The sequence below is a fragment of the Pieris napi genome, chromosome 9, assembly GCF_905475465.1.
Source record: "Pieris napi chromosome 9, ilPieNapi1.2, whole genome shotgun sequence".
Lineage (NCBI taxonomy): Eukaryota > Metazoa > Arthropoda > Insecta > Lepidoptera > Pieridae > Pieris > Pieris napi.
Window position 1 is genome coordinate 12702809 of NC_062242.1, and position 562192 is coordinate 13265000.

Below are 562192 nucleotides of genomic sequence, written 5' to 3' on the forward strand. Positions count from 1 at the left end.
TTGAATGTACGATAATAATAAAAAAATGTATCTTAATTGCAATCCTGCAATTCAATAATATAATTAAAGAAAGTAATTTTAGCCATAAGTGAACATTAGTTTCTGCAGAGAAATAGTATCTTTTCATCTTCGTTTTATTTATGTTACTTGAGCAAACTTGACTTTCTCACTTACGAAATCTTATTAATATTTGTTGGAAATATCAAAACATGTTAATAAAATAGTATTTTTAAGTTACGTAGTTTAAAAACAGCATCTATTCGTTTTATGTTGGATTTAGACGAGTTATATTTTTTTAATATAAGTAGTATATTTCGGAACAACGTCGGTAATACCAGCTGTGTATGTTATTAAACTATATCTTGGGATGTATAAATTGACTTTACAGTTAAATCGTTAAAATAAGTAGTTTATTTGATTTGCGAATATAACTCGTAATCAACGCCTATTCTAGAGACACTGATAGTGATTCTGTAGTTATTAATAAAGTACATTTCTATACAAGAACACAAAGTGAAATTTATTTTTATTCATTCAACGACACTTAGCACGTACTATGTCAAAAATCAACACATTTTTGGCCGACGGGAGTCAGGTTTAGATCTAAAGTAAGTTCTATAGTACTTTCTATACTTTATTTTTATATATAACAGGAGTAATCTGGACACACACTACCAGGCTCGCCTTGCCAGGCCTATTAAGAATTTATACGCTCTTTTCTTGAAGGAGCCTAAGTCTAATTGGTTCGAAACTTCATCAGTGGGCAGCTGGTTTCAATAGAAGTCTTGCACGGCAAATACTGCCTAAATATCGCTCAGTTGTGGAACGACGCACGTCAAGGTGATACGGATGGTATTTTGTATTCTGCCTTGACGTCCGATGATGAAACTCAGCTGCAGGTATTAATAGTAGTAAGCTATCGCTTCATTCAGTGCAACATTACACTTTATATATATAATCTTTACTTATATAAAAGACTTAATGAGGTGTTTATAAAAAAAATTAAATATTCTTACATATAATATCTTTAAGAACAAACATTGAAAGATGAAATGTTCCCTCATCAACACGAAAATGCAAAAAACCTCAGTTTTGTATGGCGCAGCCCGGACATACACCGACCACTATTTAAGCCTTGACTTGTTTAAGATATCGCGGAATATGCTTCGAAAGAGTATTAAGAATGTCCATAACGCTAACCTGCACCATGAGAACACCCCACTTACACACCATCACACAACACAGCCGAATTAGACATTACTTACTTACTCTGCTAGTATTTTTTCTTTTCGTAAATGTTTGAACCTTCTTGTATTTATTATGTATTCCATCTTCGGCTACATGTTTAGTATAATTGTTTTTTGTTGTATATAATTTATGTTATATATAGCGAATGAAAAAAATAATGTGTGTGACTGAGAGGAACAAGTACATTTTTGCGACCATTTTTACAAACAATATTTGCAACAATTGGATGCATTGAATACACTAGACCTGCACACACGTGATTAGTCAGCAAAGGTGCATGCAAGTTAGTCAAAGATAGTCTAATCTGATTCAAAAAGTAGAACCTCCTGACTTTATTACAAGCACCTTTAGCCTTAAATAGCCCCAAACTCGTAGGGGGCTAAACAAAAGACGATAAAATGACTCCCACGGTCATCGAATTATAGGGTTGCCGACCCATATGATATAGAATTAAATAACAGACACCTCTGTTTTCCAGTGTTATCATTATTGATTTCTGAAGTGTTTTTTTTAGAACAGGAGGCTCATCTGATTTTAAGAGATACCGCCGTGATACATGGTTAAGTGATACATGGACACTCAATGCCAGTGGACACGCCAGTGCGTTGCCGGCATTTAAAGGAGTTATTAATTGGTGTCTTCTTAAATAAATAAATATTTTAATTTCGCAAAGAAAGTGGTACATTCAGATTGATTAATTAATAAAAAAATACACGATTTTTACTGTTCCTTAAGTTGAAATTAAGGTTACTTTATCATTAAGATACTGTGGAATTAATGTCACACTGAAATCGATGTATTGGATTAGAATAAAGATCATTTAATGAAGGTAAAGTACACTTTTTTATTTATTTGTTTATTTTACACATTTTTGATTTAATAAACTGCCCAGCTTTATTTCTATACATATAAAAATATAAATAGTTTGCAAAAGTATAAAATTAATACCATTCAGATACTTAATTTAAAATGAAAATATATGTTTAATATTGGCAACCCTATTCAAATGCCTTGTGACTCAACGTCACGGTTCGCGGCGTTAGGAAGAAATTATTAAAACTAAGATGGTCAGGTTAACTGCATGCATCATAATATTACAAAGAATCGTTTTTTTTAATATTACTGTTGTTTGAAAAGTATACTACGAAATCTCTGGTGTATTTTTTAATCAATAATGTCAATAAAGACTCTTAAACACTATTCAAATACTGCTAAACTTTTGATCTAATAACTTTAACTAACTTCAGAAGAGCCAAAAAAGGTTTAAAACTTCGAAGTATTTTTTATTGTTAACTAATGAGATATTCTTAATTTAGCATTACGTCGTTATTTTTCAATCCTGAGATTGTACATAGCCATTCTTCTCCTATCGATTTAATATGCATTACACAAATGTATTTACAATATTCTCAAGCTATATAGTAATACAAAATTTATAAATAGAAAATTAAAACAAATTTAAAAAGTTTGGTCCCTGTGGCAGTGTACCATTAATGCTTAAATTTTTACGCTGTACTGCTTGTTGAACCAGGGGTCACTGGTGGTACTATCCACCAGGCGCCAACTTAAATCTTTAATTAGCGCCTGTGCACTTGAACCCCACGGCCCAAGAATCCAAAGGGAACAAAATCCAAGTTAGAGGGAAGGCTTATATTTGAACCGTTTATCTTCCGCTTACTCTGCGGCCTGGCTTCTGTGCTTGCCTGAGGGAGGTGAGACGGGGCTAACGTGTCCACACATGTAGCATCCCTTACTAAAGGCCGTCCCGTCTTCCAAGAGATCAAAGACATCCCATCCGGCCGCTTGCCATCGCCTCTAGCCATGTCAAATCTTCTTTTTAGATTCGTTTTTAATTTTGTATTAAAGTTAGACATTAATTCTTTTTGGGCGTTGAACAATATAGACCGAGTAGATTTCAATAAAAATATTCAATTGAACACATAATCCTACCTCATGAATAACTATCTAATGGTGAAAATCGTACAAGAAACAGTTGGGTAGTTTAGGGTTTATCGCATACAGACAAACAGCGGGAGGCGACGAACTCATCATCTCTGGTAAAATACGTAATAAATTTATCACAATACAACATTATCCCAGACTGTATTGCAAGTATTCATTGAATAAAAAAATTATTCAAATCGCTCGCTTCATTAAACACGATTTACGTGAGAAACAAGTGCCTCGATCAGTTTCAAATAATTTATTCAATTTGCATGCAAATACATGCATTTTTACAGAATGCAGATTTCCTGTTTAAGTTGAAGAAAGCTTTAGTTTCTACCATTATTCTGTGTCGTTTATATTATGGATATCGTGAGCAGGCAGGCTGTCATTATATTTTAATGGTTTATTTGGAGAATTAAATACATATTATAAAGCAATTAAGCGAGAAAACCGGTTAGTCTTAGACCCAAAACCAACAAGGCAAGTCAGACTCAGGAGGCTGATCACCTATTTGCCGAGTTGGCTTTAACGGGACAATACAGCTTCTCTTTAACTGTATCACGAAGTTAAACTACTGTTTTTAAAACTAAACTTGTCACGCCTTTCTATAGAATATATTTTTTCTCAGTCCATGCGAGGATTTTTGGTTATTAATAATTGATTAATGTTTCCAATTTTATTATTTGCTGTCTCCGCGTGAGAAAATAATTCTCACGCGCTTTTCATGATTTCATGTGTTTCCTTTCAATTTGTTTTCTTTCAGTTCAATTATTAAAATAAGACATAATATATAAATCGTTGTTTCTTTAGTTATAAAAGAAAGTCGATTTAAAGGTATGTTAGTTATGTAGATCTATCGATCAGTCATAACTGTAAAAATTTTATGATTACGTGGTAATAACATAAACAAATACATAATATAACATTATTCATGACAGTCCCCACTAGGGTAGAGTGGAGAAAATTAGTGGTTCTATGTATTTTTGTATGCTGTATCATTCTCAGACTTACTGAATATGCATAAAACATTCATAAGAATCGGTCGAGCCGTTTCGGTGGAGTATGGGAACGAACATAGACACACGAGAATTTTATATATTAGATAGTCTTAAAATTTCATCTAATTCATGGTCTTATACTAAATTCGTAAAAGACCATGAGTAAATACGATAAGATAGATATGTTTAGCCATGGAAGGCTTCAGACTCTGTTTTTATAGGCATGATTATTACCACCATTAAGACGGAAAAATACCGCACGGTCAACTTGCATTTACGGTTGTCAAACACGTTTGTTATTTATGTAACGTAGAAAAGCTCTTGAACTAAAAGTTTTAAAATAATTGCTCAATTAAGCTCTAAAATAAACACTTGCAGCATCAAATAGGATTAGATCCTCTCTGTTCAGTGGTTCTACGTAAAGATATGAAGACCAATCGATCAGTCTAGACACGTCGAAACTTCATAAAGGATAAAAAATTAAAAACTTTTCAATAACATGAGAGAGACGTCTTTGCGTTGACTGTGGTTATATTAAAAACCTCCTACATTCGGGTTTGTTTTCTTATAGGCTTACATTTTTCGCCAATTATGTATATTTTTGTACTATACGATAGCCATTCATTTCAACAGGTAACCAGGCAATATATACACAAATTTTATTATTTTAAAACAAATGTTGCCCCGGTAAATTGGTATTACTCATGTATGAAGCTATATAACTAGCAGCCGAGTACCTAGATATGATTTTGAGCATACTTTGCAAAGAACGCATACTAACAGGTAGTGGTACTCGGGAATAATGTACTATATATAAGCGGTCCATTACATTTTGAGTAGTCCGCAGTCGCAATACCCGTCCACTCCCAAACGTTGCGAAGCCATGCTATGCTATGACACGCCGTTTACCGTTTTGATTTTACCCATTATAATTAATTAAAGGAGGTGGTCATGGCGGTCATGGCGCGACTCGTGACCCCGGTACGCAACTTTCCGTTGTTTAATGTTCTGCATAGGATCTTTCGACGGTTCAAAAATTGTGCAAGACTTTTTTATTCCCATTTATTCGCTAACCAGACGCAAATTTGTTAAAGACAGAATGAAGTGTGTCACCATGTGCTTGACTCAAAGATATTTAAATCGTGTATCACACATCTCTATTTCCTGTTTCTTTAACCGTTAGTTAAAACTATATCATGCATATTATTAGTTTCGATATATGTCGTTGTGAGAGTGTTTAGTTTGACGCATTCCGTGACTTAAGACTTGACAAATTCAGATATTAATTGGCTACCATCTTATCACAGTGATCTTGTTAAACAGTTAAATATATTTGTGTTGCCAGTTCAAGTCTTCGTCAACCGTTTGCCTTATTCTGGGTATCTACTGGCCCGAGAAGATCTCTAATACGCAACTTTGGGAGCGCTGCCGAGAAACCCCGATTAGGCAACAGGTCAAGCGATGCAAGTGGAAATGGTTAGCCCATATACGAAGGGATTCCAATTATATCCCCAAGCAGGCGCTTGATTGGAACCCACAAGGAAAGCGGAAGCTTGGCCGTCCCAGGCAAACCTGGCGTCTTACAATTGCAGTTAAGGCAAAGAGAGCCGGAAAAACTTGGAGCGAGGTGAAATACGAGGCTCAAGACCAAACGCGCTGGAGACTCTCTGTGGACGCCCTCTACCCCATCTAGGGGTTATGGGACATTAAGTCAAGTATGTTAAATCAAATTCACACTAAAACCTCGATACAGTATTTAGCTAAGCTTTATTAAAATATTGTTTTAATTAGGCTCCTATTTATCTCAGGCCAAATACCAAGGGATTAATAATCAGGCATTACAACGAAAATTAATGAAAAATCTTAACACAATGAGGTCATTATCAGTAGGTGCTCGAAATAAGTTAATGTTGTATTAATGGTGTAATTATAATCCTCCCACGGGGAATGAATGACGATATTCATGGGTCTAGTGCGGTCGGCGGCGATGGCCACGCGCTACAGGGTGTTCTATTTTAGAGAGGAATTTATTTACGAAATTCAAAATCTTATTGTTATAATTTAGTATAAGAGTATGAATTAGAAAAACTATTATCATGTACTGTTACATTTCATTATGTGTTGTGTACAAGTGTTACTCAACTAAATAAGATTGTTTATTGTTTTCTTATTAGTTACCAGTTTTATTACTCATTCATAAAGCCTATATTGCTGACACCCAGTATAATATATACAAACATTTGTTTTATTTACACATAGGCCTCTTCCAGCTGCTTCCATTCTTTTGTAATGTTAGCTCATCTTGTCCAAGATATGTTTCTTATTCTCTTATCTCTTGCTCTGTCTTCCTCTTTTCCTTTTTCCATCTCGTGTTTGCCATTCTGTAATAATATTTGTCAATTTCAACCTGCCATCTCTCGACTGGATTTAAATGAGTTCATTTGTACCAAATCCATTAAGTATTTGTTTATACTCGTATATGAAGTTTTTATAATTGGCTTAAAAGGCCTATATTTATAACATAATTTACATAGTTATAAGCTGTAAATCTTCTTAAAAAATATTTAATATTACAATTTTCCAAGACTTCTTTACTTACACTGTTAATTTTTACTATTATTTATATTTTCTACTATTATTATTATTACATTATTTTTCTCGTTTTTGCGTCTGAGGCGCAAAATAAATGTTGTGGTCTCTGGTAGAATTACCAGGGCTGTGGAACACATCTGCTCCACAGCGTAATGCTGAGCCAGTTACGGCCATAGCACACACACATTACACACTTAAAATGAACCTTATTCCTTTTTTGTAATTTTTCTTTTTTGATTATTTTTATTATTATTTTCTGTTTCGTTAGTAATAAAAATTATGTCTGTTTCTATATTTTAACTATTAATATAATTAGAATCAGTGAGTGTATGAATAAAGACTTAATTGAACACCCTGTGGCATTATCTCTATAACCCCGTCACACTCTAGAGCGCGCTGTGTGAGAGTCCCACGACGTCTTACTATTTCAACATCTTATCTGTACTGCACGGATGGACAGACACACTCAGTTTTTCAATATCATCGATGAAATTTACGATTCGATAATGTAACTCTTCGAGGTATATATATTTATAAAACATTGTCTTTTACTTTGATATTTTAAAAGTTAAATATTTAAAAAAATCTTATTTTCTTTTATCATCATTCTGCAATTTCTTCTTTACTAGAACGAAAACATTTCGTTTTGTGACAACACAATATACATACTGTAACAGACAGAATCTTATATATTATATTTTTATTATTTTATATTTTTTACTGATTTAAAACATTATACGTTAAAGAAAAACTGTAAAGTAAAGAACTGTGTAATGCATATTTATCTTTCAATAAGAATTAAGAAAAAGGTAAAAATATACAGTATTTACAATATTCTTAACTTAGTAATAATAATAATAAAAAATTGATAAAATTAAAACAAATTTTAAAAGTTTGGCAGCATTTCCTCGCTAATTTGCGATACTTATTTGTTAAGCGAAAATAATATTAATACTTATTTGTTATTATAAATTATAGATACGTTAAATATTTTGTTAAAATCTTTTATTAATTTAACCTCCACAGACATCTCTTATATTGAATCGTTTGTATTTTTGAACGATATTAAAAAATATTTGTAGCAGCAGACAAGGACTAAAGTATAATACTACAAAGTTATCCAAATGCCATCTATACTATTGTTACATTATCACATCTGCCAAGACCAATCATAATTACCGTTTAAGACGAATTTAAATTATTTGTTGTAATACATTGCGCTCTTAAACATTTCAACAAACTTTTTCACTATTGAGAATAAGCAGTGGAAACAAAACATGCTTGAGTTTCAAGAAGTGGGATTATAAGAATTGGTAAGAATACGTTTTTTGAGTGAAACAGGTGGTGCGTACACAGCTGGGCATTTTATTTAGGCCGTAATTAACAAATTTTTATTTACAAAAATGATGTTACTTGTACTAAAAACTTTACAAGTATGTATGTAAACTTAAAATAATATATGTATTTAGAAATGATGTTAACTTATATTACTTAAATAAAACGTTTTTTTTTTTATACAGAATTGGAGAGTCGTTTATCCAGGTATTGGAGGCCAGGCCAGAAGATGCCTGAATAACCGCCGATTAAATGAACCCATATTATAGTATGAATCTAGTGATGATGGGGGAGGGCAAGGAGGAGTTCCACTCCTTTGCTGTTTTTATATGAAACGATGAACCAAATCTTGCAGTGCGACACCTGGTGATGTCAACAATGAAGGGATGAAACTCCAGCGTGCTTCTAGTAGAACGTTGTTTGATAGTGTCGTACCCATTGCAGTACTAAAAGTTAATTGAATCATAGTTTACTGGCACTTAGTTTTCAACACACTTAGAATATAAATCGAAGGTTTTGATTGCTTCCGAAACAATATTCCGTGGCCTTAAAAGTTGATTTATGAAAGAAATTTACCCAATGTCACAACACTGTTGTTCAAATGACGAAAGAACGACTATATATAATATCACAGACTCGTTGTTTCGAGAGCTTTTGAGCACTCGTGGTTATGAGACTCTAGCGTAATTAAGTTCTACCAAGCCCAATTACATGACGCACGTTAACCTAAGATATTATTGCTTATATTAACTGTCGTGTAGTGTACAGCTTTAAGCGGTTAGCATTGTCGGCACCTGCGACGCCGGCTGTGCCATTATTGTGTATCGTGCTGTGTATAACTGTATGGACGCGGATAAAAACGTTGCATACTTGAATTTTTGACATAATGCGGCCAAATAAGGCTCCTGGAATTTATTTAAAAGGTCACTTTTTCAGATCGCTATTTTAATTTGTTTATGGAGATCAGTTATATTCCTTGTACTGCGAGTTACCGTTTCAGGTTATTTGTGTCGATATATACCAATGCAACCAAGTCTGGGTCGCAACACAATATCTAGTTGAATAAAGTTTATTTAAAGATCACAATTTTTTTTTAATAATTAAAGAAATTGACATTTATTTATTTTAAAATGTTGGCTATGCTAACTTAATGGGTGTATGTTTTTTTGTGACGGTGTTTTTGCGCGCGCATCGCAAAAATTGACTCTCATAATTTTTCTCTAACGCGCTAATATAGGTATAACTTCAAAAAGATATTTTATATAGGTACAATGTACATATATTTTGGCTTCTAATTATCGGTGCTAATTTTTTTCTTATTATTTTTAATTCTTTTAATATTTTATGTTTACTTATTTACCTACTATGCATTGCTTCTTCATCCACCGTACTATCCAATTTTCTCCCCCAGCGACTTTTCCTGTTCTCAGACATCCAGATAATGCTTGATGAAAATTTTGCGCTGATGAAGAGGTAATCGACGAAACTGAAGCCTGTTTTGAGGATAAACTCAAATCGTACAGTAAAAATTGTATCAAAAAAATTGTATGACCGCTATAATCGTTGTATATTCGTTATCAAATCCTATCAAAAAAAGTTTTTCTCAGTGACTCCGTAACTAATATTTATGATAGACTGTTGGGCCGTGGAGTTCAAATGCTTGCTTTATAAAGATTTAAGTTCTTGCCTGATACACCGGTGACCCCAGAGCTGGTGCTTTCCTCGCTCAACGAATAAGTATAATACAGCAAAGAAATGCTGCCAGCGTAAAAGGTACACTGCTACAGGAACCAAACTTTTTAAATTATTTTAATTTTATATTTCTTAATATATATAAATTACGTGTCACGTTGTTTGTCCGCTATGGACTCCTAAACTACCGAACCGATATCAATCAAATTTGCACACCGTGTGCAGTTTGATCTAACTTAAAAGATAGGATAGCTTACATCTCAATTTATACCCGCAATATTATTTTATTGCAAATATTTGTTTATTATATGATACAATTCTAACAGATGGCGCTGTGTTAAAAGTGCCAACGTTTCACATAAGCTATCTACCTTTCACATAAGTTCTCCTACCGTTTCCCTTGAATAGTTTACTACTATGTTATATAACAAAAACTTTAGCCACAGCAACGCTTGGCCGGTCTGCTAGTTTTTAATAATTTTTATTATTACTATGTTGGTTATGAAAATGTTAAATGTTATATTTGTGTGTTAAAAATAAATAATATTTATAATTCAGTTTCAACGGAATTTTCAAATAAGTAATTTATGTTTCATAATATCTCAGTATGGCAAGTATAAAGACGCTTAATTCACTACAAAACTAATCCACATGTAACATGCGAGTATGTATGTAAGCATAATCTCTGAAACTACTCATCCATCAACATAGGGGGCTTAAGTCATAGGTCGAAGGCATTGTTATATGCAAGGCTTAGAGGTATTACCTAACATTAGTATTTATGCCATCCCAAAGGATGTAGGGAATGGCTCATTAATTAATCGTTTAATGGAGGCCATCTTGTCGGACCTCATAAATTTATTACTATGGCAACAAGCTTTTTGTTGGTTAATAGGACTTTTCTGAAAACAAACCTAAAATATCTAGTATTAGTTCAATGTAGCCACTGTATTGTGAAATAAATATTAGTAAACTAAGAAAAAATTGTGTTTATTTGTATTTTAATACGCCATCTCTATTACGAAAAAGGATGTGATTATCTCGGAACCATCCAATTTGAATTTGGCCTTTTTGAGGAATCGGAGAAAAATAGCCTATATTTCGGAGAATTTCCTTTTTCTTACACACAATCAATTAAAAACAAACTTAAGTTCGTTGGCCGATCCCGACAAAGCCACCTCCAGACCCTTCCAACCTGAACTTTCGCCCCACTCTTGGCTAAACATTGCTTTCTACCAGTTTTATTTATCCCAACTCTCGTACTGTACGCCTTTATTTCAGTTTTTGGGTATCAATTCATAATGATTTACTCCACTTCTCGCAAGGTCCTGTCCATCTTCACTTCTCCTTTCGAATACTTCTTACAATGCCTTCTATCTTTGTCGTGTACCTCATGTAAATATATCTAACCCTATCTCATTTGTTTTTAATTAGTAAACTTCTTCTCTTTGACAATTGTCATATTATATATATTTTATAGTGGCGTGTTTTATTTTTATATAAAGGACTCCTACATAGTAACATATCAGACGCGCGATCAGGCTGATCTGTGGCCGTGAAGTTAGGCAACAGGGGAGTATCAGATCTCCTCTTTCCTATAAAAATACTTTATTTGCTTAAAAGGATTGGCGTCTCCCACCGGGCCCGCGCGAGTTCTACTCCGCAAATATCCTCCTGATATTTATGGGCGAATTGGAGCCACTGGCCGGCGGAACCCGCGTTACCTTTTGTAGTGGGTTACGATTCTCACTGATGTTAAGTTATTCTACTATCACTGGTGGGTCTGAGTGGGATGTCTTCCTTAAGTAGAAACCCTCCTGTAGTAGTTTAGATATATTTATGTAAATATAAGATTTAATTTATGTAAATTATTAATAATAATAATAAAGCCATTTATTCCAAAACTTGCTTATGTTTTACAATGTTGTTAGTACTTAATTGCTTAAATTTAAAATGGTTACTTATAATTACCGTTAGTATTATTATTTATGTACAAGGTTTGGATCCCTGTTGGGTAAAGGCCTCCTCCATCCTTTTCCATGACTCCCTGTCTCTGCCTATTTGTATCCAGTCGTTTCCTGCGACGTGTGTTATATCATCAGCCCACCGTCTTAATTGTCGACCAACATTTCTCTTCCCCATGGGTCCTTTCCATCGTGTGGTTTCAATGGTCCATCTTCTGTCTCGGTATCGTGAGATGTGTCCAGCCCATCTCCATTTGAGTAAGAGTGCGTGCCTGAGAGCATCAGTTAATTTGGTTTTTTGACGAATTTCTTCGCTCCTAATTTTGTGTATTCTCCTAATTTTCAGCATACTCCTTTCCATTGCTGTTTGGTTACTTTTAATTTTTTGTTTTATTTTATTTGTAAAGGTCCAAGTTTGGCAGCCATACAGCAAGCAAGGTAACAGGCATGTATCAAATATTGTCCTTTTCATGTGTGAGCTGTAATTGCCTTTTAAGATTTCTTTTAATGCCCAGAATTTCTTCCAAGTTGTGTTGATTCTCCTTGTCACTTCTTCTTCGTTATTTGAAGTTTTGAAGGAAATTTGTTTGCCCAAGTATATGTATTGCCTGACGTATTCTATATTATTACCTTTTATCACTATCTGGCGCTCCCGATTGTTCGTTAGTATCTTCGTTTTATTTACATTCATTTCAAGGCCGATTTTGGAACTTTCGCAGTCCAGTGATCTCATCATTTCGTCTAAGTCTTTTGCAGTCTCAGCAATAACAGCAATATCATCTGCGAACCTCAGATTGTTTAAGTATTGTCCGTTTATGTACACTCCGCTGTTCTTCCAGTCTAGTTTTTGGAAGATAGTTTCAAGGACTGCTATAAACAGCTTCGGGGAAAGAGGATCACCTTGTCTAACTCCGCGTTCTATGTTTATTTCGTCACCTCTAGTTTCTAATTTAACTCTGCTCGTGCTTTTTGTATAGATATATTTCAAAACATTGATGTATTTCTGGTTGATATTTGAATATTGTAAAGCGTTCCAGATTGCACAGTGACTAATGCTATCAAAAGCTTTGCTATAGTCAATGAACGCCACATACAGAGGTCTATTGTATTCTCTGTATTTTTCTATGACTTGTTCTAATGTCTGTATGTGGTCCATTGTGCTGAAGCTTGATCTGAATCCTGCCTGTTCTTTTGGTTGCTGCTTATCAATATCGTCAGATATTCTCTTTAAGATTATGGATGAAAATAGTTTATAAATACTTGCCAGCAGACTTATGGGCCTGTAATTCCCTATATCTAAGGGATTTCCTTTCTTGAAGAGAAGGATTATATCCGATGTACACCACTGTTTTGGTACCTTTTCTTCATCTAGTATCTTATTGAACAATCGCGTAAAATGATATGTTAAAATGGGTGCTCCTATTTTAAGTGCCTCATTGCATATTCCGTCTGGTCCGGGACTCTTCTCGGCTTTCAGCTTTTTCATATGATCATAAACTTCGGAGTATTCAATTTGTCTGATGTGATCTGTCGTGTTCGTATGGGTTGTTTGCGATATGATTTCGGGGTTATTTTGTTTACTATATAAGTTTTTGTAGAAGTTAGTAGCGTGATTTATTACATCTTTTCTGGATTTTGTTTTTAGTGAGTTATTTTCAAGTTTTTGAATCCAGGACTTGTGTGTAGTTAGTTCTTTGTATGCTTTTTTGGCACTTCTAAAATGTTTAATGTTCCTTGTAATAATCTCGTATCTGTGGTTGTTGTAGTCCTTACGGATTGATCTATTAGTCTCTTTGTATATTCTGCTTAGTTCTGTTTTCATATCTTTAGTTTTGTTCTTTGTGTGTAGTAGTTCCGTGCGCCTTTTTAAAAGTTCCATTGTGTCTTTTGAGAAGATATTGTGTTGGTGGGGATACATATTGGTTTTGTATTTTAAGCTCTCTGTTATGCCTTTTTCCAGGATATTGTAGTATGTTTGGATATCAATGCTGTCTGTTTTTATATTTTCTGTATGTTTTTGTAGATTTCCGATGTAGCACTTTATTTCTGTTTCTGTCTTGGGGATATTAGCTGGTGTTGTATAGGTTTTTCTGCTCTTTACTGGACTACTCAAAAGTAATGTTGCTCTCACTAATCTATGATCGGAAGAGAATTCAACTTTGTTAAGTACCTCAATATTCGTTATAAGTTTGTTGTGGGTTATCATAATAAAATCTATTTCATTTTTAGTTTTGTGGTCGGGTGATAACCATGTCCATCTAGAGCTTGCTTTCTTTTTGAAAAATGAGTTCATTATGGATAGTTTGTATTGATGAGCATAAATTAAGAGCCGTTCCCCTCTATCATTCCGCACTCCGTAACCAAATTTTCCCATTACTGGATAGTAGTTTGTTTTTGGACATCCTATTTTCGCGTTGAAATCTCCCATGACAATGACCTTCCCTTCTGTCTTTGTGTGAGCAAATTCAATGTCTTTGTAAAAATTTTCAATTTCTTCTTCTGTTGATCTCTCTGTCGGTGCATATGCTTGGATTATTGAAAAAGAGAAGCAATCAAACTTCATTTGTAGAAGTGCTACTCTTTCAGAGATTCCTATAAAGTTGATGATGTTATTTTTATACATTTTCTTGATAAGGAATCCCACTCCATATAGTCCTTTAGTTTCGCCAATATAGCAAAATATAAGGTCGCTGTGCTCTTCTATCTTACATCCCATTTTTCGGACTTCTGCAAGGCCTATAATGTCCCAGTTAATATTTTTTAGAGCATTAGTCAATTCAAGGAATCGTTCTATTGATCCTAGCGATTTTACATTATAATTGCAGATTTTGAGTGTTTGTTTCATACCATGATCTATTTCTCTATTTGGTGGAGGGTTGTAGTCTGATTCCCCACGATGACAAGTCGGATTGGGGAATGTTTTGTTTCTTTTATCTATTAGTTCTCGTCTGTTTAATGTTTTGTTCCGGTGGCTGATGGCAATATCCTATAGATTCTGAACGGTTGGCACATTGGCAGAAGGTAAGGAATTACTTCTATTCCTCATTATGTCGAATGCATTTAACCGAGCTGTTTTTGTTGACAGTTGTTGTTTGTGAGGGTGCTCTATTGCGTTAGGCGAGGTTGATGTTTCCCTTTTGCGTTTTTCGTTACCTGGTTTGCCCTGTTTAATAATTAGCTTGTCGTAGTTTATGTATGCGTAATTGCCCTTCTTCCTTTCCTCTTCCACTTTTGGTTGTAGTTTCTTTCTCATGTCCAATATTTCTTTCGGGTAGTCTTCAGATAAATACAAGCTTTTCAATTTCTTTTTATTTACCACTATCTCGTTTTTCTTCCAGGCGTTCACGAATGTTAGGAGGATAGGCCTTTCTTTTCCGTTTTTTGTGTTATTTTTGCCAATTCTATAGATCGTGTTCACATCCCTATCTTCAAAAGTAATGTTTAAATCATGTTCAAATTTCTTTTTGATTATTTCGATTAGGTCGATAGTCGATGTTTCGGTTTCTTTTACTCCATATAAAATTAGGTTGTTGTATCTTCTATATTTTTCAAGATTGTTTATTTTTTCCTTTAATTTCTCATTTTCTGATTTTAATTCCTGCATTTCAAGTCTAAAAGGAACTAGTTTTTCATCAATCCGTGCCATAATGTCATCGGTTTGTTTTGACATTTCTATTTTCATTTGTTCAAAAAAAGATTGAAGGTTATCCATTTTTGCCGCTATCGCTTACGTGAAATGAAACGTATTATTGTGAACGCAGCTTAATAGGACTATTATGTTGGTAGTACTGACCCGCCTTAGTTTTGTTGAAATTGTGTCTATAGTCTATACTCGGTTTGTTTGGCAGGTAACCTCAAAAGTTTTTTCCACTTTTTAACCACTGAATAATTATCTTGATAACACAGTTTGCACTTGGATGTTTTAGTTGCAGTATAGTTTATCACAATATGTATGAAATTTAAATGTTTTTACACCGGAGTTCACAGTATATTCACAGTTTATTCGTAGAAATACGGAGCTTCGTTACACTATGTATTTACGTCTAGACAGCCGGACGAATTTTTAAATTATTACGAACAGGTTTTTTTTAACAATAAACACTTTTTATTTTTCATGTGTCAATTTGTCCAACAAAACTAAAAATTGTTTTTGTTCCTGTATCAGTTTTGTGTATATAACTATACATATTTTGCTCTTCTTGCTTACCTTATCTAATTTAATATATTTTCTTTTTTTTCAATAGTGGTTGCCTGGAACAGATCGCTCGAAAGCGATAAGGCCGCCAGTTGACCTCCTTTTCATTTAATTTTGTCAATTTTAATATGTTATTGCAACGAAGTTTTAATAGATTAATTAAATAAATTATTTAAATTATCACTTATGGCTATGAATAAAACAATATGACTTCTACAGTCCTATTATAGCCACCAGCCTATCACAATAATAATCAATACCTGCAGCATGTCAACCAGCTAAATGCAATATTGTGTAGTGCTAATAAAATTTATTATCATTATTGCGCATTAACATTTTGCGCCAAATGCAAATTCAATTGAAACACGTCACCGTCGGGAATCGATCTTGGGAACGATTTCGGCATGTTCGGAAGTGGCTGACTGCAATACTAATGACCTACGTGACACCTTAACCGACTGGAGAAATGGGGATTTAGATATTTTTCATTCATTTAAATATTTTTTTTTATTAAATGTTAGTAAACATAATTTACTATCTTTAGTTATTTTAATTAATAGACGCCTTGCTTCTTTTCGTTTTACTTTACATCGAATATCGTATATCTATTACATTTTTAAATTCGTAACATCATTTAGGTACCTACATAGAATGTGCGACATTGGTAAATTTAAAAATACTCTACAGGTATTAAAAAAATTCTAGATTCCAGTAGGTAATGAAAGAAGTTTTTTAATCAGTCCTGGAAATTTTAGCTTGATTATTATAAATTTTTACAAACAAAAATTAAAAAAAAACTTTTTTCTATAATATTAGAGAAGGGATTTATATGTAGAACTATATTTGTACTCAAGTTTTATTTTATGGCAGCAAAATAATTTCATGTTTTGGAGTTCCGACTCGGGATAGGCCAACAAACAATGGCCCATAGGTAAAACATTATTTTCGTAGATTGATACTGTACAACATTTTTTTGTTCTATTATCGATAGCGCACGCTATGACAGATATTTTACGGACATTTTTTTCACATCTTGGGTTATATTATTGCATTTTTATTAGTGATCCCATTTTTTTTGTAAATGTAATATAGCCTATGTCAGTCACTGAAGATGCAGCTTTCTAATGGTGAAAGAATTTTTGAAATCGGTCTAGTAGTTTGCGTGAAAACATTGCAAACATACATAGATTTCCTCTCTATAATATAAGTATTGATATGTGAATATGTAATTTTAATAGCAATTCCGGACCCGATTTCAATATAAACCGTTCGTTCTATGCATTTTAAAAGATACAGTGCTATGGATATTGATAAGACTAAACGGAATTGGGTTCCACAGTAACGAGATACGATAGTTACTCGTAGATGACGTCATAAAAGTTCTCTGTAGATAGAACCAACGTAATGGTCAACTATTTATTGAGCCATTTCTAATAGTTATTGAAGCTACACGGTATTCTGGGATTTCTTTCGGAATTCGTTACGGTAAGGAAGACACAGATAGCTGATCGCCAACTTGCTATGGAAATGAATACCCCATAGGGCAGTGTAGCTCCGTGCCCCACTCTATGCACGACAACCCAACTATTTTATGTCCATTCAATTCCTCTGTGCTATGAGTAATCCTTTGTAGGAGCGTATAAATACAATGGCAACTGAACTGGGCTATACTGCCATTCTTCCTGTACTGTGATACATTACATAAAACATTACATTGTTCATGATGACTTGTTTACGTACCACGAATATAGAGAGCGCAGAGTATTTTGATCAGTGGGGTTAAATACATTAGCAAAACAAAATATAAATAGAATTTTTCAAATTTGCATTTTAGTTTTTTCAAATATTTGGACAAATTTCTAATAACAGTAGGGGTAATCTTTTATTGCCAAACACGTATTTATGTCGTACCAAAGATCATTACAATTTATAAGAATTAAATAATATGGAAGGTGACGGGAGGATTGAACGGGCACCCTTTGTTCCAGTAAGCCTTAGTTTCTTCCACCTACACTTGTATTTCTAACTCAGAAATTATCCTTAAATTGTATGAATACAAGTACTAAAAGGTCCCAGTTATTTTTAGTTTAACTATATTGCTGTATCTCATTGTTACCTAATAAATAACGTATAAAAACATAAAAAATTAATCAATGGCGTTACAACCTTTTTTAGGTCTTGGCCTCAGATTTCTGTATCTGTTATCATATAGACAAGTAGGTGATCAGCCTCCTGTGCCTGAAACACGCCGTCGACTTTTTGGGTCTAAGACAAGGCGGTTTCCTTCACCGTTCGAGCGAATGTTAAATTGCGCATAGAAAGATGAGAGCCGCATGCTGAAGCCACTAGGCCAACACTGCTCTCAATAAATAATGTATACTAGTGTTTCATTAGCCTACCATATTTGCGACTGTACTAAGAATTCTTGTTCTTAGTTGTGCTTGACACGCACTTGTTCAAAACGAATTTCTCGTTATTTCTTCTTTGGAGACCATGGCAGCCTAGTTATGTTACAAGGCTGTGGAATGTTACACTGATTAGTGAATTCAATTAGGCAAATGGAGAGAGAGCATTCTCTACTGTTACAATTAATCTGTTCCCCGAACCCGCAGGCTAGTACATGTAAAATAGAACATTATTCAGCTAAAGTACACAAATGGCGAGATGACATAAAATTAATTAAATTAGAATGAAATATGGTTTTGGATTGTGTTTTCATTGGCCATATGTTCCTATTTTAATATTCACTATTTCAATAATCATATTCAATTGTAAACAGTGAGCAAACAAAACTATTTAATAATTTATTTTCAATTATTGTGATGGTAATTAAATAAATAATTTAAAACTTTATTTACAACTGTATTGCCATTATTATTTAATACATCGACGTCAAATTGCTTCTTAACCGTTAATACAGTTGTTTATTTGATTTCAATGTTGCTAAATTTATAAATTTATAAATGAAATCAATGGTCGATAATAATAATGATAGTCATTATTATCATTAAAAGTTATTTATCATAACTTGAATCCTCGGGTTAAATACAGTTCGATTGAGCTGTCGAACCAAGCAGAAGCCTTTCAAAATTAGATTCTTATATCGAAATGAAATGGCTGATGACAATATACTAATTTTCCTCGTATCTTCAGTAATTTATCTGCAGGTCCTGTTTTTGTTAAAATTCATGTCGTGCTTTCTCGGTATTGTGCCTAGTTCTCCTTCTTCGTACACGTTTTCTGTCATGCCCATTCATGTCTGTAATTCCCAAATCTATCTCGCTCCTTCATATATATAATTACTGCCAGTTCTCAAACCAAAGGCGGACAACGGCCGAGAATTCTATAAGCTCTCCGTCACTCTTTTTAATCTCCGAGGGTTTTTTTTATCTGTATCTGTACTGTATTTGTACTTCGACGGCACAATATGATTTAGATGTTAGCCCTTTTCGTTTTCCGTCGCTTCAGTTGATAACCCAAGCTTCGAATCAAGAAGCTTAGCGTGGTTTCCTAACGTTTATAACGTGTCATAATTATATATCTAGTACAAAAAGATACAGATCGATGAGTGGTAGATCAAAAATCACTTGATATATTTACGAATAAAGTACGGTTAGATAGAGAATCTGTTTCATCAGTAAGATCAAGGCGAAATCCTATTCGCATTAATTAATGAATTTATTAGGTCCAACAAGAGGCCATTAACTGTGTCGTTAATTAAGCGTTTAGGTCTTTCGGGAAAACAAATATAAGATACGAATTTTCTTGTTAACTTTCTCATGGTGGATTTTTAATGGCCTCGTTACATTAATTTATGTGACATGATATTGTTTTGTCGCTCTATCGAACTAATTAAATTATAAAAAAATACAGTATTATATTTAATGTTGAGTGGAAGAGATTGCTTATAATCAATAAGTCCGTTGCGCTCAGCCGTTAGATTTATTATTTTCGTGTTAGTGTAAGTAATTAATTAGTTAAATTTCACACAAACGCGACCGCAAGGCCTCTGAGATTGGTGGTGGTTCAAGTGGTCGTTTGAGTAGAGCTCAGTCAAGAGTGAGTCGAGTCCCAGATACCCATGACTTTTGGTAGTCCATGAGATGAGTAACTGCGTTTCCAACTTAGAAAAAAACTTGTTCACAAAATGTTATTAGAAAATTTATTTCAAAGCATTACTGGTCTTTGATGAGCTGCGCATTCTTTTGGTTTTTCTTATGTTTCACTATTATAACTATCCAACAATTCAACTAATCCGAATGAAACCGGTTGTAACTCACGTCATTAACCAGATTAAACCGGTTAGGTGCGATTAGCGATGTCCCAACCGTTTAATAAACCGGTCTATATGACATTATTAATCGTTTGTAATGCGATTTTCAAAGGATTTAACTTGCACTGATATGACACAACCGATAATTGTGGTAATTATAGATCATTTGTGTTAATTAGTGAATATGAATTTTTATTAGTGTTTTATTGGGGCTTAAAGCTTTGTTGAGGTCGTTTTATTTCCATAATATTCACAGTAACCCCAATGCTACTTTTACACCAACACAGTATGTTGCCTAGTGGCTTGATCCAGCAACTATCTTCCCTGAAGTCGTAGCTTTGTGAAGGAAAACATTGTGAAGAAACCAAAAATATACCTTATTTGGTATGGTACGAAATTCCACCCGTATCACCTCGACGTCCGTCGTTCCAAAATTAAGCGTTTTTTAAGACAGTTTTGCCGCGCAGCAAGTGACGTGGAACCAGCTGCCCACTGAAGTATTTCCGAACCAATTCGACTTAGGATCGTTCAAGAAGAGAGCGTACCAATTCTTAAACTCTGGCATTGAGTGTGTCCCTGGGTGGCGGGGCGGTATCACCTAACATCAGATGAGCCTTCTGCCAGTTTGCCCCTTGTTCTTAAAAAAAAAAACCAAAACGTTTTCGGCGTGTGTCAGTTGTCTGTTTCTATAACCTTAGATTAGTTAAATAATTCTTAGGCTTGCTTATTTACGTTTGAAAGGACACGAAACAAACCCAAATTGAATCTTTTAGCTCGTGAATAAGACGGTTAGTTTAAATGTATGTTTAATACCGATGGCCAGAGAAAAAAAAAGTGTGATTGAATCTTTGTGAAACAAGACGGAATATAGTACTAACGTGTTTATTTAAATTATCTATATTTTAATAATTTTTGCTAAACATAGTTCGATGTACTTACATATAGCAACTTCTTTAGGATTTGTAATAGGAAATGGACAAGGAGATCATTTTCGGATAAAAAATTAACTTACAACACAATTGTTTACTGGAATAAAACCGAACATCTCGAGGTAGAAGATTAAACTTAAATCAGCCACGAGACCAATCGACTTATTGAAAGTCCATACAGCGATTTAAATTTCTTACTTCTGGTCCATTGGGCAGGAAAAGGACGCTAGAACCTTGGGAAGATGAAATAAGAGAAATCGGGGAAAGATTTTAAAATAATAGCAAAACTGAGAGACAAATGGAAGAATTTGGTGGAGGCTTTCACTCCTCCGGAGGTCTACACGAACTTAACACTTAATATAATATTGATAACTTTAATATACTCGACTAAAGCCTGTTTTTATTGATTTTATATTCCACTTCCGGCAACATTGATTTTTTTAAAACCACTTTGAGACATCAAAGCTCTATAGTAGAAGTTACGAAGTCGGAGTATAGCGCAGTGCACATGTCGGGCGCACCTGCGGCTATCGACCCGTAATGTCACTTTTTCTGACAAACCGGCCGCAATGATGCTTGGATGGTGGTATTCGATAGGATTAATTCAATATTAAGCTACATATTCTATTTTCCTGTCATAGGTTACAATGCCGTCTTGAGCGCTTCATTTATATAACCAGTAGCGCTACAACCTTCTTAGGTTTGGGCCTCAGATTTCTGAATCTGTTTCAAGATTTATTTTTCAAGTGTTCAAACTTTTCGGGTCTTAGGCATTTTTTTTCACCCTACGAGCGAGCGTTCGATACACACATAAATATAATATAGTCGTCGCACAGCCATCTTGAACCTTCGACTTCAGAGATGACAGTCACTCACTGAAACCACTTGGCCAACCCTGCTCTTCGCTTCAAATATGTCATACAAAAACATTTACAGGTCTTGAAGCTAGATTTAACTGTTAGGCCTTTTAGGCTGTGGGCTTAAAGTTGATAACTAACTACTTTAAACACTTATCTCTATGATGCATTTTCATAGAACGTGATTATGCATACGTAATTTGTCATACTTGCTATATTTCGGTGGTTTAGCGAAAGTACTGGCGTAAACTAAAGACAATACCATTTTTACATTAAAAAAATTCAAGGATCTTTCAATTTGTTATATAACTATAAATTTAGGTACTAAATGATAATAAAACTAAGGTAAACCCGTATAGGTGTGACTGCATCCAGTTTACAAATGTAATATAAAACAGCAAGATTTATTTTTGCAAACTACACATACAGTAGGAGGAGCACAGAAAAATTACAATTAACGTGAACTACTTCTAAAAAATAAAATAATAACAATATTTTTTAAATATTTGTTTTATATATATGGAGTAAATTTTATATTTTAAATAAATACTAAGAAATAATAGCTTTAAACGTATCGTTTAAATGTATACTTTGTGTTAGATGCGCATTGCATAATGCGGTCTTAAAAATTGCATTGAACGGACGCAGACACTTTTTATTTGTATCACGAAGGTTCTATTTGTTATCTATGATAGTATTTCTGATATAATCTTACAATTTTTCTGAGTTCTTCAGTATTAAACTGTGGTGTATCAAACTAAATTGTACTATTTTCAGCGAACATTATCTTTTCAATTATTCCGATACTTTATTTATGTGAAAAATACTTTTACTGTTTGTAATTAATGTGAAAGTTTGTTTATGTATCTAAAATTGCGTACAGAATATTATGTATTAATGAAATTGAAGTATGTTAAGATATTTAACCCCTGAATCAGATTATCTTTTAATGATAATGGTAATTTACCAGCTATACTGGAGGGAAACAATTTGATTGAAGCTGTAAGATCTGTCTTATGTTTGTTGTTCGATATTCACTCAAAATAACATTATTTCCTAACAAATGAACAGAAAAAATTATCTGCATCTCATAAAGCAAAGAAAATTCATGATGTTCAGATGAACCCAGGGGAAAAGCCAAAGAAAATACTTAATGGCGAGCGCCTTTTGAAGTGAGGTTTTAATGAAGTTATTATTCGAGCCGGCAATTTTTCACTAATTATAGCTAAGGGCATAGCTATACAATTATTATTGTATACCGAATTTATTAACTTCCCTTTGTTTGTGCAATTTAATAAAGCGTTGATTTTTGGGTGTCGTTATACTAAAGATATAGCTAAAGATGGAATACATAATATACTATACAAAAAGGTTCAAATATTAACGAGAGGAAAAAATCTATAAAAATTATTAAATACGTAATACCTAATTCGGCTGTGTTTTGTGATGCTGTGAAAGTGAAGGTATGTACGTGACGGTGTTTATGTGCAGGTAATTTAGCGCTATGCATATTCTCAATACTCAAGCATATTCCGCGATAACTTAAACAAGTCAAGGCTTAAATAGTGGTCGTTGTCTGGGCTGCGCAATATCTGAATAGTCAAAATCAGACTAGGGTGAACCGCCTTCACGGGGAAGGCGTGGACCTTTACCTGTACTTCACTCACTACAGTGAGCTTTCGTCCTGTACTTCACGCGATTCACCTTCCCGCGACGGCCCAAGCAGAGGTCCGAATCTCGCAGGAGACGCCCTTGCGTTAGTCGCGGGAAAACGCCCATTCCGGCCGAGCTACCGCTCGCCACAACAGCCCGAGCTGGCCTGTAAAGGCCCATAAGGCCAACAGCGAGATTCCATTCAAAAAAAAAGCTGCGCGATATTGTAAAGGTTAAAAGCTTCAAATAAAACTGCCCGTAAATTTCGAAAAATTGCAAAAACGTACTTTTTTTAAACGGATTCAACTCAAACTCAAAACTCAAACTCAAAATATCTTTATTCATATAGGTAAACAAGTACACTTATGAATCGTCAAAAAGAAGTTTAATTAATTGTAAATTTACATTTACTACCAGTTCGCAAGTCAAGGGCGTAGAGCGGGTAAGAACCGTACGAAACCTTACTAACATGACCGAATGTGGATGACCAGATAAGTCAACGTTAATAATGGCTTTAAGTTAGTAATATTTAAACCCTTCTTCATAATAAATGATACATTAGTACCTGACACTTAATACGTCAATTTAGCGCCGGTAACGGAAATGTGGCGTTTTGCCCAAAATTCATTTTTTCGCTGAAACCGTTATGGCGTAAGTTCCGGTGAATTTCCTTCCGCGTCACACGTCACTTCCGGACAGGAAAATCATTTTAATAATGGAATTCAAGGTGTTCTAATGTATTATAATTAACATAACTTTCTTTCTATCTGTTAACAAATATCAATTACAATTAAGACCACTTTATCGTTAGTTGTTATATTTTAACAACATTTTAAAACATTGATTTTTCATTGGATGATTCTAAAACTTAAATAATAGGAACGACGTCTATCTAAGTGTACTTAAATACTCAATTTTCATATCAGAAATCAAATAATCTATATATATAAAAATTAAACCCGTTTTCCGTTGTCGCGACATCACATGAAAACGGCTCGACCGATTTGTCTGATTTTTTTTTTGTTGTGTTTGTAATTGTCAGGAGAAGGTTCTTATAAAAGAAAAAAAGAAAAAAATTGCGCGGAAAATTAGAAAGTTCAAGAATACTTAACCACCATACAATTCGAACTTTTTGGTGTAACCTTATGGCGTTTGACATAACACAACATTGACAGAATGCGTGCTGCAAATATCGTCAGAGGATGTAAGAAAAATGAATATCGTTCAAAATAAATGCTTCGATCGGAGTTATTATATTGATAATACATATAATAATATGCGAGCCAGAAAAACAAACAAAGAATGTTGTATAACATAAAGCATTAGAATAATAAACACTTTGTTTCTGAAATATTTTTTAATTCATTATACCAATTTGAAATCAATATTCATAGTTAAGACAGGACAACGTCTGTCGGGTCCGCTAGTTAATTATAAAATGCTTTAGTAGAAAATACAGATTCACGATTTACGACATACATGTGTAAATGCTTTAAGGCATAGTTCTTAAAGCTACTATCAATTCTCTTACCAGGGATATTTAGTCAGGCCATAAACTGATCTACTACTAATATAGTGAACTAAATTACATCCGTCCAAATTGCATTCTTGGCCAAACAAACGGTGTGCTTCACTATGTACTTGCTAATAAATACTTTAGGGACATACTGTAGACATTTATCTCTAATTAATTTGAACACTTAATTATAAAGTAAAATTTAGATAATAAATATTAGATATTAGATAAAGTTTTTTTTTCTAAGTGGCGTTTGTGTTTTGGATAAGCTTAAGCTAAACAATTAAGTAACACGAAAGGATAAAGACACAAGGAAGACGTGGCTATTTTTTTATAGAACAGGGGGCAAATGGGCAGGAGACACCTGACGTCGGACACTCTCAATGCCACAGGGTTCGCGAGTGCGTTGCCGGCCTTTTATTTGATACCTTCTTCCTTCCTTGTATCTATGTAGCTTGTTATGTGACTAGTAGTTTGTTTTCCAAATGTAAGATTGAAATCTACTCGAACTCGTAGTATAAGAATTTTATATTTGCGTTAGTTAATGAAAACAGCTTGAGGAAAGCGGCACGTTTCGTCAGGCAATAGAAAGCTGATCTTCTACTTATCTGTAATACAAAAGATATTAAAAAAGTCTAATCTGAAGCCATAATACGAATATAAGAACAAGAATGGTGTTTGAATGTTCCTTTATTTATTCACACTTCGTTTCATTTATACAAAAACAAATAACATAATACATCAAAATTATAAGGGATGCAACGGGCGGCATTATCACTAACAAGCGAATTTTTCCAGGCAGCCCTAGTAAGGGAAAAAACTAAAAAATGAAAATAAAGTGCAATAAGTGCATAACAAATTTTAAAAAAATATATAGAACCTTAATCTAAAAAAAGTATCTCACGGAATCATGAATTGCGATGCAATACAAAAGAATAAGAATTACCAAAATCACGATTGAGCAGGATAGGATATGGTTAAGAAATGTTTATGCAGAAGAGTTTTAAAAGAGCTACGGAGGTAGCTAATCGTATCAAGTAGCGCAGCCTATTCCAGAACTTAATGGCGGAGAAGAGATAAGAAGGATGAGCTTAATGAATGTTTTTTCTATAAAAACGACCACGTGTTATATGCCCGTAAATTTATAAAACCCATGTAAAACAATTGACATAAGGTGAATGAAGAATAGTTTTCAATATTGCCATACTATTGGTGCATTGGAATGCTAAAAATTTCAATCTAAATCCAAGTTTTTGGAGTCGTATTGGTTCGTAGAGTTGGTAAACTTTGAGGCGGTATATACAGTATTTTATTGCCTTTAGAGATAGATGCACTTTGGCTTACGATGTAAGTGTGAGCTTAGATTATCTTTAAAAAGTTGCAAAGCTCAAAATCAAATTAAGTAAGAATTGTAAGTACTAAATAAATTAAGTCAAAAGAAGCTTATAATAATACAAAACCGTAAAACCCTAAAAAGAAAGGACACGAATAAAAAGACCATGTGTAATGGAAGAAAAAAACAAATCAGCGATAATACTGTAGTTAATTCAGATTTTTAACCAAAACCAATATATATTACCAAACCAAAACTAATAATACTTAGGTATTTTAACAAGGCTGTGTAAAAAGTAACTATATCTAGCATAAAAAATAAACAAATCAGTGATTTATTTAGGTCTGGGCCTCAGATTTCCCTATCTGTCCAATAATCATTCGTCAATCTAATAGGCAAGTAGGTGATCAGCCTCCTGTGCCTGACACACAACGACTTTTTGGGTCTAAGGAAACCGGTTTCCTCTCGATGATTTCCTTCATCGTTTGAGCGAATGTTAGCCGGGAATCGAACCTACGACCTCAGGGATGAGAGTCACACGGTGTAACTAGGCTGTTGGGTACGTCCACCTAGTTTTGACAAATCAAAACATCATAGACATTAGTGACAGCGACAATACAATGTGTATTGCTGTATTTTATTTATTCTATTCTGAATACGTTCACAGCTCATTCAGCTTCTTTTTTAAATATAATTGTTTCATCCGTGCTAGTGATTTAATAGATGTAATGTGTACATTTAATATTGACCTTGACATTACTACGCTAATTAAAAAGCAGCTTGCAGGCAGCTGAATTATAAACATCTGTTTTTTTAATTGGTAAGGAATTATATACTGCTAGTCACACTATATTTAAAATGCATTATTTATGTGCATATTCCTATTTCTAACATACTTACGATCGGTACAAAAGCTCAACATCAAAGTCTAGCTGAAGCTTAGAAAAGACAGAGGGGAGTGAAATAGTGAAAAAAATTCTAAATAATATATTTTCTTAAAGGTTTCCAGTAAACGGAACCGGCAAAGACTATATTTCAACCATTATATTGAATTTGAACAAAAGTTAATTAATGGGTAATGATTTTGGGAATGTAGGTTTATATTCTTTAAATTTGTAATATTTTTGTGCCACACATTCCAGAATTTAAAGCGTGGGCTGCTTTTATATATAAACTCTTTGAATTCAAAGGTTTCTCTTTAAATCGAAACAAACAATACACATGATAAGGAACATCCAAAATAGTATACAGCCAAGGCAGATCAGTGGCAGTTTTAAATTTCCCTCGAATTCGTCCGGACATCCGCTGCCAGGCGGACGCTCTCGCTTTATCTGATGACGTACAGTTTTGTGTTTCATCAATTAAATCTAGACCGAAGATTGTAAACACAACTGTGTGTTATTAATAATAATTTAATTGGCCTAGTGAGTTTTGAAAAAAATTAATCATCTTTACAGTCTGATAGTAATTGTAGTAGTAGATAGTAATACTCAACAAAAATCCCACGAAATCTAGTTATTAATCAGCCCAAAAATATTTATTTATCTATTCCTTCACAATTATTCTTATTTTTCATTTTGTTTTTATTTACTATATACTTTTACACACAAATCTTCCAAGACTTCTTTACTTACAGTGCTAATTTTTACTATTATTATTTTTTCTACTATTCTTATTATTACATTCTTTTTTTTTGCATGCGTCAGGCGCAAACTAACTGTTGTGGTCTCTAGCAGAATGACCAGCGCTGTGGAACACGTCTGATCCACAGCATAATGCTGAGCCAGAGCCAGTTACAACCACAACACACATACATTACACACTTAAAATATATTTTTTTGTTAGTTTTCTTTATTTTTTTTTATTTTATGTGAACTTACTCCACTGCTCACAGTGAAGTGAATTCACAAGTTCCATAATTGACAAATAAAGAAGACGGGAACATTTGCTCAGAATACAACTAAAGTGACATAATACAAAATACCTTGGCGCTAAAAGTTTTAAAACTGAATGTTACCACTCTCTAGTAATCATATCAACATTTTTATTGAACGTGAAAGTATTTTTACGTGACTGAATTGTATTTTGTGTTCCTGCTTTAAAGGGAGCTTTATAAGTAAACGTAACGCTTCAATAAGTCGCAAGCAATCCTAAAGAACAATAAGCGTGTCTTCCGTGTATTGACAATTTGTCTTGCCCCGAATCATTGCATCTAAACGAATTAAAACAAAATAACACTTAAAATGTTAAATATTTATTGTTTGTATAAAAGCCGTGATAGCTTAGTAGTAAAGCGTAAAACTCTTGACCCTGATTTAGTGCGCTCAAATATTAACCAATGGATCTTTCTATGTGCATACTGCACCGTGGAATATAGCTAGATAGCTATATAGATATATCATACGGTGCTATCACCGTGATTTAACATTAAAAATCGGGGACTATTGTCAGCTGCAGGTGCCCTGGTTATGGGTTATCATATTGTTTTGCAAATTATTAAGCATCTTGGATAAAATTGCTTTGAAGTGAAACTTCTTTAGGCGCATAAGGGTAAATTTTTTACGGAACGTCACGAAGATGTGCAGCGTTTTTGTCGAAGAAAAGGGAGAGAATGATTGAGACCGATTGAGAGAGAGTGAGAAGGGCGTATTACCTTATAGAAATTCTATTTTAAAAATTAAAATGTCGTAAAGAAAATTTATGAAATTTTAGTATTTTATATTTTATGCAAAATAATTTATTAAAATCTCAAATGACGAGTTGTAAATTAAAATTCCACGTGTTTTTATTATCAAAGTAATAAATTAAAAAAATTAAATTTATAATTTGTATTAATTTTCGACACTTTTAATATTTTAATGACAGTTAAATTCATTTAATTCCTAACATATCATCCTTTTTCCTCCCTCTAAGTCTCGGAAATCTAAAGTTTTAGATTTGTATAAATATGAACAAGACTTAAAAATTAGTTTGCCAAAGAAGTTTCACTTCTGATATGAGTAGGTTTGTACGCACTTCTTTTTAAATAAAAATAACATAAACGTTTTACATTCTCTATTTATTAAGTAAGATGCATTTGTCAATGTAATAGGCATCAATAATAATATGTCACTAGACAGGTTGTTTATTTATTTAATAATACCTGTAAGGAATTCATCAAGTTGACATTTGCAGCAAAAACCGAAGGTCGGGCTAGGTAATTTCTATTCATGTCCACAGCTGCCGGCAGATGGCAGTGCCTAATATAACACTACAGCTGTTCGATTTTGTTATGTATGTATGATAATCTGTTGTATATCTCATGATCTCTGATACTAGTGGGAGAAACAGGTTGCTGCGGCGCGGCTATTTCAATGATTTTTTTATTGGTGATCAGTTTCCTCTTCAAGCTGAAATAATTGTTTACCGGAGATTCAACCCAATGCCTCCAGGCACGTTTTGCACGTAATGGGGATGGTGCTAGTTATATCGTCACTGTAGAATGATAACCTCGTATGTCAAAAATCTATTTATTTTTTATTCTTAGACTTATGTCATTTAACATTAAGTAAGGACCTATTTATAGTATTAATATATATGTCCTTTTTACCATCTAAAACTATGGACAAAAACACATAATATTATATTAACGAATATTGACGAAATGAAACATTTTTTTTCGTTTCTTGCAATGTTTGGTTCTCTGGACATGCTCTCATGCTCATAACTCTGCACGAGGTTATAATTCTACAGCGACGATATGTGTGTATCTCCGATACTCTTATTATTAATAAAGATAAAACCAATCAATTTAAAATTAAATTACCCTAAACTCTAAAGACTAGCACGAGCCGGACTGCACCTGCCTTAAGGCAGAGCCTGCCTTATATGGTGGTGTGTTACAAGTAAGAAACGATGCGCGGTTTCAACAAAAGTATTTATTTAATGTTTTAAGTTTAATGTATAAATCTTCTCTAATTATCCAATAATAATAATCCATCCATATCACCTTGACGTCCGTCGTTCCACAACTGAGCGATTCTTAAGGCATTTTCTGCCACGCACCACCACTATGTGGAACCAGCTGCCCACTGAAGTATTTCCGAACCAATTCGACTTAGGGTCCTTCACGAAAAGAGCGTACCAATTCTTCATCTGGCAGTGCGAGTGTCCATGGGCGGCGGGGGTATCACTTAACATGAGGTGAGCCTCCTGCCCGTCTGCCTCCTGTAACATTAAAAAGCTATGTTTACAAACAAAGTTTTAAAAATACATTAATTTACACTTTATTTTCTCTTTTTTAAGTACTAGAAACCTTCTCCATTATTGATTAATGATAAGTTTCAAAAAATTAATAAATCTTTGTTTTCTAAAATTTTAAGTTATATGTAAACTTTAACATCTCATAAATTATCCCACCATTCAGCCATCTGTTATCTTCACAAGAAGTTAATTGCTAGAGATGTCACCTGTACATACAATTAAACAACTTTCCGCCTTTTTACAATGCCTGTCTAGTTATAACCTATCCTTAAACAGACTACAAAAACGGCAACAAGTTATCATAACCCTCAAATTCCTTAAACGACTCTGTCGTTTTTGTAAGCAATTTCGTTGAAGGTCTTTTTACATATCTGAAGCACTGATGTCACAACTTTGGGATACGAAAACTCATTATTGAGATGGGGATCGCTATCGATATTGCTATTGGATTTTAAAGATGCCCTAATCATTCCCTGTATATCTAAAATAATCTGATGCTTCCCAACGACTTCTGCTGAAACTGTAATAATAATTAATATAAATTTACTGGCGCCACAACCTTTTTAGGCCTGAGCCTCAGATTTCTGTATCTGTTTCATGATTCTAATAAGCAAGTAGGTGATCAGCCTCTTATGCCTAATTCACGCCGTCGACTTTTTATCTCTAAGGTAAGCAGGTTCAAGCGAATGTTAAATGCGCACATAAATAGACGGTCCATTGGTGCGCAGCCGGGGATCAAACCTACGACCTCGGGGATACGAGGCGCACGCTAAAGCCACTAGGCCATCACTGCTCTGTATTAAGTAATAATACAATATCAAAACTCGCGTTTCACATCCGTTGCTTTATCATTACTTAACCAGGTAAATCTCTGATTTTCCTTTATCCTATAAAGATTAAAACGTATAGTATGCGATCCGTAGTCTCGCATTAAAATCATTAGTGCAACAAAACCTCTATACAAAGACACGTAAAAATCAAGTGAGGCTGTGCCCTCATTCCCGATGCTTTGTGAATCGCAAAAAGACGCTCACCCTTTAATTTGTTTTTAAATTAGAGCGAGACAAGGGAAGTTTCTGTCGCACCCGCGCTGTAATTAAAAGCCTGGGTTAAACGTTAAATCCAATTTAAATTCGTGAACGAAGGACACTTTTAAAGACTTTTTATGCTAAATACTGAAGTTAAGCTAAAATACGGCTTGTTGGATTCGTCACACATTCTCAAAGAGACTCTACGCTCTTGGAAACTAAAATTAAGAAAAAACATACGTTTCTGACAAGACAATGTAAAAATTTGACACCCATCTGTAACTACTTTTAAATACGGCGTTAGTTAGTTTATATTATTATACTATTGAAATTATAAATAAGTAAAGTTCGTTACAAGTACTTTCACAACAATAAAAAATCCCAACAAACCAATAGTAATTAGAAATACTAAATAAACAGGTTTAATCCAGACTTTACTTAAAGACAAAGTATCCTTTATAAATATTGTGACGATTTATAGTTAAAACAATTAGAATTAGGCAGTCGAGACACGAGTCGAGTGATGAGGGTCCGATTTCTGAGATTTCTCTATTTTCGACGATTCACGAATTACGAGAGGAATTAAATTTTAATGAGCCATGAGATAAGGTTGCTTATATGGAAGCGGATAGACGCAGCGTTTTGACTTTTGTGTAATGCTTACGAATGATATTATTTATTTATTTATACATGTTACACATACGTATTATAAAAGAAAACACTTAGACAATATATACGATAAACAAAATAACGAAACAGAAAACATAAGTCGATTAAGTATATTACTCGTAATTAATAAAAAAAGAAAACTGAAATTAAACAATAAACAAACTACAACTTAATATTTTAATAAAAAAGAAATTGTTACCACTGCTAAATCAAGTCAAAGTCCTTCCGCTTCCCAAAATATTTTCTCACATCCTCTTTGGTAAGCGATGCATTGACGAATTACGCAGATAATTCATGTTCGTATGCGGCACATGGAACATTTGTGAATATCTTATACTACAATACTATTAATATTTGTAAAAATCACTTTCAATTCAGGCTTGGAATGACGTAATGCTTGCCTAGTTCCCTGTATAAAACAAGTTTTAACTTATCTATTCAAACCGCTAAATAAAATTCAGTGTTTCACATATTCAACCACAGAATCAAGGTTTTACTGTAGTGTATTACCGCTAGACATGGACATCTCATTATCCTATTCTATTTCTATATCTATCTCTTTTCGTCTCAGCAATATACAATTTGATACAAAGAGACAAATATATGTAGTATTACATTAACTAACGTAAACATACGTTTTACAGGTCCGATTATAGACCACCTAACTCTAGAAAAGCGTAAATGATTTCTAAAGCTTTCAATTGTCATTTGAACTTTAAATATCTCTTGATGTATTAAAAAAATAAATTAATAAAATGGATTTATTTCAAAAGCTGAAAATAATACACCAAAGTTCAATAAAATCCCTTTTTAACCTTATATAATTGGAAGCAAAAACTGAATACGCCAGCATTATAATGCAAACAAACACATTATATTCACGAGAATAATGAGATAAATTGCCAATAATCTAAAGAGTAGCTATCAATAGTGCAATCCAATTAATTTGAAAGAAGGCTGCTCTTTGGCCACATTTGCTCTGCTACTACTTCGGTGCCGGCTTTTTACGACGATTTTCACAAACATCTGCAATAAATAAACAAATATGTCTGTGTTTTTCCATTTTTGTACCAATTCTTAAAAGCAATGCACTTGCGAGACTCCTGGCCATATAAATGTTCATTGGCTCACTATTGGACCATCACTTAACCTCAGGTCGTTATTCCCGTTCGATAAAACATTTAGTTCGATATATTTCCCGGTTGAATTCCCAAAGAAGAAGAAGAAGAGAATAACAAAAATTATTAATGATAAATAAAACTGGGTCTGCACCCATTGGAACTTACGTGTTACAGGTTTCTTACCACCTAATTCAGAGAATTTAAGGACTCTCTTAAGTGAAGTCCGCCCATTGACAAACAATAAATATAATTAATTTTACAATTAACCTAATCTTGTTTAATCATAATAAACATCAAATCTCGACGTCAAAGCGATACTAAGACAAGAAACGTCTAATTAGACAATGTTTGAAGCGTTAATGAAAGGGTTTCACTTCATTAACTATCACGACGTTACTGATAACACACAGACACACACAGCTGTGTGTGTTATGCAAATTGCTAGCCTCATTAAGCGGACATTGTGAGTTGGAAGTGATGGGAGATGGCGTTGTTCTGTTATGATTGATTGTACGCCATAAAGGTGTATCTTCATAAGACACTCTGTCAAAGGTACAAAAACGTTAGACCCCAGTTATCTTTGGGTACCTTCATTTAATTTGAAATGTGTGTAAACTTTGTTTTGGACACTTTGTTATCAACACATCCTGAGTTTTTTGGGACATCTAACTCGCAGAGATTCAGATAATATAGATAACTCATCGTGACCGGCAGAGTGTAGGGTATCAGACCTCGACGCCGATCCACTACTCGCTGGACCGATCAAGTAAAGGCCCTTACAGATATAACCAACACCCAGGCGCAGAGGCTTACCAAAGACATTGGAGAGTGAAGGAAGTAAGAAAAAAAAGTGCGGCGCTACTAACAAGACCTTCAGAAATGAAAAGTGCGACTGAAGAAGAAAAAGTGATAAGACCTCTGGGCGGGGGCTCCCCAGTACCAGCTCCTTCCACTTGACCGTATACAACGCAGAGCGGTTCGAATCGTCGACGACCAATCCCTCTCCGAGCGGCTTGATCCTTTGGCGTTGCGTAGAGATGTGGGGTCACTCTGCATCTTCTACCGCATTTACCATGGAGAGTGTTCAGAGGAGTTGTTCGGATTAATACCTGCAGCTGAATTTCATCATCGGACGTCGAGACAGAATACGAAATTCCACCCGTATCACCTCGACGTCCGCCGTTCCACAACTGAGCGTTTTTCAAGGCAGTTTCTGCCGCGCACCAACACTATGTGGAACCAGCTGCCCACTGAAGTATTTCCGAACCAATTCGACTTAGGGTCCTTCAAGAAAAGAGCGTACCAATTCTTAAAAGGCCGGCAACGCACTCGTGAGCCCTCTGGCATTGAGAGTGTCCATGGACGGCGGTATCACTTAACATCAGGTGAGCCTCCTGCCCGTTTGCCCCCCGTTCTATAAAAAAAAAAAACAATATGAAGTAAAAGAAGAAATTTTCATTGGATTACGTGATTCACCATGTCATCATCAAATCAACTTGATGTGGGTATTTTCCTGACCAAGAACTTTTGCTTTTTTAGAAAAGCACACGGAGTTATCAAAATTTGAGTATTTATACCAAATAATTATGTTTAATTTAACTTAAAGCTTGGTGATAATAATATGTCATTTTTATAACTACTCGTTTTGGTTACTGTATGTTGTCATATTAAGACTTAAATAAGATACAAATTCATAATATATTTTTTTAGCTTTAATAATTAATTTTAAACATAATACAAGTACATATATACACATAGTTTCCTTACAACCAGAACGGGTCCCGCCTAACACTTAAGCCATGCATAACTTGGATTTCCTGGGATCTAGTTTGCCTCGATTATTTATAGATTCTCAATAGTATTAATTTGTTATTGACTGCATCTCATAACGTTTGTCACCGGTGTCTTTGACACATTAATATATGTAATTCAGTATTTTAACTAGAGTTGTATTACAAATTTCTCTGGTATGATGTTAATTTATGATTAAGCTGATAAAGACATAATAAATGGCCAATAACAAACATATAATAAAGATAAGAAATTAATTAGCAACTTAAGTATATTGTAATCATAACAATTAAAAATACAGTATTTACAATTTTCTTAACCTACATAATAAAAATAAATCAGTGGTGCTACAACCTCTTTAGGTCTTGGCCTCAGATTTCTGAATCTGTTTCATGATCAATTTTTTTAAATCTAATAGGCAAGTAGGTGATCAGCCTCCAGTGCCTGACACTGATCTTAATCTACATAGTAATGATAACAATAATTAAAAACTAATACAAAGAAAATTAAAACTAATTAGCAACTATACCTATTTATTTTTCTATAATCCAGCCCTCATATTAAATTGTCATGATAGTGTAGACGAAACTTTTCCGCTAATAACACATCTTTGGGAAAACTGAACTGAGCGTTAGGGTATGGTTCAGCTTCGATGTCTGATTCCGGAATAAAAAGATAATTTTAGAATCTAATGATTTTTAATCCTTCTTCTTCATTGTTAACGACAAAGTATACAAAGTATCATACCCTTATTAACAAAACCTTATTTAGTTAGGATAAATGTTATAAAAAAAAAACAAAATATTAATGTTTTACAATTCTTCTTACCGTTCATAGTGGAAAGAGAAATTCAATAAATTATTTGAATTAATACGCATTATAATAAGCATATTATAAGGGCCATATTTGTGTAAATAACAATATTTGTATTCTTAGGTTTAAAACTTTATTGTACGCCAAAATGTCGTAGCAAGGTGGCACTCGCCGAGGCTCGATCAAAAAATAAAGACTGGACGAAACTTTGAATTTCAATCGGTGAAATACGTTTGTGATATGTGAAAACGGCTTTTTAAACAATATATTTCTCGTTAAAGAATAAACATTGTTTTTTAATACAGTGTTCTCGATTTTTCATAACCAATTATTTTTCGACGTGTTGTATTAATACAAAATAAAAAATAGGATAAATAAGTTTTAAAATAAAGTATTCCATTATAAACTGTATAGGTAGTTGTTATATGTTATATTCGTCGAGTCCGAAACGGTCGGTTAGTTTTAAAGGCAAATGAAAAAGTCCTTGTATGTTTATTTAAATATTGCTTTTGGAAAATCGGCCTTAAGATAATATTAAGGTTTAAGTCCATTATAGTGTAATGAATGGTCTATCAAAGCCTACATAGTTAATTAGTGAAACTATGCAAATTACTCGAATTATGTGAGATGTTGAGTTTGGTTCAGTGGTGTTGGGAACAAATCGAAAATGTGTTTTGTTAAGATTCTTTTCAAAATATGGTTTTAATTACAATTTTGATGTTTTATTTTAGTCTTCAGAAAAAGTTAGTCTTCGTATACACTTGCGAGAGTTCTTAGTTCAGCCCTCCGTCTAAATGCTTCCTTAGCTACTCATATAGTTGCGAGACTGCTTAGACCTCTTAAAGCTAGCCCTGTCAAAACTTATGTTTTAAATTGACGTCTACTAACTATAAACTTCCTCCCTACCAAATTTTTTTTGGAGGTCATGTGTTTTTGATATTAGGACCGTACCTTTATGTATAGATAGTCTTTAGTTTACGCGAGTATTACACATTTAAATGATACTTATTTTATGAATATATTCGTGGCAAGCGAGAGACCACGTATATTATTATCGGGGCTTGGTCCTATCCGTCTTATGAAATATAAATATGTCAGAGATAATGTAATAAAATAACGCGTTGTCATTTGTTATATTAGAATAGCAACACCACGCAATAAACATGTTACAGGTTGTAAATTGTCAATGTGTCATCAAATCATCACGAAAATCCTTCACATTTTTCTACGATCTGCCATGTTTGTGAATACAATTTTGCGAAGATTAAAAATATCTCACTGACTTTACACCTGACGTAAGCCGAAATATCAACAAAACAGTATAGTAATCCCTCCACTCAGTCCCCCCTAAATCCAGCCTCGGTCTAGACTCTAGACGATAATACCTGTCTGCAGCGGAAATAAGTGAAAAACAGAAAATCTAGGAGATTTTTAGCCTCCCGACACAATGGCAGTTCACTATTGTTTTATTCAACTTGTAATTATGAATGAATAATTCGTTTGTTTACATTTTGACACGCAGTTGTTATATTTGTGAATTTGTTCTCGTGCTACGTCTAAGAGGTAATATAGAACAGATGTAAATTACTCCACCTTGCTGTTGATTTTAACTGAAAAATCAATAAAATTGAAGTCAAGAAGCAAAAGAGAATCTGTACATTATCTGATTGTTAGGACATTGCCAAGTTTTAATAAGTTAAAAGATACTAAAATACAGCTTTAACTGTAACAATACACTCACATTTGTAATATATATGACTCTCTATCGGTGAAGGAAAACATCGTGAGGAAACCGGCTTGCCTTATACCAAAAAATTCGACGGTGTGCAGGCTCAGGAGGCTGATCACCTACTTGCCTATTAGATTGACAAATGATCATGAAACAGATTCAGATATCTGAGGCCCAGACCTAAAAAGGTTGTAGCGCCACTGATTTATTTTATTTTTTATATCAAATGTATAATATAATATAGATACACTCACGAACTTCGACACAAGACAATTCCACCTGGAAACCTAGTGCCAGGTAATATCACGTCTAGACTTTTTATACGTTGACATTATTCCGGCTAAATCTCTATCAAGGGGTTATTTTGGATAATAAACAGTGAAATTACCCACTTATTTGAATTACAATACAGAAATTTATGCCTGCCCTTTATAGTTAGCCCGAATGCTGTCCCTTTGTCGCCGGCCGCAATGCGGCGATCATTTCTCCCTATTGTCTGAATCGCGCTAATGAACTTTCTGTCCAGTCGGGCGAACACACTAATATACGTTAATGCTACCCACAGGTAAAGAAATACTAATCAAAACCATCGATTTTAGGTTTTGTTTAAATAAAATGTTGGTCAGAAACCAAAAAAAAACTGTGACCCGGTAATGCTCAGAGATGCCGAGGGCTTCAATGGCGATAGTGTTGATGACCTGAGCTTGTTTTCAGTGTTTTTCTAGCTGGATCTTTGATTAGCAGTAGGTACGCCTAATGTAGTATACTCACACATACAGCACAAAAAACGTATTTTCACTTCGGTTAACAAAAACATGTGCGGTTCTATAAGTTAACTTTAGGTTAGGTATTGGCTGAAGAAGAATCAGTGGCGCTACAACCTTTTTTCGTTACCCACGCTTTTTTTTAGTTCTGGGCCTCAGATTTCTGTATCTGTTTCATGATAATTTATCAATCTAATAGGCAAGTAGGTGATCAGCCTCCTGTGCCTGACACACGCTGACGACTTTTTGTGTAAGGTGTGGTGTAAGGCAAGTCGGTTTGCTCACGTTATTTTCCTTTACCGTACGATTGGTGGACAGCCGGGGATCGAATCTACGACCTCACGGATGATAATTTCACGCTGAAGCCACTAGGCCAACAAGTAATTTTTATAGATTTAATTTAAGCTTAAAAAATATGTATAACTTACAATGTAAAAGGTATTTCACTGATTAAAGTCAGGTTCATATCAATCTCGTTATTAACCTTGATAGAGCTGGTTACTTTTCGAGTTGTATTTGTAGCTACAATGTAGTACACACCTTCAAAGTTTACATTTAAAGTCTGCCTTGTATTGTTACAGTTGGACGCAAATAGTGAATGTTAAATAAAAGTATTCTGATAGGATGGCGACAAACGGCTGCGCGGCGAATCGGCGCTAAGACAACTTGTGTAGGTTCGCCATTATATTGGTTTAGATTCCTAAATTAATAAGAAAATATATTTATTATTTAAATAAGGATAATTTCCCTTAACACAAAGTAAAAACAACTTGTGACTAATGTTCTTTTAATGCAGTATTTTTTAATATGTATCACTTTAAAACGCCGATTTATTAGTTATACAAACAAATAAAATATGATCTAGTCGTTATCGTAACTAAGTTTTAATTTAGACCATAGTACATAGTTAGATATCAAAAAGGTTGGCAAATCATATGCAACCTAGCGCTACGCAAACTAGTTGGAAGATGGAAAAATAACGTAGTTTAAACCGTAGATAGCTGAGCCTTCAGGCTGTCTTTTGTGAGTGGCTGAGAGCCCTAATTTACGGCTATGTGACTCAAGACACTTTGAGAACGTCTGTCAGGAATTTGAATAAAGAATGCTCAGGTCTTTTGTGATAGCTGTAATCTTCAAAGTTTCTTACGGGTGGCGTAACTCTATTTTGTTCTTCAAATATTAATATTACGCTTGGTTTAAACGTTGTTTTATTAAAAATCGAGTTCTTTGCCGTTGAGACATACCGGTATCCTCACGATGCTTTACTTAACTTGATCGCCTGTCATCAAAGTTAAACATCCTGACTTCAGTAACTTTTAATAGAGTGAAATATGTAAAGCTATTTGTGTAAACTGTGACATTTTAAGCCTTAAGCAATTGATTGATGACTTAAGCAATTTACGTGCTAAACAATAACTCAAACCTCTAATACCTAAAGCATCGTATGTTCCCCTGCCCTCACTGCACTTACCAATTGATTGAACACAATAGATATTGTCTAAGTTCTGGCTTTGATCGAACTTCTCGTATTGGGGATTGCTACTCATATGAACAACTTCGAATTTCATTCTATTACAGTTTTGACTATTGGAAAACTTATGTTGGAAAAAATATTGAACCAGTACTCTGAATCTAGGGTAACAAGAAAAAAATATGAGAATGCAACACACTTTGCGTAAAGAAACTTTATACAAATTAAATACTTTGAAATTAGTTTATTACCTTCCATATTCAGTGTACGTAAGAGTTGATTTTGAACAGGTTTTTTGTTGGTAAAGAAAATAAGAAAATGGATAAAGTACTTAAGTACTGGATTTAGTTGTACAACCATTTTTTTACTAATTAGACAAAGGCGATAGCCTCGTGTTTGGTAAAATGTCCAAAAACCAAACCGTTATTATTTTTGGCGTATATGCTTATCCACATAAAATCTGCATGAAATTAAAACAGCAGTTTTGAAAGTAGTTAAAAGTTAAAGCTGAAAATAAACAAGAAATGAACAATTCGGCAGCTTTTCAGTACAGCGTTTTTCCAGTTTTAGTTTTTGTTTGAGGCTAAGACAATACTATTGTTCACAATACAATGAGGTTTAGTGCAATATTCTGTGGGTATGGGGAAATAGAAGCCAGAGCCAGGCGTATGCAGATTAAAACTACATTATTTTATGGCCTAGCTTAAAAATAGTTTTAAGTGCATAGTGACTAAGGGTAGTAGGGAATTATATCTCTTGTCAGAGATAGGACTAGACAGTTTTGTCTTGATGGTTTTTAGTTTGCTTAACTTATAAAGAAACCATATGAATTTTATTGAATAAATAATAATTGTTAGAATAACGAATATATAAAACAGAGAATATATAGAATAACGCTCTTAAGATTAATTCGTTTCGGTGCAAATTTTTTATTCAACGCAAATGGTATAGAAATAAATAACTTTTTAGCAGATTATAACGTAGTTTTTACAATTAAACATTACCTGCCTTACTCTGAAATGGAGATTGATGTTAAAACAATGTTTTTATGATTAGTATAGGTACTTTTTACCTACACTAATATTACGAAAATAAAGATTCGTGTAGTGTAAATACATTACAGTAAACTAATTTATCTTATTAGACTGAAAAGCAGAAGCGTTTTACGAATGTTGCCCTGTTTTAACATAATTAAGTAACCGCACATTATGACGGCATATTTTGACGAATTTCTAAAACGTAATAATTTATTACTACTTTATTTGTTTTCAAACTGTTGCATAAACTTTTATGATTATTTGGTAGAATTACAAGATTGTAAGTTTTTTAGATATAAATAGATTTAGTTTAGATAAACTAAAACAATATTTATGGTTGTTGCGATTTTTTCATTAAACCAAAATTAACTAAACGACTATTACTCACATTTTGCACAAAACAATTTCCTTAGAACAAAGACCTTAGAACAAATCCTCGTGTTCTTTTAGAGTAAAATGTTTTGCAAAATCCTGAAAAAAGTTACTGTTATGTTATACATCACCCAAAGAAGTCTAAAATGAGAAAACATTAACTGTCGTAATAGTGCTTAACGACTTTGTTCATCTAGGCAAGCGAATTATGTCAAAAAATTATGTTAAAATCAGGACATACAAAAATGATCGTGAAGACGAAGAAAATGGACGCCGTGTAAAATCCCTCTTAAAACGAACATTGTTACACATTTCTTGTAAATTTTATTTAAACCAAAGTAAAGGATAAAGTTTTAAACACTTTTGTACCTTTAACGGCCCGGAATTCAGACTAACTTTAAAAGTATTTTCTTCAAGATATCCTTTGTTGAATCCAATCTTTACCGACTTCAAAATAGCGGTAAACCTTTCCTGCACTTTATTTGAACGATTGCCGAAAGTTTGAATCCTTGAAGTTATTTAAGTAAAATATAATAAGTTAATATATATAAAATCGTTTTGGTTAGCTTAATCGTTTAGTTTTAATTTATTGTTGATTTCCCTAAGGCATCCTTTGAAGACAAGATTTTTATAAATAAACATTTTTAATAAATTTTTGTTTTTTTTACATTGTATTTAAATTCCTTTTATGAACTATTATTAATCCGCAATATTTCCATTATTTCTTCAGGGCGGTAACTAAATATGATGCTTCTTCATTTTGCAGATTAGTTGCTGTGAGATGAAACATGAAAAATATAAAAGTATGATTACTACTAATAATTGTGAAACGCGATGATGCAACCTGAATAATATTTTATTTATTTATAACCTTGTTCTGATAGAACATGAAACAAACCATAATAATTTCAACTAAAATTAATATATTATCCAATTTCATAATTTAGTACATTTTATAAATGATTTTATATTTCTTTTCACTCACGCAAATTAGTAGTAAATATGTTTTGGAGGAATTACATATTATTTATTATAAAAGTTATGCAACTAGATGAATGGATCTTTAGCTAGTACATTATATATACTATATTTATACTACAAAGTATATAGGGGAACTACCTAATAGTTTTCTTTCTTATATCATTATATCATGGCGCTGGCGTTTGCTATTCGGTCATCAAAATTCACCACCAAAAAAATTCCCTGTTTCCTTCATATCAACCTTAGGGGAACATTTTCGGTTGCTCTTAAAAGTTGTAAGTAATTTTAGAAGACGAGCGAATTTCCGTGTCTGTCTGAGCGGACGAGGATTGATGAATTCACAAAATGGCGGATAATTACCGCTCAAAACTAGCCGGAAGTGGTTCTAACCGGTTATTTCTTGATGATGTGACCATGTTTTAGAAATTATATTTGTTAAAAAAAATTATAGGGTATAATGTCACCCTGAAAACACTTTTTTTTTTTTTTTTTTTTTTTTTTATTTTTTTTTTTTAACGTCAGGAAATGCTTTTACGCATATCCCTGCTGAATTTTACTCCAGCAGGGATTATGTGGGACTCAGACATAATATTTACACACCTACCCACTAAAACCTGACGGATGCCTTCGGCTCGCCAAAGGGCGGAGGCAGGTAACAGCTGTGCCCTATCCTTACCCCCGCCAAACGCGAATGCCACAATATCAACGTGACTCCTCCCACGAACAAATCATCAGCATCTTAACTTAGGGCAGACGTGCGAAAGCACGGCGTCGCTGCCCCAGTCGTCGTTTTCTTACCGGCGGAGCATCAGAATTGTTTTCGCGCTGACGCTCCGCATTCTCTTTCTCAGTCATGACGGCCTCACAAAAAGCCTTGAAGGCATTCCATGGGCCGTCATTGTCAGCTTCCACCATTCTTTGGATAATTAGTGGAAGCGACAGATTGCCAACAATGCTATCAGCAAGGACCGAGCGAAAGCCGTCCCAAGCCGGACACTCCTCAACAGTGTGCCTCACCGTATCCTCTCTACAGTCACAATGATGACAAGCAGGTGTCGCCTCTCTCCCAACGATTCGATGCAGGTAACTCCCAAAGCATCCATGCCCAGAGAGAACCTGAACGAGCCGATAGGAAAGCGATCCCCACCGTCGGTCCACCCAGTGTTTCAAGAAGGGACGAATAAGATCAACGGTTTGTAAACCAAACCGACATTCACTTAACTCATCCCTCCATTCTAGCAAAATTAGGCGGCGATACTCCTCCTTCCAGACCTTGACTACCTCCAGAGGTGGGTCAAAACCACCACTCCTGGCTTCAGCTCGTCTCCAAAAAATTTCACCCAAAGCCAAAGCTTCCAAATGCCAAGGCGGAGTGGCGGCTATGACACATGCCGCGTCACAGGATACGGTACGGTATGCCCTAGCAATTCTTATGGCAACTTTACGCTGTGACCGTCTCAGTAAAGCCTTGTTGTAAAAAGACAACTTATCTGCCCATATCGGACACCCATAAAGCGCCTTTGCACGCACCACACCAGCATAAAGGAGCCTACAGCCCCCGCCTGGCCCACCGATATTTGGCATTATACGACCCAATGCCATTGCAGTTGAATCAAGCTTGGGTTCCAGGGCAGCAAAATGAGCCTTGAAAGTCCATCGGGCGTCAAGAACCAACCCGAGGTATTTCAACGTCGACTTTAATGCCATATGAACACCATCCACTATTATCTCAGCGCCTCTAGGTGGTGACCTCCTAGCGAAACATATGACATCTGATTTTTGTAGAGCGACTCGAAGACCAAGTTGTCTTATACGAGTCACTACTTCTTCCACTCCAGCAGTAACTAACAAACTCGCCTCCTGATAATTACATCCCTTGGCCGTCACAAGTGTATCATCCGCATAACATATTAAACCTACTCCTGGCATCAGTCTACCTCGAAGGACTGCATCAAATCCAATGTTCCACAAAAGGGGCCCAAGAACAGACCCCTGTGGAACTCCACATCGAACCTGATAGCATCTCCAACCTTCCCGACTTGGATAAATGATCGATCGATCAGAGAGATAAGTTCCTACTACGTGACGTAAGTACACAGGCACACCATGATAAAGGAGACCATCCATAATCGCTCTCCAGGGAATAGTATTGAACGCATTCGCAATATCTAGCGAAACCGCCAACACAACCCCACCCCCAGAGACAGTTTCTTCGCACAAGTCCCTTAACTTAGCTAAAGCGTCAATTGTAGAGCGACCACGCCGAAAACCGAATTGAGTATCAGACAGATTTGGACCAATAGTCTGAAGATGCTTCTCGAGGCGCGAGACAATTATTCGCTCAAACAGTTTGCCCACCTCAGGAAGTAAAACAATAGGTCGATAGGCCGAAGGTGAATCTACCGGTTTCCCGAACTTCCTAAGAAGAAGCAATTGTCCAACTTTCCAGCTATTAGGGAATATGCCTTTCCTCAAAAGATCAGAAAGGAGATCTCGAAATCTGTTAAATAAGCCATTATTAAGAGATTGCGCCCAAACCGTTCCATGCAATCCATCTGGACCAGGAGCGGTTTTTTTGTTTTGAATTTTAAAAACACCAGCCCCTAACTCACCCTCTGACACCTCAGGAATATCTTCTGAATGATCGAAGTCAACATTAATAAAAGGAGTAGAATCACAAGGAAACAACGATGTAACAACCATCCCCAGAAACGTCGGCTCCATTGCGGATGTTAGCGGCGGCCTCCAGGGACGGAGTTTACTCATGACAATATTGTACGGTCGCCCCCAAGGATCACGATCCAAAGAGTTCAGGAGCTCCTTCCATGCCCTATCCTTTGCTTCAGCTATTTCCAACCGAAGAGCCCTTTTTGCTTCTTGATAAGAAGTATATAAACTTGCCTCTTCGTCCGGATCACGATAACTGAGATGCCTTCTTCTAAAACGCGTGTAACGGCGACGCGCCTTAACACACTCCATTCGTAGTCGGGCTAGTTCAGATGACCACCAATAGACGCTTTGCTTGGGTGAGATGGGACCGATCCGGGGCATAGCAACGTTACTGATACGAGTCAGTGAGTCCCTAAACCATTCTACCTCAGAATCAATTGTAAAATTTGAAGGTTTGGGATTCCAAGCCTCTACTAAGGATACCTCGGTAAGTGCATCTTTGTCTAGATATTTTCGGGACCATCTAGGACCTATCTCAGATGGAGCAGGACCCGGTAAGCTTACAGTGGAATCGAGGATATCAAAACGAATGTACTTGTGGTCTGATAAAGTTTCAACTTCTGACAACACCCTCCATCCATAAACACGACTTGCAAGAGCAGGACTTGAAAAAGTAACGTCCACAATAGAGCCACCATTCATACGTACACAAGTCTGAACATTACCCCGATTCAGTGACACTAAATTTTGAGTTGCTAGCCAATCCAACAAAGCGTCACCACGTTCGTCAGATACTGGAGACCCCCACACTGTAGATTTAGCATTGAAATCTCCAGCGACTATAAGATCGAGGGGTCGACACCATGAAACCAGACAGCCCAGTTCGGACAAAAACGTTTCAAATTCAGCAAGCGTTTTATTTGGGGAAAAATAAACACCAATAACTGCAATTCTGCCAATTTTTAAAGCAACGCAACCTCTACCCTGCATTGTAGAAGCAACTGACAGCAAGTTGACATCATTTATAAAAACCGCAACAAGACCATCACGGTCACCGACCCAGTTGTTTTTATCTGGAACCATGTATGGTTCTGAAACAATCCCTATATTAACGATCCACTGTGTCAAACTCTGAATTAAAAGATCTTGAGCACTTGCACAGTGGTTCAGGTTAGATTGAATAAAGCGTAGATCCATACTAACTTATTACAATTTCTTGGGTCTCCATTATGTCACCGCTTAAGGTTGGTTCTACTGAAACCTTCGTGTTGAATCTTCTCGGCATCTTTTGACTGGGAGCCGTACAAGCTTTCCCCCCCAGTCGATGATCAGCTGTTTTACCTGCCGCAATACACAGAGGACATTGTGGTTTGGATGAACAAACAGAAGCACGATGGCCTGGCTGGCCACACCGGTAACAAGACTTACTACGGTCTATTTCCGCCGTACAACGAGCTGCAACATGACCAGCTTGCAAACAGCGGAAGCACCTAAGTTCTCGTTGTTGCAGCACCGTCACCCTAGCTGAAGTCCAGCCTACAAGCAGACGACCTTCAGACAATTTCTTTGCAGCTTCCACCGGGCATTTCACCCACACCGCAAAGAGACCTGACTTATCCTGACGAACTTCGCCAACTCTAACATGATCGGATGAGCACTCCCCTTTTTTACACACAGCGAATTTTACTTCGTCAGCAGTAACAGAATCGTCTAAGCCTGATACTCTTACCTCAACAGATTTAACAGGCCTCGATACAAGGATGCCCTTCGTACCATACAACTCCCTTAATTTTTTAGCCAAAACATCTGCTTTATCTCCTCCACCTTCACCAGTGACTTGTATAATGGCAGCACCAGTTGCGGCACGTCTAAACCTAACTGCTTCAATTCCCAACTCTTCTAGCCTAATCTGGCCTTTCGCTTCTTTAATAGCCTCCGCATATGTTACGCCTTTTTTCTGAATTTCCGCCGGGACAGTTACAACAACAGCAGCTGTTCGGGGAGTACGCAGTCTTGGCTTTTTAACTGGTGCCTGAAAACCTGTTACAGTTGGTTGAGCCAACACAGCACCTGACCTTTCCCTTTTCTTCCTTTTCCTTTTCTTTCTTTTCCCAACAATCAACCAATGTTCCTTAGAAAGGTTGGAAGCCGATTGCAGAGGCGAGGGCTGAGTAATAGCAGATACCTTTTCAATGGCCAATATTTCCTCTCCTGCAATTCTTTTATTTTTCTTCTTTTTTGAAATAGAGGATGGTCCTTGGGGCAAAGCAGTAGATGCTGCTTGCACCAAGCTTCTACTATTCACCTGTCTATTATCCTGGGATTGACCTGACTCAAATCTAGGGGGCCCAACGACCTTGCGTCGGTCCGCGGCTAGAGAAGGTCTTAATACAGGTGCAGGATTAAGCCTAGGCTCTAGACTCTCAAACCGTGCATTTAATCTATCCCCGATACGGCGCATCAGATTTGCCTCAAACTCCTCGAGGAGAGAAGGAGTGAGCGGTGGCTCCTTTGAATTAACTCCAACATGTTTCCGAAGATCCGTCATATCCTGCTGGAGTATCTCAATTTGCTTTTTGAGGCGCTCGTTGTCTTCACGCAGAGATCGAGTTTCCTCAGAAACTGAACGTTTAGCAAGCACCCCAATATCCTTCCGCATGTCCGCAATGGCATTTTTAGCCATATGGACCCATTGTCCTTTGATATTGGACGATTTTGTGGCGACCTTTTCAACAACTCCCAGGCTAGCCTCAATCCTCTTTACTAAATCCAATGACATATCCTCGCCCTGTTCCGACACCAAGACAGAAGATAGAGTACATTGTGTTTCTCGAGCTTTAATTTCCAAGGCCAAAAGCTCTTCTTCCTCGCGAGCCTTTTTCTCAGCTCTAGTTTCTTTCAACTTGGCAGATTTATTAGCAGGAACCGGATCCACATTCTCGCCCTTAGTGGATGGCCGACCTCTGCCTTTACGCCGCGTTATCTTTGAAGTCGCCTCTCTAGCGATATCTGAATCAGTGTCAGCGACTTCTCTGAAACGCTTCCGGGAGCTCCAAAACCGCGATGAAACTGTCAAAGACTCCCTTGCTTCAACACCTGAGTATGTGGAAGAATCCGACATCTCAGGGCACTCCAACATAATATCACTGGGGGGCGCTGGCAAAACAAACTGATCGCCCGCCGTTGCCACTCCAGCCTCCTGCTCAGCCGCATCACACGGCATCTCCACACTAACATCTTCTTTTGATTTGGTTTTTTTGTTTATTAGATTATTTATTGTTGTCATTTCATAAATTATTTTCCATGGGGGAAATACACAGTCCACCCAGGTGGTGCCCCCTGCACCTAGGTAACCCTTATACCACTCGGAGGACGGGTGGTATCCGAGGGCTGGCCGCTAGCGACTGACTTTACTCACCAGCCACCTGTAAATACAGGTAACCGACACCGCGCAAAACCTACAAGGCGCCCCAATGTCGGGAATTTAAGGGTTTTTTATTGAGATTTTCCTTTCTCTCAGGGCCGGCCAATAAAGGCAAGCCCCCCTGGCCACAAGCATGCCGCTAGACATGACAACGACACACGCCGGAGGTAACAGGTTGCCCGACGGAGAGTCGAAACCCACCCAGAAACTGCTTATCGCAGTCACCAGATCCGTCGCGCCATTGACCTAGAAGGTCATCTACAATATGCAGAAGCTACTGAGCATTACAAATGTAAAAAGACACGCAAGCTCTTCACCAACTCAACGCAAAAATATGCGCTCAACACCGGTCGTTACCGATTCAAAGTGAACCGGGGGCACGCCCTGAGCCCACCAGTTTTGGTCCACGCCAGTTGGATGTCGGAAGTCCAACCGGTACCCCCGCGGGCGAGTGCGAGGACCCCTATTCGCCACCTGGGGTCGTGATCTATGGAAGTCTGGCAACTCCACAAGTTTCAAATACAGTGTGCCAAGAGCAATGCTCTTGATATTCACAAACGCCAGTTATACGAGCTGGCCATCCCACGTACGCAATACAACGCACCTCTTGCCTTTAAAGGCTACTACAAAAGTTCGGTCGATACATTTCCCCAAGGTGCTGGCTTACACCCCAGATAACATGATACACCAAAAACGCTGGCTTTGCAAGCCGGCCATCCCACGTGCGAAAATAGATGACGCACACCTTCCCTCAAAGAACACTACTTCTACGTGCTTCACGCGCCTGTTGTTCATCAAGTTTCTTCTATTTAAAGAAGCCTACTGAGAACCTTCCCATCGGTCCAATCAGCTTCCCTAAAGTGCTGGCTTGCACTCCAAGTACTAGAGCCCCCCCGCCACGTCAAGGCTTGGACCTTGGGGGGGACCCTGAAAACACTGTCATGAGGTTCTTTCATACTTTTTGGGGTCCACTCATTTTTTATTCTCTACATTCAGAATGTATTGAATATTATATTGATATTCAGTTTAAGTATTTTATAATATTGTTGCTGCACTAACTAACACTGCTTGCTGCAATCTGATCGTGATCACGATGTACGTGATCAGCCCTTAGTGCTATGCATCGAAGGTTCTATGGCTAATACCCACAATAGACAAAATGGTGGTTGAAACATTGTATCACGCAGAAATGTACCCTAAATATACGGCATATTGGCGAATTCTCCTCTCATTTAAACAAAACTTCTAATATAAACGCACATTTATTACATAACTAGCTAGGATTCCTAAAAAGCACTCGAAACGTCTTTTAGTTATTGCTTTTCATGAATCCTAGCTGTTGACCCACGTTTATAGCATTGGCCATATTATCAAAACACTTATAATATGATAGACGAGAAATTTAACGTAGTGTTAGTTCGTACGGATAAGAAGTACCTAAAGCCAATACATATAATTAATAAAAATATCCACTATAAGCTGATATGACTCATAAAAAAGGTAGCTTACTAACCAGCCATGATAAAACCTTTAATTATAGTTATATAAGTATTTACCATAAGCACAGTTGTATAAAACCACCGAACCACGTGGTAACACTACAATATAATCTAAATATTTTGAAACGATATACCAAATTATCTACTTACCAACATCGTGGTCACCCTCACTAAGTTGGATTAATGAATAAATTTCCTCGTGTTTTGTTTAATAGTTTTCAGGTTATAAAGTTTTTAATGCACTCTAATTGGGTTTGTGTTGAAGGAATTTTATTTAACTTGGAGCGAAAATGTTTTGAAAAGCGAAGGAGGTTTTCTTTCGCAAATATAAAGATTAGCTTTAAAGCTTATGTGTTTATTTTATGTCACTTCGTGTGGAAGTTTATGTTCTTGGTTTTTAAATAAAAAGTAATGGTTAATCCATTTATAAATTGCACCTACTACTTGTTGTGTAAAAAATTGCAGACATAGTGTATTGTCGATAGAAGAACATAAGACAGAAGGAAATATACTAATAAGCAGAAACGAATTAAAAACAATCTCTGCTGTGCAGCGTATGTTGTAAGACTTTCCTGAGGCAAGTTACAACAAGTTGCCCCTTATAGATTCATAATTCCTATGAAATTACGTCTTGTATGTACGATTAAGGCCTTAGGAAATTCCATCCCGCCCATATTTTTACAATTACCTACAGTGATATTTTTGTAAAATGTGGACTACTGAATTGTATTACTGGTGAAAATTATTTAGGCTGGATGACGGAAAAGAATTTATTTTATTTCTGGATTATTTAGTCTATTGCCCAATAATAATAATATAATATTTAATCTAAATTGATTGTGAAATAGTAACTCATTAGAACAGTACAGCTGCATTTCAGCTGTTATAAGTTTGGTTAGCAACAACTTTTTTTTATTGAATTCACAGAAAGCTGTCCTTGTCCAAATATTGAGTCGGTCAAGTTTTATTTATTTCATTCTTTTTTAAACTTTTCATGTGAAACTATACATTCATAATGTAGCCAAGGCTGTACATTTTGCTCACTCATGCTTTCTTAGTTTTATAAGCCTGACGATTTTCTAAATCGTCGGAGTTACGCCCCGAGAGACATATATATACTATAGACAGACGTAGGCACTCTCTTCGACTGTTACATTGCATTCATTCGTTACATAGCAATTATCATTTAATTATTTCACTTATATTCTATAGTTGTACGTGAGTGGTTAATATAGAGTAAAACTAAAATCCTCTATTATTTAAAGCATCCCGATGACCCTGGACACATAAAAATCAATCCCTTTGCACAATAAAATTTCAAGGACCTTTCAATAAATTAAGATGTGAGAACACTTTAATTAAAGCAAGAGAGAAGTTATTTGACAACTTAAATTATTCCGAGTCTAACTGCGAGATATAAACGAAATGTTGGATTTATGGCCAGTTCCTACATCTTTCGGATAAACGTCGCTAACCAAAGACAAACCATTTTCTATAAGCGCTATTACTAACTGTCTACGGTCACATTTATCTAAAATATTATTCCAATAATATTATGTTATTATTTCTTTCACCTGCAAAAGGCTTCTTGTAAAGTGATTAAGAAATAGATATAATTTAGTGTAAATAAAAAATTGTAAAAAAAAGCGTAAATAATTTTCTTCTATATCTATATATTAAGATAAGATTAAGTTTATTTTGTTTTTTTGCAAGTTTATAAAATTATATTTGAAAGTCAGTTTTGAGTGCTCTTCAGTAGTGGTCAGTGATAGACTATGAGGGTAGTTAGATATTTATACGTCATTGCAGTTGCGATGGTAGGAGTTATTGGTATATACTTATATGATGTGGTAAGCTATTGTAAAGTATGTGGTATTTGTAGAAACCCTACATGTTAAAACTACAAAATTGTCATAAATTTCGTTAAAAAAATATTCAGTGAGTAGAAAATATTAAATAAAACAATAATAAAGCCAACGAACACATAAGGAAGTTCAAGTTCATAACTTATTTTAATTTAAAAAGTTATGAAACTGCAGATTATTTTCATTTCCAATTAGCCAGATACAAATTACTGATGTAAGATTGTAAGACACCGTACAATTAAGCCGGACGTTTTGATAATTACCACCTTCTACACTTTCCCAGTGGCGAAGGGCGCCTGGGAATTTCATAGAATGACCGAGTCATTGTAATACAATGACCAATTCGCGATATAAGGGCCGGGTACATTGCACTCATGCTAGATAATAAACTATATATTGTTTTAATCTAAACTTGAACCTGGTAGACGTATCGTCTTAACTATTTTTAAAAAAGAACAATACTTTTGTCCTCTTACACACAACTTAGGTTCCTTCAAGTAAGGAGCGTACTATTTCATAACAGGCCGGCAACGCACTCGCATTGAAAGTGTCCATGTGCAGCGATATCACTTAACATCAGGTGAGCCTCCTGCCCGTTTGTCCCCTTTTCTATAAAAAAAATGTTTTTTATTTATTTACTTATTTTTGCCATAAGCAATTGAAAACAAACAACACAAAACATTCTTATGCTAAAAATATAACGACGGTAATTAAAAGTTCCAAATTCACAAATCGTTACACTGTATGCTACTTATTATAAATAGTGTCTGTATGTACTATGAATTCTTGTGTTTACATTTTCGTGCCATTATTGTTTTAGTTTTATTTTTAGTTCTGTCGTACTTCAAAAAACATCCCATCCGTGAAACAATTAAGAACACTTCTATATAGTATTGTCTTTCATTAACATAACTTTTACATATTTAAAGAAAACACCGGATTGAAGTTATGTATTAATAATAAACTTATAATTATTTTACATTTCACAGCTGTAGAAAAAGTTGTATTATCAGATCCGGTAAAAAAGTGTTTTCTTTAAACACTTCTATAATCATAACTTGAATATATTTTTTTAGATATCTTCTATTTGTGATAAGTCTTGTTTCCGTATTGATAAATTAATAAAAGTAATACAAATAATTCCTATTATGGTTTAATAAGTATTCTAGACTCGCTTAACGAAGAAAAACAGAAAACTAGAAAAAGCGTTTTTATTATTTTAATTTATAACGTTTTTTGAGCTGGTCTATCAGCTTTATTTACTCTTTGAATGCATCGTGGGAAACTGTATCAAAGATTGAACTGTATAAGAATTATAGCAAACAATAATTGTATCGTAGTGATTAATGTTCTATTGAAAAAGCTTACTCCACACGAAGACTATATATTTAATTGTTCCTATCCATAGTTACTTAAATTTTAAAGTTGCCATGAGGTAAAAAGGCTAAATCAATTCTGTTTGCATAATAAATACTTAAAATAAATAAAATTAGCCCCGTATCGTACCTTCTTAACCTAAACAATTACCATATCGGAATCAATATGTCTTAAATTGGATGAACAGCTCTCGAGAGAAGAGAACAGAACTCGCGTCACACGGATGTAAGACATATTCTTAGAAGAAAACTCAAGCAAAAGCTCTAGACCGGACAGGAAAATAAGAATCATGGCCCGGAACAAATCTCAAGGTATAGTGGTCGCCGTAGCTAACGAAAGTGATGTTAAAATGAAAAGCACTTATTTTGACATATTGTCACAGTTTGATAGTACTGTTGACAATAAGTTAATTGTTACAAATACTCCAGTCAAATTACGAAATAAATAAACATGAGCGAACACAGTTTGGGGATTTTGAGGATCGATAGGGGGGTGTATTCTGAGCATAAATTCCAATTTGAGGGGTTGTACTGAGGTCAGCTCAAGGTCATTTCGATGGAAACGCGTTTAATTCGATATCTCGAGAATGGTTAGTGTTAGGCGAAAAATTGTAGAGACCTTTTCTTTTCCTAACTAAATTTACTAACTTTTTTATTAGAAAATTTTTTTTATAACATTAATATTTTTCAAGTTATTACTCCCGCAAGGCAGAAATTTTACTTTTTTTTCAATTTTTCGTCGTTTTCTCCCCAACCATTTAATTTTATTAAATTTTACCGATCGTGAAAGTGTAGATCTTTTAATTATGAACAATTTTGTTCTTAAACTTTTTTCCGTAATGCCAATACCTTCGGAGTTATAGATTACTTTACCGAGCGAAATCCGCGCCACTGTCGCAATATAAAAAGGTCAATCGATTAAACTATTTAAAAATTAGGTATGTATTTAATTTAGGTAAATTTAAGTAAATTAACAATTAAAACTGTTTCACACATTTATTTATAGAAAAATAGGTTATAAAATTCGGAATATTAAGCACCCGAGGTCGATGGAAGTGATTCGTGAATATTCGTGGTCCTGACGGTATCGGGGCATACGTCGTCCTAAATTATCCGGAGCTGGTTTCAATGACATCGCTATCGGCTAATAATTACTGATTAATTATCATTATTAATCATATATTAAGATTAATAATTTACTGAGATCGATTGCGTGCAAATGCAAAACCAAATGCGGCAAAGCGTGCGAATGCAGAAAGGCCGGCCTCTTTTGCTCAGTGATTTGCACCAATTGCCAAGAGAACTATTGTTCGAATGTCGCGAACGTTATCGACGATGATGATCTTGACGCAATGGACGAGGAAGACGTATGCCCCGATACCGTCAGGACCACGAATATTTACGAATCACTTCCATCGACCTCGGGTGCTTAATATTCCGAATTTTATAACCTATTTTTCTATCAATAAATGTGTGAAACAGTTTTAATTTTTAATTTACTTCTTACCCAAATTAACCCAAGAATTAACCCAAGGATTTAGCCATATTAAATACCTAATTTTTAAATAGCTTAATCGATTGACCTTTTTACATTGCGACAGTGGCGCGGATTTCGCTCGGTAAAGTAATCTATAACTCCGAAGGTATTGGCATTACGGAAAAAAGTTTAAGAACAAAATTGTTCATAATTAAAAGATCTACACTTCCATGATCGGTAAAATTTAATAAAATTAAATGGTTGGGGAGAAAACGACGAAAAATTGAAAAAAAAGTAAAATTTCTGCCTTGCGGGAGTAATAACTTGAAAAATATTAATGTTATAAAAAAAAGTTTCTAATAAAAAAGTTAGTAAATTTAGTTAGGAAAAGAAAAGGTCTCTACAATTTTTCGCCTAACACTAACCATTCTCGAGATATCGAATTAAACGCGTTTCCATCGAAATGACCTTAAGCTGACCTCAGTACAACCCCTCAAATTGGAATTTATGCTCAGAATACACCCCCCTATCGATCCTCAAAATCCCCAAACTGTGTTCGCTCATGTTTATTTAACCCGTTTTTAGCCATAATTTGACTGGACTAAATATTCAGTCTACAAATGGATTTGTTCATTTTATTATTGTCCTATAATAAGAAATCTTAAACAAGGTAAACATCCGAATACGAAACCGGCTTGTCTAAGACCCAAAAAGTCGACGGCGTGTCAATCACAGGAGGCTGATCACCTACTTGCCTATTGACAAATGATCATGATTCAGATACAGAAATCTGAGGCCCAAGCCTAAAAAGGTTGTAGCGCCACTGATTTAATTTATTTTCATATGATAAGTTTTTTTAAGTATAAGTATTTTTTCATCTTTCACGAAAAATATATAAAATGTAAAACTTTACAGTAATTTTATTTATTACACAGATATTTCTCAAAACTATTATAGGTATTTTTTGCCAAAATAAGGAACTTTTTATTACTTTAAATATGTAGGCGTTAACACAGAATGTATTTTAGTTACATGCTATCTTGTTATAGCTATAAATCATTCCTGCAATAAACACTTTATCTTTCAATCAACTGATAAAGGCTTCACCTATGTAAGATGTAGACACGTAAATTGCGTCAGCGCAGGGGCTGAAATATCTTAGTATTTTGTACGAAGGAGCTTTGCGTGCTCATTTGTGTGTTAAAACACCGCCATCTTCCAACTTAATGTAGCGTTATAATTTACATTTTCTCTTAAACTTCAATACCTATATAGGATTTCAATGAACGATCATGGCTTGCAGTCAAACCTGCTATTCATTGGACCAACGATATCATTAAACCAGTGATTAGACGCACTGAAGTGAAGGTCATTATTACTAAAATTTATAAATATTTTTTTTAGAACAGAGGGCAAACGGGCCGGAGGCTTATCTGACGTTGAGTGATACCGCCGCCTATGGAAACTCTTAATGCCAGAAGGCTCGCGAGTGCGTTGCCAGCCTTTTAAGAATTGATACGCTCTTTTCTTGCCTAAGTCGAATTGGTACGGAAATATTTCAGTGGGCAACTGGTTCCACATAGTGGTGGTGCGCGGTAAAACACAAAACAAATATTGTTAAATATAAGGTAGGTAATACAAATTCGAGGAACTTTAACATACTATATAAAATATAATGTTTAATCATTTTATGATTGCAATTGTTATTAATACATATTATTGCTATAGACTATCTACTTGGTGCATTAATAAGATTATTAGTCCATTAACTCGTAATTTAATTAATTAATAATAATTCACCGGAAGCACAATACACGATGTCGATGTTATACAGGAAGATATCTACAATATGATTGTGTGTGCATCATAAATATGTATACGTATATATTGCACTTAAAAAAGGATAAAAGCAGAAATATTAAAACTTTATTTCTGTTTTCCTATAGTATGTATATGTTATGATTTATCCTAGTCACTTGAGTCAATTTCACTAAGTCATATAAAATTTATATAACTATTTTTAAAACAATAATAAAAAAAAAATTGTTTTTAAAGTTTGGTCCCTGTGGCAGTGCCCCTTTAACGCAAGCAGCCGGCTGGGATGTCGTTGATCCCTTGGAGCATGGGACTGGCTTTGGTATAGGATGCTACTTGTGTGGACACCTCCCTCGGACAGGCAAAAAAGCTGGGGCGGCCGCAGAGCAAGCGGAAAATAATAAACGGCTCAAATGTAACAGTCTTTCGTCCAGCTTCGATTTTGTTCCCCTTGGAGTACTCTTGGGCCGTGGGGTTCAAGTGCACAAGCGCTAATTAAAGATTTAAGTTGGCACCTGGTATTACCGGTGACCCCAGAGCTGGTGCTTTTCTCGCTCAACCAATAAGTATCGCAATAAAGCGAGGAAATGCTGCCAGCGTTAAAGAAACATTGCCACAGGGACCAAACTTTTTAAATTTGTTTTAATTTTCTTTTTATGATTTTTTTATTATTTTAATTATTACTATTAGACCACAAGCCCATGAACAAAAAATACCTGTGAAATGACCCAACGTGAATTACGCTTAGAAGGCTGTTACTATATCTGAATATAGCTCTGAGCACTATGCCGTCATTTCTGAGCGGTACATGTGAGTACGTGAGTGAATGGACTTTCTCAGGTACAATTGGGGAATTTCGACTAATTATTATTAATGTTGAAGAAAATTGTAAATTCTGTATATTTGATTGTTATTTTTAAAACTGCTATATAAATACATATGTCTTCTATCTATTTATATATATATATAATGAAAATGGTCTTCGTTTGAGGCTCAATCACGCCTAAACCACTGATCGTATCGACATGAAACTACCACCATTCGATGCGAAATATTTTCCTAGATGGTTTATGGCTATTATATTTATATATTTATTTATTAAATTCCAACGTTCCTTCATTTTTTTATTGCTGTTTTACTTTTATGAAAATTTATCCATACGGACTTCACCGCGGAAACATTCGGGGAGGCTTCCTAGAACCTCTAAACGTCAACATCTGTTAAAAACTCGATTTTCGAAATATTTCAATTTTCTTAGCGGGAAGTTAAAAAGAAGAATAATAAAAATATGAAAAAAAATAAAATAATGGAACATAAAATTTTATTTTAATTCGTCCAGCAAAGAGGGCGCGAAACGGCTAGTATTTATATAACACATAAGGTCTCTCACGATAACGTTAGTAATTATGTATACCTATTTATGATACTTTTTTCTAATCTTTATTGATTGAAATCAATCAAGTCGTTTAAGGCTGTTTATACAGAAAATGGTCGATAAAGCGAGGTGTCGCCGTCAACTCGTAAATCAATCAAGCCTGTCATTGTTTAATACTTCCTTATAAGGTTTTATGATTTGCTTATCGCGTTCCTACTTAAGCTAGGAGCTGGCGCTACTCCTAAAATGGCATTATTTTTTTTAATACTGAGACATCATGGAACTTAAGACTAATAAGTAATTTAAGTCTAACATAATTCACTAAAAAGGATATTTAACATAAGAAAGATTCCAATAACACAACTTACAGTCTCTATTAAGGGGAAGACACTTTGCTCTTGTGTACTATTTTTACACTAACACTTATACACTAATTCAAATGCTAAAATTGCATTATCGAATATTTTTTTAAATATCTAACTTTTTTGAGGCAAAGTAATATTTTGCTTAAAAATTAACAAGTTTTATTTTCGCTGTATCTATTTCATGATCAATTGGTAAATCTATAAGGGAAGTAGGTGATCAGCCTCCTGTGCCTGACACACGCCGTCGACTTTTTGGGCTTTTTTTTTCTTCATTTCGTTCGAGCGAATGTTAAATGCGCACATAGAAAGAAAGTCCATTGGTGCACAGCTGGAGATCGAATCTACGACTTCAGGTATAAAAATTCAAACGCTAAAGTCACTAGGCCAACGACTACTGCTCACAACTGTAGTCGTTGGAATTTACAAATTATCTGTTTGGGCTGATACTGCTTAACCGAATTTAGGGAAATTTATGTAGGTAAAACTGTTTAGAATCTAAGGATCCTCAAACGACGCCAAAGCGCTGAATTGTGGTTTCTTATTTCTATATTGTGAAAAACCAAGGATTATAATATCTATTGTAAATTTTTAAAGACACTCTCTCACTTTTAGCTTATTTATGAGCGTCGTGGTCAGCAAGCAACATCTGGAGCGTACATTCTCTTTCCACCGGTTTCTTTCCAGTGCCTGTCTTATAATAGCAGTGGATGTTCACCGAGGAACCGATCAAGTAAAAGACTCATCGTCCTCAAAACTATACTGTTAAAGACACAAAACTGACTTAATGCATCGTAAACTGTTGCCTATTTGAATAAGTATACTAATATAAGAATAAATGTTTGACGTATTAAATAAACTAATTATTTAATTATACTGTCTAGATTTCGGAGGTCAAAGGAGCAAAGGATCTGAGAAACTCAAATGTCAGAAGCTCTTGATCTATAAAACAATAATGGCACATATTACGAGTTTCCTTACAAATAACTCATTTAACACTACAATGTAGATTGTAGGTCCACGTTACCTTTTTAACCGATGAAAATTTATTTATACAAGGGGTGTTCAATAAAAAGTGTATGAGTAAATATATAATTTTTTGACGTCACCTTTCAGATTTATATATTTTGTACATCTTTTTTCTAAAGCGTACATTTTCTTTTAATAAAAACTCCTGCCGTCATCATTTTCAAATTAATGACCCCGGATGTTCCTTAAACCACGGAAATAGGAACCATCTAACTCAGATCTGGTGAATATAGTGAAGGATTTTCCATGAATTCGAAGTCTGCTTCTTAAATGGCCATCGTAACTCTGGTGCCGCGTTATTTTGGGGAAACCAAATAACTTTCCGAGTTTCCCGCGCCTTTCCTTGTGTCTTTCTTCACGCAACTTTATTATTTGTCCCACGTACAAAGTCCCCGTCGAGGTGGCTCCATGACTAAAGTATTCGATAAGTACCACGCTTGGCTTTCCGAAAATAAAACAGCCACGATTCTTGAAAGGATTTTGGGCACCCACGCTACCCCTTTTTTATACCGAAATGGTTGTGTATAATGGACAATCCTATAGACATCTTTCTTTCTTCTTCTGTAAATTAAAAAGAAACACGACGATCGCCTAATACAATGTTTTCAACATTTTAACCATAGAATACGGAGGAGCTCCGTATTCTAGGTTCATCCTTTAACGTTGCTGTTAACTCTAGTTTTACCAGCTCAGTAGTAAAAATTTTCAAACAGACATATTTTATTTACGCGCGACCTTAACTTTTTTAAATTAGTAGTATATTGTATTCTGCTTATTTTAATTTTAACTATTCATAAGTAGTTACTGTCTACGATGGCATGGAAACAGGATAGCGTATTTTAAAAGATATTTAGCGTACAGACCGCCACTTCGTTTTATACAGGAATAACGAAAGTATGAATGAATCAATTTCATATTTTTCTATCTAAATTCATATTATTATATTTTGACTGCAGCTTCCCTTACACTTTCATTCATGCTTTAACTTTGAAAATTACGGATTTTAGAGTCATTAAAAAGATATCCTACATATTATTTATAGTAAGTCTTTATACGAGCAGTATTGGCTCAGTGGTGTCAACGTGCGACTCTTATCTCAGTCATCCCCGGAGTCGTAGGTTGGATCTCCGGCTGTGCACCAATGAAGTTTATATGTGCGGATTTAACACTCATTCATACGGTAAAGTAAAGTAGGCTGATCACCTACTTTCCTATTAAAAGTGATCACGGAACACATACAGAAATCTGAGACGAATACGAAACGTATAGTATTTCTAAAATCCTTTAAAACCAAATTAAATCATCAACAAAACTAATATTACTATAACAAATTACTAATATTAATATACAAAACTTAGACATAGTAGAAATAAACTGTAGCGCCGCCAACATAGCAGACAAAGACCGAAGGCGACCTCTCTTTTTGTTTAATGGAATTATTCAAATCTCTCATAAAAAAACAGTGAAGTTATGTAAAAAATAATTTCTCATACATAAAAGCTCGTAGATGGAACATTAAAATGTAAATAGTGTGAGGTATAGTGTGGCGGCGTGTAGTGTGCTGTTTCAAGTGTTATTTACCTGCAGGATACCCGCGTCCTTTGTGAGATAAGTGCTTACAATAGGGCTGTCAAAAAAAATGCCAATTGTTGTAATGGAATAAAATGTTTGTATTATGAAAACTCTCGCGACCAGAGAGGTCGACCCAGAGTGACAAAATGGTGGCGCGGTGTGCTAAGTCAACAGCATCTTCAGTCCAATGAGACTAGACACATCTGTACATACCTCTTACAGAAAGTGGCGTACTAATTGATAATTTATACGTAACGTAACGTACGTATCAGATCAGTCCCGTATCACCTCGACGTCCGTCTTTCCACAACTGAGCATTTTTTAAGGCAGTTTTTGCAGGCCACCACCACTATGTGGAATCAGCTGCCCATTGAAGTATTTCCAAAAAAATAGACTTAAGGTCCTTCAAGAAAATAGCATACCAATTCTTAAAAGGTCGGCAACTCACTCGCGAGCCAGAGTTGAGAGTATCCGTGGGCGGCGGTACCACTAAACCTCACGTGAGCCTGATGTCACATAAAAGTCCTCACGAATTTTCCTAAGAGACGCCATGATCTGAAAATACTAGCGAAGTGGAGTTTTTTCGCCGGCCGGCTTAATACTTATTTTATACCACCTACCTTAGAGCAAAACGCCCTAAACGCATCAATGCATCGAACCTTAGCTATCTCCATATTAAAACTTGACCCAAAATCGATCTCATTTGGCATATAATGATTTGCCTATAAAGAAAATAGATTAATTTAGATATCAAAAATCTAAGGCTAAAGGGTACATTTTTTAAATTATTTTAAAAATAAAACCTAAAAGAACGTCACAATACTTAGTTTAAATATATTTACTTGTATTGTAAAGCGATTGAGAATACACTAAAATATGACACTACGTCGGTCCGAAGAAATACAATTATTCCTTCGGCAGCCCTACATCGCAGTATAAAGCGCAATTCCGGAACTCAACCCGCGACCCCGCTTCCTTCCACCTAAGTAGAGTCTTGTAATTTTTGTAATTCTTCCGCTTGCTTCCGTCTACGACATTACGGCGAGGCTATTTAACAACCACTTTTGTATTGAGTAAGGACTATAGAAAGTGGCACTAACAAAAAACAAATGTTCATTAAATATTATCTTAGGCGTTAAATAAATAAATCGTTTAATTGCAACATTACATTTAGGTCGATTAATTATAAAAATCCGCACAATCACCCATATAAAAATAGGCATGCAAATGTCATATTAATTTTCATAATGTCATAATAATAAGTTAAGTTATTTATAATTGTTGTCAAACTTATGGTCTAAATACTCTCCTAGGCTATAAAGGCATCATGCCTTTAAAAATTTAATCACCTTACCCTTGAAAGCATTACACGGCAGTGATCTGTAACTTCTAGGGAGGTGATTTAATAGGTTGACAGCCATTGCGTAATCATTTTTTGAATACCTGGTGCAACATGCAGGCACCCACAGCCGTGTTGGATCCCGCGGCATATACGTGCAAGTTTCTTTAAATATTTTGAACGATTTTGGTTTAGATAGAACCTTGAGTAAAGAAATGTTTAATTTAACTTTTAATCTAATAGTGTATGTCAAAAAACGACAATAAAGCCTCATATTAGGGAACATTGTGTCTGTTCAATATATGACATAGTTGATTTAAATATATATCAAGACGTATCATATATATCAAGTATGTCGTTAGATCTGTAACTAATTGTAACTGATAGCCCACTACCTTCAACGTTAATTGATTTATCTCAATGGAACTTAGGCGACTATAGGCGATATTAGAATAGAATTCTCTCTACTGAACAATATCGAATGTACCAAGTATTTTAAAAATGCCAGTTTCAATAATGTGAATGTTTTTTTACATAAATTGAAATGATTTTTGTTTGGGAAACTTTTTGTACTAAAGGGAAAGATATACTTAGTTTATTATTTTTCTAACTAACCATAATTTGAAGGGCTATTTAAAATTTACATTTAAAAATAGTCAAAGTAATATCATAGGTAGCCTTCTTGTCTATCCATGGTTCCGAGTTTTTGAAATTTTGAGATTTGTTTTTACCCTCTTAATTTTAAATTCGTTTTATCGATAAAAATTATAAATATTGTTTATCTCATATCTATTTGTCTATATCATTATCTGATATGTCCAGCATAGTTTCTGTTAAATTAATTTATTACCTTAAATCCATGTTATTATGTTCAACATTAGTACACGACTTCCGAGGTAATAAAGGTCTTATCCAAATCGGAAAATGTTCCACCATTTCCCTGTTCGCGATTTTATTCCAGCTTCCCTGGTTTCTGGTGAGCGTCCTCTCTTCTTTTTTCCCACTGGGCAATTTCTATTTTTAACGTGTAAGTGACACATTAAACAAATTTTAGTCCATAATTAACATAAGCATTGCGCTATATAATATTTCTACCACAAAATCCAATTAAGATGACCTTGATATTTAATCAAAACTAACACTAATATCTAATCGGAAAAGTTCTCACGTTTTTTGTCTGTCTGCTCGTGCTATGTGACATTCTAACCGGTTACAATTAAACAGATTAGGTTCTCTTTGCGCTTTAATTAGTTACAAAAAAGTGGGCGTCACCACGTCGGCGAATTAAAAGAAAAAATTTGCTAATGTTAAAACCACACGCACGCCTTGATATTTTAGTAAACATCGCGAGGTTAGCATCAAATCATCAGGGTTAGCAGAAAAGTAGTAAAGAGAACTGCAAAGAAAACTACTTGGTACAGGCAAGTAATTTGAGTGTCTTTCACTGGTATTGTATTCTTTGCTTATCTTTTTTGGTTAACAGAAAATGAAACAAGTTCCGCTGCTATAATAACGCGCCTGCTAAGGGTAAGATTCAGAGTCGAATCTTAACGCTAAGTATGAATTCCGTGTATAAGAAATGTTTTGGATTTTGACATACGACATACCGTAAGTAACAAAAGCTTCTACGTAGTATTAAAATAGCCTCTATGTAAATAGCTTTTATAATACGCTTTAGTGTTGAGTTCCAGCATGTTCTCATTAGAATGTAACTTAATCGTCCTCGTCTAGGTTCTGCTAACTTTATCTAGTTGCCAACATAATCTTTTGTCTCATGTACAGGCTGATATTCACTTGTTTATGTAAACTAATCCATTATTTTTTCTAGAACAGGGGGCAAACGGGCAGTAGACTTATCTGATGTTAAGTGAAACCGTCACCCGTGAGCAAGCCCTTTTAGGAACTGGTATGCTTATTTCTTAAAGGACTCTTAAGTCGAATTGGTTCGGAAATACATGGTCAAATTCACAATAGATATATCATTATAGGCGAAAAGATGCATTAACGAAGTTAAGCTTCAACGAAGGCTTTATATTTGCAAGCGTAACCAAAAGCACGTTTAATTAATAATTCAAATTTGGACGTGAAATTCAAATCGCATAAATTCTTTCCATAAATTAACCATTGTCATTAATTAATTGTCTCGATCGAGCCATAAAATATAGTTATCTGGTTTTGGCAGTCAAAGATATTACTATCGAGATGTTCATTCAGTGAATAATAAATTTTAAATTTATTCATTCATTCATAATAGCCTCGATTTAACCAGTCTTTTGAGTCGTGGGTTAGTGGTAACGGAGAAACGTGGACGAAAAATATTAATTTTTATGGATATATGGCATAGAACTCGGAGCTTCTGAGTTTGTATTCCGAAATGGAATCAATCCGTTGCAAAAATGTGCTCGCCTCATGCCCCTTCATAGGTGTTACTATAACTATAGGGTACCCAGAAGAATTCATCGAAATTAAACTAAAAATATACAATTTATTAACTTCTAATGTCAAGAAACAAACATTATATTATTAGTTTCATGACTAGTATAAAAACAGTTTCCGTTCAAATAAAACAAGTCCAAGGTGTACAATTATGGCTGTCTCACACAAGGATCGTTTTTTATGTTCGGTTTAATAACTGGTTTCTTTTAAACGTAATATATTTTACTGCTGTGTGTACAAATTTATGAAGACTTTTTAATTGTTACACGGCATTTCAGGAATATATTACAAAGTACATTCAAGGGAATCGGTAGGAGAACACCAGTCATGGGGACCACCATGCTTTTTTGGTGGTAATGCCATTAAATTGTAGCTTATTTAGAACGTTGGTACTTTCAACACAGCGCCATCAAATAATAAACAAATATTTTGCAATAACGTAATATTGCGGCTATAAATTGAGATGTAAGCTATCCTATCTTTTAAGTTGGATCAAACTACACACGGTGTGCAAATTTGATTGATATCGGTTCGGTAGTTTAGGAGTCCATCGCGGACAAACAACGTGACACGTAATTTATATATATTAAGATAATAGTATCAATCGCTTATACTGGGAATAAATAACAACATTTAAAGCCTATATTCTAGGTTTTATAAAGTAAAATAATATAATGAAAAAATTAAAATATCTTACATATATTATATCAAGTGATATAAATTAAACATCGTCGATCAGACGGCAAAGTCAACATTACAAAAGAGTTTATATAAAATACAATATAGACAAGAGTTTGTATAGGAAAATATCTTATGTTTTTCTTACATATATATATATATTTTAGTTATTATACTTTAAGGTTATTTATTGCTTTTATTGTTTATTTTTTGTGTTGTTCCTTCTGTTATAATAATAAATATTCTTTATTTATCTAGATTTATATCTAGCTGTATTAAATATTACACCAAAGCTTAACTTTTCAATACTTATCTCAAACTTATATTTTAAATATCTTTAAAAATACCGTTAAAAATAAATATCTTTTTATTTATTTTTAACGGTGCTGATTATATGTTTGTCATACAGCATACTCGATCGCTGCTCTCTGATTCACTTTAATGACTTTCAATCAATGTCAATAGAAAAAGATGACCCGGTAGGCCGAGGCTGCGTTGGTGGAATGGATATATTAAGGGCCTTGAAGTCTTCGGTGTTCGAAATGAGATGTAAGAAGCTTGCCAAAGGTTGCGTTGGAAAAATATACTTATGGAGGCTAAGGCACATGAAGGTCCTATCAAGTCATTAATGAACCAAAACGCCGCAGTTTGACGACTCATCTGAAATGCTTTTATATAAAAGATCAAGAACCGCCAGTGGCTAAACAGGTTGTTCCGTCCAGTCGCGTGCCCGAACACATACGAACATTGCCGACTCTAGCCGAAGTTCATTATTTACTGTTTAATATAGCAGTCTCGGAATAGCTTAAACAGAACTTTCTATCTAAAACTGTTGAAATATGTATCAAATAGTTCATGGGGGTAGTTTATTGTATACGTTTAAACAACTCAAACAATTTTTATTCAGCTAAAAGGGTAACATTTTACAGTAAAAACTAGTAGAGAAATAAAAAGTACAAAATAAGATAAATTTTGTTTATAAACAATAACTAATGTTTTTAAATGTGTTATTGTAAAGATCAAATTGGTGCCGTTCAATAATTTTCAAAAGGCGGGAACCCCACTCGTTGTCGTCGTATATTTTAATTAAATACCGTATTTACTATGGAGAGTGTTCAGAGTTGTTCGGACTAATACCTGCAGCTGAATTTCATCACCGGTCGTCAAGGCAGGATACAAAATACCATCCGTATCACCTCGACGTCCGTCGTTCCACAACTGAGCGTTTCTTAAGGCAGTTTTTGCCGCCCACCACCGGCTGCCCACTATATTTAGTATTTCCAAACCAATTCGACTTAGGGTCCTTTAAGAAAAGAGCGTACCAATTCCTAAAAGGCTGGCAACGCACTTGCGAGCCTACTGTCAATGTGGGCGGCGGTGATACCACCTCCTATTAAAAAAAAATATAGCTTAGTTTGCTCCTGACATAAAAATAGGAATAGCCTCCATACGATACCGCGTCGTAAAGATAGTCACAAAATAAAATCAGTAGTTTTCTTAGTCTTTATCAGAATTAAAATCAATGTAGTTTTGTTTTAACCGTGGGAGCGTAGCGGTACACAACATTGCTTGGCTAAAAGCCACCTTACCTCCTTATCATTACGTTCAATATTGTATAACGGATATCGAAGGCTTAAAATTATTGCATCCGCTTATAGGAATCAAGTTTTGCATCGTGTTTTGTTTATTATTAAAGTATAGGTCGGAGCTTAAGTGCAGTCAATGAAATGCAAGGTAATTATACAGCTAGCTTCCGTCCACGGTTTTCTCTAGCCCATAGACAATACAGAGTAAGCATAGGCTATACCTCTTTCTTTCTCTTGATGAAGTTATATGCATATTAGTGTCTATGTACGCAATTAATACAGCGGTAAATCAAAACATGTGAGGAAGCCGCTGTCTTATAAAGCTGATGAGAAATGCAGTGGCGGATTTACCAGCAGGCTGAGTTGACTGGAGCCTAGGGCGGAAGATTTTTGGCATTTGGGAACTGAATTTTTTTTGCTACTTGATAGAAATCAAAAAGATTTCTGCAAGACGGTTTAGTGTTTTATACATAGAACTGCAACAAAATTTGGCGATTACTTTAAACTCTCATTTGTATTTGTACATTCAGAGTAGCAAACTTCCATATTCTAGAGTAAAACAGCTAGTGTACCACTCAACCCCTAATCGATGTCTGCGCCTGCAGCTCATACTTTGTATGAGTGAAAGGACCGAAATTGCAGATAAAGTATTTCCCTTCTTCTCTCTTCCCCCTATCAACCCCATGTCAGTCCTACTACTGGTTGGAGGCTGTGAACTGGAGGGTTTGTGTATAATTTTGCCCTCAAAAATCTAACCTAAAATTATGTTACGTGCAATTTCAACGAAATTGTTGGATTGTAGAGGCAAGGGCTAACTTCACAGCCTATACCTTGAAAATTTGTAAATCTGCCACTGGAGAAATATGACCGCCCTATATCCTATTTGACGAGACTATTGTAGATAATATGCCAAAAATTAAATCAACGTAGAAATAATATATTATGTATTTTCTGACGTTCATGAAAGATATTTTGATTTGATTTAACAAATAAAAATTTGTTTATCATACAGATATTAAAATAACCTTTTCACGTGTCTTTCGAGAAGTTATTAAAGATAAACAAAATATCTACGAATATCATAATTTCTAAGAATAACAGACCACCCAAATTGTTTATTATTAATGACGTCTGCGTATCATCTACATACACCTGTTTTTTATTACTTATAAAACATCCCTTTACGTGTGAAATTAAACATAGATTTTTTTGTAACGTTTTTAATTTTATAATGATTAAAGAAGTTAAATGGGGCAGTGTTGGCCTAGTGGCATCAGCGTGTGACTCTCATCCCTGAGGTCGTAGGTTCGACCTCCAGCTGTGCACCAATGGACTTTCTTTCTACGTGCGCATTTAACATTCGCTCGGACGGTGAAGGAAATCATCGTGAGGAAACCGACACGTCTTAGGCACAAAAAGTCGATGGCGTGTGTCAGGCACTGGGGGCTGATCACCTACTTGGCTATTAGACTTAAAATCATGAAACCGATTCAGAAACCTGAGGCCCAGACCTAAAGAGGTTGTAGCGCCACTGATTTATTTATTTTAAAGAAGTTAAATTATCTGATAGATTTATAATTTTGAATTCGTGTTAGTAGTAGATCTGTTTCTTATAAACTACGATTTCTAATAACACTTTATATATTTCATTTAGTAAGACGGTTCGCAGGTTGCAAAATGCTAAATTATATTGTTACATGCGCTTAGGCGTTAGTAATGAATAAAAATGAAGGCTTATCTCAATATCCGCGCCGTTACGACATAACTGTTTATAGCGAGTAGGCTGCACGTGGGTGACACAGACAAGTTCACCTAATTATTACTATATTCATATTAGACAAGCAATACAGGTGATTTTTTTTAATGGACATCTAAAAGTAACTATATGAAGAATGATAACACAATTCTAAAACTATAGAGCCAGAAATCGATGAAAGATTTTATTATTACTTCATTCGCTATGGAGCTTGAGGAAATGTTATGGGTTCCACAATTTTATAATGCCTAATTAATATGCTAAAAGATGAAACACATACCTGCTGATTAGCTGCTGATAGTTTTGACAAGATTATCTTGGTTATCTTCTGATAAAGTTAAACTAAAGTTTGATAGCAATTATAAATAACTCAACTTATTATTATGACATTATTTTATAGTTCTTATTGTATGACATTAAGAAAATTAATATGAAATTTGCATGCCTACTTTTATATGGCTGATTGTGCAGATTTTATAATTAATCGATCTAAATGTACCCTTGTGTTTTCAAACCAATTCGAAAAGGGTCTTCAAGAAAAAGCGTACCCATTCTTTAAAAGGCCGGCAACAAAACACGTACATCAGATGAGCCTCCTGACCGCTTGCACCCTATTACATGAAAAATAACCTGCATGTAATACGAATTTAACCAATTCTAAATTCTCAAACGATATTTCGTTGAGAAGTATTGTACACAGGATAGTACATGGCAGACATTACTTTATCCGCTGACGTTAAATTTAATCAGAAAATGAAACATATCAAGTAACCCAGTTCGGCCGCAGTCAACAAAAAGACCTCGAAATGCCTGAACATAATATCTTCATTAATTCCTAGGTAAGAACTGTTGCGAAATTACGTTAGCTAACAAAAAAATATCATATCATAATCGGTTCATTTAGAAGCTACGATCACGTTACACGTCAAACTTATAACATCCCTTTTTGCATCGGGTCTAATGCGGTGAGAATAAAATATGTTTGTCACTAACTGTTAATATAGAACCTTAAAAGTTTTTTTATTTTAATTATAAAATAATTCACGTAGGTAAAAAGGTCAAAATTGCATCAACAAAAAGCCAATATTGCATAATCAAGATGAAAGCTAAGTGTGGGAAGTTTAAAATTAGCCACTGTCTGCAGTTTCCTTTTGGCCAAAACTGGGCTCGTGACATACTTTTGAACACCTACAATACTTTGTTTGTTCCAACACACAAATGGAAGCGTTCTGTGTTTAACTAGTTTCAATCTTAAAAGTATTTAATATCCTATGATAGGCTCAGATTTTGAAGTTAAAGGATAAACGTGAGAACTGACCACTGCTGAAGAGCACTCGAAACATAGAGCCATGTAACTAATGTAATTAGTTCTCGGCTCGCATAGAGCGCGCCTACAATATTAGTGTTACTTAGTTAACTAGGTTTTATTAGCACTTTTAGAACTAAAATCTAAACACAAGCTGGTTGTGGTTCAGGCTTTATTCAAATAAATACTGTCAGTACTAATATAAATATAATACTCAGTTTGAGTGTTTTCATAACTCACCAAAATAACAAGAACAATATCGCAAATCCTATGTTGTATTTATGAAGAAAATAATTTTTACCAATTCTTAAAAGGCCAGCGAGCATGCGAGCATTCTGGCAATGTGAGTGTCCATGGGCGGCGGTATCACTTAACATCAGGTGAGCCTCCTGCCCATTTGCCTCTTATTACATAATACAAAAAAAAGCAATTGCTACAACCTTTTTAGGTCTGGGCCTCAGAATTCTGTATCTGTTTCATGATCATTTGGTAATCTAATAGGCAAGTAGGTTATCAGCCTTCTTTGCCTGACGCACGCCGTTGACTTTTTGGGTCTAAGGCAAGCCGGTTCCCTCAGATGTTTTCCTCCACCGTTCGAGCGAATGTTAAATGCGCACATAGAAAGAAAGTCCATTGGTGCACAGCCGGGGATCGAAACTACTCAGCGATGAGAGTCACGCGCTGAAGACACTAGGCCAACACTGCTCACACTACCCCCACTACATAAAACATTTGTGATTGTGACAGAAAAAAGGTGTGAAGTTATTCGCTTCACTTATGCCTTGTACTCCAAAAGTGATTAAATGACCAGTGACCCAGCGCCTACGCATGTAAACAATGAATCGTACGACAGCTTACTTTTAAGAAAAATTGATAAATCATTATTTCAATATGTTTACGAAATTCTATACAAATTTGCGGGTTCTTAAAGAAATTTTTTTACAATAATAAATGCCAAGATTGATAACGAAATATATTTTTAGATTAGTTTCATTGACTGCATTGGATCTCAGCTACGGCATGCTGAAGGATTAGAATCAACTAAGCCACTAACACAGCTTTCATCTGTATTGCTTTATTTCGGTTTATGATACTTGTTTATTTAATAGATAAGAATAATTCTAAATAAAATAGCACATCTTTGTGCAAAATAATACAACAAAATTTCAATTTCCTGAATAGATTTAGTACGTTTTATACGAAGAAACCTAAAAATAATAAAAAATGTTAAATCTAAATATATTTTATATAAATTCTGAAATAAGGCTTTCTAGAGGTCGTTTTTTGGGGATATGTATCTGTGACAAACCCGTATAATTTAAAAGGGATAAGGTGTCCCATGTAACAAGATCAGAAGCAACTAACCCTATAATGCTATAATAAAAGGTTAGTGGAAAACCGAAATTAAATTTCATGGAAACTTAACCGAAATGGGACGATCACCCCACATTGTTCTAAGTGTACATTGATCTTGGAAAACACGATGTTCCTATTAAACAATTGTTTAACTCTCTCTGTATAGGGCAGACAAATGTTGGCATCTTTTATACGAATTAAAAGTATTGATTGTAATAAAGTTTTCAAAAAGCATGTTTGAATTGTTGGATCTACTTATCTAAGAATCTCAGTAGATACGGTTGAGTTTTTGTTGTTTGTAAATATATTTAATTGAGTGGATTCATTAATATTATCAGTGTACCCAACATTATTTGTCTTAGGGTTTGTCATCTGTAGAAAATAAAGAAGAAAAGTCAAGGATTGGTTGCATGACGATCACTTAGAGACGGATGGTGGAAATTAGAAACATGACGGGACTTACAGTTGGCCTAGTATCTACTTAAAGTCTTGAGCAACCCAAGTGTTCTTTAAGAATTTGGCTTCTTTGAACCTAGGGGATATGTGCGATGGTAATGGCCAAGGTTGTTTGCGATACCAAGGGCCAGAACCAGACTGTTGCACAGATCCCCGTTATCAAAGACGTTGTGCTAAGTGAATGCTGTCTCCGACACTATCGACATCTTTGTCGACATGTTCAGAGTAAGTTCACAGTAGCGATGTCGTGTATTTCGACATTATTGTATCGGCTTAGTACTATAAGGCTAGTGTATGTATTTTTGTGAATAAATAAAAAATAAATGACTGATTAGTTCCGGTGTCGTTAAATGTGTCTAAGATTCAAGAACTAGACTAACCAAATATAAGAAAAGGACTTTTTAATTAAATTGTTTTCTAATCTGCCCTAATTTTAAAGTTATTTTATGGTACATCTATCACTTTATATTTGTGTAGTTTTGTAGCTGTGAGAGCTCCGTGGTCGACATTCGGTTTGCGGTTCTAAAGCTAGACTTATATCAAAACTGCTATTTAATGACTACTCTTTGTAATTTATTATATTCATACCTTTGAATAGAAATTAAACATTAACGAACGATTGCATTGATTTCAAGTGAGAGTCAAATTAAATTTACGAAATATTGACACAAAATAATTCAAAACAGTTTTAGACAAAACGATTTTAAGTAGGTCACAGGACTATTGACAGACAAACAAGACAAAATACAGTCGTTCCATACACTTCCGTTTAAAGTAGTTTAGATATAAGTTTTTAGTTACTATACATTATATTATTAGTTTTTTTATATATAAATTATAATAATATTCTCTTGTGGTGCGGGACCTTATTTTATACATATATTTTGTACCAAAATATAATATAGATACATGTTATTGAAATACACCGTAAATCGGTTTGGGGGTCACCATTGACAGGCAGTTCCGTGTCTCCAGAGTAGTAGGGAGAGCCAATTGGGCGGCGTATATGCTCTACCCACTCCTCACCGGGAACCTACGTCTCCGCAGCAAGCTCGCTAGGAGTACAACCTTACCTGGCGGGGCTTGACCACGGCTACGCGCTGCGTGTCTGTTCTGTCTGCTCGTGCGCTGCAGCCCTCATCAAGGTCCGCCCCCGTAACGCCCTGTATTGGTATATTATCTTCTCCCGCATGGGGATAAAAGAATAATTAAATTACCAATCAATTTTAATTAAGCGATAACCGTTATAACCTTCTTCCTCCTCGGAAATCATAATATCTATTGTCGATATCTAATAAAAATTCGTTATCTTAAAGTTCAATTCAAATCTTAAAGTTTATCGAGGAACTTAGTTTTGTAATATTTAAGATCCTCCTTAGTCGTTAGGGTTCATGTGTTCCTTTTTTGTACATTCACAAAGTCACAATGCAACTTAAACATATGGAAACTATATACAATACATGTAAAATATTTGACTGAATAGTTAGCAGAATGACAAAAGGAAGATTACAGCATTGGAAACGACAAAGATAAATGTCATTAAGGCTTTTGTATAAGAACGGATGTATAAAGATTATACTGTTTGTATCAAACGATGTCATATATATATATAAAACTTAGACAAATATATAGTCTTTAAAATTTTCTTAACTTACATAGTAATAATAATAATAATTTAAATTGAATAAATAGAAAATTAAAACAAATTTGAAAAGTTTGGTCCCTGTGGCAGCATTTTCTCGCTGTATTGCGATAATTATTTGCTAAGCGAGGAAAGCTCCAGATCTGGGGTCACCGGTACTATCTTCCAGGCGCCGACTTACATCTTTAATAAGCGTTTGTGCACAAAAATATTATATTTTATTTACATTTTTATCGCGCTGATAAGGTTTATTATGAAAGTCCCTAAAGCCACTAACAGAAACTAGATGTCAATAAATTAACGTACAAACCAACTATTTATACACGTAGACTACGTGCAAATTTTCACAATGGAACAATGGGAGCATAATGAGAAAGTTTTGTATGTATATCTGCGTCGCTTGCAGTGTCGAAACGGCGGAACTTTAGTTATTATAAACTTTGTGCAAGATAAACGTCTGTTCCTTGTAAAGATAGGAAAACTTCTGTTGTTTAATACTAGACGAATTAATTCCAATTGATTTGAAATAAATTTATTGTAGCTTCACTTATAGGAGCGAAATTACGTGTAAAAACTATATCGTGCGTAAATGTTTACGCAAATCGAAACGCAACTTGATTGGTGCAATAACGAGAATGAATATGGTAAAAAAGGAGGTTTGTATAAAAAACCCTGTGACAGTAATTAACATATACATATTAACTTTTCACTTATAATACCACAAGAGCTTCAAAATTATCGGGTATTTCCCGATAGGTTCGTTGCAAACAATTAATATAGTCGTCATGACGACTATATTTGTTTGCAGGGAACCTTGAGGGAAATGCCCGATAATTTTGAAGCTCGTGTGGTATTCGGGGGATTATTTTTCCGACCCAAATGTCGGCCAATAGAATTGCACCATGAGACGAAATGTACAGTTAACAAATAAGAATTTCATAATGAATAAAACAACTACTTAATACTTTTCTTGAAGCAACGACCAGAGAAAATTTTCACAAAAAATTATCAGTATAATACCATGTAGGTTGTACCACGTGACGTCGAATGGTGCAATTCTATTGGCCGATATTTGGGTCGGAAAAATAATCATTTATATTTATATTTTAATAAAGTATTCTATTAAAAATATTCGTGAAAAGAAATTATAAAATTAGAACGTCTAGGAAACCCTCTTTTAATAAAATTATAAACTCAGCTAGGTCAAGTATTAATACAGTTATGAGATCTCGTCATAATATTAAAGTATGTCTTTACCCAAATTTGTTGAGAGCCTCCTTGAGGCGGTCAAAATTATGAGATTTAAGTTCGGTATTTCGTTTTATTACTTCATAAAATGTCATTTACTTTGTGAAGTTGCAATTTAATTTAAATATTCTTTTACGCACAAGGAATTATGATATTTTTAAAACGTAACGAGTTTCAGGTCAGTAACATCTTTGAATTCACTTCGATGACACGAAAATTTTCATCTTCGCTTTACAAAATAAATTTAATTTATTTATTGTAGCCGGATCGGTTTCCAGTAGAGGTTTTTCCCAAGGTGATGCAAGTGACATTTTTCTAGAGAAAATTCGTAAATAACAACGCACACATTGTCTTCGAATGTTCTGTGTGTTTGTGGGCTACGAAAGTATAGTTAATTGGGCTAACACATTTCTTAAAGTGTGTGACCAAAATGGATTTTGTCAGCTTACGTTTAGTAGATTAGTTATTTACACAATGGTTATTCAAGTTTGATATAAAGAATAAGTTGACACAGTCTGACAGGGTACAATATCATGTTCATGAATATCCAAAAAGAACTACGGTCATTCTTTAAATTTTTGAATTGACATACTTCGACGTTGTGGTTTATGACATTTTCCTTTGAAGAATTGTAATGTAGAGGGAGGGTAGAACTTGCTGAGTTTCTTGCCCGTTCTTCTCAGAACAAGGCCTCCTGCTAGTTTTGCGAACGGATGGCAAGCAGCATGCATCTAAACTGAATAAACATAATTTGATTATAATAGATAATTGGCCATCATTGTTTCAAGTCTGTTTGTCACTTAATTAATTAGTGAGATAAATTGTTATATTATATTTTTTTTACTTACATAATTGGGTACTACCAATGTCTGAATGGGCGTTATAACAAATGTGAAGATTATATCTAAATGTTACACAGTAACTATGATACATTGTATACAGTTGTTGGTAATGTCGTTAATCCTTGAACATTTCGGTAAAATTTTATTGCCAACACCGTGATGAAGCCACAAGTTCCACAGAAAAGTTGGTGGCGCTTCACATATTACGAGTCTTCAGTTACAATGTGTAGGGTGTAATAATATTTCATACTCCTCGGTTGCGATCGACTGCGTCACGCGAGCGTTGACAACTTAATTGATGTCACGTGACACAGCGCGGGAATGGTCTGCTACAGATCATTGCTTAAAAGCGTTTATATATATTACTGTAGTCTTTGAATCCATGCTTAAACATAAGTAACAATAATGATTGTAGGCTTTTTTTATTTGATTTGAATTTTGATCAAAAGCATATATTATATATTTATATGTCGAAGCACAGAGCTCGTAAATTAACAACGCCAAAGTCTTATAAGTTTATAACCTTTAATACTAGATTGTAGATCTAGTAATATCACACAGACTGTTTGATAGTCTGTAGTAATGGTACTTTCATAGTCATTATTATTAATTTCATTAGTGTCAGCTGCCATCGACATTATTATTTAATAATATCAAAGTCAAATTAGTTCAAAATCTTTAATACTCGTGTTTTATTTGATTTATCAATGTTGCTACATCTATAAATTAACGACTATTCAATTGTTAATAATAATAATGACTCCACAGTCACTATTATTAAAAGTAATTTATCATAACTTTAAACCGTTGAAACTTAAATATAATTAATATTATAATAATCTGTGACACTCGTCCCTATGACTGCCGTTTGACTCTGTAGTCGATTCTCGGATTAGGGTAAAAAACTGCCTTCACCGGGAAACTTTTACTTCGCACTTCGCTCCCGCCAATTAGCTACTGTCCCTGTACCCTTCAGGTAATTGACCACCCCCCGACGGCCAAGTTGAGGTCCGAATCCCGCAGGAGACGCCCTTGCGATAGTCGCGGGATGAGCCCATTTTCACTGAGCTACGCTCGCTAAAACAGCCTGAGCTGAGCTGACAAGGCCCGTCAGGCCAACAGCGATATTCCATTTTTAAAAAATGAGGCGCACATTACGATTGAGCGGTCGAACCAAAACTACTTTAAAAAGTAGTCTCTAATATAGAAATGACAACAATCAAATTTAAAAAAAAAAATTATTAAACAGGGTATAAGACAGATTGCTGTGTCTGATTTATTGTTAGATTGTCTATATAGGTATGTTAATAATGTTACCTTTACGCCTTTGGCGTATAGGTATATATATTATATATACACCCCGTCTTTCCCAAGACTAGAATAGAAAGATATCCGCATGGGTGTCAAGCCGGAGTTCGAAGTTAAGGATGTAGTATCACACATCTTCGTCATTGAGGTTTCACTACTCTAATTCCACGTATATTTAATAAAAAATACTCAAATAAGACTTTTTATTACATTAAATTATTACGGCTCATAAAAACTGAGCCAAGGGATTTATGAGGGTCTTTATTACACATTCTCTATTTATTTAAATTGCCTATTATATTAGAAAAGGTAGAATCGTCGACGTTGTCTAGTTGATCATTTGGTTCGATTCCTAGGAAATCAATAACTCCTGGATGGAATTCACATAACAATAAAATCCTTTTTTTTTCAGATACTCATTCTTCGATCCATCGATCTTTGACACACCTGTAGTTTTGTATGCTGCGGTTTAGTGAGCGCCCAAGTTTGAGATCCATATGTTAGTACAGGTAGTACACAAGTATTGAAAAGCTTCTAAAGCTTCACGAAATGATGTTTGCATTTCGTACAAGTGTTTGCTTAGAAACAAAACAGACACTTAATGGAGATGTTAGCAAACATATTTAATAAGATATTTAAACCAGACCGAAATGCATACAAGTATAATCAATAAATGTAAAAACATGACGTCATAATTATAACAAAAGAGTGCAAAAGCGTACGGCCTCCATCAGCTATTGGAATCAGGCCAGAATTCAATTAAACACTCAACGCGAGCGTGACAATTTCCGTGGAACATTAGCGTGACAAAATCAGAAAACTGTATCGCCAGGGATTTTTTAAAAACAACACCTATTATATTTTCATTTATATTCGATATAAAAACCAATTGTTTTAAGGGCAGGAGTTATAAAAATACTAATTGCCGGCTTAGTACGTGTTTACATTGTAGATTTATAAGATTTTAAATAAACAGCTTGATAAAATGTAGATATAGCACGAATAAATATATTTCACCGTTTCCATACAAAAGTATTTGTTATCGATTACTACATATTTTTTGCTAATCGTTTTTCAAAAAGCCAGTCATCAATTGCACCGCTGACAGCGTGACAATTGCAGTGTGACGATACGTGACAATATGTATGAATTCTGTTATAAATGGTTGTTGTTTTTCTTGAATTTTCTATTTCAGAGTTTCAACTGCGTTATACTTATACATCAACATGTCCCCATTCTGTGATATATATATTACATTTAAAGGTTTGTAAAAGGCTTCTAAATAATATGTTGGTCTTACGAGGTTATAATAATATTTTGTCTACTACAACATCTAATATTAACAAAGTAGGAAATACTCGTAATAAAAATGTTTAACTACTTGTCATCTATAAATCAAACTTTAATTTGTCACGTCCGTAGCTCACGTGACACGTATTGTCACGCGTCGAATGACAGACTAATTGTTGTCACTTCATTTCACTGATTTATTCATGGATTTATTACAGCGCGGGCCATTCAAATAGTGTTGTGGATGTAATAATGTTGAAGTTTATGGTACTTAATCACTTGAATTGCATCTCTCCTTGTTTTGATAACATGTTCTATTGTCAAAACTGTGTTGGTTAGATTTTGCGTGTAATTTATCTGCCATGTTAGTATTTTGGTTAAGGGATAAACATTGTAATTCTATATTTATATATGTAGTATTTATTTATTTGTTTTAATTTCGTTCAGCTAACATAAATTATATAAGTATATTTAACTTTATCTCATTTAGTAACACGTGATTTACGATAATTGTTAACTGTAACATAAATTAAACGCTTTTTAATGAGATATAACCAATAACCATCTTTTAAATAAAATTACTATCAATTTTTGCAGTCAATCACATAGTATTATTGCTTGCTATTACTATTACTGAGTCAGAATCCATAAAGGATAGATTTTTCAATCAAATTGAATCGCAGAACAATATCAGATTTTGATATCGTTTGCCGAATCACTAATATATAAAAGATATTCGATTTAAGCCATCTCAAGCATTTCACATGTGAGAGAGAAATAGCTTTGGCTTATGAAAAAATGTCAATGTCTTACATATTGTATTATTTTTATTACTAAAGTTGTCATTTTGCTCATGTCATGTGTCAGGTGAAATGAATCATGATATAGCTAATCCGTGACCTTTTTGCCCATTTTAACCAATGATGACATTTTAAGAGATAAGACCTTTTCCTATGAAAGATTTGTACGAACATTTTAAATGATTTGGTATTTTTTTTATTTGATATGATTAAAGTAATAGCTCAAATTATGTAAACAATTTGGCCATTTGGTTGGCAGTTGGTTTATCCCTTTACTGTAGAAGTCTACCGGACGAGAGGCAATGAAGTCAGCGAAAGCATTTCGTAGTTTCGGGTGTTGAATTTTTTCGCAAATAAAAACATTCTCAATTAAAAAAAAATTAGAAATCTATTTGGGCCAGTTCCAGTGACTACGGTGTGTGACGGAGAGCTTTCAGCTGTTCTTGTCGCTTTGCGATGGTCCGTCTTGTCGTCCGAAGCTCGCGTATTGTCGTGGAGAAGCAATGAGGAAGAACGATTGACCAGTCTTGGTTGATGAATTGCGAGCTTCTTTATCATTGTTTGCAAGTCTTGGCAATAGTGGACTTATCAGTTATCTATAGCGCCAAAAACTACCACAATTTCACAAAGACACAAAACTATCTAAAAACAAATGACTGAATTTAATATTAAATTAACTTTTTAATAAAATTTATTTGAATTGCGAAATTGTCAATCCATACATAATTAAATCTGTAAATGTTGGTTATAGAATCTCCAATTACATATGTACCAGGCTGGTACAAGACCTATTGTTTTGGAATACAGTTCTGCATTTTTACTATTTGACCGACTTATAATAAGCAATTTTACATCTCTTATATTAATATAGAATTTCTAAAATTATGTTGGCAAAAACTATATCAATTAATTTTAATCTGTCATATAGTTTTTAGTATTTTTAATTGTTTTCGTATTAATTAAAAATTTTAAGTTAAGTGAAACATTTTTTTAACATGATACCTATGCCAAAATTTATTTTGCCAGTTCCAAGAATATACAAAAAAATACCTAATTCTTTTGTTTTTTAGACTTTGAATTATGCCTGGAATCTAATTTTTTTTGTGACAGTCATAATTGATCATGTAAATAAATCTTGTTTGTGGTGTGATTAAAATAAACTAGATACTGCAGCTAAATGTCACGCAAGAGAAAGCAGCGGAATTTAAATCAAAATTAAGTCGAGAGGACAGCCGGTATCAATTAGGTGCGACAATTTGACGTGACACCACGTGACACGTCACAGAGCGAGCCAATCGATGATTTGCACTTCATGCTATAAATGCAGTTAAAATAAATTGGCATTTGCTCAGCGATGGAAATGCATGAACTCACATACATCACTCTTATACCTACTTTGAAATATGCTATTTTGTTTGACTATATTTCAATCTACCATAACCTTCATTAGAATTAATAGTAGTCGAGCCCAAAAGATAACTTCTTCTATTAATAAATCATAAAATTTTATGTATAGGACAAAGTCTTTTATTAAACCATTCTTTTTCTTCAGTCACGCTCTTTTTCGAAGGTCGTGTTAGTGGCTTCGCACCACTTCCTCCACTCTCCCCTGTCTTCGGCAAGCCTCTGCAGCTGGGTGATGGTAAGACCTGTAAGAGTGTTTACTTGATTGGTCCAGCGAGTAGGGGATCGCCGTCAAAGTCTGGTGCCCTCGTCGTTGCCAGTCACGATAAGTTTTTCTAAATTATCTGTAACTCTGCGTGTTTCATGTTCAAAAGTCAGGAACCAATGTTTGGTAACAAATTGTCGACAGACGATTTTTTGTCTTTAATCGTCTTAGTATTGACAAGTTTGTTGCTTTAGCTGTTAAACAAGCGATTAACAAGTATTTTTATATTTCAATAAATTAAAACAAAAGCTTGAAGAATATAATATACAACCAATTGAAACGATCTATTTATCTTCTTCTTTTTCGTAGTCATTACTGAAGGTTGTACCGACGATGGCAAAATGTCGTGAAACGCATCACATCTGCCCCTACTTCCTAGCGATCACGACCGCTCTGTCAAGAGTGCACCGAATAGGAAGAAGACTGAAGGTTGTGCCTTTCTTGCGCTAAACTATAACAGCTAACCGAAATTTTGTGCCGTTGTTATATACGGTATATCGATCGAGCATATCTAGAAAATTACAATAATGAAATTGCTAAAGCATGCAAATACAGGGGTCTGGGCTCTGAATATTATTTTGTCCCATTTGGTGTCGAGACCCTTGGTCTGTGGGGTCAGCTACCTTAATCTAGCCATTCAAAGGGGAACGCTGCCAGTATCTTCGGAACATTGCCTATTTTTAAGGTTAGTAATTGTTTTTTGTTATAGATTAGATTGTTATTGAACTTATATAAAATAACAGAATGAATAAATACGGTATTGAATACCTTTTCACAAGAAGCTGGAATTATATTACATTATCAATAAATTATTCATTTTATAAGCTCGATAGTTTTATAGTATACAATAAAGTCCAATAGATCATTAAGTTACATTGGTATCTTTTGTATTTACATGTGAAGGCATTATTTGTGTGAAAGTTACTAAGTCATCTTGCTACAGTATTTAGAGCAAGTTTGGATGAAGTTCATGTGAGGAACATAAGGGCATCCTTTTAATCCAGAAAGCGTTTACGCAAACTGCATGTCCTATCCAGCTAATCTCCACCGCCTAAGGCTTTACTTACAAAGTTTCAATACAGGGATGGACTTCATTATTTTTCCTTCATTACGTACAAGACTGTACTAACACACATACATAGGTTTAAAGAAAAGAAAAGAAAATCTTCGGAAAGAAAGAGTTCTCAATGTGAACAGTAGTTTAACATTCAAGTGTGAAATGGTTTTGTAAAATATAATTTATATCACATTATCCTTTTGAATTGTCACGTTGGTCAAAAGATAATCGTCTTTAGCTGACAATAGCTATAGTTTTTGTGTAAAGCCTAACCTTCTCATTCAAGACAAAGCTTAAAAGGCCGAGGTAAGTGATACCGCCGCCTATAGGCAATGTGAGTGTCTATCGGGGAGTGTGGGGGTCAAGGTCGTAAGATGCGATGACTCCATACCCACTAAAACCACCAGGGCCCACTGTTCGCTATGGGAGGTGGGAGGCCGGCCTACAGCTAGGCCTTTTCACCGCGCGCCCCTGTTAAACCTTAACTAACCTAACCCATCAATGAAAGATGGGACAGATACTTTTTTAAGATTATGATTATGATTTTGCAGACATAAATATTTTGATCCTATTATGAGGCATTAGCTAATAGGAAAATGGTGATAGGGCTCCAATTTCCAAATCCCAAGTTGGCTCCGGCCCTGTTCACATCCTTGCGTTTGACTTACCAAGTTGAGGGCACGCGACAAACAAAACTTGTATAACTTTAATTAATTACTCGGAGAATACACTTGAGAGTTTGGATACAGTGTTTACATGAACTTTGATCGGGGCTTTTGACAATATACATTATCACCTTATGGCCGAAGTTCAATCAGGTATAATGATAATTTATTATATATTTCACATTCAAAAATTCATTCAGTTTGTTTGTTATTTGATGGAATTAATTATGTCTTGGATTCAGTTCGAAAGAACAGTAAGAATAATGTTTGGAAATATTAAAAGTATCTCTGAGCATGGATTACCTTGTAATGTAAATGTAATGGAAATGTATCTGCGCATCTCCTACCCCCGAATGTTGCAGAGGTATGTGGGACTCGACTCACACCAGAATCTCTGCTTTTTAAAAACTGGGTGAGCGATACCCATAAAAACAAACTCGGGTAATTCGTACAAACCGCGTTAAAGATGCCCCTCGGGGCTTTGTAAATTTCAATGACGTATTGATTACAATACCAATGATGAGTAATACTATACTACAGTTTATACATCGCGCCCAGTAAATCAGTACTGATTGTATTTTATTTACAGATTAAAACAGCCTAAAATGCTAGATTCATCTGATTAAGCGGTCTGCCATCGACAGGAAGCATTCGTGTTTTTATTAGCGTCGAACAGGTTACGCGCGTTTATGCGGGATTGGTGTAAGCGATGAGCTATTGGAGACAAATCCACTTATTTTCTTAAATATTACTATACTTTTCTCATTTTTGTTCAATTGTCTCAGTAAAAACTACTACGTGATTAATGGGTCTCTCTGCATCTTCTACCGCATTTACCATGGAGAGAGTTCAGAGGAGTTGTCCGGACTAATACCTGCAGCTGAGTTTCATTATCGGATGTCAAGGGAGAATACAAAAAACCATCCGTATCACCTCGACGTGCATCGTTTCACAACTGAGCGTTTCTTAAGGCAGTTTTTGCCACGCACTACCACTATGTTGAACCAGCTGCCCTCTGTGGTATTTCCGAAACAATTCGGCTTAGTGTCCTTCAAGAAAAGAGCCTACCAATTCTTAAAAGGCCGGCAGCGCACTTGCGAGTTTTCTGGCAATGTGAGTATCCATGAGCAGTATCACTTAACATCAGGTGAGCCTCCTATTACATACAAAAATAGTTAGTCGGCCAAATTAAATAGCAATAAAGTGACTTAGATCATAAAATTAGAAGTATATATGTGTAGTATAGGCATCGTAAGCTCAAGGAAAAACTTAAAAATCCTTATAATTATATGTTTCTAAAGGTTTCAATTGTGTTGATAAAAGCAGTATGGAAAATATTTATTGCCACTTATAATTCCAATACGTATACATATTCTATAAAACAGTAAAACCTTTTTGTCGGAAGTAAAAAAAGGAAGGCTATTTTAAATAACTCCGTAATAATAAAGATTAATAGAAATAGTTTCTTCAGTCCGGACAAAGTTTGAAATGCTATATTTTAAACCATCGTTCAGTTTGCTCTATTCGCTTGATATAATGTGAAGAGCGTATAACTTGTAATGGATATCAATGAAAACCAGTTCGGAGTCGAGTACAAAATTGTGAATGAAAGGAAATGAGCGGGAGCTTTATCGGAACACTTTTACACCGCGTCGTTTATTATGAGTAAATTTAAGGTTATACTAACTTCAGAATACTTGATCGATCTGTTTTTATATTGCTTTTGATTTCATATTGAGACCAGTGTTGGTCTAGTGGTTTCAGCAACTCTCATTTTGATTTTGATTTGATTCCCGGCTAAGCATATGACTATGTGCGCATTTAACATTTGCTCGAACGGTGAAGGAAAACATCGTGAGGAAACCGGCTTGCCTTAGACCCAAAATGTCGGCGGCGTGTGTGAGGCAAAGGAGGCTACTTGCCTATTAGATTGACAAATGATCATGAAACAAATACAGAAATCTGAAGCCCAGACCTAAAAAGGTTGTAACTCCACTGGTTTTTAATTGATATTCATAGACATAGTTCTTATGGTGTAATAATGTACAGGTTTTATTTCACAATCACAAAAAAAATATGTCTTCCAATTATGTCTTTATATGGCGTGAGGTGAAGTTATCGTAGATATAAAAACATTAATTGAATTAAATTTATATTTTGTTAGAATTTAAGCTGTACCTTAAAAATAAACATTTGATTGTTGTAAATACTAAATAAATAATAAGTTATTCTCTTCATTCAAATTATAGAATCTCGCGATTACTTTAACGCAAAGACGATACGGTGTAAACGCGTCCACCGTGAGATTCATTCATAAGACTGAAGAGAAATGGACGTATAATTTTATATAATGAGTTTTTTAATCTTATACACTAACAAATTGGCCAACCGGTTCGTATGATACACGAACCCGGTGTGACAGGTTCTTGTGGCTTAGTTTACATACGGAATTACGAATGATATGATATTTATGTGATTTTAATCTAAGCCCTACTTTGGATAGCAGTTTTTGAGATCAACCTCACGCTAACTTCGTTTCGTTAAATACTAATTAACAATTTAATTGCTGTTCTTAATTGCAATAGAAATGTTTTTTATTTAAAAACCTAGCCATAATCCATTTAATTATTATTAGTTGATTGCTCTTTTCGTGAAAATATAACATAATATATTTCAGTTGAGTTGAGTTCATATATTCTTAAAAATAATTATACTATTGAAGGCAAATTAAAATAGCCTAAGTACGACTGTTATAGCCATTTTAAAAAGACAGAAATTTCATCGTCTATTCGCATGCCTAGTTAAAAGTGCGACACCTAGAAAATAGAATAAGAAAACACGAATGATATCAATCGATTCTTGCTTATTGTATGTTCTTCATAACAAATGTAGATGGCGTCATTAAAAGTAAATATATTTGTCAGAGACCATGTAATAAGAGAATGATATCATTTGTTTTATTAGAATGGAAACCCCACACAATATCATTGACATCTTACAGGTTGTAAATTGTCAGTGTGTCAAATCCAACTTGTCAATAGTGCGTTGAATCGATCGTTGAGGTGCTCTCTGATCGGCGCCTGCACCCGACTTATTTAAACTAAAATATAAATGTCGGACGACGATAGTAACAACTATCTGATTAATATTAATCGCTTCGAATCAGCGACATTTCTTTGTCATTTGTTTACAAAGAATATCATACGTATCTATAATCAAGAACTCAATGTTTTTATTTGCTATAATTAAAATGTATTACTTTTAACACAATCACCACATTAGAAAAATTCTTAAAATAACTTTAAAAATGAAACAATCAAGATAAAACAGGCAAAACAGAGTCCATTGTGTGTTTGAACACCTCCGTAATGAAACTCGAATGAATTTTATTTTTATAGTCAGCGAGTGGTATAAAAATATCATAAAAACACACGATAGTACCACCCAGGGCGGTCGTTTGGGCTAAATTCACTTGTTTGCTGCATGAACTGTGCGTTTAATAACAAATAACTAAACGTATTTTGTTTAGAATATGATGTCTATAAAAATATTCAAATACGATTCGTACTTGGTTATATTGTCCTAACAGTCAGTAATTTTATTAAAGCATCTACTGTTGCTTGTCTGAAATACATACAAAGTAGATCCTGCCTTACATCCGTCCTAGATCAGGGCCGGGTAACAAAACATAACAGCATTTTCTCTTTGTATTATATTATTAGTTTTGATTTTTGTAGATTATTAAAATATTTTAATTATAATTTGTAATGATCTCGTCATACTTGAATGTTATTTAATGTTATAGAAATTTAGTTTTGGAGTAGCTGTAGTTTTATTACTACTCTACTAGAGGATATTTAAAAAATACGTTATTTTATAATTAGCACGTCGTACCTAATGCTGATTATTTTATAGAGCAGTGATTCCCAACCGCTTTTGTGACAACCTTAGCCTTTCTAAACTTCTTATGCCCCCCGAATCTAACATCGTTTTATTAAAAAAAATTGAACTGTTTACTTAAGAAACTCAAATGATAGGTTTTAGGAAGAAATTATTAACGAAACACAGTAAGTAAATTTTAGTGTTTGTCAACAATCAAATTGCCCCCCTGTGGGGCGGAGGCCCCAGTTGGGAAACACTGTTATTTAGTATCTTAACTCTTAAACCAACACGCATGATAAATACTCGCCATTTACAGAATATAATAGAAGTCTCAAATTTCATATCTTGGGTTAAGTTGATAAACGCAGCAATGATTTTCAGTTGAAAAAAAACTGGAAAATTTTCAAGTGAAAACAAGCGAGGCAGAAAAAGTTCTTTTTACGGTAGAATTCCATTTACTAATTGGATTTAAATCGTATGATAGTTTTTTTCAATGGGCCGGAATCAGTTTCATATTTTGGGGCTCATATTTGGGCCTAGCATAATTAATGTTTCCAATTTTCCATTTTTAGTTGAAATGAGAATCACAACAATCTAACTCATCAAAATCAGAGTAATTCACCATAAACTAAGAAATTAATTATTAATAAAAGTCAAAGTCAAAAATCATAATATAGGTAACACAATGTACACTTATGTACGTGAAAAAAATAATTAATTAAGTTGATTAACATACTATATACGATATATAACGGTATAACGATATAAATATTAGTATAGAATTAAATTTAACTTTTAAATGTTTTCTTTTTAAAGTTTAAATATTCGTGTAAAAGATAATGTTTGTTTAGTTATAGCATATTATAATTGTATCATAGCTTAGAAATATTGGCTTGTAACACAGTGCGTAAAACACATTTCCCACGAGGTTTAGTATGAAAAACCATAGAAGGCCACTAACTTACTTGTAAATGCAGAAGTGATCTGTGTAGTGTGTACTCAGCAATGCGTCACCAAGTAACATACTTCGTAGAATATATGAATATGTACAACGCAAGACTTAACTAATATTTACTCAACTCAAAAATATTTGCTTGCAGTGCCTCGAGTACCCTAAGTGCGACCCTGTCCTGGATGCAGCAACGAAAATTCGCTTTTATGAAATTAAAAAGTGTTCACGCGCACAGCTACGCGTGAACATCCCTAGCATGAGGGCGATTGTCTGTGGACAGCGTCCCATCCCTGAGAAGCCCTGCGGGGAGCGGGCGGGCGCGAGGGGAGGGACCGAGCGGCAGCGTACGCGCCGGACGCGTCACTAGCCACCACCGCACGCTACTGAGCACACGCACTCTTACCTCGTTAATTTGTACCATTACGTTATCCAACTTAGTTTAAATGTTTTAAAGAACCTAACATGTAAAATAGTTTTTGTTTAAATAAATCACAAACAAAATTGGCGACCGTGACAGGACAAGGTGGATCCAGGAGGACGGACGCGGCCATCACCAGACATACAAGATCGCCAGTTAAGTAGTGCCATCCTATCCATTCTTTTTCCAAAATACTTTCCTCCTTCGATTTGTATCGAAGCGAGCTCAATATCTGCGTGATTCGCTTACAATAGCATTTCAGTGTGCGCATGGGCTCTTGCCTACCGAGTTTGGTCCTTTATCCCTACTCGTGCATGATTGCCACATGCGTGACACTTTATTATTTTCCAGCAAATTATTTCGTAAGTTCATTATCGTAGTGTTTCCATCACTGCTAGCTTGCAATAATTTGTATGGCATAAAATCTTTTCTTTGGCTACGCCATCTTTGGTATTTGATTTGGTACATTGCGCAATAGCACGTTATGTGTGAAATAATTTTCCTAATGCTAAAAGCGCGAGCTTCCTAAAATCATCATTAGCATTGCAAAAATCGGGATTATTAATTAAGGTGGGTGTGGCTAGTCATCATTTTCTCACATGTATTTACTTAATCCATTAAAATACATGCAATCGTTAAACATAAGCCCTTAAAATTGCCAAAAAACTTAAAATTAATGTCTAATAAACCATTCACTCATAATATTTTATTTTTTCATGCCTCAATTCTTATGCTAAAATCTCTAGTGTGTCATAGATCGCCATTATTCCAACAAGTGTTTCTTCGTACGTTATTCACGTGAAACCCCCGGTGAATTCCAGGATTGATCATCTTCCTGCCCAGTGGACATTACAGCCTGCCTATCACGTGGCTGCCCTGGGCACATCGTGCCTTCCCGGGTCGTACCGAGCTCGACGTGCTGAGCTGCCACGTGCAATATCGCGAGGACTTGACCACCGTGTCAACTGGTTTGGTGCACAGATTACTTTCTCTAATTGATTGTTTGCCCTTTTTTTGAATCGTGCTTATCACAAACGTACCCCATTCTCTTACATACCTAAGTTCGTACCTAGGTACTTAATTTAAATTCAAATCATGTCTAAAGCGGATGCTGCTGATAAGTTTGAAGGCGAAGGCTCTTCTAGCGATTCAATCGAGTTTCATAGGCTAATTAATCTGCGCCGGTCAATGAAGGGACGCTTAACTAAATTCGAAAATCACATAACACCTTTAAAATCTGTGAAACCAGGTGATCTAAGTAGTATACAGGTCAAGGAACTAATCAATCGCCTAAACAAGGTACAGTCTATGTTCTCTGAGTTCGATGAGGTAGAAAATAGGTTAGAAGCTTTGAATGATGATTCTGATGAACGTGATGATATCGAGGATAGGTTTTTTTCGTTGATATCTCTTGCTCAGGAGTTAATAGAGTCATGTTCCAAGTCTGATTCCAAACAGAGACCGAGTAGTGCTCTTTCACACCGGTCTGGTGGCAGTTGTGACCACTATGCAATCAAACTACCTACTATCAAGCTGCCTACCTTTGACGGGAACTACCTTAAGTGGCTTGAATTTAGAGACACATTCGAGTCCATGATCAATCAAAACGATTCAATTTCAGAAATAAATAAATTTCATTATTTGAGATCATCTTTAGAGGGAGGTGCAACTGTAGTCATAAAGTCAATTGAGTTCACTTCCAAAAATTATAGCTTGGCATGGAATCTCTTGTGTGAACGTTACGATAACAAAAATATTTTAATCAATAACCACATAAAAGCGTTATTTAGCATGGATCCTTTATTCCGTGAATCTCACAAGGCTATTAGATATTTAATAGACACTTTCTTAAAGAACTTAAGAGCTCTCGAGAACTTAGATCAACCAACTGACAAATGGGACGTTCTCATTTGTTTCATTATTTGCTCAAAATTAGATTCAGTCACCTGCAGGAAGTGGGAAGAGCATAAAAATACCTTGCCCAACTTACCGTCATTAGCAGACATGATTCTATTTCTTCGAAACCGTGCTGACATTCTTGAGACGATGTCTGCCAATAGCACTGAACGATCTAAACCTGAACCTAAAGTAGTAAGGAGTAGTGATAATAAGAGCGCATTCCTACCACGAAGCTCGAAAAGTTTCGTGTCGTCATCAAGCTCTAAACGCAAAAACATTCATAATTGTCCAATATGTAAGCATCAGCATAGTATAGTACATTGCAACGTCTTTAAAGATTTACCTCTTAAAGTTCGGTTAGACGAAGTCGTAAAATTAAACCTTTGCTCGAACTGTCTCAGGAGGGGTCACGTTGTGGAAGACTGTCGCCTTCAAAGTATTTGTAGGGAGTGCGGAAAACGACATAACACGCTCTTGCACTCAGTCAGTGAACCAGCCGTCAAACCGGCAGCCGTTGAATCCACATTAACTTCAACAAATTCTGTGTCACTGTCCGCACAGTCTTCTAATCAGCAGGTTCTTCTATGCACTGCATTGGTCAGGGTCACTGATCCACAGAGTAAAAATACTCACCTTGCTCGAGCTCTGCTTGATGCAGGAAGTCAGTCATGCTTCATATCTGAAACTCTGAAACATAAAATGGGTATAATCAGTAATAATACAGATTCTTTATGTATATCTGGCATTAATAACATAAAAGTTCCTATAACTGACAGCTGCGAGCTAGCCATAAGCTCACTTCACCAGCACTTTAATGTCAGTCTTAAAATGTATGTAGTACCTCAAATAACTGGCTACTTACCAAATGCTCCCGTCAATGTTCACGAACTTAACTTACCAGTTAATATTCAGTTGGCAGATCCTAAATTCTATGTTCCTTCTGACGTTGACATACTGTTGGGGGCTGGAGTCTTCTTCGACGCGATCTCTCCAAAGCAGATCAAATTAGGACAACATAAGCCCATTCTTCAAGAGTCAAAATTCGGTTGGCTAGTGGCAGGTCCTCTTCATAGTTACTCTCATAAACAAAGTAATGTCATTCATTGCAATTTCACCAAGGAAATTAGCGACAACTTAACGAAGTTCTGGAATCTTGAGGAGCTTCCACTTTCAGAACTCACTATGTCACCTGAGGATGAATTTTGCGAACATCATTTTCAGGAAACAACGAAACGTCTAGTTAACGGGCGGTTTTGTGTAAAAATGCCTTTTCGGGAATCACCAGAGCAAGCGCTTGGTAATTCATACATGATGGCCGAAAAGCGCTTCTTAAATCTTGAGAAAAAACTTGATAAAAACTCTGATCATAAAGACAAATACACTCAATTCATAAAGGAATATGAAAGGCTTGGTCATTTATCTAAAGTAGACAGACCATCATTTGGGTACTTCCTACCACATCATTGTGTAATTAGAGAAACCAGCGAAACAACAAAACTTCGTGTAGTTTTTGATGGATCCGCTAAAACTTCTTCAAAGAAATCACTTAATGACATTCAATATACAGGCCCTGTAGTACAGGATGAACTGTTTAATATCTTGATTAGATTTCGTCAACATAGGTTCGTCCTTACAGGTGACATAATGAATTTCTATCGACAATTTTCTATAGATCCATCTCAAAGGCATTTACAGCTGATCATCTGGCGAGACAACAAGGTTCAGCCCCTTGAAATTGCGGAATTACAAACTGTAACCTATGGCACAAATTCTGCCCCATTCCTAAGTACTAGATGTCTCAAACAGCTTGCTTTAGAATGCAATGATCCTATTGTCTCAGAAGTTATTCAAAAGGATTTTTATATTGATGACATGTTGACCGGGTCATCTTCCGAGCATGAATTGCATCATATCTATAGAAAGGTCATAGAAGTTCTTAACTCGGCATGTTTGCCTATCCATAAATTCCGAACTAACTGTCCTCAGATATTTCAACACAACACTGAAACTCAAGGCCTTGATCTTTGTAAAGAGTCTAGTGTATTGGGTGTCCTGTGGGCCCCGGACACTGACACATTACGCTTCACCCTAAATGTTGATTGTACTCAACAAAAGGTCACCAAAAGAGTAATTTTATCAAATACGTGTAAAATCTTTGACCCGCTGGGGTTAATCAGTCCCTGCACTATTGCTTTAAAAATTTTGCTACAAAGGTTGTGGCTCCTCAAGCTTGATTGGGACGATCCAGTCCCCACTGAAATAAATAATGTGTGGCAACAGATGATAGGTAGCCTTAACTCTTTACTTACAGTTAATGTTCCCAGATTCGCGCTATGCGCTTCACCCATTTCCACAGAGCTTCACTGCTTTGTAGACGCATCCCAGAATGCCTACGCTGCCTGTCTCTACCTACGTTCAGTGGACCCCAAAGGCATAATATCCACTGCATTACTCTGTGCAAAGACACGTGTTTCCCCGATAAAGCCATTAACAATACCGCGTCTTGAGCTATGCGCGGCCTTACTCGGAGCTCGCCTCACAGCTAAGGTGACGAGTGCTCTTCGGTGCGATATTGATTGTACCTATTATTGGTCTGATTCCACCATAACATTAGCGTGGATAAATTCACAACCTCAGCTTTTGAAGGCATTCGTGTGCAATCGAGTAAACGAAATTCGTGAGCTCTCAGCTCAATCTCTATCATCGTGGAGATACGTACCCACAGCTATCAACCCCGCCGACATGGCGTCGCGAGGTCTAGAACCTAGTAATTTATCAAAGTCTGATTTGTGGTGGCGCGGACCCTCCTTCCTTCTAAGTCAGGAAACGGAGTGGCCACAAGCTCCTAAATCTAAAATAAATTTATCAGAATTGAAAAACAATATTCAAGTTCATAATGCATTAAACACATCTACCTTTGTTGACTTTACTAGGTATTCAAACCCCATTCGGTTAATAAGAATATATGCCTACGTATTAAGATTTATAAGTAATTGTAAAAATAAAAATAAAAATGTTAGTCCCTTGTGCAGTAAGGAACTCAACGATTCACTCGAGCTACTGGTTAAAAATTCTCAGTATGAATCATACTCATTAATAATAAATACCTTGAATAAAGGAAATAAACTCAAACCTAAATGTTCAATTTTGCAGTTAGCTCCGTTCATTGACCAGAGTGGAATATTGCGAGTAGGTGGTCGTCTTGATAATGCGACACTTTCTTTTGAACAAAAACATCCGGCTCTGCTAGATAGTAAACATCACTTTACGAAAATACTCATGAGACACGAACATGCTCGTCTCTTTCACGCCGGCCCTCAGCTGCTCCTTAGTTCATTTAGAAAACAATACTGGCCTATAGGCGGTAGAAATTTAGCACGCAGTACAGTTCGAAAATGTATTGTTTGTACAAGATACAAGGCCAAGCTAATGGAGCCATTCATGGGAAACCTTCCTTCAAATAGGGTTTCACAATTTTATCCCTTTCAAACTTGTGGTGTTGATTTCGCGGGACCGTTCATGATTTCCAATAAAATCGGACGTGGTAATAAAATCTCAAAATGTTACCTATGTTTATTCATTTGTTTTTCTGTTAAAGCAGTCCATTTGGAAACGGTCAGCGATCTCAGCACTCAAGCGTTTATTTCAAGCCTAAAACGATTTATCGCTAGAAGAGGCAAGCCTGATAACATTTGCTGTGATAACGGTAAAAACTTCGTGGGGGCCAACAATGAATTAGGTAGGGTAATGCGGTCAAGCCTTCGTGATCTTAAAGATTATTCCGCAAATGAGGGCATTAAATTCACCTTCAACCCACCTTATTCACCTTCACTCGGAGGTCTATGGGAGGCCGGCATAAAAAGCGCAAAGCATCACTTAAAGCGCATAGCGGGGAATACAGCATTAACTTTCGAGGAGTTGAGCACGCTTTTTACGCAAATCGAAGCGATCCTCAACTCCCGACCCCTTACTCCTTTAACATCTGACCCAAACGACCTTTCTCCTCTCACCCCAGGGCACTTCATCATCGGACGGCCGCTGACGTCACTGCCATCACCTCCGGCATCCGACTTGAAGACACGCATCCGCTGTCGATACCGAATGATCGAGGGACTGCGCCAACACTTCTGGGCACGGTGGAGAAACGAATACCTACTAGAACTCCAACAGCGGTACAAAGGACGCCATCATGAGCGAAATCTTCAAGAAGGAGACCTCGTCGTCTTCAAGGAAGATGGTCTCCCTCCTCTCAAATGGAGAATCGGACGAGCCGTGCGTCTTTACATGGGCTCTGACAACGTCTGCAGGGTGGCCGACTTCATGACGTTCCGAGGAATTGAACGACGAGCCGTAAACAAGGTCTGCCTACTACCACTTGAGAATGACATCATCACAGAAGAGGAGAACAAGGATCTTGAAAGTTGATCTTTCAAGGCCGCCGAAGATGTTCACGCGCACAGCTACGCGTGAACATCCCTAGCATGAGGGCGATTGTCTGTGGACAGCGTCCCATCCCTGAGAAGCCCTGCGGGGAGCGGGCGGGCGCGAGGGGAGGGACCGAGCGGCAGCGTACGCGCCGGACGCGTCACTAGCCACCACCGCACGCTACTGAGCACACGCACTCTTACCTCGTTAATTTGTACCATTACGTTATCCAACTTAGTTTAAATGTTTTAAAGAACCTAACATGTAAAATAGTTTTTGTTTAAATAAATCACAAACAAAAAGGGCTAAACAAACGGTAAAACGATGAAACTTTTCGAAACTTTTTTAAAAACTACCGCCAGTTTATCATTTAATTCTGGGGAATTTTTATCATTTAAAATTGAGCCTGCAATTGACTTTAACCTTGTGAGTTTAAGTAACGGATATCAAATATTGCAGTCGTCACTTATACGATTCGTAATTTTTTAAGTGAAACTTCTGTAGGCACATGATGGTAATTTTTTACGGATGAAACGCAATAATAATGATATTGATGATTGAGACCGATTGAGAGAAAGTGAGAAGGGGGAATTACCTTATAGAAATGCTATTTTTAAAATTAAAATTTCGTATTGATAATTTATGAATTATTCGTATTTTATATTTTATGCAAAATAATTTATTTAAATGTCAAATGAGGAATTGTAATTTAAAATGCCACGTGTATTTGTTATCGAAGAAATAAATTTATAAAATTAAATTTATTTCTTCGAATTAAAAAAAATAAATTTATTCGTATTAATTTTTGACACTTTAACGACAATTAAATCATTAAATTCCTAACATATCTTTCTTTTTCCTTCCCTCTAAGTCTCGAAAATCTAAAGTTTTAGATTTGTATAATTTAAAATTGAGCCTGCAATTGACTTTAACCTTGTGAGTTTAAGTAACGGATATCAAATATTGCAGTCGTCACTTACGGCCAAAATTAATAATGTATCCTCAATCTATGATTATAACCAATCTTGGACTGATTCATATCTAAAGACCGATCTCCAATCTGCATGCCAATAAACATTTCTGCTATCCGATTGTTTATTTGACAAAAGATTGACAGCAATCTTTTGCGTGATCCTTGCCTCTCGACCGCGTTTCGTTCAATGCAATATGTTGTGTTCAAGCATACCAAAAGTTTGCTGTTTTTGGAACGAAATAAAATAAGTAAGACTAATAGGGTCTGTTTCACAATGTATGGATAAAGTAGCAAATAGCTATGCAACGTTTTGTTTGTTTTTTTGTTACGAACAAATAAAGTTACAAAATTCTATAGAAAAACATAGAACCTTAACCTTTTTGTTGGTCATTTAATATTACTTGTAACGAAACGGGCTGTCATTTTCATATGGTATTTTTGTTTGTTAGGTTATTGAGTATTTTAGTACATATTATTACACATATAAATTTTCTCTGAGTAGTTTGTGTATCTTGTTTTTGTGATTCGAGGTTGGTTCTTTAACTTAAAAAAATGTCTACGCAAAAACGTGAAAGAAGCGTCAATTTCAGCCGGGAAGAAGTTGACCTTCTAACTTCGCTTGTTGCTGACCGCTGAAACATATCGTACAGGAGGTGGCCCTAGTGCTGCTACTCCTCTTACCCCGATCTCTATCGAGGAAAAAGTCAAAGACATGATATTGTTGTCTGTCGAAGGAAATGAAAGTCAATTGAAAGGAAGAGCTTCTAAATAAGAGAAAGCAATGGGCATTTGAAGAGGAAGAAAGAGAGCATAAAAGATAATTATGGGCCATAGAAAAAAATATATTGTTAAATAAATTAGAAAAATAATAGATTTTGTGCCTGGAGCGAGGATGTATTGTATTAAAAATTTGTATTTTTATTTAAATAAAAGCATTGAATTTTTATTTAATTTATCTCAAAAATGTTGTAATTTATAAAATATTATAGTAATAAAGCAATATAATTACTTATAAGATTACTTCGCACACTTGCATTTCCCACGTTGTCAATTGCGCTTTGATCAATATCATCAGCTTGTTCATCTACTTGTTGCAGTAGTTCAAAATGTTCATCTCGCATATCAATAGCAATATTGTGCAACACTGCACATGCCACTATCACGGCTTGTACACGAGATACTTGAAGCAAAACCTTTTTTGACAAACCGATTTTGGGGAACCGATTTTTTCCAAACACCATATTATGTCCTTTCCACCACATTTCTGCTTCGTATTTGAGATTCGTTATAAAGATGTTCTGCTGGAGTCTTGAGGTTTTGAAGTGGATTTAGTAGGTTTTTTTTTTACAAAAGTTGATGAAAAGATGAAACCTGCAAGAAGTCATATATGATAGACATCACTTTGTGTAAAAGTGTCTCCAAAGCTTCTTTTGTTAAATGTGAATCTACAAGTCTTTCAAATCTTTGAAAGGCCTCAAAATACACATTTCTAAAACACACAGGAAATGTATTAGCCAAACCAGTTCACCTTTAGAAATCCATCCCATTATTCCGAGTGCGCCTACTTTTGTAGCCAACACTACAACTCCTTTCCATACATTACTTAGCCATTTGAAAAATAGTATACCAATTGTTAAAAGAATCCCTCGAGGAGCTCGATTAACTGTTGCTACACATTTGTCAAAATTAATCCAGAAATGTTATGTAAGCAATTGTACTCAAGACTGGCAGAACTTATTTTTATTTTCATACAGTACTCTACACATAATAAAAACTGATGAACCGAGTTTATCCCTGACACAAAAGATAAAGAATAACTGTGCTGTAAGTTCCTCACGTTCTCCCGCACCTCTAAATAAACATGATGCCCCTTTTAATCGTAAAAAACTCATCGAGAGCGAAATTTGTGACGGAGATCTTAAAGGTGCCGCTCGTCTTTTGTTCTCCAATGACGTGCTATCGCCAGATACCCCTGACACCCTTGAGGCATTACGGACAAAACATCCCCCAGCTCCAGTAAACCCATATTTTCTCGACCTACCAACAGCAGGGCAAGCATGCTTTCAAATTCGAAACAAAGATGTAACTGATGCAATTTTATCTTTTAAACCAGGTTCGGCAGCAGGATTGGATGGAATCTCACCCCAACATTTGAAAGATTTAACATCGCATTCTGTGGGTGATGCAGGCGAGCAACTTATTAACTCGATCACAAAATTAATAAATTTTATGTATTCCGGGGATGTCAATACAGAAATTGTTCCCATTCTTTTCGGCGCGAACCTCATTGCCCTCACTAAAAAGGACGGAGGGGTGAGACCAATTGCTGTTGGATCAACACTAAGACGTCTGGCTTCCAAAATTGCTGTTCGACATATTTTACCAAAATTAAATTCAGAATTTGAACCTGTACAGTTAGGCTTCGGTGTGAAAGGAGGGTGTGAGGCAGCCGTCCATGCCCTACGCTCTTTCCTAAGTCACGGACAGCCAGACGTGTTGCTCAAAATTGATGTGAAAAATGCATTTAATTCGGTACATAGGGATACCCTGCTGACTGAAATAAAACAACATATACCGGAAATATACAATTATCTTCTTCTCAGTTACGCTGATCCAACTAAATTGTTATATCGTTCTAATGAACTTTCCTCGGAAGTAGGTTGTCAACAGGGTGATCCCCTTGGGCCTGCAATTTTTAGTTTGGCTATAAATCCGATAATCAAAAATCTAAATTCTAATTACAATGTTTGGTATTTGGACGATGGAACCCTAGGAGGTGATGTGGATACTGTGTTTTCGGACCTTCTTTTAATCAAAAATAAATTTGAAGCCATTGGTTTGGAGCTTAATTTTAACAAATGCGAAGTTTTCATAAATAACTGCGACTTAAATTTAAATGATGTAAAAAAAAAATTTCAAATTTTGGCTCCAAATATTAAAATAGTTAACAGGAATTCCCTTTACCTTTTAGGTTCTCCAATTTTTAATGAATCTATTTCTGATTATATTCATACTTCAATTACTAAATTTCAAAATTCTGCTGACCGTCTCCTTGAAATTAGTCCACATTATGCACTTTGCATCTTAAAATTCTGTCTTTTCCTCCCAAAATTTACATATGTGCTCCGTTGCTGCTCCTTTTGGAATCACCCAGATCTTTTAACACCATTAGACGACTTAATCAAAATTAGCTTAGAATCAATTCTTAATATGCAGCTGAACCAGCAATCTTGGACCCAAGCTTCCCTACCCATCCGTTATGGTGGTTTAGGGATTCGCAAAATTTCCAGTGTCGCTTTGCCAGCCTTTCTATCTTCTGTCCATTGTTCAGCAAATCTCATAAGTAAAATTTTAAGGGCTTCCCCTTCAAACTTTGAGATTGCTGGCTTGGAAGAAGCTAGAAACGTTTTCTTGATTGCATGCCCAGGTCAAAATTTTCCATTATCTCTAAATTCACAGAGGAGCTGGGATGACATACACTGCAAACTGACTTTTGACGATCTTTTGAGTTGTAGTACAGGTTCGGCGCGTGCTAGGCTTTTGGCCGTGGGTACGCATGAGGCCGGCTACTGGCTTCACGCTTACCCATCGTCAAATACAGGAACTTTTCTTGAGCCTGACACGCTTCGAATCGCAACCTGTCTACGGCTTGGGGTTCCGGTCTGCGCTCCTCATATATGTCCCTGTGGCAGTGATGTCGACAAGTTAGGACATCACGGCCTGTCATGCCAAAAAAGTGCAGGCCGCTTCTCGAGACATGCCGCACTTAACGATATCATACGCCGTTCCCTTGCCACCGTCAACGTGCCAAGTCTACTTGAGCCGAGTGGTATTGCAAGGGACGATGGCAAGAGACCGGACGGTATGAGTTTGATTCCATGGAAGATGGGTCGGGTACTGGTATGGGATGCAACCTGTTCAGACACGCTGGCCCCTTCCCATCTACATGGAACCAACTACAGAGCTGGTGCGGCTTGTGAAGCGGCTGAAAAAAATAAAGCATGCAAATACAGGGGTCTGGGCTCAGAATATGATTTTGTCCCATTCGGTGTCGAGACCCTTGGTCCGTGGGGTCCTAGCGCTTTAAGGCTTTTTAAAGAAATTTCAAAAAGGTTAGTCGACATCACAGGAGACCGAAGATCTGGCAGGTACCTCGGACAAAGAATTAGTCTAGCAATTCAAAGGGGGAACGCTGCCAGTATCTTCGGAACCTTGCCTAAAGGGACTCCTTTTAATGATATATTTTAGTTTATGTTAAGTTTAGTTATTTATTTCAATGTATATTATTTTATTATTAGTTTTATGTGTCTATATCCATTTAAAATTAGTTTGCCAAAAAAATTTCACTTCTGACATGTGTACTTTGTACGCACGCACTTTTTTAAAATGGAAACGCAGTAGACATTTGACGGCCAGTCATTTCTATGGAAATGTAACAATCATAATAATCCTGTGGCGCTATAAGTAAGTGATCCATGTGACTGACACACGCCGTCTATATTTAAGCATAGACAAATGAACACTGAGAACTAGTACTTTGGTTATAGGAATATTCCGGGTCATGATAGAATTTTTAGAGCTTCTTTCCACAAGTATGTAAATCTTTAATCCTTGGTTTTCAGGAATAGCAAACGTTTTGAGTTCGACCTCGTTACCGGACATCCGTCAGAATAACCGAGATTTTCGCTTTATATACGACTGTAGGGGGACAAGGATTAAATTTTTAGAAAGATTTCGTTGAATTTGAAGTCACTAATCAATATGTTAGTTTAAAAAAAAAATAACCATTAAATGAAATAGCTCAGTGGGAAGAAAAAAGAGAGATTGCGCACCAGTAATCTGTAATATGGAATATGGAACGTGGAATAAATGGGATACCGGGGAAGGATCCAGTGGTCCAGTAAATAAGGTCGAGAATTGTATAAATCGTTAGCGGTCGCATCGTTAGCCGTAGATTGTAGATGTCGCTACATTACTCATTTAAAGTTTCTCAATAGTTACGATACTCTTTTTTCGAGACTAAATCCTATTTTGTTGGCTTGAGGTCTGCTCAATTTGCCCTATAGGCAATAAAGTTTGAACCTTTGTAAAGGTTCTGCCTGTCACTGTAGGCTTAATTCATACTAAATATTTTATTATAAATGCTAAAGAAACTCTGTCTATCTGACTGTTAAGCTTTCACACATAAATCACTGAACAGATTTTAATTTTATTTGGTATACGGTCCTTGGAAAAGTTTTTATCGCTAAAGAGGTTGAAGGTTTTTGGTGGGTGGAGTAGTAAATCGCATAGTTTGAATCGAAGTTATTTGTAACTTTACCTTACTGCGAGAAAGCTAGTCATATATTTTAGGCGTATTTGTAAACGAAGCTAAAATTCGTGTTATTTATTCTAGGATAGAAACACCAAAATTTCCAACTGTCCACAATTTGTGCAAATTGTGGTCACACAACAATCGCCGATAGCGTTAATTGCCGTGGTCGATAAGGCACAGACAGACTGAAAACTAGCTTTTTAATTTCATTTGAACCAACCCAAAACTAAATTCTATTTTAAGTATTGGCAGCTTTTAGATGCTTCTGCCGAGAACGTGTGTAAAAGTTATTAGGTTTTAGAAGGGGAGCTTTTTTAATATTATGAAGGGAGTATATTCAAAGTTGCATTAAAAATGAAACCTGGTAAATAAAGTTTAATATAAAAAAGATTCCAATTTGTAAACAACAAACATCAACAAAAGTCTTTTTGAAGATGACTAAAGAAGCTGTACCATTTTTTTTGCTCTATTTAGCAAAGTAAAGCTCGTAATTATTTCATAATCTGTATCTTATTTTATTCCGTTGTTAGAAACAATTTAATATTAATTTATATTTTAATTATATTTAAATTATAAATATCGTCTTGCTAAGCAACGCAAAAATACCTTCATGTCCATTCAATGATCATAACTCATTAAATCCGAAATTAATTCTCATCTCCACATTAAAAGCACAGTTTTTGTTAATGGCAATTTAAAGGCAATTAAACGACCCTTATCAAAGAAGGGTGTGATGACATCGGAATATCTGAAATCTGCTTTGGACCCTTTCATAATTGGGGATTGGTTACTTTTGACGTTTAAAATGCTATGAGATAGAATGTTTACTAAGTACAATTTTTTTTACAATAGCAATGTAAAATTATAATTAATTTATATAGTAGCTGCCTTTGTGACTGTTTGGTGTTTGTTATTTTAATGCACAATAGTACTTATCAAGAATATTATATAGTTTATACTTAACTAAAATATTAAAACAAAAGAACGATAGCAAACCGTACGGTTTTTGTACGTTCTTTTGTTAATGTAGTAGTAGTATTTTAATGTAAAAAATACCATCAGACATAGTAGTTTTTGTTTATAATTATTGCATGTCGAAGGAAGTAGTTTGTATTCTCCAAGTATTTTTTAAAACAAAATAATTAATTAAAAGTAACGAAGAATTTCTTGCCAGGTTTGAATTGAGTGGTTGTAAATGTGAGTAATGTATAATTTAATATTACGTTCATGTCTAGGTATAGGACAATATTTTTATATATTTTTAGTTTGTAAAAGAGTTTTTGTATATAATATCGAAGTAATAAATTTATGTTGGTTTTAGCTAGCTGTTGTGGTATCTGACAGAATGACCAGGGCTGTGGAACCCGTCTGCTCCTCAGCATCAAGCTGAGCCAGGGACAGTTACAACCACAACACACACACATAACACACTTAAAATGAACCTTATTCTTTAAAAAAATTGTTATTTTTCTTTCGATTACTATTATTTTGTGTGTGTATTATGTTATGTCTATGTTTTGAGGAGCAGTTTTGGCCTACTGGCTTTAGTGTGCGACTCTCATCCTTGAGGTCGTAGGTTCCCGGCTGTGTTTCTGTCTATGTGCGCAATAAACATTGGCTCGAACGGTAGGGAAAACATCGTGAGGAAACCGGGCTTGCTTTAGACAGGAGGCTGATGAAATGAAATCCGGAAATCTGAAGCCCAGACCTAAAAAGGTTGTAGCGCCACTGATTTCTTTTTTGAGGAATAAGTGTTACTAATATGTTTATCGTCTTGATTTCCCTCAGATAATAAGAGGAAACTTAGCGCTAAGTATCCGTATGTCAAACGACGTCTTGATCATACATATACTATACCTTAGGGCCTTTTGAAGTTGTAATCAAGCAAAAATGCTCTTTTTACGTGGTAATATTTAGGAAACGGTTTAATACACAAATCAGAGCGCGAGTGTATCACAGATAACATCGATTGTGTTTCGAATCTTCGGCAAATGGCGCGACTTAGGGCCAATCTTCTTTACTAATACTTTAGCGGGCAGTACCGATAGCAAAACATATTAACAGAAGAAATCATTGTATTAAACTTCTACTAATTAGATTCACAGGAGGTCAGTTGACACAAAAAACACCCACATAGGGTTTTATTAATAATTTTCGTTCTTTATGCATAACTTATTAAATAAATGTTTTAAATCAATATCGAAATGTAATGTAACATACGATCGTCACACGCAAACCGAAATATATAAAATTGTTTAAACAAAATGTTTGTCGTTCATCAAAAGTGAATTCTATGAATTTCGTACCATACCGCTATACGTAGAGTATTAAAAATCACTATCGTAAATCCAATATTTAAAATTGGTATCTTCACTACTAAAATCTACTATTATTTTTTATATTTAAAACTAACTGCCAAAAGAGAATTAAGTACAAAAATTTTATAATTAAATTTTTTTAATAATGCGATATGTCTACTGTCTACATAGTCTTGCAGGTGGTGCCTGGTGAGCAACCTAAGTAATCTCGAAGAACTCGTCTTCTTTGTACCTAGGGGATATGTGCGACAACGAAAGCCAAGGTTGTTTGCTATGCCAAGGGCCAGAACCAGTCTGTTGCACAGATCCCCGTTATCAAAGACGTTGCGCTTACTGAATGCTGTCTCCTATCGACATCTTTATATATTAGCAGAGTGAGTTGACAGTAGCGATATTGTATCGACATTATTGTATTGGCTTAGTACTGTAAGGTATACATTTACAGAAACAAAAATATCCTTTTTATTCCGGGCATAAATACTGTGACGTAACAGGTAAAGGTTAACCAGTTTTGCTATCCCTCCATCTTCGAATTATCCCGGCTCAAGATATTTAGCCCATTAAAGCTTCGGAAAGTGGGCTCAGGGCCTAACGGAGAAATTTCATCCCCGCCCCTTCAAAGGCCCCTAAAATACCCATCGAATGGATATTGTTTTATAAATTCTGTTTTCACTGTTATATTAAAGCTTTATTTACGACTAGCTGCATCTCGCGGTTCCACTCGCGTTAATTAAAAAAAGGGACTATATTCCTCACGGTATCAATGATATTTTTCTAAGTAGATATTCCCTAACACCGATCATACTCCTCCAACCCCACTGATCACTGTTTAGCTAATTTGATGAATATGACTGTTTTCTTCTGCTTGATTCTGTCAAAACAAAATTTGGTCCGGCTAAAAAGCACTGATGACTCGTTGGACTCTCACTCACTCCCTCCACTGGTTCCGCCAATTGCTGTCTTTCTGCAGCTGCAGCAGGTCCTCTTCCACTCTGTTGATCCAATGGTACCTAGGTCAACCAACTGGCATCCGACTGACGGCCGGTCTAGGCCCATGCGCTCAAGGTTGGAGGATATAAGTTATAGGGTAAAGAAAAATTATCTATGAAACCTAAATATAGAACGCTTTATTACCTATACTTTCAATATAATCCCTACATTGAGAACTAATGCGCTCCACAAATCAAATTAAAAATATAATATTACTCGATGAGAGGTGGATTAGCCGTCACTGTGCCTGCACTCAATCGAATTACCATAACACTGTTTGCAGTGCGACGTAATTTATATGGGCATTGTACATTGCGGGAATTGTACATAAATTCAAGATACGAACTAGGTATTTTTCTTAATTACTTGGACATCAAATATGTTAATATAACCATTATTGGGGTAGATTTGCAATTCATGCATTTCACAAAGTTGTTTTAAAGATTTACATAAAATCGTTTGCCACGTTGACTACGCAGTTATTTAAATTAATTATATAGGTTTTGTCTTGGAGCTGAATTATTTATACCCCGATCCATTAGGCTCCATTTATTAATCCTACAGGCGGATATTTTCAACTCACTAGAGTTAATTTCGGTAACGAACTGAACATTTAAGCAAATTGATCTCTGCAGCGAATAGATATATTAGTGAAGATATTTTTTGTTTCTATAATTTGAAATCACTCAGCAATGTACTAAATACAAGTCTTTGGGTGACGTAATTTGAATCAACTAAGTCTTAATCCTGGTTGGTTGAGACATCCCATACAAACTGATTGACTATTGACGATGCTCAATAGCAACTACTAGTAATTTATTCTAGGACATCGTGATGAACAAGAAAATATCTTGAAATGTAGTCTAATTGTTGTGGAGTCGAGTCGGAGGAAAATAAAAAAAAATATATAAACACGAAACTTTTCATTAAGTACTATTTATGGGGGTGGTTGAAAGTTTATATCTATTGACTTCATAGCTTTTTTAACAACCCCAAACAATTATTGTTTCTCCAGGATTTAACCACACTACACGCTTTGTAAGACGTTACAATATTTAACTTTAATACTCATTGCAAAATTTTCCTTTCTTTGTTATCCTACAGTTAACTAAGAGTCTTCTATACGTACCTACGGCTCGCTTATCTACTTCTTTATATGGTCCAGTTAATAGGCTATCTCGCTCTTACAACTTACTAATGTTAGTAAAAATATTGATATACAATCTTACAATAATCTTTCTACTAACCGTATACATAATTTTGTGTATCACGCTTAATGAGTGGGTTTCTATTTACTTTAGTTATTTTTTGTTATAGTCAGATTGTTTGTTCAATTTTTTCCTTGCTAGTTTGAAATTGGTATGTTCTAATATAATTGATGTATTTCCTTGTATATTTTAAGCATACATGTTGTTTTAGGGCTTATAAATATTATAATATAAATTTCTATACAAAGATTTGATAGAAATTATGTCTGAAAATACCTAGTTCCGAATCTTATGAATCGTAGGTCAAAATCGTTCGTACTAGTTTCAACAGTTAATCATCACAATCAAGGATACTACAAAAATGTATTTTTTAAACTTCATTAAAAGCTCTACTTATTTCTAAGGAAGCTTTATGGATCATCTGAATCTACCTATACTTCAAACTGAAGTTTGTTTGTGGCTCAATACTGTTACACTTAATAAATTAATTAAAACATACTTTAAAATTAAATTGATAGAATATATATTGACATATTTTTTTTAAATCTAACAGCGTAACAAAGTATGGTTTTCGTTGATTAGCTGAATGCCAATTTCTAAATTTCCTTAACAAAAAACAAGTGTCGTCCCAAAGTAAATTGGTCCTATTTTTCAAATGGCCCACTCCAGGTGTTACTTACGAAAGATTGAGTGTGTAATAATGTGTACAAATTACTCCTGCTGAATTAAGTGCCTTGTTTATAAGTGCGAGTTTATAAGGTTGGATACACACTGACGACTCTTTAACCATAAATTTATGGCACACCTGAGTAATCTCCAAGTCTGTACTGTAACAAAACAATTCTTGCAATCAGACAAATTACCATAAATAGTTTTAATAATAAATAAATAAATCGTTTATTTGTGAAGAAAGTGGTACATTCAGATTAAATAACTATAAAAGAAGGCATCAATTTTATATTAATTACGATTATGTCATAATAATGAGAATAGTTATATTTTAAAGATCGGTCCCATGGTTATTTTACTGTATACCAACCAGCTTATTAATAATATATCCCACAAAATACATTATACCTTGTAAAGCGATCACTTAACCAGTAAACTATACATGAATAAGGGGCTTTCAAATATCTTTAAAAAGGTATCATTGTTACTCAGCCTTACAAATCTCAAGAGACATGAAAAAAGTTGGCTTTTACTTCTTTATAAGCAAAAATGGTAAGACATATTATCTACCTAGACATACAGAAACCGTAGTTTTATCTACATAGTGCGCTTATTATGATAATATGTTAAAATGAAGTAATTTTTTTTACAAATATTGAGAAAATATATTCTAAGTAAACACATTAAATACTTAATTAAACAATAAATATAGTCCGTCAATTTGATGATTTAATTATACGAAACAAATGGTCCGCAACCTCTCAATAGGTTTGGACAATATTCATTCCTGCGTCTACTCCGTTGCATATAAGAGAGATCACTCCTCTGTCACCATTAAAAATGATTACTGCACCCGGAATCGAAACCAGAACATGCAGTCATGTGCGTAACCATTGGTTTTTAATAAAATGCAATTAACCAAAACATCAAGTCGTTCTTAAGGAAATAAATAAAGTATGTGCCCCAATAGAACATAATGCCGTTTCAATATCGGAAGCTATTTGCGGGTCATGATATATACGGGTAGATTGATAAATATAATTGGGCTTTGGACGGAACTGTTGTCGTAACAGGTGTTTTCCCGATTTTACATAAATTTTGGATAAACCAGATTATATTTCACTTCGTAATAATTAAAACAAACACTTCTCAGAGATTTCTCCCCAAAAGATGACACAAACTGCGTTCTCCAATAGAATGCACTTAACACAAACACAACTATCAATTCGGCGTAGTTTAATTAAAAACGGTTCAGTTCTGTTTGAGCTGGATCGCTAAGTGATTGCTCCACTACATGGCATTAAATTTTCATATCCAATCACTAACGGGGAATAGTGGGGGATACGGCACGAGCTGGGAGCGATTTTATGAAGGCTGCAAACTGGTGCACAGCAATTTTATAAGACATAAGTATGGAAGTTGCATGGATATGGTTAGCGCTGGGCCTTCTGAAGTTCTCATGTCATTTTCACACGCGTGTATTTTAACATGAGTGATGTTTGAGAGCACAAATAAAATTATATTTCCTATGCAATTAGAAGCTTAAAGCTAAGTTAAAACAACAAAAAAAAAGCATAAATGATGACTTTAAAAAGCAAACGTTTCGTTTTTCTTTATCGATTTAAAAATTAAATTAAAAATTCGTTTATTTGACGATTAACGGATTGTTTGATAATTGTTTAAAATTTTATAACAAACAGTTCCACAAAAACATAAGAAAATGTGACATCGGATTGAACCTATAAAGTTGTACGGCCCAAAATCACCTTCGCTTGTACCTTGGGACGCAGGTCATCGTCTCCGGTGAACTGAATGTAACCAGTTTAATTGACTTGTTCCGCTGAAAGAGCTTAATCACCTGATTTTCATTAAACACTTTGCTAAACATTCCAATATGAAATAGTTAATCGTATTATATACTGGCCCATTGACCTCCACGCTAGAATCTGTTTATGAAGTATTAGGATTCGTTTATAATTGTATTTAAAAAAATATCGTAACAATGATGTTCATTATTCAAACTTCATGAATAGAAAAGGTCTAGTCATGCATGAAACATTTTAATAACTTTGATTTAATAAAAAAATACTAAAATAACGTTTTATATTCGTATTCGTTCAATAAATTTGATAAAACGTACCTAAAATACAATTATAATTCACAAAGCTGACCTCGATATCAAATATTCAAAGTAACAATGATTCAATTCATTTGATAAAATATATATCAGTGTATATCTTACTCAAATAACTCTTTTTTTCATAAAATTCGTTATATTTCTGCTATGAACGAATTAGAAGTAGGCCATATTGATCTTGTCACTAAAACAGTCACATCAAATCCTCGTTGTATATGATTCATTTATGTGTTAACAACCCGGTAAAAATACTTCAGCCGTATCATAATCGGCTGGTAGAAAGGTACAGAGTTTGTTACAAAGTCAAAGTCAAATCATTTATTTCAATTAGACCACCTAAAATGGCACTTTTGAACGTCAAACAAAATACAAAGAAGATTCTAGTTGCCCCTTCCAAAAGGTAGTTTCGTGTGGAGAAGAATGGGCAAGAAACTCCACACTTACTCTTTTAAAATAGGTTTACAATATTTTGTTTACATTAGTTAAATAATTATATGTGAAGACAATGTACTCTTAGAATAAAACTATTTTACTAAAAAAGTTAGTATACATGTTCCTCACATATTTACAAATATCGTAACCGTAGAATATTATGAGTACATATGTAATAAAAATAATATAAAAAAACACAATAAAACAGTGTGTGAGATAAAATAAAATAATTACATTTTGTAGTTTTATAAATTAAACAGTTAAAGTTACCGTAGCTACATAGGGCCTGATACAGCCCATATCATAAGCACAAATTCGAGCGTCGAATATGAGCTAACCTGGCTGGAACTTGGTAGGAACAAAACTCAACTAGTTTCTGTCCCATTTTTTAGTAATTTTTTTAGTCCAAAAAATCCAATCAAATACAAAAGTTAAAAGGCCTGGGAATCAACAATTTTTGAATAACGCGCTACATTCCATTCTAATTTAAAATCCCTTTGCCATTCATGAAATTCAAATGAAGCTAACGTATGTCGCCTCTAAATCCGAGATTACCGCCCTCTAGCCTCAATGTCAAACACAGCTTTTATTTATTAAAGCATTTTCATTTATCTGTTTTGATAGTGCCAGTTGACTGGTTGGCACAAGTTATTTTTGTTTTATTTATGTTACCGTCAATACAAATATAGGTATATTTTTTTAAAAACATTAAGTGAATATGAACTTTAAAAATATGCAGCAATTTCAATTTTGAGCTTTTTCTCACATCACCACGCCGCAGTTGTCTAGATGTTCACCATTCACGTGATCACAGAATCATGATCCATCCAATAAACAACGATCCAAATTCCTTTGTTTCGAGTGGTATCATATTGTCTACAGGTATGTAAAAGAACACGCCGTAGTCTGAAACGAACGAGCCGAAAAATCAGCAGCGTTTTATCTTTCTTCCAGTTTGTTTAGTAATTAAATTTGAAGTGAGAAGTGATACAACTCATTTCTAAGGAGGATTTGCAAAAGTTTTACAAGCCTGTACAATTATTTAGTTGACCATATATCTTAAAATATAAAAATTACGTGTCACGTTGTTTGTCCGCTATGGACTCCTAAACTACCGAACCGATATCAATCAAATTTGCACACCGTGTGTAGTTTCATCCAACTTAAAAGATAGCATAGCTTACATCTCAATTTATACCCGCAATGTAATTTATTGCAAATTATTTTTTTATTATTCGACACAATTCTAACAGATGGCGCTGTGTTGAAAGTACCAATGTTTCACATTAGTTACAATTTAATGGCATAGCCACCAAAAAAGCATGGTGATCCCCATGACTGTTGTTTTCCTGCCGTTTTCTTTGAATAGAATACTATGTAATATAACAAAAACCTTAGCCACAGCAACGCTTGGCCGAGTCTGCTAGTACTAATATAAAATATAAAGAAGAGCAAATCGTCGGTCCCCTCAAGGCTTTATGATCTAGCACAAGACCAGTGCCACCAAAAGCACCTGAGTCTTCTCAGGTTACCTCAGTCCCTTGTTGTCTCTTCTCATATCGCAGCTTCCCTAAAGAAGATATCTTTTAACTTTACGCCTACTTTTGAAGATTTTTGTAAGAGACCACCCACAAGTCCAAATTTAAATTCAAGGATATGGAGACAAAAGAAATTTGCTTAATGTAAAAAAGGTTGTAATAGTGAATTGAGCGTTCAGCGTAATATCGGGGGTCTAATGAGACTTTCATGATATGGGCCTGATAGTGGACACGAATGTGTGGAGGTGGCTTTTTATTAGGAGAAAAATATATAAAACACCAAATTTCTTTCGATTTTCTATTTCAGTATCTTATTCTTTAAAACTTGGGACTACTGAATCCATTCTAATCATCTATATGCTAGTTGGAGTTATGGTATTGTGTTGTTTTATGTATATGGTAGGAGAGTGCTTGTGGTGTTTTACTACATCATTAAAGAATAGAAAGTTACGCATTTGGGCCGCCGCCGCTTCACCGCCTTCAGCTGATTATAATGGGGTTAGTAGAAGTTGGTAGAAAGAAAAATCCTGATAGCGTTAGGGGTGACCGAAGAAGAGTTGCTGCATCATTTACCGAAGACGCTTTGCGAGACTGATGGCCAACAACCAGTTTAGAACGAAAAGATTTTGAATGAATTTTCCATGTTAAGTTGACACGTTTTCACCGACCACGAGTGCACATTATTAAAACATTACTCGGGAAGAAAAATGTATTTTTGACTTCTCACTTATTCGCTTGAAAACATTCCTCCAAGTTTGTTCTTAATGACTGCTTAACATGGCGACACATTTATTGCTTTCACGAAAATTAAGTAATTATTTATAAAGATACAATTAAATAAAAAAATTATATTGTTGTATCAAATTTCAAAGTAAAGGAAAGTCTCTGAGTAAAACAGATACTAATAGGTTGTTGAATTAGAATTTTATCTATATTTATCTAAAACTAAAGTAGTAAAAATACGTTAAGATAAAAATAAAATGAACTATACAATTAGGCGCTTACAATTTTCAATTTTACACATGTATTATCTCGATATATATACTATATTAGTTATCTGTTCTAGATCAGAAGAACCACTGAAATATGTAGTAGTAGTGCTGCCGTGCTACGTGCCAGGTAATGACGTCAGCATCTAACCGGAAGCGAGTTAAAGCTCCGTTGTACACAATATCCGGCCAGCGGAAGCGATCAGTTTGTACCTGTCGGAAACTGTGACGTCACATGCCTTTGTGATTAAAACGTGAAATAATGAAGCTGGACAGATGTACCAATGTCTATTACTATTTTCTTTATTGACAAATATTCGGTTTATTTAAATGATGTTATCATTTAGAAAATCATAATTCGGCCATACAACGCACAGAGGCGATGAGAACTTGTAGAAACTGATGGTGGTTGGTAACGCACAAGACAAAAGATCACGTGGCTGTTCACCAACCAGATGTACTGAACAAGTGAAAGACTCATCTTCCTCCGTGAATAAGAGAGGCTGGACAGAAACCGGTGGAAAAAGATTGTCCGCTCCAAATGTTTCCTTTCTGGCCACGACGCCGAGACATGAGCTACCAACTGAAGAGAGATAACGCCTCATTCAAATGCTCTCTGGGCCTAAGAATTAGGCGTTTTTAATAGAAGACCCAAGTTTACAATAAGTAAAAAGTCGTGTTAAATTGGAGGTGAATAATACACCGCAAAGCCAACAATTGTTTGAAGCGCAGTAAATGAATAATTACAGAGATGTGGGGCGGCGAGGCGCTTCCGTGTGGCCCGGTAATGATATTTCCGTCCCAATGGATAGCGTTATGCAATGTTACTGTTTATCTTTTAAGCTATGGACTTCCAAAGTCAACAATTATTCAATTATCAGCACTTGGAATAACAGTGTGAAGTTTTTTAATCCATTTTATTTTTCTGTAGCCAATAATTTCATACATTTAGCTTTATTGGGGATTTAGTTTCATGCTAATTGGGAAAAGCTTCGTATAACGACAGAGGATAAACGCGCAATGCCAGACGGTTCGCAAGTGCGTTACCGGCCTTTAAAGCTAATAACACGTTTAACATGGACTTTAAACTGTTGCGATTTAAATAATCTATGTGACTTACTAATACATACAGATGTTTTGTATTCTAGCAAACAAAACATCAATCACAAACGTATGAATCTCTTAGATTCTCCAAACACATTAAAGTATTCACGATTCAATCTTCGCTCAGGCTTATAAATCAACAAACTGACTGTCAGTCGACTTGATAAGGGTCTTCTTTGTATACGATACTAGAAACTCTCACGGCATTTCGTTCCGTATATATTAGTATAATTTTAAACGTTTTTTTATTGATAATTGCATATAATATTGCAGACTCTTTAAAATAGCTATTTGTTTGATAAGATAACTATACCCAAAAACAGATAATACCATCTGGCCACCATGGACAGTAATCCAGGGTGCGAGAGAGTCATTTATTGTATACATTTGTGAATAAACATATAAGTGATCTTTATTTTATATAAATTCTGAGTTAGAGTTACTGCAGAATGCTTCTTTGTGAGTTAACTCACTATTAACCTTACAGGATATTGTTAGGCTGAAATGTCAAGGTGACTCGCCTTTTAATGCGGCCGCGCTTAAAGCACTTAGATATAAGTTAAATCATTATTATAAACATAGAAGTGTGGTTGGAGCTAATTATTTTAAAGAATTGTATTAAAATAAAATAACGTATGACCTTTCTATCTATTCATTCCGTTCGACTATTTCTTCATACACCTTTATACTAGTAAGTACGTGTCTACGACTTCCCTTACGTGAAGTATGTTTTTTTATGTATCGGGAGGCAAACGGGCTCATCTTATGTTAAGTGATACCGCCGCCCATAGACACATTGCCAGAGGGCTCGGAAGTGCGTTTGTGGGCAGCTGATTCTACATAGTGGTGGTGCACAAAAGCTCAGTTCTGGAACGAAGGACGTCGAGGTGATACGGGTGGAAATTCGTATTCTGCCTTGACATCCGATGACGATACTGTATCTGACGAACAACAACGTGAGACAGTCAATCATAACTATAATACATATATTCAGTTGATGTGATACGATACTCTATATTAATAGAGAGTGTGCGTCCGTTCGCTGCCATATTGACAAACTGTGACAACGGTTACACGGTTAAAGTGATACTTCAACAGAGTAATAAACTACAGAGAATATACTGGCCAAAGAGGGCTCGCAAAAGTAGGTTATGACCATCTTGAAAATTGATGTTCAATGCTTAAGTAAATATTTCTATCGTGCTTGACATTTCTGTGTGATATATTGATCCATTGACTACATCTATATGGAAATATCCAAGGAGAAGAAGGAGAAGAGGGCGCCCCTTAGAAAGGTGGATAAGAAATAGAAGTGAATGGAGGAAGTTAAGATATTAGGATAACAAGAAAATATTTATATAATAAATCTGAGCAGTATATTCTACTTTTGTAATGATTGGAAATTAAACGGGCTTTCATTATTATATTGATGATAATAGAAAACAAGCAGATAATTCCGTATCTACCCGATACAATTATTGTTTCTTTGTTGAACGTATCTAAGCCATTAAGAGATTCAAATCGTAGACCTGCTTTTGTTTTTTAAAATAAATAATTCCTTTATTTGCCTACAAAGTGGTACTACTTATAAGTAGCATATAATAGTGTACATATTATTATAGATGAAAAAATAAACCCATATCACAACTAGTTTGCAAATGTGAAATTATAATTAAAAGCAATTTTATTATTTATTATGCTACATTCATCGTAAATATCTCAAAACTTCGAGCCTTTTCCTTGAAAGCATTACGCGGTTCATGTTCTGTGCAAAAGGGTGATTAATTGTAAATCAAAAAAAGATTGTATTTAAGCATTAAGTTTGCAGTTTGCACTAATATTCTATTTCTGTTGCTAATTTTCCTGTAAGTATATTTAATATCTATTTATATTAGAGTGCAAAATATAAGACGATTATGCAAATCACAATTGAGTGGGTCTTAAGAAGCTTTTGGGTGTTTATTGATTATTACCATTGTTTCTATTTTGCTTCAGCTTTGAATTCATTAAGCTAATAAAATAAATTAAAGGATTTCATTCTCAGAAATCGTATGTTAATGTTTGAAAATTTAATCATGATTTTCCGAGAAAACAAAGGTTATTATTTCCTTTTAAGAGCGAGGCTTAGGTAATATGAAGAAAATACAAACAAATTAGCGAGATAAAGTCGTTTATTACAAGTTTATAATTTTTAATATAATTCAAGGTTTTTGTTGTTAATTATATGTAATGTTGACTGGTGTTAATTATTATTTCACTGACCATTGAAGTTTTTAGTGGTACACTTCAATTTTTTTATGTGTTTTTAATAACACGCGTTTTGAGTTAATACGGATTATAGAAATAGAAATGACAATAATTAAGCCTTTAAAAATGCAAATAAATAATGTATTTTTTGAATGTCATACCGGCAATCGAAACCCAGAAGGTGAAACGTTAAATACATCAACCAAATGCCTAATATATGTGTTTTCAATCTAACAGAACCTCCGTTGCTTACTTTAAAAAGTATTTTGAAAAACCAGTTGTTTATAATACTCTAAATAATATCTCTATTGTCCGTTGTTCTGTGCGTCACCCGATCCGCAATGTCACGTCCTATGTTGGATTAGCGAATATTATTCGTGACAAACATACACAATGTACTTTTACTTAAAATATTCCGAACAGCAAATGCGTATGGTGATAGACTATTTTAAACATACATATGCACTGGAAATTGTATTGGTACTATAGGAATTGGAAATTTGTGGGCTTTAGTCAATTCATATGCCAATACAATAAGCCAAGGCAAGATCGTTGCTATCACCGTCGCCGTCCAGGCCATTTTTAAGGCCATTATTATACAGAGAAGTGTAAGAGCACCTTGATGACTGGAAGCCTTCCACGATCTGCTTCACAAGACCCTTTCTTTTGCAAACTGTGTAATAGACTCCCGGTGGGGGTCTTCTCTGGGAGATACGTCCTCCAATTTTTTGTAGAAAGAGTTTACTCCTCCCTCAAATGGGAGTCCATGATCTGCGATGACTGCCCTATTTGGGTGATCCATAGGTTCGTTTCCCCCTATACTATAAAAAAATAGAATTCTATTATATACTAGCAGACCGGCCAAGCGTTGCTGTGGCTAAGGTTTTTGTTATATTACATAGTAGCAAACTATTCAAGGGAAACGGTAGGAGAACACCAGTCATGGGGACCACGATGCTTTTTTGGTGGTTATGCCATTAAATTGTAGGTTACGTGAAACGTTGGTACTTTCAACACAGCGCCATCTGTTGGAATTGTGACTATCAAATAATAAACAAATATTTTGCAATAAAATAATATTGCGGGTATAAATTGAGATGTAAGCTATCCTATCTTTTAAGTTAGATCAAACTACACTCGGTGTGCAAATTTAATTGATATCGGTTCGGTAGTTTAGGAGTCCATAGCGGACAAACAACGTGACACGTAATTTATATATATTAATTAAGATGTATACAAGCAATTTTAAAATGTATGTAGGTACTACCATGTATTCCATGTCTACGGAATAAGCAAACATGTATTGTTTCCTATGAGCAAAATAACACCAAATTGCCCGAAAATTTTAGCTTACCGATTAAAAAGCCCTTAAACTGGCAGGACAGTATACCTCGCTCATAGCGTCACTTAATAGCTTAGCTTTTAATCTTAACACGAAATTGGCTTACCACCGACACTTGATCTAGATGGCTTCGGCTCACTTCAATGGCCCCATTTAGTATAACATTGCACTAACTAAATGCGAAATTGAGCCCAATTCGGATGGATCAAATACTATTATATTGGGTAGCTTTTGTCCCAAAGCTGTGCTTTAAAAGGATTAGGGGATATTTAATGGCTGTTAAAAGGAAATTTTTGAGCTATGGAGTTTATGTTTCCTATTTAGGGCGCGTACAATAATTAAGTCAATGAAACACCATCGTAATTATTTTAATACTGTATATAGTGAAAATATATGTCATATCTTATACTGGCTACGCATGCCAGGACTATGATTATGTGAAATATTTACTATCGTAATGCCACCATGTTCTCTCTTGATCTCAACATCAACATACACTTATCTTCAGGCACACACAGCTCTATTTTTTAATGTGAATATTTGTTTTCACATTTGTTTTTTTAATGCTCTAACAGAAGCAGCCAGAGCCGTACAGCGGATACAACTTAATAACTTCTGTATTAAATTCGTATCTGACAGGGCGCCTGTGCTGATGGCGTTAAAAAACAATAAGTCGAACAACGAACTAATACTAGAGTGTCACCAGGCACTGATGGCAATAACCCTGACAAATAGAGTTACCCTACAGTGCATAAAAGGACATAGTGGATATCTCGGTAATGATGCTGCCAACGAGCTTGCGAGGAGATTCCGGAATGATGCGCTCCATCATTTGCCCTTCTCACAACTGCGAACCTGAAATCGCCAAAAATCAACCGTCGCAGCAGTAAGTTCTCTCCGTGAAGCCATAAAGTGCCCAGTAAACTTCTCTGCTTCTTCAGACCTTTACGTACGGACCAAATGAGCTTCTAAATGCGGAAATTGAATCCACGCTACTACTTTTACTACTACTACTATTGTAATGCGTCATAAACGAAGACACTGTCGTTAACTAGTCAAGTTTTTAAACGAACAATATATTCCCTGTTCCATAACAAATGTTTTGTCCATATATTCACCCTTTGATCAAGACAAATTTAAAATCACACAAAATATGAATTTTAACGAATGTAACCTGCCAATATGTCTTGTTAAGCCATTTCACTGTTGCACAAAGAGGTGTACTTCACTGGATTTTATCTACTTTGGTGAAGCACGCGATATTTCTTCAAGTGTTTTGTACTTTATAAGTCAATGGGGCTACGAGTGCTACGATGACTGTAGCAGTCTGAAGGTCGAAGCTACGAAGCATCTACGTTGTTGTGCGTGGAAGTATTGCTTAGTAAAAAGTCTCTATGCGTATTCTACAAAAAGAGCTATGTAGAATGTTCTGAAGACTTGTTTGGGTTGATCTCTTCTGCCTCGTTTCAAAACCGTACGAGCCGTATTAATTCAAAATTTCATCAGCGTCACCTTGATGGCTGAAAGTATTCCACGGTCCGCTTTACAAGACACTTTCATTTGTACCTAGCGAACTGAGGAATGGAATCCCGGTTGGGGTTTTCCTTGGAAGATACGACCTCCAATTGTTTAAAGGACTATAATCCTACCTCAAAAGCTTTTATCTTACCCACAAAAAATGGGTGTCTATGGGGTGTCGATGACTGCCCTTTTTAGGCGTCCCATAGGCTCGATTGCCCCTCTATTATATAAAAACCAAGTGTAAGAAAAAATGCAATGCCAGAAATCTATCTACGACCCACAGCTATGAATAGATTTTTATTTTTAACGATATAATACTTGCGACCTAAAGTTAACAATGAAATAGTGTTCCCTAGTTGTATATAATAGAACCGATCATATAACGTTAATAAAATATACAAAACAAAATTACAGTACAATAAAATATTAAATTAACTATTGACCAACATATCCAGTATTTAACAATCTTTGTAGTTGTCAAAAAATAGTTCACCTTGTTCGTTATTTTAAAAACAGATAACATTTTAAAATGCTTTTCATAATAAATCGAGACCACTGCATCAAAGAGTACAAATACTCTTTTTTGATCTGCATTTTATTTCGGATTTTACTATGAAAGCGATGTTGTGAAGGAAAGGTAGGAAAACGTAATATTAGTTATACTCGCGACTTTATCATAAATTCTTAAACTTGATCACCTCGATCATCGGCATAACTGTTGTATAGTTTTGAATAAACATATTTGTATGCATATGTGCTATGGAACAAACCAACACAATTATGCAAACAATGTCTACCGATTTCACTTGCGGTTAAAGAAAAATTACTTATTAAGAAGTCTTATAAACCGTAAAAATAACAATAAATAATAAAAATAACATCTATAAAAAAGTAATTGGATATAACAAGTTATTAAAAAATCGTGTGTGTACTTATGTACCGGTGTTAGAAGTTATACTTCTTTGGCGAAATAATTTTCTTCGAGTACTTTAGAGGGACGTTTCCCTCTTCGAGTTGCATTTTTCTTGTCCAATTTAATGGTCACTTCCAATAGAAACGATATAATATGTATTAATCATGATATTTTACAATAAACACTATGTTTTTTATCACATTGGAACGGGTTTTCATATAGAATCATTATTTTGGTTTAAATAAACACGCCTCTGAAAAACACTACGCCATGACAGACAATGCAACTTGTCGATAAAACAGAGCAAGCGGCCCAGACAGTTTTACCGCCGTTTGAACAGATACTCAGGGTGTCGGTTTTTTCTGACCGGGTGCGCGCGCCTCTTAAAAATTTACTCTCATCATTTTCCTAACGCGCCAAAAGAAGTATAACTTCAAAAGCATTGGAAAAGCACTGACCTATTTTTTATAACCTTGTACTGACATATTAAACTAACACTAACAAGTACAAAAGTACTTGAGTAACACTCGAAATTCTCGATAGTTACTCGAAACAACGTTATGCTCGGTCTCGAGCCGGCACTGGCTTGACCTTGTTATTTTTTTCTTCGTTTAGGGAGAATATGATGTTTATTTCTTAAGATATTCCTTATATTTTTCTAATTCAAAAGTTTGATGGACTCCGAAATGAGTAGGCATTCGAATTGCTAATAAAGTGATTTCATTTATATAAAATTTAATTTATTACAATATGTGGAAAATTATAATATAAATATAACATTTAGCGGCCGGATGTGATGACGTAGATCCCTTGGAGAATGGGACTGGCTTTGGTATGGGATGCTACTTGTGTAGACAACTCCCTCGGACAAGCAAAAAAGATGGGGCGCCCGCAGAGCAAAAAATAATAAACGGTTTTTCAGCCGCCTAGAAAAGTGTTTCCTCCAACTTCGATTTTGATCCGTTTGGAATAGAGACTCGTGGGCCGTGTGGTTCAAGTGCACAGGCGCTAATAAAAGAATAAGCTCAACGAATAAGTATCGCAATACAGTGAGGAAATGCTGCCAGCGTTAAAGGTACACTGCCACAGGGGCCAAACTTTATAAATTAGTTTTAATTATATACTGTATATTTGTTAAGTCAAAACAAAATTAAATTCATGCTAATGACTAGTTTGTTAGAAGTTGTCTTGGGTAAATTTAACTTCAATATTAATGTATTTATGATGATTGCTCTCAGTCGTTATCATATATTTTCTGTTTATCATTCTTTGGGGAAAATGATGGCCACTCTATCTCACTTTTGGCATCCATCAATTGAGTAATGCCGTCAAGTTGCCGTCACGTGAAAGAGTAGTTTTTCCGTTAAAAGTTGTTTTAGTTATTTTGTGAATATTTAGATATTCAGAAGTCGGTACTTTTTCAAGAAACTGAAGGAATAATAAAAGAGTAATTTCAGTATTAATAAAAACTCAAAGATTAAATGTGAAGTAAGAACATCCCTTTGTATGAAGAAGCAATGAAATTCCTTTTTTTATTGGTCAAAATCATTGGCAATTAAAAAATATTCGGTAAAAATTGTATGTTAAACAAAATGTACTGTGAAATCATAAAACTCGTCGAGATAAGTTTTTTAATTTACCAAAGTGGTAATCCGTCGCGACGTTATCAATCCGCTATGACAACTGACACCTCGAAATACAGATCTATTTGGAACAGTGGGAATTAATTTAAAGCGCTCATAATAAAATTATCTACATCCTTATTCGAGTTCGCTATTTTTTTTGTAAGTGATATAATATATTTATAAAAAAATATGTCGTGGAACAAGTGTACGAAATGTCTCGAAGGTTGTTTATCACAGATTTAGGTTGTTATAAATACAGGAACTGGTTGGTACGATGCTGCTTGGTTAAGCAGAACTTAACCAAGCAGAAACCTTTAAAAATTAGACTCTTACGATGAAATTAAATACAAACAAATTTTTTGTTGTGTGGAAGTTTTAAATGATAGTAGTTATTATTTCTCGAGGTGGCAAGTGGATTAATAGTGTTAGCTAACATAATGCTAGTTTTCAACGTACCTAGAATCTAGAACACGCAATTGACACATACTGTTCTAGTATAAAGGAAATCGTGACAAAAACTACTAAAATTAAAAGCAAGGTGAAAGCAGATCCCAGAAAGGGCCACTGGTTCATCTTACTAAGCGATTTATTCCATTGTCAACTGTTAGTAAACAATGCCTGTTGGAGGCTCGCGATTTTTAATTAATTCCGAGGCTTTCGCGTGATAAGCTCAACTCAAAATCCTTCTGTTTATCGAGAACACCGTAGTTAGTAATTTATGCGAGGTGTCTTGGGGCAAATTGTCAAGAAACCGTAAAGATATTACCATGTCAACATATTTTATAAAGGTATAGTAGATATTCTATGAGGTAAGAATTACGTTGAATATTGTATTGCTCCTTTTCCAACACGCCTACTGCTGATTACCTAAGATGTCGTGTAGAACAGGGTGTGTTGGTTGCAACTCCTTACAAACAATGTGTAAAACAAAAAACTTGGCGATTAAAAAGAGTGGCGGAGAGGTTATTGCCAGTTTTTTTCGTCCTTTCGTTCCCTTGATTTGAGAACTGGCAGTAAATGTAAAATTAAAAGCATTTAACATGAATTTCTTTATTGACGTTCATAACGCTGTACATTGTGTTAATAATGATTGATTTTGAATTTTGTTTTTTTTTTAATATTCTGAAAATATAATGCAGATGGCATATTTGTGCTTGTCACTTCAGCTGAATTTGTCATTATCGTGACAAATTTAAAGCCAAGTCTGCAAAATTAACGTGACTGTGATTTTATTAAACAAATGATCAATTACGGATTACGAAATAAATAAATTGTAGCGCTAAGTTGGGATGTGTCGGTGTTTTAACACCCCCGTGCCTGTGACAAGCACTTAACTTTGCCATCCTAGCTTGGCTTTGGTTTGCGTAGAGATGTTGGTTCCCTCAGCATCGTCTACCGCATACAGCATAGGGAGAGCGCTGAAGAAGCGCTGAAGTGTCCTCATCAGACGTCGAGGATGATAGCGAAATTCCATCCAGTCCTTGCAGGCACTCTTTGCCGCGCTCTTTTCCTCTTTGTGAAACCAGCTGCCAGTAGGTATATTTTCGAACCAATACGACTTAGGACCCTTCAAGGAAAAAAACGTACCCAAAGGACAGCAACACACACGTAAACCCCCCGGCGATACAGGCGACCCTGGCCGGTAGATAGCACTTTATTAAAGTGACCTACTTGCGTGTTTGCCTATTCCGTCAAAAGAAGATGACCCGTTAGGTTAATTACTTTATTACTTAATGGATAAATAAGATATTATATATATATATATACACAACAACATATAATATATATATATATATATATATATATCTTAATATATATAAATTACGTGTCACGTTGTTTGTCCGTATGGACTCCTAAACTACCGAACCGATTTCAATCAAATTTGCACACCGTGTGTAGTTTGATCCAACTTAAAAGATAGGATAGCTTACATCTCAATTCATACCCGCAATATTATTTTATTGCAAAATATTTGTTTATTGTTTGATAGTCACAATTCTAACAGATGGCGCTGTGTTGAAAGTACCAACGTTTCAAATAAGCTACAATTTAATGGCATTTCTATGAAGAGGATTATCAAAATATACGTTTAAGTGTTTTCGCCCTCTAATTACATTATGCTACGGTTACAAGTACTTTAATTAATTATATTTTCCTTTTTCAAGTCTTTCCAGATGGCTATTGTGGCTTTAACACATGTCTGAATCTAATAAGCGATAATAAATAAATATATATATATATATATACATATATATATATATATTATATCTTAATATATATAAATTACGTGTCACGTTGTTTGTCCGTATGGACTCCTAAACTACCGAACCGATTTCAATCAAATTTGCACACCGTGTGTAGTTTGATCCAACTTAAAAGATAGGATAGCTTACATCTCAATTCATACCCGCAATATTATTTTATTGCAAAATATTTGTTTATTGTTTGATAGTCACAATTCTAACAGATGGCGCTGTGTTGAAAGTACCAACGTTTCAAATAAGCTACAATTTAATGGCATTTCCACCAAAAAAGCATGGTGGTCATCATGACTGGTGTTCTCCTACCGTTTCCCTTGAATTAGATTCAGACATGTGTTAAAGCCACAATAGCCATCTGGAAAGACTTGAAAAAGAAAAATATAATTAATTAAAGTACTTGTAACCGTAGCATAATGTAATTAGAGGGCGAAAACACTTAAACGTATATTTTAATAATCCTCTTCATAGAATTTGTATGTTAATTTGAATGAAAAAATGAAATTTCCTCGAAAAGCGAACCTTTTATACTAAAAACATTTAATATAGAGATATTTCGTACCAATAAAAATTATAACACAATATTATTTGTAGGTTTTGAATTATCATTTTAAATAATAGAAAGCAAGAAGGAAAACTCTAAATATAATCCTGGTGAATTTTGGAAGTCGGCAACTGTAACAAAGACACAAATAGGTCGCTTTATTTTGGATTATGCCCTTTTTTACCGGACCCATTACAGGCACAATAGGCACCCTTGATGAGTATACCCTGATGATGAAGGTGTGGATGTGGCGCTTTTCCAAAATACCCTATTATAAATAACAAACATTATTCTATTCATGGTATTATTTATTTGAAACTGTTTAAATTAAATTCAATTTAGTTTTACATTTTTTAATAACTAAAAATATTTAATTGCAGCACGCAAATATACATTATTTACAATATTCTTAATCTATCTACTTATAATAATTAAAAATGGATGAGTAAAACTAAAACAAATTTAAAAGTTTAATCCCTGTGGCAGTGTACGTTTAACACTGGCAGCATTTCCTTCTTTATGATAATTATTCTTAGCGAGGAAACCACCAGCTCTGGGGTCACTTGTATTATCCACCAGGTGCCAACTTAAATCTTTATCTAGTACCTGTGCACTTCAACCCCACGGTCCAAGAGTGTCTATTCCAAAGGGTAACAATAAAGTTAGAGGAACGACTTCAATTTTAACTATTTATTTCTGCTTTAATTTTAGCTTTCGTCCTTGCCCGAGAGAGTTTTAACGGGGCTAACGGACACAAGTAGCATTCATACATATACCTATATATATCATATCAAAGCGTCCCATATTTTAATTAAAATAATTAGTAAAAAATGTATTTTGTAGATTTAATTTAACTACAAGAATTTTCATATGTTTGAAAGCAGTGATAATCTACGATTCGCAGTTATTACGATATGCATTTATACTTTGTTTTCCTTTCTATTTGTACTACTAAATAAAAAACTAGTCTTTATAAAATCATTAAATTACCATATCCGAATATTCCACAGTGTAGGTGCGCTCCATTCATTAAGTCGGTTAACGTTTAATTCTAGTCGGCGAAGTTAATGAGACGTCCTGATGCCACTTTTTAATTTTATGTCCCATTCACTTAATCTCATTTGTTTTAGACGTCAAATTCTGTACCTTGAAGCCTCTATCTGACCCGGTGTCTGTGCTACTTTTAAATTGAAGCATTATACATATTGTTATAATAAAGTCAGTTGTAAGGTCTAACCCCGTCATCAATAGTTTTTTTTTTGCTCTTTGAGAGCAAAATCACGTTACAAGGAGGAAAATCTATCGAGGATATATATACATGTGTGAAAATGAAATGAGAACTTAAGAAGGCGCAGCGCTAACCAGATCCATGCAACTTCCTCACAATCGAGTAGCCCGCAATATCGCAACTCGCGAGGGGACTCTTAGTATTAAAGAAGTCGCAAGCATCCGCGAATATACTATGTAATTACATAAAAATAGCAAATAAATTAATGGTTAATGAAAATGTCGAAAAGTTTCCACAGTTTTATTGTAAATCCAATCTATTAACAGGACCATTAAATTCTATCATGCTAATCTACTGCATTAGCGTAAATGCTATTTTCTACTCCAAAAACCAAAACATCGTCGAAGACAACCGTCAATTTATGAGATGTCAGTATGTTAGGGATCACAATTATTTAGAATAGCTATTGTACTTCAACGGTGTTAACAATACTGTGACAAATACGAACTCACGATAATTACAGCTTGCCCATAGACACCTCTAAGTCTACGGTACCCATTTCTCATCTAACGGTGATAATTAAAAATGCATTTGCATTAGATTTCCATTCGTGTTCAGGCGGACAAGGCCACTAAAAGGCGCATTAAGGCTGTAGAGCGAGGGCTGAATGGAGTTGTGTAATTGCATTCAATCGCACTAGGGCTATCAGAATGCTAATTTTGACAAAGGCACTAATCTCCGCCAAATCAATATATTCGGTATCAAAGGCTTAAGCTCAATTCTCATTTTAAGATAAATTTGATATATCGAGAGTATACGGGAATATTGAGAATTGGAAACACTTTTAGGTATCTAATAGTTATAGAGATAATATTGATGTTTGCAAAAGGTGACGTTTTACAGATTACTGGCTGTTTTTTTATATGACGTAAGTTACGTTCATAGTTATGAACCTGATTCTAAATTAGTATAAAAAATTTGACTGCAAGTAGTTTAGTAATGTTAGTATTTAGGCACTTCATTGATTTACATTACAATATATACGATTTGAACCAATGAAAACTTGTTACACAGTGTAAAAAATTAAAATTTTCGGACACATTACGAGATAATTCGTTATTTTTCTAAAATAAAGTTGTTCATTTATAACGTTATTTTAATTTAATTGAAAGCGTTTGGGTTTATTAATTTATGCGATAATAATTTAAAAAAAAGGTCTGGAATGTGAGGGTTTACTAAATGTATTATGTATAGTAATCCAAGTTTAAAAGTCCAAATTACACCCCGAACCACACAATCAGTAGTAGATCAGTTCATTAACGAACCTTTTTCGGGTCTAAAGGAAATTAATCTATATTATTATGACCTAAGAGCCAAAATTCTATGAAAAACTAAACGCCTGAAATCTAAATAGGAGCAAAATTTGTATTCGTGCTCCTATTAATTAAACGTATCATACTTTTAATTAAAAAAGGAAATAAAGCTGAATTAGTGATTTGCAGTACTTTTATTTAAAAGTATTAATTATTCCTTCTTTTCTTTGAACTTTATCATTGATTAGTTGTAGAAAGGCTTTATACAAAAATTATAAGAACGCTTAAGTAAAATAGCCAGGTTTTCCCAGTTTACTAGTGCGATAAATAGACTCAGCCGCGAAGAATTGAATTTAGATCCGAGACACTTATATAGCAGCTGCTGCTTACTTACTGTGCAAATTCATAGATTTAGATTAAATTTTTGAAGTCATACTTCAAGTTGGATGTTTTTTCGGCGCAGTAGGAGAGTTGTTGATTGAAGTTCAGGAGGAAAAATAAGATAAAGTAGGTAATGATGAAATATGTTATTATAACAGCGCTAAATAATATTTCGTTTTGGAGACAGGCTTAGTTTCTACAAGAGTTTATGCAAGAGTAAACAGCATCAAAAAGTAAATAACTGACTAATTATATAAATGACCTTGACCTGAAAGAGGTTTTTTTTATGTTCAGGAAGGAAATGGGCAGGAGGTTCACCTGATGTTAAGTGTGCCCATAGACACTCGCACTGTCAGAAGGGTCGCAAGTGCGTCGCCGGCCTGTTAAGAAGTGGTACGCTCTTTTCCTGAAGGACCCTTAGCCGAATTGGTACGGAAATACTTCAGTGGGGCAGCTGGTTCACAAAGTGGTGGTGATGGTGCGCGGCAAAAACTGCCTTCATAAACGCTCAGTTGTGAAACCACAGACGTCGAGGTGATACGGATGGTATTCTGCTTTGACGTCCGACGAAACTCAGCTGCATTCCAAAAAACTCGTCTGGAAATAGATTAATAAAGTTTTTTTAGTTACTAAGATAGCATAAACTCCGTAGCGATTCTAGTTTATTGGTTGAACGGACACGGTTATAAACTACTCTGAATGTACCAGGGTCGCATAACAAAACGGTAGTTCATAACAATAACTCGTCTTATCGTTAAGTCGCGAACTCCATCCAAGTTTGTCCCCGAGGTCTGTTCGGCTTACTTGACGAACTTTGGCTGGACTCGACAAGAATTTATAAGAAATTATTGTTCACGGAGCGTTAGGGAATTAATAAGTTTTCTCTTGTTAATAGTAATCATTGCGATGATAGTTTACCGAGTTTAAAAAAACCTTTGTATATGCCGTTGAAAGCTATCGCCTTTCTGTAATTCTGTTAAAACTTCCGTCGTGATATTTCAGGAAAAACCATTTGAAATCTTTTTAACAAAATAATTTTTATCTTACTTACCTAAGGGTCTGTTTCACAATGTATGGATAAAGTACCAAATAGCTATGCAACACATACATTATTTGGAAGATAAATTGTGCTATTTGACATTCATCGAACTCATAGCTTATGATGGACTTTATGTGACGAATAGCGCTATCTGACAGTCGTGAAACGCAACAATAGTGTTTATCCTACCAATAAGTAATAAATAGCTAATTTGGAACTTATGTAGAACTTATACGTACATTGTGAAACAGACCCTTATTAAATATGAGCAAATTGGCCTAGTGGCTTCAGCGTGCGACTGTCATCCCTGAGGTCGTAGGTTCGATCCCGACTGGATTTTCTTTCTATGTGCGCATTCATTCGCTAGAACGGTGAAGGAAAACATCGTGAGGAAACCGACTTACCTAGATCCAAAAAGTCGACGGCGTGCGTCAGGCACGAATCATGAAACAGATACAGAAATCTGAGGCCCAGACCTAAAAAGGTTGTAGCGCCACTGAGTTATTTTTATTTCCTTATTAAATATAGAGAATTGTTATTTACAAGTTGGAACTCTTTCAGATCACATGATCCTAGCACTCCATAAAAATAAAATATCCTTGAATTTTATTATTATGGAAATCGAGCTCAGTCATAAAATGTATGCGGGTGATGAGAATATAAAATATCTGCTTATAATAACATTATGAATGAGTATGTAACAACTAGTTGGTTCACGCATGTCTACGCGGAATTGGGACAAATTCCTATAAAGCCTCATTTAAAATTAAAGTATATATAAAAATATTTGGGATATTACTGTTGATATAAAAAATCAAACAAAGCTTTTAAAATTTATTTGAATAAAGAATGTAATTATTTTTTATTTTTTATTCTTCCTTTTTATCTCTTCGTTTAATAGAACCTTTATGATTTTTGTATTAAAAAGCTGTAAAATATATTTGGTGTAATAAAATCAATTCCAAGTCATAACCGCATTATGATATTTTGAACGTATCTCGAGAATGGCGGAGGTCGAAAGGTCGTAAATTACATCCAACTACACTTTAATCGTTCAAAAGTTGTGTCATAAAAAAGATGAATCATTTAGCCAAGCATAAATCAGTCTATATAGAAAACGTTCTGTATGTAATGGACATAATTATTTGTAATAATTTTACAATAAACGTTGTCTTTAATATACACCATGATACTATTAGCTCCAATCAATTCCCTAAAAAGTAAGGGTTTAATAAAATTTTTATGTAAAAGCAAATATATTTATTACTAAAAGCCTAGGATGGTTTACCACGGTGTTTTCTTCATTTTATAATATTATGTAATCATTAGCATTTTGTAGATATAAACTACGCCGTAGACCTGCTACGAAGCTAGAATACGTTTCACAAATTTCGTGATATATTTAAAGTAAAGTAAAGTAAAAAGTAAAAAATCATTTAATCACATAGGTAACATAATGTACACTTATGACATGTCAGTAAAGAAATACATATTAATGCTTCTAATTTTACATTTACTGCCAGTTCTCAAATCAAGGGCGTAGAACGAGAGAGAAGAACTGGCAATAAACTCTCCGCCACTCTTGTTATTCGCCACTAATCGCCAAAGTTTCTGCAAGAATTAATTGCACCAGATAACATCATTAAAAGTGAAAATTTATTAATATGGATGTATAATGTACTATTTCATATTTCATTTATATAAATAGCATTTAATTTACTTACTTGGAAATGACATTGTAAAATAATTTTCAGCAAGGATAGGCATAACAAACCTAACTTTAATATTCAATAAAGAAAAAAAACTCACACAACAATACGACTTTTATTTCCTATATACAATGTAATCATTATGTTCAAACATTGAGAATTTGCTTAGAAGACCCTAAAAGAGCAAATTCCTCCCGTTTGTCGGAACACGTAATATGAAGCGCGTATATCATGAGCCTCGCAAGACAGACGTGAATGAAGAATGATACACTATTTAGAACAGCCGACACGATACTTTACGATTTTAGATTAGCTTAGCTATTTTTCTAAGCTCGGCAATGTTAGTTGGCAATCATGGCAATATAAAAGCTCGTTTATTTATCTGAGCTCATGCCATTATACGAAAAAATATTTACATATAACATGTATATCGATTTGCGACTCGTGATTGGAACTTTTTATTCCGATATTATACTTTTTTATGTTACAGGAGGCTCATCTGATGTTGAGTGATACCGCCGCTCATGGCCACACATTGCCACTAGGTTCGCAAGTAGGCATGTACTAGGTAGGTATTGTGTGTTTCAGTTATTATTGAAAAAATATTCAACTTTAGTTATTATTAAAACTGTTCTATAACCCAATTATAACAAAGAACATTACAATTTACAGCTTAATAAATTTCTTAAATGTGTTTAATTTTAATCGTAACCGTCTATTGTAAAGGCATCTTCCCACATTATGGAGATTAAAATTGTTTTTTTCGCTGACAAGACGCTGATGGGCGTTGTTTTATAAAAAGCTACGGCGTTAGTAATACTTTTGTTATGTCTGTTTTTCCTTACAATACACAGTTTAGTGTTTTTATGTATTTTTACCTTAAAGGGTTGTCTTGGTTCCTTATATTATGAAAAAATATAATTTGTTTTGATTTTCTTTTTAATAATTTTTATTATTACTTTGTAGGTTAAGAAAATTGTAAATACTGTATACTTGATTGTAAATAAAAAATATATTTTGGAAGTGCTTTCTGATGACATTTTACTTGGGAGCAACGTTACCTCGTGAGGAAACCGACATATCTTAAGGTGGGAACTGACCAACGTTACGAGGTGTAATGTAACATGTAATGTAACATGTAATGTAATGTTACACAGCGAGAATTCGTGCAGTCAGTACGTCGTGTTACGGGGAAACACGACGTAACACTCCGTACTGACTGCACGAATACTCGCTGTGTAACATTACATTACATGTTACATTACACCTCGTAACGTTGGTCAGTTCCCACCTTTAGATCAATGACACATCGACATAGCGTGTCAGATTCAGAATTGGGACCACGAGGGGTCATCAAAAACTATATATAAAGTTACATAAATTATTAAAGCAAATGCAAATTGAGTCCAAGAAGCCGATAAGCGCAACATGATTTGATTTGATATTTTTGAAATACAATTCCTATTAATTACCTTAGCACTGTAAAGGTAAAAGCATCGTAAACTCTCTTTTCTGATATTATAATTAGCTTTATGAACATCCTGGTACTACTCAACAAGGGCTCTTGGACGTAGTTTCATTTATTTTTTACTTTTTATTTAATTATTGTTTTACCTACCTGTCGCAGCGTGATGTTCCATAGCCTACAGTTCTTCTCATAAAATTATTATCTTTTGGCTGCACCAATTTGAGTTTTTTTCTATTTATTCTATGATCTCTGATGTAGTTTAAGAATGAGAAAGAAGGAAACATTAAAAATTAAGTTTTATTTAGTACTTAAACTAAAAGCGAACAGTCCACTACATAGGGGTTCTAAGTAAAATGTCATATTATAGCGAAACTTTCACGGGGGCGGCTAGTTATTAATATAATAGTTTTTTTTATTTTAACCAATCGATTTAATTAAGTAATGTATTATAAAAATATGCCTTTTAATTGTTTAAATTTAGAATAATGGAAGTATAATCCCATACCACAGCCTAACATTTGATCAAAACTTTAATAATTTAGAAAATAACTAATAAACATGGATTTAATGCACATTGCTTTATTACTAAATAAACTGTTACAATCCAATCTATTTCATATCCAATATAAATGTTTACATAATAACAGATGTTTGAAGAGAGACCTGATGAAACGCGCTAGTACTATTAGTTTAGTTGAAAAAAATATTTTAAATATTAAATGTTGCATATTCGTCTGGTTTATTTAAATCACTTGTACACGTTATACCTTGTACACCTCTACAAAGTTACTTTGAATTGGTTCATTCACATTCTTTTTATGAATGTGTTTTAAAAGTACTAGAAGTTTTCAAGGGAATGAAAGACCTGTGCTTTAGAAGCTAAAATAAACACTGCCCTTGAACTTCTGTAACACCTGGAGGTTTGTTTGGCTGTTTTAATGCTGTGTGTGTTTTTTAAACCCAGACCCAAAAAGGGGGACGTTATGTTTGAAGTGTCTGTGGGTCTCTATGCTGTGACATCCTAGGACCTAGATCCTAGAGGAATAGATCGTGATCATTCTTAGCTATAATTAAAAGTCCTTATCAAAATTTTTAGTTAGCTGCAGAAATCTTACACTTAACAGCACTTTGCACTACAGTTACTTTATTTATACACATATGTTTGACCTAACATTTTAAAAACCTCTATAATATGCTAGTACTAATGAGCTTCTCTGATAATGGAAATGATCGAACGAAAATGTTTATTATTTTTAGGTACAAAATACATTCTCTAATATTTTGGTCTTCGTAATTGCTTAAAATAACAAAATAATAGACTTTCTACACTAGAATTGTCGTGAATTTTATTCCTTTGTAAAGTATTAAGTATTTTGTACGATCGTTTTATGTAATATTATAACAATCTTGTTTTGAGTGTAACTCGTGGTAGGCAAGGAGATAGTAACTATCGCCATTGACTAAGCTAATTCAAGCAGGCGCTCGAAAAATATATGTTTAATATTTCTGATGCATAATTTAAAATTAATAAGTTTACGAAGTGTGTTGTGGTTTTTCGATATTAACAGAAAATACTTTTCATTAATTAATATAATATATATAAACCAATAATTGAAAAACTATTTACTTCATTTTAATGTATCTTTTTCATAATTTAATGTACAATAAAGTATAGCTTGACCACACACTTGCCTGTTAACAAAAATATCTGTAAAACAGACACAAAAATGTATCTATTTCGTTATCCGCAGTACCAGTCTTTGGATACAAATATTTATTGACTTGTGTAACAAGGAGTCTTTATATAATAGGCAAATAGGTTTCTACACTTTTTCACACACACACTGGCAATTTCAAATAGGTATTCACTTATTATCAATTGGAGCTGAAGTATTTAAGAAGAGAGAAAAAATCACACCCAAGAGCTTAGGGTCGCAAAAAAGTTATTATGACGGTTTGAGGTACGTTTAGTATTCATTCACTGAATATCTCTTTAATAGGCAAGTGGTTAGTAGATGATAACTAGAATATATAAGATGTTTTTCCTAAAATTGAACCCAGACAGGCGTTGCTCAAAGTACTACAAGAATTAAGCCACGGGAAGATATACCGGAAAACGGGATCCCTGTTACAGAACCTAAGTGCAGAGTCGTGTTACTAGTGTAGCAATTAAGTGCGCTTGTTGCTACAATTAAAACTTACTTCTTTGGAATATATGTAACTTAATAATACATCCGTAGACCTACAGCTACGTATTATTGAAAAATCCAATACACCTCACCGCCATGGCGGAGGCTTCTGCTATTGAGAATGTCATTTGACAGATGAAATTATAATCGTAAAACGTTATGTAAAGTAAAACACTTGTTCCCTAGCGGAATTTCCTCCCATTTTCCCTCATTTTTGCAATTTTCCATCAAAGCCTTTGCGGGCAGCCATTGTGCCGTTTATAAAGATATTTCGTCCGTTCGTAAATTCCATGTATCGAGAGATGACAAAAGGCTGAGCTAACTAACTGCCGGCTTGTCGGCACCTTGCCGCTTTGTCAAAGAATGTGTACACGTTGCAAAAACATTTCAATTTCGAAACTATTCCTAAAGTCACTTGCTTTTGTGCACTGAGTTCTATTGTTGGGAGCATATTTAACTCTTTAAAGAAAAATAAAATCAAAGACAATACTATATTTAACTCTTTATTTACAATTACACCTTTGTAGCTCAGTCGGTCAGATATGTAGTTCATCTCATGTTTTAAAACTTTGATAGCCGGATAAAAAGTCGGAAATATTAAAAATAACACATTTGAACTTCACAGACATCATTTCCTTACTTGAAAAATTATAGATGCATATTATATTCTTTGTTAATTTTCACGGATTTTTTTTAAACAAATTTACCGGTGAATGTCAGCAGACCAAGCAACGAAAGTGCAAATGGATAGGCCATACATTGCGAAGAGATTCCAATTATATCCCCAAGCAGTGTGGACATCCCTGGCGTCATACAGTACAGCAGATGAAGCAAAGAGATCCGAAAAGACCGAACGCGGTCGTGACTCACTGTGGACGCCATCTGCCAACCAGTAAGGAAAGCGGAAGAGTTGACGTCCCAACCAAACTTGCTGTCGTACAGTTGCAGATGGGGAAAAGACAGCCGGAAAGACTTGGAGTGGGGTGAAATACGAGGCTCAAGACTGAACGGTGATTCTCCATAATCATTGTGGACGTCTCTGCCCCATCTAGGGGTTACAGGATCCACCACTCTGTACGAAATTTAATACTTTATGAAACTTACGAACTTTTGCCGAAAAATATACTGTTATGTCAAATATATTATAAAAAAACAACGGCAACGTGACTAAAAGTTACTAAAAAACCTTACTAGATATTATTATACTATTGATAAACTGTCCTAGTTTATTCTGAAACACTCTGTGCATATTTGTTTAGTCAAAAGAATACAAACGTACCCGAAACTAAAACAATTTTTTGTCAATAAACAATTGTTTCTAGATGTATTTGCGATCTGTACGCCTGGTACAATCAGGTTGACACACAAATATTTGTTCGTTAGCCGCCGCACTAGACTGTATCGGATGTAAGGCCTTTGTTCAAGAATTCACACACAATCTACTAACGGGTTATGACCTCCTGGTACCCGGCAGTGGCATGTACTACCTTTTTAGTTACACAGCTTTTCATTGCCGGGGGTAACTAACTAACTACTTAAAGAGAATTTAGAATCGATATTATTTTAAAGCAAATTACATTGCATCTTTTACTGCATTTACCATGAGAGATGATATAAGAAATATACCGATAACTTACCCGTTGGTGGAACAATGAAGATAAATGTTATTCAAGTTTGACGTCAAATGAAATAGCAAATAATAGGATTGTATCGATACAATGAGGATTATGGATAGCCGAAGATTTGCTGTGCCTTCACTAATTAATCTGATCCCCGGCCGCATATCACACCGTAATGTAACTACAACAATCTTCGTAAAAAGTTTATTCTTGCTCTGTAGTCTTCTTATTCTTCTTTTGCTCTCTTCATTTCTGTAGGTCGTGTTAGTAGCGCTGGACAACCTCCTCCACTCTCTACTGTCTTCGCCCAAGCTCTGCGCCTGGTTTATGGTAAGACCTGTAAGGGTATTTTTATCAGTCCAGCGAGTAGGCGATTGGCCTCGAGAAAAGTCAAAAGTCAAATTATAATAAATATTCATATAGGTAACAAATCAATGTACACTTATGAACGACAAAAAAGAAATATGGGTCATACACAAAACGAGTCAGAATTTTGTGAAAAAAAAAACATAGTCAGAACTTTTACGAAATCAGTCTTATTTATTACCTTATAATCATAGCATTTAAATGACAATATAAAACAAGATCGTTTTTCAGTTTTGACTGAAATATTAAACTTTTAATTTTTTTTGTGACCACTGAAGGGACATACTTCCACAGAATAGAACAAAAACAAAAACAATCGTTACGTTAGTCTTAAAAAGTTATTCATATAAACAATACAAAGTAAAAAAAGGATTTTAAAAGATATCATCATCACTCGAATCAAAAAATGAACGGCCTTTACATTTCTTTTGTGGTGCATTTGAGTCATCAGAGTCACTGTATTCTGGGAATGCACGGACTCTGGATTTTTTGGGTGTTACTTTTGGTGGCGTAATTGAGTTTTCCAAGTCACTTACATCAAGGGTTGGACAGAACCTGAATTTATTAGCAGTTACTGAGTCATCAGAGTGTGTATTAATTAAATTTGGCCTTTGTGGGGTTAATGGTTGACGGGTTGGGCTTGGTGATGATTCCAATGATGGTGTATTAAACAAGGGTTCAAGCAGAGTTGGGGTTGTCGGTCCAGTGGCTGTAGAGGCTGATGTAGTGTTATTAGTGGTTGCTGGACTGGGGGTTGAAGAAGATGTAAAATTCTGTAGAAGTTGTGTTTCTATAAAATTACACGAAATGCCCTCAACCTCTATTTGTCCAATTTCAAAATGGGTACATTCAATATGGGCTGCACATAATAAGCAGCTCAATCGTCTGCAACGTAAAATGTTAGGTGCTTTTGCACTCCATGCAACCTGATGAATCTTGAAGGTCCCTTTAAAAGGACGAAGTTTGACGTTTGCAATTTCTTGTATATTAGATACTTCATTATCAATACGAATAATTTCAATGCCTTTACAGTTACCTTTTAAACATGAAATAAAACTATCAATGTTCGATATATCTTGGCCATTTGTAACTGCATTATCGCATGTCCGTTTTATGCATCCACCTACCCCATCAGGAGCACCTTTGTCATGTCCTGCCTCGCTGAAATGCCAGTTAATGATTTCTGCTTTTGAAATTTTGCTAAGATAGTTTGCTATTAAATGAAACATTGTTTTATTACGATACTGGGTAGTAGGCCCATCACTGAGTACATGCAGCTGCTTCAAATCTGGTGTAAGTAACTTTATTCTTTGAATAACAGGTTTTAAATGTGCACAAATGAACACGGGATCGTGTCTTAAGTTTTCTGATACAGTGCAAAGACATGTGGTTTGTGTAAGGTTTGTTGGTGGCTGATTATTTGACGAGTAGTACACACATGTATGAAGTGAAAGTTGTGCTTTTAGATCCGCCAAAATGGGCTGATTGAATTTCTGATCCATATTTGCAGCAATAATTTTCTGAAAAATCAATATGAAGTAAGCCATCTGTTGGCGTTAAGTTTTGTTTGATTGATCGAATAACTCTGTGTTGGTTTTATTTGCAAGATGTTGAAAATATGTAGGTAATTTTGTCTTAAATATATTAACGAGTAATTGATGAGTAGTTTTAACGGCTTCTTTAATAGTTTTTTGGCATAGCTTTTCTTTTCCTTTAATGACTTCTAACACTTTTTAGTGATCCATCTTTGGTAAATAATTGTATCATTGCCATTGATCACATTAAAATTTACTGTATTCTCAGAGCATTGCAAACACGTCCTTTCCAGGCAAGAAACACTGAGAGTGTTGTTACAGCAGAAAGCCCTGGCAACATCAGTAGCGGTAGAATAACGTATTATCTTAGCTTGGCTTAAAGCACGAGCAATAAAATCATTATTTTACAAATTAAGAATACACTATCGTTACTTTCCAAATAAATATTGCTCTTTTCTGTGGACAATGTCTCTCGTGTGGACTTCTCAGTCCACAGAAAAGATGTCCACAGGAAGGACTTTTATTAAAAAAGTAAGCATTGCTCGATCAGTTTTGACGTTATACAAACAATTTAAAACATTTCGAAACCACTCCTAATAAGAAACGATGGCTGCATGCTAATCGGTAAATTCATTAATTACTTACTAATATACACCAGGAACAGGAAAGACTCACTGATCTTTGATGAAAACTCAGTAAAATTTATAAAAACTGTTGTAATAAACTACGAGCGCTCAGTCACTCAATCCAAACTGGCAAACGCCAGCCGTGTATTGTGGCCAGTACAAAAAAATAATTGTGAAATAGTATTTTGAGTTAGCTCGATAAAATCGATTGAATTTAAGGTCTACAGAAAAGACGTGATTTTGCATAACCAACTGTTTATTGCTAATTGTGTAGGTTTAGCTAGATATATATTTAATAACTTGGTAACATTTTAACATTCAGTATACATATTATCGATAATTAATATTTATTATGAGATAACACTTGTTAATTAAGAACAGCATTTGTCAAAATGTGCTTACCACGTTCACGAACAATCCACAGAAGGGGACATTTTAATACTTTTCTTTTTTTTTCAACAAATTAGTAACTAAATAATTCCATATTTAGCAAACGTAAATGAATTATTTAATTAATTATTTTGGTCGAATATCAAAATAACTATTATAAGTATTCAAATATTTGTGAATAATATATCAAAATATATATCAGCATAAAAAAAGTATTATTTTTAAACAATCCTCAACCTGAACTAGCCCATGAGTTTGACCCATATACATTAAATGCTTCTAATTTTACATTTATTGCCAGTTCTCAAATCAAGGGCGTAGAACGGAAAAAAATAACTGGCAATAAACGTCTATAGTGCTCAAACGAAGAGTCTATAGTGCATATAATACCCCTTACTTATAAGTAAATAAACAATTATTTCGTTTTCTTACTAAAAAGTTGTACAAATATACTTATTAGATTGCGTGAATATAGTAAAATTTGTCAGCAAGTTACTTTATTAATTACTATCAAAAGAAAAACGTCTTAACCTTCAAATTGTCTTCGGTGTTAAAGAGGGACGTAATAAAAAGGGGAAGGTGGGGTTAAACTCGGCCCAATTTCAGTGGTAACATCAAAGGATACAAATTATATACCATCCACGAAACGCTGCGTTTATTGCTGGAGTAATGAGCTGGCACAAAAAATGTGTGGAGCCTATTACACTTTCAATTCAATTTCAACGCTTTTCTCCTAAAACGTGAAAAAATACGATGTTTATACACAAAAAAATTGAGGTGTGTTCATAAGTTTCAAGTTGATTGTCATGGTATTTGATTTGTGCCTTGGTCGAATATCAAAATAACTATTATAAGTATTCAAATATTAGTAGAATAATGTCATGAAAAAGTATTAAAAAATGAAAGTATACATTGGTTGTCAAATATTTATGCATGCTTTCAGAAATTGCATTCGTAAACGAACATCAAACCGTTGGTACTCTACATTCACTCTGCTTAGTAAAGTAGTGAATTTAATATTTATTTTATATTCATTGTATTACTTTCATAAAATCATAAATTAACTTCAGCTAATCTGTTACACGACATTAATTAACTGTTAGGCACTTCACTTCCACTTTATTTCTAGATAAAAGTAAATCAATTGAGCATTTTTTGTCTGTCGACATTCATAAGTGTACCTACTTGGTAACCTATATGAATAGAGTTGGATTAAGTACTTTGAACCTGATTTTTGAAAGCGATTGCTATTAATTAACATTCAAAAATAATGATTCGTAAACAAATATCAATCTTCAACTATACCATTGGCCTTCTAAAGCTAAAATAAATAGAATTTTGAAGATATTAGTTCTAAGCACGACTCTATAGTATTCACTGCTCAGATTGCGCATATCTGTCATGACCGTCAGATATAGGGTAGTTTTTCATTATTCCTCTCTCGCTTCACGTCATTGCCAGAGGTAAATACATATACATTCATTTATTACAAAATATGTGTTATTAGTTTTTATAACTTAAAAAATAGGTGTTCTAAGTCTAATGGCAATTAGAAAGAGACGTCCTCATATAGAATACTGCTCCCATCTCTGGGCCGGTGCTCCCAAATACCTGCTTTTTCTTTTGACCAAATTCAGCGAAGAGCTTGTCAAATTGTAAATCTCCAACAGACATTGGGTCTCTATGCGTATTCTACAAAGTGTACAATGGAGAGTGTTCTGAATAGTTGTTTGGGTTGATTCCTCTTACCTCGTTTCATCACAGTACGAGCCGTATTAACCTCATCACCTTAATGGCTGGAAGACTTCCAGGGTCCGCTGTACAAGTCATTTTCTTTTGCGAACTGGCGAACTGTGGAGACGACTCAAAAAAAGTGTACTTTCTTCAAAAGCCTACTTAGATAAAACGTTTTGTGTCTAATCATTTAAAATAAGTACATCCTTACTCCGCAACATTGACCAGGCTTTTATCTAAAGTTTGTGAGTTTATGCCGAGAGACAAAACATTCTAAATCCGCATCGCATTAACCGAATAAACGGCACGCAAATTCGATACTCCCCAGCACCGCTAATACCCTGGTATTGAATTCGCTGGCTGAGTTGTTACAGACGCAATGGCACCAATAATTTCAATAGGTACACGATAATTATTGACATAATAAATGCAATTTTTTTTGTTGAATAGTGGGTCAAACGAACGCCCAAAAACCCATTTTAGTAGATACGTTGCCAGAGAGCGAAGTATTATTATACTCTTTCTTTTAACAATTGGAGGACGTATCTTCCAGGAATGTCGGGAAACCCCCCACTCACCGGGAGTCGATTCGACAGCTTGCAAAACAAAATGTCTTGTGAAGCGGACCGTGGAAGACTTCCAGCCATTAAGGTGATGCTGATGAAAATGTTTGTTAACTGTTTGAACGAACAGGCACCAGCGGATTTTGTCTCTGCTTAATGAACACTTGCTAAGAGGACGAACGAGCAGTGTTGGCCTAGTGGCTTCAACGTGCGACTCTCATACCTGAAGTCGTAGGTTCGAACTCCGGCGCGCACCCATAGACTTGTGCGCATTTAACATTCGCTGGAACGGTGAAGGAAAACTTAGTGAGGAAACCGGCTTTCCTTAGACCTGAAAGTCAAAGGTGTGTGTCATTCACAGGAGGCTGATCACTTACTTGCCTATTAGATTAACAAATGATAATGAAACAGATACAGAAGTCTGAAGCCCAGGCCTAAAAAGGTTGTAGCCCCACTGGTATTTTAAAAGGACTAACGAACGTTAAAAGAAGCTATTTATGTTTAATCTAACACTTTTATTCCACCAGTTCCATTAATCTAATCTTGCTGGTAAAACGCCTATTTCTTCTATAAATGTAAAAAAAAAATTTAATGTCCCAAAACTTCCTGGATCCTGACTTCGTGGGTCCTCGTTACTTCTTTGCCCTTTGTAAGCGGTGAACTTAGATTAATACTATGTAAACTACAAAGTAACACATCATCTAAATAATAGAATACCGCGGAAGATGCCTCAGAACGGTTTTAATCAGAATTACAGCGCACAGAACAAATCTAATTTCGGAAACGCCACGGAGTGACTTCAACAAAATGCGGTTTGCCGAGCAAACGGTTTAGTGATGCGCCATTACATCGGTATTAAAGAATCTGTTACTATCTTCAGGGATCGTTTTGATTAAAATCAAACCATCGTAAGATTCAAGGGTTGATGGGATCATTATGAATTGCCTCCTTTTCATAAAGCTATCTATCAACTTCATAGTTACACAAACGATCTAGTTTAGTTCTCTTGTTCTCAAGCTTATTTACCTGTATAAAAATTCTACAAATATATAATTTATGACTGAACCTAAAAGATGAAATAACATTATTTTTTATTATATTTTGAATGTTGAATACTTAAGATTTGTTTAGTACGAATTTACACTAACTTGGCTTTTTTTTTTAATAAAGAACAATAGGCAAACGGGCAGAAGCCTCACCTGATGTAAAGTGAATGATGATAGCCCATAGACACTCTCAATGCCACAGGTCTCGCCAAATTGCCGGCTTTTTACGAATTGGTACTTTTCGTGAAGGACCCTAAGTTGGTTCGGAAAACAGTGGTTTAAATAATTCATTAGTTGTTCAGTGCATAAATACAAACACTACACACAGTTAGATAACCATTACTTATTTGCAAAGTAAGATGAGAGTGATGAGGAAACGTTCTATAGGTAACGTTCAATTATGAATTAATATCAAGATTGCCGTGAAATGTTATCGAGCACAACACATCACTAGAGACAATGTAAAGAGACGGGCGCTTACACCCAAGCGTCGGCGAGGAATCTGACTTACGGCCTGGCCACGGGGATCGGCGGTGCGAACTGCGATGCGGGAGGCGAGGCGACCATTCGCGCGGGGCCGTTTGCAGGCCACGGACCAGTCACGTTTGCCGCCGCGACCAGTAAGGAAGTTCGACAGCGAAATGTCTCTATCGAAATCATCTCGATATTGCTTGGAAAGTAATAGCTTTTGGTGCAAGATCTAATATTTGGAGAAATTGTGGAGAATTCCACAAGAAGTATGAGAAATTCAGAATATATCCAGAATTATTTTTTTGAGTATACCAGAATGAGTATTGAAACCTTCAATTATATTCTTATGAATATTCAACCAGAATTGGAGAAAAAAGTTAAAGCAAATAGAATTTTAAGTGCCGCTGAAAAATTGTTTTTGAGATTAAGGTATATTAAATTAATGCTGTGGATGGCCAGACTTCCAAATAGCTGGTCTAGCCAGTATTTCAGTAACAAAAAACTCTGTATTCATTTTTCGCCGCGACCGCGACTAAACTTATTTATTCCCTTCTCTATTCGCCGCGACTGCCGCTCGACTCCGTGGCTTGCACCGTACTGATTCATGCATTTGTTTCGCTCGCCCGTCGCGACGTCAATCGCCCGCGCGATTCGCTCGGTACATTTCGCCGGTCGCATCGCTGGTCGCCGTTGCGCGTGGCTTGATTAGTACATTGCTATGAGTTTATTTCAGTCGCTAGACGCATCGCGGTTCGCACCGCGCGAATATTCGCGTCGGCGAATGTCCCGTGGCCAGGCTGTTATACAGTAGCTAATATAAGGCCGACACCCGGATTGGCTCGCTCCAATGAACAAAGGACCATATTGAGTTTCTGTAATCTATCGTTCTGGGATGTGGCCCGAGTATGAGTTGCCATGCGTAATATATTGTATATTATGTATTTGATGCTAATATTGTATATAGGCAATACTTACTCGTATATATTGAAATATCATTGGCTTAGGTTTATATTGTTGTTGTATGTGGTGGACAGTCACACAACATTTTATTCGATTAAAAACTAATAAATAGAATATTAAAACAAATTTAAAAAGTTTGGTCCCTATGGCAAAGTTTAATGCTGGCAGCATTTCCTCGCTGTATTGCGATACTTATTCGTTGAGGAAACCACCAGCACTGGGGTACTATCTACCAGATATATATATAAAGATTTTTTTAGTACATTATACTACCCATTTACTTAGTACATTACAAATACATCAGAAGATAAAGGAAGTTTTATCGTAAGGGTTACATATTTATTTTTTCTTTGAGAAAATCTTATGATATAAATTGAACATTTTGAAGTTTCACAAACCAACAAGGGTCATTATGCCTTTTTTCTAAAAACCCACCTATAAAATAAGTATGTTTATATAAAAAGCTACAAGTACCGATAAATGACCGTCCTTTAGAATACTATGCTAAACAAAGTGTTTAAGAAGTGGACTATTTATTGTTCAAGAATGTTTGTATAAACAAAGGCTAGAATAGTAGGAGTTGGGGGCATGTATTAAACTCCACAGTTTGTATGCCACGGCCGCTCTACAACAGCCTTATTCTGAAGTCAAAAACCTTTATGTATTAGAGAGGGAATTGTGAATAGGGTAAAGTCCTTTAGCAGCACTGGATGAGACTTGCCCTCGGCTTAATTAAGTAATAAATCGTAATAAATGTTTTATTACTATATAATAATAAAAATCATTAATATAAATCAAAATCAAATATATTTAACTAGCGTTAACAGTTAACATTATTACCAGTAGTTTAATAACTATTTTAACGTCTTTGATCTTATCTGATGCTTTCTTCGCTCAACGAATAAGTATCGCAATACAGCGGGGAAATGCTGCCAGCGTTGTAAGTAGGTACACTGCCACAGTGACAAATCTTGGTTTAGTAAATTTGTTTTAAATTTCTTCTTAGCAATTTTTTATTATTATTATTAGTATGTAGGTTAAGAATATTGTAAATACTGTATATTTGTGTGTTGAAAATAAATTTAGTAATTTAGTATTTACAACAATATTAAAATGTGTCGAGAATAAGACCGTCACAAAAAGGATTTGCGCGACTTTAACCTTATTACAGAGTTAAGAGACGGCTAGTTTGCTTTATTTTCGTATTATTTCAAAATCGCGTTAAACTGTTGCTAAAGTATTTGAGAGACGTGCTTATAATGTCTTTAAGATTTCTTCTCGAAAGATTCTTTCAACGTTTTTCTAAGCAACTATCTCAACAATCTTTTATTTATTCAGAGTCGAGACTTAGTTTTATATAAATATACTTACGAAAGTCGTTATATTTTATGTAATTTTAATTTCAAAACAATAAATCAGCCTTCATTAACAAACATTTATGCCCTTTAATGCGATCACTGTTTAAAATAATATTCAATTATTGTATTAAAGGTATGGAATCTCGAGGCAACATTCTTAATTCGAAATCTCGTGGGATTGAGAAATACAATCTCGCGTGATCTGGGCATTGTCGAGATCTCGGAATCCTAGATATTTAGAAGTGTTTTTGGAATAACTTCTTGAGAAGCTAAGAGTATCGAGAGTGCTATCTGATAAGCACCATCTTATTTCAGGCGCTATGTACCCAGCAGCTGAAAATGCCCTCTCAGACTCAACACTGGTTGGCACCAGCGTGAGTGAGCTATTATTATAAGCGAAGCGTAAAAAGCTACCTTTAACTACTCTCAGATTCTCTCTTGATGAGGTTTATTTTTATAATAATAGGGATTTTCAAATATACTAACGCTGCGGTTGCAAATACAAGACGCTCCGAGATACGCTTGTTCATCGAAGAAATTATTTTCTGATACTACCACCACTTAATCTCAACGTAATCTCGTTAATCCTACGAGATCTCGTCATGTTAAGCTTCGGGATTGATCTGGAAAAATGGTACGAGATCTCGCGGGCTCAGAATCTCGTGAGATCGAGATTGCATTCCTTAAAGTTGTAATTGTACAACACGACACATTCAAAAAATTCTCTAGACTTTATAAAATTTTCTTAGTATAATAGGCACAGCAGACAGCAGTGTTGCCTTAATGGCTTCAGTGTGCGTGTGTGTGTAAAAGCGACATGCCTTAGATCCTAAGCTGACGGCGTGTGTCAGGCACAGAAGTCTCATCATCATCTCCTCCTATTAGAAATAAAAGGTCACGAAACAGATATAGTAGTAAACAGTCTGTAAACCAGACCTAAAATAATGTAGCGCCACTTGTATTTTCTGTTCTAAGTTAATTATGTAATTCACCACCCATAGCTTCGAACCCAAAACCTTTTAAGTGAACTTGATATTTTTAATGTTAAAAAAAAACATTTTTAAACACAAATACAACAGATATAAAGAGATGTATTCATTTAAGGATCATGGACTTTACAGTATATATCAGATATATGTATATTTTATTCACTGGTAAGAAACAATCTAAAAGAGCTACCTGCTACAAGCTCTTCTCTTCAAGAACCTTCTAGATAATATTATTATAGATAAGCCAGCTGAAGCAAGTGTTTATTCGACATATGTTTTAGAGTCGCTACACTCAACACTCCTAGTAGTAATAAAAAAAATAACTTTTAGTTTTGTTCCAGCGTAATTTGTTTAAAATATCAATAGCAGATAGATTTCATATTGTTTTAAAACGATACATTCATGACGACACGGATATTTAAATTGCTGTTTGTTCGATATTATACAGATATAGTGGCACTAGATGAACCATCAGACAACTTCGTATTTTTTATTTATTTTACAAATATAAACCTAAAAATACCATATTGTTAATCTTTTAAATAATTATCTGTAATTAATATCTGTTTAAGTTAGTGTTATATGTTTTAAGTCAAATAACTTCAGGTATGCTAAAATGCATATAAGCGGATATAATCAAATTGATAAAAACATTTAACTATTGTTACACAGGACTTGTATTTGGTTGAAAAGTGGGACCAAACACATCCAGACGCTCTATTCCGCCCGTACAGTTATGCACGATCACGTATAACCTCTAAAGTGCTTAGTATCTCTACGAGAACTCTTTGTCGCGGTATTTTTATGCGATTTTATGTATAGCGCATGTATCGTACATACGTGTCTTATTAGGGGACTCGTATACATCTATTTTATAAAAGAACTATTCGTGTAACTTCAAGTGCTTATTGATGTGATATACAAGTACCAATTGCAAGAGATGTGGTGTTAGAGGAGAATGTAGCGAATACCATGAACTGCAAAAATAACCAATCAGTCCATTCTCAACCAACTAAAGATCACCAAAAGACAGTCGACTATTATTTACACGGGTGCTTAGCTACTTTGGCGATATTGCCAAGAGAGAACCGAATAGTCTCGACAAGTTGGTAGGAGGAGTGATGGCAGGTTAAGTCGGGGTCGATCGCCTACCCATTGGTCTAACCATATTAAGACTAATGTTCCAAACATCCCTAATACACTAAAACAAATTGAAAATAGAGTGCTGTGGAAGTGGCAAGTTGAAGACAGGGGGAGTAGAGGATGTCGTGCGGCGTCACTAACAAAATCTTCGGAAATGAAGAGAGTGAATTAAGAAGAATATCAAAATAAATTGTGTAAGTTCAAGTTATTTAATGAAATAATAATTATTATTGTTTTATGCTCATTTATCAATCTAATCGAAAAGTAAGTGATACGCCTTCTGTGCTTGACACACGCCGTGACTTTTTGGGTCTAAGGCAAGCTGATGTTTTCCTTCACACGAGCGAATGTTAAATGCGCACATAGATAGAAAGTCCATTGGTGCACAGCCAGGATCGAACCTACGACCTGAAGCCACTAGGTCAACACTACTCTGTGTACATAAATAGTTATTCTTAAATCGTAATCCACACACGATTTGATGTAGTGAGCTCCCATACATCTGAATGTGGTCACGTATTGATCCCCTCATTGCACATGAAATCGATTCTTTCAAAGGACTCGCTTAGATTTCAATGTGTTTTAGATTTATATGTAGGTAAGTGATTTATTTATTTATTTCGTATTCCTACACACAGCTAACATAACTTATATACAACAACAAAAAACAATTATACTAAACATATAGCCATAGCCAAAGATGGATGTATAATTCATATATTATTAAATTCAAATATATACAAAAGAAATATCAATAAAAATTATTAAATACGTAAATAATACCTAATTCGGCTGTGCTGTCTGATGGTGTGGAAGTGAGGGTATGTACATTGTACGTGTGGCTGTGTATGTAGGATGTGCTCATGATGCAGGTGATTTATTTCTCGTCTCTTTCGTTTCTTCTAAGCATATTCCGCCATAGCATATTGGTCGTTGTATGTTGTGATATAAACATTACATAGATTTATTAATTTTACAGCAAAAATACTTACATTCGTACAATACGTAACATATCTATGTTATGTATCCACTTCAAAAATCGCAGCCAAATTGATATGAGACAATTTTAAAAAGCCAATTTGAGCCCAATAGTAATGCCAAGAAGGTAATGATGTTTTTATATAGATTATGGTAGGTTTTTGTCCAGGTTAGTTAGTGAAGTTTGGGCCAATGCCAATACAATAATAGAGACAGGACTGACAGCCTTACGAAGCGTTAGACTCGGGGAAGTTTTTTTTATACATCAAAAGCTAAGTTAATTATGAACATTGCAAGCAAAGCTAAGTAGCCGACAAAGTTTCAGCCATTTTGGAGCCAACGGGCATCGCTAGAGACGATGGCAAGCGGCCGGATGGGATGACTTTGAATCCTCTGGAAGATGGGATGGGCTTTGGTATGGGATGCTACTTGTGTGGACACATTATCCCCGTCTCATCACGACAAGCACAAAAGCTGGGACGGCCGCAGAGCAGGCGGAAAATATTAAACGACTTAAATATTAGTCATTCCTCAACTATGATTTTGTTCCCTTTAGAGTAGAGGCTCTTTGGCCGTGGTGTTCAAGTGCACAGGCGCTAATTAAAGATTTAAGTTGGGGTGTGGTACTACCGGTGATCCCAGAGCTGGTGCTTTCCTCGCTCAACGAATGAGCAATACAGCGCCAGCGTTAAAGGTACGCTGCCACAGGGACCATTTTTATTTTTTTTTTATTTTCTATTTATACATTTTTAATTATTATTACTATACAGGTGAAGAATATTGTAAATACTGTATATTTTTGTGATGGGATTAAATCAATTTGTAGCTGATAGATATTATAAAATAAATGGTGATGCGATGATTATTTATGTATTACATTGTATATATACGGTGTCTCTATTTAGTTAAAATTTAACTATAAATAGTTGTAATAATAGAAGGAGTATCCCGTCTAAAGCTTTTGAGGCCTTCGTTGTATGGACTTGTGCCAATATTGAAAACAATGGGTAACGCTTTGCACTATAGATCTCAATTCTTGATATTATAACCTGATAAGTATTTAATGTTTAACCTACACAGTTTTCATTCCCTGTCTTCGGCAAGCCTCTGCGCCTGGGTGATGGTAAGACCTGTAAGGGCCTTTACTTGATCGGTCCAGCGAGGATCGGCCTCAAGATCTGCCCTCCACTCTGCCAGTCACAACGAGTTTTTCTAAACTTTATTATTGAAAATAACTAAATAGAAATTTAAAACAAATTTAAAAACTTTGGTTTGTTGTGATTAATGTCTGCAAATGAGTTTCATCATCGGCCGTCGAGGCAGAATACGAAATTCCACTCGCATCCCTTCGACTTCCATAGTTCTACAACTGAATGTTTTAAGGCACTTTTTACCACCACTGCAATACCAGGTACTCACTGAAGTATTTCCAAAGTAAGTTCCTTCAAAATAAGAGCGTACCAATTCTTAAAAGGCCAGAAACGCACTTGAGAGGCTTTTGGTAGTTGGCAGTGTTCTATAAACTTCATATTTATCATAATAGCAAATGTACATGTCTTCATAATTATGATGCTTTATATTTATTATTTGGTAATATTATCCAGACGTAATTCCTTAACCCGTGCAATTGGTTCAAATTTAGCTCAATTTATACGAAAAGTGAAGGCAGATAAGAGTTTAAATTTCATAATCCAATATTTCAATTAGGAAGAGATGAATGATTTATGTAACAATGAAATCGTGCACCCGATTCGTGATTGAACTGGACCAATTTGCTTCCGATACCGTTTTTACCGTGTTACTGCGAAGATGCATTGCAAAGTTTTTTGAGATGGGTCAATGACCTCTTGCTTTGAAAGCCTTAAATCATATTTCAATAATCGCAGACCGGGAGGACCTACTATCGAGTCCCGGAGATGCAATATTCCCAATCACAATATTATGTCAGTTATAAAATGGACGTGTCGCAACTGGCACTCTGGCACCGTGTTAGAACCTTTAATGGAGGAATCCAGCCTTAACTAACGAAATTCTACTTATCTAGTTATATATTAATAAATACTAAATAATAATAAAAATTGTATAAAGACGCGAATTGTGAAAGGAGTGTAACTCCTTGCCTACTTCCAGCTTCGCTAGACAGTATAATATGCGTTAATTTAAGCGGTTAAATAAGCATCTTTTTAACAGGCATGCCCTCCAATAGGCCACACCTCACCTAATATCAGATGGGTTTGTGGCTGTCTGTCCAGTTCTGTATAAGAAGAAAAAAGAATAATACAAAAAGAAATGTAAATCAAATCAAAGATTGGTAAGCTTTGTTTCCAAACCATGTCTTAAATTATTAACAGACTTCAACTTAAAATAGATCATGTCTAAGTAATAACTTAATAAAGTCACGGTAAGTAGCTTATACAATATACATGGTTCAACGATGCATAAAATGTTAAATCGTTGAGCCATTAATCTCTATTACAGATTGATAAGATATCTTACGTCAATGAAACTGCAATTTCAGATTATTTTTGGTCTGTATTTTATGAGAACAAGGCTTATTACTCTTGTAAGTGCATCTATTATATTTAAGGACTAAGGTTACGATTCTAGAAGATTCGAGACTCATCGAGAATTATGACTACTATATACCTTCGACGCAAAATTCATGATAACTCTGAAGATTTTTTTAAACAATGTTTTCGTCTAAAAAATATACACTTTCTCTGCATATTTTGCTGTTTTTAAAGTCTATCTGTACGCCTTTGTATACAAAGCAAACAATTTTATGTTACAAGGCATGGGAACTATTGTTTTCCCGCCAATTATTCAACACTGCCTCGATAACGCTAGTTTCCGATAATTAAGTGATTACAGGTTTTTGTACAGATAACTAAGGGTTATAATGTATGGTTAATCGTTACCAATGTAAGGGAATTTGTTAAAAGTAAAAGTGGCTTCTAAGAGAAAGCTCTGAATTTCCTGAATTTGTAGTCATTGAAAAAATGGCATTTTCGCGTATTTTAGCGCTATGTATTAGAAGGCATCACCTTACCTAACAGAAATGTTTACAATTTATAATTGAGCCCGAAAAGTACTTGTCTATGAAATTATAGCTTGATTAAACGATCGTTAGAATAAATTTATTCATTGTTTATATAATAAATACAAAAACAACAATAAATAGTCAGACCTATATACCTTGTTATACCTATATCACGATCTTAAACACGAAAGGCGTCCGGTCCGTCGTATGGATAAGGAAACAAATAGTATAGGAACAATGTGTGGTTAAAACAAGTTCTTTAAATAAAATCACAAATATTATACTAATAAATAAATACTAAATATACATAACAAATACTCACAAATTTATTGTGGGCGCAAAAATCTAAACAATTTCAAATGCATCTATTTTCTAAACTTACATCAAAACCACAGGAAGATTAAATAAAAAAGAAATTACTTAAATCTGGCCATCCATAATTTATAAAATAAAAATATAATATTCATATACAAATTTGTATTCAAATTAAATTGGTTTAAATATTCTAAAACTGATAAGTATTCAGCGATAAACCGAAGGGAAAAATATGAACTCATTATATATTACTTACTGTACATTTCTTCATTAAATATTTAAAAAAAAATGGTATTTTACTGATATACCAAAAACCAGAAAATCGTATAAAATTAAGATATGGACTAATGGTAGTGTACGGTATGCCGAACCAAAGTGTGATAGCTATTTCTAATTTAAATTAAATAGATCGATAATAACATGTTTTATTAGTGTCGCAAAAATACAATTAAATATTGATTTTACTAAAATATAACAATAAGCTATAATTATATTAGTCATAATTATGATTCGTATATTTAAATGAAAAAACAATACAATCTCAATACTATATTTTGTTTTATTCTATTAAGTACCTGATAATTTTCTACCATGTATGCGACAAACTTGCAAAATATACTTTCTATAGAGTCTGTATTAATAGCGCTTATTTTATCCCGCGCTGTCATTGTTAATTCCCGCGCATTTTGACAGTGACGTTTCAGCAATAATTGTGAGTTGGTGATTTGCTTTTAGTTGTGGACTATCGAAATAAATTTTAAAGGCTTGTGAAGAAACAAAAAGTATTTTTTTTTAATAACTGGTAAGTGGACGAATTTAAGTTCCTGCAAGTTATATAGTATACCTAGTAAGTTTTTATATTCCTGGCAAGTGTTGACTTTACTTTTCGTTCATAAAATACAGACAAATAGACGAAATAGAACTTAACTACAATAGTAGTTTTTACAATAAATACAACAAAAAAAATTTTCGTTCAAAAACAAGTATTGTTAATTTTTAAGAGTTAATAAGCAACTCTTCACGAAATTTGGAAACAATCCATACAAATATCATTGAAATTTATTATACCTACTCTTTATGATAAAACCTACATGATTGTTAAGTAACAATCAAGTTTCGTTGTGTCTATATTGGAAACGCATTGTAATTAAATAAAGTATCAGAGAAAGTTTAACCCAAATTATTACGTGAATTCTTGAATTACCGCATAACGGTAATAACTTGCCTTTATTACATTATCGATATATTTCGACTAAAATATGAATGCATCTATTATCTATGTCTGTCTCTATAATCTATATCTATGTCTACATAATCTATTCCATTTAAAAAAAAGTTGGGCCACAAGTATTTAAGTAGTATCACTACTGGAAGTTGGGATCCACCAGGCGTCAGCCACCACGCGTCAGCGATCCAGAAATTTTCAGATCCAAAAGCAGTAGAACCTGGGGTCGTTGGTTTGCGCGGTACAAAAGCGGGATCGAAATCGCTATAGCTTTAGGGAGTTACAGAGTACCCGTACCTCACGGAATACAATATTAGCAACAAAATGTCAGTAATTCTAAACGAACCTAAGGAACATTTGTAAAGGATTTATTTATAAATTGTCATAAACGTATAATATTTAATCAATTCTACTAGTATATATTAATTGAGGTGAAGAAACGCGCTGAATAAAAAATAATTGGCCGTAAAATGTCATGGAAACCATTAAAAACACATTCTAGGTAACCGATACATTATTAAATCAGTGTCCTCTAACTTCTTTATCTATTTAATGATACAAATTATATATAACAGGTGTCACCTCGCATATTCCTAAATAAGATCCCTTGAGATTTTCAACTCAATTTCACAATAATAACTCATGCTTGACTGCATCGTATATTGTACGTTTATAATTTCCTTACGCTCGAATATCCAGATTCGTATTTCGGCTTGTTCGAATAACAAGTAAATTGCGAAATGAATAAAGACTCTTTGGATGTCCCTACGGATTCTTTGTAGTCATACAACAACAATTTTGCTGCCACAGATAACATTTTGAAGTTCTTTTTATGAATCATGGATATGTCAAATGTACATACAACCTTTTGAGTAATTAACACACATAGTTAAAATACAACAATCTGAATTCTATTATTATTGTATATAGCTAAACAAATAAAGTTTTTTTTAATTTTGAACAATACGGGTAATATTTAATTATCACCGACAGTTATGTACTGAATTCTAAATAATGCATCCAACCAGTAGCTACACACTTAATCATTTCTGTGTAGCCGAAATAATACCAGTTAATGACAGTTTACATAAAAAAAACAAAACAAAAACAACAAAAAACAATTATACTAAATATATACAAAAAGGTTCAAATTTTTAAGAAAGGAATACATTTTAAATACTTAATTCGGCTGTGTTGTGTGATGCTGTGAAAGCGACACAAGTCAAGGCTTAAATAGTGCTCGTTGTATGTCCGGGATACATAACTGAGTTTTTTGCACAATATGTACGATTACGAGTTTGGTAGGCAGGAACAAGGAAGGGCAATTTTTCTAGAAGTGAGCTGCAATTATTTTTATTTGAGACGATGTCAAGTTACTACTTGACATTGCTACTGCAGTAAATCGTATTTTGGTTTATTTATTAACTATCATTCTTGACCGTACCAAAAATAATAATTGATCTATTGCAGGGGATCGAAATTAGGATCTCTAGAGGGATGAGAATGCCAACCATCCACAATCAAAATAATCATAACTAGACAATTAATGGAAAATATTAAATACCACTAATTTATTTCCGTAAATACAATCAATGTCTTTTAAAAGTATGATAAAAAAACAATCACTATCAGGATTGCATCATTGTCGTGCGAACGCGGTCGGCGTCCGCCATCTTGCGGTTGTCATGGTAACGCCATTGTTTTCCGCCTGTGAAAGTACCGTTTTGTTAGGGATGATGGATTATTGAACTCTGATATCCCTTTTGATGTTTAGGATATTTTGTTTTCAAACGTTTGCAAATTATTTATTACCAACATTTTGTTTTTATTACCGTAGTTGAGGAACGCTTGGTATCGAATATTTCGCCTTTGTTCGGTCTCATAGAATATAATATTTAATATTGAATATCTTATTGCTTGATACTAACAATCTTGTTTATACCTACTAGAGATATTAAAAATACCATTTGATAAACTGTATTTTTGTCCGCAATATAGTAAAACTAAGGACTACCCATTCAATTTATTATTTACAATTCTCGTGTCACAATGTTCGTTCCTATACTTCTCGTAAATATTAAGGGTGGTCCAACGCCTATTTTTTTTAACAAATCTTTTTGTTTTTATGATACAGCATATAAAAATACAAACAACCCTTAATTGTCACCCCTCTACTATCAACCCCTATTTTTTATTATAGTAGATAGTTGTTTTTATTGAACTAAAAAAAAGTTTCCTAGAAATAATATTCATGGCAAAACGACGTCTGCCGCGTCAGCTAGTATTTTTATAAAATATTACAACGAAATATTATTTAAGAATACATTGTAATTATATAATGATCACAAACGAACATCATTAAAAGAGAATGGCTAATAAATATTAATTAGAATAAGTACCAGAAGTCAAAATCTAGGGCGTAGAACGCATGAGCTTAGGAACTCTTTGACACTCTCTTTTATACAGCCGGCGTTATTTAAAATTGCTTCTTCGTAGAGTGTAAAAATGTACTTTTCATTACAGAAAAATGATTAGCCTGTTCATCCTAATAGCGGTGGTAAAAAGTCAAGAAATACCAAACCGATCCCATCAGCTAGCTCCGACTCATTTTAATTACCATTCATACCCAGTAAGACAATACCTTGAAGAAATTAGCCCGGAGCCTACCAAGTAAGTAATTGAATATACTTTAATTAAAGTTTTTACTTTTGATCGAAATCAAATAGTACAGAAAAGATTCCGCTGTTTTGATGTTATCAAAAGCTTGCTTTTAGCGTAGAAAAAAACGACTAATCCAATCCAATTTTATTCAAAAGTACTGTCTTCAATCGCTCTAGGCATTCAAACAAAGGGGCGCAAACATATAAATTACTGTATTTGGTCTTTATCTCTTTGAACTTATTATGAAACCGAACATGCCATGTAATCCTCACAACCCACCACTGGCGTGGTGACCTGTAAATTCGTTTAAACAGTAACTAAGTTAGTGCTTAAAATAATTCAGTCAAAATTTGGAGCGTGGCTAGCACCCCTTAACCACAATAGCGAGTGTAAACACAGGTACCGTTAAACTGGTCGGTACGGTCATTTAGCTGAATAGTTAAATGTTTTGGCTGGACATCCAATACTCATATCGATTTCTCATTAGCCTTTGATGATCTAAAGTGCTGGATAGATTTGATGATTACACTTGATGAGCTACGAATTTATCAATGCATCATGTAGATACACTATCAAAATATAATATTCATTATTAAAAAGGGCACGCAGACGCTAAAAATGAGATGAAAGAAATGTGTTTAAGTGTAAAGTATATAAAATTAAAGGCTTTTTATTTACATATTGTAGATTAATAAAAAAATTTAACGGTCAGGTACCTTTCTATGTCCAAGTATATTAATAATGAAATATATAACAGAAACTTGACATTAAATAACATTTATTACTAACGAAACACACAAAATAATAATAATCAAAAAAGAAAAATAGCATAAATTATAGAAAGAAAAAAGGAATAAGGTACATTGTAAGTGTATGTATGTGTGTTGTGGTTGTAACTGGCCCTGGCTCAGCATTAAGCTGTGGAGTAGACGTGTTCCACAGTGCTGGTCATTCTGCCAGAGAACACAACAGTTAGTTTGCGCCTCAGAAGAAAAATAATGTAATAATAATAATAATAGTTAAAATTAACAGTGTAAGTAAAGAAGTCTTGGAAATTTGTGTGTTAAAGTATATACGTATAAGTAGTAAATAAAATAATAATATATAAATTGCTATACAAAAATGAGGGAGTTAAATGGGGCATTATACCTAATAACAGCTATTTTTTTAACGAGTTACTTTTAAATATGAATAATATACAAGAACATATATATATTGATTAGAATATTAATCGTTCTAGGAATTATTAGCATCCATGGAATGGCCCATTACTCCGAATCATCACGATTAGAGCTAAATTTAACAAATAGTTATATCAATTTCTGGTGTTCTCATTATTGACTAAAGTTTAAACTATTGGCTTTTATAAATGTTACTTCGCTGCTCATTTTAAATTTAACAGCTCCTTCACTAAGTGTAATTCTTAGCTTTTTAAGATTCAGACTCATAAGAGTTGAGAGAGATCTGTTGAGTTCTCCTTGTTCTTCTTTCGTATAGAGAAAGCCTTGGTGCTGAATAAAAAAAATATAGCTAATTGCGAAACGTAGCCGAAATTTAGCCGCGCTACAATCCTATATTGTGGCGTCAAGCAGGTGATTAGCCTTCTGCATCTGGCATCTTTTCATTACGAAAATGCGAAATGAATTTTGCATATAGAAAAATCAGAATCGAAAAATTGTCGACCTCAGGTTCGAGAGTGGCACGCTTTATTCTCTAGCTTTCTTTTTTAAAAAGTGTCGTGTCATGTATCGATTTTTTTCCAGGAAAGGGCCAGTCTTATTCCCCAACGATGCCCCACCACCCCCTAAGCCTCCGTTAGTGGTAACTTCTCGTCCCCTGGCAGAGTCCATAGCAAGGAGTGAACTGAACAATTCAATAGCCGATTCCTCTTACATAAACCCCGTGACCTATCGACCAAGTTTTGGAAGTTACAACAGCTTAGGATATACGGTAAGAATAAAATGTAAAATAATTAAAGTTACTAATATAAATTCCTTTAAAAATCTTATACATAATACTTATGTCTGTTAGTGAGGCCAACTTTTGAATGTCAGCGCTAGAAGTTTTTAAACTCATTTAACAGTATACGAACAATAAATAGTGATAATAGCCCAGACATTAGAAATAATAATAATAAAAAAGCAATGAATTCTCTTTTGTTTTCATTAAATAGACGTTATTTTTTTGCGTCGGGTCGGAACGTGTTCTTAAATATGTATACTATTGAGGTTCGCGCGTTAATACAAATATGCTTGAAATTTTTACAACGGAGCTGTTAAATAAAGAGTTGAGCAACATGAGGGGTTCATGTTCTTCCATATTCTACTGTATTCACTGTATTGGCCGATCGTCGTGTTACTGTTGGTTTTATAACAGAAGCAATGGATCTATAGGACTGTCCATAATATTATACACCACCATTTGGGTATAAATAAAAGTGGCAGCGCGCTAGATGCCCAGAATGCTTTCTGACGCGCAGAAACAAACAAGACTGAGAATTTCCCAAAGCTCAAAAACTTGGAAGAGAGCGTAATTCAGACTCCGAAGAAATTTATTGCTATTTCATCCACCGGTAAGAACATGGGATGTTTTTTTTCTGTGACAGCTAAGGATGGTAAAAATCTAATAATTTAATCATGGAGGCACTTTGACGGGGTCGTTGTACGTGGGAAAAATAATAAAGTTGCGTGAGGAAATACCCAAGGAAATGCGTGGCAAACTCGCTAAAGTTGTTTGGTTTCCGCTAAATAACTCCCCTGCGCACAAGGCCAGAGTTACGATGGCCATTCAAGAAGCTGACTTCGAATTCATGGAAAATCCTTCAGAGTCACCGGAGTCCTAGTGATTTTTACCGATTTCCTTGGTTGAAGGAACATCCGAGGTAATAAATTTGAAGAACATGACGCGATAGTCACCGCGCTACACGATTCTATAAGGGATCAGTTTTAGAATTGCGTCATACACAACTTATTATTGAACACAGTATATATACCAAGATTAATAAAAAAAAACGTGTGAGTACACGCGTTAGAAGTCATACTTCTTTGGCGTAACAAGATAAAAATCTTTTCAAAAATTGTATTTTTCACCTTATTCTACGTTTTTAGAAAAAACTACACTAACAATAAATTACTTTCATAATTTTTCCGTAACGTTTATACAATATTTTCACATATATGAAATATAATAAAACCTAAGATAAAGCGAACCCCTTAATCATAGTATAAAGGCCATTTTACGCAATACAATTTTCGCGTTTAGATTTTTTGGGCACATAACTTAAGAGGAAAGCGCTCCCTCTATTTGTTTTAATCAGAGGTAAAGAGAATTTTCTCAGTAAAAAATGTTGAGATGAAGCGGCAGTATCGAGAAAAACAAAACACCTGCCGTCACTCGCAGTACGGATGTAATCAATCAGTTATAAGGGGAGAAATAATATCAAGGGATTTCCGAGGTGAGGCCACTAAATCTAAAAGTGATATTCTAAATAGAATTGCGTAAATATGTATTAAAAAGGAGTGTTGGCCTGGTGGCCACAGCGTGCGACTCTCATCCCTGAAGTCGTAAGTTCGATCCCTGGCTGTGCACCAATAGACTTTCTTTCGATGTGCACATTTAACATTCGAATGAAAATATCGTGAGGAAACCGGCTTGCTTTAGACCCACAAAGTCGACGGCGTATGTCAGGCACGGGAGGCTGATCACCTGCTTGCCTATTAGATTGACTTAAATGATCACGAAACAGATACAGAAATCTGAGGCCTAGACATAAAAAGGTTGTAGCGCTACTTATTTTTTAAGCGTGTATTAAAGTATACTTGCGCCTCTGGCACTGCGACTCATTCTTGCCAAGCGTAGATTTGGCCTCCGAAAATTTATAATGTCCATATAACAAAAAAAATAGAGGAAATTATTATCAGGTTGTAGAAATATTATGCTTTGCATATTATGGTTGCGAAAATAGTAACTTAAATCTCTGGTATATAGCTTTTACTAAGTGTCACAATACCTCTATGTATATAATTCTACTATACGTGTGTAATGTGCATGCCACTGAACTCCTCTTAAACGACTGGACTGTTTTGAATGAATTTTTTTGTATGTGATGATTTAGATTCACAAATCAGCCCGGTAGATGGCGCTTCAGTTGGTATATACGTTATTTATATACAGCAAATAAACAGCTGGTATATATATATATAAATCTTCTGTGCATATGTTCGTAATTAAAATCCTAAACGGCTGGACAGATTTTGATGAATTTTTTGTGTGTTCAAGTGGAGTGGAGAATGATTTACATTATTAGATTTTTTTGTATGTAAGACGTGTGTACAGGACAACGTCTGTCGGATCCGCTAGTTTTTTTATAAAACTGACGTAAAAAAACTATAGTTTCGTGGCCTACGTAGTCGTCAATCAAAAGAGCAAGTCAGGATAGCCACAACACAGAATGACCCAGATCTCTTGTCGCTAAACAAATGCCATAAGATATTGTTACTTATGACCTTACGTGACTGTGTATTTTTTATTGTTTGATATTAATAGTTACAAAATAACATTTTATGGGCAGACTATTTTGTTTACTTGTATAGTATAGATGACAAACTAATATTTACTTTGAAATTAAATTAACCTAATTTTCAGAATCAACAACCAGCGGAGCAATATAACACAGGTGTATCGTCAGAGCAAGATTATAGTGAGGTAGGATTATTTCCTAATCAAATGAATCAGGATATTGATATTTATTTGCTAACAATCCTCTTCAACATTTTCAGGGTCAAAACTATGCCTTTTCCTACATAGTTAAGGACCAAAAAAACGGTGATGATTTCTCACACAAACAACAAAGCGTCGGATCCGCTACAAACGGCGAATACAGGGTTCGGCTGCCCGATGGAAGATTGCAAATCGTCTCTTATACGGCCGATGACAACGGCTATAAAGCTAATGTCAGATATGACGAACAGCCTGTTGATAACCCTATATACCAAAGCAATGTCAACTATGTTGACAACGTACATAATGAATTCCAAAAACCTACTTATAACGTAAACAATTTAGACAACTCCAATTACGATTTCAGTAAAGTTAATTATAGAGATGAGATTCCCGTTAAAGAAAATCAGTATGATTCCAAGGAATATTACGATTATTCCGCTGAGAATTATAAAAATTCTGAATTGTATAACCCGGTATCAACTGCGAGTCCCTATGTTCAAGAGAATTATCAAAGTACTGTAGCTCCATATCAACAAATCTCTCACACAACAGCAGCCCCATATCAACAGAGTTTGTACACTTCAACCGCTCCGTTTCAATATAATTCACAGCTATTCCAAGTGAATCCTACTCCCTCCTCGTCGACAACAGTTAGGCCAGCGTATGAGGAAATAAAACACTTATTTACAACCCCAAATTACAAAAATATAGAAATAAACAGCCCATCATCATATTCTGCAGACGATTTTGTTTTGATTGGTAACAAAAACTCTTATAACTATGATTTGGGACTAAATCAAGGTTTGGTGTCTTCTACTCCAGCTTCATATATTGCATCATCCTTGAGTAATTTAAATGACAGGATCAATTCAAAACCTGTATTATCTAACAGTTATATAGATAGAATAAATAAATATTTAAGCTTCAAATAGATTATAAAGTTATGTTTTTTCAATTTTGACAGTTCATTTTACTTGCGTTGGGCTGCGATAGTGTTTTTGTAAATATTATAAGAAAACAATGTTGTTTCGTTATTTATTTTGTATAAAATATTTGAATAAATTACTTAAAATTATTATTTTTTTAATTTCTCTGAAGTAATCATAATAAAACAGATTTTTAAATTTGTTTAAAAACTTTTTTTATGTAACAGGAGGCAAACGGGCAGGAGGTTCATCTGATGTTAAGTGCTACCGCCGCCCATGGACACTCACATTGCCAAAATCTCTCTCAAGTGCGTTGCCGGCTTTTTAACAATTGGCACGCTCTTTTCTTGAAGGACCGTAAGTCGAATTGGTTCGGAAATACTTCAGTGGACAGCTGGTTGCACATAGTGGTGGTGCGCGGCAAAAACTGCCTTAAGAAACGCTCAGTTGTGGGATTTCATATTCTGCCTTGTCGTCCGATGATGAAACTCAACTTACGGCAACAACGTCATACAATTTAATACTGAATATAAATTCTTAATTCTGTATCTTTCATCAACTTAGTAAACTAGTTCCAATGACATGACATATGCCCTCTGTATAGAATCTATCAATGAATCAATCTTAAACTATTTTAGGAATAGCATTTTAAATAAAAACCGCAAAACACGCTCTTTTAAACTTGGATCAAAAATAAGCCACTTATTTTCCAGCGTGTGTCTTACAAGATCAGTTTGGCTATAAATTATCTCGAAGCATTCTACCTTACAACTAGTAAGCTAATTAGGAAGCTGGTTGCAAATTTAAAGCACCTGCTTTGAGGCAAAATTCTCCTGAACTAAGCGCAGTCCGTCAAAACTGTTCCGTCTACATGTTACGTGAGATGGGAGCTGGAATGACTTTAAGAAGATATAACGCTGTAGTGTAGCGATGTTATAGCAAACTTGTTTACAATTGATCTCCTAAACATTCCCTAGATTTTAGTATTTTAAAAACATGTTACATTTGGTTTGAATTCGTTAATATTAATAAATTTATTTATTTCCAACATACATATTATACACAGTATTGACAGTCTTTCCTCCAACTTCGATTTTGTTCCCTTTTGAGTAGAGACACTTGAGCTGAGGGGTTCAAGTGCACAGGCGCTAATTAAAGATGTAAGTTGACGCCTGGTAGATTCTACCGGTGACCCCAGAGCTGGTGCTTTCCTCGCTCAACGAATATAAAGTATCGAAATACAGCGAGGAAATGCTGCCAGCGTCAAAGTTACACTGCCACAGGGTCCAAACTTCTTAAATTATTTTAATTTTCTTTTTATTAATTATTATTACTATGTAAGTTAAGAATATTCGTTAATTAGATTTCCTCAAAAATTAAATGTTTGGTGATTCTTAACTGCAAAGTATAATTTTGATGAAAATTATGCATTCCAACTGCGTATTCTAGTCTCATTTTAATACGCTGCGCATAAAAATTTATAAGCATAAAATTGAGTGCAAAAGTGAATTTTTAAAATATTTTCGTCACAGTATGTAGCCGGATCTCCTTTGGCAGCTCGCCAGCGGACTCAGCGCACGTGACTACCTCGTTCAAAGTGATGCCTCATATATCGATCATTTTAATTATACATTATTTGTTTTTACTGAATATTTACTCAAAATTGTTCCATGTGCCTCGTACGAACTCGAATTACCTGCATAATTCACCAATGTTTCGGGTTTTATCTAACTATAACACTAATTATGAGGAATTTGATATTTTCCACCTCACCAAGGAACATGTGAGAAAATATTTGAAGGGGCGGGAAGACTCGAATTTTGTTTAGGTTGTATTTGGTATTATTTTTTGTTTTAAATATTAAATTTCAGTTCTCTGTATATATTTTTTCTATTGATGCGCTTATTTGTTTCATTTTTCTTATATAATATTGTATATCTATGTAATCTGTTTTGGCTTTTTGTACTGTATAAGTGTTTGTTTTGTAATATTATGTATGTTAGCTGTAAGATTACTTATAATTAAATAAATAAAATAAATAAATAAATAAATGACTTATTATTTAAGCTTAACATTGGCAGGTGACAGAATTTTTTACGATATCACTAACATCACGCTCACGCTTCTGAACGTCATTTACAATAATACCCCATTATTCATTAAAGTAATCTTTCTAACACAACATAAATATATTTTAACACAAAGAGACCTATCGTCTCTTTAATATTATTTTCAATTTTCTCAACCTACATAGTAAAAATAATAATAATTACAAATTAATACATACAAAATTAAAACAAATTTTAAAGTTGGTTTGGTCCCTGTGCCAGTATACCTTTAGCGCTGGCAGCATTTCCCGCTGTATTGCGATACTTATTCGTTGAGGAAAGCACCAGCTCTGGGTCACCGGTACTATCTACCAGGCGCCAACTTAAATCTTTAATTAGCGCACTTGAACCCTACGGCCCAAGAGTCTTGACATTGATTTAGGTTTTATAAGAGGGTGAAGTTCCATTCATGTTTAATAACTTAAAGGCATGCAGCTTTCGTTTTATGTATGTATGTATATTATATATATGATATTCATCAGCAATCATTTTAAATACGACTTGACATACGTCAATTGTATTATTTCGCGCCTGAATAAATAATCACTGCAACAACAAAAAATAATTGGCATTACTTAATTGTATGTAGGTTTGCATAAATATAATCCTGTGAACATAAGCATAAAGTTTAAACTTATCGATACTATAACATCACTAGCGGAATCGTTGGGAATAATCGACAGTCCATAGACCGCAGCTTATCTCCGATAGCGTATACACTTGCAGTTTTATAGTCTACACTTTTTACTAAGTTACTAAATATATTTACGAGACCAACCCGCTTAACAGAGTTTTGCGCTACAGAAATAATATACTTATTGGTGAACTGATCCCAGCAGATCTGGTAAATTTATCCAGATATTATACTATGAAAGAAGAAATAATTTATATTAAGTCAGTACTCAGTATAAAGGTTGTGGCGTAATAAATGGACAATATGCATGTACCTGCAGGTAGACGATGTTGTGGTGGTTTAGAAAAATATGTTTTATGTTTTGAAAGTCTCTCGGTTTTCGAGATATTTAACATTTTCGTAAATTCAAAATTCCGTCTGTTTTTGGATAGTATTCAGCGCCATCGAATGTAAACTATTTATTTAAACAAAGATTTAACTCAAATTTCAAGTTTTGCTAATTTTTGTTCTTATTTATTTGTTATTATTTAACCACGTTTTTACCTATAATATAAAGAATAGAAAGTAAAAAAAATGCCTATTGCAATCAACAACTTCTTTTCTTAATTACAAAAGTGCTAAAATTTTCTTCATTCCTGAATAATGACATAAACGATGTAATGAATGACAGAAAATCTTTGTAGACCCTCTCTTGAGTCATCCCCAGTAAAATAGTACCAGTAGCACCGACTTTTGTTTTCAGCTATTAAACGATTCGGGTTAAATGATTGATTTTTAATGAAGTCTGAACCTGAAAGTTTTAACAACTTTATAACACTTTGATATGGTATTTTAAGTGAGAACTCTAAGTTTAAACTGAGTCAAATCAGTCAGATAAAACAATCTGGCTGACTAAGGCCTGTATAGGTATTTCAAGTCGACTTTAAATCGAAATGGTTTGATCTCGATCTAGATTTATGCGTAGTAAAACGTCGCATCGTCAAGAATTTGGTCCTCAAGTCATTACTTTTATTTTTCATACTTTCCTTAAATTTAGTATGTTTTTAATAAAAATTTTGATAATTGTAACAGATAAAAGCGCAAGGTAATGTTTCTTTGTGTCGCAAGTTAATTTTCGTAAACCATGTAAATTGTATACCCAACTATATAATAATATGACGGTAATACTCAATTTGGTAAAAAAAACTTCTTCCTACATAGGCAGTAGTAGAAGAGGTGGAAATTAATCATTTATTTGCACAAGTTAGATAATAGTAAAAAAATATATCTTTACAAATTAGTTAAGAGCAATTACTACTTATATATTAACTAGCTGCCCCCGCGAAATTTGTTTCTCCTTAATGTGATTTTACTTAGCCTACCTTTTTCAGTACATACCAGCATGGAACACTTTACTATGCTACCCCAGATACTTGGGTTTTCCGGATTGAAAACTTTTTAGGTTCTTTTGTGAATTTTTCTCTATATAAACCTCAGAGCTCAAGTCATACGATTTTAATGAACAAATAAAATATAGGGGTTGTTCGTGGAGGGGTAAAAATTTAGGGTTGTATGTATTTATTAATGCCAAATAATAAAATGTTAAAAAAAATATCAAAAAAAAAACTTAGAGGTGTCAAGGGACACCCGGATGGAACGAAATTCCTTTCGATTAGTTTATATGTTAATTGGTATCATAACAGATATCAATTAACATATGATAGACTTTCTCGACACCAATCTTACGACGAAAAAAAAAGCCTGTAACATCACGAGGTGTTCCCAGGCGGTCACCCATCCAAGTACTGACCTCGCCCGAGGTTGCTTACCTTCGGTGATCGGACGAGAACCGGTGTATTACAATAGCAAATAGCAAAAAAGTGTCGTGACAACTTTTCGTAAGAATTTTTTCCGTCTAGCCCCCTTTCACAACGCGCGATAAGGAACTTCGTTCCAAAAAATATCACCCCTTATCACTTAGGGGTTTGAAAGATAGATAGTAGCCGATTCTCAGACTTACTGAATATGCATATTTAATTTCATAAGAATCGGTCGGGCCGTCTCGGAGGAGTATGGGAACGAAGAAAATAAAAAAGTAAAATATAAAAATAATAAACAAAATACCATCCGTATCACTTCGACGTCCGTCGTTCCACAACAGCCCTGCGATTCTGTAACTCACTTTTCGAACTCACGCAGCGGTTTTCGCATCGGCGGTCGCTCTCAAATCAGTCGTGAAGCAGTCATTTTATGATTTGGCATTCTGAAAAGGTGGGAGCTTGTAGTTTATTTTTTATCAGAATTCCAAATCATAAAATGACTGATTTGAGAGCGACCGCCGATGCGAAAACCGCTGCGTGAGTTCGAAAAGTGAGTTACAGAATCGCAGGGCTGAGCGTTTTCTAAGGCAGTTTTTGTCACTTAACATCAGGTGAGCCTCCTGCCCGTTTGCCTCCTATTACATAACGCCTTGTCTATTTAGCACATTAATTAATTCATAGAGTTAAAGGTCTATATTGAAGGTCTCGTTAATAGGCCACAAAATCTTCAAAAAAAATTAAAAGTTAAAAAGATATCATATCAACGACTTTTAAATGTTAAAGCTGCTAAAACAAACTAATAAGTAATAACTTTATTTATTTAAATAAGTAATAACATAACCAAAGGACACTGACAGTTCTGACTTTGAGTTAAAGTCATCTCGCACTGTTGAGTGTTGACTTTGAAAGATTGCATTCTAACTTCGAAGTTGAATTTGAAAATACAAACGGATTATAGTTTAATGAATTAATATAATATAATGATTACTATTTAAAATTGATTAAGATTTACGAAGTGCTTTTAAAATAGAATTAAAAAACAGAGTTTAGGTGTTAGGGTCGACTTTTAGTTTTAAGGTTTTGTTAGCGTCAGCATTTCTAAGTTGTATGGCTTATTATAAGAAAACTCCTCTTAAACTCCACATACAAGATGTTTTTCGGGCCAAGCAATCGGAGAAAAATAAATATGTATACGAAATATTTGGCAAAACATTTAAAAATGTGATGTTACACGGGGTGATTACGTCGGTATATAACGGTTCAACTAAATCCGTTTATATTCAATTAAGTGACGCTACAGGTATTAAATGAACACATTGTTATCATATTAAACTTTTAAAAAAATTACGTAATACACTACTCCCTAGTATGTTTTGTGTATATTCATAAAGAATTAAGAATTCGTAAACATCAGTTAATTTCAATAATATATTAAATAGAACACAAGAACAAAGTGTCTTCCCTTTAATAGAGACTGTAAGTAGTGTTATTGGACACTTTCTTATGTTAAAAATCCTTTTTAGTAAATAAGGTTAGACTTAAATTACTTATTAGTTTTAAGTTAGGCTAGGTCGTAATGTTCCATAATGTCTAAAATTTATATAAAATCTATAAATTATACACATGTATTAAAAAAAGGTTAATTTCAATAGATCTCATTATTATATGATTGCTCTGCATCTCAAATACTCACCATGTGCCCAATGATTATACACAATTTTAAAAAGTCTATTATAAGTAATACCTAACTTCTGTGAAAATAACAAATCAAATCAAAATATGTTTATTCAGTTTAGATGCGTCTTAGGGCATGCTTATGAATGTCAAAAACATTTACAAAATTCGCAAAAGAGCAATACGCCATCCGTTTGCAAAACTACCAGGAGGCCTTGTTCTGAGAAGAACGGGCAAAACATAACTAATTTCCCCAAATGAATACAAAAACGGTATACCTATGTAAAATAAATAAAATAATATCTGTATTATTTTTTTCACAGCTAACATACAAGTCTACTGCAACAGTGAGAGGAATAATAATAAATTACCACCTAATTGCATAGATGAGCTTGAGGAACTTCATGTTAAAAATTATAAAATTGGAGATAGGAGGGTTAGAACAGAGTCTTTTATGTTAAAAAAAATTAAAGAAAAAGAAAAAAACAAATTGAAGTTTAAAAAAGGAGATTTTGTAAGCATAATTGGAGATATATTTGTTGATAATTTAAAAGATGAAAGAATGATATCAGCATATGAATGGTATATTACAAGCATAGAAAGAGATCTTATTTGGATGGAAGAAATGATATATTTATATAATAACTGTTATAATAATAAAAACCCCAATTGAGAGTATGTTTTGTTCCAATAAAAATTGTTTTATCTAAAATTTCAATTAATATAGTCGTGGTTAGGTTATTGTTATATATTGCTGTAGAATGACATGCCATTTGCTTGCGTGAGTTTGCTTGTGTGGGAAATGGGAATAGAGGTGAATAAAAAATACTTTGCTATGAGAACCCTTTTACAATAATGTTAACATTTTGATTAAATAAGTTATGCAATCAAAGATGGCGTTGTACGATATTTTATTTTAGTATGTCATTTTACCTTACATTTTCTGTTACTAACGTAATCATTGGTTAGTATATAATTACACAGAAAAAACTAATTGACAGATTCATATGGAATGTGTTAATGTTTTTATAAGCCAATCAAAGAGAGATTACGTATGTCAATCTGACAGTAGCGACTACTCCATTGACTTGACGCATGACGGAATTTTATTTTTTACACAGTGATATTGTAGTTTAAATACCGTGTTTATAATTTTTACCTGTTTTTCGCTTCACTGGGTTAGTAGTTCGATTACTAATTTATTAATCGATTTAACTTGTAATGGACTAGAATTTATTTATAAGGTGTATACAGAAAGATCCCTGGTAAAAATACACTTATCACAGCAGTTCTTAATAAATAACCCAATTTCATGTATTTTAAATAAATTTTGTCTGAGATTTCAATCCTCGATACTATTTTTTAGAACCATGGCGCACCAGGGAGTTTCAGCTCAAGAAATCGAGGCGTTATGTAAAACTCCAAATCCTGCTACAAAGGTTTGTAAACTCTCGTTTCCACTATAATTTTAAACATTACTTAGTCAATTGCAATACTTAAAAAGTAGCTGACTGCAAGACTGATGTCTTTTTACAAAAACAAACCATTAATATAGTTTTTGAAATTCTTATTCCAGGAGTTTATTTTTCAACAAACAATGTACCGCATCAAGGACCCAAGAAAGTCTATACCATTTTATACTGGAGTACTTGGCATGACCTTATTAAAACAGCTTCATTTTCCAGAAATGAAGTTCTCATTATTCTTTATGGGATATGAAAACTCTAATGAAATCCCATTAGATGAAAAAGAAAGAACTTCTTGGGCGATGTCAAGAAAAGCCACTTTGGAGCTAACATAGTAAGTTTTACAAATGTGCATGCCTCAACATCGCAAGAGGCAGAATTTTATGATGATTTTGATACATTACTTTTAGATATGTAGAATAGTGGCTTTTGTTTTGTCATTTGTTTGTCAGATATGTTATGAAGTTGGAGACTTAATATTATAATCATGGTGTGATAATAAATATTATCACATTTGACCTTTTTATCAACACCGGAGTATTTTTATAAAATGTTTAATTAAAATTAAAAGAGTTAAAATAATTATGATAAAATGTTTTAATTACCTAAGAATAATGTATGATATAAATTTTCAGCAATTGGGGCACAGAGAGTGATGATTCCAACTATCATAATGGTAACTCGGATCCTCGTGGGTTTGGACATATTGGAATCATGGTCCCCGATGTTGATGCTGCTTGTGCTAGGTAGGTGTGCTTGTGCTGCCTCTAATGTCTACAATAGTTTTCTAGTAAATGAGTTTATTATCTTAGAAACACCTTCTTTGTTAATAATTGCTGAATCACTCAGCAAAGAGATAAAACAGTATGCTGTGGAAATACATGAAGTTATTTAATTTTAAATAGATAAATTTTCTTTTTACCATTACCACAAGATTTAGCACCAATATGTCTCAAAGTCAAAGTCAAAGTCAAATCGTTTATTTCAATTAGACCATCTAAAATGGCACTTTTGAACGTCAAAAAAAAAATATAAAGATGATTCTAGTTGCCCCTTCCAAAAGGTAGTTTCGTGTGGAGAAGAATGGGCAAGAAACTCCACACTTACTCTTTTAAAATAGGTTTACAATATTTTGTTACATTTGTTAAATAATTATAAAATGTATTGCAACTGAGTTTGTGAAACTGTAGGTTAACCAATGTTATGATTTCTTATAATAATAAAATGAAAGTCCTGTTACTAAGATGTCAGAAACTAAATATTTTTCAGATATTTTTTTTTACAATTACATTGAAACTCAATTTCTACAACTTATTAATTTTGCTTCAGATTTGAAGAGCAAGATGTGAAGTTCATTAAAAAGCCCCAGGATGGCAAAATGAAGGGATTGGCTTTCATTCAGGATCCCGATGGCTACTGGATCGAGATTTTCAATGCTAATTGTGTTAGCCAGTAACAATAGTTCTGTAGATATATATGAGTTGTGACAAGATAGAAAATATTTTATATCTTGTTACGGTCATGACACTTATTGTTTACCAATGATATATAGACTGTCAGATATTCTTAAGTTAATACATGTGTTATAAACACATGATTTTATAAATAGCTGTTATAGACTAAAAAAAATTTAATTTGTTTATAGTTTTTGCGATTTATCTAAGAGGAAAATACATGAAATGTAAAATTTGCACTTTTATAACTTGTCTTTAATATATAACTTGTTAATTATTAGGTTATTCTTTAATTCAATACCATTAATCTTTTCTAAAATTCCAGAATTATGGAAAAATAAAAACAGCCTATAGACAGATATAATATTAAATATGTGGAGGAACCTTATTATTTTCTATATTAATCGGTAGCTAGATGGTGCCAGCGAATTAATGACTTCACCTTTTCCAAACCCCATTCATCCATACTCCAAATACAAACAGATACAGCAGTTTTTGTGTGATTCAGAAAGATTAACTCATTTACTTCATTGCATGAAATAATGCATTTTTCGACACCTGCAGCCGCCAATTAGTTTAATTTAATTTGACTCGGTCTAACTAATTGTTTAGTGTGGCTAATTTTTGTATTTACTGTTAATAGTTTGTATAAAACAAAATCTGCAGTTTTGCGATTCTTACAGACGCATACGTACCCATGTATAGAATTTAATAATATAATAAATAGTAATTGGCTGAAAATTCTGTTTATTCTAAATTATACGGCAATTTAGTTTAAACGTCCATGTCGTGATTTTTTATGATTTTCCACAGTTCGTGTGACAGACTATATAATTGTTGTAGTATCAGATCAATTTGTTGTTGTAAAGATGAAGTCGTTGTGCTATGTACTCGCTATAAACGTCGTTTTGACCGCCGCTAATCCTTTGGTAAGAGTTAAATAGATTATTATTCTAATAAAATCTGTTGTTTATAATCAAATTAACATTGAGAACGTCAATATTAAAGTGTTTCTTTACTATAGGACGCAAGAAACTCCAGCGATGAATCCCAAGCACAATCGAGAAAAGTAAAGCACACGATTTCAAGAATTTTCAGAATACCTAACAACCAGGCGAGAACGGTTCACGATGATGGATACTATGATCAGTTGATGAAAATGTTATCAAGCGAATCTGTGGGAACGTCAAAATTGGATGAAAGGAAAACTGGTACAGATTTGACTGATGTTCATAATTTGCTAAATAAAATAGAAGGTGTATATCCTGAGTCTGAATCGCAAAATAAAATACATATACAAACAAACAAAAACGTACAGACCGACGGCGCCGTACGCGTACTTGGAACTAAAGAAAGAGAATTAAATGCAGATATATTAAATGAAATAATACAGAATCTTACGGCTTCTAATGGGTCTAATTTGGGCGGCAAACAAATTCGAAATGGAAAATTGGTAATTTACTACGACGAAAACGAAAATCCCAGCAAAGATGCAATTGAAATAAATGAAAATATTGAAAATTCACGATTGAATATTGCAAATAAAATTCGGATTGAAGAAGCAGTACACAATTTATTCATACAGCATAAAGTGCCTGAACATATATATTATGCCGTTATAAGACAAAATGTTGACGCAAACGACCGCATTAAAAATCTTATTATTGCATTTGTCGAATTCTTAGCCAGCAAAGGACAACTAAATTCGGATATAGTAAACAAAGTAAAGATTTTGATTGTTGATAATAATATTGACATAGATCTCGGGAAACTGCTTATAACAGCGGTAAGTTAAATAATAATAAAAAAACGTACCAGTTGTTTTAAGCTTAGTAATTAATTAAATATATATTTTCTTACAGAACGCCGACGTTGAAGTTATCGATCTTGACACTGAACCACCAACAAATGCGGTTTCAGATGTCATGAAGAACATTTTTGATGATTCAGATGTAGTTGATAGTGAAAAGAACGTACAGATATCCGATGTAACAACAACTTTAGACTCCGCCGTGATAAATGAACTTGAGCCCGATATGGAAACACCCACAGTAAACTTGTCTATAAATACAAAAGTTTTTACTGATCCAACAATTACGTCTAAATCGTTAAACACTTTAAGTGACATTGCACACAGAGACAATTCACAAGAAATTATAACAACTAAAGAAGAAAATAGTATGTTATTAATTCCCTCTGGAGTTAACACAAAAGAAAGTTTAAATTCTGTGCACTCAAATATTACTTCTAACAAAAATGTCCATAAAGCAAAAAAAAGCGCAACTGACAGTATATTGCGGACAATATTAGATTATAAATTAGCCAAGTCTAACCCAGACAATCGAATCCTCTTAAAGCCGGTAAGTTCCGGTCTAAAAGCTAAAGTTCCTATATCCGGCAATATTAAAGAAATGATAACGAGCAAAGATATCCTAAATCTAAAGAGGACACAGAATCATAGTTTAAAAACGAAGTTAGACTTTGAAACTTTAAAAAAGATTTTAAACGAAGTCAGGGGTAATAACATTCCATATTTACAACAAGTAGATCCAAATGTTCCTGTCTTCTCAAATGTACCTGTAGAAGATTACTTAAATTATAACAACGGAAAGCCATTCCTCATATATGTTGTATTTCCAGAATCAGAAAAATCTAAAATATCTGATCCTGTACACCCCACAGAAAAAGATAATTTTTATGTAGTAGCTGATGATATTAAAGCTATTATAAGAAATTATTTTGTAAATGCCAAAACCACACCGGAATTATCTGGAGAACACAATTTAAATTCTATTTTAGATGTAATCAAAGACGAAATCGCTAACAAGAAAGTAGAACAACCCATTAAGGAAACCAATCAACGTATTCCTGATAAACTTTCGCCAGACATAATTATTGATATAATAGCCAAAAACAATAACTCTATTGGAAGACATCGCCAAAATGAAATGCAACATTCTGAAAATACCGAAAAGGAAATGATAGAAAATATTATTAAAAAAATCTATGACTCCAAAGTAGGTAAAAATAAATTAAATAACAAAGATAATCTTCTCGATATTATAGAAACGATAAATCAAGAAACTGTCACTGATCAGCAGAAGAAAGAAAATGACATTTATAAGCAATTACTTATTCTTTTTCCAAATATTGGCCACGGTACAATTCGAAAAGGCATAACAAAGGACATGGATGAAAAATTAAAAGAATTGCTTCTGAAGCATTCGCCCAACGACGACAACACTAGAAGTATAACAGAAGATCCAAATTTCTTTAAAAAATATCTGCAGGAAATATTGAATCACAAAAGTAGTGCAAATGAGATTGATATGATAAGTGAACAAGATAGAATATATAATTTGGCAGAAGAACTTATAGAACGAATGAAATATCTACAGATAGAATTAGAGAAAATAAATATCTCTCGACAGACACAAACAGAGCTTATTAAAAAAGAAGTTCAAGAAGAACTTTTGAAAATAAACACAGATAGTATTGCATCCTGTGTAGAAAGAGCAAACAAATTAGTAGAATTAAGTATTGAAAAAGTACTTCGGAAGAGTAGGGGATAGTTCTGTTCTGTTTCTGTTTTAACCTTAAAATAATAAAGTAAAATCGTTTATTTTTGTGTTTTATTTCTTACCAATACGACTACCCCTTTTGAATACATATTCAATGATATTCATAATAACATGAAAATTATTGAAATGAAAATGTACATATTTTTATATCATATGAGTGTATCTTGAGACTTTGGTTTTATAATTACACCAGTCGCGAATTTGTAGCAATTATGATACGCGATTTCACGCTGATACCAGTACTCTAGCCTGTTGGCGGATTATTTTGATTCATCTATGGTTAAGTGCTCGATAACATCATGCACCTGGGATTTGTTGCTTTTTTCATGGCTGTTGCTCCGGTCTATCTAAAGAAAGAGGTATTTTTCTTTATTCTAGCGAAGAAAAGTTTACGTCAACGACAATAAAATCGTGTATTTCTTTTCAAATTTAATTCTACCGTATTATTCTATATATATATTCATTTATTTTATAGGCTCGAGATCCACAGGAAGTTAATGTAAATCCCAATAGTAGATTATGTCCAAACAATAAGATTTTACTGGATACATTAAGATACTTAAAAGAAAATTTAATTGATGATACAAGTTTGACTTTAAGTCCAGATAATTTCAAACAAGTGTTAGACACTACGATACAATATTTAAACTCAACTTATGGAAGTGATGATATCACCGATAACCATACATCGCATTTGAAGACAATACTTGAAAACTTCAATCACAGGGAGAAGAAAGAGGTGCTTAGAAGTGATTATCATTTTGGAGTACCACCAGAAACACTAAAGGGAAGTATAGGCCTACAATTTGAATTGCCAACAATAAACCATCCCGACTGTGAAACACTTTTCAAAGCTATTGTTAATGCCATTAATGCAGCTTACCAACAGTTGAATAACTTTTGTCTACAATCCGGTAAATGCAATTCACAAGGTAATAATATTTTGCATCTTGGAAATGTACCTTGGCGAGGTGCACCTATATTTCCACAGATAAATAATTTACCGTCCTCGAATCAGTTAATCAATCGAACTAATATAATTGATTTCTTAGGATCGTATCCACAAAACGGTGATGTAATAAACTCACTCCAAAATTATAGGCCGAATACGGAATATGCCGTCGAAAGTATTTCAAAAATTAAAAATAACATCCCAAATGTTCCTCCACCTTCAGCTCAAGGCAATTTATTTCATCAGGTTCAAGATGATAAACTGAAAAATGACAACCAAAACCCAGATCCCTTGACTATACTTCAGAGTTTTAGGCCGAAGTACATTGAGATGATTAAAAATCATGGATTACATATTCCTCAAGAAGTACAAATAAATTCTGCCCCTGGTCTTCAAGAGAATGGAAATTTATGGAATCTCCTTCAACATTTAAGACCAAACACGTCTGTTGCTGTAAAGGAAATTTTACCTCCTGGACACCTAGTTTCAACAGTAAATAATGAAGATAGTACTGGAAATTGGAATGACCTAACCAGAGATCAGGGCTTAGTAGAGGCTCTGACGGTTTTAAATCAGCCTACAGGATATATAAGTGTATCAGGCCCTCAAGACGTAATGAACCAACCTAACGGTATCTTTCAAATTCAAAATCATACTTTACTCGAAAATAATCACACTACACCGACTACCTTTTTTACATCTCAGTTCAATATGAAACCCGTTTACAATAATGGAGATTCAACACAAGTGAACAAGAATATCGTGGACCTAACAGCCAATATACCATGGGACAACAACTTACGCCTAAATGCAAACGTTCCAATTTTTTCACATAATGACCTCAACAGGAATATACCTACACCGCAATCGGGCTTTAATGTTCCTTATATTGAGAAAAATATGGGTGTTGTGCCTAGTTATGAAGGTAATGGGTTTAATTTGAAGCCTCCGATGAATATTCAAACTGGAAAGTACTATGCTAATGTCCAAGGGCAACCGCAAGTAAGTCAAAATGTTGAACAATATTTAACTCCGAGCTACTATAACCGAATAAAACAATATTATCCTAGTGCACCTGTCAGCCCTAATCTGAAACTTCAAACTTCAAATATGTTTATAGAAAAATATATTTCTAATCCGCAATTTTCAAATTGGCATCGAAATCAGGAAATTTTACAAAATCCTTTTCAATATCGTGGCATGACAAATTTCCCGAATAATATCTTAAATGTAAATCAATTTCCGCATTATCAATCGGGAGCTCCAATTTCAGATTACACATTTGCAAATCGTAATATTTCTAAAGAGTTGAGCGATTTGAATCGCCCAACTATGACGAATTGGGCTAAATTGAACATCGCACCTAATAAAAATGGTATAGTTGAGCTAACGTTTGCGTTACAACGTCCACAATCGTTTGTTTATAAACCTCTGTACTACGTCAAGTATAGACTTCCGTATCAAACGTATAAGTATAACGTCCAGAACATTCTTCAAAAAAGACCATTCTTACGTAACAGCCCTACTAAATTATTTGAAGAGTTAATTGAAGTTGCTAATATCAGTGAATCATCGCAAGACCTAAAACATTTAGCAAAAGAGGAAATATCTAAACTAGTTGTTACTAACGGTGCGTTAGTGAAAGCTAAGATGATAGATGAATTGGGAGACAAAAAAGCGACTATAGAAAATGATATAAAAAGCGTACTACATTTAGCTTCGAATTTAAATCCGGAAGAAATGCTAAATGCCACAAAAAGGGCTTTAAATCAAGTGGAAGAAGTAATAAATACTACAGTTTCAAATACAATTAAAACTAACGAAGACAATGAAACCTCCGAGTTACCGGCTAAAGTTTAAATACCAGGTCTATAGGATATGAATTTTATCCACATTTATCTAGCTCCAATAATTTAGGAGTCCGTCCATATATTACGAAAAATAATGTAGTAATGCCCACAAACCTTTTAACTAGAACTGGCATTTTTACATAAGAATGTGTATACGATTTAATTAAAAATTAAAATTATATTTTAAAAGTGTTAGGTATCATTTTAATTTTTTCTTTGTGAACACAAAAATAATCGAAGATACTAAAAACAATAAATACAATCAAAACAAAAAAAATCGTCTAAGCCGTTACTAACGAAATATTAAAAATCACATTAAGTTATTGCCTCAAAACTTACTTATTTAACGACATTATTTACTTAGAAAATATCCCTAAGGTCTGGGGACTTGGTTAAAACAATAGTTTTACTGTTACACAAAAAAATGCGATAAAACAAATATAGCTAATGTCTAATGTAAACAAGGTATTTTTCAAAATAATATTATTAAGAATTACTAATACCCACGGTGATAGTCAGGCTTAAGGGCAAGACTGATTCCGTAGAATCTTTTCTACTACTACGTATAGACCACATTCACGGCCTCCGACAAATTATATGTACAAAAAAAAAACAAAGAATATAACAAAACTTATTACCTAGTGTTCTTAGATTTTAGTAAGGCTTTTAGTCCAGGCGATAGAGGTAGTTGAGTATGCAAAATGTGAGAAAAGGTCAAGGAATAATAATGTGGATCTTGCCGGTCCAATTTTTGGAACGAAGTTCCTTATCGCGCGTTGCTAGACGGAAAAAATTAAGACCAAAAGTTGTAACGATACTTTTTGCTATAGTTGTTTTATGGCCTGAGAGACCACGACGGCCAGACCTTCGTTATTTAATAAAAGCTGAAAGTTTTTTATTTCTTATATATAAATTAATCGAAAGGAACTTCGTTCCAACCGGGTGTCCCTTGACACCTCTCAAGTTTTTTTAACCCCCTTTTCTTTTATTCCTTAAAAGGGAATGTATTGAGTACATGATACAAAATCATTTTAAGGATTATTTCTATAATAATTTATAGTTTGTTGTAATGGTAAAAGTGAGGATGGATTCCTAATTATTAATAAAAATAAACTTTTCCATATAAATTTTTCTACTTGTAGCCCTTAATAAATTTATAAATTGCAACTCGTTCGATTTCTGTGCGCTAATGCTTCAAAATATGCACAAGTCAAAGAAGACTGTGAGATTTATATTTGTGGAGCATTCGATGATCCCACTAAATGTTTCAAGTTGCAAGGTTCTTCAATTTGTGAGGGATCTACTTGAATTACAATCAAACCATTCAGAAGCTGACTCAAGAATGTTCGTCCATACATTTCATGCAGTAAGGATACAATCTGCTCTTATTATGATAATCAGCGCTGTTATAGATGTATTTGTCTTGGCAGTTATTACTGGTATTGGGTGTCTCGGTCTATGGTTTGACGGTTCTCACACAAAAAAATATTTTTCTAGGATGCCATTTCAAAAATTATCTGCTGATGAACTCAGATATATATCTCATCAATCTAAACATTTTAAAACTCAAACTCAAAAAATCTTTATTCATGTAGGTAAACAAGTAGGTACACTTATGAATTGTCAGAAAGTAGTAAAATTATTCAATAATAGGTCAATAATCTATTATGCTCTTCAGCATCGCGGTTTTCTTTGTAGATTAGAAATTTGTATCTTTGTAGTTTGAGGTCATCTCTCTCCACCAAAATCGTTATTTTTGATTGGCATTTAACATATTCGAAACCAATCTCCTTAAGTATAATTCTGTAAAAAATAACAGCTCAAACAATAGCTTAGTCATTCATACTGCCCATCGTCAACAGTCTATACACATCCCACTGCAGGGCACATGCCTTCTCTTACGAGTGAGAGTGAGAGGGATTATTATTTAATATTTTTCTAACCTCAGATATTATCTTCCTCCGTTGAAATCAATACCTTGTGGAAGAATTTGTAACAGTTTCATTAATGTTGCAATTTCCTTCCGGACTGTATAAAATTCCTTTACTTTATTCCCAATCAACTATAAATCGAAACTATCAAAGTTGATTTTCTCCCCCCCCCCCTCGGTTTACCATGCGTGGAAAATACACCATCAGTCGATGTGTCCTTAGCTACGATTCGTCCCTTCCGTAGTAGTACTGGAAACACCTATAAAGAAGTCACAATTATGTAGCGAAGAAAAATATAAAATAAACTAAAAGTATCAAAATTACTCAGTCCAACTTACCGGTCAAATCTACCACGCGCTTTAAAATGAAAGAATGAGTTTCATTTATACCTTCATCTTCTTTTATTTTACCATAAACTTTGAAAACAACATTTCTCGCTTGAGATCGAAGTGGCTTTTTCGACATTTTCACAAAAATAACAAATTTCAAGAAGATCAAATCTCAGCAGCGGTTGACAGATCTCGTACTTTAATTTGACAATTGACACTTGACATTGCCATATGAAAATGTATATCAAAAACTTATTATTGTTTTATGCCTTGAATAGTTGAATCCATGATATTCCGGTAGATCACCTAGATCTACCTATTACCTAAGGACTGAAACTATAATTATCATAGTCATTTACATTTAAGTAGCATACACAATTTTTTTAAATGTATATTGCATATTTTTCGTCTTATTTCTTGAACATTTGGAGAAAATATAAATACTAAATAAAGTTTTAAGTTACATCTAGCAGTCCAACTAGCAGTTTTACTTTAGTAACAGATTAATTGGTGTTGGAGTACTAAGTGATTATTAAGACCAAATATGATTTCACGAAAACCCATTTTTCAAAAACCCGGTATGTAATTTTTTAGGCACTACTTTCAAACAAAAAAAATTGAAAAGTTAATTGTTTACTTATATATTCTCTATCTTTAGGCTTAATGTCGTCTTCTTATAACTATTTTATAAGGCTATAAATAGAAAATTTAAAAACTTAACGGAAAAGCCCTCTATGCCTAGCCTGTGACAATAATTATAAGTCAAAACATCATTGTTCATAATCCTGTTTACATTTATAATATAAACAATCGACTTAAATCTTATTAAGTACTTTAAACAATAACATGTCACTAGAGTGATTAATAATTTATATAAATCCAATTAATAAATGTTACTCAATATCTGGATAAAACCACTTTAATTGAGATTGGTTTATATTGCATAATTTACCAGCTATTATGTATATTGTAATAAATAAGAGATGTTATTACTTTGCATGGACTAATTTCTAATATTTTATCATCTAAAAAGTATTGACATCTAGTTATCACAAATCCATTTGTTCAGTTTATAATTGAAACAAACCTTTTTTCAGCGGATGATATTCTTTACCCTGTTAGAAACAAAAATGGGGAGATTGAAACACTGGTAAACCCAAACATAGATACAGCCTTGACAACAGATACAGATTCTAAAACTAATGTTGTATATAATCGCTATCACCACTTACCTTTAGAAACACAAAGGCAGAGGCTCCCTGTCTTTCAATACAGAAACCACATATTGTATTTGTTGGAGAAATATCAGACCTTGATATTAATTGGTGAAACGGGTTGTGGGAAGTCTACTCAAGTGCCACAGGTTAGTACTATTTATATGTAACTTATTTTTTATTTTAAAATCTATGTAAGAAGAAATACTTGCCATAATAGGTATGATCATATAAATACTATTATAATCAAAGTGTGTTGTTAGATTTATATTTTTTATTTGATCTCGACTTGCTAAAACAAACAAAAGTTATACATATATGCTTAAGTAATTACTATTTACTTATATGTTATTTATTTATAAAAATTTTCTAACTTTATTTAAAATTATGCTCTTATAAATGCAGTTTCTAATATGTATACATATTATGAGTAATCATAGGCTATAATTTGGATAAATTATTATGTCCAATATTTTTTTAATAATCCCTCAATAATATTTCATCTATGTTCAAACCAAGTGTTAATTCTATCTATTATATTTTACTTATCACTAACATCTGTTTAAACAAAATCTAATAGCAGAGTATCCATAATGAACCCAAGCAGATATCAATGCTTCTAGCAATTCTTTAAGTTCAATAACAATCCTAATAATTGCTAATGCATAAAACAAAAAACGCGGATAATAGCCCCATCAGGACCAGGACCTAAAAAATTTCTTAGTTTATGGTTAACATTTCGCAGATGTTTAAAAGTCTGCGGGAGACCTCTGGGTCGTAAGTCGTAACTCGTAATGCATTGTTGTTTGACTGCCGTAAACTTTGTTGTCATTCTACCGCCCGCGGTCGGGGTATGCGCACGCACGTTGCCGCATTCGCTCGTTTCCAGCAAATCCATAATTATTCTGTAAACATTGACGATACTCTTCAGACATTCAACAAGCTTCTTCAAAGTTTCTTAAGCAGCGGGCCAATTTTGCCGACAAGTTTTGTATAGAATTTTAAACATGCTCCATGAGTTGACATCTATTTAACGGACTGTTTCTAATAAATGCGGTTGTTTTACGAGAGTCGTGCGGGTTTCGTGAATGTGCAGTGCGATCATAAAAAAGTTGTGAGTTTTATGTGAACGGATTAAGATTTAGAACGGCCTTCAACTGATGTAAATTTTTACGAACGTTAAATTGTGATATCGAAAATATCGGTGTGAGCGGTCGTGCCTACGCGATGAAATGGGATTACGGAATTTGGATTGTGTAAACCGTTTCACCGTTTGGGAAGCAGCAGAAGTTTTTATTTTTGACGTAACCCGTGTTAATCTTGTCCTTGACTAGAAATAAACCTACACATGCGTGGACGAGTAATATTTAATATTACAAGATGATGTGGCCTTCGTCTCAAGCTAGTAAAATTCTATCAGTTTTACTCTTACTAGTCGTCGTTTACTGTCTTTTTATGGACGCGCTTCTGTACTTACGGATACAAAAATATGGGTTGGACCAGTTTGAACAATTTGAAAATGCTACTCAAGACTCCTCGACATCGAAGAGTATTTTTAGGAATTATGAAGACGAAGTCTGGATCCCATGTAGTATTAATCCCTTATGTCACCCGACCGTGAAGGCCCTCATGGTCGATCACATAAATCACTACATTTATGGACCGCTGTGCTCGATTCTGGACATAGCTTTAGGAATATCTGATAGACTCATATTTTTGACACCGAACATGATATCTTTCACCCATGTTGTTATCTCTATCATTGGAGCCAACCTTTTAACTTGTCAAAATTTAGCTGCTCGGCGTATGGGAATAATATTGTTTCAAATAAGAATGTTTTTAGATGACCTCGACGGTCACGTGGCTAGGGAAAGAAAGCACATTAAAGGGGAGAGATCGGAAGTCGGGACATTGGGGTATTGGGTCGACGGTATTTGTGATTTATTAGGGGTAATATGTATGATGGTGGGGATCATGTTGTATCTTAAGAACAATCCCCCGAGACGTGGCTACAAAGGCACTCCAGTGAGCACTTTACCTTATCATCAATTAAAGGAAATTAACTCGTGTGAAGATATCGAGAAAGATCACACGACTGATATAGGAATTTCATACAAAACTAAAGTGTCCTTCCAGAGAATTGTTCAGGTGATGGGTCTATTTTCCGGGCAGATGCTCTTGTCTTCCCTAGCTTGGAATAGATACATTGATTTATATCAAAATCTCTTGGAAAATTGTTTAGAATACGATATCGTTAGGCGAATAACAGCCTTCAAATCTACAAAGTTCTATGTGGCGACGGGTATGTGGCGGATTGTCAACCCGCACAGTTATCTTCATTTGCTCTCATTAGCAGTGTTTTGTGATAAAACGTGGGGTTTCTTGAAAGCTGTCCACTACAGTGGTTACATTGGTTTAGTTATTGCTGCTGCGGCTTCAGAGCATTTTGTCGAAAATATAAGATATTTTGTCGTTAATGGGTTAGATGTATGAGAAAAAAATAGGAAAAAATAGTAACTATTCAAGCGAACGTCCACGTGAGAATATCCGTCACTCGATAAGGATAATTAGGAGCGTTGATAGTTAACTAATATTTTTATATTAATGTGTTGAAAAGCCACTTTAATGACCTTGACAAGTTTAATTCGGGTTATAATTATAACAGTTTACCTCAAATGTTTAACGCGATTAAAAATCAATCATTGAATTTTTTTTGTTATAGTTTGGCTTCAAATCTGTAATATTTATTACCTAATGTTATACCTGTAATATTTAGTACCTGAGCAGAAGTTGAATTGTGACAAGTTAAAAGTTATTTTAAAAATGTGTCATCATCTCTAAGCGGAATTATATTTTACCTATGAAAATTTACGTTCAATTATGTACTATATATCACGTTTAATTATGTACTATGTACTTTTATATACTTGATGGCTTTCATTCACCCGTACACCTTTTTTCTTCTCATTTCGTGGAGGTAATTAAAAAAAAAACGTTCCAGCGGCTATTTTTATCGCACTCTGTTTATTTCGCGAAATGCCTGTTTGATCTTGTTTCAAAAAAGCTGTTTTAGCAATATTACTGATTAGCTTTTTGTCATCGCATGTTAAAAACTCTTTCATAAGGTGAATATTGTGATATTGTGAAGTAGGAATCCATTGTGCCAAAACAATGGGAAGTTTACTACGCTAGAATGTTGACTGATTTTTGTAGAGGTATCAGGTTTTTATATCCCGGTATCCAAAACCGACTACCTGGCCTTAATAATGTGAGACATATATTATTAGTTTAGTTGTCCAAACATAATGATTCCTTTAAAACATCAGAGTTAATGTACTAATTTTAGAATGTAAAACTATTTTCATATTCAGATTACACTTAGCTTAGCTGGTCCAATAAAAATTGCCACTCGATGAGGTAAATCTTTGGCTGGCCTCGATAAAGATACCCTATTGATAAGGGATGTTAGCTATATGTGAGTTAAAGTTTTCCACATTGTGATCTATCTACCAAACATGTACTTTCTTACACACTATATTTGTTACCATTATTTCTAAGATAGCCCGATTTTCATATTTAAATTACGCTGTTAATTATACATAATTCAAATAGATCTATAACATAATATGTAAGAATCAATAATCTTTGAATATATATTGTTAACATAGAATATATGTGTACATATAATCCTGACAATAAGATTTTAATAATTATACTTTGTTGTTTTGTAATATATTCGTGTTAGGTTTAAAGAAATTTATTCTCATTAAAAACAAAAACATACGCTTCACTTAAATGACAAATAAAATAATATTAAATAGATAAAAACGTGTCATATTCCATATATTTATAATGTTTGAATTGATTAAATATGACCTGAAGGTCTTCTTCTAGTAATTTGTGTAAAATTAATATTTTTGATCTCTGTCAAATTCAATTCCATCACCCATAATTTAATTAAAATGTTCATTACATTATTAATTTATTGAGATAAAAGTTTTTCTAAAAGAGCATTATATACCGTCCGTCCAAAGTTCATGTTTAGAAAAATTAAGTTTTTCACAGACGATTAAATTTGAAAAAAAAAATCTTCAATTTTCACGTAATTGTTTTTCGTGTTTCTTTTCTATAAAATATTGAAGTTTTTAATTTTTATCATAAACGTGCAAACGTGTTTAATGATAAGAGATATATTGTGTCTGATCATATCATTACGAAAGTTAATTTAACATAATATCGATTGCACATGAATGAAGCTGCACGAAACACCACATTTAATAATACACACACACACATACAAATTGATTTTGACAATCAGTGATAATGTTGTGGGGCACGCGAAATGCGAAACAGTTTTAAAGTCACATCGTAAAATTGTATTAATTTCTGCGTGTAATGGATAATTTGGAGTGTATTTTAAGTGTTATGAATAATAAAGCGTTATCTGTGATTTATTTGTAATATCGATTTTTGAGATGCAGTTCAATCACAATAATGACATTTAGCGTTTCAGAAATCGAACTCGTTCACACTGCTAGCGTTTATTACATTTTGTGAATAAGAGAATTAAAATAGTAATTTCATTGAAATGTACTGTTTTAAAAATACCTTTGGTTAATTTTAAATAAAGAGGGATTTATTATTTTTAAGGCGAGTGTTATCAAATGGTAATTATAAGATAAATAAAAATATTTTTAATTTATTACAATTTTATTTATTTTCTTATAAACGAACTCTTGATTGAAAAGTCAAAACTTTCATTATATATATATACAAGTAGCTAATCAGCCTCCTGTACCCTAATGGGAAATTGACTTGCGAGCTTACAACTAATTTTTTTAATCAAATAAAATACGTAAATAAAAATGTAAGGATACCTAAATAGTTACAATTTTTTTTATCAAAGCTTATCGATTCAATTAAATTTTAATTTTAGTGTTTAGGATTGTGAAATCTACGTACGTTCGTTCGTACGTTCTTGACATTCGGAAATCATCCTGTGCCCTTAGACACATCTCTGGATTACCCTTAGTATTAAAGTTACTCTACTGTTAACTTTAAATGAGTAGTGTCAATCACTTTCTTTATCTAATTAATGCAGGTAGTATTAAACAATTGATATTTCTAGATAAGGAAATCGTGCACCACTAACGTAGGTACCTACTATAAAACAGTCGCCTGATTTGTATGTTTTCTACGTCGTAGTGAATATACGAGTCGTATTTGCTTATGACCATTTTTTAACAACGATTTAGACAAATCGGCGTTCCCGTGTTGGAAAAACCGTAATATTCAAAATAATTTCACTCATATTGTAATTATTAATTAACTATGTGCGCATAATTACTTGATTATGCGCTCCACTTTTGTCGGAGCGTTAACCTTTTATATTTCTATATAATATGTAATAAATTATATATAATATTGAGACGCGACTTTGTCTATGTGGAACGAGTGTATAAAATAGCTACTGTAGGAAACAGGCTTATTTATTCTTAAATCTTATATATCCTACAGCCTTCCCGGATGTTCAAGAAAAATAAATTATAAATAAGTTTGTACAATTATAATATCCACTACAAAAATACCTTTATAGCACCATTTCGCAACTGAGCATTCAAGCATGGACTTCTCCGTGAAACACGTGCGAATATACTTTACTCACTGCTGAGAGAATTAGCTTGTTATAAATACAACCATATATAGCCTTTAGTATGCGTGCTGAATAGTACAAACAATTATTAACATCTACGCTCAAATATTTAACAAAGTATTTCCGAACCAATTCGACTTTGGGTCCCTCTAGGAGCGAACCTTTTCTTAAAAAGTCGGCAACGCACTCGCGAGCCCTCTGGCATAGAGAATGCCATGAGCACGGGCGGCACTCAAAACCCGCCCGTGCTCTTAAACAAATTGTGAATTTTTACTTCCCTCAAACATTCATATAAATTTGACATTTCTATTAGCAACAGATTCAATTATAATAATAATAAAGCCTTTTTTTATTTCCATATTAAGTTCCATTTAAAATTTTAGTAGTGTTGTTAGTATTTACTTATAGCTAAATGTAGTCAGCTGTGGATATGGACTCCTGTTGAATGGCCTTTATTCATGACTTTCCACATGACTCCTTTCATCAGCCTTCTTTTGGCCTGCCCCCTCTTCTTCCGGATGGACCCGTACATTTTGTTGTCTTTAATGGCAATCTGTTGTCTAGGTATCGTGGTACATGACCAGCCCATTGCATTTCACATTTAATTAGTAACAATATTTTTGTGGATATCCTTAAATTATTTACCAAATAATGAGGAAAAACTAAAATGTTTTTCACTATCGTTTTGACAAAGGAAACTGCCACCCACTTTACGCTATTATTACAAAGATACGCCACAATTTTACAACTACGTTTGTTGGTAATTATTATCCTATTATTCATTGTTCTATCGACTAATATTTTTTATTTACGAAATGTTCTTAATGACGTCTCTATAAAGGGTTTAGAAATTAAGGGTTGTATGTATTTTTGTATGATGTATCATAAAAAAATAAAAACAAAATGTTTTGTCTAAAAAATAAAAATAAAAATTTAGGGGTGGGGCCACCCTTAACATTTAAGGGGATGAAAAATAGATCTCCGATTCTCAGACTTACTGAATATGCATAAAAATTTCATAGGAATCGGTCGAGCCGTTTCGTTTCGGAGAACGAACATTGTGACACGATAATTTTATATATTAGATTATTGAGCAGAGCAGAGGTGTTTGATAAAACGTCAACATACTGTTTGTTACATAAGATTTATATATATTATAAAAAAGGCGATTTTTATCAACTTTATAATTGCACCTGCGTCAATGCGTCATAATTAATATATTATGTTTGTGAGTAATAAATACTTTTTTAAAATTATTACTTAACCAAGCCAACGCAAGTGTTTTATCATCGCATTAGTAACTGGGCGTTTGATACTTGAGTTGAGAATTGATAAGATTTTATGTTTAATAACAGGATTTCCCTGAGCCCTCGTTAGCATAGGTAAAGTGCAATAAAATAAATTGTTTGAAATGCTGTAGCTACAATGACCTCCAATGATCAGACATCAATAATTCTGAGGTAAATTCTTACGACGACTCTATTCACGTTATATCTTCATGAATATTTGATAGTCATACTTCAGCCGAGGTTAGAAATTCTTTTCCCGCCTAAACACGCACACTGCCAGAAGGCTGGCGATTGCGTACCAGTATCCTTTAAGATAATAATTATGTATATAGGGGATATTCGTCTCTATCTTGAAAATTTAAGATTTAAACACATACTATGTGATAATAGATATTTTTATTAAACTTAGTTTTTTCAAGATCCAATCAATAACAACATTAATGATTTTAGGGAATGATAATTACATTTTGGTATTTTCTTGTGGAAAAAAGAAAACAACTTTGTACATTAACTAACAATCTTAATCTTATTAATCTCATCCTGCAACAATAGCTTAAATATAAAATGTAAGTGTTGTATAAAAATTATTGTCAAGTACCGTTAACACATCAAAAGGAAGAGACTGGATGCCCACGACAAAGGGAATCCTAGTGCAAAGTGCACTTTAATTTTTACCTAAATATCCTTTATGTGTGTATTATAAAGTTTTTTCTTTTCTTTCTTTATTATGTTTATTAATTTTTACGGAACTTTTAAGATTCAAACCCAAAATTGGGACGTGAGAATGTAAACTACATGCATATTCTTCCGTTTGCCTAAATCCCTCCAATAATTTGGGCATAAGGATTTTGTTACATTGTTTTATAAAATTTTAAACGATCGGTTTTTGCTTATTAAATTTTATTTTGTCGGTATTCGAATTCAATACCACAAGTTAATACGTTTGTTAACCATGACGCGACATAAATTGTAAACATTAAAAACAATAATAACGCAGAATTCAATTCCGTGAAATAACTTTAAAAGCAATTTAATTTTTACAATTTTTAAAGTTATCGATATTGAATTACTATTTCAACGAACACGTGTTTTATTAACCTATCACGATTTCAGAGTTGGTCTTATTATACAAATTACAATTAACTTTTTATTATTTTACACTGCACACGTAATTTATGTGTGTTAGTCATAAGACACATCATAGCTTTTGAGTGTTATAAAGACCCCTCGTAGTTACAAATTAAATTGTTTCTAGTATATCGAGAGTTTTACAAAAGTCAAAAGTAATTTAATATTTATATCCATTTATTCAGATGCATGCACATAATTGGTTTCTTAGACGTTTTTGTTATTTTGTAGCTACTAACATGAATCCAAAAAAATACTAAGTGTGTCTAAACTTGTCTTTGTACTTATGAAGGATTTATTTGAAATCATAAACAATTGTCATGTTACAAACGAGCTTGTTTCATGACAAATGATACTTTATCATATATTTCAGTACATGCTTATTATAGTAAAAATATATTACCTTTGAAATTAAACCGATTTCAGTATGTTTACGAAGTGGGTCACAAAGTGTGCGTGACCCAGCCTCGTGTCACGGCGTGTGTGTCGCTCGCGTGTCGCGTCGCTGAGGAGAGAGGGGCTACACTCGGTGAAGATGTTGGTTATGCTGCCGCCATGACGTCCTGCAGGACGCCTGATACTGGCATCGTGGTACTTATGGTTTTTATTTTTATTTGATGTAGGTAATGCATAAAAAATATTGAACATTCATCCCTTGGCCGCATATTATATGCCTTTTTTCTAAAGGCTAAAAATGGATTAGCGTTAAACCTAAATGATTGATTGAAAAATTAACGCACTTCAAACGCTTCTGTAATGTGTAAATAGGAATATGGGTATCTTTCAAAAACCATCTTAGCGTTGTATCATCGCAAATGGTTTAAATAAATAAAAAAAAGTGTGGCACTCTGCGACTGCCGCGGTAAAGCTATTGCATAGCATTTTTTTATCAACTTATGTAATTATAATTATTTATTTATGCAGTATTTCTTTTTCTTTGATATTATTTAATTTACCACTCTACTAGACTCAGACTAACACGCCGATATAGTCTGTCTCACTCTAACGCGTATTGGCCGCAAGTATATTACGTCATAGCTTAAAAATGCGATATGCTTAATGCTCGGTATTACTTTAGTTTTCGAGAAATTTGTTGACAAACGTTCATACACTTAGCAAACATACTTGGTACTCTAAATACATCATAGTCAAAATTATCTAATTTCATACGTATACATATAGATAAAACTGAGCTGCTTTTTTGAATACTCTTACGCCCCAATAATCAATCCACAATCTCAGATGAAAACAATCTGAGATCAGACCGTGACAGTCGATCGATCTCTGCATCCCAATAACCAAACCCTACGAAGACCATCCATTTTTGGCGACGGATAAAATGCTCTTTGTCGTTCCATTTTACCGAGTTTTCACTCATATTTGATAAAAATAAAAATAAAATAAAATATGTTTATTATGGAACATAAGATACATGTATCACTTATACCACGTCATTAAATTTGAAGGCATCCCTACTCATCGGCAAAGAAGACAGAGGGTGTAGGCCGAGAGAAAAAGCCGGCGTAAAAAACTCTCGGTACTCTTTTAAAACGATAATAATCGATGTAAACCAAATAAAGTAAATAAAACCGTACAAATAGCATTAGAATATACATGTGTATGTTTAAACCATAACAAATAGATATTTAATTATTTAAAAAACTGGTGTAAGTTAAAATCTGTTAAAATAATTAACCGTTGAAATCGAGCTTTCGTCAACTGTCATTTTCATACAAAGGTCTATCCAGAGACACCGATACGACCTCCCATGGATAGCTTGTTGATGGCTATTACAATCCGTCGATTGTTATTGCTATGAGAGATTGCCTTACATAGACAAATATTCGCATTAAATACCACATGCATTTTGAATAACCCGTCAGCCAATTATGTCACATTAGATCATATAATAAAGGCAATAACCTCAATCTGAATGTAATGAATGAAGTCGTGACCGGTCGACCTAACATGACTTGACCCTGACCTGACCCTTCAATCAATGTCTAGCCGATATTTACATTTTGAGACATTACTTTCACTTAACACAAAATTACTTCCAACTGCCCTTTTAATGGTTAATATTAAAAATTAGTTGATTATTTTTAATTTTTTAGACTCCATTTTGGAAACAAACCTGTTTCTAGGTTTCTGTTCCGGTCTAACATCGAGTCGCCAATAAAAACATAGTAATATGCTGTAAATACAGCAATATATATATATAATCATAATAAATTTACTGCCAACATATGTGTGAGGCTCATCTCTGGCTCTATAACCAAGGACTCATCCTTGGCGGATTGTGTATTTTCAGGCGTATATAGGCTGACTACCCATATTTTTTTAGCATCTAGTAAACTTTAAAGCTTTTGAATGATTGAAATATATTCTTATGTTACTATTAAAATATTGTACTTTATCTATTTATTTTGTTGAGTGTACACTTAGTTGAAGGGGACTTTCCCGTTTCAAGTATTCTTATCGATTACAAACTACTTGACCAATTTATTAACAAACATTGTTGTACCTTTAAAGGTACAAAATGTTACGATATGAATTCAGGTAATAGCCAGTTCATATGAAATCATCTTTAAATATTTGTAATTAACCAGGTACCTACACAAACTCCGTTCTAATTTCCGTATTTTTTATTCAAAGTACCCTTGACTAATGACGTAGTCAGACGTTTACCTCGACTAGTGACGATTTACAAAAAATATTTAAAAAAAACTTGCTTTTGTACTATTTAGGACGAGGTTATGTATTGAAGAGAATGAAACAATTTTAATAGCTACTAAATAACCTTTTCATTCGGGTTTTTGAACGTGATTTCAATAGATATTGTATTATATAATAATATCAAATTATTTTATCTCAAAAAGCTGTTGTTGTTTATTCTAAATCGTAACTGATGCAATTTAAAAATAATGACCAAATCGACCTTGCTTAATTTAAAAGATAATTAAGTTACTATTGCACAAAATTTTAAGAGTTAATAAATAGTATTGCTCAATAGCATAGAATAGTGTTTATTAACAAAACAACCCCTTAAAGTATCGTCTAAATTCTGCCATCTTGAATTATTAATGATGTATGAATTAAACCGGAAATTCGGGTTTTAGATGTTTATTTAAATGAATACAAGAGATTATTGCCATTTATAAGCACTGATCACTTTTTAAATGTTTTTATTGCTTTTTCTTGTCATTACTTTTTTTTAAATTACAATTGAAGTACATATAAACTCACTCTGTAATAATTTGTGATCGATTTTAAGATGATCAATCAGCAGGCAAGCCAGGTTTGGGAATTGAAAACCAAAAACGAAACCCTGAGTTTGATAGTGATAGTACAATATCGTGATTGGACAGCATAATGTTGCGTGTTATCTCGTATTGGACAAGTTGTCTTCGTCTTTCGTTTTCACCTCTCCCCGTGTCAATTTTCTATTAATTTCAAAACAAACGTTTTATTCCAGTTTATGACAGAAGGAGTTCTGCTGAGGGAAATGTTTGCGTCACCACTTCTAATGCAGTACACCTGCATCGTACTAGACGAGGTAAATAGTGTCATTGATTAGGTATTAATTCAACTAATTCTTATATAATTTTTAATACATATATACTAAATTTTGTTTCAAATGGTAAATGAAAAACGATGACTTTAAAGGCCGGCAACTCACTCGCATGCTATCTGACATCGGCATGGCATTGAGAGTGTATGAGCGGCGGTATCACTTATGAGCTTCCTGTCCGTTTGCCCCCTGTTCTATAAAAAAAAAGAGTGTGTGTTATGTACACGCGTTAGAAGTTATACTTCTTTGGCCTATGGAAAAAAATAATTAAAATGCAGTAGTGATTAACGATAAAAAATTAATCAATAAAATTATTATTAGTAAATACTATCACCGTCGTATATGAAATTGATTTAGTAAGAACACCAAAATAATATTTATTTATTCACACTGTTTAATTGTACTGTTACGAAACACGTTCTAAATGTAAAAATACTAGAATATTCAATTTGAACATAGTTATTATCGATTTTCATGCCACCTAGAACTAACTTCATACTGATAATTTTGTGTCACTAACTTCAAAAATGATGTAATTCAATTCCAGGGTGATTTTTATTACTATTGACATGTTAATGAAAGTAGGAAAATTATTAAAACACATATTAACTTTTCTGAAGATGATTTCAGGTCCACGAGAGATCCCAAATGACGGATGTTTTGATGGGGCTTTTGAAGAAAATAGCTAAGGTAATGTGGGTGTAAACTAAGGTTTTTGGTATATAAGAAAAATATTTTTTGTTTCTCCGATATCATGTGATAGAAAAAGGGCCTTTAAGCTAATATCATATATTACACTTGGGGTAACGGAACAGGGATGTAATGGTCCGTTCGAGGCCTGTTGTGCTCCAACTGATCGATATCTATATGAAGCAATTTGCTCGTGAAGAAATACGCCTAAGTTATTTATATATTCATACGATTAAGTTGAATTTAAAAAGTACAAAGAAACACGAATTGTTGTTGTGTTGCGTTGTTTAGCGTATATTCTATTATTATTTTACTATACATTTATGTAATTGTTTTTTCCAGAAACGAAAAAATTTGAAAATCGTCGTCTCTTCGGCGACAATGGATGCCGAGTTTCTGAAAGATTTCTTCAATTTAGGCGATAAGAACGGCCATACGGACACATCTGTCATTATGTCCATGCAGGGAAGGACGCATCCGATCGACGTGTTCTACGTGGAAGGTAAACTTGAGAAATGGCTTATGATTATTTTATGGCTTTATTAGAAAACTCCTGATTAAATAAATAAAAATAATAATCTGTGAAATTACTACAGTTATTTAATTTGATTTTAAATTATTTTATATTTTTTTATAGATAACAATGTAGACTTGTACAATTACTTGAAAATTTTGTTGAATTTCAGAACCAGTAGCGGACTATGTAAAAGCGACGGTAGACACAGTCATCAAAATACACGAAAACCAGCCGTTTGGGGACATTTTGGCATTTCTGACTTCACAAGTAAATATTTATTTTTATTTATTTATTATATATTTAGTATTTTATTGAATTGATATCATTTATGATTTTTATGAGTTTAAAAAAAAAATCTTAAAAGCCTATAATTAATTAAAAACTAAATAGATGTGAAGACGAGTAAAGTAATTAATAATTAATCAATTATTGAAATAATTATAGAAACAACATTTAGAGGTATTTCGTGAAAGTTCTTCAAACCAATAAATCTAATTCCTGATTAAAATCCGAAAATGTACTAACAAAAATTCTTCTTCTTATCAAATGACAAGACTAGCGTCTTTTTCCACAGACTAAAAAACTGTCAATATTACAATTAAGTAAAACGTCAGTTTTGAGACATGACAGATAATTAACAATCGAAAGGAATATAAATATTTATTTACGTTCTTAAAGGAGAGAGACGAATAATGTTTGATTTATTATTTTTTAACTATAGAATAAATAACCCACCATCTTTCAGGAAGAAATCCTCGCAGCACTAGATACTATACAAATATACGCCGAAGAAAATAACGAAAAGAATAAATATCGTAAAAGTTTTTCGAGCGGTATACAAGCGGCGAATCTGTCAGTGTTGCCAATGTACGGGAGTCTCCCGCTTTATCGGCAAATTAAAGTCTTTCAAATGGGAGACAAGAATGTCAGGAAAGTCATACTGGCGACTAATATTGCCGAAACCAGTGTTACCATACCGGGAATCGTTTACGGTGAGCCTAAATATTATTACATTTATTTTATACTGCTTTAAAATAATTTTCGCAAAATTCATGAATAACTATGTACATTAATTAAATCGAATTAAATGTCGGACGTTAACGGCAAGCGCTCAGCGCTTAGTTGCTTTTTAAATTTTATCTAATTTGACCGTTATAATTTAACTTAATGATGCCTTTTTTCAAAACAAAGCTTTTTTAGTAGTAATCATAATACCATCAGTATCACCTCGACGTCCTCCGTTCCACAACTGAGCGTTTTTCAAGGCAGTTTTTGCCGCGCACCACCACATTGTGGAACCAGCTGCCCACTAAAGTATTTCCAGAAAAGAGCGTACCAATTCTTAAAAGGCCGGCAGCGTGCTTGCGAGCCTTTTAGCATTGCGAGTGTCCATGGGCTTATCTCTTAACATCACGTGAGCCTCCTGCCCGTTTGCCTCCTATTACTTAAAAAAAAAGCAACCTCACATCAAAAAATATTCTTAATATTATAGAGTTGTGTTTAACCTATTCTATTTACATCGTTTGGATGTTCCTAAATATGTTATCGTATTAATATGAAGAATGAAGTATTTACCGCCGAGGCTAATAAATATAAATATTTGTCAGTTCCTCACGAGACTATTATATTCCAGTGATCGACTGCGGGTTCCACAAGCTGCCCTACTTCGATCCGGTGCTGGGCGTGGAGTGTATGTCCGTCTGTCCCGTCTCGCGACACAACGCGACGCAACGAGCCGGCCGAGCAGGCAGAGTGGCTCGGGGGATGTGCTACAGGTCCTGCTCTTTATTATGTTTCTCTAAAAATTTAATTAAAATATCCAATATCTTAGCCTTGACCTGTTTAAGCTATCGCGGAATATGGTTTAGGAGTATTAAGAATATCCATAGCGCAAAATCACCTCCATCATGAGCACACCCCACATACCCACCTTCACATACCCTCTTTTTTACACCATCACACAACACAGCCAAATTAGGTACCACTTAATGAAATGTATTGAATATTTTTTTGCTTCCTTTTGTTTTTTTGAACCTTTTTGTAGTTACATGTATTAAGTATTCCATCTCTGGCTATATTTTCAGTGTAACTGTTTGTTATTATATTGTTAGCGGACTAACGCCATCTTGTAGCAGTAACCTATATAAAGCATGGCAACACCGGCGTTGACTCACTTTTATTTCGAGACTTCGTGCGGAACGGACTTGTTACTTTTTTTTTTTTTTTTTTTTTTAACGTCAGGAAATGCTTTTACGCATATCCCTGCTGAATTTTACTCCAGCAGGGATTATGTGGGACTCAGACATAATATTTACACACCTACCCACTAAAACCTGACGGATGCCTTCGGCTCGCCAAAGGGCGGAGGCAGGTAACAGCTGTGCCCTATCCTTACCCCCGCCAAACGCGAATGCCACAATATCAACGTGACTCCTCCCACGAACAAATCATCAGCATCTTAACTTAGGGCAGACGTGCGAAAGCACGGCGTCGCTGCCCCAGTCGTCGTTTTCTTACCGGCGGAGCATCAGAATTGTTTTCGCGCTGACGCTCCGCATTCTCTTTCTCAGTCATGACGGCCTCACAAAAAGCCTTGAAGGCATTCCATGGGCCGTCATTGTCAGCTTCCACCATTCTTTGGATAATTAGTGGAAGCGACAGATTGCCAACAATGCTATCAGCAAGGACCGAGCGAAAGCCGTCCCAAGCCGGACACTCCTCAACAGTGTGCCTCACCGTATCCTCTCTACAGTCACAATGATGACAAGCAGGTGTCGCCTCTCTCCCAACGATTCGATGCAGGTAACTCCCAAAGCATCCATGCCCAGAGAGAACCTGAACGAGCCGATAGGAAAGCGATCCCCACCGTCGGTCCACCCAGTGTTTCAAGAAGGGACGAATAAGATCAACGGTTTGTAAACCAAACCGACATTCACTTAACTCATCCCTCCATTCTAGCAAAATTAGGCGGCGATACTCCTCCTTCCAGACCTTGACTACCTCCAGAGGTGGGTCAAAACCACCACTCCTGGCTTCAGCTCGTCTCCAAAAAATTTCACCCAAAGCCAAAGCTTCCAAATGCCAAGGCGGAGTGGCGGCTATGACACATGCCGCGTCACAGGATACGGTACGGTATGCCCTAGCAATTCTTATGGCAACTTTACGCTGTGACCGTCTCAGTAAAGCCTTGTTGTAAAAAGACAACTTATCTGCCCATATCGGACACCCATAAAGCGCCTTTGCACGCACCACACCAGCATAAAGGAGCCTACAGCCCCCGCCTGGCCCACCGATATTTGGCATTATACGACCCAATGCCATTGCAGTTGAATCAAGCTTGGGTTCCAGGGCAGCAAAATGAGCCTTGAAAGTCCATCGGGCGTCAAGAACCAACCCGAGGTATTTCAACGTCGACTTTAATGCCATATGAACACCATCCACTATTATCTCAGCGCCTCTAGGTGGTGACCTCCTAGCGAAACATATGACATCTGATTTTTGTAGAGCGACTCGAAGACCAAGTTGTCTTATACGAGTCACTACTTCTTCCACTCCAGCAGTAACTAACAAACTCGCCTCCTGATAATTACATCCCTTGGCCGTCACAAGTGTATCATCCGCATAACATATTAAACCTACTCCTGGCATCAGTCTACCTCGAAGGACTGCATCAAATCCAATGTTCCACAAACCTTGTTAGGTTAGTAACGGACTTGTTACTAACCTAACCTCAGTAGATTTTAAAAGACTAAAGTACCTTCACGTTCTAATCTTTTGTGTTTACTAATAATATATAATTTATGTTAAGTAACTAAAAATGAATTATAATATATGATCGCTTTCAGACTTTACACGGAAGCGGAATACGAGAAGTTGCCCGAGAGCGTTCCTCCGGAAATGTCTCGGAGCGATTTGTCCTCGCTTTTGCTGCAGCTGAAGGCTCTGGGCATTCACAACCTGTTGAGGTATACGCGTTGTTGACCTTTGTACATCTCTTATACGAAATAGTTCTATTACTAAATTCTTCAAATTGAAACACTTTTTAAAGGAGATATATGTAATAATAGAATTCGTAAAAATTTCTAAGTAAATGATGAATCGTAACATCCTTAACGCAAATACTTTTTATTATTTATATGGGTAATAGCGAGCCTGAACGATCATAATAGATTTTAAGAAAGGAAAATAACAGATATTAGTAAAATATTTTTTTATAATAACCATAAACCCAGACTCGAGTGAAATTAATTTATTTACGCTGCCTTTTAATTTTTGCATAAACATAACTTGACGAAAAGAAACAACAAAATTGGAGGTTTTTTGAATTCGATTTCTTATATTTAATTGTTTATTTAATGATTTCCAGATTCACATTTCCGACTCCTCCGCCGGCCAAGAGCCTCCTGTCGGGGCTGGAGACTCTGTACGCTTTGGACGCGATAGACAAAGCCGGGAACCTGACCGAGGCCGTCGGGAACAAAATGGCCGAACTGCCCCTCCGGCCCATGTGCGCCAAGATGTTGTGTAATAGCGGTGCGTGGAAAATTCCAAACAATTTCTTCTATATCGATTTGACCGCCTCAGACCTCTGTTGAGACCGGCCATGAATATTCGAACCCTCTTAATTAAGGAAAATTTAAATTATTATAGAAAAACTGATATGGCATATTTTTATACTTCATCTTGGATTTGATTCCGACATCTCTCGATCCGCAGTTTAAGATATTCGAGCCAATAAATCGGATTCCAAAGTATAGCTTCTGCACTTTCTGACACTCTATATTATATGAATAAAGAGTCTTTCAGGTGAATTCGGTTGTGTCGACGAAGTGCTCTCGATCGTGGCGATGCTGCAGGTGGAAGGCGTCTTCGTCAGACAGGTCGCGGGGAAGGACAAGATGACTGCGAGAGTTGTGAGGCGGAATAATTTTGAGGTTTAAAACTTTATTTAAATAGTGATATCAAAGTGATTGTTTGACTAGAGCAAATTTGTTTTTTTGATGTGTAATCCGTTTTAGCTATGTTTGTTAATTTAAAAATTGTAAATAAATAAATATTTTAAAATCATATTTTAACAGTCTATCAACAAAATCGATTCAGTAGTTTTTGAGATATTGATATCAATGGATTTATGAAGGAGAACTGTCCCGGTGTCTAGATAAATAATGTTGACAGACATATAGTGCAATTAATTTGACAGAAAGACAAAATAGTACATTACATATACATAATAATGTAATATTATGTATATATAATAGTATATAACATTATATATATACATAAATAATGTATATATAATGTACTATTTTGTCTTTCTGTGAAATTGATTATATTATATGTCGGTCTCCTTCATAAATTATTATATTTTATTATTTCATTTACTATTGTAATATATACGATTAAATAATTTGTACGGTTCCAGGTGGTCGAGGGTGACTTGATTATGTACTTGAATGTGTTCGAATCTTACTCGAAAGTGAAAAATACTCAAAGAGATGAAAAGTTGCAACGGAAGGCTTGCAAGGACTGGTGTCAGAAGATGTTCATCAATTACCGAGTTATGGAAAAGGTATTTTATAGGTTTATTTAAATTATCTTCTCGTAAAATACTGTATATATATGTAATCAACATAAGGGAAATAATGTTTATTTTTTCTAATAAACTGCATCTTGAATGCAAAATGCTATATTATATCTAAAAATTTAATTAATCAATCAAAAAATCAAAATACGTTTATTCAATTTATATGCAATTTATAGGGAATGTCAAAAACGTTTACAAAATTCGCGAAAGAGCAACACTACCAGGCCTTGTTCTTAGAAGAACGGGCAAGAAACTCGGCAAGTTTTACCCTCCCTCTACATTACAATTATTCAAATTCAAATTCAAAAATCATTTATTCACGTAGGTAACACAATGTACACTTGTGATGCGTCATTAAAAAAGTACATATTAATGCAGGAAAAGGAAAATGTTATAAACCACAACGTCATTAAACTAACATAAGTAAAAAAAATAGAAATCTGTTCTGTGATATAAAACGCAGTTTTTTTTACTTATTTTACTAGCTTTTTTATGGAAAGTAATATTTGATTAAATTTTTAAGGCCTGTGAAATAAGAAAGAGCTTAGAGAAATTGATCAAAGAAAACTTCAAAATTGAAAATAAAGAATTCGAAGGCCTGGACTTAGGAACCGGTGAGTTGGGTCTTTTGACTTGTGACATGACTTGCGATGTTCTAACTCTTTTACTTTAAAATCTAATCTTTCAGCCAAAAGCCGGCGCGTGATGAAGTGCGTGGTGTCCGGTCTGTTCCCTCAAGCGGCCTCGCTCAGCGTCGAGGGCTCCTACAGGGGAATCCGAGGGGCAAAGCTCCACATCAGCCCCGATAGTTGCCTTTTTCACGTTCAACAGCCCACTTGGTGAGATAAAACATGGTATATTTTAATTAAAAAAATACTAACGTCACAATAGTGCGCCCTACCTAGGATCGTAAAAACTATTATGATAAATAAAAAAAATATTTTAAATAATTTGTTAATATTGAAATTCCGAATTAATTTGTCTCGCGCAAAGTAAAATGGGACAAAGGTAACGATGATATGCCTCCAGGGTGGTGTTCGCGAGCGTGCAGAGCACGGGAGACAAGGTGTTCATGAGGGAGATGATGACGATCGAGAAGGAGTGGCTCCTGGAGATCGCCCCCCACTTCTACACCCACCTCTGAATATATTCATCCACTTCTACGCCAGCCTGTGTTTCATTTTCCTCTCAATGTCCTTCGTGTGTTTGTTAATTCAACTGAATGAAACGAGATAATACGTTACGTATCTTTATAGTTCTGTAAACCCCTTTGGGACTTCATAAAAATAAAATTAATCAGTGGCGCCCAACCTGTTTTTTTAGGTCTGGGCCTCAGATTTCTGTATCTATTTCATGATCATTTGTCAATCTAAAAGGCAAGTAGGTGATCAGCCTCATGTGCCTGACAGATGCCGTCAACTTTTTGGGTCTAAAACAAGCCGGTTTCCTCACGATGTTTTCCTTCAGGAGAATCGATTCAAATAATTATTACCTAAAACCTAAACCATTTTATAACTAATTATAAATGATGCAATTCTTGTGAATTCAGCCAGTGAGCAACTAAATACATTCGTCTCACAAGCAATATAGTTTAGGGTGCGCAAAACACGCGGCATTGCCAGCAATTGCAACCGCTTACCACGCCGAGTGTGGTTATTTGGCACACGCAGCCCCAGTCTCTCCAACATTTCCGCATTATATATTTTACCTCTAAGGACCTTAAATAAATATAACGTATAGTAAGGTCCCTCCAAAACGCAATAAATAATGGACAATGCAACTCTCGTGAATTAAGTGCGCATGCGCATTTCTGAGTCAGTGCTCACAGCCCCAGCCACTGGCATTTTGGCATTATGCACTGGCTCTGTCCTGTACAATATACCAGGCGGAGTTAGCCGCACTGAGGGACGCACAGACCATGGGGAGTCGGAATGCGGATGTGCTCAGCGACTCGCTCCTCACTGCGTGCGACTATGACGAAAGGTGCGACCAAACGATGGTTCATTTACTTGTTGACTATCCGACTTTCAAAAGAGCCAGATGTGATCTGGAACTTCGAGACTGGCATGAGGTCATCCCGGGAAGGACGGCTGGAAAAATACTACCATAGAATTGTCAAATATGTCAGTAAGATGAATAGCACAAGAGGTAACGCGGCTTTCATAGGCCAACAAGCTCCGCATCGCCTATAAATATCGTGAGGATACTTCCGGAGTAGTTGCCCGGGCCTGGGAGATGCCAATCCCACCAGACCTAAGTTTAAGCAAATAAAATCCATTTTTAGGAAAGGGGAGATTTGACACGTTAGGCTTATTACAAAATATCGTTTCGAAACAGCTGATAAAACGAAAGGGTACATGTTAACTTGCTCTATAGTAAAAGTCTGATAAAAAAATTATAGAACATTCGAAGGTTTTTCTGAATTAAGACGCACGTCTTTATCGGCTAAAATGTATTCGAATCCGGATTAATCCGGAGTGCAAAAGTTGAGATAGCGAAATTATGTAATTTCCAGCTTATTTCATAACTTTTAATAATGAGAGATAAAAACGTATTCGATTCGCGATTCATTGTGACGATTGACCTTCATGGGAGTGGCCGACACTCCCGCGTACAACCCAATAACAGATATAAGTATTATAAATACCTATTGCACACATTTATTAATTTATTTAATTTATTTATTTATTAAGCCAGTGGAACCTCAAATTTCTGTATCTGTGATCATTTGCTTTTTCTAATAGCAAGTAAATGAATAGACTTCTGTGCCTGACACTCGCCGTCGATTTTTGAGTTTAAGGCACGTGGGTTCTCTGTTGTTTTCCTTCACCGTAGGAGCGTAAGTTGAATCCGTACATAAACGGACGGTTCATTGGCGCACAGCCGTGATTAGAACTAGGCCAATAACGCTTAGAGCTACTCCATAAAGTTTCAACATTGAAACAAATATATTTGAATGATCCTTATTGTACCAGTTTGAAATGAAAAAAAAAGACACTTGAGAGACACTTGTTTTTTTCTTAAACACGCCGGTAAAAATTATCATTGGTGCTATAACCTTTTTAGGTCTAGGCCTCGGATTTCTGTATCTGTTTCTGTTTCATGATCATTTGGTATTCTAATAGGCAAGTAGGTGATCAGCCTTCTGTGCCTGACGCACGCCGTTGACTTTTTGGGTCTAAGGCAAGCCGTTTTCCTCACGATGTTTTCCTTCACCACGATCGAATGTTAAATGCGCACATAGAAAGAAAGTCCATTGGCACAACCGGGATCGAACCCACGACCTCAGGGATAAGAGTCGCACGCTGAAGCCACTAGCCACTGCTCTAAAAACACGCCGGTAACTTTTTGTAATATCAAATGTCACATACGATCATGTTAAATTGACTCCAGTAACTGATTAATGGAATCTAATAATTCCATAAAACATTCTTAATACATATTTAATATATACCACCCATTTTTTCAAACGGTCAGCTCGGTGACCTTCCTGATAACGAGTTGAACTTATATTAGATTTATGAACTTTAAAAGACAGGTCTTGCTCGAAGAACTATACAAATGTAATTAGCATAAAGGACTTGATATCTGCCAGCTAAATTACCAGAAACTTTAATGTTACAAACTACTTTCTATACTAATATTATAAAGAGGAAAGATTTGATTTTTTGTTTGTTTGAAATTTATAGGCTCCGAAACTACTGGACCGATTTCAAAAATTCTTTCACCGTTGGCAAGCTACACTATTCACGAGTGACATAGGCTATTATTTATTTCATTTTGATTATTCAAAACTTGAATAATCTAACCCAAGGTGTAAAAAAATAAACAAAAAACATCCTTCAATCGCGTGCGCTGTGAAAACTATTAATGATAGAACTAAATGATGCATTACAATTTTTCAGGACACGTCACGTCACACTTATCTATAAAAAATGTCGCGACAGCATGTCTCTATCTTGATTGGTGTTCTCCTGCCGTTCCTCTTGAATAGTTTACTACTATGTAATATAACAAAAATCTTAGCCACAGCTACGCTTGGCCGAGTCTACTAGTATTTTATAAATAAATCATTGTCCCTTAGCCACATCTCTTAAAGAAATAAGAGGTTCTTGAGTTCTTAAAGAAATAATAAGTTCTTGCTCGCGATTCGGCGGGACATGTCTGCCCACGAACGTCGCTAAAAAAAAATTTGCGACATTTTTCTACATAGGTATATATCTGTTTTGAGACCAGCCAATTAAAATTATTAATAAACAGTTACTTGTTTTGGTAACTTTGAGCATTATCTTAATTGCGACCGTAGTGTCTCTAGGAAGCCTTTCCGAAATAACAAAATTGATAAATACCTTATCACATTATCTGAACGGATTTTTTTAAATTGAGACCGTAAGGCAATCACTTAGAAAATTTAACATAGATAGTTTAAGGGCATCGTTTAGAACTCTTGTTTTGGTGGAGGGAAAAATATCGTATTTTTGTGATACTATTGTGTAAACGGTGTAACCCTATCCTTACGCAACAACACAATTCGATGTGCTACAAAAAGTTTCTACGATATTTAAAAGTTGCTATTTGGTAACAATACGTACATTAAGTTTGGCAAAGAATTTTAAACGTGTTAACACGTGAATTAACACGTGCGTAAAAAATATTTCGCGAAGATAACTTACACCACATCACTGCAAATTATTAAAAATAAACTTTGCTCTTGATAATATTTGTATAGATAAAGATAATTAAGTATTTGTCATTCAGACTCCGAGTATGGCTGTAAAACAAAAAGTTTTTTCGTAAGTATAAATAATATCTGCTACATTACAAGGTATTTTTTTAAAACTTTAATTTAAACCTTAGGAAAGTTACGGCGTTCAATGAAAGAATATCGACAATAACATTGATGATTCACGTGTAATCTAAAGTATGTAGACATAACATCCCTTGGTCATTCACCGGATGATGTAGTCTTTTGTTTTCTAAGAACTTTTGTGACAATTTACTTTGTTTTATATTGGATGAATCTTTGATAGATAATAGAAAGATATATATTATTTTACAATTAAAATATAGTTCAACAAAAACTCTTTTTCATTGCCTTTTTTATTACTATGCCAGAGTTGTTTATATGTTTATGTGACGAGCGACTTAACAATTTCGTTTTTACAGAGAGAGGTTATCCATATACACGTTTCTTTTGTTGAAAATATTTTAACCTGCCCTTAGCAGTTACGATTTTATATAGTTTTCAGATTACTTGTAATAAATTTCTTTATTTTTTACTGCAGCTCAGCTGCGAATAGCAAGTTATTAATTTCTTTAAATACTATGTTCCTCGGAGACAAAGTGGCATTCTAATAAAAGTGAAAGATTTTTCTAATCGGCCCAGTAGGTGTCGGTTCGTTCGTGAGATAATATAAGTATAAAACTATTTTTCTAGAACCATATGAATCTACGAACCGGATACAGTAATTAACAAAATAAATAATCCCTCGTGCAACTGACGTGGAATGAGAAATCACGTGGAGAAATTATTCCTATCTATTTTTATCACATTTATTGATTATTAATGATTTATGTCATTTTCGCTCTTTGCCCTATGATACTAAACCATACAGCTATAGGTGAAAATAACTTGATTTTCAGATAAAATTGTCTGCCAAGGCTGAAGGTCCAATTTACAGTGGCATAGCGACGAAGAAGCGTCTCATTCGTAAGAGAATCACACAGTAGCCGGTGGACCGTGGAGTTGGGATAGTATACTTTATTGTGGAATGAGGAATATCGGGGTGATTTTCTTGTGCGGTTTCTATGTGCGCAGTTAACGCGTATGAAAACAAAAGCATTCAAGTTCTGAACTGCACACCCAAAAACTAGCGATAGATACCGAACGAAGCGCAGGTCAATTAAAGATGATGCGCATAAAGGACTGTAGTACCACTGGATTTTTCTTGTAAACATTGGATTTAAACAATATTGCATTTATACATTTACTGATTAAACACTTCCGCTGTTTGGTGTAATATGTAACTCCATATCGGTTCCATCGGGTCATAGCGGTTACATTGTATAAATCGATTTGATCGCATTGATTAGTAACAAGATGTGCAGATAGTTTATGTATAAATTGATATCATCCAAAAGTCCAAAAGAACTCTGAATAAACACGAGGCAAATGATAAGCGAAAATATGGTGGATCAAAGGTTAGTTATCTTAATTTCTAAGTGTATTTGATTAATTAACTAGGTGTAAATTTAAGTTTATCCATGCGCTTGGTCAATGCACGTTTGTTATTGCGTGCACCGATTAGTAAGGAAAAGTTAACCTCGAATTACAGTTTTACAAAAAAATGTAAATCAGGTCTTAATATGAAATTAATATACTGATGGATAAAAAATTAGTTGCTGCGGATAATTTTAGTGCAATATACTAGAAAGCCAAAGTGTAATCCGTAATGGAATTAGTATTACGATAGTTTCCTTCTTTATTCGTTCCTTCGTTGGCCAACTTAATTTAACTATAAACTGCTATGTACTTCAAAATACTTTGACGTTAAACTGACTGAATGATTTTTGATAAAACCAGTATGACTTGGTTTGCTTTGAAGGTTAGATATATACAAAATGTAAAGTTTTACGTTAAAATTGAACCTAGTTAAAATATAAAAGTATTAGGACCTGATTAAAGCAGATACGATTCAAATATAAAAAGAAAAAAAAAATGCGAGTCGAACTGTAGAGATACGTCGGATTTTTGAAGTCAGTAAAATGTAAACAAGTCGATATTTCATCATATAACTTAAATTACAATTTTAGTAAAAATAATTTGATGATCTCTCTGATTGTTTAATAAATAATATATGTTAATGTGTGTTGATTTGATTATCGAACCTATTGGAGCTTTTTAAATGAAGTAACGTCCTCTATTAATTTGACCTTTTATCAGTGTTAAGTCTAAGGTGTTTCTCCAGCAGCTGGTTATAAAATGTAATTGATTTCAGCCTAAGATAGTGTTTATAAAGTCACGCATTGCGTGAAGGAAACACAGCGAGATTAAAAGTGTTTGTTTCCGCAAATTGAATAAAAAAAAAGCTAATTATTTTGATATCTATATCACTGAGGGAACACGCTAGGTCCGACTGTAGTAATTCGGTGATAAGAGGCGAAGTGGTGAACATCTTGCACGCTCTCACTGACTCTGTTGGCGCTCCAAGGAGTTGGTTGTTTGAAGATTTGTCCAGTGTTGTGTAGTGAAATGGCGGCTTTCTGTATTGTACGTATCATAAAATATACGAATTTGTAACGTTAATTTTATTTCAAATATGAATTCAATATTTTTTGCGTTAACATGGTGAACGCGAATATTTTTTTAAAGGCAAATTGATCTGGGTTTATATGGTCTATATTTTGATGCGTTTTTTATTATTTTACTTATAATTTTAGAAGTTAAGTTTTTAATTTCTTAGTCTTTTGTATAATTGGGCTTAATTAATGTGTAATTTATATTTTTAATGCGGCAGATTACGTAGTTATCAACTTTTTTATCAGTATTAAAAACAGACACCGTCTGATTCTCTTATCGAGTATAAACAGCAATATAAATTAATTAAAACAGTTTTAGTGCAAACGCATTGCAAAAACAAAACATTAAGATAATCCCAAGCACTGTAAACATATCTGTTACTAGTTGCAAGTGCAGAATACAGTAGAAGGAATGCATTTTGCATCAATAAGTTCACGTGTTGAGAAAATTTTATTTACGCAATAATTAATTCTGTAGTCCCAAATTATGCTAAATGTAAGTTTGGTTCTTAAATTTGATTTTGTTTTAATAACTTCTAATGTTGTGAAGCTGACAATTTACGTTAAACATGTAACTTCTGATTCACTATAATTGTAATCATCCTCCGCGATAAAGGAAACAAAAACCATATGAAGAAAAAACTGTTTTCATTGAATATGTTAGTAATATTTATTGTAAGGAAATCCGGAATCAGTTTACCGCAAAGTGACACACACACGCGGAACAACCGATTAAAGATAAATGAATTTTCCATTATCTTTTTAACCTTTTAATTATCTATTAATGATCGCACTTTTTTTAATATAATTTTCCGTGTGATATAAAGTTCAAATCTTAGATAACGTAATAATTAATTGACATCCGTAGTATCTATTAACTGCTTCCGTAACTAATTAGTGTTTTTGAATAATAACTGAATCTCTTTTACAAATATGTTATCCTCATTGTGGTTACTAGTTTACTATTTTACTCCGAAATGTCCATCTTATCTAAATTATTACCTACAAATAAAATTAATGTTGCAATCTCATTGAGAACAAGAAGCATATTTTAGTTATCTATTATAAGTATACATAATATGAAATATAGAAAGTGATTTTTGCAGAATATATAATTAAAAAAAAATCTATAATTTCTCATACCACTTGAAATGTCCAATGATACATTTTTTAAAAAATTACGAAATTCACCAGAAATCTAATGATTAACAAAAAATTGCGTCTTACTATATTACTGATTTGACCAGCTAAGGAATATTTAGGTTTCCGGATCGATTCAAATTCTCAATATAGAAGAGAATCCTCAATCAACAACTTATAGAAAAGAGCGATATGTAGCGTTACGAGTAGGTACCCTGGTCACTGACGCAACCGATAGTTCAAACCCACGTGTTGGTTTGCGTTATTCTTTAGAAATTCAAAAGTCAAAACCATTTAATCATATAGGTAACACAATGTTTACTTATGAACGTAAAAAAAAGAAATGTGTATGAAATGCTTCTAACTTTACATTTAGTGCCAGTTCTCTAATCAAGGGAGTAGAACGGAAGAGAAGAACTGGCAATAAACTCTCCGCCACTCTTTTTCAATCGCCATGTTTTTTTTACACAACGTTTGTAAGGAGCTGTAACCATTACACAATGTTCCACATGACATCTTAAGTAATTAATAATAATATCTAATATAAATTAAAAACAAAGACTTGTCCTCTATCAGCATTAGGCATGGTGAAATAGGAGCACGCACTTACATTCTCGTGGGAACAACACGCAAACACACAGTCGAAATAACTAACACGAATTCAAGTACGACCAAGCAAAAGATAAATAAATTTATAGTAGATTTGTATTTACTACTCTTTACCAAAACGGTTTCGCTTCATAATGGAGATTATGGGACGGGAAGTAGTCAAAAGGTTAGCCAGATAAGCCAGTATATGTATTGCATGAAATGATAGTTAATTCACATATAACTCCATTATGATTATATCTTTACCAATTATAGATGTTTTCGTGGTGAAACCTAGCATACTTTACGGAAGTTTTAAAATCGCGTATTCCAAAGAAGTAGTTTCAAAGTATTAGAAAAATAGTTATTAATTTGAAATCCAAGTCCAATTATCAATACAATAATTGCATTAAATGATTGATGATTTGCATTTGTAACCCAATTTAGTCAGAGATAAGACAGGTACCATGAGTACCCCCCGACAAACAAACAATTGCTATGGCATGTCAACTGTCAAGGGTTTATCAAAGCCTATTGTAATTCAAAACGTCATTGCATCACATTAACCTAATTTCATGATTTAACAATGATTTGAAAACAAATGTGTCCTACTTTTTGGTATCGGTTATCATTTTTGATTGTTGCAAACGAATCACTATGCTAAAGCAAACGGCCCTGTATCTTGATAGATGACGGCGTTGACTTTAATGACATTATTACTTAACGTTATTATTAATAATTTTAACATTTCTAATTTTCACAGAAAACTTCAATTCTTAGCATAATCCTTGTGGTATGTATCACCAACCTCATCAAGGAGTCGAACGCCATGCCTCCGTGGTTGAAGAACAGCGGTGTATTCACGGAGTCAGCAGAGTGTCATACAGATGTAAGTTATACATTTGAAACCCTAATAATGATTTTTTCATTTTACAATTTAATAAAGGAGACAAAATATTCGTAACTAAATAGGGCTTTTAGTACGTCCATGACTATTGCCCTCGGCAGTCGGTTACGTCGATGGACCGAAAGCACAACAAGTAATAATAATAGGCATCTGTTACCTCACTAATTGATAGAATTTTAATCAATTTGAAGCTTTTTTTAATATTTAAAGGTACAAACGCTCACTTGCGTTTGTGTGTGTGATTCTTAAAAAGTACTGAAATTCGCTGTAATATGTTAAGACTGGCGTTACGAAGGATCTGATTGAAAATTACCAACGAAAGGTTAATTCGGAACGTTGTTACAGGATGAATTACTGGACCTCTGCCAACGATGCGCCAAGTTGACTAAATCCCGTCTAGCGTATCCCGCCTGTTGCTCCACGGACTTACAGGCTCGGAACTGGTGTTCGGACTACGTCTACTTTGGGAGAGGGACCTACGACTTCTACTTGATTTGAACGTTGAGCTGATCGAAGTCGTACATGTTACATATAAGTGAAGAGGAATTACCTGCTAACGATGAGACACTCATTTTTTAAATAGTTGTTAATATCTTTATGTGGATGTCTAATTGTTGGTAAAAATGGAACTAATATAAGTCAAAATAATTAAAACAGATCTATACAGGACACAGAATGACTGCAATCTCGTCATTTGTATTTTGTTCTTTACTGACGGGCTTCCAGTAAGTTCGGGAATTAGTCCAAATATCACATATCCGGTGTCTTATACCGTGCGATTCTAAATCAAAATACATTATAATTTGGAGTTTATTAAATGATTTAATTTGAAACCTAAAACTGTACAACCTCGCTTAGCTGGGAGACTTTTAAACCCTTTAATTTAAGTTCAAAAATACGAAAAGTAAATCTATCAAACATGTCATGGATGTGATTGTTCCCCTGACGACTATTAGAACTATAATTATTAATTTTAAGAATTATAACAAATCGAATGGCTGTGATCATGTAAATAATAATAGTTATAGGTTACTATAATAATATAGAAATTATATTACATCTTGTGTTTTTTTACTCCTCGTTTTTATACTGATATAATGCGGGACAAAGACACGAATGAAAAAATCCATAAATTATTTTATTAACACTAATATTATAACAAGTTGTATTATGTACAAAATTTCTAACTTCGTTTAGTGATTTAATGTGAAGATAACACTTTTATCTAGGTAGTTGTTTCTTTTTGATATCCGTTGTTAAAGAAATATAACACAAAATTATATAATACGTTGATAAATTCAAATTCCCTTTTATAGATATAATATTAGTCATCAGCTACGCATATTGATAAAAGATAAGATACTTTTACGGAAAAATAATAATTCACATAGAATCGTGTGATTTACATTCGAAAAATTTATCACAAAAAGTAGAAATAATCTGTCATAAGTTTTTACTTGTAATTAATTCACATTACTTTTTAATAAAACTGAGCTTCGCCCGTTCTAATTCAAATCAAAAATATAGACAACATCCCCCTGTTTCAGATTGATTCAAAAAATAAATTGTATTATTACTTTGAAAGATTGTAATGTAAATCTAATTGAAAAAAGCGCCATCTGGTAGTTGACCTAATTACATGTATTCTACGACAGAAACTGGGTCATCGTCTATATTGTTGAATTTCTATTAACATTAGTAGTTAGGGTTTTTAGCTAGATTAATATTTTATTAATTTTCAATGTTGTCACGATATGGAACAAAATGAAATGTTAATAATATAAAAAAATAACGTTTTAAAGCAAATTCGATAATCGTGTAACTCCTTAGGAGCCGTCATTTAACAATAATGTTAAACGCAAAATTTATTAAAAAAATACTTATAATGTATTAAACTTTGAGTATTTCTTGAAAAACTTAAATGTTAGAATTTTCATTTTCTCCTAACATTGCATTAAGGACTTCAGCGTGGGGCAGCTAACATCAAACAATCCCGCTTGGACGGAGAGTGTGAACTAGGGCCCGTATCTTTAACGTGACTCAGATCCGAATCTGGCGTCGATAACTGAACACGATTGACTGATAATTTGTATAGAAAATGAACTTTTTAATACTTAGGTACTAAGTCAGATCGGACATCTACGTAGCTTTTATGTTTGATTGTCTGAATTCTATTTTGAAATATCCAAACAGATTCAAAGGTAAGTCACGCCAGATATGGGCCGAGGCTTTAATGTTAGAAGCGGTTTCCGATTCATTAAAAAATACGTTAAACTAAAAAACCGGTCGTAATATTAAAGCCCTAACCGATCTTTAAATTTTGAAATAAATTTGAATTTGCGAACATACATCTAAATTCTTGTAAATTTGACCATTTTTGAAATGCAATTGACGTCGAACGACAAGCGACGCCCAAACTAACGTTACCAACGATTTACGACTAAATTCCCTAACACCTGTTATGTGTTCTCTATCAAGTACATTTTATGAAAACTACATTTATTTACAATATCTCTACTGTCATCTAACCTGTACATTAATTGTATTTACTTTATCCGGGTTTCCCTCTTTGGTTGTGAGAATACGCCATCTGTTATTACAAAACCTCAACTAAATAGCAGTGAAGGTGTTTCATTTCATGTCTGTATTCTGTTTTGAACTGTATTTCGCTGTCCTATCACTGTCAATCAGACGACTCTGATATAACGTTAACATAGTACAGGATGAATACAAGTTTTATCGAACATTAACGAAACACCATCACTATTTAAGCGGGACGTACATTAGAATTAAACGAATTTGGTCACTTTGGTGGGGTTTTTATGGGAGTCCATTATTAAATGCAACATTGTCACCACTGACTTTTCAGACGAGACTTTTTCTCCACGACAATTTTTCGGCATAGTTTTCGTTTAGGTATTAATTGCAGAAATTGAGTTCATAACTTATTTAGTGGCTGGCCAACTAGCCAGGCGCAATTCTAGATATTGCTTTAAATTATCGACAAAAGTTGATAAGTACTTGAAGTCCTTGTCGTGGAGAAAAGGCGCTACAAATAAATGTATTGATTAGTAAATTTGGTTCTCTGGTAAAAGATATCTCGATCACAACATGTCGTCGTCTGGGTTGTTTTTGTCGTGGATTTCTTGTAATTTCTGTTGATTCTTGATTTTCTTCATCTGAGCGTAGATGGAGGCCGCCTTGTAGTTGATCGGCCCATAATCCTTCAAATCGACATCGGCGTATACAAAATGGTCCTCCGGCCGGAATGGCTGTGCAAGGGAACAATAATTAATATGTAAGTATATATATACCGACAGTAGCAGTTTGAGTTGACTAGGCCCTAACACGTAGACAGAAGCCGCTTTTCTAGACTATACCTTTTTAGGGTCGTCATAGAATATAGTGTAGTCATTGAAGTTTATCGCTTACGTGCGTAGATAAAGAAGTCATATTAATTTTTATCTTCAAGGAGGTTTTGTATCTACACAAATATAACTAAATAGGTAGTTATCATATTGTATCACGCATATATTTCTGGATTATCAGTATATAATATGTTTATCGATAATAACGTATATTTATTAGAATTTTATCTAGTAGATAATTAATTATTCACAAGAGCCTCAAATCATTTATGAATCTAATCTAAAGTGATTGTAAAATAAAATCGTTGATCTTTAAAATGATTATTGGATATAATATAACTATTAAGATAATTCGTGTAACAACTTGCAATTCATGCAATAAATACTATTATTCGGCAACTGAGAAAATATGTATAAGCCTAAGGCAACACTATTTTATATAAAAACCAGTCCATTTTAGATTTAAGAGTTAACATGTATTTTTTTAAATTAAAGTACACCATCTAGTTAATAGAGATGGAATAAATATAAATAAAGAGCAAATCATTACGTTTTAGACGTATCTATTATATTACATACATGTACCAAAGTTTAGAAAAGTTTTCTTTTCAGGCTTTTCAGCAAAAGACCTGTGGTCGTCATTATAATTGAGACGGGTTTTAACGATCATTAGTATATTTTAATAAAGCGCAAGTTAAGATAAAGCACAGAGCACGAAACAATTTGGAAAAATTACCTTTTAGTAAATGTACGTGTCACTCTTAGCTAAGCGTCCCTAGAAAAAAAAACAAAACGTCACAACACTGTTCATGCCTTTAGCGGTTTAATACAGACATCCTACATGAGTGTTCGCTATCGATGTTTGGAAATTATTTTCGAGACTACTTTTGAATGAGGCTCTTGCGAGTTAAGTACTGCTTTAGGATGTACTCACGAAAAGCACGATCCCTAGACTCACCTTAGACGTCGATTTCGTTAAACTTGAGCGTGGCGTACTCGCTCCGGGGCTGCCCCTTCCTTTGACTACTGCCTACACTATTCTTATGAGCACTGTTAGTGTCTTTGTTAGCGCTATCGTTACTTATAGAGTACGTGTCGTATAAATGTCTATTAGAATTGACGGTATTTTTAAATTTCATATTATGGTTTCCTAGCGCTAAGTCCGCGTACACTAATTTCTTATGTCTAGGTTTTTCCTCCCTGGAGTTCGAGCTGTACCGCTCGGGCTCTATGTGCCGGGAGGAGTCGGATATGTAGTTGCCTTTCAGCAGTTGGAGGTACGACTTCCTCTCGGAGTCGTCGTACTCCGGCTCCGGATAGTCCGGCTTCTCGTAGTTGTCGTACACTCCGACGCACGACAGCTTCTCTCTCAGACTTTCCGACTTTTTTAAGCGGCTCGACCGCTGACCGTTCTTTTCCCTGCTCCTGTTGAGCGTCTTCGTGTAGAACTGCGTGTCCGCGTGTCGGTATATCACGGGACCTATCGTGTTGTTGTAGGATCGTTCCTGATCTACGGGGATGCGTTTGTCCACTCTGATCGGCTGGAAGTAGCAGAAGCTGTGGTGTTTCTGCAGAGGGATTTGGAAGTTCTTTTTGTTCTTCCCTTTTGGGGCGATGTTCGGAAAGTGATTCCGTTTTTGTTGAAGGTACTGGTGTTGGAGGATGTTAGTATTCTGAAATGTACAACGAATGGGTTAGTCACACACAAACAATGCTGAGGCGAATGAAAAGCGTCTACTATTTACCTGGTCTACTTCACTACTCATTACGCTACTAGTTACGGAATTGCTACGTTTTAAATTTCTCTTTGGCACCGGTTTCTCCGCGAGTTTTGGTATTTGTAGAGTGGTCGGAGTTATCGCTTGTTTCTTTGGCAGTCCGACTTTGTTAATGTTTTGCTCGTTCAATTGGTTCACCACGGATTTTACTAAAGAAGTTGAGGGTAAAGTCATCAACATCCTTTTCGGAGTAGCTCCGACAATATTTGGTTTAGTGAGGTCTGTTTTCTTTTCTTCATTGTCATCTTCGTCAGAACTATTCTGATCCACAGTTTTATTTGGTATAACATTATCTTCTTTGCTTTTCTTAACTTGAAGTGTGGGAAACTTCGATAATATGTTCTCCTCAGACTTAGTGCTTCTGATTGGAGCGTCTACAGTATCAAACGATTTGATAGACATGGTATTAATTAACGGCATGGACAAGTTGACGTAAACATGATCTGATTTTAACGGCGATGAAAAAGGTGTTATTTTAGTTCTAGGGGCTGGTATCGGCCTATCGAGGGACGTAGCGGATGCATTTATTTCACTTCGATCCAACGTTTCCTCGTATACTTGGATGGAATCTGTAAGATTCTCAAATTTCTCTACTCCGCTTATGTCAGATTTAAATTTCATTAGAGACGGATAGTTTTCGTAAATGTTATCGTTCGTTTCATCTTTGTCTTTTCCTTCTCCATTTTTACTATTATTATTAATTTCATTAAAGTTTTCTCCATATTCTGTGTTTGGATAAAATCTTTCAATGTTTCTCTTCCTCACTATTCTCATAGATTGAAACTTCGGTTTTAGCTTTACGTTTCGCGTATTCAAGGAACAAAATTTCCTCGATTCTTCCCCCATTTCTTCATCGATCGTGGGAAATTGTTTGAGATAAGTGCTAGGCATCGGCGGGAGATACGGATTGAGTAGAACGGTCTTTTGAAGAGGAAACATCTGTTGTATGGGCGACAGAACCGGTATTCCGTACGTGGACAATGAGTCCGACGGACTCAGCGGACACGTGACGGGGTTTTGAACGAAAGGCGGACAGACCACTCTCGGAGCGAACGAAGGGTTAGTTGTGAGTTGCTTTTGTAATGATTCCACACTCATGCCTTTTCTTTTGTTAGGTTCGACCACTCTGGGTTGTATGGCTTGCACGGGCTAAACAAGACAACATGAAAGAAAACAAATGCAAATTAATCAATGAAGCGACAAAAAAATAAAAACATGCAAAAAGAAAATAAAAATATATCAACTACTTAAAGTAAACGAAAGACGTGGTTGCAAATTATTTAATAATGTCTTCATACTGAACTGAAAGCACAAATCTTTGGTTTTAATTTCTATTAATAAAATGGCAAATTATGAACATTACAAAGCCACGGTGAAGACTAGAACGGTGAACACAAAGAATAGGAAAGGAATAGTACCTTGTTGGGTGGTTGTTGTAATCCGTGGAACGGCAGGTTCTCATAGAGACCGGGGTTGTCCGTTCCCAGAGCTCCGTTGGCCGCATTATCTACGCCATTCGTAGGAGGGCCTTCGAGACAAATAATATCATTTTAGATTATTTTAATAAACCAACAGAGTCAACTTATCGGGGCTCTAAGTCTGCGATTTCGACTTATCGGAAATTTTACCCAAAAATACTATTTACCATCTTTTTGGAGGGTAAATAAAAAAAATTAAAATATATTAAAATATAGATAAGCGCTGTATTTATAAATAAACTTAATTGCCTGAAATAGTAGGGAAGTATTTTTGTAAATGTGTAATTGTCGTATTTTTAACACACTGAAATTTGGGTATAATAACAAATTGTGTAAATGTTTCAAAAGGTTTACAAAGTGACCATATATACGAATGGCGGGCAAGTACTCACTGTCGCCAGGCTTTTTCCGTTTCCTCGTGTTTTGCTGCGTCTCTTTGAGAGGTTCAATTCTAGCGCTTACGCACATTCTGTCAGGCCTTTTGAAGGATACGACTAAAACATGCCATTAATCAACAAAGAGCGACAAAAAATGCAAAATTATTCGAAGCAGACATAAACAGAGAAAAGCGGCATCAAACTACGAGCGGTGTTGCATACCAAGCGAGTGCATTAGAATTTGTCACGTGTCGGTGAAATGTAATGGTTTATGAAAGTATAAGAAATAAATAAGTGATACGCAATATCATCGTGTACGGTAAAATGTCGGCTTAATAATTGATCAAAATATCTACCTCCTTCGGTAACGATTACGTTCGGAGTTTCGCTTTGAAACAGAGATCTTATTCTTTTCGGTCCACAACTCTTATTGATACTCATCAGAGACACGGCCCTCTTGTTCGTTTTGTTGATCTTCTTGTACTTTCCGGCGTCGTCGTCTGACGAATCGCTTTTTCTTCTGAAGTTCTTAAACATCCCCGCTAGCGGTCCCCCGCTCTTCTTAGAACGCTCAGTCCTAGGCTTAACTTCGTCGTTTCTCTTTCGCTCTAACAATCCTAAGTCGCTCTCTTCGTTTCGAGCCGGTCGAGCTCTTTGAAGTCTGGCGGGGTTTTTGGGACTCAAAGTGTGGTTCGAGTTGACGTGAACGAGCACGCCGGGCTTCAGAGGCCACTTGTTCGGCGACGAGAGAGGCTCGACTCTGTCGTTCTCGTCGTCCGCTACGGTCTCCGCTTCGCTCCCGTCGGCTCTGTTCGCGTTGATCGTCGCCTCTAACTGCGACAAGCTGGCTTGCAAGCTATTTGAAGATTTATCGTGAACTCTCATCTCTAAATGTGGGTTCTGCGAATCGACCAGTCTGGTCCTATCGGAGGTCTTCGGGCCGAAGGACAGATTGAGTCGCGGCGATAAAGCGGGCAAAGCTTGCGATATTATGGACTGCGCTATGGACACCTCGTTTATACAGCTACCGTCCGGACTAGTTGAACAAAATATTACAACGTTAGAATGGTAAACTGTGAAGATGATGACGTTCGGTTAAAGTTAAAGTAATACGATCGTGTTAATAGAAAGCATAAAGATATACTAAAAAATAAAGTAAGTAAAACATAAAAGGATGTCGATATAAACCGAGGTATAGACTACGAAAGACCTACAATACATAAATAGAATAATTAAACATACAAATAGAAGAATGCTTTCAAAGAATCATGCAGTGATCGAGTCAGTCTCCTAGAATGTAAATCTACGAAAATCTCAAACAAGGCAAAACATAAGTGAGCTTCGACGAGAAAGCATTCTCCAGCGAAATACTTGTTAGTTATATACCTGAGTTGTTAATGGTTGTCAGTCTTAAGACATCTGGTGTTAATGCGGTTAGGAACCTATTTGAGGAAACATTCGATGTGAGTATATCGGTTTATATATAATTCATTCGGTAAATAGTGTCCCAAAAATGTTACTTTAGTGTTAATTGTTTAGAGTTAGGGTTCTATCATACGGTTAGGGAAGGGTCACTCCAGTTTAATGCTTTAATTACAATACAATTATTTATTATTCATTTAGTTTAGTCTTTAAAGCGAGAGTGCTTTTTTAATTTAGAACTATTTTTACGAAATTCAATTCATTTTTTTTACGTTTGCTTTATAAAAAATACTTATAACATTATTTAAATTATAGTTTTTCTGGAAGTGACCATAATATAGGATTACAGGTCTCCCACCGGCAGCTCACTCGGAATCGACTCTCCACATAAAAAAAGGTTAGTTTTGAAGCAACGGAGTCGCGATCGCAAGCGAGGCACCGACGAGGAGCCCGGAGCCATGCGTTCTACGATTAGTCCTCAACGAATAGCCATTGGTCCAAACGCTCAAACGCACGCGCACCAAACGATAACGAGACCTTTAGAATCGGGGAGGCATAGACAACGTGTGCCAAGAATCTGCTCGGACCAAGGGCGCTGAAAAATTTTATATACTCAGGATACATACGATATGTCATACTTTGTGAAGGGTTAATAACGAAAATGTCGACCCACAGAATACATTTGATCGCACTAAATTATCTTTCGTGTCGGTTGAGCCGATATTTTCATTATTCAAACTTTCACCGATACTTCTACCGTTATAGGAAATATATAAAATAATGTCGAATATTACGATACATAGCGAAGGCCGGAAAAAAAAAGAAAACTTACTTCTCTCGCTCTTCCAGCTCGACTGGATTATTGTCTAAACGTTAGTGTGAATCCAACGTGTGGGTTGGGTTGTTAGTGGGCGGCATCCGGGAATAGACAAAAGACAATTTTCATTAGCAACACTCACATTGATAAGGATTATTAAAAACATTGAACCTCGTTTCTGAAGGCATTTTTATAATTCATATTAATGTACGGGTTTAGATTTGTTCAAAAATCTTTAAATAAACGAACGTCTATTTGAGAAAAGACTACGTTCGAAGCGATTACTTTGTCCCGAAACAAACACTTGTGCATTATAATAAAATATATTCCATAGAGAGTTTTGAGAGTAAATGACTCGAGAAATGAGGTATTTGCACAACACTGACACAGATCGCCAAACAGGAGAGTTAAAAAGACTTACACTTGGATTTGGCCCTCATGCGTCGGCAGATGCAGATAATGATAATGCACAGGATCACGGTGATGAGGAGCAGGGCTAACGCGATTCCACCGATCAGGAACAGTTTCTGGCGATCGCGCCACCAAACCTTAGTGCCTGCAATTCATCGCAAATTATGTCATTTCAAATGCTAAGCTAAGTCCCGGTATTCGTAGAATTAAGACATAATGTTTAGAATTTTAATTCAATATACACTTACTATAACTATCCAAGTTGGCTGTGAATTAAGAAAAAAATAGATATAAAATTCGGTTTTTTGAAAGTATATAATTAAGTAATTATTGACAAAATGATGGATTCGTTTAAGTAATTTTTATTATTAAGAATAATCAACGAGTAGTAATAAAGTGTATGCACGCAACAAATTCATTTCAACGCTGACAGCGCCATGGCTTATATGTATCGCCAAAATGCATAAGAATGATTCGGTGAGTGAACGAACAAATGAGTGAATGAGACTGACCCATGACGTCCCTCTCGCAAGGCCTCGAGACGCCCACTTCGTTGGAGGCGACGCACAAGTACGTCCGGTACACGTCCACTCCGGACCGCAGACGGAGGAAGCTCTGAGCTCCTTCCGACCAGATCTTCTCGTCGGTCAGCGTGTCGTTGTCGTTCTTCAGCTTCCACGAGAAGGAGACCTTAGGAGGTTATCGGTTCGTGAGAAATACTTTTTCGACAGATACGCTCGAGAATGCAGACAGACTAGAGAAAAAATGGGAAATCTGACCTCGGTGGGGTTGGCGTGAGCCGTGCAGACCAGCAACTGCTGCCCGTCCACCTCCTGCTGCTTGATGCCGCATTCCGGGACGACTGACGACATAAAATCAATTATTATTATTATTACTTTATATAGCGAACGGCTTCCTGACGTTAAGTGATAGGGCTCCCTAGTGCGTTGGCTTGTAAGAATTGGGAAGCTCTTTTCTTGAAGTACGAAGAAACGCTCAGTTGTGGAACGACGAACGTCGAGGTGATGCGGATAGTATTTTGTATTCAGCCGATGATGAAACTCAGCTGCAGGAATTAGCATCTCTTCGCAACCCCAAGGGATCAAGCCGCCGTAGCAAGCAGCTAAAAACGACTGGTCCTCGACGATTCGAACCCCGCTCTGCATTGAATATCAAGCGAATGGAGCCCGTCCTGGGAATCTCCCGCCCAGAGGTGAGAACAGTTTAGCCTTCCCTTCCAAAAGAAATTGAACGTCATTCGATATCTCAAGACTCAGTGTGGCTGTGGCTTTAAGGAGAGTGTCTCCGAAGAGGGTCAAGAAGTCAAGGTTATTTCACCAGGAGACGACTTAAAAGGAGATAAAAGGATTCCAGTCGAACGTCAACGTCCTCTACTCACACATGACGTCCATGAACACCGTAGTGTTGACCGCTCCGTGCCTGTTGTAGGCCTCGCACACGTAGTTGCCCGCGTCCTTCCTCGCGATGGGCCCCAGCAGCAGCGTGTTCGACGATGACAGCACTAAGGAGCGGTTCGAGTGCTCCTTGGCCGAGCTCTTCGTGAGGTGCTCGCGACGCCAACTGTAGCTGGGCATGGGGAATCCCCTGAAAAGAATCGGATGGATTATGCCAAGGGAACGAGGGCACGGAGGAAACTGACCTATGAGTTCACCCAATTTTCGGGTAATATTTAGTCGACGGTTTGGTTTAATACTTTGTCTAGTGAATTACAATCGAAGCTAAGAGATGGCGCTTTTACTATTAGCGTCGGTTTAATTATTGAGCTTCTTAGCATGAAAATATAACTTTGACTCACTTCGCAGAACACACGACTTTGGCTGGAATTTCGTTTTCGATCACCGAAACCACTTTAGGCATCACCGTTATATTTTCCGGTTCATCTGAAAATAGGTTTAAAAACTATTAATTGAATTAAAATATATTTTTTTCTTTAAAGTGAGTTGTAAGCTAGCAAAATGGAAGATTTCGCGCGTCTGCCCTACCCGCTCAAGGGAATTTGTTACGGTACGTAGTATGTGCAATACAGTCAGATAAAATATTAATATTTAGTTTACTTACTGAGTGCCAGATTAACCACGTGAAAAGTGTAGCCCCATACCTCACCTGGGCCTACGTGTATTTTTTTGTCAGAGCCGAACATTATCTATACTAATAAATATAATAAAAATATAAAGCTAATATTTTATTTAGTTTGTTTGTAATATATTTGTATTTGTATCATACTAATATTATAAATTCAAAAGTGTTGTGTTTAGTTTTTGGGAACGGTTTTTATTTTACTCGTGATAATTATAATATTATATCGAGCGCTGGGGCTAAAAAGCGGAATGTTCTCGCCTGTAGTTCGCGTGAGATGAGACGGACGATACAGTGTTTCTCGGAACAAAAATGAAATAAATGCCAAACGCTTTTTATTTCAATAACTCGTAAAATAAACAATATTTAATAAAATCACTAGTAACACCTTTCGGCAAAACTAATGTGCTGTAATTCAAGCATCACATACTTAGACCCAATCAAGTCTACGATTAGTGATTTTGGTTAGGGCCGGTCATAAATAAATACTGAGTTATATTATGCTAATTAACAACAGCGAAGGGCACAAAGGGCACGAAGGGCACTCACACTCGACGGCGAACTTGGTGGTGGAGTTGACGGGGGGCCCGGCGGCGTTGCGCGAGGAGCGGCACGTGTAGCGAGCCGTGTCCGACGAACGGGACAGAGCCCCGCCCGGCCACGAAGACATGTTCCAGTGCTGCAATCGTTATTTCACATTGGACTACTTTCAATGGGACGGGGACATTTCATTCTCTGAGCGCAAGAATGCCTGCTCTCACAGTGGAAGTAAACGTCGCGAGAAAACCTGGTATTTTTCAAATCGAACAGTCGACGTCATGTGCGCACAAGAGTCTAATGACCTAGAAAATAGATTCAATCAGAAAACATATACTTATATCGGGCCTTTATTATCTATTAGGATTATTCGTGCTTATTTCGTAAACTTTTTAAAAGTTTATCGGCTCAAGCGTTAACTCAAGTTTACACGCGTCTCACCAGCGTAGACTCGGTGGCCTCGAAGTCGTTCCTGTTGACTTGGGGAGGGATCTTCCGATCGACGACATAATATCGGTCCGTCTTGGCGGGGTCAATGATCTGTCCGTCCTTCAGCCATTGGACGCTGCACAGAGGCGCACATTCCACCGTGCACGACAGGGATATATTCTGGAACGGATTTTAAGAAGTGAAACAGCCGAATTTTAAGTAACTTTGATAATTACAAAAAACTCGGAAGAGTGAAAAAAGAGAACAAAAAAAGTTACTTGAGATTTGTATAGAGCTCCGCTGTAGTGGTTCATCGCGTATTTGAAACTAGGTGGCGCTGAAACAAAAATTGTAAATAAGTTTTAGTCCGTATAAAAAAAATGAGAACCGAGTCTCGCAAAAGAAGTCACCCAAGACGTCGACGTTGACGAATGCGGGCTCGCCCTCGCCCCCCGCGCTGACCCCTCGGCACGAGAAGTTGGTCCGATGGTCCAAGGTCACGGGGTCGATGGTCCAGTTCTGGGACACGATGTCGCTCACCACGCGCCCGCCGCGGTGCCATCGGAATCTGAAGACACGTATACGTACAGTTCCTCAGAAAACTTTTGAATACTTTGGATTTGTTCTATGCATTAATATCTATTTTAATGTAATTTTATTAAGTTCATTTCAACATTTTTTAGTAACATATATATTTTATACACAAGATATTTTGATCACAGCTTTCAATAGTTTTCACAAAGTTTCCCAGAGTTCAAAATTTACTGTAGTTATAAACTACCTGTGGGCTTCAGGCCTGCCTTTCTCCTGGATGCTACAGCTCAGCACCAAAGACTTGCCCTTCACCACTCGCCAAGGGGAGTAAGTCAACTTGGCCGCTCCCGGAGGGTCTGTAACACAATACTTCTATAGGGCAGAAAAGGGATACTGGATTCTAAAAAAACCTGTTTATTTATAAACCACGACAGAGGATGGCTAAAAGCTTGCTTCAATGTCGACTCACAGTTAACGACGAGCTCAGTATTCTGACTCTCGTTTCCCCAGCCGGCGTAGTTCTTGCCTTTGCAGGAGTAGTTGCCGTGGAAACTCTTGGTCGTGTCTTGGAGGAGCAGCATTGAGGGGTCCACTTCGTTGCAGAGGTTGTCTGAAACGTGTCCGTAGATGGATAGGAAGCAAATAATTGTACAAATAAATAAATAATAATAGCAAATATACAAATTTTCTTAACAAAGCTGTCAGTTCCTACTACCGAAGATGACGATATTATTATCATATTTCTTATCAAATGACCACCCGCTATTACTGTAACCTTGAGTTAAATGTGCTTAACTAACATTTTATTAATAAAAACATATTTAGAACGTCTATGAGATAAAACAAATTTAAAGATAACGAATGAAGCACATACCGTCGGTCCCGTTACATTCGGGCAGATGCTTCAAGATCTCTCCGTCCAAGTACCAGATCACCTCATCCAGCACCGAGGGATTTCCAGAGACCACCTCGCAGGTCAATGTCACATTCTTGTGATCCGTTTCCAGAATTGGACTCTCTGGATTCATTATTAGACGAACTTGGGGCTTGACTGGAATCATTCGTATGGTGTTTTTAGAGTAACAGTAAAATAGCATAAAGTATAACTTTACGGTTTATATCCCATTTTACACTTACATAGTACGTTCACGCTGATTATTTCCTCAGTGGTCCCGTTGCCCACGACGTTGGCGAGCAGACAGGTGTAGTTCCCCATATCATCTCCATTAGCATCGAGAATGATCAGCGCGTGCTGGTCCGTGCTTCCTCCTTGGTAGTGGCTCGAGTTTACGTTGAGACGCTCGCCATTTCGATACCTGTAAACAATTGGACCTGAGTAGAATATACAAGATATTTTGGCTAAACTTTATGGTTTTGATAAAGTCGTAACACATTACGCATCCCGGTGCTATTGATTTCTAACAGGTACGGTAACCTTTCTCAGTCTAACTTTTAACTTTTTTGAGAAGCGGACTCACGCTCTAGGTGCACAATAAATAATGGGAGTTTCGTCTTGTTCACATCAGAAGCAAGGAATGATCGAGTCACTCGCTTAAATGTCATCATAATAATTAATAAAAAATAGATATTTTTCAGAAAAGAGTGAATCACGCGCAGCGCGAAGAGCAACGTAATGTTGATATTAAGAAATTTATCCTTATATGTTAGCGACTAATATTTTATTGTAATTTTTGTGGGTTATAACATTAACAAGAGACGTTGTATAAATTTTGAGTAACAGAGGCCGGGGGAGGAATTTTGTTTTTTTGTGAAATCACACAAAAGAATTTAACAATCCGTCGATTTACTGTGCAAAATCGTGCCACAGCCGAAAATATACTTTTAAAATAGTAACCGTTACAAATCTTAAGCAAAAATAGTAAACATTTTTATGTTGCAAACAAGATACCCAAACTAAATACTGTGAGTCTGTGAACGAGGTTTTAATCAAAAAAAATTTGATGAAAGCTTCGAGATAAACTTCTGTCGCCGTTTATCTTTGCTGACGATAGCTTTGAGGTTGAAGTTTGTGGGATTAAAGTTTAAAAAAATATCACAGAGGTCGAGTTTCCCCCGAACGACTTCAGACGATCTGAAAAATCTTCTATGTAGAGATAGCTATCTGATTACAGATTATCTTAGCAAGTGCAATTGTTTATTCAACAGTACAAGGAACACAATTGGTTAAAACAAACTCATACTTTTTCAGTCATTTGCCATTCCACAATTTATATATATATGATAGTGATGAAATATATTCAGTAGAGTGAGGTAAAATAATAAATAGGTACCTACGTAATAAACTAATTATAAGTACCTAAAACATGAATTTTTCCCTAGGTTATACTTTATGCAAACTGTATTAGCAAAAGCAAAAGAGATTACGTTGGAAATTCTAAGTTCCGCTAAAATACGTTAGAGATTAAAAAGCCTAATGCCACGTGAGAAATTACTGAAAAGTTCCGCTTTTATGGCCTAGGTTAACTGGGACTTAACATGTTCTTAGTTGTAAAGAATACTTACTGTAATGTGCTCAGTTTGAAACTTTAATATTTAAAAGAAAATCCGTACGAACCTCGTTACACGCGATTTATGCAGGGATGTCATTAACTAATGTACATTGAATGATATATGTACTTTTGATTTTGTCAGACGCTGAAAGATGTGACTACTCAGTTCTCTTATCTCTCTTATCTAATTAACTAATTAGGATAAGGGTTACAAACGTTCATTCATTTTTAGTGGTGCCGGTATTCCTTACATTATGTCCATTTTATAATATTACCGTCCGATATTAAAATGTTAACATGTTTATTGTTTTCTATCAGGATATTGCATTAAGAGTACAGACGATCAACAGAGGTCGGCAGCCCTAACGATGCATGTGTTGTAATACCGTACATACCATACAACTTCAGTGAGGGATGACGGATTGCTCTCATATTCGCTCTTGAGTAGGATCTTGGTGCCTTCTACTACCGTTATGTTGGGCGGGCCCACGTGAACGATCGGCGGGTCTGGAAGTATTCAATAATATATTATTAACACTGCGTCTAGTGACTAGATTAATACGTTCGGAAAATAATAAACTAGAGTTTTACTCAATTGTGAGGATGTGGGTTCGTACCCTGGCAATGTTCAAGCAAAGATTTCTTTATACCCTTTAAACACTCACTCGAAGGGTAAAAAGATACGGACAATATCGTGAGGATTCAAGGAAAACCAAACAAATGACAGTGTGGGTAATGGCGAAGAAGGTTAGGTGAAGTTCAATTTTAGGCCAGACCAACGGTTGTGACGCCGCCGGTATGTTTTAAATAATAATTTCTTTATTGTATTTATTTTATATCCTTTGTTAGTCGAGGAAAACATTTAAGGAGCACTAACTTTCAACATAGCAATAGACTCAGATGTATTTTACATTCAAAAATGAGGTATCTTAGGGGTATTTCACGTCATATATCGTCTACACTTGGATTAATCTTCCACAATAAAGTTATCAAAGCTTCATCGATGTCGTTTAACTTACACCAAACTTCTAGTTCCCTCGTGGCATGAATAGGATGATCATTGTTATCTCTCATGGCGTCGTTCACAGCTTTGCAAATGAACCTGCGTCCGTTCTCGAACCGCGTCGCTTCGAACGTCAGATTGGACATGGTGGCCACTGTGGTATCACTCTGAAAATTTACAATCATTTTACTGATGGATTTTCTTGAAATATAATAATAGGATGGCTTTTATTGTTGCCAGAATTGGCCTAGTGGCTTCACCGTCCCTCTTTCAACCCTGAGATCGTAGGTTCGATCCTCGGTTGTGCACCAATGGACTTTATTTTTATGTGCGTTTACCAAAAAACTAAGGTAGGTGTTATAGACCACAAGCCTTTTCTGAGGAAAGTAATTTACCCCATACACCTATGTATTTCCACAAAAAATGTACGGCATGCTGGAAAATGTTATCTATTTGTGAAGTACTCTCAAGATCATTTAATTTTATGTTGTTTCATATCATCATCACCTATATGCTAATCAGACATATGTTTAAAGCTTACCGATTCCATTTCCTTTTGCTGCGATACATGGAACAAAATCAAAACATCAATAAACTACATATACTTTAAGCTGAAATCAGTAGCAATATTATTTTATTGAAAGAATTTACTTCTTTAAAAATACACCGATGTTTTTTCCATAAATATTTTTGCATTTTCTAACTTTGCCTTAACCAAAGCGAAACTATTTAAAGAACTAAGAACAAAATATCTCATAACTTTATCTTAGCATAAAATGGAAAACAAAAATCAAAATTCTGTTCCAAATTCTTTGAACTTATAATCCTCCTTAACAAGATAAATCAGAAAACAGTTTCTCATTAAAACTAAATATATTCAACAGCTTCGAATGATTCAAAGTTAATGTATTCAGTACGAGTCTATCTTTACGAACACATAATGCGAGAATGAATAATTAATATTCAAAGGGTAAACGAAATAAAACTAAATGGAATAAAACGCTATACTTAGCAAATACTATAGGAAACCTTAAACTGAAAAATATAAATCCAATCCTTGAATTTCTGTCTGAGACACATTTAATAGAGAAAAATGTCTAAAACACGCTTTAAACAGAATCTAAAAATAAAACTTTGCGGGAAAAGGTCGCAAAAATATGGTCGGGTTATGTTGAGAAAGGCCTGAGTGGAATTCGGCTTGGGGCCTCCGCAGGAAAGTTTAAAAATAGGGTTAATATTTGGTTACAATTATGTTTTCCCCGAGGGTAGTTATATACGTACATTACTTAATAATATTAACGTTTGCCTAAGCAAGTTCCACATAACACATAATTAATGATTATATAAACACTTTGTAACAAGTTATTATTAACGCCTCTGTAAGTACATATGTATGGAGTTTTAAAAAGGGCATTGGGTTAATTTATGCCATAATGAATAATAATATAATAAAGATATAAAATTAATATTATTATAAGATTGTATTATAGAAATATTATATTTGTAGGGGCTCACGGTTTCATTAGGAGCCCTTAGATTTAAAATTCAGTTCGCAAAGGCAAAAATCCTCGACTTGAATATACCTTGAATGCAGAGTGCAGCCTACTACAGGAATCGTATATTTTAGGACTAGTGAAGTATATCAATTATCGATATTGTGGTTTTTTGTTGTTAATTATGGTTAAATATACATATTAACAATAATTGTATTCTTACAAATAGTAATTATCATGTTCATAATAAATTTAATCCACATATTTCTCTGAAGTTTAGGTTGTCTCATACTCTAAGAATAATGTTTGCCTATGCCTACTTTATATACAATCTTTGACGTCATGAAATTATCGATAAGCTACAATCCCTCTCTAGCCCTTTAACGAAGGCAACAAAAACTCGACTCGAGTAAAATGGTATCCAATTAATTCTATAAAATGTTGAAAAGGACTCCGCAACGGGAACTTACCTGCGAGTGACTTTAATATTTCAACGCAAATCTTTTAATTGATATCGACGAATCTATTTCAGTGCACTAATAATTATCGGTTAGCAAGTTAAGTTAAATTCATTTAATTTAATATTACCCTCACACTAAACACCTACGAGAAAAATAGGAAAGTATATAAAAATTAAAGGATGGCGCTAAACGTGCACCGAAAATTGTCGAGTGAAATAGAAATAGGCCATAGACTATAAGCCATCGCGTGCCCTTTAGCAAAGAACAATTCTTATGGTGATACAATACTTCATGGAACTTTGACATAAATTAACATAAAATGACGGTAGCTGTCGCTGTAAGTGGTTTTATACAAATAAAATATTTCTTGCGTGGTTTTGCAGTAGCTGTGTTTGTTTCGACTCGGTTATTTGTGATATTCGGTATATACAGTTTAGTAGGCAAAGTTAATGATTTAACTGTTGAAGCATTTGTTTCTAAACTACCCTCAAATGTCCGCACTAATATAACATAGCGTTTCAGTTTAATTATCATGTTAAGTTGTTACTAAATCAATTATATAAAAGTAAAACCACGTGACAGAAGAGAGTAATTCAATTTAACCAGCATCTCTAAATAAATAAAAAGCGAAATTTAAAAAAAAATACAAAAGGTCAAATTACGGAGATTAAGAATAAAAGCTCATCGCAAAAGAAAAAACTAAGTAATAAAGAAAATTAAACGCGAAGCGGCTTTCAAATTGTTCTCATGGAATAAAACAATTTTACAATATTTGAGTACAATGCTGGACACAAACTGAGTGCCAATGCTTTTTACGTTGTTCTGGTTGGAAAACTTTTGCTTATTTTCATCTTTTTAATAGTATTGTATTCCAATGCAACTCTCTCGACTTTTCTTAATAAGATTTACATCGTATATATCTACTAATGATAGCTGTGTACATATATAAAAATGTCTCGCATGTCTCGCTAAAACTCGAGAACGGCTGGACCGATTTGGCAAATTTTGACCTTGAAATATTTGTGGAAGTTCATGGAAGGTTAAATGAGAAAGATGTATAGTATGTATCGTAATAAGAAAAAATATAAGTATAGTAATATAACGTTTTGCTATCAGATATATAGACAGAAGATTGATTTGTAAATGTCGTTGAGGTTTTTATTGACTGTTACTGTATGAGTATATCCTTAATTTGTAATTGAAGTCCTAAACCGTTATTGAGGAACATTTTTGAGTATGCCACGTTGATTCCAGAATTGTTTAGGTTTACAATTACATTTGTTTTATTTAAAACCTGTTTGCAGGAAGTCTGTCCATATTAATCAATGTTACAAATATGTTTTAGTTAATATTTGAGCTGGTTTAAAGTTGTGATAATCGTAAAACTTTATTTACCGGCGAGTGGAGGAAGCATTGTCGGTAGGAATTATAATTTTTTAATTATGTACGTCGTTAACGAATTAACGAGGAATTCGTTTCATTTGTGAATTCCCATTGCTTTTGCTCGCTTTTATTAATTAAAAACAATAATTGAGTGATTCTTAAATTATTTTCGCTTATAATAAATTTCTGCTATTCATACCCGGCCTGTGAGGATTTCGAGGCATATTTGGAAAGAGCTTTATATGTCAGAGATAATGTAATAAAAGAACACGATGTCATATGTTTTATTAAAATGGGAAAACCACGCAATATCATAGACATCTCACAGCGGTTGAATTGTCAATGTGTCAAAGACAATTTCTCAGTAGTGCGTTCAGTTTACTTGCTCTCTGATCGGCGCCTGACATATTTGAAAAAGTCTAAATGTCAGACGACAATAATGATAACTATCTGATTAGTATAACTCGCTTCCAATATGCGACATATATGACAAAAGAAGACAGATAAATCTTGATGCTTAAAATCGATATTGGCATTTACTAACATATAAAGAAAAATTATCAACGTAAGTCTAAATATGATCCTATGCCCCTTTGAGGGGTTACATGACTTACCAACTCATTCGTATTCTTTGATATGGAAATCCTTAATTAAAAAGGGTTGTAAATATTTTGAAATGAATATAAACCTTTGTTTACCATGTTTAAATGTCAAATTAAAATTTAAATAGAAGCTTATCGCAGTAGCTATAATTTAGATCTCCATTTCAATGATAAATATTTATTCGCCATTACAAAGCTAATTTAAGATAAACTTTCGTTTGAACGCTTTGTAATGATTATAATTAACATTCTAAATAGTTCATTTTATTGTAAATTGTGAAGGTTAAATAATGATTAATCTTTAACATAGGTCGCCGACAAAGTTAAAATAAAGACCGGTCTTTTATGTATTTGTAGTATTACAATTCATTCGGCCAGAATTCAAGAAATTAAAATAAACTTTTATTAAACGCGATCTTTTCTACTAAGTTATTAATACCTGAAACACAATATCCAAAAATTACATCTATAAACAGAAATCTAATAATTTTCTCTTTCTATTTCCAAGTACCTTCCATTAGTGTTGTCAACCTGAACCCTTCTGCCTAAAGTACACAACCGTAAATACATTCATTTACGGGAATGCTTTATGATCTCATTACACAAGAGTTTAATTAATTCCTGTTTTAATTACTTTTAACTTTGATTTAAAAAGGATAACATTGCGTTAATTACTGGTCGCTTAACTAGCGGATGGCTACGACTTGGTTCATGCGAGGCAAGTGATAGACTCCACGATTCCACTTCTTCGTTATATCTTGTGTAGATACATTTTTATAGAATGCCAATCTTGTTTCTCATTCAAGTTTTTCATGATTTCATTAAAAACATATTCATTTCAAATTAATACTTATTATTCTACCGCCATTTCATAGGATTTTTTTATACAAATCGACGGAAACTGTGCGCTTCATGTTTATTAAAACTAACCTTTATCATAAAAAAATAATCAGTTTAAAAGCTATTTGACAAAATAATTTCAGGTTATTTATTAGCAGTTATGATTGTAAAAAAGCATGCTGCACGGCTGTGGGTGTTTGCATATTGCATTACGATGTATTTAAAAAATTGCTTCGGCATGGCTATCAAACTTTTCTAATTACCTCTCTAGAAGTGATAGATCACTACCGTGTAATGCTTTCAAGTGGAAGGTGATTACATTTTTAAGGCAAGCTGCATTTATAGCGTGGGAGAGTATTTAGACGATAAGTTTGACATCAATTATAAATGTTCTTATTATTATGACATCGTGATAATTAATATGACATTTTTATATGGATGATTGTGCGGTTTTTTATTATTAATTAATCTGAATATACCACTATATTTGCAAATAAGTAAACGTTTTATTATTATTTATTATTTAGCTTAATTCGTCAATTGAACCTATAAAAATTGTTTATATTAGTTGTGCGATGTTGATTTAGAGCATTCTAACAAGACATATTGTTTACAAGCATGCTAATAATTGCTTAATTGTTCAATATAATAGAATCTACCTTAATCTAATTGCATAGTACTTTGCCTATTAGATGAATAAATACCTTCAATGCTACGTCATCGTCGATTTGAATATTTTGTGGCCATTTTGTGTCACGTAGCTGACGTAAAAAATATGTTTAATAACTAATAAGTTATTTTACTTCCATACACTTTTTAAAGCATAAACTCAGTGACACTTCATATTTCATACTGTCAAATAGAATATTGCACCGCTTTCACTAAAGTACTCATCTCCCTCTTTTCATCACAGCGAAGACACTATTTGACAGAACAGTACTTTAGTAATAAGCTTCTAAGAAGTTCACGTGAATCGGTATTTATTAAATATTCAAAGCTTGCTTTCATATTATATACCTTCAAAGATATTTAATATATTTTTAATCCACATTCATTTGTTAAATGTTAATTAACGGCCAAAGTAAAAATTAATAAAATACACACAAAGAGCAAAATTAATTACCCGTTAATGCTTTTAATATATTCTCATAAAACTGTATAAATCTGTCAGTGTGAACTTAGTGACAGAATGAAAAATTGCTAGCTAATATATTGAGCACCTGGCCATAGAGATAATTGATGTGGCTCTAATGATATCGAAATAAGTGATTTATGCCCTCATTATTGCATGCAGCTAAGCTGTTGCATTTTAAACGGCTTTATTAAACCGGATTAAACCAGATAATGACGTTAGTTATTAGCTATTTCGCCTACGAACTTGTAATTTCATAACATAAGCAAAACTAAACAAGCTACCTACGTTTAATGCCGAAGGGTGAATCTTATTATGTATTTAGTTGTTTCGTTATCCTACTATTAACAAAAATGATATAAAACAACAACAATGATACTAAATATATAGCCAAGGATGGCTAATGCATAATATATATAAAAAGGAACATTTACGAAAGAAAAAAATCAATAAAAATATACATTTAACTTATAATAAATTATAAATATTATATACATTTAACTAAGTACTACCTAAGTAATACCTAGTTCAGCTGTGTTGTGTGATGGTGTGTCAGTGAGTATGTGAAGGTGTGTCAGTGAGTATATGTGGGGTGTGTGGTATTAAATATAAAGGAAACATTTCTGGAGATAACTTATTTTTAACTGACTGAAAGAGGAGGTTAATACATAAAACAATGAAATAATCTGCTTGTAACTTGAAGTTTTTGATTACACAATCTACGAGATTAACTAACAAGGTAAGTTTGAGTCTAACTTCGATAGCTTTGCGATGCTTTGCTTTGTTTATCAAGCGAGAAAGTTAATTTAATTTTTACTCCAACTTAAATCGTAAGTTTTCTTTTAAATTTCTTAGAATGTAACTAAGAATTAATTAATCCTTTGTGTGTATACTGACCACTACAAACTATCACTGAATATTCGCATTTTATATATTGTGCAATAAGCATGAATATAAGAATATTCAGTAATAGCAACATATCCAGAAAAACTACATCTGCGTCTCGACCTAAATTCAATTTCCCCGCGGTATATTTTAATTAAAGACATCGCAACGTGTCAGGTATTGGTTAGCGAGGACGTCACACATACAATTTACCAAGCTAAGGTTTAGGTAATTAATTTTAATGGTACATAAGACGTAAATTGCCACTTAAGAGAAGGCTAAAGTGAAATTTTAAGTGGATCCAAAACGAATGTATGAAGTATGCAGACGTTTGAAAACTTTTGTTTGAAAAAAATAGAAAAATTATTAATTGAAAATTACATTAAGAATTATTTGTTTGGAAAATATTTATATCTTCTAAAAGACAATGTGTGGTTGAGTTGCAAGGTGTACAAACAAAAGATGGACCCCCGAAGCCTGGAGGGGACCTTCAGGAAAAACCAACGTGGGAAGACCACAAAAGCGATGGACTGACATAAAGGTTTCTGGGGAGAAATGGACGACGGAAGCAAAGAATAGATCCAAATGGAAAGTTCAGAAGGTCCTTTACCCAAAAGAGGTCCATACTACTGAACACCAGATAATGGAAATAACTAACCCATCTGGTTTGTATTTTTTATAGTATTCAGTTAAAGTGGCTTTATTATTATTAATAGAAAAAGTGTTAGCACTCTTTCTCTTAAGGAAAAGCGTTCCAAACTTTTGTACACCAATGGATAATAATTGTTGTCTTGATTAAAATATGGCTAAATGAAAAACAAATGTCTCTTAGCTCTTATTCTGTACATTTTCCACTTTTCAAAACCTAAATGTAACTCTCTTACATATAATACTTCAGTACCAACAAAATAGAGTTCCTAAAAAGATCGGATCGTTTCGCAAATGACTGGTGATTTCGCGTTTATTCACTGAGATGAGATACACTTGGACGGTTATTACTGGAAAAACTGGAAATGGGTAATTTACTCTTAAATCTAACAAAAACCGGCGCAAGTTATGTACTTTAACAACACGAATACGGAAAAGCTCTAGGTACCTTTATCCAGGCGTTAGAGTAACTTTGTAAGTTTTTAAAATAATAGTCACTTGTATGTAGTTTTCTTAAACACACGTGACAAAACATACAAATCTTTTAAAATGATATTTCGTCAGATTTTATCTTAACCATAACCTTGTAGCTAAAAAAAATATTTAACAGATTAAGACGCGTATATTTTACAATGTTGTACAAACATATATATAATGTTGAATTTAAAACTAAAAAATGTTTTTCGAGTACCGAGTATTACTCCAAAAACTGTAATGGCTTGAAGTTCTATCATTTATTTATTATAGCATACCACATCATATATTTTAAAATATATTACAATAACGGTGAACATAAACTTTACAAAATTAAAAAAAACAATAAACATTACACTTCCTACTACAATTTTTTTGTATTTAGATGTGATAATTGAATTGTATCTTATGTGTATTATTTGTATTGCCTGATAGTAATATTGTATTATTATTATGTACAAACTTTCCTTTTACGTATGATGTAGGAGTCTTTGGACTTCTCAAAGTCAAAAGGGTAACACCATTTAATAATATGAAGCATTATTGTTCGTTTGAAGTCTAATAACCAATTTCACGCTTTGTCTTATAATTCAGACAACAATTTAATACAAAAGACCAAATTATGTGAAAGAATGAAACACGATTCACAGTTTGAGAAATGTCGTCAATTAAAATAATTACAGAAAAGTTTATGTACCTACTACGTCTACCCCTAGCCCCGGTGCGCTAGTGTAGTTACATTATGACGATACTTAGGTATTACTATTTATTACTAACCTTATATTAACCGACTTCAAGAAGTCTTCTCAGTTGTGCTAATTGTATGTAACATTTGATGTATGATTTATATCGGGTATATCCAAGTTTCATCAAAACCCGAGACGTAGATTTTAAGATATACCAAGTATTTCTGAACAGATTTATGGCCATACGTCTCAGGTTCGGACATTGAGTTAATATATAATAAAACAGCTTATTTTGTTAAATTTATTCCCTATGTTAAGGAATAAATTTCGAACTTTGGTCACACAATGCGTAGGGGCGAGGAGAGCCTAGAGCAGCTCGTCGTGATTGGCAATACCTATGGCAAACGTGGACGTTCGCCAACGAGATTTACTGATCAAGACATGAACTCGTCGTCGTCCTTTAATACTGTACATTGTTGTAAAAGAAGCGCAGGACCGAAATTGGTGGAGGAAATTATTGGCGCCATAAAGAGAAGCGGTCAAACGTATAGCAGAAGGAGCTTATATTAGATGGAGATCATTAAACAAACTAGTTTCGATAAGTTTTAATTATAACGTATTGTAACTTTATACGTAGCACAACAAAGAGTTAGAACAGGTATCGATAAAGCATCGCACAGCACTGGGTTAATTCAAAGTTGTAGCACAAAGAGGCTTCCCTCTTTGACGCACGCAACATTTTCAAAGGAATGCAAACTTTACGCTCAAACTTCTTGCGACTTTAGAAATTTTTTGATGAGCACTGGTTTAACTGTTGCTTTACTTGAAAAATCACTTAAGATTTCAGTTGGAAATTCAATTGTATACGATAAAACTTTTTAAATTGTTCACACTTTGAATCTAGGAAAAAACAACTTTCTTTATGTCTTCTTTAATGTCTCAAATTCTTCTTCATATGATTTAGCTTAAGCAGTCTTTAAACTACCAAATATAGTCAAAGTAGAGTATATCTATCTCAAACATCAAATGCAGAAATCTCATTGGATTGGATAATTTTTAATGTTTCTTAAAAGAAATTCATAATTTGGAATTTTCATTAATAATTAATTATCCCATTAAGCTTATCTCGTAAGTAATGCCGAGATAGCAGGAATTCTTATTACGCTTTTTAATTATTTTTAAGGAGATTCAGTATTTTTTATAGGTTTAGTATTTTATAACTATTTTACTTATAATAGTAGTTTGGGACTTTATACCATAACTTACATAACTCAACTTTTCAGTGGTATTCACTAATCACATCACACATACAGTAGTCTCGATAAAACATAGTAGATTTTTTAGAAAATTCTTGTTAAATTAGAAAATATTGGAAATAAATAAATTCTCCACGATTTTCCAATTATCCGCGCATTTTAAAATTCACTTTAGATTCTTATGACGCGATGTAAATATGAATGAAAAGATTTTAAGCGTCCATTTCTTAGTTCAATAAAGTAAAATGTAGTAGATTTTACAGGCTATATAAAGATATTTCTTGAAGTTTCTAGTAATTTCAAGTGCTGGCCGGGAAGTAGTTCGCGCGGTCGGACCTCACCTGCTGTGGACAGAGGTGGCATGGAGTAGGTTTATTAAAACGACTGCTTGAAAAATTAAATTCATACAAATAAAATTGTCATAAATATTTTCTTTTAACCGTTAACCCATTTGACCAAATTAGTGTGAGAAGTCGAAGAAGAATCTGATAAAACAAATCTTATCAAGTAATTTATGTAACAGTTCTGATTTTTTTTAAGAATCGATAGATATAAAATAAATAGTCCTATATAGCACTTAACAATTTAAATCTCACTACTGTTCTACTACATTACACGAAAAACTGCTATTACTATTTTATTATATAGAAGCGGGAGCTCTATAGCGTTCCCTATTCCATTTATAGTCGTCAGCAGCCCCTAGCTCCAATAAGTCAAATTCAATAAAGTTCACAAACGAAAACCTTACACTTTCTTACTTTTCAGCGCCTCTTGCTTTAAAATTTAGCAAAATTACAGGTTCTTATTTCAATCGTTAAAAATATATTATTACGTAATATAATAGTATAAGTATATATAAAAACATGTAAATGGCATATCAGTTACTACCGTAATTTAATTTTAGTATAATTGTGTAGGTGTGCTGTATTCAATTTGCGACAAAAAAAACAATATCTGGTGTACATAGAAGGCAGAGCTTAAAGAAAAATGATCCATAAAACAGATACAGAATAACTCTACTTTAGAAACTCTCTCTCTTACTAGACTTCCAAATTAATAAAACTATTATTGACCAAAGTTACTTGGTTTAGTTGACTTGATTTGAAACTAAAGCATACATCTGAAAGAATCTGCTTCTCTGCTCTATCTTCCCTATATATGTAATTGTTAGCGATTCCCGAGTAAAAAAATAATTAGGTCGTATAAAATTCACAAAGAACTCCGAATAGATGTGAAGAGAAAGATTTAAAGTATTTTTTGCTAAACGCACTTGACGTTGAGCGATGACTGGCTAAATTTCTTTTTGGACATCCACGGGGAAAATAAGTTTTACCTTTTGTAGCCACAAAACCTTCGACGAAGGTGAATTCTCGAAAACAACGTTGGAGCTACCTTATCAACTCTAGTAGTACTGTTAGAGTAATATTATAAGTAAAGAGGTTTAATTGGTTTTTATTTTTAATTTACACCAGCGCATATTTTACATTATATATACATAACTCGAGGTTTTAAGTGTTTTTTGTACAGCTTTATTTTAAAGATATAAGGACTTAATATACTGATAATAAGTAAAGTATATACGTATATTATTAGACAGCAGATGATACCGAAAAATATCAGACTCCAAACAAATACTTATAAATTATAATCCAACCCTAATTTCTACTTCAATTTTTTACTTACCAGTACTTTTATCACGACGAACAATTGATCAATTCGAGGATATTTTAAAAAGCTTTCAATCAAACAAATTGATTTAAATTAATGTCCGTCTCAAATATTTGTTAGGCCTCCCCCATCACTACCGTAACAGAATTAATTACATTTATTTTACCTCAAGTTATATTGTGAAGTGCTATTAATCCATTTAAAACTTCCTAATTGTCCCTTTTTGAATATCAATGTGACAAACTCGAAGGGAAGAGCGAATCAAGTGTACTGTGAAACGTAGTTAGGTTTATGAAGGGGAGTTTTATTCGTAGAAATGGCCAAATATGTTGCCTAGTTACTTGTTCGACGTAGATAATCATTTTCTTTCAAATATATATTCTAAATGGTATTTAAGCTAATAAAAAAGTCAACGTTTGAGAAGTAAGTGATAATCAACTATGCGCCCATATAGTATAAGATCCCGATATACAACGACCTTCACCGACATGCTTATTTAATGAAACGTATTTTATATTTAATTTAATATGTCAATAAATATAATCCATATGGGTTGCCTAGCAAATTTCAGTCCAGAGTATGTTAAATTGATATTAAAAAAAAATATTTTTTTATAATTTGCATGTAGTTAATTTTTTTCAATCAATATTTTTAATCAGGGTAGTATTATATATGTATGTATCACTATAACTTTCTTTTTTACTAAAGATATATATATATACTTTAGTGTCACATAAAAAATATACACATAAATAATTAATTGATTAAAAACAACCTAACATTTGCATATTCTATGGGCTTCATACTTTCGATTGGTATAGAATTTATCTAATAATCATACCGGTGAAATGTTTAAAAAAATTTTTTTTTAAATTTAATTAAAATACTCTGGACTGAAATTTGCTAGGCAACCCATATGGATTATATTTATTGACATATTAAATTAAATATAAAATACGTTTCATTAACTAAGCATCTCGGTGAAGGTCGTTGTATATCGGGATCTTAGACCAATAGAGTTTATGAGGGGTGCTACGCCGTAGCACAGTTTTAAACCAGACCGATTCAGACTAACGTCAATTTAAAAAAATTAATCTATTAATTTATCACTTAAAAAATGCAAAAAACAAACAATATTTATTTACTGTATTGATTGGTTTTGTGTTATTTTATAGGCTATGAAGAAAAATTATAACAATGGATTATGGATCAAATCTAGAACAAGTAGTAATTATCAAAATATTCACCTGTATATTTTGACTTGCTGGTGTCAGTAGTTCAGTGCCGTTGAACCACTCGATGGTGGCAGCAGGACGGGCGCCTGAAACGCTGCACATGAGCGTCAACAGCGTTCCTTGCGTCACATGTTCGCCTACTCCCGATATCGCTATCTTGTTTGGTGGTACTGGAAAAGTAATAATGAAATGAGTTTTCTCTATAGTTATCACATTTCAGTTTTATTAAAAATATACTGTTAATAAGATATTTTTGTGATGACAAAAACAAAATTCATAATAATTTGTACAATCATATCAAATACTGATAAAGATTTTTAGACAAATTACAATTATCTAAATATTTACATTTTTGATAATACGAGTAATTAAATCTATGTACTGTTGTCAAAAACATTATGATTTGTAATAAAATTAATTTTTTTTTGTAATAAAGTTTGAACATTCGGACTCGAACAATGAATAAAAATCATCACCTGTTCAAATGTCCCTCGTGTCCCAAATGTTTTATTAGCAAACTCAGCGAATGTGAATAAGTTAGTAGATTGCACCCAGGAGATCGAACCCAATAGTTTTTGGGATCAAGTTTTGAAGAGCTATTGAAATGTCGCTCGACGGCGCAGGACTCGAGTTGTGATTGTTTTATTGTCTGATTTCAATCAAAACGGAACGCCCTAGTTTAAGTATTTAATTGATAATCAAAACTAGGATTATTTGTTCTTAACATATTTTGTAGTAGGTAGGTAGGTATCTATTTTAAAAAGTAAAATATGAAATAAATACTACCAACTTCTGCCTTGTATATTATATTGTTTATGTGAAGATAATATGTATCAAACACAAACTAAAGTATATACTGACAGTTTTTTTACTATATAAATGTAACTCGGCTTAATGCAGTGAATGTGAAAATTATTTATTCCTGTCACTTAATGTACACCTTAGAACGTCAATAAAAATAAATTATATTTACAATTAATGACAGTTCTCGATTCGAGAGCGAAGAACGGACTGGCAAAAAACTTCACCATTATTTTATATATTTTATTTTATAAGATAACTGTAAGAAACTGCAATCACTGCAAGTCAGAAAAAATAAACGTATACAGTTAGCTCATATAATATGTATAATAATCTACACATAGTACTAAACAGGTTGAAGCTTTATGCGTGCATTATAAATACAACCAATAAATTTTACCAAACATATGTTTTTTTTGTCTAATTTCATAGTAATATCTTTAATATCTGAATGATGAATGAGCTAATTTGATTAAAATATCCTCTCCCGAAACCTTGGCATAAAATATTATTATATCAGTGAATTACAGGCGAATTTCCGTGGTCACTTAATATAGAAATATGGATTCTTTGATGTGAAATAAATCGACAAATCGACAGAAACGAGGAAAATCCTCTAGGTGCCGATAAGTAATTACTTCACAAGTTACTTTTATAAGTTATTAGTTGGAGCGATGAGAAAATAATTTCCTATTAACTTATATTGAGCCAGATAACTATTATTATCCGCATTCATTTCTCTATTTTGTGCCGATTAAGCGTACAAAATTTACTACTGTATATTCACTAGCTGTCAGCTTAGCTTACAATTTAGGTTAAAAGTTAGCTCATATTTTTCCTAGCCCCTCACTGTACCTAATTTAATTAAAATTGATGCATTGCGCACGTAAAACAAAACCTCTTTTGCATTTAAAAATAGGAGGAGATAACGTTTTGGAGTACTTTTTGTTTTTTTTGGCAATGGCTACATTTCAACCAAACTGGTTTCTAGTTTTGGGCATAGCTTAGTTCAGGCACTTTTTCATACTTTGAAATGGTTGTCCTGGGGCTATTTCCGGCGGATATTTTTATTCGGTTTTTATTTTCAATATTTTTGTAAGTGACGAAAATGCATTTTATCTCAATGTATACTATAGATTAAGGAGCTTTTTTTGCTTTTATTACTTTTCATTCAAGCAATGCAGCAATCGTGAAGACTTCCAATGTCTTGATACAATTATAATTAGATTTCAACGAGTATTGAATTTCAGGTGAAAATCAGGTGTATATAACAGTTATTTCGTTGAAGTCTGGCGAGGGAAATGCTTCAGGATGCGTCCAATATTGATAGAGGAGCTTAGAAGCGAAGTGAAGTGTTGGCAGTTTCGGAGTAGTTATGCAAAACAAACACCAAGACGTGTGCAACTTTGATTAATTGTCCCTCGAAACTTGATACTGAGACTAGTTCGCCCAAACAGCTTTACTCAATTTTTTGTATAGTTTTTTAAACAACCCACGCTGAGTTTTATTAGTTACAGCTGTCGGTCGAGCGTACAAATTCTTAATAGTCCGGAAACGCACTAGCGAGCCTCTAACTATAGGTGAGCTTACTGCTCGTTAGCTAAAAAATAAAATATGTGTAACGGAATAGTGTCCGAAGTCGAAAACTAAATAATTAAGAAAAAAAATTAACTAAGAACCACCAAACTAACATGCAACTCTATCTAAACTGGTCCATAGTCACCATCGGTTGTAATATAGCTGGCTTAGATAAAGGCCACTTTTAGATTTAGGTGCAAGATTCGTCTCTGTTGCCAACACGCCATATTTTACATAACAAGACATTAAGCTATCACTTGAGTGCTGTACTCCGAGCAATTTTCCGTGCCCCGCCCGATAAATTGCGAGACTCTAGCTAATAAGTGGCAAGATAGTGCCGCTAGGGATGGCTTTTCACGCCTATGGTTGTCGATAAAATAAATCTTTTTAATCGACAACTAATAAAACAAATGTCTGGGTTCTTGACATAAAAAATTTGATAGCATTTACAAAGACAAATAAATAATAGGAAATTTTAAAGGCTTTCAATGTTTTGACTAAGAAAGGAAATAGGGCGGCAATTAATAGCATTTCATTTAAAAATAAAATTGAAATTAATATTTTTAAGAACACTTGCTTTGTATGAAAATGATAAGGTTTTAAAAAAAATAAAGTTTTATACTTTAATGAGAAGAAAAAACAATGTAGCTTTTTAATGAGCGGGGAATTAAACCTAAACAAAATTTAATTCTATGGATATACTAATTAGCTGCTAAATAAACCTTACATACTGAAAAAGAGCATAAATGTAATGAAAAAAGTTCTTAATTTAACGTACAAAAATAATATAAACAAAAACTGATTATGAGCGGCTCCATTTTGCCAATTAATTCTTTTTGTATTAATTCAGACTAAAAGTTTCAGTAATATATATTAACTGAATGTATGTGTCCACAAATGAACAAAAATTAAATATTAATAATTTGATTTTAAACGTATACATTTGCATCCGTTTCATGATTACTTATCAATCTAATAGGCAAGTAGGTGATCAGCCTCCTGACACACGCCGTCGACTTTTTGGGGCTAAGGCAAGCCGGTTTCCTCGCGATATTTTCCTTCACGGTTCAAGCGAATGTTAATTGCCTAATTAGACAGAAAGTCCATTGGTGCAAAGCCGGCGATCGAGCCTACGACCTAAGAGCTGAGAGTCGCACGCCGAAACCACTAGGCCAACACAATTAATGTCTCATATGTGTTAGTCAACGCTATACACATGTTGTTACTTAGTTCGAGAATGAAACCGAATCAAAAGCGCAAATTGTCATGAATTGTTTCTCATAAATATAAAAGTTCTTTTATTTAACAGTAGTAATACTTAGTCAAGTCGGCTTACAGTGAGTAATGTGACGTCATCTAACATACTTAGCGACGGGATTATAGCAGGAAGAAAAATTATATTCTACAATGGGAATGTGTAAAGTTTTATTCATATTTATAATGATATTTTTTGCACTAGATATAAAGTATAATATATTTTACGAATAGTTCTGTAGTTGTTAATTTGGAAATGGCTTTTCTAAGTATTTTTTTTAAATTCCAAATGTTAATTTAAATTTAATAAAGTTTATTCCTTATCAATTGTGCCACATTAATAAGCAGGTTTGTTTAATGGCGTTTTTTAGGTCTATCGATACCAGTATGTCCCTAGCGTGATAGGGGTCGGAAATTTTACCAGCCAGCAATATTGAGAGGTCGATAGAATGCGGTGACGTCGGACACCACACTCTCAAGTGATAAATGAATTACTGAGTGTTAACGTCGAGATAATGAAGATTTCTCACACGTAAATAATATACAGGGTACATTTTTACCACAATTTAGTAATTAATCTTTTATCGGTAGTATCTTATTTGCTTGGCTTCTGAAATAAAAACAGTCTAAGCCTAAGCTTGTTGCCTAAGTCTAAGCTGGTTACCTAACTAAGCTTTTGAACCACTAAAAACTTGCTTGGTAAAGGTAAACATTAAGACAACAACAACTACATAATATACCTACTATATAATAATAAAAGCCCGTTTATTTTCTAATCATTCCAAAAAGTAATAATATACTGCTTTGATTTTCTACATTTTATACATTATTTTTATCTTGTTATCCTATATATTCTATATCCTAGCTACCTTCAGTACCGTCGCAACCCCTTCACGGTTGAAGGCCTCCTCCAGCTGACTCTGTCTATGGCTTTCTTTCTCCATTCGCCTCCTACTACCCCGCTTCTTTTTCTTCTATCCAATTTTTTTAAATATGTTATAATATAAGAACTGCTTTTCCTATCTTTCGTGATACTTCCATATAATCATAAGTTTAAATGAAAGAAGTGAATACTATGCAATTTAAAACTTCTTTATCACTTATATAAAATCAAAAGTTGAAGTTTTGGCTTATGCGGTATATCAGTGTAATTGAACATATTTTCTCTCTGCTTAAATCTGGTTTAAGCCAAGATTTTATCACCTAGAAACCGGGAAGCTTTGAAAAAGACTGAAAACTTAATTCCCGAGCTTTTAAGAGGATTACAAACCAGCTTTCACAGGTAAAATGATTAACAAAAATTCGTTACCCTTTCATAAAATTTTAAAAACTGATTTGTAGTAGAATATTTGATAGCTAAACAATTTAACAACTTTATTTATACTTATTTGAACGGCAACATATACGCTAGTGTTATATATGGTTGATTAAAAGTTAAAGAAATAAAACTATACATCTTGGATTTATTATACATTATTTTGGAATTAAGATTAACATAATTTTTCATAGTTGACCTACATTAGATAATCCTTAAATTCTATAAAATTATCATCAAAATAAAAAAATATTCACGTAAAGAAAGCTTCACTTATCCCGAAGCGCCCGGGATAATTATGCTCGTTAATTTCGCGATATCGCGCTTTCCTAATGAAAATTTATTTCTTCAAAATTAAACTCGGAAAGACTCGACTTGTTGACGGTGAGTCACTTTGACGTAAATGTGTTTTAACTTTTAATATAAGGTTTAATTTAACGGGTTTCCGCCGTCCTTAAATACTTTGAACGTGTTATTTTGAAATATGTTTAATATACAGAATGAACTCTCATTTCATAGCTTTGATGACTTAATTCATTTTTCAAGTTACACAGCTGTGTGGCAGTTTCGGTTTGGGTTCTTGTTTTGTCGGTTTTAGTATTCACAGAAGTAAGAAAACATAAATGCACTGATATGTACAATTGAAGTAAACAATGTAAAGTGAAAACTGTAGAGTTTTTAAACCAGCCAGTCTATAAATTATCCTCTAAATTAAAGTTTTATTTTATCGTGCTGAATTAGGGTTGCAGGTACTTTATTATTGAAATGAAATATATTTGATATAATATAGGAAAACTAACTGAACCAACTGTAAACGAAATAGAGTAGTAGTAGTGTGGACTCAATTTCCGCAATTAGACGCTCATTTAGTCCGATGTTCGTATAAACGAAGTAGAACGAGTTACAAGACTTCAAAAAGTGTCGGTTTGTCACTAGTTTGAACCTAATATGACCAAATCACTAAGGAAAGGAATCTTAGGTAATAGGAGATTTAAGTGCTAGAGGCAGCCCTACTCACCGTGATCTCAAATTTTAATATGATTTAAGAGCAATAACTTGGAATTAACTTCATCCTTATTTTTTGTCGGATTATCATAATTGTATGGAAATCGTTTCTTGGGGTGAATGTGGGGAGATTTGTGTCATTTTATATTACTTAAGAATTCTGAAAAATTTCATATTTTCTTATAAAATCTTCCGAATGTCGTTTAAAGGTCCCGGTTTAAAATATAATTTAGGAACGATGGTTATTATAGTAACAGCTGTGTCAATTTTGTGAATTAATATATCCTACAAGCTTTAACATGAGGTACTTTAATGAATCACAAGTAACGTTGATCTCATATTTACAAATTTTCTGGGCAAAATTATATTTTATATAATGCTATTTGTGTTCAGTTGACTGAGAAGATATGTGGTATTCCACTCACACCAAGCATTCTCTGTTCTACACCGAGAGCCAGGTGAGCAATATCCATTAAAACATTGGGAAACTCCTGAGATAGCTTTTGCATTTTACCACGGCCCCGGCGTTTATACTTCCGGCTACCTTCAAAATAACAAAATCTCGGGCTCTTACAAGCTGTGTTTAGCGGTATCTTTTTCTGCACCGCACACGTGACATTTAGGTGATGAATCTCTTTGGTTCAGATAACACCCAAAAAACCCATCCCATTCATTTAGAATTGGACAAAAAGGCATCTACTGTTCTAAAGCCAGATAAAGAAAGCCACTGTTTTCAATGTAAGATTTAGAATGCAGAAAGCTTATACGTAATCTTACCCCTAACATCCAATTTGAGTGTCCTTATGATGGGATTGTCGAGGGCGGCAGATGACACGTTGCAGACTAGCTCGCCGTCCAGCTCCGTCCGCGTCACGGTGAGAGGTAGCACGTGTTTTACCACCGACTGTTCTGTTATTGTTTGGGCTGAAATAAAAAAAATATAGGTACGTAAATAGAGAGATAATAAGTTTTAAAATAGTTGTTTACAAGTTCAAGAAGATTTTTTCGCAATCTATGTATCGCGATTTCTTTATTGTTTCTAATATCTAATTGTTTTTTCTGTATTATTCGAATCGATACAGAATTATCTGTTTGACCAAGACTGGCTACTTGTTAATATTTTTGCATTTCTTTAGCAATCAGATTTATCAAACATATAATTTATAAAAAACAATACTAAGTTGCTGTCGAAGTCATTTATAATCAACTACTTATCAGTACACTTAACAAAGTAATAATCGTATTAATTTATTTTCTCAAAAGTTATTTACACCAAAACCAAAACGCGCAGTCAGCACCTTCCCATCCTAAACATCAGAACTCGGAGTCAGCAGAACAAACTGTTAGGCTGAAGCCGGTCCGCTAACATCGCCAGTAACTGTTTGGTTAAGTCTTGTTTAGATATCGTTATCTTGTGTTTACTGAGGCGGGAAAATTTAACTAGTTTCATATATAAATAAATATGTTTTATTAAAAATTCCTCAAACGGCTGAACTGTTGAAAGATATTGAAAAATCACAAATGCGAGGAACCCTAGTCGTTAGATTAGTTATGTATAATAATGTCGAGTCAGCATTTCGTGATGATAAATGCTCTTACATAGCGAACGGAAATTAAACGTTATTTTGTGCTTTTAAAACATGATACCTGGGTGATGTATGTCCTTAAACCCAGTCTTAGGAAATGTAGTAATGCTCGCGAGAGACGATTAAGGTAGAACATAATATATCATATCATATTTAATATGTTGCATAACCTCTTGTAATTTAAACATCTTTCAGAGAGAATTTATTGCCAGTTCTTCTCGTCCGCTCTACGATTTGAGAACTGGCAGTAAATGTAAAATTAGAAGCATTTAATATGTATTTCTTTATTGACGTTCGATAAGTGAACGATAAGTGAACTTAAGTGAAATGAATAAATTATTTTGAATTTCAGTAGTTTGTAAATTGATTAACATATTTGTTGTACGGAAAGTAACAGCCTACGTAAAGTGTATCGGAGATCAATATTTAATTTATCATAATTTCTAAAATGTTATCCTAACATTCAATATTATGAGGGTTTTGTGAACAACATTTAAAGTATTTAAGTGTCAGTATATTGTATTCAAGATTTCGCCTCTACGAGTTCTATGTACTAATATCCCGGGCATAACAGCTCCATTTGTTATAGTTTTAGTGACAGAATCATTAGTGTTTGAAGCTCTTAAAGATCACTTAGTATTATCTCACAAAAGCTTTTATATTTCATACAATATATCTAACACAGTACATATTGACACTATGTCATGAGTTACACAAGTTCTTTTGTATTACACACTGAACTAGTCGCCACCAACTTCGTCTTTCGCCCAGAGATCAATAATATAATAGAGCGTCAAATTTAAAATATTTAGTGCAGTGGGTTTTTCATGATTCTACTTCAAAGAAAGACACAAATAGATGACTTCTTCAGTCGAGATAAAGTTCACTTTTAAAGTGTTTCTCATATAGTCTTTGGTATATTAATATAGATAGATAAATTCATCTTTCGTTTATACAATCTTAATATATATAAATTACGTGTCACGTTGTTTGTCCGCTATGGACTCCTAAACTACCGAACCGATATCAATCAAATTTGCACACCGTGTGTAGTTTGATCCAACTTAAAAGAAAAGATAGCTTACATCTCAATTTATACGCGCAATATTATTTTATTGCAAAATATTCGTTTATTATTTGATACAATTCTAACAGATGGCGCTGTGTTAAAAGTACCAACGTTTCACATAAGTTCTCCTACCGTTTTCCTTGAATAGTTTACTACAATATAACAAAAACCTTAGCCACAGCAACGCTTGGCCGAGTCTACTAGTATAATATAAATAATTTATATTAACAACGGCATCAGGCGTATTTATTTCTGCCTTACTTTAATTTTATGATAAAACTACTAGTATTGTTATGTACTTGTGGTGACTGGTCGTACTTGAATTCGTGTATGATGGTGATCTTAGTTATTTGGACTATGTATTTGCGTGTTGTTCCCACGAGAATGTATGTGTGCTCCTATTTCACCATGCCTCCTGCTGATAGAGGACAAATCATTGTTTTTAATTTATTTTATTATTATTAATTACTTATAATGTCATGTGGAACATGGTGTGATGGTTGCAGGTCCTTACAAACATTGTGTCAAACAAAAAACTTGGCGATTCAAAAGAGTGGCGGAGAGTTTATTGCCAGTTCTTCTCTTCCGTTCTACGCCCTTGATTCGAGAACTGGCAGAACATGTAAAATTAGAAGCATTTCATAAATATATTTATTTTTTGGCGTTCATAAGTGTACGTTTTGTTACCTATATGAATAACTGATTTTTGAATTGTGTACTCTGGAATTCAGAACTATTGAAAAATATGAAGAATTAATGAATTGGTCTATTGGGATTCCGACTGCCCAGTACCGGATGTATTTGCCGAGGGGGCTCATTACTAACAGACCCATGATGTCTTGAGGGATTATTATTATTAATCATACAAACAGATATCAGTTTTTCCTAATTATAATACGAGGCTAGATTTATTACGTTGTACAGAGGAATTATTGTTGCACATTTATATTTAATTTGTTTTATTCAGCAACGATAGAATCGGTTACACAAATACATTCAACACAAAACCAATACAATTTAATATTAAAACAAACCGTTGCAAGTTTCTAAATAAAATATAAACAAAGAGTAGTGATGTCCATTCGTCCGTAAAGATTTATCGATGGATTTATTTTCGGCGATTTTGATTAACGGTGCAAAATAAAGCGAAGACCTGACCCGGACCTTTTCTAATCTGATACGATAAGGGCTTAGAGATGTGCGCCCTCGATTGACGTAATTTATATTGTGCTGCCAATATATTTTTTCATTTTTATCGAACCCAATCAATAATTGAATGTTTGTTAAATATTTTATAGATTATTTTAGCAAAGTATAGTCATGAATCATTGGTTTAATTTATTCTCACTTCACTCTAGTTATTAAATAAATATTAATATTATTTTAAGGAACCATTGCTAAACTCAACAATTTCTGCTTTAAGCAGTTCCGTCTAACATTTCAAACAGCAGGTGGAGGCAATATCAATCGATAAATATTTTATCGATACTGCTGAGCTCAGCACTAGCACATAAAACGGAAATCTAAGCCAATGAAGTGAAAATTTGTTCGCATCTGTTACCTACAGTTTCAAGGTTTACATGAAATATGTATAAGTTGTGAAAAATATTGTTTCAAATAAACGGATTTGGTAAAAGCTTTATGTTGTGTTCATTCAAGAATAGAAATGTTGTGAAACAGAAAGCTTCGAAGAATCAATTTCGCTCAAAATTACGTTGGTAGAAAACATGGTATCTATTTATTTAATAAACTTCACCACATATCTATATATCTACAGTAAATGTTACAAGCTATCTTTTCTAAAATACATGACAATTATGGTAAACATAAATTACACAAAAAATGAAATACTTAATAAAAATATACACTTCCTTTTTAAGATTTTAATCAGCGGATTTGTAATCAGATAAACACTTAACAATGCTTTTTTTTAATTAATCAGCCCACTACTGAATATGTGAAACGCAGGTAACCTCGGAGAACAACACAAAACCATATACAATTAACCTACAACGAAATAAACTGTTGGGCAATAATTCTAGTCCAAACAATTCGTTCCCAGATCAATGAATTAGGAGTAAAAGAAACGGTTAGTTTTTTGCGAAGAAAAACAACATTATTACCTACATAAGTATCAATTAGACCGCCTCCGTCGTAAATCCAATTACCCGAAACCTAACAAATCGCGCAATAATGTTTGTCCGCGTCAGCCTCCTCGAATACACTTATTGCCGACTTGATTTTTTACCTCACTACAAACGTATGTATAGGATGTATTTGTAACTGCAAATATTTCATAGTTGAAACTGCGCATAGCTAGTGGTAAGTTTAATTAAAGCATTTGACAAACTGTACATTCATAAACATATGACCAGGGTGGTGACGATAGAAAATAAAAGACGCTAATTGCGAGAAGAAATGTGGGCTGTCCTTGGACCGGTTAAGTTCGCAGTCAAAATGGTGTTTCTTTCTTGCAGATTAATCACAATCTAACGAAGCGATTCCTCGACTGTTTATATTCTCACCCCTCTATATAATATCAAATGTTATTATATCAAATTATCAGTATTGATGCAGCTTTTTACGCCTGACCGACAAGGAAATAGTTTGTGCTTATTATCTTAACAAATATGTGAATCAAAACAATTAAATTATTAAAATGTACTCCCGAAACTTGTTTTCATAATTGGTACCTTTTATTTAATGTTTTGAGATTGGTAGAATTATTTTAATGTACCTCAAATAATCTTATTATATAAAAAGTTACTGTTCAAATATTTATCTGGCATACGTAACTTCAATAAAAACACATGATTTGAAAACAATGATTTTCTTAAAGCGTTTTTTATTTTAAATATCTTTAAATTAAGTTTTTCTAGTGAATAAATAAGTTTAAGAGCTGTGACAAAATAATATTTACGTCCATGCGAAGGTTGAAATGAAATTCCTAAGCGAATAGAGACGTAAACGAAGCTGAAGTCACGCCTTATTGGAGGACGCGAGCTGGGATGACTGTACGCAGCGGAGAACATTTTTATTTTTATTGCATTTAGATTTTACGCTGAGTTTACTTATGCATAGATATGATTTTGATTAGAGTACAATAAACCCCCTTATAACACGGTACTCTTCTAATGCATTATCGTATTACCCGATTTCAGTCCCACGTATAACACGGGTATGGAGATACCGTGATATCACACGTTATATTTCTGTACTGTGACATTTATAATGATTTGAACGCACATATTCATCATGATCATATCATAGTGTTTTTTTTAATATTCTATTTAAATCCCCTTTAACGAGAAAAGTTAAATGTGAATCATTTGTACATAACGCGTTATATGGGGTCACACTAGCGCGTTATGCGAGAATACTCCTACAATCAATGTTATAGGAATGGAAAACCTGTATTTATAAAAACTATGCGTAAACTTATCTTGTAATAACTGATCCTCATCTTGCAATTCGTAACGAAAACAATTCTAATGCGAAATCTTTTGTATTAGAAGTCTTGAATCGCCGCAATCCTAACTCGATTTGTCAAGTTTTAGTGAGATATAAAATGATGAAGCATGCGAAACAGCCCAAAGTTAGCCTCTACAAAGTTTATTCTGTCTAACTTCATAGATTTCAAAGCGAACAAGTTAAAGTATTTTATCTACGCTTCAGGAGCACCTGCAAACTATCCACTTTAATTAACGAAATTACACCAGTTGCGAACTTTCGCCGATATTAATTAATATTTATGTATTGCTTATTTGATTGAAGATTGCTCAGGTGTTACTTACTTAAGTAGGTCTGACCTGTGCGGTGCGTCAAGTTTGAGTTATATTGGACAAACGTCTACGTTTCATAGAGTCAGGTTCGTTACGTATATACTGTACTGTTTTAAATTTGCATATCCGTAAAAGAATCTACAATTTTTTTTAAATAAATAACTATTATAAAGTTTAGTGCTGCATTATGCGGTCCTTTAAACAAAAATCGCCAACGAAGGTAACCCTTCCCTTTCAACTTGAGTTTACGCGCTCCATCGCGAAAAATCCTCAATTCCCACTCGGATTCATTTTAAATTCAATCATTCCGAAAATCTCTTCAAAGTTTTTAAACTTTATTTCCTCGAATATTTCACTTCGTTTAAATAATAGTTATTTTCCTTTTGTTAGCAGTTTTGTTTTTCTTTTTTATAGTTTTATTCATATTCAATTGTCAAGTTACGACTTTAACAGGTAGATTTTTAATAAAATAACTCGCGAAATAGCTATTTTGCTGAAAACGTATTCACTCATTTCGTTAACCAAAACCGATTCACAGAAGTTAAGCTTTAGAAGCCAGTATGTAATTAAATTAATGTTAGCTGCGAATAAACAAAGTTGTTATTCAATAACTAAATACTGTTAAGTCATAATACGACTCTTTGAAGCTTACGCAATTTATTAAAACCTCATTTTCTAAGTAACCAAGAACTGAAAAGAGCATTACTGAAAAACTGCCAAAACAAAAATCTTCTTTATTCCAATTCTGTAAAACCTTTTAAGTTTTAGACGCAACTCTAATTTAGGCTAAGTTTGTATGCGAATATGAGTGACGCTTTTATAACCTAGTGACAAAATTATTAAGTTTTTGACAATTGGATTCGAAACCAGTTAAAAAAATTATATACCCTTCAGTATCTTACAATTTCCGCTAGAAGTTCTATAGACTAGTTTTCAATTTAGGGTTGTAGATCGTTGATACGAGGTATACAGTAGGGATATGCATATCAGTGGTTCACTTCGAGTTGCAGTAGTAATTGAGTTCGAACCACACGCTTTGTCCTCGCATTCTTAATTATGTCGTAAGTCATGAGGTTTCGCAACCATTCTTTTTTATGATTAAATCTATATCGAGCTTATAGTGTATATAGGTCATATATTATGTAATAAAAGAACACGATGTCATTTGTATTATTAGAATGTCAACACCACGCTATATCATAGACATCTTACAGTCTGTAAGATGTCAATGTGTCAGTCAATTTGTCAGGAGAGCGTAGAGTCGATAGTTGAGTACAGTGGCTGATCGGCGCCTGCGCCGGACGTGCGCACTGTGTTTAATTATTAAGTAAAAATTACGGATAACGGTAGTGACATCAATTTTGCAATTATAAATCGCGTTGAATCTGCGACTTATATACAACCGAAGGCACTTCAGACAATTTGCCGCACATCGTAGCATGTCGTAGCGCCCTGCTACGCATAATAAGTCAACGCATTCTACGGCTGCTGGTATGAATGTTTGAACACTTGAAAAGTAAGATAAGAGACATGCTCTAGATACTATTTTAATAAGAAACTCCTTCTTGAAACGCGCTCTTACCCTATCGCATGCACCACACACACACATGAAGTTGTTTCCAACACTTTGGCTGTGTTGACCGAGACTTAGTCGGAGTTGTCTTAGCCGGAGCATGGTTATTATTACACACCCATTACTCGTATGGTGCGGTCGGCAGATTGATGTAGCGGCTGTGTGGGCAGCGTTTATGATTTAGAAGCTTTAAATAATTAATACGTCTTTACAATTTATTGTATATTAATAAGGGTTAAGTTATAATTCATTCCAATTGTACAATGCTTATTGATCTAAGTCCATGTTCAGTATTTTACACTCGCTTGAGCGATAATATTTGTATTATTCTGAAAATTAAAACACAATGAATAAGAGACACCGAAAGCCAAAATGCAAACTAAATATAATGAGTTCATATATGCCGTGTTCATTTATAAATTAAATTTAAATAGTTCGCTAGTTAACGTAGTTTTAATTATCTTGAAGCGTTAATTTCCCTCGGCGCAAGCGTTTGCGTTGCAATCAAATGTATTCATTAGAGTTTTAAGATTGCTTTTTAAACTGCTTCTAAAATGTATATTAAAATAAAAGTTAAGTATTATATTTTTGACTAAAACAAATATATCCAATTACATTTCTAACTACAGAAACACTTACTTTAACCAACTTTAGGTACCTACTCATTGATTTTAAGTACATATAAGTATAAATTAAAGTTTCCAGATAAAAATTTAAAGCAACAATAACAAGTACCAATCTCAGTACTAGTAAATAATATTCAATTTTCTCACAGAGAATGTTATTTTGTAGCGAGGTCCACGCGGAACTATAAACTAAGAGCCCGGAACGGGTTTTAATTAAAATTCTAAATTAAAAGCAATGTTTTGGCAGCCCTGCCACAGACCTCACCGATCACTGGAATAGATTTGTTTTTATTTATTAATTATAATAGCTTTATAACCTATTCACAACTAAATTTAATAACTACGTGAAATGTAGTTTACTATATTGATTGTTTTTAACACAAAGTTCAAAAAGGTTTCTACTTTTCTAACTATTACTTGAGATTAGTTTACCGTCACACTTTAACAGCTAAATCTGTTTTTATATCTTGTATAAATGAAGATTCTCCTATATTTAACCCATGGTTCTATCCTTCTATATGAATATTGGGTTGAGGAATGGGGAATAATAATTTTAGACGAAATTCATAGTGGAATTACTTTCATAAATATGCTTTTATTTCTAGAGATTGGTAAATATTTAAAACATAAAAATAACTCTTAAAACTGCATATCAGAACACATACGTATAATATATCAACAAAATGGCCGTATCCAATCTTTCAACAGCAACGACAAATTGAAATCAGGATTAGTTCAGTATTTCACTTTATTTTATTCCCAACAGTTAACAGTTTAACTCTCAGTTAAATAAACTAAAGGGATATGAAACTAGTTTTGGTTCACGGTTTTTTGTCTAATTCTAATGTATATTTAGGTTAAATTTTTAATATATGGTAATATGACGGTAATAATATAGAAAAATATATAATCAAAACGAACTGGAATAAATTTGTTAAAACACAAATCAAGTTTAATCTCGTATCAAGATACAGCTCGTTTTGGTAGGTTTAATAATAATCTATACAGTAATTTCAAAACATTCTTGTTAAGCAATTTTACTAGGATCTTTCTAAAAGTCCTCATTTATAAAGAAATAAATTGGTCTCATTGTCAGATCGTATTTTCGCAGAAATAAAGAGACTTTAGTTAAAAAAACTTTCAATCAACGACGTCAGCCGGTGGAATATATTTTTCTTTTTTGCGTGCATAGCAATAGAATCCAACAAAACCCAAATCAATAAACATCGCGGCTCGCGTCACAACTCACAATACGACGTGGATCGTCCATTAAATTTGAATTTCAATCGCTCCGTTTCACGATCGACACATGCTGTTGTCCTCAAACTGTTTTTATTGCTAAAATAACTTATTAATTGTTACTAAACTTATTTCAATTATTATATCCATTAACCTAGTTTAAGACTAATTTTTATGTTTCCAATATAATTAATAACTTGTTTATGTGCTAACGTGCTACACAACATATAAGTCGGAAATGCGGAATGACAAAATGAGTTAAACTACATTTATTTCTCTTAGGGTAACCAAATCAGTCATATAATTTTGTTGTTACGTCTTGTTCACTGAATTGCAGAGTATTTGGTGCTTATTTTTGTATTTAGCACAGGGGTGTTGAGCAAAATAATCCTAATTTGTATTTAATATTTTTTTCTATTCTGTAGGATTAATAAAAAACTAAATAAAACCGAATTTATCAATAAACAAAGAAATATCTTTATTGAATGTTCTAAACATTACAGTCAAAATCACTTTGAAAAAGAAATGATATGATAGCAACAAAGTTTGATGGTCACATAAAATAATAACGCGTGAAACGCGCCGTGACATTATTTCATCTGACCTGTCATTAGATTGGCATGAAACGAACTTTTTGACAGGTCTAACATTCGATACGGAACTTTTCAAAATAATCGATTTTTTATTACACGTGGAGCCAAAATAGATTAATGGGCCTGCGACGCAATCGTGATAAAAATACCATTAATTAAATATAAAAACAATACAGAATAATATTTCTCATTACACAAACTGACGATATACTTTTAGACTTTCCCTTCTAAGAAACATTACACGAATCCTAAACTAATATTCCCATTATTTTCTTATCTACAAAGACTCCTATTACTTTCTCATAAAAGCCTTCGGTATATAAAATAAGATTATTTATATTAATAACTATTTATTATCAAATGGAACGTCAGATTTCGGTAAATTAAATGGTAATAGAAATGCACGCAATACTTAAGCGATACAGTACACTGAAATCCCATCAAAATCAATTCCAAACAACTAATTTAGATTGATTGACGTGGAGTAAAATTAGCCGGACTAAAACCCAAAGCAAACAAAAATAAAATACACAATGTTTTATTACCTGAAATCATTTAAATGTTTGATTTATAGCTTACAATTTCATCGTCTGATATTAGTTTCATATATTTGATTGGATGATGTTAATAATGAACTCGGTATGTAACAGGAAATAACCCTATTATGGCGACTGATGTATCATTTACTAGTTTGGTTAAAAGTTATCAATTTTATCACAATAATATTGTTCACGACTCAACAATACGAACGAGGACGGTATTTAATATACACAACATATAAAATTAATGATTGCTTGATGTAAATGGAATATAGACGGCTCATTGGTCTAGTGGTTAGTACCCCTGACTGCGAATCCATGGGTTTCGGGTTCGATCCCCGGCTGAGGCAAACATCGATGTGATGAGCATTTGGTGGTGTGCTTAGGTTTTGGGTGTTTAAATATGTATTTATATGTCTATCTATCTATAATATGTATGTATATCCGTTGAATAGTACCCATAACACAAGCTTCACCAGCTTAGCACGGGACTAGGTCAATTGGTGTGAATGGTCAAAAAAAAAAATACGATGACATTAGTGAGCTTGTTTTTTTTCTTAAATACATATTTATAGACTCAGTTTGCCAAACTGAAATTGATTTAACTTTCCCAGATATGCGTACGTACGTATCCTGCATTAAATAATTTAAATAAATATGCAAGTCGGTAGAAATTAGACAATAAAATAGTTATATGGCGATAGTGCTTAGAAATAGGAATAATGATTCACTCACTCAATGGTTTGAATGTATTTTCAAAAGAGCCTTTTTAAAAGGGTCCACAATCCAAACAAATCCACAGTTCTATTTCGCGCATATCTGATTTCCATCAACAGCCTGTCCTGACGAATATTTCACTCGGTTTACTTTAAAAGAGAATGGAGTATGGAAACTGACGAATACAAACATTCATCGGAAATGTAAAAAAGATGAAATTGTGATCCGACTATGCGAGACACTGACGGCGAATAAATAAAAATCACTTTGTTTGGGAGCTCACTCTTTCGTCTTGCGGTAGATACAATTGTCGGAAATTCAAATCACCATTGCTATGTTTCAACTCATGAACTTAATATTATAATAGACATATAAGCGCAACATTTTCGAACTTACTTTCTAGGTAATATTGAATAATGATTTATGGAATTTAGGAGAAAGAGTAATTTAAAAGAGAATCTTAGAATACAATGAGAAATATATTATTTTACTACTATAACATAAAACTCTTCAGCGCGTAGCATCGCCCTTAAATGATAATTTCTCACAAATAGGCTTAGCTCATATACCCCTTTCAATAATGAAACTTGCGTCAAAGTAAAATCTGCATTTTATCGGATAATTTGAAATTCAAAGGATCTCCCAAAATTTCACTGGATTACATTTTGTACGGAAATTCCTGTGTCAGTAAAAATGGCTACCTTAACTTTTAACCTTTAAAGTGAAAACTATCGTTTTAATTTTATTGTATTTTGGTATCTACATAGTGACACGATCGTTAATTAAGAAATAACGGTTACTTCAGCCTTTTTAGTAAAGATTCATCATAGAGTTTAAATGCAAGAAAATGTATATTGCTCATTCTTTGTACTCACCTATAGACGTACAAACAATGTCTATACAAATGTTAAGATTAAGAAAAATAAACATTTCTTTCTTTCAACAGCTTATTTTAATTTTTGAAGTTGTACTTCTTTAGGCGCGTTATGAAAAATTGATGAGAGTGAAATTTTACGATTGCGCGCGCACCTATGACACAAAATTGGCAGTGTGATATAGCGTGCGCGAGCGAGATGGGAATAAGACAAACTACAAGTAAAAAGAAATAGAATATGCGTGAAGCTAACTTCACGCATATTCTAGCTTAGCAGCTTAACAAGAATTTTGAATGACCATGACAATTGACATCTGACAATGACATTTACCTTTTAAACAAATATAGGAGTTTTAATTATTGTTTAAAATTAATAATTATATACCTAGTTATTTTCATTATACAAAATATTTGTGAAGTAATATAAAATATTTGTGAAAAAACTGTGCTAACCTTCCTGAGTGCTTCAATACAATTGAGGTTAACTATCCGTATGTATTATCGAGTATTATTGTTGATTAAAACTGAAACATGAACCATTATTCATTGCTTTTGTTTATTGCGTTTGTTACAGCAACTTTTTAGAAATATTCTACGACCCTATATATCAATAATTGAGAACAAAGATTTAAGCACGAATACTAATAAGGAGAAAATGAAGGCTTGGAGCGATATAACAGAGAACATTTTAATAAGTACCTGCATCTCAAAAAAATTACCACATTATTTAATCAAAACATCAGATTTAATCTAGCAAATATAAGGACAAGAGACAAAAAACAATTGATGAATCAGTGGAAGTGCACTAAATTGAATACAAAAAAAGAGTTGTCATCTTATCGCCGTGAAACATCAAAAACTGGAGGTGGAACAAAGCCACCATCACCTTCTCGAGACACAATGGTTTGAAGTAGATTTCAATGAATTTGATTGTGATGGTGTCGAGGTAGGAATGTTAATTATAAATATGATGTATGGTGATGTTCAAGGTTCAACCTTTCAAGCATAGGCATATGCTTACAACATTACTTTATTCCCCTACAGGGTAGTTAGAGATATTGTAATACCTCAAAACATCCATGTTGCACTTGTAGTACCGAAACTCTGTCCTGCCAGAAGTGAGCCCATTCCCACTTATAATGGACAGTGGGTATAATACACCTTAATACCTGAGTGCGAACCACTCACCATGATACTTAAATTAATAGATGTTATTTATATATTTCAGGTTATTACAAATAAAATCATTTTGGAAACAATTGATATCCCAAAAGCAAATAAAGCCAACAATGACAAGGTAATAAATCAGTTTTGACATAACTTGAATACTAAAAAAGCCAAACAAAGGTGTGCACAACAGTGACAACATAACTTAACAATTTCATTATTTTGTAGGATTAAAGAAAGGTTAAAGAAAATCATGTCGAACTGAACAACAAGAATCCCCAAACAACTCCAAAGAAACCTACAAGGAAGACACCGGTATTATATTTAAATTATCTCTATCTCTAAATAGAATAAAAGAAAGTTGCTATCCAGGTCTGTAGCATGTGCTACAAATTATATTATTAACACATTTATATAATTATATTAATATAAATGTGTTAAAAAATTTATAATATGAATTATAAAAAATTTTAAGTTTTGCATGGACAGAGCTTAAATTAATATTCTCTTATTTGTTGCAGAAAGCAAGTAGTTTTGGAGAAGCCTCGTAGATGCACAACCAAGTAATGATTAATTTAAAATTACAAACCGAAATTCTGATGAAGACATTAGAGTCACTTAAAAATAAATAGTATAATGAAATAAAAATGTTTTAAAGATAAATAGTGTTTTATTTGTTTAATGTAAGAGAATAATAATAAATATTTATTTAATTAATTTTTCAAATGTAAACTGAACTTTATTGACTTTAATGACTCCTTTTCCAGTCTTTGATTATTTAATTGTAATTAATTATTTGCATGCAATCAAAAACTATTTTTAATAATGCCAAAGAAGTATAACTTCTTACGCGCGTACATAAGTACACGCACCCTTTTTTTTTTAATTGTTGGATTCTAATGTAATGAAGCAATTATGTTTTCATAGACCATTTCTACGTTCTTTAAATCATTTTTTAATGTACTTAATCCCTATTAGATAAATAATTATTAATTATGATTAATAATTATTTAGATAAATAATTGATATAAGCCCTTTTTATAAACTATTCTGCTTCGATAACAGTAAATAAATAGAGAGTTTCGCTTTTAAAACAAACTTCCTCAAAGAAGAATCAAATAAATAACATTAAGCACGGTGGGGCGTGGGACAAACAGACACTTTGTATGCGCGAAGAGCACAGAAACAATAAAACGGAAATCGAAACGATTGTGGTAAACATTTTAAAAGAAATTTTCACACTTCGTAAACGTACGTGACGTACTGTGCAACGCACAATCTATATGAGAGCTTAGTTATATTGCGAGTTTTTTAAAATATGTTACTTTCGTTTGTTGATGAATTAATTTTCGTAAATTTAAAAATTATATTTCTGATTTCATATAGTTTTCGATTGCCTAAATAAAAAATAAGACGTTTTTGAAGTATAATCTCAAAACATTGATATTTTACGGATTACTGGCAAATTTATTCACATACTATGTCTGTTATAAAATCAAATCAATGATTTGAATATACATATTTAAATGTTGTAAAAAAGGTAAGTAGCGTAAATCCATGGGTGACGGTATCACTTCACATCAAGTGCGCCTCCTGTTCGTTTGCATCCAATTCTATAAAAAACCGCACATCTTTATGATTACAGAGAACAAATTTCAATAAATATCTCTTGCACAGTGGGTAAGTGACGCGTGCTATGCCGTAGCAAAGAATCGATAGGTTTTTAACAAATTCCCAACGTTTAAGCTGCTACGAAGTTTGTTTAGAGTTTACAGTTTGTTCATGTTTACGGGCTTAGAGTACGTACTTTATAAAAATATTTTATTTTTGTTCGTAGCTACGTGGTTTTAATTTAAAATAATAGACTGTTCACGGGAACTTACGGAAGCTTTCTTCAAAGTTTACAAAAGTACTGTGTAAAATCTACAATCTTATTGACGTTCACTTAAGTGTAACTACTTAATGTGAAAACTAATGTTATTGGATAAAAACAAATCCGGAAATTAACGTTGCTTCAAAAAGAAGTTCAACTGAAGCTTTTATAAGTGCAGTAAAGTATTAAATCATTATCTTGTGACAACTGTGTTAAGAAGAAAAAGTTTTTCTAATTAAACAAAATGTAAGCAAAAATTATAACTCCCAATAATTAGTAATAATTTTCGTAAAATAGTTTTATTGCCAAATGAGTTTTTTCATTAATTGTCAAAATATAGAGATAGCGTAGGTCACACTCGGGAACTAATTCACGCAGACAATTGCAACGTTATCTAGCTATAAATTACAAATGGGAACTCATTTTGTATTCACGGCTAATTCCAGGGCAGTTAGGTCATCTAGATTAAAGGTTCGGTTGCATTCGGCGATTTTGATTTTGTGCACGTTAGGCGATGTGAAATTTGTTGATATAATATTATTTCACAAAGTGATATTGATGCATTAAATGTATAGGATAGTTAATATTTGTCAAAAATTTATAGAATCAATGTTCTATAAGTTACGTTATTATTAAAATAAACCAATACATTATAATCTTATTGAATTACCAAATTTTCTCAAACTTACCGTCCAATCGCTCCTTCCCATTGAAGTACCACGTGACTTTGGGCTGTGGCTTCCCATCTGTCACCAGACAAGTGACGTTCACCCTCGCACGCTCCAATAGTGGCCCGTAGGATTGACCGTTTGTCAATATTTTTCCATCATTCGTGATCACTTCCACTGCTTTTGGTTTGACTGTGGACAAAGATGTTATTATTAGAATTTAAAAAACTTGAAAGATCTGTTACTTGTCATGGGTGCTACTTGTGGTGACTGGTCGTCATACTTGAATTCGTGTATGCGGTGATGTTAGTTGTTTCGACTATGTATTTGCGTGTTGTTTCCACGAGAATGAAAGTGCGTGCTCCTATTTCACCATGCCTCCAGATGATAGAGGACAAATCTTTGTTTTTAATTCATTTTATTATTATTTATTACTTAAGATGTCATGTGGAACTTCAGCAGCTAAGGAGCTGCAACCATTACACCATGTTCCACATTTACACACGTTTGTAAGGACAAACGTTGTGTAAAACAAAAATCTTGGTGATTAAAAAGAGTGGCGGAGAGTTTATTGCCAGTTCTTCTCTTCCGTTCCTTCCCTTGATTTGAGAACTGGAAGTAAATGTAAAATTAGAAGCATTTAATGTTTATTTATTTGTTGACGTTCATAAGTGACATTATGTTACCTACATGATTTTTGACATTTGACCTTAGCTTGCTTTAAAATTACATAGAATGCGTAAATGGTCATACTTATAAATGTGGCATTTGTTGAGTTTTTGACAGTTTTTTAGTAATTTTGGATGTTTTAAACAAAATACTTAGTTTAGAAAAAAATAGAATTACAGTGAATAGGTGTTGTTAAATTCTATTACAATTATATCATGAACATTTTCTCCTCGTCGTCAATATTTCAGAGGCAAGCGTCCAAGTGAATTAATAAAAACCTTTCCAAATATAATACCGCAAAATGAAGCAACATTCAGGATATTTCTAGACTTAACGAGAGGATCCAAGACGTGACCCACATCTAGATCTAGATGAAACTGGATAATATAGTTGCTTCCCGTGACTTTCTTCGCATATTGAGAGTCCAAGATAGCTTTCCTAGATTGCTACGGCTTTCCAGCGAAGGACTCTCACTACGAGGCGAGTAAAGTCCAAATATTTTATGCTTAGTATTTTGAGTTTGTAACTTTACTAAAATATTCAACTATGTTTTTGCTTTGAATATATATCACAACATACTATAGAAATAATGAATTTTATACACATCGAAAACCAATTTTAGTATTTGGTTGAACTATATTTTTGTACAAGACTGCCTGGTGTCAACCTTGAAGTCGAAACCCAATCATGTACCTTTCTATGTGCCCACTTGCTCTTAACGGTAACGCAAATTTACTTAAAACAAATATCAACAAAAGCTCTGAGTCGCAGAGAGCTGCGCCCTTACCCTGTAACTCGCAGTAATGGTTTGTGAAACCAACTATCATTGGAGTTTATTGAGACGCACTTACTGGCACCTGATGATATAACAAATAAAAGCTTAAGATATTGGATTATTTGAACATTTTATAATATTCGAAAACTCTTTTTAAATTGGTTAAAACCTGAATATTGTAATTTACATCCCGCCGAGAGAACTTTTGATTGTGTTGTATGATAATTGAAAACGGTTGTACTTCGAAATAATGAACTTAAAACCTACGAGTATGCCTTGTCATTATTCCCTTTGGATAAGTACAATCGAGCCAAAACGTGTCTTTAAAATAAACTGTGCATTGTAAATTTACGTTTATCAGAATGGTGAATAAAGCTAAACCAGATTCTCAATTTATACATACGTCATCACGACAAAAATTATCATCTATTTTGAAATGTCAAGCAAGGCTTTTTCTAATAAAACTTCCTTAACGTCTATAAACACGAATTATTTACATAATTAATTTTCCATATTTTTTTTGCTTTCCTATGAATGATGTCAGGAAAAGGTTTTCAGGCGCTACGTAAGACTGGGCCACCTGACTACAGAAGAGCGCATGAAACATTAGTTTTACATTTTATTTGATGCTGTAAATCGAGGTAGTAAATGAAAATAGCATTTTGTAGAGGAGTGTACCTGCCCAGAGTCAATCATACCATTCCAAGTAATGTCATTACCTGATTGACTTCATTTTATTCCACTTAATTAGCCTCCCCTCGTACAAATTATGTTTTTCATTTCGGGACTAATTTACTAAGAAATAATGAAGCCATTGGTATAATTTTATGTCCTCAAGGAAGATATTTATGAATTTTATGCTTTTATGTTATGTTAAGCTCCTTACGAATAGTAAAGTGGGCTGTTTAGTGGTTCTATCGGCTCTTTAAGTAGGCGTCACCAAAAAATATTTTAAAGATATGTGAAGACTTCGATACTGCTCATGGTCTCAAATCAATTGCTGTTGGGCTTTTTGCGGAGAAATTATAGTTTTAATGCTTTCATTCAAAAAAGGGTGGAATTTTGGACGCATGTCGTATCTTGAATGAGTTGATCATAGAGAACAACACTCAGACCTGACCATAGACCAAAATATAGACCAATGGTCCTAAAACAAATAACTATTATTATAATAATGATGTGCGTATTCTTAGTAATGAATTTGATTCATTTACATATTGATTATATCCTTGTTTAAGCCAGCTTTAGCGAGATTATAAAGGATTTTAATAAGTAAACAAAGCGTTTACATTTTGTAACAAATTGGTGAACATTAATGTCGACGGTGAAAATATGCAAAAATAATTAAAAGGGTCAATAGAGCGTTTTGAAATAAATTGTACATGAATTTAATAAAATGACATTCTCGAAAACTTATTTTATTTATTTACTATATACGAAATTATTAATTATTATAAATTATTAACAAAAAATTCATTTACACTTCAAATTGAAATAACATATTTTTATGCCATTATGTCCTATGAGACTGATATTAATAAGGTTTTATCTGTGATAAATTTTAAATATAATAACGTTTATGTTAGCATATGTAGTAATGAGCTTAGTCTTCTCTTCTAAGCGATTCAAATTTAATATTTAGAATTGTAGATAGGAAGGAATATCTGTGTCTTATTATTTTCTTAATTATTAGAATACTTACCTATTCTTTCTTACATGGTTAACTCAATATAGCAAAGGCTATGTCAAATCAGAACTAATATCAAAGAAGAAAAATATTTGTGACAGCTGTGATGGTATATGAAAGCGCCCATATTCCCGCCAGAACTGACACGTGTTGACAGATGTCATGTGTTATGAGGCGCAGTGTCAACTACGCTTCTTGTTTGACGAAATTAATTTAAATAGCAGTGCAAAATACACCACAAGATTAAAACCTTCCAAAATTCTAACAGTTAAAGCCTCGAAATTTATTTATTTGTTAAAAAAGGAATTAAAAGTTACTCTGATTAAGGTAATAAGAGAGCGGCTAATCCGCTGCGTGAATTAAAAACCCATATCTAACACTTGCCATGTGTCACGTGTTAAGATTTACTGTTCAGATAGACAAATCTAAAAACTTATCTCTTTAAAACTTGCGTACTCTATACAAAGTTTGATAATAAATCGCACGATTCCGATAGCATTCGAATATTTCGATAAAACATGAACTTTGTCGAGTTTCCTGCGAAAAATGAGTTATGGTGATTTTGTAAGGGACGTACGCGACTTGTTAGAAATAGTATTTTGTGTCAATACAATAGAGTTGATATTCTTTTGTAACTCTTTCGACGTGTCCCGAAGAAAAGAATTTGAATCGACGGAATGGCATTTTCAAGGATGCGTACTTTTTCATTTTAAACTTCGCTGACTCGTGTATTCTCTTATTTAGAAAATTGCGTGTTAGTTTTTATGTAAATGTTATGGAGTATTCAGTTTATTAACCTATTTTCGTTAAATTACGTTGTGTACGTAATTTAACCAAAATTCAATACATATGTTATTCTTGTTATGTCGAATTTTAGAACATCTCAAGTTTTCCTCCAGCTTCCTACACGATATACGTAAAAGTTATCTAATTTAGGGTATTTAAGATGTAGATACATTGAGAATCATCTCCTGTATCTACATCACTAACAATTAAACCATAAAATCGAAAATTATATTAACAGGCTAGGCTATAGATGCATTTTCAGTAACACTACAATATTTAATTAAAAATTCTGTTTCAAGATTAAATAAGTAAGAATATTAAATAATATTTATCAATGACAATTATATAAATACTCCTATTACTGGGTTGAGGATTTTTATAGGGTAAGACAAAAGACGACCTATATGTGCCCGCAGCCTTTTTTCTCTCATAATGAAAGCTAAACAGTAAGCAAGATCAAAACTCCGCTCACGTGGCAAACTCGACAACTTGCACAATACTTAATGAAAGGTTCTGCTCCCGTGGTAATCCTTCACTAAGTTTCTTTGATACAAGGAAAAGCCCAAAGTGACATTCTTTTAAGTTCACTTGAATTGTACAACATAGCATGTAGCTTTCACAGTGCTCGTAGATGTTGAAACTGTCGTCTTTCTGCCGTTGTTTTATAGCAAAACAGTAGTTTTCCATTCTTCTATTCAGCCTTTTACAATCGTAACGTGTCTAATTTAAGATGGTTCTCCATGCGACACGTTTGCAAGGTTGGAGCACCAGTATTATGTCATTTCACTTTGATACGGAGAAAAGCGGGAAGTGATATTCTTTCATACAACTTAGAATTAGATTTATTGAGCTACTCGTATGATACGTTCATAAGTGTACTTGTTTACCCATATGAATAAAGTTATATTGATAATTTTTTAGCATTTTGTCACATTCCCAAATTAATTACTTTAAAACTTGCTTCCTCAACAAAGTTTCTAAATAGAATTCTTGTTCTTAAATAATTAAGAAGCTCTTAATTATATATAGAAGGCTGCTTTGTGCTGTACTACACAGATTTGTCCTGCAAGAGCCAGGACATAACTTTGTTAGTTCTACAGCGTTTCTAACAAAGTTGCTAATGCTGTGGACTAAAGCAAAGGAGCCTGTTTACTACGAATGCATTGCCATTAGATACACGGATTGTTGCAATATTTTAAGATACATTTTTAAAAACTAAACCTGAATGGTCATTCTATCTGTGTGAAAATAAAAGAAAAACGCTTTTTTCCGGATTAAAGTTATGTATTATTATAAATTTACAACTATTTGACATAATTTTAAATTTATCCGACGTTTATAATAATACATAACTTTAATCCGGTAAAAAGCGTTTTTCTTTTAATGTTATGAGTTATGTTAATCAAAGACAATACTGTGTGAAAATATTTTTATCGTGCCTAAGAATTTATTTATAAATTCAAAATTCAAAAATCATTTAATCATATTGGTAACACAATGTACACTTATGATCGTCAAAAAAAAGAAATGTATATGAATTGCTTCTAACTTTACATTAAGGGCCCGTTCTCAAATCAAGGGCGTAGAACGGAAGAGAAGAACTATAATCTAAACGTCATACGAAGTCATTGTTTGGCTATAATTAAGACTTAATTTCGTTAATTATGAATTATTATTTTTTTATGTTAGGGGTATCAACGTGGTCGTATTTGTAGTTGTGTTCATAAACTATGTCACAGTGATACAAGGCATTGGGAATCAAACATAAAGGAGAATATTCAGTACAACAATCGCACCAGTACACAGCATCTAAAATAACATGATCTCAAGCACATGTTACCCTGGTTGCCTTCCGCTAGCCTTTCGTTAGCCGTTTCAGATGAATATTCATAGCTAGAACACGTTGTTTACAAGTATTGTGTGCTTAATGCATGGATACAATTTCTCTTGGCTTTTGAACTGAATTCTAAGAGGTCTTTTGCTAGCTTCCGCCCGTAGCTTTCCACATAGCAACGCGAGATGAATATTATGTCTTCCCTGTGTAAATAGCATAACTCTACATATATTCATTCACACTCATTAATGAATACGGTGTTAATGCACCTGAATACTTTATTAATATAAAATTTTTATAATGAAATCCGATGCAACGATCGATTTGAATATTTTTCACTGAGACTCTGCTTTCGGCAAGACTAATGACATGTATACGTATAAATGATGATGAATACCATAGATCATTGTAGAAGAAGTATGTAATTTTTTGGTATGTGTGGCATTTCTAGTCGTATTGTATTGTTCACCACGAACTTTAACACGGCGATGAAATTTAAAAAAAAACAATAATCCCATATACGTTTTCGAATATTGCTTATTTTTTAAATATTTACGACCAAAAGAACTAGGATATAAAATATATTTACAGTCTATAAAGAACGGTAAAGCGTCGTAAAAATTTTTCAAGCGAATTACTTTTTTAATTTACGGCCGACGCCATTTTTAATTTACTACAACCGTTCTTTGTTATTTCAAATTGAAATTCCTTACTCAGACTTACTAAACACTTATGAAAAGCTAAGACGTTGGACATAGTTTGATATATTATTCCTTGAACATGTTACACTTATGTTTTTATTAAAGAAATAGTATTAAGTTCAAATCAGGTATTTTGTTTAGTTAAAAAAATGCTAATTCCACGTCAAAGATTCTTTTCATATAAAAAGCTGCATATTAAAAACTCGCCTGCGCTGATCTAAAGATACTTAAAATCTCGCTTTCAAATAAATGTAATTAAATGAGAACCGGTTATGTTTAACTGTGACCCCCACTTAACCACGGTTCAACACATAATTAACGGACCCTCGTCGGTTTTAATTACGGTCCGACATTATGTTTTATTTGATTTGATATTTTAATGAAAATTTATAGAAGGGTAAGTTTCACGGTAATGTGATACAGTGTTAATTAGGAACGTAAAATCGCGATAAAGCATTTTATGTCTAGACTAGCCTAAATTAATTTATTAGCATTTAGAGTTTTTTGTTCATACAATTGAATATATCTATATGATACGAGTACAAGTATCAAATCTGCTTTAACTTTTAATAATTGCCCATTAGAACATCTACACATTAATGTGTGTAAAAATTTCATAGCGTGTTAAGTGTTATTGAAATTAGTTTGTATAAACGTGTCTATACTAAATATATAGAATAAGTCGCCTGTCTAATCGTCATACCGTCTTGGAGTGTAATTTCGTCGGAGACTGACTTTGATCAGAATATAAGATATATGTTAGTTTAATTTATTTATTTCGTATTCCTATAGCTAACATAAATTATATACAATTAAACTAAACAGATAGCCAAATATGGTTTACATAATAAATAAATAAATAAATAATTTAGTGATGTAAAACAAATCGCAGAATGATAATTAAAACGTAAAAGAAGGCGCTTGTTTACGTGTAATACAAAAAATATTGTTTTGTGAAATGCGTTCGATATTATTACGTGTGCTTGGAATAGGAGGCTTTTTAACTAGCCTATAAAAAAGAAGAAGAAAGTAACAGATGCATTAAGTAAAGCAGCGTACCCACTTTACAGTCGGAACAGATATCAAGCAATAAAACAAAAGTTAAAGTCAAATATTGAAAGTGGTTGGTTTCTTTATAAACGGAGAGATTTATTGCGTTCAGAATCAGTTTATAAAATTCATGTTGGGCGGAACGTGCGAGATATTTCACCTTAGAGTTTGCCGATACCGCATAATGCATCGAATCGCGCTTGCCAATGACAGCTTGCCAAATTAATAGTGTTGGGAGTCTGCGTGTCGATACTCGGATTTATGTAAAATAATAATAATTATTGTCTAACATCTAATATTATTTTTAAATTCGTTATATAAATACTTCTAAATTTTAAACATTTAAACTTTTAGGCAATTTCACCATCCTTTAGTAGATTATGAAGTGTTTTCTGGAGTGTTTTTTAAACAAACTGCTATTAAACCACAAACTAAAAAAACCTAACCCATTAAGATTACTACTTTGTTACTACCACAATTTTTCTTATTCTTTCGTGTATTCAAAACTAAACATAACAATCAAATTTACAGTATTAACAATTGTCTTAACCTACATAATAACATAATTAAAATAATTAAAAATTAACAAAAACGAAAATTAAAACAAATTTAAAAAGTTTGGTCCCTGTACCTAACAAAATAAAACAAACCTTTTATCTTGTAGTAACAATTAAATTTACATGCTGATAAACATACACTTTCAAAAATAATCTTAAAACCGAAGCAGTAGTTAATTAAATACTTACGTTAATAAATAAAAACACCGTGGTGGGTTAAAAGCATCTAAATCTTAACGCGGTTCAATTTGTAGCGATCCAGTAAACTGAGAGTGCACTAAAGATCTTAACAAACAATGCCAAGAGCCGCAGTCGATAATTTATCGACAGCTTTGAGGCGGGGCGTGGACTCGTTCCAACATCGATATGTGGTACAGCACTAATGTGTTGCGATTTGTGATAGTCAGATTTATTGGGGTGCATTTTGTCTTAGCTCTAAGAAATCTAACAATTTAATTGTACCTGCAGTTAATTGAAAAAAGAAATTTAAAGCTTTTTTACGTTACACAGCAATTCGAGAGTTGTACAAGAACTTTTTCGACAATATTCTTCTTGGCAAAGTTTATCACTAATAAGACTTTGAAAGTTGGAAAGATTAAACGACTTTACATATTTTTGTAACAAACTTGGGGATAGCGGACTAAGTATGTAGAAATTTATACTAAGTAAGTTATAAAGATTTGTTAATATTTAAATCATCATTATCTAGTCCACGCTTCCATGCCTGTAGTTTTAGATCTAGATGTTACTGTGAATTCGTAAAGACCTTGTCATGAACGGAAGCTTCGCTGAGTACGAAAGCAGCCAAAAAAGATAAAAGTTTGTCGCGTTGAATTCAACATTTTCCACTCCATGGAATATTTCAAAAATAAACTCTATTTAAATAAATAATTAAATTGAAACGGAGCCGAGGGTATCCTTCCGGAGAAATGTCAAACTTATCACCTACCTGCACTACACTACCTGATATCGAATTTCAAAATAGTTTTCATAGCTATAACACTTTTTAAATTGATTTCGTGAATATAGCGAAATATTATCAACACCTATTCCAGCCTTAGTCATTGAAAGGATAAAGAATATGTTGGATCATTATAAAATAATGAGAAACTCTTGAAAAATAATTATAAATCTCATTAAAAGCAACATGTCGCGTATGTAGGTTGATTTTAAAACAACTGAGAGGTAGCTTTAATCAAAGTATTTTAATTAACTTTAATGAAACTTGACCGTCTTTAACAACAGAATGAAAACATAATTTTATAAATTTTATTGTTATATTTGTGGATGCATCACGAAAAATGAAATGCAGTTTATTTATTAAAAAAAAAAAAAAAAAAAATCTTTATTTTTCTCCACAATCTTACATTGATATTAACTAAATATTAAGAAACAGATATATTGTCGCAAGGAAACATTATAAGATTGTGAGAGACTGGTGACTGAACTAAGCAGGGCTTGTATCTCAGACCACCAGCCTCTCCCCACATGGTGTAAAAAGTAACCAGTAACAAGAGTAAATTATTAATAAGGACATTTTACAGATGTAACATGGAGAAAAGAGGTACCTAATTAAAATATGTAGGTGTGCAATCGCGCCGATATAACATCCGTGCTAATTATTATATATATTATTATATATATATATATATTAGTACTTAGATAAATAGATAACAGTACATAAATAAGTATAAAAATAAATAGTAAATCAAAAATAAGCTATAAATTGTAAGTTAGACCATTGGTTGGATTAAGTTTTCAGTCTCATCATAGTTGAGACCTTGTATGTAGGCAGTGACCTTCTTTTTACAACTGAAGGATAAGAGTAAGTGAATATTCAGCTTGCGATTTAGTTTGTTGTAAATAAAAGGGCCGAGGTAGCAGTAGAAGCGGTGGGAAAAGGCAGTGTAGAGAGAAGGAAGGTGAACAGGGGGTGGGCGGCGAGCAGATCGAGAGGAAGAAGGACTAGGTTTATGTTCGTGATGCTGTTTGAGGGCTGTGTTTAGGATGAACAGTTGACGTACAGTAAGTATCTGAGCTTCCTGATAGAGGGTGAAGGTAGGGAAAAGAATGGGTTTGAATAAGCAAACTTTTAGAAGAGCCCTCTGGGCACGTTCCAGGGACAGCAGATGGGTTTTGGCTGCACCACCCCAAGTGGTGATAGCATATAATAAAACAGATTGACATAATGCTAAATACATCATTCTGACTATATGAGGCTCGGCAACATGACGAATTTTCTTAAAGATAAACATGAGTTTGCGGACTCTACCACACATATTCATAAGATGGGCCTGAAACGTGAGTCGACTATCTAGTGTGATGCCAAGATACTTAACCGTACAACCTCTCTTCAATGTAGCGCAAGAGCATGGAACAGAAGGAACAGAAGAATGTGTATGGGCAGTTAAGGAATACGGGATTAAGGCTATGGGAGGAGTATATATGGAGAAGGTAAGATAGCAAGTTTTCTCTATATTAAGAGTTAATAAATTTTGGCGCAGCCAACACGAAACGATATCAAATCCGGTCTGTGCATAAGAGAAAGCTTCCCTCCAGCTTTTTGCAGAGAAAACAAGAGCAGTATCGTCGGCGTAAGAGACCAATTTGCAATTAGGTATTTTCAGGTATTTTCAGGGAACACAGATCATTCATGTACACTAGGAACAGCGTAGGACCAAGAATGCTGCCCTGGGGGACTCCGAATTCCAGTATCATTTGTATACAATTTGACAAACTTTTCAAAGACAACGCTGTACTGTAGCTTAGGAAATTTTTATTTCACTAATAAGTTTAACTCACTAATAACACATAATCAGCTGATTTTACACAAAAACACAAAAGGACATATTGCGTCCGATACCCTCACAATTTTCCCTAAAACCGACTGTTAATACATTCCTTACCGGAGGTAATTCCCGACAGACGGAAAATACCAAAAAAACCTCCCTGAGGTAATCCTAATAATGATAACGAGAAAAAACGTTAAAAATGTCGTTAACCGCTTGAGGGTCTCGTTATTTATGGAAATGATTCTGATTCCGATCGTTACCCGTTTACACGTGAGGCGTTTTATCTGTTACGATATTTCAGGATATGTCGGAGTCAAATCGTATTCTAGATAAACCACAAGCCAAGTGGATTTAAATATATAAAGAAGAAGTAGAAAAACGTATCCTGGTTCTGTATAAGAACCAATGTATTGACGAAAATATAAAATATTTTTTTTTATATAATAACGTGCCTTTTTTGCCACACATCACGTGTTGTTTGAATCAAACTTTATCACGTCATAAAGTAATCATGTCTTTATCGTATCGTATGAACTAAAACCAACATCTATAATGAGATGGCTACACTTAGCTTTGACTGCAACATAATTATGCAACGCGGGTTTTCTTGTTTGTTTGACTTTAAAAATATCGTTGAGAAAATTGTTCTTCTCAACAAAATCTTATTCGAATAGTTTCTTGTTTGCTTTGAATATTTGCATCTTAAAGTTTTCTAGTGAATAGATATTTCTATAATAATATCATTTTTATTCGTTATATAAATAGACGAATATAGTTTCATTCGTATAAACGAACTGTTTTCTTGAAAAGTTCTTAATTTGGGACGATGATAATGTTTATTAGGGCGAAGTCTGAAAATATTATTTTGTTGTAAAATAATTACTATAACAAGTCAAACTGGGTCTAAGAATGAATAAAGCACGCCATATTTGCATATCAAAGGAGGTTATGATATACGAAAAGTACATTGCGGAGCGGACCATCAATAACAGGAACGATATAATCTATTTACAAAACGTGTCACAAAAAGTATCCACATTTGGCAAGATCCCAGGCTAGTCAGGGAGACGGCGTCGCAAAACTTTAACTGTTCCATTTTCCAAGTTTTTTGATAACATTTTACACTTTTTCCTATTTCGGATTTTAATGGAAATGTAAATCACTTGTACTGACCACAAACTATTAGGTATTAACAACAACATAAGATCATCGAGGTAACGCGAAAAAGCTACCATTATTTGAGTCGATTGGCAAGCAGCAACTTTTTTTGAGAGTATGATAAATTCACTCTGAATGAGCAACAAACAATATCCTTTAGTTATATCCACTGGTCCGGCTCTCACATTATGACTCGTATCTTTCCGCAGATAATGGCGTGCCACGAAATAAATCTTGGCACAGGACCTCGCCTTGATGTGCACTTTATTCCGCTACACAATAAATATTTGGACAAACTCTTATACTTCAAACTAAACGGGTCAACTAAATTTTACAAATTTTGTTGAAAATCTGTAGTTATTTGTACAATGTATTTATGTTTTCTTATAATTTTACAGCAGGAAAAGCCATGAAGTAGTAGGATTGAACTCAGTTTTAAATATATAACTCGGCTTAAACTGTGCTACATTATTTTAATCGTAAACTAGGGCAGTATTCAAAGCACCAGCCTTTAACATACCTTTAATACTCTTTGGAAAGTACCAGACTCGACTTAACCGCGTTTAATTTATGTACGTATTTATTTCACTTTAAAAAAGATATAATATAATGAATAAAAACTATTAACCTTGCGTGGATGCTACGCCGTAGCTATACAGAATCCAATCCTTGATTGCTACGAGAAGGTCTACACCTTTAGCTACATTAAACCTATAATCTACGTCGCTCTACGCCCATTTCATTTCTTTAAGTCTCTGTCACTGCTATAAATCTAAGACATTTCAAGCGAATTCGTGAGGGCGTGGTCACCGATACATATTTATTCATGCTGGCGCCGATCCAGAGTGGTTTGTTTGAGAGAGATACGACCACATCGACACTTTGCAGTGCGTTTTTAATCTGTTCTGGTAGCTATGTTCTAGATGATTGAGTTAGAAATATTGGAAATCAGTTTACGAAAATATTAAGTCATAATTTAACGACTTCATTGATAGATGTGATAAAAAGCATAGTTATAAATCTTCACCAAGACACGAATTTATCTGAGAATAACTATAAATTAAGATTTTTATTATTTAATTATGTTAAAAAGTCAGAATTGTTCCTATAAATGCAATTAATTTACTATAAAACATGACGTCTTCATTGTATAATAAAAGGGTACAGTGATATATTATATTTTTATAGCCCGATGCTACGAGTAAAAATCTCGGTTAGTCTTGTATGAACGTTCAATTTCACTAATCTGTATTTATGAACTGTCCCACAATATATTTCGAGGCCTGTAAGCTGCGAGCTGTATCGGAATGAATAGCCACTGAGCTTGTTTCGATTCAATCGAGTTATTGCGTACTCGTGCTTACCTTTGCTGGATGTACAAACCTTATAATATCAAATAATCATTTATTGTGTCTGGATAGTAATAATAGCTCTCATAATATAGAACTTATTGTTTTACTGCTGAAATCAGACAACTTATCTTAATTTCTGTATGTTCTTGTCGGTAATTAGTGTTCTTTCACAACACAAACATTCGTTAGAAATAAAGCTATTTTATACATTAATCATGGTCGTCAAAATGCGAAATTTTGTTTATGCGTTGATTTATCATTCAGTTTTTAAACTAAACAGTAGTGTGAATACACAATAGTTTACGCTAATAAGAAAAGAATGAATTTATTTTAAACTGCACTAAATTTGTTTCATTCGATACCGTTTATCTTTGGCGGTACTTTAATCAGAACTTTAATAAGACACAAGAAGCGGCATGGACAGGTCACCTCGGCGCCGCAATAGTGCATCGAGTCGAATATTTAATAAATCATTGCACTGACCGCTATCTGTATGTTTTGTAGGCTCAAATTTGGCATGTTTTATGGAGATTCAAAAAAACAATAAGTTAATAATCACACTAAATGGTGAAATGTGGACGTGATCGAGCGTTGTATTATTTATTTGAACCAAACAATATTGGTTTAGTAAATTCCATCGAAAATAAATGGTTTATAAGATTTTATAACATCGTTTTGAAACGTCGACAACCAGTCACTTTCCGAGCGGCTTCTACCAATCTTTAAAAGGCCATCAACGCACTTGCGAGCCTTCTGGCAATGTAAGTGTCCATGGGCGGCGGTATTACTTAATATCAGCCCGTTTGCCTCCTATTAACCAAATATAACACAAATTATGATTTTCTCTTTTGTTCAAGTCTATTCTGTCAAAAACAAAAATTTACCACATTTTATATTGAAATAATGAATAGAGTTTGTAAATATTATTTTTTCATAATTATTTGTTTGTATTGTCAGAAATTTCATGTTAACTCGGCGTAATGAACGAATTGCCTATCCTCTAGGCATTGAAATGTTTTTACTGTTTTCATGTTAAATTCATATTTTATTCTCTAGGCTTATATTTACACCTGTAATACTAAACTATATTTTCAAAACATTATTAATTGAATATTTCTGACTCGACAAGTTTTCAATGTAGTTCTATGCACACAGATTGAGTTTTTAATCTGAAGAAAAAATGTTTATAATTATAACATAGCTGAAATATAAAAAAAAAAATATTCGTTATTCAAATTGAGCGCAATAAAAGTGGTATTAAGTATTTCTCAAAAGGATTTAAAACGAGATCAGTGCTGAGACGACATTATTCAGGATCGGTTTCGAATGGTATCTAAATTCGTACCATTCGGAAATCGTTTAGTACCAGTCGTTGAAGCTGACGGGGGTGACTCGTGAATTAGACGGAATATTACTGGGAAATAGCTATACTTTTTACTATACCGTAATTTGATAAATTTAGTTGAATACAAATAAGTATAGGTATACTAAAAAAAGAAAGGTTTAAACTATTTGAACCGCTTTTCCTGAGCCGTACTCACAGTTAATCATTAAGAGTTAAAGACATTTCTCTACATGAAGGCAGCGTTGATTTAATCCCAATGTGAGTAAGAAATAATAACTTATCTAAAAGAGGATATCTACTTGGTTATAGAAATATGTTCTCGCCTTACGTTACTTTATATTACCCTTGAACGAAGCTCTCAATAGAAATAATCAGTGACATTATATCTAACAAAGGTGTCGGAAGGAATTCTCAGAATGGTTCATTACTAAAAATCACCTATTCTGTGCGTAATTGTCGCAATCTCCATTTTCTATGGCGCAAGTAAGAATTATTATTTCTGCTCGTTCTGAAGTTTTTCATTCAAAATCAAGTGAACGCTTTGTACATATAATTATGATTCAGTGTGTTGCGACTGTGTGTTTGTACCACTTCCAATTATACTTTGAACGAATATGAATTGATATCGTTTATTTTTCACTATGCGATAGCTAAACCTTGTGCCTTGTACCACGTAGTTAGTGATGCCCAGAGATTGCGAGGGTCAAGTTGCGTAATGTCACGTGAAATAGTTGATAGTCCTTCTAGTCTATAGTAAGTAGTGATGTGTTTCGATATAAACGCTTTAATGACAAGACCAACAAGAAAGTTAAGAACAACAGAATAATATTGGTAGTGATTACGGTAAATGTATTTAATAAAAAATCAAAGAACTCTGTAACTGTTTTAATATACATTTGTAAATTTATATACCTAAATAAACCAACTATAACTTGGTACATCAACAACACCAACAACATTACCAACATCACCAACTATACAAAAAACGTCAGTTATGTATCCCGGACTTACAACGAGCACTATTTAAGCCTTGACTTGTTCAAGCTATCGCGGAATATCCTTAAAACGAGTATTAAGAATAGCATAGCGCAAAATCCCCTGCATCATGAGCACATCCTCACGTGCATACCCTCACTTTCACACCATCACACAGCACAGCCGATTTAATAATTTTTATTTTTTCTTTTGTAGTTGATCCTTTTTGTATCTATTATGTATTGCATCTTTGGCTATATGTTTAGTATAATTATTTTTTGTTGTATATAATTTGTGTTAGCTATAGAAATACGAAATTAAAAAATATATATTAATTCCGTCGAAGCGGGACAATTCTAGTAAGGGAATTACTTATGAGCACTTTAGTTTACAACTTCCAGCAAATGCTAAATCCCACAGCCAGTTCTACTATTAAACACATTGGTATAAAAAACTAAAAAATATTTTTTTAATGAGGGCAACTCATTATCAACAAGTCAATTCAAGAATAAGGGAATTTCCAAGAGCTAAATGTGAAAAATAATTTGAAAGATTCATCCCGCACTTAACAATGCTCTATTGTGCCGCGGCCTAGATCTAAAACAATCTAGAGAAAATAGGCTTTCTAATAATATTGTCGTCATAATATATTTATGTAGCTATAATGCACTTGACATTTACTGGAAAACAGCTTTCAGTGCAATCTGGATTATTAAAGCCTACGTTATGTTGATATTTCTTGACAAAACTCGATTTTAAATGTAATTCCAATTTGTTACAAAATTTGTTTTCAATGTAATGTTAAGTATGACTCCGTAATGTCAAACCCGATATCTTATTTAAGATACGGTTGGCTCAATTACATGCAACTATACCTAATCTCACTGAGGCACTAATAATTAATAAGCAGTCCGTGCAATAAAAGGCATAAATGGCGCCAAGCTTGTTGTATAGATAAGTATAATTTAGCATAAAATGTCATTAAGTATAGAAATAGCGCGCATCCAACTCAAGAAATCAAGAAACCTCCTTGGTAATAGAAACTGTTGTTGAGGTGTAATACGAGTACCATTATGACATTCGAGTTTTTACATTTCAATTTCTCTTTCTATGTTTAAAGTACATCATCATTTCGTTTATATCGAGATTATTACTAAACAAAATTAAAAGTCAAAAACCATTTATTCATATAGCTAACAAAATGTACATTTATGAACGTTAGAAAATAAATATATATGAAATTAATTTTACATTTACTGCCAGTTCTCAAATCAAGGGCGTAGAACGGAAGAGAAGAACTGGCAATAAACTCTCCGCCACTCTTTTTAATCGCTAAGTTTAAACGTCATTTAAGATTAAATGAATTATAAATATAGTATATTATCTTTAATGAATTAAATATATTTATATATTTGAGTATAATGTGCGCCTGTGCATTATTTTACCTAAATTAAAGTAAACAAAGAAATGATACTCTATACACTCATACGCAAAGCACTAGGCTATATTTTATTCACAAGATATCGTCTGCCGTGAATCCAATTTTCTATACAAAAGGATTTATATTTCTTTCAACGTACGGTCAAAGAGTATTATATACGTTGATACTGCGTACATATATCTTAGAAACTCTATAAGTAAGCATATTAAAACTTATATTAACCGCTATTTTTACACAATGAATGATTTTGTTGGATTTATGCATGTCTAAAATATATAAATAGCCGTATAGAATACTAGTTCCTTTGAGTAATATTAATGTCCTTTGACAGCGTTATATTGAAGTAAGTACTTTTAATTTAATACCAGCTATTACTCACAGGCGATATGTCATTGTAATAATGACAGACCGACACGTCAAACAATCAAATACCGACTGTAATTGTCGTACAATTTGCTTTTGATACGTGATATGTGATAATTAGCTCATTCTAGTGGATCGTGGAATCTGACAGCTAATAACAAAGTGTTCGGAAATTTTGAAAGGAAATATTCTTGATTTGTTCCTTTGAATATATCGCTATAGATATGTATCTATTAATTATGTAATTATAATTTGAATTGCCTTTAGTTTATCTCCAAGGCATTGTTATTTACATAACTTAACGTTTCAAGGGGTTTTAGCAGTGGTATGTGTGTGTTTGGTCTGCGAGTCTTTTTAAAAATATAAATGCATAATGTGTTTATTTACCACTGCTACGACCTCTACATATAATCATAGTGACTTAAGAATATGCACTAGTGTGTACAAAGACACACAAAGATGAGCTTATACCAAAACGGCACTCGACAAGGCTTACCCGAAGACAGTAGTACAATCAACAATAGATCAGTGGCGTTATCGCGCGCACAAACATACATCATAACCATTGTTCGGGCAGTACGCATCCGTTTCCGGTACACGCCGCGCAATGTAGGACGTTATAAATTGTTCGGAAAAATGCACCGTTGGTTCGCGTTGCTCCTTCCTTCCGGCAAACAGTGTGCTAACACTGAATTTCTTGCTAAATCATATCTTAAAGTGTGAAATATATTTCCTCCATTTCATATAAAAGATTTGTAAATTGTATAAAGTTATATTTTAAAATAAATTTCGTATTTGACTGCGCTTTTCTATTTCAAGTACAGAAAAGTTACCTAAGAGTGATATTAAGATGATGAAATACAATCTAAATAGGACAGTAGAAGTTTATATCAAACGAGACGATGAAAGCCATAGCGCATGGACTCCTAATGCTCTCAATCGTAGTCTTCTCGAGTAGACCACCTCTGGAAGCCTAATTTAAAGAGGAAGTCTTACAAATGGAACGTTGAGTTGCAGAGAGTGGAATTAAACATTGTTTCAGCTTGTACATTGTTTGAATGAATCGACGTGGAAATCAAGTGTAGTTTAACAAAATATAAACAAACTGTAGTCTCTTTATTATTATGTTGATAAGTTATAAAAATTACTGCAATAAGGTGTTCGAAAACAATTACTAATATTTACCCTTTGAGTTATAACTTATTTAAATTCTATATTAACATAAATCGAACCCAATAAATATTTAAATTAAATCGATCAAGAACTGATAGAAATTTCAAACTCACTTAAAATTCACTTTAAAACTTAGGAAATGTAAATTTCTTGACGCTTATAATTAATTAACACTAAAAGTGCGGGGGAGTTTAAAAGATTGAAAGCGTCCCCTCAGGTCTTTTCGACCCTTCGCTAATCACAACCACGGCCTCTCGCGGAATATTGCAGCGCCGTCATAAGCTGCTAAATAAATTTATCGTCATATTTATGACAGGATATACAATTTAAAATTTAATAATATCCTTTTCTTTATCTATCCAGTAATTCTTACCAAGTTGTATTGTCTTTTATTGACATAACCTTTACACATTCAAAGAAAATACTTTTTAAGCGGATTAAAGTTATGTATTATTATAAATTTACAATTATTTAACATAATTTTAAATTTAACCGACGTTTCGCGTGCTTTACAGCGTGCGTGGTCACGGTGACTGAAGACAAAAGGTGTTGGATGTCAAAAAGTATCACAGCTGTAGAAAAAAGTTGCATTATCTGTATTTATTTCCCCGGAGTTGGTATCGGCTAAAAGATGGAGGGTTTTAAAACAGTATTAATATTTTCGCGTTCGTGTATAAGAAACATTTTACATTTACATGTAGATTGTATAAAACGCTCAATCTGAGTTCAATCAAATACCAAAAGGGGCACTCAATTTGCTCTAAGGCTTATTTAAATGTGTTTTAAGTGATCTTCTATTAGCCCACCATAAATGGAATACATTTGGGAGTTCTCCAACTTATTAAACTTACTTAATTGAATTATCGCTATAATAAATCTGTATTTTTATGGTGAATATAACTTTATACTTCCTATTGGATATTTTACGGTGGAATGTGTAGATACTAATTTTGTGAACAACCGATTAAATTGGCTTTAATTGTGGGTTTTTATATTTTACGTATTGTATAACTACATTGCACACAATAAATATCATCATGTGATCGACTTCGCGCGCAATTGCTTGCTCAATAATTATAATAATAAATCGTTTATTTGCAAATAAGGTGGAATTTTCAGATTGATTAATAAGAAAATAACAGAAAAATTATCTATATAAAAATAGGCATGCACAATGCACATGTGATATTAATTTTCTTAATGTCATAATAATAAGAACAGTTAAATTATTTATAGTTCGTATCAAAACTTATAGTCTACGTATAAATACTCTTCCAGGCTATAAAGGCACCTTGCTTTTAAGAAATTATTGCTATATTTTTTATAATCTATTTACTGTAGCGATGACAATAAGCCAATGGCTACAATCTCTTAGGTCTGGGCCTCAGATGTATATGTATTAGACCACAAGCCCATGAACAAAAAATACCTGTGAAATGACCCAACCTGAATTACGCTTAGAAGGCTGTCACTATATCTGAAAATAGCTCTGAGCACTATGCCGTCATTTCTGAGCGGTACATGTGAGTACGTGAGTGAATGGACTTTCTCAGGTACAATGGGGGAATTTCGACTAATTATTAATGTACGGCTTTGTTATAAGTGTATAGATGATTAAAAATAAATGTCGAAAAACCTAGTGCCGTACAAAAGTGATGGTGCCGGAAGTCGGTGCAAATTTTTAATTCGACGACAGTTGCAGAAGCGATATAGGTCATTTATTACTGTACGGCATTTGTGTGATTCCTTTTGGACACATATACAGATACTTTACCCGTAAACGCCGTACATATTCCCAGCGGAGCGGTCGAAAGCCAAGGGTCGCAACATATGTCTGATTAGCATATAGGTGATGATGATATGAAACAACATAAAATTAAATGATCTTGAGAGTACTTCACAAATAGATAACATTTTCCAGCATGCCGTACATTTTTTGTGGAACACATAGGTGTATGGGGTAAATTACTTTCCTCAGAAAAGAGTCATTTTCCGGTGACTTTTATCTGTACGGCAATAACACAAGTTATTAATACTTTAGACAATCTTCAATAAAAGATAAATGCCGTACACTTTCGATAGTCCGCTACCACCGCCTACCAATAGAGGGCGTCCCAAAGTTATGGGAAATGAAGGGAAAGTACCTTAAATATCGTAGATAGGGTATTTTACTAAAAGAAGACTTTATGTTATTTTTAAAAGTTATTAATTCTGCATTCAAAGATTTTTTAAAAATTACTTGCCTCGTCTGGGAATCGAACCGACTTAAATGTAAAAAAAAACACCCCTACTTTTATGATGCCAATCGAAAGAATGGCCAAAACCTAATAACTCTTCTTAAGTAACATAGTATTTTAAAAGAAAGGAACAGCATGAATATATCTTTTTAATCAAATTAAAAACATTATCTATCGTATTCAGCCTAAAAAAATCCCCTACGAGTCTGTTACTTTAGAAAAGTTATTAGGTTTTGGCCATTCTTTCGATTGGCATCATAAAAGTAGGGGTGTTTTTTTTTTAATTTAATTTAAGCCGGTTCGATTTCCAGACGAGGCAAGTAGTTTTTAAAAAATCTTTGAATGTAGAATTACTAACTTTTAAAAATAACATAAAGTCTTATTTTAGTAAAATACCCTATCTGCGATATTTAAGGTACTTTCCCTTCATGTCTCATAACTTTGGGACGACCTGTATTATATTTTTATTTTTGTTAAAAATATTTTTCCTTTACCTCTCTCTGCTGGTACGATAAGGCTGTAAATATACTTTACAGCCTTATGGTAGTATACTCAGATATGTACAGTTATTAATGACCTTAAGGGACACCTCAAACGTCGTCGAAGTTTTTATCAGCTGTAAAGAATAATCTGGAGTAAAATGTACGGCAACTGGTTTTTTTTGTTTATTTATATTTGTTACATATAAAATAACAATAATCTTTGAAAATATTACTCCCCATATTACTCTAGGAGCATTTGAAAAGTCATCTAAATTTCGGAAATTTCATATATTTTTTATCATAATATTTTTATTTATTACCATTTATTATGAACGGCTATAATGTACAACGGTAATATTTAGTAACATTATGTAAAAAAACAAGTTGCCGTACATTATTCTCTGATCTTACGGCAGTAAGAACTTGGTAAATCCTGAAATTTCGATAAATATTTAATTACACAAATATTAACTATAACATTTGGACGGCATAATTATAAAACATTATTTTCCGTGTTAAATAATATTTTGAACATGTTGCCGTACATTTTACAATGACCTTAGGGTATATGGGTGTAGGGGTAGGGTTCCGACCCTTGGCTTTCGACCGCTCCGCTGGAAATATGTACGGCGTTTACGGGTAAAGTATCTGTATATGTGTCCAAAAGGAATCACACAAATGCCGTACAGTAATAAATGACCTATATTGCTTCTGCAACTGTCGTCGAATTAAAAATTTGCACCGACTTCCGGCACCATCACTTTTGTACGGCACTAGGTTTTTCGACATTTATTTTTAATCATCTATACACTTATAACAAAGCCGTACATTAATAATTAGTCGAAATTCCCCCATTGTACCTGAGAAAGTCCATTCACTCACGTACTCACATGTACCGCTCAGAAATGACGGCATAGTGCTCAGAGCTATTTTCAGATATAGTAACAGCCTTCTAAGCGTAATTCAGGTTGGGTCATTTCACAGGTATTTTTTGTTCATGGGCTTGTGGTCTATATCTGTTTTGTGTGTTTTTCTGATAGGCAAGTAGTGCACATACGCCGTCGGCCTTTTGAAACTTCAGGTATGGCAGTTTCCTTCAGTTTCACCGATATAAATAAACACAATAGATTTATTTAGTACAGTATTAAATATTCAAAACGTGTGGCACTCGAGGACTGCCGCGGTAAAGCTATTGCATAGCATTTTTTATCAACTTATGCAATTATTTATTTATGCAGTATTTTTTTTCTTTGATATTAATTCAATCTACCACTCTACCAGACTCAGGCTAACACGCCTATATAGTCTGACTCACTCTAATGCGTACCGGCTGCACCGGCCACGCTTACTCTGCGTCACCGATCTCGTCAGAGAGATGTGAATACGCAGTATGCGTTCTGTCCCACTCTGACGCGTATTGGCCGCACCTATATTACGTCATCGTGTGTTAGGTTTTTATTTTCGTTACGGAATTTCTTGATTCGATCGCCGCGCTCAAAGCCCGCGATAAAATCTATGCAATAGCTTAAAATATTACTAAGGCCATCTAGATTACTAAGATCCCAATATGGCATTGGGATACTATCTAGAATTATCATTATCTTGCAAAGCGAACGATGAAGATAACAATCATAAAGAAATAAGATCGCCTTGAATAAATCTTCTTTTGAATTATTATTTGATTACTACTTATTTAAAAATATTGAATGGACTTTCTGTGTAATATCTGTATTCAAGTTAATTTGTTTTAAGTATAAAATATCCACAAAATATAAACGCTTTGAATAATGAAATAGTCAACAAACTTCGTCCCAATTAATCAGTGTTTAGTAACAAATTGGGGTCGGAAATACCGAATCGCCATTTGCGGGTTACACTCAATAGTTACTTGTATAAATCTTAGAATAATTGCTGGTAATTTTAACTGTCCTATTAACTTGTGCGGCTACATAACCTTAAAATGTATTGTGCAAATTGAAGATGATGATGTACCTATTGATGATGTATATATTGATTAGCATGATGTTTTGGAATATAGAGCATATTAGATCTTGTCATTCATACAGACATAAGCGCATTTAAAATGTGTAACTTTCACCGATTTTAGTATATAGGGGATTCAAAAATGCGCCTTGATTTGGCAAGAACATTAATTCTTTATCAAACCTTGTTGAAAAGATATACAAAAAATATTAATAAATGCAATTAATTAAATGCGTAGGAGACAATGAAAATTGCACACTACTACAGTAGATGATATTGTGGATGGTGGATATTGAGTATGTGCGACATGAGGCCAAATAAGGTCCGGTCCGGAATGAATCACTGGAGACATTATCTATAAAGGGAGAATGCGATATCAGTTTTCAGTACGCCGTACACTGGCTATTTCTGATACTAAATATCCCATGTTCGAAATAAAAAATACCGACGGGGGATCTATTACAATGCCTATTCGTACCAGAGAGTTGTTTTATCACAACACAACAATCTCAGATTTCTGTACCTATTCCGAGATCTTGCTCTAAATAAAAACAGTTTATGAAATTTGTTCATTTTACATTTTACAATTGACAAACAAAAACTTCAATATAAACTAGTAACGGATAAATTAATTAGTCCGACGTAATTGTGCGCCTTTTACAGTTCCATTGAACAGCCAGTAAATTAGAATAAAATTTTATTTTCGATTATTTTAAGAAAGCAGTAATGTATATAAAACATAAGTAATTCACACCATTAGAAAAGGAGGAATGTGTGAGAGAGAAACTCGAGTACCTCGATAGAATCGAACCGCTCGGGGCTGGATGAAAGTAATATCCTACTTGCAATGAAACTGTTACATTAGTGATGTTCCACTTAGCGTTACATATCGATCTTATTTCCCTAATGTATTAAATATCGTGACGTACGCTGGTGATACTAGATTATTCAATATTTTTTTATAAAAATAATGTTATGTAATTAGGTCAGTAATTGGTCGTTATAAATTATAATACTAATATAATTACTTGACGTAAATTTTGTAATGTTGCATTAATTCGTTTCTCGACACTCGAAAAAATACTAATTTTTGTTGTTAACAGTTTTGTTATTTAACTTTTTATCGATATTAATAAACTAAGCACATCACTGAAATTGGATTTGTTTCAATACGATCGGTTATTATCGTTTTAGATATGCGTTGCGAATTAACTTGTTTGTATTATAACTTCCTTCTCCCGCGTCGCAATATAATATTAATGCCGACATAATATAACTGAATTAATTATTACAGCCAGCCATTTGTACAATATCAACAGTATACTTTTAATTAAGTATAGAAATAGTATAGATTGAAAGCAAATAACTTTATACGTGTTCCATATTTCGTTGTTTATACGAGCTAAATTAACAAAATTTTTTAGAAATGAAATTCCAATCGGACAGGTTATATCAATCAAGGTCTTAAAGGTAAGGTCATCACAAACCTTTTTAATCTAAATTGATATAGATAATTTAAAAAATACTAGGTGACTAGATAATCGGAATATATATAAAATAGGAATGAGTATGTGGATATGTGTTAACATGAGCATTGACAAGTAAACACTTTAACTTTTTTAACTTTACTTACCTATTTAAGTTTACGTAGTAACTCTTTGTGTATTGTTAAGTAGTAATTGTCGACACTTACTGTAAGTATGAAAGTCGGTGACTTGCACGGTGTTACAGTCCTCCCCGACCTGCAGATAGGTGATCTCGCAGCGGTACACTCCTTCATCATCAGCCTTCACGTTGGTGATGACCAGCTCGGCGAAAGTAGCGTTTGGCTCATGGGAAATTGACATCCTGCAAAGAGGTAACCGTTTAGCAGATTCCCATTAATAATTTCGTTCCTAAAATATTGTTACGAAAAAAATTGTTTCAATAAGTCATTGGAACTTTAGTACAATTATAGTAAAGTTTTGTCGAAGTGGGTCGTTCAGCGCGCTCTGATGGATCGCCTGCGCTTGACTCTCATCTAATTGAGTTTTCTTACGATCCCCTTCAACTGACAACTACTTCAAACTGTCGGTCATACGTAACGTGACCAGACGTCCCGCCTTGAACGGGACTGTCCCTTTTTCCAATTACGTGTCCCGGTGTCCCCAAAATGAACTGTGGGACGCAAAATTGTCCCGTTTGCAGAAACCGCGCGAAAATTTAAGGAGCAGAATATTAAAAAAAAACATGTCAAGAGTCTCATTCTTATTTGAATTCGCCACCAGCTTTATTAAAACAAATTTGTTGTTCTGATAAATATCAATATAACTAAACATTTTGGGTACCTATATTTTGTGAATCTTAACTTTAACTAAATAAATAACTATATTTAGTTAAAGTTAAGATTCACAAAAGTTTTTTTTTTTCATTGACTACTTATTATTTGAACTAAATTAAACCAATGTCCCATTTTGAGTCAAATAATAAATGGTCACTTTATTCATACGGTGCACGGCGAATAGCGAATCAAACGAAATTATATAAAGCTTCTAATCTTGTATTTGTTATTTTTTTCTAAACTATTTTTTTAGAAATACGAGCAGAATTACAATTTCACGATAATGTTTGTAATACTTTATTTAACGGCTTTACTTAAGCTAAGATCTTTAAGAAGTCTTTAACTATCTTTAAAACAATATTTTTTAACAATACATTATCTAAGCGTCGTGGCGTGCATCAAGTTTTTAGACCAAACAATTTAAAAACTCTTAACTTACCAAATACAATAAATAAACACTGCGTGCACTAACGAAAAATGAATTTTGACGGTTATTCACGATCAATGGCTTTTTTTAATCAAGAGATATTAATAACAAAATACAAACAAAAACTGCTAAATATTATTTCACTTAATTACAGTCTATGCAGTATTTATGGATCAATGTCAAAATAAGCAACTAGTACATAATGGCCGCTTTTTTTAAAAATTCCGAATCTTTTGTAAGAATTCGAGCATCGGGTTGAATTTTTTCTTTTCTAAACCATGCACGCGGCACAATGCACATAAAATAGAACTTACACAAAGTCATAGATTATGGAATTGGTATAGACTGCAGAGAGTAATTTGCATTGAATCGATGATAGTCCTCAAACTATTCAACAGGTGGCGCTGAGTGCGTAGAAAATATTATATATATATGACATATTATTTAGATATATAGATTATGAGGCTATCTTTATGACTTTATTTAATGCACACCACATTCGAAAAACCCCACACCGATTTAATATATCACATCTTTTTTAAACAGCTCATGTAACCGTTAGCTCTGTTTGTCTTATAATAAACATTATCTTAGGTAGAGCAATATAAATTTTTTCAATGTACAATCAGTTACAATCAATACATCCCAGCTATCGTAGTCCATGTCAATTCGATTATAATTTATATTGTTTCAGCAAAATATATCAAATCTTCAAAGAGAAAATATCAATCGTAGGTATTTCTACGTAAACAAACGTCAATCCTTTCTCATTGTTCTCTGGAAACGTACCTACTTCGGCAGTACTAATTATAATTTATAATCAAAACTACCCGCGGGATGAACTAGCGAAAACATTCAGTCCACAGTGTACTTATACATGTAAGGAATGTACTTGATCATTAATGAGGATGTAAAATAGGAATTTGGAGGTGACCGTGGGTGAATAAGTCCATAGAAATAATGTTAGTAAGGTTGCGCTTAGTAAAATTATCTTTTTGTGCACTGATAAAATTAATTGATGATCTCTTCATTATGATTATAAAATGAATTTATTTTAATGTGAATGAAATAATAAATAGTAGCTTTAACCTGCTTAAATGATCAACTCGTGCCACTAATAAACATTTCATTGATTTAAAAGACGTACGGAATCTTTCCCCACTGTCCATTTTATAAACTGCTCCGTGAGATTGATAGTCTGTTCCTGACTCGTACTAATTGAGTTTCCTTACATTTGGAGTTAAATTGAACATTTTACGCTCGAGTTATTTAATTGTCTACTGTACACGATTCATCATAGTTTAACTACTTAAAGAAACTGGAGAATTCTCTTACGTCCTCTGTTTAAGTAGTTAAACTCTCTCGTGTTAAATTACCTAGTTTAAGTAGGCTTTTCTCATGTGAAGGTTCTGCACGGATAGAAGAAGTAAGAACACATTTCCTTACTGCCTTAAAACACAATGGTAGGCAGTCTTCAAAATTAGTTTTAGCAAATATATAAATTTTATTATGGAAGTAAAGGCAGCTTTTGAAATTAAGTCGTAACCTGAACAAATTAAATGAAGCGAACAGCATAAAGCGCTCAATATCATTGTTAAGCGAAAAACATCAAAACAATACCCTCTGACGTCCATTAAACAATTTAACAACTTGCTATTTTTCCTTATTAATGTTACTGCTGTCATAAAAGCCGGCAATTTTATCGTGTTCTAAAAATTATCACACTTTCCGATGCTTCAAGCGCTAAGTTTATAAACACAAACAAAAACAATAGCGCTTTAAACCGATGGAAAATTTAAAACTTTTATGGTCTATAAAGACAGGCGTTTTATGACGGCTTTTAGTTCGCTGCGAAATAATAATTCGAACTGCTTCCATTATCTTTTATTGAGAAAGATAAGCTTTCTTTTGAGACTTCACAACAGATACGAACCTAAGTTTCGTATCGTAACAATAGTTATCTATAAGCGCAAAGTTTATATTTCAATATACTTAGTCTTTAATGACACGAAAAAAGAAGTTATATGCAAAACACCGTACCTATATTGGGTCAACAATAACTCATTAATAAAACATATAGGTACAAAATGATAACACAATACTTAGCATTTATTAATTACTTCCATATTACTTTTAACAACTGCATGTTTCACGTCTCGAATAATTAAAGAAAAAATAACGAACTCCATATACCTACGAGTATATAACGTGTTTAAATACACTTCAATCATCGCCGGTACCAAAGGTGTGGTTGTCAAAAGAAATTTCCTGAAAATGCTACTCGATGGCGTGAAATATTAAAATAGTTTCACGTAGAGCTATTAAAACTGAAACCACGTAATAAAAGGCAAAAACTACCCGCACTAAAGCTGCTCTCAATTACACCGGCGTGTAGCCGTCGCTTGGTGGTTTTTCCGCGAAGTGTGTTGTGAACTTTTTGCTTCATTAGGAGTAATCGTATGAAATTTCACTCATTTACACGTAAAAAAGTTCAACCAGAAACGGCTTTGTATTTTAACAAGTGATGTAAACAAAGTTGACTGAATAGTCTGTGAACTAGTCAAACTTGATCTTTAATGAAAAAAACTACTAACATGCTTCATTGTAAAATTAAAATATTTTGTTAAAAAACAAAAAAATGCATAAAAAATAATGCGTCCATTTAATTCAGTGAATAAAAAGTGTTTTTGTAATGAGGGTATTTAACAATTATAGAATTTCTAATGATGTAAACTCCCCGTACATAAAGACTCGCATCAGACGTTCAAGCAGTTGTGATATTGTATACAATCAGAACTACGATGGAAAAGAAAATAAATAAAAGAAAGCTTATCTATCATTAAAGTTGGCGTCATAACTATGACAATAACTAGACGTAATATTTCGTCGCATAATTTTTATGTGCAGCTATAAAGCGTATATGAGTAAAATCGTCAACATTAAGCAGGCTCTAGCTATAAAAACGCGTTTCACAGAACTAGTTTTCATATAAATATGACTGGCTATCACACCGTGAGTGCAGCAAAGCTTACTTCACTAGAAATTAAAGGCGTTGTGACTAAACTTCATGATCAGTTATTTCGGAATATAGCGTAACGAGGTGAATACACGTGGACGACTGAGGCAATGCTTGTTGCATTTTTTCAATTTTCTTTCATATGATCACTTAGCTATTTCCAATAAATTGGTTTATATACGCTTTTAAGTAAATACTTAAAAATGGAAGTAACAGATATTTTGCTTTCCTAATGCTACGGTGTGAATACGGCCAACAACATTAAACAGTTAAGTGGGACAATAGGTGCTAAAATTTCGCCTGACACGTGAAATATGAGCTGAAAAACTAATACACTTTACATGAATTATGCAAATGTATCCCGCGCTAATTAACATAAGGGTAAAGGGGGAAATAACTTATATTTACACTATATTACAGAATTTTATGATGAGATTCATGGACGACGATTTCAAAGTGATGTTTGTACAATTGTACTCTTTACCTTATAAATGATTGGCCAAGGTTTTAGCACTAAGTAAAACGCCGGTAAACACAATAGATACGTAATAATAATTGAAATATGCCATAAGCATCGCGCTTCATGTATCGCTCAATAATATTGTAATCATATTATTATTTTATTCATCGATATTCAACAACTATGGTTTGAGATAGGACATTTATTAATTACAATTTGCAGTCCTAGGACGTTGGCTTTACTACTGAAATAAATATGGCTACTATTAACAAAAAAATTTGATAGAAAACGGTCTAACCAGTTCAGTGGAGCCAGTAAGCATTTTTAAGTATCAACTAGACGCCATTCTTTGTTTCGCGACGAGCCTCCCTTCACTCAAGTTGACAACAGTTTAAGGGTTAAGTGGTGTTAACAGTCAACCTTAGCTGAGATAAGTTCTCTCGTCTTACAAAATCTTTCTATTTTGGGCGCTGTTTGTAAATCCCATCAGATTGGGTTCTTTAAATTGTAAAGTTTTCAACATTTAACGGAAATCTAGCTGTGAATTCCTATTCCTTAATATTAAATACAATATATACAATAGGTAACGTCGAGGATCCCTTATTCAGTAAATTGCAGTTTCGAATGCCGTGCTAAAGACATTTAGCCAGAGACAGTTCCGTCCGCAAATTTGTCTCCAACCGAATGTCTCGCTAAACCGCACCTTACACGTAATTTATACGCCCTATTCTCTAGATAAATATGCTGTTTCACTGGGATGCTGCACCTCAATGCTTTGTTTGTTTCATTTATAATATGTTGCACCTTATTTCATTCGAGTGACATTGTATAATACGTTCATATTATAGTACGCTTGCATAAAAAGTTACAATTATTTGTCTCTGTTAACGTAGCATGCATAATAATGAGGTTTTATAACACACAATGCACATAGTTGGAGCAGAACGATCCACCTGAAATACTTTCTTCAGATGAACCGTTCACCGGACCAAGTGTAATAATAACAAAATAGATAATTTATTTTTACTTTTAATATTAAAAGGCATTCAAACCAAAAATTATTTTCTTTGTGTATCTATATTCGCTCTACTTACAAACCATGAATTTTAAACAATATTTCATTTGTCAAAAAGTTATTTCGTGAATGCGCATCGTACGGACCGTGAAAAGAAATTTTCTTCAGGTGTCCTTAATAAGTGAAAGTGAAATGAAATAAGGGCGGAAACAATTGTAGGAGCACCTCGGGCCGATTTCGCGGACCAGCGAGCCGTGAATGTGACTGACTTTGTGTTTTGTTATAGCTTTTTGTTAGCGAAATTACATTTTCGGTTTTATTTGGGGTCACGCTATAAACTTTAGTTCAAAGTTAACGCTATACTTCATTATACGTATCTATGCTATACAAATATAAAACAAAGATATAAATTTAAAAGATTTAATAATATATTAATAAAATAAATAGGACATATCAAATGTCATTACATACACGCACGAATACTTTTTTAAAAGCTTTTATTGCCACAATGCTGTCTTAAAATTCTAAATCGCAAATAAAATGGGTCGCCTGTACATTCCGTGTCAAAAGTTCACCACTAAAGAACAATAAAGTGATTTCGTATTTAGAGATAAAGCAGTATAACAGAAACATAATAGCCATTGAGAACATTATCGCGAGGAACAGGCCTGGAGTTAACAAAGTTCAAACGTAAACAAATAGGTTACCAGATAAACAATGGTTAAAATAAACAAATGTTTCTGTGTTCTCGAAATTAATGTTTCTTAAGAAATGCTGTTCTATTATTTATTGCTTTAAATTTTTGCGGGACGTCGATTTACAAATTACTTACTACTGAATAAAATGTAATCTTATTAGGTTTTGTTTTTAATAAACTTTTAATATCAAATAGTTATGTGGCAAATTGATGAGTATAATAAATAACGTAAAAAATAATCATATTATCTGATAATAAGGATTTATTTAAAAGTATTTAATTAATAATGTTTATGAACTTCTGTATGAACGTGAACAAAAGGCATTAAGTATGCGAATAGCTACACAACTGCGTAGAAGTTTGTAGAGTGTAGCCGAGTAGTGCTACGCACCGTGCTACACCACTAGACGGCTACACAGGAATAGCTGCCCAGTAGAGCGATTCAATCAACGTAACGCATCAATTAATGTGCACTATGAAAATTAAATTTACGCACTTGTTGGTATCCTCTTTTCGATTCTCCTATCAAATCGCTAGAACTTTAACACAGAACTAAGCTACAACAGCACTTTATTTTGCGTATTATACTGGAATCGGCTTATAGGATTTAGCAACTCTGACAGGAGCTGAAATCTACCTATCCGGTATATGACCGATGCTATCATGCAGTGAATGCTTAGCACATTAAATAATACGTGACCAATAAGTACTCAAATAAAATAGTAATCGAATCTTCGTATAAAGAACAATAGCTGTTAAAACTTTATGGTACATATACTGGCAGTATAAAAAATAACAGGCAATCGGTCATTACACAGAAATAGTCTTTATAGGTAGCTATAAACCTTAACCATTAAACCTTTTATTATTGGAAAGAAATTCTAGGTTAGGATAAAACAGCAAATTATAAAAATGGTTTCACTTTTTTATGTCTGTAATAGAAGGAAGTTGTAATTCCCTACCCACAAGTAAGTGTTATTAACCATAGTGTACACTTATTTTATTACTTATTAAATATTTTATTTATTAAATGACTTCTCAAAAAACTAAGGGTTACAATTGGTTTACCAAGCCAATGTAAATATATAAACAGTATCTGTTTTTCTGTAAAATGGGTTAAATATAAAAAAGATCGAAACAAGGCTCTCGCAAAAACATCAAAATGTTATTCGATTTGCATCATTAAACAGCTCGAATTGCCCGAATGGGATTTCAAACAGGAAATTGTCCCTTTTGGAAACGATATATAAGATCGACCCCTGATTTAGCTCATTCCCTTGAATAATGTTGCCAAATAGTTTTAATGTAGCGATCCATCTTTTTTTGCTGATTTGGAAGTTTCATAAGCTGAAACACAATTAATATTTAAAATACCTGTCATATTTTGTTATTTAATAAGATTGATTACGTTGTCAATCTAAAGACATTGCAGGTCAGTAATCGTCTCTAAATTTCAACGGAAAACAAAGATAAGATGTTAAAGAAAAGCCTTAAATAATTTCTCCCTTTATCACAGGCAATGGAGGAGAGTTATGACGGAGGCCTTTGTTGGTAATTTTTAAGGATTTCGTGTTTGAAGCGCTTATCGCGCTGTGAGAGATTAACGAACGACCAGCCACGAAAACAGGGTATTTTAGTTTTAAATTACACACTTTAAATGGTGTAAAAATTACGTATTTATCAGATCACATTTATTCACTAACCACAAAAAAAGTATATTTTAATGATAACAATATCGTTAATAAAATATCAGCGAGTATAATAAGTTAATTATTTAATTATCGTCAATTAAATTCAATAGCAACACCGGAAAGATACTTTGTGTACATGTGTTATGTGACCCGTAAAAAAACAGGATATATGAATAAATAAGAGTCGCCTGCCTCGTGGCTCCACAAAGTAAACAAGGATTTAGGGGATTATCTTATAAAGAATTACGTGTGTTCGTTTACTCGGGAAGTTTTTTAAACAAACACAACTCGTCATCACTGCAAAGCTTACAATATATACATTTTATTTTATGTAGGTTTCTTAGGCGTGTTAAAGGTTGTATTTTAATTTATTTCACGAGATGTGTAGTCTTGTATCGAATCTGTCAATGTTAAATTCCTAAGTCACAACGCAATATTAAACTCATTGAGTAATTAATACTTTAGACTCTCGACTATTGCTACTACATGACATCGTCTCAAATATAATTATTTGCAATTCACTGCTAGGAAAATTGCCCTTTCTTGTCCTGCCTACCAGACTCGTAATCGTGCTTTGTTGTTCACATCACACCAACTATGCAAAAAACTCAGTTATGTATCGCGCCTCCTGGACTTACAACGAGCACTATTTAAGGCTTGAGTTTAAGCTATCGTGGAATATGGTTAACAGGAGTATTAAGAATATCCATAGTGCAAAATCACCTACATCATGAGCATACCCCACAAACACACCTTCACGTACTTACCCTCACTTTTACACCATCACACAACACAGCCAAATTAGGTAACACTTAGTTAAATGTATTGAATAATTTTTATTTGTTTGTTTCCTTTTGTAAATGTTTGAACCTTTTTGTAGTTAAATGTATTAAATATTCCATCTCTGGCTATATTTTCAGTTTAACTGTTTGTTATTATATAACATTTATGTAAGCTGTAGGATTACGAAATAAATAAATAATACTTGCCCTCGCGAACGCTTAGTGATGAAATCCTTATCATGAGTAGCCGTAGTTATAGTGTGAGAAAAATTTAAAAAACACCGCAATGCATGATCTTCATGTGTTTATAACATCCTAAAACTAGTGTTGCCTGTACACGTAAAGCTGTCAAATCAGGGTCTAAATTATGGGCTCGTGTGCCTTGTCATACAATAGGGGGCGCACGTAATGTATTAAGGGTGTTACGCGAATGTGAAATATGGATAAGGCATTCTTATTGTTGGGCGAAACCTCTTTATGTATTTTACAATTTAAATCGTATTTCGAAATATTAAAAGGATTAATTTTGGGGCTTTCAGAATACTTTAGTTCCAATTATATATTAGAATATACGGCACGTTGTGTTTGAATATTATTGAATTATGTACTAAACAATACTGTCAGTTTATGTCAATTGAAAGTTCAAGTATAAGTCAACAATTAATATGTTTTCTAAAAATAATTTTCTTTTGTTCAAATTTATTGACATATTATAATATATAGTCACGTTTCTGCGTCATTTCCGTAACATTTTTCAAAGAGAATTTAGGATATTAACAATACCAGATTGTTCTGATTTTGACGCAAAAATAATATTGCTTCGTGGAGAATCTAACCAAAACTTTTCGCAGAATAAACCAACCAGGCTTCGATTAACGCTTGGTCACTAACGTCTATACTGCGTGAATCCTCTGTGGTGGTTTAAAAAAAGTTATGCTGAACTATCTAATTGTACTAATATAAAGTAGTTCTTCAATTATAACAAAAAAATAAATAATGCTTCTGACAACTGAATACCATATCTAGCCTTCAGTTGTGGGTGTATAGAGTAAATATAAATAGATTGTCGCAGCGCGTGGTCCCGGGAGACATTTTTGTTTATCCAGGGCTTAATTACGTTACTCCACATGTAACTACAAAAATTGAGACACAACCAAAATTGTGTTCTTATCATTATAACGTTGATTGAATTCAGGAGCAGCAATAACGATAGTTACATTTCTTAATAACGAAACCACGTAGCAAAAGTAAAAGGCAGAAATAATGATTTTAGTCGGTTAGTTTTATCTTGCATATTAAGGAATATTATTTAAATATACGGCTAAATTATGTTTAGTTAACATAATTTTAAAGTATACACGTGATAAATATATCGATTGAAATCTCCGCGAAATCATTCTTCTAGATTTATAGAGTAACTAGGTAGCTATATATTTATAAATTTCTTTTTGAACGTCCCAAACTTTCTACTCTTCACACAATCTCCACTAACCAGTCCATTTTATCATAACTTACATAGAACAATTTTGGAATTATAAATAAAAAGGTAGTTTAATCGATGAGTCACGAGCTGAAAACTATTGAACAATTAACAATTTATGTAAAAACCGCGATTTTAAATTCCGTTTTAAACGTGCTACGACTGGGCCGGTAATATTTGACAAAAAATTTACTTTTAACTTTATTGCTGGCCCAATCAACCATGTATCAAATATTTAAAAACTGAATGCTGATATTAAATTTACTTTTTTACTTATAATTTTGCTATAACGGATGTAATGCTCCAGGTGGCACGCCTACCGATGACTTTGACAGCATATACACAACATAAAATCTTTAACTCGTCAAATAAGCCTCAACAAAGCATTTAATTTAAAAAATTATTTTTCCAGCAGTTATGAAGCCAGGAATGAGGTCCACGTAAAGAAAAGCTAAATCACTTTAATATACTTTTAAAAATTATAAATATACCTACATATAACCCTTACATATTTCCAAACCCGAAAAACTGTACGGGTTATAACAACGGCTGTCTGACTGGCGCGGGAAAAATCACAGTCTACGAATATCCTCATAAAAAATTACTCAACCGGAAATGGAAGCTCAATATAGCCTTAGAAACATTGTATGTTTTATTTGGGACACAAATAACGTGACAAAACAAAAACAACGAAACCTACATAGTGCTGTTTCGCAACCCGCAAGAGAGTTGCTTCACATTTTAAATAATAACGAGTGCCTTACATATTAAAAGTCAAAAAGTCAAAAATCATTTTATCATATAGGTAACACAATGTACACTTATGAACGTCAAAAAAAGAAATGTATATGAAATGTTTCTAACTTTACATTTAGTGCCAGTTCATTTAGAGAAGAACTGGCACCATTACAACCATTACACCAAACGGTTATAAAAAAAACATTTGTGTTTTACATAATAGAATTTGTAGGTAACTTAAATCCCGAGATGTACGTATGTATGTTTCTCAAGTTAAAATAACAATTTGACTAAACGTTTTAAATTAAATTGTTTCTGTAGTATATACACTTTTCGTAACATTGTGCGTTCTCTTGCGTAATAAATATTGTAAGTGTGAATGTGCTCTAACCCCTTAGTATGAATTATAGGGCGGTTATCGCGTCATCCATTGTCAGGTTTTAAGATGAGGGTTTTCGATTTGTCCTTAAGGAGAAGATTTATTTCGATCCCTGATATCTATGCCTAATTTCGATATTGGGGTTGCGAAGGGAATAACAATTCAACGTCCACGATTCGTTTTTATACGAAAAAGAAACTAATTTCACGATGTCAGAGAATTCCTTAAAATATCAATGATTAAAATTATGAAAATGATTGCATTCGAATAATTAAAGGAAGAAATATTTCTGAAAACAATCAAAGTATTTACTTTTTGTAACAACTGTGGAAAAGTCCTCAGACTTAAGTTGATTCTGTAAAAAAATAAAACATGAAAAGGCTTCTGTAGCACGCCAAGTGGAAAAAATCAAAAAGTTCATAATGGCACCGAGTCATACTGTCTCAATGGACTCCCTTTTACACCGAATTGTAACTTTAAAAGTACCTTAATAGTAAAATAGTATTTCATACTTGACTAATTTTAATGCAATAATTTTAATTTTAAGCGAAGTAATGTCTTGTTCATTTTGGTAATTTGTTTGAAAAAAAAGAAATATACATCCATATCTAAACTATTTAGATATTACAAAGTACTTTATATGTGTAATGTGACTGAATTGGAAAAATTAATGACTGCTTGCAAATTTACAAGTTTCTTAAGTAATTATTTATTTTTCAGAACGAAAATAAACAGAAAAAATAAAAAAAACGCTGACAGAAATAGTTCCATTTAATCATATTTAACAATAACGGTGTAAGAGCCAGCAGCGGCCGTTAAATAAAGCAAGACAAAATCTGTATGGAATGAATTCGCAAGTTTTATTCAAACGATTCTCTTTCGGTACATTTTCAAATTAACTATTATTTAAGTTTTCTGAATTCTTGTGCTTGTATGTTATGATATAGTAAATCTAAAAAGCTTTCGTGATGAAAAGAAAAACAAGACTAGTTTTTTGCACTCTATTAGGTACGTATAACGTAACATGCACGGAGAAAGTCTGAGGCAACTTTGCCAATTACGCCCCTTGGCGGGACACGTAGACTTAATCTCGAGTCGTCGACAAGTTTTTATGAAACTATGCGTGTAACGCAAAAGAAAATTCCGTGGAACATTGTCGTGAGTGTTGAGATTGAATTTTCATCCATATATAAACTAATTAAGGTATTACATGTGAGTTAACTTCTTAAGCGTAACAAGATAAAAATCTTTCAAAAACTTTATCTTTCGCCTTATAACACTAACACTAGACAAAATTTAATCTCATCATTTCCCAACAATCAATCCCTAACGCTCCAAAAGAAGTATAACTTCAAAAAAACTAAAATGTTGACTATAGCGCATAATTCTTGTGCTTGTATGTTATGATATAGTAAATCTAAAAAGCTTTCGTGATGAAAAGAAAAACAAGACTAGTTTTTTGCACTCTATTAGGTACGTATAACGTAACATGCACGGAGAAAGTCTGAGGCAACTTTGCCAATTACGCCCCTTGGCGGGACACGTAGACTTAATCTCGAGTCGTCGACAAGTTTTTATGAAACTATGCGTGTAACGCAAAAGAAAATTCCGTGGAACATTGTCGTGAGTGTTGAGATTGAATTTTCATCCATATATAAACTAATTAAGGTATTACATGTGAGTTAACTTCTTAAGCGTAACAAGATAAAAATCTTTCAAAAACTTTATCTTTCGCCTTATAACACTAACACTAGACAAAATTTAATCTCATCATTTCCCAACAATCAATCCCTAACGCTCCAAAAGAAGTATAACTTCAAAAAAACTAAAATGTTGACTATAGCGCATAGTAAACATTTACTGATATTCACGATTCGATATTTAACCTACGCCTGCTCTCGTAATTCTGCGATCAGGTGACAGACATCCGTTCTATCGTAGTAAGAGATAGAGAGAGAAGTATAGAGAGTGCACTTGAGTCCCTAAACTCGCAAACGAGTCAGCCTCAAGATTATACACCTATCTGGTTAAACATAGTTGTGCTGCCCATATCATAATAGCTACGGTTTCGAGTGGAGTAACTACTTGGCAATTAAATTGAAACAATCAGAAGAAAATTGCTATTTCGAGGAAATAATATGAAACCACAGATTATTTTGATCGTTGGTCTTAATAAAAATGTGTTAAATTATATTTAAATAAACTTTTAAATTTTTGCAATTGACTTAATGCCAGTGACTAGTACTACAGCAATATTTTATTTTATTATATCAGCATTTTAATCGAGTATTTTTAATCTTAGGCATTCGTATTAAGGATACCATCTAAAATTGCGACGGGGCGTAGAAAGTCAATATAGTGTTTAGACTTTTAGTTTAGTTTTAGTTTTCTTCTTGAAAACAAATAGTACGAATCGAAATGCAATATCTTGGATATAGATTGATGTATAGGTCTCAGTATATGTAATTATTAGAAAATGACTCGGTATAAATGTAAGATATAGCACATATTAGTCCACTAATAATGGTACACGATATTTACACGAACATATTAAAAAAAAATAAGTTGTAAAAAAAAGTAAGACACTTAAAAATAAAATATAAAAAAGGAAGGAATCAAGGAAATTGTGTTGTGGTATTAAGTCTGGCAACTCGTAATGCTACTTCACTGATTTTCAGTGATTCACCACTTTCACCCAATAAATCCAAATAATTAATTTTACATACTACAAACACAAATAAATACTTATTTTTTAACTGTACTAAAGACAGCTGTTGTGCACAGTGCAAAACGCTCAATTTTAATTGGGTAGCAAAGATCCTTTGTCAAATATAAATTTAAAAAGTTTCTCGCAACGTGCACTACAATTTGTAGTTTTACATATTCAGGTAAAGCAAGCCAAAGTTTTGTATGTATGACGTAACCGAGTGTCAGTGTGACGCGGTAACATGAGCTCTATTGATTCTCCATTAACTATCGCGGTACACACCTGACTGTCCTGATTTTTGTTCGTTAATGGACTGTACACGTCGTTAAATAACAATATATAGACCGGCTGTCGCCGTGAGACAATGTGTTATTAATAAATTCTCTCGGAAATTAAGGTTATGTCATCGTTTTAATGGGTTTGATAGTAAAAGACATCATTGGCTGGTCCTTGACCAAGCTTCTTTATGTAACACAGGTTGAGTTAAAATTCTATATAAAGGGTCAGGTTTTTGAGGTTCTCTCTCTGAATTTAAGTGTAAGTGTGTAAATGGCTATAATATATAAATTAACTCATTTAATAACTTTTTAGTGGATTTGAAAATTGTCAGCCTTAACGATAAGAGATATACGATTGAGTTGTATTAAAAAAAATGTAGAGCTTGATAACACCAATAAATAGTCACTACTAGTCAGAGTTCGGGGCGGATCGCTAGTTCACGAATAGGTATAAAAGCTACATTTAGATTTTTTTCAACGTTCACAAAAGTAAGAAATGTACTGTTTTAACAAAATTGTATCAGCTTAAACACATTACTATCAGATGCGATTTTTCATTATAGTCAAGTCTATCCTTAATCCATACTATACATTAAGCAGTATCTCGATTTCAAATAGGAGCGAGCATAAATCGATCGGCTAATTCCAAAAAACGTGCATCGAGACATTGCGATACGAAACTAGCGAAAAGAAAAGAATTGAATCGGACAACAGATAGTCTGAGAGATAACCAGAATGTTTTTTCTTCGCTTTATAAAAAATAACTAAACTAAACAATGATTTATTTATAGTTTTATTATTATTAATCACACTGAGTAAAAAATGCTAGACATAAATTTATTTGTTGATAATATTTGATTAGGTGCCGTTATTTAATTATGTCCCCGATAAAGAATTCAAAAAAAGTATACATAACCAATAGTTAGTTTGTTTATTGCAAAAAAAATGGTTGACAGACATTTGTACAGCGACAGTATCTCTTACGCTATAAATGAATAGCTGAATTAGGCGATCGAACAATAGCTCAGGCTGTAATCGATGCTATCTCCAATTAACTACATCGATGCATCGTATCGAGTTGAATAGTTAAAGTGAAAAAAACCCTATTGTGCCGCTGCAATGTACAAGTGATGCTATCGAATGAATGAAGGTTTTATGGGTCATTTTAGTGGAAAAGTTACATGGAAATTTCATAATTCCTTCGCGTATCATGTCGAATGGGCTCGGGATACTGTAGGGAAAGCCATTTCAAATTATTGAGGCAATCGCAGAAGATCTTCTTTGACCAGCGGTAATTGTATTGCAGTAAAAGGAATAATTAATTAAAGTAGAGCTTTAATTACATTTTATTTCCAAGACACAAATATACAGTATGTACAATATTATTATACTACAATAATAATAATCATTAAAAATTGATATAAAAGAAAATTAAAACAAATTTAAAAAGTTTGGTCCAGGTATAGTATACAATGGCCGTGTACCTTTAACGCTGGCAGTATATCCTCGCTGTATTGCGATACTTACACGTTGAGCGAGGAAAGCACCAGCTCTGGGGTCACCGGTACTATACGAGAAATCTAATCTAGCTGTAATTAATTTCTATATTTTTTATTATTTAATATGTTTTGTTTACACGTGTTATATACAATTATTTCATAAATTTGTACCTAACTCGTTAAAAAGTATTTGTAGTACCTTTTACATATTACATATTAAGCGTTAAAACATGTCAATGCATCTATTATTGTGATATTAAAGAAATATACATGATTGAAAAAATTGTTTGCCTTTTTTAGTTAAAAATCTTTAAGATCTCATTAAAACAGTGTCAAGATAATACTTGGTATTTATAGGAGCGAGACGCGAGCGAAGAGACGGCGATGCATTCACAAAGTTTTTCTTTGAGCAAAGTTTATTGTACCACTTGTAAGCGATTTTATATTTGCAGGGACGGATTTTAGACAACATTTTTTGGGATCATATTTGCAGAAGCATTTTTGGCAAAGCAAAGTAAAAGTTAAAGTTATATTTTAACTTTTCATATCAATTCTTTAATTTATTAAATTAAAGCTTAAAGTAATTTTCAAGCCTATGATAATATTTAATTAATGAATGAATATTGAATAATTGTATGGCATATGTATAATTCAAAGTCTTAATATTGTTGAGGCCCTAAAATGTGTTCACTTTCAGAGCCTCGCTCGACAGAAATGCGGCCTCAACAGCTCATTCTAAGTTTTATGAATAGAAGTAAGTTTTATGAAGAAAATGTTTTAAATGTAAATACAGTTTGCTTGAAAAGGTTTCAGCGCGATACTAACTTCACTTGAAGTGCATACTTGAAATTCAACAAGATTATAATTAAACTGTATAAGAATTTGTTACGAAATAATTTATTTACAAAATACGAGAAACTTTAATGTAATACGTCTTGTCTAGAGTTTTATTCTATTATTTACTCACTCTTGTGCTTACCCTGATAAAACTACATTTGAAACTTTAAATTTCCACAGAATATTATTCAGGTATCTAAAATATAAACTATTTAATGTTATTGAAATTATTTAATCAAGTGCTTTAATAAATTATATTTAAGGGGAATTCTGTAGATCCTTTGGGAAGCTTTCTTAAATATTTTTTAAGGGTCGTAGCGAATATATGACCACTAATGGTTTGTGCTTGTTACAAATTGTGTGGATGGGCCGTGCGTGACGGGTTATGGAATATATTTTTGTGGTATACTGACAATAGAAGGCCAAGCCTTAGAAATCTCGAAAAATATGTACGTGACAAAATACATATATTAAATTTGAACGAAACTAGTAGAAACTATTTTTAAGAGTATTATTATATTATATAATATAAGACTCCAACTTTGATTTTGTTTCCTTTGGTGTAGAGACTCTTGGGCCGAGGGGTTCAAGCCACAGACGCTAATTAAAGATTTAAGTTGGCATCTGGTAGATAGTTCATAGTACCCCAGAGCTGGTGTTTTCCTCGCTCAACGAGTATCGCAATACGCAATACAATACAGCGACCGAATGCTGCCAGCATTAATGGTACACAGCCACATGGACCAATCTTTTTATTTTATTTTTAATTTTCAATTAATCAATTTCAATTATTATTATTATGTAGGTTAAGAAGTACTGTATATATTTTGTGTGTTGGAAATAAATCGCTTATTATGAAGAGTGTATTTCAAATAAATCGAAAAGTTTTTGTCCGTGAGAGCAGAGAGGTGACATTTCATATGTAGCATTATGTAATAAAGTTTAATAAAAACACAAACAATGTATTTACGAGTTTCGCTCGACATCGTAAAAGCGGTACGTGAGTGACCGCCTCGCTTAATACTTTGTGCACCTCGAACGAGAAAAATGTGCTGGATCATTGTATGGTGTATTATAAACTTTATTAATTGAATATTTTAGTAATATTACATATTTCTAGTTTATCATATCTTTATAAAATGTTATGTAGTTCCGCTTTTTTAACTTTTGGCAACAATGCCTAATTTATAAAGACGCGTGAAGTACTCAAGTAAGTAAGTATTCGTATATTTCACTTGATAGACCCGTTACAAAAGTCAATATTTTGTTTATTGACTGACTCTTAACATATTGATGTCTGGTAATCATTATTATTTATATTAAACGCCATTGTATGGAAGCTATCACTACTCGAAATTTTATCGAAACTTCTCTAAACTTCTGATGTCATATACTTTTAAAAAAATGCTTTGTGACACTAATTTAATGAAAATAGAAATTTCCTTATATAACTTCAGATCAAATAAAGACGGTATGACTATTGAGGAACTCAACTCACAAATTTATATTTAAGAGGTATGAAATGGGCGGCGACTGTGTTATTAACCTTGGACCAATCTCAACGATAGAGATATTCTACACCTGGTATTTTGAAGTCGAATTTATTTTCAATTTAAAAACAATGACAGTAATACTGTAAACATTCTAGTTTATTGCATGATATGTATGTGTTGAGAACACGTCTCTTATGTGAATCTGCGGTAAAAACTTGTTAGTAGTTTAATATAACTTGAACAAAATATCGTATAAAATGTTTCTTTTATGTTTATTTGTTTGTATGAATAGTTGTGACTTTTTATTATTTAACATTTGCAAAATTTGATTCATATTAGCCCCAGGGAGTTGGAAGTCAGTTAAAATGTCAATTTTGAGAAAAAAAATTAATGAGTTTACTGAACAAATGTTATAACTTTTATCTAAATATTATGTTACAAGAGTTTCATTCCGTTGACATAAGAAAAATTAAGAAGAATCTTTCGTTTCTTTGAATAGAAGGCGAACAATCTGAAACTTCTATCTTATCTGTAACAATTTAGTATGTAATGCATAGAATCTGTTGATTCATAGCATCTCTTAAAAAACTATTTACACTGAGAAAGCGACGTTAAAGCGTTAAATATATGCAGGAGAAATCTCAACACTATGTATTCGTGTCGCGAGCGTATTTATTTTGGTTCAGTTACTGGATGTATGGTCGAAGCCAAGAGAACAAGAATAAACAAAACTACGTTTTCATTTTATTGTAATAGGAGGCAAACGGGCAGGAGGCTCATCTGATGTTAAGTGATAACCCCCGCCCATGGACACTCACATTACCAGAAGGCTCGTTAGAGCTTTGCCGTTGTTTTAAGACTTGGTACGCTCTTTTCCTGAAGGAACCTAAGTCAAATTGGTTCATAAATACTTCAGCTGCAGCTGCAAAAACTGCATGAAGAAAGGCTCAGTTGTGGAACGACGGACATCGAGGTATTTTGTCGTGACGGAAATCGTTTCATATTTTCTTGATAGAATACATAGTTAGTTATGAATTCCATATTTGACATTTCTTACTACTAAAGAATTCTGCTAAGATATAATAATTGTTTACCAACTAGAGGTAAAACCTAAATTAGTCTAACTGCACTTTTTTAACTTAAGCATTTTGTGACTCTTTGCGTCCAATTGTAATTAGGCTGCAATTGTGAAAGGATAGAGACTCCTCGAACAGTCTAACCACTAACTGGCTAGCTCGAAGTCTCCAGTGGCTAAGGTTGAGAAGTTGTATAGCGGCTGGAATAACTTCGTTAGCGCGTCTCAGAGTATGACGTCATAGCAGTGATTGTAGCCGTATAATGTAAGCGTCTCTACAAAATAAATATAATTATAACTTAGGTGCCAAGAGCCAAGAGCTATTGAGAACAGAAATCGCTCGGCTTATGGCTTGTGGCGTTACAATATATTCAGTCGCACCCTTAGGGCGACAATAAACAGGACTGCCCGCCCTAACCAAACAGTTTGGTCAACGCGACAAGAATCCCTGGCTCCGTTTATTCACGGGACGTTTTAAAGGATTTTTCATACCGGAAGTGACGCGATGCCGCGCACGTAATGAATTCCAGATTTAAATTTATACTTGTCGGAATACTGAAAGCTCTGTCACTAACGGGAAATTATTATGTTTCTTATTACACTGAAATAGTATCACAAATTTGGTGTTGGATTTTGAATCCTTCTCTCGCTTAACCACATACTTGTGATGTGGTAAACACAATTTAGTATATACTATTTTGGATACAATATACAATAAACATATAAATATCCCATATTATTATCCAACCTGTTTCGTAGTAAACGAAAAAATACTTTTAACTATTTTGACAAAATTATGTAAATATCATTTTGCATCAATAATCATGCGTGCGTCATTAAATCACATAATTTGCGATGTTATTTCATTTAAATCAATGCTATTGTAGCCCGTCATAAATATTACAACAATGGAATATTAAAATTGAAGCTTTAACTTAAGTGTAGAAGACTACACCCACACTTTTCGTTTAAATCGATTCAAATGAATCATTGAACGATAAAAAATGCTTTTTATCGAGAACGAAACATTCATAGCTAAGTTAAGCTACTTTATATTATACTATATACAGTATAATATATCATTATTCGCCTAAGCTTTCCTTGCCAGAGACCATAGATATAAATAACAAAGCCACTTTACAGTTGTTACATTCGACGCAGGTAGTCTTTCGATGAATTTAACCCAGTGACGTATTAATCGACCTGACATTCTACGTGAAATACTTAAGGCGTATCACACACCAGGCTTGTAAGCAAGTATATTTCAGACACAGCTTAAATGATTGTGCCTTTAACATCACATCAATGTCATCTATACAAACACAAGTAATCCATAAAAGGCTAGGATACGCTTTTATAACCACGTGTTAATTTGTTATATAACAGAAGCAAATAAACGTACTGATTTCATACTTATACTTTTTGCACGAATAATTACATAATAATTCAGTTAATTTCTAGCTGTCACATGATATGACAGTGTCAGCGAGAGACGACGCATTGTAAGCCATACAAGAAATTTTAATTTAGTCGTTTCGTAAACCAAGTATGAGTTGGGTTTTACGACATATTGCCTGTTTCTGTTTATATATAAAAACACATATCCGCGTTTCATCAGTGGATAAGCTAATTACCCATTCGTCAGAGACGTGATGCTCACATTTTCCGACTTTTATATTCCATCCGAACGCTACACACGCTACGCTCTTCTGAAAACTATATCCTTGAAATCACATCTTATAACTCTTCCTTTCTTGGCAAATTCTTTAAGGCTATGGAATTCACTTTCCGTCCCTATTCGCGAAGCTTCTTCTCTTTAAAAATCTACTGTGCAAATCCCGTCCACATCGTATCCCTAGCTTTCGTACTAATTGATCTGAAATTATCGTGATTTATGTTTCCTTTTTTATCATCGTCCCTTTCACTTATTGCTATTTACTATGTCTTAATTGATCTGCTTTGTTCCATTAGTTTTGTCTTAAGAACATATGTCTTATGTCGCTTTGCACTTCTTTTTATTCTCATAGTATCTTAAAAAAAAAATCTCATAGTGGTTGCCTACAAGAGATCTCTCGAAAGTGAAGGCCGCGATATATATCTGTATACCTGCAATGAAGTGTTAATAAATAGATAACCGTTCTGAAATATAATAATTTTTTTGAAATATTTTGTACACAAGTCGCTCTTGTACGTGAAGCCTAAGCTCGATCCGGTTGAAACTAGTCTCGACTGAATCGCGCTGGTATTTTCCGGTCGAGCGCTCCGCCAACGATCAAAGAGCTTTCAGCGATTTTTGTTGTACTAGTTAAATACCGACTTTTGACTTTTCCATAAACATTTTCTTAGCGATTAAATTACATCGCATATTGCCTAATAGACATTTCGCGGATATGATGTACGATTTTTCACTGAGAAGTGATTCGTCACTAAACGTAAAAGCATCCTAACATTCTTTGGCATTATTTGGCATAAATCACTATTTAGTATTAATGTGAATTTTTCAAGCATGGGCGCGTACCAACGTGTATTGTATTGTGTAGGCAATCCCATTATGTATTATTTGCATTTAACGAAATCAAAGGTTAAATGCTCATTTACGAGTTTATTATTAACTATTTTTTAGGCTCACGGCAACCAGCCGGCGACAGAGTGTTGTTGTGAAATTACTTTCTTTTTAAATTCTAAGTTTATCTCCGACTTATCTGAGAACTTCATATAGAACAGTGTTTAAACACTTCAATATTTGCGGGCATATTGAGTCGGCAATATTGCTTACTTGAAGCTTATGAAGGAAGCACAAAGACTGCAATAATACATCTTGATACGTATTTTTTAATATCATGAACGACGATCACGCTCACCTTGTTATTTTTAAACGAACAGAAATGTGTTCAATATACTAAAAATAAATATTGGAATATTGAATAAAGATAATTTTTTTAAGTACATTTAAATCAAGAAGCGAAACAGAAAAGGTTTTCCAAATTGTGTTAGGAACTAGCAAAAAAGTCAATAAATGAAAAACACTGTCGCTATTCGGACGTATATAACAAAATTTTTCAGGCAGAATGTCCATAGCGGGTATATCGTTTAACTATGGTAACTGCTATGTTTCGAAATAGGTCACACATTGAGGCGAGCCGGGACTCGATACATTTTTAAGCAAATAACTGTGCCCGGGAGCAGCGATGACCAACGGTTATTCCCTGGATACCGGTGACTCGACAAAATCGCACTAGATACTGGATAGTTCTGGAATAACCCAATTTAATTTAAACTACAAATATGACAGAAAATACTGGCAATACTAGTACAAACTTAATAGAAGACTCATCTATTACGTTTATGTAATATGACAGCTAACAGCATAATGGATGAATAAAAATCACTAAATTAATTTCAAGCGCACACGATTCTTTTATATATAGTTAGATAGTTAATATCTATCTATTCATAAAACTAAAGAACTTTCAATTTATTTCATTCTAATTAAAATCATTGGAATACATTCACAACGCGTCCGCTATGAGTGGATCTCTGTTGTTCGACCATAACAATTTCATTATGAGGCAAAATGTACCAAATATTCGTATTATCGGTTAAAATTAATATCTAGTTTATATTGGGAAATGTTTACTTTAAGCGTTATCTGGTAAATGTTATCGTTTCATTAATTAATGAAGTATTTACATCCCTCGAATAATATCTAAATCGAATAGTAAGTTTATTCTTCATACGTGTGCCTTAAAGTGAGTGTAAGTTTATATATTTTATATTGCTGTTATAGTTATGAATAATGTTAAAAAGTCATCAAACATTTAGGTGATACAAATTATAATTGATGCACATTTTGAAGCTAGATTTACCGCTATAAATTACTAAGTGGCTGTAATCTCGCTACATATTTATTTACCAGCTATATATATCTTTTGTAACCATTACAATATGAAATTTCTTATTACCCAGTAAAGTAACACGCACGCTCTCGTATAAAGTTATTTTTTTTCAATCTCATACTTTTCTATCTTCGCATAGCCCAAATTGAACCGCTACTTCGCAAAAAGTGTTTAAAAAGTTTACTTCGTTACCGGGATCAACAAGAATCGAGATGTTGTTCCTAACTATCGCATTTCTGACTATACAAATATGGCGTAGTATACAATATTTTCTTAGATGAATTACGGCTGAAGAACTAATGGATTTGAATTCGTAGCCATACAAGACACAGACGTAGAAATTACGGTAGGTACTACCAACAACAAACAAATTATCCAACCCGTCAAAAATCAACACTGGGACATACATAATAACCTAATATAACCCTCTAACTAGTCCATTGTAGCTCAGAGGCCCACAACTCGCCGGAACGGGGTAATAACATTGGGCCATTTAGGCACCCTGGACGATTCAGCTGGGTCCAATCGACCATTCACTGCATTTGGAGGGTTAATTGAACTGTTTGCCATATTTACTGCGCGTGGTTTTATTCAAAATTTTGTTATGACTCTTTTAAAATTTAAAATCTCTGTTGTGTATGATGAACCGCAAGCGACACTGTATAACTGAATGTTTTTATATCTAAATAAATAATGTTATATTCTATTCAAAATTATACTTTCTCCTGCAATGCCAACTATATTGTCAGGTCTTTTAAATATATTATACAGCCACTAAATATTTGGGCATCCTGTAGCAATACACGAGCCATGAACGCGGGTTAGCAAAAGTAATAGTTAAATTAAACTCCACAATTAGACGTCACCGCCGTAACGAGGGTAGTTTCAAACTGCGTATAACCGTTACACTTATTGTTCTACTAATTTCGTTTAAATTTAACTTTTAGCTAATTTCAGACCTTTCTGCACGCGAGTGCCGTCACTTGAAGAGCTTATGTTATTTCTAAAATTTAACTTAAATGTACTTTCCGTTTCACACGTGAATAAGCAGTAAAGTATATTTATATGTACAGTTCTTTAACATACAGTTATGTATTTTGCTGCGCTGTGTAACAGTCTGCTCCTCAACATAATGCTGAGCCAGGGCCAATTACAACTACAACACACACGCATTACACACTTAAAACGTACCTTGTTCTTTAAAAGAAAAAATAATTGTTATCTTTCATTCTTTTCTATATTTTTTTTATTATCATTATTTTGTGTGTTGTGTTGCTGTATGTGTGTTTTGCTAGTAAATGTAGTAAATGTTAACTATAAGTTATATAAATGTGTTAAGTGTCTAACTAATTCAGTACTATATAATTTAATAATGATCTTCTATGTATTTTATAACAGCTTTGCTTTAGACAGTCGCGAACAATATTTAAAAAAATACATAAAATAGCAGGACTAAATCTAGCCGAGTGCCTCACAGTATTTGTCCAGCAGGAGCTGTTGTAACTGGATTAACTAACTTGCTGATAATGTCCTACGTGCGCTCACCCCGGATCACGTAGTGGTATGCCACGATACACGAACGAGAGCGATTTCTTTTTTGAATATAGTTTTATAAGAGGGAAGCCCCTTAAATACGAGCACACTACTGCAAACTCGAATACAGTATAAAAACTGTATATGTATTAAATGTTATTTTAGAAGAAGCCCATGACTTCTCTATCTCAAGATAGTCTTGGTTGTGACTAAAGCGGTTAGCCGTTAGGTACATAGTATTTGCACAAAATATACTAAACATCTACAGGTGCCAATTGTTTTCTTATGGAATCTCGCTCTTGGCCTTAAGGGCCGTTATAACTCAGCTCGGGTGGTTTTGGCGAGCGTAGTTCGGCCTGAATGAGCGTTTTCCGGCGACTCCTGCGAGACTTGGACCTCGGCTTGAGCCGTCGCGGGGTGGTCAATTGCCTGAAGGGCAGGACGGAAGCTCACTGGAGTCAGCGAAGTACGAGGTAAAGGGCCACGCCCTCCCCGGTGAAGACGGTTTTTTACCCTAATCTGATTTTCACTATTATTTCCCGCGCGGGCAGCTTCTAATTGGTTGTTAGCTACAGTGATTGGATCATCCGGACCAGTTAGGGCCTTTTTTGTCGGGAACGGGTAATAGTTGATGCTTTTAGTCAACAACGGGTTGGGTTGGTGTTTAGCCTTGTCAAAGTGGCGTGTGGACGCCAACTTTATCCATTGGGCTATGGTAGGGAGCCCCAGGTAGTGGTGGAGTTCGTCGTTCACAGTTAGAAGGGTGAGTTTTGAGAAGGCAAATAAATATGTCCACTAGTAAGCATATCGGAGGGGAGCCAATTTGCAATGTTTGATTTGCTTTATAGCTCGCATGAGTTCAACTCTTGGGCCACATCAAAACAGTAGGTGAAATTTAAATTTATATAACTTGTGTTCTTCAAATTATGAGAACTAGGACACAGGCTTAATTCCTGAAGTCGACCAAGTTTTTGACCTTAATAAAATTAACTTAACGTCGCAGCCATGCAGCGGTTTAGTTTGAATAACTTTGGTGGGGTTGAAATTAATTTTACTATTTTGAATTTGTCGCGACAGAGCTGAATAGAATTTTTATGTCGGAGAAACATTTTAAAGTAATTAATGCATACCGTATGTTCAAAACATTAATTAATAATTATTGAAACTACAAAATTGAAATGATCGAATAACATTGAATCAATTCATGAAGTTAATTATTTCTGATTCCAAAACAGAACAATATCGACGACGTAATGGTAATTATCTTCAACTATTATTAAATCGAAAACGTCTGTTTGAAATTTCTCCGATACACGGGTAGACGAGGTGCGGTTAATTTTTAATCGTATTGGCAACTACTTGAAACAGAGACGGGAAAAATCGGAACTGATTCACTGTTTCCACATTATTCCATTAGGCATTTATAAAAAATGTAATGTTCAATAGGTATATACGTATGTGCTGTACTCTAAATAGGATACGTAATAATATAAACGATTCTAAGATTATTTTCTCATGATATGACATTTCTAGTTCAACAATTAAACGCATCTTGGAGACTTTGGGGATGAAGAATTTACCAGTTATAGATTCAATTACTTCCTGACTGCACTGTTAGGACGGGATTTTAAAATCAAGAAAATCCAATAAATATCTAGTTGTTAGTAATGGTTTGCCTTGACTGGACACAAAGTTTTCTGAATTAGATTCGCATATTCGCTATAACGATAATTTACATTCTGTAGCAATAAGTTAAACATTTTGTATGAAATAAATAAACATGTGTAAGAATGACGAATTCGTTGAAATCGGTTGAAACTTCCACTCAAAAAACCACTTTGCTTAATGTTAATAAAGAGTGCAATAATACAGAAGTTTTTGAAGTTATACTTCTTTTGGCGCGTTAGGGAAGATGAGAGTAAGATTTTACGATGCGCGCGCACACCGTCACAAAAAACCGACACCCTGAATATTTGTTTAAAGGTCGGTAAAACAGTCTGGGCCGCTAGTTGGCGCTTGCTCTGTTTTATCGACAAGTTGCATTGTCTGTCATGGCGTAGTTTTTTCAGAGTCGTGTTTATTTAAACCAAAATAATGATTTCTATACGAGAAAACCCTTTCCAATGTGATACAAAACATAGTGTTTATTGTAAAGTATCATAATTAGTACATATTATATCGTTTCGATTGGAAGTGACCATTAAAATGGCCAAGAAAAATGCAACTCGAAGAGGGAAACGTCCCTCTAAAGTGCTCGAAGAAAATTATTACGCTAAAGAAGTATAACTTCTAACGCGTGTACAAGTACACACACGTTTTTAATTAATAGTATTACTTCTCTAGACTAATAAATTCTCATCTATTATTCGAAGTATATCTGAGCTACAGTGGTGTGCAATGGAAACGCTCGCAATGCCATTACCACTTGTTAATAAATCCAATTGGATTATTACCTCGACGAGTTCGATCCAATGCCGGGTGCCTTTATTACGAATCGGCTATTGACAAGTTGCTATTGCTGGTCTATACAATGGGTAGGTATTTTATCTACGTATTTATTTAGTATTGAACGATACGACTGTTCTAGATTAAAACCAGAATCTATGAGCTTTATCCATTTGTTTATTTGGTTCTTACTTCGGATTTATTATAGCCAAAGGTAGAGAAATGATTTTTTATTTACCTAGACTAATGCTTACATTTCTTTGTCCTGTATAAATATTTGATTTAATAGGTAATATGTCTAACAAAAAGATAGATTCGAAAAAAAATCATGTACAGGAAAAATATTACTTTATTTCTTCAGTGATTGAAAATCACGATAAATTTCATAATCCTGTGTGTGGTGAAAAATTTCAGAATAAGAAAAGAATTAAAAAGGTGAAGCAATGCAACCCTAGTAGGTCGCTTAGCGGTTACGTAATTTACACTATATTCCAATCTCATTGTACATTCAATAACTTTTGAGTGCCGGTACCTGCGTAATAATGGTCGTTATTACCGTGGACTACAGAGTATATTCGCTTGTTTCGTACTAAAATAACATTGTATTGGCCTAGACTGCATGACATTTACAAGTGCCAGCAGTCGTGGCGTATTTGTCTAAATTATTCAATGTACTAACCGCATTAGAAATATTACAGAGCGAGATTTATTCTGGAAAATCATTTCGAAGTACAATAATAGCCATACATAGCAAGGTTCAAATATTGAATCAAAACTTTTCCACAGCAGTAGAATATTATATATAGCGTGGTGGGGCTTTTACTACACCGAGCGGGTCTAATTGACTCATCTATGGAATATATATTTACATATTACTGCTGTGACGTTGCACTTTTATTAGATTTCGTATCTGTATTTCTGAGAGTTTTTTTTGTGATGCGTCATTACAAATGTTTCATATTCATTTTCAAAGTTACTACGGTGTTGTGTGTTAATATTTAATTTACAAGTGCTTTTAATATTAGTAAAATTGAATAATAAAATGACTCGTATTGGCATTTGGTGTAGGTGGTTCGAATTACGGCGGTCAAGAAAACATCACGAGGAGACCGGCTTGCCTTAGACACAAAAATGGTATGCGTTTGTCAGGCAGTGAAGAGAAAAAATGATCACCAAACAAATACAGAATGGCTGTAGAGGTTAAAGCCGCTAGTTTTAATTTCTAACAAATAAAATTACGAAATCAAAAAATAATTAAAATCAAAAATCTTTAGTTCATATAGGTAACCCAACGTACACTTATGAACGTCAAAAAAGAAATATACATTAAATGCTTCTAATTTTACATTTACTGCCATTTCTCAAATCAAGGACGTAGAACGGAAGAGAAGAACTGGCAATAAACTCTCCGCCACTCTTTTTATTGCCAAGTTTTTGTTTTACAAAATGTTTGTTAGGAGTTGCACCCATTACACCATTTTCCACATGACATCTATTACATTACATGATCAGACAACGCTATCTTTTTCAAAACGTCAAGTGTCAGTAACATATAACAACCAATAGAATGCCGCGGTTATCAAAGACATTTAAAATAAGCATAAAATGATCAAAGATATTAAAGAAGTAAAAACTCGTAGACTTTTAATTAACAGAAGTTACATCAGATAAAATGAGATACAGAAACTTAGAAACATTTTCCCGTGCGCTCCAATGGATCCGATTTTAATTCCAGATAAGTATTTTCGTGGAAATTAAAACGTACGTGACCATTAGTAGCTTATAAAGACTCGGAAAGCGAAACAGCGTTTGCTTAATTAAAAGAAATTATCTACTTATCGTTCAAAGTAAAATCTTATTAATAAAATCTCGCTGATAGAAGTAAAGCCCTTTTTTACTTAACGGTTCTTTTTTACTTTGCGTTAATTAATTATGCAGAATATTAATAGCAATTTTATTGAATTATTTGTATTTTGCTTGAGTTATTTTGCCCGCAGGATACCTTGTGGCGAGGTGTGGTATACGCGAGCCCTAATGTCCCATATGGGAATGCATCTCCGACCGCGATGGGGGAAAAGGTGTTTCATCTGTCTACACGACTCATCGATTAAGTCCATATACTGAATCGGTGAAATGCAGTCTATGTTCTTTTTGATGAAGCCACATGGCCAGATTACGAATAATGAAAATAGCTCACCTGTCCATCATATCTCCCTCAGGACGGTTGATGGCCGCGTCCTTCGAAGCCGAATACACGTACACCCGAGTGTCGGCCTTATACCACTTGATACTGTGCATTTCACCGCAGGACTTGCCGTCGATGCGACATCGGAGTCGGGCAGTGTTGCCCACCAATGACGACGCGTGATCTGAAGAAAATAAATGTAACAACTTAATACGAATTTTATAATAACCTTAGTCGAACACATATATTTCAGTTAGAGATATCAAAGCCCTGCCTATATTCTTTAATGTTTTCTATTTTCTTATATAGTAAGTAACTTTTATATATTAGAATGATTCTAAATATATAATGTACTTTACCGTACAACATATTATTGTCATGAAATAACCTAGTGTTAAAATACGCCAACAGCTGGGTTTGTACAAACAATATCATAGTACAAAATGCTGTGTTTAAAGTATGTGCCAGTATGTAAAGCAGGTTATCACAGAGGACATTAGCTACATAATCCTGATATTGTTGTGCCTTCATATGCGCCATGTACAAACAGCTTGATATCTTACTCTCTGCCTCAAGTTATGAATGCTTATTAGTAGTTACTTTAAAACGATTTCATATGCAATATACAAAAACCATGTTAATAATAATAACTTTATTTATCAGACTAAATAGAATAAACGTGTGTCCGTCTATATATAACTAAAAATAACTAATAGACAACACAACGCTATACAATAACTAATATAGAACAAAATATAGTCAGCGTAAATAAGTAATAAGACGTAAGTTACAGTGCCGTGACAAAACTAATTGATAATACATGTTTGATAAGTCGCTTCCGCTCATACCAAACACCGAATTCTCAATATCGTGAGCGTGTGATTTTATTTCGCAAAGAGGGCCATAATCCTTCCCTCGCGAATATTCTTGTTTATACTGTAAAATAGATTCGTTCCATACGAAATACCTTTTAGATATATTGCATTTGGATTACTCTGTCTTTTACGCCCACTCGCGTTACTTCTATTACTTGACGAACGACAAATTTCATAAATAATGAGAGGCAACGGAGTGTTAAAAGTATTTAAGCCATCATGTGTCTATTTAGATTATTGAGACAACGCAAAAGCTCTCACTTGAATCATAAAAAGGTTTTAGATACCCAGAGTTAGTATAAGAGACGTCCATTAAACTTATGTTTAATGGTTTTTTTATATATCTATAAACCTAGCTACTATTAAATTTACAGCTCTAAAAGGAAAGATGCAGAAATTCAGGTTGGATCTAAGGGATCTCATTTATTTTTATTTGAGTAACTGTTAGTTAAATGATTAAATAAAAAGTAATGTTATTTAGTTAACTGAGATTCTTTGTACGTCACTTTTAATTTACATTAAAAGTTTATTTGTTACGTCTTTACGTAAGGTTTGGTTATGTTTCAGTTTTTTTCCTCCTCCTATCGCTTATATTCATTAATATTAAAATTTATTTCATTTTGGATTTTTATAGTTTACTTAGCTGAATCCCTTCTACGTTGTGTTTTAGTCTCCTCTTTTTGGATAATTTTCGTAATGATCTTAATGATAACTTTTTATTCTGTGTTGGTCGATAAATATTTCAACTATTGTTCTCAGTAACGTGATAATATAAAATTATTGTTAACGTTATCTTAATATATTTATTGTAAATCTGACCCGAATCTAGGATCGGGTTACGTCGAAAATGAAATAATCCGGGGTCAATCTGACCTTCTCTTGATTTAGACCCCAGAGCCAAGGATTATAGTTGCCTCAACAATAAAATTAAAATACTAATATAATTTAAAGGCCATTTATCGGGCCACCGTCTTATATTGTTGTGTATTATGAATTTGTGTATGATATGAAATTAATAATATTTTTAAGGGTTCGAAAAAATACATTACCCACAATCTTAAGTAGATAAAAAGCTTTGAGGCGTGATAGAGTTAAAGAGAAACAATTTAAAAGAAGAAGTAATTTCTGTGTAATATTTCACCTCGGTGTAAGATTATCGTTTTGTAAACACAGCGCTAAGCCACCGGCCGCTTGTGACGACACGATCTGTTGTTGCTTGTTACTTAACACTTACATTGAAAAGCTCTTTTCATTACTCTTTTCAGACTCCTGTGCTTAAAAACTATTGTAAAATTAGGTGTGAAGAATAAAAAAAATATACTATTATGCGATGCTTATGCGATATTTTGTAATATCAGTTAATACACGAGCAGATCAAAAACTGATAAACTATATCAGACACAAATATATGTTAGTGTGATTGAATAATTATGTATAATCGATCGTAACTCTAGAGAAATATCAAAAGGAAACTGCCGGAGTAGCAATCGCCCAGGCCCGAAGGAGACGCTAAGTCTTTTAAGTAAATAAAGTCCCTTTTTAGGAACTCCCCTGCTAGCTTCTCGGCCACAGATCTGCCTGATGGCGTGCCTGATAGGCTACTATATAAGGGTCTTATAAATAATAAAAACTCTAAATTAGTGTAAAGTCAATACAAACCAGGAAGGATACAAAATATATAAAAGGATGCCAAATTTAGTGGAATCAATAACAGCTATTTCATGAATCTTTATATTTATAGGTTAAACACCGCTTATTGTTGGCGAACATGAAATTTATAATGACTCCTGATATATTTCACAAGTGAATTAATTCATTTAATAATTGACAATAGCAAAGATGAGTAGAGAGGTGAACGTGGATTCCTAATTCAAGTAGCTTTTATCAAAATAAAAACTAAACACAAATGTACGGTACAAAGTTTAGTAGTATACAAAGTAAACTGAGTATTTTCAATTTGAAATACCTACATTGGGTCAATGAAGTAGCTGTAATATTAAAAGTGTTTAATAAGAACCAGTTGATATATTTATCATCTTTCCAAACACTAAAAATATATTAAAAGCCAGCGACCTTACAACATAATAGTCATTAGTCACAATTGCATTTTAAATTTAACATAAGAAATAAGAATATTGATAACTTTACGTACTTAACTTTTTGATTTTGTTATTTAAACAAGTTAAAAGCGAAAGGAAGTCGGACGTAAGTTGCACATAAATTGTCGGTAAAGCGTCCAATTACCAAGTTGCACATTTATTACAGAACTTGTAAGAAATATTTCTTTTTTATTGCCATAGTTTTAAGAGGTTCCACTTTGAATTAATGTTCTTGCTCTGATATGTCGCTCTTTAAATTTGGCCAATAAAACTATTTGGTGCGTGAACTCTAGGAGTTCTCTGCGCGTTTCTTGTTAAACGATTTCTTAGTTAAAGTATTGTCAAGTTTTGTAACCGCACCAGTCAAATTATTCAAAGTTTACTCTTGGTTCTTCTTATAACAATAGTGATCTGTTATTACATTATATTATTATTATTACATATGAGAAAAATTGTATTCCAAATACTGAATACGGATTATACACGGAAACGCAACTTTTCCAATATGTCCTTAGGCGATGGACGTCAATTACAAAGTTTTCGGGGTTTTCACTTCGCTCAATATACGCGCAACGTATGTATATCAAAATTGAATTATTATTTTAAGTAATGTTGTAAAACAAATATGTTTTCGTTTGCAGACTTTAACAAAATAATTATAGACGAAAGCCTCAAAAAGAAATATGACGATATTGCGAAGTTTACCGCAGCGCACATGTTTAAAAGTCAAAAATCATTTATTCACTTAGGTAACACAATGTACACTTATGACCGTCAAAAAAGAAATATACCTTAAATACTACTAATTTTACATTTACTGCCAGTTAATAAACACTACCAATAGTTATCTTTTCAACAATCGTTTGGGTTTCCAACGCCAATATAGATCATCAATTGAATTTATTGAAAGCTACACGTGAGTGGCTTCCAGGCATCTGGTGGTGGAGTACGTTAAGATACTTTAAAATATTCGCAATAAGGTTAATAGGATTACACAGCTGAGTTAACAGAATATTCGGCACTGCGTAGCAATTCAATAGTTTTATAATCTCAAAGCCAGCAATGCTGGATCTACAAGCTCTTAACTCTATATTGTTAAAGTTAGTTCGCTGTTACAGTGTTGCGCAGTCAACTCACTGAACTCAACTTTGTACAGATAGTTTGTTGCTTTGATATTTACAGATACCAGAATTTTAATACATATGTGATGGGCATAAGTTTTAACGAGAACTATCGTTAGTTTTGTTATAATTTAACTAATTACCTTCTATTTTATTATAATTAAGAAATGGAACCTAGTATTTCACTGTTCCGAGCAGAAAATAATTTTAAGTTCTTATGAATAATGGAAGTTTTTAAGTTATACGAAAAAAGCAGTAATAAAATTAAATATACAATTTCATACATATATATTTTTTGACATCGATCATAATGTAGGTTTATAAAATAATTAAATATAAAAAATGTATTTAGACAAAATTAAAATTATTACAAAAAACAACGGAGTCTATTGTGTAACGCATCTACATTTATTTTCGGTATATAAACCGACAAAGGAATACAAGAGAAGAGGCTCATTGCGGCCTGAGGCGCTTGTTTTGCATCATTTCGAAACATCACAAAACTTTCACCATCGAACGTATTACTTCTCGTGGCGGGAAAACATGTAAATCAGTTATTCCGCAAAACGGCCGGAATATTATCCGGGGCATTAGCATCTCACCCATAAATCGGTGGCTAATTTCACAACTTTTTGGCACAAACCGCTGAGCGGTTATGGCCCAAGTTCTTGATGTGATTTAATACGTTTCATGCTTGCTATAATAAAAGGCTAAAGTCGCGTTTAAGGGATGTCCATACAGACCTCTAAATACAATGATTTTAGGGTCTCCAAAAAAGCTTATACTATCGTAGTTGGACACCACCGAGAACATAATATAATGTCGTCGCCTTCAAAGTATAACTTAAACAAAACCGTTATTAGTAATGATGGTTAAAAGGTCAAAATGTGTGAAATAAACGACGGATGAGTTTGTTTATTGCAGATGATATTGCAATGCTATACCATCGTTAGTTATTTTATATGCGTACAATATTAAAATATATCCTTATACTTGTTTGACGGAGCCTTTTCAGGTTTTCCTCAAAATAATAAGCTATGTTTAACGGAACAACTTTTTGTTCGCGTGAAATGCGAAATGAGCTACAATTTGTTTGAAAACTTTTCAATGGTCAAGTTAGAAAGTATCAAGCTAATTTTGACCCTAATATTTTCTTTTTATGATGTCCTAATTGAGGAGAAACCCATTTTTTAAGGAGCTAAGAGACTGGCTTATTAATTTTACAAATTTTCTGACTGAACACAAATTAAATTATGTTTTTAAGCACATGACATATTTATTTATAGCCTTGTATCGGAAATAAAAAATATATACATTATTACTATTATTTTTCTTAATCTACGATAATGGATTCTGTGTCCTCCATTTTTCTTTTTTGTGTACCAATCTAGTCCAGGTCTTAGTCTTTCCAGCCATATTTTCCATGATTTCATCGGCCCACCTTTTAAATTGCCTACCTAAGTTTATTTTATGGCCTCTTGGTTGTAAGTACGTTCGTACTTATCTGCTCCTTGTATGGTATGTCCAGCCCATTTCTATTTTAGTTGTTTTATTTTATATGTAACGTCAGCAAACCCCGTTTTATCTCTTAACTTCTTGTTACTTATTTTGTCGCCAAAAGCACATAACAAATATCTGAAATTACTAATACTAACTGAAATTTGCACTTTTTGAAGACAGTTTCTGCTTATCTCGTATGAGAGCCTTTCCTAAATATAAGGCACCAAAAGTGACCATCACTGGATCCGGTCACAACATCCATTAAAATCAATCAATTTACGTAGTCAAAGTTTTTGTTAAACAAATAGCAACAGAGTTGATTTGATTACACATCAACTTTCGTGTTTCATTCGAGAGCAATGAATAAAAATTCATTGGGAATTTTCGCGTAAATGCCTCGGCATTGGAACTCGAATATTTGACGTCATTCCAAAGTGAATTCTCCAACGCGATATTTACCAAATTCACCGATATTTTCGAAATGTCATTTCCACGCGTTTTATACGAAGCATATAAAGTATTTTGGATATAATATTTATAAAGTGCATTGAATTCAAATAGAGTTTTTGAAGACGTCTCTAAGAAGTTTTCAAATATAAGTCTATTCTTTGGGTTTTTATTTAACATAACTACGGTATTTAGAAGAGAAATGAAAATAATATCACAAAAAAACACCAAAACTGGGACAATCTTAATTAAAAACAATATTTTACCTTAATTAATAGCACTATAGCCAAAAAAAAATTGGAAATCATAACTTCGTAATAAGGTTGTAAAAATTAACTCACAGTTAACAAGCAAACTTTTCTTAATTATTTTGAGCTTTATCTGTTTATACGTAGATAATATTAATATATGAATTTACTTTTTTATTCTTTTTTTGGTTTCATATTCCCTGCTTCAGAATTAAATACTGTAAGACATGATTATTTAAAAATAATAATTAGTATTATAATTGTTATTCTATATCTTCGTATAAAAACTTTGAGCGTGCGACTCTTATCGCTGTGGTAGTAGATTCGATCCCCGGTGTGCACGAATGGACTACATCTAAGTCTATATACAACACGGACATGGTATATAAATACACATTTAACACTCGCTCGTACGGTGAAGGAAAACATTGTGAGGAAACCAAAACGACGGCGTGTGTCAGACACAGAACGTGTGGCTAATCACACATTCATTGCCTAAAGAAAAAACAAATTATCACGAAACAGATACAGAAAACTGCCATAATTAATTATTATATATGGTTACATGTTATGTAATATAAAAATTTCATTGCAGAAGGACCTTTTAGGTAAATTAGTTACTTGCGTACGTACTGCTCTAATTATACTTGCAATTTAAGTCTATCCAATATGGCGCGCAATCGTCGCCTAGAAACAAGACTATACTATAAACATTAGAGAATATTAATGTTGCAAACTATAATAAAACACAGTTGGAATATAAATCACCGGCATTGTTGCCGGAAGATAGTGACAGCAGAAAAACGATACGCTATCCGTTAGCCATTTTATTTATTTTTTACCATCATTCAGGTCAGCCGAATAGATTCTACTGAAATGATTTATTTGTTATATTAAAATGGATTTTTGATCGAATATCCACACATACGTACAAGTGATATATGAAGAATGCTCAAGATTTTTATGTTTATATGCATTATATTTATAACATGTCAAGTATAACTTGGGTTTTAAAGATTCTAATGACCTAAGATAACTCCTGGAGTCATTTTAACGATGTATATTTTAAGTTTCACTGCGTCATATCTACGCTATTTTCTAAACCTTATTAAGAACCTTCTTAAAATGATGTTTCACAGGATTTAAAGTAAACACGGAGTTATGGATTTCTTAACCAGAAAATCCAAATCCAATTTTCATTTAGTCAAATAAATAAAATTAACACAACCACTACCTCCTCATAAGTGAAAATGTAAGCTTAAAAATGAACAAAGTTTGGACTGGGATCACAATATTTCAATGAAATTGAAACTGCGTCAAGTTTCAATGTAAGTAACTATTTCCAGAAGTCTAGACGAATAAAAAATAAGTATGGACCTATCCCAGGTGCGGATCCAACAATTTCAGGAGCTGGCTGAACTGAACTCATAAATATGTATAAGTATTATATACATATTATATTAATGGTTAATCCACTGTTATCATACATTTGCAAAGATGGTTTACAATACGTGTGTTATTTTTGCTAAAAATATAGGAATGTCATAGAGACACCCACAAAGTGATGTATGGTTATCCATCGGTTTTATGTGAACGACAGAGTAACAGTGGCTACAAACTATCGAATATCATATCTGTTCTGCACATTTACAACCCCTGTTTGTTGAAATAGTTTACTTTTGGTATCTATTTTTGTAGGAATTCACTGAAAAGTAAACTAACACTTTTAAAATATACACAAAACGCCCTAAACCATCTCTAAAGTATTTATTAACAAGATATTGAACAATTATACGACATAATTCCTACTTGACTCCGGCCCTGAAGCCAGAAAGCTCTAGACAATAAAAATGATGGCAGTGCGATCCCTCGCGTCAACACTCTACTTTACGACTCTCGACTGAATTGTTCGAGATTATAATATTGACTGGCTCGGAATCACGACATTGTCTGTGTCCACATTCCATCTAAACCACGCTATTTCATAACATTACACACAACCTACAGGCCTTTGTTTAATATCCAACGTGAATTATCTCGGGTTGCACATCAGAGTAATTACTAAATGATTGAATCATTTATTTAATATTTTAGACATTATAAACTGAAGTTTTTAATCCTGTTTTGCTCACAATAGGTGAATGAAAAATAAAAATTGAAAAGAAACTTCTTAATAATAATTGTAATCTATTTTTAAATATAAAGTAATAGTTATATCGTACCACGAAACATAATTCAAAACAACTTCAATACTGAATAAACAAGAAATATTCTCGATTTGAATACATTCAGTACAACATAGCAATACGGTATTTCCAGTATGAGAAATGTACAGTCTCCTAAAGCAATATATTTGAGAAATTCCCGTATATTTGTTCATGAAACAGTGGCATCGCAATCCTTAAGAAAAATCGCTCTTTCCACGCCTCGAGTGGCGATTTGTCGACTTTTTGCGACTGGCAACCCCCTCACAGTTAGTGAGCTTATAAATTATAGCCAATGGCCTGCAATATGTCGGCAGTGACTCAGTTTTTAGATAGAAACACCAGGAGTGGAACAAAATCTTGGATGTTACGTGACGCACTATTGAAAGAACTTCTTAACAGTTGCATTACAAATGATGTGTAATTTTTTTTGATAATAGATATTGAAGACTTTTCACGTTCCCATATTGCTAATCTATTATTTTAAAAGTTAATACCCAAGAGAAATTATAAATTATAATGTTACTCCAAATGTTAATAAAAACTATATAGATACCAGGAAAAAACCAAAAATTCAGGATTCATGTTTCAGCACAATTCCCCAACAAATCTGTGAAATATTCATAATTTCCCGCGTGTGCCAAGTTTCCCAACGCTGCGCCGGTCGCTAATAGACAATTTTCTATTTCATAAATCCGTTACATCTAAACTGTTTATGAAATATGAATTTAAATTGTACTGGTAAACGGAGAAACGCTAGTTTCATGACGTCGACCAACTACAAACAAGTTAAGGATCTTTTAAAAAGCAGCAAAAAGGTAACTTGCAGATGAATCTTTCAAAAATACTAAAGGCTACACATACATACCTCGGATAACAATAAGCTTCCAGAGAACCAGTTCTTATTTGGATGTTAATCAAAACAATACAGAAAACCTATACTTGCATGAAATTTTCAAAACTGACATTAATATGGGAATACTCAAATAAGTTAGTAAATAAAGTAGTACGTTTGTTAGAGGTGCGAGCAGTATTAAACGAAGGAGTAAAACAAATTCACGCAAAAATGGCAATCCTTAGACGTCCTGCAAGAAAAACCTGTGAAGGTTTTCTTATAATTCGAAGGTTATAATTTAACATATCTTATATGTATAATAGAATGTTTGTATTTGTTTCTTTGTATATAATAATATAGTTAATAATTATCGTAGAGAATTAAAGGCTTTTTTATTTAATCTAGACCACAGATAAGACGTCATAGTAAACGCACATATCTTATTTTATTTACTGTTATTGTTTCTTTAAAATCCAATCCAGTTCATAAATATTATGAATATTGATATTAAGTCTAATGAGTTGGTGTTAAGTGTTAACTAACTTACTTGTTGTTTGACACGCGGCTGAGTTATGGGACGGAGTTTGGGCAAACATTTGTTGAGATTCAAGGACAATTAATATTCATGTAACCGCTGAAATGCTTTATTATAATCTTGATTTTATGAATTTATAATGTTAGTTCATTCTTGCGTCTTGGTTGACTGAATAAAACTTTCATATAAGACTACGTTTTCAAATTATTATATTCACGAAACGATTTAAAACTAATGTTCTTCTTTAATAAATCAATTTTATTATTAGCTATCTGATATCTGATTGTTTTTCTATCTCTGTGTACACTCATTTAAGATATTAAACTTGATTTAATTTAGCACTCAGTTATAAAAAAACAGAGATATATGACGGAGTGAGATGAGGAGAAGTCATAGGAACGAGAGCAGCACCTAAATAATGGAGTGGAAGGATTACGCGTGAAAATGGAGGTTGAAATTCAGAGGTCGTAACTAACAATGAACGTTAGGATAGGTCGTCTAACGACAGGAAGGCCGATACCGGTGGTTGACAAAGCAACAAACGAAAACCTGAACAACTACAGAACCTGCAATATATAATATATTCAATTATGTAATATATAATAATAATGATACATGATTGAAGATAATGAAGACAAAACTTAGTTTGTTGCCTTTTAATCAGCAAATCGGCCTTATTCTACTTTTTAAAGGCTTCTCTGCTTGGTTCGACCGCTCTATCGAATCTGAGCGAACAACCGAATTTGTGATAAACAGGTTTCTGATATTTCCTGAACTCGTTCCGCGACCGATGCCGAATCGACTACAAAGTCATTCGGCAGTCATAGGAACGTCACAGATTACTTTATTGATTGTAATTAAGTTTCAAATGTTATAAGTTTTTATAAATTACTTTAATAATAATAATGACTATGGGTCAATAATAATAATGACTCCATACTCATTATTATTATTGACCTTGGAATAGTCATTAATTGCAGCTGACAGTGACACCATTTCTACGGCATTAATAATAATGACTATGAAAGTACTATTTCCACAACGATCAAATGGTCAATATTGACAAATCAAATAGTATAAACAGTTTTAAACTAATTTGACTTTGATGTTATTTACTTAATACAAGGGCAGCTGACATTAATAATAATTACTATGAAAATACTATAACTATAGACTATAAAATAATCTGTTAATTTGTTGATTTGACAAATCAAACAAACATTGAAAAATCAAAATTAACATTGACAAATTAAATAAACCACTAGTAATAACGGTTATAAACTGATAAGACTTTGACGTTGTTAATTTACGAGCTCTGTGACATATAATGACAATGGCAGCTGATACCAGCGCCATTGCTCCGACATATACCTACATATTTTTATGCGCTTGACTTGAATCTCGCTGAAATACTTGCTAAATACTATGGACCTTCCATATCACCATTAGACAAATATAATAATTTATACGGAAATATCGCATTGCGCATGTATCGTGAATGAATTTCATTAATCTGCGCGCCGGGAAATTAATTCTTAATGAGCCTCTAATTGAAACGAGATGAATTTTAGGCAATCCTGTATGTATATTATATTACTATGTATACATACGTAATATGTTAAAAATTATGAAACTATATATATTTTTACTTTAGTAAAGTTTCATATTCAGCAGAAGTTAAAAAAAAGTATGTTTAATTAAATTAAAGTATTTATTATAATTTTACATTGCTATGAAACGCGAATCGATGATTAAACTATTCTAAAATAAGCAACGGGGAAAAAGGCAATATTCATCGTCCAACTTTAGCTTTTAGCATTCGCAATTACGTACACGTCGAAAGTTGTCTCAACATGTCATGTGATATTTATACAATGTTTCGACGTGTTTCGACTTGTCACAACACTTTCAACTTTTTCAATTAGTATGTTTTCGACGATTGCATTAGAATTCCCGGAATAAAGTGACGTGGCTTTTGCACGGTTTTAGCTAAATCCCGTTTGTTTTGTGGATAGGTTATATTTTTTTTGTTAATATTTGTGTCCCTAATGTGACTTTGAGTTTACTATCCATGTATACTGGGAATATTCTGGCCTGATATAATCTCCAAATATATACTAGGTTAGTTATGAAATGTGGTGCCAATCGACTAAACTACTAAACACCGAAAATAAGCGCTAAACATGGCTTTCTATTTCTAAGGTAAGATCAGGTCAGGGTACGACTCTGGGTGCCCTCTGCCCCACCTGGTAGACATGGGAGCTCAAAGCAAGTAAGCCAGGTTAAGCGTAAGAATTTAACCTGAGGGTCGTGCGGTTAAACCCTGACCTCAGGTCGTATTAGAAGGAAAAACATCCTGACGAGCCATCCTCTAAACTAGACCTGTACTACTCGGGTATACATGTCTAGTTTTCTGTCGTACATTACATGTAACAATAGTTTTATAAAGCCTTAATATGATTCACATATTATAATATATTCCCTTATAAACGTGCAATTCTATGAATAAAAGAATATGATATTTTTTTTTTGTAAAATAGCATATAAATCCACAAAAACTGAATAATAAATATGTAATGCATTTCTGGTGTACTGTTTTAAATAAAAATAGCTCATAATTACTTTCAAAAACATAAAAATTTGAGTATCTTTTAATGCTGAAAATTAAGCTCATTCAGAGCAGAATACGGTCATAATATAAAAACCGGCTGTAATAATTCGGAACGTTGCGGCCGCCGGCAAATATTTTGTCTGATAAGCCAGCGGGCGCTGCAGCGGGCTTAATAAGCTTGCAGGTGGACAAGCGTGTACCGGGCATTTCGTTATTTTACCTATAAAAATAGATGCAATAGCAAGGTAACAGTTTTTAATTGATTGATTTTGCAACCAAGCTTGATGCATTGTAATTCTCCGAATACATCTTAAAAATCGGTATGTGCAACTATTATAGTGAATAATTTCCTAAAGCTAATGTTACTTATTATAGACCCAAAATAGTATCCTTGGATTCGATTCTTAGTATCCATGGATGTTTATAGTACTATTGTAGTCTTTTTTTAGTATATACTCATGGGCACAAGTATATGTATTAAAATACGGTAATATGGATATACGATTTATATACCGTCTTATCAAAAAATATTCGATGTTACCATCGAGATAAATCTCCAAAGTATGCTTGTTGCAATAAAAACATAACCTAGTTTCATTATTAATAACCGACGCACTCGAAAACACTGTACTCGGATTAAAACGGTTTGAGCGTGGTTTAACGGATTACGATTGAGTATACAAGTATCAACATTGTGTGGTCCACACTCTGATATGTGTTACTGATATTTATAGCTTTGTGGATACAATTTTCTTTACTCTTAAACTTTCATCGCTATAATTATAAAGCATATTGAAATCTTTGAAAAATATATAATAAATCATTTATTATATATTTTTCAATTTTATAGGCATTTTTTCATTTGAAATATACGTACTATATACGAATACTAGCTTTTTAATCCTAAAATGTCTTACCCAGTTTTTTCTTGTATTTTTGTGAAACAAAGTAGTAGGAGGTGATGCAATTGAAATTTTATTCTTAGTAAGCCTTCCAGGAGGCATAAATAAATCTACGCCGTAGCCGGAATTTAAAAACATGTAGCATTTCCGTAGAATGTAAGTATCAGCCACAAGGAATTGATGGAATTTCTTACCATATTTAGTCATTATTTAACAATGAAATGAAGCTTTTTAAGTATATTATTATACTTATATTTAGAAACTTCCGTTTGTCGAGTGATAAAGCCGGCCTTTACGTTCAATGAATTCTTGATGACGTTCCGAGTATACCATTGCCAACAATATCTCTCATTAAGATACGGTCCTCACTGTGAGGCACTGGACAAAGACTACCATGACCTCGTCAAATATTAAAGGCTTTTCTATTTTGGGAAACCTTTAAAGCAAAAGCTTAGCAAAGGTTACCATTACTTGAATAATGATGATTGTAACAAACTTTAAAAGGGAGTGTTTTTCATCAAGATTTTATAATTTCAGAATAGAATTGTTGAAACTTTTTAAAATTGTATTTCTTTGATATTATATTATATATGAAAGGTCCAGGCTTATATTGCCAATGGAATTGTAAATTTCTTGCAATCACTTTCAATAGCTCCTAAATTACTAAGCTTACTCGCAAAGAGCTTATGGAAATGTTTAAAAAAACATACAAAGTTTAAAAGATACACTTTGTGATATATATAAATATTTAATTTACGTAAAACAATCAAATAATAAAAATTGATTTTTGTAAATACCGTATTCAATACAGAGTCATATTCCACATATAATAATTTTATGATTTCCTATTAATAATGTGCTTTGGCCTACTATCCTTATTAGTTCACTTCCACATCGGAAACTTTAAACTACCAACATTAACAACATGTTACACCCGAAACATAAAAACAAGTTAAAAATGGATCCTGATTGTGAGGTAATAAGGATAAAAGCTCATAACTCGATTAATAACTAGCGATGCATCTTAAACTAAGTGAAGCTCCATTCTCAAACTTAGTGTCTATATCTTGCATTATTCTGTGGCTTTATTAAATTTGTGACACACCATCCTGATAGGATGTGTTCACAGGTCACGCTTTAAAGAAGAAAACATTAAAATAATGATCTTAAACATATGCTTACTTACTATTTGTTTCTGGATCTATAAACATTTAAATTTAATTTGTGTTACTAATAAATTTACCTTCCTTTTAATACCTAATTTTGTGCTGAAATTTATAAATTACTTAGGTTATCCAATACTTTGGGATTGTACCTAATAAATCAATATTTTTAAACGTACAAATATACTATGTATAGTCTAGATAAATAGCTCTAGCAAAAATAAAATTGACGACATCTTAGTCATATAAAGTCCTTGAAATTGTGGAAAATTTATACACGGTATGAATTACTAAGTTTATGTGTACAGAATGAGAAAGAAACTGCCGAAATCTAATTTGTCTCCTTTGACATACCGTGTATGTGTAGCCTATGTCGTAGCCCATAATGAAGTGGCTTATAGCTCTATTTGGGTAATAATGTAAAGATGAGCGAACGTTTCAAGGAATTAACGCGTGTTCTCAGCTGATATTCCTTTAATTAAATTATACAGATAAGCGTTTAGAAATTTTACAATGGATTTGCTTAAGCAAAATTTAATTTTCTTATTAGATCGTTTATAATAGGAAAAAGCTTAGTCAAAGCAAATTAAGCGGCGTTAAGAATGCTAATGTCAATTTGTCTGTTAAATTTTTAAAGACAGGAGCACAAAAGATTATGGTAGAATAGTTAGTTGGTGTATTTGGGAAGGGAACGTCCTAGAGTAAGATGCAAATTTGTGTTTTTAATGTATAACTTAATTTCAATGCTTTAAAAATAACCAACCATCAGAAGCATAGACATCAAATTCTATCTACAAAGGTTAGAATCGTACTTAACCCAGATATTCCTAAAATAATAGGAAATCAAATGTATGTACGAAGAGAGTGCTCTTCCGTATTCAAAACGTCGAACGTGTCAATTAAATTTAACAGGTACCGTGACGTCACGTTACACGTTGAGGGTCTGTCAATTGGAGGAGCGAGCGGACAGGGTTGGCGTTGATTTTATGCTGTACCAGCTTACATAATACTAGACTTCAATGGTTTTTTTAACTAATATTTACATTACTATTAACTATTATCATTTTAGTGGGTGCTGCGAATGTAACAAACTAATTTATATTATGCAAATACTCTATTTATTTATGCGTCTAATAAAGCACCGATTTCCGTAGCTCTCGTAGCACAAGGAATGAATCTCGTAGCACTTGGGTGCTCAAAGAAAATATTTGTGAATTCCCATTTCAATCCACTCTTTTGGGAAAGGTTCACAAACAATTAATCTCAATACACATATAGCGGTCGATTTCCTTGAAAGCTTCGGGAGCCTTTCATATCGTTTTTACAAGTGGCGTGCGTCTGACAGAGGCTTTACCAAACAATTTTCTGGTTTTAGGCCCGGCGAGCATTCAAAGATATAAAATGTGTCATTGGGAAAACTTTTAATGTTAAATATCTTAAGTGAAAATACCCTTCGACTAGTAGGGGACAGCTACTGTTATTAGATAAAAAAGATCAATTTAGAATTTAATATTTTTTATAAAAAACTAAATGTATTGTTTATATTGACAAATACAAAATGATTCTAATAAATAAAACTAAATTCTTGAAGATGTTAAGATAAATAACCAAAAAACATATGATAAAAACGTATGCATTATAATTTAAAATTAAAAGTAAAGCTTTAGGAGGAACGTGACGTCACACTTATTATAGTCCCGAAGACAGATGAAGGTTTGGTTTAATTAATTGTGAAGTGTTTCGTGCGATATTTGTCAAGTGTTTGTTGTTTGTCAGCGCTTAAATTGGATAATTATTTTACGAATAATACAAATGTATACATTTAACTTAGAATAAATTACAGATTGGAGTGGTCATTTCTTGTTATTAATCCTATTGATATTTTTTATATATTCATAATCGTGTGTATTATAATATTAAAAATAACTTTAATTTTTCATAATGAACAGATTTCAAAATTTTATATCTGCTTGTTTAATCTTCGTTTCCAGTCATCTATTAAGAGTTTAGTATAAGTATTATAAGGTGAAACATTGCGTTTTGTCGTATCTCCCAAACGTGACGTAGGAGCTGGGTATTTAACCCTTTCAGAACTGATTTTTTTTTTCGGGTGCCATGTGTGCAAGTTTTTTTTCTATGCTTCATTACTTTATTAGGTAAGAGGAACATTAAACAATATGTACTAAAAATCATTAGTTCAAGAGAAAATTGCAATTTTCTTTATGTGACCAATTGAGGACACCCGGACCATATAATCAAGATTTTTGATGTAGGGCCCATGGAGAAAATGAATAACAATTATAGATTTTGTTACAATTATTTATTAGGAAATAATAAAATATATTAATTTTCTTTATAAGAATAATGAAATTGCATTTTACCTACTCTTATGGAACATAAAATGACATATCTTACTGTGCTAAGAGGAACTTTTGATTGCACTTCAAATTTTAGGTAAATACTTATTTTGTATGTTCAAGTATGAAAAGCTAAAAAACAATTTTTATCTTTGGTTAGGCATAAGTGAATTTTACATTTTATGCACTTGATTCGAGACTTTCCCTTACAACCAGGTAGCTTACAACGTGTGCCAGGGCCATCATCATGCGCCGGCAAATGGCCAACACCATCACGGGCTATTTCACGGTCAGGTCTCGTTTCTCCTGGTCTCCTTGGAATGACTTGGGGGGTGGGATTTGGACTGTTGCTGGCTGGGCGTCCTCTTTTGATTCCTGCAGACATTTTTTTGCGCATAACTAAACTTTCTGCCAGCCGTCGCCTGAACTGAAGAAGTGACATTTGTTTAGCTTTTGTAATACCAAGCATTTCAGCCTCATTTTGGTACTCTCTAAACGACTGTATTACCGCCAAATCAGATGCATGAAAGATTGCCCGTAGAGTCCATTTTTTGGATTTAATGAACGTCCTGTAATAACTCATAAGCTGGTCTAATAAATCGACCCCTCCCATCCCGTGATTATACTTTTTTACTATTTCGGGTCTTTCAACTTGAACAAAACGTTTGTCTTTTTTTGACTATCTGTCAACAGTGTCCTTTTCACCGATTCCAACAAAATTTGAGGCTAAGTTAGTTGGCTTATTGTCCAGCCACTTCACCAAGGTAACATCTTCTTCGATATTAGTTATCTCTTGACAGAATCCTCTTGGTTTTTTATTGAAGTCCTTATCATTTGTCAATTGAGGTGTCTTACCGAATCGATTTATACGAGCGGTGCACGCAGCCATAGTACCCTTTTGTTTCAGAATTTGCAACAAGTGGTATGATGAAAAGTAATTGTCAAAATACAGTTCATGACCTGCGCTGTCGCCAATTCTTTTCGTCAGATGCAGTACAACAGAAGCTCCATAGCCAATTCTTTTTATCATGTTTTTATCAAGTTCGGGTGACGAACTCTGATACAAAATGAAATCATAAACTGTACCACTCTTACCGCACAGAGGAAATAGCTTTAGACCCCAGGGACAAGGCTTTCCTTTAACATACTGTTTTGCCACATGTTTTCCCGTAAAAGGAATCATCTGTTCATCAACACATAGCTCTTTTTCCAAGGGCAATTCCAAACATCTCTTTCGTAAAGAATCGTATATTGGCCGCACTTTGTAATAAACATCTTGACAATCAGTTGGCTTTTTTGTATTATCAACCATGTGTAAATTGCTCCGTAGTTCGAAAAATCTGTCTCTTGTCATGTTTTCTAGAAAAAGGCTAACGGATATGTTGTTTTCCCAATACATCTTCAAGCAAGGGTAGTTGAAGATTCCTGTGGCCAAATGTAACCCAAACAACACTTCTAACTCACTTGCGGTTGTGGGACGAAATCGTAGTCTTCCTGATTGCACTGCATATAAATTTGTCATTTCAGACATCATCTCAAAAAATCTTCTTGGAATGTATTTATCGTAATATTCAATCGGTGGTTTTTCCGACGGATCAACAAATATAGGAGGGGTCCAGTTCGTTGGCATGCCGCATTCAATTGGTTTGTGTCGCCATTTGATTCGGTCTTTCGGTGTAAGATAATCAAACCCGTCAGCTGCAGTTGCTTCATCCACTTCATACCTGGTATCAAGTGATAGTTGAGATGGGCCTTGACTCGTTATAAATACCTCCTCCTCGTCTTCAGAATCTGGTGGCACGTACTCATGCTGAACCGAAGTGATGCGGTTTGCGCCTAACCTTACGGTCCTATTCGAAGCAACATTACTGACTGGCTGCTCTTCTTCATCCGAAGACAGTTCTAAATCAGACAAATTTCCAGTTTGAAGCAACTGGAGAGCATCCCGTGAGAACATTTTGTTTTCTTTTTCACTGAAACATAAAGCAGGTGTCTCAAAAGAAAAGAAAAATCAATAAAACTGCTAATAAAATGGTTAAAAGTTGAAAAAAATACATTTCTAAGACACCCTTCAAAGAATGATGCAATAATCTAAAACTATAATGTAAGACCTAATGTGCGCATTTGAGCACAAAAAGAAAAAACTCGATTTACAAATAAAAAACATTGAAATCTAGTAAACTATAATCACATTCGGGTACCTAACATATCTATGCAGTATGAAATATTTTTTGTTTGGTCTGAATTGCGCAAATTTTATAAATATCAATAAAATAATCACGACTTACTTACCCTTCGCCAACGGTCGCCAGTCACTGATTTCGGTTGCACTTTTTAGTCACTTCTACGCATCAAAGATGGCGCGACTTGTGTTTTCATTGTAATTTGGTTTGTCCTCAAATGATAACACTGGTTCAAAAACGAGAAAAAATTGTTTTTGCCTACATTATACGAATAAAACGTTATGTCCTCAATTGTGCACGCAGGTTTTGAAAGGGTTAAAAGAGGATTTCCAATAACAAAAGACAATTATGGACGAAGCGAAATGTTTTTATATACATTTGTATGCGACGCTCGGAACTAAATTGGGGCGCGCGAACAAAAGCACGCAGTAATTGTTATTTAAAGTTATTTCTGTTTTGTTTTCCGAAATTCAGCGGTTAATCATATTGTGTCGATTTGTTCGTTAACACTACGTGGAGTTTTTCCTACGTAATCCTTGAAATTCGTTACAATTAATGTAATCTTAAATTTTTAACCATTTTTCTAGATTTCTGCGTATTTATATATTACACCTATTCGTTGACGGTCCCATTTATCTTGTGCACGATAAGCTGAACATATTTTCGTTAAAATTGCGATGAAAAATGACATAATATTACATTATTCAAATGGCCACTTACACCCTAAAATTAGCTCCGAAACGTGTATAAGAAAATTATCCACGCGCCTTAAGAAGCAATAAATCGCACAGTAGTGATTACAACTCGCAGGTACACTCAGTAATCGGCTGAGTGTGTCGACTCAATTTCATTTTGGGTCAGCCCATAAATCTTCTGAACGCTGCGACCGGGGGGGCTGAACGCTAGGCGAATGGCGGTTTGATAATTTGTTATATTTGCAATAATTGTTATTAACAATTTTATCGATGATCTAGATTCTAGATTCTAGAAGAATTGAAATTTAAATACAAAAAAATATAAATGAAATACAATAATAATTATCAAATCAATTTTACAAAACGTAAGTAAGTAAGTAGGTAATAGGAATTTAGAAAATATTAACAGATTTTCCGGTCTGATAATGAAAAAATGAGTGGTGTAGCTGTTATAGCCATCTTTCTCTGTTGGTGATATTTTTTTTTAATATAAATTTAAAAAAAGATTGGTCGAATCACTAGCGTTCCTCATTTTCTTACACGGTGCTGCAACTTGGACTGTGTGAGCAGCCAAAAGGTGGTGGATAGATGCCCTTGAAGTGTGGTGTCTTTGTTTGCGCAGATGCGCAGGATTAACTGGGCAACTACAAGTAATGACCCGTCTTTCTTCGGTTTGTTACCAAAGAATGCTGAGCTTTTTTGGATATATAGCACGCGGAGGACCCGATAACTTAAAGAAGTTTGTGACCGGTGGAATAGAAGACACGAGGCCCTGAGGTCGATCCCCTACTCGCTGGACCAACCAAGTTAGGGTCCTTACAGTCCTTAGACAGGCGCTGAGGCTTGCCGAAGACAGGGCGGGAATGTAGGAAAATATGTAACACCAACACGTTCAGTACTAAAGAACGCGACTAAAGAAGAAAGATAAATTAGAAATAATATTAGACTGTCGCTTTCGCTCATGGGTTATAGCTAGGCCCCGCGTTACAGGCGTCTGCTTAATTGTAGAATTATTGCGAGGCTCGCATTACCTGAATCACGTTAAATTAAACGACTATGAACTTTATCTCCACGCAGTAAAACTTATATAAAATGCTTTTATAACTACGTAAATTGAAAACCACGCTTGAGAATATGTTAAACAAAAGTAAACCTTATGGGAAGCGAATAAAGCTCATCACACTTCCATGCGTTTTTCAAATATACAATTCCTAATGTGGAGTAATATGTTATTGTAGAGAATTCAAGTACTTTGAGAAAATGAAAACAGGATTTTCTTTCAATGAACATGTTTTTATTTGCGTCATTTTTATGTTTTTAACTTTTACAAAGCTTTGTTAAACTGCAGTATTAACCGACTTTATTTAAACAACACTCGACAAAATACGAGTCATACAGTATCAACAATCGCAAATGTATACGCCATACATTTTGAATATAACGCATTACCTCTAACCAGTATTTATTATGATTAAATAGTATTACCAAAGTTGATTTGTTAAACTTAAAGACAGTTTCTTTAATAAGCTCTAAAAATTCACACCTTTAAGGTTATAAAGAAAACCATAAAATTCAACTAAAAGTCTGCGCTGATCCGGTTGTAAAGTCAGCACTTGTGTGCACCACCGTACACAGATAGAACATTTCTCGGAGGAATTTTACGATCAGCAACGCAAGTTTAAGTTTTATTTTGGGTTATAAAATGTTTTGCTGTAGTTTTGAGTCATCTTAGTAAAAGCTAACTCCAAATCGTTCATTTAAAACATTATCAAAAACTAAGCCTGGTATACAAATTTAATAATAAAACACATCGTTTTAATGGAATTGATACACTTATTTTATAACTATTGCAAGTTATAAAATAAGTGTGTTGCAATCAAAACTCTTTAGGAGTTTTAATTGTCGTTATAGTGAACCTTTCAACAACGGTTTTGATGAATTTGTTAACATTTAATTTATTATTTACGCTCAATAGAATTACTCGGTTTTCTACTTCCACATAAAGCTTTGTAAAGCTCATTGTTTTAAATTTCCACATTAACTAGATGTTTTTGTACACACATACGTTGCGGTAAGTAGTAATGTAAATATACAGTTTTGTTACTTGTAGTAAAACTGCCTTTTGTTTTATACGACTGCCTTTTTAATTAATATTCAATAGATTGGTGATTAACCTTTATATACAGACTCAGGCAATGGCACCGACAGCTGACGATCGTATGCTATGGTGATTATTACGTGAGTAAAGGACGCAACGGAAGTATTTCAGGATCAAAGCTTCTTTGACAAACGTGAATTCTTTGAAAAGTCGATACAATAATGTAACCCAGTCAATGTTTTTCTGCTGCGATATATCTTATCAAACATATTAACGCTGTCCACATTTCGGCGAGTGTGCCGTGCACTGTGGCAGTGTGGTGTAACTAAAGGAATCCGCCGAGGAATGTATATTGGAGTCTAGTCGCTGCCTGCGGTTTCGCTCGCTCCGTAACTTTGTGTACCTTATAGGTACGTTGTTATTATTGGATAAGTTTTAAAATAAATATCGACTATATCGATCTTACGTACATGATAGTAAAGCTTTATCCAGGTGCAACTTAGGAAGTTTCAGAGAAACATATTAAAGTTATAATAATATACAAGATACATCGGGCCCGGATAGCCAAGTGGCTAAGCTGTTACTATGATGCCATTCGTTCTGATACAGCTAAAATGGTTAAGGTTTTTTTAAAAGTAATTTCCGAAGGACTTAAGCGGGATAAGCATAGTTCTATACTAGGAGAATTTAAGTACTCAGCATTATAATATCTTACAGTCGAGGCCTATTATAACACTTATATAACTTACTCGAATAGCTTTCAACCTACGAGCCAATACATTTTTCTAAATATGTACTCAAATAACACTGGTTATAGTAAAATAGTATCCTAAACTAATTTTCAAAGGAAGTCATACACCAATATCTTGGTTGGATACACAAAGCCGCGGTCAGAAGTAAGTTATTTATGTTTCTCTCGAGTGTTAATTATAGGGACGTTGCGGATAAAAGAGCAATCTTGAAGCCGCGCTGCCGTGTTGAAGGCTGCTGCGGAAATCGTAAAATATGCTCAAATATGCCTCGCTGTCTTTTTCGTTACGCTGACTTATGGCAGTGGATACGCCCACTTTTATATTATTTTCTAGTGTGTCGAACCTAAGAAATTTAAATAACAAATGTACAGTACCAACCTTACATTTGTTATATATATTTTTTTTAAATTTATTTACACTTAAGAAACACAATACATAAAAATTATAAGGGATGCAACGGGCGGCCTTATCGCTAATAAGCGATCTCTTCCAGGCAACCCTAGTTAAGAGAAAAACTAAAAAAAAGACACATGATGCGTGCGAGAAGTGCAGAATCCTTAATCTAAAGTAATACAAAAAAAAATATTAATAACAAACTAAAAACTTAAAAACTAATCTTACAAATACATGAACAGCGAATAGTGATGTAAAAGGAAACATAAGAATTATACAAGTCACGATTGATGAGGATAGGATAAGGTTAAGAAATGATTATACAGAAGAGTTTTAAAAGATGACAGAGAGGTAGCCAATCCTACGGAGTCAGGCAGCGTATTCCACAACTTAATGGCGGAGATCGTAAATGAATTGCCTAAGAAGGATGAAGTGTGGGATGGAATTTATATTTAAAGATTTTTAGACAACTCTTACTGTGGCGCGTCAATGTTTCAATTGGTTTGTGACGTTTTACGTACAATTTTAATGGTTATAATGTTATAGTGTATATGTCACTGGCCTAAGTATATAAGTTAGTAATTTAAATATGTTCGACGTCCTGGTGGACAGAAAAACTGTGTCTGTGTTTGTGTTTCCACCACACCAACTTATTTTATACTTAAGATCATGTATATAATAAAAAAAAAAACAAAAAAAAACTCCGAAAGCGTAACAAGTAGAAAGAAGACCAAAATTTTTTTTAAAAATCGTCCTCCTAATCCAGGGACATGGGATGAGCCGGTAACATCAATTTGTATTAGGACTCTTTCTATAGCATTCACAGTTAAACTTGCAACGAAAAATAATGATGTTATAAATGTATAAGAAACACTATATGCAGTAGATCTATTATTGTCGTATATTTTTGATTGACGGGTAAATTGTAGTCTCATCTAGCACAAACTCTAGATCAAGGTATTGGCCCATATTTTCTTCGGCGTAACAAACTCAGAGAGCTTTATTGTACTGGAGTTGAAGCAACTGCAATCAAATTATGTACTTTATTTATTTGATTATTCTTAGGATTAAATTTTCCTTTTTGTGGTTGAAGTGGGGAAATTAACAGAAGAGTGATAAACTAGAACGCAAATAAGACAAGTTTTATCCTCTTTTACGTTTTATTGTGTGACGCTTAATGTTGAAATGTTGTAAAAGTTCTCGGTGGCTAACTAATATATATATATATGTATGTTATTAAAACATAAAGTGCTTAAGAAACACCTATATAACGTTGCGTCTCATTCTTACCAATAATACTGTCTCTCAGGTTTGAGTATGGAATCCGCGAAAAACGATTCGGCTAAAAGCTGTAATTTGTAATGCTTTGACTGAATGTGATTTCATCACGACGATTTTCAATAAAGGCGTTTGAAGTTATTTTGGGTTTAGTATGTGTATATAATGTTTAATATCATTAAAGGTAAAATTTTACATCCGATAGACATTTTTTGCTCCCGAATACTTTACAATAGGCTGATAGGTTTCAATGATATGTAGTTTATACATACCAAATGAAATACGGCGTTTTTTTATGTTTTATAGTTACAGTAGAACTATATGTTATAAGAAAGTGAAATAAATCAGGCAGTGAGTAGATTCATCTATTAATATGACTTCTATAGAGGCCCATTGCTCTTTTTAAGATAATATATAGCATTTTATCATGCTGGTGCTATATCGGCAAAACAACTGTAAATCTTTATTGGACATTGCCAGTTGAAAGATCTAGCACATGTTACAATAAATATTAAATATTAACTGAAACATGATTGAAATATAAATAATAAATAAAATAGTCGTGCTCTATATATTTCCATTCGTTTCTACTTTCGTATCGTTGTAATTTTCATAATGGCGACAGTTAGTTTCAAGGCTTTGATAAAATATTCTCACCATTTTAAATAATTATTCCGACAATGATTTGATAAATACTTACTATGTCTATTTCATATATACTTAAGGAGTATTGTTATTAAGTTTATGTGTTTTTAATTCGTATTCGCAATTTCGTGTATAAAAATATTAATCGAAAGCACCCATATAAAAATTAAAACAAATATAAGACAAAATACAGGTTTATTAAATTTATACCATAAATGATAAACAAAGACACGTACGCCATAATTATAAATTACGTAGTTATGAGTGGTCATTATGAGTTCATTATATATGAGAGTTATACACTAACAGAGGCATATTTAATCTATATCTATACTAATATATATGTCCAGCCGTGTGAAGCCGGAACAAGCCACTAGTGCACTAGTACAAAAAAATGTAAAAGAAAGTGATAATATATGTTAATATGCCAGAATCGATTATACTTAACAACAAAGAATTTTGTATTCGAAGTAAAAGTTGGGTACACCACGTTAGCGCGCATAAGCTCAACGATTTACGAAGCTTGTTTTAAACAGTTTTATATACTTTTAGCTTTTACCGATCACTTTATATTTTAAATCCTTGATGGAAATAATCTGCTTATTCGCGAGATATTTTAATATTTAATTTTAGTAGATTGCTATCTTTTTAGTAAAACAAGGTGTGTTATGGTTTTATATAAAAATAATATATATTAAGTAGTAAAGTATTAACGACAAACCAGTTTAACAGTTGTTATTAATCGTAGCCCATTTAACAATTGTGAACTGCATTGGTTGAGCAAAAAAAATTGTCAGGATTTATAAAGCATTTACAAACAATAGTCAGATTTTAGCTAATCTACTGTTTAGATGCAATACTTAACCATCTTAACCATCGTAGCAAATAGAGAAGTTAGAGGTGAGCATAGCGGTTGTCAGCTGTTTTCTTTTTATATTCATTGCAATATTATTGAACTTTATTTTAAAGACTTACAATAAATTTATCTCGTTAGCGAAAACACGTTTTTCCTAAAGTGGGTCGCAATATGTGTTTTTGAAGGAAAGAACGAAAAAGAAACTTTTTTTTTTTATTAAAAGCACACACACATACGTATATACATATAAAAGAAATACAAACACAATCACTTTAATTAAAAATGGGCCTAACTTAGGTTGTTGTCACCAGCAACACTGATTTTCAGTAGACCCGTACTATCTTGGAGTGACAACTATATACATAAGCAAAACAAAAAAATTATGATCGAAATAAAAACTAAAATTGTTATAAACAGAATAATCAAAAAATCCAGTTGCTCTCTTCCCTTCTTTTATTTTAGGTATAAGTTAATAAACTGCAAATGTAGCATCAATATTAGATTTGTTTGCAAAGTAAAATCCCCTAAACCTAGTTCGAGCCAACAGGCGCTTTTTTTGCTAACCGTTGCATAGGCGACAGAATTTCCTATAAGCCATATACTTTAATGCTAAATAGGTAAAAGTACGTTTAATCCTTGGCAAACTATAATACGTCACACAATCTAGCCGTTCTGTGGTAACAAATTGCGGTTTTTATTTAATAAACGGTCACTTAGCACGATACAGAAGTATTTTGCAAAATAATTCTTATAATTCGTAATTACCGTAATATAAGACTACAGTTATTTTTAATTAAGTACTCTCAATGCAATTCGTCCGTTAGGCTTGTCCGTTACTTAATTTATAAAGATAAATCTTAGAAATATAAATTTCACTTAAACAATAATCTGATGCTCGTATTTACGAACTTCGGTAGAAGCGTGTACAAACAAAGAAACAGACAAAACGTCACTTTAAACCAGAAACTTCTTTACATAGGACATTTACAATTGTTATGTAGGCAATTCGCAAAATTTGGCCATCGAAGGCGCGGTGGTACAAGTTACAACTTTTGCCAAAAAGTAGAAGACACTTAAAAGTTTAGGAACGCAAGGGTAGTTTAAAAGCTCAAAAGAAAAAGTTTTCTGCTAATCTCAATTATTGCAACCCTTGATTTGTTAGATTTAAATTTAAATTTAAAAAGTGAATGTGATTTATAAAATTATGTTATGTATAAATATAAATTCAACGCGTATTAGAAACAATACTCAATTAAATTTTAAGTTATACTAATCTCTGTTAAAATAATATGTTTAAAGTCACAAGACAAGCTTGTTTAATAAACCAAAAATACCAACTTCGTAGGCGAAGTTGTTGTGTTTATAAACTAATTTGTAGTTACAAACTGTTGACTGTAATTACTACAACTTGTCTACAGCCAGTTTTAAATTTAATTTTGACTCACCTGCATTGTTATATAGTGTCAATTTCGATGTCTGTATAATTATTAGAATAATAAAAATATATAAGAATATTATAATGAATTTGAACGATTTGTGTACAGTTAATGTCACTAAAAATATATTAAAACTTTATAATTTACCTACTTTTTGCTTTACAGGAAATACTCTTAAATGTAATAAAACTGTTTAAATCGACGTTTTGAGAGCTTCAAGAATCTTGGTCAGCGAGAGAGAGTTAGAGAACTTGGTTTTGTAAATTATGTCATAAATTTGCGTTTATTTTATCAAAGTTTTATTTCAATCTTAAACCGATTAGAAACAGAACATTCGAAATAACTTGAATGATATTGACTAGCTAAACTCTCATTTTTTGAAGCGCATTGCCGTGCGATATTCCAAATTCTGATTTGTGTTGTTTTAAGGAGGAGCTTCAAATAACTGTTTTGTATGCAAAACAGTTTTAGAATACTGTGATAAAATGCGGTAACACTACTACAAATGCACATTTTATATTGCTAATTTCCTTTACAAGAATTCTAGAAAGAGGTTTTGAACCACTTCATTAGATTTCTATACTTACAATACTTCAATACTTTTTCGATTATTACCTGAAAACAAAAATATATTTCTGACAACCCAGGGTATTTCTTCTATCAAAGTCACATTAAAAGTAAAGTTTCCTTGTAAATTTTGTAGGTATAAGTCTCAATGGACAACACAAAAAGTGAATGGCAGGCCACAAAGCATTTGCACACATTTAAATATGAATCACTGAATTAAACACAAGTCGACACAGAATTCGTTCTCTCTCCCTTGGGCCTTGGGGTTTGTAACTTTGAATATGAATTTTTATACCAAATATTATCTAACACGACCGAAACATTGTGTGCGTAGGTACATTCGTTAAAATATTATTTCGACGTCGCTGAGCTGACGTACGAAATATTTAAGAACAAAATCTTAACAAATCGGTATCTTGAACATATATTGTCATTCTTTCTTTTACAAAACATTGCCAAGTTAATGCATAAAATATTAAACATTATACAACAAATATTTAAAACCTTAATTAAAATGCAAACAATATGAATCAAACTTCCCAAAAAATTCGTAAAAATAGAAAACAGAATAAGCTTGACATGTTTTTTCAATTAAATGAAAACGAACGAAAAGCAGTGATTTACTAATTAATCTGAAATAAAAGTATTTTCATGGCTTTGGAGCTTTTGCGTTGTACTTGAGCCCTTCAGATGAATGGCAGCCAATTTAGTGAGTTTGTTGACTGCTAGGCATTGTCTATTGGAGAGGCAAATAAAAGGTATCTTGGGAAGGGCTGCGCTGTCGTTGCTCTTAGCTATTTTGTTTTCAAACTAGAGTTAGTTTGGTTTTATTATTAATTGTTAACCCCGCCTGTCAAGCATTTTACAAAGCTGGCTGCGTTATTATGCGCTGTGTATTAATTTACATGTAAAACAAATAATGTTATAAAAAATAATAATTACAAGTATATAATATATTATATGCATTACAATAAGTAAGATTTGGGAACCCTATTAATTAAAAAAATGCAGTGCCAGGGTTCCCAGCTCTTCCATAACAATGTTTACAACAAATTCTTCTCCTAATTTTAACACTATACGCGACGCGTAATTCGCGTTAGTGAATCATTGAGTGTAATGTGTATGAATCTAATACATATTATAGGTCTCTGTAGCTTCTTCAACTCTGCGTTAAGTGTGATCAGAAGCCAGTCCTTAAACCGTTTTTTAAGTTGAGCGGTGAGCAAGAAGATATTACGCAGCCTATTTAATCTATTGTAGATGTAGTCCGTCTGCACATTGCGTCTCGCAAAGTGAGACCTCGTTGTCTGACCGACACTAACATCACTATTTCTTTTTAAGCAGCTTACAATCAAAGGGGTGAAATGTAAAATTATATTTAGGACATACATAGGTTATTGTGTAATGGATAATAAAAACATTTCATTGCATTAAGTATTCCCGACATAATGTTTTGATTTAAAATTTACATTTACAATATATTTTAGCCCTGTATCGGGATAAATAATGAAGTAATAATTAACCTAGAAATTAAGGGTCTGTCACAATCTAAGTCAAGTGTTTTGCGCCCCGTACCACGATGACTTGTATTTAACTCTACGTTATATTACAATATACTTCTACCGTAACATTTTATATTTTGTGTAAAACAAATGAAGTGCAATTTTTATCCAGAAATGAATATTGATAAGTTAGTTCTACACAAATGGCTTTGCGTTCATATTTAAATATTGCTTCCTGTTCTGAAAACAGTATATCATATTTGGTTTAGTATTCGAATTTTATCCGAAGACATGTAATGGGACAGTACATTCCCAAACTTCAAGTAAAACAACATGATAATCCTTGATAAAGTAACATTATTCGTGCGGTCACATGAACCCCTAGGCGCGGTCTCCGTCAGTTCTAAACACGATCGTGGACGAAGGGTTGACTCCCTAAGGGAAAAAATAATCCAACGAGACACAGATTTCATATTTTAGATAAGTTTGTCCTTCATAACAAAATTCTATAATGCATACAAATAGCGAAAAATATATCTGATTCAAACTTGGCTTCATTATTCTTAAGGGAGATATACATAAGTTTTTTTAATCTAATAGGAGGCAAACGGGCAGGCTCATCTGATGTTAAGTGATATCGCCGCCCATGGACACTCACATTGCCAGATGGCTCGCCAGTGCGTTGCCAGCCTTTTATGAATTGGTACGCTCTTTTCTTGAAGTCGAATTGGTTCGGAAATACTTCAGTGGGCAGCTGGTTGCACATAGTGGCGGGGCGCGGCAAAAACTGCATTAAGAAACGCTCAGTTGTGGAACGACGGACGTCGAGGTGATACGGACGGTATTATGTTTATCTCAGCACCGAATACTTTAATCTTATATGTACTTTTTGTAATACTATAAAAAGTGTTTCAGAGAGGATCTTCTTGTCCACCCTAAGCCATTTATTTGTCTTTACTACGCCCTTTATTTATGTAAATTTAGAATCGTTTAAATAGTATTTTTTTCATAAATTGTAAATACCGGAATCGGTCTACCTAGAAAACATTACAACAGTAATACATGATTATGACAAATAGCAATATTAAATTTGTTTCTCTTATATCTTCACGTTTCATCGTTATCAAACATTGCGCTTATCTTGGAGTGTCAATTCCCTTGTTCTAGCTAAATTCGGGATATCTTGGACCACGATTGAATAGGTGATCCCTATGATCGCTTCTTATATGAAAAATAATATATATGTCGGAGCTATGGCAGCTAACACTACGAGTAACACCATTGCTTCAACATTAATAATAAAGACTATGCAATTACTACAGACTATCAAATAGTCGTTAATTTGTAGAACTATTAATATTGGCAAATCAAATAATAAACCAAATAACGGCTTTGAACTATTTAGACATTGATGTTATTTTAATGACAATGGCAGCTGATACCAGCGTCATTGCTCCGACATATATGACATTATACTACATTTTGTACCTATTTTTTAAAGTAAAGAGACCATAACAGTATTGCAGATTTGTGGTATACATAATATTAATTCAGGAAAGGTAGATAAGTATTAAAGTGCGAGATTTATCGTTGAGAGAACTCGGCTACAACTTTCATAAGTTACCGCTTCACTTGAATTCTGATGAGATAAAACGTTCCCATTTAGATACAAGTTATGGGATTGAGTTATATATGGATATTGGTCACGTCGAGCCCTGTACTTAACGGGGAATCGTTATTAATATTAAAGTAAAGTAAACGATGAATTATTTTTTTCGCTTGTCGCCTGTTCAAATATGTTAACCTAGAAGTAATAGAATAATATTAGTATTCTTGTGCAATTTAATTAAAACCACAGATATTTATGTATATTTTTTAAAATATTAAAAAATCTTATTATATTAAATCCTTAACTTGTTAATACGTGTATAATCCTACAATATTAATGTCATAAACAACGGGAGAGTTTAAGTTTTGGGTTTTTAATTTAAATCTGATATTAATGAAGTTATCCTTACATAAAAAATCAATATAATAATAAATAAGTGGTTAAATAAAATATGATTAATTAATGAAATGTTTTTGAATCCAAGAGGGCGTAAATATGTGAGAATTTAAGGAAGAAGAAAGTCGATGTAATATTTTGAGAGCGCTTCAGTTAAAAGCCTCTTGTGAACAATTCAGAACACTTTCCGGAAAGTGCATGTTTTTGCACAAAATATGTATAAGACACTGCACAGATTTTGAATATTTTAGAATTTCACCTAAGTTACGTGTCAAAATGCTCATACTCGTAAATAAGTAACGCTAGGTAATATCTTCTAACTTCGCTCGTCCTGTTTCTATAAAAAAACGCCAATTAAACTATTCTGATTTAATAAACTCAACAAAACGACACTGATTACTCAGCGGTGGTATCTTTTATAATAAAAAAATACACATTATTTTAGTTTTATTAGATTATAATTTTATTTAGTAGAAAATAGTAATTAATAATTGAAAATTCCTTTACTACTAAAACCTTTGTAGAAACAGGCAAAGTGAGACGTAATCTTCAGTGCTTAGAAGATTTGGCGGGGTATTAGAAAGTGTAGATAATTATCTCATTATTTATTAGCTATATTATGTATTTTTCAACGGTGAAAGTCGCGAATGTAATATTCGGATGTCAAGTGTAATATGAGAAATATCTACGGCAGCGTGAATAGCAATAGCGGTCGTTAAATTTAAAATTTAATATAAGCGTGGAAAATCTTAGGGCTGCTAATAGCAGCAGCACTTCAAAGCCTGCAGGTTGCATTCGCAACATTTAAAAGCCGACGCACGTAACTTTTACTTACACTCGGCGTCGCATTTTATAAAGACCGCGTTTAAATCCACTTAATGAATCTAAAATGTTCGTTATTTTAAAGCGTGCTTAAGAAATGTCATAATTAACGTGTATACAACTTTAAAAATACCCACAATTTTTCTTATTTTGCTTCAATCTTGAAATTGCAAAAGGCCCTTCTAAAATAATAGACAGGGGTGGCGAGTGCCTCTCGTGATGGAGCCCGGTTGAATGCCGAGGGTCCTTTAGACCAGCTGAATATTTACGGGTTGGCTTGTCATTTTTTTATGGGATTTTTGAATCGTCAGCCATCTTAATTAGCATTGAAGGCTGATGGCGCGACACTCGAATGTTTTTTCTGGACACATTTCGGAGTAGGATCGTTAGGGTTTCACAAGGGTGATATTGTGATTTATGAGCCAATTGTTGAGATAGTACTATAAGCTTATGTAATTATTCTTATTCGTCCTTAGATAAAAACTACACGTACGAACCACGTAAATGCGGTTGGAGATGAAGTTTGACCGAGCATCTTGAATCAAATTATCAAACAGCTCGGAAGCAAATAAACTCAATACGAAGAAGCTTCCAGAGGGGAAAACAGAACTCCATGTTGAGTTGATCTTGCACTTTAAAGATGCAGGGATAACCTAGTATTATCTCCCTCAAGCTTTGTGTACCTTAACACAAAGCCTTTTGGATGCTGACTAAGGCTTTCTTGAATGACGATGAAACTAAACGAAACGAGCGCCTTGGTCACCCACGCCAGTTATACTTCTTTTGGCGCGTTAGGGAAAAATTATGAGGGTAAATTTTTACGATGCCCGCGCACACCGTCACAAAAAACCAACATCCTGAAGTTAGCTTTAGTCAATATTTTATTTTTTTCTGTTGTTAGTGTAGTTTTTTCTACAAACGTAGAATAAGGCGAAAGATAAAGTTTTTGAAATGATTTTTATCTTGTTACGCAGAAGAAGTATAACTTCTAACGCGTGTACATAAGTACACACACGTTTTTTACGTGGTAATTCTACCGTGACATCTATGCCAAACTACTAATATAAAATATTCAAACAGAACATTCAAATATGTAGGAATATTTTCATCCCCAAAAAGTCTAGTTCTACTAAATAAAACATGTCGTAATTCCTTGAGGATTACATCAAAAGAGTCTTCTAGATAATCGCATTAGGTTCGCGGTTCAATGACCCCATAAATGACGTCACGAAACAAGGAAGCACTGCCACGTACTACTGATAACATGTACATATTTTATTAGTAGCCCTAGAGTCGCTGACTGCTCTAATATGACCAACATGACTTAATATTTAATATTTATATTTTCAAATGTGTTCATATATAAATCTTCGCTCTAATTTCAATTTTAAAGTATTTCTTATAAACACATTAACTCTCAATGAAAAACGTTTAAATATCCTTATGGATCAAGCAACGTAGTAACTGCGGATGAAACGGCCAATCAATGCGATTTCTATCTCATCTTCCCTCAAAAGTGAGTCGAATGTCGCTCTTGTACTATATCTTTATTCAATTTCACGATACTACATCTCGTACAGCACATCCTCAGGGATACTTGATTTGCTGAAACTGTATCACATTGAAAAAGACATATATTTTTTTATACAAAACTGATCTGATGTTGAATGAGATGCGGCTTATTAGAGTGCACACCGAACAAAGAAATGCCTAGTTATGCGCAGAGAAAGGAAGAGTAATAGGTAGTATATATCTATAATAATTATAATCTCAAATTAAATAAAGTAGCCTATCGTATATCTTTTGAATCTCCTAACCAATCATTTATTTTATTTCGGTATATCAAACAATTTCGTATACGCTCAGGTCAAACTATTAACCTCGTTTTATCAGTTAAAAATGAAAAAAATGTTTTTAGTATTTAAAGAATATTTTAATAGTAGTATAAATAAATTCAAAAGTAGAAATATAATAGTTGAATCAAGATGAATGGAGTGGATATGAAGGTAGTAGGTACGGCAGCCAACTTTGCTTTTCACTAAATTGAAAACAACTTTACGGATGTACAGATTCTTATTTTACCTTTGTAAGGACTTGTTCCTATAGTCGCTTCTTAGCGAAAAAGCACCCAATTTATCTATCTTAAGTAAAATTAACTTAATATATAAATATATACTTCGGAACAATGGCGCTGTTATCGGCTGCCATTGTCATTATATGCCACAGAGGTCGTAAATTAACAACGTCAACTTATTATTTGTTCAATTTGAAAATATTTCTAGATCTACAAGCTAACAGGCTATTTGATAGTCTATAGTAATAGTAATTTCATAGTCATTATTAGTAATGTCGGAGCAATGACATCACTGTTAGCTGCAATCAACATCAATATCAAAGTTAAATTAGATTAAAACCGTTAACACTATGTGATTAGTCAATGTTGCAAGATCTACAAGTTACAGACTATTTAATAGTGTGAGGTAATAGTTCATAGTCATTATTATTAATGTCGGAGCAATGCCGTTAGTGTCACCTGTAATTGTCTTTATAATTTAATAACATAGAAGTAATATTAGTTCAAAACCGTTAATACTACTGGTTTATTTGACTTGTCAATGTTGTCTGTCTCACCTTCTTTTCTCATTTTCGTCTTATCCTTTCTCACTCCATCATATAGAATATAGCTCTTATAGATCGAACGTATTACGCTAGATTTAGTACCGCTAATTAACTTTTTAAAAGAAATTGTTTCCCTATTATTTAAAAAACAGGTCTGTAAACATTGGAAAATGCTGAAATAACCTTTGCTGCCTCTCTTGGCTCACAGTAAATTCCCATTGAGCAGTGCCAGTGCGGCCACGGCCCTATGTCCCGGCACAAAATAGATTTATTACCGACTTAGCGATGCAAGATAAAGTTTGTACATCGTATATCTCCCGGGGAGGGCCTTGTTTCTCTATACACCATTCAATATACTTCAATCTGTCTAGTATATTTTATGTGGATACCGCTTTAAATTTTAAAATAAGAAAAATCTTGGCTGTATAAGTATAGTTTAGTCTAGGAAAAAAAACGTATGAAACACATCGAAAATGGTTTAAAATAGAAAACATGAAAATGCGCAATACACAAAGCATAGTTTATATTTCTCTTGAATCGTTTAAAATGAGAATAGGTCTCTCGTTGCCATTGCAGGTTTGTTTTCGCGAACCTTAAACTGTGCATCATATTCTCAAATGCAGCGCATGTTTAAACTATTTCCGTAACCATTAGATAAATGTCGATATCTATGATAAATAAATCAAAATGTAAATGTATAAAATTACTTTATGAAATTGCTTGCTTATTTGGATTATGTGTATAAATCTGTGTAGACTGCCAATACATAATAGCTAAGATAAGGTTCTCTGGGGTCATAGACATAATTACAATAGCTACTAACCCGTCCACCTTCATTATCAATAACTTATTTTTATTTAAATTAAATAAATATAATAATAATCTATAATTCCTTTTTGGGCGTCCCGCAGGCTCTTTTGCCTATTATATATAAAAAAAATCTATAATTCTTATGTTTATATTGTAATATTAAAATAAAATTCTCCAAAGCATTTTTATTGCAAATACAAAATAATAATACTTCCATACTTTTTGGTAACAGACGCGAATAGCTAGATTATTTTGTAGCTGCGGATACTATACTTTGAAAACATTCTTAAATATTCCTACTATGCCGCCGCAGGGTTTTCATTCTTATCTTTATGAATCAGCTAGTTATTAGGGTCCGTTGGAGCAACGCAAAGGAGTGAATTTGTGCATATGCTACTAGTGAGGGATATCCGAGTGACCTTGTGGGGAAGGGATAAGACAGGATGTGCGCATCGCTACACACTCCTCAGACTTTTAACGTCTTACGACATTATGTCGTGTCGGTTGTTTTATTTTAAATTCATATTCTATACTGCATACATACATATTACAAATACAATATAAACAAAACACATTTATTCTTAGCTCTATCGCTTTATTTAGATTTAGAAAAAGATTACATTACAAGAAAACCCCTCTCAGATTACATGAAATGGTATTTGTATAGGTTTAGACATTAAAGTTATCTTATAGTAACTTAATTCTTGTCACTAAAAATAAAAAAGATGAGTATCACTTAAAAATATAATTTAATAATTATTATACTTAGTAACTGGTTATTTTAGATAGAAGGTTCATGATCCCTGTGCACTGTTAAATACGAGCCAATTAAGCAATGGTTTTCTATGGACTATCGTCTGTCTGGCACAGAAGGCTGGTGACCTACTTGCTGATTAGAAAGCAATCATATGATGGCGAAACAGATATAGAAATCTAAGGACCAGACCCTCAAAAAGGTGTAGCTCCATCGCTAGCTAGCTTTTGTTCAATTATTCTGTGATTATTGTACAGAACGAAAGCACGCTTATTTTACCAAATTCCTTTAATTTCATTATCTAAACCATTTTATAAGAAAAATTTATCTTCATCATTAAATTTAAATTATGAGAAAATGCCGTTTACACGATATTCCAAGCTTTACGTCGTTGGAAGGCATTGTCGTATCGTGCCTAAAAAGGGCGTAACGGACGCAGGCTACCCACAAGGATTCACGGACGGACGGACACGAGTCCTTTGTGTTTTTTGTTAAGGTAATGACGCCAACCGTTTCTTTTCGTTACCAATAAGATAATTCAACGTCTTTACCTATAAATCACACTTCACTAAACAAGGGGACGTTTATGTTATTAATGCTCTGCAATTACTAAAAAGGCTTTAGATGAAACTTCGAATAATAAAAATGTCTGCGAAATATTTTTTAATTTCTAATTTTTGCTGGTTTACTGTACGGTACCATAATTGTGTATAAACCTTTAATATAAGATGACTGTACATGTGTATCGGGGAGCTCTTTCTATACCACTTAACAAATTCTCATGAAATTTTCAGGCTGATAAGCTAGTGAATTGTAAGCTCTCAATTGCGCCAGTACTATGTAACTAGTAATAGCTATAGACGGGAAAAAAAATATAGCTATTAGACGTTTTAAATACTGGGGCTTCATACGTTGGCCTCGCAGATGAAATGCTTTGCACAGGGAATGTTAAAATGTATGGTAATATAATAATGTTATGCAGGCTATGCAGGTACATATCTAACAGAGCTTAAAGTATGAAAAACTGGCAAACAACTTGTGCGTCATATGGCGTTTCACACACCTCGCGCTCAACGAACTGTGACCGCCGTATGGAACCAAGATCCCGTGGGAACCGTCTACTGCTGTTAACTCGTATGGAAAATTATTTTTTATACGAGTTATGACTAGATATTGTATTGACTGCTAAGAACCTTTTTTCTGCTGTACTACCTATATGCAATATAAGATAATTAATTCATCGATTTTTATCCGATACATTCATTTGGCTAACTAAACTAGGCTTCACTCTGCTTCAAAATATCTAAAAAAATGGAATTTCAAGAAAACACTAAGACCCACAGAAATAAAATATCTAAATTATAATGCAGTGTAATGTACACATACAATTTAAGCATAGTTACGATATAAATAGAACAAAAGGCTCGATCGACCACAATATGTTGTATCGCATCAAAACCGGGATATCGACATTTTGTTGGCTTCTTCTTGAATGACTACATTTACGACAAAGCAAAAAGGATAGCAACTTTTACAAAATGAAAATGTAGCTCATAATATTCAACTGTGTCCGTGTAAATATGCAACATATAAGTTTAATATTTCCCAACACAATGTAAGACATGATGCAGTATTAAAATTAAAATATGAAACTGCAGAACATTTCAACTCGTATCATATCGTAAACACTAAAACTGTGAACTACAAAACCTCTAAAATCTTAGGTAAAGCTGCGTATAATTACATATATAAATTTTGCTCCTACCGCAAGTAAACTTTTCGAATTCACGACCTTATTTCGTATGAATAAAGTCGAAAATGTTTATGTCATGAAATATGGGTAAAACGAAAGTAATTCTTATGTTTCTCTTCCTTAGGTTCACATTTAAACCAACGTGTTTATTTTACAGTTTAGTTGCTTATTCAGGAAATATTAAAATGAACCTTAATATTGAGCAATAAATTCCAAGTTCATACAGCACCCGTGTTCATAAATGCTGAATCATAAGGTCACAACTCACAGAGCAACATTATGTTATTATGTTATTTTACACTTTATTCCTAAGTAGAAGTACTCGTAGAGAACAATCTATCATGAGTAATACTATACATATTAACGTCAACTTTTTTTTAATGTCAAGTATTAATAGTGCTACCAATACTTACACCATGAATAAAAAACGATTTGCTTAGATTCTTAAATCTGTTAAAAAGCATGGCATAGACCAAACGAGAATCCGAAAGAAAATTAACCAATATAACCGGTAGGTACAGTCGTTAAATATCCTTTGATTTTATGAAAACGATTAACTGGCAATAATATTGTGATGTTTAGTAGTCTTAACCCACAATTAACTTGACGGTACGGTGAAGGAAAACGTCGCGAGGAAACTGGCATGTCTAACAGCCAAAAAAACAATAGAAGAAACAAATGCAATCTAAGGCAAACCTATACGCATGTACTGCCATTAAAATCTTAAGAAATTGAAGCTTTAAATACTATTAAGTTACAAAATATATTGATCAGCTAATTAATTTAATCTAAATAATTATTGATTTATTTGAAACACAACACAAGTAAGACTCTATTCGTGAAAGCGTTGAGTTAATTGTCGAATACTTTTCGCGGTAAATTGTAAAACTATTCCGAACAAAATTTCGATAAGACGTCGTGTATCGTTATCAAGGCGTTTGCATAAATTAGTACGGTTCGCTGCACTTTATAATTGTTGTGGGTTCTCACGGATTCAATGTACATTCACTGAGAAATTATAGCAGTATTTAAAAAACTTATACCTATTATAAATTAAATACGAGCCATTCGACTCCATGATTGAACTCAAGGAACACATTTACTTAAAAAAAGCGCTTAAAGGGCCTAATTTATCCCAGTAGTCAAATAAACCTGAGTTTTATTCTATGTGCAAATAAAGATGAACTTCTGCCACATCTATTTGTGTATGGACATCCAGTGCCATAGGAAAGGTTTCTATAACGTACATTCCTGTTATCAATATCATTCACACTATTATCGGGACAAGATAAATTACGAGTAAGACAATTCCTTAACCCAAATCCTTTATCTCTATCTATTAGAATGATAACGGTAACGAGTGAGTGAGGCAGATCTATGCCAATCAGATCTTGATTGATGACGGCCAATAATGGTTTCTGTATAGAAATGGAAATTGGGAAAAAATATTGTCCATTTTTTGTTATTTATATTGATAGTTCGTTGAGATTGTAGTGAAATGTATTAATTTATCTTAAATTGTTTTATAATAGTAATTATTTATTAAAATAAATTAGAATTAAGGTAATTCAATTATCCCCTATCCCGATTGAATGTGTCGCCTGTATCACCTGTACCTAATATTTTATCATGTCAACATAAACCAACACAGCATAAACCCAAATGGTGCATAAAAATGTTGTACAAAAATAATTTTCATAACAAGTCAGTGAGACATGAAACATTAAACGTGTACAATCGCGCAACAAAGCGTTATCAGTCGCCGGGGACGCTATCTCTACGTTTTTATTGTGACTGTCCAGGCTACATGAATTACATTTTGTAAGGAAAATCAATTTAAATGTATTTATGAATTGCTTGATTAGAAGTTTGTCATAACTAAATAGTTGCGAGACTAAATCTATAGATCCATCACATTTATCTTAAATCTCTAATCGTTTTCCTAAAAAAAAAATATCAAATGGAATACTTGAAAAATATTTCTGTTTTTTGGTAGAAGAGGCGGTAGAAAGGTCTCACACAGCCACGAATCCTTTAAGTTTTGAAAGTTGTATTTTATTCTTATCAAACTGGTCCCGGACGGTCCCGGTTCGGCCCGTGTCCCTCACGCGGGTCATAAATCAGCTAACTAATACAAAAACTGTCCAAAATGCCACTATCGAGGTACAGGTGCGCAATGATTTAGCGCGGCCACCCCTCACAAATCACCCTTTATAGCTGCGTGTAAATTTTCTGCGTACTTTAGGGATTTTGACGTACACCCACTGAAAGCCTTCTGCATTGAAAATTGTTGTATGTGCTCTCTGAGACGTTTGTCTAAGCTGTGTTAACGCTCTGTCATAACATTAGTTATAATAATAATAATAATATAGCCTTTAAATTCCGAAACTCTGTCACATTATATACCTATCTGAACTTTAATATATTTTCACTCCAGTATATCTCGGAGTTCGGTTTGCCTCTTGGCAAAGGCCTCCTCTAACCCTTTCTACTGTTCTCTATCTTTTGCGACTCTTCTCCAGTTGTAGCCTGCAGTTAGTTTCAGTTCGTCCTCCCATCTCTTGCGTGGTCGACCTCTTCTTCGTTTTCCGTCTCTAGGGTACCATTCCGTCACTATTTTGCTCCATTTTTCATGAGAGCTCCGTAGCATATGACCCGTCCATCTCCATTTCATTTGGTCAATCTTAGTGAGAATGTCTGTCACACCTGTTGTAACTCTTATGTCTGCGTTTATTTGTTTATCTAATTTTCTTATGCTCAGCATGCTTCTTTCCATGGCTCTTTGGCAGTGTGCTAGCATATCCCTGTGCTGGTTAGATAGTGCCCAAGTTTCGCAGCCACCCTCTAACAAAAAAACATTAGTTATAGAATATTAGTAGAGAATTAATTAAATAAAAAATAATCTTTTCTTTAGTTTACCTTATGACATTGTCCCGGATTGTAAGAGTTATGCACTTAACATTATTCCCAATACACACATATTGTTTTTCGTATCACTGATGAAGTAATGAAACAACATTCGATTAATTACGAGTTTCGATCAAATATTATGTTTAATTGAATCCTTTATATAATGCGATGTAATTACTCAAGTTGTCTCGTTACCAGATTGTATTTACAATCTTTTATTGGTCGTTCATTAATACAGACAGCGAAATACTCGATCGCTGATTGTACTGTGTACTCAGTATAATTTATTTGTTAACATACATATCGTGTGAATACATAGCGATGGTATAATTTCTTCGTTCCAAACAAGTTTTCCTTTTTTTTCAGTTAGTGTAGACGTGTGTTTGCTTGTGGCCTCTCGGGTGTTTATCTAACTGCCCCGCTGAAAGTGGTCACGAAGTCGGAAAGCAATATTGTTCACAAGAAAGACAACGACCAAACATAAACAGACAAATTCACACAAGACCAGTTACCGGCAGGTGCCGGAGCAAGTGAAGACGTATGGGAGGAGGGCGGCGACGATTGATGGCTCGCTCAACTGTCTAACAACTATCTACTGGATAATTAATCTTTTTAATTACTTTGTGAACGCCCATCCGAAGTTTGGGTGGCTGCGGTTATGCTTTACCTCACAATGGAATAAAAATTCAATATTTCGCCCAAGGTAGAACGAACTTACGATGGTGTTTTAATTACATATTACAAGTGAACTGTAAAAGTGAGCCATTAACTATTGAAAGTATCACCATCATAATTCTATAATAGTACGTTTTAAAACATAACTTGCTACATACGGTCAAGTGTATGAAAATATCGAACACAATAGACTAATAAAATCCCTCCAAAACTTACATAATACAGTTAGTGAAGCCTCACTAAACCCGACCAAAAGCCTTCAACTTACAGTTACAGGAAATTAAACTCAATTAAACCAGCCAAAAGTGTATTTTCCATTACAAAAGTCTATTCAAAAAAATCTGAATTGAATTTTCGCGTGTTCGAATCTATTACAAATAGTTAATTGGCTCTGAATTCGTAGTACATATTTCATTGATTTTCACACAAATTTAAACCTACCTGTGATAGAAATAGAATCGATTTTTTAAAAATGATAATTGAAAAATAGTTTAACTTAATGTTAGAGGAAATATAAACTTGAGGTTTCAAATATATGGTTTGAAATTCGTTGAGGCTACAGTTTTTAAGCTTATTTTAAGTATTGGAGTAGAAATGAGTAAACCAATCAACTTTCTATCACTCATCAATCAAATCAACTACAATGTAGTTAGAAATGTGTTATCAGTATTAAACCTATACGGACCTTGACCCTTCATACAATTTTTTTTTTATTGGTCTGTCCAAAATATGTGCCTGTATGTGTACTGTGTACTAGTGTACTGAATAAGTTGTACTTGTAATGTCATTTTTAACGTTTTTTAGTAGTGAGTTGATCAAAACATATGAAATGTAAAAATTTTCATTATATAAAAAGCTATAAGTATCTTAGTATATTTATTTTGAACGCTCAATAAGTCTACTGCGAAGATATTACACTTGAGATGTAATATAAAGCACAAGTTCTCTGAACGTCTATTTGACAATAACTCGAAGAAATCTGTCCCTTTTAATAGAAAAGTAATTACAAGGTCGGGTCCTTAAAATAAATCGCTGTTTAAAATCATTTAGAAGGTTTCAATCAAGTTAATTCAATTATCCGGGATGGCGGGTCACTCCGAGTTTTGGAATGAAAAATTTATTACGAGAGCTTATGAATTAATAATCTCTTGATTAGCTATACATTGTTCTTTCTAAAGGAATAGTCCCCACTTTTCTCAACAACTTTTTTTTTACTTATTAGAACCAAAATAAAGGCGGCTTAGTAATGATTAAACAACCGTTTGTGGCCCATTGATGTGCCACAGAAGGAATCGGCGGATATTTTTTTAAAACAGCAATTTATTTTGAGATTATAGAAGTTATGGTGTAATGTCTCATTTGGTTTCATAATTTTGAAAAAAAGCAAGCAAACCTTTAGAAGAAGGTTTTAACATTGATTTTAATTATTTTACAATTATCAAAACTGTATATATAATATTTATATCTTTTTTAAATATTCTAAACCTAACAGGTTTAATTTCAATGTGACTAAATGTGTTTTTATTTAAAATCACAAATAAAAATTATTGTAAACAGGTTATTTGAAAGATGTATTTCGACTCATGAATGGCACTCATTACTCATCACATTTTTGTGTAATATCAACCTTAAGTAGAAAGCAAATTATAGTTAGCTAATACTTAATTTAAAGTAATAATAACATAAAGAAAAAAGTACGAAAGCAGGACGATCCACTACTTACATAAAACAGCTTATTTTACGTAACAAATGATGTGTTATTACATGTTTCAGGTAATTTCAAAGTAAATTACACTTTATCGCTTTGACATATGATATATTTTTGTTCCGACTTTTTAGTAAGTGAAGACGATATATCTCTCGAAGTGCCCGTTAAATTTTAAACTTTATACCATTGATATAAAGTTCATTTTGTAGACGTTTTTGAGGCATAATTTATCAATTGGGATAGAATCTGTCGTTGTGTGATATCCCAGTATCTTTCTTCAAAGATGGTGATATTTTTTCGTTAATAAAGTAATGTATTTTTGCAGAGGTTTACCATCCGTATCTTATAAAAACAAAATAAAGCGCCTAATAAGGTTGTAAGGGTCTGGTTTATGTTTATATTATTACCACATAAAACGCTAACCTGAACTATCCTATATATATATTGAATACAATGCCTGTAATATAATAAAAAATTTGATATTTATCGTACATTTACAGTAATTTTCCTTAGAGTTCAAAACTGGATAGCTATACAAATGTGCAGTTGTAATAAAACCACAAAACAGCCGTTCAACCACAGTTCGATTTATTAATTACTTTTAGCGGTTATTTCGTCATATATCACCATAATAAGGATTTGGTTTTCATTCATATTCACACATAGGTATATCATAATATAATAATACTATTTTTTTTTTTTTTTTTATTTAATTCCTTTATTTTACAAAAAAAAATATAATACAATCATAACAAGTTACATTAGCAAACCGCTGTGGTTTATATTCATGTAACCATAACAATCTTGTTTAGGAGCGCGACAAATGCATATAAAAGTAGTTTTTTAATTTGCTGTTTATATTGGTTGGCGTTAGGCAATCTAATATGTGATTTGGTAGACCATTTATTAGCCGCGGTAGCAAATACCTCAACGTTCTCTCGCCGTATACGTTGTTTGCTCTTGATGTACAGAGCCGGACTTGCGTTACCGCTCGGGTCTGTACGTCATGCTCTACTCGTTTTTTTAAGTCATCTCGAAAAAAGTGCTCGACTAGAAGACATTTATTAACTTTTTCTGATACGGGCAATATTTTACAGTGTTTGTACTACATACATTTGTTTGTTACTAACTATGGCCCACGGCCTTTATCCGCCTGTCGCACATTCTCCCGTTTGGAGGAGCCTTTATACGTTTGTTTATTATTTTTATTACATGTAAAAACGAACAAAGCCATTGCAAAGAACTTCCTCGCTTATACGTTGGCCAATCAGTTTCTATGCGATTTGGCATTACCTAATGATTGATTGCTCACGAGCAAATGAAGTGTGAATTTTCTATTACACACATTTGCTATAAATTTCAAATTCAAATGTAAAATTTGGATATTATAGCTAAGCTAATACGATTTAAATTCGCTTACGCTATTTATTGAAATTAATAATTAAAATCAAGTGCTTTGAATAGGAAATGTTATTATAATGTAACAAACATTTGATGGTGAATAGATTAATATAAAATTATAATTAAGAATGAATAAGCATGGTCATAACCATTTATTTTTTATGTATCTATCTGAAGTTAGTACTGGGCGTTGTATTAACATCTTACTTTGAGCATGTTAGACGCACTCGTTATATTTTCGTACTGGTAATGAAATAAGACAAGTAATAATATCAAGCAGAAGAAATCAAATTACGTGCGTCCGAGTGAATGAATGAACGAGTGAGCCGCTGAATTATTGGATTATTTCCGATTATTTATGTAAAAAATGTTTACAGAATACCAAAAAAATTGCGTAATAAAGAGAATTTTTAACAATATGTTTCCTTAGCAACTTACTTCATACTATTGTAATAAAAGGTATCCTTTACTTCACAAAGTTGTATAGAAATTGACAAAATTTACGAGTTAATAAGTACGAGTAGTAGGCAATTTCAAAGTATACCTCTTTCATAGAATTCTGATTATTTAAATTTATTTAGGTTGACTGTGACTTTCACCCCTGAGGTTGCAGGTTCGAAATCACGTCAATCTCGTACTAAGTTGGTCGCGCACTTGCTTACAATAAAAATTAGGAAGAAACAGTGCCAGTGAAATATACAACAAAGTCGGGATACTTTTTAAAGCAAAAGTGAATTGCGCTATAAAGTGAATGAGACGTAAATTAATCTAACATCATTCCGGCTTCGACAACCAAGCCATAATACGTTATAATTTATATTTTAGACTGATTAAACTCTACGCAATGCAATTTTGCAAAACCGCGGATTAGCGGAGATATAGATAGGTATATGGATAGTAGATGGATGTGTTTGGTTCTATGTGGATATTTAACCGTTTATTTTAATTACATTCATATTTTAGAATTATCGGGGTAATAAGCTTAATGGTTGTATTTACGGGCGGATTTAGTCCGTGTGTCAACGTCTGTGTGTTGGGATTTAACTATAGCAGCCCTAATCTTGACAACGTTTTTGATTCTTTGACCTTCTTACACAAGTGGCATTTTATATACGTTTTTAGATTGCTTTCATAAATATTAAATAAATTGTTAGTCGAAATAATGCCTGACATTGAATTGCTAGTTAAATGCTCAAGCTTTTTGTTTTTAAAAGATTTTCAAGCGTCTGTTAGTGAAATGGTTCTGAAAACTCTAAAAGGTCTTGCGTAGTCTCGTCGAAAGCTGTAGATATTTTTTGTAACATGGGCGTTTCAGTTGCCTAATACAGAGTTCTATATATCTTACGTTTTCTAACATTTATTAATAGACTTTAAAAATATTTTCCACAATACTCTAACAAAGAAAGAACATTTTTCAGACAAGTCAGCAACTCCTTTGCATCCCAAGTACACAAACGCCGAAATAAGTATTCAAGGAAAAGCAATTACTGTTATATGTTACCGCTGAAAGGGATCAAAATTGCCTCAATCAGGTATCGAACAGCTGACAGACGCAGAAAGGGTGCTAACAAATCAAACGGCAGTCTTACTCGCTTAGTTAGAATAACGTTGACTTGTGGGGCAAGATTTGAGTTTAAGTAGTAAACCTGCTATACTCTGTTTAGATTACATTTCTATTCTAAAGCTAATACAATTGTATGTGCGAAAAATATATCTATCAATCCGTATTATTAAAAAAATCTTAAATTGTCATAAAACCTATGTTAATTGTCTTAAGTTTACGCGACCACAATTGGTTTGCACATGAAGTGTCGAATTATGTAAATATTGTAATAATTCCGCGGTCGCATCGGTTACACAAGTGTTATTGAGCATAATATTTCCTAGAATCCCTAACGCGTTTGCATTGAGCCATACATAAGTTTTGCGTCGTAAGCACGCATTAGCAGTTTTCCTCCAGCGCCATCTACGAGCTACCTATATATATCGTTTGTTTGATCGAAGGGTCGATAGTGCAAATAATTATGTATGTTAAAGTTTCATGTTATCTTACATATTTATTTTAGTACGTAACAAAAAACTATTAAGTTCTAATTCACTCGTTTGAATATACCTATGCACTGAATGAAATTAGTTTGTCAGAAATAACGATTAAACAAATTTCTCAGAAACAAACGAAAAAATTAAAATTCGTTTTAAATAAGTTTCAACTCTCGACGCGAGCGGAATTCGTCAGACGTCTAAACGAAAATTAGCGAAGTTTGACAAATCATTAATCTTAACGGCACAATTTTGAGATGTTTTCATTTCGAAAGAAATACCGTTTTCGAATATTTTTATCAGATATTTAATTATGAGTTTCTTTTATCTTCTATAAATATTTAACGATTTTTGTACTGACATCATTCTTTATACTAATACTCTAAATTATTGAAGGAAGCCGATGTCAACAATTTGAACTATTTAAAGAAAAAACTTTTTGATCGGATTGAAGTTATGTATTATTATAAATTTACAACTATTTAACATAATTTTAAATTTATCCGACGTTTCGCTTGCTTTACAGCGTGCGTGGTCACGGTGACTGTATATAAGTAAAGGGAATTTATTACATAATAATATGATACTGTTTAAATAGATTATTAGTATAATATCAAAAAGTAATGTGGCAGTCTTTCGCTCACCATGCTTGCTGAATTGCAATTCAAATGTCACGTTCAGTAGATAATGTAAAAAAATTAAGTACACAAACATAAAGTTAACCGTCCTTCTTCTATCCTTCTTCCTTTCTTCTATACATTTATCTATGTAGACATCTCTGTTTTTATTGAAACTAAAAAAGACTTTGTACCTAGTGTATCAGACAGTACAAATTAACTAATTATAAAGGAATTGTAACTAAGTAAAGAACAGGTCGCTACAAAATGTTGTAGTGCTAATATCCTCGTCTCGTAGCAAGAGCTACGAAAAAGTAGCGTAGACATCGTAATCTTGCTGAGAATGCTTAATATAAATATCTAGGATTTCTACTTCAACGCAACAGGATTCAGTTAATCAGAAAAAAATTCTACCATGTACGATACCACAGTATTTTGAAACAAAACTTTTTGTTATTATAGGTAAATTAAAAATATGTAGATTGTAATTAAAGTTTTTAATTTAATTTTACGTAATCAACTATAGTTTATATATTTTTTACGAAGTATTATCTCTTTCTACATTCACCACTCATAGTCGACTATTATGTTTAAAAAAATTAAGTGTAAGTAGGTCATAGCACACAATTTATATAGCAAAACTAGTCTTTAACCTCATGTAGTACATGGAGCCCTACTAATCTAAATTTTACGACAACATTGTATAGATCGCCGTAAAGCAGTCATAAAGTGTTGGGGAGTTAGTATATCATGTTTATAGCAACAATAAAATGGCCTTATCGCAGAGGCTTTCAGGTGATTGACTGATAATGTGAAATGTGTTTTATGACGGAGTGATAAAGTCCAGTTTTTAACTATAACTTGTATAGTTGAGTAAAATAAATTTTATTAAAATACTTGTAATATATCTATAATTAAGTGTGTGTTACCCACACATATAGTAGTAGTCTCCGGGAAATAATCCAGCAACAGCGCCCTAATATGGAAGGCAATATTTCGTTGATATTGTTAACACGTAATAATTGTTTTCTGGTTACCCAAAACACAGGGCCTAGCGAGTGTGGGGACTAGCGATATATGAATTCTGTCACAAACCCCATAAATAAAGTTTTTATTATTTATTTATTATTATTATATAGATGCTGAAACTCAACTGCACATTAATTAAGACATTAATTCCAATTATTGTTTCGAACAGCCTCTATGATAAATTCCTACGGTTAGATCGTAAAATAACATGCCACGTTTATCTCAAAATTGTGTTACACCTTGATGAATACTATAAGTTACCGAAACTCACTGACAATCTAAGATAAAATTGTAGCGACAACAACAAAACTATGACAAACAGTAAAAAATACCTTTAAACCTAGTAGAAAATTGTGCCAAGCATAAAACTTATAAGTAACTTAAAAGCATTTTAAAGAGCGCCAAGTACATTTTCAATCAGCGGGAAAGTTTTAAGTTAGAGCTATTCAAAATTAATCGGTCGTGAAAGAAGTTTAATGTTTCCATGTTAGGCGTAAGTGCTTATTTCATTTAGTTTTGAAGAATCAGTTTGTATGAGTTTCATTGTAAAAGATCAAAGGCCATTTATAAATCGTGAAAATGGGATTCGCAAATAAACTCAACGCTTGTGTGATACAACTTCAGCAATAAGTTCCTAAAGGATTTAAAATTAAACTAACTCAAGGGAACTTTTGATATGATTAGTTATACTGGAGGAGTACGAGTGAAAACAGAACAATCCTATTAAAGTTTCCCTTTCGTCTACGTCACAAGGTCTCACTCTCCAAGCTGTCTATTGGTAAAATTGTAAATGAGTTCTATTAAAGTTTCTGAGATGAAGATCCTTCAATTTTTTTCATTTTATCATTCAACAGATCAGATGCTCAGATCTTCTCGAACATTCAATGTTCCTACCAGATCTATACGCTCACACAGAACCTTTAACCTTCTGACTCCCAGAACCAAAATTGGGTTCCGCGAGCCTCTTCACTGAATGTTTTCTACACCACCACAAATATCGATATTTTTTCGCACTCCTCATTTAAGAATAAGTTAAAACAGCTATTATTGTCCTTAGCCTTGTATTTTTCTTCTTTATTATAGCTACTACTTTATACATCAGGACGTGAGTCATTGTCCTGATGTATAAATTTTGTGTAGTTTTGCTTTGTATATTATTTTTATCAGTGAAACTATTGTGGATATATCCAATGTTCCAATTTTATGTTTTATTTTTTACTTTTTATTTTATATCTGTCTTGTTTTCTAAATAGGTAAATAAAAATATCACATACTTACAAACTTTGAATCTTTGTAATTTTGAAGTAGAAAAAATATTCGTACAATTTTCTTTTAAACTGCCTCAGGTTTCACTTAAAGTTTAAGAAATAGTGAATAAAAAATAGTAAGTAAAGATCTTAAATATAACATACTGTGAACATCTCGAGGTCGAATGAAATAAAACGTCTTTTGACTTCAAAGCGCCATTCAGTATATCGTTTGAGTTACTTTTGTCGCAAACTTTCCGAACTCTCAAATTGTCAATGATGTTATTTAGCCGGGAAATGATAACTTTTGTCCGATTGCCGTTTTAATGGCGAACCGAAATTAACTCGAGAATTAAACGCGACCTTCAACACGCAATTGAAATTACTTCATAGTAATTGAAGTTAAGTATTCAAATTACAAAAAAAAACTTAATAACTTACCATATTCAATTTTTATTTAATCACTGGTTTTTTCAACTTACAATAAACTAAAATTGAACAACATTAATTGACAGCCATTGAAGAATATTACAACCAGCATTACAATTTCCTGAATATATTATTAAGTAAAAACACTGAACGAAATATTTATACGGTATGAAAATCTCAGCGAACGTACTCTATTTTTCCACTAACATTGGAGCAAGCATTTCGAAATTAAATCGACACTGGACTTTAATTCAACTGCACTAAGTAAAAATACTAAGTTTCACGAGCGAAACTCAAGTCTACGGTCCTGCGATAAAGACTAATTTACTACAAACTATCAGAGTTTTACTTGAAAACAAGCGTGTAATCTAAATTAAAACTAAAGTACTTTAAACAGAGCATCTTTCAGATTGTCAACTTTTTAATTGGTTTCATTAAGAAAAGAAATTACAATCGAAAATGTGTCTTATGATTCTAAAAATAAATATCATAATATTGTGTAAGGTCTTATTAGAATAGCAGTTGTTGTTGTAAGGGAAAGAAGGCTGTATTATTGTACATTTAAAAGCCATGTTCAAAAAATTGTCTTAATGGATTCAAAAGGGCGAGTCGTGTGAAATCGAACGTAAACACAAAAGATATTTGAAGGCTAAAAACGAATTAAACGAAAGAATTAATTGAAAAAGGCGCTTCCCTTTTTTTGAAAAGGAAGCTTTACATTTCGTGATCGTTATTTTTTTTTATGAATTTACGCAAGAATATATAAACAGAATTTTTGGTTCCACCTGGGTGTTACTTCTTTTTTGTTACATATTGAATTAATTGAAGACCTTTAAATAAATTCAACCCACGTACCTCTAACTTATACAAATTGAATCAATAAACTGTAAAATGGCCGTATTGCTTAAACTCACCTTTAGACAAAGGTCTCTAATATAAAAAATATATCATGAAGAGTGCTACTTTAGGATGGATCTAACTTAATTGATATAATTTATTAAGTAGGTAGTTTTCATAAACTTATGAAAAATTTATTGTTTAAAGTCCAGTTCGTAGAATGGACGAGAAGAACTGGAAGAAACTCGCCTTTTAATCTTTAGTTAAATCCACGTTTTTCGTTTTACAAGATCCTTGGAAGGAGCTGCAACCATTGCTGCAGATGAGATGGAATATATCATGATAATAAAAACAAAAGTTTAGCCTCTACCAGCCGTAGACAAGGCAAAAGTGCATGCCAATTTGCATTTCAAATAGGTAGAACATTTTCGTAAAATTGACAGTAGTTTTTTGTATTCACATTTACTACCGTTATATTTATCCGTGTATATATTGGACTTTATCAAAGGATAATTTAAACTGAGAGGGTGTATTAGTCAAGATTTAACTTTCCAGATTAAACTGAATACTTAATTTAATTTTGCTTTCAAAGCGAGAACACCTTGGACTATGGACTTTACTTACTCGAAACGCATACAGTATTTGTTATGCTCACTACATAAAGCAATAAAATAAAAGTTAATGTAATTGCTAATTATTGTTGGATTGCGCTCATTGTCCATTTTAATTTTGATTGTATACTGTTACGTCAGTACATACTACTTTTTACTATATCTTTGAACTTTAGTATTTCACTGTATAAAAAGATTTGAGGTCACTCGAATACTCAAGAAATTATCGAAATTACTTTGGTGTCAGTTTTTAATATAAATGACTGACGAATACATTTTGCGTATCAATGTACAACCTAACATAACAAAACGTACAATTAAAGCGCTTAGAAATAGATGAAGGAAGATATTTATGAAGTTTCAAATAAAAATGATAATTTATATCAATATAAATTAAATGGATTGAAAATATGCAAAAATCGCAGCAGATATCTCTTAAAACATGAGGTATAATAAATTATACATTCTGTTTAACAATTCAAACACGGCGTCTAAGAATATTGCGAGTCGATTCTCTAAACTAATGGCGTTTCCATATTAATCGCGTTCCATCCACTTCAAATCGCATCTGTAAGCAGGAATATTAATATTTTTAAGACGTTCTGGAGGTAGATAATTCTTGTGTAAGATAAAATCTTGCAAATACGTTTTTTACACTTGACTTCCTTATATTATGTCACTCAACTTTCATGCGCGAATAATACAGCTATGCAAAAGATGTCTCAATTTGCAAACTACACCCGTTTTGTAAAATCTTTTCAGTATTAAACCAACTATTACATGAGTAATGTTCTACATAAACGTATTAATTATATGCTATGAATTATATTTTTGACTGTTAAGGCTACAGTCAAACATAAGATTCCAACGATTTAGACCCGCTGCCCGTCTGAAAAGCCAGAGAACAATTTTTAACAAAGTTCCTTATCTCGACGCGTCATTAATAAGGCTCCGAGCGGATTCTCGGCATAAATTCACACTTAACGACACCTGACAGCCTCCCACCACCGGCTGCTTCAGACGAAGAGCGACTTTTCTCCATTTTCTGATATATTTTTTTTAAACATCCTGCCAAACTATTTTATATGACGAAAATTTACACTGATTATTTATTACTTAAAATGTATATATTGGAACATACATCGGTTTTTATCAATCCGATTTTCTTTATAGTGAACTGAGAAACAAGGCGTGTGGAATGTAATTACTACCCGCATCTCCCTTATGCTCGTGTGTAAAGTTTTCGAATAAAAAACTCTGATTCGACTTGAAAGTTTGCAACTGACGTTTATGATCACTCCTACTTATTTTATTTCACTTTGGAAACATTAATGGCTTGTTAACATGCAACCGCATTGCACTCGCAAATCTACTTGAAGTCTATCGATATATTTATGGTATTAAAATTAAGAATAATATTGAAGACTTAATGTAATTTATTTTATTTTTATTTATTAAGACTTCGTTGCATTACAATATAAAAATTGAGCATAATTAAATGTAAAAGAGGGCAACTGGCGGCCTTATCGCTTTCGAGCGATCTCTTCCAGTCAACCACTGTGAGAACAAAAATGTATTAAATTAGATAAGGAAGGCAAGAAGTGCAAAAATACTGCTGTCTTGTCTGCAACATGCGGTCCGTCTATGGCCCGCTTTAGGGATACGATGTGGACAGGTAATGTTTGTACAGAAGAAATTTAAAGGAAGAGAGGAGCTAAGCGAATAGAGGCGGGAAGTGAATTTACTGGATTACTCGTTCTTTTTTATTTTACCGATAATTTTGACGTTGCATTATTCATCTACTGGTCATTATACGGTTCCTAAGGAAAAAGGCAAAGTTGATAGATATGAGTTATAACCGAGCATATTATAATGAAAGCCAAACCCGAGGCTGAAACATTCTAATAACTTGAAGCTAACACGAAGCTAAGTGCAGAGTAGGAAGTGTTTATCATAGTTAAAACCAAGCAACACTATAGTTACCGCACTCATTTCCATTCATACAAGCTGTAAATAGATAAGTAGGTCGTGATTACAGCGTGTGGGGTCGAAATGACCCCGTAAATTCAGTCTACGAGGCTGCAGCTATCTCGAGGTGCTACGAAGAAATTGTTCTATAGTTCTCGCTATCTTTATGTATCGCTCTGAGATAGTGGTTATAACTTGTCTTTAACAGTTATTGTTATGTTGGCTGAGGTCGGGATTCACTTTTTTAGTACAATTTCTGACATTATATGTTAAATTAATATTTGGTATCCATTTTCATTTATAATAGTGGTAAAATAATTTTACCTCGCAAGGCAATATGAGAATGGCGGAGGAAACTCGTAGCGCATTACAGGAAGTGTCCAATTTCAAGCGGTCACTCGGGTTCTGAGAGGGACCATCATCAGACATTTAAAGCCCTCGTAATATGATACAAGTGGTATTTATTTCTTGCAGATTTGTATTATATTAAATATAAATTCTTCGACATTAAAATCATTTACAAAACTTTTCTTAGTGATAACTATTTTTTAGGCCCGAATTTATGAAGTAAATAAATAATAAAAATATAAATAAATATTTAAGTATAAATGTATGGTAAGAATAAAAAATTATCCATGTACACCATATACGTCAAAAAATACATAATTCCATAAAACCACTATTATTCCATGATAGTTAATACGTGGGTAACACTAAAAATGTTTAGAATTGGCCAGATAGAAACATTGAAACTTATGAAAACTTTTTTTAATTTTAATTTCATAACTCTTTGGTAACCTATTGTAATATATTGCATTAATTTGTCATTAATTTTTGTGTATTGGCGGAAAATCTAAAACTCTTGTTACACGTGAAAATGAACCTAACTTATGACTTTCGTTGTGGGCTTACTAAACAACAAAGCTATGATAGGCTACGGTTAGCATTTCTTAATGAAGCCCCATCTTGTGCCACTATTTACAATTGGTTAAACGAGTTTAAGCGTATTTAACATCGTCACAGGTGATGAAAGTTGGATATAATGCTACGAACCCAAAACTAGAGGTATTCGCTTTACAAGCCCTGAAGATGCGGCAAAAGCGTACGAAAATGCCATAGAAGAGACCCCTAAGAAAGAATGGGCCCACTGCTTTTCTCAGCGGTTCCATCGAATGTGACGATGTGTAGAGAGGAACGGAGAATACTTCGAAAAACAATAAAAGTTTTGGCAAATTTCTACATTAAGCCGTTTTTCATTTTCTAAACATATTCAGTGTTACCTAGGTAGTTATTAACTAGATGGATAGATCAAGTAAAATACGTATATATCTTCATATATGCATTTGATTCCCAGACGTAAGACGTCAATTAAGATTTTGATTTTACTACAAATGCTAAGCTTATATTAAATAAAAATAAAATCGCGAGAAATGTCAAGTTACCTTAATTAATATAAAACGTTGATAAAACGAGAGTGAAACCGACCACAGTGAGCCTTTTCCAACCGGATTTAACCTAGTTTTAATTGGAATTTTCATTAACGCTTGCTTATAATGTTCAATGTATCCCTTTACGAGAAAACTAGACTTCAATGATATCCTAGTATTTGAGAACTCTTAGGTATATTTTATACATTCACGAAAAATATTTGCGCCAAGAACTTTAAATTTCTTTGGAAATTAATTAGTCCATTTCCGATATTTACACTTAAACTCAAAAACTATTAAAACAAAAATCACACGAAATAAATAATGTATTAAATGATGGTACGATTGAAGTGCCATCCTGCGACCTCAATCTCAACACGACGATAATTCAGGCGTATCTCAAGTGGGGTTAATGAACTGTCACGTATACCATTGTCTCGGTTAATTATGTGAACCGCTCTGTTAAATAGTGATTGCTTCGACACCGTAACTGCGACCACTCCGGAATCATACTGCCCATCACATAAACATCTCGAGACAACTCAAATGCTCCTGGATGCTTTACAACACTGTATATCCTCAAATGTAAGTGCTCAATAATATTAAAGAATTGTCCCGTTTACATTGTTGCACAAATACTTAAGTTTGCCTTAAGTATGCCTCCTTCTGATGGAGGACAAATCTTTGTTTTTAATTTATTTTATTATTATTAATTACTTAAGATGTCATGTGGAACATGGTGTTATGGTTGCAGCTCCTTACAAACGTTGTGCAAAACAAAAAACTTGGCAATTAAAAAGAGTGGCGGAGAGTTTATTGCCAGTTCTTCTCTTCCATTCTACGCCCTTGATTTGAGAACTTGCAGTAAACGTAAAATTAGAAAATAATGTATATTTCTTTTTTGACGTTCATAAGTATTCATTGTGTTACCTACATGAATAAATGATTTTTGACTTACTAAAGTCAGCTCATTAAAATGATTATGTAATTTTAAAACATGGCGGAGAAAATATTGGTGTTAGTAGCCTAATAAACTGAATAAAACATACAAAGCACATAATATGGGAATCGATGACATTAAATATTAGTTTAATTAAGGCTATTATCATGGTAATCATATGGTGAGAGAAAAGCAAGAAAAATGGACAAAACTTATCACAGAATGGTATCCTTTAGACGGAAAGAGACATAGAGGAAGACAGGCTAAGAGATGGGAGGATGACATTAAGAAAACTGCGGGTTCAACATGGACTCGCACTGCAAAAATGAGAAAAGACTGGAGAGCTTAAGAGGCCTTTGTCGGAAGACAAGTTGTAACCGAACTACCGTTTGCCGATAATCAATAGATATTAAAATTGTTAGTATATTAGTTAAACTCGTTAGTTAATAGTCAAAATGTGTTTTTTAGATAGTAGTCATAAGTAAATTAATTTTAGGCACACGAAACTACTCTGTGTAACACTTGTTAACAACAACAAAGGCTCTTTATTTTATTTTATATTATCATCGTCAATTTATCTAAAAACTTTGAATTGTTTTTCTAAATTACTGATGACAATTTTTATAAAAACGTACCGAATAAGAATATCTTGCGATTCCAATAACGTAGCCTCATAATGAACGATCGTAACGACTGTAAATAAAATACGAGGTTTTAGGGAATTACTGAGAGACTCTCTTACATAACAAGTGAGACAGATTTTGTTTCCAAATACCAAATAAATGTCTTTTACCGAATCGAGATTATTATTGTGTGGTACAAGTCAAAAGAGACAATTTCACTGCCGTAAGACTCACACTTAAGGAGTAATAATTATAGTAATTGGTCCAATTCGCTTTGCAGTTGAGTATTTTAATACACAATTGTACAACATTATTTACTTGACAGTAACATAAGCATATACAAATAAGTGCAATGAGGCAAAGGCCTTGGACTAGAAGGCACTTAGAGAGTGTGATATTTTTATAATCTCTTAATTTATACAACTTGCACTTAAAAAATACTTATTGTAGTAGTCAAACCACGCTAGAGGGTATGTACCATATTTGTATGTAATTATTTTCTCAAAACTCAAAAAGCCCGTTGATCTGAATCTTTCCTAAGCCTTGTGACACACAACGTCAGCGACTCGCGACAGGCAAATGAGCGTTATTGGGAGTCAGGAGATAACAGGGACGTTATCTCATTGATGTCTTCACTTAATTGGTACTGGCACTTCGTAGAAAAATATTCTCCTTGGATATCGTTATTTTCGCATTATGATACATTTCTCTATCTATCTGACGTAAAATTGACAGAAATCGAGCCTTATCAATATTAACGGGGGTTGAATACAAATGTTTAAACGCCAATCATTCGAGAATATTATAATAATGCTGGTTCTGAAGGGCTCAATTCTGTTAGACATAGAGTAGACAGAAAGTTTATTACTATCAAACTAAGGATAATTTAAAGACGTTCTAATAATCCTATTTTATAGCTTATTACGTAATAATTTCCATTCATTACTCGAAAAATTATCTTAATACAAAGTTGAAAAGAGCCTTCGACTTAATAATTATCTATAAAACGTACATTTCGACTCGCAGTTCATTAAACCCTAGTTAAGGCCGCAAACACAATTCTGAGAACAATTCCCACGACGATTGTTTCAAACAGACACATGCCGTCACACTCGAATATATATTGTATTCGAGAAAGTTAACGCACAAAATCGATCAAAGCAAAAACCACGATTAGTTTTTTCTTCGAGTCACATTTAAGTTTGTTTCTTTGTTATTGCGAACATAAAATATAAAATACGTCAGTACTATAGAGTAAATATGTTCTCAGAAATAGAAGTACATTGAGAAATGTACTAAATAATCTAATACTAAAGAATAAATCTTAAATTAAAATTGTTAGTGAACGTCTTTAAAACTATTGTATGTTACTAAAACAAAGAGCCGATTTGAATAGTCGCCGACCGTTGTAGATGAAATGTTTATCCATTCTCATCTATCGCCTTTTGTTGGCTAAACGATGTCCTAATCTATTCAGTAATCCTACTCAGATGAATACCACTTTAATATTATTAAACGATATATTTATAAAAAATTCCAAAGAAAATTATGGCTTTAAAAAAAGTTTACATAAATAATGCCCCATTCATGTTATTATTACATAATAATTTCATAGGTAATGTGTGCAAAATGAATAAAATTTAATTTTCCTGTTTCGACGTAGTCCTTTAAGGTTTGCACATATGTTTTTTCTAAAGCTAGACGTTCCTTTAACCGCAAAACTAGATAGAAACCACTAGGAGCTACATGTCCAAGCCAGCATCTTGAATGGCAGCCATCTTAACTCTGGATTTGTATTGTGTGAACGAGGGTATTATTTTGGTGAAACAAAACAACTTTAGCGAGTTTGCCATGCCGTTGCTTGCGTATTTAGTCACTATTTGTGTTATGTGTCCTACGTACATAGTCCCTGACAAATTGGTTCGACGATTAAGGTATTCATTCAGGATCATTACCACTTTGAGCTGTCCTAGAAAATATAGTCCAATAGATATAGGTACCGTGTTCAATGAAGAGCTATTCGAAAGCGTTGCAAAGAGATGTGGGGTATCTCTGCATCTTCTACCGCATTCACCATGGAGTGTTTTCTGGGAGATGTTCGGACTAATAATAGCAGCTGAGTTTCATTATCGGACGTCAAGGCAGAATACAAAATACCAAGCGTATCACCTCGACGTCCGTCGTTCCACAACTGAGCGTTTCTTAAGACAGTGACACTGAAGTATTTACGAACCAATTCGACTTAGGGTCCTTCAAGAAAAGAGCGTACCAATTCTTAAACTCTGGCATTGAGAGTGTCCCTGGGCTGCGGTATCACTTAACATCAGATGAGCCTCCTGCCCGTTTGCCTCCTATTACATAAAAAAATAACCCATCATGGGGGATACAATCGCCTTAAATTTCTTCGCAGTTCGAAGAAGAAAGCATTCTGGGCACCCAGCGCGTTGACACTTTTTTCACACCCAAATAGTTATATGTATATATTATAAATATTATAGTATTATGGACACTTCCTATAGACATCTTCATTTATTCTGCTACAAACCCACCCAAACTGCATGAACCCTTAATGTTGCTCTCAACCCAACTTATTCACCAGATGCGAAGTAAAAGAACTCTAGCAGGCATATTTTATTACTGCGTGAACTTGAATGGTACATATTTTTAAGAACATGTTCCGTAAAATTCTATTTTTAAAAAACAAAAGAGCTTTTTATTGGAGATATGAAATCTCATGTATAAAATTTTCATCACAGCCTCATGGCTTGGCATGTGCCTTCGGTTGGTGACATCTTCTCAATCATCAATCCGCGTGTCATAGAAGTTCGGTGCTAATGATACGTCTATGCTCAAGGATAGCACAAAGCCACATCTCACTTTAAATCCACAATATCAGCAGTATATCAACGTCAGTGCGATCGTAAAAGCAGACAAATGTAGAGATGTGGTCGGGAGGACACCATTTGGCCGACTGCTTGTTCTGCTCTGTGCCAAGCTGATACAGCTCTGATGTATGGTTAGTAAGCTGATTTAAATTGATGTTTTAACCTAAATACCACAAAGATGTGCCAGTTAAAGTAGCAATATTTGCCGTGGCTTTCGGTTTATCTTGTTCAAATTAATTACTTAGGCAAACTTGCACACGTATTATTTTTCTTGTAAATATTTAGAGGATATATACTTATATTTGCAAAAGAGAATTTCAATTTTAAATTGAGGCACGGTCAGGTTGAGTGACTAGTGAAGCAAGTCTCAAGTGTTGAGAGGAAGTTGGAAAGCAGTAATAACATACGAACTTTCTCTATAATCCTAAGGCGATGTTTACACAGGGCCCTCTTCAAAAGCTTTCAATCGTGCGTGTTTGGGTGGTATTAGGATGTACTAGTGTCTACGCCCTACTACACTCAATATAAAGGAATTATATGCGAAATGAAAAATAATATATATTTAATGTTTAAATCTCGATTTTATTTCTCCAACCGAAGGCAAAAGAAAGGGAGAGCATCATGTAAGCAGATGGGTAGATGGTCTGCCGAAGAGATGGATGTTTTTAGCCTGGTATATAATGGTCAAATGCAGAGGAGTTCTTGACTTGACTTGACCAGAAAACTGTTTGATAAAGAATAAGTAGATACTGTTAGATTTTTACAATCATTTGTGACTTGAGTTATACGTTTATGTTGATTTAACAAATAAATAATGGTTAAATTTAAATAATACTCTCAGGAATAAAATAAAATTGTACAGAAATGGGAGTGTATTATGTTATTCTCGCAACGCGTGATGCGGCTCAATTACCGACGTTGTTATTTCAACGAAAGGATATTTTAACTCACATAGATTACATCCGAAAACAAAGATTTATTTATACATATAAATTTTTCCATTGTTATTATTTCCAAAATTCAACATGAATTTCTCTAATGAAATTGTTCGTAGAATAAACTTACCAAGTATTTATCTGGGAATAGGTATTGTTTGTTGAAAAATATGGAAATCAAGTTTTATACTCAATGGTCACGCATCACTCACTAACTTTTCCTTTACTTAATTGTCCCTTATAATAGTAATTTACTACTTCAATAATCATGACGTCTCAAAAATGAAAATATCCTAATTCTGTGATAGGCAATCGGCAGAACCGCAATCCGTGAGAAATAGTTGAATGAAGGCAGCGCACGTAAAACCAATGTGTCCGGAGCTACGCCGACGTTTTATTACTATTTAATATTTAAGCGTATTCTATCTATGAGCGAAACGTTTCCTATTTGTTGGGAATTTTTGAGCTATCGTATGCTATGACCTATATTTGCACAGTTATAATAAAATGCACAGACTGAATCTGAAAATAATATATTATTAAATTTCATTATCAGAACATATATTTGACGTTGTCTTGCTATCGGTTTGTCTTAATAACACCGAGAAGTTATAAATAATTGTATAACAAAATAAATTTGCTAAACAGCAACAGAATCCCAACATTAAACGCAACACAAACGAATAACTCTTCAGATAATTTAATTTGAATTTCCATTATCGCCCGACCTTGAGACCTTTTGTTTCATTTAAGCGACGTTTCCTATTTTTTCCCGCTCATCCCAGTACATCTTTCCAGTAATCTGATACAGCAATTTCGAAGCGCACAGATAGAATGACCTACGTCACTGTCTCCAAATCAGGGGAGCATTGGCGTTCGAGCCAATCCCGAATTTTATTCTGCGAATGATTGAAAACAAGTGCCCTCCACGAATCAATCCGACATTTTACGCCTACTGATGAGTCGAACCTTTTCCCACTCGACATAAACTTCAATTTCCCTTAAACAAGGATTGAATTAACTTGGGAATTTGGAAAATTCGCAAACTTTCTTTACGCCGATAAGTTGGGGCCTATAGCTTTAAATGTAACGTTGAAATTCGAATGGCTACGCCGTTTCGAGGCTTGTGTCCAATCAACTTGGCAAAATTGTATTTGCTGCTTGATTAAGCTTTATTTCGAGGTGTTAAGATTGAGTTTAGGCTGTGAGTACACTGTCGGGATTGCTTTTGGGTTGTTTTCCGAAAATTAGGTCACGTTTGTAGACAAAGGCTGGTTCACATTCAAACCTAAGTAACGCGATATATTTACGATCTTCATTCCTTAGAGATCTTTTCTTTCTAGTCATAGGTCATAGGTTTTTAAATAATATTTTTCACAATTAGTACCTAAAATAATTTCAGTGATTAAATATATAATTTATATATTAATATTACCAATATTGTGAGATATAAAAATTAAAAAAGATACTCGAAAACTTAATACAATTTTCTCCATACATTGGAATAACGTGTTTGAATAAAAATACTAACGTAATTGTATCATAGCTGAATATACAACCTTCCATCATCCCATCATAACAGAGATTTGGCAGGATTTAGGTAGGTATATACCTTACTATAAAAACTCGTTGGGCCGCTTTTCTGATGATTCATGTCGACAGGCTCAAATCGCTTTATCTCGGGCCTCCTGAAGGGTGTAATCGGGTATTATGTGTCGAGAAAAATTAGTAGCGGCTAGTTCATTTGCTGAATTAGGACGATTAGTTTCTGTAACACTGAGATAAGAACTGATATCATCTTTTTCAGAATTGAATTGCTTTCCTCTATATATAATAATGCTTGACTTGACTTAATTTTTTATGACCTCTAGATGGGGCAGAGACACAGTGACTCTCCATCGCGTTCAATCTTGAGCCACGTATTTCACCTCGCTCCAAGTCTATCCGGCTCTCTTTGCCTCGTCTGCAAGTGTACGAAGCCAGGTTTGCCTTGGGACGGCCACGCTTCCGCTTTCTTGCGGGCTCCGATCAAGCACCTGCTTGGGGATATAATTAGAATTTCTTCGAAGTGTATGGGCTATCCATTTCCACTTGCGTCGTTTCATCTGCTGGCTTATCGGTGTTTCTCCGCAGCGTTCCCTAAGTTGCTCGTAAGAGATTTTCTTGGGCCGGGAGATACCCAAAATACGGCGAATATTGACGAAGACTGGAAACCGGTGCAAGATATCGTTTGTGACCTTCCACGTTTCACTTCCGAATATTTTAACCGTGAGTCGACGCGTCAACTTCCGTCACTGCCAATCTACGTAAGCGCTCGTATACGAACAAATATGTTTTGCTTATAAATTAAAATAATACGCGCTAGAGTAAAATTAAATAGTTTTTTACACAAACCGTTTAAGGAGAAAATTTTGTGATAAATTGAAAAACTTTGTTTTCTTTTCATTTAAAATTAAGTTGTCTCGAGTTATTTGGCCAAATTTGGTTAAAAATATCAAATCATTATTATAAAGTCTTCGTAACTTCCATGAAATTATCAAACAGACACTAGTCACTATGACTAGTGTCTGTTTGATAATCAGTGAAATGAGTTCGTTATAATAATAACGATTAGCCGGTCGAATAACTTTCGAGTTTACCTTCCGTCGACCGTCACCATCCTAAGTTGCATATAACCTGCTAGACTCCCATAATACTCATCATCTAGAATTCCCAAAATGCACATCCTTTCAGCTGTTGTTCAGTTAGAATAAAATGGCTATATTTCTTTTCTTATTCAGCAAGTGGGAATTACAAACTCTTAAAGTGAGTCGTTTGACGCAAGTTTCATCTTAAAACTGATGACGTCTTGTTTAATTAAAAACAGATTAATGTTTCCACTCAAAACGCTATTTAAAACTTCTAGTCGGACGTTAATTAGGAGTTTGAGCTTCGTTCCCCGTTCTCAGCTCAGCGTTTTACAGGAGAGCTTTCGCAAGCTTTTACCTAATACGCTCTTTACAACTCTTCATATTGATTTCACGCTTGTATTTGAAATCCTTTAGTATGTTCAGTGTGGGGATTAGAATTACATGCACAAAAATTACTTTTTACTTTCTCTAGTCTCGTACCTACAGATTTAACTATACGATAATATTTTTGAATACGGTAATTCATAGAAATCATTCATATTTAATTTTTCATTTAAATAGCTAAAGAAGGTTATCGTTAATAAATTAAATATTAAAAAGAGCCCAAAAAAAGACCGTTTTGAAGGGAAAATAACATTCACCCGACTAATTTCTCGCTGAACATGTAAAAGTTAAAACTTGGCTTAAGCGAGGCTTAGTTTAAGAAATAAGTTTAACTTTGTAAGTCGAGATAATCTTCGAGTTTTTTGCACGGATTACAGTTAAGTGGGCTCGCGAATGTTAAGTGAGGCGTGGACTAAATATTTACTAAACATTCAATTCAAGATATTATACATATAATATATTTATATAATTTTCGCCGTGCTTGCTTGCATACTGTTGTACATGGTTTTGGAAATATTCATTTGTCTTTTTTAAATGCTGTTCTTGCAATGAAACTTCTTTAGGCGCATGAGGGTAAAATTTTTACGGATGAAACGTCACGAAGATGTGCAGCGTTTTCGTCGAAGAAAAGGGAGAGAGCGATTGAGACCGATTGGGAAGGGAGAGAAAAATTTCGTAAAGAGAATTTATGAAATATTAGTATTTTATATTTTATGCAAAATAATTTATTGAAATCTCAAATAACGAATTGTGAATTAAAATGTCACGTGTTTTTATTATAGAAGAAATAAATTAAAAAAAATATATAATTTGTATTAATTTTCGACACTTTTAATATTTTAATGACAATTAAATTCCTAACATATCTATATCCCTCTAAGTCTCGGAAATCAAAAGTTTTAGATTTGTATAAAAATGAACAAGACTTAAAAATTAGTTTGCAAAAAAGTTTCACTTCTGACATGTGCTTTGTACGCACGCACTTTTTTATTTATAAAATATTGTCTATTTCGTATTAATATCAATAGAACGTTAATATGTTTAAGTAAATAATTAAATGAAACCTTACACCGCTCCAAGCGATAATTTACAAAGCTATATTAACAAAATCCGAAACAACCCACTGGAAAATCAATCTTGAATAACGATAGGCACACGGTAGAGGCAAGAGCAAAAGTGTTCGAGTAAACATAAAACGAGGCGGCCCAAAGCTCTAGCCAAAGTATGTATCAGAAAATGAATCCACTAATTGAAACCTCTGAAGGCTCTATACGTCACCTACCTCCATTACCGCCAGACAGGTTTACGGTACCCTCCGGCTCTGTGACATACGATTCCCTCTGTTCGATTTACTTTTAACCAATTCTGAATATGTCTACATACATATCCATTCCATTTTGAGTAATTCTGTAGTTGGTGTGTGGTATATCACATTCTGGCCAGTTAATTAAAGGACTGGGTAAGTAAGTAACGGGGCAAACGCGAATTCTATTATTTCCTTGTAAATATATAATATTCAGTAAATTATTTACAATATCAGTCTTGAACCACTAAGCCAGTGCTTACGGTAGATGGCGTAAGGGACCAGCCCTCAATGAGAAGCATCAATCTCCGCGAGGATTAAGCAGCTCTTAATAAATGCCTCTCTGGATGCCACATACACAAAGAGCTGACGCGCGCTACTTGCAAATGATTTATATAGAAAACTTATTAAAATTTTAAAAATTAATGGCGTATTATTTGTGACAAATACTCTTTTTTGTTAATAATAAGTCCATTTCTATTTCTTAACTTATGGATGACATTTATCACAATACAAGCCAAATAATTTTGTATTAACACATTGGACGTGCCCTCCCAAACTATAAGTTCCAAAATGACTGTATAAGTACTGGCAAGTCAGTCAGAGTCAATGATATATTAAAACGTGGGGTTTGAAAATCTTGACCAACTCTTAGAGTATAGAGCAGAGGGTACTCTAGAGATCACTTCAAAGTTATTTCGTTTATAATCGCAGTTGGAACAATAGATTAAACTCGACTATACACTTGTACAGGGTGCTCGGAAAACAATAGGGAGCATAATTATTCTACTCTTATATATCATGTACCAGATTAGAAACTGCAATAAATGGGTCACTTTTTGAAAGAAAAAATAGTAAAGGCTAGGTATTGTCACGAAAAATTAATGCCCTGATGAAAAATGTTTCTTATTCTCACATTCAAATCCAAATTTAATAGTTGTACAAAATGTTAATGGGAGCATTGTAGGCGTCGTTTACAATACAATTTTCTACCTTAAAGATTGGCCGTTCGTATCAGCCTTGCGATTCTGTAACTCACTTTTCGAACTCGCACAGCGGTTTTCGCAGCGGCGGTCGCGCTCAAATCAGTCGTGAAGCAGTCTTTTTACGATTTGGCATTCTGATAAGGAGGGAGCTTGTAGTTTATTGTTTAACCGTTGTGCGAGTTCGAAAAGTGAGTTACAGAATCGCAAGACTGAGCGTTGTGCAAATAGATATTTCTTTCTACGTGTGAATGAGAGAGATAGCAAAACAGACCAAAAAAGTTAATAACAGTTTTCGTACAATCAAAAAATTTTTTTTTAAAACCATTAATATATTAAGTGTGTTTATTGATTAATATAAATACAATAATAACAACAAAAAATGTTTGAAGTCTAAACAGCTACACCGTAACATATAAACCGCATTTTGTTAACAATATTACAAATAGCTGACTCCAGCGATCTTATTGCGGGCTTCTACTTACACCGTTCGACACGGCTTCGATATAAATATCTACTATTTCGATTCGCATAAAACAATTACAGAGCAACGCGATCATTAATTTGAGAAGAGTGAGTCAATGAGCACTAAGTAAATTTGACATTTTTTATTATATTTCTTCTGAAGAACAGCATTTCCCAAGTGAGTCTCAGTTAATTATTTAATAATTAAACTTATTATTGAATTGACTTGCTCACACTCACTTCACATCGCAATTACGGTGTGACATAGGCCACGCATTTAGAAGCACATTTATGATACATTTCGACACCCTTCCTCAGCCCTCTACCACGTTCCCCCATAAACGATACTTTACGACAATATCACTTACATTACTCAGCCATTTCATTATTTACCACGCGGCGGTAGGGAGCCCGCGATGTTAGCGTTTATTTAAATGAAGTGCTACTATCACAGATTTAATGCTACGGGGCGTGATTTTCTTGATATATTGGAAGATATAAATATTTTTTTGTGGGCGTATAAGAAATAATGTTATTACAAATTACGTCTAGCAAAAGATAGTTATTGCCTTGTTTTGTTTGGGGATATTTGGTGCTATATATCGGCGCGGTATCGTTTTTAGATTATGAAAAGAGCGACACGTTTTTGTGTTTTTTATTTATATATGTGCGTAAACTTAAGTATGAAATCAAAGTTAAACCATCCATCATATAGTATTCTATTAATAATAGAGTATTCAGTATCTGCGACTAAAAGTCGATAAGTTATTTTATCAATTGAAGCAACTTTGACCTACAAAAGTTCTACTCCCGCGTCACTGGCTGTTTCGGCCGAGTGCGCCCGAATGACAAGCATTTAGCTGTGACGTCACATTTCACGCCTGTCCGACCTCCAAAGCTTCCGCAGACAATAGATAGACACAGGCTATTAAGCAATATTCGACGTACAACTTAATCGATGAGCTAAGACGCCACCGATTTGGTGTGGACATTTTGGGACTCATTTCGGTATCTCGCAAATAACCATTTGCTATCAAATATTCCTTTAATATGTGTGGTGATAGGTTATTTAGTTTATCGGATCTACTTTTAGTTATTCCTATGGTATTTTGCTTTTGTTATCACAATTGTGTAGGTTTTTGATCACCTAAAATATTATAAGTATGTTTTTGAAGTTGGCTGACATACTTTAGCGTTTGTTTCCTAAATTTAACACATTATAAGTAATTGTTTCAAACGATAAACCCATTTTTCGTGTTACTAAATATTGTAAATGAATTGATTTAAGTGTCTTTAAAACTAAACAATTACTGTTCAGATCTTCCGGAATTGAACCTACGATGTCAGACTTTTATTCAATGTGCGTAGCCAACTATGCTTCTGGAATAAACTTCACTACATAACCATCTACTCAATGGTTAAGAGGTTACACGCAGTGGATCTGTGTGGTATGCCGAAACTACGAAATCCCGAATCGCGCGGTCATCGAATACCAGACGTCAAAGTGGTTCAGTGGTTTTACTTAACCATGTAAATATACAGGTCAGTATAATAACATATTATTCTTTAAAACTCATCGTCTTGACTAACTGACATTATATTATTATTTTTATTTTTAAATTTACAGAATAAGAGAATTAATTAAACAAAAAAATAAATGAATGACTGAAGAATTATTCAATGTATGATTTTATATTAAATTCACATTCCTGTCATGGGGCTTTTAAAAGGCTAAATCGTTCCCTTCTCTCAAACCCTTCGTATGAGGATTGACCCTAAATTGTCGTCTTCGTGAGTGTAATCCAAATGTTAAACACTTACACCCCGTATCTCTGCAAATAACATTATTTAGAAAGCGGATTACCCAATGCTACTGACGGTTATCGCTCATTGCATTAAAATATCTCATACGCTCCAACCCCTGGGTATTTCTTTAGGCGTAACTTTGATTCAATCGATAAAGCTCTGTTGCATTTATCTTATCTCAATATTGACTGGATCATTCTTTATTACCTATTTGTAATTACAAAAATAAATAAAATACAACAGAAGTCACTTAGTACAATGGGCGCCCTTATAGTTACTAAGTGATTTCTTAAAGAAGGGAAGAAGAAAATACTACTTTTCTACCACTTAACACATGGATGTAAATAAATTCCATTATTATTACAAAGAGTAAACTCAGTAAAGTAATGTTTTATCGACACCTTTTCCATTGCATCTGATCGTGCAAGTTAGGTAGTCAAATACTTGTTTAGTAGTTACGCAAAAATGTATTCGACGAGCACTATGTACGGGAAAATATATACAAACAATCCCCTTGCAATCGAATTGTCTCAGTCTGCTTCACCCGGGAATCGAAGGGATGACATCATTAACGCCCCCGCTGCATACGTTTCAGATTTTGGAGGGGAAAACTAGTTTAATATTCTGTCCGATTTGACACTTTCACGTATAAGTCTAGTTCTCATGTACAATTATTAAAAAATTATAAGGTGCTTTGAAATTGGAATGGCTGCATAAACGGTTCACTGTTTGTTTGGGACAAAGGATATTGAAATTTAAACAACAATAATATAGGGTTGCAAATATTAATTATATGAGAACTTTATAGAGAAGATCTAATAATGATAACGGCATTTGCCAAACTTAGCAGTGACTTAAGTCTGTATATAGTGATAAGTTATCAACGTGAGACAGGGTCACGTTTCACACATAATGTCTCCGTGACTTATGTGCCTATAAACACTATGTATTACTTTGAATGGGATGTGTGTCCGCTAAATCTGTACACAACCGTGTCTAACTCACATAATTTATGCAATATTTTTTCTTATTTTAAAACTAGCAATTCGGTCGTGGTGGAGTTTTATCTGAATATAGGAGGGATCGATAAATTCGGTGCATGCTGTAACACGTCAGATAATACGTATACACTAAAAACTACTACGTTATGAACCAGCCATAAACTCACCAATACAAAAGTCAAAATCGTTTATTCATATAGGTAACACAATGTACACTTGTGAACGTCAAAAAAGAAACACATATTGAATGCTGCTAATTTTACATTAACGTACAATGGCAGTTATCAAACCCTTCAACAGAAGAATAAAAAACAACCGAAACTAACCACCAAATTCTATAAACACAATTTTGAATTTAAAAGTAGAACTAAAGTATAATAAAAAAAAATAGAATTTAACTTCTATCAAGTATTTAATTACAGTTGGAGACCAAATTATACTTTCTAGGTCGCTTGGAAGTGAATTAAGTTATCGGTTTACTAATTATATCTCAAGAGTTTTATTTAATAAAATAAACGTAGTTTTTTGATTGGTAAGAGCGTTATAAGTGACATTAGTTCTTAGAAAATGTTGTCTATGTACCACCTCGCTACCGCTCTTATGCCTACAGTTGTGATGAAATTACGCAGACAAAGTAGCGCCATGCAGCTAGTTATTTAGCTAGAAATTTAACAATGTTTGGAAAATGTTTCTGAGAAACGTCCATTATTCCGACATCTTTTATTATGTATTTAATTATAATGAGATTTCGTTTCGTCAAAGTTGAGAAAAAAGTTCATTTACATTTTGCGAAACCCCTTTTTATGTTGGCAGCACGTGTACGGATTAAATTCATAATTCGAGATTTGTTTAATGTTCTATTTAAGAAATGCTCGATCGAAAGATTCGCAGAAAAGCCTCCAGATCCGGCAAATAGGTTCATAATTAAATTTCCCATTTACCTGTTCAAGTTAATGATCTGTCTGTATACATTGAAAACATAGGAACGAAGCAAAGAAGTTACTTTGAAACGGTTCATTTTTCGTGTTGGCTAAAATGACATAACCGAAACATTGACTTAATTTGATTCATCTTAAACGGTACATTACAGCTCGGAAATTGTACAGTAAAATTGGGTAGTCATTTCACAAATTGCATTTGACCTGCTCGGCATTAAATCTCAATATTATTTCCCCATATTTAAATATTAAACGCGCTGTTTCGGTATATTTAACAGGCAATCTTATGCGTGAGTTCGTCACACAAATTTGGTTGAAATCGATTTGTAGACGTAGTTTTTCATAAGGCATTGCACTAAACGCTGAATGTTTCTAGTAGTAGTCGAAATAAGTGATTGGAGCTTCTATCGATGTATTCTTTCTATTTAGATTTTTCTATTTGCCTCTTGTATACAACTTTAAACACTTTTTAAAATGGGTTAAGTCTAAAGTTTTCTTGAAGTTATGTAACAAAGACACGATTAGTGCTTTAATTAAAATAAATCAGTGGAAATTGCATGCGTATTGCGTACGAAATTAAAAACCCACTTCACAATTTACACTTTTTCGTAATTATGATTTAACAAATTTTACTGTCTGTATAATCCAATTGTACCTTCATTTAGGCAATATTTTTTCAATAAAGTGTTTACTTTTGTTTTCGATGCGTGTAATTTATTAGGATTCGGTGAAAAAATACCTTTGTTAAATTTCGTTCGTAATTTTATTGTTTGAAAATAAATATTAGATTTTCTGTGGAAGAGGATGAGATACATTTTAACTTTATTAATTTTTACAATTAAATTTAATTTTAACAGATGTATATGTCACCGTAAAATTGTATACATCGTTAGATTGTAATCTATCTCGCGAGATTGTGAACTGTCGAAAGATTGTGAACTCAAAGTACTGATAACAATTTCACGTATTATTATTCGGTACATTGTAATCTATCGAAGTGAAACCGTCAAATTGTGAAACGAATCGCACCTCGCGTGCTGATTGGTTGAACATAGTAGTACATAGAACGGTCTACTATAAAGCCGACCAATCAGGGACAGCCTTCGTACAGTTAACAATTTTAAGATTGTAATTTGACGGTTTCACTTCGATAGATTACAATCTACCGAATAATAATACGTTAAATTGTAAGCAGTACGTTGAGTTCACAATCTTTCGACAGTTCACAATCTCGCGAGATAGATTACAATCTAACTGTGTTTACAATTTTACGGTGACATATACAATAGTTTAATAAAAAAACACTTAGAAACAATGTCTTTGCATGTAAAAACGGTTATTACATAGTATAAGAACAGCAAAACTGATAGTTACAGCGAAAATGATAAATACGTTTTTTTCAAGAATAAGCAATCTTTGGACAGTCTCGATTGATGACGGCCGCTCCTCGTGCCTGTTCCGCATGTGTCAAATTACATTATTTTTAAAGCGAGGTCAATGTCTGTTTACTATTTCATATGTTATGCCTACAAATTATGAAGTTTTTTTTATGAATTTGGTGATTGACAAAACACATTGTGATTGACAAAAATCCAGAATATTTCATGTTGTTAAAACTTTACTGGTGAAATTTACAGGCAGGATTTGAAATCCCAACCTGGACGAGAAACAAAACGGTCAAATACTTGAGTAATGTGTCAAGGGACAGAAAAATGTAGAGTTTCGACGAGATATCCTTCTGATAGGATGAAATGTAATGATTTCAAAACCTAACTATTATACTTTATATAATTGGTCCCTGAACATCAGAAATCTTTGTTACTATAGTAAACACAGGAGCTAACGGACAGCCAATCTGTGCAAAACAACCGGCACGTCTGCGTTTGAATTCAGTTATTTCAGTTTTAGTTTTGATTGATACAAAAAAAAAATTGAAAAAAATCCATTCGATTCTAGCGTTTGTTACCATAAATAGATTATAAGCTATTCTTTTTAGCTTCTGTACGAATTGTTATATTGATATTCATTCTAGTATTACGTGAACGTCGCTTTCATGTCTTTCTGTTCGGTAACTTCCTGTTCACACATTTAAGTGTGATTTCGCAGAACACATTTCATTAACGACGTGTTGATGTTGACATTACAGAATAGTACTTCATTAATAAGGCTCTTAGCATAATTATTTTTAATAAATTAGTGAAAATGGTTACCTCTTTCAGCGTGTGCCAGAGAGCAGATGACAGCGAAGAGAAGTGTGAGGAACTTCGGCGCCATCGTGTCCACTATCACTTCATTACACTCACACTACACCACACTAAAGTAAACTAGTGCGCTAATGTTAACTTGCCACTTTACTGTTTACACCATTACGAAACATCTGTAAAAAGAGAAAATTATGTAAGTGATATGGTGCCAAAACGGTGCAATCTGTTTTTTAAAGTAGGCTCTTTGAAATCGTCTCCATTTCAAGATAATTCATTTTTTATTAAATTAAACAAAAATAACTAATATGTTCATATCATAAAATTATAAAATATGCGTCTGTATCTTATCCCCATTCGCTTTTCCAGTATAAATACGTACGCAGAGAATACGTGTCAAATATAAATAGATTGGTCGCGAGCGCGCTTTATTTTCAGCCGACGCGTGGCCAAACTTGCTGTTCCCAAGCCTCATGTCGAATTATTTCAATAGTTATATACAATATTTCCAATGTACTATGTGTATTATATGTATTAAAGTCGTATTATCCTATAACGCATGATATTCTTCTGGCTGTGCTTCAACGGTTTATCAATCTAAGTGCGTTATCCAACACTTGCTGGTATGTTGTAAGAATGCATAAATGTCTGTGAGTTACTGGGCATCTATTTAAGCAAAGAAGATGGCATGTGATTTTGTTATATACTTAGATATATTCTAGAATTAATACTAGAAGTAGAAATTTTTTGGCGATTAATAAAATAATTATGGTTGAAAGTTACAATGTAATGTAAAATAAGTAATGCACACACATAATTAACCTAATTAGCGGGGTATTCATAGCTCCTACATCCGTACATTCGTTGAGCCCACATTGTTAATATTAAATCGTCTGAGACCACACGTTCTAGAAATTTAGGTCAACCACGGTTTTTCATATCGATTCCTATTTTTAAATATTCGATGTCTATTTTTCTCTGAACTTCAAGGTTCCATTAAAATCCTGATAAAGAAAATCTTAGAAATAACAGTCGTGTTATTTTTGTAACTGTTAGAAGATTATGGCCTAGTGGCTGAAAATAAGTACATTATAAAGATATGTTAAGACCTAATTAAGGATAATAGTTGTACCTGAGAAGTTTAGGTAACAGTATTAAATAGAATAGCTACCCTGGCAGTAACCGCGACCCAATTACGTTCGCAATAATCATATGTTAAGGGATTCGATTCTCAGCCACGTGACACTTATGACGTCTAATTTATTAGATTAATTATTCGACGATGTACAAGCGTATACAAAAGACACAAATCAAATAGAAAATGGCTATATATTGACAAGGCATTAGGTAGGATATTTGACCATATAATTGGGCTAAATAACACAATTGTTTCAATCAATTGAAAGGGCACATGAATTATGGCATGTTTGCGTTCGTCAGGCCGGGATATTCTAATGGAGAATGGGCAACGGCTTGAGCCACCTGTCCGTATTACGATACTAACGCCGGTTTTGTGTATTCGACAGGCACCCAGGATTACTGCCTCTACATAATAGCTTAGTCAGAGTAAATGTGCCATTTCGAATTCCACTAAGAACAGCGCAGTACATTTAACAAAAAATAATGTTGCTAAACTATGGAGAGCAAAATCATTTTTATATATACGTACAATTATATTGATTAATGCAGTCAACTTTAAAATCCGACAGACTATCGTCAGAAGTCCTGGTGTGCAGACAGCTGAAAATAGTCGATTTATTAGAAAAATATAAAAAGCAGTGGAAAGGGTGGATTGTATCGCTATTCACGATGACGTGACAAAAGCCCGCGTACCAATATTAACTCTTTGTGGCTTTAGTGGGCTCAAGTTATGGCTGAACGACTCGTTTTTACAAATAATTCAGTAAGACGAATTACGTTTCATTTAAGTGTAATGGGGCTTAATAAATGTTTCATAATCTGAGTTCGATAAAGGTACGGTATTGCGTCAGCGTTATATTAAATTATTCAATGATTATAATAAATTTAAAATATAGCTTATGTACATACTCGTATATTATATATATATCAACAGTCATTTTTGACACTATCACTAGCGTATTATTAAATCGTGGATACGATTCACTTTGAAACAACCTTTGTCCCAAATTGGTTAGCACAAAAGCTCACCAAACATGTCATGACATAAAGAAAAATGGTTTATTAAGAACATTGGGGGTTACGGGCTGTTACTTATACTATACGTATTTGGATGTATGATAAAGCGAGTTGTGATCTTTTCCCTTGGACCAACCAGCTTCAGTCCGGAAAGGAAACCGACACATAGAGCAGGTGTGTTGAAATTGTCTTTTTACGCTCCGTTTGTGTCGCACCGACAATACTTGCTACTCCAATATTCGACCGCCGAATCACACGTCAAGATAATGTAACGTTTAAATTACACACATAAGGTATGCAGATATCGAAACATCATGTTGAAATAATTACCACGATTGCGGGTGAAATTCCATTTTTGGTGAATTATGTTTGTGGCCTGAACAATAGCGCCGCAATATTTATAATAACCTAAATAAATATTTAATTTTTTACTCAATACTCTAATCTGAGTTAACGTTTTTGGGTTTATTATTGCCATCAGGGCCCAGTGTGGCACAAATTACTTAATTTCGTCATTATGTTTTGATAGTTGGTTGGTTATCAGTTTTCTTTCGCTACGGGTGAATTATTAGGTTTGGTTTTATTAGAAGCTCGATTGTAGTCGCTGGCCTATACACTATTATAGTTGTAAAGGCCAGTAATACAGCAAAAGACCTCCGTGACATGGTAGACAAATTAGTGTCCTCGAAGACTAAGTAATACTTATTGGCACTTAAATAATCAAAGAAAGCAATTCTGGGCGGTTTTAAAGTCAATAAAGAGTGAATCGTCACGCCATAGTAATGTTTGGTCCATTTCAAGAATAAAAACACGTATTGTATAGTAAAGCAACGCCGAATCACGTCATTATATCGGATGAAAGAATCATTGAATGGCGAAAATGAGTCTTCATTGACCTAATTCCCTTTAAATGAAAGTTCCGTTCTATTTGTCTTTGAAATTCTAATTAAGGTGAGTCGGGGAGTATGCCGGTAGGCGTGCTTCACAATTTACAGAAAACCACGCTTTCACTAATTTAGCTAAATATTATTCTTAAAAAACACTTAATGTGGGGAACATTAATTTTGAATTAATAAAAGCTGAAATTTGTTTAACCCATCCTCATCCGGTTGCGGCTCCCAGCGCTTGACCGCCGAAATCGTTCCACAACAGTCCCTAAGCTTAACCCTGAATAATGTACGAGTTTAATTGTTCAGGAGATTATAAATAAGGAGGGTTTCATTATACGAAGCCCAGCCCTTTCAGTAGGACTACCACTTCATTCATAATGATGGGACATTTCGCTTTTTGTTTTAGCCAATTTTCTTTAAAGAGATGCTTAACACACACACCCTTAATATAAATTTATTAACCGTATATAAGTGATATCGTTGGTTTGGATGGTGATTGACTATGTTGACCTATTTAGCACGTGTACTAAATTTCGTAAATGTATGTAACGTCCAGTTGATGGGTATTTGAAGTCGGTATAATATCTCTAAGTTACCTACTTTTTTATTTCGTTGGCTTTTGTCATAATAGATGAACTGCTCTTCATAAAAAGTTGCCATTCACAAAATGTACGGTTACCCTCCACCATCCACAATTAAGACAGTCCCAAAACGTAACATTTTCACAAAATAATGATAATTATCATTTGACTGAAAACAACACGCCATTCGGCTGTAATTATAATGATTAGGGTTAAATTGTCATTAATTAATGAATAAGTCTATTATTTACTATGAATACAGTCGTCATTACTTTTACTTTTTGGTGTTTTAGTGTAGGTCATACCCTATTTTCCAATAGCCACTATTCCATATAAAATTTATTTTAGTAAATGAATAACTGACAAAACATACATATACATCACGCACGAAATGAGAAGGCGAACTGATGAGCATTAACATTAATAAATAATGGTAAGGTGCGCACGCTTCCTGTCCGCGGAGTGTCATTTCAAATGGACTAGATTGTCATGTTGGTGCATTGCCAATTATATAGTTATAGGTATTTCATATAATTCGCTTTATCAAAAAGAACTATCAGTTTTAAATCAAGAAGGGCACCATTTGATTATGTTAATTTCATAACGAAGAAACTGTAAGCAATAGATAAAAAAGGAATGACAGAGTGAAGAAACACTGCTTTTATTATTAAGTTAAAGAGATTTGCTATATGTATATACCAATGGCGCTGCAACATTTTATGTCTGCCCTCAAATTTCTGTATCTGATCCGTGATAATTTCCAATAGGCAAGTCGACTTAGGATCAAAGGCATGTCGGTTTCCTTACTATGTTATCAATTATCATTCACTGTATGAACGAGTGTATCATGCGCATATAGTCAGGGGATCGAACCTACGACTCCAGGGATGAGAGTCGCACGCTGATGCCGCTAGACTAACACTGCTCTAAACTTTACTAAAATATAAACAATTTTTTATTTCCAGACTATTTTTTCATTTTACATTCTGACCTATTTGACGCAGGGCTAATATTTAATTCCGACAATATCCCACAAATTTATTTCCAATACTATAACGTATTTATGATACAATTAGAAGATATCATTTCATCTATCGACCAAATTAAAATGAAATCGTCAATCCTGCCAATGACGACTCTGTTCCATACCAATAGAGGTTATTATCGTTTTTATATCGCTCATAGCTATAAAAATTTTCATTACTTTTGGGATTCCATTTTCGTAACATATCGGTGTAAGTTATAAGAGTCTTATGTTAACAAACTATATTTCCAGTTGCTAATACATCACACATAGTATGTAATCATAATTATTGTATAATTTTCGCGTCAATTATGTAGGGAAAGGTGAAGATCAGTCTTAGACTATGTTAAAGAAATAGTTTTAAAATTGGAAAATGAAGTTTTTCATAATTTCCAGAACATCCCTTTCAAGAAACTGGCTTTAAACTAATGAGAGCAATTAGTATTATAATGAGTCTTTTTATTATTCTAGAGCGAAAAGTTCCGTTCGAGTTCGCTTTCGTAGAAGTATGTAATAAAGTTTATAATTTTAATAACTACATTTAACAGGGTCAAGTATTTACCAGAAAAGCAGCATCATATATTATATTGCAAGCAGTCAAAGGCACTGATAACTCTTTACAGCTTCTTTACCACTTCTTTCTCTTGTGTGGGTGTAAAAAAATATCCATGCCGAAATTCATAGTAATTTTACATATTCCGGAAGTGAAAATTATTGTAAAATTGAAACAATAATAATTACTTCGATTCAGCTGAGTGTGCATGTTTAATGTATATTTATTAAAATAGTAAACTTTTTTGGCCAATTGGGTCAAAAGCCCAAAAACAAATACGCCGCCTTAAAAAACTGTTGCATGAGTTTTGACTTTTGCTGAATTATCATGAGCAATCCTTTTGTCACGTACCTACTACAGTAGTTAAACAATTCACACAAGATAAAGTAAATCCCATATTCATTCATTCATACATTATCAAAGTGAGATGAGCGTTGTGTACGCAATATTAGATATACATCGGAATAGTACAATTCAATCCGAGAAAGTGGTGGCGGCTTTGAAGACGCCTCCAACAATTACAAGTTGTCGTTGTTGTTTAAGTTGGCTGTTTGCAGTTAGCTTTGTGTGAGGATTACATTGTGTAAGTAGATAATCCGCTTTATATTACTGTAGCATCGACACAGATTTAAGAATCCTGAAGAAACATTGGTTTAATTGGTTTCTCTGTCTTAAAGTCAATTAACTTCTAGATGCTTCTCAGGAAGCTCTTCGAGATGTTTCGTAACGAAATAAATCCCTCTTTCTAAAAAAATCTCCCTTTGATGTTAATTAAAAATAGCTACGTACTGAACAATAGCGCAACAATGTCTTCGCCGAATGTTTCAATTTGACATAATCATGATATCATCACTGCGATATGATCGCTCCCGCTTATAACTTGTTCAGTTTCGGAGCTGAGGTCACCGTTGGCTGACCGCCAGTACGTAACTGACCGTCGCCGTAGCCTCGCCGTATTATTTCCACTATTTAGTCACATTTACTTAGTTTTAGTCATTACTATTTCTGTCTATTTTTACTTCTTTGATTTTGAGGCGCTGATCACTTCTATCTTGGGTTATATGATTCAATTCTTGTAACATTTTAAAGGTTAAAGATGAAGGACCACGTTTCAGTCAAATGACAGATAATACAAGGAACAGATAATTCAAACATTTTCAGTTCAGTTTCAGTTAATCATAAAATAGAAAATCGCGGGTCGCGTGACATAACATTTTTAGCAAAGGTTATAAACTTTCAATCATCTATATATTATATTCATGGAAATTGGTAATAGTAGTTGTACTTAAAATAAATAAATATATTAAATATTGTATAATTTTTTACTCTTAAGTTGAATATCAAACAACACAATATTTTAGGATTCCTCCATAGTAAACATATTATGTTTCGTTTTTTTAAACGGGGGGCAGGCTCACCTGATCTTAAGTAAAGCTTCGCAAGTGCGTTGCCGGCCTTTTAAGAATTGGTACGCTCTTTTTTTAAAGGATCCTAAGTCGAATTGGTTCGTCAATACTTCAGTGAGCTGGTGATGGTGGTTCACAATAGTGGCGGGGCGCGGCAACAACGATATTAGCTCATGGTGATTCCGGTGGAATGATGCCCGATGATGAAACTCAGCTGCAGATATTAATCCGAACAACTCCTCCAAACACTTTCCGAGGTAAATGCGGTAGAAGATGCAGAGAGACCCTACATCTCTACGCAACGCCAAGGGATCAAGCCGCTCGGAAAGTGGCTGGTCGTCGACGATTAGAATGGCTCTTCGTTGAACACGACGGATATCCAAGACGACTCGGGGTTTTACAAAATTAAAAAATCTGTATGTTTAAAATTAGTTCGCGCTTAAAAACACTACAAATATTTGAAAAAGGTCTATAATCATACTGCATTTTATAATTGTGATGACGTCAGCAACTTCGTGCAATGCATCTCACGTTATTTATTTGATCTAAACGTGGCTTCGATTCATCGATTTCTACAGGAAATTGGAGATATTATTACCAAGCTATACTTCGTGTAATGTTTACACATTGCATTTGACAAGTGCCGTTCCATGTGGTCTGTGGTAGCGCGGTAACCAAAGTTCCATAATTAAGATTAAAAGCTAATCATGACAGCCACGGGTTTCGTAATTTAGGCGGAATAAGGTTCCTAAGAGGCATTTTTTTTTTAATGTATGTATTAAAAAAAATGCTTATTTTGGCTTTTAAGAATTGGTACGCTCTTTCTTGAAGGACCCTAAGTCGAATTGGTTCGGAAATACTTCAGTGGGCAGCTGGTTCCACATAGTGGTGGTGCGCGGCAAAAACTGCTTTAAGAAACGCTCAGTTGTGGAACGACGGACGTCGAGGTGATACAAATGGTATTTTGTATTCTGCCTTGACGTCTGATGATGAAACTCAGCTACAGGTATTAGTCAGTGCATTATCGGAACGCCAAGTAACAAAGGCGTAGGTGTCGCAGGGTCGTAGGCGAAACTGTTTGGTTTTATCGCAATTTCATCTGAATCGATCGAGTAAAGTTGTCAACCATAAAAAATGAACCCGAAAAATGTCAATGGCCCTGTAAATTAGACTTTCGTCACTTCGTTACTTCAATTTATTGGTCGTATTTGACTCCTAAAGAGTTAAGAATATCTTCAAATATATACATCTCATATTTTCTGCAACGTCAAAGGAGACTACAGAACAGTAACTAAAAATAACCGCCGCATTTTTTGTATTCACAAAAATTGTTCAGCCCCAAGCCTACGTTACTGCGCGTCATATACATACATAATCAACTTGTTTGTGTGTTTAACATTATATTTTATTTTAATACGGTTTTCTAGTACGGGCGGAACCAAATCACGGCACACTGTTGTGGCTTCTCAAATCCATAGCTAATGGGATCAGTGACAAATCCGTTCAATCACCATTATTTACATAATATAATTAATGTAATCTCTAATTAGCCGGCGATAATCAGCACCGCGATTATCCATTCACGCTAGTCTTAAATTAATGATTGTGTCACACATAACACAGATTGCTATTGAACATTCACTCAGCGTTCAGTTTTAGTCTTTGGCCCCGTTTTACAAATACTAAATGCTGTACCCTATATCCCAAATTAAAGCCGAAACCCTTCCTTAATTTTCCTTTTATTAGTACTTTTAGCCTTTTATCCTTTACGCCAATCGGACGCTGCATGAAGCCGCTAGGGAACAAGAAAATTGGTCGGTTTAGTTAGACAAAGAGAGTTGGCCGTATCTCTTGAGCATCAAATAAAATTACAAATTACAATTAACCGAGTCACGTGAGAGGATGGAACATGAGCTTAAGACTTGACCTACATTTTGTGCATTTGAAAAATTCACTAAAGCGTTTTGTTAACGAACGGTTCAGCCGGGAACAGACTGGTTACATTTTGCCTTTCAAGCCTTCGTCGGCCATTCCATACAGCTGATGGCACGATTTTAGCTTTTTACGTAAATAATTTACTATTTTTAAATTAGAATTTTTTTATTGATAAAGCTTGCCAACGCTCGGCACACTGATACAATTTTTAATGTGACAAGCACTCAGAGGCAAACATGACATATATGTAGAGATCATACAAATATCATTGAAAACAATTATTAAGCAAAAGAAACATTACAAAAAATACAATTACTAATCAAAAAAATTAAAATTAATAAACAAAAATCGATTTTATATTGTGAGGGAGCAACTATGGATATCCAGACCTAGCTCGTTTATCAGAATGCTTAATCTGGACATCGGTGAGCTTTGACCAAAACGAGTTGTGCATCTTTTTCAATAATGACGTCACTAAATTTAGATTTTTGTAGGCTTTTCTTTTAATTAATACAATGAAGAAATATTTTTTATTCTTAAGTCATTATTACGACGTCGTGTACAAATAACCTTAGCAACATATAAAGCATCGACAGTCTTAATGCACTGAGTCTACTCTTGGAATTGAAAGAACAGCTATATGTAGATATCTAAGTGCAAGTATTATATACTATACTTCGATAATATTTTATTCTCTTACGGGAAGTTCAATTTCAGGTTAATAAGCACTCCAATCTAAATCCTTCCCGAAGGGAAGGAGAAAAAGGGAAGGAGAAGAAGGGCTATATATAGCTGACTAAAGTTGAATATAGTTTTCTTTCAACCTCTCAAAAAATTACAGGAAATATAAAACTAAACTATAAAACTAAAAATATTTAGTTTTATAAACAAAGATTACAAAAAAGCAAAAATACTAATATTATATGTAAATTGGACCCATTAAATTATTTCTAAATGGGGTCTATTTAGCCGCCGAGTGCAATTTGTCTTTTAAATACTTCTCAATAGACTAATTAGTTGAATTTCATAATACGGAATAAAATTTAGGGTGAAGGTTATTTCAAGATACACTTTTTTAATATAAATTAAATTAAAAATTAGAAAAATTAGGTCGATGAATCCGCTGGCACCATTCACTAGTACGGGAGGTAGCAACGTTTTCGAGAAAGAATTTCAGGTCAGCTGATTTTGTGATATGTCTTCCTTCTTGCACTTCCGGTTAGAGTCTGGGCAATCTGGCTGGCGGTAGTGGTTGCGTTCATTAGTGCGCATCCTATCTGTCCAGGTAAAAATCCTGGATTTTAAAAGCATTTTAAGAAGCGTAATTTTTAATTTTTCGTTTTTAAATACGTCTACCTGACATACTTTTTTTATTGCCAGACATTTTTCACGTTGCTAACTATGTGCCAGACGCGATTTTAAGTTTTATTTTTATAAAAATTTCAAAGCATTTTAGAATGTCTGTAATTTTAATATTATGTTATTTAAATATAAGGAAAACTGAAAATGAATTTGCCAGACATTAATTCGGTTGTTAAGTCTTGAATTAAAATGATAAAGTTTTGCAGTATGATGAAGCATTGCATTTTAAGAAGCGTAATTTTAGATTTTTCCTTTTTAAATACGTCTACCTGACATACTTTTTTTATTGCCAGACATTTTTCACGTTGCTAACTATGTGCCAGACGCGATTTTAAGTTTTATTTTTATGAAAATTTCAAAGCATTTTAGAATGTCTGTAATTTTAATATTATGTTATTTAAATATAATAAAAACTGAAAGTGAATTTGCCAGACATTAATTCGATTGTTAAGTCTTGAATTAAAATGATAAAGTATTGCAGTATGATGAAGCATTGCATTTTAAGAAGCGTAATTTTTGATTTTTCCTTTTTAAATACGTCTACCTGACATACTTTTTTTATTGCCAGACATTTTTCCCATTGTTAACTATGTGCCAGACGCGATTTTAAGTTTTTTTTTTATAAAATTTCAAAGTATTTTAGAATGTCTGTAATTTTAATATTATAATATTTAAATATAAGGAAAACTGAAAATGAATTTGCCAGACATTAATTCGGTTGTTAAGTCTTGAATTAAAATGATAAAGTTTAGCAGTATGATGAAGCATTGCATTTTAAGAAGCGTAATTTTTGATTTTTCCTTTTTAAATACGTCTACCTGACATACTTTTTTTATTGCCAGACATTTTTCACGTTGCATGAATTATTCATAACTTACATTTAGTAATTAAGACAATTTAAATAAAGTGTTGATTATTAATTTTAATCTAATTTTATATTCCTTTTTATGCTCGTACTACAAGCATCATACTGCAATACTTTATCATTTTAATTCAAGACTTAACAATCGAATTAATGTCTGGCAAATTCATTTTCAGTTTTTATTATATTTAAATAACATAATATTAAAATTACAGACATTCTAAAATGCTTTATAATTTTTATAAAAATAAAACTTAAAATCGCGTCTGGCACATAGTTAGCAACGTGAAAAATGTCTGGCAATAAAAAAAGTATGTCAGGTAGACGTATTTAAAAAGGAAAAATCTAAAATTACGCTTCTTAAAATGCAATGCTTCATCATACTGCAAAACTTTATCATTTTAATTCAAGACTTAACAACCGAATTAATGTCTGGCAAATTCACTTTCAGTTTTCCTTATATTTAAATAACATAATATTAAAATTACAGACATTCTAAAATGCTTTGAAATTTTCATAAAAATAAAACTTAAAATCGCGTCTGGCACATAGTTAGCAACGTGAAAAATGTCTGGCAATAAAAAAAGTATGTCAGGTAGACGTATTTAAAAAGGAAAAATCTAAAATTACGCTTCTTAAAATGCAATGCTTCATCATACTGCAAAACTTTATCATTTTAATTCAAGACTTAACAACCGAATTAATGTCTGGCAAATTCATTTTCAGTTTTCCTTATACATATTTAAATAACATAATATTAAAATTACAGACATTCTAAAATGCTTTGAAATTTTCATAAAAATAAAACTTAAAATCGCGTCTGGCACATAGTTAGCAACGTGAAAAATGTCTGGCAATAAAAAAAGTATGTCAGGTAGACGTATTTAAAAAGGAAAAATCAAAAATTACGCTTCTTAAAATGCAATGCTTCATCATACTGCAAAACTTTATCATTTTAATTCAAGACTTAACAACCGAATTAATGTCTGGTAAATTCATTTTCAGTTTTCCTTATATTTAAATAACATAATATTAAAATTACAGACATTCTAAAATGCTTTGAAATTTTCATAAAAATAAAACTTAAAATCGCGTCTGGCACATAGTTAGCAACGTGAAAAATGTCTGGCAATAAAAAAAATATGTCAGGTAGACGTATTTAAAAAGGAAAAATCAAAAATTACGCTTCTTAAAATGCAATGCTTCATCATACTGCAAAACTTTATCATTTTAATTCAAGACTTAACAACCGAATTAATGTCTGGCAAATTCATTTTCAGTTTTCCTTATATTTAAATAACATAATATTAAAATTACAGACATTCTAAAATGCTTTGAAATTTTCATAAAAATAAAATTTAAAATCGCGTCTGGCACATAGTTATCAACGTGAAAAATGTCTGGCAATAAAAAAAGTATGTCAGGTAGACGTATTTAAAAAGGAAAAATCAAAAATTACGCTTCTTAAAATGCTTTTAAAATCCAGGATTTTTACCTGGACAGATAGGATGCGCACTAATGAACGCAACCACTACCGCCAGCCAGATTGCCCAGACTCTAACCGGAAGTGCAAGAAGGAAGACATATCACAAAATCAGCTGACCTAAAATTCTTTTTTTTCAAACGTTGCTACCTCCCGTACTACACGGTTTGCAATGGCGTCACACTGTAATGTATTAAAATGTTATGAAAACTGGTTTTAGATGTAATTTGGATAAAAGCTATTTGGTTATTAATAGTGTAATAATGCTAGCAATTTGTAAGTCCACGTGTTTAATATTAATAACCACCGTGTATTATCATCAGGTCAGCATTGGCGTATAATTGCCGATTTAAGTCTTACTTCTACCAATTTGCATTTTATTCAAATAATTGAAACGTTTTAATGAACCGGCCAATTAAAAACAAGGCTACCAAAAAGAAAAGAATGTTTTGATTAATTTTTTCATAATAAAACAAGTATCCTTAATTGAGTAATATCTACTTTAAATAAAACCCAAATGTTAGGAATGATCAATGTGGGCGGAGCGGTGAACTCGACTTGGGAACTCCGCGTTTTCAGCTCAGATATTTTAAATTCTTGTTTTACGTCGAAGTAGATTTTTATCAAAGCCTAAGGCTTGTCAACTTAGACAAATTAATTTTCGCTGAAATGTACCGGCTTTTTAGCTTTTTCAACTACATTTTACGGACAATATAGCGCTAAAATTATGGGACATCTCACAAAGCGACCGCTGCTTTTTATTACATGTAGTACGAGTAATAGATAATTTTGCCTTGCGAATATTTAATATTCTTTTTAATATCTTTAGTAAATAGGAGTATTATATACATAGTATGTGACTGTAGAACCTACACCCTTTTTCTGCTAATTTTTAGATCGATATTAATGGTGAGATATCATAACAGTGATGACGCATGTAACATCAAAATATGATATAATTTAATTATGAGCGATGTAACTTGTTATGACGTAGCTGTTTCAACGTGAATCAAATAAAGTATTTTCTCATTCATTAGCAGCGCCGCCACAAAACAATTATGAAACAGTTAGTAGCTTTAAAGAAAGCGTTTAGGAGCTAGCTCGGTACTTGCGTGGAAGTAACACGTTATTAGATACCCTCTATCAAATCTACGTTATATTGAGGCGACAAATAATACTTGTATAATTATGTGTCACCACCAACAATATAAATCTCTTTCTGTTATCATATTACTAAAAGTTATTTCCACGCCGTCACTGTTTATTCTGGTAATTACGCCAATCTTTATTAAAGATACATTACGCGGTACAGTATTATTACGATTTTTAGTTTAAATATACACATTTTTTTTGTTTTCATCACGAAGCCCCACACAGAATATCACGCCATAGAAAACAGCCTTAATGACTTCAAGTTTTAAAAGCAAGCAGCTCATAAGTTGATGTTATCTGAAGTATTCATCGTGGTATAAAGTCAGCCTGGACGCCATTTTTCTCGAAAACCTTATACATTTTAAATTTTCGGACTTAAGACTTTCACCCACCAACTCCTAAGCTCACTGTTCTCGAGAACTTCAATACTGTGAAGTTTATTCAAAATTTGGTGCATTTAATACCACAAAAGATTGTGGTTACTATGAGAAGTTTGTTATTGTTTTATAATTATATTCAAAATTTACTTAAAAGGTTGTTGCAACCGTAGGGCAATTTGAATGTTTTTACACGCTTTATATTAGCTTCACCTGTATGTATGTATGTATGTATGTAACCGACTCCTTCGGACTCGATTTTGACCCACATTAAACGGACAGATTTAATTCAAACTTTGTACACTTATAAAGAATCAGCGACAATATAATAATTTCATAGGTTTATCTCGAAAAAACAATGAAATTTTTTTTTAAGTCCACAAAGCAATACGATTAAATTGAGACAACACGTAGGACGTATAACGTATGCTAGGACTAAAAAGTGGAAAATAAATATACTATAAAAAAATAAAAAACACGCTTTTAAAGCACATCAAACTAAAAAGTGAAAAATAATTCCTAAGTTAGGCTGAAAATGGTAATGAACAAAAAATACTGGTATTATTGTGAAAAAGCGTGGGTTGCTCGATAGACGAAAAATATGGCACAGATCATTTTTTTAAACTATATTTATTATTAGTTCGTTTAAGTGAAATATTTGTAGGACTAATCGTAACTTGAACGTTGCGCAGCAATATCCGAGAAACTATAAAAAAGCCATAAACTAAGCCCAACTATTAAACGAATAACCTGTCTCGAAGACGCCATAACATAATATGTTTTGCGAAGTAGAGATACATAGTTCCATACGACATGCTACGGAGCAATTCGGTAAAGTGCTCATACATTTGCATTTAAATCGGGCCACTGTGCCGCTGGATACATCGATTTTCATACTTTTAAGAGTTTCTTGTTATTTATCAATACGTATTTGAATGTCAACAATATAAACTATATTTTCGTACAACCGAAGATTTCATTTTTATCCTTATCAAGCGATATCTTGTCTCTCCCGACTCTGTACTGGAAGTATGAGGTTGCCTTCCATTTTGAATTCAAGTGAAAGTGGTGTGATTGTGAATTCGTATTTACCCGATCTATTAAGATCAGAGCGCTCATAAATATGTATAGTTGCGTCGGCTGTCCGTTTGTTTATTCATTACTCGACTGATCTTCCCTTATATATTTTTCTTGATTTTTATACATGTTTGGAGTTTCATACAAAACGTATGATAGTATCTTCTGTATATACTCGTATGATATATGTTCAACTTTATATTTTGTTTAAGCTAAGTTTTCTACAAAACGTTAACGGCTAATAATGAAAATATATAGAATGCACGAATCGTCGTCGAATCTCGTCTTTATATTGTTTTAGTTAATCGAAGGCATAAAGAATTTCGGAACAAAATGCTGTTTCTAAATGCATAATTCTCTCCCGACCTTATTATCCATGAGTTACTGTAATATAAACAGTGTTAGGAATAAAATCGCAAATTGCATGAAATACAAGCGAACGCTACAGAAATAGAGCAACTGAATCACGGCCGGATATAATTCTGTGCTCGTATCTGCTGCGGCTGGAATTAAAGGTCATGAGGAGGAATTGACGATTAAAATTAACTAAACAATATTATTCTAAACGTCTAAAATAAAGTCGTTTTTAGATGTGATTTGCATTTAAATCGCATACTTACACTGTAATTTTGAAATTAGAAAGGACGGAACAACGTTATTTGTACAAAATGTTGTTTCAAAGGGGTAAAATATGGAAAACCAAATCGAAGCAAAGAACCAGGTCGGTAAAGCCTATTTACTAATAACGGCATTAAAATTCCACCAAGTTCTCGTGAAATTGAACTAATTTACATTTTATAAGACTCACGACACCATTAGCATTGAACAGCTGCTGCGGAATCACCTCGCAGCCATTCAACACCGATGTGGAGTGTCTCTTCTACTGAATTTCGACTATCTTCTATCTCAATGTAGCACTCTTGTGGTGCGATTAGAATAGAGCAATAATGCAGAGTAATAGAGTATGCAAAATTATTGTAAAGTTGTAGAATATTGGGATTTTTCCATATTTAATTATATGAAAAAAATCCCAATAAAACGCAGCAAAATTTATACCAAATATATATTAATTAAATAAAATAATCAGTCTTGGGAATTTAAAAGATATAGTTTATATAAAAAAGCGACATTAAAAATCATTGGTATTTATATTGATGACAAATTGAAATAAAGAAAATGATTGTGAGATTTTCCACTAGTTTTCTCCTGAATAAATAAAATAAAAGTTGCGACTTCCTAATATCAGATAAATAAATTCAACCCATAACATTACGTTGTAATGCCGTAAAATTGTTTCGGGCCTCTTAACGATCATCTTTCTCACCTGAAAGCAATACAATCCAAAACGAATCACATCACTGATACATTCAAAAATTCCTCAAAACATCACACGCGTGATTCGTTTCGTTCGTGCAAACACGTGCGCCCTTCGCGACGCCTCGACCGTTACTGAAGCTTAAAGCTCCGACCGGGGGTTGTTTCTATGTGGGTGTCCGCACGAATGGGGTTGTTTGTGTGTGTCAGGTCACTAGAATTTTGGTAAGACAAGTGAAGTGGTGTGCTCTACATATTGTATCCTTTAAGACATTTATTACATAACTCATTCATGATATTGCTTTTCCGGTAAACGTTCATCTGCAGATTCCATGTTAAAAGCTTTGCGATAGGATATTGATGGAAAATATTGAATAAAACTTTGTAAAGAGAACATAATAAAACTTTAGTGCTTTAATTCGCTTGTCTATTAAATTTTAGATCTATCAACACTAATTGTACATCACAAAGACAACTATTTATTACCCTTGGTTAACTTTGTCAGTGTAATTGACGTAATGAATTGTTTAAAGTGTATTTTATTACAAAGTACTACATTTTCGTAATTTTCGAGATACAACCTTGTCTTATTTAGTATTACGAACAATGTAAAAGCGCAGTATTACTCCAAGCGATACAAGTGTCCCACGGAGTGTGTCTTCGAGGAAGATTGCAGTCACGTGCAGCGTGAGGTAGGTCACGGTATTAAGATTTTTTTGAGAAAAAGCCATTTCAAAACACGTATGCTCGAGAATCATATCACATGATTCGTCGCTACTAGAGATTCTTCTTCGGCAAAAAATGATTAAAGAACAAAGTCTAGTCCTAGTGTGTTTCTTTCGGTGACACCTTTTTACAATACATGTAAGTTACCTAATTATTATATGCTATCTACATACATATATAATATTAATATTAGACAAACCTCACCCTCGCTATTTAAAAAGTTACGCACCTGACATTACGCTACAACAGGTGCGGAGTAACGGTTCACGTCACAGAGTGGAAAAATAACAAAGTATAATATTGATGTGCTGACACTTTTTGAAGAATGCATTGTATCATTACTTTGGCCTGTGTCGACAGATGGGGCACGCGTTTAATCGAGCGTTATAGTTTTTTAAATTGCTTAATAGTTTGCGTCTAAGATTACTTTGTTCAGTTTTTATACTTATGCGTAATTTTTATGTGTAGTGATCGAGTAAAAGAAACAAGTACTAAGTACTATAACTATCAAAGACAAGACAAAGTATTTTAAGAATATTAAAGTGAAAATATAACCAAAATACCCTTTATTCAAATTATTCGAGCATGTCTATGCATATATATTTTAAATAAATATTATGAAACGTGCATTTAGAGCGTTCCAAGCCAGAGCAATATCGAATTATTAGAATTGCACTCAAAGACAATAAAAAGCAAATAATTATCTTGTATCGTGGGGACGATTGAGCCGTCAAGTGTGTGCCTGGCGCGTGACGTCACCGCACACGTCACGATCGCAAATGAAGCTGCCACTCAGCTAACCGCTCGCTACAGACACCACCTATTGGCTGCCTCTAGCACTCCACTACGAGTACCTGAACTAACATTAGATATTGGATTTTAATAATTGGAATTAAAGTAGGTTATAATATTTTCCAACGTCCTATATGAATTTTCACAACTAAATAACTTCTATTTAAAGCTCAATTTCAAAACTTTTTGTTGCTTGTTCAGTTTCTAATTTTGCGGGAAAAATATTTCAGCCGTTCCTAAGGCTGTCACACATTATAATTAGATCTATTAAACAGCAGATATTTTAAAATGTATTTATTCATCTAGACGGCATGCAGATCTAAGACTCTTGCGCTCGTGTGTTCCGCAAACAAGGTATAACAGATCTAATTAATTATTACACAGCTTCACCTACGACATTCACATATTAACAGATTCGCAGAAAACAGTTAACTTGAGTCACTGTTATATACCGTAGTTAATTATGTTTTATTAATTTATTCCTTAAGTGAATCAATACCCACTTAGAAAATGTAAAAATAATGTGTGTTCTTAATCGAATAGGTTTTGAATTGGATTTTTAAGGGGTGTCCTTCATTTTCTCGATCAGATTATTATTTATTTTAGAAATATAATAGAGCATAGAAGCGAAGATAAGTAGGCCACGACAAGAGAGATGGCGCTATTTAAGATGTTCATAATTATTTTAATGGTGCTTTCCGTTCCCCGGCAACGGCTTTAGATGGAGAATTATTATACTCTCCACTTTTATATTTGCTAAAAATAAAACTTCTTCAAAATATAAGTGCCATGACTGGCAGTCCTAGTGCAAAATCTGACCCGACATTTCGACGTTGACTGCCAAAACAGATTTATTTTATACATCCTATATTCTCATAGAAATCTATGAATTTACCCATATATCTAATTCATGACATTTTCATTAAAATAAACTAGAGGAAGAAATTATTTGGTAATAAATTATAAAATAGGGAAATGATGATTTCTATATTTTATTAACTACTTTATATAACTACTTCGAAAGGGAAGAGTCAAGAAAATGAACGAAGTGCGTTTTCAAGACGTTTCACCATATCATTACAGAGTCCTCGTGGAAACCACAAAATAATGCAAACAGTTCGGAGCTCGACAATCGAAGAGCGGCTTCTATTTACATTCCAATATGAAACAAATAATAAGTTTACACTAGGGCTGTCACCTCGCTTCATATGGGCCAATGCGCAAAAAATAATGAGTCATTGCTTCACATTGACCTCGGTGTTGCTTTAGAAAATTAATGTGTATATTGCGCGTGATATATAGAATTATTTCCTAAATTGAACGTTGTATATAGTTAAAAAATTGCATTTGTTATTTACTTTTTTATATCTATACGTTAAAATGTTATTTTGGCTAAAGTCCGATTTAATTTAATCAGTGAAACATTGAGCTGACAACCCTGAGGAAGGAAAATACAATCGCGGGTATCTTACTTTGATGTTTGAAGTGCGTTCGTTATCAAATATTTGTACCAATGTTGGGACCAATCTTCCAACTTTCGACATTACAACTTTTCAGATTAATTTTATAAACTTCTAAGGGTTTTTCAATCAATACACGATTTCCACATGCGATGTGTATCTTTTGAACTTTATTAAACGTAAAGTATTACAAAACAATTCCGTCTGATCCGGAATTTAATTAGTATTTATGGAGTGCCTATGTGTGAATAATGTCGCTGATCGAATAGTCCTTAGGTTTTATTTGTTCTGAATCTATCTTCTGTAAATGTATGATATCATAGTACTAGGATTTAAAGCAATTAAATATACATGTCGTGTATCTAACACCATCAAATAACGTGGAGCGGGAACAGGCCGTGGTTGGTCGCATCGCAATAAGGCAAACTCGTAACCGGGTGACGCGTGTTAATAAAATAAAGCGAGAATAGAATGTACTAAATTATCTGCGGGATATTCCATCATAAGGAGACGAGGGTGTCCATTTTGCTATTATTATCAGGATGTCAATTAAAGTTATTATTTATTCAACTGCGGTAGTGTTTCTTGTCTTTCGTTATTAAAGTAAAATAAAATTATGTGTTTATAATTAATAAGTCAAAGTCAAAAATCATTTAATCATGTAGCTGACACAATGTACACTTATGAAAGTCAAAAAAGAAATATACATTAAATGCTTCTAATTTTACATTTACTGCCAGCCTTGCAATTCTGTAACTCACTTTTTGAACTCTCACGGCGGTTTTATATAAGGAGGGAGCTTGTAGTTTATTGTTTATCAGCAGAAAACGCGAGCGAAAACCGCAGTGAGAGTTCGAAAAGTGAGTTACAGAATCGCAAGGCAGTTCTCAAATCAAGGGCGTAGAACGGAAGAGAAGAACTGGCAATAAACTCTCCGCCACTCTTTTTAATCGCCAAGTTTTTTTGTTTTACACAACGTTTGTAAGGAGCTGCAACCATTACACCATGTTTCACATGACATCTTAAGTAATAAATAATAATAAAATAAAATAAAATAAAGATTTGTTCTCTATCAGCAGGAGGCATGGTGAAATAGGAGCACGCACTTACATTCTCGTGGGAACAACACGCAAATACATAGTCGAAACAACTAACATCACCGCATAAACGAATTCAAATACGACCAGTCACCACAGGTAGCACCCGTTCACAAGTATGACGCATGGTCAGCCATCGGCCCTAAACATCACAATTAAGTAATCAGTAATATCTAATTAAAAGTCTAATCATGTAATGTTGGGTGTGGCAGAATGGCAGAGAAAGAATGACAGTAGAATAAATACTGTGGAAATGAGATCGTTAAGAAGTATTACACATACTGTACTGTGTACCATTGCGTGATAGGAGAAAGTAATAGTGAAATAGTGAGCGTGAGCAGTGTGGATTAAAAGGGGACGTAATGATAAGGATACGATAGGGAATGCTTAGGTGGTTTGGCCAGGTAGAACGCATGTATGAGAAGTGGTTAACAAGTAGGACAAAGCAACCGTGGATGGTGAAGTTGGGTTGGGTAGGCCTTTTCGGATATACCAGGACCAAATCCAGAAGGTACTAGAGTCCCGCGAGGTATATCAAGACCGTAGCAAATCCAGATCCTTGGACCCTGCCTATCCTTTCGGAAAAAAAGGTGTGATAATATAAATAAATAAAGTAATATCTATTTAATTTCTTTAATATTAAACACTTGTCTTGACTGTGGTTGTAAACGCTATTCACATTTAGTGGGAATTCCTCGCAATCAGTAAAGCGTGGTCACAAAAGTCGTAAGTCGTGGGCACGCGCGGCGCATCAATATCTCCATAATTCGCGATATGAATGTATGTCTGTACGTGGCTGCTGCAGCAACACATATATCCTACCCATTTATTTGAACAACAAATATAGGATTTAGCCTACAAAGATATACTTAGCCATTGTGATTTTTGTTTCATTTTTATTAAAAAAATATTTGTATTAGAAAGTTAAGAATAAGAGTGCTGGCCCGCACGCGGTCTGCAAGTTGGGGGCCTGAAGAGATTAGTGCCACATACACTATGAATTAGGAAAACATTGGAAATTCCCTATAAACGATAGAATTTCGAGATGTCAATTACTTCTTCAAGTAGAAATGCTTTCAAATGCTAAGTTAAACGCTTCCTGCTCTCGGCAAATTTCTCATTTCGAGGTTAAAGATGCACTGGGCTGCACGCAGTTCTCGAAATAGGGTCTGGAAGCAGTAAAACTCGTTAAAATAACATTTTCAACTTGAAGAACAGTACCATAGAATATGAATGGAAGAATTTCCTTGAAATTTACATTTCTCCCGTACAAATTTTGCAGCCGTAAATGATTAATTAACTCCTTCCACATCTTTTCTATCGATTCCGCTCTGTTTCATCCACTCCTATGGATACAAGTCAGTCGAATCGGGCGTAACGCGGAAAAGGATGCTCGACATTTTAAAAAAAATATTAGACCCAAATAATTACCACCCCTGAAAGCACTCCAAGTTTTAAAGAGAGGATTTTTTCAAGAGGTCGTAATAAATTTTTAACTACCGCCCAAGTAACTGATCAAAGTTTGCTCAAGTATCACTTTTCTATCTGCCACAGTTGAAGACGGAGACCGGGAGACCAATATCTGGTACGCTGATGTACTGCCAGGCCAAAAGAAGACGCAAGGGCGATTTTAGCCAAGTATGGCAGTAAGTCTTGTTTTTTTAGCCTTAAACTTTCACCCCATCAAATTGCCACCAGATTTTGAACAAATACTCCAAATTCGATCCCGATGAACCGTTTTTTGAACCCTTTATACGAAAACGTCAGCATCCCCTAATCTCGTCCCCCTCGAAATAAAAGGAGATGAATGAAACGTGGTAAATCCAGCTTTATATAGATAAGAGAAGGATACTATTATCATGATAACGTTCAAATACCTTTCAGAAATAAAAAAGATTACTTACAAAAGGCATTCCATATAAAATCTCGCTAATGTCTCCTGGATATTTCTTGCACGTGATCGAGTTTACTCTTTCGTACACAAATTATATTTTCCTCAAATTCAAATTATTCAAATGTATGAAGTGGGAAAGGCTCGCATAGTATATTTAGAGAACATTTTAACCGCTTCTTGTGCCTACATCTAAATCACACCTGGAACAAAATCAGCCATAAATTAAATAGCTAACCCCATCCTCACAGTCTAACAATTATGGCCATGTTTAATTAAATTCAATATATTATTTAACCACAGCATAATTTACACATTATTATAATATTGTAGTTATCAAAAGGCTAACAAAATCTAAAATTAATAAAAGTAATGTAGTGGCGATTTAATTTTAATCAATTGTAGAATTAATTGAATTAGTTATGGCCATTCGCAGTTGCTCGACTTGTTACCCATTTCAATATAATTGGGTACCAGGAAACAATTACAACTTAATATACACGAAATAAAGTTTTAATCATTGCGTGCAATGTTTCGGGAGCCGACCATGAAGCTCTATTCAACATTTCTTTACTGATTCTCATGTTATAAAATTGTGTCAAAAGCTACAAGTCAGTACCTATGCATATTCCCTACAATGTAGTCTAATATTAATTTGGAAAAAAGGCTACAAACCATCGTGAGGAACCTAGCTTGATTTAGACCCAAAAATCATATAAAATAGAAATCTTCTACTCCCTTTTAAATATCAATGAAGCAGAAATTTGAGACGTTGACCGTCACGGGATATCATTATTTTTTTCTTTGAACTCCTCTCGTAGTCGTTACGAGACTAACTAACGATTGTAATTTGACTACGAGTATACTATTCATAAGCCACGCTTATCGGGCGATATTGGAGCTCGTTAAATCTCAGCCAGTGTCGTCACACTAACTTCTCGACCACATAGTTAGGAAGTTACGTCATCAATACTTCGACGTTCTAAACGGAAACTCTATTTGTATCTACTACTATGATTTGGGGTGATTAAGTATATAAGTAATTTAATCAAGTATTAGCTCTACGTATAAGCAATGGTTACGCTTTATACATTGTGAAAGAACCAGATGTTTTAAAATTTAGTAGTTTCTATTGAAACGTCTACGTAGTAAGTTTAGGTACACTTGACTGCCGACTTGTGTGCGTATGTTTAGTCAAATCAAGCATCAGTTTGACCATATTGATAGTGCAATAGCTGGTGTACAGTCAAACAGAAAATATGCCTTGTTAACAACCTACTTTAAAAATTTTGTTTCAACCTTCATTTATTTCAAATTTAAATAATCTTTTATTTTACAATGTTATGACAAACAAACAATATTTCTTCCCGTCATATTTGAAATTCACCAGTTTTGCATTATATTCGCATTCTCGAATATACACCACCTGTACACTTTTAAGTCATTTTCATAAGCGATATGAGCAGTATGATTATAAACACTTAACGGACTCTTCTCTCACCCGCGGTGTAGGCAAACGGATCTCTTGGAATTGTGTAGCGGAGTGTACACCTCTCGACATTTCGAATTAATTGACACAAACATGATGGTCCTTCAGGTCGTGTCCTCATGCTACCGTTGCACTTAATAGTGAAATTACTGCCATTTCTAAGTCGTCCTTAATTTGACATTTCGACCGAGGCAGTCTCTTTATGAAAGTAGATCTCCTCTGTCCCAAACGTAACGTAATTCATTTGTTCATTATCGTCTGAAGTATCTTTTAAGCTTGCCACCTTTGCCTCTTAATTGTAATAACATGTATGATATAATGTGTAGCGCAGCATGAATAGTGTGTGGTATTCAATAATGAAAGGGGCGGCACACCTGCGCGGCTTATTGCATACCGATCTGTTGCTCCGACCGCAACCGAGAGCTTCTGATTGTGGACGTTTCGAAGAGTTTACAGATGTGTCAACATTGGATTAAGGACCATTCAATAAGCTTTTACTGGCAAAAGTGACAAGCTGCGTTACATGTTACTAGGCGCGATGCAAACATTGTAACTGGAATTGAGTAAAGAGCCTTAATTATTTAATCATCCCACTGCATGATTAAAGTAAATACATTAGTATCGTTTATCTCTTAGCCTTACTACTAGGGATGTTAGTTGGCTTGCTAATTCATTGCAGTAAGTTTCTAGATCTGGCTGCTTTGTTTCTGCGTGTGTTATGAACCTAATTAATTGTTGAGAAATGTGATATGTGTAATTCTATGCAGCTAATCTGCAGAGCTATTTATTACTTGTATGTATTTGTATACAATTCACTTCACACGTTAAAATTCTCTTTTTTTTTGGTGCCTACTGATTCGGAAAATTTCTTTTTTGTTTGATAAGAAGTTTCTTGTGCTCCTATTAAAATTAGAAATGATTTAATGAACTTAGGTATTTACTTTCCGAAAGCACTTTTGGTAAAATCAAAATGACAATAAAGTTGCCTACGGAGTTGAAATACGTCTTATTAGCAGATTGTGATATCGTTTATAGTTTTTTAAGGAAATATTATTTAAAACAGATAGTTTTAACTTAATATGCATTTGATTATTGCATTAAGTTAGTCGACAAACCTGTGCTTGTTGCTTTGTTTAATAGATTATACAAGAGGTTCTCGGCGAATAACAACAACAGAGTGGAATTAAACGTAATATAGCAATGTTTATTGTAATAACACTTCAAAAACAACACCGACCCGCTTTGAACTAATATTCATTGGAGGAGCTTTGTGGCTGCCGCTCAAGAACCACGTCAAACTAGTGTTGCGTCGCAATTTATCAACGGCAGCGAATATTATTTATATTTTATATATTTTTTTTTCTTTTTACTCTAATCTAGCCTTTTTAAGATAATATACAGGAAAGTTACTAATGATTTTAGATCTTTAATTAACACAGTTGTCACTAACACTTAAACTTTTCACTCTAAATCGGACTAGACTCATAGTCTCTAAAACGCCACTAGCTCAATATCCTTGATCCTTTTGAGTCTACGCACTAGCCCCCTAGCCCCCTCTTTTGAAAGCTCCTTCCCTACTGGGTCCCCAGTCAAGATTATTATATCTTAACTTAAGTATTTCGTCTAGCTTTGATTCTATTCTGGTTTTATATTTAACAGCACTTGTCAGGGTTTCCGACATTGTTATTCCGCTTCTCTTGCGCCGGTTTCAGAGTCTTTGATGAGGTGTATCCCTTGCATATAACGCATCTTTAGCGTAATGACGCTGTGTGTGACCATTTTTTTGGCATATTTAACATTCTGGTTTAAGTTTTTAAAGTAACTTACACCCGTATATATGTTTTACATAATAAAATTGTATATGTCTTCTATTTTGCAAAGGTCAACATGAACATGTCTGAAAGTACAACTACTTCTATAATTTTGTATCCTCGGGCTCATGGAAATTTTTTACATGCTAGCAAGTGTGGTACAATTTCTTGGCAATAACCCGGATGGTTCTGTTTTGTTTGTTTATATATTACTTAGTTTTTATTTAGATATCCTGTCAGCTACCTGTAGCATTCTTCAGTTGCGGCATTAACAATTTTACTGTCGGTTATTATTCCTTAAAAAAATGAGGAAGGAGCAAAAGGCTATTTATTAGGAACCTTAATACTATTCCTAAATACATTCCAAATATTCAAATACATAATAAAATTAAGTTTGAGATTGTGTGTTAGTAAATTCCTTCGCTGTATCGAGTGACTTGTATCGCACGTTCTTAATAACTGTGACGGCGATCAGCGCGAATGTAGTACTAATACTGATCTCACTTAGTTTGTGCTCATCTCTGAGACTGGAGGTCGGTGTGAGGCTAACGATGCAGTCTAGCTGTATTATGCATTTTTAGTATTCAATAACTGAGATATTCCCTTTACCTTTTCCTTACCTATACTTAATGTACAAATAAAGTGTCCTTTATGCGATTTAAGACACGTTAAATGGGCATGCTTAGTGCTAAACTCCTCTATCACAGTATTGTGTATTTCCAATTATTTGCTAAAATAATGGTACATATGATCGTACGTCAATCGTACGCATGAAAAAACTAATTGAATAGACCACTGTCGACCTAAGTTTGTAATTGTCACCAAAGTTCTTAATTGTAATATTTATATATTACAATGTAGACCTCTTACAATCAAGATTTTTTTTATAATCTGTGATTTAGTAAAATATTCATTGAAACGTTCATCAGAATTGTCAAAAATTAGCATTACTCAAAATGTTTGCTAGCCGTCATTTAGTCAGTAATCACTAATCAATCGTCCTAACCACTGCAATTGACAGAGCTGCAAGTAAATTAGTGGTATTTAAATAATGACAATGAAATACATGGGTAATAGCGGAGCAGCTAATACATGTGTCGGTGAATCAAAATTAACGTTAAACAATTAATGTGCACGACTGTACCGCAGTGTTATGAGCGCGGCAGGGTGTGTGCACCTATTGTAGGGTAATGAAATATCTATTATTTTATATTTTCCTTCACTATTCAGATATTTGTAATCCTTTATGTGCTTTTTAATTTAAAAAAAAGTGCTTGCCTACAAAGTACACATGTCAGAAGTGAAACTTCTTTGGCAAACGAATTTTTAAGTTCTTGTTCATATTTATACAAATCTAAAACTTAAGATTTCCAAGACTTAGGGGGAGGAGTTAAAAGGAAGATATGTTAGGAATTTAATGAATTTAATTATCAAAATTCAAAAATTCAAAAATCATTTATTCACGTAGGTAACACAATGTACACTTGTGATTCGTCATTAAAGATATAAATATTAATGCTTCTAATTTTACATTTACTGCCAGTTCTCAAATCAAGGGCGTAGAACGGAAGAGAAGAACTGGCAATAAACTCTCCGCCACTCTTTTTAATCGCCATGTTTTTTTTTTTTTTTTTTACACAACGGTTGTAAGGAGCTGCAACCATTACACCATGTTCCACATGACATTTTAAGTAATTAATAATAAGAACATAAATAAAAACAAAGACTTGTCCCCTATCAGCAGGAGGCATGGTGAAATAGGAGCACGCACTTACATTCTCGTGGGAACAACACGCAAACACATAGTCGAAATAATTAACATCACCGCATACACGAATTCAAGTACGACCAGTCACCACAAGCAGCACCCGTTCACGAGTATGACGCATGGCCAGCCATCGGCCCCCTCGCCATATTTTAGGGAGAGAGACAACCCGACGCATGGACGCCGCCACAAGCAATGACATTTAAGCGAGCATGACGATCCTTGAAATGTGGACTTGGCTACATAAGAAAATAATAATAATACTGAAATAATTGGATACCACATGGATCACGGTTTGTTCCCACTTTACATTAAAACAGTCGTGGATGTTGACGATCGCCCCAGAGTCTGGAAATGCAGCCGAGAGATTCAGTCGTGTTACCTATAATATATACTGGAGCAACTCATATCCAAGCACTAGGATCGTTTAAATATTCATTTATATTATAATAAGCCTTAGTAAGCAGTTTTACTTTAATGTACGATTTAAATTTATTTATTGACAACGCTTGTATTTCACTAGGGATTTTGTTGAAAAAACGTATACAATTGCCTTGGAAAGAATTACTCGTTTTATGCAGCCTTCTGGTTGGTGCGCAAATTTTGTCTTTATTACGAGTACTATAATTATGGAAGCTACTATTCTTTTTAAAGATATCTATATTTTTCCGCACATACAAAATATTCTCATAAATGTATTGACTTGCCAGAGTCAAAATATGTAATTCCTTAAATTTGCTTCGGACCGACTCCCGTGGGGACAACCCACAGATCGCTCTTATAGCCCGCTTTTGCACTACAAATATCGATTTAATGTCAGCTGCATTACCCCACAAAATAACACCATATGACATTATACTATGAAAATAGCTGAAATAAACAAGCTTTGCTGTGTTCTCATCCGTAAGATCGCGTATCTTTTTAACTGCGAACGCTGCGGAACTTAGCCTATTCGAAAGACCTTCTATGTGTCGGCCCCACTGGAGTTTACTATCTAAAGTAATTCCCAAGAACACCGCATTATCAACAAAGTCTATTTCCTCGTCTTTAATTATTATTTGAGAATGACTACTTTTTACATTTGTAGTTACAAATTTAACACATTTTGTCTTCTTTTCGTTTAACTTAAGATTATTTGTATTAAACCAGTGAACTACACTGGAGATGGCACTGTTTACGTTATCAAGTGATGGATTTTGTCGTTTCACTTTAAATAAAAGCGAAGTGTCATCAGCAAACAGTACTATCTCGTGAAGCTCCTTTACAAGAAATGGCAGGTCATTTATATAGACAAGGAATAAGAAGGGACCAAGTATGGAGCCCTGCGGTACTCCCATAGTAACAGAGGATCCCTGTGATATAGCTCCATTTACATTTACCTTTTGAATTCTATCGCTCAGGTATGATTCCACAAGATTTAGCGCCCTTTCGCCAATGCCATAGTGTTGAAGTTTCTTGATTAGGATTTCGTGATGGACACAGTCAAAAGCCTTTGATAAGTCGCAAAAAACTCCAATGGCATCATGAGAATTTTCCCAAGCATTTAAAATCTCGGAAATTAATTGAATGCCAGCATCTGCTGTGGAGCGACCTCTTGTAAAACCAAACTGCTGGCTATGCATAATTTTATTATTATTAAAATGTGTCAATAATTGTTCAAGAATGATTTTTTCAAAGATTTTACTCAAAGCCGGCAGCACAGATATGGGTCTAAAATTTGTGGGGTCCGAAGTGCTGCCCGTTTTGAATAACGGTGTGATTTTACTTATCTTCATCTGGTCTGGAAAGACTCCACAATCTATACATTCATTAAATATTATAGCCAACTCTGAACTGATAGTATTGATTACTGATTGTAAAATGAAAACAGATACACCCCAAAGATCTTTAGTTTTTTTTATTTTTAGCTGTTTAAATGTTTTTATAATGTCATTGCAGCTAATGCGGCTAAATACAAACTTATGATTGCATACAGGAACATTCTTTTTCAATAATAAAAGGGCGGCTGATGGTGAAGAATTTAAAACGCTGGTTGTATTTAAAGGAATGTTAGTAAAAAACTCTTCAAATGCAGAGGCTACTTCGAGGTCGGAACTAATTACTTTGCCGTTTATGTTCACTTTGAATTCAGTATCCTTTCTGGAGGTTCTTCCAGTCTCCTCGTTTATAATTTTCCAAGTAGCCTTTATCTTATCAGAGCTGTTGTTTATTCTAAGACTTAAGTGTTTCGCCTTAGCGATTCTACACTCTTGCCTAAAACTTTTTGAGAATATCCTAACATAAGTTTTAAATTCTTCACTGTCATTATACTGTTTTTCATCATACAACTCATACAATTTTAGCCTTTTTTTGTGTAGCTCCGGAGTTGCCCAGTCACAAAAGGTAGGTTTCTCCGAGACCAAAAAAGTCTTTGGAGTGAACACATTTTTGAATTCACCAATAAATGAATCAAAGAATGTGCTATATAAATTATTAGGGCATTGGTTACTACGCAAAAATGGCATTTTAAATATCAAATTTTTCCTAAATCTATCTAACCGATCCTCTGTTATATCAATAAAATATTAAAAGTATCGAAGATTAATACAAATTATAAATTTATTTTTTTAAATGTATTTCTTCGATGATAAAAGCACGAGGCATTTTAATTTACAATTCGTCATTTGAGATTTTAAAAAATTATTTAGGTACATAAAACATAAAATATTTTTACTTTTCTTTGACAAAAACGCGGCACATCTTGGCTTTTAAAAAAGTTCCACTTCAAAAATGAAATCAAATAATGTTGCGTCTCTCTTAACACTTAAGTCTAAACATGCCACTGTTGTTACATGTTGCTTTGCGACAAATACATATATTATAGGCGATGTGGGCCTCTCAATATTCAGGTCGCGGGAAGACAGTTAGCTTGACTTGGCCACAAACAGACGCACTCACCCTGCCCACAGCAAGCATCAGTTTGACGAGCGGCTCGCTGTTTGAACACTTTATTTGTAATGCAGCTTGTTTGAGCTACATTTTGTATCAGTCTGATTTGCGGTGAGCATGCGACGTAATTAATAGCTAACCACTAGCCCGAGCATAGACAAAAAATAGCTATATTTTATACGTTTACCTGTATAAATAAAAAACCTTCTTACAATTTCTAAATGTTACCAACATAAAATAGACAGCAATTACAAAGGAAACAACACAATGAAATAATTTAAAAAGCACGTAGGGACCTAGTATTCAAATGTTTAAATTCTAAAATTCGGCTTTACGGCTCGAACTAACGGAGCCAATATGAAAATTGTTATTTAATTACAGAGAACTGTGGTTCGTTAAAAATATTCACAGTTTGGTAATAAAATTGTAGCATTTTGTATGAATTTAAAAAATATATATTGTGAATCATCTATTAGATACTGATATATTTTCCAACCAATTCGACTTAGGCTCCTGCAAGAAAAGAGCGTACCAATTCCTAAAAGGCCGGTAACGCACTTGCGAGCCTCTGGCAATGTGAGTGTCCATGGGCGGTATCACTTAACATCAGGTGAGCCACCTGCCCGTTTGCCTCTTATTACATAAGAAAAGAAATAGATAGTTAAATATAAAACGTTGTTTAATAAGAATCCAAACGTGGCAACGGTTCGGCATTTTAATTGATTACCAAACAAAATCTGATGTTTTACATAATATAAACTACTTTTGAAACGCCTAGAAGCTGAATTATTAAAAGTACCCATTAGATGTCAAGAAGGAAAAAACTGCACTCATGCAAGGTCTTCCAATGTAATAAATAACACATTATTAAGCAAACGGCGGTAAACAAAACAACGTCGCCCTATTACTCAATTTCCGAGTTTTCACAATTCGTCGGGAAACAACTTCCCAATCGAATATTTCCTCTCGACACTCCTCCCCTCCTCTGCACCCCCCCCACTTTAACCTCCGCTTGTATAACGAGATTGACGTATTGTTCTTAAAATGTCTTTAACTCATTTACGTTTTCAATGCTTCACAATTGTGTTCTACGCCTCGTACCTATTCACGACTGCATATTGGTAGTAAATTGGATTTTTTATGTTTATATTCAAGACCTGATAAACGAGCGGAGCGTTTTACGTCGATCAAAGTCAAATAGGCCTAGTGGCTTCAGCGTGCGACTCTCATACTTGAGGTCGTAGGTTCGATCCCCGGCTGGACTTTCTTTCTATGTACGCATTTAACATTCGCTCGAACGGTGAAGGAAAACATCGTGAGGAAACCTTAGACCCAAAAAGTCGACGGCGCGTGTCAGGCACTGGATGCTGATCACCTACTTGCCTATTCGATTTAAAAATGATCATGAAACAGATTCATAAATCTGAGGCCAAGGCCTAAAGAGGTTGTAGCGCCCCTGATATCCAGACTTATTTTTATACTTTCTTTTGTCCTAATAAGTTGAGGTGCGTAAAAAAATATTAAATTTAATCAAATCGAACATAAGTAAACGTAGCATGTGGGTCTTAGGGTCGGTTCATTACGGACCCGAATTAATCTGAGTAATGTCTTAACCGCGGACCTTCCATACCCGTATGATATTTCTTCTACCGCTACTCACGATACAATCGAGACCAAAGTTACTCGGCAAATAGAGAGAGAGATAGATAAGTATTTTAAATCACTGCTCAATGCAGACTAATAGAAAATGTTATAATTTCTCACACTACAATGTACTGCATATATTAACAAAACAAAAAAAACAATTGTATGCACCAACCGCGATATGATATGGCCCATATTGATGTTTGAAATGTCAGATAAACAATTAGTACCGCGTAGTACATCCTTTTTCATGTATCTATACTTGTAAGCAATATTAAGTTTATATTTTTAACGAATGGCAACTTATTTATTGTCCTAAGAGACGAGTCGTGGGACTCGTAGTAGCGGCGGCAGGCAATAATACAAATGGGTTAGAGCCACGCTATCTTATCGGGCTCAGTGACTCGCCCCAATCCCCATTTTTTCATTGTGCCAGTATTGGTAGTCCGATACCAGTGGCCCAGTAAAGACAATACCCAACTATCGTAGAGATAAGCTATGATTCCCCTTGAATTATTTATGGTAAGCTGCTGACGGGCTTTGCGTAATTTTATATCTTCCATTTTCTTCATAAAGATTAACTACTGTGAGGTGGCACACACTTTAAAACATAATAAAAATGTGCCTACTTATAAGTACATAAGTACTGACCAACGCGCATTCCCTGCGGCGCCAAACACAATCTCGGGATAAAATTAGCCGGCGTCTCTGGCTTATAATGCGATTGGGATACGCTTTTATAGAAGTTAAATTAAATAAATGATATGGTTTTGGAAATCCGCTTGTCCTATTTATGTTTTAAAATATCTATTTCGTAGGGTCTTGAATAAAATAGGAAATTATTTAGAGACACCCCATATAGGACTTCTTGCAGCACTTCCTACAGCACGGATACATTTTTTTACCGCTTGAAGGCGTCTTCGGAGGCTTCGGCACCTTTTTTCTGTTCGGATCGCAACGCTTGTCATACCTGTCTTTATACTTCTTCTTGCAACTGGTATAATCGTCGTCATCTCGCTTTTTCTTCTTCCCTGCAAAGCCGAACCTGGGACATTTCTCCACTTTGCCTGCACGCAGAAGATACTTAGTCTGCATCCTATACTTCCTTATCCGCTCTTTTTCTTTTTCTCTTTCTAAGATCCAATCGTCTAACTTCTTTTTTATTACGTCACGGTTGTCGATCATTTCTTTTAGTTTTTTCTCCGACACATGTTTAGGTTTAAGAATTTTTTCTAAGTCTAACATAAAGTCATGATGAGATTTTTTTTTTGCTTTGCGGCGAAAAGTATTACTCGTGTCATTGAATTGTTCTGAATGAGTGATTTCGACGTCCCTAATATCGGAACTATTAAGATCTTTTATTTGCTTTTGAAGGTCTCTCAAGTAATGAACACCAAGTACGGCCTCCGAATCGTTTACTTTCTCCAAGAAGTCCACGTTTTTATTTATGATAACGTTCAATTCCTTCAAAAGATAATTTTCTTCTTTTTCCAATTCCTTAATTTTTTGTTGAATTTTACTTGTTTTACTACAAGTTACAAACACAACAAAAAGCATTGCATTTATATATATTTTTAGCATATTTGTCTTAGGTATAAAATACGTTTTTAATTTACAATATGCACTCTGAAACGTTTCTTTAAACTCAACGCTATATAAAGTAACAGGTTTGCGAAAACTCTAATAAAATGAAATAACAAATCGATTTCTATCAACAATAAAATAAATAAAAAAATGTAGAGAATTTTTTTTACAACCTTAAATTCAACAAAAGAGAAATTTATTTAACAACTTCAGCCTTCATGTCACAGAAAGAGTGACGTCACTCGATTACGTTAGTGACGTAAATGGTTTCGATGGAAAGCGCCATTAGGTGGATTAAACTTGGATGACAATTTTTAAACATGTTGTACATAGTAAACTCCATAGCTGGTTATGAATAACAGATGTGCTTTAATGAATTCAATAGTAAAAAGAGGAATATTGACTTATTAGATTTTGTTACCCAGATCAGCTTTTACACAACATTTAAGAGCCATGCATTTCGTATTTACTGCAATTGGATAGAGCTTTTATAAAATAACAATTTATACATAGCATGTATTGCCATCATCATAAACAGGAGAATAAATCTTCGAGTTACATAAAAGGAACGGTAATTTTTACTTTACTAATTTACGTAGAAGTCGTGTTCCATGGATTCGATTAAATAAGATTGCTTTGATTTCAGGAGAAGTTTTAATACATTTAGGTAACTGTCTGTGCTGGTAATTTGAACGTGAATATTTCGTTGGACTCCATAGAAATAAGCACGTAAGTACCATTTGCAACCGCGAATAATATGTGTTTCGTTGAACGATGGCCACGATTGCTGGCGGAATTTATTTTTTAAATGCAGATTTTTTATATATATAAATTTATATTATTTAAAGTATACTTTAACACTAAATAGTTTTAAGACAAAGATAAATATATGGGTTGAAAAAGGGCCATTTAACTCTCCAAAAGGTTTGCATTCCGCATTGATCAAAGGAATTAATATCGCAAAAAACCGAACCTATATATGTTTCAAGATAGAGGAGCAAATACCGGCGCATTTCCACCTTCTTGTTTTAGTTTGGACCCCAGATCTTCTTCACCCTAGAGTTACTCAGGCAGTCTCATCATTTGAGGTTAAGTCTTTCAGTTTATGTACGATTCTGTACACTACACTCTGTCAAATTTGTATTCATCTTTGATATTTAGTTCAATCACTGCGATAAGAATTCATTCAGTTTAATGGCATATCCGACATATGCTATATGCTGTCGTAATATTGACAGTTTTCAGTGAAAGCATAAAAATGATCAGAAGGGAGTACTTAGCACAGGATTTCGGACAATTTGTATTGTTTACACCTAACTCTCAGGCCTGATAAGGCGCAAAAGATTATTACATATTAAAATCAATTTTGTATAATTTTCGAGTCCCAGTGGCTCCAGAAGTCATGTGTTTGAACCCCGGCCAATGGATTCAACATTTCAATAGAATTTAATATGTTGGTGAATCATCAAAACAATCAATTATTCTTAGGCCAGCTGACATTGCTATTTGCGGCATGATATTCCCCTCCTCTCCAAACTATTTCTAATTCTAACATTAAATGCACCATATCAGAGTTCAATTAGTGAGACGTTGTAAATATAAAAGCCAAAATCTAATTTACAAACTAAATATAATATACTTTCACCAGTAACTTAATTTGCCAATATTATGAGATAATAACACCCCAAAATTTTTTTAAAAGAAACATAAAAAATAAATTGTACACGAAGTGTAACTCAATGGATGTGACGGGAAGCGGAAGCGGGACAAACATGCACTAGTGGTTTACTTATAGATATTAGATGTCGATAACTAACGATTTTCATAAACATGATATATCCAGACATACTACATAAGATATACAATTCAACATCGAAGTATGAGCCTATATACAATTAATATGTATCACGATGGGGACCATAAATTTGAATATTCTTTGCCAGAATGTAAAAAATGTACTTAACAGAATATAATAAAAGTTAATTCTTAAGTTTTTCATTAACTGTAGCTACGTACAGCTTATTTTTGTAAGTTTTAGTTAAAGAAATAAGGCTTTGCAATTGCACATCACTGACAGTAAAGTATTTAGTGAGTGAGATAGCGGCACCGGCACGGAAATGAAACAATTCAAACCGTTTCTCTCTCTTTCTAATTAATATAAGTCATAGTTAATGTATTGTTTATTAATAACCTATGTTTAAAAAACCTTGGTAGTTCACAATATAATGATTAAGGCGTCTTATTTCAAAGCGACGCAACGTTACGATCTTTTTCTTAAATTTACGTCTCAACTCTCCAGTTTGCCGGCAAAGATTAAAACAATTTATATTTTATCACTTAACATTACATTAATAGCGCCATCTGTCACGCAGATAAGCCAACCCAAACTTCGCCTTCATTTTTATAACTCCTACCTTTATTTCTCTCTCTTTTGGTGCAAATTCAGAGTTTTCTAAGAATTGCCTCAACTTACACGCTATTATTTATTAAACAACAAACAGTTGGCATCGGAAATACAGTTAGAACATCTTTTATTTATCCTCCAAATACAAAATCTCTAAATAAACAGTGTATACCAATTTATATTTTTCATAAGACTATTTAAATTCAGCAAATTATGTATATCTTATGAAAACGATAGTTATCTTTGCCCCATTATTTATCGCGAAGAAAATCCAATGTATTGGAATTTGTTGTTGAAAAACCATAAAGTGTCGGCCATGTTGCGTCGTAAACATGTCTTAGGTTAAGCCGTTTAGGATTTGGCCTGGGGTGCCTCGCCCTCTACAATCTATGACTATTATTTAGAGTTTACCCTTTAAATGGATCTATTGTAACTTATTGTTCCCGATGTTGGGCCAAGTGGAGACCGAGTTTTGATTAAATATCTTTAAGGAAACGTTTTCGTGGAATTTCTAAGCATTAAAGATACTTCTTAGGTGCTTATGCTAAAAATAAGTAATTAATAAACTTTCCAATTTATTCTAGCATAATATTTTCCAGTATCAAATCCCATGTCATTTGTATTACAACAAACCCAACTTGTAGTTGCCGAACTCACTAATGAACTGATCTCATACTAAACTATACAAAGAATAAATGAGATAAAACTAATCACAATAAACCCTAAACCGTATCTCTTTTCTGATTTATTCCGTGAACAAGCTGGAGGGCGCCACTTGAATAACAATCGCAGACTTATTCTCGCGGTACGATCGCCATATATGTATTTTTGTAAAATAACCAACAATATATGACAGTAAAGACAAATATAGAAAACATTTCAAAATTATGAACACAACATTCGGCATTAGCGCTCAACGAAAATATTTCTAATAATTTCAATTAAACAATTGTATTTAGTATTTCCCTTTTATATTTATAACTTTTTAATCTCATGGGTTCCGGGAGTTGTTTACTACAGCAATAAAACATTACTGCAAAATATTGGTTTTCTTTATTCATTTGATTAACAAAAACGCCATCCACATGAATAAGGGTGTGTAACTTTAATTACATGGCTGGATACCTTAGCGTCAAGTTGTTGGCCTACGGGCTACGAAGCCACTATGGAAGGGCTAAGAAGCTACGAACCTTCTACGAATTATAACTAAGTTTGTACCTGTTACCGCTATTTGCACCAAAATACAAGAATTTCTCAAACCGATGCGTTATCAACATCATTTTATGAATTCACTTAATTTTATTTTTTAATAGATAATATTTGTGAATAAGGGAAGATATCGATAAAAAGTATGTATTCTATGTAGACGACATCGATTTGTATAGTGCAAAGTTATGGTGACCACGCATAGTGAGGTATCGTAACGATTATTTCAAAAAAACATTTAAAATGATACATGATAACCGTTTTATACACTGATTTAGTGATTGCCTGTAAAATATTATAAGAAAAGAAATCCCTAAATTAAAAAGAAACCTAACATACGCGAGCCAAAACTGGAAGTTTAATCATTGATTAGTTATCTGTTTCAATAAACTATGCATTAAAAATAGTATTATATAGCTTAAAATAACATATTTAAACAATATCAGTAGCGACAGGTTTTTCTATAATATTTTTAGGAGGGCTGGATATATCTTCCGTACTTGCTCCAAAGGGAAAGGACAGATTACTCGTTTTCTATTATTAAATATTAAACATATCAATATTGTTTTTTGAAGTGTTATTAAATGTGTTTAATGTGGTTGGTTTTTTTTAATTTAAATATTTCACTTATTTGAAGAACTTCAACTAAATTTATTTATTGAAACGAAATATATGTAAACAGCTACGATACATTGACGTTTTAAAGTTAACGTTTTAATAACTCATTTAAATTTAGTCGAATCATTTCGTACTGTCAGTGCTTACACAGCCGTTTCGTTATATTATAAAAAACAAAGTCAAGACTGTTGGTGTATATGAAATGAGTTTTATAAATTTCTTTGAAGTATCAGTTGGAGCAATTGGGCGTTAATGTATTTCGAGACAATATTAACTACAAGATAAATAAATATATTTCAATACCAACAAATAGGATCTCCATTGTTTATTTAAGGCAAAAAATGCGATACATTATTTTTGCTTGTGTGTTCTTTTATAAACTTGCTAAAGCGTCACGCTAAATAATCTTTTCCTGCAAAAGAAAAATCTACTTAAAGAGAAATCTCGTTAAAAATCCAATAACGTTCTAATCCCTCTGTTCGTCAATTATGGCGGAAATCGAACCTGCAACCGCAGTTACTGAAAACCACATACCGACGTCCAAAATACCAATATTACGGGCAAATTTGAATATTTCAATTGAAAATAGATTTGAATTTTGCTCAAAATTCCTCCCTCCCCTGCAAACCACGAATTCAATTATGACATTACTGGCTTTAGCACGCGACTTTGTTCATTAATATTAGGACTTTTTCTTCAAAAAAGTAATAATGTAACCCGCAAGTCGAATCTCGTTTGGTGCCTTGGCGAATCCCGAGAGCATGTGGAGGTCTGAGGTGCTGGGGGTAAGTGGAGCTTCGCTATCCCTCTGACTGTATGATAAGTAGTAATTTCAGTTATGCTTCTGCCTTAATGCTTTTAAAGCGAGCTTTAATATAAATATTATTATCTTAGAGACTTCAATGTCGGCGTTCCGTAAATCCGAGGCTCGGCAATAATTGGCAACTCCTCACAAATTGGACGCTCGATGCAACCAATTATTTTACATTCTTGTGTCCGTCCGATGCATACATAATGACACAATGCAGTCCAACTATTTGTATTGTCTTTTGTTCTTTTTGAAAATAATATTATTATATTTATTGTTAACCAGATGATTAATTCAAACAGTTTTTAGAGACAGAAAAAGGCTGAAAGTTAGAGTTATGCTTTAATATGGTAGAAAAGTTTTACACATTAGATTTGTAAATGATGAGGCATCTTTTAGGCTTTGTTATCCTCGATCTGGTACACGCGTGGGTTATACAGAGAGTCCGAATTTCTTTGGGCGAAGTCTGACATGCCGCGTTTTAGAAGCTGATAAAACAAACGAATTCGAGGATGCACCGCCACTTTGAAGGTCTTTAGCTTCTTCACAATCTCTCCTACCTGAAAGAACATATTAACATATATTAATTTATACAGTGTTATTATTTATTTCACGCTGATCCTTGCTTAACTTGCTAGGAAAGCAAAATGCTTACCCTATGCCCCAGGGGTTCGTCTCACTAACAGAAGATACTTACGTGTTTCGCGAGCGCCTCGTCTGTCTTCAATTTGTTAAAGTCCTTGTCCAAAGTAAATATGTGAGTGCTATTCTGTCACATAAATATAAAGTAAACAAATTGTGTGTGCCGATCTATAAACATTGAATTGGCATTTTTTTTATTTCTAGAATTAAATTTTTAGTTTAAAACATGTGCGTAATTGTAGACTTTGAAGTCGAGCTCACAGCATAGTAATATAAAACCAAGTTTATGTTATCGTTTACTATGTGCAACATGTTTTTATTTTAATATTGAATGCTACGAATAAAAATGCTCAATAAAAGTCATAAATATAAGAACGAAACGGTTTTAACTCACAACATAAAGTAGCACACTCGTGAACAACGCGCATGTTATAGTCAAGTACATGACGCTCGATGCAGACTTTATCGGTAATTTTATGTTTACATGTTTTATGCGAGTTTATAATCAGCTTCCTGAGCATTTTGAAAACTAGCTACGCCTCGCAGTCTTATTCCAATGCAAAGTAAATATTAATTAATTAATATGGTTTTAATTTACTTTAATTTTACGTTTTCATTTACCACCTCGTACCACACCCGGGTTGGGGCATATATACAGGCGTAGATACACATATACAGACCTAAGATATAATAATAATACATAAAGTAGTGAATTCTCTTTTATTTTTTAAAATAGAACTAATTTGTTTGCTATGTGTATTCACGGGGTGATAAAATGTCTCTGCTTGAATTTTTAATTAAACCATAGTCATCGAGCCACTATTACGGGGGCTTTGTACACAGTACAGATGACAAAGTTGCGTTTGGAAATACGCAAGCAAAGGCGTGGCAAATTCGCTAAACGTGCTTTTCTTTCACCAACATAACGCCCCCGCACACAAATCCAGAGATGCGATGGCTGCTATTCAAAAGTCTGATTTCGAATTGAAGGAAAATCCTTCGAATTCACTGGAGCTATGGTGCTTTCTACCTATTTCCTCGGTTAAAGGGACACCTGAAGGGCCATACATTTTAAGACGATGACGTAGTAGTCGCCGCAAAACACGATTTTTTTATAACTTTTTTTAATTAACATCATTTATTTAACACCCCTAAGTATTTCATTCTAATACTTAGAATACCATAGTACAGCCAAAATTCGAATATTAAATAGTTTAATGGCAAAATACTCCTCCTTATAATTTTAGTAATCACGAGCAACTACTAGTGATTTATCCTTTTATTATTAAAAAACCTTCGTAGCGAACATCCCCGAGAGACCGAGTCGAAATAAAGAACAGGAAACGGGCGTGACACTAAACATGCTGACTCAACATTTACTTATTGAGTGATTTATTTTGTTTTAATTCATCTCAACATTTATATTTGCAACAAACTGCAGGAGGTCGACCTGAATACATGAAACCTACTTGTTAACAAATAACGGTCAAACGCGTGTCGATTACACTTCAGCCTATAGCCTGGTGAATTTTGCCAGCGACGCAGGTAAATCAATTATAGCAGTATAGCAGTAGCGAAAACACTTTAATTACGAAACTAGATAAATCACGTTGAGAAACACATACCGGATATCAACACTCGTTCTGTTTTCTACGTACTATAAGTCAGGTCGTTAAGTTTTTTAGTGGGTGTGCCAGAGTGGTTTATTATCTCTAATAAAACCAATATTTTACTCTGTAAAATGTGCCTGGAGAGCGGAGGAAATGGAATATAAGACGAAGCGGCGTGTGTCGAGTGAAATCTGTAAACTATATCGGTCGGTGTATTCTCTCAGCGAGATTTGGTGAGCTCTTCGATTGCGATTGCGAGGTTCACAGAGTAATTGGTCTAACTCTTTTTTAGCACACCACCTCATAACATATTTACGATAATATTTTTAGTTTGCAGCAACGTATTTTTCTTAAATGCGAAAATCATATTTCCTGATTTCCATTTACGCCATTGAATTTAACAAATGTACTTGCAAACAACAGCAGAAGAAATTGCAGTATATGTTTTAATATATTGGTTTTATATTGCATGATATATTTTGAATGCACAAGGAGAATTCTCAGTTGAAGCGGGTCGACGCTCGTTACATCGAAGTGTTTTGTTTCAATTCCTCTAAGCAACGCTATTTATTTACTGACTAGACACCCACTACTTACACCAAATACCCTGAATGTCCTGAATACCAACCACCAATTAGCTCCAACTCCAGTCAAATTCTAAGTACAACAATATTATACCCCTAAGTTGTGGCTTGAAATCTTTTTTCTGAGGTTAAAGCGTGCCTTAAAATGTCAAATTATTATGAATAATACTATATTATTGTACTGCCAGCACCAATTTTGTTCCCATCAATGAAATGAATTCTTAAGTGCCCTGTAAACGATCAAATTTGCTTGACAAACTTGTTTGTCAAACTTCACGTTTTCATCAAACAATAGCTTAGACGATCAAACCAAATATCTATCAAATTTGTTAAATTTCTGGTAGATTCTCCTTTCGTGACGTGCCGTCGCCGTGCCGAGCGCGAGTAATTCAGATGACGCATTTTTGGCATTGACTCTAGCACTGTGTATCAAGACAAAAAAAAGAAGACGATGGAGTCGAGAATGGTTGAAATTAAGAGATAAATACGAGAATTTGCTACGGGAAATATTGCGCACTGAACCTAAAGACTACGCAAACTTCCTGCGCATGGATCATAAAACTTTTGAAGATTTACTGACTATACTCCATCCTCGTATTGAAAAAAAGGACACAGTTATGCGGAAATCTATACCAGCTTCTCAAAGGTTATCAATAAGGTATCTGGCTAGCGGCGATGATTTCGAAGACTTAAAATTTCAAGCCTGCGTTGCACCTCGAACATTGAGCAATATTATCATTGAAATTAAAACTTGTGAAGCAATAAATGAAACACTTCAACAATATACAGATAAGGTTTTATTTAATAAATAAAATAAAAAGCCTTTTATTTCTTGCTAAAAGATATACAAAATAACAAATGTTTACTAAAAAGAAAAAAAAAACACGATAAACAGATATGAAAAGCAACATAAATTCTTTGTTATTAGTAATATTGACACTCATATTGTCATTTTTCAACGAGTGAAATTTTGTTTCAAACTCGACATCAATCCAGATTTTCATCAAACACGACAAACACGTAAAATTTGACAAACAATTTGATCGTTTACAGGGCACTTTAAAGTTTTTGGTTACATAAATTTACAAAAACATTACGAAGGAATGGTGAATTAAAAAAAATCGAAGTCATTTAGATATATTTAGTTGTCAGCCGCACTTAGCTAATTAGAAATTACACTTGGATCACCTGAAAACCACTCCCTCCTGACGTAGAAAGGGACAATTTAGCAAATTACAATTTGAGCGCTAAAACATCTGCTATAACAATGACTGATTTTACCGACGGCTCTCCACGGAGCGATAGGGTTGGCAATTTATTATTGTTCATTTCATGATATATTTACTTACTTTAACATGATTAAGGAAACTGTTAACGGGAAGGTAGTTTTTATTTCATTTTACATTAAACTAACAATTATTATGAACTACTCCTGGGGTGACATTAGGTTTAAAAATCGAACCCGTTTTTGAAAGCTGCTCGTATTACTATTTTTTTTGTCCCTTACAAACACTTTAATGGCGCTTCGCCCGGCCTGGTATTTTGTCTTAGAACACAAAGGAATATAATTCTAGCCTTACTAAAATTATATCATTGATCATAATTAATTTTGCTTTACCGGAAATACATACTAGGTCAACCAGAGGTTTTTGATATCATTAAATCTAAGGAAAAATTCTATATTAATGCGACTGCGGAACAGTTTCTGCGTCTGGCACAGGTCACGCTTTAAGTAGTACGCTTCCAGTAATGGAGAGGCACTAAAAGAAGAAGAAGAAAATGTATATTTCGAATCCGTATTATGAAATCTTTTCTTTTTATCGGTAATAATTAAACCAGCTACTTGCTACTAATGGTGCCATACTTAAATTTGAGTTCGGCGTAGTCCTTTCATCATACATCGCAGAGACGTAAATTGTTTTTGTTTCTTGATAGATATATAACTTTGACCTGACATTATTTATTTATCCTTAGTAAAGAATACCCATGCAATGTAAATATCTAAAAATAACCTTAAAAAGACAAGATTGATATTTACTCACTCACTTCGCCTCAGCGACCAGAGAGTGTTTTGGTCTCAGAAACGAGAAACTTCCAGGTCCTGCTCCTGTGCCATTTTCCACAAATTAGTTTTTGTTAAATTTGCTTTTATATGATCTAAAAATGTAATTTAATAATATTAGCAGTAAGACGCGAATATCGTTGGTCGTGCCGTACCATGTGAAACCAGCTCAATAAAGTATTTTCAAACCGTTGCGACTCTTTCTCAAAGTGCTGTGTTTTGATCGGTGCTGCTACCTATCTGATGAGCCTCCCGACGATGAGATTACTTTTATTCGTTCGACAGCCCTAAGCTATCGGCTGGCTGGAATCGGGCGGGAGATGCACTCAAATCATTAGGTAGATACATTCTGTGTGAATTAGCCCCCCGTGCCCCGCCCGCGGGACAGTCACGTGATTAAAACATTCTCGCCTCACCACATTCCTCCACTAACGTCACTAGACTCACTGCAAATCCAATCCGCCTAAATACACAATACACATTTTCGTATTATTAGTTTATTGTCTTGATATATAAATATATACTAAGCGCAGATTTCAGTTAGAGTTAAAATAACGCTAGCACAGAGTGCATTCCCGCCAGAATAAGATCTTATCTTGTGATTTTTAATTAGTGCTGCCACCTATCTGTTTATTAATTACCTTTAATGTTCTATAATAAAGTTACTCCACAAATATTGTTTTACGCTTACGTTCTCTTGATTTCTTTTAGCTAACTGGTATGGATTCTGAAAATCATGTTTCTCAATGTCATATTTTCCCTTAAATTGACCATTATTACTACAACGCATTTAAGTTTGTAATTGGTTTTATAAAATATTGAAAAATTCTAGTTTCTATATGAATTTTCCCAAAAAATATTGACTAGACATTGGCAGCCTATCAATGAGTGGAACAAAGGAGGGTAGAGGCGGTGAGGGGGGGGGGTTTTCAGTGAGATCGCGTGAAAGCCTTCCTGTGTCGCGCAATGTCACCATTGCCAAACGTTGTCTACACATAGTCACGTGATATGATTGCAACATTTATAATAATAGTATCAAGCTTGCGCTGCGGTATTTAAGTACATATTATTATTTAATTAGTTAATTACATTAAGTTATTATTACATTAAACCTCATAATTCTTGGTGAAGTTCGCTACAAAGTGGTATTCTTCTTAGAAATATTTTTATGAGAAATAAAGTTATTCTTAAACCTATTCATTAAAAAATAATAATACGTAACTACTGGCCACAAGCCAGTAAATTGGTGTCATCCCGAAACAGCTAATAATTAAGCTATTTAATAATTACAGCTAAATATCATATAATATTTAACTGTAATTATTAAATAAATATAATTGTCAATGTGAAAAGAGTAGTTCTCTTAATTTTGAGCAGGCATTATGAAAATAATTCCTGTGGTGAAATATCGGTAAGTGATTACAAAACAGCTGAATTGTAAAATACTGGGAAGGATATTATTTGCTGTGAGTGGACGCAAATTGGACAAAAATATCAGAAATGAGTGAAATGTGCAAAAACCTGTAATTACAACGGTATATTGTTCCCAGAATCATAGTGCGCGGAGAAAGGCACAAATAAGAGCGACAAATTTTATTATACATTTAATAAATTACTATACTATATTGATATTCGCTTAGTTTTCTTTAACAATAAGTACACAACCGATGTACTACATGGTATTAAGTTTAAATTTGTTTCGTGTGTAGCAATGATACTACTACTTCATTATTGTATTGTTCTATAAAAATCACTTAAATATATTGAATTACATGAATATTGAGGATGAAATTTTTTATTAAAATCGCTCGTTTTTTGTGTCTTGCATTACTTACTCGATGTAGGTGCATTAAATCGTCGTTACTGTTGTAGAAGTGACGTTTAATTACTAATTACAGTGAAATACAAGTCAAAGTAGTCTTACCTAGATTATATTTTAATTAAATATAATATATATTTAATTAAAAATAGAAAATTTAAATAGAAATCCCCACCCAGCAAGCCAAGTGAGAGCTTATAAAAAAAGGAGTGGAACAGTCGCACTCTCGGACATGACGGACGTTTCGGTTGTGTTTAGTTGTTGTTCTATTAGTTGCGTTAATTATTATTTTTGGTAGATTATTATTTCATTGTTGTAGTTAGTTAAATAAAATCATTTTGTAAGGAATAAAACTTTCTAGGTTGACTATGTGCTTTGTTTTTTTTTAAATATTTACCGCTTCTGATCCCCAGAAATATTATAAACGTAATCTCAGTGGTATACCCTTGAAATAAGGCAATTCCTGCTCTCGTTGCAGTCTGTCGACGTCGCTCGAAGGCGATTGTTACTTAAACTATTAATTGAGTCATATTCCAAGTCCATATCTTACTTATTCATGATCATCCAACGACATACCAGCAGAAAGCATCGTTTGTTGTATATAAGAATACTAATAGAGATCCACAGAAGCTTCTTCAGTCATTCCTGATGATAATTAATCATATGTCAGTCACATAATGAAATGAAAGTAACATAATGAAAAAGTTGCTCTTAAACTATATCTATACATATATATTATATATTGTATATATTCAGGCGTGGATCTAGTTCAAATTGTAATATTCATAACGCGAGACGATGTTTTTAATCAAATCAAATCAACTCCGAGTGAAAAAACAGACGTATGTTGTATTATGGAAATTACATGCTGGCAGAAATAATACTAAAATGGAAAGGTAGTACACTCGCGAGCCCACGGGTATATGAATTAATAATTCTCTCTTTTAGTGAAGTATTAAGCTTTACGGATGCCTTAGATTTTAGTATAAACAAATTTCTTCTGTACCTTAGCCACTGGGACCTGCTAACCAGTCATTAGTTATACTGGTCTAGGTTTAGGTTGGAGGAAGAGCGGCACATTCCTTGCTTCATAATAGCTCTGCTGTTGTAAGTGCCGATACTTGAATTACTTAGTACCGTACCTACAATAGTGTAAAATGTATGTATGGGAAAATTAATAATTTACGAAGTATCCAGAAACGTGTTTACGTCCATTGAGAATTATGTAGCCTTGTACAAATAATTAAAAAGATAATGACTATTATCATCAATCAATCATTCCAAATTTCATGAGATTTCAATTCGTTCCGCGACAAATGAGATGATTAAATCACAGATACGTCGCATAGCGCATATCATTATCATAACGCTATGAAAAATAATTACTACCTAGGATAAGTATTGCCTTACAAAGAAAATGTATTTTTAATTAGATAATACGTAAAAGAAATCCTCGATGTTTCCTATAAATAATTGCGTTATTACGTCGAAATAAATATATTTGTCCTTGTATCGTATGTGACAATGGATCTAAAGTGTGTAGTGGATTATCAATAACAAGTTTTCAGGCTGACGTCACATAACAACTTAGAGAAAAGATCGAGTAATATATACAAATTGTCAGTTTTCACAATTTGTAAAAGCACTGTTATGCCAACATCGTGACCCTCTTGACGTGACCATGACGTCATCGTGTGCCGTGCTCTGCTAGCCGTCCACCTCTTATAACTTCACATTGATACCATTTTTCTTAAGGATATAGCGATGTAGATTAAACTACTGCGATACAAATAATTCAATATTATTCAGTTAAATTCAATGAAGATTTAATAAGTACATCAAGAATAATCAAATCAATTAATAATTGTAATTCATAAACACGTTGATCCTTCACAGTTTTTGGCATAGCCACGAAGGCGACGAGACGGGACTTCTCAATAACAATAGATTGTATTTAAAAACTCCACAACACAATCGGACCGCTCACTCCAGTGAGGTCTCCGCAAAGGATGTAATGAGAGTGCCACCGCATTCATTGTCTACCGCCTCTTTGAGACAACATTGCTGAGTAATCAAAGACTTTTATAAAAAATCTTGTAATTTAGCGCTTATCGATTATTTATTGTTAGCTCATCTGTGTGGTGGTAATAGGTACATCAATTAAACGAGTTACATAATAAAATGTTTTTTGACAAATGTTGGACAAAGTAGTTAGGTAAGCGGTACAATTATTAGTATATAAAAATAATTGTATTTCGTATTTTATTGCCGAGTCTATAATTTTACACCCAAATGCAATTTCACAACTACGCACTTTTATACGGCTTTGTTATTTTCTTAGAATAATTCAAATAAATATTATGCTACGAACCGATGTTATTAATGAGTGACTCTCAGGGGAACAGGCGCTGATTAGTACGACTCCACACTAAATGACAAGACAAGCAGCGCCGACCTTCAGCACCCTCTAGAGACGTAATTAAAACGTGATTTTTCATAGACCCCCTCCCCCTCTTTCTTCCCCGCGTCTCCGGGAGCAGCTGCTAATGTGTGCCAGGAAAATGCTGGATTTATCTGTTGATGTGTGTTCGGCGCGATGAGAAGATGCTCTTTTTTTTGCTTTTAGCCTATCTGCTTATTAATTCTGCGTGTGAAGGTAATAAAGCAAGTCAACAGTGAGTCCGGTAAACATTTTGAAACTTCTTTTAAATCTTTTGTTTTAGATAACTTTTCAGATCAAAAATCTAAAGCTCTAATTGTCTCACTGAGAAAGAAATTGACCAAGGACAACTACGACTACTCGTCGGCCGAGAGCATGGAGATACACCGTCGAGCGGAGTCACGTGAGAATGATAGTACGACCGCTACCGCTCTCAAACATACCCCCATATTTAACAATCAAAATGCAAGTATAACATTTGTTACGGCGGACAAGTAGTGCGTGACACTGTGCAAAAGAAACCAGAATATAAATCTAATATTATTTTTAAATATTATTACTCAAACAATTTCACCACCAGTAGACCACATTTTTAGGAATATCATTAGGAATTATTGTTTCTAGACAAAGACACTGTACTTGAAAGATACAACGAGCACTATAAGAGAGGGAGAGCCGCTTGTGTCTCAGAATGATCTGTTATACTACGTTGACGACCGACATCTGCTGCCTCAAGAACCAGTCGTCAAGTACAAGGTTTTGAAGGTATAAATGCATTCAGCATTAAATACTTTTTTTTTAATAGAACAGGGGGCAAACGGGCAGGAGGCTCACCTGATGTTAAGTGATACCGCCGCCCATGGACACTCTCAATGCCAGGAGGCTCGCGAGTGCGTTGCTGGCCTTTTAAGAATTGGTACGCTCTTTTCTTGAAGGACCCTAAGTCGAATTGGTTCGGCAATACTTCAGTGGGCAGCTGGTTGCACATAGTGGTGGTGCGCGGCAAAAACTGCCTTGAAAAACGCTCAGTTGTGGAACGGCGGACGTCGAGGTGATACGGGTGGAATTTCGTATTCTGCCTCGACGGCCGATGATGAAACTCAGCTTCAGGTATTAATCCGAACAACTCCTCTGAACACTCTCCATGGTAAATGCGGTAGAAGATGCAGAGTGACCCCACATCTCTACGCAACGCCAAAGGAAAGGATCAAGCCGCTCGGAGAGGGATTGGTCGTCGACGATTCGAACCGCTCTGCGTTGAATACGGTCAAGTTGAAGGAGCTGGTACTGGGGAGCCCCCGCCCAGAGGTGAGAGCAGTACTCCATGTGGGGCCGAATTTGCGCTTTATATAGTTGCATGCGGTGGCCCGGAGTGAAGTACCGTCTCGCCTTGCCGAACACACAAAGCTTTTTGGAGGCTAATTTAGCCTTTCCCTCCAAGTGACCGCGAAACTGAACGTCGTTCGATATGTCAACGCCAAGTATTCCAATGCTGGCTGTGGCTTTAAGGAGAGTGTTAGACTTAAAAGGCGAGTGCTATCAGTTCGTTATTACCGACTTAGTTGTGACCATATTTAATTTAGGATGTGAAATGTCACTTACGAAACGAATTATTTCCTTGAACAACTTGGCTTCTTTTAAACAGCCTCAATTCATTAATACTGGGGGGACTCTGAGTTCGTGGTTTTCACCTCGGTTTTAATTATAGTGGCGTTCCCTCAATATTGAGATGCCAATGAAAGATGTCATTACCAAGGATTTTGATAAATATATTTGCTAGGTAAAACACAATTCAAGGCGAAGTGGCGGTGAGCGGCTTATCCAAGAGGAGAGTAAGGATGGCGTGGCCATCATCAACCTCGGAGGTGGACCGTTTCCCGAGTTCCGGCTGCCACGCTCGCGGAGACAATACATGCAAGACTTCGGAGAACTCATCAGTGACGAGGATGACCTACTTCCTCACCTTAATGACTCTTCGCCTCACTTCCGCGAAACAGACGCCCCGAGAAGTGAAAAGCTTAATAGTATATAAGTGTTTATGTAACAAAGAGAATTTATTATAAAATTATTTTATTATTGACCTGAATCATTTAATGAGCAAGGTAAGAGACGTAAATGCGCTGAAATCCTTTTACGGGACTTTTGCTATAAAATACGGATTGCATTCATATTATGTTAATAGAAAGGCGTACTTTTTATCTACTTAATATTTTATAAAATATATTAGAAAAAAAAATTAAGTAAGTAATAAATTTGCAGTTTATAAATCGTAAATAACAAATGAGACGTTTTTATTTCTAGAGGTGGCGCTCGTTTAAAATTTGATTGAAACATTAAATGACCACTACGAGTGCATTTTAAAAGTAAAATACTCAGAAAATATAGAATTATTGTATTGAACCAAATCACCAAATAAACTCGCAAGCTCGCAGTGAAAATAAAAGGTATGAAATAAATAGTATGTCGTGAATGCTGGGAGCTGATAAATTCACCAATAAATATATTGTGCAGCGAAACAGGCGGTGGGTGGGCATTTATTGTTTAGTGAATATTGCGCCACTGCAACGCACTACGTCAAGCTTAATACAAACTCATAAAATACACTTTTGATTTAAACATTTGCTGATATTAAATGTTTCTGTAAATTCTGACAGAAACATGAAGCCGATCGACACTTTATTGTTGTTATGCGTCGCCCTCGGCCGCCGCCAGGCTGCATTCGTCCCCGAAAACCAAGGCGCAGGTTTGTTTCCACAATATAGATAAAATACTTTTGAGACGGAATGCCGGATGCCGGAAGTTGTGTGTAGTTAAGTGTAGTTGCAATACGCTATACGCAAAGATCTATACTCCTACTACAATGATAAGACGAGCAGATGGTTGTTCCTCAATTATGCTTCGCAGTTATGCTTCCGTCATAGAGTTGGCTCCGGTCAAACGCCTTTTCCGGTACCTTTCCTCGCTCGGAAAAAGTGAAAATAGCGATCACTCTGTACCGTCCTACTTTCGCCCAATAGCTGTCTTATTCTCCAAAATAATTAGAAACCATTATTAACAACCAGCTCCTGGGGTATTTAGAGGGCCACTAACTGATTAGACTTTCGTTGTGGTCGCTCGGCTGGCGATCTTCTGGTAATTAGGGATTATTTATTGGGCTTCATGCCTGAATTTTTGCCCCCTGATCTTTACAGAATATGACTTTTTGAATTCATATTGATATAATATGGTTGGAATTTCGTTTCATATAATTGATGACCGCTATTTAACTTTAAACAGGTAACAGGGATTTGGCGGAAGTTGTCAAATTGAATCTTCGTAGAAATAATGATGATTACACCGACGCACCGGCTATCAAATTTGAAACTGTGACAGATTCTGCTTTAACTACGACGTTCCCTTCTTATATTGAAATAAATAAACTGAAGGGATTGAGGAGGGCCAATAAAGAGGGTAAAAGTGAACTGTTCGATGAGAATCTAATGTACGAGTTAGAACAAAACGTAATTGGACACAATTTTACGAATAAGTATCGAAAAAGTAAATTGGGAAATTGGAAAATAACACCCTTCGGAGGTCAAAAGAACTTAAATAGATTGCCTATACAAAGCCAGCCAAAAATCACTACACAAAAGCGAGCGATTTTAAAATCTAATCCAAGTAAAATAGAAAAATTTCAAAAATTTTTTGAAAAAAATAAGGACTTGTTTAAAGAATTTCTAAGCAGTAAAATAGCTGCGAGAACACAGGTTTCGGGATTCTTCACGAGGGGAGGGTCGACAGCAAATACGAAAGGGTTAAGAGTGGCAAAGAATAGGAAAACCGCGCAGAAGAGAGGATGGCTAGACGGAGACGAGAGCGGTGGTGGCACTACCGAGCCCTTGGACCCTGATCGGCTAGACATGCTGCCAGCAGTCGGCGGCCGCGTACACTACTGGAGAATACGGGTTTGTCGTTTGTATCATATACCATCAAAATACAAAGCCCTATTGTGTAGTTAGAGTTCAATTCACTTCAGTTTGTATCATTGTCTACCAGGGTCGTCTATGTCACCGACACGTATTGATGCCGGAAGGGCCTAAGTACGACAGCAAAGGGCGCGTGTACCTTCCCGCCCACACCGACAACGTGCGCCGGCCTTACAACGTCACGCGCCGCCCCCATCTGCTGCTGCCCAAATGCTGCAACTGCTGCAAAAAGTCCGTTCTCGGCTGCGAGTGACCACCGACACATCACGAAGTAATTGTCAACAAAACATAGCTGCTATCGAATGTAGTTTTTACATTTTATTATTAACGTGTTTATCGAGTTTTTATAATAATACTTACTTTATTTTCAGTTTGGAAATATTCTTATACAACTATTCATTATCCGACCATTATGTGATACGTGTTAGATGTGTAAATAAAAGACGGTAATCAGAAATCAACTTCATTAATGTGAACACAAATGTTTAATCTAGGAGCTCACTATTTCTATATGATAATAAGCGGGCCGCTGAAATTGTAAAAAAATACTTTATAAAATAAGAATAATAAATATATCATGTTTGTTCTCATTTTTTTTAAGAAGTGAATGTTAAGTTTAACCTTTTAGGAAGGTCGAAATAAATGATACATTTATATCAAATATGTACCTACGCTACGTTTTATTATTATGATGCGTAATTTTATAAGTATGAACCCGTTTCTTGAAAGTATCGAAAACTTACTCGTTTGTGTTGGCATAAAATTTTAATCTGAAAAATAAAAACAAACAGATCTATTTAAATAATTAGAAAAGATAATGTAAAAACGAGCTTTCATTCCACGCACTTTTGTTTGATAATAACATGTTACCAATGGATTATTATGTACGATTAGTATGTGTATTTATTATTAGTTATATAGTTGAACGTGAAATAAGAGATAGTTACGAATTAGAAAGGTTTCCGTTTACGATGAGCCAATCGAGAGCTCGTTCCGGTTGTCCTTTTCCTTGTTGTACTTTATTACTCGCCCACCGGCGCTCCGGCGCGCGCCCTTCTCCTATTAAGCGCGACGGGACACGGAATAAAAAGCCAGCCTCCTACGAGGACACTAAATGTCAAAACTTAAGCCTAATTTCATAAAGTAAAGAAAAAATAACTAATTAGGCAGTCCTGCGTGGCGCGAACCGTTTAAAATCATTGAAATCTCTCGACTAACCCATATTTCATTCGATTAAAACGGCAATCGAACGGTTTATTATACTGAACAAGGGTCATTCATTTATTTTCATCGAATATCTAACGTTTATTTATAAATTATTGTAAAATCTATTCCAGACTCCTAAGAGTAACGGAAACGACGAAGAATAAAAAATACTCAGCTAAACAATTTACTTACCGTCATAATAAAAAGAAACAACAGCAAGGACGAAGATATCGCTCCGAGAGACATCGCTGCGAGGAATAATTGATTTCACGCGATCACGCGATGGGCTCGTCGACGAACGAGATAATTGATTCGTTGCCGCTATTTAATTGTTAATCTTAGAAGGGAGACGAGACAAAAACGAGGCAATCGATAAAGTAATAATATTTATTTGACATTTCGCGTCTACGCGGCCTTGTGCAGGCCGGCCTTCTTGGCCTCGAGCTCGTAGATGAGCAGACGCCACATCTTGACGACGAAGACCTCGGCCTCCTCGTCCAGCACCATCTGCACGTCGTCGAGGATGGTGTGGGGCGCGGAGCCGGCCAGCACTTTGCTGCAGATGAAGTCGACGAGCGTCGGCTCCGGCTCGCCGATGTACTCGATGATCTTCTTGTTGATCCAGGGCCGGATCTTCTTGTCCATGAGCGCCGCGTCGATCTGCTCCGTGTCGAGCTCGTACCGGAACAGCGCCTCCTTCTGCGTGGGGATCTTGTCGATGAGGCTCTTCACCTGCGCCCTCTTCTCCTCGGCGCTCTTGCCCTCCTCGCCCCTGTCGCCCCCGTCCGCCTTCTCGCTCTCGCTGTTCTCGCGCTTGCGCTTCTCTCGGTCGCGCTTGTCTTTGCTCGACGAGTGCCTGCGGTGGGGGTGATGGCGGGGCGCGTCGGGCGAGGGCTCGTCCTCGTCGGCGAAGGCCGCGTGCACTCGGCCCATGTCGGCCGCGGGCGTGAGCGCGGCGGGGGTGAGGCCCGGCGATTTGCCCTTGAAGCTGATGGAGATGGGCGAGCCGCCCACCGAGACGCCGCCGCCGCCGCCGCCGCCCTGAAGAGGCAGTCGCGCGATTACGACAGAGAAAGAATCGAGGAACCAGTTTCGCATTAACTAGGCGGAGTACTCACGTGTGCGTGGTGCCGATGAGAAGGAGCGGGCTCGGGGGAGGGAGGGGTGCTGCCTCCGTTTTGCTGAAATCGCATGCTTCGTTATTTATTAGAAGACATTTTATTGAGATTCTGTAATAGGTCTAATATCGTCCATGGGCGAAAAATGATTTTTGGAATTGAATTTCAACAGTTTTTGAGTTAACGTAGACGGGGACCGACCGTGTCTCGACGATGCCGGCGATGGCGATGTCTGCGGGGGTGGGCGGCGGGGGGTCGCGGGGGCGTCAGGGATCCGTCGTCCGCCGACGTCCTGCCCTCGCCCTCTCGCCCCTCGCCCGCCTCCCCGCCGTCGGCGTCCTCCGCCGCCTCGGCGCCGATCTCGCCCGGCCCGCGCTCGCCGCTCTCCGACGCGCCCGAAGCGACTCCGCCGCTGAAAAGCATGACGCGCGTTCAGAGAGACGAGTCCGCGATCGAGTCGACCGTCTCGTTCGGCCTCTACTCACTCCGAGTCGGAGTCGATGGGCTCGGCCTCGGTGGGCAGCTGCCGCGAGGCCTGCGCGCGCAGGTAGCGATCGCGCTCCCGGGCGAGCCTCTCGCGGGCCTCGAGGCGCGCCCTCTCGCGGCGCACGGCGCGCTGGCGCTCCCTCTCCTGCTGCAGCTCGTGATGCAGCGTGACGTCGAGGAGCGGCCGCGGCCGGTAGCGCTCCTCGTGCGCCCTCTTGGCGCGCTCGAAGGCCGCGCCCGCGACGGGGTCGTCGGGCGGCGCGGCGCCGAAGATCTCGGCCCGCAGCGCGCTCAGCTCCTCCTGCTCGCGCTGCCTCTCGCGTCCGTCGCTCTCGGCCTCGCGCACGCGCGCGCCCAGGCGCCGCTGCAGCTCCTTGCCCCTGCGGAGGAGACCGCCGAAGCGTACGCGGTTAGAGGCGGCGGGGGCGCGGGGCGGAGGAGGTCGGCGGATCCGCGCACTCACTTGTAGTACTTGTGGTCGTCCCGCTCGTCGTCGTAGTCCTCGAGGAATTGCTTGAGTCTCTTGGCCTCACGCTCCCTCTCCTCCTCGCGGCACCTCTCCCGCTCTTTGTCTCGCTCGTACTCCTTCGCCTTACGGCGCTCGCGACCCTCCCAGTTCCGGAGCCTGCGAAAGAAAGAGAGCCGGTCAAGTCGCCGCTCGGGCCTCCGACGAGAGAGGCCGTCGTCCGCTCACCGTTCCTGATAGGCGGCTTCCTTCTCGCGCGCCTTCTTCTCCAGCCTCTTCTTGTCGCGGGCCTCGTCCTCCAGCTCCTTGTCCCGTCGCGAGTCCCCCTCCCCCCGGCCCCTCTCCCTGTCTCGATCTCGGTCCCGCGATCTCTCGCGCTCCCGTTCGCGCTCGCGTTCCCGCTCTCGCTCCCGTTGTTCGCTGAAATTTCGAGGAAACAATTATTGCGAGCGGGTAAAATGGTTTGCGATCGTCGATGAAAAAGAGATCGTACCCTCGCAGAGCCGCCCGAATCTCGTGGCGAGTGCGGATGTAGGGGTGGATGAAGCTCACCGCCGGCGACATTTTCGTATGTCGGCGAATTAGTTAAAAATTAGGAAACTGTTTAATAGGTGAAAATAAAAGCTGCTCCGAACCGATTCGTTTGATTAGGTTAAAATCACAAATGAAGGGCGTAGCGCACGCGCAGCGATAGTGCTCAAACTGCGTCAAGATTAAATTTTTATTAGTTTCCCGACGTTTACGATCTAAGCCTACACGTTCATTGCCTTTATCTCGCGCCCTCTCGTTCTATTATTTAGTTCCCCGGACCTTTGCACCTCTGTTCCTTTTCATATCGTTTACGAATCTTATATATTTTTAATAAATAATTTTTTGAAATATTAATGTTATTTACGAGTTATCTTCCCGATTCAAAATAAGTTTTTAAACGTAAAGAGTTATCGGAAAGAACGATGATCGTCTCTTCGTTCGTTAATAATTTAATACAATGGCTCACCGTTCTCTTTCTCGCTCGCGTTCTCTCTCTCTTTCCCTCTGTTCCCGCTCTCTTTCACGCTCACGAACCTCTCTGGAAAATAAAATCCTTTAAGTGTACGAAAACATTCCATAAATCTGGTAAAAGTTAATTCGCTAACCGCGGACTCTTTCGCGTTCACTTCGAGATCGAGAAAATCCTGCGAAATGAATGAGAATTAGCAAGTTCGTGAGACACCGAAAAAGCTTCGGTGACAAGTACCTTTCTCTCTCCCTTTCTCGTTCTCTTTCCCTCTCCCGCTCGCGCTCGCGCTCCCTCTCTCGCTCCTCCCGTTCTCGGTCCCGTTCCTTACCTCTGTAAGAAAAGAGTGAAAATCATAATAATAGAAGAAACGTAATCTGTCGTCTCACAAAGGGTAAGTTCTAAGCGACAATACCTGGAAACGCTCCTCTTCCGCCTGTCCTTGTCGCGGTCCCGGTCCCTCTCTCTATCTTTGTCCCGCTCGCGATCTCGCTCTCGCTCCCGCTCCCGCTCCCTGTCCCTGTCGCGCTCTCGATCCCGGTCTCTATCCCTGTCTTTGTCGCGGTCCCTCTCCTTGTCCTTTTCGGGCTTGTCGTCCTTGTCCCTCTTGCGCCGCACCACGACGTCGGCCTCCTCCTGCGCAAGACGGACCTTATAATAGCCGCGAGAGGCGCACTCGACGATCGCACACCGCCCACCTCCCTCGTCGGTGTGCGGCCGGAGGAGAGGCGCCACGGGGAGCGGCGCTCAGAGGCCGCACACCGAGCGGGGAAGCGAAGCCGGGTTAGCCGGGGGACGAAACGTAAAGGTAAGGTAAAGTGACTTACGTGCGCGCGGCGAAGCGGTCGGGGCGGCGCTCGTCACGGGCCCACAACGGCTACAATCAAATGAACGCAACGCTGTCACAGGGTCAACGGTTCGGTTAACGCTACGTACGCCTACGTACGACATTTCAACGCTCTACAGCCGAATTGTAAAACTACTAAACTAAGCCCAAAGATCGAGCCGGCGATCTCTCGAGTTCTTTAACGGCACAATCGCACACGCGCACGCGCCTCGCACGCGGGCGGCGAGCGGCGACCGTCGGGATGGCGATCTAGCGATTGGATCATCGAAAGTCGCGTAAACGTCGGGTCGCCGACGTGCGAATAGGCCGAGTCAAATCTTTCTCCTCGAAAGGTCCATCTCTCTCTTTAATTAGTGTGACTAAAAGAGAACGCGTTCGACGCCGGTCGGACGGGACAAGGGAGCAATGCAACTTACGCGCGGCGGCGCGAGGCGAAGCGGCGGGCGGCGGGTCCTCGCTGGTCGCGCTGCTCTTGCGGACGGGCCGCGGCGCGCTCCGTCTCCGTCTCGCGGCCCACGAGCGACGGAGTCGGAGGTCGCCGCGGCGGCCGCGGCCTCGCAACTCACGAATGCGAGCCGCGACCCTCGACGGGTCGGTCTACGCTGACTCTTTTATATTCTTTTTGATAACGAGTCACGACAAAAGATCACCGTAGACCCACCGACGCCGAACCTTAAATTATTTCATAAAAGGAGAATGACCGTCTGTATTGAAACCGGTCGCATTCCCGGATCCCGGTGGCTTCCGTTGTCGGAGACAGACTAGGCGATAGGTTCGATCCGATTCGTTGGGCATAAAATGTTTATGGAATGCTTTAGCGGCAGTGCTGTGTCGTTCGGCGAATATTAGAAATAAATTGAATATTTGTTACAGTTAGTTCAGTACCCATGCGAGGGAAGAATTCGGTCGTTCGGTCATTCTCATTTTGGTATTAGTTTCCTTGAATGTGGCGTGTAAAAAATTGTAATTGTATTACATAGAGTATATAGGTTCACCTAAATAACACGACCATGCCATAGAATGAGTGTAGGAATGAAATAATAAAATCCCGAAAAATATGATTTGTCCGCAGATTGAGAATTTAACTCCGACATATTTAAAACAATCGTTCTATTAAGAGGTTCTCAAAAAGCATTGAAGCAAATCATTTTTCTCGTTTAATATATTTGATGTATCGATTTTACAACATATAAACTGATACCACTGTGTCTTAGCATTTTTCAGCCACACCTCACTCTGGCTTACGAAAGTCGCTTCCTGAATACCGAAATGCAGTTGAACAGACCCGCGCGCTCAGAGTGCGGTGTGAATGTGAGTCGGTGAGTGAGAGTTGATTAGTGAGTACTGAGTGAGAGCGAGTGAAGGTGGGTCTGAGTGATACAACTCACCGCGACTCTCGGCGTCCGGCGACACGCGATGACGGCGCACACGCACACATTCGCGCTACCTCCTACATGCATTCTAGCCGTTTAATATACACATAATAATAATTCGATCACTACGTTAAGTCGACAAAAGAGATATCATTATTTGTGACAAGTGACGAACCGGGAAATTCCTTCCTTCTCTGTATTCACTTCTCAATGATTATTGACATGATAAACCTCGAAATGGCCCATTTCCCGCAACCTATACATGTTTTGCGCGTGTGTGCGTGTGCAAGCGAGAGGGGCCGGGTGCGGACGGAAGGGGACTCACCTTCATGCTCTCGCGGAACTTGCCGATCTCCCGGTGGATGACGTCCCGCTTCTCTTCCGAGATGTCCGCCTCCTCGAGCACGCGCGCCGTCTTCGAGATCTGCTCCTCTGTGGAACACATTCGAACGTTAGGACAAGCGGCGAGTCGAGCTCGAAGGCCGGCCGACGAGAAGCGGCACCTTTCTGCAGGATCTCGTAGTTGTTAATCTCCTCCTGGTAGTCTCGATAGATCTGCGCGATCTTCCTCTCGACCGCATCGTCCAGGCCGCGCTGCTTGGCGTCGAGGTACTCGTCGGCGCCGCCCTCCGCACCGCCCTCGACGAGGCGCGAGCGCTGCTCCGTCTTGTACGTGTCGACGAGCGCCTGCATCTTGCCGTCCACGCGGGCGAGGAGCGCGCGCTCGGCGAGAGGCCGATCGTGCAGCAGCCTAACGCAGCGCAGCGCGGCCGCCGGGCCCGCGAACTCGCAGAAACCGAACGTGCTCACGCGCTTCCAGCTGCATACGGCGCCACACGCACTCAACAAGGCGCGCATCATCGCGTCGGGCGCCCGCGAAGAGATGTTGCCGATGAATACCGTGACGGGCGGCCCTTCGCTCTGCCCGTTGTGCGCGCGAGCCCCGCGACCGGCTTTGGCGCCTGCCGCGCCCGCCGCCGGCGCAGGCAGCAGGGCGCCGCGACCCGCCACTGTCCCGCTGCCGTACGCCCCCACCATCACCTTGAAAGTGTGATATCGTACAGATTATGCATAATAATAACCTAATTGTTCTAGAAGTTGACGTAAACATGTGCAAATTGATCTTAACAAACATGTATGACCGGAGATCTCTAGCCGGACATTCTTATACAAATGTTTAAATGGTCAAATCAACAGAACAGTAACCTCTTACATAACATTGTCATCCCTCATTCATTCCCAAGGAAAGGATTAAAACCTTTGAAAAATTCAGCAGATTTTTCCAAATTCCGTCTGCAAAAACCAACCTAGGAGTTCAGGCACAACTCAATCGATTTCTTCATGAATATAATGGAATAAGCACTACTTATGCAGAGCTTGACATATTCGGTAGAGGGCTGATCAATTTAAATAAAAGCATTGTTAAGTGCCTATCTGATTAGGCTAATTGTTTTGTTTGTTTTGCTAGTAATTTCTATTATATTTTTATTTACCTTAAATATATACTGTAGATATAGCATTATGTATGAATGTGGTAAAATTTAATAAATAAATGAACATATTTATTATCATTTATCACCAGCTGTGTACATGCATATGTAATAAAGGTTAGAGAATAAAATAAAAAAATACAAAGAAAGGAATATACACCACTGCAATAGGACAGCTAATATAATAAAGAGTATATGCATAAAGAAGAAAAGAGAACCATAGACAACACTAAGTAAATAAGTAAGTAATAATAAGTTAATAAGTCGTATAAACCATTCTGGTCACTGGGCAAGATAAGATATGTTTAAAAAACCTGTCTTTAGCCAAGTTTGCAGGTACAGGTATCAGAAGAGCTGGGTAATCAGCTTAAAATTTCTCAAAACTGTATTCCAAGAAGTATAAAAGGATTAAAATGAGTTGAATAAATTAAATTAAGATATACATATTTAAATAAAAACAAAATTCAAAGACCATACACCAACAATGGTGGAACAGAATTAAAACAGATTGGTATCCAAGAATTAAAAATGAAGTGTGCAAGAAGACAAAGATGGGAGGAAAGTTTAAAAAAGATAGCTAGTTCAATGTGGATTCACTTTGCTAGAGAATGCCTAAACCTGTAATTTGTCAAATGATAAGCTTTAGATAAACAACCACTGTTTTCTGATGTTTATTAATCATAGATTCTGACTCTTAATATTATATCATATTATGTTAGGCATACTTACCTTGTTTGAAACAAGGAAAACCACTCACAACAAACCAAAACAATCATACAACAGACATACATTATAAAAATGATCTTAACTATATGAACAATGTTAAAAACTTGCAGTTTTATAATAATAGTCATTAGGATATTGTATAATTATTATTACAGAATAGGTTGAGTTTGGTTTTAGGTTATATGTGATGTCTCCTGGTAGCGGTAAGGTAAACTTACGTGTGTAGGCATCTGCATTGTAACTACCCCTGGGGCAATTCCATATGGTACCATCGGCGGCCGAGGTGGAAAAGACATCACTCACGATTTAAGTCTAACCGCACATTCGTCAATAACTTGACTCCTCACTCCCTACCGAACCTTATGACGTGCAAGAACTTATTCCAACATTGTCTTTTCAATGTAAAGTGTTTTGACTATTAAAATAAATCTTGTTGAAAATATTATTAAAATAAGCTAGTTTTAATTACACATTAAAGTAAAACTTAAAACCGTTCAGTTTTACTCCTATTAATCACAAAAACGTCAGCCATCTTTGTTTTGCAAAGCTTCAAAGATTTGTCACAGATAACAATGATTCAAAAAGGTAATTGTCAATGTCTTGTTGTCATTTTTAAAATTTCTATAAAACGAACAAATGAACCACTGTTTCTCTAAAAACCCCCAAGTTGGCATCCCCAATTTTAGGGAAATTCAAGTAATCAAGGGGATTTTCAGAGATTTCTATTTATTTAAAGTTGGTCCTAGTAAGTCCTAAGAGTTCTGACCAGTTCTAAAAAAGCACCCTTTAACGCTACTTCACTCTTCGAAGATATTCTCCTTAAAGCCACTGCCAGCATCGGAACACTGGACGTTGACATATCGTATGACGTTCAGTTTCACTCTTATTTGGAAGGGAAGGCTAAATTTTCCTCCAAGAAGCTTGGTGTACTCAGCAAGGCAAGACGGTACTTCACTTCGGGCCATCGCTTGCAAATATATAAAGCGACAAGAGCCCATATGGAGGTATGTTCTCACCTCTGGGCGTGAGCTCCCCAGTACCAGCTCCAGCTCCTTCCATTCACAACTTTCCGAGTGGCTTGATCCCTTGGTGTTGCGTAGAGATGTAGGTTCTTTCTACCGAATTTCACACGAAGAGTGTTCGGCACCTGCAGCTGTTTCATAATTAGACATCGAGGCTTTTATTCTTTTGATGCATATTGGTTGTATTAGTATTAGTTGCATTATTCACTGACTTTATACTATCGTATCTATGAACTGTCATTCAGGAGAGTGAGCAGTTAATGATGAAACCGTTTTTACAACGTTTTTGTAAAATTGTTGAAGTGAAACTTCTTTAGAATCGTTGTGATTCCAAACCGGATGCAACGGAAAAAGCGACAGTAAAAAGAGACAGACACATAAATTAATAGGATTTGGCGTGGGAGAGAGTGAGATAGGAGGCATTATACAGTGTATAAACTTTAAATTAGTGTGTATTTGATCATTTTCTGAAATAAAAAAAACAGATGTGCAAAAAATTAAATAAGTAAGTCAAGTAAGTAGTCCAATTATAAAATTAGATGAAATTTATCAATTTTATTTAGATACATAATATCATTAATTATAGAAATTTTTTAAAGTGAAAACTTCTTACTACCTTAATTTAAAATTTTCTTAATTTAAAGTTTACTTAATTTAAAGTTTATACACTGTATAATGCTTCCTATCTCATTTTCTCCCACGTTGGACTTGTGAATTTATTTCAAACTTTTATTAGGGTAGGGGAGCCCAAGAGGGGATTTCGGGATTTACTAAAGCGCGGCAGATTAATATATAGGGGGATACCTTGTACCCGGTTAAGTACCTCCACAAAATATGAGGCCCATATATAAGGCCGCCTGTGAAGGAGAGAGGATCAGATTAGTAAAAAAAAATTGACCATCAGAAATTCCCGAGCGCGTCAGATTAAGGTAGGGTGAGTTAATTACACCCTAAAAAGTGTATATTCCACTAATCTGACAATTTGAGAGTGACGGAAAAAAGGGGAGGGCAACAAAGTTGTAAAAAAAAACGTCATCTCGACATTCTCGAGCGTAGCTAATTTTTAATTTATTTTGAAGGAAATAATTCAAGAATAATGAAAAATATATAATCTGACGATTTCCGCAAGCCGAAATAACAAAAATTCGTCGATAAAGTTAAATGCGTGCAGCTGCGTGATGCCTACATTTCCTTAAACCGATCGGAATCTACTAAACGAGGTTCTAAGTATTTCCCTCAAAATTACATTTCCTGTGAATTTGAACCGATTCGGACCGATAGATTTTGAGAAATTTTGAAAAATCTTTAAAAAATAAGAAATATTTTTTTTTTTAAAGTGGTTTCTTTATCGATCAACTTCAAAAACTCAGCGAGCTCAAAATATCAATTTTAAGCGCCCAGGAATGGAATTAGCGGGAACTTGCTGGGATGGCCCTTTAGGTGAACCGTTTTTCTAAAAAAAATTTGTCAGATCAGGCGAATCCCTCTAGATAATCGTCAGATTATGAGACAGTACGTTTAGAACATAAAGATGAACCACATATATCTTAATCTGACGCGCTTGAGTATTTCAAAATTGCGATTTTTTTTTGCAAATTATGAAAATGGCCGTGGGTTTGCGTCCCATCGAAATCGTCAGATTAGTGAATGAGAGCTTTTTTTTGGTGCACTTAACACTCCCTTAGAAAATCTGACGCGCTCGATAATTTTTATTTTTTTTTTCATTTTCAACCCATAAATACAACCACCCGCATCATGCAAACGATCAGATTAACATACGTACATTATTAAAAATACGTAGGGCATTGATGCTATCAATATCTGACGCGCTCGAGGATGTCCATGCAACAGTTTTTTTTTACATATTTAACAATCTATAGCCGCTTCCCCCGATGAAAAGGTATATATCATATAACATTTTTTTCTTCTTATTATCTAAGCTTTGCATCCCAATAGGTCTCTACGACGCTCGAGTAAATCCCCATTTAGCATCGTGGGCTCCCCTACCATTATATTAGTTTTTACCAAATAAAGATTGATATTAAAATTTACCATTAAAAAACGTTTTTTTTTAAAGAAAAGATCCTACATTTAGGTAGAGAAAAAGTCTAATACATATTTTAATTATAAAAACTTTGTTTTTGAAGGTTTCACTTCTACCATGTGTGAATTGGACACATGATTTTTTTAAATGTTGGCTGTCACCAGATTTTCCCACCTGTCTATCGGACGAATCTGCCTGGGCTTTGTTTTTAGATTTTGTAATATAGGTATTGGATGTTGACATACGTTGTCAGAGGTCGCGATAAGTATCGTTATGAATGCGAATTGCGATATTTGTTATCAGAATTACTCGCCTGTATAAAAATTGGCAGGATGGAAATAAAAAGCGATGTAATTAATATAGAAAAATATAATATTTACATTTTAATAGTTTACCTCGGCAACTAACAAAGTTCCTAGGGATCAGCAATTTATGCGAGTCTCGATCTTACATAAAAACAATTACATTTTACTTATAATTAAAGAGTAAATAAAAATCATAATAAACAAAGCTTAGCTCTTCAGCTTTGTAGTTTTACTACTCAACTATGAATTTCTCATCAATAATTTTTTATTCAATTTCAAATAAACATTTGAAGTGCAATGGGCAGCCTTTATACATGCACAGCAGTTGCCTAGTCACCAACAATTGACTAGAAAATATCAGATTTTACCTCCAAGGTAAATAAATATTTAATAATACAATTTACTATAAAAATACTTTCAATGTTTTTATATAATATTATGTACATACAAATAACAGACAAAAAGATTAGTCTCTTGAGCGGTAACAGGTTTTATTTTTCCGTCCTTGATATTTTTACTGTATAAGACGACTATTGACCCTTATCGGGCGGCCGCTCGTCGATCTGCGCCCGGCGACGGCGCCCCACTACGGCGGCGGCGAGGTAGCCGAGCGCGGAGCCGGCTACGAGCGCCGCGGCGCCGGCCTTCGCCCCCAGCAGCAGCCCCGCGGGGCCGAACAGGGCGGCGCCGGCCACCGCGCCTCCCGCTCCGTACATGCCCGCTCGCAGCCTTTCGGCGAGCGCCAGATGCGTTCGCGCGTCGCTCACGGCGTCGGCCGCGACCTCGACGCCGTCGGCGGCGGCTTCCAGGGGCCGCCTCTGGCGCAGAGCGGCGGCCTGCACACTCTGCCAAGCCTCGTGCAGAGCCCTCACCTCGCTCTGCAGCGCGCTCCATCCCGCCAACACGGCTTCGCGTTCCCGTAGCGACATGCTCGCGTCGGGCTCCACTCGCAGCTGCACCTGCTCCGGGACTATGCCGACGGAGTCCGTGGACGCCAGGCTGCCGGACTCCATGCCGTCATCCGTCGCCGGACGATTTACGGACAGGGGACTCGTCTCTGTGAACGCCATGTTCATCACTCGTAGTCATATTTCCTTGAAGTACTTAAAAGCCCAGTTAAACTTTTAAAAAATCAAAGATATTAGAAGTCAGGAAAGTGGTTGAGATGTTTCTGAGTCTTTTCAACTTAGGGCTTTGCTTTTTGTTCAAAGTTTTGATAGTTTTGTTAATAAAAGTGTGTAATGGGCGAATTATTATGGGTAAATTATGAGAAAAACAAAAGCAACAGCACTCTAGCCTCACCGCAGGCAGATGCTCGTGTTTGGTTCGACTCTACTATTGCAATGCAACTCCTCTCTATAACACCTAGAAAGATATATTTGCTTAGAATCCTCTTACATCTTGATTTTGTTTACCTGCCACTAATAAAGCTAGAGCTAACAGACCATTAACTAATCAACAAAAATTAGGAAAGCTTGGCTTGATTATACAAACAAGTCCCAATTATATATTTTTTAAATAGAATTTTAAGTGATATTGATATTATTTTTTTAATGATATATATACAGCATATTTTAATACAACAATAATCTCAATGCAAGATATTAGAAAATAACTTTTTACCCAGATAGTCCATTATTGCTTTCAAGGTGAGGTCTCTGGAGTGTTGTGTGAGTTTATCAAAACGAGCTCGATCAGCACAGCACACCTGCCTTCTAAGAGCCTCCATCTCACCGAGCAATGCTCGCAGTTGAGAGGACACGCGACGCGCATGTACTTGTTCACATCGGACACGACTGTAGTCACCTGTTTCCTCATACTAAATAAGTGAAAAGTGAGAAATTTGTATCAAAAATAATATTATTGAGAAAGCCTTTTTCCTATGATTTTACTAGTAGTACTACATTGAGTGTAGCCCACTATGAAGATTTAGGTATCACCTACAAAGATTTAACTATTTATGTATTCCATACATTTTCTATTATCATCTAACTCATTATTTATAATGTTTTTCAAGATCAACTAATAGATTGGGATAGACATATTTGTGTATTTATTCATTGCCAACAGACTTAGAGAAATACTAATGAAAACTTTTGTGAATAATAATTATAACTCAATTGACACTCTTGCTTTCTAAGCTAAGCAAATTACAGATACAACAGCTATATATTATATGAACTAGCAAATAATTTTCATATATACTCTAATTTATAATACATATTATTAACTGTTTTCGCTATATTTTTCAATACATTGTGACGTCAATGTACTACGCACAGTTTACATAATATTCAAATTAAAACGTAAAAACAAAGAATAGTGAATAAAAAATTATACCTACCTTTAGAATATTGGCTTTGTGTTGTCGCAATAGGTCTAAGTGATGAGGGATTGCAACTTCATTGAACTTAGATAATGATAACTCAACTCGTTTCAGTGGTAGTTTTCCTTCCTCATCCATTTCTTCCAGAAATTGAGAAACCAAAGAACTTACAAGAAATGTTCATGCCACTCAATATTGTCGTCTTGTTTTTCTTTAATAGGTAGCAGTTGTCTTATCATTTACTATTAACAATTCAGATGTATAAATAAATAATTGAACATAATTATTGTTGTTCTACAATCTAGATAATAAATTAACTGACGTCTGCCACAGATAAATTATTTAATTCACAAACCATACAGCGATACAGCAACAAGCGCAGATAACCAATATAGAAAAATACGATATAGGCCTCTAGGACAGGGGTCTCCAAACTTTCTAGCCTTAGGGCCATACTAGGGATGTGAATAATCGATTATTAAAAAGTAAAAATCGATTTTTTTACGCGATTTTTATATTTAAAATAATCGATTATTTTTATAATTGAAAATCAATCATAGTCGATTTTTTTATCTGCCACCTCCCGACATTATGTCTGGTCTTTTATAACCCTTAGACTAACCCTTTAACCCTTTTTAACTATTAGAGATATTCGATATACAACGATGTTTACAATGCGATACATTGAATCCGATTCTTTGAATATGTATTGATATACTCTATGCATTGATGCTTTTTTGTAAAACATCGAAAGGATGATAAAACCAGTTAATTTTACAAAAACTCAAGTTTGAATGGAACACTAAAATTTAAAAGTAAAATAAATTTATTCAGCAGCACAAGACTACATACAATTAAAAGGACAACAAAAATACTGCAATGTGCTACTGAAAAGGCATACACTCAGCATTTATCAAATTTCACCTAAAAGCTATCAAAACGAGATTAAGTTAATTTCGATTTTGATTATTCTTAAACGTTAATTTGTGTTTATAATTTCTGTTGTTTATTTTTAATTAAAAAACCATGAAAAATTAATATTTAGGGTGTTTATTTTGAAATTACTTCAAAAATTTGGAAAAAAATCGATTATTTTTTTAAGAAAAATCGATTATTTATTAATCGATTTTTCATGCTAAAAAAATAATCGATTAATAAAAAATCGATTTTTTATGCCACACACATGAATGTCACATCCCTGGGCCATACTGATTACTCCAGTAAGTTCCGAGGGCCAAATTCTAAAACCATATTATCATTGTTGCCCGTGGCAAAAAGTGAAATAGTCCACTGATGAAAAAAAAAGTCCGAAATAGAAAAAAAATCTCAATTATAATACACTTTATTTTGTGACGTGACGCCTATCGCTAAGTAGCTTTGTCTCAGGGACTTAAATAGCAGGCCACAGGTAAAGAATTATGCCACAGACAACATAAAAATTAAATTTAGTATTGTCAAATTGCTATTTGAGAAGAATTGATTATGCAGAGCACAGAACATGGATAGAAGACCCATTCAGTGTTCAGCCGTGAAGTTTAATAATTAATAATGAAAATTTAAATATAGCTTATGCCATAACTCATAAGCCATTTGGCGTTTTATATTTAAGATTAAGGGCTTTTCAACCAATAAAAGTGTAATAATTGGCAGTGAAACGAGTATCATTTGGCAGTAGGCAAAACTCAAAATTGTATACGAATAACGGGATGAGATTTAGTATTACTGCGTTTCTGATTTTCATTTGATTTGTCTAAATATGATTCTTTAAATACTACTTAGTTTAAGCTGACGGTGTGGTTTTATAACTTTTAGTTAAGTTATTACAAAAAATTACCTTTTAACACCGCGAAATGGATGTGGATACTGGTAAGTTTTTATAACCTATTGCTAGTTATCAGTGAAGCAGCCGATAATCACAAATTTTGTTGTGTTGTTTTACAGACATTCCCTGTTTACACCTAGTAAACAGGGAATGTCTGTAAAATGTTTTTATTTGAAATAATTTAAAAAAATATACTTAATTGTATCTTTGTCATTTAAAATAAAGTCAAAATTATATTAAAGATTTATTTTAGATTGATTTGAGAACTGACAGTCACCAGTTCTCAAATCTATCGCATATAATGGTTGAGGACTAGCTAGTGACACTCCGCTACTCTTTTTTACAGCTTGTGTGGAATAAGTCTTTATAACAATTTAAGTTAATGTCTAGTCTCTATCAGCAGTGGGTGCCTTTTGAAGCTGTCATACTTTATATGTCTTGTGATTTTTTCAATTTATATAATTTGGCAGTAGCTGGGTTACTACTTTGAAATGATCTATGCCTTCAACCAAAGTAACCCAGTAAGTCTTCAACCAACCCTTATACCAGGTGTACAGCTTGCTAGCTAGTGGGCTGTGAAATGTGTCGTTATATGTATTGAATGTCAGGAGTATCTGTATAGTATAGGTAATTTATGTATGAGCAAGCTGCACTAGATAACTAAATATATGAGAGGGTGAGATGTAAGAACCTAACAACCTTACGGATCCCTAAGCCCTACAGACGTACCCTAACACATAAATAGTGAATATATAATTAAGTACGGGATATCTGCACCCAAGAAACCTAAGGTAACAGACAGAGCCCTATGGGTAGGATCAAAGGTTTGAGGTGGTGGAATTATCTCAAACTTATCGGGCACGCTCACAACGATAATTAATGGCTTGAAGTAGTCTTCGCCACTTTCAGAGGAAGCGAGAAATGAATAAGACACAGCAATATTCAAATCTAATTTATTATTCAAAGACTTTATCTTAATTGTTAAAGTCAATGTTCAGATGAAATCTGAACACCAGAATTCATACCCAAGATCTTACCCTAATTTATTTAAGTAATAAAATAAGTGAGTAAATAATATGAAAATTAAATTCTTTGTTTTAGATGGAAGGAAATCAAGATCCCGGAGCAAATCAGTAAGTATTTTATTATTAAGGCTCTTAGAAAAACTTACTTATCCAAAAATATGTACCTTTATGTGTAACTTTCTATGTTTAGTGATTTATTTACCTGTAATATTTCAGGCTGAGTCTAAAATGTCCCACGATGGATCACCAAACTCAAAGTCAAGATCTAATTCAAATTCATCATCCCATGGGTCTTCGCGCTCTGTTTCACCTAAATCGGCCCGCTCTAGAAGTGGTTCAGTGAGATCGAACAGATCCCATAGCGGCTCGCCAAAATCTCCTAGATCAAGAAGTGGTTCTCCAAAGTCCCACGGATCAGGGTCTCGCTCGCGTCGCGAAAGCGTAGCCAAGTCTAAAAGCGGGCCTCCCGCATCCAAAAATCGCTCCAGGAGTACATCGCCAGCATCGAAAAAGAGCCCGAAATCGAGAAACGGATCAATGCGGTCCCGGAGTGTGTCTCCGGCTAAATCCCGCTCTAACAGTGGGTCACGGAAGTCAAAGAGTAGGTCCCGAAGTGGCTCTCGGAGGTCGCGATCACGAAGCAAGTCGGCGGACCTCATGAGGGTGGACGGAGATGCTGCGCCAACTTCACCTATTTCGCCCAGTAAGTGGACAAAATACACCCAAAAAGGTTGCTGGCGACATGACGACTAGAAATAACGTAATTTTTTTTTGTCTTTTGTAGGTACACGCCGATCCCGGTCTCGCTCACGTTCTGCATCAAAGTTAAAATCGGAATCTGCTGGTGAGCATTCTACTATGTAATCCCAACTGCCAATTTATATTATATGCCTTTTAATTTTGGTGAGATGAACCAATCCAAGATGAACGATCTCTCTTTGTTTTGCAGCTGGTGATAGAACGCGGAGGTCGAGATCCGGCTCTTGCAAGCGTAAATCTCGCTCGAGATCCAGATCCCATAAGTCTATTTCTCGCTCCCGATCAGGTTCCAATAAATCTAAGTCTCGCTCCAGATCTGGATCTAGAAAGTCTCGTTCCAGATCTGGATCTAGAAAGTCTCGTTCCAGATCTGGATCTAGAAAGTCTCGTTCCAGATCTGGGTCCAGAAAGTCTCGTTCCAGATCTGGGTCCAGAAAGTCTCGTTCCAGATCTGGGTCCAGAAAGTCTCGTTCGAGATCCGGCTCGCGGAGATCTAAGTCGCGATCTGGGTCACGATCGATATCGCGCAAGTCTAAATCACGATCTAGATCCGGGTCGCGCAGATCCAGGGCCAGATCTAAATCCGGTTCCCGTTCCAAGTCTAGATCCAGGTCTCGTTCGAAATCGCGATCGAGGTCCGGCTCAAAGTCGGTATCGCGCTCTCGTTCAGGATCTCGCTCCAAATCCCGATCCAAGTCACGTTCGAGATCTCGCTCCAAGTCTCGGTCGCGATCCGGTTCAGCTAAATCAGTATCCAGGTAATGTCACACTTTGGTTTAATGAAATAAATTAGATCTGGGGTATCCGAATGGGGGGGTAACGACTACTATTAATTTCAATGATTGAATGATATTCACACATAAAACTCACCAGAAACTCGCATCGCATCGAATCAAATTAATTAATTTTCGTCAGGTCTCGTTCCCGCTCGAGGTCTGGATCTCGCTCTGGCTCTGAGTCCCCTTCGAGAAGAGAGGGCAAGCGGCGCACCGTGCGGCTGCAGTCGGACGACGAGGGCGAAGGCGGCGAGGGCAGCGCCGGGGCCGAGGCGCCTCCGGCCGAGGGAGGCGAGGGGCCCGCGGTTCCCGCCGTCGTGGCGCCCGACGACTCCTCCGACGACGACGTACCCGCCGGCGGCACGAGCATGGAGGCCACCGGGGGCATGTCGGACTTCGAGATGATGCTGGCGCGCAAGCGCGAGGAGCGACGCGGACGCCGGCGCCGGCGCGACATCGACATCATCAACGACAACGACGACCTCATCGCGGCGCTGCTGCAGCGCATGCGCGCCGCCGCCGACGAGGACCGCGAGCTCAACAAGCGCAACCTGCCCGCCGTGCGAAAGGTGTCCATGCTGAAGGAGGCGCTCTCGCAGCTCATCAAGCGGGACCTGCAACTCGCGTTCCTCGAGCACAACGTGCTCAACGTGCTCTGCTCGTGGCTCGCGCCCATGCCGAATCGCGCGCTGCCGTGCCTGCTCATCCGCGACTCGCTGCTCAAGCTGCTGGCGGACTTCCCGCCGATCGACAAGTCGCTGCTGAAGCAGTCGGGCGTCGGCAAGGCGGTGATGTACCTGTACAAGCACCCGAAGGAGACCAAGGCGAACAAGGAGCGCGCCGGGAGGCTCATCTCGGAGTGGGCGCGGCCGATCTTCAACCTCTCGACCGACTTCAAGGCGATGACTCGCGAGGAGCGGCAGGCGCGCGACGAGGCCATGGCGGGCACCCGGCGCCGCGACGAGGCGGGGCCGCCCGACAAGCGCGCTCGGACGCTGGACGAGGCGGAGCGCTCCGTGCGGCCGGGCGAGGCGGGCTGGGTGGCGCGCGCGCGGGTGCCGCTGCCCTCCAACAAAGACTACGTGGTGCGCCCCAAGTCCACCTGCGAGGCCGACATGTCTCGCCTCTCCAAGAAGAAGATGACGCGCTACGAGAAGCAGATGAAGAAGTTCATGGACCAGAAGCGGCTGCGAGGCGGCTCCAAGCGCGCCGTCGAGATCTCCATCGAGGGCCGCAAGATGGCGCTCTGAGCGTTTTAATATAATCTCCGACGGCCCGACTGTGCGATGTCGTTAGCCTCGCTGTAAATATTAACTTTAAGTATTCATCTCCTCGGGCTTCGGAAATATTACTATGACGATTGTGATTTGTGTATAAGTGATAATTTGTATTTAAAATTCTGATAATAAATGACTGAATTGTATGTGTAGTTTAATTTTAGTTTCGTGAGATCGTTTGGGTTAGGTATATATATGAGATAACTTTTCTGATCTCGTTATCTATAAGTTTTAAATAGTCCAATCTTTTGGCTCACTCGAGAGCCGTTTCAAATATACGCCACACGAACCGTTAGCCCGTTATCTCTCACGTCTGTGGAACCTTAATTCCTGATTGCTGTTATCTGAATTGACTACGCTGTCAAGTGTTAACCTAATGTAACTCAGTTTTCTTTTAGCACTGAACGGTGAAGCTATAACGAACTTAAAATGCAATTCGACGCTTCCGGTATGTACAAGATATCATAATTTAGTCTAAAAATATTATTATAATTTGAACATATTTTAACAGACTTAACACTCATTTCATCTGGTATAATATATTAGTAGATAAGTAGTTTTTGCTTCTGCTAAATCTTAAACAACGTACATCGAGAAACTGCTAATAAAATTTGTATCTGAATTGTTGACCGATAAGATATTACAAACAAAAAAACAACAAGGTTACTTTTAGTTATGGCTACAAAGTACTTAATACTTCATTAAACGCCTCCATATAATTAAATATCTGAAGCGGAACTAGCCGACTTGGCCTGCTTTGTTATGATCACAAAGTTCAGCAAAATGATAAAATGTCGTCTTTTTAAATTAGTTAACATTTACTCAATGAATTTATGGGAAAACTGCCTCACAAATAATATATGACCACTTTTTACTTATACGTATTACTATAAAAATATATATTCATTATTGTGTGCATGTCTCCTGAACTGAACTCGAATTGTATATTAACTTCTGGTCGACCTTGCCACCAGATTTTGATTAACACGAACATATTATCATAAAGTACAAAAGAAGAATAGAGTTTTAGTACCCATTTTTGCCATCTTCTATAACGTAATGAAATATAAAACATATCTTTATGTATACTAATATAATAAATAAAGATTTATATTTTTGTATGTTCGTAAGCAATAAACTCAAAAATATATTGGGCTGTATTTCACAATAGAATATATTTTATCTTGGCAGTACACGTTAAACCTTGTTGCTATTATATTTTAGAAGGCGCTGTGTGTTTTAGCCAAAACTGTGCTAATCTTAAAAAAAAAAATTATTTTTACTCAAATGGGTTATAGTCCACGTGCCAGTCAGAAATTTAACGTTGTCAATAGATCAGAATCTATTCTAATTCACAAGTCAGAACTTGCGACGGTCTGAATAGTTAACATGACACTCGCTATTTTTTGAACATAATAACACTTGATAACATTTCGTCGTCATAGATGTCCATTCTGTCTTTCTTCTTTTAATAAACCTTTTTTCTTGTTACGACTTTCCTGTTAACCTGTGCGATAGTCAAGATTTAATATTCAACGTTATTCACAATCACACATTTTAGACCATCAACATGTCCGCTACAATCCTCTAAAAGATGAGTGGATACTGGTGTCTCCGCATCGTTGCAAGAGGCCTTGGAGCGGACAAACCGAACCTCCTCCTGAACACCAATCAGATCCTGATCCTGACAATCCTTTGAAAGCAGGAGCCACCAGGGCCAATGGACAGGTCAGACCATAGTTATAAAAATTTGAGATATTTATAACATTAAAAGGTAGTTTTTTCAACGAAGTCTCGCATAACATTTCAGAGAAATCCAAATTATACTTCTACTTACGTGTTTCCGAATGATTTCCCGGCATTACTAGAGACGGTTCCGGAGCCACCGTCACCCGATCACCCACTCTTCGTCTCTACGCAGGCCAAAGGGACGTGCAGGTATATAAATATATACTTTCTTTTCCGGTTTTAATATACAAAAATTACAAATCCACTTGGTCGGTTATAAATTGTGCTTAGTAGAATCAAGCTCTTAGTTTGTGGAATGGTAGTAGGAAAATTTCTTAAAACGTCATCTTTTACTTACATTTTAGAAGTTTCATAAATGTATATTTATTCCAGGGTAATGTGTTTCCATCCAGACTCAGCAATGACTATCTCATTGATGTCAGTACAAGAGATACTTGCCGTTATTGAAGAGTAAGTTGGCTTATTTATAAGTCAGTAAGGAAGTCTACTCGTATTTTAAAGAAATACAATATTTAAATTTTAAAACTATCTGAAAATTTGAATATATTCAATTCTACGGGTATTATTATAATAACCTGTCTTACCCTAAAAATCCATTACATCTCATTAGATATCTCATTGACTTTGAACTATCAGATATTAGCGGCGACACAACGAAATATACTATGTATAGGACAACACTATAGGTACCTATAGTAAAATGTATAATTCAGAGTAGTTTTATTTTCATGGATATAAGGTTAACAAACGTACTTCGTAACTTCATGATGACATCTATATAATTTAGCTATCTATTATCAGATTTTGCTTCGTACTGTTGAAGAGCTGCATTGACACCTTTAAACATAGAAATGGTGTTGACAATACCGGCATGTATAAACATTGCTACAGCTATCCAAATAGACACTGAAATATGAATTAACTTTCCTACTTACTACTACTAACAAATTAGGTGTTTTTGTATCTATATTTTTCTTCATTTCTCTGAGGTGGGTAGCACAGCTACGTGACCTCGGCGGTCGTTATCGGTGGGTGCAAATATTCGAGAACAAAGGCGCGGTCATGGGATGTTCCAACCCTCACCCACACTGCCAGATATGGGCTTCATCCTTCCTTCCCAATGAGCCCGCAGTGAAAGACAGGTAAATCAATGCATAGATAAAGGCACGTGGGACTCGTTCTTGTCCGACTGTCCGAAATGTCCATTAATGTAAAAACAAATTTTTTATGATAATTTACTTTTAGGTCGCAAAAACAATATTTTGAGAAGTATGGTAGAGCAATGCTCGTCGACTATGTTGAACAAGAATTAATTAAGAAGGTAAAATTGTAATTATTATTAGTTAGTGAGATGTAATGTTTAATTTATACATTTGTTCAATACAAATTTAATTTCCACCCTTTTTTGAATATTTCAGGAGCGTATAGTGTTACAAAACTCAGAATGGGTGGTCGTGGTCCCATATTGGGCGGCTTGGCCTTACGAGACTCTGCTGCTGCCTCTCGAGGGCCATCCGCAACGACTCACTGACCTTACTCCGAACCAAAAACTTTCCCTAGCCGAAATAATGAAGCATCTTAACACCAAGTACGATAACTTGTTCCGTTGCAGCTTTCCTTACAGTATGGGATGGCACGGTCGGTATTGTTAAGTTAAAATATTATGTGCTGTAATATTTGTGACGTAAGACGTAATATGACTCGACAGGAGCGCCGACGGGTGCGGCGTCGAAAGACGGTGACAGCCCCCACTGGCTCGTGCACGCCGTGTACTTACCCCCTTTGCTGCGATCTGCCACCGTGCGCAAGTTCATGGTGGGTTACGAGCTCCTGGCGCAAACGCAGCGCGACCTCACACCGGAGCAGGCCGCCTCGGCGCTAGCGAGTTGCCCGCACGACCGCCACTATACGAGTTTCCATGGCAAGGGAAACTTGCTTGGTGTGAATTAACTAAATTGTATTTAGGTGCAACGAATAAAATTGTTTAGTTTTTTTTTTTTTTTTCAATGTTCCGTACGTATCCCTATCGCAGGTATTCTAATTTAAATAATAAAACTACTCTTATTCGCAATATTGAACTATGAATCCAATTAATTATTGTGTGTTTATTTTAAAATTACTATTTTTTTGTAACTGCGATTATAAAATAAATCATAAATTAATTAAAAACAATAATAAAGCGAAGAATCAACTGTACAAAAGTATGGTTGAAGTAACTCAAGTAAGGCTGTTTAAAGAATTGGGTCGTAATGTTCTTGCCGATCAGACGCAGACGGCGCGGCGGTTGCATTCGAAACACGATGTAATCTATCTTGGCAGAAATTATGACATATGTATTAGGTATATCATCCCCGTGGGGCGAAAACTCATTATGTCCAAAATACCCATTTCGAGATAATGAGAATTAATTCTAAGTTTTGAAATATATCACGTAGAAAAACGTTATGGTTTAATGCAGGAGTTTAGATGTAATATGCATATTTTAGTAAAATACAAGGAATATAAAAATAACTAAAAACAAAAATTGAGGTAAAATAGCCTATAAGCGTACGATGGCTCCATATGAACGGTGAACCACCGCCGTACTCTCGAAATGAAACTTGAAGTGGAGTATAATTGTTCCGTGTATTGGTCGAACGTTAGTGGTCAAACAAAATTACATCACGAAGCAAGCTCATGACTAACATCCGTCCGAGACGGCTGCGTAGTACATCTATCTACTAAAGAATACAGTTAATATCTTAAACTAAGGCCTGAAACTACACGCTGGTAAAAGGACTGGCCGACCCTTCCGCTACCTGCTCACACACCGATATTTTCCTGGACCAACATCTGGCTGCAGGCTTCGTTTACCAGCTTTCTAAACTATATTGTTCGTTGCCCGTCGCACTATCCGTATATGTATAATATTATCACTGATAATAAATTCAGATTAATAGGATACGATTGTTTATTTTTGAGATGACTATACGTATCGTATTTCAATAAATTCCAACTATACCCAATGTGTGCCGAGTAGCTACCTATCACAATGAAATTTGGTTGCCATCTACAAAAACTACAGAATGGATTTTAATACAGTTTGCACCAATAGATAGTGTGATTCATTAGAAAGGTTTACATATATAATTCTCCATGGTTTTACGTTAATTGACTAAAATATAAGCCGTTGAAGAGGTCGTAGTAAATCTTCAGCGTCTTTATAAACGGCATTTAGTCAAATACTACTAAATTAATTTTGATATTGTTTGCACCAATAGATAGTGTGATTTACAAGGAAGGTTTAAATATAATTATCATTCTACATGGTTTTACGTTAATGGCAGAAATATTAGCCGTTGAAGAGGACATAAAAAATCTTTATGCGTACATAAACGGCATTTACTCAAAAACTACAAAATACAGAGAGAATTATTCACAGGAAAGGTTTAAAAATATAATTCTTCATGGATAACGTCAATTGACTGAAATATAAGTCGTTGAAGAGGTCGCAGTAAATCTTCAGCGTCTTTATAAACGGCATTTACACAAAAACTAATAAATGGTTTTTACTGTTTTTAAAACTGTTCTTACCAACTCTGTTTTCACCAATAGATAGTCGGATTTATAAAAATCATTCAAATATATAATTCTTCATTGTTGCTGCTTGCATTGTTGTTGCAAGTATGAATTAAGTATAATTTCAATATTTTAATTATTTCCTAGATTTATAAATTCCTGATTGTTAATTTTAATTTTATTCTTTCTATCTCTATATTCCCAAGGTATTTATGGAATATCTATAATAATAATAATAATCATTTATTTGCAAGATTATAGGTAGAGATTATACAAATTTTATTGTATTGTAATCAAAATTTACATTTTGTTAAAATAGGTTTAGTTTGTATCAAGTATACTAGATGGCGCTAGATGTTAAGTAAAACGCGATGACGTTAAATGGCAAACACAACATAAGAAGTCTATGCTTGTATATTACGTCTTCGACGAGGTTAGGTTAGGTTAGGTTTTTTTTTTTTTTTTTTTTTTTTTGTTGCCCCTGCCTACTTGGCCTACCTCCCCGGCAGCGACTGCTCCGGGGCCGTGGAGCTGCGAACCCACCCCTCGACATTTGCCTATCAAGGACCTTTTTAGCTTTATTTATTCATCAAAAAATTACATTCATTTACATTTGTTATTCTTACATATTATTCATTTTACATTCTGTTTCTTACATGGTTGTCTTATACATTATGTTTACTTAACATTTATTTTACTTAGTTTACTTTATTTTAATTCTTAAATTTCTAATTCACTTATTCATAGATTTACAATCGTTCTATGGTTACATATTAATTAGTCTAACATGTTTTTCATTTTACATATTGTTTATTGCATATTAGTCTTGTACATTGTTCTTACTCAACATTTATACTTCTTAGCTTATTCTATTTTAATTCTTAAATTTCCAATTCACTTGTTGATAGATTTACATTCATTTTAAGGTTTACATATTAGTTATTTTAACATGTTTTCCATTTTTTTTTTTTTTTTTTTTCTTACATATTAGTTTTATACATTATTTTATTTAACATATAATTACTGGTTTACATTATTTTAATTCTTAAGTTTCTAATTGCTTTTTTCATAGATTTATATTCGTTCTATGGGTTACATATTAATTATTCTAACATGTTATTCATTTTACATTTTGTTTCTTGCGTATTACTCTTATACATAATTTTACTCAACATTTACTTCTTAGTCTACTTTATTTTAATTCTTAAGATCCTAGTTCGCTTATTCATAGATTTACATTCATTCTATGGTTTACATAATAGTTATTTTAACATGTTTTTTATTTTACATTTTGTCTCTTACATGTTAGTTTTGAACATTATTTTACTTAACATTTATACTTGTTAGTTTGCTTTATTTTATTTATTAGTTTTTAATTCTCTTATATTGCGTTTTTGATTTACTTCACATGAAGCTATTCGTTAGTGATTTTATACATTACTTACTTAGAGCTTTGCGTTTATTGGTTTACTTTATTTTAATTCTTACTTTTTCTAACACTTATATTCATGTTTTTATTTTTAATTTATGTATATGTTAATAGTTTGTGCACATTATAATTTTACGTTTATTTCAGAGTTTACTTTTGATAATACTTCTGTTTAATTACAGTTTTATATTTTGGTTATTTTGTATTAATTACATATTTTGGGTACAGTGTTTTTAGATTTTTGTTGTATCCTTACTATTATTTTGTTTGTCAATAGTTTGAGCGCCATTAAATCGTCTCGTCCGATCCAGAATCCGCTCACAAAAATTTTCCAAGGCCAATCTGTGCCCCGCAAGGATATCGGGCAGCACATTACGCGCTATCCGCATTCCCGCGGTCTGCTCCAGATTGTGTCTTTGTATGGTGAATATGGGGCACTCTGTTAGGAGATGCTCCACCGTTTGTAACGCGTTTTCGTCGCATTCACATGCGGGACTTGGTTTTATTTTAAAACGGTGGAGGTATTCCGCGAAGGCTCCATGCCCTGTTAATATTTGAGTCATTATAGGATTAAATCCTTTGGATCTTACAATTCTGTACGCGGTCTCCGGGTCGGGCAAGAACATCCTAGTTGTCGCCCCGGTTGTTTCATTGGACTGTTTCGTGACCCATTTTTGCACCGTGTTTTCGCGTATTAACTTTTTAACGTATGATATCGGGCAGCGGTCGTAGACCGGTTTCTGCTTTGCGCCTGTGGCTTCTTTGGCCAACTGGTCCGCTCTTTCGTTCCCCCTCCTCCCCGCGTGTGCTTTAACCCAGAAAAGTTTGATGTTCTTTTCTGAGTGTTGGATAAGAAGTTCGCGAATCTCGGTGACAAGGGGATCGAAAGAGCGTCCCCCCACAACCGCATCCAACGCAGACCTTGAGTCACTATAAATGAGGACCTCAGTTTCCTTCCGCTGCACCGCTAGTTGCGCCGCTCTTTTTAACGCCATCAACTCTGCTTGGTACACAGTGCAAAAATGTGCCAGATGCAGCTTTTGGCTCTTTATTTCAATGTCTCCTTTCCAAAGGGAGATCGCAGCACCCACCCCTTCTTCCGTCTTGCTACCATCCGTATATATTTGTAGACTACTACCGTTTATTGTAAGTTCTTCATTGGACAGGATAACATATTCCAATGCTGCCGTTGCCGGATGGGAAGTTTTGCAGAAAGGTGTTTTTATTTCCACCTCGGCTCCTTTCAGGTGCTCGCAGGCCGTGTACCCCTTTTTAATTTCATATAAGGTTTTGTTTTCGTGTGCTCTTAGGTCTAGGGGGAGCAAACCTGACAGCACTCTGAGGGAGCTGAGTGGAGTTGTTCTGTATGCCCTACATATTTTGATGGCAAAGCTTCTCTGTACCGTATCTAGTTTTTTAATAATGTATGCCTTATTCGCCGCGTCTGCCCATGCATTAGCCGCGTAGAGGACAATGGGCTCGACTACAGCCGTATATATTATTTTAATAATTTCCGGACTGAGTCCCCAGCTCACCCTAGCTGCCTTGGATACCTGTTTGTAGAGGCCGATGGCTTTATTGCAAGCTGCGTTAATATGATCGCTAAAGGTGATCTTATGGTCTATTGTCAAGCCCAATATCTTCACGCTGTTCGACATATGTATTGGTGTGCCGCCCATGTTGAGTCGTGGTGTGTCATATTTAAGTTTATTTGTCATGAGCATCGCCTTGGTTTTTGCGGGGGCGAATCTTAATTTGTTTTTGTGTCCCCACTCGCAAATCTGCGTGAGTGCGTCGTTTGCTAATTTCTCTATTTCCAGCGCCGTGTTGGACTCGAACAGGAGGACCACGTCATCCGCGAAGGCCTGCGCATACACTCCGGCTCTCTCTAATGTTTGTAGCAGTGGGTCCAACAGCAGATTCCACAGGGTGGGTCCGCTGATGGATCCTTGTACGCAGCCTTTGTTTGTTGGTCTGGCCGCTACGGCTCCTCCGTAGACGACGCGGACCTCCCTGTCGCCGAGATAGTTGCGTACTAGTAGTGCCAGGTTTGGTGGACAACGCTCTTCAGTAAGTCTCACACAAATGGCCGGCCACCAGGCGTTATCAAAGGCACCCTCTATGTCCAGTGATATTAGTGTTATTAGTTTTTTATTACTTAGGCCTAACTTGATTTTTCTCATAAGGGTATAGAGGGCGTCCTCGATACCACGCTGTGGCATGAATCCATATTGCTTGAGGGAGAGACGGGGTTAGGTTAGGTTAGGTTAGGTTAGGTTAGGTTAGGTTAGGTTAGGTTAGGTTAGGTTAGGTTAGGTTAGGTTAGGTTAGGTTAGGTTAGGTTAGGTTAGGTTAGGTTAGGTTAGGTTAGGTTAGGTTAGGTTAGGTTAGGTTAGGTTAGGTTAGGTTAGGTTAGGTTAGGTTAGGTTAGGTTAGGTTAGGTTAGGTTAGGTAAGGTTAGGTTAGGTTAGGTTAGGTTAGGTTAGGTTTTTTTTTTTTTTTTTTTTTTTTTTATGCACCTAATAGGCCTACCTTCCCCGGCTACTTTATCGCACAGGGTCGTTGTCTAAGCTACACTTCCATCATTTCTATCATCCTTCCTCTAAATAATTGACAACACAGCTTTATTTTTTATTAGGTTTTACACATATAAGTATCACGGTTTCATTTACATTTTTTATTCCTACTTCTTTCTCTTTCCTTACTATCTATTTATCTTTATATTTATATCACAGTCAGTCTTTTATTTTCCCATTTTTATCTATTTCCTTACAATATTTATTGTCTACACATACCAATCACGAGACGTGGCCCGCGAGGCGGGCGGCTTTCACTTCTCCGTGAGTATCCTCATAATACCCATTAGCAAGTGGGCGCCGGCCGCCTCGCGGTCCCCGCCCCGGCTTTACTCTCATTGAACTTAGCTGTTCTTTTAGTAATTTTAAGGCAAAAATCCTCCAGGTGCGCTCTGTTACAGGCTAGCATGTCGGGCAGTCCCTGGAGACTAAGCGACATGCCTGTCATCTGTTCCAGGTCGCACCTGGAGGAGGCAAAAATGGGGCACTCCAGAAGTAGGTGTGGGATGGATTGTTCCACCCCACTCTCGCATTCACATTCTCCACTTTCCTTCAGCCTGAAACGGCACAGGTACTCGGCAAAGGGCCCATGGCCTGTGAGGACCTGTGCCATCTCAGGACTAAATCTTTTCTTCCTTATTAGTTTATGTGCCGCTGTGACGTTTGTAAGGAACAGTTTTGTGGTTCCTCCTGTCATTCCTTCTTTGTACCGTCGGTCCCATTCCTCAATTGTCTTCCTTCTAATCTCTTTCCTTATGTATGACAGCGGGTACTCTACGTGAGCTGCTCTGACCTTCGAGGTCTCCGCCGCGGCTCTCGCAAGTTCGTCCGCCCTCTCATTCCCCTCCGTGCCGACGTGCGCTTTCACCCAGTGGAGTCTTATGTTTTGGCCCTTTTTTCGGCTCTCCACCAGGTGTCTGCGGATCTCGACTACTCGGGGGTTTCGAGAGCGCCCGCCCGCAATCGCCTCGAGCGAAGACCGCGAGTCGCTGCAGATATTCACGTCAGTACCCACTGTCATCGCCTCCCTTACTGCACCAACGAGAGCTGCCAGCTCTGCTTGGTATACGGTGCAGTAAGGGGCCATCTTTATCTTCTTCCATTTCTTTTCACTTCCACTCTCCCATTTGGACCAGGCGGCACCTACTCCTTTGTCCGTCTTACTTCCGTCTGTGTATATAGCCGTAGTGCTGTCATTTTGTATTAGGCCAGGGTCAGTTGTGATGGCGAAGCTTATCTCCGGTTTTTCCGCGGGATGGGGTTGTTCTAAAGCAGGTACGGCTCGCTCAATCCGGTCTCCTTCGCGTATGAACGGAGACGACCCCCTTCTGGCCTCAAACATCGCGGAGGCTTCTTCCACCCTGAGGTCGAGGGGCAGTATCCCCGCCAATAGCGTCGCGGAATTTAGCGATGCCGTCCTGTAGGTCTTTGCTATTTTCTGTGCAAAAGCCCTCTGCACCGTCTCCAGTTTTTTCTTCGTGCACAGTTTCTTAACTGTCGGTGCCCAGGCTGCCGACGCGTACGTAACTATCGGCTCTATGACGGCTTGGTATACCTGGTGTACCATGTCTCCCGTCATTCCCCATTCCAGCTTCGCCATTCTAGCTACTTTTTTATGAATATCCGCCGCTTTTCTTGTGACATTTTGCACATGCTTGTTAAACGTTAGCCCTTCGTCTATAGTCAGCCCCAGTAATTTAATTTCCTTCTCTAATGCTATATCCTGTCCATTCATTCTTATTCTTGGGGTATCGAACTTCAATCTTCGCGTCAGGACCATTGCTTTGGTTTTTTGTGGCGCGAAGTTGAGCTTGTTCTCGATACCCCACTTCCTCACATACTCGAGGGCAACGTTCGCTCGGTTTTCGATGGAGTGCGTGTCCGTTCCGCTGAACATCAGCACAACATCGTCTGCGAAAGCCTGTGCATATGTCCCATCTTCTTCTAGTTCGACCAGTAGTGGGTCGAGCAAGATGTTCCAGAAGGTGGGGCCGCTAATCGAGCCCTGAATGCATCCCTTTTCAGGTTGCCTCACACTCTCTCTGTTTGCGTAGCGGACCACCACCTTCCTGCCTTTGAAGTAGTCTTCCACTACCAGCCTTAGTTGCTTGGGACAGTCTTTCTTTGCTAGTTGGTACTTGATTGCCGGCCACCATGCGTTGTCGAAAGCCCCCTCGATATCTAGCGACACCATCAGCACTATTTCCTTGTTTTTAATGTGGCTCCTCGCTTTTGTCAAGATATCGTAGAGGGCATCCTCCGTGCTCTTTCCTGGCATGAATCCATACTGCCTCCTGCTCATCCTGGGGAGTAGGCTATGTCTTATTCTATTTATGATCACCTTTTCTAGGATCTTCCCCATGACTGGCAATAGGCCTATTGGACGGTAGGATTTGGCGGCCGCGTAATCCTCCTTTCCTGGCTTCCTCAGTACCACTATCGTGCATTCCTTCCATAGATCAGGGAAGCATCCCACTTCGAGGCATTTATTGAAGATGGCCAAGGGAACCTCCGGGTTCGCCGAGATAGCTGCGCAGCAGATATCCGCAGTGAGTCCGTCAGCCCCCGGGGCCTTCCTCGGTTTGAAGCTTCTAGCAGTGCTGATGAGCTCCGCCATTGTGATTGGCACTTCATCAGCACTACTTCCCTGCAAGCTGCTGGTCATTTCCTCAACCGTTTTCCTCATTCTTTGATGGATGTCATCATCCATCTCACAATTATCAGGCGGGAAGAATTTCTGTGCCAGCAGCTGCACCGATTCTTCGGAGTTCAGTGAAATGCCCTTCTCTATTAGCGTGGTGTCTTCCCTGATCCCTTCCGCCTTTCTTATTATTTTATATATTCTGTCCCATAAGCTTTCCCCTTCTTGCTTCGTGCAGAGTTTTTTCCACCCTTCCTTTTGAGCCCTTTCGATCTCTTCTTCATAGGTCTTTTTTGCCTCCAGGTAGGCGTTTACTACAAACTCTCTCCTCCTGGGAGCTGCGTATGAGATCCTTTTCTTTTTTCTTGTCATATCCTTTTTTAGGGCCTCTATTTCCTTGTTCCACCAGGGTGGATCGAAGCTTTTCTTCCTTTGTTTCACTTTGGGGATATGTTTTTCGGCGGCTTTTATTATTAATTTCGTATATTCCATTGCTATGTTATTGACCCTGGCCTTGGTGTCCATTTCTTTTATTTTTCCTATGTCCAGTCCTAAATGTGTCAATTCCATGTTTACTTTATCTCTGAACTCCTCCCAGTCTGCGTTTTTCGTGTTGTATTTGCGGGTCGTCTTCGGTAGATTGAGCGTTTGGGGTTTTTGAAGGGCTGTAGTCATAAAAATTGTGTTGTGGTCAGAGCTAGTGATGGAAGTATCAACCCACCATCTCGTTACCTTACTGAGGAGGGCCGTTGTGCATACTGTGATATCTACTGCACTCGTGTATCTACGGCCCCCTCTTACGGTGTCGAAGGTGGGTGTGTTGCCACAATTTAGGATGCTCAGCCCTTCTTCGTCAAGGAACCCTCGTAATTCCTTTCCTCGTGTGTCTTCGTTTCGGCTCCCCCACCATTCACTCCATGCGTTCACGTCCCCTCCAATCAATACCATCTTGGTTTTAAGTTTTTTCGTGAAGCTTCCTAGTTGTTCGAGGTATGGTTCGATGGGTTCATCGCCTTCGAAGTACACTGAAACTACCCCTATTTCCCACTGGTCCGTTCTCAGGACGGCAGCCACTATGTTTTCCGTGATAAGTGACTTGTCTTGAAAGACTTCTATGTGTTCGTCGAAAACAAGTATCGCCGCCTTCACCGGTTTCTCTCCAGTGGGTACGCACTGCACTACTCTGTACATAGGGCTTTCTGCCATCTGTTTACTGGCCCCTATGTACGGTTCCTGGAGTAGTGCTATTTTCACGTTTCTACCGCCCGCTTCTTTTATAAACTCCTGGATCGCGATTCTCTTTTTTCTAAGGTTCGCTTGTGCCAGGAGAAAGCCGGTAATATTGTTGGTGCCCTCGGCTTTTTTAACAATACGCGTAGCTTAGCCTCGCCGCCTTGTCCCACCCCTGCCGGGTTGGACAGCTCTGGCTGAAGGCCCCGTGCTCCGCGTTTCTTCCCTTCGTGTCTTTGCAGTTTATGCAGCTGGGAGGCTTTCCATCCTTGTGGATCTGGCAATCCGCCCTCATATGGGCTCCTCCACAGTGGCTGCACACCTCGGTCTCCTTTTTACAGTGTCTTCGGGTATGTCCGTACCCCAGACACATGGTACATTGGACCAGAGGGGATTGGTCCTCCACCCAAACCCTCTGCAGGTCCACGTGTATCCTGCCAGCCAATGTTAGAGCTTGCCAGAGTTTAGGCGTGACCTGTAGGACCACGTGGCTCTCCAGAGGGTTCCTTGCCTTTCTCCTGTACTTTTCTGTTATATCTAGGTCCCGTTCCTCCAGGTGTGCAGTCACATTTCTGTTTTGGTTTTTGATGGCCCGGGTAATGTCTTCTGTCGTGTTGCAGGATAGGAGATTTTTAATTTTTATTAGTGGGTTTTTATTTAAGGTGTCCTTCACCATCATTTCTTCCCCTAATTTTTCTTTGATTTTATTCCTTTCCTCCTCCGTCCTGCATCCCACTACGACCTTTCCGTCCCTGGCTCTTCTTATTTTTGCTACCTGCCAGCCTTCTTCCTTAGCATTTAACAGATGCCGGATGTTCTGCATCGTGTCCTCTGCCGTGTCTGTCGCACTCTTAGGCGCCACAACGACAGAGTGCAGCGTAGGTTTCTGTCCTCCCGGGCCTTCTTTTCGGTTTTGGCCCTGACCGAGATTTTCCTTCGTTGCTTCTGCATACGACCTCATTTTCCTTTCCCAGATGTTATGTCTTTCTATTTCTCTCTTTTCTTTTTCCTCCAACTCTTTCCTAATCTCGGTCAGGATGCTTTCATTTTTCTGTTTTGCCAGATCCTCCATATTTTTTCTAAATTTTTCCAATTTCTTGTTTTCCATTTCCATTCTTTCTATTTGTTTGTGTAGCTTTTCGTTTATATCTATTTTTGCGTCATTTTCCTGTTTCGGTGTTTGTTGTTGTGGGTTCCTCTGTATCTCCTCTTCGGCCTCTTTGACTATCTGGTACAGCCGCTTGACAGCTGACTGTACCCCTGTTTTAATATCCGTTTTTATGTTCCTGGACTCCGCCAGGTGCGCCATTGCCTTCAGATAGCAGTTTTTGGCTTCTTTTTCCCTGGCCAGAGCGGGAGCAGGAGACTTACCTCCTCCACCCGCCCCGGTCAGGGAAGCCTCTTTTGCCACCTTTGGGGCCTGGCTAGAGGCCTCCTCCCACTTATCGATGCTGCGCCTGATGGCAGGCGCCGATGACTGACTTTTCGGTGGAGTACGTAGACCCAGCATTTTGCCTATTAGGAATTGTCAGTGGTAAAATTTAAATTCAATTTGAGTACTTAGTCTAAGGTCTACCCCCAATAGGGTGGTAGCCGTGTCAATAATATATTATTTAAATACAATAATTTAAATTATCCAATAAAACTTATTCTAGGGTCTACTCCCAATAGGGTAGTAGCCGTGTCAGTAAAATATTATTTATATACAAAATTCAAATCTACAATAAAACTTATTTTAGGGTCTACTCCCAATAGGGTAGTAGCCTTGTCAATAAAATATTTTTATATACAAAATTTAAATCTACACTAAACTTATTTTAGGGTCTACTCCCAATAGGGTAGTAGCCGTGTCAATATAATATTATTATTATACAATTTTTGAAATATACAATAAAACTTATTCTAGGGTCTACTCCCAATAGGGTAGTAGCCGTGTCAGTAATTATTATTTATATACAATTTAAATATACAGTAAAACTTATTTTAGGGTCTACTCCCAATAGGGTAGTAACCGTCAATTAAAACTTAGCCTACTTTCTTATCTAACTTAAAACTAGTGTCTTTTCCCAAAAGGGAAAAGGCAGTCAATAAATCTATATGTTTCAGGTCCTCGGGAAGGGCTGGTATAATTTAGAAATAAATATATACGCGCGCTGGACCGTCCGCCCTAGTCGACGATGTGTGTGTGTGTGTATAAGTGTGGTGGTTGTCAGGTGACTCCCCTCTTTGAGTGGAGTCAAATGAGCCGTCACACTTAGTGTTTATGGTGTTTTGTGTGTGTGTGTGTGTGTGTAAGTCACTTGTGTGTGTGTGTAGTTAGGTGCGGTAGCTATAAAAAGACTCCCCTCTTTGAGTGGAGTCGTTTGAGCCGTCGCACCTGTATGTTTTTATTTTGACGGGTGGTCAGGCGGACGTGTCCGTGGGTTAGGTGCGTTTTTTGTATATTTATATTCCCCTAATTTGTCCAAACTTGCTAAGTATACGTATACTACGTATACAAGTCCGCTGCCAAAATTGCCGAAAAACGCACCGTTTTCGAGTTATTAACTGCCAAAAGATTTTAATATTTCAAAAGTTTTAGAATTTTTTAATAAATTTAATAAATTTTGAAAATTTGGAATTTAAAAATTTTGAATTTCGATCCTGGTAGGGGCGGGCCAGGCGGACAAATCCAATATATTAATATATATTAATATATTGATCTGCCCTTAAAAACGCGAAAAAACCAACCGTTCCCGAGATATTTGTGTTTTCTTCCTGATTTCTTCCCGTCGCTGCAGCTCCGCTCGGGTTGGTCCGATCTTCTGGTTCGAACCGTCGTTAAGTTCAGCTCGCAGAGGGCTATCCAACGACGTATCGCACCTTTCCAGAAAATTCGGATTTCGCCGACCACGTGCCACGTGGTTTTTGGGTTTTTATGTCGTAACTTTTTTATTTTTGATGGTAAAAATCCTTGCGACCCTTCAACAGACGCGTCTTCGTGAGTTCTATCGAGTGACGTTATTTAAATTGGGGGTCACCGCTTTAGTTTTTAAGTTTTTGAGCTTTAAGTTGTTTTTTATTAGGTTATTTTTGGTTTTTCAGTTATATAATTTTTTCCCCAAGGCATATATTTTGGAAAAATATGTCAATCGACTCGACTCGATGAGCCGCGTCTTTTGGTGTATAGCACTTGTGGGGGACGGCTCTGATTCTCCGACCAGTGGTCACGCCCCTTTTTTATTTTATTTAAATTTCTCAAAAACCTTTATCCGTAAAAATCCAAGATTGGTGTCAAAAGATGCGGCTTAGCAAGGCGCATCCAGCGATGCGAAGAACAGCACAGGTCACCGATCAAATACGTGCGTCGCACTCACTTTTGTCACTGTTTTTTCACTTTTTTGTTGTTTTTTGAACTTTTTAGTCACTTATATTCAAATGATGCGATAAAATGATGTATCGCGATGTTTATTTCGCGACAAAAATCCTATTTTTGGGATTTTTAGTTTGCGGAGCTAAACGGTTTTGCTGCTTACGCGACGGCGGTTCGACTGCGACTGGGTTAGGTTAGGTTAGGTTAGGTTAGGTTAGGTTAGGTTAGGTTAGGTTAGGTTAGGTTAGGTTAGGTTAGGTTAGGTTAGGTTAGGTTAGGTTAGGTTAGGTTAGGTTAGGTTAGGTTAGGTTAGGTTTTTTTTTTTTTTTTTTTTTTTTTTTTTTTTCCTTTTAATTGTTAGTAGGCCTACCATCCCCGGCGACTAACGCCCCGGGGCCGAGGAAGCTAAGCTAAAGTACAGCTTGAAGTCTTTATTGATGTAAAAACAAATATATACATTGGGCGTGAATTAGGTGGTCGAGGGTTGGTTTTGCTATTTGATACAATTCTTTTCCCTCAACCACCTGAACAGAGTCCGCGTCTTAAAACTAGTAATTATATAAAGTGAAAGTAAACATTTTTATAAATTATTTGTACTTAAGTAAGTAGGTTATTACAAAAAAAAAAATGTTTTACTATTAAACTAAATAAATTGTGTTTATAATTATTCCAGTATTAAGAATTGAACGCGGGTCGGTTGATGAGGGTTGGTTCTGCTATTAGATACAATAACCTTCCCTCAGCCGCCCAATTTAAGTCCGCCTCTTAATACCAGCACATATTGAACAAAGAAAACAGTTTAATCTATTCATCTTCGTTAGGCAATGCAAAACTTAATTTAAGCAGAGATATGCTTTAGTAATTGCGCTTATAAATAGCTATGCAGGTGTTAGAGTAGGACACGGGTAGGTTGTTGAGGGTCGGTTCTGCTATTAGATACAATAACCGACCCTCAGCCGCCCGGTTTAAGCCCGCTAGTTAACACCAACATTTAGTATTACACAAAGAAAAGTTTAACATTATTAAACATAAAGAATAAAGAAAAAATAAAAAGTTTTACATTTACTTTTACAGTTGATACAAAGCTAAATTTGAACAAAGATGAATTATGATTAATTGCGCTTATAATTATGCAAGTGTTTAGCGTTGGACACGGGAAGGTTGTTGAGGGCCGGATCTGCTATTAGATACAATAACCGACCCTCAGCCGCCCGGTTTAAGCCCGCTACTTAACACCAACATTTAGTATTACACAAAGAAAAGTTTAACATTATTAAACATAAAGAAAAAATAAAAAGTTTTACATTTACTTTTACAGTTGATACAAAGCTAAATTTGAACAAAGATGAATTATGATTAATTGCGCTTATAATTATGCAAGTGTTTAGCGTAGGACACGGGAAGGTTGTTGAGGGCCGGATCTGCTATTAGATACAATAACCGACCCTCAGCCGCCCGGTTTAAGCCCGCTACTTAACACCAACATTTAGTATTACACAAAGAAAAGTTTAACATTATTAAACATAAAGAATAAAGAAAAAATAAAAAGTTTTACATTTACTTTTACAGTTGATACAAAGCTAAATTTGAACAAAGATGAATTATGATTAATTGCGCTTATAATTATGCAAGTGTTTAGCGTTGGACACGGGAAGGTTGTTGAGGGCCGGATCTGCTATTAGATACAATAACCGACCCTCAGCCGCCCGGTTTAAGTCCGCTACTTATCACCAACATTAATATTACACAGAGAAAAGTTTTATATTTTTAGGCATAAGAAAGTTCTACATTTACCCATACCGTTGATATAATGCTAAATTTAAGCAAGGATGAGCTATAATTAATTGGGCTGATAATTATGCAGGTGTTTAGAGTTGGACACGGGTAGGTTGTTGAGGGTCGATTCTGCTATAGGATACAATAACCGACCCTCAGCCTCCCAGTTTAAGCCCTCTTCTTAACACAAGCCTTTAATATTACACAGAAAAGTTTTACATTATTAAACATAGGAAAGTTTTATATTTACAGTTAATACAAGGTTAAATTTAATCAGAGATAAGCTATAGTGAATTGTGCATGTATATATTAAACCTAGTAGTGAAATAAACCGTAACTAGTTACAGATCGAGACTAAAATGATCTGTAACTAGTTATACAAATGGTATTAGTCGTACAGTGAAATAGAGTTGAGATTATAGTAAAATAAAAATATACAATGAAATAGAATTGAACTTATAGTAAAATTAGAATCGAGTCAATTTGTTTAGTACAAATGGTATTAATGCAGTAAAGTAGGAATTAAATTTATTGTTTAATGAAAAATAAAATGAATAAAATTGAGATTATAGTCTAACATAGGTTAGTAGTAGTTGATAATTGAATCGAAGTTAAATAGTATAGTTAAGATAGTGGGTATTATAGTTGTAAAAAGTGTAAAAGGTGATAGATGAATAGAGGTACCTTTATACATTTTTGTATTTTTGTAGGGGTGAGGGTGGATTATTTGCAAATTAATTATTGATTGAGAATGTAAAATATAAAATATCATTGTAAGCTTTGATAGAGCACACAAGGTTGGGAAGGGTTGTGTTGTTTAATAAGGGGTAAGGATTGTGGATGTTTTTGTGTTTTTGTGTGGATAGGTGCCCTAGAGGAGGTGCAGCGTGTAAAGGTCGTCGTGAATTTAATCGTTTTTAGTTTGTAAGAGGTTTTGTGTAGGCAGACAAATGCCCCAGTGAAAGTGCTGCGCGTTGAGGTCGCTGTTAATGTGAGTGTTTAATTCAATGTGTAATTGTGTTGTTTAATATGAAATTAGTGTTTTGTGCATGTTTTAAATGTAGTTAATTTTTGCCTCAACGCGGGCCCGCATGGCTGTAACTTTGGGGCACTTGTCTGAGTCGGCGCGGTGTAGGGTGCCAGTGTTGGTGTTAAATTGTTTGTTGTGTTCGGCGCAGTTGGTGCAGTTGTGTACTTCGGCCTTGCACTCCGCAGTAGGGTGGTGAGCGGAGCATTTGGCGCATGTGGGTGTGGTATTGGGGCAGCGGCTCTTTGTGTGTCCGAAATTTAGGCAGTTTTGACACTGCCTAAATGGTGAGAAGTTGTCGCTGTGGACCCGCTGCATCCCTATGTTAACTCTGCCTAGGTCGGCGAACGCCTTCCAAGCAGAGGGTGTAGTGCTTAGAACCGCGTTGTACAGTGTAGTGTTTCTGTTATTAGCAATGAATTTTACAGTGAATGTGTGCTTAGCTAGTGTGGTGTTCTGGTCTTTTATTGTTTTAATGAGTTCGAATTCGGGAATCGTTTTCTTTATGCCTTTTAGTATAATCATTGGGTCTATGCGCTTTTCCTCTTGGGTGTTTATTTTTGTGTTTTTTTGTAGTCGTGTGAGCGTGTGTAGTTTATGCTCTTCTCTTTCGAAAACGAGTTTTATCTTGTGTTTAGATAGCGGGGTGACCTTTAAGGGGGCGTATCCGCCCTCTCTGAAATTGACTGTTCTACTGATTTGTGTGAGTATTTGTTCTGCTGTGTCGAGACCCTCTCCAGACACGATGATGGAAGGCCCTGCAGGGGGTTTGGGGGTGGCGGCGGCCTTAGCGTAGGATTGATGAATATTACGCGGGTCCGCCGACACTGGTTGTATCTCCGACGGCGCGGGTTTAGGGGATTCCTTTAGAACCCTGGTGTGTTCCTGCAAGGCCTTATTCGATTCATCGAGTAACCGAGAGTGGGCCTCGAGTTTGTCTAACAGTTGTTGTTGTGTGGTGTCTTTAGTTGGTGTAACTGTTGTATTGGTGGCCTGTGTCGTGAGGGGTTTGGGAGGGGAGGGGGTGGAGGGGTCGAGCATGGCGATGACTCCAAAGAGGCCGTTTATTGCCTCTGTGATCGAGGTTTTGAGATCACCCTTTAGGTTGCGGGAGGCTACTACTGCGTCCAAGCCTTTCTTTCTATAGTCTCTCGCCATCTCTATGTATGTAGACTCCGCAGGGGGAGCTGAACGGGCGAAGGACGGGCTCAGGGTGTCCACTAGGGACCGCCTGGCAGCTGCTGTGGTCGTGTGAGGTGACAGAATGTCGGATTTGGATGATTTGGGAGGGGTTCTGGGTAACATGTCTGCGAAGGGGGGTGAGGGGGGGCTGAAATATGGACAGGTGTGTTCACCTCTTCGAGCTGAGTCGTTTGATACCCAACTCGAGGGGGTGGGGGTGGGGGGGAAGATTTTGTCGCGGTGGGGGGTAAAAACCTATATTGTGGGGTGGAGGGGGGTTTGTGAGAGGAACAATGTACACTATCAAATAGAACTCGCCGAGCCGGTTTAAATAAGCCCAAGCTCGATGGGTTTAAGATAAAAATTTGAAAATGTTAAAAATTTATAATTATGGGGCTGGTAATCCACCCTACCTTGTGTTAAGGACCAGGATTGCTCGCCAGCTGTTGCTCGTAATGTAGTGGTGATAGGTGTTTTCTGGCTGCCCCCGGAGAGGACAAGTTGTTGGTGTTGGAGCAGGAGCTGTTCCAGCTGGTCGCCTGATGACTTGGTGTCCAGTTGGGCAGGTGAAAAAGTGTGATGTGCGGTTTGGAACTAATCCGATGGAATCTTGTGCGGGCTATAAGATGGTGGTAGATTCCGATTTTTCGGAGGTGTGGATCCCCTGGAAACCCTGGATTCCAAGCTATTCCTGGTCGTGATTCCTGAATTACTGGGCGAATATTGATGATATTGGTGTCAGTCGGTAGGTTATTTCCTGTACTTTGTCTTTATCGTAATTTGGATTTGATGTTCTGATGTTTGGGGGTGGTTAACCTCAAAAAACGGTTTTCCCTTGGTCCGAGAGGATATTTCTGTTCCGATTTTGTAGTGAGATATGTCAAAAGATACCTTTCCGTCTAGCGCATCTTATAGACATATTAAATTAATTGTGTGTTGTGGGGCCGCTTGCTGGTGGGGAAAATCCTTATTTTTGGTGTTTTTTGCCTCTAGAAAATTATTCCTTGGGTCCAAAATTATAAACTGGGTATCAGGCGATAGCCCTCAATTAGGACTATCGTTTTAAGCTATAATAAGTAACTGTCACAGATCTAAATAAAAAGTTGTTAACCTTTTTCTGCGGTTTTGTCCGTGAAATCCTCAGTTATGGACCCTTATCGACCAAATTTGGGTCGAAATGTCCGTCTTAATGCACTCTATTCAACTACACCACAAAAACAATTTTTTAATAACTGAAACTATTTTTAAAAGTCAAAAAACCGAAAAATTTACTGTTTTTTGTGAAAATCTATTGATATGTAACACTTTATTCAACACTTAAGAAAAACCACTGTTATTATTTTTGCAAACTTTTTTGAGGCGCGGAGCGACGTGAGTTCGACCGTTTCGGGTGGCGTTTGGACGCGGACTGGTTAGGTTAGGTTAGGTTAGGTTAGGTTAGGTTAGGTTAGGTTAGGTTAGGTTAGGTTAGGTTAGGTTAGGTTAGGTTAGGTTAGGTTAGGTTTTTTCTGTCCTTCAGGGGAATTTAAGGCGCTCCGCTGCGGCTCAGGACTTGTTCCTGCAGTCGATGGCGGAGTGGGGGGTGATGGCGGCCGTTGTTACTGAGCCCTACTATGTGTCGCGACAGAGCTCATGGGTGGGGGACCTTCGAGGTGATGCGGCTGTGATTGCTCGGCCGCATGGACCTCCTCTCTCTCTAAGAGAGAGAGGTTCTGGGTTTGTTCTGGCTGATTGGGGGGAATGGACGGTCGTCGGAGCGTATTTTTCCCCCAATGAGCGTCTGAGCCATTTCGAGGGTTTCCTTGATGCCATGGGCCTGGCCATACGGGGGGCTCTTCCGCGGCCCCTTATCCTCATGGGAGACCTTAATGCGAGGTCTCCCACCTGGGGTGACAGGGTGTCGTGTCGGAGGGGCCCGGTTCTGGAGGAGTGGGCGGCGGAGTTGGGCCTCGTATTCTTAAACGAGGGAACGGAGCCCACCTGTGTCCGCCCACAGGGCAGTTCAAGGGTGGATGTGACCCTTGCTTCTGCGGCGGCGGCCTGGGTAACGACGGCATGGACTGTGCTGGACGGAGTGGAGACCCTATCGGATCATCGTTATATCCAGATGTGGGTCTCCACTTCGATGAGGTGGGATGTCCGGGGGCAGACTCGGATGAGATTTCCTCGCTGGTCCATAGGCCGACTGGACCGTCAGATTGCGCAGGAGGTGGCAATTGTCGAGGGGTGGTGTGCGCCCACTGGTGTTCTGGATGTAGATGAAGGAGCTGGCAGACTGAGCCTAAGTCTCCGAAGGGTGTCGGATGCGGCAATGCCCAAATGGAGGCCGCCGAAGGGGAGGAGAGCGGTCTACTGGTGGACATCGGAGATTGGCAATCTCCGAGGCGCATGTGGTGAGGCCAGAAGGGCCTACTACAGGAGCCGCCGGAGGAGGGGAGATAGCCCCAATGTCACGGAGGGCCTTCGGTTGATCTATAATGATCGCAAGAAGGCTCTCCAGGGGGCTATCTGTGAGGCAAAGGAAGGGACTCATCAGGAGATGCTTCGGGGGTTGAATGATGATCCATGGGGGCGCCCCTACCGATCGGCTCGTAAGAGGCTGAAAGGTACGGGGATGCCTCTCGTGGAGAGTCTGGAACCGACCTTCCTGAAGCGGGTGGTGGCGGATCTGTTTCCTTTGCCTTCTGACACTATCCCTCTGAATATGGCGGCGTCTGTGGGGGATGTGGCGGGCGGAGAGGAAGGGATAGCTCCGGAAGTCTCTGATATAGAGATGGAGGCTATCCTTACCCGTCTCAAAGCCCGCAAGAAAGCACCTGGCCCGGATGGTGTGCATGCGCGTGTCCTGGCAGTAGTCCTCCCTCATATGGAGGTCTCCGTCCGGGAGTTGTACACCGCGTGTTTGCGCGGTGGACGGTTCCCGGTGGCTTGGAAGACGGGACGACTGTGTCTCGTGCGGAAGGAGGACCGCCCGGCGGACAGTTCGGCGGCTTACCGCCCTATTGTCCTTTTGGACGAGGCGGGCAAGGCGCTGGAGTGGGTCGTGGCGTCTCGGTTGTGCCGGCACCTCTCTGTTGAGGGGCCGGATCTGAGCGAGGCACAGTACGGCTTTCGGGCGGGTCGGTCGACGCTAGATGCTCTTCGGGACCTGAGGTCTCACACCGGTGGGGTGGTTAGCGGGGGTGGAAGGGCATTGGCAGTATCATTAGATATTGCCAATGCCTTCAATAGTCTCCCTTTTGGCGTGGTTGGAGAGGCCCTTGAATTTTTTGAGGTCCCTCTGTATCTGCGCCGGATAGTGGGGGACTATTTTGCGGAGAGACGGATCGTGTACTCCAATAGAGAGGGCACGGTCTGTTACCACCCTGTGCGGTGTGGGGTACCTCAAGGCTCGGTCCTAGGGCCACTCCTGTGGGACATGGCCTACGATTGGGTATTGCGGGGCGCGCTTCTGCCAGGATTGCGCGTCTTCTGCTATGCAGACGATACCCTCGTAGTGGCCAGTGGGGCAAGCTATGGGGAGGTGGCTCGACTTGCAACGGTTGGCACCTCCCTTACTGTTAGACGGATAGGGGCCCTGGGACTTAGGGTGTCTCTCGATAAGACGGACGCCCTATTGTTCCATGGCCCTAGGAATGGTCCACCTCCTGGGGCGGTCCTGATGGTGGAAGGAGTAAGGGTTCCGGTGTCGTCCAAGATGAAATACCTTGGTCTCGTCTTGGACGGTCGCTGGAACTTTGAGGCCCACTTTAAGGCTCTCGGGGGGAAGTTAGTGGGGGCAGCGGGGGCGCTAGCAAGGCTTCTGCCTAATATTGGGGGCCCTCAGCAGAGTGTACGGAGGCTGTACTGCGGTGTCATACGCAGTATGGCCTTGTATGGGGCCCCAATATGGGATGATAGGCTGGGGGCGAAGAACCGCGCCCTGCTCAGGAGGCCGCAGCGAGTGATGGCGGTTCGGGCAGCTCGCTGCTATCGGACTGTCTCATTCGAGGCGGCGTGCCTGTTGGCGGGGACTCCGCCCTGGGAGTTCGAGGCGGTGGCCCTAAGTGGCCTGTATCGTCTCAAGTGTGAGACGAGAGCAGATGGCCGATGGGCCGAATTGGTCGGACCAGCGAGGAGGCAAGCCAGGGAGGACACCTTTAATAGGTGGGCCCATGATCTGGCTATGCCAAGGGCGGGTTTAAGAACAGTGGAGGCGATTCGCCCATTTTTACGGGAATGGGTGAATCGTCCGGGTGGGGCTGTGTCCTTTCGGATGGCGCAGATGCTGTCCGGGCATGGGTGCTTCGGACGGTTTCTGCACAAGGTGGCGGGACGGGAAATCCATCCCATCTGCCACCATTGTGGCGCCCCGGAGGACACGGCGGAGCACACCCTGGCTGAATGTGCCACTTGGTCGAGGCAACGCCACGACCTAGTGTCGGTCATCGGGACGGACCTCTCGCTACCGAGCGTTGTTGCAGCAATGCTTGGTAGCCAAGAGGCATGGCGAGCGGTAGCTTTCTTCTGTGAGCGCGTTTTGCTGCAGAAGGAGGCTGCTGAGCGTCAGCGGGAGGTGTGTGGCGATGGCCGGAGGGGTTGTGCTCGGCGAGGGCGTGGCGTGGGCGCGGGGGCTGGACGCGAAGAGCGTACGCCCAACAGCGTTCAGCTGCGCCGTCGTTGAGCCCTTATGCGGACATATTCGCCTGAATTCCCTGGGTTGAATGCCTTGTGCGACCCCCGGGGAATTCAATGCGGTGCCAGATGTCATTCATTCAGAATGGATGTGTCTGGCACTGCAGGTGATATGGAGGGCCTAGGAGGAATTTTTAGTGGGTCGGGTTTCTCCCCTCTGGTTAGCAGAGGGATAAGAGATAACCATCCCCACAGTCCCCGCGGTAGCGACTGCATACGCCCGCGGGCCTGCAATTGTGCATTTTAACCTCCTTCATAAAAAAAAAAAAAAAAAAAAAGGTTAGGTTAGGTTAGGTTAGGTTAGGTTAGGTTAGGTTAGGTTAGGTTAGGTTAGGTTAGGTTAGGTTAGGTTAGGTTAGGTTAGGTTAGGTTAGGTTAGGTTCCCTGGGTTGAATGCCTTGTGCGACCCCCGGGGAATTCAATGCGGTGCCAGATGTCATTCATTCAGAATGGATGTGTCTGGCACTGCAGGTGATATGGAGGGCCTAGGAGGAATTTTTAGTGGGTCGGGTTTCTCCCCTCTGGTTAGCAGAGGGATAAGAGATAACCATCCCCACAGTCCCCGCGGTAGCGACTGCATACGCCCGCGGGCCTGCAATTGTGCATTTTAACCTCCTTCAAAAAAAAAAAAAAAAAAAAAGGTTAGGTTAGGTTAGGTTAGGTTAGGTTCTAGGAGGAATTTTTAGTGGGTCGGGTTTCTCCCCTCTGGTTAGCAGAGGGATAAGAGATAACCATCCCCACAGTCCCCGCGGTAGCGACTGCATACGCCCGCGGGCCTGCAATTGTGCATTTTAACCTCCTTCATAAAAAAAAAAAAAAAAAAAAAAAAAAAAAAAAAAAAAAAAAAAAAAAAGGTTAGGTTAGGTTAGGTTAGGTTTTTTTTTTTTTTTTTTTTTTTTTTTTTTTTTTTTTTTCCTTTTAATTGTTAGTAGGCCTACCATCCCCGGCGACTAACGCCCCGGGGCCGAGGAAGCTAAGCTAAAATACAGCTTGAAGTCTTTATTGGAGTAAAACAAATATATACATTGGTTGTGGATTAGGTGGTTGAGGGTTGGTTTTGCTATTTGATACAATTCTTTTCCCTCAACCACCTGAACAGAGTCCACGTCTTAAAACTAGTAATTATATAAAAAAAGTGAAAGTGAAATATTAACAGGTTATTTTGTGCTTAAATAAGTAGGTTGATACAATAAAATTTTTAACAACAAAGTAGTAGATAAAAGTGGTTATATAATTATTAAAGTAACAGTTATGTTTATTATTATATAGGTATTAGGAATTAAACGCGGGTAGGTTGTTGAGGGTCGGTTCTGCTATTAGATACAATAACCTTCCCTCAGCCGCCCAATTTAAGTCCGCTTCCTAATACCTACATTAAACATAACACAAACAAAATTTAGAACTAAAGTAAAATAAAAATGTAAAAAATACACACTGGAATGAATAAGACAGTTGTTATAGAATTAAGTTTAAACAGTTAGGCTTTAATAATGTGCCTGTAAATGACCATGATGGTGTTTGGAGTTGGACACGGGTAGGTTGTTGAGGGTCGGTTCTGCTATTAGATACAATAACCTTCCCTCAGCCGCCCAATTTAAGTCCGCTTCCTAACACCAACATTAAACATAACACAAACAAAATTTGGAGTTAAAGTAGAATAAAAATGTAAAAATACACAATGGAATGGAATAAAACAGTTGTTATAAAATTGAGTTTAAACAGATAGGCTTTAATAATGTGCCTGTAAATGACTGTGCCGGTGTTTGGAGTTGGACACGGGTAGGTTGTTGAGGGTCGGTTCTGCTATTAGATACAATAACCTTCCCTCAGCCGCCCAATTTAAGTCCGCTTCCTAACACCAACATTAAACATAACACAAACAAAATTTGGAGTTAAAGTAAAATAAAAATGTAAAAATACACAATGGAATGGAATAAAACAGTTGTAATAAAATTGAGTTTAAACAGATAGGCTTTAATAATGTGCCCGTAAATGACTGTGCTGGTGTTTGGAGTTGGACACGGGTAGGTTGTTGAGGGTCGGTTCTGCTATTAGATACAATAACCTTCCCTCAGCCGCCCAATTTAAGTCCGCTTCCTAACACCAACATTAAACATAACACAAACAAAATTTGGAGTTAAAGAAAAATAAAAATGTAAAAATACACAGTGGAATGGAATAAAACAGTTGTTATAAAATTAAGTTTAAACAGATAGGCTTTAATAATGTGCCTGTAAATGACTATGTTGGTGTTTGGAGTTGGACACGGGTAGGTTGTTGAGGGTCGGTTCTGCTATTAGATACAATAACCTTCCCTCAGCCGTCCAATTTAAGTCCACTTCTTAACACCAACATTAAACATTACATAAGGAAAAATCAAAATTGCAGTAAAAATAAAAATACACAACAGAATGGAATTAAACCATTTGATATAGAGCCAAATTTAAACAAGTGAACATAGGGAAGTTTTACATTTGCTTAGAGTTATATTAAAATAAAATTACCCAGTGAAATGGGATTAAACTTATAATAAAAATAAAAATGGAATTAATATTATAATTTATGTTTAGTACAGATGGTATTAGCACAGTAAAGTATGATTTAAATAAAACAACAATCGTAAAAAAAAAAAATCTAAGTTAATTATTTAAGTATAATATATAATAATTGTAAAAAGTTTAAAAGGTTATAGATGGAGAGAAATGACTATATACATTTTTGTACGGGTGAGGGTGGATTACTTGCCGATAAATTGTTAAATGTGAGTGTAAAATATAAGATATAAACATTTTGAAGGCTTTGATAGAGCACACGAGGTTTGAGAAGGGTTGTGTTGTTTAATAAGGGGTAAGGATTGTGAATGTTTTCGTGTTTTGTGTAGATAAGTGCCCCATAAGAGGTGCAGCGTGTAAAGGTCGTCGTGAATTTAGTAGTTTTTAGTTTGTAAGAGGTTTTGTGTAGACAGACAAATGCCCCAGTGCAAGTGCTGCGCGTTGAGGTCGCTGTTAATGTGAGTGTTTAATTCAATGTGTAATTGTGTTGTTTAATATGAAATTAGTGTTTTGTGCATGTTTTAAATGTAGTTAATTTTTGCCTCAACGCGGGCCCGCATGGCTGTAACTTTGGGGCACTTGTCTGAGTCGGCGCGGTGTAGGGTGCCAGTGTTGGTGTTAAATTGTTGGTTGTGTTCGGCGCAGTTGGTGCAGTTGTGTACTTCGGCCTTGCACTCCGCAGTAGGGTGGTGAGCGGAGCATTTGGCGCATGTGGGTGTGGTATTGGGGCAGCGGCTCTTTGTGTGTCCGAAATTTAGGCAGTTTTGACACTGCCTAAATGGTGAGAAGTTGTCGCTGTGGACCCGCTGCATCCCTATGTTAACTCTGCCTAGGTCGGCGAACGCCTTCCAGGCAGAGGGTGTTGTGTTTAGAACCGCGTTGTACAGTGTAGTGTTTCTGTTATTAGCAATGAATTTTACAGTGAATGTGTGCTTAGCTAGTGTGGTGTTCTGGTCTTTTATTGTTTTAATGAGTTCGAATTCAGGTATTGTTTTCTTTATGCCTTTTAGTATAATCATTGGGTCTATGCGCTTTTCCTCTTGGGTGTTTATTTTTGTGTTTTTTTGTAGTCGTGTGAGCGTGTGTAGTTTATGCTCTTCTCTTTCGAAAACGAGTTTTATCTTGTGTTTAGATAGCGGGGTGACCTTTAAGGGGGCGTATCCGCCCTCTCTGAAATTGACTGTTCTACTAATTTGTGTGAGTATCTGTTCTGCTGTGTCGAGACCCTCTCCAGACACGATGATGGAAGGCCCTGCAGGGGGTTTGGGGGTGGCGGCGGCCTTAGCGTAGGATTGATGAATATTACGCGGGTCCGCCGACACTGGTTGTATCTCCGACGGCGCGGGTTTAGGGGATTCCTTTAGAACCCTGGTGTGTTCCTGCAAGGCCTTATTCGATTCATCGAGTAGTCGAGAGTGAGCCTCGAGTTTTTGTATTAGTTGTGTGGTGTGTATTTGTGTATCGGTTGGCGGTGTACTCGTTGGAGGTGTAATCGTGGCTTTGGTTGCCTGTGGAATGTGCGGTGCGGGGGCGGGAGGGTTGGGGCGGGTGGTAGGTGAGGGGTCAATGAGGCTGACTACTCCGAAGAGGCCTTCGATTGCCTCTGTGATTGCAGTTTTTAGTTCCCTTTTTAAGTTGCGGGAGTCAGCGAGAGCTTGTAAGCCTGTCTGCCTATATTCTTTGGCCATCTCCATGTGAGCCGACTCGGATGGGCATTTATCGCGAGTGAAGGCTGGGCTCAACATCTCTACCAAGGTCCGTCTTGCTGGAGTTGAGGACGTAGAGGGAGTAGAGGCTTTGTTTGTTGGTTTGGGTGGAGTTCGGGGTAACATTTTGCTGGTGGAGGGTGAGGGGGGGTGAGGGGGGGCTGAAATGTGGACAGGTGTATTCACCTCTTCGAGCTGAGTCGTTTGATACCCAACTCGAGGGGGTGGGGGTGGGGGGGAAGATTTTGTCAGGGTGGGGGGTAAAAACCTGTATTGTGGGGTGGAGGGGGGTTTTTGAGAGGAACACTGTACACTATCAAATAGAGCTCGCCGAGCCGGTTAAAATTAGGTTAGGTTAGGTTAGGTTAGGTTAGGTTAGGTTAGGTTAGGTTAGGTTAGGTTAGGTTAGGTTAGGTTAGGTTAGGTTAGGTTAGGTTTTTTTTTTTTTTTTTTTTTTTTTTTTTTTTTTTTTTTTTTTTAAATGCACCTAATAGGCCTACCTTCCCCGGCTACTTTATCGCACAGGGTCGTTGTCTAAGCTAAACTTCCATCATTTCTATCATCCTTCCTCAAAATAATTGACACACAGCTTTATTTTTTATTAGGGTTTTACACATATTATCAGTATCACAGTTTCAGTTACATTTTTTATTATCCTATTTTTATCTTTTTCTTTACTCTATCTATTTATCTTTACATTTCTATCACAGTCAGTCTCTTATTTTCCTACTTTTATCTATATCCTTACATTAATTATTTTCAACACATTCCTATCCAGAGACGGGGCCCGCGACGCAGGCGGCTTTTACTTTTCCGTGAGTATTCTTATAATACTCATTGGCAAGTGGGCGCCGGCCGCCTCGCGGTCCCCGCCCCGGCCTTACTCTCATTGAACTTAGCTGTTCTTTTGGTAATTTTTTGGCAAAGATCCTCCAGGTGCGATCTGTTACAGACTAGCATGTCGGGCAGTCCCTGAAGACTAAGCGACATGCCCGTCATCTGTTCCAGGTCGCATCTGGAGGAGGCAAAAATGGGGCACTCCAGAAGTAGGTGTGGGATGGATTGTTCCACCCCACTCTCACATTCGCAGTCAGGTTTTTCTTTCAGCCTGAAACGGCACAGGTACTCGGCAAAGGGCCCATGGCCTGTGAGGACCTGTGCCATCCCGGGACTGAATCTTTTCTCTCGGATTTGTTTATGTGCCCTTGTAATATTTGGCAGGAACAATTTGGTTATTCCCCCTGTTATCCCTTCCTTATATCTTCGATCCCATTCTTCTATAGTTTTTCTTCTCACTTCTTTCCTGATGTATGAGAGCGGGTACTCTACGTGAGCTGCTTTGACTTTCGAGGTCTCCGCAGCGGCTCTCGCGAGTTCGTCCGCCCTCTCATTCCCCTCCGTGCCGACGTGCGCTTTCGCCCAGTGGAGCTTAATATTCTGGCCCTTTTTAAGGCTCTCCACCAGGTGTCTGCGGATCTCGACTACTCGGGGGTTTCGAGAGCGTCCGCCCGCAATCGCCTCGAGCGAAGACCGCGAGTCGCTGCAGATGTTCACGTCAGTACCCGCTATCATCGCCTCCCTCACTGCACCGACGAGAGCCGCCAGCTCTGCTTGATATACGGTGCAGTAAGGGGCCATCTTTATCTTTTTCCATTTTCGCTCTCTTCCTCCTTCCCATTTCGTCCATGCTGCCCCTACTCCTTTCTCCGTCTTACTACCGTCTGTGTAGATAGCTGTTGTGTCGTCATTTTGTATTAGGCCAGGGTCAGTTGTGATGGCGAAGCTTATCTCCGGTTTTTCCGCGGGATGGGGTTGTTCTAAAGCAGGTACGGCTCGCTCAATCCGGTCTCCTTCGCGTATGAACGGAGACGACCCCCTTCTGGCCTCAAACATCGCGGCGGCTTCTTCCACCCTGAGGTCGAGGGGCAGTATCCCCGCCAATAGCGTCGCGGAATTTAACGATGCCGTCCTGTAGGTCTTTGCTATTTTCTGTGCAAAAGCCCTCTGCACCGTCTCCAGTTTTTTCTTCGTGCACAGTTTCTTAACTGTCGGTGCCCAGGCTGCCGACGCGTACGTAATTATCGGCTCTATGACGGCTTGGTATACCTGGTGTACCATGTCTCCCGTCATTCCCCATTCCAGCTTCGCCATTCTAGCTACTTTTTTATGAATATCCGCCGCTTTTCTTGTGACATTTTGCACATGCTTGTTAAACGTTAGCCCTTCGTCTATAGTCAGCCCCAGTAATTTAATTTCCTTCTCTAATGCTATGTCCTGTCCATTCATTCTTATTCTTGGGGTATCGAACTTCAATCTTCGCGTCAGGACCATTGCTTTGGTTTTTTGTGGCGCGAAGTTGAGCTTGTTCTCGATACCCCACTTCCTCACATACTCGAGGGCAACGTTCGCTCGGTTTTCGATGGAGTGCGTGTCCGTTCCGCTGAACATCAGCACAACATCGTCTGCGAAAGCTTGTGCGTATGTCCCATCCTCTTCTAGTTCGACCAGTAGTGGGTCGAGCAAGATGTTCCAGAAGGTGGGGCCGCTAATCGAGCCCTGAATGCATCCCTTTTCAGGTTGCCTCACATGCTCTCTGTTTGCGTAGCGGACCACCACCCTCCTGCCTTTAAAGTAGTCTTCCACTACCAGCCTTAGTTGCTTGGGACAGTCCTTCTTTGCTAGTTGGTACTTGATCGCTGGCCACCATGCGTTGTCGAAAGCCCCCTCGATATCTAGCGACACCATCAGCACTATTTCCTTGTTATTTATGTGGCTCCTCGCTTTTGTCAAGATATCGTAGAGGGCATCCTCCGTGCTTTTCCCTGGCATGAATCCATACTGCCTCCTGCTCATCCTGGGGAGTAGGCTGTGTCTGATCCTGTTGATGATCACCTTTTCTAGGATCTTCCCCATGACTGGCAGGAGACCTATTGGGCGGTAGGATTTGGCGGCCGCGTAATCCTCCTTTCCTGGCTTCCTCAGTACCACTATCGTGCATTCCTTCCATAGATCAGGGAAGCATCCCACTTCGAGGCATTTATTGAAGATGGCCAAGGGAACCTCCGGGTTCGCCGTGATAGCTGCGCAGCAGATATCCGCAGTGAGTCCGTCGGCCCCCGGGGCCTTCCTCGGGTTGAAGCTTCTAGCAGTGCTGATGAGCTCCGCCATTGTGATTGGCACTTCATCAGCGCTACTTCCCTGCAAGCTGCTTGTCATTTCCTCTACCGTTTTCCTCATTTTTCGATGGATGTCATCATCCATCTCGCAATTATCAGGCGGGAAGAATTTCCGTGCCAGCAGCTGCACCGATTCTTCGGAGTTCAACGAAATGCCCTTCTCTATTAGCGTGGTGTCTTCCCTGATCCCTTCCGCCTTTCTTATTATTTTATATATCCTGTCCCATAAGCTTTCCCCTTCTTGCTTCGTACAGAGTTTTTTCCACCCTTCCTTTTGAGCCCTTTCGATCTCTTCTTCATAGGTCTTTTTTGCCTCCAGGTAGGCGTTTACTACGCACTCTCTCCTCCTGGGAGCTGCGTATGAGATCCTTTTCTTTTTTCTTGTCATATCCTTTTTTAGGGCCTCTATTTCCTTGTTCCACCAGGGTGGATCGAAGCTTTTCTTCCTTTGTTTTACTTTGGGGATATGTTTTTCAGCGGCTTTTATTATTAATTTCGTGTAATCCTTTACTATGTTATTGACCCCGGCCTTTGTGTCCTGTCCTTTTATTGTTTCTATGTCCAGTCCTAGATGTGTCAATTCCATGTTTATCTTGTCTCTAAATTCCTCCCAGTCTGCGTTTTTCGTATTGAATTTGCGGGTTGTCTTCGGTAGGTTGTGCGTTTGGGGTTTTTGAAGGGCTGTAGTCATAAAAATTGTGTTGTGGTCAGAGCTAGTGATGGAAGTATCAACCCACCATCTCGTTACCTTACTGAGGAGGGCCGTTGTGCATACTGTGATGTCCACTGCACTCGTGTATCTACGGCCCCCTCTTACGGTGTCGAAGGTGGGTGTGTTGCCACAATTTAAGATGCTCAGCCCCTCTTCGTCAAGGAACCCTCGTAATTCCCTTCCTCGTGTGTCTTCGTTTCGGCTCCCCCACCATTCACTCCATGCGTTCACGTCCCCTCCAATCAGTACCATCTTGGTTTTTAGTTTTTTCGTGACGCTTCCTAGTTGTTCGAGGTATGGTCCGATGGGTTCATCGCCTTCGAAGTACACTGAAATTACCCCTATTTCCCACTGGTCCGTTCTCAGGACGGCAGCCACTATGTTTTCCGTGATAAGTGACTTGTCTTGAAAGACTTCTATATGTTCGTCGAAAACCAGTATCGCCGCCTTCACCGGTTTCTCCCCAGTGGGTACGCACTGCACTACTCTGTACATAGGGCTTTCTGCCATCTGTTTACTGGCCCCTATGTACGGTTCCTGGAGTAGTGCTATTTTCACGTTTCTACCGCCCGCTTCTTTTATAAACTCCTGGATCGCGATTCTCTTTTTTCTAAGGTTCGCTTGTGCCAGGAGAAAGCCGGTAATATTGTTGGTGCCCTCGGCTTTTTTAACAATACGCGTAGCTTAGCCTCGCCGCCTTGTCCCACCCCTGCCGGGTTGGACAGCTCTGGCTGAAGGCTCCGTGCTCCGCGTTTCTTCCCTTAGTGTCTTTGCAGTTTATGCAGCTGGGAGGCTTTCCATCCTTGTGGATCTGGCAATCCGCCCTCATATGGGCTCCTCCACAGTGGCTGCACACCTCGGTCTCCTTTTTACAATGTCTTCGGGTATGTCCGTACCCCAGACACATAGTACATTGGACCAGAGGGGATTGGTCCTCTACCCAAACCCTCTGCAGGTCCACGTGTATCCTGCCAGCCAATGTTAGAGCTTGCCAGAGTTTAGGCGTGACCTGCAGGACCACGTGGCTCTCCAGAGGGTTCCTTGCCTTCCTCCTGTACTTTTCTGTTATATCTAGGTCCCGTTCCTCCAGGTGTGCAGTCACATTTTTGTTTTGGTTTTTGATGGCCCGGGTAATGTCTTCTGTCGTGTTGCAGGACAGGAGATTTTTAATTTTAATTAACGGGTTTTTATTTAAGGTGTCCTTCACCATCATTTCTTCCCCTAATTTTTCTTTGATTTTATTCCTTTCCTCCTCCGTCCTGCATCCCACTACGACCTTCCCGTCCCTGGCTCTTCTTATTTTTGCTACCTGCCAGCCTTCTTCTTTTGCATTTAACAGATGCCGGATGTTCTGCATCGTGTCCTCTGCCGTGTCTGTCGCACTCTTAGGCGCCACAACGACAGAGTGTAGCGTAGGTTTCTGTCCTCCCGGGCCTTCTTTTCGATTTTGGCCCTGACCGAGATTTTCCTTCGTCGCTTCTGCATACGACCTCATTTTCCTTTCCCAGATGTTGTGCCTTTCTATTTCTCTCTTTTCTTTTTCCTCCAACTCTTTCCTAATCTCGGTCAGGATGCTTTCATTTTTCTGTTTTGCCAGATCCTCCATATTTTTTCTAAATTTTTCCAATTTCTTATTCTCCATTTCCATTCTTTCTATTTGTTTGTGTAGCTTTTCGTTTATATCTATTTTTGCTTCATTTTTCTGTTTGGGTGTTTGTTGTTGTGGGTTCCTCTGTATCTCCTCTTCGGCCTCTTTGACTATCTGGTACAGCCGCTTGACAGCTGACTGTACCCCTGTTTTAATATCCGTTTTTATGTTCCTGGACTCCGCCAGGTGCGCCATTGCCTTCAGATAGCAGTTTTTGGCTTCTTTTTCCCTGGCCAGAGCGGGAGCAGGAGACTTACCTCCTCCACCCGCCCCGGTCAGGGAAGCCTCTTTTGCCACCTTTGGGGCCTGGCTAGAGGCCTCCTCCCACTTATCGATGCTGCACCTGATGGCAGGCGCCGATGACTGACTTTTCGGTGGAGTACGTAGACCCAGCATTTTGCCTATTAGGAATTGTCAGTGGTAAAATTTAACGTTCAATTGAGTACTTAGTCTAAGGTCTACCCCCAATAGGGTGGTAGCCGTGTCAATAATATATTATTTAAATACAATAATTTAAATTATCCAATAAAACTTATTCTAGGGTCTACTCCCAATAGGGTAGTAGCCGTGTCAGTAAATTATTATTTATATACAAAATTTAAATCTACAATAAAACTTATTTTAGGGTCTACTCCCAATAGGGTAGTAGCCTTGTCAGTAAAATATTTTTATATACAAAATTTAAATCTACAATAAAACTTATTTTAGGGTCTACTCCCAATAGGGTAGTAGCCGTGTCAATATAATATTATTATTATACAATTTTTGAAATATACAATAAAACTTATTCTAGGGTCTACTCCCAATAGGGTAGTAGCCGTGTCAGTAATTATTATTTATATACAATTTAAATATACAGTAAAACTTATTTTAGGGTCTACTCCCAATAGGGTAGTAACCGTCAATTAAAACTTAGCCTACTTTCTTATCTAACTTAAAACTAGTGTCTTTTCCCAAAAGGGAAAAGGCAGTCAATAAAGCTATATGTTTCAGGTCCTCGGGAAGGGCTGGTATAATTTAGAAATAAAATACGCGCGCTGGACCGTCCGCCCTAGTCGACGATGTGTGTGTGTGTGTATAAGTGTGGTGGTCAGGTGACTCCCCTCTTTGAGTGGAGTCAAATGAGCCGTCACACTTAGTGTTTATGGTGTTTTGTGTGTGTGTGTGTGTGTGTAAGTCACTTGTGTGTGTGTGTAGTTAGGTGCGGTAGCTATAAAAAGACTCCCCTCTTTGAGTGGAGTCGTTTGAGCCGTCGCACCTGTATGTTGTTATTTTGATGGGTGGTCAGGCGGACGTGTCCGTGGGTTAGGTGCGTTTTTTATATATTTATATTCCCCTAATTTGTCCAAACTTGCTAAGTATACGTATACTACGTATACAAGTCCGCTGCCAAAATTGCCGAAAAACGCACCGTTTTCGAGTTATTAACTGCCAAAAGATTTTAATATTTCAAAAGTTTTAGAATTTTTTAATAAATTTAATAAATTTTGAAAATTTGGAATTTAAAAATTTTGAATTTCGATCCTGGTAGGGGCGGGCCAGGCGGACAAATCCAATATATTAATATATATTAATATATTGATCTGCCCTTAAAAACGCGAAAAAACCAACCGTTCCCGAGATATTTGTGTTTTCTTCCTGGTTTCTTCCCGTCGCTGCAGCTCCGCTCGGGTTGGTCCGATCTTCTGGTTCGAACCGTCGTTAAGTTCAGCTCGCAGAGGGCTATCCAACGACGTATCGCACCTTTCCAGAAAATTCGGATTTCGCCGACCACGTGCCACGTGGTTTTTGGGTTTTTATGTCGTAACTTTTTTATTTTTGATGGTAAAAATCCTTGCGACCCTTCAACAGACGCGTCTTCGTGAGTTCTATCGAGTGACGTTATTTAAATTGGGGGTCACCGCTTTAGTTTTTAAGTTTTTGAGCTTTAAGTTGTTTTTTATTAGGTTATTTTTGGTTTTTCAGTTATATAATTTTTTCCCCAAGGCATATATTTTGGAAAAATATGTCAATCGACTCGACTCGATGAGCCGCGTCTTTTGGTGTATAGCACTTGTGGGGGACGGCTCTGATTCTCCGACCAGTGGTCACGCCCCTTTTTTATTTTATTTAAATTTCTCAAAAACCTTTATCCGTAAAAATCCAAGATTGGTGTCAAAAGATGCGGCTTAGCAAGGCGCATCCAGCGATGCGAAGAACAGCACAGGTCACCGATCAAATACGGGCGTCGCACTCACTTTTGTCACTGTTTTTTCACTTTTTTGTTGTTTTTCGAACTTTTTAGTCACTTATATTCACTTTCTATTAGACAATATTTATATATTTAGATTCGCCGTCGCGAGACGCACAAAATGATATATCGCGCTGTTTATTTCGCGACAAAAATCCTATTTTTGGGATTTTTAGTTTGCGGAGCTAAACGGTTTTGCTGCTTACGCGACGGCGGTTCGACTGCGACTGGTTAGGTTAGGTTAGGTTAGGTTAGGTTAGGTTAGGTTAGGTTAGGTTAGGTTAGGTTAGGTTAGGTTAGGTTAGGTTAGGTTAGGTTAGGTTAGGTTAGGTTAGGTTAGGTTAGGTTAGGTTAGGTTAGGTTAGGTTAGGTTAGGTTAGGTTAGGTTAGGTTAGGTTTTTTTTTTTTTTTTTTTTTTTTTTTTTTTTTTTTGCACCTAATAGGCCTACCTTCCCCGGCTACTTTATCGCACAGGGGCGTTGACTAAGCTAATCTTTCCTCTTTTCTTTCGTCCATCCTCTAAATAATGTACAACACAGCTTTATTCTTTATTAGGATTTTACACCTATCAATATCACAGTTCCGGTTACACTTTTTATTATCCTACTTATATCTATCTCCTTACTATCTATTTATCTTTACATTTCTATCACAGTCATTCTTTTATTTACCTACTTATATCTATCTCCTTTCATTATTTATTTTCTACACATTCCAATCACGAGACGTGGCCCGCGAGGCGGGCGGCTTTCACTTCTCCGTGAGTATCCTCATAATACCCATTAGCAAGTGGGCGCCGGCCGCCTCGCGGTCCCCGCCCCGGCTTTACTCTCATTGAACTTGGCTGTTCTTTTAGTAATTTTAAGGCAAAAATCCTCCAGGTGCGATCTGTTACAGGCTAGCATGTCGGGCAGTCCCTGAAGACTAAGCGACATGCCCGTCATCTGTTCCAGGTCGCATCTGGAGGAGGCAAAAATGGGGCACTCCAGAAGTAGGTGTGGGATGGATTGTTCCACCCCACTCTCACATTCACAGTCCGGTTTTTCTTTCAGCCTGAAACGGCACAGGTACTCGGCAAAGGGCCCATGGCCTGTGAGGACCTGTGCCATCTCGGGACTGAATCTTTTCTCTCGGATTTGTTTATGTGCCCTTGTAATATTTGGCAGGAACAATTTAGTTATTCCCCCTGTTATCCCTTCCTTATATCTTCGATCCCATTCTTCTATAGTTTTTCTTCTCACTTCTTTCCTGATGTATGAGAGCGGGTACTCTACGTGAGCTGCTTTGACTTTCGAGGTCTCCGCAGCGGCTCTCGCGAGTTCGTCCGCCCTCTCATTCCCCTCCGTGCCGACGTGCGCTTTCACCCAGTGGAGCTTAATATTCTGGCCCTTTTTGAGGCTCTCCACCAGGTGTCTGCGGATCTCGACTACTCGGGGGTTTCGAGAGCGTCCGCCCGCAATCGCCTCGAGCGAAGACCGCGAGTCGCTGCAGATGTTCAGGTCAGTACCCGCTATCATCGCCTCCCTCACTGCACCGACGAGAGCCGCCAGCTCTGCTTGATACACGGTGCTGTAAGGGGCCATCTTTATCTTTTTCCATTTTCGCTCTCTTCCTCCTTCCCATTTAGTCCATGCTGCCCCTACTCCTTTCTCCGTCTTACTACCGTCTGTGTATATAGCCGTAGTGCTGTCATTTTGTATTAGGCCAGGGTCAGTTGTGATGGCGAAGCTAATATCCGGTTTTTCCGCGGGATGGGGTTGTTCTAACGCAGGTACGGCTCGCTCAATCCGGTCTCCTTCGCGTATGAACGGAGACGACCCCCTTCTGGCCTCAAACATCGCGGCGGCTTCTTCCACCCTGAGGTCGAGGGGCAGTATCCCCGCCAATAGCGTCGCGGAATTTAGCGATGCCGTCCTGTACGTTTTCGCTATTTTTTGTGCGAAAGCCCTCTGCACCGTCTCCAGTTTTTTCCTTGTGCATTGTTTCTTAACTGTCGGTGCCCAGGCTGCCGACGCGTATGTTACTATCGGCTCTATGACGGCTTGGTATACCTGGTGAACCATGTCTCCCGTCATTCCCCATTCCAGCTTCGCCATTCTTGCCACTTTCTTGTGTATATCCGCCGCCTTTCTCGTGACATTTTGCACATGCTTGTTGAACGTTAAGCCCTCGTCTATCGTCAATCCAAGTAGTTTTATCTCCTTCTCCATTCCGATGTCCTGTCCATTCATTCTTATTCTTGGGGTATCGAACTTCAACCTCCGCGTCAGTACCATTGCTTTGGTTTTTTGTGGCGCGAAGTTGAGCTTGTTCTCGATACCCCACTTCCTCACATACTCGAGGGCAACGTTTGCTCGGTTCTCGATGGAGTGCGTGTCCATTCCGCTGAACATCAGCACAACATCGTCTGCGAAAGCCTGTGCATATGTCCCATCTTCTTCTAGTTCGACCAGTAGTGGGTCGAGCAAGATGTTCCAGAAGGTGGGGCCGCTAATCGAGCCCTGAATGCATCCCTTTTCAGGTTGCCTCACATGCTCTCTGTTTGCGTAGCGGACCACCACCTTCCTGCCTTTGAAGTAGTCTTCCACTACCAGCCTTAGTTGCTTGGGACAGTCTTTCTTTGCTAGTTGGTACTTGATCGCCGGCCACCATGCGTTGTCGAAAGCCCCCTCGATATCTAGCGACACCATCAGCACTATTTCCTTGTTTTTAATGTGGCTCCTCGCTTTTGTCAAGATATCGTAGAGGGCATCCTCCGTGCTTTTCCCTGGCATGAATCCATACTGCCTCCTGCTCATCCTGGGGAGTAGGCTGTGTCTTATTCTATTTATGATCACCTTTTCTAGGATCTTCCCCATGACTGGCAAGAGGCCTATTGGACGGTAGGATTTGGCGGCCGCGTAATCCTCCTTTCCTGGCTTCCTCAGTACCACTATTGCACATTCCTTCCATAGATCAGGAAAGCATCCCACTTCGAGGCATTTATTGAAGATGGCCAAGGGAACCTCCGGGTTCGCCGTGATAGCTGCGCAGCAGATATCCGCAGTGAGTCCGTCAGCCCCCGGGGCCTTCTTCGGGTTGAAGCTTCTAGCAGTGCTGATGAGCTCCGCCATTGTGATTGGCACTTCATCAGGACTACTTCCCTGCAAGCTGCTGGTCATTTCCTCTACCGTTTTTCTCATTTTTCGATGGATATCATTATCCATCTCACAATTGTCAGGCGGGAAGAATTTATGTGCCAGCAGCTGCACCGATTCTTCGGAGTTCAGCGAAATGCCCTTCTCTACTAGCGTGGTGTCTTCCCTGATCCCTTCCGCCTTTCTTATTATTTTGTATATCCTGTCCCATAAGCTTTCCCCTTCTTGCTTCGTGCAGAGTTTTTTCCACCCTTCCTTTTGAGCCCTTTCGATCTCTTCTTCATATATCTTTTTTGCCTCCAGGTAGGCAGTTATTACGCACTCTCTCCTCCTGGGAGCTGCGTATGAGATCCTTTTCTTTTTCCTGACCATGTCTTTCTTAAGGGCCTCTATTTCTTTGTTCCACCAGGGTGGATCGAAGTTTTTCTTCCTCTGTTTCAATTTGGGGATATGTTTCTCGGCGGCTTTTGTTATTGATTTTATGTATTCCCTTACTATGTTATTGACCCCGGCCTTTGTGTCCTGTCCTTGTATCGTTTCAATGTCCAGTCCTAGATGTCTCAATTCCGTGTTTATTTTTTCTCTAAATTCCTCCCAGTCTGCGTTTTTAGTATTGAATTTGCGGGTTGTCTTCGGTAGGGTGTGCGTTTGGGGTTTTTGAAGGGCTGTAGTCACAAAAATCGTGTTATGGTCTGAACTAGTAATAGAAGTATCAACCCACCATCTCGTTACCTTACTGAGGAGGGCCGTTGTGCATACTGTGATATCTACTGCACTCGTGTATCTACGGCCCCCTCTTACGGTGTCGAAGGTGGGTGTGTTGCCACAATTTAGGATGTTCAGCCCTTCCTCTTCAAGGAACCCTCGTAGTTCCTTTCCTCGTGTGTCTTCGTTTCGGCTCCCCCACCATTCACTCCATGCATTCACGTCCCCTCCAATTAGTACCATCTTGGTTTTTAGTCTCTTCGTGAAGCTTCCTAGTTGTACGAGGTATGGTTCGATGGGTTCATCGCCTTCGAAGTACACTGAAATTATCCCTATCTCCCACTGGTCCGTTCTCAGGACGGCAGCCACTATGTTTTCCGTTATAAGATTTTTGTCTTGTAGGACCTCGATGTGCTCGTCGAAAACAAGTATCGCCGCCTTCACCGGTTTCTCCCCAGTGGGTACGCACTGCACTACTCTGTACATAGGGCTTTCTGCCATCTGTTTACTGGCCCCTATGTACGGTTCCTGGAGTAGTGCTATTTTCACGTTTCTACCGCCCGCTTCTTTTATAAACTCCTGGATCGCGATTCTCTTTTTTCTAAGGTTCGCTTGTGCCAGGAGAAAGCCGGTAATATTGTTGGTGCCCTCGGCTTTTTTAACAATACGCGTAGCTTAGCCTCGCCGCCTTGTCCCACCCCTGCCGGGTTGGACAGCTCTGGCTGAAGGCTCCGTGCTCCGCGTCTCTTCCTTTTATTCCTATACAGTTAACGCAGCTGGGAGGTTTACCTTCCTTTTGGATCTGGCAATCTGCCCTCAAATGGGCTCCTCCGCAATGACTGCACACCTCGGTCTCCTTTTTACAATGTCTGCGGGTATGTCCATACCCCAGACACATAGTGCACTGGACCAGAGGGGATTGGTCCTCTACCCAAACCCGCTGCAGGTCCACGTGTATCCTACCAGCCGATGTTAATGATTGCCAAAGTTTTGGCGCGACCTGCAGGACCACGTGGCTCTCCAGAGGGTTTCTTGCTTTCCTTCTATACTTCTCCACTATGGTCAGGTCCCGTTCCTCCAGGTGTGCAGTCGCGTTTTTGTTTTGGTTCCTGATGGCCCGGGTGATATCTTCCGTGGTGTTGCAGGACAATAGATTTTTAATTTTTATAAGAGGGTTTTTATTTGACGCATCTTTTACTTCCATTTCTCTTCCTAATTTTTCCTTAAGTTTACTCCTCTCTTCCTCCGTCCTGCAGCCCACTACAACTTTTCCGTCTCTGGCTCTCCTTATTTTTTGAACTTGCCATCCTTCCTCCTTCGCGTTTAGTAGATGACGGATGTTTTGTATTGTATCCTCTGCCGTGTCGGTCGAACTCTTCGGCTCCACCACGACAGAGTGCAGCGTAGGTTTATGTCCCGGGCCTGCTTTCCTATTTTGGTCCTGGCCGAGATTTTCCCTTGTCGCTTCTGCGTACGACTTCATTTTCGCTTCCAGGATGTTATATCTTTCTTTTTCTCTCTTTTCCTTCTCGTCAAACTCTTTCCTAATCTCGGCCAGGATGCTTTCATTTTTCTTTATTGCCAGATCCTCTATTTCTTTCCTGCATTTCTCCAGTTTTCTGTTTTCCGTTTCCAATTTTTCAATCTGTTTGTCTAGTTTATCGCTTAGTATTTCTTTTTTCCCTTTTGGTGTTGGCTTTTCTTGGTTTTTCGGCGACTCCTCTTCGGCCTCCTTTACTAGTTGGTACAGCCGTTTTACGGCTGTCTGTACCCCGGTTTTTATGTCCGTTTTAATATTTCTGGACTCCGCCAGATGTGCCATTGCCTTAAGGTAGCAATTTTTGGCTTCTTTTTCCCTGGTTTGAGCGGGAGCAGGAGACTTTCCTCCTCCACCCGCCCCCGCCAGGGGAGCCTCTTTTGCCACCTTCGGGCCCTGGCTGGAGGCCTCTTCCCATTTATCTATACTTCGTCTTATACCAGGCGCCGATGTTTGGCTTTTGGGTGGAGTTCGTAATCCCAACATTTTGCCTATTAGGTTTTGTCAGTTATTAAAATCAAGGTAGTTCAATAAAAGTACTACGCTATTTTCAGATTTTTAAAATTAATAACTTAATCTAGGGTCTACTCCCAATAGGGCAGTAGCCGTGTCAATAGCAAATAATTTCTATGTACAATTATTAATTTCTTAATATTATTACTTATCCTAAGGTCTACTCCCAATAGGGCAGTAGCCGTGTCAGTTCACAGTAATAAATTTTTATTTACAATTATATTAAAATATTAACTTAATATTAGGGTCTGTCCCCAAAAGGGTGGCAGCCGTCAATTTGTCAAAAATTGTTTAAAACTTATCCTAAGGTCTGTCCCCAATAGGGTGGCAGCCGTCAAAATGTCAAATTTCTAAACTTAACCTAAGGTCTGTCCCCAATAGGGTGGCAGCCGTCAACTTATTCTAATTTTTGAGCCGGTTGTCACAGAAAATTTTTTCCCGACTCTATGTAGAGTCGTCTCTACCACCCAGTCTGATTGGGCTTCTTTAGCCCTTTTGTTTGATATGTCTTTTACTAAAATCGGTTCAGTAGTTACCGAGATATAGCGTTTTTAAATTATTCAAGATGGCGGACAAAATGGCCGCCAATCTGTAAAATTGTCGTATCTCTGTAAGATTTAGTCGGAGGAAGGTGCGGTTTTCACAGTCGTGATAAGCGCCCCACGCCCGACTTGTCAAGTGAGAAAACTGGGTTTGTAGAGTCGACTCTACTTTTTTACAATTTTTAAACTCTATCCTGCGGAGCGAAGTCTGGCCTTTTAAAAGTTGAGAGTCTCGCCGAAATCGGACAACCCGATCCAGAGATATCAAATTTTTTAAATTTTCAAGATGGCGGACAAAAATGGCCGTCAATATGAAAAACGCCTCTAGCTCCGGTGTCCTTGCTCCGATTTCGTCGCGGTTTTCTCTCAGCTGTAATATTTTCTTTACCTATTTTAACTAGGGGAAAAATAATTTTGAAAAAGAGGTGGGGATGGGGGTCCTAAGGGAAGGCTTTAATAAAAGTGGAATATCTATAATACTATTAGGTTTTTAAGGCGTAATTCGCTTCACAGGGTTGTATTTTCCTAATTAAATTTACAAAATTTAGTTATTCTTATGAAATACTCGAGAACGGCCAGAGGGGGGGAGGTTGCGGGGTGAATTCTTGGGGGGGGGGAATTTTTTGCCTAAATATTTGTCTAATCAGTTGGAACAAGGCTTGTATACATAAATGTATACAAGTCTGCCGTCAAAAATCCCGAAAACAGCACCGTTTTTGAGATACGGGCGTATAAAGATTTCCGGTTTTGAAAAATTTTTCGAATTTTAGGGATATTTGCAAATTTTGAGTTTTCGAAATTTTTAAAATGTTATATTATAAACCTAAGCCCCGCAATCATTACCAGTATATGGATATATATCCATATACTGGGGTGACGTTAAAAATGCCCTATCTCCTACCGTTCCCGAGTTATTCCCGGTTTTTTGATAAAACTATTCCCGTCGACTTTTCTCTTCAGCTGCTGGGTCGATTTCAATTTTTGAAGCGGCTTCTTGTAGAACTCGACGAGAGCTATCGAACGATGTGTCGCACGTCTTCTTTATCCCACGGGAACACCGACCACGTGCCACGTGGTTTTGCGGTTTCTTCTTTGCTGCTCTTTGGTTCGTGGCCGGAAAAATCCGTGCGACCCCTCAAAAGACGCGTCTTTTTGTGCTCTATCTGAATGTGATTTTTAATTTTGGGGTCGCCGCTTTGGTTTTTTAGTTATTTAATTAAAAGTAATTTTTTCTAAGGTTATGTATGATTTTGCTTTTTAAAATTTTTTCCTCTGAGCCGATTTTTTACCACGATACGTCAATCTTCTCGCCTTTTTAAGACGCGTCGTTTGGTATATTGTTCTTTTGGGGGGCGGCCCTATTTCGCCGCCTTGTGGTCACGCCCCTTTTTTATTTTATTAAATTTTCTTCCGTACCTTTTCGCGGAAAAATCCAAATGATGCGTCAAAAGATGCAGCTCGTTGAGACGCATCTAACGATGCTAAGAACGGATAGGGTTACCGATCTAGATCGCGCACCGCACTCACTTTTAAACAGAAAATTTTGTATTTTTGGGGTTTTTTGCACTTTTCTCCACTGTTTTCCAACTTTTCACTTAAGATGTATATATATTCGATATCGCCGTCGCGAGACGAACAAGATGATATATAGCACTCTTTAATTCGCGATAAAAATACTATTTATCGGATTTTTTGAAGGCGGAGCTAGCTGTTTCGTGACCGTTCAAGTCCGCGGCTCAACTGCGACTGTTGTTTGTTAGGTTAGGTTAGGTTAGGTTAGGTTAGGTTAGGTTAGGTTAGGTTAGGTTAGGTTAGGTTAGGTTAGGTTAGGTTAGGTTAGGTTAGGTTAGGTTAGGTTAGGTTAGGTTAGGTTAGGTTAGGTTAGGTTAGGTTAGGTTAGGTTAGGTTAGGTTAGGTTAGGTTAGGTTAGGTTAGGTTAGGTTAGGTTAGGTTAGGTTAGGTTAGGTTAGGTTAGGTTAGGTTAGGTTAGGTTAGGTTAGGTTAGGTTAGGTTAGGTTAGGTTAGGTTAGGTTAGGTTAGGTTAGGTTAGGTTAGGTTAGGTTAGGTTAGGTTAGGTTAGGTTAGGTTAGGTTAGGTTAGGTTAGGTTAGGTTAGGTTAGGTTAGGTTAGGTTAGGTTAGGTTAGGTTAGGTTAGGTTAGGTTAGGTTAGGTTAGGTTAGGTTAGGTTAGGTTAGGTTAGGCTAGGTTAGGTTAGGTTAGGTTAGGTTAGGTTAGGTTAGGTTAGGTTAGGTTAGGTTAGGTTAGGTTAGGTTAGGTTAGGTTAGGTTAGGTTAGGTTAGGTTAGGTTAGGTTAGGTTAGGTTAGGTTAGGTTAGGTTAGGTTAGGTTAGGTTAGGTTAGGTTAGGTTAGGTTAGGTTAGGTTAGGTTAGGTTAGGTTAGGTTAGGTTAGGTTAGGTTAGGTTAGGTTAGGTTTTTTTTTTTTTTTTTTTTTTTTTTTTTTTTTTTAATTGATAGTAGGCCTACCACCCCCGGCGACTTACGCCCCGGGGCCGAGGAAGCTAAGCTAAAAATACAGCTTGAAGTCTTTATTGAATAACAAGAAATATATACATTGGGCGTTAATTAGGCGGTTGAGGGTTGGTTTTGCTATGGGATACAATTCTTTTCCCTCAACCACCTGAACAGAGTCCGCGTCTTAAAAACTAGTGATTATTTAAAATGATAGTAAAATTTTAACAAGTTATTTGTGCTTAAATAAGTAGGTTGACACAGAAAAAAATTTTTTACTACTAAGTAGTATATCTAAGAGTGGTTTTATAATTATTTAGATAACAAATTGTGTTTATAATTATGCAGGTAATAAGAATTGAACACGGGTAGGTTGTTGAGGGTCGGTTCTGCTATTAGATACAATAACCTTCCCTCAGCCGCCCGATTTAAGTCCGCATCTTAATACCAGCACTTAACATTGCACAGAGAAAAGTTACGATTATAGTAGTATAAAAATATAAATGCACAGTGAAATGGAATTAAACTGTTAATATAAAACTAGATGTAAACAAAGGTGGGCTTAATTAATGTGCTTATAGATAACTATGCGGGTGTTTAGAGTCGAACACGGGTAGGTTGTTGAGGATCGGTTCTGCTATTAGATACAATAACCGACCCTCAGCCGCCCGGTTTAAGCCCGCTTCTTAACACCAACACTTGATATTACACAGAGATCAGTTAGAATTGTAGTAAAATAAAAATAAAAATGCACAGTGAAATGGAATTAGAATTAAATAGTTGATATAAAACTAGATGTAAACAAGGGTGGGCTTAATTAATGTGCTTATAAATAACTATGCGGGTGTTTAGAGTCGAACACGGGTAGGTTGTTGAGGATCGGTTCTGCTATTAGATACAATAACCGACCCTCAGCCGCCCGGTTTAAGCCCGCTTCTTAACACCAACACTTAATATTACACAGAGATCAGTTAGTATTGTAGTAAAATAAAGATAAAAATACACAGTGAAATGGAATTAACAGTTTATATAAAACTAGATGTAACCAAAGGTGGGCTTAATTAATGTGCTTATAAATAACTATGCGGGTGTTTAGAGTCGGACACGGGTAGGTTGTTGAGGATCGGTTTTGCTATTAGATACAATAACCGACCCTCAGCCGCCCGGTTTAAGCCCTCTTCTTAACACCAACACTTAATATTACACAGAAATCAGTCAGAATTGTAGTAAAATAAAGATAAAAATACACAGTGAAATGGAATTAAACAGTTAATATAAAACTAGATGTAAACAAATGTGGGCTTGATTAATGTGCTTATAAATAACTATGCGGGTGTTTAGAGTCGGACACGGGTAGGTTGTTGAGGATCGGTTTTGCTATTAGATACAATAACCGACCCTCAGCCGCCCGGTTTAAGCCCTCTTCTTAACACCAACACTTAACATTACACAGAAATCAGTTAGAATTGTAGTAAAATAAAGATAAAAATACACAGTGAAATGGAATTAAACAGTTAATATAAAACTAGATATAAACAAAGGTGGGCTTAATTAATGTGCTTATAAATAACTATGCGGGTGTTTAGAGTCGGACACGGGTAGGTTGTAGAGGGTCGGCTCTGCTATTAGATACAAAAACCGACCCTCAGCCGCCCGGTTTAAGCCCTCTTCTTAACACCAACATATAATATTACACATAGTAACAATGATAAAAATAGGAAAGTTTTATAATTACACATACAGTTGATATACGGTTAAACCTGAACAGGGGTAATCTATAGTGAAAATGAATCCTAATATTAGAATAATGCGTAACTAGTTACACAAACGAGATTAAAAGTATTATCATTCAGTGAAGTAGAATTATATAAAAAATATAAAATTGTAGTAAAATAAGAATGTACAATAAAATGGGATTAAACTTATAGTAAAATAAAAATGGAATCAATATATTAAATTATGTTTAGTACAAATGATATTAACACAGTAAAGTGGGATTTAAATTTCCTATTTAATGAAAAATAGATAGAATAAATTTGAGATTAAGGTCTAACATAGGTTAGTAGTATTAAGTAATTGAATCGAAGTTAAGTTAAATATTAAATGTTGGGTATTATAATTGTAAAAAGAGTAAAAGGTAATATATGAATAGAAGTAACTTTATACATTTTGTACGGGTGAGGGTGGATTACTTGCAGATTAATTATTAAGTGTGAGTATAAGATATAAAATATCTTTGTTAGCTTTGATAGAGCACACGAGGTTTGGGAAGGGTTGTGTTGTTTAATAAGGGGTAGGGTTGTGGTTGTTTTCGTGTTTTAGTGTAGGTAACCTAGAGGAGGTGCAGCGTGTAAAGGTCGTTGAAAATTTTGTCGTTTTCGATTTTAAAGGAGGTTTTGTATAGGTAGACAAATGCTCCAGTGCGAGTGCTGCGCGTTGAGGTCGCAATTAATGTGAGTGTTTAATTCAGTGTGTAATTGTGTTGTTTAATATGAAATTAGTGTTTTGTGCATGTTTTAAATGTAGTTAATTTTTGCCTCAACGCGGGCACGCATGGCTGTAACTTTGGGGCATTTGTCTGAGTCGGCGCGGTGTAGAGTGCCGGTGTTGGTGTTGAATTGTTTGTTATGTTCTGCGCAATTGGTGCAGTTGTGTACTTCGGCCTTGCACTCCGCTGTAGGATGGTGAGCGGAGCACTTGGCGCATGTGGGTGTGGTGTTGGGGCAGCGGCTCTTTGTGTGTCCGAAATTTAGGCAGTTTTGACACTGCCTAAATGGTGAGAAGTTGTCACTATGGACCCGCTGCATCCCTATGTTAACTCTGCCTAGGTCGGCGAACGCCTTCCAGGCAGAGGGTGTTGTGTTTAGAACCGCGTTGTACAGTGTAGTGTTTCTGTTGTTAGCAATGAATTTTATAGTGAATGTGTGATTAGCTAGTGTGATGTTTTGGTCTTTTATTGTTTTAGTGAGTTCAAACTCGGGAATTGTTTTCTTTATGCCTTTGAGGATGATCATTGGATCAATCCGTTTTTCCTCTTGAGTGTGTATTTTTGTGTTTTTTTGTAGTCGTGTAATCGTGTGTTGTTTATGCTCTTCTTTCTCGAAAACGAGTTTAATCTTTTGTTTTGACAGTGGGGTGACTTTTAAAGGGGCGTATCCGCCCTCTCTGAAATTAACGGTTCTACTGATTTGTGTCAGTATCTGTTCTGTTGTTGTGTCGGGACCCTCTCCGGACACGATGATGGAAGGCCCTGCAGGGGGTTTGGGCGTGGCGGCGGCCTTAGCGTAGGATTGATGAGTCTTATGCGGGTCCGCCGACACTGGTTGTATCTCCGGCGGCGCGGGTTTAGGGTATGCCTTAATAACCCTGGTATGTTCCTGCAAGGCCTTATTCGATTCATCGAGTAACCGAGAGTGGGCCTCGAGTTTGTCTAACAGTTGTTGTTGTGTGGTGTCTTTAGTTGGTGTAACTGTTGTATTGGTGGCCTGTGTCGTGAGGGGTTTGGGAGGGGAGGGGGTGGAGGGGTCGAGCATGGCGATGACTCCAAAGAGGCCGTTTATTGCCTCTGTGATCGTGGTTTTGAGATCACCCTTTAGATTGCGGGAGGCTAAAACTGCGTCCAAGCCTTTCTTTCTATAGTCTCTCGCCATCTCTATGTATGTAGACTCCGCAGGGGGAGTTGAGCGGGTGAAAGACGGGCTCAGAGTGTCCACTAGGGACCGCCTGGCGGCTGCTGTGGTCATGTAAGGTGACGGAATGTCGGATTTGGATGTTTTGGGAGGGGTTCTGGGTAACATGTCTGCGGAGGGGGGTGAGGGGGGGCTAAAATGTGGACAGGTGTATTCGCCTCTTCAAGCTGAGTTGATTGATACCCAACTCGAGGGGGTGGGGGTAGGGGGGAAGATTTTGGCGCGGTGGGGGGGGAAAACCTGTATTGTGGGGTGGAGGGGGGTTTATGAGAGGAACAATGTGCACTATCTTATAGAGCTCGCTAAGCCGGTTCGAATGAGCCCAAGCTCGATGGTATTAGAACAAAAATTTAAAAATATTATAAGTCGAAAAATTTGGGGCTGGTAATCCACCCTACCTTGAGATTAAGAGCAGGATTGCTCAGCAGCTGTTGCTCGTAGGGCAGAGGTGCTTGTAGTTTTCTACTTGCCCTCGGAGAGGACAATCCAGTGGTTTTGGCGCTGGAGCTGTTCCAGCTGGTCGCCTGATGACTTGGTGTCCAGTTGGGCAGGTGAAAAAGTGTGATGTGCGGTTTAGAACTAATCCGATGGAATCTTGTGCGGGCTATAAGATGGTGGTAGATTCCGATTTTTCGGAGGTGTGGATCCCCTGGAAACCCTGGATTCCAAGCTATTCCTGGTCGTGGTTCCTGAATTACTGGGCGAATATTGATGATATTGGTGTCAGTCGGTTGGTTATTTTTTGTGCTTTGTCCTTATCGTAATTTGGATTTGGTGTTCTGATGATTGGGGGTGGTTAACCCCAAAAAACGGTTTTCCCTTGGTCCGAGAGGATATTTCTGGTCCGATTTTGTCGTGAGATGTGTCAAAAGATACCTTTCCGTCTAGCGCTTCTATTAAATGTAAAAAAATGGTTCCTATCTTTAGGGGCTGCAGGCTGGGCGATAAAACCCCTGGTCTGGTCTCTAATAAATCAGCCCTTGTTCCAAAAATTTAAAATTGGGTATTAAACGAAAGCCCTTACGGAGTACAATCTATTGAAGCTATAAAAACATGTGGTTGTTGATCCAAATTAAAAGTTATTCACCTTTTTAGTGTTTTTGCTCCAGATTATCTTCAATTTTGAGTCCTTAACCTCAAATTTTATGTCGAAATGTAGAGCTTAATTAGCTCTACAACACAGCACTATTTTTTGATTTTTAAAGTTATAAACACTATTTTTAAAATGGAAAAAACGGAAAATTTTAAAGTTTTTTGAAAAAATAAAATAGAAAACATAAACTTAAAAAACTGAATTTTACACTAAAAGATAGATCGCGATAGCGCGCATCTAACGATATGTAACACTTCACTAAAATATCACTGTATACCACTTTTTGAATTTTTTAGACTTTTTCAAGGCGCGGAGCGACGTGGATTCGACCGTTTGGGGTGGCGTTTGGACGCGGACTGGTTAGGTTAGGTTAGGTTAGGTTAGGTTAGGTTAGGTTAGGTTAGGTTAGGTTAGGTTAGGTTAGGTTAGGTTAGGTTAGGTTAGGTTAGGTTAGGTTAGGTTAGGTTAGGTTAGGTTAGGTTAGGTTAGGTTAGGTTAGGTTAGGTTAGGTTAGGTTAGGTTAGGTTAGGTTAGGTTAGGTTAGGTTAGGTTAGGTTAGGTTAGGTTAGGTTAGGTTAGGTTAGGTTAGGTTAGGTTAGGTTAGGTTAGGTTAGGTTAGGTTAGGTTAGGTTAGGTTAGGTTAGGTTAGGTTAGGTTAGGTTAGGTTAGGTTAGGTTAGGTTAGGTTAGGTTAGGTTAGGTTAGGTTAGGTTAGGTTAGGTTAGGTTAGGTTAGGTTAGGTTAGGTTAGGTTAGGTTAGGTTAGGTTAGGTTAGGTTAGGTTAGGTTAGGTTAGGTTAGGTTAGGTTAGGTTAGGTTAGGTTAGGTTTTTTTTTTTTTTTTTTTTTTTTTTTTTTTTTTTTTTTTTTTTTTTTTTTTGCACCTAATAGGCCTACCTTCCCCGGCTACTTTATCGCACAGGGGCGTTGACTAAGCTAATCTTTCCTCTTTTCTTTCGTCCATCCTCTAAATAATGTACAACACAGCTTTATTCTTTATTAGGATTTTACACCTATTAATATCACAGTTCCGGTTACACTTTTTATTATCCTACTTATATCTATCTCCTTACTATCTATTTATCTTTACATTTCTATCACAGTCATTCTTTTATTTACCTACTTATATCTATCTCCTTTCATTATTTATTTTCTACACATTCCAATCACGAGACGTGGCCCGCGAGGCGGGCGGCTTTCACTTCTCCGTGAGTATCCTCATAATACCCATTAGCAAGTGGGCGCCGGCCGCCTCGCGGTCCCCGCCCCGGCTTTACTCTCATTGAACTTGGCTGTTCTTTTAGTAATTTTAAGGCAAAAATCCTCCAGGTGCGATCTGTTACAGGCTAGCATGTCGGGCAGTCCCTGAAGACTAAGCGACATGCCCGTCCTCTGTTCCAGGTCGCATCTGGAGGAGGCAAAAATGGGGCACTCCAGAAGTAGGTGTGGGATGGATTGTTCCACCCCACTCTCACATTCGCAGTCCGGTTTTTCTTTCAGCCTGAAACGGCACAGGTACTCGGCAAAGGGCCCATGGCCTGTGAGGACCTGTGCCATCTCAGGACTGAATCTTCTCTCTCTTATTTGCTTCTGCGCAACTGCTACGTTCTTTAGGAACAGTTTTGTTATCCCCCCTGTTATCCCTTCCTTGTACCGCCGGTCCCATTCCTCGATCGTTTTCCTTCTCACTTCTTTTCTAATGTATGACAGTGGGTACTCTACGTGGGCTGCTCTGACCTTCGAGGTCTCCGCAGCGGCTCTCGCGAGTTCGTCCGCCCTCTCATTCCCCTCCGTGCCGACGTGCGCTTTCACCCAGTGGAGTTTAATATTCTGGCCCTTTTTTAGGCTCTCCACCAGGTGTCTGCGGATCTCGACTACTCGGGGGTTTCGAGAGCGTCCGCCCGCAATCGCCTCGAGCGAAGACCGCGAGTCGCTGCAGATGTTCACGTCAGTACCCGCTATCATCGCCTCCCTCACTGCACCGACGAGAGCTGCCAGCTCTGCTTGATACACGGTACAGTAAGGGGCCATCTTAATCTTTTTCCATTTTCGCTCTCTTCCTCCTTCCCATTTTGTCCATGCTGCCCCTACTCCTTTTTCCGTCTTACTACCGTCTGTGTAGATAGCTGTTTTGTCGTCATTTTGTATTAGGCCAGGGTCAGTTGTGATGGTGAAGCTTATCTCCGGTTTTTCCGCGGGATGGGGTTGTTCTAAAGCAGGTACGGCTCGCTCAATCCGGTCTCCTTCGCGTATGAACGGAGACGACCCCCTTCTGGCCTCAAACATCGCGGCGGCTTCTTCCACCCTGAGGTCGAGGGGCAGTATCCCCGCCAATAGCGTCGCGGAATTTAGCGATGCCGTCCTGTAGGTCTTTGCTATTTTCTGTGCAAAAGCCCTCTGCACCGTCTCCAGTTTTTTCTTCGTGCACAGTTTCTTAACTGTCGGTGCCCAGGCTGCCGACGCGTACGTAACTATCGGCTCTATGACGGCTTGGTATACCTGGTGTACCATGTCTCCCGTCATTCCCCATTCCAGCTTCGCCATTCTAGCTACTTTTTTATGAATATCCGCCGCTTTTCTTGTGACATTTTGCACATGCTTGTTAAACGTTAGCCCTTCGTCTATAGTCAGCCCCAGTAATTTAATTTCCTTCTCTAATACTATGTCCTGTCCATTCATTCTTATTCTTGGGGTATCGAACTTCAATCTTCGCGTCAGGACCATTGCTTTGGTTTTTTGTGGCGCGAAGTTGAGCTTGTTCTCGATACCCCACTTCCTCACATACTCGAGGGCAACGTTCGCTCGGTTTTCGATGGAGTGCGTGTCCGTTCCGCTGAACATCAGCACAACATCGTCTGCGAAAGCTTGTGCGTATGTCCCATCCTCTTCTAGTTCGACCAGTAGTGGGTCGAGCAAGATGTTCCAGAAGGTGGGGCCGCTAATCGAGCCCTGAATGCATCCCTTTTCAGGTTGCCTCACATGCTCTCTGTTTGCGTAGCGGACCACCACCCTCCTGCCTTTAAAGTAGTCTTCCACTACCAGCCTTAGTTGCTTGGGACAGTCCTTCTTTGCTAGTTGGTACTTGATCGCTGGCCACCATGCGTTGTCGAAAGCCCCCTCGATATCTAGCGACACCATCAGCACTATTTCCTTGTTATTTATGTGGCTCCTCGCTTTTGTCAAGATATCGTAGAGGGCATCCTCCGTGCTTTTCCCTGGCATGAATCCATACTGCCTCCTGCTCATCCTGGGGAGTAGGCTGTGTCTGATCCTGTTGATGATCACCTTTTCTAGGATCTTCCCCATGACTGGCAGGAGACCTATTGGGCGGTAGGATTTGGCGGCCGCGTAATCCTCCTTTCCTGGCTTCCTCAGTACCACTATCGTGCATTCCTTCCATAGATCAGGGAAGCATCCCACTTCGAGGCATTTATTGAAGATGGCCAAGGGAACCTCCGGGTTCGCCGTGATAGCTGCGCAGCAGATATCCGCAGTGAGTCCGTCGGCCCCCGGGGCCTTCCTCGGGTTGAAGCTTCTAGCAGTGCTGATGAGCTCCGCCATTGTGATTGGCACTTCATCAGCGCTACTTCCCTGCAAGCTGCTTGTCATTTCCTCTACCGTTTTCCTCATTTTTCGATGGATGTCATCATCCATCTCGCAATTATCAGGCGGGAAGAATTTCCGTGCCAGCAGCTGCACCGATTCTTCGGAGTTCAACGAAATGCCCTTCTCTATTAGCGTGGTGTCTTCCCTGATCCCTTCCGCCTTTCTTATTATTTTATATATCCTGTCCCATAAGCTTTCCCCTTCTTGCTTCGTACAGAGTTTTTTCCACCCTTCCTTTTGAGCCCTTTCGATCTCTTCTTCATAGGTCTTTTTTGCCTCCAGGTAGGCGTTTACTACGCACTCTCTCCTCCTGGGAGCTGCGTATGAGATCCTTTTCTTTTTTCTTGTCATATCCTTTTTTAGGGCCTCTATTTCCTTGTTCCACCAGGGTGGATCGAAGCTTTTCTTCCTTTGTTTTACTTTGGGGATATGTTTTTCAGCGGCTTTTATTATTGATTTCGTGTAATCCTTTACTATGTTATTGACCCCGGCCTTTGTGTCCTGTCCTTTTATTGTTTCTATGTCCAGTCCTAGATGTGTCAATTCCATGTTTATCTTGTCTCTAAATTCCTCCCAGTCTGCGTTTTTCGTATTGAATTTGCGGGTTGTCTTCGGTAGGTTGTGCGTTTGGGGTTTTTGAAGGGCTGTAGTCATAAAAATTGTGTTGTGGTCAGAGCTAGTGATGGAAGTATCAACCCACCATCTCGTTACCTTACTGAGGAGGGCCGTTGTGCATACTGTGATGTCCACTGCACTCGTGTATCTACGGCCTCCTCTCACGGTGTCGAAGGTGGGTGTGTTGCCACAATTTAAGATGCTCAGCCCCTCTTCGTCAAGGAACCCTCGTAATTCCCTTCCTCGTGTGTCTTCGTTTCGGCTCCCCCACCATTCACTCCATGCGTTCACGTCCCCTCCAATCAGTACCATCTTGGTTTTAAGTTTTTTCGTGACGCTTCCTAGTTGTTCGAGGTATGGTCCGATGGGTTCATCGCCTTCGAAGTACACTGAAATTACCCCTATTTCCCACTGGTCCGTTCTCAGGACGGCAGCCACTATGTTTTCCGTGATAAGTGACTTGTCTTGAAAGACTTCTATATGTTCGTCGAAAACAAGTATCGCCGCCTTCACCGGTTTCTCCCCAGTGGGTACGCACTGCACTACTCTGTACATAGGGCTTTCTGCCATCTGTTTACTGGCCCCTATGTACGGTTCCTGGAGTAGTGCTATTTTCACGTTTCTACCGCCCGCTTCTTTTATAAACTCCTGGATCGCGATTCTCTTTTTTCTAAGGTTCGCTTGTGCCAGGAGAAAGCCGGTAATATTGTTGGTGCCCTCGGCTTTTTTAACAATACGCGTAGCTTAGCCTCGCCGCCTTGTCCCACCCCTGCCGGGTTGGACAGCTCTGGCTGAAGGCTCCGTGCTCCGCGTCTCTTCCTTTTATTCCTATACAGTTAACGCAGCTGGGAGGTTTACCTTCCTTTTGGATCTGGCAATCTGCCCTCAAATGGGCTCCTCCGCAATGACTGCACACCTCGGTCTCCTTTTTACAATGTCTGCGGGTATGTCCATACCCCAGACACATAGTGCACTGGACCAGAGGGGATTGGTCCTCTACCCAAACCCGCTGCAGGTCCACGTGTATCCTACCAGCCGATGTTAATGATTGCCAAAGTTTTGGCGCGACCTGTAGGACCACGTGGCTCTCCAGAGGGTTTCTTGCTTTCCTTCTATACTTCTCCACTATGGTCAGGTCCCGTTCCTCCAGGTGTGCAGTCGCGTTTTTGTTTTGGTTCCTGATGGCCCGGGTGATATCTTCCGTGGTGTTGCAGGACAATAGATTTTTAATTTTTATAAGAGGGTTTTTATTTGAAGCATCTTTTACTTCCATTTCTCTTCCTAATTTTTCCTTAAGTTTACTCCTCTCTTCCTCCGTCCTGCAGCCCACTACAACTTTTCCGTCTCTGGCTCTCCTTATTTTTTGAACTTGCCATCCTTCCTCCTTCGCGTTTAGTAGATGACGGATGTTTTGCATTGTATCCTCTGCCGTGTCGGTCGAACTCTTCGGTTCCACCACGACAGAGTGCAGCGTAGGTTTATGTCCCGGGCCTGCTTTCCTATTTTGGTCCTGGCCGAGATTTTCCCTTGTCGCTTCTGCGTACGACTTCATTTTCGCTTCCAGGATGTTATATCTTTCTTTTTCTCTCTTTTCCTTCTCGTCAAACTCTTTCCTAATCTCGGCCAGGATGCTTTCATTTTTCTTTATTGCCAGATCCTCTATTTCTTTCCTACATTTCTCCAGTTTTCTGTTTTCCGTTTCCAATTTTTCAATCTGTTTGTCTAGTTTCTCGCTTAGTATTTCTTTTTTCCCTTTTGGTGTTGGCTTTTCTTGGTATTTCGGTGACTCCTCTTCGGCCTCCTTTACTAATTGGTACAGCCGTTTTACGGCTGTCTGTACCCCGGTTTTTATGTCCGTTTTAATATTTCTTGACTCCGCCAGATGTGCCATTGCCTTTAGGTAGCAATTTTTGGCTTCTTTTTCCCTGGTTTGAGCGGGAGCAGGAGACTTTCCTCCTCCACCCGCCCCCGCCAGGGGAGCCTCTTTTGCCACCTTCGGGCCCTGGCTGGAGGCCTCTTCCCACTTATCTATACTTCGCCTTATGCCAGGCGCCGATGTTTGGCTTTTGGGTGGAGTTCGTAGTCCCAACATTTTGCCTATTAGGTTTTGTCAGTTATTAAAATCAAAGTAGTTCAATAAAAGTACTACGCTATTTTCAAATTTTTTAAAATGAATAACTTAATCTAGGGTCTACTCCCAATAGGGCAGTAGCCGTGTCAATAGCAAATAATTTCTATATACAATTATTAATTTCTTAATATTATTACTTATCCTAAGGTCTACTCCCAATAGGGCAGTAGCCGTGTCAGTTCACAGTAATAAATTATTATTTACAATTATATTAAAATATTAACTTAATATTAGGGTCTGTCCCCAAAAGGGTGGCAGCCGTCAATTTGTCAAAAATCGTTTAAAACTTATCCTAAGGTCTGTCCCCAATAGGGTGGCAGCCGTCAAATTTCAAATTTCTAAACTTAAGCTAATTGTTTCAAGTCCTCGGGAAGGGCTGGTATAATTTAGAAATAAATAACTACGCGCGCTGGACCGTCCGCCCTAGTCGAGAGAATGTGTGTGTGTGTGTATAAGTGTGGTGGTTGTCAGGTGACTCCCCTCTTTGAGTGGAGTCAAATGAGCCGTCACACTTAGTGTTTATTGTGTTTTGTGTGTGTGTGTGTGTGTGTAAGTCACTTGTGTGTGTGTGTAGTTAGGTGCGGTAGCTATAAAATGACTCCCCTTTTTGAGTGGAGTCGTTTGAGCCGTCGCACCTGTATGTTGTGATTTTGATGGGTGGTCAGGCGGACGTGTCCGTGGGTTAGGTGCGTTTTTTATATATTTATATTCCCCTAATTCGTCCAAACTTGCTAAGTATACGTATACTACGTATACAAGTCCGCTGCCAAAATTGCCGAAAAACGCACCGTTTTCGAGTTATTAACTGCCAAAAGATTTTAATATTTCATAAGTTTTAGAAATTTTTAATAAATTTTATAAATTTTTAAAATTTGGTATTTAAAAATTTTGAATTTCGATCCTGGTAGGGGCGGGCCAGGCGGACAAATCCAATATATTAATATATATTAATATATTGATCTGCCCTTAAAAACGCGAAAAAACCAACCGTTCCCGAGATATTTGTGTTTTCTTCCTGGTTTCTTCCCGTCGCTGCAGCTCCGCTCGGGTTGGTCCGATCTTCTGGTTCGAACCGTCGTTAAGTTCAGCTCGCAGAGGGCTATCCAACGACGTATCGCACCTTTCCAGAAAATTCGGATTTCGCCGACCACGTGCCACGTGGTTTTTGGGTTTTTATGTCGTAACTTTTTTATTTTTGATGGTAAAAATCCTTGCGACCCTTCAGCAGACGCGTCTTCGTGAGTTCTATCGAGTGACGTTATTTAAATTGGGGGTCACCGCTTTAGTTTTTAAGTTTTTGAGCTTTAAGTTGTTTTTTATTAGGTTATTTTTGGTTTTTCAGTTATATAATTTTTTCCCCAAGGCATATATTTTAGAAAATTATGTTAATCGACTCGTCTTTTTGAGCCGCGTCTTTTGGTGTATAGCACTTGTGGGGGACGGCTCTAATTCTCCGACCAGTGGTCACGCCCCTTTTTTATTTTATTTAAATTTCTCAAAAACCTTTATCCGTAAAAATCCAAGATTGGTGTCAAAAGATGCGGCTTAGCAAGGCGCATCCAGCGATGCGAAGAAAAGCACAGGTCACCGATCAAATACGTGCGTCGCACTCACTTTTGTCACTGTTTTTTCACTTTTTTGTTGTTTTTTGAACTTTTTAGTCACTTATATTCACTTTTTATTAGACAATATTTATATATTTAGATTCGCCGTCGCGAGACGCACAAAATAATGTATCGCGATGTTTATTTCGCGACAAAAATCCTATTTTTGGGATTTTTAGTTTGCGGAGCTAAACGGTTTTGCTGCTTACGCGACGGCGGTTCGACTGCGACTGGTTAGGTTAGGTTAGGTTAGGTTAGGTTAGGTTAGGTTAGGTTAGGTTAGGTTAGGTTAGGTTAGGTTAGGTTAGGTTAGGTTAGGTTAGGTTAGGTTAGGTTAGGTTAGGTTAGGTTAGGTTAGGTTAGGTTAGGTTAGGTTAGGTTAGGTTAGGTTAGGTTAGGTTAGGTTAGGTTAGGTTAGGTTAGGTTAGGTTAGGTTAGGTTAGGTTAGGTTAGGTTAGGTTAGGTTAGGTTAGGTTAGGTTAGGTTAGGTTAGGTTAGGTTAGGTTAGGTTAGGTTAGGTTAGGTTAGGTTAGGTTAGGTTAGGTTAGGTTAGGTTAGGTTAGGTTAGGTTAGGTTAGGTTAGGTTAGGTTAGGTTAGGTTAAGGGCCTCATAGCCAAGCGGCTTTGTATGTGACCGTGGTGGGTGTGAGGTTCCGGGTTCGATTCCCGGTCCGAGTGTAAATTTATATTTATTCTCGGCCTTTGGTAGGGCTGTACGGTGCCGGGCGAGTGTTTAAACCGTACATAGTGGGCACAGTTGAGATTCTATAGTGTGCAGTGGGCACCCAACTATATCGATACTCCTGTGTAGGCTTAGAACGTAGCAATACGCTCTAGGCCGAGGGTGGCAATTACAAGTGGTTAAGTAATTGGACATTCCTTTAGTACGCGTCGAGCTGTCGTAGCGGCAACTGCGTTTTCGTTCGCTCCGCGGCTATAAAAATCCTATGTGGGATTTTTGTGTCTGATAATTTTGTGAATGGTTTCATAAGATTCAGGAATTAATACTGATCATTTTGATGTGTGTGTGAACCTTGTAAGTTATAAACATTAATAACTACAAGGCATAAGTGAGTGGGAAATTGACCCGGTGTGTTTGTGTTGTTTTTGTCGTGACGACGTATAAGTTTTTAGAACTTATTCTATGTGTTGGATTGCAGTGACTATGTGAGTACTTTTATTTTTAAAATCGGCTCACAAAGTTGGCTAAAAAATTACTTTTAGTTTTGAGGTGGTTTTTAAACCATATTATTTCGGAGGGTGGTCTGATGACCTAGAAGAGATAACCATCGCCTTCGTCTCAATAAGGCGGTTTGATTGGTATCAACATAGTCTGGTTTGGAGCAGGGAGGGCTGAGATATTGATGTTAGCATCATTCATCATTTATGTTACAATATACGACGCCATCTTGTCGTAAATTTGGTGTCAAGTGAGGCGCTGTGACGCGTCGGTGTTGGCGGACGTCTCTCACACCGCAGTGAGTGAACGTGGAAGATTTACACCGAAGTGGATTAAGACATTATATTTAATTTTAAGTCTAATTTTAATTTTAATTTTAATTTTAATTTTAATTTTGATTTTAATTTTAAGTTAATCTTAATTTAATTTAGTTTTGTGTGGTGTATTATATTATTTATATTATTTCATTGTATTCATCCATTTCATACATGCATCTTCATTGATGAGGAGGATTATGGGGAGGTTTCCGTCGTCGTCCGATAGTGACGACGATGTGCCTATTGGCACTTGTTTTAGAAAGCGGGGTCATGCTAAGAGCCCAGGGCGGGATGGGAAGGGAAGTTCTTCTCCATCTTCTCCACCTGCCAAGGGTAAGCCACCAAAAAAGGCGGCTTCTCATGTGGTGGGTTTGGAGGTGGCGCAGAGTGAGTTGCGGGATCTTGAGGCCTGGCCTCTCCCTGGAGAGGAAAAGCGTGGTGCTGGGGGCCATTTACAGGATGGGGCCTCAGCAAGCTCAGTGAAGGCTCCGGACGGGCCCCTCTCATCATGGGAGGATTACGAGGACGCAGTGGTTCTCTTGGGGGTTCCTGAGATCAAGGAGAAGTCGGCTGCCCGGGTTCACCAAATCATAGAGATTGCGGTGAAGTCGGGCAACCTTAAAGGTAAGTTTGTGCGCGACCTAAAGGTTGCGGCGAAAGATATGGGCGAGATGGTGGAGGATCTCGCCGACAGATGCCTCAGGGGGGATGAGGATAGGCGTCTCCAAAGAGACAATGTTCGCCTGAGGGCCCAGGTAAAAGACCTGGGTCTGGAGCTTGCGGCCCTTAGGAGGGATTTTAATGAACGCACTGCGCACTTTGCGCAGGCAAAGGGACACTCCGTGTCGGTGGAGGGTCCTTCCACTCCAGATGCCCTCCGTCAAATGATGGAGGGGCTTTTGGACGGGGTGAGGGAGAATCTTATGGGGGATGTGATGCGGGCTGTTGGGGGCATGTTGGATGCCAAGCTTGCGGGGATTGGGGACAGGCTCCTCCCTGAGCCTGTGCTGCGTCCTCCGCTGGCGGCATCGGCCCGTGGTCAGAGCCCCGAGCGTTTTGTAGAGAGGGGGGGCCCGGGGGCCCCGAATTTAACGGGGCCCCAGGGCTCAAGGACCCGTGAGGGTTCATTGGGGGGTCGGGGCACGGTGGCTCCGAATGTGGTGGGGACCCAGGGCCCCGAAGTTTTTGAGGGGAGCAGAGTCCCGGAGGCCCCAGGTCTTTTGGGGCCCCAGGGCTCTGGGGGTCCTGGTGACGGAAGCTGGGCGACCGTCACCAAAAAAAAGAAGAAGGGAAAAGGAAAGGGGAAGAAGAGTGGTTCTCCCGCTGCGCCGGTCCTTCCCCCTGTGAGTGGGGGAAGTGGCCGTGTGGGCCAGGCACAGGACCATGGAGTGGGTCACGGCGCAGGGCCCTCGGCTGGGCGGTCTGTCAGGGTGCAGCCTTCGCTCATTCCGCCGAAAACTTCCGCAGTGGTCATCACATTGCGGAGGGAGGCGGTGGAGCGGGGGGTGACGTATGCCGACGTGTTAACCAAGGCCAGAAATGGTATTAGCCTGGCTGAGATTGGTATCGCAAGTATCAGCATCCGGCTAACGGCAACGGGAGCTCGGATGCTGGAGGTGCCGGGGGTTGACAGGGAGGAGAAGGCTGATGCCCTGGCGGCTAGGCTTCGTGTGGTGCTGTCGGAGGAAGCCTTGGTGGGGAGGCCCGTCAAATGTGCGGACCTCCTTATTCGGGACCTCGACGACAGCATCACTGAGAGGGATGTGACGGAGGCGGTGGCTGCCATGGGTGGGTGCCTGGCTGAAGCGATCAAGCCAGGTAAGATTTGGAGGCGTGGGATACGGGGCTTGGGGGAGATGTTCCTCCTGTGTCCGGTCGCCGCCGCCGAGAAAGTGTGCCAAGGAAAGCTCCTCATTGGGTGGAGCTCCTGTCGGGTTGAAATCCGAGAGGATCGCCCTTTGAGGTGCTTTAAGTGCCAGGAGTTTGGTCACGTGCGGGTCACCTGTACCTCGGCGGTGGACATGGCGGAGGCGTGCTTTAGATGTGGGGTTGTAGGTCACAAGGCCCATGAGTGCAGCTCGAAAGAGCTGCATTGTGTGGTCTGCTCAGCGGCTGGGAAGCCGGCAGACCACAAAATGGGGGGTAGGGCCTGCAACCCTCCAAGGCGGAGGGGGGCCCCGTATGCCCCTGTAGCGTCCAGCACGGTGGTGGGGAATGCTCCCATGGAGGTTGGTGTAGAGCTGTCAAACAAATAAAATGTCTGACAGCCTTACTAGCCTCCTTCAGGGGAATTTAAGGCGCTCCGCTGCGGCTCAGGACTTGTTCCTGCAGTCGATGGCGGAGTGGGGGGTGATGGCGGCCGTTGTTACTGAGCCCTACTATGTGTCGCGACAGAGCTCATGGGTGGGGGACCTTCGAGGTGATGCGGCTGTGATTGCTCGGCCGCATGGACCTCCTCTCTCTCTAAGAGAGAGAGGTTCTGGGTTTGTTCTGGCTGATTGGGGGGAATGGACGTTCGTCGGAGCGTATTTTTCCCCCAATGAGCGTCTGAGCCATTTCGAGGGTTTCCTTGATGCCATGGGCCTGGCCATACGGGGGGCTCTTCCGCGGCCCCTTATCCTCATGGGAGACCTTAATGCGAGGTCTCCCACCTGGGGTGACAGGGTGTCGTGTCGGAGGGGCCCGGTTCTGGAGGAGTGGGCGGCGGAGTTGGGCCTCGTATTCTTAAACGAGGGAACGGAGCCCACCTGTGTCCGCCCACAGGGCAGTTCAAGGGTGGATGTGACCCTTGCTTCTGCGGCGGCGGCCCGGGTAACGACGGCATGGACTGTGCTGGACGGAGTGGAGACCCTATCGGATCATCGTTATATCCAGATGTGGGTCTCCACTTCGATGAGGTGGGATGTGCGGGGGCAGACTCGGATGAGATTTCCTCGCTGGTCCATAGGCCGACTGGACCGTCAGATTGCGCAGGAGGTGGCAATTGTCGAGGGGTGGTGTGCGCCCACTGGTGTTCTGGATGTAGATGAAGGAGCTGGCAGACTGAGCCTAAGTCTCCGAAGGGTGTCGGATGCGGCAATGCCCAAATGGAGGCCGCCGAAGGGGAGGAGAGCGGTCTACTGGTGGACATCGGAGATTGGCAATCTCCGAGGCGCATGTGGTGAGGCCAGAAGGGCCTACTACAGGAGCCGCCGGAGGAGGGGAGATAGCCCCAATGTCACGGAGGGCCTTCGGTTGATCTATAATGATCGCAAGAAGGCTCTCCAGGGGGCTATCTGTGAGGCAAAGGAAAGGACTCATCAGGAGATGCTTCGGGGGTTGAATGATGATCCATGGGGGCGCCCCTACCGATCGGCTCGTAAGAGGCTGAAAGGTACGGGGATGCCTCTCGTGGAGAGTCTGGAACCGACCTTCCTGAAGCGGGTGGTGGCGGATCTGTTTCCTTTGCCTTCTGACACTATCCCTCTGAATATGGCGGCGTCTGTGGGGGATGTGGCGGGCGGAGAGGAAGGGATAGCTCCGGAAGTCTCTGATATAGAGATGGAGGCTATCCTTACCCGTCTCAAAGCCCGCAAGAAAGCACCTGGCCCGGATGGTGTGCATGCGCGTGTCCTGGCAGTAGTCCTCCCTCATATGGAGGTCTCCGTCCGGGAGTTGTACACCGCGTGTTTGCGCAGTGGACGGTTCCCGGTGGCTTGGAAGACGGGACGACTGTGTCTCGTGCGGAAGGAGGACCGCCCGGCGGACAGTTCGGCGGCTTACCGCCCTATTGTCCTTTTGGACGAGGCGGGCAAGGCGCTGGAGTGGGTCGTGGCGTCTCGGTTGTGCCGGCACCTCTCTGTTGAGGGGCCGGATCTGAGCGAGGCACAGTACGGCTTTCGGGCGGGTCGGTCGACGCTAGATGCTCTTCGGGACCTGAGGTCTCACACCGGTGGGGTGGTTAGCGGGGGTGGAAGGGCATTGGCAGTATCATTAGATATTGCCAATGCCTTCAATAGTCTCCCTTTTGGCGTGGTTGGAGAGGCCCTTGAATTTTTTGAGGTCCCTCTGTATCTGCGCCGGATAGTGGGGGACTATTTTGCGGAGAGACGGATCGTGTACTCCAATAGAGAGGGCACGGTCTGTTACCACCCTGTGCGGTGTGGGGTACCTCAAGGCTCGGTCCTAGGGCCACTCCTGTGGGACATGGCCTACGATTGGGTATTGCGGGGCGCGCTTCTGCCAGGATTGCGCGTCTTCTGCTATGCAGACGATACCCTCGTAGTGGCCAGTGGGGCAAGCTATGGGGAGGTGGCTCGACTTGCAACGGTTGGCACCTCCCTTACTGTGAGACGGATAGGGGCCCTGGGACTTAGGGTGTCTCTCGATAAGACGGACGCCCTATTGTTCCATGGCCCTAGGAATGGTCCACCTCCTGGGGCGGTCCTGATGGTGGAAGGAGTAAGGGTTCCGGTGTCGTCCAAGATGAAATACCTTGGTCTCGTCTTGGACGGTCGCTGGAACTTTGAGGCCCACTTTAAGGCTCTCGGGGGGAAGTTAGTGGGGGCAGCGGGGGCGCTAGCAAGGCTTCTGCCTAATATTGGGGGCCCTCAGCAGAGTGTACGGAGGCTGTACTGCGGTGTCATACGCAGTATGGCCTTGTATGGGGCCCCAATATGGGATGATAGGCTGGGGGCGAAGAACCGCGCCCTGCTCAGGAGGCCGCAGCGAGTGATGGCGGTTCGGGCAGCTCGCTGCTATCGGACTGTCTCATTCGAGGCGGCGTGCCTGTTGGCGGGGACTCCGCCCTGGGAGTTCGAGGCGGTGGCCCTAAGTGGCCTGTATCGTCTCAAGTGTGAGACGAGAGCAGATGGCCGATGGGCCGAATTGGTCGGACCAGCGAGGAGGCAAGCCAGGGAGGACACCTTTAATAGGTGGGCCCATGATCTGGCTATGCCAAGGGCGGGTTTAAGAACAGTGGAGGCGATTCGCCCATTTTTACGGGAATGGGTGAATCGTCCGGGTGGGGCTGTGTCCTTTCGGATGGCGCAGATGCTGTCCGGGCATGGGTGCTTCGGACGGTTTCTGCACAAGGTAGCGGGACGGGAAATCCATCCCATCTGCCACCATTGTGGCGCCCCGGAGGACACGGCGGAGCACACCCTGGCTGAATGTGCCACTTGGTCGAGGCAACGCCACGACCTAGTGTCGGTCATCGGGACGGACCTCTCGCTACCGAGCGTTGTTGCAGCAATGCTTGGTAGCCAAGAGGCATGGCGAGCGGTAGCTTTCTTCTGTGAGCGCGTTTTGCTGCAGAAGGAGGCTGCTGAGCGTCAGCGGGAGGTGTGTGGCGATGGCCGGAGGGGTTGTGCTCGGCGAAGGCGTGGCGTGGGCGCGGGGGCTGGACGCGAAGAGCGTACGCCCAACAGCGTTCAGCTGCGCCGTCGTTGAGCCCTTATGCGGACATATTCGCCTGAATTCCCTGGGTTGAATGCCTTGTGCGACCCCCGGGGAATTCAATGCGGTGCCAGATGTCATTCATTCAGAATGGATGTGTCTGGCACTGCAGGTGATATGGAGGGCCTAGGAGGAATTTTTAGTGGGTCGGGTTTCTCCCCTCTGGTTAGCAGAGGGATAAGAGATAACCATCCCCACAGTCCCCGCGGTAGCGACTGCATACGCCCGCGGGCCTGCAATTGTGCATTTTAACCTCCTTCATAAAAAAAAAAAAAAAAAAAAAAGGTTAGGTTAGGTTAGGTTAGGTTAGGTTAGGTTAGGTTAGGTTAGGTTAGGTTAGGTTAGGTTAGGTTAGGTTAGGTTAGGTTAGGTTAGGTTAGGTTAGGTTAGGTTAGGTTAGGTTAGGTTAGGTTAGGTTAGGTTAGGTTAGGTTAGGTTAGGTTAGGTTAGGTTAGGTTAGGTTAGGTTAGGTTAGGTTAGGTTAGGTTAGGTTAGGTTAGGTTAGGTTAGGTTAGGTTAGGTTAGGTTAGGTTAGGTTAGGTTAGGTTAGGTTAGGTTAGGTTAGGTTAGGTTAGGTTAGGTTAGGTTAGGTTAGGTTAGGTTAGGTTAGGTTTTTTTTTTTTTTTTTTTTTTTTTTTTATTTGCACCTAATAGGCCTACCTTCCCCGGCTACTTTCTCGCACAGGGTCGTTGTCTAAGCTAAACTTCCATCATTTCTATCATCCTTCCTCAAAATAATTGACACACAGCTTTATTTTTTTTATTAGGGTTTTACACATAATATCAGTATCACAGTTTCGGTTACATTTTTTTAATATCCTATTTTTATCTTTTTCTTTACTCTATCTATTTATCCTTACATTTCTATCACAGTCAGTCTCTTATTTTCCTACTTTTATCTATATCCTTACATTAATTATTTTCAACACATTCCTATCCAGAGACGGGGCCCGCGACGCGGGCGGCTTTTACTTTTCCGTGAGTATTCTTATAATACTCATTGGCAAGTGGGCGCCGGCCGCCTCGCGGTCCCCGCCCCGGCCTTACTCTCATTGAACTTAGCTGTTCTTTTGGTAATTTTTTGGCAAAAATCCTCCAGGTGCGATCTGTTACAGACTAGCATGTCGGGCAGTCCCCGAAGACTAAGCGACATGCCCGTCATCTGTTCCAGGTCGCATCTGGAGGAGGCAAAAATGGGGCACTCCAGAAGTAGGTGTGGGATGGATTGTTCCACCCCGCTCTCACATTCGCAGTCAGGTTTTTCTTTCAGCCTGAAACGGCACAGGTACTCGGCAAAGGGCCCATGGCCTGTGAGGACCTGTGCCATCCCGGGACTGAATCTTTTCTCTCGGATTTGTTTATGTGCCCTTGTAATATTTGGCAGGAACAGTTTGGTTATTCCCCCTGTTATCCCTTCCTTATATCTTCGATCCCATTCTTCTATAGTTTTTCTTCTCACTTCTTTCCTGATGTATGAGAGCGGGTACTCTACGTGAGCTGCTTTGACTTTCGAGGTCTCCGCAGCGGCTCTCGCGAGTTCGTCCGCCCTCTCATTCCCCTCCGTGCCGACGTGCGCTTTCACCCAGTGGAGCTTAATATTCTGGCCCTTTTTAAGGCTCTCCACCAGGTGTCTGCGGATCTCGACTACTCGGGGGTTTCGAGAGCGTCCGCCCGCAATCGCCTCGAGCGAAGACCGCGAGTCGCTGCAGATGTTCACGTCAGTACCCGCTATCATCGCCTCCCTCACTGCACCGACGAGAGCCGCCAGCTCTGCTTGATATACGGTGCAGTAAGGGGCCATCTTTATCTTTTTCCATTTTCGCTCTCTTCCTCCTTCCCATTTCGTCCATGCTGCCCCTACTCCTTTCTCCGTCTTACTACCGTCTGTGTAGATAGCTGTTATGTCGTCATTTTGTATTAGGCCAGGGTCAGTTGTGATGGCGAAGCTTATCTCCGGTTTTTCCGCGGGATGGGGTTGTTCTAAAGCAGGTACGGCTAGCTCAATCCGGTCTCCTTCGCGTATGAACGGAGACGACCCCCTTCTGGCCTCAAACATCGCGGCGGCTTCTTCCACCCTGAGGTCGAGGGGCAGTATCCCCGCCAATAGCGTCGCGGAATTTAGCGATGCCGTCCTGTAGGTCTTTGCTATTTTCTGTGCAAAAGCCCTCTGCACCGTCTCCAGTTTTTTCTTCGTGCACAGTTTCTTAACTGTCGGTGCCCAGGCTGCCGACGCGTACGTAATTATCGGCTCTATGACGGCTTGGTATACCTGGTGTACCATGTCTCCCGTCATTCCCCATTCCAGCTTCGCCATTCTAGCTACTTTTTTATGAATATCCGCCGCTTTTCTTGTGACATTTTGCACATGCTTGTTAAACGTTAGCCCTTCGTCTATAGTCAGCCCCAGTAATTTAATTTCCTTCTCTAATGCTATGTCCTGTCCATTCATTCTTATTCTTGGGGTATCGAACTTCAATCTTCGCGTCAGGACCATTGCTTTGGTTTTTTGTGGCGCGAAGTTGAGCTTGTTCTCGATACCCCACTTCCTCACATACTCGAGGGCAACGTTCGCTCGGTTTTCGATGGAGTGCGTGTCCGTTCCGCTTAACATCAGCACAACATCGTCTGCGAAAGCTTGTGCGTATGTCCCATCCTCTTCTAGTTCGACCAGTAGTGGGTCGAGCAAGATGTTCCAGAAGGTGGGCCCGCTAATCGAGCCCTGAATGCATCCCTTTTCAGGTTGCCTCACATTCTCTCTGTTTGCGTAGCGGACCACCACCTTCCTGCCTTTGAAGTAGTCTTCCACTACCAGCCTTAGTTGCTTGGGACAGTCTTTCTTTGCTAGTTGGTACTTGATCGCCGGCCACCATGCGTTGTCGAAAGCCCCCTCGATATCTAGCGACACCATCAGCACTATTTCCTTGTTTTTAATGTGGCTCCTCGCTTTTGTCAAGATATCGTAGAGGGCATCCTCCGTGCTCTTTCCTGGCATGAATCCATACTGCCTCCTGCTCATCCTGGGGAGTAGGCTATGTCTTATTCTATTTATGATCACCTTTTCTAGGATCTTCCCCATGACTGGCAACAGGCCTATTGGACGGTAGGATTTGGCGGCCGCGTAATCCTCCTTTCCTGGCTTCCTCAGTACCACTATCGTGCATTCCTTCCATAGATCGGGGAAGCATCCCACTTCGAGGCATTTGTTGAAGATGGCCAAGGGAACCTCCGGGTTCGCCGTGATAGCTGCGCAGCAGATATCCGCAGTGAGTCCGTCAGCCCCCGGGGCCTTCCTCGGGTTGAAGCTTCTAGCAGTGCTGATGAGCTCCGCCATTGTGATTGGCACTTCATCAGCACTACTTCCCTGCAAGCTGCTGGTCATTTCCTCAACCGTTTTCCTCATTCTTTGATGGATGTCATCATCCATCTCACAATTGTCAGGCGGGAAGAATTTCTGTGCCAGCAGCTGCACCGATTCTTCGGAGTTCAGTGAAATGCCCTTCTCTATTAGCGTGGTGTCTTCCCCGATCCCTTCCGCCTTTCTTATTATTTTATATATTCTGTCCCATAAGCTTTCCCCTTCTTGCTTCGTGCAGAGTTTTTTCCACCCTTCCTTTTGAGCCCTTTCGATCTCTTCTTCGTATATCTTTTTTGCCTCCAGGTAGGCAGTTATTACGTACTCTCTCCTCCTGGGAGCTGCGTATGAGATCCGTTTCTTTTTTCTGACCATGTCTTTCTTAAGGGCCTCTATTTCTTTGTTCCACCAGGGTGGATTGAAGTTTTTTCTTTTTTGTTTAATTTTGGGGATATGTTTTTCTGCGGCTTTTATAATTGATTTCGAATATTCCGTTACTATGTTATTGACCCTGGCCTTCGTGTCCAGTTCTTTTATTTTGTCAGTATTTATTCCCTTATTTGTCATGTCCGTCCTTAACTTGTTCTTAAAATCCTCCCAGTCTGCATTTTTGGTACTGTATATGCGGGTCGTCTTCGGTAGGGTGTGCGTTTGGGGTTTTTGAAGGGCTGTAGTCACAAAAATCGTGTTATGGTCTGAACTAGTAATAGAAGTATCAACCCACCATCTCGTTACCTTACTGAGGAGGGCCGTTGTGCATACTGTGATATCTACTGCACTCGTGTATCTACGGCCCCCTCTTACGGTGTCGAAGGTGGGTGTGTTGCCACAATTTAGGATGTTCAGCCCTTCTTCTTCAAGGAACCCTCGTAGTTCCTTTCCTCGTGTGTCTTCGTTTCGGCTCCCCCACCATTCACTCCATGCATTCACGTCCCCTCCAATTAGTACCATCTTGGTTTTTAGTCTCTTCGTGAAGCTTCCTAGTTGTACGAGGTATGGTTCGATGGGTTCATCGCCTTCGAAGTACACTGAAATTATCCCTATCTCCCACTGGTCCGTTCTCAGGACGGCAGCCACTATGTTTTCCGTTATTAGAGTTTTGTCTTGTAGGACCTCGATGTGCTCGTCGAAAACAAGTATCGCCGCCTTCACCGGTTTCTCTCCAGTGGGTACGCACTGCACTACTCTGTACATAGGGCTTTCTGCCATCTGTGGTTAGGTTAGGTTAGGTTAGGTTAGGTTAGGTTAGGTTAGGTTAGGTTAGGTTAGGTTAGGTTAGGTTAGGTTAGGTTTTTTTTTTTTTTTTTTTTTTTTTTTTTTTTTTTTTTTGCACCTAATAGGCCTACCTTCCCCGGCTACTTTATCGCACAGGGTCGTTGTCTAAGCTAAACTTCCATCATTTCTATCATCCTTCCTCTAAATAATGTACAACACAGCTTTATTCTTTATTAGGATTTTACACCTATCAATATCACAGTTCCGGTTACACTTTTTATTTTCCTACTTATATCTATCTCCTTACTTTCTATTTATCTTTACATTTCTATCACAGTCAGTCTCTTATTTTCCTACTTTTATCTATATCCTTACATTAATTATTTTCAACACATTCCTATCCAGAGACGGGGCCCGCGACGCGGGCGGCTTTTACTTTTCCGTGAGTATTCTTATAATACTCATTGGCAAGTGGGCGCCGGCCGCCTCGCGGTCCCCGCCCCGGCCTTACTCTCATTGAACTTAGCTGTTCTTTTGGTAATTTTTTGGCAAAAATCCTCCAGGTGCGATCTGTTACAGACTAGCATGTCGGGCAGTCCCTGAAGACTAAGCGACATGCCTGTCATCTGTTCCAGGTCGCATCTGGAGGAGGCAAAAATGGGGCACTCCAGAAGTAGGTGTGGGATGGATTGTTCCACCCCACTCTCACATTCGCAGTCCGGTTTTTCTTTCAGCCTGAAACGGCACAGGTACTCGGCAAAGGGCCCATGGCCTGTGAGGACCTGTGCCATCCCGGGACTGAATCTTTTCTCTCGGATTTGTTTATGTGCCCTTGTAATATTTGGCAGGAACAGTTTGGTTATTCCCCCTGTTATCCCTTCCTTATATCTTCGATCCCATTCTTCTATAGTTTTTCTTCTCACTTCTTTCCTGATGTATGAGAGCGGGTACTCTACGTGAGCTGCTTTGACTTTCGAGGTCTCCGCAGCGGCTCTCGCGAGTTCGTCCGCCCTCTCATTCCCCTCCGTGCCGACGTGCGCTTTCACCCAGTGGAGCTTAATATTCTGGCCCTTTTTAAGGCTCTCCACCAGGTGTCTGCGGATCTCGACTACTCGGGGGTTTCGAGAGCGTCCGCCCGCAATCGCCTCGAGCGAAGACCGCGAGTCGCTGCAGATGTTCACGTCAGTACCCGCTATCATCGCCTCCCTCACTGCACCGACGAGAGCCGCCAGCTCTGCTTGATATACGGTGCAGTAAGGGGCCATCTTTATCTTTTTCCATTTTCGCTCTCTTCCTCCTTCCCATTTCGTCCATGCTGCCCCTACTCCTTTCTCCGTCTTACTACCGTCTGTGTAGATAGCTGTTATGTCGTCATTTTGTATTAGGCCAGGGTCAGTTGTGATGGCGAAGCTTATCTCCGGTTTTTCCGCGGGATGGGGTTGTTCTAAAGCAGGTACGGCTAGCTCAATCCGGTCTCCTTCGCGTATGAACGGAGACGACCCCCTTCTGGCCTCAAACATCGCGGCGGCTTCTTCCACCCTGAGGTCGAGGGGCAGTATCCCCGCCAATAGCGTCGCGGAATTTAGCGATGCCGTCCTGTAGGTCTTTGCTATTTTTTGTGCGAAAACCCTCTGCACCGTCTCCAGTTTTTTCTTCGTGCACAGTTTCTTAACTGTCGGTGCCCAGGCTGCCGACGCGTACGTAATTATCGGCTCTATGACGGCTTGGTATACCTGGTGTACCATGTCTCCCGTCATTCCCCATTCCAGCTTCGCCATTCTAGCTACTTTTTTATGAATATCCGCCGCTTTTCTTGTGACATTTTGCACATGCTTGTTAAACGTTAGCCCTTCGTCTATAGTCAGCCCCAGTAATTTAATTTCCTTCTCTAATGCTATGTCCTGTCCATTCATTCTTATTCTTGGGGTATCGAACTTCAATCTTCGCGTCAGGACCATTGCTTTGGTTTTTTGTGGCGCGAAGTTGAGCTTGTTCTCGATACCCCACTTCCTCACATACTCGAGGGCAACGTTCGCTCGGTTTTCGATGGAGTGCGTGTCCGTTCCGCTGAACATCAGCACAACATCGTCTGCGAAAGCTTGTGCGTATGTCCCATCCTCTTCTAGTTCGACCAGTAGTGGGTCGAGCAAGATGTTCCAGAAGGTGGGCCCGCTAATCGAGCCCTGAATGCATCCCTTTTCAGGTTGCCTCACATTCTCTCTGTTTGCGTAGCGGACCACCACCTTCCTGCCTTTGAAGTAGTCTTCCACTACCAGCCTTAGTTGCTTGGGACAGTCTTTCTTTGCTAGTTGGTACTTGATCGCCGGCCACCATGCGTTGTCGAAAGCCCCCTCGATATCTAGCGACACCATCAGCACTATTTCCTTGTTTTTAATGTGGCTCCTCGCTTTTGTCAAGATATCGTAGAGGGCATCCTCCGTGCTCTTTCCTGGCATGAATCCATACTGCCTCCTGCTCATCCTGGGGAGTAGGCTATGTCTTATTCTATTTATGATCACCTTTTCTAGGATCTTCCCCATGACTGGCAACAGGCCTATTGGACGGTAGGATTTGGCGGCCGCGTAATCCTCCTTTCCTGGCTTCCTCAGTACCACTATCGTGCATTCCTTCCATAGATCGGGGAAGCATCCCACTTCGAGGCATTTGTTGAAGATGGCCAAGGGAACCTCCGGGTTCGCCGTGATAGCTGCGCAGCAGATATCCGCAGTGAGTCCGTCAGCCCCCGGGGCCTTCCTCGGGTTGAAGCTTCTAGCAGTGCTGATGAGCTCCGCCATTGTGATTGGCACTTCATCAGCACTACTTCCCTGCAAGCTGCTGGTCATTTCCTCAACCGTTTTCCTCATTCTTTGATGGATGTCATCATCCATCTCACAATTGTCAGGCGGGAAGAATTTCTGTGCCAGCAGCTGCACCGATTCTTCGGAGTTCAGTGAAATGCCCTTCTCTATTAGCGTGGTGTCTTCCCTGATCCCTTCCGCCTTTCTTATTATTTTATATATTCTGTCCCATAAGCTTTCCCCTTCTTGCTTCGTGCAGAGTTTTTTCCACCCTTCCTTTTGAGCCCTTTCGATCTCTTCTTCGTATATCTTTTTTGCCTCCAGGTAGGCAGTTATTACGTACTCTCTCCTCCTGGGAGCTGCGTATGAGATCCGTTTCTTTTTTCTGACCATGTCTTTCTTAAGGGCCTCTATTTCTTTGTTCCACCAGGGTGGATTGAAGTTTTTTCTTTTTTGTTTAATTTTGGGGATATGTTTTTCTGCGGCTTTTATAATTGATTTCGAATATTCCGTTACTATGTTATTGACCCTGGCCTTCGTGTCCAGTTCTTTTATTTTGTCAGTATTTATTCCCTTATTTGTCATGTCCGTCCTTAACTTGTTCTTAAAATCCTCCCAGTCTGCATTTTTGGTACTGTATATGCGGGTCGTCTTCGGTAGGGTGTGCGTTTGGGGTTTTTGAAGGGCTGTAGTCACAAAAATCGTGTTATGGTCTGAACTAGTAATAGAAGTATCAACCCACCATCTCGTTACCTTACTGAGGAGGGCCGTTGTGCATACTGTGATATCTACTGCACTCGTGTATCTACGGCCCCCTCTTACGGTGTCGAAGGTGGGTGTGTTGCCACAATTTAGGATGTTCAGCCCTTCTTCTTCAAGGAACCCTCGTAGTTCCTTTCCTCGTGTGTCTTCGTTTCGGCTCCCCCACCATTCACTCCATGCATTCACGTCCCCTCCAATTAGTACCATCTTGGTTTTTAGTCTCTTCGTGAAGCTTCCTAGTTGTACGAGGTATGGTTCGATGGGTTCATCGCCTTCGAAGTACACTGAAATTATCCCTATCTCCCACTGGTCCGTTCTCAGGACGGCAGCCACTATGTTTTCCGTTATTAGAGTTTTGTCTTGTAGGACCTCGATGTGCTCGTCGAAAACAAGTATCGCCGCCTTCACCGGTTTCTCTCCAGTGGGTACGCACTGCACTACTCTGTACATAGGGCTTTCTGCCATCTGTTTACTGGCCCCTATGTACGGTTCCTGGAGTAGTGCTATTTTCACGTTTCTACCGCCCGCTTCTTTTATAAACTCCTGGATCGCGATTCTCTTTTTTCTAAGGTTCGCTTGTGCCAGGAGAAAGCCGGTAATATTATTGGTGCCCTCGGCTTTTTTAGCAATACGCGTAGCTTAGCCTCGCCGCCTTGTCCCACCCCTGCCGGGTTGGACAGCTCTGGCTGAAGGCCCCGTGCTCCGCGTTTCTTCCTTTTATTGATATACAGTTGACGCAGCTGGGAGGTTTACCTTCCTTTTGGATCTGGCAATCTGCCCTCAAATGGGCTCCTCCGCAATGACTGCACACCTCGGTCTCCTTTTTACAATGTCTGCGGGTATGTCCGTACCCCAGACACATAGTGCACTGGACCAGAGGGGATTGGTCCTCTACCCAAACCCGCTGCAGGTCCACGTGTATCCTGCCAGCCGCTGTTAATGATTGCCAGAGTTTTGGCGTGACCTGCAGGACCACGTGGCTCTCCAGGGGGTTTCTCGCCTTTCTTCTATATTTTTCTATAATTGTTAGGTCCCGTTCCTCCAGGTGTGCAGTCACATTTCTGTTTTGGTTTTTGATGGCCCGGGTAATGTCTTCTGTCGTGTTGCAGGACAGGAGATTTTTAATTTTAATTAATGGGTTTTTATTTAAGGTGTCCTTCACCATCATTTCTTCCCCTAATTTTTCTTTGATTTTATTCCTTTCCTCCTCCGTCCTGCATCCCACTACGACCTTCCCGTCTCTGGCTCTTCTTATTTTTGCTACCTGCCAGCCTTCTTCTTTTGCATTTAACAGATGCCGGATGTTCTGCATCGTGTCCTCTGCCGTGTCTGTCGCACTCTTAGGCGCCACAACGACAGAGTGTAGCGTAGGTTTCTGTCCTCCCGGGCCTTCTTTTCGATTTTGGCCCTGACCGAGATTTTCCTTCGTCGCTTCTGCATACGACCTCATTTTCCTTTCCCAGATGTTATGCCTTTCTATTTCTCTCTTTTCTTTTTCCTCCAACTCTTTCCTAATCTCGGTCAGGATACTTTCATTTTTCTGTTTTGCCAGATCCTCCATATTTTTTCTAAATTTTTCCAATTTCTTGTTCTCCATTTCCATTCTTTCTATTTGTTTGTGTAGCTTTTCGTTTATATCTATTTTTGCTTCATTTTTCTGTTTGGGTGTTTGTTGTTGTGGGTTCCTCTGTATCTCCTCTTCGGCCTCTTTGACTATCTGGTACAGCCGCTTGACAGCTGACTGTACCCCTGTTTTAATATCCGTTTTTATATTCCTGGACTCCGCCAGGTGCGCCATTGCCTTCAGATAGCAGTTTTTGGCTTCTTTTTCCCTGGCCAGAGCGGGAGCAGGAGACTTACCTCCTCCACCCGCCCCGGTCAGGGAAGCCTCTTTTGCCACCTTTGGGGCCTGGCTAGAGGCCTCCTCCCACTTATCGATGCTGCGCCTGATGGCAGGCGCCGATGACTGACTTTTCGGTGGAGTACGTAGACCCAGCATTTTGCCTATTAGGAATTGTCAGTGGTAAAATTTAACGATCGTTCAATTGAGTACTTAGTCTAAGGTCTACCCCCAATAGGGTGGTAGCCGTGTCAATAATATATTATTTAAATACAATAATTTAAATTATCCAATAAACTTATTCTAGGGTCTACTCCCAATAGGGTAGTAGCCGTGTCAGTAAATTATTATTTATATACAAAATTTAAATCTACAATAAAACTTATTTTAGGGTCTACTCCCAATAGGGTAGTAGCCTTGTCAGTAAAATATTTTTATATACAAAATTTAAATCTACAGTAAAACTTATTTTAGGGTCTACTCCCAATAGGGTAGTAGCCGTGTCAATATAATATTATTATTATACAATTTTTGAAATATACAATAAAACTTATTCTAGGGTCTACTCCCAATAGGGTAGTAGCCGTGTCAGTAATTATTATTTATATACAATTTAAATATACAGTAAAACTTGTTTTAGGGTCTACTCCCAATAGGGTAGTAACCGTCAATTAAAACTTAGCCTACTTTCTTATCTAACTTAAAACTAGTGTCTTTTCCCAAAAGGGAAAAGGCAGTCAATAAAGCTATATGTTTCAGGTCCTCGGGAAGGGCTGGTATAATTTAGAAATAAAAATACGCGCGCTGGACCGTCCGCCCTAGTCGACGATGTGTGTGTGTGTGTATAAGTGTGGTGGTCAGGTGACTCCCCTCTTTGAGTGGAGTCAAATGAGCCGTCACACTTAGTGTTTATGGTGTTTTGTGTGTGTGTGTGTGTGTAAGTCACTTGTGTGTGTGTGTAGTTAGGTGCGGTAGCTATAAAAAGACTCCCCTCTTTGAGTGGAGTCGTTTGAGCCGTCGCACCTGTATGTTGTTATTTTGATGGGTGGTCAGGCGGACGTGTCCGTGGGTTAGGTGCGTTTTTTATATATTTATATTCCCCTAATTTGTCCAAACTTGCTAAGTATACGTATACTACGTATACAAGTCCGCTGCCAAAATTGCCGAAAAACGCACCGTTTACGAGTTATTAACTGCCAAAAGATTTTAATATTTCAAAAGTTTTAGAAATTTTTAATAAATTTAATAAATTTTGAAAATTTGGAATTTAAAAATTTTGAATTTCGATCCTGGTAGGGGCGGGCCAGGCGGACAATCCAATATATTAATATATATTAATATATTGATCTGCCCTTAAAAACGCGAAAAAACCAACCGTTCCCGAGATATTTATGTTTTCTTCCTGGTTTCTTCCCGTCGCTGCAGCTCCGCTCGGGTTGGTCCGATCTTCTGGTTCGAACCGTCGTTACGTTCAGCTCGCAGAGGGCTATCCAACGACGTATCGCACCTTTCCAGAAAATTTGGATTTCGCCGACCACGTGCCACGTGGTTTTTAGGTTTTTATGTCGTAACTTTTTTATTTTTGATGGTAAAAATCCTTTCGACCCTTCAGCAGACGCGTCTTCGTGAGTTCTATCGAGTGACGTTATTTAAATTGGGGGTCACCGCTTTAGTTTTTAAGTTTTTGAGCTTTAAGTTGTTTTTTATTAGGTTATTTTTGGTTTTTCAGTTATAAAATTTTTTCCCCAAGGCATATATTTTAGAAATTTATGTCAATCGACTCGTCTTTTTGAGCCGCGTCTTTTGGTGTATAGCACTTGTGGGGGACGGCTCTAATTCTCCGACCAGTGGTCACGCCCCTTTTTTATTTTATTTAAATTTCTCAAAAACCTTTATCCGTAAAAATCCAAGATTGGTGTCAAAAGATGCGGCTTAGCAAGGCGCATCTAGCGATGCGAAGAACGGCACAGGTCACCGATCAAATACGTGCGTCGCACTCACTTTTGTCACTGTTTTTTCACTTTTTTGTTGTTTTTCGAACTTTTTAGTCACTTATATTCACTTTTTATTAGACAATATTTATATATTTAGATTCGCCGTCGCGAGACGCACAAAATGATGTATCGCACTGTTTGTTTCGCGACAAAAATCCTATTTTTGGGATTTTTAGTTTGCGGAGCTTCACTGTTTTGCTGTTTACGCGACGGCGGTTCGACTGCGACTGGTTAGGTTAGGTTAGGTTAGGTTAGGTTAGGTTAGGTTAGGTTAGGTTAGGTTAGGTTAGGTTAGGTTAGGTTAGGTTAGGTTAGGTTAGGTTAATAGGTGGGCCCATGATCTGGCTATGCCAAGGGCGGGTTTAAGAACAGTGGAGGCGATTCGCCCATTTTTACGGGAATGGGTGAATCGTCCGGGTGGGGCTGTGTCCTTTCGGATGGCGCAGATGCTGTCCGGGCATGGGTGCTTCGGACGGTTTCTGCACAAGGTGGCGGGACGGGAAATCCATCCCATCTGCCACCATTGTGGCGCCCCGGAGGACACGGCGGAGCACACCCTGGCTGAATGTGCCACTTGGTCGAGGCAACGCCACGACCTAGTGTCGGTCATCGGGACGGACGTCTCGCTACCGAGCGTTGTTGCAGCAATGCTTGGTAGCCAAGAGGCATGGCGAGCGGTAGCTTTCTTCTGTGAGCGCGTTTTGCTGCAGAAGGAGGCTGCTGAGCGTCAGCGGGAGGTGTGTGGCGATGGCCGGAGGGGTTGTGCTCGGCGAAGGCGTGGCGTGGGCGCGGGGGCTGGACGCGAAGAGCGTACGCCCAACAGCGTTCAGCTGCGCCGTCGTTGAGCCCTTATGCGGACATATTCGCCTGAATTCCCTGGGTTGAATGCCCTGTGCGACCCCCGGGGAATTCAATGCGGTGCCAGATGTCATTCATTCAGAATGGATGTGTCTGGCACTGCAGGTGATATGGAGGGCCTAGGAGGAATTTTTAGTGGGTCGGGTTTCTCCCCTCTGGTTAGCAGAGGGATAAGAGATAACCATCCCCACAGTCCCCGCGGTAGCGACTGCATACGCCCGCGGGCCTGCAATTGTGCATTTTAACCTCCTTCATAAAAAAAAAAAAAAGGTTAGGTTAGGTTAGGTTAGGTTAGGTTAGGTTAGGTTAGGTTAGGTTAGGTTAGGTTAGGTTAGGTTAGGTTAGGTTAGGTTAGGTTAGGTTAGGTTAGGTTAGGTTAGGTTAGGTTAGGTTAGGTTAGGTTAGGTTAGGTTAGGTTAGGTTAGGTTAGGTTAGGTTAGGTTAGGTTAGGTTAGGTTAGGTTAGGTTAGGTTAGGTTAGGTTAGGTTAGGTTAGGTTAGGTTAGGTTAGGTTAGGTTAGGTTAGGTTAGGTTAGGTTAGGTTAGGTTAGGTTAGGTTAGGTTAGGTTAGGTTAGGTTAGGTTAGGTTAGGTTAGGTTAGGTTAGGTTAGGTTAGGTTAGGTTAGGTTAGGTTAGGTTAGGTTAGGTTAGGTTAGGTTAGGTTAGGTTAGGTTAGGTTAGGTTAGGTTAGGTTAGGTTTTTTTTTTTTTTTTTTTTTTTTTTTTTTTTTTTTTTTTTTTGCACCTAATAGGCCTACCTTCCCCGGCTACTTTATCGCACAGGGTCGTTGTCTAAGCTAAACTTCCATCATTTCTATCATCCTTCCTCAAAATAATTGACACACAGCTTTATTTTTTATTAGGGTTTTACACCTATCAGTATCACAGTTTCAGTTACATTTTTTATTATCCTATTTTTATCTTTTTCTTTACTCTATCTATTTATCTTTACATTTCTATCACAGTCAGTCTCTTATTTTCCTACTTTTATCTATATCCTTACATTAAATTATTTTCAACACATTCCTATCCAGAGACGGGGCCCGCGACGCGGGCGGCTTTTACTTTTCCGTGAGTATTCTTATAATACTCATTGGCAAGTGGGCGCCGGCCGCCTCGCGGTCCCCGCCCCGGCCTTACTCTCATTGAACTTAGCTGTTCTTTTGGTAATTTTTTGGCAAAAATCCTCCAGGTGCGATCTGTTACAGACTAGCATGTCGGGCAGTCCCTGAAGACTAAGCGACATGCCCGTCATCTGTTCCAGGTCGCATCTGGAGGAGGCAAAAATGGGGCACTCCAGAAGTAGGTGTGGGATGGATTGTTCCACCCCACTCTCACATTCGCAGTCAGGTTTTTCTTTCAGCCTGAAACGGCACAGGTACTCGGCAAAGGGCCCATGGCCTGTGAGGACCTGTGCCATCCCGGGACTGAATCTTTTCTCTCGGATTTGTTTATGTGCCCTTGTAATATTTGGCAGGAACAATTTGGTTATTCCCCCTGTTATCCCTTCCTTATATCTTCGATCCCATTCTTCTATAGTTTTTCTTCTCACTTCTTTCCTGATGTATGAGAGCGGGTACTCTACGTGAGCTGCTTTGACTTTCGAGGTCTCCGCAGCGGCTCTCGCGAGTTCGTCCGCCCTCTCATTCCCCTCCGTGCCGACGTGCGCTTTCACCCAGTGGAGCTTAATATTCTGGCCCTTTTTAAGGCTCTCCACCAGGTGTCTGCGGATCTCGACTACTCGGGGGTTTCGAGAGCGTCCGCCCGCAATCGCCTCGAGCGAAGACCGCGAGTCGCTGCAGATGTTCACGTCAGTACCCGCTATCATCGCCTCCCTCACTGCACCGACGAGAGCCGCCAGCTCTGCTTGATATACGGTGCAGTAAGGGGCCATCTTTATCTTTTTCCATTTTCGCTCTCTTCCTCCTTCCCATTTCGTCCATGCTGCCCCTACTCCTTTCTCCGTCTTACTACCGTCTGTGTAGATAGCTGTTGTGTCGTCATTTTGTATTAGGCCAGGGTCAGTTGTGATGGCGAAGCTTATCTCCGGTTTTTCCGCGGGATGGGGTTGTTCTAAAGCAGGTACGGCTCGCTCAATCCGGTCTCCTTCGCGTATGAACGGAGACGACCCCCTTCTGGCCTCAAACATCGCGGCGGCTTCTTTCACCCTGAGGTCGAGGGGCAGTATCCCCGCCAAAAGCGTCGCGGAATTTAGCGATGCCGTCCTGTAGGTCTTTGCTATTTTCTGTGCAAAAGCCCTCTGCACCGTCTCCAGTTTTTTCTTCGTGCACAGTTTCTTTACTGTCGGTGCCCAGGCTGCCGACGCGTACGTAACTATCGGCTCTATGACGGCTTGGTATACCTGGTGTACCATGTCTCCCGTCATTCCCCATTCCAGCTTCGCCATTCTAGCTACTTTTTTATGAATATCCGCCGCTTTTCTTGTGACATTTTGCACATGCTTGTTAAACGTTAGCCCTTCGTCTATAGTCAGCCCCAGTAATTTAATTTCCTTCTCTAATGCTATATCCTGTCCATTCATTCTTATTCTTGGGGTATCGAACTTCAATCTTCGCGTCAGGACCATTGCTTTGGTTTTTTGTGGCGCGAAGTTGAGCTTGTTCTCGATACCCCACTTCCTCACATACTCGAGGGCAACGTTCGCTCGGTTTTCGATGGAGTGCGTGTCCGTTCCGCTGAACATCAGCACAACATCGTCTGCGAAAGCCTGTGCATATGTCCCATCTTCTTCTAGTTCGACCAGTAGTGGGTCGAGCAAGATGTTCCAGAAGGTGGGGCCGCTAATCGAGCCCTGAATGCATCCCTTTTCAGGTTGCCTCACACTCTCTCTGTTTGCGTAGCGGACCACCACCTTCCTGCCTTTGAAGTAGTCTTCCACTACCAGCCTTAGTTGCTTGGGACAGTCTTTCTTTGCTAGTTGGTACTTGATCGCCGGCCACCATGCGTTGTCGAAAGCCCCCTCGATATCTAGCGACACCATCAGCACTATTTCCTTGTTTTTAATGTGGCTCCTCGCTTTTGTCAAGATATCGTAGAGGGCATCCTCCGTGCTCTTTCCTGGCATGAATCCATACTGCCTCCTGCTCATCCTGGGGAGTAGGCTATGTCTTATTCTATTTATGATCACCTTTTCTAGGATCTTCCCCATGACTGGCAACAGGCCTATTGGACGGTAGGATTTGGCGGCCGCGTAATCCTCCTTTCCTGGCTTCCTCAGTACCACTATCGTGCATTCCTTCCATAGATCAGGGAAGCATCCCACTTCGAGGCATTTATTGAAGATGGCCAAGGGAACCTCCGGGTTCGCCGTGATAGCTGCGCAGCAGATATCCGCAGTGAGTCCGTCAGCCCCCGGGGCCTTCCTCGGGTTGAAGCTTCTAGCAGTGCTGATGAGCTCCGCCATTGTGATTGGCACTTCATCAGCACTACTTCCCTGCAAGCTGCTGGTCATTTCCTCAACAGTTTTCCTCATTCTTTGATGGATGTCATCATCCATCTCACAATTGTCAGGCGGGAAGAATTTCTGTGCCAGCAGCTGCACCGATTCTTCGGAGTTCAGTGAAATGCCCTTCTCTATTAGCGTGGTGTCTTCCCTGATCCCTTCCGCCTTTCTTATTATTTTATATATTCTGTCCCATAAGCTTTCCCCTTCTTGCTTCGTGCAGAGTTTTTTCCACCCTTCCTTTTGAGCCCTTTCGATCTCTTCTTCGTATATCTTTTTTGCCTCCAGGTAGGCAGTTATTACGTACTCTCTCCTCCTGGGAGCTGCGTATGAGATCCGTTTCTTTTTCCTGACCATGTCTTTCTTAAGGGCCTCTATTTCTTTGTTCCACCAGGGTGGATTGAAGTTTTTTCTTTTTTGTTTAATTTTGGGGATATGTTTTTCTGCGGCTTTTATAATTGATTTCGAATATTCCGTTACTATGTTATTGACCCTGGCCTTCGTGTCCAGTTCTTTTATTTTGTCAGAATTTATTCCCTTATTTGTCATGTCCGTCCTTAACTTGTTCTTAAAATCCTCCCAGTCTGCATTTTTGGTACTGTATATGCGGGTCGTCTTCGGTAGGGTGTGCGTTTGGGGTTTTTGAAGGGCTGTAGTCACAAAAATCGTGTTATGGTCTGAACTAGTAATAGAAGTATCAACCCACCATCTCGTTACCTTACTGAGGAGAGCCGTTGTGCATACTGTGATATCTACTGCACTCGTGTATCTACGGCCCCCTCTTACGGTGTCGAAGGTGGGTGTGTTGCCACAATTTAGGATGTTCAGCCCTTCTTCTTCAAGGAACCCTCGTAGTTCCTTTCCTCGTGTGTCTTCGTTTCGGCTCCCCCACCATTCACTCCATGCATTCACGTCCCCTCCAATTAGTACCATCTTGGTTTTTAGTCTCTTCGTGAAGCTTCCTAGTTGTACGAGGTATGGTTCGATGGGTTCATCGCCTTCGAAGTACACTGAAATTATCCCTATCTCCCACTGGTCCGTTCTCAGGACGGCAGCCACTATGTTCTCCGTTATAAGAGTTTTGTCTTGTAAGACCTCGATGTGCTCGTCGAAAACAAGTATCGCCGCCTTCACCGGTTTCTCTCCAGTGGGTACGCACTGCACTACTCTGTACATAGGGCTTTCTGCCATCTGTTTACTGGCCCCTATGTACGGTTCCTGGAGTAGTGCTATTTTCACGTTTCTACCGCCCGCTTCTTTTATAAACTCCTGGATCGCGATTCTCTTTTTCCTAAGGTTCGCTTGTGCCAGGAGAAAGCCGGTAATATTATTGGTGCCCTCGGCTTTTTTAGCAATACGCGTAGCTTAGCCTCGCCGCCTTGTCCCACCCCTGCCGGGTTGGACAGCTCTGGCTGAAGGCCCCGTGCTCCGCGTTTCTTCCTTTTATTGATATACAGTTGACGCAGCTGGGAGGTTTACCTTCCTTTTGGATCTGGCAATCTGCCCTCAAATGGGCTCCTCCGCAATGACTGCACACCTCGGTCTCCTTTTTACAATGTCTGCGGGTATGTCCGTACCCCAGACACATAGTGCACTGGACCAGAGGGGATTGGTCCTCTACCCAAACCCGCTGCAGGTCCACGTGTATCCTGCCAGCCGCTGTTAATGATTGCCAGAGCTTTGGCGTGACCTGCAGGACCACGTGGCTCTCCAGGGGGTTTCTCGCCTTTCTTCTATATTTTTCTATAATTGTTAGGTCCCGTTCCTCCAGGTGTGCAGTCACATTTCTGTTTTGGTTTTTGATGGCCCGGGTAATGTCTTCTGTCGTGTTGCAGGACAGGAGATTTTTAATTTTTATTAATGGGTTTTTATTTAAGGTGTCCTTCACCATCATTTCTTCCCCTAATTTTTCTTTGATTTTATTCCTTTCCTCCTCCGTCCTGCATCCCACTACGATCTTTCCGTCCCTGGCTCTTCTTATTTTTGCTACCTGCCAGCCTTCTTCCTTAGCATTTAACAGATGCCGGATGTTCTGCATCGTGTCCTCTGCCGTGTCTGTCGCACTTTTAGGCGCCACAACGACAGAGTGCAGCGTAGGTTTCTGTCCTCCCGGGCCTTCTTTTCGGTTTTGGCCCTGACCGAGATTTTCCTTCGTCGCTTCTGCGTACGACCTCATTTTCCTTTCCCAGATGTTATGTCTTTCTATTTCTCTCTTTTCTTTTTCCTCCAACTCTTTCCTAATCTCGGTCAGGATGCTTTCATTTTTCTGTTTTGCCAGATCCTCCATATTTTTTCGAATTTTTTCCAATTTCTTGTTCTCCATTTCCATTCTTTCTATTTGTTTGTGTAGCTTTTCGTTTATATCTATTTTTGCGTCATTTTCCTGTTTCGGTGTTTGTTGTTGTGGGTTCCTCTGTATCTCCTCTTCGGCCTCTTTGACTATCTGGTACAGCCGCTTGACAGCTGACTGTACCCCTGTTTTAATATCCGTTTTTATGTTCCTGGACTCCGCCAGGTGCGCCATTGCCTTCAGATAGCAGTTTTTGGCTTCTTTTTCCCTGGCCAGAGCGGGAGCAGGAGACTTACCTCCTCCACCCGCCCCGGTCAGGGAAGCCTCTTTTGCCACCTTTGGGGCCTGGCTAGAGGCCTCCTCCCACTTATCGATGCTGCGCCTGATGGCAGGCGCCGATGACTGACTTTTCGGTGGAGTACGTAGACCCAGCATTTTGCCTATTAGGAATTGTCAGTGGTAAAATTTAAATTCAATTTGAGTACTTAGTCTAAGGTCTACCCCCAATAGGGTGGTAGCCGTGTCAATAATATATTATTTAAATACAATAATTTAAATTATCCAATAAAGCTTATTCTAGGGTCTACTCCCAATAGGGTAGTAGCCGTGTCAGTAAAATATTATTTATATACAAAATTCAAATCTACAATAAAACTTATTTTAGGGTCTACTCCCAATAGGGTAGTAGCCTTGTCAATAAAATATTTTTATATACAAAATTTAAATCTACAATAAAACTTATTTTAGGGTCTACTCCCAATAGGGTAGTAGCCGTGTCAATATAATATTATTATTATACAATTTTTGAAATATACAATAAAACTTATTCTAGGGTCTACTCCCAATAGGGTAGTAGCCGTGTCAGTAAATATTATTTATATACAATTTAAATATACAGTAAAACTAATTTTAGGGTCTACTCCCAATAGGGTAGTAACCGTCAATTAAAACTTAGCCTACTTTCTTATCTAACTTAAAACTAGTGTCTTTTCCCAAAAGGGAAAAGGCAGTCAATAAATCTATATGTTTCAGGTCCTCGGGAAGGGCTGGTATAATTTAGAAATAAATATATACGCGCGCTGGACCGTCCGCCCTAGTCGACGATGTGTGTGTGTGTGTATAAGTGTGGTGGTTGTCAGGTGACTCCCCTCTTTGAGTGGAGTCAAATGAGCCGTCACACTTAGTGTTTATGGTGTTTTGTGTGTGTGTGTGTGTGTGTAAGTCACTTGTGTGTGTGTGTAGTTAGGTGCGGTAGCTATAAAAAGACTCCCCTCTTTGAGTGGAGTCGTTTGAGCCGTCGCACCTGTATGTTGTTATTTTGACGGGTGGTCAGGCGGACGTGTCCGTGGGTTAGGTGCGTTTTTTGTATATTTATATTCCCCTAATTCGTCCAAACTTGCTAAGTATACGTATACTACGTATACAAGTCCGCTGCCAAAATTGCCGAAAAACGCACCGTTTTCGAGTTATTAACTGCCAAAAGATTTTAATATTTCAAAAGTTTTAGAAATTTTTTAATAAATTTAATAAATTTTGAAAATTTGGAATTTAAAAATTTGGAATTTCGATCCTGGTAGGGGCGGGCCAGGCGGACAAATCCAATATATTAATATATATTAATATATTGATCTGCCCTTAAAAACGCGAAAAAACCAACCGTTCCCGAGATATTTGTGTTTTCTTCCTGATTTCTTCCCGTCGCTGCAGCTCCGCTCGGGTTGGTCCGATCTTCTGGTTCGAACCGTCGTTAAGTTCAGCTCGCAGAGGGCTATCCAACGACGTATCGCACCTTTCCAGAAAATTCGGATTTCGCCGACCACGTGCCACGTGGTTTTTGGGTTTTTATGTCGTAACTTTTTTATTTTTGAAGGTAAAAATCCTTGCGACACTTCAGCAGACGCGTCTTCGTGAGTTCTATCGAATGACGTTATTTAAATTGGGGGTCACCGCTTTAGTTTTTAAGTTTTTGAGCTTTAAGTTGTTTTTTATTAGGTTATTTTTGGTTTTTCAGTTATATAATTTTTTCCCCAAGGCATATATTTTAGAAAATTATGTCAATCGACTCGACTCGATGAGCCGCGTCTTTTGGTGTATATCACTTGTGGGGGACGGCTCTAATTCTCCGACCAGTGGTCACGCCCCTTTTTTATTTTATTTAAATTTCTCAAAAACCTTTATCCGTAAAAATCCAAGATTGGTGTCAAAAGATGCGGCTTAGCAAGGCGCATCCAGCGATGCGAAGAACAGCACAGGTCACCGATCAAATACGTGCGTCGCACTCACTTTTGTCACTGTTTTTTCACTTTTTTGTTGTTTTTCGAACTTTTTAGTCACTTATATTCACTTTTTATTAGACAATATTTATATATTTAGATTCGCCGTCGCGAGACGCACAAAATGATATATCGCGCTGTTTATTTCGCGACAAAAATCCTATTTTTGGGATTTTTAGTTTGCGGAGCTAAACGGTTTTGCTGCTTACGCGACGGCGGTTCGACTGCGACTCGGTTAGGTTAGGTTAGGTTAGGTTAGGTTAGGTTAGGTTAGGTTAGGTTAGGTTAGGTTAGGTTAGGTTAGGTTAGGTTAGGTTAGGTTAGGTTAGGTTAGGTTAGGTTAGGTTAGGTTAGGTTAGGTTAGGTTAGGTTAGGTTAGGTTAGGTTAGGTTAGGTTAGGTTAGGTTAGGTTAGGTTAGGTTAGGTTAGGTTAGGTTAGGTTAGGTTAGGTTAGGTTAGGTTAGGTTAGGTTAGGTTAGGTTAAGGGCCTCATAGCCAAGCGGCTTTGTATGTGACCGTGGTGGGTGTGAGGTTCCGGGTTCGATTCCCGGTCCGAGTGTAAATTTATATTTATTCTCGGCCTTTGGTAGGGCTGTACGGTGCCGGGCGAGTGCTTAAACCGTACATAGTGGGCACAGTTGAGATTCTATAGTGTGCAGTGGGCACCCAACTATATCGATACTCCTGTGTAGGCTTAGAACGTAGCAATACGCTCTAGGCCGAGGGTGGCAATTACAAGTGGTTAGTAATTGGACATTCCTTTTAAGGGCCTCATAGCCAAGCGGCTTTGTATGTGACCGTGGTGGGTGTGAGGTTCCGGGTTCGATTCCCGGTCCGAGGGTAAATTTATATTTATTCTCGGCCTTTGGTAGGGCTGTACGGTGCCGGGCGAGTGTTTAAACCGTACATAGTGGGCACGGTTGAGTTTCTATAGTGTGCAGTGGGCACCCAACTATAGAGATTCCTGTGTAGGTTTAGAACGTAGAAATACGCTCTAGGCCGAGGATGGCAATTACAAGTGGTTAAGTAATTGGACATTCCTTTTTGTCCCTGGGTTGAATGCCTTGTGCGACCCCCGGGGAATTCAATGCGGTGCCAGATGTCATTCATTCAGAATGGATGTGTCTGGCACTGCAGGTGATATGGAGGGCCTAGGAGGAATTTTTAGTGGGTCGGGTTTCTCCCCTCTGGTTAGCAGAGGGATAAGAGATAACCATCCCCACAGTCCCCGCGGTAGCGACTGCATACGCCCGCGGGCCTGCAATTGTGCATTTTAACCTCCTTCATAAAAAAAAAAAAAAAAGGTTAGGTTAGGTTAGGTTAGGTTAGGTTAGGTTAGGTTAGGTTAGGTTAGGTTAGGTTAGGTTAGGTTAGGTTAGGTTAGGTTAGGTTAGGTTAGGTTGTACGCGTCGAGCTGTCGTAGCGGCAACTGCGTTTTCGTTCGCTCCGCGGCTATAAAAATCCTATGTGGGATTTTTGTGTCTGATAATTTTGTGAATGGTTTCATAAGATTCAGGAATTAATACTGATCATTTTGATGTGTGTGTGAACCTTGTAAGTTATAAACATTAATAACTACAAGGCATAAGTGAGTGGGAAATTGACCCGGTGTGTTTGTGTTGTTTTTGTCGTGACGACGTATAAGTTTTTAGAACTTATTCTATGTGTTGGATTGCAGTGACTATGTGAGTACTTTTATTTTTAAAATCGGCTCACAGAGTTGGCTAAAAAATTACTTTTAGTTTTGAGGTGGTTTTTAAACCATATTATTTCGGAGGGTGGTCTGATGACCTAGAAGAGATAACCATCGCCTTCGTCTCAATAAGGCGGTTTGATTGGTATCAACATAGTCTGGTTTGGAGCAGGGAGGGCTGAGATATTGATGTTAGCATCATTCATCATTTATGTTACAATATACGACGCCATCTTGTCGTAAATTTGGTGTCAAGTGAGGCGCTGTGACGCGTCGGTGTTGGCGGACGTCTCTCACACCGCAGTGAGTGAACGTGGAAGATTTACACCGAAGTGGATTAAGACATTATATTTAATTTTAAGTCTAATTTTAATTTTAATTTTAATTTTAATTTTGATTTTAATTTTAAGTTAGAGTTAATCTTTATTTAATTTAGTTTTGTGTGGTGTATTATATTATTTATATTATTTCATTGTATTCATCCATTTCATACATGCATCTTCATTGATGAGGAGGATTATGGGGAGGTTTCCGTCGTCGTCCGATAGTGACGACGATGTGCCTATTGGCACTTGTTTTAGAAAGCGGGGTCATGCTAAGAGCCCAGGGCGGGATGGGAAGGGAAGTTCTTCTCCATCTTCTCCACCTGCCAAGGGTAAGCCACCAAAAAAGGCGGCTTCTCATGTGGTGGGTTTGGAGGTGGCGCAGAGTGAGTTGCGGGATCTTGAGGCCTGGCCTCTCCCTGGAGAGGAAAAGCGTGGTGCTGGGGGCCATTTACAGGATGGGGCCTCAGCAAGCTCAGTGAAGGCTCCGGACGGGCCCCTCTCATCATGGGAGGATTACGAGGACGCAGTGGTTCTCTTGGGGGTTCCTGAGATCAAGGAGAAGTCGGCTGCCCGGGTTCACCAAATCATAGAGATTGCGGTGAAGTCGGGCAACCTTAAAGGTAAGTTTGTGCGCGACCTAAAGGTTGCGGCGAAAGATATGGGCGAGATGGTGGAGGATCTCGCCGACAGATGCCTCAGGGGGGATGAGGATAGGCGTCTCCAAAGAGACAATGTTCGCCTGAGGGCCCAGGTAAAAGACCTGGGTCTGGAGCTTGCGGCCCTTAGGAGGGATTTTAATGAACGCACTGCGCACTTTGCGCAGGCAAAGGGACACTCCGTGTCGGTGGAGGGTCCCTCCACTCCAGATGCCCTCCGTCAAATGATGGAGGGGCTTTTGGACGGGGTGAGGGAGAATCTTATGGGGGATGTGATGCGGGCTGTTGGGGGCATGTTGGATGCCAAGCTTGCGGGGATTGGGGACAGGCTCCTCCCTGAGCCTGTGCTGCGTCCTCCGCTGGCGGCATCGGCCCGTAGTCAGAACCCCGAGCGTTTTGTAGAGAGGGGGGGCCCGGGGGCCCCGAATTTAACGGGGCCCCAGGGCTCAAGGACCCGTGAGGGTTCATTGGGGGGTCGGGGCACGGTGGCTCCGAATGTGGTGGGGACCCAGGGCCCCGAAGTTTTTGAGGGGAGCAGAGTCCCGGAGGCCCCAGGTCTTTTGGGGCCCCAGGGCTCTGGGGGTCCTGGTGACGGAAGCTGGGCGACCGTCACCAAAAAAAGAAGAAGGGAAAAGGAAAGGGGAAGAAGAGTGGTTCTCCCGCTGCGCCGGTCCTTCCCCCTGTGAGTGGGGGAAGTGGCCGTGTGGGCCAGGCACAGGACCATGGAGTGGGTCACGGCGCAGGGCCCTCGGCTGGGCGGTCTGTCAGGGTGCAGCCTTCGCTCACTCCGCCGAAAACTTCCGCAGTGGTCATCACATTGCGGAGGGAGGCGGTGGAGCGGGGGGTGACGTATGCCGACGTGTTAACCAAGGCCAGAAATGGTATTAGCCTGGCTGAGATTGGTATCGCAAGTATCAGCATCCGGCTAACAGCAACGGGAGCTCGGATGCTGGAGGTGCCGGGGGTTGACAGGGAGGAGAAGGCTGATGCCCTGGCGGCTAGGCTTCGTGTGGTGCTGTCGGAGGAAGCCTTGGTGGGGAGGCCCGTCAAATGTGCGGACCTCCTTATTCGGGACCTCGACGACAGCATCACTGAGAGGGATGTGACGGAGGCGGTGGCTGCCATGGGTGGGTGCCTGGCTGAAGCGATCAAGCCAGGTAAGATTTGGAGGCGTGGGATACGGGGCTTGGGGGAGATGTTCCTCCTGTGTCCGGTCGCCGCCGCCGAGAAAGTGTGCCAAGGAAAGCTCCTCATTGGGTGGAGCTCCTGTCGGGTTGAAATCCGAGAGGATCGCCCTTTGAGGTGCTTTAAGTGCCAGGAGTTTGGTCACGTGCGGGTCACCTGTACCTCGGCGGTGGACATGGCGGAGGCGTGCTTTAGATGTGGGGTTGTAGGTCACAAGGCCCATGAGTGCAGCTCGAAAGAGCTGCATTGTGTGGTCTGCTCAGCGGCTGGGAAGCCGGCAGACCACAAAATGGGGGGTAGGGCCTGCAACCCTCCAAGGCGGAGGGGGGCCCCGTATGCCCCTGTAGCGTCCAGCACGGTGGTGGGGAATGCTCCCATGGAGGTTGGTGTAGAGCTGTCAAACAAATAAAATGTCTGACAGCCTTACTAGCCTCCTTCAGGGGAATTTAAGGCGCTCCGCTGCGGCTCAGGACTTGTTCCTGCAGTCGATGGCGGAGTGGGGGGTGATGGCGGCCGTTGTTACTGAGCCCTACTATGTGTCGCGACAGAGCTCATGGGTGGGGGACCTTCGAGGTGATGCGGCTGTGATTGCTCGGCCGCATGGACCTCCTCTCTCTCTAAGAGAGAGAGGTTCTGGGTTTGTTCTGGCTGATTGGGGGGAATGGACGTTCGTCGGAGCGTATTTTTCCCCCAATGAGCGTCTGAGCCATTTCGAGGGTTTCCTTGATGCCATGGGCCTGGCCATACGGGGGGCTCTTCCGCGGCCCCTTATCCTCATGGGAGACCTTAATGCGAGGTCTCCCACCTGGGGTGACAGGGTGTCGTGTCGGAGGGGCCCGGTTCTGGAGGAGTGGGCGGCGGAGTTGGGCCTCGTATTCTTAAACGAGGGAACGGAGCCCACCTGTGTCCGCCCACAGGGCAGTTCAAGGGTGGATGTGACCCTTGCTTCTGCGGCGGCGGCCCGGGTAACGACGGCATGGACTGTGCTGGACGGAGTGGAGACCCTATCGGATCATCGTTATATCCAGATGTGGGTCTCCACTTCGATGAGGTGGGATGTGCGGGGGCAGACTCGGATGAGATTTCCTCGCTGGTCCATAGGCCGACTGGACCGTCAGATTGCGCAGGAGGTGGCAATTGTCGAGGGGTGGTGTGCGCCCACTGGTGTTCTGGATGTAGATGAAGGAGCTGGCAGACTGAGCCTAAGTCTCCGAAGGGTGTCGGATGCGGCAATGCCCAAATGGAGGCCGCCGAAGGGGAGGAGAGCGGTCTACTGGTGGACATCGGAGATTGGCAATCTCCGAGGCGCATGTGGTGAGGCCAGAAGGGCCTACTACAGGAGCCGCCGGAGGAGGGGAGATAGCCCCAATGTCACGGAGGGCCTTCGGTTGATCTATAATGATCGCAAGAAGGCTCTCCAGGGGGCTATCTGTGAGGCAAAGGAAAGGACTCATCAGGAGATGCTTCGGGGGTTGAATGATGATCCATGGGGGCGCCCCTACCGATCGGCTCGTAAGAGGCTGAAAGGTACGGGGATGCCTCTCGTGGAGAGTCTGGAACCGACCTTCCTGAAGCGGGTGGTGGCGGATCTGTTTCCTTTGCCTTCTGACACTATCCCTCTGAATATGGCGGCGTCTGTGGGGGATGTGGCGGGCGGAGAGGAAGGGATAGCTCCGGAAGTCTCTGATATAGAGATGGAGGCTATCCTTACCCGTCTCAAAGCCCGCAAGAAAGCACCTGGCCCGGATGGTGTGCATGCGCGTGTCCTGGCAGTAGTCCTCCCTCATATGGAGGTCTCCGTCCGGGAGTTGTACACTGCGTGTTTGCGCGGTGGACGGTTCCCGGTGGCTTGGAAGACGGGACGACTGTGTCTCGTGCGGAAGGAGGACCGCCCGGCGGACAGTTCGGCGGCTTACCGCCCTATTGTCCTTTTGGACGAGGCGGGCAAGGCGCTGGAGTGGGTCGTGGCGTCTCGGTTGTGCCGGCACCTCTCTGTTGAGGGGCCGGATCTGAGCGAGGCACAGTACGGCTTTCGGGCGGGTCGGTCGACGCTAGATGCTCTTCGGGACCTGAGGTCTCACACCGGTGGGGTGGTTAGCGAGGGTGGAAGGGCATTGGCAGTATCATTAGATATTGCCAATGCCTTCAATAGTCTCCCTTTTGGCGTGGTTGGAGAGGCCCTTGAATTTTTTGAGGTCCCTCTGTATCTGCGCCGGATAGTGGGGGACTATTTTGCGGAGAGACGGATCGTGTACTCCAATAGAGAGGGCACGGTCTGTTACCACCCTGTGCGGTGTGGGGTACCTCAAGGCTCGGTCCTAGGGCCACTCCTGTGGGACATGGCCTACGATTGGGTATTGCGGGGCGCGCTTCTGCCAGGATTGCGCGTCTTCTGCTATGCAGACGATACCCTCGTAGTGGCCAGTGGGGCAAGCTATGGGGAGGTGGCTCGACTTGCAACGGTTGGCACCTCCCTTACTGTTAGACGGATAGGGGCCCTGGGACTTAGGGTGTCTCTCGATAAGACGGACGCCCTATTGTTCCATGGCCCTAGGAATGGTCCACCTCCTGGGGCGGTCCTGATGGTGGAAGGAGTAAGGGTTCCGGTGTCGTCCAAGATGAAATACCTTGGTCTCGTCTTGGACGGTCGCTGGAACTTTGAGGCCCACTTTAAGGCTCTCGGGGGGAAGTTAGTGGGGGCAGCGGGGGCGCTAGCAAGGCTTCTGCCTAATATTGGGGGCCCTCAGCAGAGTGTACGGAGGCTGTACTGCGGTGTCATACGCAGTATGGCCTTGTATGGGGCCCCAATATGGGATGATAGGCTGGGGGCGAAGAACCGCGCCCTGCTCAGGAGGCCGCAGCGAGTGATGGCGGTTCGGGCAGCTCGCTGCTATCGGACTGTCTCATTCGAGGCGGCGTGCCTGTTGGCGGGGACTCCGCCCTGGGAGTTCGAGGCGGTGGCCCTAAGTGGCCTGTATCGTCTCAAGTGTGAGACGAGAGCAGATGGCCGATGGGCCGAATTGGTCGGACCAGCGAGGAGGCAAGCCAGGGAGGACACCTTTAATAGGTGGGCCCATGATCTGGCTATGCCAAGGGCGGGTTTAAGAACAGTGGAGGCGATTCGCCCATTTTTACGGGAATGGGTGAATCGTCCGGGTGGGGCTGTGTCCTTTCGGATGGCGCAGATGCTGTCCGGGCATGGGTGCTTCGGACGGTTTCTGCACAAGGTGGCGGGACGGGAAATCCATCCCATCTGCCACCATTGTGGCGCCCCGGAGGACACGGCGGAGCACACCCTGGCTGAATGTGCCACTTGGTCGAGGCAACGCCACGACCTAGTGTCGGTCATCGGGACGGACCTCTCGCTACCGAGCGTTGTTGCAGCAATGCTTGGTAGCCAAGAGGCATGGCGAGCGGTAGCTTTCTTCTGTGAGCGCGTTTTGCTGCAGAAGGAGGCTGCTGAGCGTCAGCGGGAGGTGTGTGGCGATGGCCGGAGGGGTTGTGCTCGGCGAAGGCGTGGCGTGGGCGCGGGGGCTGGACGCGAAGAGCGTACGCCCAACAGCGTTCAGCTGCGCCGTCGTTGAGCCCTTATGCGGACATATTCGCCTGAATTCCCTGGGTTGAATGCCTTGTGCGACCCCCGGGGAATTCAATGCGGTGCCAGATGTCATTCATTCAGAATGGATGTGTCTGGCACTGCAGGTGATATGGAGGGCCTAGGAGGAATTTTTAGTGGGTCGGGTTTCTCCCCTCTGGTTAGCAGAGGGATAAGAGATAACCATCCCCACAGTCCCCGCGGTAGCGACTGCATACGCCCGCGGGCCTGCAATTGTGCATTTTAACCTCCTTCATAAAAAAAAAAAAAAAAAAAGGTTAGGTTAGGTTAGGTTAGGTTAGGTTAGGTTAGGTTAGGTTAGGTTAGGTTAGGTTAGGTTAGGTTAGGTTAGGTTAGGTTAGGTTAGGTTAGGTTAGGTTAGGTTAGGTTAGGTTAGGTTAGGTTAGGTTAGGTTAGGTTAGGTTAGGTTAGGTTAGGTTAGGTTAGGTTAGGTTAGGTTAGGTTAGGTTAGGTTAGGTTAGGTTAGGTTAGGTTAGGTTAGGTTAGGTTAGGTTAGGTTAGGTTAGGTTTTTTTTTTTTTTTTTTTTTTTTTTTTTTTTTTTTTTTAATTGATAGTAGGCCTACCACCCCCGGCGACTTACGCCCCGGGGCCGAGGAAGCTAAGCTAAAAATACAGCTTGAAGTCTTTATTGAATAACAAGAAATATATACATTGGGCGTAAATTAGGCGGTTGAGGGTTGGTTTTGCTATGGGATACAATTCTTTTCCCTCAACCACCTGAACAGAGTCCGCGTCTTAAAAACTAGTGATTATTTAAAATGATAGTAAAATTTTAACAAGTTATTTGTGCTTAAATAAGTAGGTTGACACAGAAAAAAAATTTTTACTACTAAGTAGTATATCTAAGAGTGGTTTTATAATTATTTAGATAACAAATTGTGTTTATAATTATGCAGGTAATAAGAATTGAACACGGGTAGGTTGTTGAGGGTTGGTTCTGCTATTAGATACAATAACCTTCCCTCAGCCGCCCGATTTAAGTCCGCATCTTAATACCAGCACTTAACATTGCACAGAGAAAAGTTACGATTATAGTAGTATAAAAATATAAATGCACAGTGAAATGGAATTAAACTGTTAATATAAAACTAGATGTAAACAAAGGTGGGCTTAATTAATGTGCTTATAGATAACTATGCGGGTGTTTAGAGTCGAACACGGGTAGGTTGTTGAGGATCGGTTCTGCTATTAGATACAATAACCGACCCTCAGCCGCCCGGTTTAAGCCCGCTTCTTAACACCAACACTTAATATTACACAGAGATCAGTTAGAATTGTAGTAAAATAAAAATAAAAATGCACAGTGAAATGGAATTAGAATTAAATAGTTGATATAAAACTAGATGTAAACTAAGGTGGGCTTAATTAATGTGCTTATAAATAACTATGCGGGTGTTTAGAGTCGAACACGGGTAGGTTGTTGAGGATCGGTTCTGCTATTAGATACAATAACCGACCCTCAGCCGCCCGGTTTAAGCCCGCTTCTTAACACCAACACTTAATATTACACAGAGATCAGTTAGTATTGTAGTAAAATAAAGATAAAAATACACAGTGAAATGGAATTAACAGTTTATATAAAACTAGATGTAACCAAAGGTGGGCTTAATTAATGTGCTTATAAATAACTATGCGGGTGTTTAGAGTCGGACACGGGTAGGTTGTTGAGGATCGGTTTTGCTATTAGATACAATAACCGACCCTCAGCCGCCCGGTTTAAGCCCTCTTCTTAACACCAACACTTAATATTACACAGAAATCAGTCAGAATTGTAGTAAAATAAAGATAAAAATACACAGTGAAATGGAATTAAACAGTTAATATAAAACTAGATGTAAACAAATGTGGGCTTGATTAATGTGCTTATAAATAACTATGCGGGTGTTTAGAGTCGGACACGGGTAGGTTGTTGAGGATCGGTTTTGCTATTAGATACAATAACCGACCCTCAGCCGCCCGGTTTAAGCCCTCTTCTTAACACCAACACTTAACATTACACAGAAATCAGTTAGAATTGTAGTAAAATAAAGATAAAAATACACAGTGAAATGGAATTAAACAGTTAATATAAAACTAGATATAAACAAAGGTGGGCTTAGTTAATGTGCTTATAAATAACTATGCGGGTGTTTAGAGTCGGACACGGGTAGGTTGTAGAGGGTCGGCTCTGCTATTAGATACAAAAACCGACCCTCAGCCGCCCGGTTTAAGCCCTCTTCTTAACACCAACATATAATATTACACATAGTAACAATGATAAAAATAGGAAAGTTTTATAATTACACATACAGTTGATATACGGTTAAACCTGAACAGGGGTAATCTATAGTGAAAATGAATCCTAATATTAGAATAATGCGTAACTAGTTACACAAACGAGATTAAAAATATTATCATTCAGTGAAGTAGAATTATATAAAAAATATAAAATTGTAGTAAAATAAGAATGTACAATAAAATGGGATTAAACTTATAGTAAAATAAAAATGGAATCAATATATTAAATTATGTTTAGTACAAATGATATTAACACAGTAAAGTGGGATTTAAATTTCCTATTTAATGAAAAATAGATAGAATAAATTTGAGATTAAGGTCTAACATAGGTTAGTAGTATTAAGTAATTGAATCGAAGTTAAGTTAAATATTAAATGTTGGGTATTATAATTGTAAAAAGAGTAAAAGGTAATATATGAATAGAAGTAACTTTATACATTTTGTACGGGTGAGGGTGGATTACTTGCAGATTAATTATTAAGTGTGAGTATAAGATATAAAATATCTTTGTTAGCTTTGATAGAGCACACGAGGTTTGGGAAGGGTTGTGTTGTTTAATAAGGGGTAGGGTTGTGGTTGTTTTCGTGTTTTAGTGTAGGTAACCTAGAGGAGGTGCAGCGTGTAAAGGTCGTTGAAAATTTTGTCGTTTTCGATTTTAAAGGAGGTTTTGTATAGGTAGACAAATGCTCCAGTGCGAGTGCTGCGCGTTGAGGTCGCAATTAATGTGAGTGTTTAATTCAGTGTGTAATTGTGTTGTTTAATATGAAATTAGTGTTTTGTGCATGTTTTAAATGTAGTTAATTTTTGCCTCAACGCGGGCACGCATGGCTGTAACTTTGGGGCATTTGTCTGAGTCGGCGCGGTGTAGAGTGCCGGTGTTGGTGTTGAATTGTTTGTTATGTTCTGCGCAATTGGTGCAGTTGTGTACTTCGGCCTTGCACTCCGCTGTAGGATGGTGAGCGGAGCACTTGGCGCATGTGGGTGTGGTGTTGGGGCAGCGGCTCTTTGTGTGTCCGAAATTTAGGCAGTTTTGACACTGCCTAAATGGTGAGAAGTTGTCACTATGGACCCGCTGCATCCCTATGTTAACTCTGCCTAGGTCGGCGAACGCCTTCCAGGCAGAGGGTGTTGTGTTTAGAACCGCGTTGTACAGTGTAGTGTTTCTGTTGTTAGCAATGAATTTTATAGTGAATGTGTGATTAGCTAGTGTGATGTTTTGGTCTTTTATTGTTTTAGTGAGTTCAAACTCGGGAATTGTTTTCTTTATGCCTTTGAGGATGATCATTGGATCAATCCGTTTTTCCTCTTGAGTGTGTATTTTTGTGTTTTTTTGTAGTCGTGTAATTGTGTGTTGTTTATGCTCTTCTTTCTCGAAAACGAGTTTAATCTTTTGTTTTGACAGTGGGGTGACTTTTAAAGGGGCGAATCCGCCCTCTCTGAAATTAACGGTTCTACTGATTTGTGTCAGTATCTGTTCTGTTGTTGTGTCGGGACCCTCTCCGGACACGATGATGGAAGGCCCTGCAGGGGGTTTGGGCGTGGCGGCGGCCTTAGCGTAGGATTGATGAGTCTTATGCGGGTCCGCCGACACTGTTTGTATCTCCGGCGGCGCGGGTTTAGGGTATGCCTTAATAACCCTGGTATGTTCCTGCAAGGCCTTATTCGATTCATCGAGTAACCGAGAGTGGGCCTCGAGTTTGTCTAACAGTTGTTGTTGTGTGGTGTCTTTAGTTGGTGTAACTGTTGTATTGGTGGCCTGTGTCGTGAGGGGTTTGGGAGGGGAGGGGGTGGAGGGGTCGAGCATGGCGATGACTCCAAAGAGGCCGTTTATTGCCTCTGTGATCGTGGTTTTGAGATCACCCTTTAGATTGCGGGAGGCTGATACTGCGTCCAGGCCTTTCTTTCTATAGTCTCTCGCCATCTCTATGTATGTAGACTCCGCAGGGGGAGTTGAGCGGGTGAAAGACGGGCTCAGAGTGTCCACTAGGGACCGCCTGGCGGCTGCTGTGGTCATGTAAGGTGACGGAATGTCAGATTTGGATGTTTTGGGAGGGGTTCTGGGTAACATGTCTGCGGAGGGGGGTGAGGGGGGGCTAAAATGTGGACAGGTGTATTCGCCTCTTCAAGCTGGGTTGATTGATACCCAACTCGAGGGGGTGGGGGTAGGGGGGAAGATTTTGGCGCGGTGGGGGGGGAAAACCTGTATTGTGGGGTGGAGGGGGGTTTATGAGAGGAACAATGTGCACTATCTTATAGAGCTCGCTAAGCCGGTTCGAATGAGCCCAAGCTCGATGGTATTAGAACAAAAATTTAAAAATATTGAAAATCTAAAAATATGGGGCTGGTAATCCACCCTACCTTATATTTGGGAGCAGGATTGCTCAGCGGCTGTTGCTCGTAGGGCAGAGGTGCTTGTAGTTTTCGACTTGCCCTCGGTGAGGACAATCCAGTGGTTTTGGTACTGGAGCTGTTCCAGCTGGTCACCAGACAATCTGGTGTCCAGTTGGGCAGGTGAAAAAGTGTGATGTGCGATTTGGTGCTGGTCCGATGCTATCTTGTGCGGGCTATAAGATGGTGGTAGATTCCGATTTTTCGGAGGTGTGGATCCCCTGGAAACCCTGGATTCCAACCTATTCCTGGTCGAAATTCCTGAACTACTGGCAAATATTGTTGATATTGGTGTCAGTCTGTAGGTTATTTCCTGTACTTTGTCCTTATCGTAATTTTGATTTGGTGTTCTAATGTTTGGGGGTGGTTAAACCCAAAAAACGGTTTTCCCTTGGTCCGAGAGGATATTTCTGGTCCGATTTTGTCGAGTGATGTGTCAAAAGATACCTTTCCGTCTAGCGCTTCTATTGAATGTAAAAAATGGTTCCTATCTTTAGGGGCTGCAGGCTGGGCGATAAAACCCCTGGTTTGGTCTCTAATAAATCAGCCCTTATTCCAAAAATTTAAAATTGGGTATTAAACGAAAGCCCTTACGGAGTACAATCTATTGAAGCTATAAAAACATGTGGTTGTCGATCCAAATTAAAAGTTATTCACCTTTTTAGTGTTTTTGCTCCAGATTATCTTCAATTTTGAGTCCTTAACCTCAAATTTTATGTCGAAATGTAGAGCTTAATTAGCTCTACAACACAGCACTATTTTTTGATTTTTAAAGTTATAAACACTATTTTTAAAATGGAAAAAACGGAAAATTTTAAAGTTTTTTGAAAAAATAAAATAGAAAACGTAAACTTAAAAAACTGAATTTTACACTAAAAGATAGATCGCGATAGCGCGCATCTAACGATATGTAACACTTCACTAATATCACACGAAATACCACTTTTTGGATTTTTTTAAACTTTTTAAGGCGCGGAGCGACGTGGATTTTGACTGTTTCGGGTGGCGTTTGGACGCGGACTGGTTAGGTTAGGTTAGGTTAGGTTAGGTTAGGTTAGGTTAGGTTAGGTTAGGTTAGGTTAGGTTAGGTTAGGTTAGGTTAGGTTAGGTTAGGTTAGGTTAGGTTAGGTTAGGTTAGGTTAGGTTAGGTTAGGTTAGGTTAGGTTAGGTTAGGTTAGGTTAGGTTAGGTTAGGTTAGGTTAGGTTAGGTTAGGTTAGGTTAGGTTAGGTTAGGTTAGGTTAGGTTAGGTTAGGTTAGGTTAGGTTAGGTTAGGTTAGGTTAGGTTAGGTTAGGTTAGGTTAGGTTAGGTTAGGTTAGGTTAGGTTAGGTTAGGTTAGGTTAGGTTAGGTTAGGTTTTTTTTTTTTTTTTTTTTTTTTTTTTTTTTTTTTTTTTTTTTTTTTTTTTTATTGCTAGTGGGCCTACCTCCCCGGCGACTTACGCCCCGGGGCCGAGGAAGCTAAGCTATAATTAAGTTTTTCAGTACAAGTGTTTTATTTAGAAAATACAATTATTTGGTTTGGACATGGGTAGGGTGGTTGAGGGTTGTTTTTGCTATTTGATACAATTTCCTTCCCTCAACCACCCGATTAGAGTCCGCGTCTTATAAACTAATTTCTTATAACTAATTTTACAATATGATTAATATCTACGAGAAAAACACAATAGAGGTAAAATTCTTAAGTGTAAGTTTAGAAAGTAAAAAAAATAAAAATGTACACAATGAATTTGTAAACCATTTTCATTAAGTTGCGTTTTACAATAATCTTATGAGTAAGGGTCTTATGGGCTAATACAGTTTGTTATAGGGTTAAGCTTAAATATATTACAGTACGATAATCAGGTTAAGAAATAAATGGAAAATCTTAATATGGGGTGACATATTGTGCTAGAGGTTGTTGTAATTTTAACATCTTTTGTAAGTTCTAAGTTTCTAGGTTCACATAGTATTATGTATATTGAGTGGAAAGTAACAATATTTTTGTATATGTAAATGGAAAAAGGTTGTACATATAAAATTAATAATTAAAATATGGTAATGGTTAGAATGATGTCTTTTATTTACATATAAAATTAAGAATAAAATTGTGGTAATAGTTGAATAATGTCTTTTATTTGGGTTCCGATGACATTTAGGGTGGATTACGAGCCCGTTATTTGTGGATTATTGTACTCTTTTAAGGAATCAATAATCTTTGTGACCATGCTTAGAAGGGATTCTATGGTTTGGGGTTTGTTGTCGGTTAGGGAGTAGGGATTGTGGGATTTTCTGTTTTTCTGTAAGTGACTGTATCTAAGGCGTTCGAAGCGTGGGCATTCCTCTATTAAGTGTTGGAGTGTTTGTGTAGTGTTTGTGTCGCAAGGGCATGTGTCGTTGTCTGTGATGTGGAAGCGTTTAAGGTGATCTTTGGCGAAGGAATGCCCAGTGAGTAACTGTGTGATTTGAAATGTAGTTGGGTATAGTTTTATGAATGTATTAATGTTTTGAATATTTTGTAAGAGGTGTTTAGTGTGTTTTGCTGTGGGTTCTTCGTTGAACCGCTTGTCCCATAGTCTGGCGGTTTCTTGTTTAGCTAACTGTTTAATGTGTGCCATCGGGCATTGTATATAGAAATATTTAAGATGGGAGTTTGCGGCTGATTTGGCCGCCTCGTCGGCCGCCTCGTTGCCAGCTATACCGGCGTGACCTTTGACCCAGTTGAACTTTATGTTTATGTGTGGATTATTGGTTATGTTTTTATGTATGTCAGTGACTATATTGTGTGTATTGTTTGGTTGGCCGATCGCTTGTAGCGCTGCCATCGAATCGGAATTAATTGTGTATGTGTGTATGTTTTTGTTTTGTTGTTTGGGTGAGTGTGCGATGGCCCAGTCGCTGGCTCCCTTTATAGCAACCAGTTCGGCTTGGAACACCGTGCATGTTGGGTGTAGCTTCCGCTTCCATTTGTGAATGATTTGCGTGTTGTTAGGAGAGTAAGCAACGTAGGCGGCTCCTGTTTGCCCCGCCTCCTGCTTGCTCCCGTCTGTGTATATGTTAATGGTGTTGTCGGCCGTGTGTTTGTCGAGGTTGTTTTTATATGTTCTGTATTTGATGAGTGGTCTGGAAGCGGGGTGTAAGAGTTCGGTGAATAGTGTTGGTCGTTCAACTGGGATGTCATCCGGTATGTGTTTGCTTGCTCCCTTAATACGTGCCACCTCGATCTCGCAGGACTCGAGGACCTTAAGGTCTAAGGGAACGAATCCCGCGAGAGCGACGGCCGCATTAGTGGAGACGTTTTTGAACGCTCTGGTGACTCGCAGAGCGAATCCCCTTTGCGTCTTTAATAGTAATTTCCTATTATATTTTTTATTTGCCGCGTGACCCCAGATCGAGGCACCGTAAGTTATTATTGGCTCAATTACCATTTTGTAAATGAGCCTTATGTTTTCAGGGTGTGGTCCCCATGTGGGTCGTGTAAATAGCGCGAGCTTATTAAATATGTGTGTTGCTTTAGTAGTGATGTGTTCTATGTGGTGTTTGAATGTTAGTTTATTGTCTAAAATGATGCCCAAATATTTAATTTTGTGTGTGAATGATAATAGTGTGTTGTTGAAGTATATTTTGCAGTTTTGCGCAGGTTTGGAGAACGCAATGATCTGAGTTTTGTCGGGGCCAAACTGGAGTTTGACCCCTTCGCCCCATTCTTTTATGGTGTTCAATGCTTGGTTGGCTTGGAGCTCTAGTTCATTGATGTCTTTGTGTGTAATTAATAGGATGACATCGTCCGCGAACGCTTGGATGTTGCACCCTGGTGGGAGTGTAGTGTTTAATAGTGTATTGAGTATGATGTTCCAGAGAATCGGACCGCATGCCGACCCCTGGATGCATCCCTTTTGTGTGTTGCGTGTTGTGCTTGCATTGCCCATATGGAGTGTTACTGATCTGTTGGTTAGATAATTTTGAATTAATTTGTATATATTGAGAGGGCACTTGACTAACCGTAATCCGTTCAGTACCGCCGGCCACCAAGCGTTATCAAAGGCGGCTTTGATATCGAGGGATACGGCTATGGTGTGTTGTTTGTGTTGTTTTGAGTTTTTTATGATATCCAAAGTGTTCTGTACGGCGTGTATAGTGCTTGTTTGTTCGGTGAAGCCGAATTGTGCTCGGTTCAGTAGCTTAAGCTTGTGCGCATTATATGTGAGGCGTTTGGTGAATAGTTTCTCCAGTACTTTTCCGAACACAGGGATTAGCCCTATGGGTCTGAAAGAGCTAAGATTGGTATAGTCAGGTTTATTTGGTTTTGGTATAACCTTGACTATCGCCTCTTTCCACATGGTTGGGAAGTGTGAAAGTTGTAGGCAGCGATTCATTATGTTGGTTATTAGTTCGGGGTAATTTTGGGCAAAGACCAGGCAGATGTCACTAGTGAGGTGGTCCTTGCCTGGGGCTTTGGTATGTCGGATGGATTCGATCGCTGAGATTATTTCAGAAGAGGTGAACGGAGGGTCATCCTCTGTGTCGGGTAGTAGACTGGAGTTGTTGCGCATGTTCGTGTGTTTTACGTCCGTGTCAGGGGCGTCGTCGGGGTAAAAATGTGTGAGTAGTGCCTGTGATGTCTCCTCCTCATTGCGTGTGAATTTGTTGTTTACCTTAAGGGTACGGGGTTGAATGGAGTTGTTGGATTTGAGTAATCTGTTAGTTACAGACCAGACGTCTTCTGCGCCTTGTGCGTTGCAGAATAGCCTGAAATGGTCTGTAGATGTTTTCCTAAGTGTCTGTGTGTATACGAGTTTTGTTTCGTAATACGTGTTTAATAGGTCTGTAGGAGGCGTACGCTTGTGTTTTGAGTGTGTGTGTATTTCATGGTGTAGGCTGATACATTGTTTTTTCAGTTGTTCTAGTCTTTCACTCCACCAGGGTGCTTGTGGATTTCTCAGTCCTGTTTTAACTGCGAAAGATTCCAGGCAAGCGTCATTTATTGTGTCGGTGAGGGATAGAACAAAGTCGTCTAACTGTTGTGCTGATAGTGAAAATATATTTGATTTGAGTGTGTGTTGTTGAGTTATTAATGTGTGGAGTGTTTCTTTAAAAGTGTGCCAATTTGCCTTGCTGGTGTTGTATTTAAATGTGCTATTGTTTGTGGCGTGTGGTATAGGATCCGTTTGACAATCCAATACGAATCCTATAGGATTGTGTTGTGTAGATGGGAACAAACGCTGTTTGACTGCCCATTTGTGTATGTGGTGATAGGTGTGTATGGATGAGAGTGTGAGGTCGATAATAGAGGACCTCTCCGTTCCATGTGTAATTGTTTGGAAAGTGGGTGTGTTACCTGTGTTGTTTATGTAGAGATCGTTGGAGTTTAATGTATCTATTAATTGTTGTCCCCGTGGGTTATTACGGGGGCTGCCCCAGAGTTGGTGCCACGCGTTAAAGTCGCCGCCAATTACGATGTTTGAGTTAGTGTATGTTTTTGTGAATGTGTCTAGTATGTCTAGGGTGTTATTGGTGTCGGTTTTCGGTTCAACGTAAACCGACGCAATGTATAGAGTTTTTGTTTTAGTGGGTATAGCAATAACTACTATATTCCCTGTGGTGTATTGAGATATGATGTGTGCGTTGATGTCTGTGCGGGTTATAATGCAGGCTTTCGTTGTGTCCGCCGAATCGGACTGAAACACGCGGAGGCCTGCAATATTTTTAACTGTGTTATTGTATGTGTAGGGTTCGGATATAATGGCGATGTCGAGTTTATTTGTGATGAAGTGGTGTTTTAGTTCTTGTGTAGCGTTGCGAGACCGGTCAAGGTTCGCCTGTATGAATTTAATATTTTTGTGCATGTTTTACGCGTAATTGACTTTAGCCTCAACGCGGGCACGCATAGCTGTCACTTTGGGGCACCTTTCCGAGTCGGCGCGGTGTTGAGTGTCTGTGTTTGATTTGTACTGAGCGTTATGCTCAAGGCAATTGGCACACTTGTTGTCTTGCGCCTTGCATTCTGCGGTGGGGTGGTGAGCAGAGCACTTGGCGCAAGTGGGTGTATTAGCGGGGCAACGGCTTTTTGTGTGTCCAAAGTTTAGGCAATTTTGACACTGCCTAAACGGTGAAAAGTTGCTACAATGGACGCGCTGCATCCCTATGTTAACCCTGCCTAGGTCGGCAAATGCCTTCCAGGCAGAGGGTGAAGTGTTGAGTACAATGTTGTAAAGTGTTGTGTTCCTGTTCTTAGATATAAATTTTGTGCTGAATGTGTGGCCGGAGAGTGTAGGGTTTTGATCTTTGATCGTCTTTATTAGTTCGGCTTCGGGTGTTGATTTGTTAACGCCTTTGAGTATAATCATTGGGTCGATTCTTTTTTCTTCCTGAGTTTTTATAATTGTATTTTTTTGTAGTTGTGTTAGTGTATGTAGCTTATGCTCTTCTTTTTCGAACACAAGTTTTATTTTGTTTTTAGATAGCGGGGTAACCTTTAAAGGGGCGTACCCGCCCTCTCTGAAATTAACTGATTTACTTATTTGTGTTATTATCTGCTCTGCAGTGTCGAGACCCTCTCCGGACACTACAACGGAAGGGCCTGCAGGGGGTTTGGGGGTGGAGGTGACCTTGGCGTAAGATTGGTAGATCCTATGCGGGTCCTCCGCCACTGGCATTGACCCCGTCGGTGCGGGTTTAGGACATGCCTTTAGGGCCCTGGTATGTTCCTGCAAGGCCTTGTTGGATTGTTCGAGTAATCGAGAGTGGGCCTCGATTTTTTGTATTAGTTGTTGTTGTGTGTCCTTTGATTGTGTTGCTGTGGTATTGGTGGCCTGTGGTGTGAGGGTTTGGGGAGGGGAGGGGGTGGATGGGTCAAGCATGGCGACGACTCCAAAGAGGCCGTTAATTGCCTCTGTGATCGCAGTTTTTAGCTCGCCCTTAATGTTGCGGGAGGCTAAAACTGCGTCCAGGCCTTTCTTTCTGTATTCTCTCGCCATCTCAATGTATGTGGACTCCGCAGGGGGAGCTGAGCGGGTGAAAGCAGGGCTCAGGGTGTCCACTAGGGACCGCCTGGCAGCTGCTGTGGTCGTGAGGGGTGACGGAATGTCAGGATTGGTCGATTTTGGGGGGGTTCGGGGAAGCATGTCTGCGGAGGGGGGTGAGGGGGGGCTGAAATGTAGACAGTTCTATGCACCTCTTCGAGCTGAGCTGTTTGATACCCAACTCGAGGGGGTAGGGGTAGGGGGGGAGATTTGGCGCTAGAGGGGGAAAAAATAGTTTTTTATAGAAAATAGGGGGGTTAATGAGGGAAACTATGGGCTTTATCGAATTCGCCTCGCCGAGTTGGTTTAAATAAGCCCAAGCTCGGTGGGTTTCAGACAAAAAATTAAAAGTTTGATAATTTTATGAAGTTGGGGCTGGTAATCCACCCTACCTTGTGTTAAGGACCAGGATTGCTCGCCAGCTGTTGCTCGTAATGTAGTGGTGATAGGTGTTTTCTGGCTGCCCCCGGAGAGGACAAGCCGTTGGTGTTGGAGCAGGAGCTGTTCCAGCTGGTCGCCTGAAGACTTGGTGTCCAGTTGGGCAGGTGAAAAAGTGTGATGAGCGGTTTGGAACTAATCCGATGGAATCTTGTGCGGGCTATAAGATGGTGGTAGATTCCGATTTTTGGGAGGTGTGGATCCCCTGGAAACGCTGGGTTCCAAGCTATTCCTGGTCGTGGTTCCTAAATTACTGGGCGAATATTGATGATACTGGTGTCAGTCGATAGGTTATTTTCTGTTCTTTATCCTTATCTTAACTTTGATTCGGTGTTCTAATGTTTGAGGGTGGTTCACCCCCAAAAACTGTTTTCCTGGAGTTTGAGGGGATATTCCTTTTCCGATTTTAACAATCAATATGTCTTTTGATAGCTTTCCGTCTAGCGTATCTTATTATTGTATAATATGCTCCCTAACTCTAGGGGCTGCAGGCTGGGGGATGAAACCCCTGTTTTGGTCCCCAATAAATCAGTGGTTGGTCCAGAAGTGTCAATATGGGTATCAATCGGTAGCCCTTGATAAGGACAATCTATTTAAGCTATAATATTGTGGTATTACCGATCTAATTTAAAAGTTATTTACCTTTTTCTGGTTTTTGAGCTCTATTATCCTCAAATGTGAGTCCTTATCCTCAAATTTTTGTCGAAATGTAGAGCAAAATTTGCTCTACAACACAGCACTATTTTT

General features: G+C 36.5%; 13 protein-coding genes, 2 long non-coding RNA genes and 1 pseudogene across 35 annotated transcripts; 11 read left to right on the plus strand and 5 right to left on the minus strand.

Moving 5' to 3' along the window:
• Positions 1-42287: 42287 nt before the first annotated feature.
• LOC125052595 lies at positions 42288-48341 on the minus strand. The gene is made up of 2 exons (XM_047653526.1): positions 46649-48341; positions 42288-42343 (listed from the first exon to the last, which is right to left on the minus strand). Exons 1-2 carry the CDS (start codon positions 48339-48341, stop codon positions 42288-42290), a joined length of 1749 nt encoding a protein of 582 aa, XP_047509482.1.
• Positions 48342-88389: 40048 nt separating this feature from the next.
• LOC125052263 lies at positions 88390-94324 on the plus strand. The gene has a single exon (XM_047652982.1). It carries the CDS (start codon positions 88796-88798, stop codon positions 94022-94024), a length of 5229 nt encoding a protein of 1742 aa, XP_047508938.1. The 5' UTR covers positions 88390-88795; the 3' UTR covers positions 94025-94324.
• A 55026-nt stretch (positions 94325-149350) lies between these two features.
• Positions 149351-158230, plus strand: LOC125052440. Its single transcript, XM_047653291.1, has 5 exons — positions 149351-149408; positions 152355-152501; positions 154256-154442; positions 157137-157196; positions 157271-158230. The coding sequence occupies exons 2-5, from the start codon at positions 152359-152361 to the stop codon at positions 158144-158146; spliced, it is 1266 nt and encodes a 421-aa protein (XP_047509247.1). The 5' UTR covers positions 149351-149408; positions 152355-152358; the 3' UTR covers positions 158147-158230.
• Positions 158231-163841: 5611 nt separating this feature from the next.
• Positions 163842-167555, plus strand: LOC125052322 (lactoylglutathione lyase). 3 transcript variants are annotated; one of them, XM_047653086.1, is made up of 6 exons: positions 163842-163981; positions 164679-164791; positions 165722-165794; positions 165932-166155; positions 166457-166567; positions 167151-167555. In XM_047653086.1, the coding sequence occupies exons 2-6, from the start codon at positions 164742-164744 to the stop codon at positions 167275-167277; spliced, it is 585 nt and encodes a 194-aa protein (XP_047509042.1). In that variant the 5' UTR covers positions 163842-163981; positions 164679-164741; the 3' UTR covers positions 167278-167555. The 3 variants fall into 3 exon arrangements, with proteins under 3 accessions (XP_047509042.1, XP_047509043.1, XP_047509044.1); XM_047653087.1 differs by lacking the exons at positions 163842-163981; positions 164679-164791 and adding an exon at positions 165397-165533; XM_047653088.1 differs by lacking the exons at positions 163842-163981; positions 164679-164791 and adding an exon at positions 165538-165620.
• Positions 167556-167694: 139 nt separating this feature from the next.
• LOC125052596 lies at positions 167695-174035 on the plus strand (annotated as a pseudogene).
• A 2166-nt stretch (positions 174036-176201) lies between these two features.
• Positions 176202-196732, plus strand: LOC125052366 (probable ATP-dependent RNA helicase DHX35). The gene is made up of 16 exons (XM_047653171.1): positions 176202-176496; positions 177016-177281; positions 185629-185793; positions 188678-188758; positions 189404-189463; positions 189806-189965; positions 190150-190247; positions 190726-190972; positions 191614-191755; positions 193826-193945; positions 194347-194513; positions 194787-194914; positions 195403-195549; positions 196088-196178; positions 196253-196403; positions 196594-196732. Exons 1-16 carry the CDS (start codon positions 176463-176465, stop codon positions 196706-196708), a joined length of 2172 nt encoding a protein of 723 aa, XP_047509127.1. The 5' UTR covers positions 176202-176462; the 3' UTR covers positions 196709-196732.
• Positions 177945-181834, plus strand: LOC125052367 (ceramide phosphoethanolamine synthase). Its single transcript, XM_047653172.1, has one exon. It carries the CDS (start codon positions 178513-178515, stop codon positions 179623-179625), a length of 1113 nt encoding a protein of 370 aa, XP_047509128.1. The 5' UTR covers positions 177945-178512; the 3' UTR covers positions 179626-181834.
• A 4315-nt stretch (positions 196733-201047) lies between the features above and the next one.
• Positions 201048-202834, plus strand: LOC125052240. The gene is made up of 2 exons (XR_007117421.1): positions 201048-201765; positions 202563-202834. It is a non-coding gene; the product is annotated as an uncharacterized LOC125052240 (long non-coding RNA).
• Positions 202835-206615: 3781 nt separating this feature from the next.
• Positions 206616-399949, minus strand: LOC125052239 (hemicentin-1). Of its 15 annotated transcripts, none has more exons than XM_047652934.1 (32): positions 399836-399949; positions 383662-383828; positions 311607-311778; positions 282335-282489; positions 257303-257473; positions 241753-241899; positions 235035-235192; positions 222801-222818; positions 222276-222426; positions 221652-221763; positions 219884-220062; positions 219621-219797; positions 219216-219356; positions 218994-219102; positions 218623-218780; positions 218491-218549; positions 218225-218392; positions 217796-217925; positions 216966-217050; positions 216549-216754; positions 215929-216011; positions 215662-215839; positions 215398-215415; positions 215160-215294; positions 214754-214775; positions 212856-213535; positions 212515-212616; positions 212063-212172; positions 210612-211793; positions 209825-210539; positions 209603-209641; positions 208694-208770 (listed from the first exon to the last, which is right to left on the minus strand). In XM_047652934.1, exons 2-30 carry the CDS (start codon positions 383723-383725, stop codon positions 209826-209828), a joined length of 5784 nt encoding a protein of 1927 aa, XP_047508890.1. In that variant the 5' UTR covers positions 383726-383828; positions 399836-399949; the 3' UTR covers positions 208694-208770; positions 209603-209641; position 209825. The 15 variants fall into 15 exon arrangements, with proteins under 15 accessions (XP_047508898.1, XP_047508901.1, XP_047508888.1 ...); XM_047652931.1 differs by having other exon boundaries at positions 214754-214787; XM_047652932.1 differs by lacking the exon at positions 209603-209641 and having other exon boundaries at positions 208636-208770; positions 214754-214787.
• A 22427-nt stretch (positions 399950-422376) lies between these two features.
• On the minus strand, positions 422377-423252 carry LOC125052623. Its single transcript, XR_007117464.1, has 3 exons — positions 423085-423252; positions 422746-422817; positions 422377-422608 (listed from the first exon to the last, which is right to left on the minus strand). It is a non-coding gene; the product is annotated as an uncharacterized LOC125052623 (long non-coding RNA).
• Positions 423253-430036: 6784 nt separating this feature from the next.
• LOC125052547 lies at positions 430037-433273 on the plus strand. Its single transcript, XM_047653462.1, has 4 exons — positions 430037-431421; positions 431489-431670; positions 431830-431970; positions 432986-433273. The coding sequence occupies exons 1-4, from the start codon at positions 431346-431348 to the stop codon at positions 433235-433237; spliced, it is 651 nt and encodes a 216-aa protein (XP_047509418.1). The 5' UTR covers positions 430037-431345; the 3' UTR covers positions 433238-433273.
• Positions 433274-433697: 424 nt separating this feature from the next.
• LOC125052330 lies at positions 433698-435736 on the plus strand. Of its 2 annotated transcripts, XM_047653104.1 has the most exons (4): positions 433698-433948; positions 434482-435149; positions 435241-435441; positions 435542-435735. In XM_047653104.1, the coding sequence occupies exons 1-3, from the start codon at positions 433864-433866 to the stop codon at positions 435421-435423; spliced, it is 936 nt and encodes a 311-aa protein (XP_047509060.1). In that variant the 5' UTR covers positions 433698-433863; the 3' UTR covers positions 435424-435441; positions 435542-435735. The 2 variants fall into 2 exon arrangements, with proteins under 2 accessions (XP_047509060.1, XP_047509059.1); XM_047653103.1 differs by having other exon boundaries at positions 435241-435736.
• Positions 435737-436745: 1009 nt separating this feature from the next.
• LOC125052329 (RNA-binding protein 25) lies at positions 436746-444432 on the minus strand. Of its 3 annotated transcripts, none has more exons than XM_047653102.1 (12): positions 444098-444432; positions 442167-442704; positions 441989-442095; positions 439859-440079; positions 439684-439776; positions 439444-439515; positions 438675-438866; positions 438444-438605; positions 437980-438360; positions 437696-437906; positions 437496-437557; positions 436746-437409 (listed from the first exon to the last, which is right to left on the minus strand). In XM_047653102.1, the coding sequence occupies exons 1-12, from the start codon at positions 444173-444175 to the stop codon at positions 436782-436784; spliced, it is 2745 nt and encodes a 914-aa protein (XP_047509058.1). In that variant the 5' UTR covers positions 444176-444432; the 3' UTR covers positions 436746-436781. The 3 variants fall into 3 exon arrangements, with proteins under 3 accessions (XP_047509058.1, XP_047509057.1, XP_047509056.1); XM_047653101.1 differs by having other exon boundaries at positions 436746-437412; XM_047653100.1 differs by having other exon boundaries at positions 436746-437417; positions 437495-437557.
• Positions 444433-447326: 2894 nt separating this feature from the next.
• LOC125052553 lies at positions 447327-449977 on the minus strand. 2 transcript variants are annotated; one of them, XM_047653467.1, is made up of 4 exons: positions 449595-449977; positions 448874-449069; positions 448553-448615; positions 447327-448307 (listed from the first exon to the last, which is right to left on the minus strand). In XM_047653467.1, the coding sequence occupies exons 1-4, from the start codon at positions 449712-449714 to the stop codon at positions 447781-447783; spliced, it is 906 nt and encodes a 301-aa protein (XP_047509423.1). In that variant the 5' UTR covers positions 449715-449977; the 3' UTR covers positions 447327-447780. The 2 variants fall into 2 exon arrangements, with proteins under 2 accessions (XP_047509423.1, XP_047509424.1); XM_047653468.1 differs by lacking the exon at positions 448553-448615 and having other exon boundaries at positions 449595-449957.
• Positions 449978-451047: 1070 nt separating this feature from the next.
• Positions 451048-455381, plus strand: LOC125052312 (protein IWS1 homolog). The gene is made up of 6 exons (XM_047653071.1): positions 451048-451442; positions 452500-452531; positions 452640-453126; positions 453208-453267; positions 453373-453940; positions 454098-455381. Exons 1-6 carry the CDS (start codon positions 451427-451429, stop codon positions 455206-455208), a joined length of 2274 nt encoding a protein of 757 aa, XP_047509027.1. The 5' UTR covers positions 451048-451426; the 3' UTR covers positions 455209-455381.
• A 113-nt stretch (positions 455382-455494) lies between these two features.
• On the plus strand, positions 455495-458976 carry LOC125052313 (probable galactose-1-phosphate uridylyltransferase). The gene is made up of 8 exons (XM_047653072.1): positions 455495-455683; positions 456797-456963; positions 457046-457173; positions 457357-457434; positions 457974-458126; positions 458230-458305; positions 458403-458622; positions 458693-458976. Exons 1-8 carry the CDS (start codon positions 455665-455667, stop codon positions 458932-458934), a joined length of 1083 nt encoding a protein of 360 aa, XP_047509028.1. The 5' UTR covers positions 455495-455664; the 3' UTR covers positions 458935-458976.
• Positions 458977-562192: the final 103216 nt, after the last annotated feature.

Coding starts and splice junctions, on each gene's coding strand:
- LOC125052329 (XM_047653100.1), bottom strand. CDS start 444,175: ATGTCTTTTCCACCTCGGCCGCCGATGGTACCATATGGAATTGCCCCA. Junction 440,080..441,988: donor AGTTCCGCGAGAGCATGAAG/GTGAGTCCCCTT, acceptor CGTCTTGCGCAG/GAGGAGGCCGACGTCGTGGT. Junction 437,558..437,695: donor GCCGGCATCGTCGAGACACG/GTCGGTCCCCGT, acceptor ATGCGATTTCAG/CAAAACGGAGGCAGCACCCC.
- LOC125052595 (XM_047653526.1), bottom strand. CDS start 48,341: ATGTCGGATTCTTCCACATACTCAGGTGTTGAAGCAAGGGAGTCTTTG. Junction 42,344..46,648: donor TACGGCGGAAATAGACCGTA/GTAAGTCTTGTT, acceptor TTCATCTCACAG/CAACTAATCTGCAAAATGAA.
- LOC125052312 (XM_047653071.1), top strand. Junction 453,127..453,207: donor AACTTCACCTATTTCGCCCA/GTAAGTGGACAA, acceptor TGTCTTTTGTAG/GTACACGCCGATCCCGGTCT. Junction 453,268..453,372: donor GTTAAAATCGGAATCTGCTG/GTGAGCATTCTA, acceptor TTTGTTTTGCAG/CTGGTGATAGAACGCGGAGG.
- LOC125052366 (XM_047653171.1), top strand. CDS start 176,463: ATGATTTCACGAAAACCCATTTTTCAAAAACCCG. Junction 176,497..177,015: donor ACCCATTTTTCAAAAACCCG/GTATGTAATTTT, acceptor ACCTTTTTTCAG/CGGATGATATTCTTTACCCT. Junction 195,550..196,087: donor ATTACCGAGTTATGGAAAAG/GTATTTTATAGG, acceptor TAAATTTTTAAG/GCCTGTGAAATAAGAAAGAG.
- LOC125052553 (XM_047653467.1), bottom strand. CDS start 449,714: ATGGATGAGGAAGGAAAACTACCACTGAAACGAGTTGAGTTATCATTA. Junction 448,616..448,873: donor AGCAATAATGGACTATCTGG/GTAAAAAGTTAT, acceptor ATATCTTTCTAG/GTGTTATAGAGAGGAGTTGC. Junction 448,308..448,552: donor AACACGAGCATCTGCCTGCG/GTGAGGCTAGAG, acceptor TGGCGTTCACAG/AGACGAGTCCCCTGTCCGTA.
- LOC125052367 (XM_047653172.1), top strand. CDS start 178,513: ATGATGTGGCCTTCGTCTCAAGCTAGTAAAATTCTATCAGTTTTACTC.
- LOC125052322 (XM_047653086.1), top strand. CDS start 164,742: ATGAGCTTGAGGAACTTCATGTTAAAAATTATAAAATTGGAGATAGGA. Junction 164,792..165,721: donor ATAAAATTGGAGATAGGAGG/GTTAGAACAGAG, acceptor ACTATTTTTTAG/AACCATGGCGCACCAGGGAG. Junction 166,156..166,456: donor GCCACTTTGGAGCTAACATA/GTAAGTTTTACA, acceptor ATAAATTTTCAG/CAATTGGGGCACAGAGAGTG.
- LOC125052239 (XM_047652932.1), bottom strand. CDS start 383,725: ATGGCGCCGAAGTTCCTCACACTTCTCTTCGCTGTCATCTGCTCTCTG. Junction 215,840..215,928: donor CTCACGCCAACCCCACCGAG/GTCAGATTTCCC, acceptor TAACCTCCTAAG/GTCTCCTTCTCGTGGAAGCT. Junction 210,540..210,611: donor TGAGTAGTGAAGTAGACCAG/GTAAATAGTAGA, acceptor TGTACATTTCAG/AATACTAACATCCTCCAACA.
- LOC125052330 (XM_047653103.1), top strand. CDS start 433,864: ATGAAGCCGATCGACACTTTATTGTTGTTATGCGTCGCCCTCGGCCGC. Junction 433,949..434,481: donor CCCCGAAAACCAAGGCGCAG/GTTTGTTTCCAC, acceptor AACTTTAAACAG/GTAACAGGGATTTGGCGGAA. Junction 435,150..435,240: donor TACACTACTGGAGAATACGG/GTTTGTCGTTTG, acceptor ATTGTCTACCAG/GGTCGTCTATGTCACCGACA.
- LOC125052313 (XM_047653072.1), top strand. Junction 456,964..457,045: donor CCACCAGGGCCAATGGACAG/GTCAGACCATAG, acceptor ATAACATTTCAG/AGAAATCCAAATTATACTTC. Junction 458,127..458,229: donor GAGCCCGCAGTGAAAGACAG/GTAAATCAATGC, acceptor ATTTACTTTTAG/GTCGCAAAAACAATATTTTG.
- LOC125052547 (XM_047653462.1), top strand. CDS start 431,346: ATGTGTGTTCGGCGCGATGAGAAGATGCTCTTTTTTTTGCTTTTAGCC. Junction 431,422..431,488: donor TATTAATTCTGCGTGTGAAG/GTAATAAAGCAA, acceptor CTTTTGTTTTAG/ATAACTTTTCAGATCAAAAA. Junction 431,971..432,985: donor TCAAGTACAAGGTTTTGAAG/GTATAAATGCAT, acceptor TATATTTGCTAG/GTAAAACACAATTCAAGGCG.
- LOC125052440 (XM_047653291.1), top strand. CDS start 152,359: ATGATTAGCCTGTTCATCCTAATAGCGGTGGTAAAAAGTCAAGAAATA. Junction 154,443..157,136: donor ACAACAGCTTAGGATATACG/GTAAGAATAAAA, acceptor CCTAATTTTCAG/AATCAACAACCAGCGGAGCA. Junction 157,197..157,270: donor CAGAGCAAGATTATAGTGAG/GTAGGATTATTT, acceptor CAACATTTTCAG/GGTCAAAACTATGCCTTTTC.
- LOC125052263 (XM_047652982.1), top strand. CDS start 88,796: ATGTCTAAAGCGGATGCTGCTGATAAGTTTGAAGGCGAAGGCTCTTCT.